The 576,716-nt window shown below is 41.3% G+C and overlaps 1 protein-coding gene across 4 annotated transcripts; it reads right to left on the minus strand.

The window, feature by feature from the left end:
- Nucleotides 1-61,024: 61,024 nt before the first annotated feature.
- Nucleotides 61,025-421,927, minus strand: negr1 (neuronal growth regulator 1). Of its 4 annotated transcripts, none has more exons than XM_064990534.1 (8): nucleotides 421,514-421,927; nucleotides 303,980-304,206; nucleotides 238,846-238,971; nucleotides 221,717-221,848; nucleotides 160,322-160,442; nucleotides 158,594-158,742; nucleotides 141,012-141,053; nucleotides 61,025-68,780 (listed from the first exon to the last, which is right to left on the minus strand). In XM_064990534.1, the coding sequence occupies exons 1-8, from the start codon at nucleotides 421,681-421,683 to the stop codon at nucleotides 68,680-68,682; spliced, it is 1,068 nt and encodes a 355-aa protein (XP_064846606.1). In that variant the 5' UTR covers nucleotides 421,684-421,927; the 3' UTR covers nucleotides 61,025-68,679. The 4 variants fall into 4 exon arrangements, with proteins under 4 accessions (XP_064846606.1, XP_064846605.1, XP_064846608.1 ...); XM_064990533.1 differs by having other exon boundaries at nucleotides 158,594-158,757; XM_064990536.1 differs by lacking the exon at nucleotides 141,012-141,053.
- Between the last annotated feature and the right edge of the window lie 154,789 nt (nucleotides 421,928-576,716).

Consider the following 576,716-nt stretch of genomic DNA (forward strand, 5'->3'; position numbering starts at 1 on the left):
TCACACCCTGACCAACCAAAACATAGAAACATACAAATAAACTATGGTCAGGGTGTGATATAGGCTGGATTTACCGTGTATGAGCTGGACTGTTTGGACTTACCTGTTGGCGTTTGGACCTGGACCTACCAAGAACCCGATTCATGTACCGAACCCTGCTAACCTTTACCTTGCCTGCGACATGGGTGGACCAGGACAGAGAAACAAACACACAGGTACTGTGCTGTTCGAAAGAACTCTCATTCTGGGGTGATTTGGGTGACCGTTTCCCACTTAATTTGTGACAAATGCTCCTAATCTTGAAGAGATTTGCCATAATAAATAACATTCTCTTATTACCTCTCATTCCCATGTGTCCATCACAATAAACCTGGGTGTTGACACTACCATCACTCGTTTTGTCGGAAAGTTAGAGAATGCATTCGGCATCATGGCAGCAAGGATGAGGATTCTTGATGGACACACAGACTCGGTTCTTTGTGTGCACTTTGAACCAGTAGTTTTAATCTTGCTAATAAAATGATAGGATTTTGGATTACATTGAACTACACCACAAGTAGAAAGCCTGTAATCAAGTAACATGGCACTGACAGACATGGCAGCTCTGCTTCTAGTTCCTAACCAACTTTGCAATATTTTGTTTTTTTGGTGTGTAATTTCTTATATTATTAGCCCAGAACATTTTTTGTATTATTACATGAAGATGGAAATAACTTTCGGATATTAGAGTTAACTTACCAGGAATACGACTTTTCCGAATTGGATCCTTTGTGGTTTGAACTTAATTGAACTTATCCCAGAGGCTGCTCCAAGATCCCACCGGCAGAGAAGAGGTATTCGGAGTGGACTTCTAGTTGGACTCAGGAGGCAGGCACAACATCCACTGCTTCCGAGTATATTACTCGCTAATGTTCAGTCTCTGGACTATGAAGTAGAAGAGCTCAGGGCGAGGATCTCCTTCCAGAGAGACATCAGGGACTTTAAAATACTCTGTTTCAAGGAATCATGGCTATCTCCGGATATACTGTCCCTGCCAAAAAAACACCCAGTTGGGTTCTCAGTACATCACACAGACAGGAATAAATGACTCTCCGGGATTTAGAAGGGCATTGATGTATGTTCCATGATTAACCTGGCCAAGATAAAGCATAGCAGTGTGAACGGACAACAACACATTGTTACACATGGAGTAAACAATAAATAAGTCAATAACATAGTAGAAAAAAAATTCTATATACATTGTGTGCAAAAGGCATGAGGAGGTAGGCAATAAATAGGCCATAGGAGTGAATAATTACAATTTCGCAGATTAACACTGGAGTGATGAATGATCAGAGGATCATGTGCAGGTAGAGATACTGGTGTGCAAAAGAGCAGAAAAGTAAATAAAATAAAAACAGTATGGTGATGAGGTAGGTAAATTGGGTGGGCTATATACCGATGGGCTATGTACAGCTGCAGCGATCGGTTAGCTGCTCAGATTGCAGATGTTTAAAGTTGGTGAGGGAGATAAGTCTCCAACTTCAGAGATTTTTGCAATTTGTTCCAGTCGCAGGCAGCAGAGAACTGGAAGGAAAGGCGGCCAAATGATGTTTTGGCTTCAGGGATGATCAGTGAGATACACCTGCTGGAGCGCATGCTACGGGTGGGTGTTGCCATCGTGACCAGTGAACTGAGATAAGGGGGAGCTTTACCTAGCATAAACTTGTAGATGACCTGGAGCCAGTGGGTCTGGCGATGAACATGTAGCGAGGGCCAGCCGACTAGAGCATACAGGTCACAGTGGTGGGTGGTATAAGGTGCTTTAGTAACAAAACGGATGGCACTGTGATAAACTGCATCCAGTTTGCTGAGTAGAGTATTGGAAGCTATTGTGTAGATGACATCGCCGAAGTCGAGGATCGGTAAGATATTCAGTTTTACTAGGGTAAGTTTTGCGGCGTGAATACACTGGACTTTATGCAAACTGGAAACCACATATTCTGAGGCTGCATTTATTGTTGCTGGGGATTTTAACAAATCTGAGGAAATTTGAGGAAAATCCTACCGAAGTTGTATCAACACATTGACTGTAGTACTCTCACTGGGAAAACACTCAAACACTGCTATTCTCTATTCTGGGATGCCTACAATGCCCTCCCTCGCCCTCCCTTCGGCAAATCAGATCGTGTCTCTATTTTTCTCCTCCCTTTCTATAGGCAGAAACTCAAACAGGAAGTACCCGTGCTAAGGTCTATTCAACAATCCATGATTCATGATTGTTTTATCACGCGGACTGGAATATGTTCCGGGTAGCCTTGGAGGATAACATTGATGAATACACGGACACAGTGACTGAGTTCATCAGGAAGTGTATAGGGGATGTTGTTCCCACTGTGACTGTTAAGACCTACCCAAACCAGAAACCATTGATAGATGGCAGCTTTCACGCTAAACTGAAAGCAAGAACCACCGCAATTAACCATTGCAAGGTGACTGGGAATATGGTCGAATACAAACAGTGTAGTTTTTCCCTCTATAAGGCAATCAAACAGGCAAAATGTCAGTACAGAGAGAAAGTGGAGTCGCAACTCAACGGTTCACACACAAGGCTTATGTGGCAGGGTCTACAGCCAATCACGGATTACAAAGGGAAAACCAGCATCGTCGTGGACACCGACATCTTGCTCCCGTACAAGCTAAACACCTTCTTCGCCCGCTTTGAGAATTACACAGTGCCATCGACACGGCCCGCTCCCAAGGATTGTGGGCTCTCGATCTCCGTGGCCGACGTGAGTAAGACATTTAAGTGTGTTTACCTCGCAAGGCTGCCGGCCCAGACGGAATCCCTAGCTGCATCCTCAGAGCATGCGCATACCAGCTGGCTGGAGTGTTTACAGACATAGTCAATCTCTGCCTATCCCAGTCTGCTATCCCCACCTGTTTCAAGATGTCCACCATTGTTCCTGTACCCAAGAAAGCAAAGGTAACTAAACTAAATCACTTCTCTCATCATGAAGTGCTTTGAGAGGATAATTAACGATCATATCACGAGTACTTTACCTGACACCCTAGTACCAGGTAAATGTGCTTGCCGTCCCAATAGATACACAGACGATGCAATCACCATCGCACTGCACACTGCCCTATCCAATCTGGACAAGAGGAATACATATGTAAGAATTCTGTTCATTGACTAAAGCTCAGCCTTCAACACCATAGTACCCTCCAAGCTCATCATTAAGCTTGTGGCCCTGGGTCTGAACCCCGCCCTGTGCAACTGGGTCCTGGACTTCCTGACGGGCCACCTCCAGGTGGAGAAGGCCCCAGAAGGGTGCATGCTCAGCCCCCTCCTGTACTCCCTGTTCACCCATGACTGCGTGGCCACGTACACCTCCAACTCAATCATCAATTTTGCAGACGACACAACTATACCCAATTACCAACATTGACGAGACAGCCTACAGGGAAAAGGTGAGGGCCCTTGTGGAGTCGTACCAGGAAAATAACCTCTCCCACAACGTCAACAAAACAATGGAGCTGATTGTGGACTTCAGGAAAAAGCAAAGGGAGCACACCCCTATCCACATTGACGGGACCACATTGGAGAAGGTGGATAGCTTCAAATTCCTCGGCGCACACATCACTGACGATCTGAAATGGTCACCCACACAGACAGTGTGGTGAAGGTGTGATAGCGCCTCAGGGGGCTGAAGAAATGTGGCTTGGCCCCTGAAGACCCTCACAAACTTTTACAGATGCACATTTGAGAGCATCCTGTTGGGCTGTATCACGGCAACTGTACAGCCTGCAACCCCAGGGCTCTCCAGAGGGTTGTGCAGTCTGCCCAACGCATCACCGGGGGCACACTGTCTGCCCTCCAGGACACCTACAGCACCCGATGTCACAGGAAGGCCAAAAAGTTAATCAAGCACTTCAACCACCCGAGCCATGGCCTGTTCACCCCACTACCATCTAGAAGGCGAGGTCAGTACAGGTGCATCAAAGCAGGGACTGAGAGACTGAAAAACAGCTTAAAGGCCATCAGACTGTTAAATGGCAATCACTAGCTGGATACCACCTGGTTTCTCAACCCTGCACCTTACAGGCTGCTGCCCTATATACATAGACATGGAATCACTGTTACTTTAATAATGGGACACTAGTCACTTTAATAATGTTTACATACCGCCTTGCTCATTTCATATGTATATACTGTATTATATTCTACTGTATTCTTGTCAATGCCACTGCTCGTCTTATATTTCTTAATTTTATTATTTTACTTTTAGATTTGTGTGTGTTGTGATTCGTTAGATATTACTGCACTGTTGAAGCTAGGAACACACGCCTTTTGCTACACCTTTTGCTACACCAATAAAATGTGATTTCATTTCATAACGTCTGTGGAACACAGCTCTTCCGTACATTGTCAGCACTATATGTTCAAATGGAATCTATTGAAACACCTTGTATTGAGATGGAGAACTGCCAACAGAGCTTTTTCAGTATAAAAAAAAACATGTATTCTTGCTTCTGAAAGTCAACCACAAAATACGTCTGCTGAGAATATCCATGTAAACAAGTTTGTTCATATTTCTGAAAATAAATATTTCAAAAATTGTACAACAGCTATGAACAGACAGTCAAATATGGTGTCAAGATTGTAGATACAATAGGAAAACGGTGTAAAACTCATTCAGCTGGTGATTGAAATCCTTCCAGAGTTTTGGTGAGAGTTCATCCATGTGTCACGTTTGTCGTCAAGGAAATGACCGGACCAAGGTGCAGCGTACTAAGCGTACATTATTTTATTTTAAATGTCGACAACAAAACAATAAACAACAAAACGAACTTGAAGCTCTGTAAGGCTTTACATGCCACTAACAAAGACAACAACCCAGAAATGAGAAAAGGAAAAAAGGCTGCCAAAGTATGATTCCCATCAGAGACCACGATAGACAGCTGCCCTGATTGAGAATCAACCTGGTCAAAAACAAAGAACCAGAAAGCATAGACTTTCCCACCCGAGTCACACCCTGACCAAACAAACAGAGAATTAAAGGATCTCTACGGTCAGGGTGTGACACCATGAAATCATCTATAGGTGCCAGGACTGTGGAGACAACAGAAGAGAGGAAAGGGGATCAGAGTAAAGTCTGAAATTAATTGTATTTATTTACCTCTGGGACAAGCTGGTGGCTCGGTGCTTGACGTTCTCCAGATCTTGAGATACAGTACAGTACGTCTTCAATCATTTGCAATGCCTTTGCGAGTGATGCGTCAAGGACTCAGTCTGCAGTTCTTTTCTCCCTTCTTCTCACACCCCTGCTGCTAGGCCAGCAGCATACCACCCTGCATCCTGATGCTGGCTTTCCTCTGAAGCTAAGCAGGGTTGGTCATGGATGGGAGACCAGATGCTGCTGGAAGTGGTGTTGGGGGTCCAGTAGCAGGCACTCTTTCCTCTGGTCTAAAAAAAAATATCCCAATGTCCCAGGGCAGTGATTGGGAACATTTCCCTGTGTAGCCGTTCAGATGGCATCTTAAACAGGTGTTCTGACTCTCGGTGGTCACTATAGATCCCACAGCACTTATCATAAGAGTAGGGATATTAATATTAACCCCAGTGACTACAGTTGAAAATACAACAACATATCCCATCCTTTGGTTAACCTCTAGCGACGAGCAATCCCATATCCGGGAGCGTAATCATAGCCTCAAGCGCATTACCATAAACGCAACTTTTTCTATTCATGAAAATCGCAAATGAAATGAAATAAATATATTGAAACACAAGCTTAGTCTTTTGTTAACTTCATGCGACGAGCAATCCCGGATCCGGGATCCTATTTATAGCCTCAAGCTCATTAGCATAACGCAACGTTAACTATTCATGAAAATCGCAAATGAAATGAAATAAATATATTTGCTCTCAAGCTTAGACTTTTGTTAACAACACTGTCATCTCAGATTTTCAAAATATGCTTTTCAACCATAGCTAAACAAGCATTTGTGTAAAAGTATTGATTGCTAGCATAGCTATAAGCCTAGAATTCAGCCAGCAATATTTTCACAAAAACAATAAAAGCATTCAAATAAAATAATTTACCTTTGAAGAAATTCAGATGTTTTCAATGAGGAGACTCTCAGTTAGATTGCAAATGTTCAGTTTTTCAAAAAATATTATTTGTGTAGGACAAATCGCTCCGTTTTGTTCACGTTTGGCTACGAAAAAAACCTGTATCCAGTTATAGCCTCAAGCTCATTAGCATAACGTAACTTTAACTATTTATGAAAATCGCAAATGAAATGAAATAAATATGCTAGCTCTCAAGCTTAGCCTTTTCTTAACAACACTGTCATCTCAGATTTTCAAAATATGCTTTTCAACCATAGCAAAACAAGCATTTGTGTAAGAGTATTGATAGCTAGCGTAGCATTTAGCGTAGCATTTAGCGGGCAACATTTTCTCAAAAACCAGAAAAGCATTCAAATAAAATCATTTACCTTTGAAGAACTTCGGATGTTTTCAATGAGGAGACTCTCAGTTAGATAGCAAATGTTCAGTTTTTCCTGAAAGATTCTTTGTGTAGGAGAAATCGCTCCGTTTTGTACATCACTTTTGGCTACCAAAAAAAATGAAAATTCAGTCTCCAAAACGCCGAACTTCTTTCCAAATTAACACCATAATATCGACTGAAACATGGAAAACGTTGTTTAGAATAAAATCCTCAAGGTGTTTTTCACATATCTCTTCATTGATATATCGTTAGTGGAAGTCTGGTTTCTTCTCTGAATTACATGGAAAAATACTTGCAGCTGAGGTTTACGCACCAATTTCGACGCAGGACACCGGGCGGACACCTGGTAAATGTGGTCTCTTATGGTCAATCTTCCAATGATATGCCTACAAATACGTCACAATGCTGCAGACACCTTGGGGAAACGGCAGAAATTGTGGGCTCATTCCTGGAGCATTCACAGCCATATAAGGAGACATTGGAAAACAGCGCTTCAAAAATTTTGCTAATTTCCTGTTTGAAGTTTCATCTTGGTTTCGCCTGTAGCATCAGTTCTGTGGCACTCACAGACAATATCTTTGCAGTTTTGGAAACGTCAGAGTGTTTTCTTTCCAAAGCTGTCAATTATATGCATAGTCGAGCATCTTTTCGTGACAAAATATCTTGTTTAAAACGGGAACGTTTTTCATCCAAAAATTAAAATAGCGCCCCCTATATCCAAGAAGTTAAGACTGCATGTTGCTTTCGGTCTTCACATGCTGAACAAGCCAGCAGCAACATTTCTGGAGTAGCTTTTTCACTATAATCTCCATTGCGGCCCTTGATTATTTTATTTTATTTGCCTTGACAGACTTGTCGCGAACCCTACCCCACCTTTTCTATCAATTGGTTGGGACGGTTCCCAGCATCTCCAAAAACTCCCTCCATGAATTTGCATTTACACGCTCGTCCTTATATAATGCATGGCTAAGATAGTAATGGTGAAGGTACTTTTTTACCTCCTCTGTCAATCACCACTCTAAGTTGTTGTTCGCCATGTTGAATCCATGCTGAGTTTTGGGCTGAATCGACATGAAGCAGAAAATCGCGTCAACCCTACAGTTGACCAATCATGGACGAAGGGGCTTAGCTTTGGCTTCCGAACTACAGCTGGACCTTGTGAAAAATGTGTGTGCCTGAATAGCCAAAAAAACCCTAACTGAAATCCAAAATGAAACGAAAACATCAACATATGCACAAACTGTACCGAACTGTTTCGGTTGGGAAGCATGTGACTGCCTTAACTTCTTATGAGCAGGTGGGATGGTAGCATCCCATCTGGCCAACATCTGGTGAAATTGCATTTAACCTCTCTAGGGTACGCTTGCGTCCCACATGGCCAATAGCCAGGGAAAATGCAGAGCGCCAAATTCAAATACAGTTCTATAAAAATCTAATGTTCATTAAATTACATAAGCAAGATAGCAAATTAAAGCTACACTCGTTGTGAATCCAGCCAACATGTCAGTTTCCAAAAAGGCTTTTTGGTGAAAGCATAAGATGCTATTATCTGATAATAATAACACAACAGTAAAAAATGAGAGAGTAGCATATTTCTACTCTGCAGGCTTGACACAAAACACAGAAATATAATATAAATCATGCCTTTGACGAGCATCTTTTGTTGGCACTCCTATATGTCCCATAAACATCACAAATGGTCCTTTTTGTTCGATTAATTCCGTCGATATATATCCAAAAAGTATTTATTATTTATTTGGAGCATTTGATCCAGAAAAACACCACTTCTAACTTACGCAACGTCACCACAAAATATCTCAAAATTTACCTGTAAACTTTGCCAAAACATTTCAAACTACTTTTTGTAATACAACTTTAGGTATTTCTAAATGTATATAATCAATCAAATTGAAGACGGGATGATCTGTGTTCAATACAAGAGCAAAACAAACTGATGCTACTTTTCTGGTTACTCGCCTCTATCAAAAGGTATACATGAAGTGACTGTCGTTCTGAGCTATGGTACTTCTTCAAGGAAAAACATCAACCAATTTCAACAAACTGGTGACATCCACTGGAAGCGGTAGGAACTACAGGAAAGACAATTAGAATTCTGGATTCCCCATGAAAGATCTGATCTGAATGGTTTTTCCTCTGGGTTTCGCCTGGTAAATAAGTACTGTTATACTCACAGACATGATTCAAACAGTTTTCGAAACTACAGATTGTTTTCTATCCAATACTAATAATAATATGCATATATTAGATTCTGGGACAGAGTAAGAGGCAGTTCAGTTTGGGCACGCTATTTATCCAAAAGTGAAAATTCTGCCCCCTACCCCAAACACGTTAACTTTCATAAAGTCACAAGTGTAATACATCAAAATAAAGCTGAACGTCTTCTTAATCCAGCCGCTGTGTCAGATTTCAAAAAGGCTTTATGGCAAAAGCAAACCATGCGATTATCTGAGGACAGCGCCCCGCAAACAAAAGCATGAAAAACATTTCAACCAGGCAGGTGGGACACGAAAGTCAGAAATAGCAGTAAAAAAATGCTTTACCTTTGATGATCTTCTTCTGTTGGCACTCCAAAAGGTCCCAGTTACATCACAAATGGTCCTTTTGTTCGATAATGTCCTTTATATGCATAAAAACTCAGTTTAGCTGGCGCGCTTCAGTCAATAATCCACCCAGTTTCCCTCCATCAAAATGCGTACAAAACTATTCTCAAACGTTACTAGTAAACTTTTCCAAACAAGTCAAACAACATATATAATCAAACCTTAGGTACCCTAATACTTAAATGAATGATACAATTAAAGACGAAGAATCGTTATTGTCTTTACTGGAGAAAAATACCAAAGAAAGTGGTCTCATTCACGAGCTCGGAAGCCCTACAGCCAAATCCGGAGCCTTGAAAAACTACAATTTCTGGCTCATTTTTCTAAAAACCAGCCTGAAACTCTTCATAAAGAATGTTGACATCTAGTGGAAGCACTGGGAACTGCAATCGGGGAGGAGTTTGCCTTATAATAAAAGTGACATTTTTTGGGGGGGGGTTGGTTTGTCCTCTAGGTTTCGCCTGCCATATCAGTTCTGTTATACTCGCAGACATAATTGTAACAGTTTTAGAACCTTCAGAGTGTTTTCTATCTAAATCTACTAATAATATGCATATCTTAGCTTCTGGGCCTGAGTAACAGGCAGTTTACTGTGGGCACGTTTTTCATCCGGACGTGAAAATACTGCCCCTTACCCAAGACAGGTTAAACCTACATGAAACACAGCCCTTATTTCAAATGTTCCTAAAATTTCCTATGGGAAAAATTAACAATTGGAAACATTTCTCTGTTTGACCACTAGGTTCTATAGGTATTATGACACGTCCATTGTGAGGCTCTATAGGACAGACACTTCAGAACAAAGTTCCTTTGTATTTATTTTTGGGACAATCTGTTGTTCCATGTAGTGAATCTGTTATTCAATGTGTTTGCGTGGGTTAATAGCAGTAAGGCCAAATAAAAATGTTCATCAAACTTTTTGATACATCAATGGGTCTTAAACTTCAAAATAAAATAGCAAAATGATCCTTGGTATGACCTTCTTAAAACAATTCCATATAGCTTAGTAGAACCCCCTCTCCCCTGGCTTAGACAGGGCTGAGACTTATTGAATCTGAATCTCTGAACCATGATGATGAACACAGATTCAGGCAGATTCAGGCAGCCAATCGTACCAATCAGTGTGACTATATTGATGTGACGTCATACTCAAATCAGTATTCTGATTTCATTCAATCATTTGACAGCACTTTCCATGCTAACTGAGCATTATTGACAGTTCCAATGTAGTATTTGATCACCACAGCAGAGCCGCAACTACCGTGACTCTGGGATTTAACATTATGCGTATTTTAAGCAAACATTTGCCAAAACAGGAAATTTATGAAGTAATAAAATAATGATAATGGTAAATACATTAACTCTCCTGATCAACATTGTGTGATTTTGTGTGATTGATTTCTACGTAATCTCAATTAAGCAAAGTTAAATTACATTTACATTTAAGTCATTTAGCAGACGCTCTTATCCAGAGCGACTTACAAATAGTGCTTTTTACTTTTTTCTCAAAGGTTCAATGCAGATATTTTTATCTCAATATCAAATCATTTCTGGGTAACAATTAAGTACCTTACTGTGATTGTTTTCAATTTAAAATAGTCAAAAATAATACAAAATAGCTTCTAAGCAAAGAGCAATATCTCAAGCAAGAATGTCTCGGAGGGATTTGAAAGTCATAGTCGATTGATCAATAATACAATATTACTCAGAGAAAAATATTTTATCTTTAATTTACAATCTGTACAAACCATGATTTTCTCTTTTGTGAAACATCACAGCACAGTTGAAAAGTATATGTGTCACAAACGTGTGCATATTCGAGAGCATAGCAGGATTTCTTATAAGTGTCTGGTTTAGAGTCCAGCTCCTTGAATGTGTCAGTTCTCCCCTTTAGCTCAATTCGGATGTTGCCTGTAATCCATGGCTTATGGTTGGTGTACGTCATCAATGCACTTATTGATGAAACCAGTGACCTGAGGTGGTGTACACCTCAATGCCATCGGAAGAACCCCAGAACATACTCCAGTCTGTGCTAGAAAAACAGATCTGTAGCTTAGCATCTGCGTCATCTGACAACTTCCGTATTGAGCGAGTCACTGGTACTTCCTGCTTTAGTGTTTGCTTGCAAGAAGGAATCAGGAGGATATAGTTATGGTCAGATTTGTCAAATGAGGGTGAGGAAGTGTTTAATACGTGTCTCTGTGTGGGGAGTAAAGGTGGTTTAGGGTTTTTTTCTGCTGGTTACACATGCTGGTAGAAATTAGGCAAAACTGTTCTATATTTGCCTGCATTTATGTCCCCGGCCACAAGGAGTGCCGCCTCTGGATGAGCATTTTATTGTTTGCTTATGACCTTATTCAGCTCATTGATTGCAGTCTTAGTGGCGGCATCGGTTTGTGGTTGTAAATAGACAACTACAAAAATTATACACTGCTCAAAAAAATAAAGGGAACACTAAAATAACACATCCTAGATCTGAATGAATTAAATATTCTTATTAAAAACTTTTTTCTTTACATAGTTGAATGTGCTGACAACAAAATCACACAAAAATTATCAAAGGACATCAAATTTATCAAACCATGGAGGTCTGGATTTGGAGTTACACTCAAAATTAAAGTGGAAAACCACACTAAAGGCTGATCCAACTTTGATGTAATGTCCTTAAAACAAGTCCAAATGAGGCTCAGTAGTGTGTGTGGCCTCCACGTGCCTGTATGACTACCCTACAATGCCTGGGCATGCTCCTGATGAGGTGGCGGATGGTCTCCTCGCTCTGGATAAGAGCGTCTGCTAAATGACTTAAATGTAAATGTAATGTAAATGGATCTCCTCCCAGACCTGGACTAAAGCATCCGCCAACTCCTGAACAGTCTGTGGTGCAACGTTGGTGGATGTAGCAAGACATGATGTCCCAGATGTGCTCAATTGGATTCAGGTCTGGGGAACGGGCGGGCCAGTCCATAGCATCAATGCCTTCCTCTTGAAGGAACTGCTGACACACTCCAGCCACATAAGGTCTAGCATTGTCTTGCATTAGGAGGAACCCAGGGCCAACCGCACCAGCATATGGTCTCACAAGGGGTCTCAGGATCTCATCTCGGTACCTAATGGCAGTCAGGCTACCTCTGGCGAGCACATGGAGGGCTGTGCGGCCCCCAAAAGAAATGCCACCCCACACCATCACTGACCCACCGCCAAACCGGTCATGCTGGAGGATGTTGCAGGCAGCAGAACGTTCTCCACAGTGTCTCCAGACTGTCACGTCTGTCACGTGCTCAGTGTGAACCGGCTTTCATCTGTCAAGAGCACAGGGCGCCAGTGGCGAATTTGCCAATCTTGATGTTCTTTGGCAAGTGCCAAACATCCTGCACGGTGTTGGGCTGTAAGCACAACCCCCACCTGTGGACGTCGGGCCCTCATACCACCCTCATGGAGTCTGTTTCTGACAGTTTGAGCAGACACATGCACATTTGTGGCCTGCTGGAGGTCATTTTGCAGGGCTTTGGCAGTGCTCCTCCGGCTTCTCCTTGCACTAAGGCAGAGGTAGCGGTCCTGCTGCTGGGTTGTTGCCCTCCTACGGCCTCCTCCAAGTCTCCTGATGTGCTGGCCTGTCTCCTGGTAGCGCCTCCATGCTCTGGACACTAAGCTGACAGACACAGCAAATCTTCTTGCCACAGCTCGCATTGATGTGCCATCCTGGATGAGCTGCACTACCTGAGCCACTTGTGTGGGTTGTAGACTCCGTCTCAAGCTACCACTAGAGTGAAAGCACCGCCAGCATTCAAAAGTGACCAAAACTTCAGCCAGGAAGCATAGGAACTGAGAAGTGGTCACCTGCAGAACCACTCCTTTATTGGGGGGGTCTTGCTAATTGCCTATAATTTCCACCTGTTGTCTCTCCCATTTTAACAACAGCATGTTAAATTTATTGTCAAATCAGTGTTGCTTCCTAAGTGGACAGTTTGATTTCACAGAAGTGTGATTGACTTGGAGTCACATTGTGTTGTTTAAGTGTTCCCTTTATTTTTTGGGGCAGTGTATATGAAAACTCTCTTTGTGTGGTCTACAGCTTATCATGAGATACTCTACCTCAGGCGAGCAAAACCTTGCGACTTCCTTAATATTAGATTTTGTGCACTAGCTGTTATTGACAAATAGACCTGGACCGCCACTCCTTGTCATACCAGAGGCAGTTCTATCTTGCCGATGCACGGAAAACCCCGCCAGCTGTATGTTATCCATGTCATTGTTCAGCCACGACTTGGTGAACCATAAGATATTACAGTTTCTAATGTCCCATTGGTAGGATAATCTTTATTGGAGCTCAACCATTTTGTTATCCAGTGATTGCATGTTAGCTAATTAGACTGATGGTAGAGGCGGATTACCCACGTGCCTTACAAGGCACCCCGACCAACATCTCCGATATCTCCATATCTTCTTCATACGAATGACAGGGATTTGGGCGTTGTCCGGTGTCTGAAGTAAATACTTTGCGTCTTTGTCCAGTACGAGGTGAGTAATCGCTGTCCTCATATCCAGAAGCTCTTTTCGGTCATAACAGATGGTGGCAGCAACATTATGTACAAAATCAGTTTCAAAATAATGTGAAAAAATAAACACAATAGCACAATTGGTGAAGAGACAGTTGATGTTGATATGTGTCTGTTACTAGAACTCGGAAGAATTTATTTGGGCTGCAATTTGTGAGGCTGTTAACTCTAATGATCTTATCCTCTGCATTAGAGGCATTTGTGGTTATTACATGATTCCATATGGGTTATTTCATAGTTCTGATGTCTTCACTAGTATTATACAATGTAGAAAATGATAAAAATAAAGAAAAAAAACCTTGTATGAGTAGGTGTGTCCAAACTTTTTACTGGTACTGTATATTTTCCCATGAAAATATGGGGGATTGGAAATTATGTAGATAATTACATTGATGGAAGACCGGTTTGGAACTGTGCATTATTAAAGCGGATATACCCCCTAAAAAAAATATTTAAAAAGAAAGAATGTCAGGGAGTGGTCTGAGTGGGCAAGGGAAAACTAGCTGTTAATTGCAGAGAGGTTAGGAACTCTATTTTGTATTGGTCTATTAACTATTTTACTGCCTGTTGATGTCAACCAGTCAGGCCAAAACTCCATCCCACCAAGATAAGTTCCGTTCAAATCAAATTCAATTTCATTGGTCACATACACATACATACACACGCTTCTAGTTCCGACATTGCATTAATATCTAACAAGTAATATAAAAATTCCCCAACAACTACCGAATACACACAAATCTAAATGGCTGAATGAGAATATCTACATACAGAGCCTTGCGAAAGTATTCGGCCCCCTTAAACTTTGCAACCTTTTGCCACATTACAACATTACACATTACAACATTTATTTGATATTTCAAACTTTTTTTAACAAATCAAAAACTGTAAAATTGGGAGTGCAAAATGATTCAACCCCCTTAAGTTATTACTTTGTAGCGCCACCTTTTGCTGCGATTACAGCTGTAAGTCGCTTGGGGTATGTCTCTATCAGTTTTGAATATTGAGAGACTGAAATTTTTTCCCATTCCTCCTTGCAAAACAGCTCGAGCTCAGTGAGGTTGGATGGAGAGCATTTGAGAACAGCAGTTTTCAGTTCTTTCCACAGGTTTTCAATTGGATTCAGGTCTGGACTTTGACTTGGCCATTCTAACACCTGGATATGTTTATTTTTGAACCATTCCATTGTAGATTTTGCTTTATGTTTTGGATCATTGTCTTTTTGGAAGACAAATCTCCGTCCCAGTCTCAGGTCTTTTGCAGACTCCATCAGGTTTTCTTCCAGAATGGTCCTGTATTTGGCTCCATATATCTTCCCATCAATTTTAACCATCTTCCCTGTCCCTGCTGAAGAAAAGCAGGCCCAAACCATGATGCTGCCACCACCATGTTTGACAGTGGGACAGTGGGGATGGTGTGTTCAGGGTGATGAGCTGTGTTGCTTTTACGCCAAACATAACGTTTTGCATTGTTGCCAAAAAGTAAAATTTTGGATTCATCTGACCAGAGCACCTTCTTCAACATGTTTGGCGTGTCTCCCAGGTGGCTTGTGGCAAACTTTAAACGACACTTTTTATGGATATCTTTAAGAAATGGCTTTCTTCTTGCCACTCTTCCATAAAGGCCAGATTTGTAAAATATACGACTGATTGTTGTCCTATGGACAGAGTCTCCTATCTCAGCTGTAGATCTCTGCAGTTCATCCAGAGTGATCATGGGCCTCTTGGCTGCATCTCTGATCAGTCTCCTCCTTGTATGACCTGAAAGTTTAGAGGGACGGCCAGGTCTTGGTAGATTTGCAGTGGTCTGATACTCCTTCCATTTCAATATTATCGCTTGCACAGTGCTCCTTGGGGTGTTTAAAGCTCGGGAAATCTTTTTGTATCCAAATCCGGCTTTAAACTTCTTCACAACAGTATCTCGGACCTGCCTGGTGTTTTCCTTGTTCTTCATGATGCTCTCTGCGCTTTTAACGGACCTCTGAGACTATCACAGTGCAGGTGCATTTATACGGAGACTTGATTACAAACAGGTGGATTGTATTTATCATCATTAGTCATTTAGGTCAAATTTGGATCATTCAGAGATCCTCACTGAACTTCTGGAGAGAGTTTGCTGCACTGAAAGTAAAGGGGCTGAATAATTTTGCACGCCCAATTTTTCAGTTTTTGATTTGTAAAAAAATTTGAAATATCCAATAAATGTCGTTCCACTTCATGATTGTGTCCCACTTGTTGTTGATTCTTAACAAAAAAAATACAGTTTTATATCTTTATGTTTGAAGCCTGAAATGTGACAAAAGGTTGCAAAGTTCAAGGGGGCCGAATACTTTCGCAAGGCACTGTATACATATATGGATGAGTGATGGACGAGCGGTATAGGAAAGGTGCAATAGATGGTATGAAATACAGTTAAATTCTGAAGTTTACATACACTTATGTTGGAGTCTTTAATTAATACTATTTTTTTCAACCACTCCACAAATTTCTTGTTAACAAACTATAGTTTTGGCAAGTCGGTTAGGACATCTACTTTGTGCATGACACAAGTTTTTTTCCAACAATTGTTTACAGATTATTTCACTGTATCACAATTCCAGTGGGTTTACATACACTAAGTTGATTGTGCCTTTAAACAGCTTGGAAAATTCCAGAAAATTATGTCAAGGCTTTAGAAGTTTCTGATAGGCTAATTGACATAATTTGAGTCAATTGCAGGTGTTCCTGTGCATGTATTTCAAGACTTACTTTCAAACTCAGTGCCTCTTTGCTTGACATCATGGGAAAATCCAAATAAATCAGCCAACACCTCAAAAAAACATTGTAGACCTCCACAACTCTTGTTCATCCTTGGGAGAAGTTTCAACGGTACCTCTTTCATAAGTATAAACACCATGGGATCACGCAGCCGTCATACTGCTCAGGAAAGAGACGTGTTCTGTCTCCAAGAGCTGAATGTACTTTGGTGTGCGAAAAGTACAAATCAGTCCCAGAACAACAGCAAAGGAACTTGTGAAGATGCTGGAGGACACAGGTACAAAAGTATCTATTTCCACAGTAAAACGAGTACTATATTGACATACCCTGAAAGGCTGCTCAGCAAAGAAAAAGCTACTGGTCCAATACCACCATAAAAAAGGCAAGACTACGGTTTGCAACTGCACATGGGGACAAAGATCGTCATTTTTCGAGAAATGTCTTCTGGTCTGATTAAACAAAAATAGAACTGTTTGACCATAATGACCATCTTTATGTTTGGAGGAAAAGGGGGAATGGAGGGTGGCAGCATCATGTTGTGGGGGTGCTTTGCTGCAGGAGGGACTGGTGCACTTCACAAAATAGATGGCTTCATGAGGGACAAAAATTATGTGGATATATTGAAACAACATCTCAAGACATCAGTCTGGAAGTTAAAGCTTGGTTGCAAATGGGTCTTCCAAATGGACAATGACCCTTAGCATACTTCATAAAGTTGTGGCAAAATGCCTTAAGGACAACAAAGTCAAGGGACTGGAGTGGCCATCATAAAGCCCTGACCTCAATACTATAGAAAATGTGTGGGAAGAACTGAAAAAGTGTGTGCGAGCAAGGAGGCCTACAAACCTGACACAGTTACACCAGCTCTGTCAGGAGGAATGGGCCAAAATTCACCCATTTTATTGTGGGAAGCTTGTGGAAGGCTACCCTAAACATTTGACCTAATTAAACAATTTGAAGGCAATGCTATCTAATACTAATTGAGTGTATGTAAACTTCTGACCCACTGGGAATGTGATGAAAGAGTAAGTAAATCATTCTCTCTACTATTATTCTGACATTTCACATTCTTAAAACAAAGTGGTGAACCTAAATGACCTAAGACAGGACATTTTCACAAGGATTAAATGTTGGGATTTGTGATTAAATGTATTTGGCTAAGGTGTATGTAAACTTCTGACATCAACTGTTCATATGATATGAGTAATGTATATTATGTAAACATTATTAAAGCGCCATTATATAAAGTGGCATTGTTTAAAGTGACTAGTGATCCATTTATTAAAAAGTGGCCAGTGATTGGGTCTCTGAGTTGGAGATTGCTGTTTAGCAGTCTCATGGCCATTTCAGTTTGTCTGTGATGTGTACGCTGAAGAACTTAAAACATTCTACCTTCTCCACTGGTGTCCCTTCAATGTGGATAGGGGGGTGCTCCCTCTGCTGTTTCCTGAAGTCCACGATCATCTCCTTTGTTTTGTTGAGATTGAGTGAGGGGTTGTTTTCCTGACACCACACTCTGAGTGCCTTCACCTCCTCCCTGAAGGCTGTCTCATCATCGTTGTTGGTAATCCACGACTGTTGTGTCGTCTGCAAACTTGATGATTGAGTTGGAGGTCTGCATGGCCACGCAGTCGTGGGTTAACAAGGAGTACAGGAGGGGGCTGAGAACACACCCTTGTGGGGCCCCAGTGTTGAGGATCAGCGAAGTGGAGATGTTGTTACCTACCTTCACCACCTGGGAGCGGCCCGTCAGAAAGTAAAAGACCCAATTGCACAGGTTGGGGTTGAGACCCAGGGCCTCCAGCTTGATGATGAGCTTGGAGGGTACTGTGGTGTTGCATGCTGAGCTGTAGTCAATGAACAGCATTCTTACATAGGTATATGTCTTGTCCAGATGGGATATGGCAGTGTGCAGTGTGATGGCAATTGCATCGTCTGTGTACCTGTTGGGGCGCTATGCATACTGAAGTGGGTCTAGGTTGGCCAGTAAGGTGGAGGTGATATGATCCTTGACTAGTCTCTCAAAGCACTTCATGATGCCAGAAGTGAGTGCTACGGGGCGATAGTCATTTAGTTCAGTTATCTTTGCCTTCTTGGGTACAGGAACAATAGTGGCCATCTTGAAGCATGTCGGGACAGCAGACTTGGATAGAGAGTGATTGAATATGTCCTTAAACACACCAGCCAGCTGGTCTGCGCATGTGTGGCTAGGGGTGTCATCTGGGCCAGCAGCTTTGCGAGGTTTAACATGTGTACATTTTTTACTCACGTCAGCCACGGAGAAGGAAAGGGGAGGCTCAGTCCTTGTTAGCGGGTTGTGGCGGTGGCACTGTATTATCCTCAAAGCGGGTAAAGAAGGTGTTTAGTTTGTCTGGAATCGTGATGTCGGTGTCCGTGACGTGGCTGGTTTTCTTTTTGTAGTCCATGATTTCTTATAGACCCTGCCACATACGTCTCATATCTGAGCCGTTGAATAGCGAGTCCATTTGTCCCGATACTGCCATTTCGCTTGTTTCATTGCCTTGGGGAGGGAATAACTACACTGTTTATATTCAGCCATATTCCCAGACCTCTTTCCATGGTTAAATGCGATGGTTTGCGAATGCCGCCATCCATCCGTTTATGGATAGGGTAGGTTTTAATAGTCACAATAGGTACAACATCTCCAATGCACTTCCTAATTAACTCACTCATGAGTCAGCATTTAGATCGATGTTGTTCTCTGAACTGACCGGAACAGATCCCAGTCCGCGTGATCAAAACAACCTTGAAGTATGGATTCCGATTGGCCAAACCAGCATTGAATGTTTCTATTCACTGGTACATCCTGTTTGAGTTTCTGCCAATAAGATGGTAGGAGCAAGATCGTGGTCGGATTTGCCGAAGGGAGGGCGGGAGAGGGCTTTGTATGCATTGTAGAAGTTAGAGTAGCAGTGATCGAGTGTACTACCCCCGTGAGTACTACAATCAATATGCTGATAGAATTTAGTTAGCCTTGTTTTCAAATTTGCTTTGTTAAAATTCCCATCTGCAATAAATGCAGCCTCAGGATATATGGTTTCCAGTTTACATAGAGTCCAGTGAAGTTCCTTGAGGGCCGTCGTGGTGTCTGCTTGAGGGGGAATGTACACAGCTGTGACGATAATTGACGAGAATTCTCTTGGGAGGTAACATGCCAGGCATTTGATTGTAACGAATTCTAGGTCGGGTGAGCAGAAGACTTGAGTTACTGTATGTTGTTATGATTACACATGAGTCATTAATCATGAAGCATACACCCCCGGCCTTCCTCTTCCCAGAGAGGTGTTCATCTCTGTCGGCGCGATGCATGGAGAAGCCAAGTGGCTCCAACCGATTTCGACAACATATCCCTAGAGAGGCGTGTTCCATGAAACAGATGATGGTACATTCTCTGATGTCTCTCTGAAAGGCAACCGTTCTACCTTGTGCGGTGGGCAATGTGCACGTCTACGGAGCCACTCCGTCTGCCTCTTCTGTGGCTCGAAGCGAGGTGACCATCTCTGTCGGCGCCATGTTAGATTCAATCAGCTCTTGTATGTAAATTTGTGAAGTATTATTTTGGTCTGTAATGTATTGGACCCTAGTAAGACTAGTAAGACTAGCTGTCACCATTGGCATCGGCTAAAAGGCATTATTTTCACAATTTCACAGTATTATTCTAACCTCATAGTGTGGAAATATAAAACATAGGCAATAACATTGACTATACTGGGCCTTTAAGTTTGAGTTATTTTCAACTTCTCTTGGGTTATGTCCTTTCATCCAATGTGTTAGTCATTTCATTTGGCTTTTTTTGTTGTTGGAATTTACAAAATGCAGAAATGCTAGATGCACATTCCATCTACGTAGGTAAGAACAAAATAATATGGTCATGACCTTGTTTGAGAAATTTGAATGTAGGATAAACCCTGCATTTCACTCCCTATTCTAGACCAAATTGACCCTCAATTACCATGAAAATGGGTTGAGCTAACATACTCATTTTATAGCAAAGATAACACCATGAATAGACTGCCATGACATCATATTTGTCTCACTGTCAAATCAGGTTAATACATTACTAAACAGGCCATTCTCCGAACAAATCATTGGGAAGTACCCACATGAATATTTCTGTATGCAAATGAATGTTTCTGTAGTACATTGTAAATATGATTTATATTATTGAAGTTGACACTAGTTTTATGACTACACTACAGTTTTAAATTGTTTGTTAACCATGGCGGGCCTGAATAAAATTAGACCTTTGTTGCCAGCAGGGCCTGTGCACTATTCAGTAGGTATGTTAGGCCTCTTGTATAAAGAATGTTCTTTGTTCGAGAATGGAAATTTGTCTATTTACCTTTTTCAGGTGTTGGTAGCACTGAGCAGTTGGTGGCAAGAGAAGGATTAGAATGCCAGAAACCAGAGATTTCCTGTTGGATCTGGGATACAAACTTCTTACCTGCCACCCATATGTACGAAGGTCTCACATTAGTTCAGTGTTGTTACTTTTTATTTCATGAAGCTGCTGTAAATCCAGCAAGTTATGCATCATCAGGGGGACACTTGTGTGGTACAGCAGAAAATAATGTATATTATTTAGGTGCCAAGTGGATAGTTATTTTTTCTTGGTTCAAAGAGACACGGGGAGGAAATGACACTTGTCAATGAGGTGCAAACAGCACAATCTGCAGAAGAGCGACTCATAACATGGATGTCAGGCAGAGAAGAAGGTAACGAGACTTGTGAGTCATAATGGGATGCAAAGATGTTGTGGAGTGAGATTGCACACTCCACCCCCTGCAGCCACAGTCGGCACCATCGTAAATTAGCACCTGTCCTATCGCCGACATTTCAGATATGATGGAGATATGGATTTGAGCAATTTTCTGGAGTTTTGCTGCCAGCCCATGCCAGAAGCCCAGATTGGAGCCCCAACTATCAGTTTTATCAGTCTCCTCCATCTTAAAAGGATAGATCAAACGTAAAACACTTGCAGCATAGAAACTGAGATCAGAGTTCAGATTGACTAATCTGGAATACAGCATGTCTAATCTCCATCAGTGGAGATGACTGTTTCAAAAAAGTCAACAGCCTCAAGTCTCTGCAGACACAAGGTGAGTGTGACGCTGTGCTCCCAAATAGATTAAAGGAAAACATGTACAACAAAAAATAAAATAAAAATGTGTTTCCTCACAGCCACAAAAGTTTATATGATTTATTTAACCTTTATTTTGACACTGAGTCACGCTGAGACCAAGGTCTCTTTTACAGATGAGCCCTGTATCAAACATACACATCACTACAAATCAATATACACATCAATCTCCACCTGGCACAGCCAGAAGAGGACTAGCCACTCAGAGCCTGGTTCCTCTCTAGGTTTATTCCTAGGTTCTTGCCTTTCTAGGGATTTACATCTGCTGATGTCAGTAGGGCTTTATAAATAAATGTGATCATTTAATTGAAATACAGATCAATTTACACATCAGTACACGAAAAGTAAAACACAATCAAATAAAGCAAAATGTATTCAAACCCCTTCACTTGTTAGGTTATAGCCTTATTCTCATCAATCTACACACAATGCCCCATAATGACAAAGAGAAAACAGGTTTCTAGAATTTGATATATATTTTTTAAATATGTAAAATTCAGACCCTTTGCTATGGACTCAAAAATGAGCTCAGGTGCATCCTGTTTCCATTGATCATCCTTGAGATGTTTTTACAACTTGTTTGGAGTCCACCTGTGGTAAATTCAATAGGTTGGACATGATATGAAAAGGCATGTCACAGCAAAAACCAAGCCATGAGGTTGAAGGAACTGTCTCTTGAGCGCCGTGTCATTATTGTGTTGAGGCACAGATCTGGGGAAGGGTACCAAAATATTTCTGCAGTCATTGACGGTCCATTGACAGGCCTCCATTATTCTTAAATGGAAGAAGTTTGGAACCACCAAGACTCTTCCTAGAGCTGGCCGCCTGGCCAAATTGAGCAATCGGGGAAGAAGGGCCTTGGTCAGGGAGGTGAACAAGAACCGGATGGTCACTCTGACAGAGCTCCAGAGTTCCTCTGTGGAGATGGGAGAACGTTCCAGAAGGACAACCATCTCTTCAGCACTCCACCAATCAGTAGAGTGGCCAGACAGAAGCCATTGCTCAGGAAAAGGCACATGACAGCCTGCTTGGAGTTTGCCAAAACGCACCTAAAGGACACTCAGACCATGAGAAACAAGATGCTCTGGTCTGATGAAACCAACACTCAACACTTCAGCATGAATGCCAGCATCATGTCTGGAGGAGACCTGGCACCATCCCTACGGTGAAGCATGGCGGTGGCAGCATCATGCTATTGGGATGTTTTTCAGCAGCAGGGACTGAGAGACTAATCAGGATCGAGGTAAAGATGAACGGAGCAAAGTACAGAGAGTTCCTTGATGAAAACCTGTTCCCGAGCTCTCAGTACCACAGACTGGGGCGAAGGTTCACCTTCCATAAGGACAAAGACCCTAAGCACATAGCCAAGACAACGCAGGAGTGGCTTCGGGTGAACGTCCTGAGGGGCCCCTCCAGAGCCCGGACTTGAACCCGATCAAAGACCTGAAAATAGTTGTGCAGCGACGACCCCCATTCAACCTGACAGAGCTTGACAGGATCTGCAGAGAAGAATGGTAGAAACTCCCCAAATACAGGTGTGCCAAGCTTGTAGCATCATATCCAAATAGACTTGAGGCTGTTATCGCTGCCAAAGGTGCTTGAACAACGTACTGAGTGAAGTCTCTGAATGCTTATGTAAATGTGATATTTCAGTTCTTGTTTTTTGTATTTATTTTGCAAAACATTCTAAACAACTGCTTTTGATTTGTCATTATGGAGTATTTTGTGTAGATTGATGAGGGAGGAAAACAATTGAATCAATTTTAGAATAATGCTCTAGTGCAACAAAATATGGAAAAAGTATACATACATACATACATATATATACATACATATACTGAACAGAAATATAAACATAACATATAAAGTGTTGATCTCAGAAATGTTCCATATGCACTCTCAAATGTTGTGCACAAATTTGTTTGCATCCCTGGCAGTTAACATTTCTCCTTTGCCAAGAGAGTCCATCTACCTGACAGATGTGGAATATCAAGAAGCTGATTAAACAGCACGGTCGATACACAGGCACACCTTGTCCTGGGGATAATAAATGGCCACTCCAAAATGTGCAGTTTTGTCACACAACAAAATGGCACAGATGTCTCAAGTTTTGAGAGTGTGTAATTGGCATGCTGACTGCAGTAATGTCCACCAGAGCTGTTGCCGGAGAATGGAATGTTAATTTCTCTACCATAAGCAATGTCGTTTTGTGAAAAAAGAAAATGTGGCATTACATCCAACCGGCCACATAAACAGCGCCAGTCCACATCTGCTTTTTCACCTGCAGGATCGTATGAGACCAGCCACACAGACAGGTAATGACACTGTGGGATTCTCAGGGAAGCTCATCAGTCCTCACCAGTGTCTTGACCTGACTGCAGTTCGGCATCGTAACCTACTTCAGTGGGAAAGGCTCACCTTCAATGTGGGCGAGCTGTTTTCTGATGTCAATGTTGTGAACAGAGTGCACCATAGTGGAGGTGGGGTTATGGTATGGCCAGGCATAAGTTACGGACAACGAACACAATTGCATTTTATCTATTGCAATTTGAATGCACAAAGATACTGTGATGAGATCCTGAGGCCCACTGTCATGCCATTCACCCGTTTCCATCACCACATGTTTCATCATGACAATGCACAGCCCCATGTCGCAGGGATCTGTACACAATTCCTAGAAGCTTCCATGTTCTGCATACTTACCATGTCACCCATTGAGCATATTTGGGATGCTCTGGATCGACATGTACGACAATGTGTTCCAATCTCTGCCAATATCCAGCAACTTTGCACAGCCATTAAAGAGGAGTGGGACATCATTCCACTGGCCACAATCAACAGTCTGATCAAGTCTATGCGAAGGAGATGTGTCAAGCTGTATGAGACAAATGGTGGTCACACCAGATGCTGACTGGTTTGCTGATCCACGCTCCTACCTTTTTTTAAGGTATCTGTGACCAACAGAAGCAATCTGTTTTCCCAGTCATGTGAAATCCATAGATTAAGGCCTAATTAATTTATTTCAATTGACTGATTTCCTTATATGATCTGTAACTCAGTAAAATCTTTGAATTGTTGCATGCTGCGTTTATATTTTTGTTCAGCGTATATATATAAATAATTAGGCTGTATGTATTTTTAGATATCGGCCTATTATAAATCTGTATTATTGTAGTGTCACCATCTTTATTGCAGAAATAAATACCTTTTAAGCTACATATTCGTTGTCAGAGGTATTGAACTGCCCATTGATCAGCAGAGAAATGGGTCAATAACAGGGGATATCTTTATCTATATATTTCATTATATCTGACATTTTATAAGATATAAGCACATGTTCCATATACACATGTCCTTAATTTCATATATGGAGCTAGGATATTCTCTGTAATGGGACAGTTTCTACATGCATCCAATCCGGAATTCAGAAATCTCACTTCTATCATATGAGTCCAGGGAGATATATGGGATGGGATCCCTTCAAGACACTCCTGATGCGCGTGCACCCGCTTACATATTTGTGGAATATTTTAACTCCGGAAAGGTTGTGTCAACATGCTGACATATCTAAGCCTTTATACTTAGACATGGACAAATCCACATACTTTCATTTATGGATCTGTATTTCTCAAAACATTCAATAGAAATCCTTACATGACATGTAATATTCTTCCTCATACACTACCTTTCAAAAGTTTGGGGTCACTTAGAAATGTCCTTGTTTTAAAATAAAAGCACATTTTTTTGTGTGCTTTTCTTTCAAAAGCAAGGACATTTCCAAGTGACCCCAAACTTTTGAACGGTAGTGTATATTGCTCTTTCCTCCATCACTTGATTGGCTCTAGAACTATTCTCGTCTGTTTCCATTTCTCTGGCAGACAAACATGCTCCTTTTAAATGCCTTAAGAGGTAAAAATAGAATAAATCCTTGATTCTCTATAGAACCTTTCGGTCTTATTATGGTGAGAATTCAGGCCTGGGAACTCGGTAGCTGATTGTCAGCATTTCAGTCATAATGAAAAGTACTTTTTCTCTCATGGCTAAATACCAGGAAGTTTGAAAAGACAGCCTGAGTGGGCGGGGAGCTTATATTCATGAGCTCGCCTCGACTGACAGCTCTTTGAAATGCCAATGTCAAGAAATTAGATGCAGTGAACGGTGTTGCAGTAATATCATCTAAAGCTAATTTGGTGACACACTGTCACTGAAACAACATTGAAATGGCATCAATGATATACATTTTGGCACCAGGAGAGTAGCTATATAAACCACGCCCTTCTGCTAACCGGCTTCTCCGATGTTGGTTACAAGGCAGTTCTTATTTAAATTAGGTAAGAGAATATAATATTACCATTGGTGTATTAAAATGAGAGTTAAGGTGATGCCACCTTGTCTTAATAATGAATCCAAGTGTTTGACATGGGGACCAGTAATTTTTTATTTCACCTTTATTTAATGAGGTAGGCCAGTTGAGTTGTACAAGTTGTACAACTGCAACCTAGCCAAGATAAAGCAGTGCGACCCAAACAACAACACAGAGTTACACATGGAATAAAGAAACGTACAGCCAATAACGCAATAAGAAAACAAAATCTATATACAGTGTGTGCAAATGAGGTAAGATTAGAGCGGTAAGGCAATAAATAGGCCGTAGTGCTGAAGTAATTACAATTTAGCAATTAAACACTGGTGTGATAGATGTGCAAGTAGAAATACTGGGGTGCAAAGGATTTTTTTTAAATTACAATATGGGGATGAGATAGTTGAATGGGCTATTTACAGATGGGCTATATACTTTTTATATATTTTTTTCTTAACCTCAATTTCAACGTAATCTACTCCAATACACCTCACCCAATGTGGTATGGATCTGCAATTTTCTTTACTTTTCAACCGGAGCTTCCCAGCTAACTAGCTACAAGTCAGCTAGCCACTGCTAGCATCATCAGCTACCTTTAGCCTGGACAACTCTCACCAGTCTGCACAGCACGACTCAAACCAGAGCAAATCTGACTTATTTTTCTTCAAATCTCCGGATTCCTACCGCAAGCTCTGAACCTTTTCACCTGGATCATCGCAGCTAGCTTGCTGCTATTCGAGTGGCCACTCCTGGCTAACATCTGTCCTGAAGCAAAAACCAATTAGCCTGGAGCTAGCCTTTGCTAGGCCTATGTCCCGCATAGCCGAAGAGGTCCATCAGCCACTCCTTGGGCTACAATAGCATGGGGCTTTGGTGACAAAACGGATGGCACTGTGATAGACTGCATCCAATTTGCTGAGTAGTATTGAAGGCTATTTTGTAAATGATGTCACCGAAGTCAAGGATCGGTACGATAGTCAATTTTATGAGTGAAGGATGCTTTGTTGCGAAATAGGAAGCAGATTCTAGATGTCATTTTGGATTGGAGATGCTTAATGTGAGTCTGGAAGGAGAGTTTACAGTCTAGCCAGACACCTAGTTATTTGTAATTGTCCATATTTTCTAAGTCAGAACTGTCCAGAGTAGTGATGCTGGATGGGAAGGCAGGTGCAGGCAGCGAACGGTTGAAGAGCATGCATTTAGTTTTACTTGCATTTAAGAGCAGTTGGAGGACACGGAAGGAGAGTTGTACGGCATTGAAGCTTTGTTAAGGTTTGTTAACACAGTGTCCATAGAAGGGCCAGAAGTATACAGAATGGTGTCATCTGGCGTAAAGGTGGATCAGAGAATAACCAGCAGCAAGAGCAACATCATTGATGTATACAGAGAAAAAAGTTGACCCGAGAATTGAACCAGAGGTCAGAGGCAGAGGTCCGGATAACAGGCCGTCCGATTTGACAAATTGAACTCTGTCTGAGAAGTAGTTGGTGAACCAGGCGAGGCAGTCATTTGAGAAACCAAGGCTGTTGACTCTGAGGGTAAGAATACGGTGATTGACAGAGTCGAAAGTCTTGACCAGGTCGATGATGATGGCTGCACAGTACTGTCTTTTATTGATAGCGGTTAGATAGCTGTAGAAAAATGCTTATTGAAATTCTCAATTATTGTGGATTTATCGGTGGTGACAGTTTTTCCGAGCCTCAGTGCAGTGGGCAGCTGGGAGGAGACGCTCTTATTCTCCATGGACTTTAGTGTCCCAGAACTTTTTGGAGTTTGTGCTACAGGATGCAAATTTCTGTTTGAAAAAGCTAGCCTTTGCTTTCCAAACTGCCTGTGTATATTGGTTCCTATCTTACCTGAAAACATATCGAGGGGCTATTCGATGCCAATGCAGTACGCCACAGGATGTTTTTGTGCTAGTCAAAGACAGTCAAGTCTGGAGTGAACCAAGGGCTATATCTGTTCCTGGGTCTACATTTTGTGAATGGGGTATGCTTATTTAAGATGGTGAGGAAAGCACTTTTGAAGAGCAACCAGTCATCCTCTACTGAAGGAATGAGGTCAATGCCCGGGCCAGGTGAATTAGAAAGGCCTACTCACTGATGTTTTAAGGAGCATTTGACAGTGATGAGGGGTGATCGTTTGACCTTAGACGCATTGCAGACGCAGGCAATGAGGCAGTGGTCGCTGAGATCCTGGTTGAAGACAGCAGATTTGTAATTAAAGGGCTTGGTCAGGATGATATCTATGAGGGTGCCCGTGTTTACGGTTTTGGGGTTGTACCTGGTAGGTTCCTTGATAATTTGTGTGAGATTGAGGGCATCTAGCTTAGATTGTAGGACGGCCGGGGTTTTAAGCATGTCCTAGTTTAGGTCACCTAACAGTACGAGCTCTGAAGATCAATGGGGGGCAATCAATTCACATATGGTGTCCAAGGCACAGCTGGGGCTGAAGGTGGTTTATAACAAGCGGCAAAGGTGAGACTTGTTTCTGGAAAGGTGGATTTTTAGAAGTAGAAGCAAAAATATTTGGTCACAGACCAGGATTGTATAACAGAACTCTACATGCTAACTCTGCCCCCTTTGGTAGTTGTATCTTGTCAGAAAATGTTATAGATAGGGATGGAAATTTCAGGATTTTTGGTGACCTTCCTAAGCCAGGATTCAGACATGGCTAGGACATCCAGGTTGGCAGAGGGTGCCAAAGCAGTGAATAAATAAACTTAGTGAGGCTTCTAGTGTTAACATGCATGAAACCAAGGCTTTTACGGTTACAGAAGTCAACAAATTAGAGTGCCTGGGGAATGAGAGTGGAGCTAGACGCTGCAGGGCCTGGATTAACCTCTACATTACCAGAGGAACAGAGGAGGAGTAGGATAAGGGTACGGCTAAAGACTATAAGAACTGGTAGTTTTATGCGTTGGGAACAGAGGGTAAAAGGAGCAGGTTTCTGGACGCGGAAGTATAGATTCAAGGCATAATCTACAGACAAAGGTATGGTAGGATGTGAGTACAGTGGAGGTAAACCTAGGCATTGAGTGTTGATGAGAGAGGTATCACCGCATGTGTGGGAGGTGGGGCAAGAAGGTTAGCTAAGGCATATTGAGCAGGTCTGGATGCTCTACAGTGAAATAAGACAATGATCACTAACCAAAACAGCAATGGACAAGGCATATTGACATTAGGGAGAGGCATGCGTAACCAAGTGATCATAGGGACCGGTGAGTAGCTAGGCGAGCTGGAGACACGGCGATTCAGAGAGCTAGCAGGCCGGGGCAAGCAGAAGGGCATTAGGGGATTAGGGGGACGTCGTGACGGAAAAGTCTGTTGTAGCCCACTCGGACGGTTACATCCGCAGACCAGTCGTGATGGATCGGCAGGGCTCTGTGTAGGTAGTAAAATGGTCCAGGCCAATTGTCAAAATATTGTAGACCAAGGAGTGGCTGATGTACCTCTTCAACTAGCCGGGAGATGGGCCTAGCATGAGGCTAGATTCCAGGATAACTGGTGCTTGCTTCGGGACAGAGACGTTAGCCAGGGGTAGCCACTCAGATAGCAGCTAGCGAGCTGCAATGATCCAGGTGAAAATGTTCAGAGCTTGTGGTAGGAATCCGGAGATGTGGGGATAAAGCAGTCTGTAATGCTCTGGGTTGAGTTGCGCTGTGCAGAATGGCAGAAGTTGACCGGGCTAAGGTTATCTGATGACCGCTAGCAGTGGCTAACTGACTACTAGCTAGTTAGCTGGCTAACTTCTCTTGGGGGTCCTGGTTCTAAAGTATAGAAAATAGCAGATCCATACCACATTGGATGAGGCGTGTTGCAGGAGAGTATGTTGAAATTGAGGTTAAAAATATATACGAAGGGAAAAAAAGATACGGGACAAGGCAAAGACGTCTGAACCTCTTCGCCATCTTGGATTTCCATTCAGTGAAATATATATATATATATTTTTAAATCTGACAATTATCTAGGTGCTTTCCCCAGGGTCTGGAAGGTGGCCTATGTGCTTTTTCTCCATTGTTACGCACGTACCCCTGGAGGAGGGTGCACAACACCCTGCTACTCTCAACTCCCCCAGAGTGAAAGAGGTATGTGATTGTAGGTGCGGGTGAGAATGACAGGAAATTTATACCGTCACATGGTGATTTGGGGAAAAGTGGCTGGACGGAACCAAAGCAAAGAAAGTAAAAGAGCCCCCTCTCCTACCTACCCATTACTTACATACCTTAAGGGAACATTTTGACATTTGCCGTATGGTGAGTGAGAAAGTCCATATTGCAAATGTACGGTCCCGTACTAGACGTCCAAAAACGTTTCTAAAATTTGCGGATGGCGTCGGGCCGAGCGGCAGGGCCGGACCTACCGGGAAGTCATCAAACAAACTTTCTCAGACATTCGGTTTCCGTTTTATAAAATAGTCAAATTTTGGTCATTTTTCCGCTGTCCCGGTAAATCCCACAAGAGGGCATATGCAATTATATTGCAAATGTACAAAACATCATGAATCATCACATGGCCTTATCTCCAAAACGGAAAATATTTTGAAGCCGAAACTTGGTGAGCATAGGTTTGGCCCCAAACAAGATGGCATCTAGGCCTCAACGGTTTTTGAGTTATGGCCATTTTTTCTGGGATTAAAGTTCCAAAATGAAAATAGAGAAAAAAAAATCCACTTCACGTCAAAGTCAAGGAGCCTACGGTGTCAATAAAAAAAGAACCAGCCATTTATCTATTGTCATTTAAGAGAAATCGTACAATGTCAAATTGGTGATGTTCAAAAATAGTTTTTTTTAAAAACAGTTACAGATCCGGTTGCAGGGTGTTCATATGAATCTTTTTAAAATGTGCTGCGGAGCTCTGTGAGATTTCTGTGATTTTCTATGATTTTCTGAAATAACACACACTCACTAAACCCTCCGTAAATAACTCAGTTCTTAACGTAAAGACTTAAAACTCAGGATTCTGTAAAGGCATACCCCAATCAGGATATGAGTTTATTTATAGCTTCCTGTGCCAACAGGAAGTGCCTTAAATGGTGTCATAGTGGCTGTTTCCAAGGGTTAAAAAGGTCAGATCTTTTCAAAACTTCATGTGTGTGATTAGGCAACCCCCATGAACTGTATGTCAGTCAATACTCCCAACAGATGTCAAAGAAAAGCTCTCTCTCACACACACACAGACACACACACACAGCAAGGATGGAGTGACAAAGTGCGATGCTTAAAGACACACAGAGCCTGCAATGGCATTTCCATATTCTCTAGGCCGTGCCAAGTTCAACGAGATGCCCCTCTTGACCGTAGCTCGCTCTGATGGACACTGACTTGCTAGTTGATTTTGTACATTTGCAATATGTTTAAACGGAGAGGGACCATCACCAAAATGGCATTCTGAAATCAACACAAAAAATGGCATCACCATAGTCTCCAGACAAAGAGACGCCCGCTTGACCGTAGCTCGCTCTGAGTGCAGCGACCTTGAAAAAAAGAAGGCTCAAAATGAAGCCTGGCCCTCAATGTCATTTGCTTTTGGGTGACAGTGAGAGAACGGTTAGGGTGAGAAGCACAATTCGACCTCAGGTACGTTCCTAAGGTCCTCCCGATTCGTGCCAGCCTAACCTTGACCATGTGGCATTAACCCTTAACAGTTAAAATAAGGTGTTTACTTCAAACAGCTTGCATTGACTTCTCTCCCCATAGGAATACATTGCCTGCACCCCTAATTTCAACCTGAGGCCTATGTGGGTTATGAATGCCTTATGAACCTGTCTTCTATGAGATATCCCGCTTGACCGTAGCTCGCTCGGTCTAAGCGCAGCGACCATTAGAAAAGTAGGCCCAAAATTAAGCCTGCCCCACAACGTCATTTGCTTATGGGTGACATAACCGTTAGGGTGAGAAGCACAATTCGACCTCAGGTACGTTCCTAAGGTCCTCCCGATCCGTGCAAGCCTAACCTTGACCGTGTGTCATTAACCCTTAACAGGAAAACAGTGTTTTTTGATCTCACAGATTACAATGACTTCTCTCCCCATAGGAATACATTGCCTGCACCCCTAATTTCAACCTGAGGCGGGTGGGTTATGTGGGTTATGAATGCCTTATGAACCTGCCTTCAATGACAGTCCATCAGGCCACTATGAGGTCTACCTGTGTCGATTCTAAGCTTCCTGGACCAACCGGAAGTGGTAAAATTCACCCTAAAATTGTATATCCATACCCTGCCTGCAGTTTGATAGACATAGTGCATTCAACCCTGTGTAAATCAGTCAGTTCTTAACGTAAAGACTTACAACTCAGGATTCTGTAAAAGCATACCCCAATGAGGATGTGTGTTGACTTATAGCTTCCTGTGCCATAATTGGTGTCTCAGGGGCTGTTTAGAAGGGTTAAAACCTCTTAGAGAGTAGCCCTACTTTTTCAACATTCTGTTAAAAATCGCGCAACATTTCAATGTCCTGCTACTCATGCCAGGAATATAGTATATGCATATGATTAGTATGTGTGGATAGAAAACACACTGAAGCTTCTAAAACTGGTTAAATGATGTCTGTGACTATAACAGAACGTGTTTCGGACTCAAAATCCCAAGGAAACCTGATCACAAAATCGACGAAGAAAAAAATCAATCCGCCAGTCTCTGTATTGTCTATTGCAAGGTATAATAGATAGCGACCGGCTTACAGTTCCTACAGCTTCCACACGATGTCGCCAGTGTTGTGAATTCTATTCAGGTAAATCCTTGGTCAGATGAGTAATAGGCACATCCTGTTATGGAGTCTCCCAGAGGAAGTTATGAAAGGGGGAAACTTGAAGACGATTTCCAAACTTGCTCCTATTGACTACAGATCGCTCCGTGATCAATTTGATCGTTCATTAACGTTTACTAATACCTAAAGTTGGATTACAGAAGTAGTTTGAAGTGTTTTGTCAAAGTTTATAGGCAACTTTTTCAATTTTAAAAAATAACGTTGCGTTTAGAAACAGTGTTTTTCCTGGATCACACAGTCTTCATAAATGGACATTTTGGGTATACAAGGACCGATTTAATCGGGAAAAAAGACCCAATTGTTATGTTTATGGGACATATAGGAGTGCCAACAAAGAAGCTCGTCAAAGGTAATCAATGTTTTATATTTTATTTCTGCGTTTTGTGTAGCGCCGGCTACGCTAATTCTTTTGTTTACGTCCCCTTCAGGTATTTCGGGGTGTTGCATGCTATCAGATAATAGCTTCTCATGCTTTCGCCGAAAAGCATTTTAAAAATCTGACTTGTTGGCTAGATTCACAACGAGTGTAGCTTCAATTGAGTACCATGCATGTGTGTTTTAATGAACGTTTGAGTTTTAACGAGTGCTATTAGCATTTGGCGTAGCGCATTTGCATTTATTGTTGGCAAGGTGGGGCGATTGCGTCTCGGGTGGGCCAGAGAGGTTAACGGTACACGTTCCCCAAGGGCACCCCCCAAGCACCCTCTTTCCTGATTCGGTCATCCGTAATAAATGGAGGCAAATTTGTGACAACCACTCTTGTCGAAGGCGTAGAGAGAGGTGAAATAGACACCAACCATCCCTTACAAATATTGGAGGGGGGGGAAGAAGAGAGAGAGAGAGGGGAAGGAGAGAGAGAGAAGGGGGAGATGTGAGAGAGAAGGGGGGGAGAAGTGAGAGAGAGAGAGAGAGAGAGAGAGAGAGAGAGAGAGAGAGAGAGAGAGAGAGAGAGAGAGAGAGAGAGAGAGAGAGGAAGAAGCGAGAGAGAGAGAGCAAAGGATCACTGGCTTTTATACAGCTGGAGAAGGAGTCTGTAATTGCAAACAGCTGTATCCCCTGATGAGAGGGCGGGATCAGCTCCAATATGCAATGGGGCCGACCAATCAGCTTCTTGGGGGAATCCAGGAAGCCATTTCCTGAAATACATACATACAAACCCACAACAACACAGAAATGTGATGACTCCTCCTACCGAAATAATTATCACCCTGTTTAGCCGCAGTTTTTTAACAGATAGACAATATTATTTATTTAAATGGTGAAGAGAATAGGGCCCAAAATCATCTCATGCAGCACACCTTTCATAATATTGAGCAAACTAGATTTGATACTGTCAGTAAGCACACATTGTGTGAAGTCTGTGAGATAGTTCTTGAAACAATTGCAAGATGCCTGATCTAGTCCTATTTCAGATTATTTCAACAAAACAGTAACAAATGCCTTCGAAAGGTCAACAAATAAGGCAGCAAAATTATAATATCATAATATAGCACATCATCTAAGACAAGTGTAGCCACTAAAATATGTGCTCATTGGTGCTCATTAAGAATATAATGAGAAACAGAGAGTAGGCCAGGGACTCTAAAACTTTGAAATAACAAGATAGCTTGGAAATTGGACAGTAGTTATCCAAGTCAGAAGGGTCTCTCCCTTTGTGTAGGGGGAGGACTAGTGCCATTTTTCAGATCTTAAGGGTAACCCCAGGAAAAATTGTGAAGTAAAACATATAGGTAAATGATTCTGCAATAAGTGGGGCAGAAAGCTACAGCAAAAAGGGTGTAACGGTTTTCATGCGGTGAAAGAGAGTCAGACCAAAATGCGGGGTGTAGATTGCGATCCATGTTTAATGAACAAAACGTAACACGAATCTAAATACAAACACTACAAAACAAAGAACGTAACGAAAACCGAAACAGCCTATACTAGTGTAAACTAACACAGATACAGGAACATGGACACTAAGGGGCGGCAGGGTAGCCTAGTGGTTAGAGCGTTGGACTAGTGACCGAAGGTTGCAAGTTCAAACCCCCGAGCTGACAAGGTACAAATCTGTCATTCTGCCCCTGAACAGACAGTTAACCCACTGTTCCTAGGCCGTCATTGAAAATAAGAATTTGTTCTTAACTGACTTGCCTGGTTAAATAAAGGTAAAAAAAAAAAAAAAAAAAAAAAAGACAATCACCCACGAAACGCCTAAATATGGTTCCCAATCAGAGACAACGATAAACACCTGCCTCTGATTGAGAACCACTTCAGACAGCCATAGTCTTAACTAGAACACCCCACTAAGCTACAAACCCAATACCAACACACCACATACAAAAACCCAAGCCACACCCTGGCCTGACCATATAAATGAAGATAAACACAAAATACATCGACCAGGGCGTGACAAAGGGATTAAGTGAGTCAGACCCAGTGGATTTTTTTTTTACATCCATCTTCAATAAGGTTGAAATGAAAATGTGGAATATGTATCTGGGAATGTATTGTTCTCTGCAACCTGACTCGAGGTGAGTAAAGGAGTCCCTCTGCTGGGATCAGAGTTTTCAGAAGCTATTCTTTCAAATGTTATTGCCTGCTGAGGCAAAGTGGTTATTAAAAGCACCACAAGTGTCCATCTTATCTGTTATGGTACCAGAGGCTGTCATAACCTGCTGGGGTAATGTGGGGATGGAGTTTTGTTTCAGAGATTTGACTACCTTCCGGAAGACAGCTGAATTTCCGCCATTCTCCAATACACAGTCCAAGAAGTATGTAGATTGTGCTTTTCTAACCAGGGAGCATCTGAAGGACTGCCAGTCAGACGTAGAATCAGTCAGCCTAAAGTTGGTTCAGTTATCAGATGTGTTAAATTTAGTTCAATGCAGATATATTTCGGCATGTCAGAAGCTGGCATCAACCAATCCAGATTCAGATCACCCAAAATTAAGAATTCAGATTTAGTATAGTTAGGAAGTCAGACAATTGGCTAAGAGCACATGTTGAGGCACAGGGAGGACAAAATTGCTTAGAGACAGAGGTAGCGAGATATACAGAACACCAGAGAAGCCCCACATACCACAGGCCGCTTCCCTCCATTTTTTATTTTATTTTATTTCACCTTTATTTAACTAGGTATGCGAGTTGAGAACAAGTTCTCATTTACAACTGCGACCTGGCCAAGAGAGAGCAAAGCAGTGCGCCAAAAACAACACGGAGTTACACATGGGATAAACAAACGTAGAGTCAATAACACAATAGAAAATCTGTATACAGTGTGTGCAAATAAAGTAAGGAGGTAATAAAATAAATAGGCCAATAGTGGCAAAGTATTTACAATTTAGCAATTTACACTGGAGTGAAATAGGTTTGAAGTTGGAAGTTTACATACACTTAGGTTGGAGTCATTAAAACTCGTTTTTCAACCACCCCATACATTTCTTGTTAACAAACTGTAGTTTTGGCAAGTCGGTTAGGACATCTACTTTGTGCATGACACAAGTCATTTCTCCAACATTTCTCCAAAAATTGTTTATTTCACTTATAATTCACTGTACCACATTTCCAGTGGGTCAGAAGTTTACATACACTAAGTTGACTGTGCCTTTAAACAGCTTGGAAAATTCCAGAAAATGATGTCATGGCTTTAAAAGCATCTGATAGGTAAATTGACATCATTTGAGTCAATTAGAGGTATACATGTGGATGTATTTCAAGGCCTACCTTCAAACTCAGTGACTCTTTGCTTGACATCACGGAAAATCAAAAGAAATCAGCCAAGACTTCAGATTTGTTTTTTAGAACTCCACAAGTCTGGTTCATCCTTGGGAGCAATTTCCAAATGCCTGAAGGTACCACATTCATCTGTACAAACAATAGTACTAGAGATGAATGCACTTAGGTGTGAAAAGTGCAAATAAATCCCAGAACAACAGCAAAGGACCTTGTGAAGATGCTGGAGGAAACAGGTACAAAAGTATCTATATCCACAGTAAAAATGAGTCCTATATCGACATAACCTGAAAGGCCTCTCAGCAAGGAAGACGCCACTGCTCCAAAACCGGCATAAAAAATTCCAGACTACGGTTTGCAATTGCACATGGGGAGAGAGATCTTACTGTTTGGAGAAATGTCCTCTGGTCTGATGAAACAAATAAAACTGTTTGGACATAATGACCATCGTTATGTTAGGAGGAAAAAGGGAGAGGATTGCAAGCCGAAGAACACCATCCCAACCGTGAAGCACGGGGATGGCAGTATCATGTTGTGGCGGTGCTTTGCTACAGGAGGGACTGGTGCACTTCACAAAATAGATGGCTTCATGAGGACGGAAAATTTCCTATCTCAAGACATCAGTCAGGAAGTTAAAGCTTAGTAGCAAATGGGTCTTCCAAAAGGACAATGACCCCAAGCATACTGCATAAAGTTGTGAGAAAATGGCTTAAGGACAACAAAGTCAAGGTATTGGAGCGGCCATCACAAAGCCCTGACCTCAATCCTAAAGAACATTTGTGGGCAGAACTGAAAAAGTGTGTGCGAGCAAGTAGGCCTTGAAACCTGACTCAGTTACACCAGCTCTGTCAGGAGGAAGGGTCCAAAATTCACCCAACTTATTGTGGGAAGCTTGTGGAAAGCTACCCTAATCATTTTACCCAAGTTAAACACTGTAAAGGCAATGCTACCAAATACTAATTGAGTGTATTTAAATTTCTGACCCTCTGGGAATGTGATGAAAGAAATAAAAGCTGAAATAAATCATGATCTCTACTACAATTCTGACATTTCACATTTTTACAATAAAGTGGTCATCCTAACTGACCTAAAACAGGGACTTTTTGCTAGGATTAAATGTCAGGAATTGTGAAAAACTGAGTTTAAATGTATTTGGCTAAGGTGTATGTAAACTTCCAACTTCAACTGTACCTGAAAATGTAGCTAAACACTTATGCAGCTCCACTACACAATTTTTTTTAAGCGTGTTTGACAGGATTACCAACACAGACTGACCAGCTCAAATAGACAGAAGCCTCTCTCGTCTCTCTGCATGTCCAGCCCACTTATTATATCAGCCAATCATGGCCTGTGGGAAGGTTGCTGATTTTTTTCTGTGGCTTAACCAACAAGGCTCGTAATTTAACAATTGTATTTGTAGTTACAGCTGGCATACAAGTGTGTTATTAAGTCACATGAAAGTTCACATGTTCCAGAAGGCATTTCTGCCAAAAAACGCATTTCGATAAAAAAATGTACAATAATGTTTAAATGTCTCTCCTGTGAAATCATAACTTGTGACATACGCCTAGTTTCCTGAAACGGTAACATATAGCTAATATCATCAGAATCCACCAGTGTTAAAACTGAAGCTGGCAAGTAATGTGTTTGTTTGGGTAGCTAGCTAACATTTTGATTTGAATGCAACAACTGATCTATTTTGTTATCAAAGCTCGAGATCACTGTGTCCGGATCTTGAGGATGGAGAGAATCCGAAAAAGCAAGACGGCAGAGGTGTGTAGTGATGAGGATTGTAAGGAAGGACAAAGTTACAAGGCTGCTAATAAAACTTGAGCTTGGGTAACAAAATCGACCAGTTGTTGTATCACTTGCAAGACACAGCTGAGCATAAATTGAGATCATTTGCAAATAATTAGCTTTTCATTTTACTGGACTGATGGTACCTGCATCTGGTGGTTAGTTTCAGCAGAGGGAGGGAAAGAGCAGGAAAAGGTCCACCTCTCACGGTCGCTGCTCTCTCCTTTCCTCCAGTTAAACTGACAAGAGAGAGGGGACACCGTCTTCCACCTGATGGCAAGTCGCATCCTATTATTCCTGCCTCATGCACAAACTCATGTTGTTCCTATGACCAGAGAAAGTGAAATATTCCACAATATTAAAATAGACATGACGAGCTGCTGAGAATAAAAACACAGGCCTATCGATACATTTGGCTAATCATTCATTGCAGCTGCAGTACAAGTGGAAGTATGAGGAAGCGTGTTTTATGTTTCCTAAAAGTGTTGAATTAAAAACAGTGTTGACAGTGCTGAATAAAAACTTAAACATGAACCTAGGAAAACCAAAGTTCCAAATGTTGGGTCTAATATAGTGTTTATAGAGGTCATACAAGTTTTGTAGTGATTCTTATGTTGATGATGTAAAGAATATCTGCTGGTCTGTGGTGTGTAATGAGGAGCAACCAGATGCTTATTCTTGTTACTAATAATTATGCACCCATTAAGAAAATGACTGTAAAAACTGTTAAATCCCCTTGGATTGATGACGAATTGAAAAATGGTATGGTTCAGAGGGATGAGGCAAGAGGTATGGCAAATACAGTGCACTCGGAAAGTATTCAGACCATTTGACCTTTTCCCAAAAAAACTACATTACAGCCTTATTCTAAAAAATGTTTTATTTTTATATCCTCGTCAATCTACACACAATACCCAATAATAGAAAGGCAAAAACATTAATATTACATTTACATAAGTATTCAGACCCTTTACTCAGTACTTTGTTGAAGCACCTTTGGCAGTGATTACAGCTTTTAGTCTTCTATGACACTACAAGCTTGGCACACCTGTATTTGGGGAGTTTCACCAATTCTTCTCTCAAGCTCTGTCAGATTTGATGGGGAGCGTCACTGCTATTTTCAGGTCTCTCCAGAAATATTAGATCGGGATCACATCAAATCAAATCGAATAAAAGGTTATTTGTCACAGGCTCTGGCTGGGCCACTCAAAGACATTCAGAGACTTGTCCCAAAGCCACTCCTGCATTGTCTTTGCTGTATGCTTAGGGTCATTGTTCTGTTGGAAGGTGAACAGTTGCCCCAGCCTGAGGTCCTGAGCGCTCTGGAGCAGGTGTTAGTGTGCACTTGTTATTACGGGTCTTGTCCCGTGTATTATTTAAAGGTTTACACCTCGTTCTTTTGTTTGGGTTACATCCCTATGTTATATACAGTATATATGTGTTTGCTTTGGGCTTCGTCCCCGTCGTTTTTATGACATACTTTATTTTGCGTGGAAAAATAAAAAACCCTATTACGTATTCCTGCGCCTGTCTCCTATCATTATACAGTGAGACAGTAGCCTATTTCTCTCCATCAAAATCCCCGGGATAAATCTAAGATAACTCAAAACATCTGTAATTCATTTTGACGTTTTTGCCGTGGATGTTTTAGTTGCACAATTTTACCCCTAACGAAGGTGATTGGTGGAGTATTTCTCAAGTAAAAATATGTGCGACATGTCTTATGTAAAGAACATCAGAGCTGCTGGCCAAGTCTGTCTTACTGTCTATGCTACTGGATAGACAGCAATCACCACAGCTGTTCACCCATGTCAGTGGGCAAATGGACATCATCAAATCAGAACCCAACCTTAATTTAACCATTGTGACGCACGAATGTCCCAAACTCCATGATAGACGAGTGAGTTTATGACCAACATTTTCCTATTTGCACTTTGTAGTCAATTTTGACACTAGAATAACTGTTTCTGACTGATATCGATGCCACATAGGCCATTTTCAAAGGGATTGACTGCATCTTATTGCAGTCGCATTTTAACACTTTGCCTACCCGGCACAAAGGTCTTCTGAATCAAGAGCACTTACCACCAACAGTTTAAGATGAATAAAACAAATAGGAGCGCAAAGCTTTATTGTTGTCTTTTCTACAGAAATGTTTAGTGATTTCCATGTACTGTTGGGTATTATAATGTGCATTTTAATGTATTGTTGTGCTAAACAGGGCTCATCTGAAATAGAGACCTTGGTCTCAGCATTGATTCCCTCTCAAACTGAAGGTTCAATTAAACAAATCTAACAATCAACAACATATTATCAGCTTGTCAACATAGCCTCCCTAAAATAAATAGCATTAGCATCTTTCTGTTATTTGTTATCGGTTGCATTATGGAATCCTCTCCTGTCAATGGTTACATTTCCATTAGCCATGCTTGCCAGTTGTCGTGGCAGAGAGCGAGCTGGGATATTGACATGGTGACATGATTTTAGGACACGCACTGTGTGACGGTGTATCTCTTTCGAGTGCATTTGTAGATCCTCTCCAAAAATATACACCACTTGAAATGAACCATTTGAACATTTTGAAGATAAATAATCTTCAGAGCATGTTGGCCCTGAATTGTTCAAATCCCATAATAATAGAAATGAGTAATCTATGTTTAAACATGTTGGTAATTCTTCATCGTGGTATTAGTCTCAGAGCCTCTCTCTGGTCCTCTTAATGACTGGCTGAATTAATTAGCGTGGGGATGATGGGAGGCCGAGTGGTCTGCTCACTCATTAGTCTCAGTGAGTAGTTGTTCTGGACACCTCGGCTATACCTGGCACAGGGAAGACTGAGAAGAGAGACTGCTCCCACGGTATCCATCTTAGGAGCTGTGGCCACACAGGACCAGGGCTCACAAAAGTGACCAAGAGTGACAGTAGAAGATAGAGTATGTGATGGGAGTTCGATTGTGTGGAGTGCTCCAATTGTTTTTCATCATGATCAAATGGTTGCATCTCGTTAAACGTGGTTCAGATGATGATGCCTTCATGTTCTTGTACGGCTCCCTGACACAATGCATTTGAATTTCACTGCATCTTAATAAAGTAAGATGAGAATATTTTCATAAGAGTAGCGAGCATAGCCAACCTATCTGGACCCTGTATGGGTGTAACCTTTGAAAGCCGTGTTGGTGATGTGATACTGGTTTCGACACCATTCACTTTGCAACAGTATATTAACCAGTGTGGTTGCAGCCTAAGGGCTCTATTGTATCACGTAAGTTCAGCGTTACAGTGTGATTGAAATTTAAAAGCAATGTTCCCGCATTTGCAGAACGCGTTAGCATTCATGGTAAATGCTGCGTATGTCAGAGCAATCAGAAATTGCCTTTATAACCCGTGAGAATCAATCAAAGGATAAAATCTTTGTGCTATACATTGGCATGTTCCCAAGAAGGTCTATTCATCTGCAAGAACTCTTAAGAGTAGTTGTTGAGTGACAATATTTCAAAACGTAAAAGACAGGAAAAGCTAGATAGCTGGCATCCAGCTTGTCATAGACATCCTAATTGATGGTAAAAGCATGAATCACCCTGGAATAGAGGTCTCATTATACTGACTTTAATTTCACAAATACTTTTCTTAAGTGTCTCTTTCAGACTTTAGCTGCTGTCATTTATTGTTCTAGCTCAGAACAGAGCTGTTCTGGATCATAAACTCCATCTCTGCCAATTTGCATATTCTAGGCAAGGTGAAGGTATTATGGTACCACTTTACATTCCAGCTCGGTAATAACCGGGTAATAAGATGCAGTGTTTTCCATAAGCACATGGAATAGCTAGATTATATTTTCAAACAGCAACTATCAGGAAATAACACAGATTTTAAAAAAAACAAAAAAAACACACACATTAAGCTTCCTTTTAAGAGGCATTTTCCCAGCTATCTGCAATACAGGTACTGTATGATTGAAGACTGAAGCAGATGTTAAACATGGGATTTGGTACGCAGAAAGCAGCAGTTGACTACTGCATTGTCAACACTTTGATTAAATCAGTAGACCTAGATCAATATGTTTGAAAATAGCTTAAAAAAATTAAATATGCTTTGTTTTTATCATATTTTGAAACCAGATTGAGGCTCTCTCCACTAGCCTACCAATTGTTCCTGCATTGAGGAGGATTTAGCATCTTTATTGAATGTTTTCATTATTTATCTGCAGATAATCACCAAAAAGCCTACCAGTGTGCAAATTAGGGAGCCAAATGAACAGCTCTCTTACTAATACAATTCGGTAAGCTACTGACTGGTCACTCACTTTAACGTCACTGCCTGGCAAGTCCTAATGGATTTCATATAAAAAAAACGAGATCTTTAGTTTACGTGTCCCGATGCGATATCATGGACATATAACTACGTTGTATATGATGTAGGATATATGAGATCAACTTTCAGTCAGTTCGACACCCTTTCTAAACTAGTCAAGCTTGCTGTTCATCAATCGAAGCACAGGAAATCGACTATGTACCACCACATCACAAATTTTCAGGAAAGTGAGGAACCAATACACTCAGTCAGATATTATTAAACTAAGTGCATGCTCTTCAACCGATTGCTGCCTGCACCCTTCCGCCCGACTACTCTGGACGGTTCTTACCTAAAATATGTGGGCAGCTAAAAATACCTAGGTGTCTGGTTAGACTGTAAACTCACCTTCCAAACTCACATCAAGTATCTCCAATCCAAAGTTAAATCTAGAACTGGCTTCCTATTTCACAACAAAGCCTCCTTAACTCATGCTGCCAACATACCCTCGTAAAACTGACCATCCTACCCATCCTTGACTTTGGCGATGTCATTTATGTCATGTAGTCTGTCACAGTGCCATCCGTTTTGTCACCAAAGCGCCATATACTACCCACCACTGCGAACAGTATGCTCTCATTGGCTGGCCCTCACTACATATTCATCGCCAAACCCACTTTCTCCAGGTCATCTATAAGTATCTGCTAGGTAAATCCCCGCCTTATTACATTTACATTTAAGTCATTTAGCAGACGCTCTTATCCAGAGCGACTTACAAATTGGTGAATTCACCTTCTGACATCCAGTGGAACAGCCACTTTACAATAGTGCATCTAAATCATTAAGGGGGGGTGGTGAGAAGGATTACTTATCCTATCCTAGGTATTCCTTGAAGAGGTGGGGTTTCAGGTGTCTCCGGAAGGTGGTGATTGACTCCGCTGTCCTGGCGTCGTGAGGGAGTTTGTTCCACCATTGGGGGCCAGAGCAGCGAACAGTTTTGACTGGGCTGAGCGGGAACTGTACTTCCTCAATGGTAGGGAGGCGAGCAGGCCAGAGGTGGATGAACGCAGTGCCCTTGCTTGGGTGTAGGGCCTGATCAGAGCCTGGAGGTACTGCGGTGCCGTTCCCCTCACAGCTCCGTAGGCAAGCACCATGGTCTTGTAGCGGATGCGAGCTTCAACTGGAAGCCAGTGGAGATAGCGGAGGAGCGGGGTGACGTGAGAGAACTTGGGAAGGTTGAACACCAGACGGGCTGCGGCGTTCTGGATGAGTTGTAGGGGTTTAATGGCACAGGCAGGGAGCCCAGCCAACAGCCTTATCTCAGCTCACTTATCACCATAGCAACACCCACCCATAGCACACGCTCCAGCAGGTATATTTCGCTGGTCACCCACAAAGCCTATTCTACCTTTGGGCGCCTTTCCTTCCAGTTCTCTGCTGCCAATGACTGGAACAAATTGCAAAAATCACTGAAGCTGGAGGCTTATATCTCCCTCACTAACTTTAAGCATCAGCTGTCAGAGCAGCTTACCAATCACTGTACCTGTACATAGCCAATCTGTAAATAGCACACCCAACTACCTTATCCCCATATTATTACTTACCCTCTTGCTCTTTTCCACCCCTTTATCTCTACTTGCACATCATCATCTGCACTCCAGTGTTAATGCTAAATTGTAATTATTTTACCTCCATGGCCTATATATTGCCTACCTACAGACCCTTCTACATTTGCACACACTGTTCATAGATTTTTCTATTGTGTTATTGACCGTACATTTGTTTATGTGTAACTCTGTGTGGTTGTTTTTGTCGCACTGCTTTGCTTTATCTTGGCCAGGTTGCAGTTGTAAATGAGAATTTGTTCTCAACTGGCCTACCTGGCTAAAAAAAATTCTTAGGGATAGGGGGCAGTATTTTCACAGCCGGATGAAAAGCTTGCCCAAAGTAAACTGCCTGCTTCTCAGGCACAGAACCTAGGATATGAATATTATTAGTAGATTTGGATAGAAAACACTCTAGTATCTAAAACTGTTTGAATAATATCTGTGAGTATAACATAACTGATTTGGCAGGCAGAAACCCAAGCACAATCCATCCAGGGCAAAAAATCTGAGGTCAATCTTGATCGATTATTTATGTTTTAAGATACCTAAGTTTGGATTAGGAACGTTGTTTGAAATGTTTGGACAAAGTTTACAGGTAACTTATTCGATACTTTGTAGTCATGTTGGGCGAGTTGGAACCGGTGTATTTTCTGACTCAAACGCGCCAAATAAATGGACATTTTGGGGATATAAAGAAGGAATTTATCGAACAAAAGGACCATTTGTGATGTTTCTGGGATATTTTGGAGCGCCAACAGAAGAAGATCTTCAAAGGTAAGGCATTAATTATATCGTTATTTCTGAGTTTTGTGTCGCACCTGGATGGTTGAAATCTGATTTTCATGTGTTTGTATACAGGGTGCTGTCCTCAGATGATCGCATGGTCTGTTTTCGCCGTAAAGCCTTTTTGAAATCTGACACTGCGGCTTGGTTAACAAGAAGCAGACAATGCGATTATCTGAGGACAGCACCCCACATACAAAAACATGAAAATCAGATTTCAACCAGCCAGGTGCGACACCAAACTCAGAAATAACGATATAATTCATGCCTTACCTTTGAAGATCTTCTTCTGACCATAAGCTTTATTTTGATGTATTATACATGTATGTTTTGTGAATTTCTATTATGAGTATTTCTGTTTTTGAATTTGGCGCGCTGCAATTTCACTGGATGTTGTCAAATCAATCCCGTTAGCGAGATCTGAGCGGAAAGGGATCACTAAGAAGTTAAATAAATGTGAAATAAATAAATTAAATAAACAGTTGTTTATTATGATATGTATTAAAAAGCTGTTTAATATAATTTAGTAATGCAAGTCATTACTCTATTATTTAGAATTGCATTGTATTAATTTCATTCATTAATGTTTCTAATGTATTTCATTTGAGAAGATTTGAAAATAAGACGCTGCCCCAGCCGTTCCAACAGAGATATTGAGATGGCTACAAGACAAATGCTAGGTGTCTGTTTGTAGCTTTCTTTTTGTAGAATATGAACAGCCAGAATTTTTCTGGTATGTTCACTATTGAAGGATTACTTTTGTAAATCACTTTCCTTAAAACAAATAATCTCCGAAAGTAGATTGACGGGCGCTTATTTTTGTTCTGTACAGCTTGCGTGTGCTGTGTGAACGTATTAATTAATTTACTGCGCGAAATGTTGTGACTCACGGGAGGGTGGTGGTGCTTGCATGATTGGCCAATCATGTTGCTCAAATACAAAATAACATTACATTTACGCATGTAATCTTCAATGGTTTTTAATTGTAGACTACGACAGAGCAGGTAAATGTTGAACTGGAATGCAAAAATGTGCTGAAAAGTTACTGGACCAAATTATGTATATAAACCCTGGATAGCTGACGGGGGTGTTTTGAAGCCTCCTCGCAGCCATCTTGGTACTCCTCTTCCGTTATAATTTTTTGGGGGGAGCTATAAAAATCCATTTATTAATATCTACATTAATTTAAGACGTTTTATTATATTACAAACACCCTAATGCATTCTTTTCAATTAGATTATATGAGCTATACAACATTTTCCTTAAAATACTTTCTTTGTTTGTACTAATATTACTGTCCCCACCACAATAACAAAAATACTTAAATACATGTAATTTGTTGGTAATAACTGGGTAATATATGCAGTGTTTTCCATTAGCATATTGAATAGCCAGGCAATGTAAAAAGTGGTCAGGCCAGGCTACTGGATCAGAGCATGACATTTTCTCTTTCACACTGAGTGGTTATCAAAATGGAGAGAGCTGGAAAGATTTTTCAAATACATTGAGGAGCTATTGTAATTCTCAGTGCATGTAAAATCAGATTTTGTTTGCTTGCTGTTTGAAGTAAAGGATACACTACTTTGAGAAAATCCACAGGTCATTAGTGGTGGAGCATTAACCTCTTGAACCTCTGGGGGCAGTATTTCATTTTTGGATGAAAAACGTTCCCGTTTTAAACAAGTTATTTTGTCACGAAAAGATGCTCGACTATGCATATAATTGACAGCTTTGGAAAGAAAACACTCTGACGTTTCCAAAACTGCAAAGATATTGTCTGTGAGTGCCCCAGAACTAATGCTACAGGCGAAACCAAGATGAAATTTCATACAGGAAGTGAGCCAGATTTTGGAGGCGCTGTGTTCCAATGTCTCCTTATATGGCTGTGAATGCGCAAGGAATGAGCCTACACTTTCTGTCGTTTCCCCAGGGTGTTTGCAGCATTGTGACATATTTGTAGGCATATCATTGGAAAATTGACCATAAGAGACTACATTTACCAGGTGTCCGCTCGGTGTCCTCCGTCGAAACTATTGCGTAATCTCCAGGTGCTTGCACGTTTCCATTTGATTCAGAAGAGAAAGTCAACTGCCCCGAATGATTTATCATCGAAAGATATGTGAAAAACACCTTGACGATTGAATCTAAACAGCGTTTGCCATGTTTCTGTCGAGATTATGGAGTTAATTTGGGAAAAATTTGCGTTGTAATGTCTGAATTTTCGGGGTTTTTTCTTAGCCAAACGTGATGAACAAAACGGAGCGATTTCTCCTACACAAATAATCTTTTTGGAAAAACTGAACATTTGCTATCTAACTGAGAGTCTCCTCATTGAAAACATCTGAAGTTATTCAAAGGTAAATGATTTTATTTGAATGCTTTTCTTGTTTTTGTAAAAATGTTGCCTGCTGAATACTAGGCTTAATGCTATGCTAGCTATCAATACTCTTACACAAATGCATGTGTAGCTATGGTTGAAAAGCATTTTTTGAAAATCTGAGATGACAGTGTTGTTAACAAAAGGCTAAGCTTGTGAGCCAATATATTTATTTAATTTCATTTGCGATTTTCATGAATAGTTAACGTTGCGTTATGGTAATGAGCTTGGGGCTATGATTACGCTCCCGGATACGGGATTGCTCGTCGCAACCGGTTAAATTAAGCCAATCAGGAATACTATCAGATCCCCAAAGGCACATTTATATGCCTACATTTGCGAGCAGGCCAGGTAGCATATCATGCTACTTCTATGCATGAGTGTCCTTACTCAACATTGACTGGAGCGCTCCAAACAAAAGACAATGACTAAATTGACAGAACTTGTAAATGGAATTAAATAAACCAAAACTTGTTTCTCACAAGTGTAGCATAGTTTGTGTACTCTGCAAACAATGTATCCACTCCGACAACGAGAACAGGAAGACTGGAATAATATTATTGAATACATTAAAATAAATTACCGTAACCAAAGTAAGAAACACCAAAGAAACATTGCAAATTCATGGTAAATGTACTACTGGTAATATATGTAATGGAGAATTGATAAACACTAACAATCAAATGCAAACAATTCACACAATGAAGTTACGAAACAATGAATGTGCAAACATTGGTGGGAGAGAGGACATTCTGGAGAGAGAAGTGCATTGAGTATCTAGGCACATGGTCAATCTGAAGTCTGCATTGGCCATGTAGCATTTATGGTGATATGGCCTCGGCAGAAGTCAGGGCAAGAATGGCCACAGCAAAAGTCTGGGCATTCATACTTCTTGCAATTCACAGAGCAGTGCAGAGCTGTTGTCAAGGAAGTGAGTTTAGGTTTATACAGGATGTAAAGCCCCCACCTACTGTCAACCAATCATGTCAATGTAGAGCTATACAAAGCCCTCCGCATTGTTACACAATTTGGGACGGGCATGGCAATGCGGTACAGAGCTCCATATGGCCTTTGCATGCCTCTCTGCATGCCTCTGCAGAGAATGCCAAGAGTGTGCAAAGCTGTCATCAAGGCAAAGGATGGCTACTTTGAAGTATCTCAAATGTAAAATATATTTTGATTTGTTTAACACTTTTTTGGTTACTACATGATTCCATATGTTATTCATAGTTTTGATGTCTTCGCTTTAATTCTACAATGTAGAACATAGTAAAAATAAAGAAAAACCCCTGAATGAGTAGGTGTGGACAAACTTTTGAGCGGTACTGTGTATATATATATACTGAAAATATGTCTGTGTGTTACGGCTCAACTAAAACATTCTCGGTCGACCAACAGCCTAACGATCAAACAATCGACCAGTCGATTGGGGTCAGCCCTAAACCGCTGCACCGTGTCACCACAATGGAGAGCACATTGCGATGTGTGTAGGGGGGCTATGGAAAGCCAATGGGGTAGTTAGGTATGACTCCAGGTTTTTTTTCGACGGTGGATCAGGTTTAATATTGCAAACAGATTGTGACTTCTATCAATGTTATTGTCTGCATCATTTCCAATCACCTATATATATTATTTTAAGTATATACACTGTATATATATATTATATTTGCTATTCCCTTAACCCTACCTCCTCTCCTCTAATTGGAGTAAACTAATAGACAACAACATTTAGGTTTCTACTTCCAACTTATACATACTAATTACATTTTATGGACACAGTACATTTTACACAAGGTATTCTTTGTTTGTTTTTATTCCTAACCTTCAGCTCCCTTCAACCTCTTCAATCTATCTCTGAAGACCGATTTGTTTTGATTTCTATTCACCATATAATTTCAACTGTGTGGTGATGTTTCACCAAAGTTCTGAACCTTGGAATTCTAATAGTTACTACAGATTGTCAATTAAAGATCAACATTGTTGATAAGAGTATTATAATGTTATTGATCGATTGACTATGACTTTTCAGATCAACAAGCAATGCTATTTGCACATTTAACTCCAGGTAAATGTTGTAATTCTTCAGCCATTCCTGACACCGAAAACAAGCTACATATGGACAGTACCAGAACAAAGAAATCTAATGATTCTGTCTCTACGCAGAAAAATCTGCAGAGCTTGGGAGGTTCTGTCCCCCATATATATAACATTATATGGGTTGCAATAATAATTGTTTTTTAGTTGAAAAACTAACATTTTTTACATTTTTTAATCCAGCGTCAATTTGTGTATTAGTTCATAAACCATGTGCGATGGAATTGGTAAATCGAAAATCTCTTCCCGGTTCCTCGTCCGGCTTCCTCTTCGGCCGCCCGTCAGGCTTGCCCAGGTGGGATGCCGGTGGCGCCCCTAGAGGGGTGGTAGGGTGGGAAGGGTACTGTCACGTCTGCTCCCGCTCCCCCTCTCTGGTGGTTGCCAGGCTGCTTATCATTTCGCACACTTGTCACCATCATTAAGAGCATCAGCTCTTCATCGGACTCACCTGGACTCCAAGATATTAATTACCTCCCCTATATCTGTCACTTTGTCAGGTTCTTTCCCAAGTCAGCAATAATGTTGTTATGTTTCCCTTGTCCAGATGCTGTTCGTGTTTTGTTTCCGGTCTGTTTATTCATTAAATATTCACTCCCTGTGTCACACCCTGATCTTTTCATCTGTCTTTGTGAATGTCTCCACCCCCTCCAGGTGTTGCTGATCTTCTCCATTATCTCCTGTGTATTTAAACCTGTGTTCTCTGCTTATCTGTTGCCAGTTTGTCTTGTTTGGTCGAGTCAATCAGTGTTTTGTGTCTCAGCTCCTGCTTTTTCCAATCTCTCTTTTCTCGCCCTCCTGGTTTTGACCCTTGCCTGTCCTGACTCCGAGCCTGCCTGCCTGACCACTCTGCCTGCCCCTGACCTTGAGTCTGCCTGCCGACCTGTACCTTTTCTCCCCTCTGGATTACCAACCTCTGCCTTACCCTGACCCTGAGCCTGCCTGCCGCCCAGTACCGTTAACACACCTCTGATTTGCTGACCCCTGCCTGCCTTGACCTGTCTATTGCCTGCCCCTGTTGGATTATTAAACCATTGTTAATTCGACGTTGTCTGCATCTGGGTCTTACCTTCATACCTGATAGTACGAACTGACCATGACTGACCCAGCAGACCCGGGCCAGCTGCGCAACGCCATCTCCTCTCAAGGAGCCTCAATGGTAGGCACAAGGAATTGCTTCGTGGGCTGATGGAGGTGGTCCCAACGTTGGTTGAGCGCCATGACCGGGTGTTGGACATGCTTCTGAAGCAATTCCGCGGGTCGTCTGGGGGCAGCCTGCCTCGGCGGTAACCCCACCGCCCCTCAGCAACTCAGCAGTTAGCAGCGCTGCACCTTCCCGGGAGCCCTGGTTACCTCCTCCGGAAAGCTTTAATGGAGAGCCGAGCACCTGTCGGGCATTTTTAGCTCAGTGTGCCCTCATTTTCGAGCTTCAGCCCTCCTCATTCCCCTCAGATCGCTCCAAAACAGCCTACCTCATAACACTGATGTTTGGAAGGGCTTTCCTGGTCTACCGCCATATGGGAACAGCAGCAGGCCATATGTGCGAGCTTGGAGAGGTTCGTGGGAGAGGTGAGGAAGGTTTTTGTTCTCTGGGAGAGAAGCTGCCCAGACGCTAATCCAGCTTCGGCAGGACGCATGCACTGTGGCCGACTATGCGGTGGAATTCCGTATGTTGGCAGCGGAGAGTGCGTGGAACCGAGAAGCAGGTTAAAGACGAACTTGCGGCTCGGGAGTTACCCACAGATTTTGACTCCCTCATCGCTTTGACCATCCGCAGTGATGGTCAATTGTGGGAACGACGGATGGATTTGATTTCATTCGCACATCCAGGGATTCCACCTCACCTCCGAGTCATCCCGGAAGTCCCCGACGATCCCGTGGCCGAGACCACCCACGATTTCCCGACCTTCCTCGAGAGTCACAGAGGATGAGCCCATGCGACTTGGCAGGGTTGGGCTGTCGCCAGCGGAATGGCATCACCGGAACAGCCCCTCTCCATTCCAGTGGATGTTAGAGCATTGGACGGGCTCTCTACAGGTTGGGTCACCCATAACACCACTCCAATCAACCTACGTGTCAGGGAATCACAGCGAGACCATTCAGTTCCTGCTCATTAAGAACCCCCAGATTCCTGTGGTTTTGGGATTCTCCTGGTTCCAGCAACACAACCCACTCATCAACTGTTCTACTGGTGCCACCATGGGCTGGAGTCTGTTCTGCCACACCCATTGTTTGAAGTCAGCGCAACCTGCCCCGGGATGTCTTCCTGGGTCCTCGGAGGTGATTCGGTTCTCTCCGCCATTCCGGCAGAGTACCAGGATCTCCGGGAGGCGTTCAGCAAGTCCCGGTCCACTTCCCTTCTGCAGCACTGCCCTTATGACTGCAGGATTGACCCTCTCCCTAGCACTACACCGCCCCGGGGGCATCTGTACTGGTTGTCGGGTCCTGAAACAAAGGCTATTGAGGACTACATTGGGTACACACTAGCTACTGGATTTATCCGTTCCTCTTCCTCTCCCACTGGCGCAGGGTTCTTCTTCATGGAGAAGAAGGACAAGACCCTGCACCCATGCATTGACTACCAGGGACTCAATGATATAACGGTAAAGAACCGTTATCCGCTACAACTCATTTCCTCTGACTTCGAGCTGCTCCAGGGGGCCACTGTGTTCTCCAAGCTGGATCTACGAAATGCCTACCACGTGGTGCGGATACGAGAGGGGGACGAGTGGAAGACGAGTGGAAGACCGCCTTCAACATGATTATACAACAATTATCTGGTCATGCCCTTTGGCCTCTCTAAACTGGAATATGACTAAGGAGTTAATCAGGGTGATTTTTCGACCTATTAGACAGGTCTTTTCCTTTGCATGGTAGCAAGAACTTATGTGTGTTTTGCTAACTTTCTGTTAAAATATATTGTAGTGAGATCATTTCTTTCTTTCTGGATATGAATACCGAGTATGTCCACTTCACCATCTGACAATTTTATTGGTAAACTATAAGGTAATGTAAAAGTTGTATTTGTTTGTGATCCAATACATAATATAGTAAGTACACTTATAATAATTTGGTTGCAATCCAGAGGTTAGAAAAAATATCTAGATCCTATATGAGGCTATGGAGGGATCCAAATTGTGGATTTAAAAGAAAACAGTATCACCTTTGTTTTTAAGCCCTGGTTTTCTAGCCCCTTAATATTATTGTTAATTTTACATTTTTTGTATTACAGTTTTTGTTGCTATCTATCTGTACTGTTAGTCCCTCTATTTCCTTTGTTAATATGAACTCTTCTGACTTAAATTGCTTTTGTTTTAAAGATGAGCATTGAATTGCATGGCCTCTAAAGGCACATTTAAAAATATAAAAAGGGGATATAATGTACACTATCATACAAAAGTTTCTAAGTCACTTGGAAATGTCCTTGTTTTCGAAAGAAAAGCAAAAAAAATTGTCCATTAAAATAATATCAAATTGATCAGAAATACAGTGTAGACATTGCTAATGTTGCAAATGACTATTGTAGCTGGAAATGGCAGTTTTTTTTATAGAATATATACATAGGGCCCATTATCAGCAACCATCACTCCTGTGTTCCAGTGGCACGTTGTGTTAGCTAATCCAAGTTTATAATTTTAAAAGGCTAATTTATCATTAGAAAACCCTTTTGCAATTATGTTAGCACAGCTGAAAACTATTGTTCTGATTAAAGAAGCAATAAAACTGGCCTACTTTAGACGATTTGATTATCTGGAACATCAGCATTTGTGGGTTCGATTACAGGGCCAAAATGGACAGAAACAAAGACCTTTCTTCTGAAACTCGTCAGTCTATTCTTGTCCTGAGAAATGAAGGCTATTCCATGTGAGAAATTGCCAAGAAACTGAAGATCTAATACAATGCTGTGTCCTACTCCTTTCACAAAACAGAGCAACGAGAATAGAAAGAGGAGTGGGAGGCCCCGGTGCACAACTGAGCAAGAGGACAAGTATATTAGAGTGTCTAGTTTGAGAAACAGACACCTCAAAAGACCTCAACTGGCAGCTTCATTAAATAGTCCCCACAAAACACCAGTCTCAACGTCAACAGTGAAGAGGAGACTCCACGATATTGGCCTTCTAACTACAATAGTCATTTACAACATTAACACAGTCTACACTGTTTTTCTGATCAATTTGATGTTATTTTAATGGAAAAAATTATGTTGGTAGTGTACATACAGTACCAGCCAACAGTTTGGACATACTTAGTCATTTAACTTTATTTTTTACATTTTTGTACATTGTAGAATAATACTGAAGACATCACAACTATGAAATAACAAATATGGAATCATGTAGTAACCAAACACGTATTTTGTATTTGAGATTCTTCAAATAGCCACCTTTTGCCTTGATGACAGCTTTGCACACCCTTGGCATTCTCTCAACCAGCTTCACCTGGAATGCTTTTCCATCAGTCTTGAAAGAGTTCCCAAATATGCTCAGCATGGCATTGTCTCAACCAGCTTCATGAGGTAGTTTCCTGGAATGCATTTCTATTCACAGGTGTGCCTTGTTAAAGGTTCAATAGTGGAATTTCTTTCCTTCTAATTGCGATCAGTTGTTGTGACAAGGTAGGGGTGGTATAAAGAAGATAGCTCTATTTGGTAAAAGACCAAGTTCATATTATGGCAGGAACAGCTCAAATAAGCAAAGAGAAATGACCGTCCATCATGACTTTAAGACTTGAAGATCAATCAATGTGTAACATTTCAAGAACTTTGAAAGTTTCTTCAAGTGCAATCGCAAAAATCATCAAGCGTTATGATGAAACTGGCTCTCATGAGGACCGCCACAGGAACGGAAAACCCAGAGTTACCTTTGCTGCTGAGGATAAGTTCATTAGAGTTACCAGCCTCAGCCCAAATAAATGTTTCAAAGAGTTCAAGTAACAGACCCATCTCAACATCAACTGTTCAGAGGAGATTGCGTGAATCAGGCCTTCATGATCAAATTGCTGCAAAGAAACCACTACTAAAGGACACCAATAATAAGAAGAGACTTACTTGGGCCAAGAAACATGAGCAATGGACATTAGACCAGTGTTAATCTGTCCTTTGGTCCGATGAGTCCAAATTTGAGACTGTTGGTTCCAACCGCCGTGTCTTTGTGAGACGCAGAAGAGGTGAACAGAAGAGCTCCTCGTGTGGTTCCCACCGTGACGCGTGGAGGAGGAGGTGTGATGGTGTGGGGGTGATTTGCTGGTGACCCTGTAGGTGTTTTATTTAGAATTCAAGGCACACTTAACAGGCATGGTTACCACAGCCTTCTGCAAAGATACGACATCCCATCTGCTTTGCACTTAGTGGGACTATCATTTGTTTTTCAACAGGACAGTGAAACAAACACCTCCAGGCTGTGTAAGGGCTATTTGACCAAGAAGCAGAGTTGCTTCAGCTGACCTAGCCTCCACAATCACCCAACCTCAACCCAATTGAGATGGTTTGGGATAAGGTGAATGCAGAGTGTAGGAAAAGCTGACATGAGTAAGACCTTTAAACCGGTCAACATGCACAAGGCCAGACGGATTACCAGGACGTGTACTCTGAGCATGCACTGACCAACTGGCAAGTGTCTTCACCGACATTTTCAACCTCTCCCATCAAGTTTGCCGATGACACAACAGTGGTAGGCCTGATCACCAACAACAACGAGACAGCCTGTAGGGAGGAGGTCAGAGACCTGGGCTTCAAGCTTCAGGTTCCTTGGTATCCACATCACCAACAAACTAATGTGGTCTAAGCATACCAAGACAGTCTTGAAGAAGACACAACAAAACCTATTCCTCTCAGGAGACGGAAAATATTTGGCATGGGTCCTCATAAAGGTTCTACAGCTGCACCATCGAGAGCAACCTGACTGGTTGCATCACTGCCTGGTATGGCAACTGCTCAGCCTCCGATGGCAAGGCACTACAGAGGTTAATGCGTACGGCCCAGTACATCACTGGGGCCAAGCTTCCTGCCACCCAGGAACTCTGTACCAGGCAGTGTCAGAGGAACTCCTTAAAAATTGTCAAAGACTCCAGCCACCCTAGTCATAGACTGTTCTCTCTGCTACCACACGGCAAGCGGTACCGGAACGCCAAATCAAGTTCTAAGAGGCTTCTAATTAGCTTCTACCTCCAAGCCATAAGAATCCAGAAACAGCTAATCAAAGGGCTATCCAGACCTCTCTTTTATGCTGCTGCTACTCTCTTTTATAATCTATGCACAGTCATTTTAATAACTCAACCTACATGTACATGTTACCTAAATTATCGCACATAGCCTCGCTATTGTTATTTTAATGCTGCTCTTGAATTATTTGTTACTTTTATTTCTTCTTTTTTCCTTAATTGCATTGTTGGCGCAAGCGTTCCGCTTGCGACCCACCTCGATAACATCCGGTGAAATTGCAGAACGCCAAATTCAAAATACTGAAATAGTCATAATAAACATTCCTAAAAAATACAAGTGTTATTCATCGGCTTAAAGATTAACTTCTTGTTAATCCAGCTGTTTTGTCAGATTTCAAAATGGCTTTATGGAGAAAGCATACCATGTGATTATTTGAGGACAGCGACTTACAGAAAACAGTTGACCTCTGTCATTGCCAACAAAGGGTATTTAACAAAGTATTGAGATAAACTTTTGTTATTGACCAAATACTTATTTTCCACCATAATTTGCAAATAAATTCATAAAAAAATCCTATAATGTGTTTTTCTGGATTTTTTTTCCTCATTTTGTTTGTCATATTTAAAGTGTACCTATGATGAAAATTACAGGCCACTCTCATCTTTTTAAGTGGGAGAACTTGCACAATTGGTGGCTGACTAAATACTTTTTTGCCCCACTGTAGGCATATCATTATTTAGTTTTTTTGTCATTCAGAGGCTGACTTTGTAAGGGATGCAATCTAATTATGTCACCATCAATTGATTAAGCTATTCACTTTCTGTACTTGGGTTAAGTCATGGAAGAAGAAAAGCCAGCAGTAACAGCTTAAATGATTCTGCTTCTGTAGGCCCAAATAGACTGGGCTGGAAAGGTAGGCCTATCTTTTGAAAGTACCATGTTCAGATTCCTAACAGTGTCGTTGACACACTGATTTGGAATTGGAGTTGATGATATGATGAACACATAGGCATATTCCATCTGTCCATTCTTAGCCTGCAATTTGTGTGGAATTAAGAACAGATTCCACTTGTATTGAACATTACATAGAATTGTATTTACAGTAGATGGCGAAAGTATTCACCCCCCTGGTATTTTCCCTATTTTGTTGTCTTACAACCTAGAATTAAAATAGATTTTTTGGGGGGGTTGTATCATTTGATGTACACCACATGCCTACCACTTTGAAGATGCAAACAATTTTTTTTGTGAAGCAAACAAGAAATAACAAAAATAATTAAAACTTGGGTGTGCATAACTATTCACCCCCCAAAGTCAATACTTTGTAGAGCCACCTTTTTAAGAAATTACAATTGCAAGTCTGTTGAGGTATGTCACTAACAGCTTGGCACATCTAGGCACTGGGATTTTTCCCATTCTTCAAGGCAAAACTGCTCCAGCTCCTTCAAGTCGGATTGGTGCCACTGGTGAAAAGCAATCTTTAAGTCCTATCACAGATTCTCAATTGGATTGAGGTCTGGGCTTTTGACTAGGCCATTCCAAGACATTTAAATGTTTCTCCTTAAACCACTCAAGTGTTGCTTTCGCAGTAGGCTTAGGGTCATGGTCCTGCTGGAAGGTGAACCTCCGTCCCAGTCTCATATCTCTGGAAGACTGAAACAGGTTTCCCTCAAGAATTTCCCTATGTTTAGCACCATCCATCATTCCTTCAAATCTGACCAGTTTCCCAGTCCCTGCTGATGAAAACCATCCCCACAGCATGATGCTGCCACCAATATGCTTAACTGTGGGGATGGTTTTCTTGGGGTGATGAGAGGTGTTGGGTTTGTGCCAGACATAGCATTTTCCTTGATGGCCAACAATCTCAATTTTAGTCTCATCTGACCAGAGTACCTTCTTCATATGTTTGGGGGGTCTCCCACATGCCTTTTGGTGAACACCAAACATGTTTGCTTATTTTTTTCTTTAAGCAATGGCTTTCTTTCTTCCGCCACTCTTCCATAAAGCCAAGCTCTGTAGAGGACACGGCTTAAAGTGGTCCTATGCACAGATACTCAAATCTCAGCTTTGCAGCTCCTTCAGGGTAATCTTTGGTCTCTTTGTTGCCTCTGATTAATGCCCTCCTTGCCTGGTCCATGAGTTTTGGTGGGCGGCCCTTTCTTGGCAGGACTGTTGTGGTTACATATTATATCATTTTTTAAATAATGCATTTAATGGTGCTCTGTGGGATCTTGAACGTTTCAGGTAGTTTTTTATAACGCAACACTAATCTGTACTTCTCCACAACCTGTTTGGAGAGCTCCTTGGTCTTCATGGTGCCACTTGCTTGGTGGTGCACCTTGCTTAGTGGTGTTGCAGACTCGGGAACTTTCGGAACAGGAGTATATATTCTGAGATCATGTGACACTTAGATTGCACTCAGGTGGACTTTATTTAACTAACTATGTGATTTCTGAAGGTAATTGGCTGCACCAGATCTTATTTAGGGTCTTCATAGCAAAGGGGCTGAATACATATGTATGCACCACTTCTACATTCTTTTAATTTTTTGAAACAAGTATATATTTTTTTATTATTATTTATTTTTAAAAAAAAATTTTTTTCACTTCGCCAATTTGGATTATTTTGTGTACAGTCATGGCCAAAAGTTGTGAGAATGACACAAATATTACATTTTACAAAGTCTGCTGCCTCAGTTTGTATGATGGCAATTTGCATATACTCCAGAATGTTATGAAGAGTGATCAGATGAATTGCAATTAATTGCAATGTCCCTCTTTGCCATGCAAATAAACAGAATCCCCAAAAACATTTCCACTGCATTTCAGCCCTGCCACAAAAGGACCAGCTAACATTATGTCAGTGATTCTCTTGTTATCACAGGTGTGAGTGTCGACGAGGACAAGGCGGGAGATCACTCTGTCATGCAGATTGAGTTCGAATAACAGACTGGAAGCTTCAAAAGGAGTGTTGTGCTTGGAATCATTGTTCTTCTTCTGTCAATCATGGTTGTCTGCAAGGAAACATGTGCCGTCATCGTTGCTTTGCACAAGAAGGGCTTCACAGGCAAGGATATTGCTGCGAGTAAGATTGCACCTAAATACATCATTTATCAGATCATCAAGAACTTCAAGGAGAGCGGTTCAATTGTTGTGAAGAAGGCTTCAGGGCGCCCAAGAAAGTCCAGCAAGCGCCAGGACCGTCTCCTAAAGTTGATTCAGATGCGGGATTGGGGCATCACCAGTACAGAGCTTGCTCATGAATGGCAGCAGGCAGGTGTGAGTGCATCTCCATGCACAGTGAGGCGAAGACTTTTGGAGGATGGCCCGGTGTCAAGAAGGGCAGAAAACTTCACTCCAGGATAAACATCAGGAACAGACTGATATTCTGCAAAAGCTACAGGTATTGGACTGCTGAGGACTGGGGTATATTCCATATTCTCTGATGAATCCCTTTTCCGATTGTTTGGGGCATCCGGAATGAAGCTTGTCCGGAGAAGACAAGGTGAGCGCTACCCTCAGTCCTGTGTCATGTCAACAGTAAAGCATCCTGAGACCATTCGTGTGTGGGTTTGCTTCTCAGCCAAGGGAGTGGGCTCACTCACAATTTTGCCTAAGAACACAGCCATGAATAAAGAATGGTACCAACACATCCTCCGAATGGCAACTTCTCCCAACCATCCAGGAACAGTTTGGTGACTGAACATTGCCTTTTCCAGTATGATGGAGCACCTTGCCATAAGGCAAAAGTGATAACTAAGTGGCTCGGGGAACAAAACATCAACATTTTGGGTCCATGGCCAGGAAACTCCCCAGACCTTAATCCCATTGAGAACTTGTGGTCAATCCTCAAGAGGCTGGTGGACAAACAAAACCCCACAAATTCTGACAATTTCCAAGCATTGATTATGCAAGTATGGGCTGCCATCAGTCAGGATGTGGCCCAGAAGTTAATTGACAGCATGCCAGTGCAGATTGCAGAGGTCTTGACAAAGAAGGGTCAACACTGCAAATATTGATTCTTTGTATCAACTTCATGTAATTGTCAATAAAAGCCTTTGACACTTAAGAAATGCTTGTAATTATCCTTCAGTATTCCATAGAAACATCTGACAAAAATATCTAAAGACACTGGAGGTGCAACTTTGTGGAAATTAATATTTGTGTCATTCTCAAAACTTTTTGCCACGACTGTATGTCCATTACATGTAATCCGAAGAAAAATCTATTTAAATTACAGATTGTAATGCAACAAAATAGGAAAAATGCCAAGGGGATGAATACTTTTGCAAGGCACTGTAATCTTTATAAAAGTACATTTTTTCTTATATCTGCAAATACGATGACAGATTCACGCAACGCATTTACTATATAGGTGATCTTTCCACCCCTACTCTGGTTCATGGTGGTATGCAAACCCACAACCTTCTGGCCCGCAGTCCTGAGCATGAACAATATTCCGGCGTTGCCATGTAATGCTTATGGGACGAAGAAGAGTTTCTAAAAGTAAATATCTAACGCTCTAGTCCGTCCAACAAGTGAGTGTAAATGCTGACAATGTTTCTGCTATCCACTTGTTTGAATTATTATTTTGGGTATAGGGGAGAGTCATTTGTGTTTTCTGTTCAAGCGTTCGGTGACGGTTTAGGTCAAATACATTTTGCTGAAGGGCCATCCACTTTAATTTCAGAGAGGTCTGATTTTCTCCATTTAACCCTTAATTTAAATAACATTCACTCCCCAACACAACAAAATGTGGAAGAGGTGAAGGGGTGTGAAAACCTTTTGAAGACACTGTATATATTTCTGCCGAGACGCACTTTTAAAAGGTATAGTGCGAGATTGTGGCAATAGTGCGATATTTCTATTTACCCAGATGACTCTGGTTGTGTTACAACATAAACCAAATAATAAAGTACATTTCCTTGACAAACAGTGCATATGCAAAGAATGATGATTTGTGCTTTATGTGGGCTGGTTGGGATATATGGAAAGGGGGGAAACAACATGGTAACTACTAATGGTAATTACTAGCTAATTACCTGGTAAATACGTAGTTATTACCATCTTATTACCCAGTTATTACCGACGTGGTACCATGATTATATACTCCTCTCCCTCAGAAGCCACTTGTGAATTTGATAGCTTTAACACAATTCCACTTCTATATAGATGTTGGCTAAAGCGGATCTGATTGAATAGAGTCAATGGTTTGGAATAATTATTGCTCTATGCACCTACAGAATAGCTGTGAAACCATGGCAGTTTTTTAATCGTGGGGGATCTACAGAGTGTGATGTAGACTTCATCAGTATGAAATTCAGCCTTGTTGGAGGTACTCTTCATACCTGAGCACCTAAAATCTAGGTAGACAAATGTTGCATACATTTCTCTGTGAAATAACAACGTGCACAGTGTCAGTGTCTCTGGTGACAGTGGCCCAAAAGTCACTTCACTGCTCAAATCAGACAATACAGAGCATCCTACAGTTCCATCATAAACTGCCATTTATTAGTATCAAACCACTGCTACAAAAATTACATCAAACATGATGAAAATTAACTTGCATACGTGCTATACACAATGTAAGCTTTAAAGTAATTAAAGTACATAATTTTTTTTGTTGTTGACAAATATCAATATATATCAATGCCACTTAAAGCCATATATGTCATTCCAGTGATCTAGAGCCTATAAATATACAACTATATCCCTGGTGGCTAAAGGACCTTCATACACATTTGAGTAAAGATAACCATTTCAAAATTCTCATCACAAAATTTTATAAATGATGATTTGAGGATGAAATAAATTGCCACATTTTTTAATCTACACAAATATTTTTTGTTATGGTGTAACCATCTACTCCACATAATCATCAACATTGTTGTAAAAAAAGGATATCATGAAATAAACATATGTACAGAGAGAAAGATATATAAGACAAGGAAATGCTGCACCTCATATTTCGAAGACCCCAGTATCAGAGATTATTGGGAAATAGACTTGCTAATTGGAAATTCGTGACAGGCACACAAAAAATTCTATATTTTAGAGTACAGTGCACGATTTTCAATCACAGATAAATATGGTAGGTTACTTAAGACAGATAAAATAGGAAGGAGGTTGGTCAGTGTATAACGCGAATGTCTAGCAACCCAAAGGTTGCGTGTTTGAATTTCATCCCGACAACTTTTGAATTTCAGCTACTTTTCAACTACTTAGCAAGTTAGCTAACCCTTCCCCTAACCTTTAACCTAATTCCCCATATTAACCCTAAACTTAACCCTTAACTAATTAGCTAGCATGTTACCTAACCTCTAACCCTAGCCCCTAACTCTAACCTTAACTCCTAAGCCTAATCTTAACCCCTAGTCTAGCTAACATTAGCCACCTAGCTAGTCAAGCTAACGTTAGCCACAACAAATTGGAATTCGTATAATGTACACAAATGCGTTATGAAGAAGATTGTGTAATACACATTAAATGTGTGGTGATGAAAATCTTGTAATACAAACAAAAAAGTGTATTCTTCGTGTGCATGTCACGAATTCTGAATAAATAATGATAGTGTGTTGATTTTGAAAGGTTGCCTGGGTGAAAAAGCAAATCGTTGTCTACTCTGTGCTTCATTCCATAGAATCTAATGGTTCAGTGAAATGTCATAAATGGTTCCCTCTTACACTCAACATCATGTGGTTGTTGGTTATGATTAAATCAATGATTTAAAGATCATCATGGCAAGAACTCAGGAATTGCCAAGTCATTCAGTATGAAACAATAAAATGTGCCATCAGAGGCACAATAACAAAAAACTAATTAGATTTTACTGTATTTAGTTTCATAGTGATATTTTTTTATACAACACCCTGCTTGGTCCTTTTTGAAACTGACAATTGCTCTCAAAGTTTACATAAAAACATTTCTCACTGTGCGATTCAGTCATCAACTGCACATGGAGACTATCTATGATTAGATAGCTTGCTTTAAAATGTAGCATTATCGGAGTCTCTGCATCAGTGCCTTGCTAACTTATTTTCCAGCTCAGTGAAAGTATTGAGGGAGAGATTGACAAATACTTCATAGTATGCCTTTTAAAGCCACACGTTCCACTTTTTAGCAGCTATTGTACTGTCGAAAAGGATACTATCAACAGTGAGATACATTCATGCCACTCACAAATAAAAATGGACAATTTGAAAAGTTCAAGACAGATGCTGCAAACCAGATATATATATTTTTTACATTACTATTTTCCACCACACAATGCTGTATGAAGACTCGCCTGAAGATCAGTTATCAAAAATGTAGAAGGGGTCTGTGGCTTGGGTTGACAGGGGCGAGGAGAGCTCTTGCCTGCTGTGCTACAAGCGTATTCACTGAGTTGAATGTGAGTACTTTAAAAACAGAGGTTTTTACTCAGTATGCTGCTCAGGGAGTGGACACAGAGGGCCCGGGCAGGCAGCACCTCCAGCGTTTGACAAAATCGGCCAGTAAAAATTGACAAAGGCACAGGAAGGATTTTATTAACCGCAGGGTCAGAGGAATCGCCTCTCTCAGAACGGCTCTGGCCGTCTCCATTCACTCAGCCAACAGATTCCTTTGTGAAGAGCCAGGCAAAAGCAAGAGAGAAAGAGGCCGGACAGCATCCTAATCATCTCGATAAACAACAGTATATCCTCTCATACTGCTAATCAAGCAATAGCAAGTTGTTCGAGGACAAGAAATAAACTGTTTTCAATACTCAAAGCCTGAGTAACAGTCACCAATGTAAATTCTCAAATTTTGACATAGCATAAACAGGTTTAAAATAACTCTTCCAGGTCATTTAGTCTAAGTATGATTGTATAACCGGCGCCAGTGTGCTAGGTTAGCGTAAAAGCTTTGCCTCCCTGAACTTGCCTCTGACTGGGCTTGAACCAGCGTCCTCTATCTCGCAACACACGTGACCGCCCGCATGACAAAATATAAACTGTTCTACCTATACAGAAGATGCGCCATCGGGGATATTTCAAGCTAGCTGTGGAGTGAGGTTATGGTATGTTCTTAACTTCGTTACACGTGTTTTACAAGACAATAGAAGACTTACAAACGATGCTGTTATAATTACTGTTTAATTACTGTTAATTAGTGAGTGTTGATGAAATAACAATCGGGAGTGGCCACGCACTTCGGTTTTGGCACTGTGATTCAATGGACATTATTCTACTTTTGGGGTCTGAAAACTTCACTAATTGTAGAGAGAGTCTGATAAATGACTAACACGTCAAATACTTTTCTATCCATTGGCAGCTGGTATGACGAGTTTTGTCTGCTTGAAAGGCAATAGCTCAGATGCACAATAAAATGACCCCAGGAATTGAAAGAACATCGCTCAGAGATGCACAACAACGATATAACATAAAAAATCATATCTTTCCTGAGGTCTGAGTATTGTGGAGTAATTTTTTAATTAGACAAGTCAGTTAAGAGCAAATTCTTATTTTACAATGGCCTACACCGGCCATACCCACCCCTTACCCGGACGATGCTGGGCCAATTGTGCACCGCCCTATGGGACTCCTGATCACGGTCAGGATCGAACAAGGGTCTGTAGTGACACCACTAGCACTGGGATGCAGTGCCTTAGACCACTGCGCCACTCAGGAGCCATGCAGGGATAATCAGTAATCAATAAAAACACACTTAAATAAGGTTTGCCCATGCTCTCATTGACTTCCTATAACGATGTGGATTGATTTCTGCTGAGGATGCTTTAGACTAACTGACTGTTGTTTTACTGAATTTTGCTTGGAATGTAACTATTACACTATCTACAAGAAATAAACTGTTTTCACAGCATACTGCAATGAAACACTGTATGAAGCCTGATTATTTATTTTTATTTTTTTACATTTTACCACATAAACCCAATACAAGCAAATAGTTGCAGACAAAATGGGGGAAATTATCCACATCTGATCAAATGAGCTTAACCTGCATGTAGCACATTGCTTGGATTATTGAAAAGCTTAATATGACTGGTGATATTGAAGCGATAACATACAGCAAATTCAAGATATGGAATGATTAAGCAATCATGAACCTTTTGATATTGTTGAAATACTTATGCCCTGTAAATTACCCTTCTCCAAGGGCCTTATCTAGAGGTGCAATAATTGTTTTATAAATGAGGATATGGTATTTAATGTATTATTTAAATACTTTAAAGGCACATTCAGTACATTACTTGTTCCCCTTGTGGACTCATTTGACAGCTGTTGTTTCATTATTCAAAACAATGCCTTCTATTCTGTATTCAAAGCGTTGAACATTTAAATTGAGGGATTATCACAATATCAGGTGAGTTGAAGAGCACTCTTTGAAGTCGTCCCCAATACTGCAGTGGTAAAACTCAAGGGAAAAGTCAGAGCTTGGCCTGGTCGTAATTGCATGAATACTTAAATATCCTCTTATCTGAAATGTGAAAGCTGAATGATTTTCTGTTAACAGCTAGCACAGAGACAGGTCACCTTATTCACAGGGGGATAACCTCTGCAGATGTGTGCCAGGGCCTCATTTTTGACAAAGTGAGGAATGAACATGGTTCATTCCTCTTGAAGCCTAATAAACACAACCTTGGTTTTCAAATGTACTCTGATTTGGATTATCCTCTGTTGAAATTACAACTGTTGTTGTGATCCACCTCTTAAAGTTAGAGTGGAAAAGTCATGTTAATTTATCTCTTTGTCAAAAAAGAAACCCAGTTCCTTCCTGTCCAATAAGAAACACTCAATTAAGTTATCCATTGCAAAACATTTTAAAGAGGTTTTTTTTCTGTTGTGTGCCCTAATGAACATGACCCAGATATGTTAGTCTAATTTAAACAGCACAAGCTTTTTACCCAAATGCATACTGGATTGGTATAGTGGACTGTGGCACAGTGGTGTCCGCATCAAACACTGTCTATGAAACATCTCAATAGATGGAGGGGGGAGGCTCATTATTATTTTTTTGTTTACCTGTGCTACAGACAGCTATATCGGTCCGCTAATACGGCACAACTTTTGTGAAGAAAAAAAAATGTGTGTGTTCACACGTGGCAAGTGTTTGCACATTCACTCAAAATATGCACCCAGGGGGGTCCCAGGACCGAGTTTGGAAAACCCTGTTCTAGATAACTTGAAACAGTCTAACCAGGTCTTGTAACTTCAAATTGCCTAGGCTAGCTATTGCTTGCCAACTTCATTCACCAATTAGCTTCAGCTGGCTGGTGTGGGACTCTGGCAGAGTTGGTTTGACTTTGGATAGCCTATCTTTGGGGCTAGTTAGGATCTGTCTAAAAATTACACAATGTAAATGGGGCAATGTTTTTATGTTGGACACCTTTAAGTCTCATTAAATGCTTTCAATATTTGTATATTCATTTCTACAATGTATTGTTGGTCAAGAGGTTAAGTTTTTGAAATTCGGAGCTATTGAAATGCCCTATAGGGATATCGAAGTCGAACCAAATTGACCATGGGCATTAAGATCGGTCCGTGTGCAGCTGCACTCTGAATTGATGATTACTTGAGTGCTGCCAGCTGTGGGCAGGATTGAAATGAATCCAACCCAAGGAAAACCTTTACGGTACCCTTCATTCCGTTACATACATTTTTTTCCTAACATCTCGCAAATCTAGGATTTGGACAAGACTGACTTTATGACCAAAATTATCCTATTTACTCAAATCGATACCGCATAGGCTGTTTTTAAAAGGAGAAGTTTGTTTTTAGGGGCAGTTGCTCTTTAACTCAAATGTGTAATTTTAAGTCTGTTAACATCAGGAAACATCAGGAAATTGCAAATAATAGTGACTATATAAATGGTCTTGGTTAATGCCAAATTGTATAATCAAAAATAATGAACACAGTACATTTTACATGAAGAAATAATTCCATGTTCTGAGCTGCTTAGACAGGCAACCAACACACTCCATGCTGTCACCAATGTGCCACTCTTACTAAGACTTGAAAATAGCAACACAGTATTGTCACATAAATACTCAAGTTAGATTCAAACAAAACACAAATGGATGTAGCCTGGTGAGTTTTAGTATGCAATGCTCTTTTTTTGTCATAGAGCTGAAACATTCTTAAAACTGGTTTTACCCATAAAAGTATTGATTATTTGTAAACTGGCCACCTTAAAACACAGGTTAATTTTGACATGCAGCACAATCATACTCTCTGCACATCATCAAACAAGTGTGTGAAAACTAAACTACACACCGGCTCTACCAATAAGATCAAAAGGAATCCTATTTTCTCCAAATATACACACAATTTACTCATTTCTATAATACTGTTATATTGGTTCACACCACCTCAGTTTCAAAAATTAGATAATTAGATTGCAAACAACTCTTTTTTAATCTATTGTTTTGACAAGAATCAACAACAGTGATGGCATCTAAATTAATTGACAACATTAAAAACTATGCCATACTGTGCTTCATTGAAATAATTTCACATATCCAGATTCACGTTTTAAATCGTTTTTTTGTTGTTGTTTTTTTTACAGTGTTTTCACAAAGGAAGATAATAAATATATTTCTGACCCATTTTGCATCATACTTACATTTAAACAAGATTATATGGTGCAGTATTTTCATATACCACAAAACAGGCTGAAATCAATTCCAGTAAAAACAAAATAATAAAAACAGAAAATTAATCAAACAAAAATGTCTTCACTATATATTTTAAAAACAAAACACTACACAATCAAAAATAACAGCAAGTACAGTATTTGTGCTTTCAGATTTATATCTCGATGGCTATGTTGTCTCCGGTTTTATAGTACACGTTTTGTTCATTAGACCAATCTGTGTTTTAAGAAGTTGGCAGACATAATTCCCTTGTCCTGTGGAAGATATGATTCATAAAACTCAAACTGAAACACATCATAATGCATAAATCCTCTTTATCCTCCATTTACCAATCCCATTTTGGTTATTTAAATGTTTGATCTTAAATTAGAAGGCTAATGTTATTTGTCAATTTCGGGATGGAATGTATTTCCATTTGTCTAGATACATAATTAGTCAGTGTCAAATGTTGTCTTAAACATTACTATATTGGAAGATCTTTACTAATACCTAAGTATCCCTTCATCAGAGGTCTTCCTCTTCATGTTCAGGACCTCTGTAAACTTGTAAACGCATCTCTCTCAAACCATAGAAATACAAATGAAAAACTGTAAACTTATACTGTATTGTCCTCAGAGAGGAACACTGTCTTCCCTTCAGTATTGAAAATGAGTGAGCTGTTTTCTGATGAAATGGTAATTATGTAAATTATATTACCCCCCCAGACTACAGTATGTTACCAGTACTAACGTAAACGCTTGCTACTCTGGTCACTACCTGGTCAAATATGAGTGTCAAGTTATATCATACATTTAGGACCCCTGCGTGAAAATAAAGAGTACTATTCCAATAGTCAAAAGAGGAAAAATAATTTGGGACAGAGAACATGTTATGGGGGTGTGTTGAAAGGCTCTGCATTCAAATAGAATATGGCCAAGATCAAATATGTCTGAAATGTTCCCTTTCCAATGTCTATTGTGCAGCATTTCAGCTATTGTATTATTATAATAGCACATCTCACAATATGTCATCATTCTACCATGCTCTAACCTTAAATTGTAATGAATGGTATCTAAAATGATGCTTTCCTTTTTAACCCTGTATACTTTCAATACTGGCCACAACATTGGTATGGAAATGATGCATTGATGTATTGAGGGACACACAATGGCATCTTTTGAGCCATTTACAAAAACTGAGATGAAAATGTCAATTTCCGCATCACTACCTCCTGGTGAGAGAATAATAAAATAACTCATTTCGGAGCTTTCATGGTCTTTGAAAGGGGACAATGAGCACTGATTCACAAAGTGGACAATCAAAATAAAAAAAACTAACAATTTTTAAGTATTTACATGATGAGAAATTCAACAGAAATAAAACGATCATCCCCACATAAGTAATGCTGATTATATCCCACACTGCTTTCAACAAACTGTACTAGATTTGATCCAGACATGAGCATTGTCAAAGGATTCATAAATGCTTGAAGGGCTCTTTACAGTCATTGTGTATGGCTGCCCTTCCACTAGTACACACTGATGAAGGAGGAGAGAGCCAGGATCAGGTACCGACAGGCCAGCAGGACTTCCGCTCTTCCTGTACTCCCATACGGCGCAGTGTTTGGCGCTGCAGGCAGGAAACAAGAGACACACTGATTAGTATGATTGCACTTTCACCACACCACACCTCTTTTTTGTTCAGTCATTTGTTTCAGTCGCTAGCAAACCACCAATAACTGCTACCGTTTACCTAAGCTCTTATGAAGAGTGTGAGTTAGATGACAAACAAATCCATTCTGTTCCAAGAAACAATGTTCTTGCTGTGTTAAGTCACTCTTAAAACCCTGCATTTTGACATCTCAATTCATGTTTAAACCATATTCCATTCCCTCTATTGAGTCCTTTTATACATGTGGAAACATACATGTGACTCTCATATTGACACAGTAGGTAAAAGAGGTAACAGGGAACGAGGAGAGGAGGAAAAGAAGCAACTAATTCTACTTGAATGTGGCGTTTGAATGTGCTAGTCAGAAACAGCTGTGCTCTCTGCTTTCTAAGGAAATTATGATCCTGACCAGTGGAAAGAACCCAAAATAGCCAGACTACAGTATGTTACCAGTACAAACGTAAACACTTGCTACTCTGTTCACTGCCTGATCAAATACGAGTGTCAAGTATATATCACACATTTAGGACCCCTGCCTGAAAAGAAAGATGACTAATCCAATAGTCAAAAGAGGAAAAATACTTTGGGACAGACACATTTTATGAGGGTGTGATGAAGGGCTCTGCATTTAAATAGAATATGGCCAAGATCAAATACACTCTTAAAAGGCTGCATTTTGACATCTCAATGAATGTTTCAACCATATTCCTTCCCTCTATTGAGTTCTTTCATGTATGCGGAAACACACGTGTGACTGATATTGACACCGTAGGTAAAATAGGCAACAAGGGAAGAAGGAGAGGAGGGAAGGAAGCAACAAATGCTACATGAATGTGGTATTTGAATGTGTTAATCAGACACAGCTGTGCCATCTGCTGTTTCCAAGGCAATTCTGATCCTGACCAGTGGACACTGGTACAGTGGTGCTTCATGAGCAAACACATCTCTCTGGTCTCTGGAGAGATGCTTCAGAGCAGGAGGGAATGGAAAGGCTTTCATTTGGAGGGAGGGGGAGGATCACACACAGACACACACACACACGTGCTACCCGGCAGGCTCAGCTCTACCTGGGGAAATCATGTGGCCACAGCCCATCACAGTAGGGTGCCTCTATTTACACACCTATGTAATTAGTTCAGAATGTAATTCCTCCGATGTGGACTTTGGTTTGCATATACATACTGCACTGGTGTATACGCAAGTAGTTACTTACTCTCTTACACACACACACAAGCAAACACACATTGCAACAACTTCCACAAATGTCTTCAGATTTGTCCACACACATCTGTATTTTATATGTTGAGGATCAATATCATGTTGAGCTGTTGTCAATTTATTTTGTGTTTGAATTCAATAAGATCCTGTAATGGATTATATATCTTAGTGTCATGTGGTGAGTTGCTTAATGACAGGAAAGTGTAGTACATATTTCAATTGGTTGGTGTTCACATAACTTGGTGGTTATTTTTGTGAATTTCAGAAATTTGACAGCAAATGTGAAAAGCTACACATCCCATTTCAGCCTGCTATCTTTCCTGAATTTTGCTCTGGTATTATGCTTGTTGTTTACCTATTACTGTGAAAACTGTACTCTCCAACAAATGGAAAGCAAAAAAAGAAAGGTTTGAATAGAGGAGAGAAAATTGTGCAAATTGTGATGGGGTTTGTAAGATGCATGAGCAGGCTGTGGACTGCAGCCTCTCTCTTTCTCGCTTTGCTCCCATCCATAGCGGAGGATAATGACACAGTTTTCCTGGGCTGCTAGAGCCGAGTTGGTTACCATGGCAACAGCTCATGTCCTGCATGGCCCTATTGCCGGAGCTTGAGTGTGCATTGTGCAGCCATGCTAACAAAATAATTCGGGGGCCATATAAGCAGATCCTCTTCCCCTCCTCGGCTATAGGATTCCTTATCCGAGCTGTGGACATGGCATGGCTGCTGGGTCAAAAGCACAATCAGCGTAATCTCATGTACAATTTTTTTTTAAGCACATGTGCATAATAATAACATCTATCCTGAGTGTTTCTTCTGGTCTACAGTCAAGTGTGCCAACAAACACCATACCTTTCTCTAGCAGAAGTAATTAAAGAGAGTCTATATTACCTGCTTCTAAGCAGTGCTTTATTTTGTGCTTGTTTAATATCCCCCTGCGCCTTTTCTAAACCGGGCATCCATTGTTTTGACTGTGTGGGTTGCAACTTGCCATTTTAATTAACTCCCCAACCAGGATCTGCCTCGAACACGATTCCTCTCAGCTTTTAACATGAAGGGAATGAGAGGGAGGGATGGAGAGGGGAGGGGGAAAGGGAGAGAGAGAGAGAGATAATTGTGCATGTACATCAGCAAAGCTACAATGAAGCACTAGAATCCAAGACAATATATCACACAGAAAACAAGGCGATGAATCAAGCCTGTTCAGAGAAAAGCGCGTTCTGAAAGGAAATAGGCTAGTGGCACGGCATCCACATTTTTTAGATACCCACACCTGAGGTAGAACAAAACACAACCATGATTTTTTTTCAATCTATAATGTCTCCCATTAATGAAAAGGATGGTTGTGGGAAAAAAATTTACTGCAAAAGTGGTTACATTTATAGCTATTGTGACCTATAAACTCAAAACATCCAGAATGATGCCAGGCTGGAGGGTGGTGGGCCACATAAGCTCATGTTACCCAATATTGCAAGCTCTGATTTTGTCAAAAATTAGGAATACAAATAGTCAATTGTCTGTCCTACATACTCAAACCGAACAACATTAGGATATCTTAATGCCTCCTAGAAATATAGACCTGTAAGCACAGAGATAGAATATGCGGACATATCAAAGTTTTGGCAGCGAGACATCTTTCTAAGTCAAAGTTGCTCTCTTTTAGTGCTGTATGGTCCTGCCTGACAAGAATACATATAGTTACACGTCTTTTGATGATGTGCTATTGTTATCAACTCTAAAAATGAAATCAAATTAAATTATATTTGTCACATGCGGCGAATACATAAAAAAATAGAGGAGAGCCGCACACTCTAGGAGCTCAGATGCAAAAATATGTATGTCCAAAGTTTCGAGAGACAAGCTGTTTTCATCAGGGCATAATGACAAACACTGCGGGATGACTCATTTATATAGTGTCAAAAGACACACAGGTGTCTATAATCATGGCCGGGTGTGGGCTGATATCATTGGTTAATTCTCATATATTAAAATAGTATAAAAAAACATAAATGGATAGTTTCCAATCATAGATACAATTTGGATACATAAGCCTACAAACATTTACAATAGCAAAATCACAAGAAGCACAAGATTATTCGGCTTCAGATCAAAGTCTACGTTGAGACCGAAGGGAGCAAGGGTCTTTAAATTAAAGATCCAGTCAGCCTCTCATTTCAACAATAAATTGTTGAGGTCACCCCATCTTCTAGGGAGGGTGACATGTTCGAAATTACTTGTGTAATGCACAAAGTAGATGTCCTAACAGACTTGCCAAAACAATAGATAGTTAACCAGAAATTTGTAAACTTCTGACGCCATCTGTATATACAGTTGAAGTCGGAAGTTTACATACACTTAGGTTGGAGTCATTAACTTGTTTTTCAACCACCTCACAAATTTCTTGTTAACAAACCATAGTTTTGGCAAGTCGGTTAGGATATCTACTTTGTGCATGACACAAGTAATTTTTCCAACAATTATTTACAGACAGATTATTTCACTTATAATTCACTGAATCACAATTCCAGTGGGTCAGAAGTTTACATACACTAAATTGACTGTGCCTTTAAATAGTTTGGAAAATTCCAGAAAATTATGTAATGGCTTTAGAACCTTCTGATAGGCTAATTGACATAATTTGAGTCAATTGGAGGTGTTTACCTGCAGATGTATTTCAATGCCTACCTTCAAACTCAGTGCCTATTTTCTTGACTTTATGGGAAAATCAAAAGAAATAAGCCAGGACCTCGTAAAAAAAAACTCCACGAGTCTGGTTCATTCTTGGTAGCAATTTCCAAATGCCTGTAGTTACCACGTTCATATGTATAAAACATAGTATGCAAGTATAAACACCATGGGACCACACAGCCGTCATACCGCTCAGGAAGGAGACGCATTCTGTCTCCTAGAGATGAATGTACTTTGGTATGAAGAGTGCAAATCAATCCCAGAACAACAGCAAAGGACCTTCTGAAGATGCTGGAGGAAACCGGTACAAAAGTATCAATATCCACAGGAAAACGAGTCCTATATCGACATAACCTGAAAGGCCGCTCAGCAAGGAAGAAGCCACTGCTCCAAACTGCCATAAAACAGCCAGACGGTTTACAACAGCCGTACTTTTTGGAGAAGTGTCCTCTGGTATGATGAAACAAAAATAGAACTGTTTGGCCATAATGACCATCGTTATATTTGGAGGAAAAAGGCTTGCAAGCCGAAGAACACCATCCCAACCGTGAAGCATGGGAGTGGCAGCTTCATGTTGTGGGGGTGCTTTGCTGCAGGAGGGACTGGTGCACTTCACAAAATAGATGGCATCATGAGGACGGAAAATGATGTGGATATATTGAAGCAACATCTCAAGACATCAGTCAGGTTAAAGTTAAAACCTCGACAGTATCGGTGTTCCCCCCGCAGGACGGTTGAGCTAACATAGGCTAAGTAACAAGAACATTTTCCAGGACAAAAACATATCTGATATTGACAGAAAGCTTAAATTCTTGTTAATCTAACTGCACTGTCCAATTTACAGTAGCTATTACAGTGAAATAATACCATGCTATTGTTTGAGGAGAGTGCACAGTTATGAACTTGAAAATGTATAATAAACCAATTAGGCACATTTGGGCAGTCTTGATACACAATTTTGAACAGAAATGCAATGGCTCATTGGATTAGTCTAAAACTTTGCACATACACTGCTGCCATCACCTCATTATTTAGAAATAACCTTTGATTCATTGCTAGTCCAAAATGGCTGCCTGAATTCAACATAACCTTCCACTGGCTCACTGCATTTCTGATGGGCATAGGGATGTTCCGGTGCACTCTTTTGCTGTTTGGGTTGAGCTGGCACATTAAAAAAAAGTAATATTTTTTTTCTCTTAAAATAAAAAAAACGTCCACTATCCTATCTTGGCTGTCTGCTCTGGAGTTGCCATATGGTGACTGTCAGGAGGAGTGGGCTGTGCCCAACTACACAAGCGGCAATGAGTAAACACAACAAATTAGTTCATGTTTCAGATGCTTTTACTTTGGCTCTTAGTGTCTCTGGCATTCTAGTCCACAACCATTCAGGCAAGAGGGTGGTTAAAGATGTCGGCCACCTGTAGACTCTTGCGGCGGTGTGGCCTCACTGGCAGAGTCCGTAACTCTCCTTCTGATGAGTCTGTGGAAGGCGAGCGCAAAAAAACAGTGTAAGTGGGAGAGTAGGCACTCTGTGGCTGTCTTCCTAACTGCCTCACTTGAGTGAGGTCCAGGCTGCACTTTTGTGCCGGTCGGTTTATTCGGGAATGCTTGCATTTGTGCTGATTAGTAATTCTGCACAGGTGTGTTGGGTGAGCAGACCTGTGGGGCCGACTTCGGCTGGCCCGGTGCTGAAGATAATGCAGCCTTCCACAGTGTTGAACTGAGTGCCGCTGTCCACTGTACTGCAGCCAGTGCCACTGTCTGCTCATCGTACCCTGGTTGAACATAATGAGGTGGGTGGCTCTGTCAATAGTGCTGCACTGGGAGTCCATCAGTCACACCTATACCTTCTCCAAGTCGTCTTCCCAGGTCCTGATGTGGCCGCAGGACAATGTCCATCAGCCTTTGATACAGTGGCTTGGAAATAATTAATTTTCCCTATTTTGTTGCCTTACAACCTGGAATTAAAATTGATTTTGGGGGGGTTTGTATCATTTGATTTACACAACATGCCTACCACTTTGAAGATGCAAAATATTTTTTATTGTGAAACAAACATGAAATAAGACAAAAAAAATGAAAATATGAGCGTGCGTAACTATTCACCTCCCCAAAGTCAATACTTTGTAGAGCAACCTTCTGCTGCAATTACAACTGCAAGTCTCTTGGGTTATGTATTGGCACATCTAGCCACTGTGATGTTTGAATTTTGCCTATTCTTGAAGGCAAAACTGCTCCAGCTCCTTCAAGCTGGATGGGTTCCGCTGGTGTACAGCCATATTTAAGTCATACCACAGATTCTCAATTGGACTGAGGTCTGGGCTTTGACTAGGCCATTCCAAGAAATTTAAATGTTTCCTCTTAAACCACTTGAGTGTGGCTTTAACAGTATGCTTAGGGTCCTTGCCCTGCTGGAAGGTGAACCTCCGTCCCAGTCTCAAATCTCTGGAAGACTGAAGCAGGTTACCCTCAGCAATTTCCCTGTATTTAGCGCCAGACATCATTCCTTCAATTCTGACCAGTTTCCTAGTCCCTGCCAATGATAAACAACATGGTTTTCTCGGGGTGATGAGAGGTGTTGGGTTTGCGCCAGACATAGCGTTTCCCTTGATGGCCAAAAAGCTACATTTTCGACTCATCTGACCAGAGCACTTTCTGACAAGGTAAAAATCTGTCATTCTGCCGCTGAACAAGGCAGTTAACCAACTGTTTCTAGGCCGTCATTGAAAATAAGAATTTGTTCTTAGCTGACTTGCCTAGTTAAATAAGGGTAAAATAAAATACAAAAAATCCATATGTTTGGGAGTCTCCCACATGCCTTTTGGCGAAAACCAAACGTGATTGCTTATTTTTTTCTTTAACCTCTCTGGGATATTCGGGACGGTAGCGTCCCACTCCGCCAACAGCCAGTGAAAGAGCAGGGCGCCAAATTCAAAACAACAAAAATCTCATAATTAAAATTCCTCAAGCATACAAGTATTTCAAATAATTTTAAAGATAGAATTCTCGTTAATCCAGCCACAGTGTCTAATTTTAAAAAGGCTTTACAGTGAAAGCACCACAAACGATTATGTTAGGTCACCACCAAGTCACAGAAAAACACAGCCATTTTTCCAGCCAAAGAGAGGAGTCACAAAAAGCAGAAATATAGATGAAATGAATCACTAACCTTTGATGATCTTCATCAGATGACACTCATAGGACTTCATGTTACACAATACATGTATGCTTTGTTCGATAAAGTGCATATTTATATCCAAAAATCTAATTTCACACTGGTGTGTTATGTTCAGTAGTTCCAAAACACGCAGTGATATTGCAGAGCCACATCAATTTACAGAAATACTCATAATAAACATTGATAAAAGATACAACTATCATACATGGAACTTTAGATAAACTTCTCCTTAATGCAACCGCTGTGTCAGATTTAAAAAAAAACGCAAAAAGCATACCATGCAATAATCTGAGTACGGCGCTCAGAAACCAAAACAGCCAAAGAGATATCCGCCATGTTGTGGAGTCAACATCAGTCAGAAATAGCATTATAAATATTCCTTTACCTTTGATTCTCCCCATCAGAATGCACTCCCAGGAATCCCAGTTCCACAATAAATGTTTGATTTGTTTGATAACATGTATGTCCAAATACCTCCTTCTGTTAGTGCGTTTGGTAAACAAATCCAAATGAGCCGAAAGGTCGGACAAAAAGTCCTAAACGTTATATTACAGGTAGTAGAAACATGTCAAACGAAGTATAGAATCAATCTTTAGGATGTTTTTATCATAAATCTTCAATAATGTTCCAACCGGAGAATTCCTTTGTCTGTAGAAAAGCAATGGAACGAAAGCTAACTTTCACATGACCGCGCGTAACGAGTTCGTGGAAATCTGCCAGACACCTGGCTCAATCCCTTCTCCTTCGGCCACCCTTCACAGTAGAAGCATCAAACAAGGTTCTAAATTATGTTGACATCTAGTGGAAGCCTTAGGAAGTGCAAAATTACCCCACAGACACTGTATATTGGAATGGCAATGAGTTGAAAAACTACAAACCTCAGATTTCCCACTTCCTGGTTGGATTTTTCTCAGGTTTTCACCTGCCGTATGAGTTCTGTTATACTCACAGACACCATTCAAACTGTTTTAGAAACTTCAGAGTGTTTTCTATCCAAATACACCAATTATATGCATATTCTAGCTTTCATGGCTGAGTAGCAGGCAGTTTACTCTGGGTACCTTTTTCATCCAAGCTACTCAATACTGCCCCCCACTCACCAAGAAGTTAAGCAATGGCTTTTTCTGGCCACTCTTCCGTAAAGCCAAGCTATGTGGAGTGTACGGCTTAAAGTGGTCCTATGGACAGATACTCCAATCTCTGCTGTGGAGCTTTGCAGCTCCTTCAGGGTTATCCTTTCTCTCTTTGTTGCCTCTCTGATTAATGCCCTCCTAGGCCTCGTCCATGAGTGTATGTGGGCGGCCCTCTCTTGGCAGGTTTGTGGTGGTTCCATATTCTTTCCATTTTTTTATAATGATTTCTTGGTGCTCCGTGGGATGTTCAAAGTTTCTGACATTTTTTAAATATTTTTTCTCCACAACTTTGTCCCTGACCTGTTTGGAGAGATCCTTGGTCTTCATGGTGCAGCTTGCTTGGTGGTGCCCCTTGCTTAGTGATGTTGCAGATTCTGGGGCCTTTCAGAACAGGTGTACAGTTGACGTCAGAAGTTTACATACATACATTTTTGCCAGGCCTTATTTTATGTAAAAAAACAAAACATCTATCAACCTATACAGTACATGCCCTGCGTAGTATCCTTGACCCCCTGTATGTGGCGTGAGCAGAGAACTGGAACTATGCTGTTTCATTTGGAATGAAAATGGTCAAGAAAACACTAAATCAATTGGAGCTATGAAGATCTTGAAATACTATATTTTGTCTGATGGACCCCTCCAATGCTAAGGCTTCTCTGAGCTGCTGATGATTCATGCTTGGAGTTGTTTGTGTCTCCAGGCTGTCATGGTGGCTCCATGAGCAGTAGCATCCCTATCCCCCTGTGGATGGGCTCCTCGAGCTCTTGAGTGAGGAGTTCAATGTCAGTGGTTTTTGGTTCCCCTGCCACCCCAAGAGAAAGCCCCATGAGACCCATCTGAGCCAGGACTGAACCTAAATCCACACATCCACTGCAAACCTGGCTAAAAATCCTCACACACTCACCATCTACCACATTGTCTCACTCAGAGTACACCAAACCCTTACAGTAAATTGTGCTTTCTAGTATTACATTCACTCTCACAGTATACTCTTACATAGTAGTGCATACTCCCACAGCATAGCAATGCATATTCACCGTCAGTCTTAGTGTCTCAAAAGCAGTGGTATATAACGTAGGCTACCACAACATTCACAGCCCAACAAGAGTAATTTACAGACTGCGGGAATGGTTCAAATGCCATTTGTTTTCATTTTTTATGCTCTTGCCCTTCTGATTTGGTTTGGCTTGTGACCTTACACACTACAGCAATACAGTATACTATTGTTTGAATAGCAACTTTAATAGCATATTTAATAATAATTTAAGTGTTTCTTAAATTCACAAATGTCAAAGTAGTGTCCAAATTCCAAAACCATACATATTGTTTGTTGAAAGTACATAAAGTAGCTTACTTTACATTGACTTGCTTCCAAATTATTTACTTTAGATGTGGTAACTCCACAAAACACAAAATTCAAATCTCTACTAAACTTTGTATCTCAACATTTTAAATTGAAAATCAAGTTGCACATCTTGCTTATTCAAAACACAGCCTGCATTGGGAATAAACGTAGTGAGTCTGTTCAATCTGGATTGATCATTGTGAAAGCAAAGGTTTTCAGTAGTGGCATAATTATCATATTACTTGAGTGCTTTGGCAAAATCCGTTAGATGTTAGGAGCCTAATGAAATGCATTGGGACACAAATTAAATGCGTCAGCACTGAAGTTAATGTTGTAGATGTAATGAGTACAGCCTCATTTTGGGCCTCGCTCTTCTAAACTCTATCTTTCTCCCTCTCCTCTTTCTCTCTGTCTCTCTCTCACTCTCGTTTAATGTTTGTTATGCATTTTTTTTCTCTGAGGGAGCCTGGTCCAAGCCCTCAGATGTGCTGAGTCAGATATCACTTAACTCACGGCCCCTTATGATGACAGCTCCAACTGGCTGTGAAGGATTCCTTATGGGACATCAACACCACTATGCATCCTCAAGAAATGAGCTATCAACAGTCTGGATCGGATCTGAACTCAAGCCAAGAGGTATCCCTTTCCCTCCCTCCTTCCTCTCACCCGTCCTGTCCCTTTACCTGCATGGATCAAATGTACCTCAAGTCTACTTTTTAAGCCATGCATCTGTATTATGATAAAGGTGACTTGTTATTATCTATTTGTACTATTTGATGGTAGGGTTAATATCAGAATGGGGGATTAGAGTGCTGATGGACTTACAAGATAACTTTATCATCCGAGGTTGGGCATATTTTATTGTAGTTATGGTAATTTGAGCCTGGCTAGAATAATATTTATTTCTGGACAACTTTGCACAAGGGTATTAATCACAGTCTGGATTTGCTTGGATGGACATTTGCAGAACACATCAATATATAGTATAGGCAGGTGTGTTCCTTTCCAAATCATGTCTAATAAATTGAATTTACCACAGGTGGACTCCAATCAAGATGTAGAAACATCTCAAGGATGATCAATGGAAACAGGATGCACCTGAGCTCAATTTTGAGTCTCATTGCAAAGGGTCTGAATACTTGTTTCAAAAATTTGCTAAAACGTCTAAAAACCTGTTTCCGCTGTGTTTGGGGTATTGTGTGTATAGATTGATGAGGAAAACATTTTATTTAATCCATTTTAGAATAAGGATGTAATGTAACAAAATGTGGAAAAAGTCAAGGGGTCTGAATACTTCCTGAATGTACTGTAAATGATTGTACCCAACTGAAAAAAGGGTTTAATCAGATGCCTGGTGATTAGCTTATGATGTGGTCTAATTCTAGGTATTTTGAGTATAGTTAGTTTTTGCAATAGTTGTTTACATGTTGCTGTGCGTTTTGTTGCCAACCTTACTTTGCTACCTGACAACAATGTTTTTTACTTTTTAATTACCGTTTATACTTTTGTTTTTTCCCCTCAACTTTTTTTTCATTCAACTTTTTCTCTTGTCCTTGTGCTCCTAGACCTTAGTGCTGCTTTTGATACCATCGATCACCACATTCTTTTGGAGAGATTGGAAACCCAAATTGGTCTACACGGACAAGTTCTGGCCTGGTTTAGATCTTATCTGTCGGAAAGATATCAGTTTGTCTCTGTGGATGGATTGACCTCTGACAAATCAACTGTAAATTTCAGTGTTCCTCAAGGTTCTGTTTTAGGACCACTATTGTTTTCACTATATATTTTACCTCTTGGGAATGTCATTCGAAAACATACTGTTAACTTTCACTGCTATGCGGATGACACAGCTGTACATTTCAATGAAACATGGTGAAGCCCCAAAATTGCCCTCGCTAGAAGCCTGTGTTTCAGACATAAGGAAGTGGATGGCTGCAAACTTTCTACTTTTAAACTCGGACAAAACAGAGATGCTTGTTCTAGGTCCCAAGAAACAAAGAGATCTTCTGTTGAATCTGACAATTAATCTTAATGGTTGTACAGTCATCTCAAATCAAACTGTGAAGGACCTCGGCGTTACTCTGGACCCTGATCTCTCTTTTGACGAACATATCAAGACTGTTTCAAGGACAGCTTTTTTTTCATCTACGTAACATTGCAAAAATCAGAAACTTTCTGTCCAAAAATGATGCAGAAAAATGTATCAATGCTTTCGTTACTTCTAGGTTAGACTACTGCAATCCTCTACTTTCCGGCTACCCGGATAAAGTACTAAATAAACTTCAGTTAGTGCTAAATACGGCTGCTAGAATCCTGACAAGAACCAAAAAATGTGATCATATTACTCCAGTGCTAGCCTCCCTACACTGGCTTCCTGTCAAGGCAAGGGCTGATTTCAAGGTTTTACTGCTAACCTACAAAGCATTACATGGGCTTGCTCCAACCTATCTCTCTGATTTGGTCCTGCCGTACATACCTACATGTACGCTACGGTCACAAGACGCAGGCCTCCTAATTGTCCCTAGAATTTCTAAGCAAACATCTGGAGGCAGGGCTTTCTCCTATAGGGCTCCATTTTTATGGAATTGTCTGCCTACCAATATGAGAGACGTAAACTCGGTCTGAACCTTTAAGTCTTTACTGAAGACTCATCTCTTCAGTGGGTCATATGATTGAGTGTAGTCTGGCCCAGGAGTGTGAAGGTGAACGGAAATGCTCTGGAGCAACGAACCGCCCTTGCTGTCTCTGACTAGCCGGTTCCCCTCTTTCCACTGGGATTCTCTGCCTCTAACCCTATTACAGGGCTGAGTCACTGGCTTACTGGTGCTCTTTCATGCCGTCCCTAGGAGGGGTGCGTCACTTGAGTGGGTTGAGTCACTGATGTGATCTTCCTGTCTGGGTTGGCGTCCCCCTTGGGTAGTGCCATGGCGGACATATTTGTGGGCTATACTCGGCCTTGTCTCAGGATGGTAAGTTGGTGGTTGAAGATATCCCTCTAGTGGTGTGGGGCTGTGCTTTGTTAAAGTGGGTGGGATTATATCCATCCTGTTTGGCCCTGTATCATCGGATGGGGCCACAGTGTCTCCTGACCCCTCCTGTCTCAGCCTCCAGTATTTATGCTGCAGTAGTTTATGTGTCGGGGGGCTAGGGTCAGTTTGTTATATCTGGAGTACTTCTCCTGTCCTATCCGGTGTCCTGTGTGAATTTAAGTATGCTCTCTAATTCACTCTTTCTCTTTCTTTCTCTCTCTCAGAGGACCTGAGCCCTAGGAACATGCCTCAGGACGAGCTGGCATGATGACTCCTTGCTGTCCCCAGTCCACCTGGCCGTGCTGCTGCTCCACTTTCAACTGTTCTGCCTGTGATTATTATTATTTAACCATGTTGGTCATTTATGAACATTTGAACATCTTGGCCATGTTCTGTTATAATCTCTACCCGGCACAGCCAGAAGAGGACTGGCCACCCCACATAGCCTGCTTCCTCTCGAGGTTTCTTCCCAGGTTTTGGCCTTTCTAGGGAGTTATTCCTAGCCACCATGCTTCCACACCTGCATTGCTTGCTGTTTGTGGTTTTAGGCTGGGTTTCTGTACAGCATTTTGAGAAATCAGTTGATGTACGAAGGGCTATATAAATACATTTGATTTGATTTGATCTGAGCCTGTGCTATATGGTTGTTACCCCCATAGGGTACCAGTGTGTCACACATGAAATATCTCTTTATTACGGCAAAAGAAAACTTGGGGCCCTAAACACACTCAGTTTTACACTGAGTGAGCCGCTCCAGGTATGTACAGATAAAAGAGGTGGTGTCTTGGAGAAAGCTCCATTCATACAAGACCTTCGTTATTTCATGCAGCACTTCAAGGGGGTTCTCTCATAAAATACAAAAAATATATTTGGCCTGTGTTTGTGAATGCCTTGTCATTCTCCCATTGCCTGCTGAGGGATCATTTCACATACAATACCTAACAGCGCAAGGCCATAAAATGGAAATGGACATTTACACCCCATTCATCACAGACCACACTGTGCGATACTCCTGTGCCAAAAACACACTTTGTATCAAAAGGAACCTCTTGATGAACATGCCTGTGAGACCAGAGCCACACATAAGAATGAGCCACCATTTTGCACATGAGAATACTAATTGCTAAGTTGTAATTAATAGTTAAATATTCAGGGAGTCTGTAGTCAGGGAGACAGTTGCTTAGGCTACACTAATTAGAGGAAAAGTAAGTATCCAATGCAATATTGAGATCTTTAAGGGAGTAGTCAAACATATGTCACAATAGAGTAGTAAGATCTAGAAGAGCTTGGTCAGATCTCAACAGAGAAGTTAGAGTCACAGCAGAGTACAGAAGTCTACTGTACAGCGGAGTAGACAGTAGATAAGTAGACACGTTTGATGGGGAGAAGTCCAATTCAATACTAGAAGAGTGAGGGATAATAAGAGACCTTCTGTATAGTGGAACAGTAATATGAACATACAGATATTTAATTCACCCCAGAAATGGCAGGACGTGAACCTAGCAAAGGCAGACAATGTCACCTACTTTAACAGAAAAGTATAAAAACATACACACAAAAAAATCCTTCAACTGTTTTCAACTCCAAATCCACTAAATCCTTTCTTCTGCAAGCTTATCCTCTCCGGCACACTGACATTATCTGTGTGTGACTTACACTGCTGTATAAATACCACATCCAGCACCAGTGACACATGCACTTTCCCTTGATATGGGCACTGTTAGTCGTCTGCAGCTGGCAGCTTGAGGCCACAAAGAGCTCTCCACCTTTGTGTTTTGGCTTTTCAACCAGGGGTCAAATATTGTTGAGCAGCATTACTGAAGAAGAATGAGTGTGTTTATGGACAAATGATACCCAGATGATTGACCCCAGTTCAACCTTAGCCAGGAGCTCAGCAGCAGCTCATATCAATACATTTGCGAGAAAGCAGGTCAAACCGATTCCAATAAACATATTCATCAGGCACATGCACAGATATGGGTCGACCTGTGCTGGAGCACCTGCCCCTTTGCCCCTTCCCACTCAGCAAGTGCCCTTTTGAATTTGTTTGATGTATTTATAGGGGACAATGCACATTTAATCAACATCAATATTACAATAATGCAACATCCATGTAAATGTGCTAATTTGCACTCGTAGTCCCAGGGCAGCTATGGACAATTACAAAGCCACAATACACATACTCACTAAAACAATACAAAATACAAATACATTACATCCAACAATATATAATATATAATTCTAAAGACAACAACAACACTATCATCAACTATCATCTTACATATGAGGAACGACAGATAACTTGTGTACATGTTTGGATAGATTTTAGCCATGTTTTCAATTCAAATTTAAAAGTACAATAATCAGTGCAGCTTCTCAAGTCCATGGGAATTGCATTCCAGTATTTTATTATTATTAAACCTTTATTTAACCAGGAAGGGCTCATTGAGATTTAAAATATCTTTTTCAAGAGCGTCCTGGGCCAAGATACGCAGCACCAAGTCATTACAAAAATTACAGACAAACAACATGAAAAACTACAAGTAATCTAATAAAAACCATAGAATTCACAAGAGTATAACAAAATCAAAAACAGCAAATTAAAAACATTGACAGGTGAGGGAATCAGTCTCAAGCTCATTCATCAGTGATTTAAAAATACCAATCGGGGCAAGTTCTTCCACATTAAAAGTATTTTGTAAGGCGTTCCAAGATGATGGCGCAGAGTACATAACAGCCCTTTTACCAAATTCAGTTCGGACAGTATATTGTAGCTCTTAAAGAGAAGGCTGATTGGCCGATTTTACTGTGTTGAAAAGGGACAAAGTAATTCCCTCTAGTTACTGCCCTTGTTATCCTGGAGGTGCTTTCCTTGAGCATATGATATGCCGGCATAGGGGTGTAGGGGCAAGACCATGCAGGATCTTAAAGACAAGGTTTTCATCTACATAATGCTAGAAGCTATCCAGACTAAAATAAATTATGTTTGTAAATTATATAGATTCCAAGATAGCGTATCAGTAGGACGTGTGTGTTTGTCTATCCTGTGTCTTATTCCGTGTAAATAGCCGTTTTTTTTCTTACTTTCTATCTACGAACTTTTTTTCTCACTTTCTATCTACGAACTAAATATACTTTCCTGCAATCCAACTCACCCAATGTGGTGCGGATCTGCTATTTTTATTCATAGCTGGAACTTCCATCAGGAGCTAGCCAGCTAACTAGCTACTAGTCTTTGTTAGCCATGGCTAGCGGTCGTCACCTTTTTCCCGGTCATCAGCTAGCCTTAGCTCGGACAACACCTGCCAGTCTGCACAGTGCGATATCATCCCAGAGCATATCGGACTGCTTCTCTCTACCACATCCCCGGATTCCTGCCGCTCTGGATCATTACACTGGATCATTGCAGTTAGCTAGCTGCAAACGAGTGGCTACTGTCAGCTAACGCCTCTGTCCCGAAGCAAGCACCACAGCTAGCCTTGAGCTAGCCTCAAGCTAGGCTCATATACCAGCTAATTCTAGGGCTACAATCCCTCCTTTGCCAATTGGCCGAGACCCGTTATTGTCAACATGGAGCCTCGCCGATCCATCACAACTGGACTGCCGACGTGATTGCCCGATGTGCTCTCAACAGGCTATTCTGTTATGATGTCTCAGAAGAACCATCTACTAGCCCCGGCCCGCTAGCCCCGGCCCGCTAGCTGAACGCTGTGCCCCCTGCACACCTAGCGTAGTAGTGACTACCGAATGGCACCCTGGCACCCTGACTTATCCTGCCTGTTCACACCGCTATCCAGAAGGCGAGGTCAGTACAGGTGCATCAAAGCTGGGACCGAGAGACTGACAAACAGCTTCTATCTCAAGGCCATCAGACTGTTAAACAGCCATCACTAACAGTGAGTGGCTGTTGCCAACATACTGTCTCATCTCTAGCCACTTTAATAATTAACAATTGGATGTAATAAATGTATCACTAGCCACTTTAAACAATGCCACTTTACATAATGTTTACATACACTACATTACTCATCTCATATGTATATACTGTACTCTATGCCATCTACTGCATCTTGCATATGCCGTTCGGCCATCGCTCATCCATATATTTTTATGTACATATTCTTACTCATTCCGTTACACTTGTGGTATAAGGTAGGTGTTGTGAAATTGTTAGTTTACTTATTAGATATTACTGCATGGTCGAATAACAAACATTTCGCTACACTTGCATTAACATCTGCTAACCATGTGTATTTGTCAAATGACAATTGATTTGAATTGATTTGACTCACCTATTGCTGCTCTTTTGACCCTATGATCACTCGGGTTGCACAGCTGATGCCCCCTGGACTGTTTCAATAGCACGGTACCTCATTTTGTTTAACTGTCGGGCTCAGCCTCGAACTCAGGTCCTGTATGTACCTAACTGACCCGCTCTGCCCATTCATTGTTATTTACCCGTTGTTGTCTTAGCTCTCCTGATCAACACCTGTGATGGTTTTATGCCTCTCCCTAATGTCAATTTGCCTTGTCTACTGCTGTCTTGGCTTGTTCTTATTGTTTTATTTCACTGTAGAGTACTCAGTCCCACTCAAAATGCCTGAGATAGCTCTTTTGTCCACCCCACACACATGCGGAGACCTCACTTGGCTTAACTGGTGCCTCCAGAGACGAAGCCTCTCTCATCATCACTCAACGCCTAGGTTTTCCTCCACTGTACTCACATCCTACTATACCATTGTCTGTACATTATGCCCTGAATCTATTCCACCGTGACCAGAAATCTGCTCCTCTTATTCTCTATCCCCAAAGCACTAGACGACCAGTTCTTATAGCCTTTAACCGTACACTTATCCTACTCATCCTCTGTGGCTCTGGTGATTTAGAGGTTAACTCAGGCCCTGTAGCCACCAGTTCCACTCCTATTCCCCAGGTGCTATCATTCTGTAACCGTAAAAGCCTTGGTTCCATGCATGTTAATATCAGAAGCCTCCTCCCTAAGTTGGTTTTATTCACTGCTATAGCACACTCCGCAAACCCTGATGTCCTAGCCGTGTCTGAATCCTGGCTTAGGAAGGCCACCATAATATTCTGACATAGAACTGCCAAAGGGGTTGGAGTTGCAATCTACTGCTGAGATAGCCTGCAGAGTTCTGTCATGCTATCCAGTTCTGTGCCCAAACAGTTTGAGCTTCTACTTTTGAAAACCCACCTTTCCAGAAATAAGTCTTTCACTGTTGTCACTTGTTATAGACCCCCCTCAGCCCCCAACTGTGCCCTGGACAATATGTATGAATTAATTGCCCCCCAATTGTTTTCAGAGTTTGTACTGTTAGGTGACCTAAACTGGGATATGCTTAACAACCTGGCCATCCTACAATCTAAGCTGGATGCCCTCAATCTCACACAAATGATCAAGTAACCTACCAGGTACAACCCCAAACCCAAGTTTGCTGCACTGAAAGTAAAGGGGCTGAATAATGTTAAAAAAAAGTTTGAAATATCCAATAAATGTCGTTCCACTTCATGATTGTGTCCCACTTGTTGTTGATTCTTCACAAAAAAATACAGTTTTATATCTTTATGTTTGAAGCCTGAAAAGTGGCAAAAGGTCGCAAAGTTCAAGGGGGCCAAATACTTTCGCAAGGCACTGTACATATACACTTTTTCACAATTCCTGACATTTAATCCTAGCAACAATTCCCTGTCTTAGGTCAGTTCGGATCAATACTTTATTTAAAACATGGGAAATGTCAGAATAATAGTGGAGTGATTTATTTCAGCTTCCCATCTCATTCCCAGTGGGTCAGAAGTTTACATACACTCAATTAGTATTTGGTAGCATTGCCTTTAAATTGTTTAACTTGGGTCAAACGTTTCGGGTAGCCTTCCACAAGCTTCCCACAAAAAGTTGGGTGAATTTTGGCCCGTTCCTCCTGATAGAGCTGGTGTAACTGAGTCAGGTTTGTAGGCCTCATTGTTGTTCTGGGATTGATTTGCACTTTTCGCACCGAAGTACGTTCATCTGTAGGAGACAGAATGCATATCCTTCCTGAGCAGTATGACGACTGCGTGGTCCTATGGTGTTTATACCTGCGTACATTTGTTTGTACAGATGAACAATGTACTTTCAGGCGTTTGGTCATTGCTTCCAAGGATGAACTAGACTTGATGAGGCCTACAATTTTTGGTCTTGGCTGATTTCTTTTGATTTTTGCATGATGTCAAACAAAGAGGCAGGTAGGCCTTGAAATACATCTGCAGGTAGACCTCCAATTGACTCAAATTATGTCAATTAGCCTATCAGAAGCTTCTAAAGCCATGACAACATTTTCTGGAATTTTCCAAGCTGTTGAAAGGTACAATCAACTAAGTGTATGTAAACTTCTGAACCACTGGAATTGTGATACAGTGAATTAAAGTGAAATAATCTGTCTGTAAACAAGTGTTGGAAAAATTACTTGTGTAATGCACACAGTAGATGTCCTAACCGACTTGCCAAAACTATAGTTTGTTAACAAGACATTTGTGGAGTGGTTGAAAAACGAGTTTTAATGACTCCACCTAAATGTATGTAAACTTCCGACTTCAACTGTATTTAATCCATTTTAGAATAAGGCTGTATCGAAACAAAATGTCAAGGGGTCTGAATACATCCGAAGGCACTGTATTTTTGTATACAGTTTTTGTCGTTGTTGTTCTGAACCCAATGCTCTTGTGACTTCGTCAAGTTCGCCAGCCCCACCCCTACCCGTCCGATGGTTTAAACTGTTCCGAGCTCACATGAGCCCAGTAGTGCCTTTTCCCAGTCTGCCCTGTATGGAGATTGCACCTGGTATCCTAACATGCAGGGTCACCAGTGTGTGTAGCAAACTACCTAGTTTAAATACTGCCACAGCAGCATAACATTTGATTAACTCTTGATAACACTTGATTTACATCATCATCAATATTCAGTCTGGTTGTCTAATAGCCTACCCACAGCAGCACTTCATAAATTCTTTCCTTATAGAATCTTACCTGCGGGAAGGGTGCTGGAGGTGCTGCAGCACCCCTGGTAAATTGAAATAAATTTGCCTAAATTATAGAATTACTACTGTCTGTTCAGAAATAAATGAAATAATTCAGAATGGCCTACTACTTCGTAGGAGCACATCGGTCGTGTGAGTAAGCTGCTCATCATTGGGTGAGTCAGTGAAACTGGAAAGCTTTTTTAGGACTATAATTTACTCCTCATATTGTACAATATGTGTGTCTTAACACACCTAGGCCTAGGCTATTGATGGATTCAAGACAAGTTCTTTTTATTAATCTCAGTTTGTCTATCATTTTGATCATTTGTATTAACAAATATTCTGCCAAAGTCTCCAGCAATATAAAATTACATAGAATTGCATGACATGCCTTCATAAAAGGCCCCTCAAAAATTGTCCACCTGTGTGCAACCTCTGTAAGTGCCTCTACTCTATTGTTTTACGCCACTATGGAAATGCGATGATATGCATGCAATGCTTTATTATATCTCATGCGTTCTGGTACTTCAGAGCTCCCTAGTTCACCCTCCCCTCACTATTCTGCTCCAGCATCTCTGACTTACAAATTAAGCACTGAACACAAGAAATCTAGACTCTTGCTAAACACCATATATTAAAATATCCACACAAGCCATCAGCCAGCCAGCCATATATCACCAGTTAGTTAAGAGCGTTGACGATAAATCCCAATCAGTAAAAAAAAAGATCAGCTAATTAGCAGATTTACATCATTCATCAACATCAATGATCAGCTGATAGCCTACCTTCTTTTCCCAATGTCAATCATGCCTTTAGGATGCACTGTAACTAGCTTGCTTACATTTTGAGCACCCCTGAAAGATCTGTGCACGATCCTGATATTCATCAGCACCACCACCACCACTCACTTAGTTGATTCGTGTTTCCTCTTTAATTCTCTTTTGGCAACAAAAAATGTAAGCATTGTAAATTCCATTTCAATTACCTAATTTTCAGTGGAGCAATTACTGGAGAAGCTAAAATACTAAACAAGCTACAATGCCAATTATATGACCACCTACCCAGAAACTAATGATCAAAAGTTTCACAAGTAATTTAAAATATTCCAGTTTGATTGTTAATCATAACTGGAATCCAATTATTGAGTTATGCTATCTGAGTTTAGCTAATTTTACCTTTTAATTAAATTATTTATTGTGTTCAAAACCAAATTCCGAAGTTTTCAAACCAGTGCCATCTTTCCATCAGATAATGACAACAGGGTGATAATTCGGTGTCCCATTATGGTCATAATAAGAGCCTAAATTAAAACTAAGCTCACAAAAACTGAAACTTTATAACCCCCCCCACACTAAGCAATGCAATAAAGTATAGTAAAGTACACGATAACAGTATGTCTAGTAATTATGCTTCGAAAAACATTACGTGACAAATTCCCATTTACGGAACAGATGCAACATACCTTTATATATATGTGTATGTGGACGCCCCTTCAAATGAATGGATTCGGCTATTTCAGCCACACCGGTTGCTGACAGTTGTATAAAATCGAACACACAGTCATGCAATCTCCATAGACAAACATTGGCAGTAGAATGACCTTACTGAAGAGCTCAGTGACGTTTCAACGTGGCGCCGTCATAGAATGCCATCTTTCCAACAAGTCAGTTTCTCAAATGTCTGCCCTGCTCGAGCCCCCGTTCAACTGTAAGTGTTGTTATAGTGTTGTTATAGTGAAGTGGAAACGTAAGTGATCAACAATGGCTCAGCCGCGAAGTGGTAGGCCACACGAGCTCACAGAACGGGACCGCTGAGTGCTGAAGCACGTAGCGTGTAAAAATCATCTGTTCTCGGTTGCAACACTCACTACCAAGTTCCAAACTGCCCCTGGAAGCAACGTCAGAGCAAGAACTATTTGTCGGAAGATTCATGAAATGGGTTTCCCCGGCCAAGCAGCCGCACACAAGACTAAGATCACCAATGTGCAATGCCAAGTGTTGGCAGGAGTGGTGTAAATCTCGCCGCCATTGAACTCTGGCGCAGTAGAAGCGGGTTCTCTGGAGTGATGAGTCACGCTTCAACATCTTGCAGTCCGAAGGATGAATCTGGATTTGGTGGATGCCAGAAGAACGCTATATGCCCCAATGCATAGTGCAAACTGTAAAGTTTGGTGGAGGAGGGATAATGGTCTGGGGCTGTTTATCATGGTTCGGGCTAGGTCCCTTAGTTCCAGTGAAGATAAATCTTAACGCTACAGCATACACTGACATTGTAGACAATTCTGTGCTTCCAAATTTGTAGCAACAGTTTGGGGAAGTCCTTTTCCTGTTTCAGCATATCCCCGTGCACAAAGTGAGGTACATATTGAAATAGTTTGTCGAGATCAGTGTGGAAGAACTGGCCTGCACAGAGTCCTGACCTCAAGGTCATCAAACAACTCTGGGATGAATTGGAACGCCGACTGCGAGCCAGGTCTAATAGTTCGACATCAGTCCCCGACCTCACTAATATTCTTATTTTTAGCCAAAATTCATTCTAAATGCAACAATACTTGTATCAGTTGTTACGTTTTTATAACAGGTATTAATTGTTTATTTCCACACGCAAGGGCAAAAAGAACAATAACTATTTAATAACTGTTTTCTTTTCGTATTGGCAGCTGGTGGAAATCAAGGTTTCATCTGAGCTGGGTAGGTGTGAGTGCTGCTATTCATCTCCCAACCCACATCAATCACCCAAATGTCAACAAACAAAGTAAAGGACAGACTATCAAAATCTAATCTCATCGCAGAAATGTACAAGTGCTCCAAATAAACAACCCTGGAAGTAAACATCCTTGGATATTTCCCCTGCCAGGACGCACTGCTTGCAACACACACAATGGCCTATTCCAGTATTAATTAATACCAAAAACTGTTTTAAGTGAAATATTAGCTTTTGTCTGAAGCTGAAAAAGACAGGAAATTCAAAAGCTAATTTACATATGCACAAACAAGGCTTTGCAGGATACATAGCTTAACATCTGCTAGAGTACTGTAGCTTTATTTATCTACTGTACTTCAACAATATCTGGCCCTCTGCCCTCCCTAAACCGTGGCATTGAACGGTTCAGCCCTCCATAACTGGCTACGAGACAATTGCAGCTCCGTGGGTGTAACGTTTTATTGGCAATTTTGAAACCTCCTGGATCAGAGATTGTATTATAAGGAGGATGAGATCCACCCAAATCATTTGGCTTCCTTGATCCTTTCACAGCATTATAAGGCTGCGTTGAGAAAATGACTCATCAATGACCCAAGTCCAGCTCATTTAATCCCTACCATTGTGTTGCTGAGTTGTCATAATGCTTCAGCAAATGTACATTTTCCTAGGGGCGTTGGAAGACACAATGTAAATAACCTAATTTATGTCCCTCTTACTGTCTGGAATGCCTCTGTTGATCATACAGCTATTTTATACTGTAATCATATGCCTATTAACCAGAGTAAGACTGTTGGCACTGAGGTGGTGTGCCCTAATATGAGGTCCACTGTGTGCAGCTCACTAATAAAATAACCAGAGTCTACCTCTTCTAAGCTACCCAGTAAAGCAATAACTATAATAAAGCATCCCAGAAAAGTGTTAAAAATAGCCCACATTAATAACTCTTGAAACTCTAGGGGCGCTATATCATTTTTGGATAAAAAGACGTGCCCGTTTTAAGCGCAATATTTTGTCATAAAAAGATGCTCGACTATGCATATAATTGGTAGCTTTGGAAAGAAAACACTCTGACGTTTCCAGAACTGCAAAGATATTTTCTGTGCGTGCCCTAGAACGTGAGCTTCAGGCAAAACCAAGATGAGACGGCATCCAGGAAATGAGCAGGATTTTTGAGGCTCTGTTTTCCATTGTCTCCTTATATGGCTGTGAATGCGAGAGGAGTAAGTCTGCCCTTTCTGTCATTTCCCCAAGGTGTCTGCAGCATTGTGATGTATTTGTAGGCATATCATTGGAAGATTGACCATAAGAGACCACATTTACCAGGTGTCCGCCCGGTGTCTTGCGCCGAAATGGTGCGCAAAAGTCAGCTGCAAGTATTTTTCCACAGAATTCAGAGAAGAATGCAGGCTTCCACGAACGATATATCAATGAAGAGATATGTGAAAAAACACCTTGAGGATTGATTCCAAACAACGTTTGCCATGTTTCGGTCGATATTATGGAGTTAATTCGGAAAAAGTTTGACGTTGTAGGTGACTGAATTTTCGGTTCGTTTCGGTAGCCAAATGTGATGTACAAAACGGAGCGTTGTCTCCTACACACAGATGCTTTCAGGAAAAACTGCGCATTTGGTATGTAACTGAGAGTCTCCTCATTGAAAACATCCGAAGCTCTTCAAAGGTAAATTATTTTATTTATTTGGTTATCTGGTTTTTGTGAAAATGTTGCATGCTAAATGCTACTCAAAATGCTAAGCTAGCTTTGCATACTCTTACACAAATTAGTGAATTGCTATGGTTCAAAAGCATATTTTGAAAATCTGAGATGACAGTGTTGTTAAGAAAAGGCTAAGCTTGAGAGCAGGCGCATTATTTTCATTTTATTTGCGATTTTCAGAAATCGTTAACGTTGCGTTATGCTAATGAGCCTGAGGCTTTAGTCACGATCCCGGGTCCGGGATGGGGAGTTTCAAGAGTTAGCACATGCCAGAATCAAGGTTCATGAAATCAATCATTTGCTCGTAACAGATGACGTTCATATTCTGACAATATCTGAAGGTCACTTAGATAATACATTCGATGATACAGTGGTAGCAATACAAGGTTATAACATTTACAGAAAATACAGAAATACCAATGGGGGCGGTGATGCAGTCTATATTCAGAACCACATTCCTGTAAAGCTTAGATTGGATCTCATGTTAAATACTTTTCAAGTAATATGACTACAGGTTCACCTGCCTCACCTAAAGCCCATTCTGGTGGGAAGCTGCTATAGACGACTAAGTGCTAACAGTCAATATCTGGATAATATGTGTGAAATGCTTGATAATGTATTAAGATACCTACAGGGAGGTATACTTTCTGGGTGACATAAATATTGACTGTCTTTCATCAGGCTGCTCACTCAAGAGAAAGCTTCAAATAGTAACTAACGCCTACAACCTGGTTCAGGTTATCAATCAACCTACCAGGGTAGTTACAAACAGTACAGAAATTAAATCAACATGTATTGATCATGACTTTACTAATGCTGCAGAAATTTGTTTGAAAGCAGTATCCAAATCCATTGGATGTAGTGATCACAATGTAGAAGCTATCTAGGATGCCCAAAGTTCCAAAGGCTGGGCCTAATATTGTGTAAAAGAGGTCATAAAATAAGTTTTGTAGTGATTCCTATGTGAAGAATATTTGTTGGTCCATGGTGTGCAATGGCAAGCAACCAGACGCTGCACTTGACACATTTATGAAATTGCTTATCCCAGTTACTTATAAGCATGTAAAAACTGTTAAATCCCCATGGATTGATGAGGAATTGAAAAATTGTATGGTTGAGAAGGATGAGGCAAAAGAGATAGCAAATCGGTCTGGCTGTACAACCGATTGGCAAACGTACTGCAAATTGAGAAATCATGTGACTAATTTAATAAAAATAATAAGAATCTACATAAAGAATTATAGTAAAAAGCTTTGGAGTACCTTAAATTAAATTGAGCAAAAAGACAAACTCCACCCATCATTCATCAAATCAGATGGCTCATTCATCTCAAAACCCACTGATATTGCTAACTACTTTAATGATTTTTTCATTGGAAAGATTAGCAAACTTAGGCATGACATGCCAGCAACAAACGCTGACACTACACATCCAAGTATATCTGACCAAAGTATGAAAGATAAACATTGTCATTTTGAATTCCATAAAGTAAGTGTGGAAGAGGTGAAAAAAGTATTATTTTCTATCAACAATGACAAGTCACCGGGGTCTGACAACTTGGATGGAATATTTACTAAGGATAATAGCGAACGATATTGCCACAAATGTTTGCCGTTCTTCAATTTAAGCCTACTACAAAGTGTGTGCCCTCAGGCATGGAGGGAAGATAAAGTTAATCCCTTACCCACGAATAGCAAAGCCCCCTTAGCTGAGTAACCAGCCCATTACAACCATTGGTAAACTTTTGAAAAAATTGGGTTTGACCAGCTAAAACACTATTTTACAGACTTTCAGCACGCTTATAGGGAAAGACACACAGAGCTTACACAAACGACTGATGATTGGCTGAGAGAAATTGATGCTAAAAAAAATTGTGGGGGCTGCCCACAGTGAGGCTTTTGACATTATCGATCATAGTCTGTTGCTGGAAAAACATATGTGTTATGGATTTACACCACATGCTATATTGTGGATAAAGAGTTACCTATCTAACAGAACATAGAGGTTGCTCTTTAATGGAAGTCTGACCAACAAAATCCAGTTTGAATCAGGAATTCCCCAGGGTAGCTGTCTAGGACCTTTACTTTTTTCAATCTTTACTAATGTCACGGTCGTCATATTGAGGAGACCAAAGCGCAGTACACTAAACAAACTAACCAGATGACCGTGACCACTATAGAAACTGAGTGCTAACATGCAACATCACATAGACAATAACCCACGAACCACATTACAAAACAGGCTACCTAAATATGGTTCCCAATCAGTGACAATAACAAACACCTGCCACTGATTGAGAACCATATCAGGCCACAACACATAGAAACAGACTAACGAGACATGCAACATAGAATGCCCACTCATATCACACCCTGACCAAACAAAACATAGAAACAAACAGCGCAAATAATGGTCAGAGTGTGACAACTAATGACATGCTACTGCAGTAAATCATTCACTAAATCCTAAATATTGTAATGAATAATGTGGAAATGGAGCATGTTGAGGAGAATAAACTTAATTGGATTAATGGATTAACCCTGGATTGTAAACTGTCATGATCAAAATAGATTGCTACAACAGTAGCTAAGATGGAGAGAAGTCTGTCTATAATAAAGCTCTTCTTAACAGCACTATCAACAAGGCAGGTCCTACAGGCCCTAGCTTTGTCTCACCTGGACTACTGTTCAGTCGTGTGTTCAGGTGCAACAAAGAGGGACTTAGGAAAATTGCAATTGGCTCAGAACAGGGCTGGCCCTTGGATGTACACAGAGAGCTAACATTAATAATATGCATGTCAATCTCTCCTGGCTCAAAGTGGAGGAGAGATTGACTTCATCACTACTTGTATTTGTGAGAGGTATGTTGAATGCACCAAGCTGTCAGTTTGAACAACTGGCACACAGCTGCAACACCCATGCATACCCTACAAGACATGCCACCAGAGGTCTCTTCACAGTATCCAAGTCCAGAACAGGCTATGAGAGGCGCACAGTACTCTTCCACATCAAGTAACTCATGCCAGCAGTAACATTTGATTACATTTTTTTATTCATTTAAAAAAAATGTATTTACAAATACACCTTATGGAACAGCGGGGACTGTGAAGCAACACAAACATAGACACATGCATACAAACACATGATAACATACAGACTATACACACATGCACACATAGATTTTGTGTTATAGATATGTGGTAGTAGAGTAGAGGCTTGAGGGTACACTCTTGATATATTGTGAAATATTTTATGAATGTACTGTAATGTTTTTAGTAATGTTTTTAAAATGCATAACTGCCTTCATTTTGCTGGACCCCAGGAAGAGTAGGCAGCTAATGGGGATCCATAATAATACAAATACTACATACAAGGATTCAAACTCCCCCAAACAGCCTAATACATACTTTTAGAGTAGGTTTACCCAGTGAATGTATTTGGTAATGTCAACATGCAAAACATAATCCCATTCCACTCATTTAAACATTATGGGGAGTTTTTCAAGAGACGCATATTAAGCCTAGTCCTGGACTAAAAAGCATGATCAATGGAAAATCTCTACACAAAATTATTTATGCTCCTGGGCTAAGATTAATCTGTGTCCACAAAACCGCTCCTCAACCCTACATGCGGGCTAGCCTAATACATAGGCCTATTCAGATGGGAAATGGGCAAGGTAGTTTACAGCTTTTGAACATATTTTGAAGCTACACATGGTTTATGTTCCTGTTATAAACAATGGAGTAATGCAACTTTATATATTGGGTTACGATAGGGTAAAACAGTTGCACTATGCTCTTGAAACGTTTATAAATGATATAATTTAAAGGGTCAATGCAATTTCTAAATACATTTTCTTACTTTTAAAGTAACTGTCTAGTGAGCATTCACTTTTAAAAGTTCATTTTCATACTCATACGCAAGTAATGTTGTTGACTCATCCTATACTTGTATATGTGGCAAGAGCATAAATTGAGCACCTCAAACGTGTATCTCAAACAGAGCATTTGAATAATGCTTGCCATTTCCTCATAGAGTATGATGTCATACTCCTGAGGAGGATGAGCTGGCCTATCAGAGGCTAGAGAAGGAATATTTTTCATGACCGGCATATGCCTAAACCATTCTGTTTTTGGGGTATGCCCAACCAATACAACACAGAAAAGCTGCTTTTTATGATACAATATGATATACTCTATTGTCCATTTCCATGGAATATATTTTTAGGACATCAGCATACAAATACACAAACACAACAGAATATATGACATGCAGTACGGAAAAGTACACAAGATACATTTTCACATATTCAAAGTCTACTATTTGACCGTTTATTGGCCTACTCCCTGACTGTGTATTGCAGTGGAAGCAATACACCAGTGGGGGCTGGTGGGAGGAGCTATAGGATGGGCTCAATGTAAAGGCTGGGATTGTATAAATGGAACTGTGTTAAACACAAACATATGGAAACCACGTTTGACTCCGTTCCATTGATTCCATTCCAGCCATTAAAATGAGCCCATCCTCCTATAGCTCCTCCCACCAGCCTCCACTGGTGTATTGGGCCTGCATCTGTCCTATGTTCCACTGTTCAGCAACCCAATGGCTGATGGAATGAAACTCCCCTTGCTCCTATTCTTACTGTACAGTGGGACCCTTAATCTATTTTTGGAAGGAAAAAAAATGACAGGACATATTTCATAGAAATCTGGAAACACTGGACAGTTACTTTAAATTATTTACACACACCCATTGATTCTTGAAGAATATAACTTATATAATAAATGCCTCATGAACATAGTCCAATTGTCATACCCCATCAAAACCCCAAATATATGCTTATTCGGCTAAATTGTTTGTAAACAATGTAGTTGTAAACAAACACTGTTTAGCCTCTGAATTTGGTTAAAATGGTCATTTTTGTATCCATACTGTAGCTCTATCGATGAATTTGACAGTGGTAACGCTTCTCTAACCTCAACTTCTTACCAAAACAATGGCAGGGTGATGGTGTTGTTGTTGTTTGAAATGCAGATTGCCCTTGAACCAATGGGTATACAGTATATCAAGATTAGGGCCATTGAACAGATTCCCAGATGGCAGATTGCATGGATACAGTACATGTACCAAGTACATTAATGGGGTAAACCTACTCTAAGAGTATGTATTCGGCTGTTTGAAAGCTAATCAACCAATCCAATGTGAGTACATCTGTTCTTGAAGGACAGTAGATAAATAAAGCTACAGTACTGTAGCACAGTGGTTCCCAACTCGGGTCCTCGAGAACCCCTAACAGAAAACCTTTTTTATTGTAATCCCAGACAAACACACCTAATTCAACTTGTCAACTAATCATCAGGTCCTCAAGTAGTTGAATCAGGTATGTTTGTCTGAAGCTACAACAAAAATGTGTGCTGTTGAGGGTACTCGAGAACCGGAGTTAGGGACCACTGCTGTAGCAGATGTCAAACTGTGTATGCTGAAAAGCCTTGCTAATGTCTTTTTTGGCGTCAGAATAAATGACTAATATTCCACTTAAGGTCTAAGGGCCCGGGTTTCTACTAAGCTAACATATAGAACTGTTTTAAGAAGGTCATAACCAAGGATCATATAGATTTTTGATTTTCAATTTTAGGACAACTGTTAGTATAAAAAAAGGTAGCCTTATTGCTTTTTGCCCATAGAAAGGCAATGAATAACATATTCATACATGGCAAAACAGTAACAAAAAATGTATCAAAAGGAAGTACAGTGCCTTGCAAAAGTATTCATCTCCCTTGGCGTTTTTCCTATTTTGTTGCATTATAAACTGTAATTTAAATAGATTTTTATTCAGATGTCATGTAATGGACATGCACACAATAGTCCAAATTGGTGAAGTGAAATTTAAAACATTACTTGAAAAAAATATATAAAAAATTGAAAATTGAAAATTGGTGCATGCATATGTATCTACACACCTTTGCTATGAAGCACCTAAATAAGATCTGGTGCAACCAATTACCTGCAGAAGTCACATCATTAGTTAAATAATGTCCACCTGTGTGTAATCTAAGTATCACATGATCTCAGTATATACAGTGCCTTGCGAAAGTATTCGGCCCCCTTGAACTTTGCGACCTTTTGCCACATTTCAGGCTTCAAATTTAAGGAAAACGTCTGGTGCAAACCCAACACCTCTCATCACCTCGAACACCATCCACACAGTGAAGCATGGTGGTGGCAGCATCATGCTGTGGGGATGTTTTTCATCGCCAGGGACTGGGAAACTGTTCAGAATTGAAGGAATGATGGATGGTGCTAAATACAGGGAAATTATTGAGGGGAACCTGTTTCAGTCTTCCAGAGATTTGAGACTTGGATGGAGGTTTACCATCCAGCAGGACAATGACCCTAAGCATACTGCTAAAGCAACACTCGAGTGGTTTAAGGGGAAACATTTAAATGTCTTGGAATGGGCTTGGTTTTTTCTATGACCCAAGCCCAGACCACATTTCAATTGAGAATATGTGGTATGACTTAAGTATCGCTGTACACCAGCAGAACCCATCCAACTTGAAGGAGCTGGAGCAGTTTTTCCTTGAAGAATGTGCAAAATTCACAGTGGCTAGATGTGCCGAGCTCATAGAGACATACTCCAAGAGACTTGCAGCTGTACTCCAATGGTCTATCACTTGCTGGAGTGTAGCTCAAACAAGTTGACCACTAAGTGAGTGAGTGGTCTCTGTCAGCGACCTACACAACAATATACATAAACATGTTTTGGTTATTGGGTTCAGCATGGGGTGATCTATATAGAAAATGGGACGTCCTGCTGGTGGCTGATCTTAACCAGCTCAAACCTGGCAGTGCTAACCAGAGCAACGTGCCACCGCCGGTTGATAGTTGGTCTCAACCAGGTCCGCATAGCAGTTGCCTTGCTCGCTCCTCCCACTCCATGTACACCAGGGTTCCCCAACTAGAGTCGTGCATGGGTCCATTTTTTTGGAGCTGCACCCACCCCGCACCGGCAATATCAATTCCAGTTCCACCCAATATCCGACATCAGGACAGATTTTTCTCCACAACCCGACCCACCCACATAGCATTGTTTCAAGAGAATATCCGTGACTCGCAAATAACAACAATTTATTTAATCGTTTTTATGACTCCAGAGTAGTACACTATTAGGTTATTCCCATTCCCTGCATTAATGAATTTGTCTGCATGTCTTCAATATTTGGATACAAGGAAACCATGCCATGAATTAATAACGATATGCCTATCTTCTTATTTTCATAATGGGATGTGTCACATTCACAACTCAAATCACTTAGAAAAAAAGCCTTCTAACCAAATGAAAGTCTATAGCCAACATAACAAAACATTACCTTTACATTCAATATGAATGTACGAAAGCCTGAACGAAAGCCTGAATCATTGTAATAATTAACTAATAATTAACTGAATTATCGGAAACAAATACTTGCTTGCACTTTTTCAGGCTTTGTATCTTTGCTTTATCTTGGCCAGGTCGCAGTTGTAAATGAGTACTTGTTCTTAATTAACTAGCTAACCTGGTTAAATAAAGGTTAAATAAATTTAAAAATTGTGTATTTCACCATCATAACCTTTCTTTTTAATTTGTCCTGTTCCGTTAGCCATTTCCCGTGAACTAGGAGTCAGTGAAAATAAACCTGGTCCTGTATTGCCCGTGGCGGAAGGGAATATAAACTCTGCACGAGGTGGACAAATGAAAGGAAGACATAGCTTAAGCCACTAATAAAGGACACCAATAAGGAGAAGAGAATTGCTTGAGCCAAGAAACACGAGCACTAGACATTAGACTGGTGGAAATCTGTCCTTTCGTCTGTTGAGTCCAAATTTGAGATTTTTGGTTCCAACCGCTATGTCTTTGTGAGACGCAGAGTAGGTGAACGGATGATCACCGTATGTGTGGTTCCCACCGTGAAGCATGGAGGAGGTGGTGAGATGGTGTGGCTTGCTTTGCTGATGATACTCAGTGATTTATTTTGAAATTAAAGGACACTTAACCAGCATAGCTATCCAGCATTCTGCAGCGATTCGCTATCCCATCTGGTTTGAGCTTAGTGGGACTATCATTTGTTTTCCAACAGGACAATGACCCAACACACCTCCAGGCTGTGTAAGGGCTATTTGACCAAGAAGGAGAGTGATGGAGTGCTGCATCAGATGACCTGGCCTCCACAATCACCTGACCTCAACCCAATTGAGATGTTTTATTTACATTTTAATGTAACCTTTTTTTAACTTGGGAAGTTAGTTAACAACAAATTCTTATTTTACAATGATGGCCGAGGCTGGGCCAATTATGCGCAGCCCTATGGGACTCCCGATCACGGCCGGTTGTGATACAGCCCGGGATCGAACCAGGGTCTGTAGTGATTTCTCTAGCACTGAGATGCATTGCCTTAGACTGCTGCGCCACTCGGGAGCCCTGTGATGAGTTGGACCGCAGAGTGAAGCAGCCATCAAGTGCTCATCAAATTTGGAAACTCCTTCAAGACTGTTGGAAAAGCATTCCAAGTGAAGCTGGTTGAGAGAATGCCAAGAGTGTGCAAAGCTGTCATCAAGGCAAAGCGTGGCTACTTTGAAGAATCTGGATTTGTTTAACAATTTTGGTTACCACATGATTCCATATGTGTTATTTCATAGTTTTGATGTCTTCACTATTATTCTACAATGTAGAAAATAGTTAAAATAAAGAAAAACCCTTTGAATGAGTAGGTGTGTTCAGAATTTTGACTGGTATTGTATATTTTTTACTTGATGGGGCAATTAAAGGGCCTATTGTGGAATCGGGCACAACATCCTCCCATGGTCCCAATAGGAACCACCTGCTGTCTCAGGCCGATGCTTTGATGCTTTGTCCCTGGAGAGCTACCATCCTGTAGGTTCCCAAGCTAGTGCATCTGATTATAATAATCAGCTGGTTGATAAGCTGGATCAAATGGAGTAAGCGCAAATACCTACAGGAGCACTTTCTGCTGGTATGCAATTTTTTTATTTGTTTTATTTAACTACGCAAATCAGTTAAGAACAAAATCTTATTTACAATTACGGCCTACCAGGGAACAGTGGGTTAACAGCCTTGTTAAGAGGCAGAACAACAGATTTTTACCTGGTCAGCTCAGGGATTAGATTTCAGCAACCTTTCGGTTCCTGGCCCAATGCGCAAACCACTAGGCCACCTGCCGCCCAGAATATGAAGGATTGACAGAGAAAGGAGGAGAGGAAAAAGTAAACCCACAGGATCACATTAAATTCACTAGTGAATAGGGAAGGAAAACATGTAATTCTGTGTTGTGTCAGTTGCTGTTTATCTAACATGACGCACAGCTGTATGAGGGCTGTGCTGAAGTACGTGTACACAGGACGCTTCTGGTCCCGCACTGACCTGTTTTTGCCAGCCGTCTTTGCCTCCCATACCTGGTTGAACTTACAGGTATCTACTTGTTTTTGGGCACACCCCCATACATGCCTCTAATGTTTCTGTTACTTTACACGATTCTTTTGCGAGCTGGATTTGGGAATGTTTATAGTGTCGGACTGTGCGGCTTATAATTGGCGACGGAGGAACTGGCTGCCATTTTAAGGGCTCTCAACCAATTGTACTATTGCGTGTGTTTTTCCGTGTTATTTGTAACTTATTGTCACGACTTCTGCCAAAGTTGGTCCCTCTCCTTGTTCGGGCGACGTTCAAAGGTTGACGTCACTGGTCATCTAGCCATCGCCTGCTCCACCTTTAATTTTCCATTTGTTTTGTCTTGTTTTCCTGCACACCTGGTTATGTCTCCTCATAATTACTATGTGTATTTAGCCCTCTGTCCCCTCCATGCCTGTGTGGGGTATTGTTTATTTGCCGAGGTTGGAATGCTTCCGGCTGGTTAGCGCCAGGTTTTATGAATACCTGTGTTTTCTGGCAGCCTGTACTTTGTACTTTGTTTCTGCTACTTTGTGCTGCCTTACATGTTTTGGGCATTTGGTTTTGGTGATGCTGTTGCGTTCTGGTCTTACTATTTGCCTCAGTAAAGTGCTTTGTGTTCACTCATCTCTGCTCTCATGCGCCTGATTTCCATGCACCAGCTACACCCACCGTTGGCACTTATTTTGGACATAATGTTTCTGCCACTGTCTCTTATGACCGAAAAGAGCTTCTGGATATCAGGACAGCGATTACTCACTTCGTACAGGACAACAAAGATTTTTTATTTAATGAGTCAGACGTGAAGGATTTACTTCAGACACCCAACAAGGCACACATCTCAGTCATTCGCAGGAGACAGAGACAGAGATATCACGGACGTAGGTCGAGGGGCCTTTAAAGGACCCGGCGGCAAGTGGGCAATATACCTCTACCATCAGTCCTCTTAGCCAACATACAATCATTGGATAACAAAATAGACAAGCTACGTTCACAAATATCCTACCAACGGGACAGTAAAAACTGTAATATCTCATGTTTCACCAAGTCATGGCTGAACGACGACATGGATAAAATACAGCTGGAAAGTTTACCGCTGCATCGGCAAGATAGAACTGCTGCTACCATTAAGACAAGAGGTGGTGGTTTGTGTATATTTGTAAACAACAGCTGGTGCATGAACTCTAATATCAAGTACATCTCAAGGTTTTGCTCACCTGAGGTAGAGGATCTCATGATAAGCTGTAGACCACACTATTTACCAAGAGAGTTTTCATCTATATTTTTCGTAGCTGTCTATTTACCACCACAAACCAACGCTGGCACAGTAAAATTTATGAAATGTGCCATTATGTAAAATTTGTATTGTACAGCCTTTTAAATTGCAGGGATGGAAACTCTCAAATGTCTTAATTAGGCTACTAAGGCTATTAAATAATAACCACTATCAGTATCAATCATCAGTAGCCCTAATAACCACATAACTGCCAATTTACTGTTAGTTCCCTTAAATTGGTATAGCCTATCATCCATTCCATTATCATCATTCCATATAATTACATTGTTTCGCATACCTTCATTTTCTTCCTCTGTAAACACCGTCAAGACTGTGGTTGATGCTGAGGTTCATTAGTAACAGTTGATAATACAAAAAAAAGACATGTAGGCTAATTAAATCATTATGGAGCGGTGCGCAGACCAAGCAGTTTGAACCCAACGCAATGCACAAAACCTGGCCGTGTCATCATGATTTGATTAATTAAAATGTATGTCACATGCGGCGAATACAATAGTTGTAGACCCTACAGTGAAATGCTTACTTACGCATAGATAATAAAAACAGGGAGTAGCAACAGTGTAAAATCAAGAGGGGGTTCAATGTAAATAGTCCAGGTGGCCATTTGATAAGTTTAGTTGTTCAGCAGTCTTATGACTTGGGGGTAGAAGCTGTTAACCTCTTACACTTATGGTGGCGCTATTTCATTTTTGGAAGAAAAACGTTCCCGTTTTAAACAAGATATTTTGTCACAAAAAGATGCTCGACTATGCATATAATTGCTACTGTTCGAAAGAAAACACTCTGACGTGTCCAGAAATACAAATATCTTCTCTGTGCGTGCCCTTTAACGTGAGCTTCAGGCAAAACCAAGATGACTTGGCATCCAGGAAATGACAAGGATTTTTGAGGCTCTGTCTTTCATGATCTCCTTATATGGCTGTGAACGCAAGAGGAATGAGTCTGCCCTTTCTGTCGTTTCCCCAAGGTGTCTGCAGCATTGTGACGTATTTGTAGGCAGATCGTTGGAAGATTGACCATAAGAGACCACATTTACCACGTGTCCGCCCGGTGTCCTGCGCCGAAATTGGTGCGCAAAAGTCACCTGCCAGTATTTTTCCATGGGGCACAGACAGAGAAGCAAGCTTCCAAGAACTGCATGTCAATGAAGAGATATGTGAAAAAACACCTTGAGGATTGATTCCAAACAACGTTTGCCATGTTTCGGTCGATATTATGTAGTTAATCCGGAAAAAGTTTCACGTTGTAGGTGACTGCATTTTCGGTTCGTTTCGGTAGCCAGGCGCAATGTAGAAAACGGAACGATTTCTCCTACACACAGACGCTTTCAGGAAACACTGCGCATTTGGTATGTGGCTGGGAGTCTCCTCATTGAAAACATCAGAAGCTCTTCAAAGGTAAATGATTTTATTTATTTGGTTATCTGGCTTTTGTGAAAATGTTGCGTGCTACATGCTACACAAAATGCTATGCTAGCTTTGCATACTCTTACACAAATTAGTCAATTTCTATGGTTCAAAAGCATATTTTGAAAATCTGAGATGACAGTGTTGTTAAGAAAAGGCTAAGCTTGAGAGCAAACGCATTATTTTAATTTTATTTGCGATTTTCAGAAATCGTTAACGTTGCGTTATGCTAATGAGCCTGAGGCTTAGTCACAATCCCGGATCCGGGATGGGGAGTTTCAAGATTAAGGAGCCTTTTTGTCCTAGACATGGCTCTCTGGTACCGCTTGCCGTGTGGTAGCAGAGAGAACAGTCTATAACTTGGGTGACTGGAGTCTTTGACAATTTTTTGGGGGCTTCCTCTGACACCGCCTAGTATATAGGTCCTGGATGTCAGGAAGCTTGGCCCCAGTGGCCCCAGTGATGTACTGTCCCATTTGAGAGAATTGCAATGGACCTAGTGGGGCCCCTGGTAAAGTACGACAAAAGGTACCAATATATCCTGGTGATTCTAGACTATGCCACCCGCTACCCAGAGGCAATGGCCTCGAAATGTATTGCCAAGGATCTAGTGATGTCCTTCAGCCAAGTGGAAATAGCCAAGGAGATCCTCACTGATCAGGGGACCCCCTTCATGTCTCGGATCTTGCATGACTTATGCAAGCTCCTGAAGGTAAAAACAAATCCACACTTCCGTGTACCACCCTGAGACAGATGGGCTTGTTGAAAGGATTTATGAAAAACTTAAAGAGCATGCTCCATAAGGATGTAGACCAGAATGGAAGGAACTGGGACCAGTTGTTTCCATATTTGCCCTTTTCGATTCTCCTCGTTCAAGCTCCTATATGGATGACAACCTCAGGGCCTCCTGGACATTGCAAAGGAGACCTGGGAGACTGAGCCAAGCCTGCATCACAGTATCATTGACCATGTGGCTGAAATTAGTGATCGGATACAGAAGTTGTGGCCAAAGGTAAGGGAGCACATGGCTGAAGCCTAAGAAGCACAGAGGAGGGTCTACAATCAGGGAGCTCAAACCAGAGAATTCCAGAATAAGGAGAGAGTTCTGGTACTGGTGCCCACAAAAGAAAATATGTTTCTGTCCACCTGGAAGATGCCATATGAGATCCTGGGGAAGGTGAATTCAGTGAACTACAAAGATCGGTATTATGTACATGTAGGTAAAGTTAAAGTGACTATGCATAGTTAATAAACAGAGAATAGCAGCAGCATAAAATGCAAGGGTGCAAATAGTCTGGGTAGCCATTTGATTAGCTATTTAGGAGTCTTATGGCTTGGTGATCTTTTCAATCTCCTGAGGGTGAAAAGGTGTTGTCGTACTCTCTTCATGACCATGATGGTTCGTTGGTGATGTGGACACCAAGGAACTTGAAATGCTCGACCCCCTCCACTACAGCCCCGACAATATTAATGGGGACTTGTTCGGCCCGCATTTTCCTGTAGTTCAAGATCAGCTCATTTGTCTTTCTCACATTGAGGGATAAGTTGTTGTCCTGACACCACATTGCCAGGTCTCTGACGTCCTCCCAATAACCTGTCTCATCGTTGTTGGTAATCAGGCCAACCACTGTTGTGTCGTCAGCAAACTTAATTATAGTGTTGGAATCATGCTTGGCCCTGCAGTTGTGAGTGAACAGGTAGCATAGGAAGGGACTAAGCACACACCCCTAAAGGACACCCAGTGTTGAGGATCAGCGTGGTATACGTGTTGTTGCCTACCCTTACCACCTGGGGACGGCCCCTCAGGAAGTCCAGGATCAAGTTGCAGAGGGAGGTGTTTAGTACAAGAGTCCTTAGAAAAAGCCATATCTCAGACTTGCCAATACAAATGTGTAAGTCGCTCTGGATAAGAGCGTCTGCTAAATGACTTAAATGTAATGTAAATGTAAGATTAAGATGGGCAACAGAACACAGACACTGGACAGAGATCTGTCTTTTTCTTTGCAACTCTACCTAGAAGGCTAGCATCCTGGAGTCGCCTGCTCATTGTTGACGTTGAGACGGGTGTTTTGTGGGTACTATTTAATGAAGCTGTCAGTTGAGGACTTGTGAGGCATCTGTTTCTCACACGAGACACTGTAATGTACTTGTTCTCTTGCTCAGTTTTGCATCGGGGCCTCCCACTCCTCTTTTTATTCTGGTTAGAGCCCGTTTGCGCTGTTCTGTGAAGGGAGTAGGACACAGATTTGTATGAGATCTTCAGTTTCTTGGCAATTTCTCACATGGAATAGCCTTCATTTCTCAGAACAAGAATAGACTGACGAGTTTCAGAAGAAAGTTCTTTGATTCTGGCCATTTTGAGCCTGCATTCGAACCCACAAATGCTGATGCTCCAGATACTCAATTGGTCTAAAGGCCAGTTTTTTTGCTTCTTTAATCAGATCTACAGTTTTACGCTGTGCTAACATAATTTCCAAAGGGTTTTCTAATGATAAATTAGCCTTTTAAAATGATACACTTGGATTAGCTAACACAACGTGCCATTGGAACACAGGAGTGATGGTTGCCGATAATGGGTCTCTGTACGCCTATGTAGATATTTCCAGCTACAATAGTCATTTACAACATTAACAATGTCTACACTGTATTTCTGATCAATTTGATGTTATTTTAATGGACAAAAAAAATGCTTTTCTTTCAAAAACAAGGACATATCTAAGTGAGCCCAAACTTTTGAATGGTAGTGTACTTGTCGACATAGTCTCGTCAGTGAGCCTGCTCGTTTGCCTCTCTCGCGTCATCTCTTCCTCTTTCGAGTCCCGGGGTTTAGGGCCTGGTCCGGGATGAGGAGTACATCCACAGCTGCCGACTCGTTTAAGTAGAAATCTTCATCCAAATTGAGGTTAGTAATCGCTGTTTTGAAGTCCAGAAGCTGTTTTCGGTCATAGGAAATGATGGCGAAAATATTATGTACAAAAAAGTTAAGATCAGTGGAAAAAAATACACAAAATAGCAGAATTGGACAGGAGCCCGTTAGAAGGCAGCTCTCCATCTCTGCAGCACCATCTCAGAGATTCAATGTTGTCAAGATATAACATTAGCTAGCTAGCTAAAAATGTGTGCAGGTGGCTAGCTACTGTAGCTAAGAGATGAGAGTGGCTAGGTTTATGTTCGCTTCACTCCCCCGAACACAGATCAAATAGATATCCAGTCAAGACATGCTGCATTCTCACTTTGAATTAGACTGTCATACTAATTCTGTTCATCTGTTTCTGTTAACCTATTGAAACTCTGGGGGCAGTATTTCATTTTTGGATGAAAAACGTGATTACGCTCCCGGATACGGGTTTGCTTGTCGCAAGAGGTTAAACTAAGATGAATTCGTGTGTTTTCACCATTTATTAGCTATCATTCATTTGCTATTATGAATAGGGAAATCAAAATGAGAAGATTGGTTGTAATTACATCAACAATGCCTTTCTTGAATATTCAAACAAAAGGTGAAGGTCAAAATTGATCTTTCTATGTGATTCGAGTGCCATTGTTGACAACTTTGTGGAATTTCTTGTTGGTCATTTAAAATCTGATTCTGGCAAATTTAGCTATTTATTTGTCCCCCTTTACTAGAGAAAACTAGCAAATGGATCGCGGCGCCATCTGTTGACCATTTTTAACCTCTTGAGTGTAAGGGGCAGTGTTTTGATGTTTGGATGAAAAATGTACCCAAAATAAACTGCCTATTTCTCAGGCTCAGAATCTAGAAAAAGCATATAATTGTCAGATTAGGATAGAAAACACTCTAAAGATTCCAAAACTATCAAAATATTGTCTGTGAGTATAACAGGACTGATATTGCAGGTGAAAACCTGAGGAAAATCAAACCAGGAAGTGGCTTCTATTTTGAAAGCTCCATGTTCCATAGCCTGCTTTCACTCCATTTAAAGGGATATCAACCAGATTCATTTTCCTATGGCTTCCCCATGGTGTGAAGAGTCTTTAGACATAGTTTCAGGCTTTTATTTTGAGAAATGAGCGAGAAACATCATATATCGCGTCATTGTATGGATGGCTGTCAGCAGCATTTTGTTTGCGCAACAGCATGGTGCAGCCAATTTCTCTCTCTCTACTATTGAAAAAGCTACACTCCCGGTTGATATATTATCGATTATATATTATAAAAACAACCTGAGGATTGATTATGAAAAACGTTTGAAATGTTTCTACAAACATTACGGATACTATTTGGAACTTTTATATGCGATGTCATGACCGCTCAAGCCTGTGGATTTCTGAACATAACGCGCCAACCAAATGGAGGTATTTTTGATATAAAAATAATCTTTATGGAACAAAATGGAACATTTATTGTGTAACTGGGAGTCTCGTGATTGCAAACATCCGAAGATCATCAAAGGTAAGCGATTTAATGTATTGCTTTTCTGACTTTCATGACCAATCTACTTGGCTGCTAGCTGTTTGTAATATTTTGTCTACTGAGAGAGATGTGCTTACATAAACGCTTGGTATGCGTTCGCCGAAAAACTTTATTGAAATCCGACACGCCAGGTGTATTAACAACAAGCTAAGCTGTGTTTTGCTATATTGCACTTGTGATTTCATGAAAATTAAATATTTTTAGTAATTTAATTTGAATTTGGCGCTCTGCAATTCAGCGGTGGTTGACGAAAATGATCCCACTAACGGGATGGGTGCATCAGGAATGAATATCTCAGTTGATTTGCGGATTTTCAATAGAGAATATGGAGGATTGATGAGGAAAAGAGGACAGGGAAAAGTCCATTTAACATGCATTAATCAATCAAAATGTAATATGCTATCATCACGTCTATAATATTCTTTCATTTCGCTTTGGAAAGCGGCATGACTGAGGCCTCTCGGGAGCCCACCCCTCTTCTTCGCATAGAACTCAGCCAAAGACTGCATTAGGGCAAAACTGTAGAGCAAAATGGACTTATCCTCTCTCTACCCCTGCAAATCCACTCTGACAAAAGTGCCTGGGATTCTTTTGGCATGCTGATTATCAATGTCAATGCTGACAGGACAGAGGATGAGGCTTTTCGAGCTCAACTCATTGATTGTTTTACTATGTTAATGCAAGGGGGAACTGTAAAATGTGCGCACATGACATGAGCCCTGGATGGCCTTGGGAGTACGTGCCTTCAGATCTCTTGAAGATTGCACCGTGACCCTCTTAATCACGACGAGGGGCCCAGTGAAAGCCCAATGACGGGCCACTGGATGTCTTGCCACTGGTGATGAGCTTGCTAAAGGGTTAATGGTCTCTGTGTGTGGTCCTCAGTGTCTGTTCCTTCAAAGCAGTTTCATTGGAGTTCAATAATTACATGAGTACAACCAAGTGAGGCAACATTGAGCGCTGTAAGGTATCTCAGTGGGAAAAGGTGTCATGGATGTGATGCACACAATAATTAGTGCATGTGTGTGTTTGAGGACCAGGGTGTGTATTTAGTGCAGCCTATGCATGTTTGTGTCAGTGTAGTCCTCACATACCTCCTGAGGGCTGTATAATTCACTATGAAATTCTCAAGCTGAGTACCTAATGGAGAGCGACAAGCTTGAGCAAGGGAGAGCGAGGCAGTGTTTATGTGGGCATTTTGGAGGCCACAAAATAGATAGAAAATGAGCCAATATGACTGCTAACCTTGTTTAACAGGCCATCATCCAGACTGCTCCCCAAAGAGAATGGCATTTCTGAATGTCATGACCTTTCCTAACCACATTAAAAACCTCGTGGTTTTGTTAATCAATAAAAATTCCAAACCATCATGAAAGTAAGAGGAAAAACCATCTGAAGAATATGTATTCATGTGCTTTAGGGGGATATCTCTTTTTACCTGTCATCTGTAGAAGCTAATTGAGAAGATTTTTCTCAGCGGGGTGACAGTGAATGAGGTGTGTGTATGTGTGTGTGATGGGTACTGTGGACGGATGGAGGGGGAAAATGGTCTTGGAAAGAGCAGTCCTGTTCGTCCAGGGCTCTCAGAGGTAATTGGGTACCAGAATAAGACACTTTCACCACTGCTCCACAAATACATAGTACATCCTGATGGGCGGCGAAAAAACTGAAAACATCAAACTCGACTGAAAAACGAGAGAGAGGGGGTTAGAATATAGAGGTTTCCAGGATAAGACCACCCCCCCCCCCCGCAAAAAAAATATAATTTATATGCTAATTCACAAGGGTCAGTGTTTAGCAGTGTTGTTTCTGGAAGCTGTGGGCACTGTATCGTGACTCTCCAGCCTCCCCTCTCCCTCCAATGTCAAATCGGGGGTGACCTGTAATGTTGGAAAGACTAATTACTGTGTAATTTCAACTCTTATTGTAGGGAGACATATAGGCATCGGACCCCTTCTCCATGCAAATACTGGTGGAGATTAAATGGTCGCTGGTGAACAAAGTCCTGAAGGTAAAGAGTCTATGGAATTTAGCTGCACGTGCTATAACACCTGCAAATCTGTGTACGCGACAAATAAACTTTGATTTGAATGGGAATCTGCTGAGAGCCAGTTGTCATATTAAATATTCCAAGCCAAGACACATCAAGTCACAAATGGACAGGAACATACCGGATGTTACTTGGCCATAAACCTGACCACAGTAAGGCCAAGCCTGTTGGATTTCTGTCTTCTTTTGTTGGATATGCCGGTTACAGCTTAGCTGTCCGGTAGCAGAGAGGGACCGGAAGACCTGTGTAGAAAGGCTCAAAGACATACTAGGTTTTGGTTTGGTTTCATTGTTACCCATTGCTGTGGCGTATTCTGTTGTTTCTTTCCCTGAATAAAAGTCCTGGAGAAAGGTCAATTCTGCTCTATGCTTGAGTTACTTCACACTCTCGTCAGATGTTGACCAGCCCCCCCCCCCCCCCCGACCGCTTCACTGGTGGAGAATGCAGGCATTATCCCTTCGAGCTTCAAGGGCAAGTAACATGAGACTGTGAAGTAATACCAGATCATGGAAAGCCTCATCAAGCAACTGGCTCAAGACAGCCAAGCCCAGCTCGACATGCACAGGGAGTTAATTTCAGAGCAAAGGAATCAAAATGCTAGGTTGTTGGCCCACCTACAAACCCTCACTGTTTGTGCTCCACAGGCAACTCCAGCCAGTGGACCCAACCCGGGAAGGTTCCTGTTGAAAATGACACAGGAGGAGGACTTGAAAGGCCTACCTCTTAACCAGCAACACGGGAAGGTTGGTCCAAGAACACCAGGGCTGGGTTGCTTGGACCCTTCCTGGTGTGAGAAGCACAACGGGCCTACTATGACCTATTAGATGACCAGGCTGAAAACTTCAAGGTGGTTAAGGTAGCGGTTCTTGCCCGGTATGGGTATAAGTTAATGACCCGGGCCTTGAAGTTCCAGGAATGGACCATTGTTCCCGCCCAGTAAGTCTGGTTGCAGAGTGACCCCACAGGGCCCAGCGTGGAGGAGAGTGGTAATGGACCACTTCCTATGTGCCCCTTCCCTATAATGCCAATAAGGTGGCCAGCCAGGGCAATCCACAGTCCGTGGACCAACAATGGATCTGCTGAAGTCTGGTTGGGGGGAGGCCCTGTCACCTAATGAAATCCTGTTGGGCCCATAAGGAATCAGCCCCCACAATCCCAACCAAAGTAGATGGAAGAGATGCAGAAGCTCTGTTGGACTCAAGCAGTACGGGGTCATTGATACAGCCAAAGCTAGTAGGTGAGCACAATCGTACCCCAGAGAATCATGAGGCAGTGTCCTGCCTTCACGAGGACACCAAGGAATATCCAACGACAGTGGTGAAGCTTACAACTCCTCAAGGGAACTGTCAACTTCAAGTAGGCTTAATCCCCAACCTCCCCGTACCCCACCTGGGGCTTGGAGGAAAACCAAACATGCCATGGCCCAAGAACCCCTCCAAAAGTCAACAAAAAACCCTATTTGCACTGCCCAGGGGAACCCGGATGGACCCTCCACTGAGCCGGGATAAGAGGAAGAATCAGCAGGACCCTTCGATCCATTCCCAGTCTGGAAGCTGTCAGAGGAAGATCTTGGGGAGGGGCCCATCAGTCTCAACCTCAAAGGTCAGTTCGGAACAGCCCATCTGGGTGTCCAAAAGACAAAGAATAGGGTCCTGGCTGGGAGTGGTAAGAGCCGTGGAAGATTATTGCCGGTCGTGTCCTGAATGCCAACTCACTGGACACCTAAACCTCACTTCACAAATCCTCTAATCCCTCTTCCTAGCACAGATCAAATCGAATTAAATTGTATTCGTCACATGCGCCGAAACAACAGGTAGACCTTACCGTGAAATCCTTACTTTCAAGCACTAACCAACAATGCAGTTCAAGTAATAGAGTTTAAAAAAATATTTACTAAATAAAGTTTTAAAAATCTAATCAATCACAAGGTAAAACAATAAATGTACATAACCATAACGAGAATATATACAATGGGTACAGGTACCGAGTCAATGTGAGGGAGGTAATGTGTAAAATTACTATGCATAGATAATAAACAGAGAGTAGCAACAGTGTAAAAATGAAAGGGGGGTTCAATGTAAATAGTCCGGGAGGCCATTTGATAAATTTAATTGTTCAGCAGTATTATGGCTTGGGGGTAGAAGCTGTTAAGGAGTCTTTTGGTCCTATTCTCCGGTACCACTTGCCGTGAGGTAGCAGAGAGATCAGTATGACTTGGGTGACTGGAGTCTTTGACAGTTTTTGGGGGCCTTCCTCTGACACCGTTTAGTATATAGGTTTTGAAGATCAGGAAGCTTGGCACCAGTGGCCCCAATGATATAATGTCCCCTTTGATAGAATTGCAATGGACCTGATGGGGCTCTTGGGAAAGTATGCCAAAGGGCACCAATATATTCTGGGGATTCTAGACTATGCAACCTGCTACCCAGAGGCTATTCCCCTAAGAACTATGACCTCAAAAGGTATTGCCAAGGAACTGGTGATGTTCTTCAGCCGAGTGGAAATAGCCAAGGAGATCATCACCGACCAGGGGACCCCCTTCATGTCTCGGATCATGCAGGACTTGTGCAAGATCCTGAAGGTAAAATAAATCTACACTTCTGTGTACCACCCTCAGACAGATGGGCTTGTTGAAAGGTTTAATAAAAGAGCATGCTCCGTAAGGTAGTAGACCAGAATGGAAGGAACTCGGACCAATTGTTGCCATATTTGCTCTTTTCCATCTTTTCGATTCTCCCCGTTTGACCTCCTATATGGATGACAACTCCAGGGCCTCCTGGACATTGCAAAGGAGACCTGAATGACTGAGCCAAGTCCGCATCACAGTATCAATGACCATGTAGCTGAAATTGGTGATCGAATGCAGAAGTTGTGGCCAATGGTAAAAGAGCATATGGTCAAAGCCCAAGAAGCACAGAGGAGGGTCTACAACTGGGGAGCTCAACCCAGATAATTCCAGAATGGGGAGAGAGTTCTGGTACTGGTGCCCACAACAGAAAATACATTTCTGTCCACCTGGAAGAGGCCATATGAGATCCTGGAGAAGGTGAGTCCAGTGAACTACAAAGTTTGGCAGGCAGTGCACCGGAAGCCAGTGCAAATATACCACATTAACCTTCTCAAAAAGTGGCATGCCTGAGAGGCAATTCTTGGAGCAGCTTTGTCCCCTTGTCGTAGCTGAATCATAATTAGTTAGGTAACATTGATAAATAAGATGTTTATTTATATTCAAAACAAAATATGTGGGAAAAAAATATGTGGGCTCCACAATGTCTTTACTCCATTCACTCCCTCCTTTTCCCATTGGGGGGAGGAGTATGGCAGTGTCTGGAACCATTGTATGTCCCCTCTGATGTTGAAACTTATCTTTCATAGTATATGACCTAGAGGCTCACTCCTCTCAGGGAGCTTGTCCAGGGGTGGGTTGTATTTGAGATGGGAGTATCTAGAATTGACAATTGATATACACTGGGGCAAAAAAGTATTTAGTCAGCCACCAATTGTGCAAGTTCTCCCACTTAAAAAGATGAGAGGCCTGTAATTTTCATCATAGGTATACTTCAACTATGACAAGCAAAATGAGAAAACAAATCACATTGTAGGATTTTTAATGAATTTATTTGCAAATTATGGTGGAAAATAAGTATATGGTCACCTACAAACAAGCAAGATTTCTGGCTCTCACAGACCTGTAACTTCTTCTTTAAGAGGCTCCTCTGTGCTCCACTCGTTATCTGTATTAATGGCACCTGTTTGAACTTGTTAACAGTATAAAAGACACCTGTCCACAACCTCAAACAGTCACACTCCAAACTCCACTATGGCCAAGACCAAAGAGCTGTCAAAGGAACCAGAAACAAAATTGTAGACCTGCACCAAGCTGGGAAGACTGAATCTGCAATAGGTAAGCAGCTTGGTTTGAAGTAATCAACTGTGGGAGCAATTATTAGGAAATGGAAGACATACAAGACCCTGATAATCTCCCTCGATCTGGGGCTCCATGCAAGATCTCACCCCATGGGGTCAAAATGATCACAAGAACGGTGAGCAAAAATCCCAGAACACACCTAGTAAATTACCTGCAAAGAGCTGGGACCAAAGTAACAAAGCCTACCATCAGTAACACACTACGCCGCCAGGGACTCAAATCCTGCAGTGCCAGACGTGTCCCCCTACTTAAGCCAGTGCATGTCCAGCCCTGTCTGAAGTTTGCTAGATAGCATTTGGATGATCCAGAAGAAGATTGGGAGAATGCCATATGGTCAGATGAAACCAAAATAGAACTTTTTGGTAAAAACTCAACTCGTCATGTTTGGAGGACAAAGAATGCTGAGTTGCATCCAAAGAACACCATACCTACTGTGAAGCATGGGGGTGGAAACATCATGCTTTGGGGCTGTTTTTCTGCAAAGGGACCTGGACGACTGATCCGTGTAAAGGAAAGAATGAATGGGGCCATGTATTGTGAGATTTTGAGTGAAAACCTCCTTCCATCAGCAAGGTCTTTGAAGATGACACGTGCCTGGATCTTTCAGCATGACAATGATCCCAAACACACCGCACGGGCAATGAAGGAGTGGCTTTTTAAGAAGCATTTCAAGGTCCTGGAGTGGCCTAGCCAGTCTCCAGATCTCAACCCCATAGAAAATCTTTGGAGGGAGTGGAAAGTCCGTGTTGCCCAGCAACAGCCCCAAAACATCACTGCTCTAGAGGAGATCTGCATGGAGGAATGGGCCAAAATACCAGCAACAGTGTGCGAAAAACTTGTGAAGACTTACAGAAAACGTTTGACCTCTGTCATTGCCAACAGAGGGTATATAACAAAGTATTGAGATAAACTTTTGTTATTGACCAAATCATTTTGACCAACCATCATTTGCAAATAAATTCATTTAAAAATCCTACAATGTGATTTTCTGGATTTTTTTTCCTCATTTGTCTGTCATAGTTGAAGTATACCTTTGATGAAAATTACAGGCCTCTCATCTTTTTAAGTGGGAGAACTTGCACAATTGGTGGTTGACTAAATACTTTTTTGTCCCACTGTATGCCATTGGATGAGGTAATGTTTTGGTAATAGGAAGTACCAAGAATGAGAAGTTGAACCTCATCTTAGAGAGCAAACTGAACGATAATTTATAGCTAATGCTATCTGGCGATGGGATACTCCTCTTTCAAGTAAAAGGCTCTTTGTGAAGTTTCTAAGATCTGTGGTTCGTCATTGCAGCAGGCAGCAGGGTAGCCTAGTGGTTAGAGCATTGGACTAGTAACTGAATGGTTGCAAGTTCGAATCCCCAAGCTGACAAGGTACAAATCTGTTGTTCTGCCCTTGAACAGGCAGTTAACCCACTGTTCCTAGGACGTCATTGAAAATAAGAATTTGTTCTTAACTGACTTGCCTAGTAAAATAAAAAAATATATATATTTAAATTGTGAGTTGAGAGGGGTGTATCTTTGCTATAAAAGATCTCAGTTGCCATTATGTTGACATTCTCAGAATTCATTTATAGACACTGAATTGATTTGAGAGTCAAAGGGCTATGGTGAAGCTCATATTATTAAAATATGAAGTTTAAAGTATAACTCTGACTTGTGTGTGGTTTGTAAACTCTCCTTTCACTTAGTAATACAGGAAATTACCACGACACCCTGTCCCCACAGAAGCGGCTCGAGAGGCAGGGCTGTCTTCTCTCCCCTCCCAGGGCAAACAACCTTGATGCACCACCATTTCCACACAAAACCTGGAAAGAAGGTAGCAGTAGCATCATGAGTAAGCAATTCACTGTAAGTATTCGGCGCTTGTGACTAATACAATTTAATTATGGCCTTATAGGATCCCAGAGGGCAGATGGGTGGCTTTGAAAAAGGAGGAGGACCAGATGCTAAATATGGGGATTATCAAGCCACCCCAGTGTGAATGGTGCAGCCTGATCATCTTAGGGCCGAAGCCGGATCGGTCGTTAAGGTTTTGCAATGACTTACAAAAACTAAATGAGATATCAACATTTGACGCTTATCCTATGCCCTGTGTAGATGAGCTGATTGACCGCCTGGGTAACACCCAGTATATCAACACTCTGGATCTTAAAATGGGTTACTGGCTCCAGAGGCGACGGAGAAGATGACCTTTGCCATGCCTACAGGGCTGTACCATTACACGGTTTTACCCTTCAGCCTGCATGGAGCTCCACCTACTTTTCAGAGGCTAATGGATAGGGTCCTGAGACCCCACAGTGAGTACTCAACAGCATCTTTGGATGACGTGATTGTGTACAGCCCTAACTGGAAAACTCAGCTGAAGCAGCTCAACGCTGTCTTGGAGGTTCTTCACAGAGCAGATCTAACCACCAATGCAGCCTGGGACAGAGTACCTGTGATTCTCCATTGGGAGGGGCAATTGTCAAACCGCAACACAAGAAAGTTCAAGCCACCCGACAGCGGCCACAGCCCCAAACCAAGTCTCAGGTAAAAACCTTTAAGAGGCTAACCATCTATTACCGTAGGTTCATTCCTGACTATGCAACTGTAGCTTGTCTTCTCACAGACCTGACCAAAAAGACCCAGCCCAGCGGTGCCTAGCGGTGCAGTGGGCTTTGAAGAAGTTAAAGCACTACCTCCTGAGACGACTCTGGTCACGGACCATGCTCCTCTAGTCTGGATGTCAAAGAACAAGGAGACCAACAAAAGAGTAACCAGGTGGTTTCAATCACTCCAACTATTGTTTCTCTGTAGTCCACAGGTCCGGGTTAAAACATGGAAATGCAGACTCATCCCACCGGAACACTCTGTGGACAATGGCTTCCCTGCCCACTGGGTCGGAGATGAGGAGAAGGGCGTGTGATGAGTGAGAGGCGGTGAGAGGCTGGGTGGGATAAGGCCGGTATATTCCTGCTTGTTGGTTACATCTGCTGGCCAGGAGAGAGATTGGGGGGTGGCTGTTTTAACCTGGCTTTGGCCAAATCTGTTTTTGGTCTGGAGCAGCAAGAGCTGACATGCAGGGCCCTCCAACACTGGGAGGGATATTGAACCTAACTGGACTGTAACCTACCGGATGTTACTTGGCCGCAGACCTCACCCCAGTAAGGACAAGCCTGTTGAATTTCTGTTTTCTTTTGTTGGGTACGCAGATAAAAAGCTTAGCTGTCAGGTAGCAGAGAGGGACCGGAAGAAAGGAGGGACCGTGTAGAAAGGCTCAAAGATGACCTCGGTTTTGGTTTGGTTTCATTATTACCCAGCGCTGTTGCGCATTCTGTTGTTTTCCCCTGAATACAAGTCCCCCCCCCGACCACTACACTGTCTTAACATGCCTTTCCTATACAAAACCCAAGAGGGATGAGTCTGAATAGCAAAATAGCATGTATAAATGTGCCTCAACTCCAAAACCTGGTGTCAAAGTTCCCATTTGTTTCGGACAATGGCAGCACAACCAACAGTGGTTCTTCATTTAACAGTTCCGAGCTTATGCCGCGACCGTTAGTGGTAGATTGTGGCATTCTGTCATTGCACCACACTATCACAAGGGGGTGTTAGAACACTGATCTATCGGTAGTCTAAACTGCGGCAATTAATGGAGGTGTTTTCAGTCTGAGAGTCTATCTTCTATAGCACTAGAGTCCTACATCAGGCAACAACAAACTGTCGGTGGTCCTGGAGTTAAGAGAGAACTTGGGTAAATACAATGGGGGAATTTCACTTGACATGTGGACAGACTATTTTAGAAAAATAGGCACAGTGGGCTTTTGGTTTCTCTCCCTCTAAAAATAAAGGGAAAAAGTAAGAAACCTGTCTATAGGCCCTGCATTAAAGACCAACATTTGTTAAAGAAAATTGTGATAATAAAAATATACCGATTCCATGGCACATGGTTTGTGAATTGACACGCAATTTCCATTTATTATAACCTACTGCAGGCCTAAAACCTATGGATTTAACCTTCTGAATTAATGATAATATTGAAGATAAAACCCGCCTCTTAATGACTTCCTAGAGCCGATCTGTTATCCAACGATTATTATTATTACTGAATGACAGAGCTTCCGGCTGATGTATAGGATGGGATGCTCCTCGGCTCTGATTTTTATTTGGATAATAATGCAGTGACTTCGTAGGATAGGCCTGTAGTACTTTCGACCGGTCCCGTTGTACAGCACCATATTTTCCTAACTGACATTGGCGGAGAGTCAAGTGGAGAATGACGAGTTGAAGAGGGAGAGGAATGAGATGGAGTCACAATCCATACCAGGCACACCTGTGAGCTCTGCAACTCCACCTCGTGTTTGTGGAATCTGCAAACAACATGTCCTTGATGAAAATACCTGTCTAAATGCATTCTCTCCATCGCCCACATGCACTGCTCTGAGACAAACATGGGGACTGGTCTTGATGAATCAATGAGATTTTCATTTTCACTGAATCTCCATTTGGGTATTGGTTAGCCTACAATTAGGGTGTGGAAATGTAAGGATGTTTTTGCTCTTCACTTGCAGTCACTTAGTAGCCTACTCCCGACCGGTCACACTTTACAACGCCCTGAGGGTTTCGTATAACTTGGGATAGAAACAGCATAATATTAACCTCTTGCGGCGAACAAACCCGTATCCTGGAGCGTAATCATAGCCTCAAGGGCATTAGCATAACGCAGCGGACATAAATACGCAAAAAATCGCAAATGAAATAAATATATTCAAACACAAGCTTAGCATTTTGTTAACAACACTGTCATCTCAGATTTTCAAAATATGCGTTACAGCCAACGCTAGACAAGCATTTGTGTAAGTTTATCATGGCATAATGCTATGCTAGGCTCTGCTGGCAGCAGGCAACATTTTCACGAAAATAAGAAAAGCAACCAAATTAAATCATTTACCTTTGAAGAACTTCAGATGCTTTCACTCAGGAGACTCCCAGTTAGATAGCAAATGTTCCTTTTTTCCAAAAATATAATTTTTGTAGGCAAAATAGCTTCCGTTTCCTCATCATGCTTGGCTGAGAAATCGACCGGAAAATGTCTCAACTATAACGGCAAACTTTTTTCAAAATTGGCTCCATAATATCGACAGAAACACGGCAAACGTTGTTTAGGATCCATCCTCAAGGTGTTTTTAGCATATACATTCGATAATATCCAATTTGTAAGTCGCTCTGGATAAGAGCGTCTGCTAAATGACTTAAATGTAAAATGTAAATGTAATATATCCGTTGAGGCAATTGGTTTCTCATAAGCAGCGATTGGAAAAATGGCTGAGTATTTTACGGGAGATTTTCTGCGGGAGACACCATGTGACCACATGCTATATATGGTCCCTTACAGCCATTCTTCAATGGAAATGCGTAAAAAGACGTCACAATGCCGTAGACACCTTGGGGAATACGTGGAAAACGTAAGCTCATTTTTAGCTCATTCACAGCCATATAAGGAGTCATTGGCATGAGGCGGTTTCAAAATATGCGGCACTTCCTGGTTGGATTTTATCTGGGTTTCGCCTGTAACATCAGTTCTGTGGCACTCACAGACAATATCTTTGCAGTTTTGGAAACGTCAGAGTGTCTTCTTTCCAAAGCTGTCAGCTATATGCATAGTCGAGCATCTTTTCGTGACAAAATATATTTTTAAAACGGGAACTTTTTTCTTTCAAAAATTAAAATAGCGCCCCCTAAATCCAGGAGGTTAAAACGGGAACGTTTTTCATCCAAAAATTAAAATAGCGCCCCCTAAATCCAAGTGGTTAATCAAATTAATTAAGTACATTTTCTTAAAATCAATCCCATATACTATGTTCTTACAAAAAAGGTTTTAAATTCTCTAGTACAGCCAGTATTAAAAACAGTCAAATGCTTCTCAAAGATGCCCTCTGGTGGTCAAACTAGCACTAACTAGCATTAATGGCAACAATGGCTGACACTTCACTAATGAGCCATAGAATTTCTCGCAAGCTGTGCTGCAGTACGACACAACCTTTAAAAGAAGAACCACTATGCTTTCTTTACTAATTCAAAAAGCTTTTAAACATTACTTTGAAATTACACCCATTTAGCTCTGCCAAGGAGTAGTCTCGCCAGAGAAGAAAGGTACATATGGTGTGCTATCCTCTTAAGTGTAATGTTTAAATTGGCAAGAAAACCTTCTTTTCTGATTTACTGCGGCCTCTATTGTAAGTGTATGGCTTTCTTCAATCATACCCCTTAATGTACTGACCATTAGAGTCTGAGAAAGGGAATATACCCTTGTGTCTCAATTATTGAGAAAGACTACATCTCCACAGCAATCTTGGTTGTCTATAAAATAATATGACTATCCATTTTCTGCTTCAGGTCTCACACAGCTTCTGAGCTTGTCTATGGGGCAGAATCACAAAAACATGTCATATGAATCCCATTTTTTAGCTTTCCAATTAAATCAAGATGAATCATTTGAGCAAGAAAAGAAAACCGTAACCAAGTGGTTTGGAATTTTCCAACTTTCTTTGCAAACTTTTTGTTCACAGGTACATGTAAGTATGTGTGAGACATTGAAAAACACTTGTAACTGTTTTAATCTGACACCAAAAAGGCGACAGATGCTGAGACCTGAAATCAGTACATTGCATGAAGTACTTCAGGGGGGCACGGTGGGGGAGTCAGAAAAGTTTGTGTAGTAATTGTTTTCCCGGCTTCCTGGGTATTTACCATGGTTTAGTGTGCGGCAGCACGTGAGACTGACAGCACGCTGAAGCCTGCATTTAATGGCCACCGCTCCAGTGGATATCCGGAGTGGGAGAGAAAATCAGAGGGAAAGAGTGCATGTGGGAGAGAGGCATGGATAATAGAGAGTGGGAGAGAGAATAGGAGCGGTCAGTATGATGATCTGGGGGCACAGCCATTTGTAGCTGTATCTCTCTCTGAATGCTGAGAAAACCAAGGCTGAAAATTAATATTCACAGGGGTCGAGAGAGGAGAAGGGAGAGAGGAGGACATAAGCCCATGAAAATGTGTGTATATGTTTATGTATTTTACATGGGGGGGGGGGGGATAGGCAAAACGGTAACTGGCCAATTCTGGAGTTTAAAATGTGCTCAGAATCATCCCAGACATAAGAATCTAAGATTTGGGGACACCAAATTAATACCATGCCCATTTGCATTCACAACAATCAGAATATGACTTTGAACAATCAGAATTTCCATTTTGAGTTACCATTAAAGACAGGATTTCTTATGTTACCATTGGGTGTGGGAAAGGAAGCTTAGGGGCTAGATTCAATCAGAACCACCTTAACCCACGATAACTGACAACTGCATAGCATATGATTGTTTTTGTTAAGTTGATGTCGAGCAATAAGGTGTCGGTTATCGCCGATGTAACTCGAGATGTAACTGCATTGGAGTTGTTAAATCAGCCAGCAGCTCCTGGCTTTTAACTTATCACAAATATTGCCATTGGATGCATTGAGTCACATAACCAGAAATACCATGCAGCCGTATTACGAAGTTCGAACACTGAAATGTGTGTTGTAATCTACACCTTGATTGGGCTGACAACAATCCTTATTATTTTGTTTAATCATTTTTCATTTGAGGATCATTATATATAGCCTTCGCTTTTTTGTTCTGAACTTCTAACGCTGGTAGAAAGGGTGACAATGACTACAAGAGCTGCTGCTCACTGATTTGACAGCTCCAACACAGTTACACCTCAGACATTGCCTAAACATAAACAATTAAATGCTATGCATTTTGTCGGTTATCACGGGTTAACGTTGAACTGATTGAATCTAGGCCTTATTCTCTCAAATGTGCTTGCAGAATATGCCACGGTGTATGGTGTGTACCTCACTTGGGACAATGGACATTGCCAACACCATAAATTGACAATACCAGCTAGAATACCAACCAGGCTAGAATACCAATCTAATAACAAAATAAAATGAATGTCTCTTCATTTACATTCATGAACAAAATGATTTACAGAGACAACATTCATTATTCTGTTTCATCAAACCAAGCTACTCCAGCTGGTTATGGCTACCTGTTTCACCCCTGCTCCACAGGCCGTGGTGGCGGCCTCGCTGTACTGTACAATTCCAAAATCAAAATAACTGAACACTCTCTTCCTACTGCCTCCTTTGAATACATTACATCCAAATAATCTTGCTCCATGATCAAAAGCTAATAAATCATTCTTGTCTAAATTAACTTAACTACTCACAATTGCTGTCCAACTCTCTGCTTAGTGTTGCTTGGCAATATGAATATTCACGTGGACTCATCAAACTCAAAACATGTCTCTGATTTCATTGCTGTTCTGTACTGTTTCAATATTATCAAATGTCAATTTTCCTACTTGCATCAAAGGAAACATACTTGACCTCATCTGCTCTCTCTCATATTTCACCCTTCCCTCTTCCCACTGTCTGACCACAAGATATGTAATTTCTCTCTTACCTCATACTCGCCCTACAACACTGACAAACGCCTCATCTCCTTCCACAACATCAAAGCTTTTGACCCCCTCCAACTCTCATGCCATCTGCTCTGCCCTGCCCTTTGACCATGCCCCCAACTCACCTGATGAACTTGCTGCCCAAATCAATACTGCTCTATCTCTCCCTCAACTCTCTGGCCCTCATCCAAACTAAACCGACTCCTTCTCCTCCCTCCAGTTTACCCTTGAGGTAGGCGCTCTGAAGCAAGCTGGCCGCTGCCTGGAGTGCTGGAAAAGGAAGTCTGAGCTCACTGTCTACGCTGAGACCTTCAAACTCCACCTCTCATATCTTAAAGCTCATCATGTCATCCAAAGCTACAAGTTGCTCCCTGGATCCTCTCCCCACTGTTCTCATCAAAGCCTGCCTGCCTGCTCTCTGTCCATATATGACACACATTGTCAACCTCTCCCTTGCCCACATAACTGTCCCGTCTAACTACAAAACAGCTGCAGTCATCCCCATCGTAAAAAAGCCAGGACTGGACCTCACTATCCTCAATAATTTCGGTCCCATTTCCAACCTCCCCTTCCTTTCCAGGACTCTGGGACGTACTGTTGCCTCCCAATTACAAACCCACCTGCTAATCAACAACCTGTTCAAACTGCTTGGGGATATAAGCTGTTTTAGAAGCCTCTTGGATCTAGACTTGGCGCTCCGGTTCCGCTTGCCATGCGGTAGCAGAGAGAACAATCTATGACTAGGGTGTCTGGAGTCTTTGACAATTTTTAGGGCACCGCCTGGTATAGAGGTTCTGGATGGCAAGAAGCTTGGCCCCAGTGATGTACTGGGCCATACGCACTCTGTAGTGCTTTGCGGTCAGAGGCCGCACCAGGCAGTGATGCAACCTGTCGGGATGCTCTGCATGGTGCATCTGTAGAACCTTTCGAGGATCTGAGGGCACATGACAAATCAACATGTTTCAAGCAGACCACCATCGTCCCTGTGCCCAAAAATACAAAGGCTACCTGCCTAAATGACTACAAACCCGTAGCACTCACATCCGTAGTCATGAAGTGCTTTGAAAGGCTGGTAATGGCTCACATCAACACCATTATCCCAGAAACCCTAGACCAATTCGCAAACCGCCCAAACAGATCCACAGATGATGTAATCTCTATTGCACTCCACACTGCCCTTTCCCACCTGGACAAAAGGAACACTTATGTGAGAATGCTATTATTGACTACAGCTCAGCGTTCAACACCATAGTGCTCTCAAAGCTCATCACTAAGCTAAGGACTAAACACCTCCCTCTGCAACTGGATCCTGGACTTCCTGACAGGCCGCCCCCAGGTGGTGAGGGTAGGTAGCAACACATCTGCCACACTAATCCTCAACACTGGAGCCCCTCAGGGGTGCATGCTCAGTCCCCTCCTCTACTCCCTGTTCACCCACGACTGCATGGCCAGGCACGACCACAACAGTGGTAGGCCTAATCACTGACAACGACAAGACAGGCTATAGGTAGGAGGTCAAAGACCTGGCTGGGTGGTGCCAGAATAAAAACCTATCCCTCAATGTAACCAAGACTAAGGAGATAATGTGGACTACAGGAATAGAAGAACCGAGCACGCCCCCATTCTCATTGACGGGGCTGTAGTGGAGCAGGTTGGGAGCTTCAAGTTCCTTGGTGTCCACATCACCAACAAACTAGAATGGTCCAAACATACCAAGACAGTCGTGAAGAGGGCACAACAAAGCCTATTGTCCCTCAGTAAACCAAAAAGATTTGGCATGAGACTTGAGGTCCTCAAAAGGTTCTACAGCTGCAACATCGAGAGCATCCTGACTGGTTGCATCACTGCCTGGAATGGCAATTGCTCAGCCTCTGACCGCAAGGCACTACAGAGGGTAGTGCGTACGGCCCGGTACATCACTGGGGCTAAGCTGCCTGCCATCCAGGACCTCTACACCAGGCGGTGTCAGAGGAAGGCCCTACAAACGGTCAAAGACCCCAGCCACAGACTGCTCTCTCTATTACCGCATGGCAAGCGGTACTGGAGTACCGCTTGCCATAGTAGCTGCTACTCTCTGTTTATCATATATGCATAGTCACTTTAACTATCTATACATGCATGTACAATAGTACATACCACCTCAATTGGCCCGACCAACCAGTGCTCCTGCACATTTGCTAACCGGGCTAACTGTATTGTGTCCCGCCACCCACCACCCGCCAACCCCTCTTTACGTTACTGCTACTCTCTGTTCATCATATATGCATAGTCACTTTAACCATATCTAGATGTACATACTGCCTCAATCTGCCTGACTAACCGGTGTCTGTATATAGCCTCTCTACTGTTTTTCGCTGTCTTTTAACTGTTGTTTTTATTTCTTTACTTACCTATTGTTCACCTAATACCTTTTTTACACTATTGGTTAGAACATGTAAGTAAGCATTTCACTGTAAGGTCTACACCTGTTGTATTTGGCGCAAGTGACAAATAAACTTTGATTTGATTTGACACAATGTCCCAAGAAAGTCCTAAAAATGTCCTCGGGACATCTATGGGACCAACCGGGAAGTAGACAAACCCTCCAGAGGTCTATGACATAACATCCTGACAACGTTAGGCGACCATTTTGTGATGTCCCGGGGGATGCCCTTATGACTCATCATTATTGTTCTATTGAAGAGCCCCTATGAAAGATGAGATATTCTATGGAGCCTGAATATCATTTGCTGTTTTCATTTCATTGTTGTTTTTTGTAAGGGCTCACTGGGAAGTTTTGATTCCGAAACGATTCTTCAAATGTACGGAATAAAATGTTTTATTGACACTGTGTACGCAGCTCTTGTGCTCGCATTATCATAAACCCATTCATTGTCGGGGAACACTTTAGACCAGCCGTACAACAGGCCCCAAATTCAGTGGGGATGGGATGAATAACCCCTGGTCTATTTCTGCCTGCAAAGGATCTAGGTGTGAAGTATGATATATGTCATGCCATCTGCTTATCAGCCCCTTCCAGAGAGGAATCTGGTTTTAGCATGGCGCAAAATGAAGGTCAGGTAGTACCTCTTAACAAATCATAGAGGGGATTTTGGATCTCGCCAAACCTGATATGCCATATACAATATCTGATAAGCGAAGCTGAAATGTATCACCAAAACGGATTACCCTCAGATAGCCCACTGTGCACTACTATCCAGTGCATGCTGGGTAAATAGGTGTGGATGTTTATAGCTAAGGCTGTTATTAAAATCAATTAGCAGGGATTATAGGCAGACACTTGTCCCTTTCTTTGCATTGAAGTAAATGAGTCCACCAGGAATGAACATTCCCTGTAGGAAAACCTTAATAAGGTAAAATGGGGTGTACTCCAATATTATATACCTAACAAATAAGGACTTGATTCTATCTGCCAGATAGATGCATCTCGTAGCAAAAGCATATCGAGTAACACTATCATATCAAAATAAGCTTACAAACAGCTAAAATATAATTGTTGCATACTGTAAGTGCTGAACGAGGTAAGTACACTGGAAAATGTACATTGTACCATGCAGCGAAACACAAATTCATTACCAGTATTCAGGTTCTTCCTACTGCTTCACTTCAAATCTAAGAATCCAACCTCATTTTCAATGTGTACCCACAACTCACCAGTGGTGTAAAAATATTTTAAAGTACTACTTAAGTAGCTATTGGGGGTATCTTTACTATACTATTTATATTTTTTACAACTTTTACTTTTATTTCACTACATTCTTAAAGAAAATAATTAAAAAGTACTTGTTACATTTTAAATGCTTAGCAGGACAGGAAAATGGTCCAATTCACTCACTTATCAAGATATCTATCCAGTGGACCCACTAAACACAAATGCTTCGTTTGTAAATTATGTCTGAGTGTTGGAGTGTGCCCCTGGCTATCCATAAATTATAAAACAAAAAAACAGTGCCGTGTGGTTTGCCTAAAATAAGTTATTTGAAATTATCTATACTTTTGCTTTAGATACTAAAGTACATTTTAGCAATTACATTTACTTTTGATACTGAAGCATATTTAAAACCAAATACGTTTAGACTTTTACTCAAGTAGGGTGATTTACTACTTTTACTTGAGTCATTTTCTATTAAGGTATCTTTACTTTTACTTAAGTATGAGAATTGGGTACTTTTTCCACCACTGCAACTTACTGAAAAAATCCCCCACCCTTATAGAAACACTTCTTCTCTGGGTGTGCTCAAGAGCTCTGCCATGGGTGATTTAAAGCCTCCAGCCACTGCAGGGAGAGGGAGAGGGGAAATCTCTGCTGCTGCGCAAAGATACAAGGGATGAAAAAAAGCATCCTTTCATAATCTGGCACATAATTCGAATGGACTTTCCAGAGTTTCAGATTACAATTCTGCTGAGTTGAAAGTGCCTGAAAAGGACTAACGATGAGGAGATGTGTGAACAAATGTAAGCTCAAGAGGGCTGCAATGTGTTATGCAACTACAATGCACAGTGATTTATGATTATTCATCTGACTGACTACATCTAAAAGTGAATTTAAGGACATTGGTATCTGGCTCATAAAATGACACCTCAGAAATGCAATATTACTCTGTTAGTTTCCATTTTATGCTGCATAAAATCAGATGAAATTGTGGTGAAAATTAAGTACCCACAGAGTCACAATACATACATCAATGACGAAGCCAAACCTACTTTAATAGATTATCTCCTTTTCGTTCAAACAAGACTGAGAGCCTGTGAGTGTCTTCTGATGGTTTAAAGCCTGTTTAGGTCAGAATGACCCAGTATTTGTGCTTTGGTCAGAATGTATTTGCAATGGTCAGTATTCAAGTGATGTGGACGTTTAGCATAGGTTGAACCATATGTTTGCAGTACAGTGCAAGGTGTTAGAATGCACTGCTGCAAGGCCCAGGAGTTTAAAAAACACATCCTGAATAGCAAAAGAGTGAACATTTCATGAAAAACTGCTTTTGCCTCACTCATTTAAAAAAAATGGACAGTTCCAAGACCAACAAGCTGAGCTTCAAGACATAAATTGAGACATTTCTGAGCAACTGCTATTTTTGGTGCCACAAATGTGGGACCAAATGGGATGTGATAATTTGATGTTCTGCTGGTGGGAAAAAACTGCCAAAAATGAAGATGTTATACCATTGCTGAATGTGATACCAAATGTATAATGATCTAGTGGACCAAATGTTAAGAAATTGTATAATGCTAATATCTATCTCTGTATTTCTATAAATTAACCTTTAGAGATTAATCAAGAGATTGATAATTTTGTTGACTAAACTTTTGAGAAAATAATAGGTACATGTTATTCTCCTCATTTGTAGCATATTCTGATAACACATGTATCATTTATGTAAAAACCTTTGTTGTGTAAGATATATTGTACTTGAATCCAATCAGCAAAATACATATTATGAGTTTAGGATTAAGTTATCAAATGCTTCAGTGATGGAAAGTAAACAACTGGATAAGACATTCTCTCATTTGAAATAGATGCAATCATTAAAAAAGCAAATTAAGTGGGTTTCAAAACAGGGGTAAAAGTGCTGATAAGCCTTCCCCATCACACCTATTTGTTATTAATTACAAAGTGCTGGCCAAGAGAGAATATTGGAGTGAGAAAATGAGAGAAATGGCAAGTTGTTTGTTCATTAGAGATGTTGTCATGTGCAGTGGTATATCAACCTCATGCAATGCACCCTCTGGGCCTAGTATGCAACATGATCAGATTATGAGTTGGGTGCTTGGGAGGAACACCTACTGTAACCTCACTTCCAAAGAAGACATTACTCCAATTCCAGACCTACATTACCCACATATCATTTGATTAGAGAAGCTTTACATACTTACTGAAATAATTTGATTAGAACAGCTTTCTGTGCCCATAGGGAGCAGAGTAAGTGACTTTGGAATTTTGGATAAGCCAATGACGAATATTGAAGAGGATGGACTTTACCACTTTGATGGACCACACCACAATTAAGTGTAAATCCCCATCTCCCTACCACTTGGAAAGTTGAAATAAGGATATTTAGCTTGATGTTCCACGCAGGGTAATTCATTGTATTGTAGGGCGCAGACCAACCCTGAGTGTTCTCTGTTTATTTCCATGCCCCACCAAAATTGCATGTATCATTCAAGTAGCGACAGATTGAGTTAAAAATCATAAATCGCTGTCTTTTCAATAGTTGCTACATCATGGCTCCCCTCGTCAGAAAATAGATACATGGTTTTGACTCCGAGACATTACCAAGACACATAAACCTTCATGGAGTCGTTAATCATGTTTGTCCTGTAGATCCATAGCCTATCTGGGGGAGGGTCAAAGGAATGTTAGTTATTTACCTTTATTTCAACAGGGAAGTCATATTGAGACTAAAGTATTTTTTTACAAATGAGCCCTGCACAATACAAAAACAAGTATAGATAAACATACAGGCAAGTATAGATAAACATACATATTAAAATACACATTAAGATCCATAACACAGTCAATTAAAACAAACACATTATTCATTATAAAAATCCTGTATCAGTTGTCTGCATTGCCCTAGGGACTTCAAAGCATCTAATCAAAGCATATTTTGGAGATTATTCCAAACATTTGGTGCAAGAAAATTAAAGGCAAATTTACTGAACTCTGTAGACACCAGCAGAGTCTCCAAAGTTAACCAACCCTGTGACCGGGTTTGATAACTTGTCATTTTAAATCTTAACAGTGATGTGATGTAAGTGGGAAGGCTATGGAGCAGGGCTTTGTAAACAAAAATAGTGTAATGATGTGATGTACGTGATATTAAGCCATGGATCCAAGATTCATGATACTATTATGATACCCTTGCATAAAGTAATAGTCTGATCATGTCAGAAATGGTCAGAATAATGTACAGTTCATTCGGAAAGCATTTAGACCCCTTGACGTTTTCCACATTTTGTTAGGTTACAACCTCATTCTAAAATTGAATAAAAATAACATTTCTTATTGATCTACACACATTACCCCCTAATGACAAAGCAAAAACAGAGTTTTAGAAATGTTTGCTAATTTATAAAAAATAAAAAAAATAACTGAAAATTCACATTTACAAAAGTATTCAGACCCTTTATTCAGTACTTTGTTGAAGCTCCTTTGCCACCTTTGGTATCTTCTCTTCAGATCCTCTCGAGCTCTGTCAGGTTGGATGGGGAGCGTTGCTGTACAGCTATTTTCAGGTCTCTCCAGAGATGTTCGATCGGGTTTAAGTCCGGGCTCTGGCAGGGCCACTCAAGGACATTCAAAGATGTTTCCCGAAGCCACTCCTGCGTTGTCTTGGCTGTGTGCTGGGTTGTTGTCCTGTTGCAAGGTGAACTTTCGCCTGAGTGTGATGTCCTGAGCATTCTGGAGCAGGTTTACATCAAAGATCTCTCTGTACTTTGCTCCGTTCATCTCTCCCTCAATCCCGACTAGTCTGCCAGTCCCTGCCTCTGAACAACATCTCCACAGCATGATGCTGCCACCACCGTGCTTCACCGTAGGGATGGTACCAGGTTTCCTCCAGACACGATGCGTGGCATTCAGGCCAAAGAGTTCAATCTTGGTTTCATCAGAACAGAGAATCTTGTTTCTCATGGTCTGAGAGTCTTTTGGCAAACTCCAAGCGGGCTGTCATGTGCCTTTTACTGGCTTCTGTCAGGCCACTCTACCATAAAGGCCTGACCGGTGGAGTGTTGCAGAGATGGTTGTCCTTCTGGAAGGTTCTCTCATCTCCACAGAGGAACTCTAGGGCTCTCTCAGAGTGACCATCGAGTTCTTGGTCACTTTCCTGATCAATTCTCCCCCAATTGCTCAGTTTAGCTGGGCGGACAGCTCTAGGAAGAGTCTTGGTGGTTCCAAACTTCTTCCATTTAAGAATTATGGAGGCCAATGTTTTCTTGGAGACCATCAATGCTGCAGAAATGTTTTGGTACCCTTCCAGAGATCTGTGCCTCAACACAATCCTGCCTCTGAGCTTTATGGACAATTCCTTCGACATCATTGCTTGGTTTTTTGCTCTGACGTGCACTGTCAACAGTGGGACCTTAGACAGGTGTGTGCCTTTCCACATAATGTCCAATCAATTGAATTTACCGCAGGTGGACTCCAATGAAGTTGTAGAAACATCAAAGATGATCAATGGAAACAGGATGCACATGAGTTCAATTTCGAGTCTCATAGCAAAGTCTCAATACTTATTTTTAAAACATTTGCAAACATTTCTAATAACCTGTCTTCACTTTGCCATTATGGGGAATTGTGTGTAGATCGTTGAGGATTTGTATGTATTTAATATATTTTAGAATAAGGCTATAACGTAACAAAATGTGGAAAAAGTCAAGAGCACTGTATGAAATAGTAAAGATTATTCAGAGCAAAAAAGGGATCAAAAACTGGTAAATGGAAGAAAGAAACAATGTGAGAATGTTCTCCGTTTGGCATCTGTTCATCTTGGGACTGTATTTGGAGTGCTAATGAACAAAACACCTGGGAGTCTTGATCGTATTCATAGAATATATAAAAATATACACTATATACAAAAGTATGTGGACACGCCTTCAAGTTAGTGAATTCGGCTATATCAGCCACACCCATTGCTGACCGGTGTATAAAATCGAGCACGTAATCTCCATAGACAAACATTGGCAGTAGAATGGCCCATACTAAAGAGCTCAGTGGCTTTCAACATGGCATTGTCATAGGATGCCACCTTTCCAACAAGTCAGTTCGTCAAATGTCTGCCCTGCTAGAGCTGCCCCGGTCATCTGTAAGTGCTGTTATTGTGAAGTGGAAACATCTAGGAGCCGCAACGCGTTAGCCGCGAAGTCGTAGGACACAAAAAACTCACAGAACGGGACCGCCAAGTGCTGAAGCGCGTAAAAATCGTCTGTCCTCGGTTGCAACACGTACTACTGGTGTTCACATTCCTATTGGTCATGTAATATATATATATATATATATCCTCTATAATATGTGTGTGTGCAATATAGATAACAGATTCTACAATTCTGAAAAAACAAGACACAGAACCCTGCAAACAATAATGAGTCACGAAATGGTTGCCTAAAGTTGTCAGGAAGTTTTGTCATGGTCCCCTGGAGGTTTTGTCCAGTTCCAGGATAGTCCCCGGGGACGTTCCCATGACACAACATCCCAAGAAAGTCCTAAAAAGGTCCTGGCATTGTCCTGACATCGTCCTCAGTGAAGTCCTGGGAACGTACAGGGAACTAAATAAAGGTCCCCCTGAGAACGTTTCCTTGTGACCATCACACAATGTTCTTAGAATGTTCTAAGAACGTTAGTTGGAAAACGTTGCACCAAAACCCTAAAGGGTCCTAATCGGAATGTTGCCAAATCTCCTCAGGGTTTCCCCTGTTTGCTGGGTACATTGTATGTCTCAAAATATTTGGAATGATACTTGTTAAGTGGTCTATGATTTATGAAAAAAGTCAAAGGAGAAGCGTATGGGAGCGTATTCTATCATCTTAGCTTCTATATCGGGGCGGCAGGGTAGCCTAGTGGTTAGAGCGATGGACTAGCAACCGGAAACCCCGAGCTGACAAGGTACAAATCTGTCGTTCTGCCCCTGAACAGGCAGTTAACCCACTGTTCCTAGGCCGTCATTGAAAATAAGAATTTGATCTTAACTGACTTGCCTAGTAAAATAAATAAAAACATTAAAAAATACATTTGTTCAAACGGCACTACGGATCAACACTGAGTATACCAAACATTATGAAAACATGCCTAATATTGTGTTGAAAAAAAAAACCTGCAGTGTTGCAGTTCTTGACACAAACCGGTGCGCACTTGCTTACAATAACTCATGCCCTGGTGGAATTCTGCCTTTCCTGTAATGAACTGGGATTCATGATCAAGGGATAGGTTAGCTAGCTAGCATTAGCTAGCTAGCATTTAGGGGCTTCATCTGCTAGTAGTGCTGAAACACCATGACTGTTCTCATAAAAGTCTAATTGTGCATTTTCTAGGGTGGAAAAAAATGAAGGATTGTACTTGTCCATCCTTAGTGCAAGTTTTTTGCTAACATGCTACAAATAGGTGTCAGCATTACACAGCTGGTTGCATATTAGCGTCACTAGCCTGAATCTATTCTGTACTTACAGTCACTCTATTAATATAATTACTTCTGTATGTTTATTGAGTGACCATATTTGATTTAATTCACAGGCTACTTACAAAACCTGGTGCATTTGTCATTCAGCAGTGTTGTGGGAACCGCCGCCCCTACCACATCAGGAGCAGAAGGCTGAGGCAGTACGTGGCAGTATGTGTGTGTGGCCAGGCACAAGTCCCACTTCAGGTTGGTCACATTTGACATGGTCATAGGTCAAAATACTATCACTGTCCTGGAATTCACCTAACAACCATTGATAATGTTCTTAGCAGAGGTGTGGACTCGAGTCACAGGACTTGGACTCGAGTTAGACTCGAGTCACAAATATGATGACTTGCAACTCGACTTTGACTTCAACACCAATGACTCGTGACTTAACTTGGACTTGAGCCTTTTGACTCGAACTGACTAGTGTAACAGGTAGGCATTAAATGTAACATTAAATCAATGAGCCTCCACACTGTCAGTCATTGCACCCAAGATTGAGCTACAACTGGCTAGTGCTAAGACTTGAGACTTACTTGTGACTTGTAAAACAATTACTTGGTCCCACCTCTGGTCCTCAGTGCTGTGCGTATCAACTCTACCTTGTAGAGACGGTTTGGAGAGATGATGCACATCTCTCCTGGTTTGGAGTGTCAAACACACCACCCCTCCTGCCATCTGACTGCACCTGTTCATAATCTGTAATACATTACATACATCGAAGGGACTTCATCACCCACTGGAGACTTGAAGACATAACCTCACCCAGAGAGCTGTGCATGTCAGTCTACAGTGTAGACATTGTTAATGTTGTAAATTACTATTGTAGCCAGAAACGGCTGATTTTTTTATGGAATATCTACATCGGCGTACAGAGGCCCATTATCAGCAACCATCACTCCTGTGTTCCAATGGCATGTTGTTAGCTAATCCAAGTTTATCATTTTAAAAGGCTAGTTGATCATTAGAAAAACCTTTAGCAATTGTTAGCACAACTGAAAACTGTTGATCTGATTAAATAAGCAACAAAACTGGCCTTCTTTAGACTAGTTGAGTATCTGGCCAGAATCAAATAACTTTCTTCTGAAACTCGTCAGTCTACTCTTGTTCTGAGAATTGAAGGCTATTCCATGCGAGAAATTGCCAAGAAACTGAAGATCTCGTACAACTCTGTGTACTACTCCCTTCACAGAACAGCGCAAACTGTCTCTAACCAGAATCGAAAGAGGAGTGAGAGGCGCCGGTGCAGAACTGAGCAAGAGGACAAGTACATTAGACAGCTTCATTAAATAGTAACCACAAAATACCAGTCTCAACATCAACAGTGAAGAGGCGACTTCAGGATGCTAGCCTCCTGGCAGAGTTGCAAAGAAAAAGCCATATCTCAGACTGGCCAATAAATAGAAAATATATAAGATGGGCAAATATATAAGATGGGCAAAATAACACATACCCTGGACGATTGGAAAAAAGTTTTATGGACAGACAAATCTCAGTTTTAGGTGTTCGGATCACAAAGAAGAACATTTTGTCCAAGATGGCGTAGCAGTGAAGACGTGTTTTGTTTGTGTCTTGTGTACTTTTGTATTTTTCATATTTTTTGTATATATTTTTGTATGTATATTTCAATTTTATTTTCAATCTCTTTTCGATTTTTGATTTTATTATACCTTCCGGTAACCTGCCTCACCCAATGTGATACGGTATCGCTATTATTTGTAATTTTTAGAACACATTCAAGAACCTCCCGAAGCGAACCAGCTGAATTAGCTATACAGTCATTGTTAGCCACTGCTAACGGCTTTTACCCTCTGCACAGATACCAGCCCCGTTCTTAGCCTGGATAATACTCGCCAGACTAACAGTATTGGACTGTCTCTCCACAGCAACGCCGAATTCCTGCCGTAATCCCTGGACCACTACTCCTGATCTTCACAGCTAGCTTGCAGCTTGCTAGCTCACAGCTTGCAGCTAGCTAGCTCACCGTGGCACCCAGTACCAAAGCAATCCCTGAGGCCCACCTCCCGACCTACTCAGCTGTTTTCTGCTAGCGTAGTGGCGTGTTCCCTGTTCCATCTACTGTTGCCCCCTGGACACTATGATCACTTGGCTACATAGCTGATGCCTGCTGGACTGTCCATTAATCACGGTACTCCATTCTGTTTATTTATTTTTTATCTGTCGGCCCCAGCCGCGAACTCAGGCTCTGTGTGTAGTTAATCCGACCCTCTCTGCCAAGTCATCGCCATTTTACCTGCTGTTGTTGTGTTAGCTGATTAGCTGTTGTTGTCTCACCTGTTGTTTTAGCTACCTCTCCCAATCAAAACCTGCCATTACTTTATGCCTCGCTGTATGTCTCTCTCAAATGTCAATATGCCTTGTATACTGTTGTTCAGGTTAGTTATCATTGTTTTAGTTTACAATGGAGCCCCTAGTTCCACTCTTCATACCTCTGATACCTCCTTTGTTCCACCTAACATGCGGTGAATTCACCCATTACAAACAGCATGTCCAGAGATACAACCTTACTTATCATCACCCAGTGCCTGGGCTTACCTCTGCTGTACCTGCCCCCCACCATATCCCTGTCTGCGCATTATGCCCTGAATATATTCTACCATGCCCAGAAATCTGCTCCTTTTATTCTTTGTCCGCAACACTCTAGGCAACCAGTTTTGATAGCCTTTAGCAGCACCCTCATACTAATCCTCCTCTGTTCCGCGGGTGATGTGGAGGTAAACGCAGGCCCTGCATGTCCCCAGGCACCCTCATTTGTTGACTTCTGTGATCAAAAAAGCCTTGGTGGAGAACAAGAGCACCTCCTACCAGCTGCCCACTGCACTGAGACTAGGTAACACGGACACCACCGATAAATCAAGATAATCGAAAACTTCAACAAGCATTTCTCAACGGCTGGACATGCCTTCCTCCTGGCTACTCCGTCCTCGGCCAACAGCTCCGCCCCCCCCCCCCCCCCGCAGCTACTCGCCCAAGCCTCCCCAGCCTCTCCTTTACCCAAATCCAGATAGCAGATGTTCTGAAAGAGCTGCAAAACCTGGACCTGTACAAATCAGCTGGGCTTGACAATCTGGACCCTCTATTTCTGAAACTAGGTAAAGCTCCAGGTCATCTACAAGTCCATGCTAGGTAAAGCTCCGCCTTATGTCACTGGCCACGATGGCAACACCCACTGATCATCCCTAAAGCCAACACCTCATTTGGTCGCCTTTCCTTCCAGTTCTCTGCTACCTGTGACTGGAACGAATTGCAAAAATCGCTGAAGTTGGAGACTTATCTCCCTCACCAACTTTAAACATCTGCTATCTGAGCAGCTAACCGATCGCTGCAGCTATACATAGTCCATCGGTAAATAGCCCACCCAATTTACCTACCTCATCCCCATACTGTTTTTATTTATTTACTTTTCTGCTCTTTTGCGCACCAGTATCTCTACCTGCATGACCATCTGATCATTTATCACTCCAGTGTTAATCTGCAAAATTGTAATTATTCGCCTACCTCCTCATGCCTTTTGCACACAGTGTATATAGACTATTTTTTTCTACTGTGTTATTGACTTGTTAATTGTTTACTCCATGTGTAACTCTGTGTTGTTGTCTGTTCACACTGCTATGCTTTATCTTGGCCAGGTCACAGTTGTAAATGAGAACTTGTTCTCAAGTAGCCTACCTGGTTAAATTAAGGTGAAATAAAAATGTAAAAAATTGTGACGCAGAAAATATGAAAACATGCTGGAGGAGTGCTTAACACCATCTGTCAAGCATGGCAGAGGCAATGTGATGGTCTGGGGGTGCGTTGGTAATGGTAAAGTGGGAGATTTGTACAGGGTAAAAGGGATCTTGAAGAAGGAAGGCTACCACTCCATTTTGCAACGCCGTGCCATACCCTGTGGATGGCGCTTAATTCAAGCCAATTTCCTCCCTCTACAGGACAATGACCCAAAACATAGTTTCCAAACTATGAAATAACTATTTAGGGAAGAAGCAGTCCGCTGGTATTCTGTTTATAATTGGATGGCCAGCACAGTCACCAGATCTCAACCCTATTGAGTTGTTGTGGGAGCAACTTGACCGTATGGTACGTAAGAAGTGCCCATCAAGCCAATCCAATTTATGGGAAGTGCTTCAGGAAGCACTGGATGAAATCTCTTCAGATTACCTCAACAAGGCTTGCAAGGCTGTAATTTCTGCAAATGGAGGATTATTTGACGAAAGACAAGGACATTTCTAAGTCACCCCAAACTGTTGAACGGTAGTGTATATGTTTAATCCATTTTGAATTTGAACATTTACACATTTTCTACTACTTATCAACTAATTTTAACATCCCGGTACAGTCAAAATCATGTGTTTTATATATTTTTTCAACAGTATGAGTTTGGAATAATACTGTGAAATTGTGAAAAGGATGATAATGCCCTTTTTAGTGTAAGAATTGTTGGAAAAGGCCACCTGAAATGTTGACCTGTTTTGGTGAGATGGAGACAAATCAAGTGACAAATCAAATTTGTCACATGCGGCGAATACAACAGGTGTAAACCTTACAATGAAATACATACTTACAAGCCCTTAATCAACAATGCAGTTTAAGAAATAGAGTTGATACAATATTTACTAAATAAACTAAAGAAAAATGAATATAATTGATGAAAAAGTAACAAGATATGTACATTACAGTAACAAGGCTATATACAGGGGGTCAAGGTAATTTCTAAAGTGACTATGCATAGATAATAAACAGCGAGTAGCAGCAGTGTAAAAACAAAGGGGGGAGGGGGTTTAGTGGGGTTCAATGTAGTCTGGGAAGCTGGTTGATTAGCTGTTCAGCAGTCTTATGGCTTGGGGGTAGAAGCTGTTAAGAAGCCTTTTGGTCCTAGACTTGGCGCTCCGGTACCGCTTCCCGTGCGGTAGCAGAGAGAACAGTCTATGGCTTGGGTGACTGGAGTCTTTGACAATTTGGTAAATTAATTAATAGATTAAGAAAGAGAGTTCCAAATAACAGTTAGCTTTCAGTTTTCTCTTCCCCACTCAGACCACACTCAGGCAGTCCTAGAAAAATTCCTGCTTGAGGAATTGCTCTTTACTAATAAGCTATTTTTGTTTATTTTTTAACATTTTAATTGAAAACAATAACAGAAATTGCTACCCATAAATTATTTGACATTGAGATAAAAATGGCTACATTAACATTTCAGTGCATACTGTAGCGGTGCTCAAACAAGACAGAGTGATATTCAAGTACTGGACCGACCATTTAATATCATTGTCACAGCCATGCGGTGTCATACTGTACTGTCACTAACCTATAGGAAGAGGTCAACTGTAGAGCACATTTCACAAATCTCATGTAGAAAACATTAGCCAATGTGTTGTTTGCAAAAAATGTACTTAACCCTTTTATTTACATTTCAGTGTTGTTTAAGAAGGCAATGTTTTGTGGGCTGGTGCTGCCACACACATGCAATTTACTTTGTATATTAGATAGTCTTGTTGACCATTTTTACTTTAACTTTCATAATAGTTTGAGCATGTCAAATGAGACCAAGCAAGAATTCAGTCCTAAATGAGCATAAATGGTATTTGAAGGGAATCATTACATTGTTTAATCTACATGTTTGATGAGGTTTAGCATCAATTGATTCCTGTTTGACGTCTCTAAATGACAACACGTCGTTCCCTACATGGACCTTTCCCCCACTCCTCCTTTGTGGAGCTGGCAGAAGATAATTATATATCTTCAACCTAATTAACAGACATGGTTTAATGAGTTGGAGGCTACCTGTTGCCAGGAATCTAAAACAATTGCCTATGCCAAGCTGCTCAGCGAGCGCACTGCACAAAAATTACTACAAATAAAATGTGGACTTGGAACAAAACAAGAACAATGGGACGTCGAGTTAATTTATCTCTACAATTGATAGCACTGGTGTTGCGTTGGACCATGAAATTGTCATTTGCTCTGCAAGCATTACATAAAATGAGAGTTCAGGGCTATGTGTTGTCAGAGAGCAGGATTTGACTTGCAATTTAACAAAATCCCCGTGGAGATCCATTTCCAAGTAAAAATGTAAGGGATGCAGGAGAGTACATGCTCATACGGAGCCACGTCTCCAGAATGGAACATGAAACGATGGGCAAATCCATGATGCAGGATGAAAAACTCTGGATAGCGCTGAGTAGATTTATCATGCAATGTCACTCGCCATGTGTGTCTGTGCATGTGTGTGTGTGTATGCGAGCGGGGTGTGAGTATGTGTGCAAACAGTATTAAGCAAAATAATGTAACCAACGTGAGAGATTACATTCTGCGACTTGCTTAAAACCATAAGAGGGGGAGAAAAGACGGCCTGGCAAAAGGGATTATTCCGAGCTGTAATTTGAAAGCAACAGAAGTAGAGTGGAAAAACACCTGCCACATCGACAGCAACAGGTTAGAGAGGCGGCAGCAGCAGAGCCCGGCTGCTTCTGGAAGGAGAGAAACGGAGACAGAGCCACTGCACATAGCAAACAACAAAGTAACAGGGTCCTTTCACTGACATCCTGCCCTTCATGCAGACTGTACTTAGCTAGCATAGGGGGCGGGATGAAGAAGCCAGAGTAAAGCCATCAGCAAAAGGAAACGCATCGGTCCCAGAGCCATACGTAACAGTCACTTTTATGATGCCACTACGCTCCAAAGGAGAGAGAGTAAAGGAGGTGGGGGTGTGCAATGAGACGGACGAGCTGTTTACATTGACAGGAAGAAAATAAAACAGAAACAAAACAGAACCAATCCTGAGAAACCAAAATGAACTGCAAGTGAAAGCACATACAGTGAAGCTGTACCCCAGCAGGCATCCCAGCCAATCAAGAGAGAGGAATTGGAGATGGAGGAGAGGTTTTTAGGTTAGTGTGGAGTGGATCCCTTTGCTGGTTTACGTACAGCACGGTGACATATACTGACCTGAGCGGGAGACAGCACTAGTTGCGGTGGGTTCAATAATTGCTACAGGGAAAAAAGGGGGAAAGAAGGAAAAAAGAGGACATTCATGTATTATTAACAGAATGGAGACGCAAAAGAAAATAATAATCCACATTCAAGGACAAAGGACAGGGAATGAAGACAAAACTACCCATGCCTGAGGTCTGTCGTTTCTGTAGCAAGCTATAAACTAAACATGCTTATCAACAACATATCCCTTCCCTTAGGTCTGAATGGTAACTGCCACTGCTGAGCTTCGCAAAATGTTCTTAGACTGAGTCCATATGGAGCTCATCAAACTTCCTTGTCCTGAAATTATAAACTACTGACCGCCTCTCGCTTTGATGCGTGGAATCAAACTTGGCTCAATTAACAATCATAATTACATCTGCACCTTGTTGGCAGCCGTTTAATCATATTGATGTAATTTGATTTTCACTTTAATTTCATGCAACTCTCCCCATTTCTTGTTCTCCTTTTTTTGGAGTCTGCCTGAAGAATGAGGAGAGAGAGAGAGAAAAAAAATCCTCTTTGATCCCTCTGAGGGGAAAGTGAATCCCAATCTGATTACCTTATGAACTCATTTCAAACTGAGCGGGTGGTGGCATTTGGGGAATCGAAAAATGTGACATCCTGAAATGTCCACATCCACCATCTTGGAAAAACAGTCATACCCGATGTGTCTATTAAAGGTCTTCCTTTTTATAAATTTCAAACGTTCATATTTACATAACTATATGACAAATACATGTATTTAGTTTAGTCGGCATTAAAGGTCCAATGCAGCCATTTTTATCTCAATATCAAACCATTTCTGGGTAACAATTAAGTAACTTACTGTGATTGCTCTACTACACTAGCTTCCAACATACCTAACTTTGCTGTTAAAATATAAAAACATGAGATACCAAACCCATTCACAAGCTTGGTTAACTCTTGAGGTTCTTTGGGTCCCCACCGAACTAGGCAAATACACTTTTAGTTTTAAAGCACCTCATTGCTGGAACTACAAAATACATTACAGCTGGATGTTCTGGTGCCGCTAAAGCAATTCAAAATATTGATTGGGGACTATCCCAGACAAACATGGCTTCTTTTTTTGATAGGACTGTCTGGGAGAGGTTTGAGTGGGGAGGGGAAAACTGAAAATATGCTGTTACTGGCAGAGAGGTTTGGAACTCCCTCACTTATTGGTCTATTAACTCATTTACTGCATGGTGATGTCACCATGGAAAGCCAAAACTCCCTCCCATCTAAACAGGCATTCATTTCAGTCTTTTCAAACAGCTCTTACACTAAATTTCACAGTATTATTCTGCAGGTTCTCCCCAGGTTCTCTTATCATTATTCCCACACCACACACTAGACTACTACAAAAACTGTTCCCCTGCCAAAACCCCTTACATTGGTGCCACAAAAGAGAGAGGATGATGATGTGCAGGTTCGCGGAAAAAAATTGTGCTGTTTTTGGATATTGATTAGCGATGGTCAAGGATACACAGACATTTTTTTTGTTCAGATTATTGGTTTGCAATATGTGATCTATATGCTATAAGGGTTTCATAATCTGTTTACTCGAATGTGGGGTTTGAATGGTGTGAAAAGACAACAACATGTTTGATGGGAATCACTACATACAGTGCCTTGCGAAAGTATTCGGCCCACTTGAACTTTGAGACCTTTTGCCACATTTCAGGCTTCAAACATAAAGATATATAACTGTATTTTTTTGTGAAGAATCAACAACAAGTGGGACACAATCATGAAGTGGAACGGCATTTATTGGATATTTCAAACATTTTTAACAAATCAAAAACTGAAAAATTGGGCATGCAAAATTATTCAGCCCCCTTAAGTTAATACTTTGTAGTGCCACCTTTTGCTGCGATTACAGCTGTAAGTCGCTTGGGGTATGTCGGTTGGTTATGTAGGCTTCTTCTAATCCATCGCTTCCTACTACATATAATACAATTAAATTATATCTTAACATTAAAAACCAAAGTCTACCAGAATTCCATTCATTCCAATAAATATTATCATTTGTTTTTCAACAGGACAATGACCCAACATACCTCCAGGCTGTGTAAGGGCTATTTGACCAAGAAGGAGAGTGATGGAGTGCTGCATCAGATGACCTGGACTCCACAATCACCCGACCTCAACCCAATTGAGATGGTTTGGGATGACTTGGCCCGCAGACTGAGAGAAAAGCAGCCAACAAGTGCTCAGCATATGTGGGAACTCTTTCAAGACTGTTGCAAAAGCATTCCAGGTGAAGCTGGTTGAGAGAATGCAAAGAGTGTGCAAAGATGTCATCAAGGCAAAAGGTGGCTACTTTGAAGAATCTCCTTCCTGAGCGGTATGATGGTGTTTATACTTGCGTACTATTGTTTGTACAGATGAACGTGGTACCTTCAGGCATTTGGAAATTGCTCCCAAGTATGAACCAGACTTGTGGAGATCTGAGGTCTTGGCTGATTTATTTTGATTTTCTCATGATGTCAAGTAAAAGAGGCACTGAGTTTGAAGGTAGGCCTTGAAATCCATCCACAGGTACCCTTCTAAAGCCATTACATCATTTTCTTGAATCTTCCAAGCTGTTTAAAGACACAGTCAAATTAGTGTATGTAAACTTCTGACCCACTGGAATTCTGATACTGTGAATTCTAAGTGAAATAACCTGTCAGGATTTATATAATTTCTAGATCCAAAAATTGATGTAGATTGCCCCTTCAAGTTTGAGCATGTTTCCATTAGGCCTATGGATTTGTTATTTTTTTATTAGCATGAATTAGATTGAACAATAAAATCCCCACTTTTATTCCATAGGTTGGGATCCGCACTGTGCAGTTGTTGCAAGAGCATATGTTTAACTGGCTGTCCACTGGTTTCAAAAACAATGATTGATAGGCAGCTTAAACTTCTTGAACTCAACCATTATTGGATTCAAATACACATTTAGACTTGTGAACAGCCATTCACAACAACAATCATCCGTGAGTTGCGAATAGTTAAATGAGAGAGCAGCAGGGTGATTCACGCTATGTAGATATCAATAGTAAGTGATATCGTATCGCCGTTGATTAAACCACTGCTGTCATCCTTACCTCCAAGTGTTTATTCAAGTTGGATAGTCTTTGGATGCCGACAGCAGTCGCACCATTAGAAGACATAGCTTGGACTGTAGCCTTCAAAAGTCTATTCCTGATCTTTTTCTGCAATCCATCAAACACATTTGGTGTGTCATCATAGTGGTCTCTGACTTGTGGTCAGACACTCAGGTGGAACGAACTTAACCTTGTTCCTTTTTTCAATGATTTGCATGTCATTGAGATTACAGAGAAGTGTCAAATATTTTTTTCCGCAAACATCCTTTCTGAACTTAAAAGCAATCCTCAAAGTAAATCATCTAGTTTTCCAAATGTATCTGTAATCTGATTACAATATTATAGCTGATTACAGTTTCCGTTACTCCACAACCCTGCCTATGGGGACAACCGAATAAACCTTTTAGGTCCTAGATATCTGCTTTTTTTCTAAGAATGTAGGGTACAAAATCAATTATAGGGCTTGTAGAATACATTGGGTGTACAATTTTCAATGACAGAATGATTTAATATGCAGTTATTCTTCTGCTATGTATTCTGTTACCAATCATATTTATATATTAATAGTATCTTCTGATTACAATTATTGTGTGAATGCAAGAGTATTGTGTGAATACAAAGATATCTGAGTTATTGAGCTTTTTTATACCCCAGAGTTTAAAGAGGGCTGAGATCGATTATTTTAACCCAATAAGGCTGTTTTCACATATAGTCCTCTTTAAAATAACACATCTCAGTCCTCATTAAAGGAAACTCTGGGGTAAAAAAAGGCTAAATAACTCAGTTTTCTTTGTATTCACACAATAATTGTGTATTCACACATCATTTGCCACTAGAAATGTGTTCATCTGAAGTAGCTAGCAAGTGTACTAGATAGTGAAAGCAGTTACGTTGATAACCAAACAAACATACTTGCTAGTTTAGTTAACCAAACCATCAGTCCTAGCTTGCTATTATGAAAATTGAATTCAACAATTCCAATAATGTTTTCAATTGGAATTTTGCATTCAAAAGCAGATCAAACATAGAACATGTAAGAATGAACTATAGCATAGTCACTTTAACCATATCTACATGTACATACTAACTCAATCAGCCTGGCGAACCGGTGTCTGTATGTAGCCTCGCTACTTTTATAGCCTCGCTACTGTATATAGCCTGTCTTTTTACTGTTGTTTTATTTTTTTACTTACCTATTGTTCACCTAACACATTTTTTGCACTATTGGTTAGTGCCTGTAAGTAAGTGTTTCACTGTGTTGTATTCGGCAACTTTCAGTTGATTAGCCACTCAATTATATCATGTGTTACATGAAAATAATGCACACTAGAAAGCCCTTCAAGCCAAACAGAAACGAGTATTCAACAATTCCATGGTATCATTAAGCATTAAGACCCGAGGGGGTGTGGTATATTGCGAATATACCACAGCTAAGGGCTGTTCTAAGACACAACGCAACGCGGAGTATATTGGCAATATGCCAGAAACACCCGAGGTGCCTTAGTGCTATTATAAACTGGTTACCAACATAATTAGGACAGTAAAAATACATGTTTTTGTCATACCCATGGTATATAGTCTGATATCCCACAGATTTCAATCAACCAGCATACAAGGCTTGAACCACCCAATTTATAATGCCGATTAAATAATGCTGTAATTGAAAATTGTACACCCAATGTAGGCTACTGCCCCATAGGGCGGCGCATAATTGGCCCAGCATTGTCCGGGTTTGGCTGGGGTAGACTGTCATTGTAAATAAGAATTTGTTCTTAACTGACTTGCCAAGTTAAATAAAGGTTAAATAAAAAAATAATTAAAAGACGTAACATAGATGTTTTGATTAGTGCTTTCGTGGATTCTTGGGATGTCCCTCACCTTAATCCCTACACGTACCTTATCCATAACCCTAACCTAACCTTAACCCTTACCATTTTAAATGTCAACTTCAATGGGGTAACTTCAGAGTTGGTACGTCCCAAGGATCCCAGATAGCAAGGACCTTACTTTTGTAACCTATGTTGTGATTCTCACCAAAATATGTTGTCTTCTCACACTATTCAAGCCCCACAAAAAACAGCTTAGGAAGCTCTCAGCCTATAGATCACATAATGCAAACAAATAATCTGAACATTGTGTCAGTACAAAACTCAATTTTTGGGAATTTCTATGCATCGTTAATCAATATCCAGAAACTGCACGTTTTTTCCACAATCTCGCACATCATCATCTTCTCTTTTTTGTGGCACCAATGTGAGGGGTCATGGCATGGGAAACAGTGTTGCAGTAGTCTAGTGTGTGGTGCGGGAATAATGACAAGCGAACCTGGGGAGTTTTTTTGTTCAACTTGCCCTTAAAAAGGGAAGCAAACCGAACTCATACCACCTCTCAGTTCCGTTAGCTTTGGGGGCTATTTTGAGGAGTCTGAGTTCCTTTGGAGTTCAAACTGCTCAAAAAAAATAAGTGAACAACAACCCCTGCTATGGTCGGCAAGCGTGAGCCCAACTACTGGAGACCACCTAGAACATAACTAACAGAACACAACCAAAACAGAACCACAAATAGAGCAAGCAGGTATAATTTTCTCTTTTGTTTTGAGCCCACAACAAGAAGGCACCAGAGCCTGCCATGCTAATGGATTCCCACTAGATAACACCGCCACAAAGTCTGTGAAGAACGCTGCATGTCCACACGTGCCCCATCTGCTCCTTGTTTACATCACACTTTCTCGTGATTGGTGGATTGTAACTCACCAACGCCAACACTTGGTGTGGAATGTAATTAAATGCTAGCATGGCTAGTGGCTACTGTTAGCCAGCTTGAGCGAGCTACAGAGTTAGCATATGAACGTGGTAGGACAGAGTATATCCTCCATATGACGTTGAGAAACAGTGCATTGGGAGTAGTTAAGAAGAGATAATTTGATAAATATGTAATAACCCAAAAACATAACTTTTTGTAATTATAGGTAACAAGATCGTGACGACAACTTAGTTACTAAGTCTTTGACGATACTGTGTTGTTACATTGGTAAGTAAAAACTTATTCTTCACACCCTTTAAAAGCTATCTATAAAAGCTGCAAATCACAAACACACACATGTATCAGCTGAATATTAATTTCCCACTGAGCAGTTTTTTGGACGAGTTTCAGAACAAAGTTCTTTGTTTCTGGCCATTTTGAGCCTGTAATCGAACCCACAAATGCTGATGCTCCAGATTTTTGAACTGTAGCGTAAATTCATCTTTTATCAGGTTTTTGTTTTGGCTGACCTTTTGTTTGTTGTTGAGATTTCTCAATATGCAACTGTTTATATCAGATTTGTATTCTACTTGTATCCCTGGTTGTGCTTAATTTTTTGGGGGAAAAATACTTAATTGTGAGGCTATATAAAGGTATGGATAGCCAGATAAATGAAAGTCAGATAAATGAAAAGCCGATGTTTGCTGGAGTCTCAGGACTGATAGGGTTAAAGAGGACTCTATGTGAAAACACCTTTTTACATATGGATCATTAAGTTTGATGGTTGCTTTGTCAAATAGAATTTGGTGGGAGGTGACAAACAAGATTACTGTATGTTGTGCTGAAAGAAACTCAAATGTAGACCTCACCATAATCCCAAAATGCAGACATGAACACCCCCAGAAAGTTCCACAGGGGAGAGGAAACTCAGGCTGCCATTATTGTGGTTACGCTGCCTTCGTACCAGTCAAAAGCTTGGACACACCTACTCATTCAAGGGTTTTTCTTTATTTTTACTATATTCTACATAGTTTTGATGTCTTCACTCTTATTCTATGAATTAACACATATGGAAACTAGTAGTAACCAAAAAAGTGTTAAACAAATCCAAATATATTTTATATTTGAGATTCTTCAAAGTAGCCCCCCTTTGCCTTGATGACAGCTTTGCACCCTCTTGGCATTCTCTCAAGAGAATATTGTGATTTGATTAACATTTTTTTGGTTACTACATGATTCCATATGTATTGTTTCATAGTTTTGATGACTTCACTATTATTCTGCAATGTAAAAATAGTCAAAATAAAGAAAACTCGAATGAGTAGGTGTGTCCAAACGTTTGACTGGTATTGTACGTAAAAAAGTCTGCCACTTTATTTTCTTTCTACTTGCAAAGCGGGCAATGATATCTAGGACATGCAAGAGTAGTGCGGAGCCTACTTACACTTTCCATTTTAATCCAGTTACATGGGCACTCAATATATACATTTCGATTTCAGGGCAAATGGAGAGACACCAATTGCTCATTCAACTTTTTCAGGCCTTAGCGTCCTTGCTAGTTTTCCAAGTATCTGAACTAGAAGGGCTCCTAAAGAAGAAATCATTAGGATTTGTAACAAAAATTAAAAGTCCGACATGCTTTACATTTGAATATGTGTAAAGAGACATATATTACATTTACAATGATACTCTTCTTCTGACTATATTGGTGTGAACCAGTAATTTTAACATTTATTTGGGGGTAACTAGTGCAGTAGTGGATATCTGAGGACAGGCTTTTTTCAAGCAGCAGCATTATCTGATTAATACTTGAGCACGAATCCACTACTGAATCATCTCCCATTCTCAGCTCTCTCAGACATTCTTCCATTACTGCAAAGTATGATATCCTTTGACATGCAATCTCCCTCCTATATTCTCAATGAGGTTGGGAGTTAGCTACATTCTCACATTCACACAATGTATCCCATCAAAAAGCATTCTTGTGTATGCTGAGTGACCTCTATACAGGACTCACTTGCGAGACAAAACACATTATGCAGCGGGGTATTTCATCTTACACTGTAATAAAACATCCTCTTGTCTTCACAGAACAATGACGGCAGAAAATGAGTAACATTCACACAATTCAGAGCTGCCCAGATTAATTTAGTGGGGAGTTGTATGCGATTTGCTTTGTGCTCTTAGAGTGGTTCTTAGAATAACAAATGAATATCTTTAAATAGACTTGTTCAGCTTTGGCTGAAGGTTGATTATCGAATCAAAACTAAGGTCATGATAATGATGAAAAAAATCACCAATTTACTAAATTGCAATTCCGACTGAGCCCAACCCGGGCTGCCACGACATGATTACATCATCCGTCTTTCATGCACAGCCACATTCATTGCGTGAATATTTCTTGAGGCTATCTTAACTGTTTTTCCTCTTTAATGATATGGCAGCAGGTGTTACTATTTTATTTATTTATGAACCACATAATTTGTTATTCTTCTCCTTGTTAATGCTGCTTAGCATGCATATCATCTTATGTGGGGGTTCCACGGGGTCAGTCATCCAAAGACAGCTATTTGAATTTCCAGCCTCTTCCTCAGTCTCCAGTCCCATGTGCTACTCCACAGGGAATCTGGACCACGAACACAACCAGAGTGTTGTAAATTAATCTGGGGGTTAAAATGGCCAAAACATTTATACAAGAAGTGAGATATTAGCCAATTAAAGAAAACAATTCCCTCCCTCTACTGAAATGGTTTAACATTTGGAAGTGGAGCAAACCAAAGAAGTAAACCTAATTCTCAATCAGTTTAATTTCCTTTAGTAGCATTGGGGGGGGGATTGACTCAGGGATGTGAAAGCTTACACTATATATAGAAAAGTATGTGGACACCCATTCAAATTAGTGGATTTGGCTACTTCAGCCACACCGGTTGCTGACAGGTTTATAGAATCGTGCACACAACAATGCAATCTCCATAGACAAACATTGGCAGTAGAGTGGCCTTACTGAAGAGCTCAACGTGGCACTGTCATAGGATGCCAGCTTTCCAATAAGTCTGTCCTCGGTTGGAACACTGACTACTGAGTTCCAAACTGCCTCTGGAAGCAACGTCAGTACAATAAATGTTTGTCATGAGCTTCACGAAATGGGTTTCCATGGCAGAGCAGCCGCACACAAGCCAAAGATCACCATGCACAATGCCAAGCGTTGGATGGAGTGGTGTAAAGCTCACTAGCATTGGATCATTCCATCTCTGGAATGATGACTCACGCTTCCCAGTCTGGCAGTCCGGCGGACGAATCTGGGTTTGGCGGAAGCCAGGAGAACCCTACCTCCCCAATGCATTGCGCCAACTGTAAAGTTTGGTGGAGGAGGAATAATGGTCTGGGGCTGTTTTTCATAGTTTGAGTTAGGCCCCTTAGTTCCAGTGAAGAGAAATCTTAACCCTACAGCATACAATGACATTCTAGACGATTCTGTCCTTCCAACTTTGTGTCCTTCCAACTTTCCAACTCAGTTTAGTCCTTTCATGTTTCAACATGATAATACCCCGTGCACAAAGCCAGGTCCATGCAGAAATGTTGAGATTGGTGTGGTAGAATGTTTTACATATTTTTCTTTTTTTTTTAAATGTAGTTGTATGTTTAATTGAATATCCGAAACATACAATATACTTGCAGTGAAGCCGCTCAACAACTACATCATATCAGGCATCCAACAGACTCCCAATCAGAGCGACACACAGAAGCATCCAGGGTCAATGCACTGCTCAAGGGCATGCTTGGCAGATCTCCCACCAGGCCAAGAAAATGTGAACCCGAACCCTCCAAGATCCCCCACAGTTCCCCAATAGCTGTCCCTCAACCATTTGAGACTCCTCCCACAGTCCCCCCCAAGAAGAAAAAGAAAAATAATAATTCCATTCCATTCCACAACCCAAAGAACACCCCAATGCACCAACAGCCAAAATAATTAACTAAAGAGAAAAAAGAAAAAGACAGAAGAAAACAGTAAACAATGTATATATATATACACACACACACAGTTGAAGTCGGAAGTTTACATGCACTTAGCTAAATACATTTAACCTCAGTTTTTCACAATTCCTGACATTTAATCATAGTGAAAATTCCCTGTATTAGGTCAGTAAGGATCACCACTTCATTTTAAGCACGTGAAATGTGCTTAATTGAGTCAACTTAATTGAAGAAAAAAAGAACAATCCTAAATTTATTTTTGATACTGTCGCAAAGCTAACTGAAAAGCAGCATTCCCCAAGAGCGGATGGCTTTCACTTCAGCAGTAATAAATTCATCAACTTCCGGAGTCCTCTTTAAATCTGTGTATTCCTTCAAAGCTCAGTTGTCCTGAGTCTCCACAACTCTGCCAGGACCAAGGATCAAGAGAGACACTCAAGTGTTTTAGTACAATATCTCTTGATACAATGATGAAAATAATCTTGGCCTCTCAACTTTCAAGCTGCATACTGGATACTATTCCAACTAAACTACTGAAAGAGCTGCTTCCTGTGCTTGGCACTCCTATGTGTACCAAATCCTAATGTGTACCAAACTCACTAAAAGTGGCAGTAATAAAGCCTCTCTTGAAAAAGCCAAACCTTGACCCAGAAAATATTTTAAAAACTATCGGCCAATATCGAATCTTCCATTCCTCTCCAAATTTTTAGAAAAGGCTGTTGCGCAGCAACTCACTGCCTTCCTGAAGACAAACGTGGTATACGAAATGCTTCAGTCTGGTTTTAGACCCCATCATAGCACTGAGCCTGCACTTGTGAAGGTGGTAAATGACCTTTTAATGGCATCAGACCAAGGCTTTGCATCGGTCCTCGTGCTCCTAGAACTTAGTGCTGCTAGAACTTAGTGCTGCTTTTGATACCATCGATCACCACATTCAGTTAGTGCTAAATACGGCTGCTAGAATCCTGACTAGAACCAAACAATTTGATCATATTACTCCAGTGCTAGCCTCCCTAAACAGGCTTCCTGTCAAGGCAAGGGCTGAGGTTTCAAGGTTTTACTGCTAACCTACAAAGCATTACATGGGCTTTCTCCTACCTATCTCTCTGATTTGGTCCTGACGTACATACCTACACGTAAGCTACGGTCACAAGACGCAGGCCTCCTAATTGTCCCTAGAATTTCTAAGCAAACAGCTGGAGGCAGGGCTTTCTCCTATAGAGCTCCATTTTTATGGAATGGTCTGCCTACCCATGTGAGAGACGCAAATTCGGTCTGAACCTTTAAGTCTTTACTGAAGACTCATCTCTTCAGTGGGTCATATGATTGAGTGTAGTCTGGCCCAGGAGTGTGAAGGTGAACTGAAAGGCACTGGAGCAACGAACCACCCTTGCTGTTCTGCCTGGCCGGTTCCCTGCTTTCTCCTGGGATACTCTGCCTCTAACCCTATTACAGAGGCTGAGTCACTGGCTTACTGGTGCTCTTTCATGCCGTCCCTAGGAGGGGTGCGTCACTTGAGTGGGTTGAGTCACTGATGTGATCTTCCTGTCTGGGTTGGCGCCCCCCCCCCTTGGGTTGTGCCGTGGCGGAGATCTTTGTGGGCTATACTCGGCCTTGTCTCAGGATGGTAAGTTGGTGGTTGAAGATATCCCTCTAGTGGTGTGGGGCTGTGCTTTGGCAAAGTGGGTGGGGTTATATCCTTCCTGTTTGGCCCTATCCGGGGGTATCATCGGATGGGGCCACAGTGTCTCCTGATCCCTCCTGTCTCATCCACCAGTAGTTATGCTGCAGTAGTTTGTGTCGGGGGGCTAGGGTCAGTTTGTTATATCTGGAGTACTTCTCCTGTCATATCCCGTGTCCTGTGTGAATTTAAGTATGCTCTCTCTTTATTTCTCTCTCTCGGAGGACCTGAGCCCTAGGACCATACCACAGGACTACCTGGCAGGATGACTCCTTGCTGTCCCCAGTCCACCTGGCTGTACTGCTGCTCCAGTTTCAACTGTTCTGCCTGTGATTATTATTATTTGACCATGCTGGTCATTTATGAACATTTGAACATATTGGCTATGTTCTGTTATAATCTCCACCTGGCACAGCCAGAAGGGGACTGGCCACCCCTCATAGCCTGGTTCCTCTCTAGGTTTCTTCCTAGGTTTTGGCCTTACTAGGGAGTTTTTCCTAGCCACCGTGCTTCTACACCTGTATTGCTTGCTGTTTGGGGGTTTTAGGCTGGGTTTCTGTACAGCACTTTGAGATAACAGCTGATGAACGAAGGGCTATATAAATATATTTTATTTTATTTTATTTGAAATGTAAGAAAAATAGTAGAGAGAATGAATTATTTCAGCTTTTATTTATTTCATCACATTCCCACATTCCCTGTTTTAGGTCAGTTAGGATCACCACTTTATTTTAATAATGTGAAATGTCAGAATAATAGTAGAGAGAATGATTCATTTCAGCTTTTATTTATTTCATCACATTCCCAGTGGGTCAGAAGTTTACATACACTCACTTTAGTATTTGGTAGCATTGCCTTTAAATTGTTTAACTTTGGTCAAATGTTTAGGGTAGCCTTCCACAAGCGTCCCACAATAAGTTAATAAGTCAATAAGGTGAATTTTGGCCCATTCCTCCTTACAGAGCTGTTGTACTGTAACTGAGTCAGGTTTGTAGGGCTCCTTACTCGCACACACTTTTTCAGTTCTGCCCAAACATTTTCTATGGGATTGAGGTCAGGGCTTTATGATGGCCACTACAATACCTTGACTTTGTTGTCCTTAAGCCATTTTTCCACAACTTTGGAAGTATGCTTGGGGTCATTCTCTATTTGGAAGACCCATTTGCGACCAAGCTTTAACTTCCTGAGTGATGTCTTGAGATGTTGCTTCAATATATCCACATAATGCCAACTGTATAAGTTTGTGTGCATGTCTGGCACTATTACATTTATGCGTGCATTCTTGTATGCATTTATTTGAATGAGAGTGTGTGTATGTGCATGTGTACAAACACCTGCACGGCATCAGCCTCAGGCAAACCGGCATTAGTTGTAAAAACACTGCCCCTCAGTGTCATTCAAACTTACTTTTTATTATGTTTCATTTTTACTTTAAAAATATATATATATATCTTTGACTATCATTCTATCTCCCGCACAGCAACTCCACTCCCACTTGTCTCCAATTCCACATCCCAACCCTCAGCTTCTCTCAGCCCATCCTATCTATCTCTGCTGGTCACTCACTTCAGGTTTCTACGCAACACATATCTTTCAACTATGCTGGGATGTTTAACATACAATTTCAATCTATCTAATCGAATAGAATCCACAGATTGCGAGTTGAAGATAAATACTTTTACTAAGATTATTAGTGCATTAGTAATTGACTGACCCGGTCTCTCCAGATCTCCTAACAGTACAGTTTCTAGGGTAAATTTTAGATCAATGTTATGCATTTTCAGCCATTTCTGAACCTGAGACCAGAAACAGGCTACCTGAGGGCAATACCAAAATAAATGGTCTATTGATTCTGTATCCTCACAACAAAATCTGCAGAGCTTCGATGATTTTATCCCCCAAATATTCAACATTTGGTTGGTGGGAAGTATATATAATAATTTTAGCTGAAAAACACAAAGTCTTAAATATGTGTTGTTTTACATGTATACTCATAAACTCTGTACCATGGAATCGTACATCAAAAATCTCTACCCAACTATTTTGCAATCTGTATGGCACAGGTGTCAACATCCTGGTTCTCGAATGAAACTGGTATACTTTCCTATTTATGCTATCTTTAATCCTCTGCCAGTTTTGATCCTTTATATTGGGCAGACAGACCAGTTCCCTACCTCCTCCAGTATTGATCCTTTATATTGGGCAGACAGACCAGTTCCCCACCTCCTCCCGCTGCCACCTGCCTCCTCCAGTATTGATCCTTTATATTGAGCAGACAGACCAGTTCCCTACCTCCTCCACTATTGATCCTTTATATTGAGCAGACAGACCAGTTCCCCACCTCCTCCAGTATTGATCCTTTATATTGGGCAGACAGACCAGTTCCCTACCTCCTCCAGTATTGATCCTTTATATTGGGCAGACAGACCAGTTCCCTACCTCCTCCAGTTTTGATCCTTTATATTGAGCAGACAGACCAGTTCCCTACCTCCTCCAGTATTGATCCTTTATATTGGGCAGACAGACCAGTTCCCTACCTCCACCCGCTGCCACCAGCCTCCTCCATTTTTGGGGTAATGCTGTAATCAGTTGGTTGTACTCTTGGATTGAGTAGACCTTCCCGTACAATTCTGAACTCCATGAAGGCCATAACTCTACCATTCCAATTTACAATATAATTTCAGAACAAAATACCGTTTTCAAACATCTTTCCCATAAATACAGGTATTTTATCAACCAGCACATTTGAGTTCAGACATAATATTTGTTGTGTGGAAGAACTTGACGGGCCTGCACAGAGCACTGACCCCAACTCTTTGGGATGAATTGGAATGCCGACTGCGAGCCAGGCCTTATCTCCCAACATCAGTGCCTGACCTCACTAATGCTCTTGTGGCTGAATGGAAGCAAGTCCCAGCAGCAATGTTCCAACATCTAGTGGAAAGCCTTCCCAGAAGAGTGGAGGATGTTATAGCAGCAAAAGGGGGACCAACTCCATATTAATGCCCATGATTTGGAATGAGATGTTCAACTAGCAGGTGTCCACATACTTTTGGCCATGTAGTGTATGTAAATTATACTGAACAATAATATAAACGCAACATGTAAATTGTTGGCCCCATGTTTCATGAGCTGAAATAAAAGATCCCAGATATTTTCCATATGCACAAAAAGCTTTTTTCTCAAATTTTGTTCACAAATTTATTTACATCACTTTTAATGAGGATTTCTCCCTTGCCAAGATAATCCATCCACCTGACAGGTGTAGCATATCAAGAAGCTGATTAAACATCATGATCATTACACATGTTCACCTTGTGCTGGGGACAATAAAAGGCCACTCTAAAATGTGCCGTTTTATCACACAATGCCACAAATATCTCAATTTTTTAGGGAGTGTGGAATTGGCATGCTGACCGCAGAAATGTCCACCAGAGCTGTTGCAAAATAATTTAATGTTAATTTCTCTACCATAAGCCGCCTCCAATGTCGTTGGTAGTACGTCCAATCGGCCTTAACCGCAGACCGAGTGTAACCACGCCAGCCCAGGACCTCCACATCCAGCTTCTTCACCTGCGGGATCGTCTGAGACCAGCGACCTGGTCAGCTGATGAAACTGAGAAGCTTTTATGTCTATAATAAATCCCTTTTGTGGGGAAAATTCTGATTGGCTGGGACTGCCTCCCCAGTGGGTGGCCTGGCTCCCAAGTGGGGTGGCCTATGCCCTCCCAGGCCCAGCCATAGCTGTGCCCCTGCCCAGCCATGTGAAATCCATAGATTAGGGCCTACTGAATTCCTTTCAATTGACTGATTTTCTTATATGAAATGTATCTCAGTAAAATCAGTATACATATTTCTGCATTTAATTTTCAATAAATTAGCAGAAATGTCCCACAAAAAATTCACTTTGTCATTATGAGGCATTGTGTGGAAAAGGATTTAATCCATTATAAATTCAGGCTGTAACAGAACACAATTTGGAACAAGCCAAGGGGTATGAGTAGTTTATGAAGGCACTTTGTATGACATTATTTGTAGGCATAAACTCCTATCATATCCACCACAATTTGGTACAAGTTTTTGGCCCTTTATGCTCAATGACTGAGGTGTGGTCACAGTATGGTGACTGCAAACAACAACACTAATAACAATGACAACAACAACAATAACAGACAATAGCCAAAAGGAGGAAGGTTGGGGTTAGACTGCAAAGGTCCTCCAGAGCTACGCCGAGGTGGACAGGGGATAATCGCTTGACCAATTAAGCTAGAGGAGTCCTCTGCATTGTTGGGGGAAAGGGGGACTAAATCTGTGCCAAATTTTGTAAAGGTTCACTTCTGTGACATGAAACACACACTCTTTATTTATGGAGACTATATACACAAGAGCGTGATGCAGCAGTGCAAGGTGTATAATATAAGACAGGCATTCTGAAAGACTGTCTTGTGTTTAAAAAAAAAGTTGAATAGAGTGGATATTGGATATGATGTATCAGCATGGTGAGTACCCTGTCGAAAGCTTGAGTGTCTAAAATGCCAGGGAGGCTCACAACTCTTTGCAGCAGAGACCCTGACTAAACGAAAACTCCAGGGAAACAAAGAACCCACACATTCTGACAAAGACTTGGACAAACGAACTCAACCACTTTAACAGCACAGTTGGGACACAACAATCCCACAACTCCCACTGACTATATAGAAATCAGTGAAACAAGTTGTGTGCAAGACACAAAACGACATACAACCCCAAAGCTCAGATGTTGATACTCACACCTCTTTCCCAACACAACCAAACCATCTGTCATTGGAAATACACTAAGGAAGACTGGTGCAGGTTGACACCTTTTTCATGTTCTCTTTGCACTTAAAAGTACTATGCATCCTGCCTTAATTCACCAAGGTGTATATAGCTGCAGTTTTTGAGGTTAAGGTCTGTACTTGAGCAACGTACATTATTATATAATTTAAGTTTCAAATTAATAGGTTTATAAGTTGATGTGTAAAGTTTCAAACCTTGGGTGTGATTAAAAGAACCAAACAAAACAGAGAATGTACCCTAAGAAAGAAACAGGAACGATGGATGAGCAAAAGGTGGCCCAATGCAACAGCCCACAATTTCAAAAGTTTTCCCCCAAACACATGAACCCATATTGTCACTGTTGCCTCAATAAATTTACCCCAATGGGCACTTCTTGATTAAATATTAATTTCTCCCCTCCTCCACCTCATCAATACCTATTGACTGTTACTAGGATAGCAATTTAAAGTCACCCATGGCAAATTCACTCCTTGGTTTGTTGTGTGTGTTTATGTGCGGGTTTTGTGTCGTGCTGCAGGGATTGCTTGGCCTCTCTTCCAATAGTGTTTATCAGAGAGAGAGGGTGAAAGCGCGCGTGTGCGCGCGAGAGAGAGAGAGGGAGAGAGAGAGAGAGAGAGAGAGAGAGAGAGAGAGAAGCACAGTTCTGAGGGAACACAGGAAGCTGCCTGGCTGTCTATTTTGGGGCCCTGTTGCCACTCAGTCTGCCTTTGAGGCCTCTGCAGCGTCGTCACATTAAGATCCCTCCATTTGAGGATCTCACACAGCCTTTGATGTGGCTCTTTCTGCATGCACAAACAGGAGACTCAAGCACTCCCTTGGCATTCACCACCTATAAGGGTATATTTCTGTAGAGCAGGGTTTGGTCTGTTAAGGACACTGTTATTAGAGGGAGCTGCACAAACTATTGAATAATTGAAATGTACCGGCTAATATTTCATTGCTGAACATATCAAATGGAATTTTCTACATCATCTACTTGATCAAAAATGTTTTTACAGTAAATATTCTCTTTCCTTGTTGCTTTCTTGCTGCTTGCTTGATGTGTGTGGACACACACACACACACAAGCATATACACACGTATATCCTTTAACATATACAAATACACAAAAATGAATGACAAAATGAATAAATCTGCACCGGAAGAAAGGAAGTGGTCAAGCAATGTTTCATACTGTTTCAAAATGCAAGAGCAGAAAAGGCCCATGTCAGCAATGACAGAGACACATCCAGGCTACTTACGAATGAGAGGCACACTGGCGTTGGCCCTTCCCAGGATGTTGGCAGCGACACACGTGTAGTTACCATAGCGATCCTCTGTCATGTTGGTCACTGTGAGGACTGATCTGGAGCTGAGGTTCTTGATGTCAATCCCTTGTCCCTTGTTAATCCTGAAATAGAACGGACTACAAATAAAGCTTTCCTTTTCTGAAGATGTCAAGTAGGAAGAGGTGAGTCAAGGAGGGAGAAAATATTTATCAACCTCAAATAGGGTCTCTACAGTACTTCATCATCCTCTTCAACACATCCATTTATCCTTTCGCTGGGATTATGTCTTTGAGTGTTGTTTTGAAGGACTGCCACAGCGTGATAGAGAGATAACCCTAAGAGTAAGTGAACTGGAAGCATGTCATTTATTATTGGCATTCAATATATAATTGCATGACGTGTTCACCATTATTCCTTTCTAATCAGTTTCTTTCGTTTTTTTCCCTTCTGGTGCATACTATTAACAATCTGAGGAGGTAGGATGAGATACCTAAGATATGATCTACAATTTAGCCATTGTTTAAATTAAATGACCTAAAATATTGAAAATGTCCAGGGAAAAGACAGGGACGACTCCTATTTTGGAAGCGCAATGGCCTCCTGTATGTGCACTTGCGTAGTTTGACTGGCTCACAGTGGCACTACGCTACGTGTGACCTTATGTCCAGCAAATCTCTGAGCATCTGTTGTTCTCTCTCCCACTGCGATTTCCTCAAATGTTAGTTGAACATTCACTGATAATCTCGGCGGGAGTCTGGGAGCACGCTTGCTTCTCCTCCAGAACGCCACAAAACAAGCATCACTGTCTCTGTCAGAGCAAACGCGTTTCTCTTTCAACACCATGAACAGTGAAGCCTCAAAAGAAAGATTTTACTGTCAAAACTGTCTCATTATTTCCGATGCAGACAAACCAGTGGCATGACTGCATTCATACTATAGTGACATCCACACACAGCCAAATGTACTGTGGTGGCACTTAACATCTGGGAACACTGAGTGCTGCCTAGCATATAGAAACATCCATGCTCTACCATAATGGAGAGCACACATCCATAATGTCTTTAAGACCTCTTTATAACTACCAATGTGTCAAGAAAAATGACTTTTCGTGTTAAAAGGCTCAAACGTAGAGCTAGGTTTAGGATTAAGTAAACACTACAATCATGGCAATGTGCCTCCTTAGCAATTTAAATAAATTGAATCCACCCTATAATTACAATTAGCACAGTGTGAACTGATGATTGAAATTGTGCTCACTAGGAGTGGGTAAATGATGGGTAATGGGAGTAATTTGGTTTCTAAATTCAAGAACAGCCACTTGAATCTACACTGATTGATGTATGTGCTGAGAATGTTTCTAGCTCATTGATGAGCGAGGCAAACATTTCATTAGAATGCAAGGTGAGGACGAAGTCAACATGACTTTTCTTATTGGATTATTTATTATTTTTACTTTCCAGGGCAAGACTAGAGACAGTGCCAGACTAAAACATTGTTAACACATTTACTATATGGTGATGTTTGTCATGTGTAAAGAAGTCAAAGATGCTTCAGAACACGCTATACCCTCATTGCATAATGGATCGAACCAATGGAACTACTTGAGTTCTAATGGTTGGCAACAAGAATGCATCCAACTCTATAAACCCAAATAACATTTATATCCATGGCGAATGATGCAGATCAATTTGTTTCTCTAACCTTTTCTCTCCCTTGTACCACTCAAATGATGGTGTGGGTACAGCTGCAGCCTCACACCTCAGCAGAGCTGTGCGTCCCAGGCCGACTCCATGGCTTTTCATCTCGTGGATGGCTGGGGCGACTGAAATGAACAATAAATAAAAATGTTAACAGGAGGAAACACTATGATAATGAAATACATTCAATAAAAGCCACTTTCCTCAGCTTGAATGTAGTACTGGAAAAGGGTTTTGGTCCAGTTAGGTGTAAGAGGTGAGAAAGGCTTGAAACTTTAAAGACAAAACTAGGGTTGCAAAGGGAGGGTATATTACTGGAAACTTAAAGAAATGTCAGCATTAACTGACCTTCATGTCCTAAAGTAATGATGTACTGTCACTTCTCTTTGTTTATTTGAGTTGTTCTTGCTATAATATGGACTTGGTCTTTACCAAATAGGGCTATCTTATGTATACCACCCCTAACTTGTCACAACACAACCGATTGGCTCACGCATTAAGAAGGAAAGAAATCAACAAATTCACTTTTAACATGGCACACCTGAAATGCATTCCAGGTGACTACCTCATGAAGCTGGTTGAGAGAATGCCAAGAGTGTGCAAATATATCAGCAAGGCAAAGTTAGCTACTTTGAAGAATATACTTTGATTTGTTCTGTACATGATCTGAGTACAAGTCATTGTAATTGGTCTTGTGAATGTTGACATGTTTAAAGGTCTTGCTCATATTGGATACGGAGAGCGTGATCACACAGTCGTCCGGAACAGCTGGTGCTCTATTGTATGCTTCAGTGTTGCTTGCCTCGAAGCGAGCATAAAAGGCACTTAGCTTGTCTGGTAGGCTCGCATCACTGGGCAGCTCACGGCTGGGTCTACCTTTGTAGTCAATAATATTTTGCAAGCCCTGCCACATCGGACAAGCATCAGAGACGGTGTAGCAGGATTCAATCTTAGTCCTGTATTGACACTTTCCCTGTTTGATGGTTCGTTTCAGGGCATAGCAGGATTTCTTTTAAGCGTCCAGACAAGTGGCAGCTCTAGCTTTTAGCTCGGTGCGGATGTTGCCTGTAATCCATGGCTTCTGGTTGGGATATGTATGTACGGTCACTGTGGGGACAACGTTGTCGATGCACTAATTGATGAAGCTGGTGACTGAGGTGGTATACTCCTCAATGCCATTGGATGAATCCCGGGAAAATATTCCAGCCTGTGCTAGCAAAACAGTCATGTGGTGTAGCATCCAAGTCATCTGACCACTTCAGTATTGAGCAACTCACTGGTACTTCCTGATTTAGTTTTTGCTTGTAAGCAGGAGTCAGGAGGATAGAATTATGGTCACATTTGCCAAATGGAGGGCGAGGGAGAGCTTTTGCATGCTTCTCTGTGGTGGCATAAAGGAATGCTGAAAACCAAATACATTTAAACTCAGTTTAAGGTCATATGTGAACTTCCAACTTCAACTGTACGTTTCCCTGTATTAAAGTCCCTGGCCAATAGGAGAGCTGCTTCTGGATGAGCATTTCCTTGTTTGCTTATGGCCTTATACAGCTCATTGAGTGCGGTCTTAGTGCCGCACTCAATGAGCTACGAAAACTATAGATTAAATCTCTCTTCATAGACAGTGTGGTCTACATCTTATCACTCTACCTCAGGCAAGCAAACTCAAGGCTTCCTTAATATTCGTTCACCAGCTGTTTTTGACAAATAGACACACACCCCCACCCCTCGTCTTACAAGACGTTGCTGTTCTGTCCTGCCGATGCACGGAAAACCCAGCCAACTGTATATTGTCCATGTCGTCGTTCAGCCACAACTCGGTGAAACATAAGATATTATCGTTTTTAATGTCCCGTTGGTAGGATAGTCTTGAATGTAGATCATCCAGTTTATTCTCCAGTGATTGTCAATAGAAACGGATGGTCGAGGAGGGTTACCCACTCGCCAACGAATTCTCACAAAGCATCCGAACTCCGCCCCCTGCATTTCCGTCTTTACTTTACTAATGATGGGGATGGTGGCCTGGTCTCGGAGAAGCAGTATATCCTTCACTGGCCCTCTGTGTGGCCTTATCGCGTGTAAATTATATAATATAATAGGTCATTATCAATAAAGAGATTGTGAAATAAATGTTAAAACTATTTGGTTTTAAATCATCACCTTTTGAAGATCATAGTCAGAACTACCCAGTTCCTATTATTCCACATTTAGCTCCATCATGATCCTTTTCATGATCAGTAAACATCAATTGATCATATATTATCAGATACGTGAGGGTAGCCTATAAGTGAGGGTAGCCTATCCACAAAACGCGCCATTTAGCTTGCTTCATCAGAGATTAGGCTTGTGGAAAGAGCTTGACATTGTCAAGTCCCCGTCCTGGTAAAGTTGTCAGCCGGATTACAGTCATCACCACTACAGATGGCAAGCAAATTTAGCCATCTTGTTTATACCCTGAAAATTACTTTATTAACTTATTATCAAATAAATTGACAATAAGAAGATTGTGGGAGCTGCCGTTGCAGCCTTTGATATTTGATATTATTGACCATAACCTTTAAACCATAACCCGACTTTTCAACCTCTGCCATATTGTGGATTTAGATATATCCATCTAATAGAACTAAAAGGGTTTTCAATAATGGAAGCTTCTCTAATGTGAAACATGTAAAGTGTGGTGTACCGCAGGGCAGCTCTATAGGCACTCTACTCTTTTGTATTTTTACCAATGACCTGCCACTGGCATTAAACAAAGCATGTGTGTCCATGTTTGCTGATGATTCAATCATATACAGATCAGCCATCACAGCTAATGAAGTCACTGAAACCCTTAACAAAGAGTTGCAGTCTGTTTTGGAATGGGTGTCCAGTAATAAACTGGTCCTGAACATCTCTAAAACTAAGAGCATTGTATTTGGTATAAATCATTCCTTAAGTGCTAAACCTCAGCTGAATATGGTAATGAATGGTGTGGCTGTTGAACATGTTGAGGAGACTAAATTACTTGGCGTTGCCTTAGATTGTAAACTGTCACGGTCAAAACATATAGATTCAATGGTTGTAAAGATGGGGAGAGGTCTGTCCGTAATAAAGAGATGCTCTGCTTTTTTGACACCACACTCCAAAAAGCAAGACCTGCAGGCTCTAGTTTTGTCTAATCTTGATTATTGTCCAGTCGTGTGGTACAGTGCTGCAAGGAAAGACCTAGTTAACCTGTTATGGCTGCAATCCACCTATCGGGATAAGTGTCATCAACAACCGCTGAATAGCATCGCGCAATATACAATAAATATTACTATAAATATTTATATCATGAAATCACAAGTGCAATATAGGAAAACACAGCTTAGCCTTTTGTTAATCCACCTGTCATGTCAGATTTTGAAATGATACTTTACAGCAAAAGCAATCCAAGCGTTTTTGTAAGTTTATCGATCACACGATAAACATTAAGTACACTTAGCATCAGGTAGCTCGGTCACGAAAATCAGAAAAGCAATCAAATGAATTGTTTACCTTTGATGGTCTTTGGATGTTTTCACTCACGAGACTCCCAGTTACACAACAAATGTTCCGTTTGTTCCATAAAGATGATTTTTATATCCAAAATACCTCCGTTTGTTTGTCGCGTTATGTTCAGAAATCCACAGGAAAGAGTGGTCACGACAACGCAGACGAAAATTCCAAATAGTTTCCATTATGTCCACAGAAACATGTCAAACGTTTTTTATAATCAATCCTCAGGTTTAAAAAAAATATATATAATCGATTATATATCAACCGCAAATGTCTTTCACAGTAGGAGAGGGGAAAACAATGGCTGTCCAAATTATGTCGCGCAAGCAAAACTCATGTGACCACTTAAAGCGATGTTATCGTTCTGGCTCATTTTTCAAAATAAAAGCCTGAAACTATGTCTGAAGACTATTGACACCTTGAGGAAGCGATAGGAAAAGGAATCTGGTTCATATCCCTTTAAATGGAGCAAAGGGAGGCTATGGAACATGGGGTTTTCAAAATAGAAGCCACTTCCTGCTTTGATTTTCCTCAGGGTTTCGCCTGCAATATCAGTTCTGTTATACTCACAGACAATATTTTGACAGTTTTGGAAACTTTAGAGTGTTTTCTATCCAATACTAATAATACTATGCATATATTAGCAACTGAGACTGAGGAGCTGGCCGTTTACAATGGGCACCTTTTCATCCAAGCTACTCAATACTGAAGTTAAGCTGCAGCAGGCCCAGAATAGAGTGGCACATTTTGCTCTTCTTTTTTTAATTTATATAATATGTTTATTATTTTCCAATAAAAAAATCTAGTAAAAAGGACAGCAATACTAACAATGACATTCATTGTACTGTTGGAATGGATGGCCAATTTAGAGGACAAAAAAAATTAACTCACACATATACAAAATAAAACAAAATCCTATTAGGTGGTACATGTATAAGAAGACAGCATATAGTCTTTACAAGCAGTGTAGTTAAGCCCCCAAAAATATTGAGTGGAGTACAGCACAGAGTAGCAGTAGATCGTCAACCCAGTTATGAAGCGGGACTTGACCATTTATCCAGTATCGGCTGCCATATTTTGTAAAACATTGGACTTCTATTGGAGGTATTGTATCAAATCTTTTCCATATGTATTACATTCCCTAAATCCCGTAACCACATTTCAAAAGCAGGTACAGTCTCCAATTTCCAAAATTGCAATATGAGCCTTTTGGCTAATAGAGTACAAAGAGAGACAGCCTTCCCCTCCTGGTTATTCCTATCAACTGTACCAAACAGAGCGATCAATGGGTCAGGGGCTAGAACTCTATCAAAGGCTCTAGATAATTTAGCACAATTGTTTTGCATGGAATAATCAGACATTTGTAGTTCTGACTTTGCTTTTCAAGAAGTGATGGTAAAACAACCAAACACTTAATATTTATTGAACAATCCCTTGAAAACAGCATGCAGTTGTCAATCTAAAACAATAGAATGACAAAGCTATAAAACATTATCCTGAATATAGACCTTCAACTTAGTGGCTACCATTCGTGTTTAATATGAGGGATTCCTTTATATATATTTTTACACACTTTCATTTATTTTACTATGTAAGTATGTATTTGTTATCAATGTATTAGCATTAAATTGGTGGCTGTTGCGAAAAAAGTGAATAGTTGCAGAGTTAACTGAAAATAATGCCATTGTTGATGAGATGCTTTTTTCATTAATTAGGCAGATTTCTCTTAGACCATATAGTCTATCTTCTAGAAACTCATGAACAATATGGACACAGATATAAAGAATTAATATACATTGGGGCAAAAAAGTATTTAGTCAGGCACCAATTGTGCAAGTTCTCCCACTTAAAAAGATGAGAGAGGCCTCATTTTGTCTGTCATAGTTGAAGTGTACCTATGATGAAAATTACAGGCCTCTCATCTTTTTAAGTGGGAGAACTTGCACAATTGGTGGCTGACTAAATAGTTTACTTGCCCCACTGTACGTGAATACATCTATTTAAAGTTATTCAAGTATAAATTACCAAGTTTATGATAGATTGCCATAGATTTTCTCTTAATTACCAAAATTACTGCAGATTCCGGTAACTTTAGTAAACTACCGGTGGCTTTGCAACCCAACAAAACTATGGTCAGTGCGCTGTGGTCAGTCACTGTGGTCAGTGCGCATACGTATTTAATGTAAATGCTACGGAAGCAGTGGGAAGGAAAAAAGGATAATTCCCAAGGGTTAGGAAAATGAAATGAATTGCATGGTGATAAATTGCTTAATGGAAGTTCAAAGACTGAATGACAGAGGCAGGTTCTGTGAATACAAAATGAGTCTCCTTTCATGTGCCAAGAAGCGGTGTAAATCTCTTTTCCAGTGTCAGGGAGGCAGCTTTAACTATGGACGCTTTCTCAAGCAGCCAGGGCTTTCTGTTTTTAAAATATTTACAGAGCTTAAAGTAACACAGTCTTGAAAGGAAAATGTAATTGCTGAATTGAAATTATATAGAATTCACACAAAGCATTTGGTTGAATCTAGTATGTGACGACAGTGGTTGGCCACTGAAATAATAACAATCACCACATAAAATAGGCTACAACGAGAGTGCCTTTTCTTTTCACTTTTGCATGTGCATTTATCACCAACTATTAACATAATGTTCAAATCTTATCACTATTTTCAGGTTCGTGGGGTAAAAGCACATTGTGCACAATATGTAAAGAATAGCAGTGCACATACACTGGAAATGTTCCTAATGCAGACAATATTTCCTTCTCACAGGGGTCTTCTGTGGGTCAGTGAAAACAGGTAACATAAATCCTATTCTCTTCATACAAACCATTCCTCATATGTTGAGAAGTGAGAAGTGTTTGTCACTGAACTGCTGGTTCAAAAGGCATAGTGAAAGGGACTGACGTCAATGCCACACTACTGTTGTGATGTTAGTGGTTAATATGAATCAGAGTAGCACTCAAGCTACACAATGACCAAGTGAGTAGCATTGGTTTGAGGTTATACAATTGTTTATGGCACTTTGGTCTAGTGGCCAGTGAGAATGCAAAGTCAACAAGCAAAACAAGGTTGAGGTCAGAACATACTGTAATACCGAAAGTAAACAGAAGCACATAGGGTGACTGAAACAAAAACCCAAAAGACTGCCTATTCCGGGAAGTCTATCCACTTAGGATTTGCAGGCCAGCATGCAATCACATGCCATGTCTGAATCTGAGTTATGGTATATTCTCCACTATTGAGTCTTTGAGAATCACCTGCCAGTCAGTCACAGCCAGTCTGTGTTCTGTTCAGCGGGAAGTTTGGCAAATTGCACTCAAACCTTAATTTCCAATTTCATTTGTGAAGTGAAACAAGGAAATGGTGCCAATAATTTTTCCACCATTCATTTTCCCATAGGGGATTTCAGAAACACTTCAAATAAGGGCTGTTTCGTGTAACTGTTTCGCTTAACCTGGCGTGACGGGTAACCGTCTAAATCTCTCTTAGACAAGGTGAAAGTTATCAATATATTCACCTGTGTTTACCCCCAATAATAAAATGCTATTTAACTGCTAATCATAAAGAACTACAAATGCCATGATGATCTGGACGAGACTGCCCGAATCGAGGCAAAGGTAAAAATATTTTGGATCTTTGGATAAGCTATCTAATTTTTGGTATATTTTGTAATGAATAAATTGGCTACATTTCTTTAAAATGACAATTATGTGAACTGTCTTGTGCAAGCTTTAAATTGACACAATACCTGTTAGCAAAGGTGTCAGCTAGAGATGAAGTGCAGGAGCTTGTAGGGATTTGTACTTTGATGCTAATTAGCATTTTAGAATCTGAGAGTAAATAAAGCTGAATAGATTGATAAAAGTCCAAGAGAGATTTCGATGGTTATCAAAACTTCACTCCAGGGTAAGCCTATATGAAACACAGCTTTTAATATTATTATTATTGTTACGAATCCCTTTTGGCCCGACAGTCTAGGGGGGATGGTAATGAGACCCGTAACATAACTCATGCAAATTATTATTGTGACAAAGTAAAAGTGTGAACGAAATAACCACGACAACAGAAATCTACCGTCAAACTCCAGGTTTATTTATAAACACACGGTAATGGGGGGAGCAGGAAAAGGGGCTGAGCTGGACCCAAGGAAAGAAACAATAAGTATTCAAAAACACCCCTAAGCTAGACTAGCCTACTTTAACAACAGCTAACTAACTAACCAAAAATACAGTGGGTGGTCCGCCCAGTTCTAACTAGTGTATTTAACAAAGTTCACCTACGGGTAGTGTATGCAAATGGGCGACTTGTCTTGGTTTCCCCCTTTTCCCACCAGCAACAAACAAACACCATAACCAAAAACAATACTCACAGGTGATGACAAAGTGCTATGAGGTGCTTAAACAAAAGAGAGGTTAAGACACAAAGCGAGCGTGAAACACAGAGACCTACAGACATGGCATTTACAGAGAGATTGAGCTCTAGAACAAACAAATGATGGGGTTTTTAAACCATGGAGAAGGAACTGTGATAGGTTACGAAATAGGAGGAGGTGTGTCTTCTGATTGATGATTGATTGGGGAGTGATGATTTTCACCTGAGAGGGGAGAAGGAGAGAAAAGAAACACACACACAGGATACACACACACACAGGATAACTATATCCGTAACAATTCTTTTTTTAAATTTTACACCCTTTTTTCTCCCCAATTTCGGAGTATCCAATTGTTAGTAGCTACTATCTTGTCTCATCGCTACAACTCCCGTACGGGCTCGGGAGAGACGAAGGTTGAAAGTCATGCGTCCTCCGATACACAACCCAACCAAGCCGCACTGCTTCTTAACACAGCGCACATCCAACCCGGAAGCCAGCCGCTGTGTCGGAGGAAACACTGTGCACCTGGCAACCTTGGTTAGTGTGCACTGCGCCCGGCCCGCCACAGGAATGGCTGGTGTGCGATGAGACAAGGATATCCCTACCGGCCAATCCCTCCCTAACCCGGACGACGCTATGCCAATTGTGCGTCGCCCCACGGACCTCCCGGTCACGGACGGTTACGACAGAGCCTAGGCGCGAACCCAGAGTCTCTGGTGGCCCTTAACCACTGTGCCACCCGGGAGTCACAGCTTTTATTTTGAAGTGTTTTTAAAATTCCCTATAGAAAAAATAAATGGTAGAAAAATGATTGGAAACATTCCCCTGTTTGACCGCTAGACTTACAGTTTTTTTCGATTGCTAAACGACAGTGGGCACAACTGGAGTCACATGTGCAAAACTCTAACTAACTACAGTCTGCACAACCAACAGTCACCTGAGCTAAACAGTTCACATCACCTGCAAAACTCTTTCCAAGCAACACAACTCTTAACACATGCTCAAAACATGCTCAGTGCAGCCAAACACTATGCACAACCCTCACTGAGATAACACACACTGTCACTCAGAACACACTGAGAGTAAAAACACTAGCATCAAACACCAATACAGAAAATACAAACTTTTCATCTTTACAGTTTGAACAATTTCAGTGACTTCATACAAAGTAATATTTTCTTCAAAGAAAAGAGTGACATTCTTTCACATGATTTATTAAAATTTTTAGAACATAACGATTATTTAAGGTAAATGAAAATTTGCAGTTTGCTTAAATAGTCTGTAGTAATTTACGGAATTACAGTAATGAGAAAAAAAAGGTAGAAACTAAAAGTACATACTGTAATTCAAACAAATAATTGAGGGGCTAATCCTGCCTCTCTCTAGCATCAGGCCACAGGTTTTCTTCAACATCACATCTAATGTTTTCTCTTGCCATGCACCTGGGGAAGAACCTTCTGGAGTGCCTTATCCATCCCTGGCAGTCCTCTGGACTCGTGTCCTCACATCCGGCACGCATGGCTTCCAAAAGAGACATTTGGTCATGTGGGTGGTGACCAAACACGTTCCACCTCCAGGCAGAGAAAAACTCCTCTATTGGGTTGAGGAAGGGTGAATATGCAGGCAGGTACAAAACCATAAATCTGTGATGTGCTGCAAACCAATCTGTGACAGCTGCAGAGTTGTGAAAAGCAACGTTATTGCAAACTATGACAAAAACTTGGGGGTTTCTTACTGGCTCCCCCTGTTCTGCTGGCACTAGCTGAGCATAGAGCTGTTCTAGGAAAGCTATAAGCCTTTCTGTGTTGTATTGGCCAATGAGTGGTGTGTTGAGAAGCAAACCATCATTGGCCATTGCAGCACACATGGTGATATTTCCCCCCCTTTGGCCTGGAACCTCCACAATGGCCCTTTGACCTATAACATTCCTTTCTCTGCGCCGTGTTTTGGCAAGGTTAAATCCAGCTCCATTGATAAATACAAATGAATGTGGTCTTTCCAGTGCTTCCACCTCCATTACTCTCTGAAAAACAGTAAGTGCACAGTTTTACTGTAGAAATGCTAGTGTTTTTTTTACTGTAAATATTTTGTATAGCTGTGTACGTAACCTCAGACGTCTTACCTGGACATATTGGTATCTTTGCTCTTTTACCCGTTCACTGTTTCTCTCGAACGGTACAGTGTATAACTGTTTCATTGTAACTTGGTGTTTCTTTAGGACTCGAGCAATAGTTGTTGTGCTGACAGAATTAACATTTTCAAATATATCATTATCAACCAGCACTTTATCTTGAATCCCCCGCAGTTTTATTGCATTGTTGACAACAACCATGTCAACAATAGCATTTTCCTGCGCATCTGAAAATATTTTTCCTCTTCCCCCTGTTGGGGGCAGCCTTTGGGTCCTGTTGTAAAAATATATTTTACAGTCAAACTTACTGTAATATATATCTGTGTAAATATTCTATAATTGCAATACAAAATAGATTCCTGTAATGTTTTCATTTACTGTATGGATGTAACTCTCACCTGTTTGTATGATGGAAAATTCGCATTACAGATGCCACTGTGGATCTTTGCAGATTGGGTTGCACCCTCAACCCTGCCTCTCTCAATGAGAGACCATGGTTCACGACATGGTCTATAAGTGTAGCTCTTATTTCATCTGAAATAACAGCTCTTTGTCTTCTTTGTCTTCCTCCACGCATCCGCCCTCTCCCTGCCACCCTTCTCCCTCCACGAACCCATCTTCCTTGTTCCATTTCCAAAATGATTCTTTCTGAGCTCTACCTATATATACTGTAATATGTGTGTGTGTTCACTAACAAGTCTAAAACAAGCAATTTCAGCCTTTCAGCTGAAATTGCAATCAGCAGTGTTTGAAAGGCACAAAGCTGAAATCTATTCCGTTTTGAATGTGTGGTTCACAGTTTTGACAGCAGTGTGTTAGCATTTGAACAAAGTGCTGTAAATCCACAGTGTTGTGCAGGTTGTGGTTAAAGTCATGGGATAAGTGTGTAGAGTTTTGAAAACTGTGTTCAAGCAATGAAAAACGAACTAGATGAACTGCTGCTGTGCAGACTGTAGTTAGAGTTTTGCACATGTGACTCCAGTTGTGTCCACTGTCGTTTAGCAATCGAAAAAAACTGTAATGGGTATTATGACACCTCCACTGTGGGACACCTATTGAGACACAAATCACCAGTACAGAACATCTTATTCAATGACTCATGTTCTTCTGAAAGAGCAGGGCACTCCGTATACAGGTGTGTGCTGGTGTTCTTTTAGCAAGTTCGTACTGTGCATACCCTATAATGAATATGCTACCTTTCATTGCACTACGTATCATTGCTGACATCAACAGTCCACTTAGACAGATGAGGCGCGAAAAGAAAGATGCATTGCAACGCTGAAGGGTGTGTGCGAGTGTGTGCATGTCGAATGTCGAATGTCTTTGTGTGGCAGTACAGTACAAGCTACCAAAGACACAAGTCTACCATCTTTCACATGGAGTCCTTATAAACATAATACTGATCATTTGTGTATGTTGATTTCCTGTACTTGCGTGTCTCCCAATTACATCTGCATCCCTACGCCTCTGTACTCTGGAGAAGGGAGACCTAAGATTGCAAATCTAGTGGGCAAGTGAGACAGGGATTTTTCCTGGTAATCTATCACAGGGATTGGTGCTGTGTTGAGGGGTATTGGCAAGTGCTTGGCAGGCTGCCTGTGTGTGTGTGTGTGTGTGTGTGTGTGTGTACACGGGTGCCTGCATTTGTGTCTGTCAGTGTGTGTGTGTGCACGTGCATGTGTGGAGAGAAGGTAGAGAGCTGGAGCTGTGATGGATCTGCAAGGCCCTAAAACCCTGCCTCAATCTCACAGCTGGATCTGGACCTCTGGAAGGCCCGCTTCTTCAATTACAAACAACATTAGCAATAACCGCACCATAAACAAAGGCAACAAAGCAATTATAGCCTCTACTATCTCAGTAGAACAGCAGAAACTAAACTACAGAGAGAAACTGGACTCTCTAGATGCTGTAACAGAGTCAAAACACCTCGTTGTTTCAACGGTTTAGAAAACACCCACACACTCCTGAGCCCCAAATACACTGGAATAGGAAACATGGGTTTACCTTTAGTGTATTTGGGTATTCCAAGTTTATCAGACCACTGGTTCAGAGGTGAGTTTAACCATGATCTTACCTGGATTTGCCTAAGTGTATAAGTGGAAACCTGGATTCTCATCAGTATCCCTACAGATCCTGAACCGGACCATACCTTCTATGTAGTAAAACCAGAGCAACAGATGTGCATATACTGTACTTTGCAGATATACAGTTGAAGTCAGACGTTTACATACACTTAGGTTGGAGTCACTCAAACTCGTTTTTCAACCACTCCACAAATTTCTTCTTAACAAACTATAGTTTTGGCAAGTCGGTTAGGACATCTACTTTGTGCATGACACAAGTCATTTTTCCAACAATTGTTTACAGAAGGATTATTTCACTTATAATTCACTGAATCACAATTCCAGGGGATCAGAAGTTCACATACACTAAGTTGACTGTGCCTTTAAACAGCTTGGAAAATTCCAGAAAATTATGTAATGGCTTTAGAAGCTTCTGATAGGCTAATTGACATAATTTGAGTCAATTTGAAGTGTACCTGTGGATGTAGTACTTGTGGATGTATTTCAAGGCGTACCTTCAAACTCAGTGCCTCTTTGCTTGACATCATGAGAAAATTTAAAGAAATCAGCCAAGACCTCAGAAGAAAAATGGTAGACCTCCAAAAGTCTGCTTCGTCCTTGGGAGCAATTTCCAAACCCCTGAAGGTACCACATTCATCTGTACAAACAATAGTATGTATAAACACCATTGGACCACGCAGCCGTCATACCGCTCAGAAGGAGACGCGAAAAGTGCAAATCAATCCCAGAACAACAGAAAAGGACCTTGTGAAGATGCTGGAGGAAACAGGTACAAAGGTATCTATATCCACAGTAAAACGAGTCCTATATCGACATAACCGGAAAGGCCGCTCAGCAAGGAAGAAGCCACTGCTCTAAAAAATGCCATAAAAAAGCCAGACTACGGTTTGCAACTGCACATTGGAACAAAGATCGTACGTTTCGGGGAATGTCCACTGGTCTGATGAAACAAAAATATAACTTTTCAGCCAAAATGACGATTGTTATGTTTGGAGGAAAAAGGGGGAGGATTGCAACCCAAAGAACACCATCCCAACCGTGAAGCACGGGGGTGGCAGCATCATGTTGTGGGGGTGTATTGCTGCACGAGGGACTGGTGCATTTCACAAAATAGATGGCATCATGAGGCAGTGAAATTATGTGGATATATTGAAGCAACATCTCAAGACATCAGTCAGGAAGTTAAAACTTGGTCGCAAATGTGTCTTCCAAATGGACAATGACCCAGAGCATACTCCCAAAGTTGTGGCAAGCTCTGACCTCAATCCTATAAAACATTTGTGGGCAGAACCTGACTCAGTTACACCAGCTCTGTCAGGAGGAATGAGCCAACATTCCCCCAACTTATTGTGGGAAGCTTGTGGAAGGCTGTCTGAAACATTTGACCCAAGTTAAACAATGTAAAGGCAATGCTACCAAATACTAATTGAATGTATGCAAACTTCTGACCCACTGGGAATGTGATGAAAGAAATAAAAGCTGAAATGAATCATTCTCTCTACTATTATTCTGACATTTCACATTCTTAAAATAAAGTGGTGATCCTAACTGACCTAAAACAGGGAATTGTTACTCGATTAAATGTCAGGAATTGTGAAAAACTGAGTTGAAATATATTTGGCTAAGGTTAACTTCTGACTTCAACTGTACCTGGGTTCCTAGTCCCTTCTGTTTATGGCAATGATTTCAGATAATATGGGTCTCTATACGGTTGTGTGGAGTTTGGATGAACAAGGGGCCATAGATTCAAATCAGTCCTAAGCCAACGTGAACAATGTCACTCAATACTCAGGAGAGATAAAGGCAGAAGACTGCCACGAGGTCGACATCATTTGCAGAAATGGAAGCCAATAACAAAAGTAACAAAATCAATCGCAGAATGCAAATGCCAAGAGCCTTGCCAAGTCCTCATAATCCTCCACTGGTGTCATTGTGTGGGCCATTGATTAACATGCATCTGAAAGGTCTCTGTGACCTGGCTGCCAGTACAAAACCACATCCCCTCCCATCGTGGGCTACATTAGAGACAGTGGTGGACACAATAGTGGAGGCAGCACCGACACTAAGAACGAACAGACCACGCAGTGCAATAAAGCCTCCCACTTGTGTACCTGCCAGTGTTTGTGCCTTACAACTAGCATCAATTTGAGTAAAATATCTTTCAACTTTTTAAGATTTAAGATTTTAATGAGTTGTGTTTATTTTTGCTTCACAGTTAACAATGTTACAGCACTGATTTGTGAAGTATCACATTTGCTTCGCTTTGAAGGATTTGTGATCAAAAGTTACTGAATAATCAAGACTCTAAGCAGACATTTAGCAAAACACAGGCAAATTAACAAGTGACCTAAAATAGGTCTACATCTTCAATTTGTTTAGGGGAGATGCACAGATAGTTATTTAAACATATGGAAGGATACAATCATATTAAGTATGTGCTGAAATGAGCATGACTGTAGATAAAGCCATACCAGGCAGATTATTCAGCCAGATACATGCCTGTAGTTTACATTTTGACACACAATGGTAGTTTGGGCCTAGTATAATAGTATACAGTAGGGGTAAAAATACATTCAAAAACCTAAGTGCCCAGATTCAGTATGATTATCTGGGCAATGACTCCCCAGAATATAAACTAAAAACATAAAATCCAGTCCCATTTGAATAGTTTCAATTTGAGCCAGCTGACAAGTTCTTCATCGTCATATATTTTGTCTAAATACAGGTTCAGATTTTTTGGAGACTAATACAAAGTAGTGCACAAAAAAACATGATGGCCAAATAATCCAGGTAATTTAGTGGCTGGAGAGCACTGCAGCGTAGCTGTTAATCATGGCTGAGTTCCAGGAATAGCACAGCCTCCATGAAGAATAGGTCCTGTTTGACAAATTGCAAGTTGCAGGTGGATCATAAAGCAACATCGAATTATGTTTACATTATGCATGCTGTTTCACCCAAACAAAGATGATGTGTACAATGGAACAGCAGCTATACAATACGGTGAAAACACACATACATTACATTGTTTAATCTCTCTCTGTTTAATAATAATGGATGCTGTTGAACTGCAACAATTTTTCCGCTCAGTAGCATTAAGGGGTCCTCCGTTGTAGTCGTTTTAAAAGTGTTCCTCCAGTTGATATTGTAGCCCGGAAATATATTGAACAAAAATACAAATGCAACATGCAACAATTTCAAAGATTTTACTGAGTGTATATAAGGAAATAAGTCAATTGAAATAAATTCTTCAGGTGCTAATCTATGGATTTCACATGACTGGGAATACAGCTATGTATCTGTTGGTCACAGATACCTTTAAAAAAAGGTGGGGGGTGAATCAGAAAACCAGTCAGTATCTGGTGTGACCACTGTTTAGCTTCATACATGGCGGAAAATGGAATACGCTGTCGTAAACGTCGATCCAGACCATCCCAAAAATGCTCAATGGGTGACATGTCTGGTGAGTATGCAGGCCATGTAAGAACTGGGACATTTTCAGCTTCCAGGAATTATGTACAGATCCTTGCGACATGGGGCCATGTATTATCTCGCTGAAACATGAGGTGATGGCGGCAGATGAATGGCAGGAAAATGGGCCTAAGGATCTCGTCAAGGTATCTAGGTATCTTCTGTGCATTCAAATTGCCATCGATAAAATGCAAATGTGTTCATTGTCCATAGCTTATGGCTGGCCATACCATGACCCCACCGCCACCATGGGGCACTTTGCTCACAACGTTGTCATCAGCAAACCACTCACCTACACAATGTCATACACATGATCTGTAGTTGTGAGGCCAGTTGGATATACTGCCAAATTCTCTAAAACGACGTTGGAGGTGGCTTATGGAAGAACAATGAAAATGTAATTATCTGGCAGCAGCTCTGGTGGACATTCCTGTAGTCAGCATGTAAATTGCATACTCCCTTATAACTTGAGACATCTGTGGCATTGTGTTGTGTGACAAAACTGCACATTTTAAAGAGGCCCTATATTGTCCCCAGAACAAGGTACACCTGTGGAATGATCATGCTGTTTAAGCAGCTTCTCAGAGTGCCAAGTGTAGTTCCAAAAGGCGTATTAACAGCTTCTACCAAAAAGCCATAAGACTTCTGAACAGCAAATGGCTACCCGGACTATTTGCATTGACCACTCGAGTGTTGCTTTAGCAGTATGCTTTGGGTCATTGTCCTGCTGGAAGGTGAATCTCCGTCCCAGTCTCAAATCTCTGGAAGACTGAAACAGGTTTCACTCAAGAATATCACTGTATTTAGCACCATCCATCATTCATTCAATTCTGACCAGTTTCCCAGTCCCTGCCGATGAAAAACATTGGATAGGATTCTCGGGGTGATGAGAGGTGTTGGATTTGTGCCAGACAGCTTTTTCCTTGATGGCTAAAAAGCTACATTTTAGTTTCATCTGACCAGAGTACCGTCTTGAATATGTTTGGGGAGTCTCCCACATGCCTTTTTGGTGAACACCAAACATGTTTGCTTATTTTTTTCTTTCTTTCAATGGCTTTTTTTGTGGGCACTCTTTCATAAAGCCCAGCACTATGGAGTGTACAGCTTAAAGTGGTCATATGGACAGATACTCCAATATCTGCTGTGGAGCTTTGCAGCTCCTTCAGGGTTATCTTTGGTCTCTTTGTTGCCTCTCTGATTAATGCCCTCCTTGCCTGGTCTGTGAGTTTTGGTGGGCGGCCCACTCTTGGCAGGTTTGTTGTGTTGCCATATTCTTTCAATTTTTTAATAAAGGATTTAATGGTGCTCCGTGGGATGTTCAAAGTTTCTGATATATTTTCTCTGATTTTTTATAACCCAACCCAACCCAACCCTGATCTGTACTTTTCCACAACTTTGTTTAGAGAGCTCCTTGGTCTTCATGGTGCCGCTTGCTTGGTGGTGCCCCTTGCTTAGTGGTATGCAGAATCTGGGGCCTTTCAGAACAGGTGTATATATACTGAGATCATGTGACAGATCATGTGACACTTAGATTGCACACAGGTGGACTTAATTTAATTAAATATGTGACTTCTGAAGGTAATTGTTTGCACCAGATCGTATTTAGGGGCTTCATAGCAAAGGGGGTGAATACATATGCACGCACCACTTTAATGATTGAATTTGAATTTTTCAAAACAAGTAAGTTTCACTTCACCAATTTGGACTATTTTGTGTATGTTCATCACATGAAATCCAAATAAAAATGCATTTAAATTACAGGTTGTAATGCCACCAAATAGGAAACATGCCAAGGGGGTGAATACTTTTGCAAGGCACTGTAATTGGTAGGAAGGATGCTTGACATACTTTTTATGTTTGTATCACAAACAAAAACATGTTTTAATCATGATAAAATTTTAGGCCCTTTTTCAGTGGTGTAAAGTACTTAAGTAAAAATATAAGTATAAGTACTTAAGTAAAAATAATACATAAGTAATTTTTGGGGGTATCGGTACTTTTGCTATTTATATTTTTGACTACTTTTACTTCTACTTCACTACATTCCTTTTACTCCATACATTTTCCTTGACACCCATTACATTTTGAATGTTTATCAGGACAGGAAAATGGTCCTATTCACGCACTTATCAACAAAACATCCCTGGTCATCCCTACTGCCTCTGATCCGGCGGACTCACTAAACACACATGCTTCGTTTGTAAATTATGTCTGAATATCGTGGTGTGCTATTGGTAAATTGAAAAACAAGAAAATGTTGCTCTCTCGTTTGCTTAATATAAGGAATTTGAAATTATTTATACTTTTACTTTTGATACCTAAGTATATTTTAGTCATTACATTTACTTTTAATACTAATACTAAGATTATTTTAAAGCAAATATTTTTAGACTTTAACCCTATTAGAATTGTACTGGGTGACTTTTACTTTGAGTCATTTTCTATTAAGGGATCTTTACTTTTACTCAAGTATGACATTTCCAGTGGGCTCTCTAATTCTGAAGGTATTATATATTTTATGAGCACCACCAAAAAAGTGAATGGGAAAATTGATTCAAATAAATCGCCCTCTGATGGTGACTTGCAGAATGTGCAATCCTAAAGGAGGGCTGTGATTGGTTAATGACAGAAAATGTAAATTTCTATGTATAAAATGGGTCATATCATTAAAAGCTCCAGAGAGTCCACTCTGGAAATGTGATGTGTTTTAACAGTATACTGTTACAAACAATATGTCTAAAAATAAGCTAATTCAAAAAGGGTCATTTTGAGAAAGTAATATTCATATTTTTAACGTTGAACAAATGAATGTTAACATTTGTATTTCAGAATCTAGACATACTCCATATTTGAGAGAACACTATACGTATAATGACACCAAAATGTTGTCGGTATCATGTACGGTTCACAGATAGATCATAGGGTCTTACAGGAGGCATGTATATGTCTAAAAAAGGCCTAAATACCACTTTCATTGTGATTTTTGAACAAATGGTTTGTGATACAAATGTAAAGAGCATCGTGAGAATTGCCAGAACATTCTGAGATACTCCCCAAAAGCTCGGACTACGCTGCTGAGGAATCGACCATGATTAATTGGTGTGTTTCTCAACGGAATATGATTTATTTAGCCGTGAACTATTGCTCTCTAAAAAAGAAATCGGGCAAGCTTTTTAATTAAAAGATCAATTAATAACCTACCTCTTCAGCCATTTGAAAATGAGTTTTCCTTGCAATTAAGAGACGGACTCAACAGTCCATGACTTATCAGCTTACACATAGAGCAGGCTTCCCAATACGGTCTGGGTATCATTGTCCTGTACTGTCAACCAGCAGTGGTTTTGTAGCCAAGATTTATTCATTCATTAAGAATCCTATTCAAAAGATCCAGAGTAACATTGTGCTCTTTACCTCATGCACACAGCGCGTATAAATAACAGTCATGGTACGTGAGAATTCGTGGGTTGTCTGCTCCGAAGATAACATGGCCAATGTTTAACACTGAATGAAGCCAAAGCTACACTCCCACAAATCTTTGTTAATATATGAATGAGCTCATTGGATAGTTCACAATGTAAATGTTCTGTGTTTACACTGAAGCCATTCAACAATGTATAGACAAGGAGTTTTGACTGCGTAACCCTTGCTTGTTCCAGGGTAGTCGTGTCTGGCCACTGTTTATCATTAGCAGCGAGGAATTTATATGAGTGCCAATCACAGCCATAACTACATATGAGGACACCGAGTTCCGGACCTCTGTAATTCTTTCTAATGTGGTCTTGCTATAGATTTTCAAGTAGGAACATTCACTGTCTTCTTGGTAAGTAACTCCAGTGTATATGTGGCATTCTGTTTTAGGTTATTGTCCTCTTGAAAGGTGAATTCATCTCCCGGTGTCAGGGGGAAAGCAGACTGAACCAGGTTTTCCTCTACGATTTTGCCTGTGCTTAGCTCCATTCCATTTATTTTTTATCCTGAAACACTCTCCAGTCCTTAACGATCACAAACATACCCATGACATGATGCAGCCACCACTATGCTTGAGAGTGGTATGCAGTAATGTGTTGTGTTGGATTTTCCCTAAACATAACACTTTGTATTCGGGACAAAAAGTGATTTGCTTTGGCACATTTTTGCAGTATTACTTTAGTGCCTTATTATTTTGAATATTTATATTCTGTATAGACTTCCTTCTTTTTCCTCTGCCAATTAGGTTAGTATTGTGGAGTAACTACAATGCTGTTGATCCATCCCCAGTTTCTCCTTTCACAGCCACTAAACTCTGTAACTGTTTTAAAGTCACCATTTCATGACGAAATCTCTGAGCGGTTTCCTTCCTGTCCGGCAAATGAGTTAGGAAGGACGCCTGTATCTTTGTAGTGACTGGGTATATTGATACACCATCCAAAGTTTAATTAATAAATTCACCATGCTCAAAGGTATATTCAATGTCTGCTTTTTTTTCTTCAAAATCTACCAATAGGTGCCCTTCTTTGCTTGGCATTGGAAAACCTCCCTGGTCTTTGTGGTTGAATCATTGCTTGAAATTCACTGCTCAATGTCTCATGGGATGACGCTGGAGAGACAAAGCAAGTATGGGGAGTCAAACATTTAATAAAGAGCAGACATGGAACGAGCCAGGAACAGCGTCAGCAAACGAGTAACACAAACAAAAAAAAACAATTAATGCAGCAGCGGCGAACAGAGCAGTGGAACTGACAAATATAGGGGGGCTAGTAAACAGGTGATGAGTGAGCCCAGGTGAGTCCAATTTCGCTGATGCGCATGCCGAGGGTTAGCAGGTGTGCGTAATTGATGATAGCAGGAGGGCGTGACGCAAGGCAGCCTGGCGCACTTGAGCGCTAGGGGGGAAGAAGAGGAGCAGACGTGACACTCAACTGAGGGACCTTACAGGTAATTGTATGTGTGGGGTACAGTGATGAGGTAGTCATTCAAAAATCATGTTAATTAACCACTATTATTGCACCCAGAATGAGTCCATGCAAATTGTTATTTGACTTATTAGACAAATTTGTCCACCTGAACTTATTTAGGCTTGCCCTAAATTGACTCAAGACTTCTCAGCTTTTCATTTTTAATTAATTTGTAAAAAATGTTTAAAAAATAATGCCATAATTATACAAAATAAATGAATAAATAAATACACACATAAAGGGATAAATACATTAATAAATATATAAATACACACAATTTAATCCATGAGCAAGTACATACAAAAAATACTGACTAAAATGTATAAATTTTCTTTACATACTGTATCTATATGTATTATCTAATTATTCAAACTTCATTTTATTAATTTATATATTTATGAATTCATTTATTTCTGTTTTTCTTCCTCCAACATAATGAGCGGTGTCAATCAAACGTCTGTGGGTGGTATCTAACACACCATTGGTTGATCAATGTCACAGCGAGTTGCTTAATAGGTTGTGCAAACGCTATGTAAAGCTAGCAACAATAAGGATTAGGTTCAAAATAAAAGTTACACATTGAAACTGAGGCAATCATACACATAGTGGAATCATGCCATATTTGGACTAGACAATGTTTAACAAGTTTGGAATGTTGTTATATAAATTCCACAAATGACAATAATATGTTAATTTGTCAACCCAAAAAATCTTTTGAAATCGCACTGTGGATGTATTAGACTTCAGAATTGAATTGGGGGCCTGCTTTATGCATTATACAGCTTTGACTATGGAACTTGAGTCCATGAAATGTTCAAAACTGTGAAGAGTTAATACAAATATGTGCATTGTAACTCATATTTCAGGAATTTGACTGGGAAATCCCCTCAGCTGTTAGTCTTTTGTGCATATTGGACATTCATATTGCAATGTACAGCCTTACATATGGATCTTGGGTCCATGAAATGGGGTGTCAGCAAACTCAGCCTACTCAGTGAAACCCACATAACACAACTGTGAAGAGTTCAGACAAATATTAAGGTCGTAGCTCTTATTGCAGGACTTTGACACAACTGTGAAATGAGCAACTGGCTCACCAGTCAAACTGAATAGTGAAGTGATTTCCCACAGTCAAAGTCCTGCAGTAAGAGCTAAGAAGCTAATATTTGTTTACACTCTCCACAGTTGTGTTCTGTGGGTGTCACTGAGTAGGCTGACACCAGGGATGTAGTGCTGTCATGGCGCGGTAGAGAGGCGCTCCCTCACTTTTTTTCCATTAGAGAATACTTGGAGCTGGTAAAAAAATAATATTTTGATAAACTCTAGAAAAATTATATTTAATTACCACAGAAAATCCATGAAAACGATAGAATGACTAAATAAATGTGTAGGCTATAGCAGCCTATAAGTAGGTAAATGGTGGTTTCTTCCGTCTTCTCTCTCTCTCTGGCGGTTGTGCGAATGATGAAACCCCATAGGGGTGTGTGCAGAGGCCCGTCAGTCAGAGGCTTGACCACTTTGAGCGGGCCAAATCCAACGTACTGTAACAAGAACAGCCTCAGACAGAAGACTCAGGGGTTGCTAAAAAGGCTGCCCTCAAAACAATTTGTTATGGCCTACGACACACTTGAACTCCCCCTAGTGTCTGAGTGCTTAGCTTACAGAAACGTACCACCTCTATTGCGTATGCCGACAAACTGATCCACCGCATGAACCTTATCATCACACCAACGACATCTAGGATCCAAATTCACCACGTGTCTGCCTTGATGTTCACCCCTCTTGCACAGTGGGTACCCAGAACGCTATGTGACCACTTGGTTACAGTTCTGTCCTTTCACCACCATGATTCGAAGGGCGCTCAAACCACTTAAAATAACCCTAATCAAGATCAGTTGCCTATGCCTAATAGTCCTGCTCATCAATTGTTATTACAAATAGAAGATTATCGCTTCTTACAATGGTGCTCATTTAGAAAGTTAGTAGATCAAAGCTGCATCAATCTGTATTTTACATAACAGAACAGAATATAAAAGTATAAAGTCTACTGTACTGAAACATAGTAGGCCTATAATATGTTACACCAAAAACAACTCATCAGTCATTTCTTATCTACAGTTGAATAGTCACATGTATTTCCTCATGCGGACAAAATGTAACAGTGCATGCAAACAGGCAGGATAAATCATCTTTGAAACAAAATAGGCCTACAAGAAAGGCTAATAGTTTGTTAAAACCATCTGCTTTAAATCAACTAACTCAGTAATTCAAGAAGATCTAAACTCATATTCCCATGAAATTGATAGAGATCAAATGATTGGCATGCAGTTTGGACATTTCAAAGGTAAAAAGTGAAGAATTATCCTTCACGATTGACAGTGATGGCCTATTTTTAAAATGTGTTATGCCTAACTAGGTGTTTGAGGGTATTAAAAATAGAACTACACCACTACACCCAAGATCCCTAGGTAAAACTGTACATTGCGATATGAATGTTCAATACATATAGGTTAAATAGTAGGTTGACATGTGAGCTAATGTGGCTCATTTCACTTTGGTGTCGAAGTCCTGCTATAAGAGCCAGGACTCTAATATTTGTTGTATTCCGTGGGTGTCACTGACTGGCTGTGGGTGTCACTGACCAACAATCCACAGGTAAGGCTGTACAGTGAAATATATTAGTATGCCCCCAATGCATGAAGGCTTGAGATTAACCGATTTGTCATTTTCTGTCAAATTAACTAAGTACTGTCTTTTGTTTAACATTTCAAACTTATTAAACATTATCTAGTACAAATACGCAGGGTTGGGGAGTAACGTATTACATCTAATCCGTTACATGTAAGGGATTACAAAAAACGTTAACTGTAATACATTACCAGTTAAAATATTGTTACCAGATTACTTTTGAAAAACTAGATGATTACTTTGACGATAAATTCAGAAAAGATGTTTGCAAAAGCAAAAAAATCGTTGACAATTCTGTTTTCTCAATGACATACAAATCTGCCTGAGCGAGTCTGACCACAAGTCAGAGACCACTATGATGACACACCAAATGTGTTTGATGGATTGCAGAAAAAGATCAGGAAACGACTTTTGAAGGCTACAGTCCAAGCTATGTCTTCTAATGGTGCGACTGCTGTCGGCATCCAAAGACTATCCAACTTGAATAAACACTTGGAGGTAAGGATGACAGCAGTGGTTTGGTCTCCGGTGATACGGATATCACATATTATTGATATCTACATACCACATTGATGTGAATCACACTGCTGCTCTCTCATTTAGCTATTTGTGCCTTATGGATTGTGGTTGTTGTGTATGGCTGTTCACAAATCTAAATGTGTACTTGAACCCAATAATGGTTGAATTTAAGAAGTTTAACCTGACTATCAAACAATGTTTTTGAAACCAGTGGACAGCGTGAAAAATGAGCTCTTGCAACAGCTGCACATTGCAGATCCAAGCCTATGGAATACAAGTGGGGCTTTTTCTTCTTCAGTAGTGCTCAAAGCATGCCATTCCATGAGCGCAGAATGTATTTTCAACTCGAATCAATGAGCCCAGTCAGTCCTCCATGACAACAAATTCATATACAACAGAGTAGGCCTGGCTAATAAGTCCTTAGTTTTGGGGTCATGCTCAGGTAAAACAAACTGGCTAATCTATACTTCCATATGTCCTAAGCGATGGGTTTGAAGAAGCCATAACCAACCCATAAAATGAAATTGAACATCCATATATGGCTAGCTATGTAAACTTTAACATTTATTTATCCTGCAATAGATGCCGTTCAATTGGTAACATACATTTTTGTCTTCTGTTGCCCAATAACTTGCACATCAGTCGTTTCCACACAGGACCCTAGAGCAGGGTAGGCAACCCTGTTCCTGGAGTGCCGCAGGTACTGCAGGATTTTGTTCAAATTAGGCCCAAAAACAAGGATGTGTTCAGTTCGTGTGAACGTTTACTACGTTGTGGAACGGTTTGCACTGAACGACAGTTTCCCCTGAACAGACTGAGATACATTTGCTCCACTCAGTGGGATGCGGCTTGAAGCAATGACTGACGTATTTAAAGGGCAGTGGTGTATTTAACCCACAACCCAATCATTCCCTGTTTAAAAAAAATATACATGTATTGAATGCAGCCTTGACCAACTGAGCTAATTGATCAGGACATCGGGTGCCTACCCATGCCCTAGAGGTCAATGTGAATTTCCATATCAACAACAAAAGGGTCGATTTGTTCCAACATGTGCAGTAAAACTTAACATGACTTTGGTGATGAAAGGTACATAATCAATGTCATCAGGCCAATGCATACTGTGACATGGGCCTGGACGGTGACACATCTTCAAGCTGCCTGACTGAATACTGTGGCCTTCAGCTGTACCAGGAGAAATGTCCTTACTTGGGAGTACAGCAACACTCTTGGTCTCACAGCCCTTCTGTCAATATGTATTGTATGTAACCACTCAAATTCATACAAACAGATACGGACACAATCGTTGACTTAGTCACTTTGTCTACTTATCCCATTCAATCTTGTCTGGGATATATATTTTAGTTGGACACCTGTGTGATATCTGTTCATATATGAATACAAATGTATTCACCCTGGACATAATACTTCCATTTATTTTAGACCTTTAGAATCTTTGTATTTAAGTTACCACAGAAATTAGTCAAAGTTTAGTGTGAAGACCAATGTGAAAAGGTTTTCCTTTTGTAATCTAACAAAATAATTACATTTTATATACTGTTATTTTACCAGGTAAGTTGACTGAGAACACATTCTCATTTACAGCAACGACCTGGGGAATAGTTACAGGGGAGAGGAGGGGGGTGAATGAGCCAATTGTAAGCTGGGGATGATTAGGTGACCATGATGGTATGAGGGACAGCTTGGGAATATAGCCACGACACCGGGGTTAACACCCCTACTCTAACAATAAGTGCCATGGGATCTTTAATGACCTTAATGACACCCTTTTAATGTCCCAGCTGAAAGACGGCACCCTACACATGAGTTGTTTATACAAAACTTTATTGCATTTGGTTATCCCCAAAATGTGGCTTTTGAAAGCCTAGATCGTTGCATTCTTCCTCAGGGAACAGTCTGCAGATAGATGGCAACAGAGTGGCATGTTTTCTGATGTGCTGCTCTAAAGTTCCATAGCACAGCAGACACACCTGGGGATAGAGAAATGGACACATTTTAGTTTTGATAAAAGTCTGGGAGAATTTTACAGGGAGAGAGCATGCGTTTGAGTGAGTACATTATATCAAATCCAACCAGTGGCACTTAATAATATGCTAAATTATCACAGGCAGACTGTCATAGTGAAGTATACTATTGTGTGTAGCTTACTTCTCTGCTCTAGAGATCGCAGGTCGTTGGTCAGGAGGAACATTCTGTCTCTGTATCACCTGATAAGAGTCGGATAGAGGTAGTGAGTGTCTTAGAAAGAGAGACCTGGCCCAGGTCCTCCTACCTTGTATCATACAATGTAAAGGAAAACAATAAATATCATGACTTACTGTTGGTATGCTCCTGCCGGTAGCAAGCCTCAAGCTGGATGCAGAGAAATGTCCTGCCTTGTAGTATAGTTGCATATTGATCGCCATCAAGTTCCAAGAGATCAGATGACAAAACTGCAGAGATTAACAAAATAAAACTGTATTTAGGATGAATTTTTCCTACTTCACATTCATGTCTGTAAATGACAACAATAGAGCTGATTAAAAGTATGCATGCCTTTTGTGCTACGACAAATTACACGACATACATATGAATTTATAGCTAGCTAAGCTATTATTTATATTATGGCACCACGTCTCATCTTACTAACAATTGCTAAAGTGGAAAGAAAATTCCACATTTGTGGCTAATCCGTATTGTGGCTAGCTTCACATAGGTGACTTATTCCATCATGACATCCCTCTCCTTATTTGACTGTAGTTAGCGAGCTGCTAGCTTAGATGCATGTGATTGTTGAGACCTAATTTTGCAACCCAACTGCTTCAAAGATGGATGATGTTAAGAATTATCCTAGGTAGCTAGCTAGCTAAATGACAACCCTATTAATTAAGTATGCACTCTATTACTAAGGGATCTAGCTAACATGCATTGCTTCTGACACATGCCAGTCTTGCTTCCTTTACATCCAACAGATATTTAGCTACCCTAACTAGATATATAATAATGGGTTATGACAATTGCAGTTTGTTTCATTATCTAGCTAGCTAGCCAACTCGACTTGTTCAGTTGTAGCCAAACTAGATAGCTTGACACTCACTCAATAACGTCAGCTTACCATGATTTTCTGGTCAAGCCCGGTCGACTCCTTCTTGCCCACCTACTCCCGCCTCTTGGTCTTCGAAATTCAAAATTATATGTCGGTTGTCCGCTGCCTTATTGTCGAATGCGAGCCACTCATAACACAGCCACCTGGTGCAATCAATGGCTCACTGTTCCAAAACTAAGCAATGACCATGTTTCCTGTGTGTGCGTTTATGGGGCGTGTGCAGCACAGCAGCATATCATCAATTTGATCTCAAATTTGATTCATTATTTATCTATTTATGTGTGCATTTATTTATTTACTCATTTTTCAAATTACGGCAGATTTGTTCCTCCATACTGAGACAGGCAGTGATGTGGCGCTCAGTAGCGAGGCTGAGGCAGGATCAATGCATGCAGGAGAAAGCAGAGAGGAGGTTAGTGGTTACAAAACTTGGGATCTGGGCCCCCTGAGTAAATCTGTACTAAGTTAGGAACCTAAAAAAATAAGATATGTCCAACTAAAATGCAATAGAAATGCCAACAATGCAGTTCTAAAAATGTAATAGGTTTTAGTTTCGTCACTGATGCTATGTCAATGTGAAACATTTCTCATATTTTCTGCCTAACATTACAATTATATAGCTAATAGGCTATGTGTTTGTAGATCGACTGAGGTAAATGAACCTACAGCAGCCAAGGTGATAATGGCTGTGGGCATTTTTTCTTCTCTTTGCAGTTTTCCAAATAGCATTTAAACATTTTTGAATTGTATAGATAGAAGGGTTTCAGTTTTGTTGAGCCATTTCGGATCTCAACAGAACTCAAACCCTGGTTATGGACCTGGTGCCTATAACATTACATTCAAAGTCACTTTAACTATACATTCATGTACATACTACCTCAATTGGCCCGATCAACCAGTGTTCCCGCACATTGGCTAACTGCATTGTGTCCCACCACCCGCCAACCCCTCTTTTTAGCTTCTGCTACTCTCTGTTCATCATATATGCATAATGTAAACTCACCCCATTCAGTACAAATGTGCGCAACCGCAACATTCAAACGAGGCTACAAAGAAAAGTAATGGGACTGTAGCGACTGTGTTGACTTCAAAATTGGGGGTGTGAACTAGGTTTCTATTCAGGCGTTGATCGACATGGTAATGGCTCTATAGTATTGGAGAAAAGTTGAAAAAACTGACCCTCTGTTACATCTTGACGTGTCATGTCGTAACGTACAGCACACATAAAGCAACTATGTCTGTCTTACACTCTCTCTCCACTAGGTGTAGCACTTCTCTCATCCTTTCGAAACAAGAAATGGACAGTGACGGGGGTAAGGGGGGTATACCTAGTCATTTTTTGCGTCATCATTGCATGCGATCATCATTCTCAAAGCCGCAGTTTACTTCTAAGATCACTAAAGCACCGCCCTAAAAACCTGATTCAAATACGTCAGAAACCTTCAAATAGGTATGTAATGACACATTATATAAATTCTTTATAGTGTTTTATTTACATTTTAGAGGCAATAAGGTGATAAGTTGGACAGATCGAGTGAAAAAAAGCAATTTTCCCACACGACATCTCTCCTTCTCACTATCACGCATTAGTTTGGCTTCCCCACCCGCCATTTTTAAAAAGACACGACAAGGCTCATTGCCTGCTTGAATTATGCAGAAACGAGCAGTGTTTAGGTCATCTAATTGATTCTGTTGGAAAGGGGCGAAATTGTGCTTTACAATGGTATTGACATTACAGTTGATCTGGAAGTATTACGTTTTGGGGGCGCTAAAATAAGGGCAATTGTATGGACCAAGGCGATGTACGAGTGTACGTGAGTTTACTATCGTCACTTTAACGATACCTACATGTACATACTACCTCAATAAAGCCTGACTAACAGGTGTCTGTATATAGCCTTGCTACTCTTTTTTCAAATGTCTTTTTACTGTTGTTTTATTTCTTTACTTACCTACACACACACACATACCTTTTTTTCTTTTGCACCATTGGTTAGAGCCTGTAAGTAAGCATTTCACTGTAAGGTTTACACCTATTGTATTGGCGCACGTCACAAATAAACTTTGATAAACCCTGATTTGATTAGATTTTTGAGGTCCCCAAAAAGTGCTTCTGTAAACGGGGTCATAGAGAATTCAGCCTTACTGGAATGGGGAAGGGCATCTATTCCAATGAAGCTTAACTCCATAACACTATGAATAAAGAATCAAGTGAATATTCTAAATAATAATCAGGGAGAGAGCTTGAGAAACATACATTATACTGTATATACAAACGTATGTGGACACCCCCTTCAAATGAGTGGATTTGGCTATTTCAGCCACACCCGTTGCTGACAGGTGTATAAAATCGAGAACACAGCCATGCAATCTCCACAGACAAACATTGTCAGTAGAATGGCCTTGTTGAAGAGCTCAGTGACTTTCAATATGGCACCATCATATGATGCCACCTTTCCAATAAGTCAGTTCGTCAAATGTCTTCCCTTCTAGAGCTATCTTGGTCAACTGTAAGTGCTGTTCTTGTGAAGTGAAAAAGTCTAGGAGCAACAGTGGCTCAGCCTCAAAGTGGTAGGCCACACAAGCTCACAGAACGGGACCGTCGAGTGCTGAAGCGCATAGCGTGTTAAAATCGTCTGTCCATGGTTGCAACAGTCACCACCGAGTTCCAAACTGCATCTGAAAGCAACGTCAGCACAATAACTGTTTGTTGGGAGCTTCATGAAATGGGTATCCATGGCCGAGGAGCCGCACACAAGCCTAAGATCACCATGCGCAATATGCCAAGTGTCGGCTTGAGTGGTGTAAAGCTCGCCGCCATTGGACTGGAGTAGTTGAAACGCATTCTTTGGAGTGATGAATCGCGCTTCACCATCTGGGAGTCCTGACGGAGGAATCTGGGTTTGGCGGATGCCAGGAGAATGCTACCTGCCCTAATGCATAGTGCCAACTGTAAGGTTTGGTGGATGAGGAAAAATGGTCTGGGGCTGTTTTTCATGGTTTGGGCTAGGCCCCTTAGTTTCAGTGAAGGGAAATATTATAGCTATAGCAAACAAAAACATTATAGATGATTCTGTACCTCCAACTTTGTGGCAACACTTTGGGGAAGGCCCTTTCCTGTTTCAGCATGAAAATGCCCTCGTGCACAAAGTGAGGTCCATACAGAAATGGTTTGTCGAAATCGTTGTGGCCTGCACAAAGCCCTGACATGAAACCAACTAAATACATTTGGGATGAATTGAAACGCAGACTGCGAGTCCCGACCTCATTAATGCTCTTGTGGCTGAATGTCCCCGCAGCAATGTTCCAACATCTTCCCAGAAGAGTGGAGGCTGTAATAGCAGCAAAGGACCAAATCCATATTAATGCCCATGATTTTAGAATAAGATGTTCAATGAGCAGGTGACCACATACTTTTGGTAATGTAGTGTATTTAAAGAGAGATTTACATCCAAATAGCTTGAGTGTATTGTTTGACTTTATTTGGGTTGGAATTAGCATCTCCTCCCTGGAAGATATCTCTTAAATATTCTCTGTATGTTAACCATGATTCTACAGTTGTTATAGTATATCACTGTGACTGCAGCATGGGGCTAATTTATTATATGGGAATGTATCAGCGATACTTCAAACTATAACCCTGATGTAATTCACATTCATAATGGTTCCCTTTGGTAGAACACTCTTGCGACTTCGTTTGAAGGATCCACAATCACACCTGACAAGGCCAATGAAATCCGTGCCTCGCTGGATGCCCCGCATTCCACAGATGATAAGAGTGAGGCTCGAATTCATCCCTTCAATTATTCTGTTCTTCACCTCGGTGTGAACATATATGATTCGAGCTACTAAAACAAACAATTGAAACACGGGACTGTCTTACGTTGCACCAACTAACGTGCTCACCCCCTGGACATTGTGTGCTGAAGTTTGTACGTTTCCCTATCAATAACAATTAGTTATTCCTCAAATTGCTTGGCTTGGCTATAGCAATAAATAAGATGGCTAAAGGCTAACAAGCTGTTTTCAGGTTCGCAACCATGCCCCAATGAATTAAAAGTTATGTTTATTGCCTTGTATGTCTCGGGTCGCTGCATGCTCAGGCTGCAATTGCTCCAATCAGTTCATGTGCGAGACTAGGGGATGGCTAGCACTGTTCCCCTACTAGTCCGCGGCGCAGGTTGTCTTTACAATTGTGTAGCATTCTTAAGGGGGCTTGAGTTGCGGGACACGGAGATGGATTGGGTCATTGTTTAGTATATGTAGCTGGCATTAAGTCGCTTTGTTATTCTAAACGGACCTTGCTGAGGTCAAAGAAGCTTGCTAGGCTACCTTAGACTAGAAGCCTCATCATGGCTAATGTCAGCCATTGCCCGAGCCCCCTGTGTCCATAATGGGCCGGGCTTCATCCAGGCTATACAGTCTCTTGGAAGTGTAACTGATGTGAAATGGCTATCTAGTTAGCGGTGGTGTGCGCTAATAGCACTTCAATCAGTGACTCGCTCTGAGAACCTTGTTCCCCTTGCTCTGCTTTTGTGGCGCGATGGGTAACGATGCTTCGAGCGTAGCTGTTGTTGATGTGTGCGGAGGGTCCCTGGTTCGAGCCCAGGTAGTGGTGAGGAGAGGGACAGAAGCTATATTGATGCTGTTGACCCGGAACACTGGTTAATGCAGAAAAGGAGCAGGTCAAAAGGGGGGTGAGTGTAACCGATGTGAAATGGCTAGCTAGTCAGCGGTGGTGTGCGCTAATAGCAATTCAATTGGTGATGTCACTCGCTCTGAGACCTTGAAGTAGTTGTTCCCTTTGCTCTGCAAGGGCTGCGGCTTTTGCGACGTGATGGGTAACGAAGCTTCGAGGGTGGCTGTTGTCGATGTGTGCAGAGGGTCCCTGGTTCAAGCCCAGGTAGGGGTGAGGAGAGGGATGGAAGCTATACTGTTACAGAAGCACAACTTTGTTTGGATACTTGTCCTGTTCGTCCAGGGGCGGGCATTCTTCACTTTAAACATGTACATGGCCGCTATCTCAGCGTGTCACGTGAGAACTGACAGAGCCAGAATGGGGGCCCACCCCATGGTTGTGCGGTTCCTGAAAGGTGTACGTCATCTCAGACCAATCTCTAAACCTATTGCACCCCCATAGGACTCGGCACTGGTTTTGGAAGCACTGTGTGAGGTCCCCTATGAGCCTCTGGTGTTGGTGGATCTGAAGATCCTCTCCTACAAAACCTCCCTGCTCATGGCTTTGGCCTCAGATAAACATATTGACCTCCACTCGCTATCTCCGCGCATTATCTGTACATCCTTCCTATACTCAATTCGTTCCGGGGGATGCTAAGGTGACGTTATGTCCAAATGCGACCTTTCGCCCCTAGAGTCATGGCTACAGTATGTCCTGCAGGCCCTTAGTCTTGAGCTATTTCCTTTTTGCTTCCTCCTTTTGCTTCTGAAGAGCAACAGAGGTTACATGCCTTGTGTCTGGTGTGAGCTTTACACATGTACATTGAAGGGACCCAGGGGAAATCCGGTTATGTGACAACATTTTTGTCTCTTTTTCTAATCCAGCTCATGACAGGGCGGTCTCTAAACAGCGTCTCTCCCAATGGATTGTGGAGGCTATCTCCCTAGAATATAGCAGCAAGGGGCAAAGGCTACCAAGCGTTGTACTCGCCCACTCCACCAGGTGTGTGGCAGCGTCTTGGGCATTGTTTAAAGGGTTGATTGTAGGAGATACAGTATATGTGATGCAGCGAGTTGGGCTTCACCACACATAGCTATATAAGGTTTTATCACTTGGATGTCAGTGCTCACAGTGTGCTTACGGCTGGGACAGAGCACATTCACTAGGCAGCGCAATACCCAGACTGGCGCACCACCGTTTCTGGGCTCAGTGAAGAGCGGTATTAAATAGAAGGAATTAATCCGAGCCTCACGCTTATCACCTGTGGAAGGCGGGGCTTCCAGCGAGGTGCGGATTTCATTGGCATTGTCAAAAGGGATTGTAGATCCTTCAACCAAAGTTGCAAGAGCGCGACTCCCCATAGTATGCTGTACCTTTTTTCCCTTCTTCAGGGAACAGTGGTCATAGTCACAACGCCGCAATTTGATTGACCTGCGATGCACACCTTTCCTTCCGCTCCAGCCAGTGCGAGTGGAGGTATGACATCTGGAGCTGACACACGCACATGCAAACTCCCCTCCCAACCTCTCCTCCCCTACTGGGCCTGATCTGACTGGGGACTTAATTTCCATGTCATTAGTTGATGTTATAATATCAGGTAATTAGGATGCAATGTGTGTGCTCCTGACCACAAATAAAGAATATCACTGTTCACAATGTTGAAAGATGATGTTCTGTGTATTTTGTGTGTCTTTGTGGTGAGAGACTACAAGGGACAGAGAGGATGGAAAGCATTTTAAATATCCGCATTAAAGCCTCACATTTTAATTATGGCTTAGAAGTCTATCAATACTGTGGGTAAATTGCTCATAGCAGTTCTAATGGACAGTGTCTTGCAAAAGTATTCACCCCCCTTGGCATTTTCCCATTTTGTTGCCTTACAACCTGGAATTAAAATAGATTTTTTGGTCATTTGATTTACACAACCTGCCTACCACTTTGAAGGTGCAAGATTTGTTTTTATTGTGAAACAAACAAGAAATAAGACAAACAAACAGAAAACTTGAGCATGCATAACTATTCACCCACTCAAAATGAATACTTTGTAGAGCCACCTTTTCAGCAATTACAAGTCTCTTGGGATATGTCTCTATAAGCTTGGCACATCTAGCCACTGGTATTTTTGCCCACTCTTCTCGGCAAAACTGCTCCAGCTCCTTCAAATTGAATGGGTTCCTGCTGGTGTACAGCAATCTTAAATCATACCACATATTCTCAATTGGATTGAGGTCTGGGCTTTGACTAGGCCATTCCAAGACATTTAAATGTTTCGCTTTAAACTACTCAAGTGTTTCTTTAGCAGTATGCTTAGGGTCATTGTCCTGCTGGAAGGTGAATCACCGTCCTAGTCTCAAATCTCTGGAAGACTGAAACAGGTTTCCCTCAATAATTTCCCTGTATTTAGCACCATCAATCATTCCTTAAATTCTAACCAGTTTCCCAGTCCCTGCAGATTAAAAACATTACCACAGCATGATGCTGCCACCACCATGCTTCACTGTGGGGATGTTGTTCTCAGGGTGATGAAGGTGTTGGGTTTGTGCCAGACAAAGCATTTTTCTTGATGGCCAAAAAGCTCAATTTTAGTCTCATCTGACCAGAGTACCTTCTTCCATATGTTTGGGGAGTCTCCCACATGCCTTTTTTGCAAACATCAAACATGTTTTCTTATCTTTTTTCTTTAAGCAATGGCTTTTTTTCTGGCCACTCTTACTTAAGGCCCAGCTTTGTGGAGTGTGCGGCTTAAAGTGGTCCTATGGACAGATTCTCCAATCTCCGCTGAGGAGCTTTGCAGCTCATTCAGGGTTCTCTTTGGTCTCTTTATTGCCTCTCTGATTAATACCCTCCTTGCCTGGTCTGTGAGTTTTGGTGGGCGGCCTTCTCTTGGCAGGTTTGTTGTGGTGCCATATTCTTTCCATTTTGTTATAATGAATTTAATGGTGCTCCGTGGGATGTTCAAAGTCTCTGATATTTTTTATAACCCATCCCTGACCTGTTTGGAGAGCTCCTTGGTCTTCATGGTGCCACTTGCTTGGTGGTGTCCCTTGCTTGGTTGTGTTGCAGACTCTGGGGCCTTTCAGAACAGGTGTTTATATACTTAGATCATGGGCCAGATCATGTGACACTTGGATTGCACAGAGGTGGACTTTATTTAATTAACTATGTGACTTCTGAAGGTAATTGGTTGCACCAGATCTTATGTGGGTGCTTCATAGCAAAGGGGGTGAATAGATATGCACACACCACTTTTCCGTTTTAAATTTTGTAGATCTTTTTTGAAGAAGTAATTTTTTAAATGTCCACTTCACCAATTTGGACTATTTTGTGTAGGTCCATTACATGAAATCCAAATAAAAATCAATTTAAATTACTGGTTGTTATGCAACAAAATAGAAAAAATGGCAAGGGGGATGCAATACAAGGCACTTTAAATGCTCATAATAAATTAAAAAGTATTACAGTTGCCAGTCAATTACCGTAAAATGGGAATAAATTGGAGTTCCTGTCTTTTCCTTGGCCATGTTTGAATATGAACAGAATCAGCAGTCGTGAGATACCAGAGAGGATGTTAACAAATGTACTGGCAATCTATAAAGCATACAGTGCACAGCTTCTCTCAGCAAAGAAACAGCAGTGGAGTCTCCACATGAAGGAAAACATGTGCGAGAGGAGGTACAATGAGCTCACTCAAGCTCATAAACTTTCACTCTGAGTCAGGCATACATGGCAGGAGTAGCTGGCATACTGTATGTAGTACATGGGTGGAAGACTACATTCACCTTTAGGTAACTCTCACACCCTGACATTCTTGAATGCACCAGATCAAGACAATCACTCAACGTTTTGGTCATGAGACCTACATCGGATCATTGAATGGATCACAGCATAGTACTGACCAAAAAACATGAATCCAGTTTCTCATTGAAATACTTGTTTTGATGTATCACACTGGAATCCACGATAGGCGCATCACTACTTTATTTAACCTTTATTTTAGCAGGGAAATCCCATTGAGAACCAGGCCTGTTTTCAAGGGAGCCCTGCATGTACACAAATCATACATTTACAACATTTACAAAAATGCAATACAAACACACAATATTTACAAGTGACTAAGAAAAGCAATCAAATTCCTCAACAACTTGAACATGACCTGCTACTGTCAATAAACAAAGCATGTGTGTCCATGTATGCTGATGATTCAACCATATACGCATCAGCAACCACAGCTAATGAAGTCACTGAAACCCTTAACAAAGAGTTGCAGTCTGTTTTGGAATGGGTGGACAGTAATAACGTGGTCTTGAATATCTCTAAAACTAAGAGCATTGTATTTAGTACAAATCATTCCCTAAGTTCTAGACCTCAGCTGAATATGGTAACGAATGGTGTGGCTGTTGAACAAGTTGAGGAGGCTAAATTACTTGGTGTTACATTAGATTGTAAACTGTCATGGTCAAAACATATAGATTCAATGGTTGTAAAGATGGGGAGAGGTCTGTCCGTAATAAAGAGATGCTCTGCTTTTTTGACAGCACACTCCAAAAAGAAAGTCCTGCAGGCTCTAGTTTTATCTTATCCTGATTATTGTCCAGTCATGGGGTCGAGTGCTGCAAGGAAATACCTAGTTAAGCTGCAGCTGGCCCAGAACAGAGTGGCACGTCTTGCTCTTCATTGTAATCAGAGGGTTAATATACATACTATGCTGCCAGTCTCTCTTGGCTAAGAGTTGAGGAGAGACTGACTGCATCACTTATTATTTTTATAAGAAACATTAATGTGTTGAAAGTCGAAAATTGTTTGCATAGACAACTTACACAAAGCTCTGACACACACACCTATCCCGCCAGACATGCCACCAGGGGTCTTTTCACAGTCCCCAAATCCAGAACAAATTCAAGAAAGCAGTATAATATAGTCATTATTGCATGGAACTCCATTCATTCTCATATTGCTCAAGTGAACAGCAAACCTGGTTTATAAAAACAGATAAAGCAACATCTCACTGCACGACGCCTCTCCTCTACTTGACCTTGTGTGTATGTGTTGATATGTTGGCTACATGTGTCTTTTGTATATTTTTTAATGTATGTATTTCTGTCCTTGAGCTGTTCTTGTCTATTAATGCTCTGTATTATGTCATGTTTCATGTTTTGTGTGGACACCAGGAAGAGTAGCTGCTGCTTTTGCAACAGCTAATGGGGATCCTAATAAAATACCAAATACCGAACTGCCCTAGAGGTAACAGAGCATTAAGGTGCAGAGAGCTCTGCTGATCATTCCATACACGGACCAACAGGAAGAACCAATCACACAACGTATGTCGGAGACAGGTCGAGTGGCGAAAGAAGTGAACCCCTCCCAATCGCTCACTCACTGGTTATTCGCGCTCTCTTCCTTGCGAAGATCACTATGCTCCTGAAGCTCTCCTCAGCACGACTTGATCCCTGTTTTCCTGCTTAACTGTTCTCAGGTGAACCGCAATGTTAACGCTGATGGACGTAGGACCTTATCACTTGTCTCTTTGTGTTGAAGTGTATGTAAAGTTCTGCCCCACTGGGAATGTGATGAAAGAAATAAAATATGAAATAAATCATTCTCTACTATCATTCTGACATTTCACATTTTTTAAATAAAGTGGTGATCCTAACTGACCTAAGACAGATCATTTTTACTCAGAATAAATGTCAGGAATTGTGAAAAACTGAGTTTAAATGTATTTGGCCGAGGTGTATGTAAACTTTAGAATTAAACTGTATATACTGTATTCTATTCTACTGTATTTTAGTCAATGCGACTCTGACATTGCTCGTCCTAAAATTAATATATTTCTTATTTCCACTCTTTTACTTTTAGATGTGTTTATTGTTGGGAATGGTTAGATACTACTGCACTGTTGGAGCTAGGAACTCAAACATTTTGCTGCAAAAGCAATAACATCTGCTAAATGTGTGTATGTGACCAATAAAATGTGATTTTATTTGATTTCTGTATCTGAGTTTCTATGCTTTTTGCAGGTCCTGTTGGATAGAGGTAAGGCTTTCTCCGCTGTAAAGGTCTATTTAGCTGATATCTCGCCTGTCATATAAGCTTGGACAACAACACAGTAGGGAAGCTTCCTCTTATGTTGTTTAAGTTCAGTCTCCAAGCCTTTCGTCCCATCTTGGGACTTGTCAATTGTGCGAGAGGCTGTTTCACAGCAGCCGTTTGAGCCGCTGCAAAGGGTGGAGATGAAATATCTCTACTTCAAAACCACTTTACTGATTGCCCTTACTTTTCCAAAGTGAAAAAGTCAGTCCACCATTCAAATCGCGTGTGCCGAATACAACAGGTGTCGACCTTACAGTGAAATGCTTACTTACAGGCTCTAACCAATAGTGCAAAAAAGGTATTAGGTGAACAATAGGTAAGTAAAGAAATAAAACAACAGTAAAAGACAGTGAAAAATAACAGTAGCGAGGCTATAAACAGACACCGGTTAGTCAGGCTGATTGAGGTAGTGTGTATATGTAGATAAAAGAGGGTTTGGCGTAAAAGAAGGGGTGGTGGGGGGCAGGACACAACGCAGATAGCCTGGTTAGCCAATGTGCGGGAGCACTGGTTGGTCGGCCCAATTGAGGTAGTACGTACATGAATGTATAGTTAAAGTGACTACGCATATATGATGAACAGAGAGTAGCAGCAGCATAAAAGAGGGGTTGGGGGAGCACACAATGCAAATAGTCCAGGTAGCCATTTGATTACCTGTTCAGGAGTCTTATGGCTTGGGGGTAAAAACTGTTGAGAAGCCTTTTTGTCCTAGACTTGGCACTCCGGTACCGCTTGCCATGCCATAGTAGAGAGAACAGTCTATGACTGGGGTGGCTGGGGTCTTTTACAATTTTTAGGGCCTTCCTCTGACACCGCCTGGTGTAGAGGTCCTGGATGACAGGCAGCTTTGCCCCAGCGATGTACTGGGCCATACCACTACCCTCTGTAGTGCCATACGGTCGGAGGCCGAGCAATTGCCGTACCAGGCAGTGATGCAACCAGTCAGGATGCTCTCGATGTTGTAGCTGTAGAACCTTTTGAGGATCTCAGGACCCATGCCATATCTTTTCAGTCTCCTGAGGGGGAATAGGCGTTGTCGTGCCCTCTTCACGACTGTCTTGGTGTGTTTGGACCAATCTAGTTTGTTGTTGATGTGAACACCAAGGAACTGGAAGCTCTCAACCTGCTCCCTGTCGATGAGAATGGGGACATGCTCAGTGTTCCTTTTCCTGTAGTCCACAATCATCTCCTTAGTCTTGGTTATGTTGAGGGATAGGTTGTTATTCTGGCACCACCCGGCCAGGTCTCTGACATTCGTGCCTACAGTTTGCCCCGGGTTATCCAAGGTAACTTTGTTACCTAACCTGCCAATATGCATAAGTTCAGTGTAGTTGTCTCACCTTACGAGCTTGTAGCTTTCCAATCACGCCTTTCACTTCTACGGAAGAAGTTTGGGTCCAGTACACGCTTTGCGCATTTACTTGGATAGAACGAGAGCATTACGCAAGAGTGACCAACTCTTCGTCTCTCGGGCGCCCCCCTTGCAAGGACTATCCCATTGGGTAGTGGAGGCTATTACCTTATAATAGCAAGGGTTTACAGTCCCCGGAGGGGCTGAGGGCTCATTCCACTAGGCTACCTCTTTGGCACTGTTTAAAGAACTCTGTTTACCTGAGATTTGTGATGCGGCATGTTGGGCTGCCCCTCATACATTTCAGGTTTTACCGATGTCACTTCACTTTTGTTGGCGCCTACTGTCCTCAGTGTAGGAGCCTCTGAGGGATGATACTGTTGGGACGACCCTGGCTTCAGAGAGCATGTCTGCGATACGTGAGTTGGCCATAATCCATTTTTTATACATTGAGTATTTGAAAGAGAACTCGAGGTTACTATGAGTGAGATGTATCACTGCATTTGTGACACATTTTCATCATATTATCAGAGAACCAGGTTTATCAAAGTAACCTTGAGTTATGTTGGCTAACAGTGCTTTCAAAACTCCAAATTTCTATTTTTTCTAATATGAAGTTGCCCCCTACCTTTTGGGCAACATGTCTTTCTTGATGACATGTGCATCTCACAGTGATTACTATACAAATATATTTTTCATGTGGGTTAAGCTGTATGGTTGACCTTTTAATGACAGATTGTGAATGTGGATTTGAAAGGCAAGACAATCACAGTTCCAAGAGGTTGTTGAGGGTGATTGGTTTGCCATAATTTGCTTGGCCATTTGGCTATTACATAATCCGCACATTGATTTCATAATGTGGGGCAACTAGAAGTTTAAAAGAGAATTAACAAAATTGTAATAATTAAAACAACAAAAACACATTGGTTCTGCACCAACATTATAAGCATCTGCACTGGCAACATGACATCATATAATCTGTCTTCTTTCATATATTTATTTCCCATGATTTGTCTAGTGGCAGCATTTGAATATTGTATGGATGGAAGGTAAAAACGAAACATCTGGCGCGTTTGGAAACTGCCAGTGGTTGAGTTCACGAAACACAAACAGCGCTCCGAGACATGTCACTCAGTCTGTGTGTGTGTGTGTGTGTGTGTACTTTTGAAATGTGGTACAAAGTTTTAAGCAACTGTCAAATCAAAACAAGTAGGTGGTATTAGTTTATTGGTGTTTGCACACCTTTTGGGAATCAATATGATTCATTATGAATCAATATGATTCAAGGAGCAGCAATGCACTGACAGCTCGAAGAAGTGTCTCAATTTGCAGTTTTACAGAGGGTTATTCAAGTAAATCTCATCACAATACTTGAAACAGTAAAACTTGAGCAAAGTGGGTATTGTACCTGTTTATAGAATTCAGTTTCAACTTCAGATAAAAGCTCTTAATTCATGCTGCAACAATGAGGGCAATTCCTTAATTAATGACTCAATTGCTTTTTATCTCGAGCAGAAGCATTTCCATGGCTCTTTCCTGCCTATTTATCTCTCTGTGCGTCGAAGTTAGACGTGATCTTTATGGCTTTGAATCAATCTGTGCTCAGAGATTTCAGCCAATCATACCCACACCGGCAGCGAATATGAATATGTAAATTTGAAAAGTGGGTCAGAGATCACTTTTCATCACGTCCAATCATTGCAGAAATATAATTTAGCCAAGTGGGGCTTTTCAGGCAATCTGATATAATGATGACCTTCTCAATGGCTGTCAGAATTGAGGTCTGCTTGGTAAATTATTGGAGGGCATGTACTTGCATTAACTCATGCAGAGTTAGCAATTCATAAGATAATTAATACAGCCTTTATTGAGATACTGTTCTTGATTTGCTGACTATTAAAAAAAAACGGTGATTAACGTTATACTTTTGGTACAATCATTTAATTTCATTCAAAATCTCCCCTCAACACAGGTCTAGAAAACATCTTCTGCATTCAAGTTTTTCTTCAGAGTTGGTTATTCCGGATTCAAAATTGTTTATTGTGGATTAGGCCATTTTTAGCCAAACACCTATAAAATCTGAAGTGCCAGCCTTTTACACATTAGATAATGTTACGCCAAATGGCACACAAAACATTAAAACTCCAAACATGCCGGAGCTTAATTTTGTTTTCATTACTTTGGTTTGCTTATTTTAATTAGCGGCCCTAATCTGCAATTAGCCCGGAGGTCAACTGTGCTCTTACCTAAAAGCTGTAATTATTTTTTAAAGGGGAATGAGATTATTTGGGCATGTATTTAATTATACTGCTTACCCTTGAAATGTCAGTGTCATTCACTTCATCTGTATTATAGTTAACAAATAAAAGCAAAACAGTGGGATTATACAAAACTGAAATTCAATAGTAATTGTATTTGTGATGTACACTTCTAGAAAACTTCTAGAAAAGGAAACGTATCCTTCCTGTAGGTAATTATGATTACCGTGACATTTTACTTGACATTTTACTTGACAACCAGTGTCATAACATGTTATGCCACTGTCATAACCATGTCATTATGTCATAACAGCGGCCATAACTTGTCATAACCTGTCTTAATATGGTCATAACACTGTCATGACACATATTTACACCTGTTGTGTTATATACTGCAATATTTTATGGCTGGTTATGACACCAGCCTCCTGTGTCACTTTACTTGGGCTAAGAAAATATACTTTATGACACGTTTAAGAAGCATTATGTCCATCATAATCATATAAGCCAGACAGGCCTTTCATGCACATGCTCTTATGTAAGTCATCAGTAAAAAAAGAGGGTGTCTTGTCCTGCTCCTGAAATCTGCTCCTGCATTCATCCCAGTCATCAGCAACAGAGCATTGGGGTAGGTTGCATGTCTGACATCAATGTGTGCGCAATTACAATGATCATTTAATATGGTACATTTACGAAAATGTTACGATGTAATGGCATGTTTTGCCTTGTGTGGTAGATTTTGTTTTGACACTTATGTAGGTGTCATAATCAGCCATAAAATAATGCAACAGGTCTAAATATATGTGACAGGACAGTGTTATGACCATATTATTTAAATCAAATCAAATTTTATTTGTCACATACACATGGTTTTGATTTTGATTTAAAATTCATATTATGACAGGTTATGTCAGCTGTTATGACATTATGACATGGGTATGGCTGTGGTCAAGTGGCTGTCAAAATAGTGTGAACACTACTGAAAGTACATTACTGAAAGTCTTGAAAATGCCCCAATCTGTGGCTGTGACACAGTCAAAATAATACCTTGCAGAACTCCCTTAGGGACTCTTATGAGGTTGAGTCACTCCTTCAGCCACAATTGTGCCCATTGGCAAATGAGAATAACCTTTATTTAACAAGCAAATGCATGTCAGCAGATTAGATTGCTCTCGCAGTCTTTCTTTCTTGTCATCATTTCATCATCCTTTCTTCCCAGAGATGTTGACAGGGGGAATACCTTTATTCCAATTCCAAATGTGGCATGTCTGTCCTCTCCTGAATTCCCCAGTGACAGTCTGCTCTATGATTATACGGGGATGTGTGAGTGTGGCCTGAAGGATGGATTGGACCCAAACTCATCTCTTGTCCCACAGAGGCTGAGTTAAGCCAGAGTCGTTGAAAGGCAGCGTGCCCACCAGTTAGCCCTCCCCTCAGCCTACTGTGGTATCTGCGGATCCAATGAAACTTCAATCCATTCATTGAGGCCTTATCTTTTGCAAATGAGCCTATTTGTCACAATCTACCCAGTATGGGGATTCACACACACAAATATATAATTCAACTAAATTCCTATGCTTTCCATTCCCAGCCCAGTCATTTACAGTTGAAAAATTGTATGGGAGGGTCAGTTCATGTGTCTTTGAACACATTGTTGGTGAGTGGAAATGAGGCCAAGGGTCATAACAGGAATTGGGAGGGGAGGTTGGAAGGTGAAGGTGGCAGAAGGCACAACACACATGATGTACAGTATGTAATCTGCGGCAGCTGTTAGAATCCAGATGTTTTCTTTTGGCATGTTTTTGATTTCTAACCTTACCTTAGCCACACCCTATCATGCCTAAACTTAACCTTACCCTTACCATAACCACCTGCTAGTAATCAAGTATTTTCACATGCTTACAAGCCCTTAACCAACAATGCAGTTAAGAAAAATGTCTAAAGGTCTTACTCACATTGGCTACGGAGAGCGTGATCAAACAGTCATCTGGAACAGCTGGTGCTCTAATTCATGCTTCAGTGTTGCTTGTCTCAAAGCGCACATAGAAATATTTTAGCTTGTCTGGTTGGCTCGTGTCACTGGGAAAGCAAAATTGTTTAGGAGCCCATAAAACGGCAGCTATCCCCTATGGCGCCATTCTCATTCCGGAGGGGATGGAAGTGGATTGTCAGGCAGTGGATAAACAGAATAAATTACACGCAGCTTAAACTGCAGCTCTTTGAGACCTGCCACCTAGCCCATTATACTGTAGGTCACTTGTAAAAACAATTCTCATACAGTAATTATTCACTCATTATTAGAAGAGAGTCAAAACAGAAGACCCATCCATGGCTCCAGAACATTAAGTCACATTTTGTGACCCTTTGACTTGGCTGTGCAAGTTACATTTTGAATTGGTTGTATCAGTGCGTGCTGGTCATTCTATATGGTCAAGTCACTCAAAACTTCCTATTTTATTAGGAGGCTAAAAAGATGATATGGTCAAACAGTGAAGTACATTATACTCATGATAATAAAAGTGTCAGCCTGTGTTGAGTGAGACACTCTCTCTCTCTTTTCCCGGAGAACAAAAATGCTCCGGGAGAAAAGTGTTCTGATTGTACAACATTTCAAAATCCAATTGTGGAGAAGACACAACTTTCCTGTTGTCACAAGAGAGGAGGTCCTCCGCTTTCTGTAGGTATAATAGTTTTTTTCTCAACTCTCAATTGCAACTAATATTTTACAACCTAAATACTTGATATGGCTTTGAGATACGGAACGTGCAAATTGCAATTGCATAGGCCTCATTGGGTGGTAGGCTACAACTGGAATGTTTTTTTTGGACAATACATTTACTGTTCGATTCATATTAGTATTTAATATTTTGGGATTTGATTAGGATCCCCGTTAAATCTTGATTGGCTTACACATGCATCAGATCAGTTTAAGAATATCTGCTTGAGTTCAACTTGATTCCGCTGATAATGAAACCCATTCGGATGAATGTAAAAAACCTAGCAAACTCCTCATTGATTGACCTTATCCTAATTAACCATCCCCATAAGTATTTGGCTAGAGGTGTTTTTGCAAATAATATCAGCGACCACTGCCCTATTGCTTGCGTTAGAAATACCAAATTGAAAAACTCTGACCCTCATATAATTGTGAAGAGAAATAAAAACAAATTCTCACCCTAGGTGTTCCTTGATGTATATTATTCTGAGTTTTTTCTACTAGCTGCATATAAGACCCTGTTTTGGCACTTTCATTTTTCTCATCCATTTTTACCTGGCTGATAAACATGCCCCTTTCAAGCAAATCAGAGTCAATAATCAAACTAATCCATGGTACTCTCATGGTACTCTCCGCTTCGCTTTGCGTTCCTAGGAAACTATGCAGTATTTTTTTAACGTGTTATTTCTTACATTGGTACCCCAGGTAATCTTAGGTTTTATTACATAGTCGGGAGGAACTACTTGATATAAGAGTAACGTCAACTCACCATCATTACGACCAGGAATACGACTTTCCCGAAGCGGATCCTCTGTTTTGCCCACCACCCAGGATAATGGAGCGGATCCCAGCCGGCGAACCAAAACAACGACGCCGTAAAAGAGGCAGACGAAGCGGTCTTCTGGTCAGGCTCCGGAGACGGGCACATCGCGCACCGCTCCCGAGCATACTACTCGCCAATGTCCAGTCTCTTGACAACAAGATTGATGAATTCCGAGCAAGGGTAGCATTCCAGAGAGACATAAGAGACTGTAAAGTTCTTTGCTTCACGGAAACATGGCTCAATCGAGACACGCTATCGGAGTCGGTACAGCCAGCTGGTTTCTTCATGCATCGCGCCGACAGAAACAAGCATCTTTCTGGTAAGAAGAGGTGCAGAGGGTGTATGCCTTATGATTAACGAGATGTGGTGTGATCATAACAACATACAGAAACTCAAGTCCTTCTGTTCACCTGATTTAGAATTCCTCACAATCAAATGTCGACCATATTATCTACCAAGAGAATTCTCTTTCGATTATAATCACAGCCGCATATATTCCCCCTCAAGCAGACACATCAATGGCCCTGAACAAACTTTATTTGACTCTATGTAAACTGGAAACCACATATCCTTAGGCTGCATTCATTATGGCTGGGGACTTTAAGAAGGCTAATCTGAAAACAAGACTCCCTAAATTCTATCAGCATATCGATTGTGCTACCAGCGCTGGTAAAACCCTGGATCATTGTTATTCTAACTTACGCGATGCAAGAGGCATGTGGCAGGGTCTATAGTCAATCACGGACTACAAAAAGAAATCCAGCCCCGTCGCGGACCAGGATTTCTTGCTCCCAGACAGACTAAACAACTTCTTTGCTCGCTTTGAGGACAATACAGTGCCACTGACATGGCCCGCTACTAAAACCTGCGGACTCTCCTTCACTGCAGCTGACATGAATAAAACATTTAAACGTGTTAACCCTCGCAAGGCTGCAGGCCCAGACAGCATCCCCAGCCGCGTCCTCAGAGTATGCGCAGACCAGCTGGCTGGTGTGTTTACAGACATATTCAATCAATCCTTATCCCAGTCTGATGTTCCCACATGCTTCAAGAGGGCCACCATTGTTCCTGTTCCCAAGAAAGCTAAGGTAACTGAGCTAAATGACGACTGCCCCGTAGCACTCACTTCCGTCATCATGAAGTTCTTTGAGAGACTAGCCAAGGACCATATCACCTCCACCCTACCCGACACCCTAGACCCACTCCAATTTGATTACCAACCCAATAGGTCCACAGACGATGCAATCACGACCACACTGCACACTGCCCTAACCCATCTGAACAAGAGGAATACCTATGTGAGAATGCTGTTCTTCGACTACAGCTCAGCATTTAACACCCTAATACCCTCCAAACTCGTCATCAAGCTCGAAACCCTGGGTCTCAAACTGGGTACTGGACTTCCTGACGGGCCACCCCCAGGTGGTGAGGGTAGGTAACAACATCTCCACCTCGCTGATTCTCAACACTGGGGCCCCACAAGGGTGCGTTCTGAGCCCTGTCCTGTACTCCCACGACTGCGTGGCCATGCACGTCTCCAACTCAATCATTGAGTTTGCAGACGACACTACAGTGGTAGGCTTGATTACCAACAACAACGAGACGGCCTACAGGGAGGAGGTGAGGGCCCTCGGAGTGTGGTGTCAGGAAAATAACCTCACACCCAACGTCAACAAAACAAAGGAGATGCTCGTGGACTTCAAATCAAATCAAAATCAAATCAAATTTTATTTGTCACATACACATGGTTAGCAGATGTTAATGCGAGTGTAGCGAAATGCTTGTGCTTCTAGTTCCGACAATGCAGTAATAACCAACAAGTGATCTAACTAACAATTCCTAAACTACTGTCTTATACACAGTGTAAGGGGATAAAGAATATGTACATAAGGATATATGAATGAGTGATTGTACAGAGCAGCATAGGCAAGATACAGTAGATGGTATCGAGTACAGTATATACATATGAGATGAGTATGTAAACAAAGTGGCATAGTTAAAGTGGCTAGTGATACATGTATTACATAAGGATGCAGTCGATGATATAGAGTACAGTATATACGTATGCATATGAGATGAATAATGTAGGGTAAGTAACATTGTATAAGGTAGCATTGTTTAAAGTGGCTAGTGATATATTTACATCATTTCCCATTCAATTCCCATTATTAAAGTGGCTGGAGTTGAGTCAGTGTCAGTGTGTTGGCAGCAGCCACTCAATGTTAGTGGTGGCTGTTTAACAGTCTGATGGCCTTGAGATAGAAGCTGTTTTTCAGTCTCTCGGTCCCAGCTTTGATGCGGGGTGAACAGGCAGTGGCTCGGGTGGTTGATGTCCTTGATGATCTTTATGGCCTTCCTGTAACATCGGGTGGTGTAGGTGTCCTGGAGGGCAGGTAGTTTGCCCCCGGTGATGCGTTGTGCAGACCTCACTACCCTCTGGAGAGCCTTACAGTTGAGGGCGGAGCAGTTGCCGTACCAGGCGGTGATACAGCCCGCCAGGATGCTCTCGATTGTGCATCTGTAGAAGTTTGTGAGTGCTTTTGGTGACAATCCGAATTTCTTCAGCCTCCTGAGGTTGAAGAGGCGCTGCTGCGCCTTCTTCACGATGCTGTCTGTGTGAGTGGACCAATTCAGTTTGTCTGTGATGTGTATGCCGAGGAACTTAAAACTTGCTACTCTCTCCACTACTGTTCCATCGATGTGGATAGGGGGGTGTTCCCTCTGCTGTTTCCTGAAGTCCACAATCATCTCCTTAGTTTTGTTGACGTTGAGTGTGAGGTTATTTTCCTGACACCACACTCCGAGGGCCCTCACCTCCTCCCTGTAGGCCGTCTCGTCGTTGTTGGTAATCAAGCCTACCACTGTTGTGTCGTCCGCAAACTTGATGATTGAGTTGGAGGCGTGCGTGGCCACGCAGTCGTGGGTGAACAGGGAGTACAGGAGAGGGCTCAGAACGCACCCTTGTGGGGCCCCAGTGTTGAGGATTAGCGGGGAGGAGATGTTGTTACCTACCCTCACCACCTGGGGGCGGCCCGTCAGGAAGTCCAGTACCCAGTGCACAGGGCGGGGTCGAGACCCAGGGTCTCGAGCTTGATGACGAGCTTGGAGGGTACTATGGTGTTGAATGCCGAGCTGTAGTCGATGAACAGCATTCTCACATAGGTATTCCTCTTGTCCAGATGGGCTAGGGCAGTGTGCAGTGTGGTTGAGATTGCATCGTCTGTGGACCTATTTGAGCGGTAAGCAAATTGGAGTGGGTCTAGGGTGTCAGGTAGGGTGGAGGTGATATGGTCCTTGACTAGTCTCTCAAAGCACTTCATGATGACGGAAGTGAGTGCTACGGGGCGGTAGTCGTTTAGCTCAGTTACCTTAGCTTTCTTGGGAACAGGAACAATGGTGGCCCTCTTGAAGCATGTGGGAACAGCAGACTGATATAGGGATTGATTGAATATGTCCGTAAACAAACCAGCCAGCTGGTCTGCGCATGCTCTGAGGGCGCGGCTGGGGATGCCGTCTGGGCCTAGCACCACTACAGCTACATTATCTCAATGACAGAACTCAGGCCATCAAGGTAGAAGGGGTCAAATCAAATTTCCCTAAATTACATAAAGGGGTGCCCCAAGGTTCAATATTCGGCCTACTGTTTACAATCTATTCAAATAATATTGTTAATGCTGTTAAAAAAGACATTCAATTATATGCAGATGATGCAGTGTTGTATTCCATTGCTCCATCGGTTGGCCAAGCCTTTTCACATTTGATGTCTCATTTTGAATTACTTCAAAGGTCACTATTTGATCTAAAGTTAGTACTAAATGCAAACAAAATGCATGCTTTTTTCTAGGTCCCATAACCCATATTGAAATGCATTTTTAATGACAAGTTCATTCCTACAAATATCTTGGTATCTGGCTTGATGAAAAAACATCACTGAGCTGGTGAAGAAGTTCAAGGTTGGTTTCTTTTACAGAAACAAACATGTATGACTTTTGTTTATTTTAGACTATGGAGATATTAACTAGTATATGCATGCAGCAGTATCTACACATAAACCACAAGATGCTGTTTTCCATTGTGCCCTTAGGTTTATTACTGGTGATGGTTAAACTCACCATTGTGTTTTGTAATGCTGTATCAAAAAGTGGGTTGGGCGTCTTTGTATGTAAGGAGAGAGCAGCATTTTCCTGTGTTCATCTACAAAGCACTCATGGAGACAATTCCTATATTCTGCATTCTGCATCCGTAGATACCAGCCATTAGTCTGTGTGATTAATGGGGGCTGACCCAGAGCAGTGTTTGTAAGTCAAGGGCAGATCCTGGGTCATTTATACAAAACGTTTTTAGAGTCCGAATGGTTTGAGCTACAAACTATTAAAAGCTATCTATGAAAAGCTGATGCTCTCACGAATACGCACATGTTTTGCTCTATGATGCTTACAAGCTACACAAGAGTCGTTAGAAGGAAAGGGGTTCTTCTACATAGAATATCATGGGAAATCCCTGGAAATAGTGTCTATAATATGTAATAAGCTCCCATAGTTGCTGTCACAACCTCCAAACTCCACACACAGATGTCACTGACGAGTTGTTTATTCATTTTCCAGTGAACAATCCATTTCAAACAATTATAGCATTCATATTCATTCATTTGTAGCAGTTTTTTTTGCTTTGGTGGACCTCATTTGTCAATAAAACTCATGAATACTGTTTATGTCAAATTGTTTTGCATTGTAGTTGTAAAACACGTCATTGTGAGGCTAAATATAAGGGCTGGACCTGCAGATAAAAGAAAGTAAGACATATTAAAAGCTGAATATTGCTGGAATCTCGGTACTGGGAGGGTTAATAGTACAGCAGAAGGAAAGAACTTCATATATTTAAAATTTGAATACACACTTTTATACGTTTATGCCTTAGCATTCGATGCGTCATATACTCATTATGGGGCGGCAGGGTAGCCTAGTGGTTAGAGCGTTGGACTAGTAACCGAAAGGTTGAAAGTTCATATCCCCGAGCTGACAAGGTACAAACCTGTTGTTCTGCCCCTGAACAGGCAGTTAACCCACTGTTCCTAGGCCGTCATTGAAAATAAGAATTTGTTCTTAACTGACTTGCCTAGTTAAAAAAAGGAAAATTAAATTATAACGGCAATACTGCAGTCATTAATTTTCCCATATATTTCGATACTCTCACGACTTCCGCCGAAGTCAGTCCCTCTCCTTGTTTGGGCGGTGTTTGGCGGTCGACGTCACCGGCTGTCCAGCCATCACTACTCCATTTTTCATTTTCCATTGGTTTTGTGTTGTCTTCCTTCACACCTGGTTCCAATCCCATCAATTACATGTTGTGTGTCTTTAACCTCTCTAGGGTAGGAGGCAGCATTTGGAATTTTGGTTGAAAAGCATGCCCAAATTAAACGGCTTGCTACTCGAGTCCAGAAGATATGATATGCATATAACTGATAGATTTGGTTAGAAAACACTCTAAAGTTTCCAAAACTGTTAAAATAGTGTCTGTGAGTATAACAGAACTGATTTCGCAGGCGGAAACCTGAGAAAAATCCATTCAGGAAGTATTGGTTTTGTAGTTTTCTATCAATGCCATTACAGTATCCATTGACTTAGGACTACATTTGTAGTTCCTATGCCTTCCACTAGATGTCAACAGTCTTTAGACATCGTTTCAGGCTTTTATTCTTATAATTGAGGGAGTAAGACCAGTCTGACTGAGTGGACCCTAAAGTGACGCAGAGTTTTTTCAGGCGCATGTGCATTTATTGTTTACCTTTTATATTGATGACGATATTGTCCGGTTGAAATATTATAGATCATTTAGGCTTAAAAACAACCTGAGGTTTGAATAAAAACATCGGTTGACATGTTTCTATGAACTTTACGGATACAATTCCGATTTTTTGCCCAATAGTTTTGACTGAGTTTGAGCTTGTGGATTACTGAAGAAAACGCGCTAACAAAGCGGAGGTTTTTGGATATAAAGAGACTTCATCGAACAAAATGAACATTTATTGAGTAAATTAATGTCTTCTGATTGCCACCATATGAAGATCATCAAAGGTAAGGGATTCATTATATCTCTATTTCTGAGTTTTGTAACACTTCTGCTTGGCTGGTTACTGTTTGTAATAAATTGTCAACTGGACTATGTTCTGAGCTCGGTATGTTCTGGGCTAGGTATGCTTTCGGCGAAAAGCATTTTATAAATATGACACTGTGGTTGGTTTAACAAGAAGTTAATCTTTAAACCTATGTAAAATATGTTTGGTTTTCATATTTTTTATAATGAGCATACAAGGACTGTAACGGAACTTTTCGAGTTTTTGTCTGGACGAAGTGTCTGTGCCTCATGAAGATGGATTACTGAGCTGAACACGCTAACAACAAGTGGCTATTTGGACATAAATGATGGACTTTATGGAGCAAATCAGTCATTTATTGTCGAACTGGGATTCCTGGGAGTGCCTTCTGATGAAGATCATCAAAGGTAAGTTAATATTTATGGTGTTATTTCTAACTTCTGTTGACTCCAAAATGGCGGATATTTCTCTGGCTGGATTGGGCTCTGAGCGCCGTTCTCAGATTATGCTTTTTCCGTAAAGTTTTTTTGAAATCTGACACAGCGGTGGCATGGAGAAGTCTATCTTTAATTCTGTGTATCTTTTATCAATGTTTATTATGAGTATTTCTGCAAAATCACCGGATGATTTGGAATCAAAACATTACTGCATGTAACGCGCCAATGTAAACTGAGATGTTTGGATATAAATATGCACATTATCGAACAAAACATACATGTATTGTGTAACATGATGTCCTATGGAGTGTCATCTGATGAAGATCATCAAAGGTTAGTGTTTCATTGTATCTATATTTCTGCTTTTTGTGACTCCAATCTTTGGCTGGAAAAATGCCTGTGTTTTTTTGACCTGGCTATGAGCTAACATAATCATATGTTGTGCTTTCGCTGTAAAGCACTTTTGAAATCAGACATGGGTAGATTTAATAAGATTTTTATCTTTCATTTGCTGTATTGGACTTGTTAATGTGTGAAAGTTACATATTTCCCAAAAATATATTTTTGAATTTCAGCGGATGTTGTCGAGGGGTTCCGCTAGCAGAATGCCTGGCCTAGAAAGGTTAACCAGGATGTGGGTAGGTTTCTGAGGTCTTACTGCCAGGACCGGCCGGGGGGAGTGGGTGGCTTTCGTGCCCTGGGAAGAGATGGCCCAGAACTCGCTCCGCCAATCCTCCACTAACCTTTCTCCCTTCCAGTGTGTATTGGGGTATCAGCCAGTTCTGGCTTCTTGGCATCAGAGTCAGACCGAGGCTCCTGCGGTGGACGACTGGTTTCGGTGTGCGGAAGAAACATGGGACTCCACCTTCAGCACGCCGTACTGGGCCAGAAAGTTGCCAGAGACCGTCACCGCAGTGAGGCCCCGGTGTTCGCACCAGGAGACAGGGTCTGGCTCTCGACCCGAAACCTGCCCCTCTGCCTGCCCTGTCGGAAGCTGGGTCTTTGGTTTGTGGAGCCATTTAAAGACCTGAGGAGAGTGAACGAGGTATGTTACAGGTTACCGCTTCCCCCCGATTACCGCATTAACCCCCCATGTGTCTCGTCTCTCCTCAGGCCGGTGGTGGCTGGCCCACTCCAGGAGTCTGAGGTGCGGGAGGTTCCTCCACCCCCTCTGGACATCGAGGGGGCCCCGGCGTACTCCGTTCGTTCCATACTGGATTCGAGACGTCGGGCGAGGGGCCTTCAGTACCTCGTGGACTGGGAGGGTTATAGTCCGGAAGAGAGATTTTGGGTTCCGTTGGATCCTTCCATGCTGCGAGATTTCCACAGTCTCCATCTGGATCGCCGTGCGCCTCGCCCTTCGGGTCATCCCCGAGGTCGGTGCCGACAAGCCCTCTCCTTGTTCGGGTGGTGTTCGGCGGTCGACGTCACTGGCCTTCTAGCCATCACTGATCCAATTTTAATTTTCCATTGGTTTTGTCCTGTCTTCCTTCACACCTTGTTCCAATCCCATGAATTATATGTTGTGTATTTAACCCTCTGTTTCCCCTCATGTCCTTGTCGGAGTTTGTTTGATTGTATGTGATGTGCATGTATTATTTTGGTGTGCGACGGGTTTTGTACCCACTTTTGATATTTTGTCCATTTTGGTTTTTGGAGTTTTATCAGCATTTATTAAACTATTCCATTTTTACCAAGTTCGTTCTCCTGCACCTGACTTCCCACCAACACGCATCTATTACAGATACTTTTCTCTACTGTTAAAATTACTATGACTAAGTAGGTCCTGCTATTATCCTTATCTCACAGCATCCTTGAATCCTGATATCCTAATTTCATAGTACCAGTTGTTCTGAAAACACCAGAGAAAATCTCACAACATCAGGAACCATCTTTGTCCTTGCTTCTTCCGTTTGACGTCAATACTATGCATAATCATGTAATTAATAGATGCTACTGAATGCAAGTGCAACACATGGAAGTGCAATAATCATGAGGAATTTCACAGAAGTTGACTTGATACTACCCATTCCGCATGCGGGGGCGTAATCATCGCCTCAAACTAATTAGCATAACGCTACGGACATGAATATCCCTAAAAGAAATCCTAGTCATGAAAATCACAAATGAAATATATTGAGACACAGCTTAGCCTTTTGCAATGAGCAAACCCGTATCCGGGAGCGTAATCATAGCCTCAAACGCATTAGCATAACGCAGCAGACATAAATACGCAAAAAAATCGCAAATGAAAGGAAATAAATATATTCAAACAATAATAAGCTTAGCCTTTTGTTAACAACCCTGTCATCTCAGATTTTCAAAATATGCGTTACAGCCAACGCTAGACAAGCATTTGTGTAAGTTTATCATGGCAGCAGGCAACATTTTCATGAAAATAAGAAAAGCAACCAAATTAAATAATTTACCTTTGAAGAACTTCGGGTGTTTTCACTCACGATACTCCCAGTTAGATAGCAAATGTTCCTTTTTTCCAAAAATATTATTTTTATTTGTGACCACATGCTTGGTCCCTTACAGCCATTCTTCAATGGACATGCCTAAAAAGACGTCACAATGCTGTAGACACCATGGGGAAAACGTGGAAAACATAAGCTCATTCGTAGCTCATTCACAGCCATATAAGGAGTCATTGGCATGAGGCAGGTTTCAAAAAATGCGGAACTTCCTGGTTGGATTTTTATCTGGGTTTCGGCTGTAACATCAGTTCTGTGGCACTCACAGACAATATCTTTGCAGTTTTGGAAACGTCAGAGTGTCTTATTTCCAAAGCTGTCAATTATATGCATAGTCGAGCATCTTTTCGTGACAAAATATCTTGTTTAAAACGGGAACGTTTTTCATCCCAAAAATTAAATAACGCCCCCTAATGCATAACTGGTGAATCACACTGTCATCTCAGATTTTCAAAATATGCTTTACAGCCAACGCTAGACAATTTGAGTAAGTTTATCATAGCCGAGCATAGCATTATGCCCTGCTGGCAGCAGGCAACATTTTCACGAAAATAAAAGAAGCAATCAAATTAAATCAATTACCTTTGAAGAACTTTGAGTGTTTTCACTCACGAGACTCCCAGTTAGATAGCAAATGTTCCTTTTTCCAAAAATATTAATTTTGTAGGCGAAATAGCTCCGTTTGTTCTTCACGTTTGGCTGAGAAATCGACCGGAAAATGCGGTCACTACAACGCCAAACTTTTTTCCAAATTAGCTCCATAATATCGACAGAAACATGTCAAACATTGTTTAGAATCAATCCTCAAGGTGTTTTTCAAATATCTATTCGATAAAATATCCACCGGGACAATTGGTTTCTCATAAGAAGCCATTGGAAAAATGGCTACCTCTGTACTTTACGCAAGATTTTCTGCGGGAGCCATCATGTGACCACTTGCTCAATGTGGTCCCTTACAGCTATTCTTCAACATAAATGCCTAAAAAGACATCACTATGCTGTAGACACCTTGGGGAACACGTAGAAAGCGTAAGCTCATTCGTAGCCCATTCACAGCCATATAAGGAGTCATTGGCATGCAGCTCTTTCAAAATATGGGGCACTTCCTGATTGGATTTTTATCTGGGTTTCGCCTGTAACATCAGTTCTGTTGCACTCACAGACAATATCTTTGCAGTTTTGGAAACGTCAGAGTGTTTTCTATCCAAAGCTGTCAATTATATGCATAGTCAAGCATCTTGTTGTGACAAAATATCCCGTTTCAAACGGGAATGTTTTTTTTATCCGAAAATAAACATACTGCCCCCTAGTTACAAAAGGTTGAACTCCTGCTCCCAAGTGTGAACAGAGCCACATATTATATTGTATGGAGTGGCACCAAAGTTTCACTCCTGCTATGCTCCCCTGATGTGAACGCAGCAACCTTGAATGGTACAGTGGTTCCTCCTCGTGTCATACAGCGGCACACCTTGCGTGCTGCCGCAGAATTCTGTGGCACGTCATTACATTTTCAGCCATTTTTTCTGTTACTGCAAGTTATTACTAGTTTGACCACCTGAGTGCATCTTTGAGAAGCATTTGATAGTATTTTGTATTGGCATTACCAGAGAATCTAAAACATTTTTTGTAATAACATAGTATTTGGGATTGATTTTAAGAAATTTGGCTTAATTAATATGATTATTTTGTGTTTCTATCATTCTATAATGATATGCTATTTGGTTCATAAGGACAGCATAGCTAACAAATTGTCAGCCAACATAACTTGTAAAGTAACTTATTTGAAAAGTAATTACTTTATTACATTGAGTAGCAAGCTTCCCCTTGGTCGTTAGGGCAAATCTGGTCTGTGAAAGGAGGGGGGTTTTCACACCTAGCTTGGCTATTAGACTATTATTTAGTAAAGGTCGAATAGTCTATTGTTCAGTTATTAGCGTCCCTCCCCAACTTGCAACAAATTGTTGTTGTTCCAATCTCGTCCCTTTCCCTCTTCTACAAGTCATCATTCTGCACCTGAGTGGCTCGCTTGTGGGCGTGCTGGCAGAATATGGCAGCATCTTTGGTTGTGCGTCAAGAATTCTGCATTGAGTAGCATGTTTGTATGAACGTGTGGTTATTCACAGGCAAATTGTTATATGCTATGGAGGTACATTTGTGTTGTTTTGTCGAGAGCAAAACTTATTTTATTTTCAGTCAAAAAAATTGTTCTACAAGCAACTTTTTTCCGACACAAAGGATGTCATAGCGGACACCTACGAAGAAGGACTGTGTGATGATGGCATCTCAGTTAAGCAGTACTGGGCGCTCTTCCGTCCAACTTTTACATAGCTAGTAGTTAGCTCCTACGATTCAGTGTCGGCTCATAACATTCTAATATATTACACACATACATACATAGTGTAGAACAATAAATAATGCAATTTTTATTCTTAAGCTAACCAAAAGCATTTAGCTACGAACGCCTGTTCTCGCAATTTTCAGTTGAATTAATCTAACTGTCTTTCATGGCAACTCATAAGCAGGCCATGTCATATTTGTTTCATAGTTGATATATAATCATATTTCATGACAGTGTAACGGTTTGCTTTTTTTGACAGAAGGATGAAAGAAAACAATGTCTGTCATGAAGAGTTAGGGAGTCTTTGCAGAGTGTAGATGATGCAGGTATCATTGCAAATTTCCCATCACCTAATGAACAACCACAATACCAGTCTGGTGTTAAGCTTTCTGTGCTATATTGACGTATCCTGATTACATCTGCCGCTTTAGATTGAACGGTCAAATCTCAGTTATTGCTTTCATATCTACAAAAAATAAGCTCTTTTCTTTACTTTCAGAGAGCGAGCTGATCAAGGGGTCAAAATGTAGATATTGCCAGATGGTCACAATCCGAGGAACATGCCGTGGAAGCTTTATTGCTGGCAAAAGTGTCCATAACCAGAGGTAATTAAACTGTTCTGTGTTCTTTTTCTCTTCATCTCGCCTGTCTTGTTGTACATGGAACCTGTCTCATATTCATGAATTAAAAATCCCTTAAGATGTCAGCTGCTAATATTCAGATTTACACCACATAAACACATCCATTTTCACTGGACTATCTGTTGCTATCTGTTGATGCCAAGTCATGATTTCCCTGGGGGTTAGCCTGGCAATAACCAAGTGGTGAGACACATAGCCCTCTATATTTAAATGTTTCTGGTACACTCTGATAGGTGTCTGCGTCACATACAGTATCTTCTATTGACATTATCTTCTATTGTTTGTCCTCGTGTTTTTCAGTATAAAGTACTCTGTAGCCACTTAGTGTGGACACCAGGTGAGACCACACACACACAAACACACAATAACAGTCTCTCTCCTTCACTTCATCCCTCTCCTCCTTCTCCATAAATTCTCTAGGTTATATCAGCTGTTTTGGTGAAACCCTCCCGCATCTGAACTGGCTGACACAGAGAGCACAGCATGATCATAGGTGAGAGGTCACTTGTTTGGGTCAACAGGAAGTATTATTAAAGAGATGCCTTACATTGAAATACAGACAGAGATGCATTAGTCGTAATGATCCAAAGTCAGTTTCGCATTTCACCTCCTGATGATTATGATGACTGACCGTGTTAGCATGATTAAGCCTTGTTTTTTAAAATTCTCTCTCTCTATCCACCTGTCTCTCGTCTGCAAGTATGTTTTGATGTGAGAGAGGAAGCCAGTCACGTCATCGCCACCTCACCCGCTCTTAAGATAACCTTCGGGCCAACTGGGGGCCAAGGCTGGTTAGGAGAAACCGCAATTGTGATGAACTGAGAAAATATTAGGGTAGCATTGTAATTCATTAATCATATGCTGTCTGCCGGTGTTCTTTACCTCTTTCCCTTTCTGTCTTCTACACCTCTTTCCCCGACTCATCTTTCTTCCTCGTTTTATAATGCACACCATATGTGCATTGAAGTACAGATTGAACTTGTATTTATAATATACAATTATCATAATGATAATGCTTGTATTATGTATTTATAACATCTGGATAATGAACTTCTTTCAATAAAGCGTTTCACATTCTCCACTGGTTGAAATTAAGTATCTCATTGAAATACTACCCTGTGTCCTCAGATTAATGCAGATGAAGGGAGTTAGATATGCATATTTTTTTCTGTTTGAATTACAAATCAGCCTTTAATTAAATAATGTTTCTAGTCTATTGCATAGTTACAATGTGTAATCATTGATGACCCAGGAGCAGGAGTGGTAAACACTGTTGAAGTGTATAATTGTAATACTGTCACGCCTTGGTCATTGTATTTTGTGTTTTCGTTATATATTTGGTCAGGCCAGGGTGTGACATGGGTTTATGTATTGTATTTTCGTATTGGGGTTTGTAGTATTTGGGATTGCGGCTGAGTAGGGGTGTTGTATAGGCTTGGCTGCCTGAGGCGGTTCTCAATCAGAGTCAGGTGATTCTCGTTGTCTCTGATTGGGAACCGTATTTAGGTAGCCTGGTTTTCACTTTGTATTTCGTGGGTGATTGTTCCTGTCTCTGTGTTAGTGTTCACCAGACAGGCTGTATTGGTTTTTCACGTTCCGTTTGTTGTTTTTGTTATTTCATGTATCGTCATTTGTTCTATTAAAAACATGAGTAACCAACACGCTGCATTTCGGTCCGACTCTCTTTCGACAAACGAAGAACGCCGTTACAAATACATACATGCAGACACAGCATCATTCAAAGTTGGACATTATTTTTCAGTCATATCAGAGACATTCATACCTGAACCGTGCGGCACATGTATTTGCCAAGGAAGAGTACATGATCAGTAAATAAAATTCAATGTACAGGCTACAATGTGGGAATCTCATGCGTGGTAATAACGACAGTACATGTTTATAGGACTTGCATCCTTGGCATAATAAAGATATTATATTCTACTCTATCCATGGGCTTCATTCAGACTTGAAGATGATACAACAACGATAGCTGAAGTTCATAGATTGGTATCAATATTAGTTTAGATCCTAACGTGTTAGATCGGCTACATACTGTAGCTAGCTACACATCCAGAGGCATAACGTTATTTTTATCCTCCACTACACAATAAGCAAGTAAATAGTTAGCTAGCTTTGTTACTTCAGCTGCATTTCAAGGCAAGCTTACATTCAATTTGCAAATTGATTCTTTACATCCACTGTTTCACAAGACGACAGTCTGGTTTGCTGGTTCTCAGTAGTCCCTAAAACATCAAACAACACAAATTATAAATGAATTCTCCTGTCATAACACTAGCTAGCAAGCTGGCTAATGTTAGCTAGTCAGCGAACTTGCAAAATATCGATATTCGTAAATTAACTTAATGACAAAAACATATGCACAAATGTTTGTCTCTACATTAACTAACCTAATCCTCTCAATTGTACATGTTTTTCTTGACTCGTTATGATGTTATAACTACTTACATTTGGTTCGCCAGCCATCTTCACCCAGGGATGGGTGGCTCACATCAAATTCATCATTGGAACCACTCGATATGATTGGTCATATAAAAACCTTGGGACCCAAATGCATAATGAGTGCTCTAACTGCCCCTTGTGGTGTTCTGGAGCAATGAAGCCATGATGCTGGGTACCTCTAAGTCCCGCGGCGCAAACTCACAACTTTTAAAGCAGGAACTACTGTGTGGAATTGCACCTAAGTTTCACTGCTGCAATATTCCACTGACAACAACCTTGAATCGTATTGAGTTGCACAGTTCAATTCCCCTGATGTGAATAAAGCTACCGTGTTTTACTAAATTCCCCCCTGATGTGAATAAAGCTACCTTGTTTCACTAAATTACCCTCATGTGAATAAAGCTACCCTGTCATCTACAGTTACCGCCCTCAATGGGTATCATGGGGTAAAATCTAGACTTTTTTACAGTTACCACCCGGAGTTGCACCAACGTTTTACTTATGCTATGTTCCCCTAACATGAACGCAGCAACCTTGAATTGTGTGGAGTTTCCTCCCACGAATGTTTTTCACCTCAGCAACTTGTCTTACGTTCCCATTTTCATTCCCCTACATCACATTCACACCCAGCAGCTTTCACCAGTCACACACATGTACATATACTTAGGTCTACAAGTATATGTGGCTACATGGCTACTACGTAGCATTGGTTATTATATTTAAATTTGGCAATCTAGCTAATGTGTTTTGATACACAGTATTAGCCTTTGATAATAGTGCACATAAAGATGCAGGCAAAGTAATCTCTATTGAAAAAAAATACAGAAAATTCTGGAGCCGTATTTTAACACATTAAATATAACAACAATAATTGTCAACCCAAAATGCATGACAATCACTGAATTAGGTTGCACATTCAAATATTTAGAACATGAAAAGATGAACAACTTATTTATTGAATAGCACCTCAGTAGTCTATTACACTTTATAATAAAGCACTTTGAATTACAGTATTCAGGCAACCAAATCATGGGCTGGTGCCACCAACTGAAAAACTTAGTGGGACCAGTGCCACCAGGGGAAAACATTCAAATGAAATATCTAATTTACATAAGTATTCACATCCTTGAGTTAATACTTTGTAGAAACACTTTTGGCATCGAATACAGTCTTACTGGGTGAGTCTCTAAGAGCTTTCCACACCTAAATTGTGCACCATTTGCCCATTATTCTTTTCAGAATTCTTCAAGCTCTATCAAATTGGTTGTTAATCATTGCTTGACAACCATTTCCAGGTCTTGCCATATATTTTCAAGTAGATTTAATTCAAAACTGTAACTTAACTAGATTTAATTCAAAACTGTTATTGTCCTGCTGAAAGGTGAAGTCATCTCTCAGTGTCTGGTGGACAGCACACTGAACCAGGTTTTCTTCTAGGATGTCGCCTGTGCTTAGCTCCATTCAGTTACCTTTTAATCCTTTAAACTCCCCAGTACTTAACAATTACAAGCATACCCATAACATGATACTGCCATCACTATGCTTGAAAATATGGAGTAGTGTGTTGTATTGTATTTGCCCCAAACATATCACTTTGTATTCAGGACCATTCAAATCACCATCCCAGTGTACTTTTCTGAATATATTATCATTACAGTAACTTAATCAAAATCTGAGAAATCCTTAATCAACCCGATTAGCATCAAACAACCTTTTCACCTTTTCCCTCACACACTTGTGACTGGTTATAGCAGTGGGATGATTCAGCACAGGGTATCAACAGAGAGGAAGACTTAAACGCGAGAGAGAAGAGGATGGGAAGAGTAATAATTGTCAAGCACCCTTCCACCTCATACTTTGGAGTGCTGATTTCCATGTGACCATGATGACTAAAGCCAGTATCATTCATTAATGCTCTGGGTCCTCATTACTGTCTCTTCACACATTTTGAAAGACTCATTACCTGCATAATGGAATAGCCCTTAAAAACAGCCAGACCTTTCCTTAACGTGAATTAATCACCTCAGCAACGAGACAAAAAGGGAATTATCTTGTTAAATATTGAGAAACTTCAAACCAAGACTTTCATTCAAACTTCAGCCGATCTGACTAGATGGCCCATAAAGAGATCTGGGTCATTGTCAATGAACAGTACACATTGATATAGATGAGAATCTGCTTTGGCAGCCAAATTGTAGCAAGGACAGAGATGTACTTACATTTGACTATGACTTTCACCGTCTTGGTGTCAGGAGAGGCAATGTCATTCATTGCACTGCATTCATAGTCCCCTGCTTGGTCCCTCGTGATACCGGTGATGTTTAGATATTCTCCACTGTCATACTTCCTGGCTAAAAACAAGAGGAAAAAAACATATTCCTATTCAGGAAGATACAGTATACAAGGTGCTTCAACATCAATTCCCGAAATGCAAGAAAATAATTAGTACAATGATATACAGCTCCTTGAGAAAGTATTCACACCCCTTAACTTTGTATACATTTTGTTGTGTTACAGCCTGAATTTAAAATAGACTAAATTGAGATATTGTGTCACTGATCTACACACAATACCCGACAATGTTAAAGGGAATCATGTTTTTATACATTTTTACAAATCAATAAAACAATAAATAAGCCCTTTGTTATTGAAAGCCTAAATAAGAGTAAAAATGTGCTTAACAAGTCACATATTAAGTTGCATGGACTCACTCGGTGGGCAATAATGATTTTTGAATGACTATCTGTAACCCACACATACAATTATCTATAGGGTCCCTCAGTCAAGCAGTAAATATAAAATGCTTATTCAACCACAAAGACCACAAAGGAGGTTTTCCAGTGGCTATCAAAGAATGGCAGCATTAGTAGTGTAAAAAAAGCAGACATTGAATATCCCTTTGAGCATGGTGAAGTTATTCATTACACTTTGGATGGTGTATCAATACACCCAGTCACAACAAATATACATGCGTCCTTACTAACTCAGTTGCCGGAGAGGAAGGAAACCACCCAGGGAATGCACCATGAGGCCAAGGTTAAAACAGTTACAGAGTTTAACGGCTGTGAAAGGAGAAAACTGAGGATGGATCAACAACATTGTAGTTACTCCACAATACTAACCTAAATGACAGAGTGAATAAAAGGAAGCCTGTACAGAATAAACATATTCCAAAATATGCATCCTGTTTGCAATAAGGTACAAAAGTAGTACTGCAAAAAAATGTGTAAATAAATGTACTTTTTGTATGGAATACAAAGTGTTATGTTTGGGGCAAATCCAACACAACACATCACTGACTATCAACCTTTTTATTTAGGGGGTAGATCATATTGCAGATAGACTTCCAATCCAATGTGTGTGTGTGTGAGTGTGTGTATATATATATATCTTTAAAAAATATATTTTCCTTTATTATTTATTTTCCCCAACCCTACCACCCCTCCCCTAATTGGAGTAAACTAATGGACAACAACACTTAGGCTTCTACTTGTACATACTATATACATTTTACGGACACAGTATATTTTTACAATAGTTATATTTTGTTTGCACTTAGTCCCATCCTTCAGCTACCCTCAATATATATATATATATATATATATATATCTATATATATATATATACACCCCTCCTAAAACCCCACCTGTTTAATTTAGTTGTTATCAGTGACTCTGCTACTTTCCCTTTCTGTTTGAGTGACAATTTTTGTTTTTCTTTTTGGGGAACATAACAAATTCTTCAGATCACGTTGATAGGAGCACGTCCAGTTTATTCACCAGTGATTGACCATTCTCCAACGAAATTGAGGGCAGTGGTGGTTTATCCACTTGCTGACGTGGACTCGTCAGGTATCCCGCACGCCAGCCTCTATAATGGCGCCTCTTCCTCCTTCGAGTGTCGGGGATTTGGGCCTGGTCTGTGATGTGCACTATGTCATTCGCTCATTGAAGTAGAAAACCTCATCCAAATTGAGGTTAGTGATCTGATGTTCAGAATGTCTTTTCGGTCATAGGAAATGATGGCGGAAACATTATGAACAAAAACACAAAATAACACAATTGGTCAGGAGCCTGTAAAACAGCTGCTATTCCCTCCAGTGCCATTTATCTTATCTTGATGGTTATGTTTTGTACAACACTCCTCGTGCCACTCGTCACCAAAAACAACTTCAATGATTATTCTCAGACTCTGCATTTACGGCAGTTTTTACTTTCACCATTAAAGGGCCAATTTCTAGTGTTCTGTAATCCCGAAGTTGTTGACTGTTTTTGTGCTTGCCAGTTAGCTAGCAGTTTCTTACTGGCGATAAAAACGGATGATTACTATCATTTTTCAAGTCATTACTGAATGATTTAATGTAACAAGTCAAACATCAAACTTTGTAACCTAGTAAACAATTAATTTTGACCCGGTGATTATTTGAAACAGACGTTTATTTGCTGGAATGTGTGCCGTTGCCTGGCTATTAAAAGGGACAGGCGGCTATTTGAGATTCAGAGTTTAATTGTAGTTTTGTGTTAATGTCAATATACTTCAAAGCGAGTTTGAAAGAAGGGCACTTCTCAACAGTAGAAATTGGGCACTTCACCCTACAAATTGTCTATGCTTCTGAATTCTGTGTGTCTCCTCTTACCCAGACTGCACAATGAAACCCTGGTTATTTTATTGATTAGAAAGGGGAAGGGGAAATTACTAAGGTCAGCAGGCCTGTAATAAGAAATGTATCCTTGGAGTATCCATTACTGTATTAAGTGTTTCAACCCTGACCACCTCTACTCAACCACCACAAGCAGTAGCATTGTGACAAATGGTATACAATCTGACGAAGAAGTGAAGGAAAATCTGAGCCACTGGCTTTAAAAAAAAAGATATCACACACAGGTCCATTAGCACTCAACAATTGCCTGGTTGAACAAAACCATGCAAAGGTCCTCCACTGAGAACTTCATTGAGAGAAGACACTGAGGGTGTGTGTTGAGAGGTATTCGGAAGCTTCAGAGGAGCCCCTCACACCTGAGGGAGATGTCACTCCAAACAAATTAAAGAAATCATAGAGAGGTTAATTTTTGTATTCAGTGCAGTCACAGTAAGCAATTTCCCACATTGTGTAGGGAGCACGGAGTACATTTCCTCTAGGGCTGCAACACACAGATAGCACGAGCACCACAGAGAAATCCATTATAGCACAGGCTGCATTTTTACATCCATTTATCCTTTAAACTCTTGAAAATAGAGTACTACCCACACAGTGGCTTTCTCAGCGGCTCCCCTCTAGGCCTGCTCAAGGTACGGGCCAGAACCCTTTTCCTTTCACACCGTGTCTCTTCAAAAACAGTTTCTCTGCCTTGACACATCAACCTCCAGAGTTTATTGTCAATCTGGAACATTAACATCTAGCCGGGACTCGATTAATACAGTGGATCTAAAACCCACTGAGTCATAACTGACTGAGGACCCCACCTTTGTCACCTGTAGTATTATTTCAGTAACATTTTGTACTCAAATGTTTAGCCACATGTGGCTAGGAAAAATATGTGTCCATACATACTGTAGATAGGATTAAAAGCATTTCACATACGGTGTCCATATTAGTACACTCTGTCTCAGTAAGAATTGCATCGTTGCCAGGAGTTAAGTCATTCCCACTAGGAGTTGAGTCACTGTCAGTAGGAGTTGAGTCAGTCTCAGGTGCTGAGTCAGTAGAACTTGAGTCAGTGTCAGTATGAATTAAGTCGATCTCAGTAAGAGTTGAGTCATTGACAGTAGGAGTTGACTCTCTCAGTAAGAGTTGAGTCATTGACAGTAGGAGTTGACTCTCTCAGTAAGAGTTGAGTCATTGACAGTAGGAGTTGACTCTCTCAGTAAGAATTGAGTCATTGAAGCAAGTTTCTATTGACCCAAGTTTATTCGACAAAAACAATGTCGCAATTTTTTTTATTGCGATGTGTAATGGAAACAGCAGACAGACATTTTCTAAAGATCAACAAAAAATGTATCTGTTCGACGGGTGAATTTATATTTTGTCTAACTTTCTTTATTGCAACAAATGATGATGGAAACTGTGTTTTTTTAATACATTATGATTGCTGAATAATTTTAAAGGTACGTGATGTCATAAGTTGCACTCTACATTTAATTACTGCTTGCAAAATAAAACATTTTCAACTTCACAGGACAAGGATTGTCCTGACTTTCAAGAATGCTTAAATTGCTTCGCTTTGCTTTTTCTGGTTGGCTTGCAAGTTTCATCATTCAATTATTTCAGATCTACAGGAGTGTAAGATTCACAATGGCACGGACTAGCGTAGACAGCCGATCCGCGGTGACACACTGGCACATGATAATTATCAGAATATGGCAAATATTAATCAATTATTGCATTCTATCCATGCTGGCTTTTACATGCTATCTGAGACATGAAACAGATAGGTGGGAGGGGGTATACAGGTTGTCAACAATTTATTAATTCACAATTTTCCTTAGTGGGTAATGGAAACACTTCAATCACTAGATTTTTATTCGACGCTGTAGATTTTTGTCTAAAAAGTTGTTATTTCAGGTGTGACGCCATTACATGAAGCTATTTTTATTGAGGGAAGATAGTTAAGTGGAAATGCACCCTAGTAGGCAATTGTCACATCTATTTTCTTTCTAAATGTTGACAACTTTCTAAATGTTGACAAAAAAATCTAGTCAAATCGATCTCAGTAGGAGTCGGAGTAGGAGTCGATCACAGTAGGAGTTGAGTCAGCAGGTATTGGATCAGCCTCAGTAGGAATTTATTCAGACTCTCCTAGATCCCTTTAATTCTTTCCTCCAATCCTACATCCCTTGACTCCTATCCTAACTTTGTTTCCTTCCCTCCTTCTGTTCTCTTTTTTAAAATCCTTTTCCTTATCCTTTCATTTCCTAGCTTTTCCGTTTCTCTTTTCCCTTCCTAGCTCTTTTCCTCTTATCCCTTCTAAGCTTCCTTTCCTAGTTCCCTTTCCTCCTTTCCTATAGTTATTTCCTCCTTTCCTTCTTTCCTAGCTTGTGAACCCTTTGGAATGACCTGGACTTCTCCATAAATTGGTCATAACATTTGATCTGATCTTCATCTTAGTCACAACAATAGACAAACACAGTCTGCTTAAACAAATAACAAACAATTATACACGTATGTCTTTATTGAACACATCGTGTAAACATTCACCGTGCAGGATGGGAAAAGTATGTGAACCCTTGGATTTAATAACTGGTTAATCCTCCTTTAGCAGCAATAAACTCAACCAAACATTTTCTGTCGTTGCAGATCAGAACTGCACAACGGTCAGGGAATTTTGGACAATTCACCTTTACAAAACTGTTTCAGTTCAACAATATTCTTGGGACGTTTGGTATGAACCTCTCTCGTGAGGTCATGCCACAGCATCTCAAATCGGGTTGTCAAGAATGGGCCACTCCAGAAGGTGTATTTTCTGCTGTTGAAGCCATTTTTGTAGATGATTTCCTTCTGTGTTTTGGGTCGTTGTCTGTTGCATCACCTAACTTCTGTTGAGCTTCAATTGGCGGACAGAAAGCCTTACATTCTCCTGCAAAATGTCTTGATAAACTTGGGAATTCATTTTTCCATCGATAATAGCAAGCTGGCACTGAGGCAGCAAAGCAGCTCCAATCTATGATGCTCTCTTCACCATACTTTACAGTTGGGAAGAGGTTTTGATGTTGGTGTGTTGTGGCTTTTTTTAGTTCACACATAGTGTTGTGTGTTCCTTCCAAACAACTCAACTTTAGGTTCATCTGTCCACAGAATATTTTAACAGTAGCGCTGTGGAACATCCAGATGCTCTTTGCGAACTTCAGACGTACAGCAATGGGTTTTTTTGGACAGCAGTGGCTTCTTCCGTGGTGTCCTCCCATGAACACCATTCTTGTTTAGTGTTTTAGGTATAGTGGACTCGTCAACAGAGATGTTAGCATGTTCCAGAGATTTCTGTAAGTCTTTAGCTGACACTAGGATTCTTCTGAACCTCATTGAGCATTCTGAGCTGTGCTCTTGCAGTCATCTTTGCAGGAGGGCCACTCCTAGAGAATGTAGAAACAGTGCTGAACTTTCTACATTTGTAGACAATTTGTCTTACCGCGGACTGATGAAGATCAAGGCTTTTAGAGATACTTGTGTAAACCTTTCCAGCTTTATGAAAGTCAACAATTCTTAATATTAGGTCTTCTGAGATCTCTTCTATTCGAGGCATAGTTCACATCAGACAATGCTTCTTGTGAATAGCAAACTAAAATGTTGTGAGTTGTATTTATAGGGCAGGGCAGCTCTAACCCATCATTGTACTCCAGGTTAGCTGACTCCTGACTCCAATTAGCTTTTGGAGAAGTCATTAGCCTAGGGGTTCATATACTTTTTCCAAACTACACTGTGAATGTTAAATTATGTATTCAATATAGACAAGAAAAATACAATAATTTGTGTGTAATTAGTTTAAGCTGACTGTTTGTCTGTTGTGACTTAGATGAAGATCAGATCTAATTTTCTGACCAATTTATGCAGAAATCCAGATAATTCCAAAGGGTTCACATACTTTTTCTTGCCACTGTATGTGGTAGGTATTCACCAGCACCAGTAGATGTTAATAGTAGTGGGCTTTAAAGCTGCAATCAGCAGTTGAAACAATAAACAAGTGTTTCACTGCCTCTGTTTCAGTAAAATAACTGAAGTATGGGGCTAGAGAAATGTAACCACTTTCAAATTCATAGACAGGACTATGAATGAAAGGGCTGACCATCCATGATATCAACATTATAGTTTTAACCATGTTTTGAGGCTATATAGTCTTTACGTTTTCTCTTTTTTACAAGTATTGGAGTATTACAAGCTTATATTTTGGGTTCTGGTGAAGTATGACAGTTGAACTAAGCTCTGGAGGCATTTATAAGTTATATTCTTCAAGAATCAATGGGTAAGTATTGTAGCAATCCTGTCTGTATGAGCCTCTACTCACCACATGTAATACACTGCAGTGCTAGCAAGCTGTAGATTATGCTTTCAGTACTAGATTAATTATCTGATACTTTGATTGGGTGGAGAACATGTCAGTTCATGCTGCAAGAACTCTGATAGGCAGGAGCTTGTCCTCTGGGAGTTGCCATACTTACTGTGTAAATCTATGGAACGGGGTGAGAACCATAAGCCTCCTAAGGTTTTGTATTGAAGTCAATGTACTCTGAGGTGGATGGAAACTAACTGTCCTCCGGCTACACCACGGTGCTACCCTACAGAGAGCTGTTGAGGCTACTGTAGACATTCTTTGCAAAACAGTGTGTTTTAATCAATTATTTGGTGACGTGATTATATTTTGTATAGTTTTATCTAAAATTGATCACTGTTAATGTTTTACATTTTAAATTCACTGAAGATGGTCCTCCCCTTCCTCCTCTGAGGAACCTCCACTGGTGTATAAAACCACTGGAATTTTGCTTTATCTCCTTTAATCAGCTGCTCTTCCACAAACATTGTTTTGTTATTCTTGTTACTGTACAGGAAGCAAATGTACTTTACAGGAAGCATATTAAAGCCAAATTATATTTTCAAAATACCATACCATAGCTACACTTCAGTAAATGTAGTTAATGATTAGTCTGCATTTTTTGGGTTGGCAAGAGAAAGGGGTGGAAAAAAATAAGCAAACAAGAAAACATTTGGAGAAGGAACAGGAACTTGACAGTCAGTCAGGGCAATTTATCATTCTGTCAAACTCCACTGACTACTGCAGCACAGCTATCTACAGTACACACAATCTCACCAAAATGGCTGGAGAAAGCAAAGAAAAAGATGCCATGTTTATGATTTCACTTACTTGGTTTCTTGTCAATCATACCGCATCTTACCAAACACAAACTCTCTGGGTTTTAAAATCAATGTTATAAAAATGCAGAGGGGGTGAATACTTTCACAAGGCACTGTAATTAACAGAGAGTAGCAGCACTGTAAAAAAAAGGGGGGGGGGGTTAAATTAAAATAGACCGGGAAGCCATCAGATCACGCTTCACCATTTGGGGGTCCGAAGGATGCATCAGGGATTGGCGGATGCCAGGAGAACGCTACCTGCACCAATGCATAGTGCCAACTTTACAGTTTGGTGAAGGAGGAATAATGGTCTGGGGCTGTTTTTCATGGTTCAGGCTAGGTCCCTTAGTTCCAGTGAAGGGAAATCTTAACTCTTCAGCATACAATGACATTATACACAATTCTGTGCTTCCAACTCTCTGGCAACAGTTTGGGCAAGGCCCTTACCTGTTTCAGCATGACAATGCCCCCGTGCACAAAGCGAGGTCCATACAGAAATGGTTTGTGGAGATCAGTGTGGAAGAACTAGACTGGCCTGCACAGAGCCCTGACCTCAACCCCTTCAAAAACCTTTGAAATGAATTGGAACGCCGACTGCGAGTCAGGCCTAATCGCCAAACATCAGTGCCCGACCTCACTAATACCCGTGGCTGAATGAAAGCAAGTCCCCGCATCAATGTTCCAACATCTAGTGGAAAACCTTCCCAGAAGAGTGGAGGCTGTTATAGCAGCAAAGTGGGGACCAACTCCATATTAATGCCCATGATTTTAGAATTAGATTTTCAATGAGCATGTGTCTACATACTTCTGATCATGTAGTGTATTTCTGTGCACATCCAACACACTGAAAAGCATGCAGATGTAGACATTTGATTATACCATTACAACCCAGTCCATTGGAACAATTGCCATTACATAATAGCTGGTCCATATCTTCTATGCCAAATGGCCCCTTTTGAAGTCCTAGACTTCCCCTGTGATTACATTTAGTTCTTGGTTCTTTCATTTGACCAGAAAATAATTCCCCCCCAAGCAACATCAAAGTATGGATACTTCAAAGTAGAATAAGGGACTGCCACTTTGACTCCTCAGATGGGTCTTTTGATCAGCTTCTGAAAACCCCAATACAATAAGAGAAAATGCACCAGATAAGAGGATTTGCCTGCCATATGATTAATGTAGTCATCCTTACAGTTATCAGATAAGCACAGCATGGACTCATCCATTAATATGAAAATGAGGAGGGATTCAAAGTCAGTGTAATGGCAGGGGAACTGTTGCAGCACCACAGCTCTGTCAATTCATTTTTGAATGGGGCCTAAAAGTTTCAGCAGCTTAATGGTGTATGAAGGCATACACATACAAGCCAGGGGGATCAGCAGTAGTCCAAGTGATTACTTTTGGAGCTCTTGAAATCAACATCCAAGACAACAAATTGCATTAATGTGCTGAGACTCTGAATATTCATGCAGTGGTTATTAACCATTCATAATCTTCATCAAAACCAACCCTGTTTTTTATTATCCAAGCAATATTTGTGACATCATAAAAAGAAGAATACAACCATAAAGAGTGATCATACTTACTGTCAAATAAGGAAAATCAATCGAACCCAAATCATGTTCTTGTTTAGGTATTACCATTAAATTAAAGGTGAGGCACCACAGGCTAAAATGACAGTTTTGAAATTCAGGAGTATTTTGGTCATTTTAATATTAGTACTTCCAAAGGGTACAATAAAACATGTCAGCCTGATGTATCAAGCACCAGTCAAAAGTTTGGACACACCAACTCATTCCAGGATTTTTCTTTATTTTGACTATTTTCTACATTGTAGAATATTAGTGAAGACATCAAAACTATGAAGAAAAATATATGGAATCATGTCGTAAGCAAAAAAGTGTTAAACAAATCAAAATATATTTTATAATTTGAGATTCTTCAAAGTAGCCACCCTTTGCCTTGATGACAGCTTTGCACACTCTTGGTATTCTCTCAACCAGTGTCATGAGGTAGTCAACTGGAATGCATTTCAATTAACAAGTGTGCTTTGTTAAAATATAATTTGTGTAATTTCTTTCGTTAATGCGTTTGAGCCAATCAGTTGTGTTGTGACAAGGTAGGAGATTATACAGACGATAGTCCTATTTGGCAAGAACAGCTCAATGAGAAATAACGGTCCATCATTACTTTAAGATGTGAAAAAAGGTCAGTCAACCCGGAACATTTCAAGAACTTTGAAAGTTTCTTCAAGTGCAGTCGCAAAAGCCACCAAGCGCTATGATGAAACTGCCGCTCATGAGGACCACCACAGGGAAGGAAGACCCAGAGTTACCTCTGCTGCAGAGGATACATTCATTACACCATCCCATCTGGTTTTGCGCTTAGTGGTACTTTCATTTGTATTCAACAGGACAATGACCCAACACACCTCCAGGCTGTGCAAGGGCTATTTGACCAAGAAGGAGAGTGATGTAGTGCTGCATCAGAAGACCTGGCCTCCACAATCATCCTGACCTCAACCCAATTGAGATGGTTTGGGATAAGTTGGACCGCAGAGTGAAAGACGAGCAACCAACAAGTGCTCAGCATATGTGGGAACTCCTTCAACACTGTTGGAAAAGCATCCCAGGTGAAGCTGGTTGAGCGAATGCCTTGATGACAGCTTTGCACACTCTTGGCAAAGGGGGCTACTTTTGAAGAATCTAAAATCTAAAATCTATTTTGATTTGTTTAACACTTTTTTTCATTTGTGTTATTTCATAGTGTTGTTGTCTTCACGATTATTCTACAATGTAGAAATTAGTAGATATAAAGAAAACACATTAAATGAGCAGGTGTGTCCAAACTTGTGACTGGTCCTGTATATTATTTGTATTTATTTAAACTTTATTTTGAAAGAGAAGTCACCATAGGGACTAGAGTCTCTTTTACAGATGAGCCCTGCATACAGTGGGGCAAATAGTATTTAGTCAGCCACCAATTGTGCAAGTTGTCCCACTTAAAAAGATGAGAGAGGCCTGTAATTTTCACCATAGGTACACTTCAACCATGACAGACAAAATGAGAAAAAAAAAATCCAGAAAATCACATTGTAAGATTTTTAATGACTTTATTTGCAAATTATGGTGGAAAATAAGTATTTGGTCAATAACAAAAGTTTATCTCAATACTTTGTTATATACCCTTTGTTGGCAATGACAGAGGTCAAATGTTTTCTGTAAGTCTTCACAAGGTTTTCACACACTGTTGCTGGTATTTTGGCCCATTCCTCCATGCAGATCTCCTCTAGAGCAGTGATGTTTTGGGGCTGTTGCTGGGCAACACGGACTTTCAACTCCCTCCAAAGATTTTCTATGGGGTTGAGATCTGGAGACTGGCTAGGCCACTCCAGGACCTTGAAATGCTTCTTACGAAGCCACTCCTTCGTTGCCCGGGCGGTGTGTTTGGGATCATTGTCATGCTAAAAGACCCAGCCACGTTTCATCTTCAATCTTCAATTTTGGTTTCATCTGACCATATGACATTCTCCCAATCTTATTCTGGATCATCCAAATGCTCTCTAGCAAACTTCAGACGGGCCTGGACATGTACTGGCTTAAGCATGGGGACACGTCTGGCACTGCAGGATTTGAGTCCCTGGCGGCGTAGTGTGTTACTGATGGTAGGCTTTGTTACTTTGGTCCCAGCTCTCTGCAGGTCATTCACTAGGTCCCCCCATGTGGTTCTGTGATTTTTGCTCACTGTTCTTGTGATCATTTTGACTCCACGGGGTGAGATCTTGCGTGGAGCCCCAGATCGAGGGAGATAATCAGTGGTCTTGTCTTCCATGTCCTAATAATTGCTCCCACAGTTGATTTCTTCAAACCAAGCTGCTTACCAATTGCAGATTCAGTCTTCCCAGCCTGGTGCAGGTCTACAATTTTGTTTCTGGTGTCCTTTGACAGCTCTTTGGTCTTGACCATAGTGGAGTTTGGAGTGTGACTGTTTGAGGTTGTGGACAGGTGTCTTTTATACTGATAACAAGTTCAAACAGGTGCCATTAATACAGATAATGAGTGGAGGACAGAGGAGCCTCTTAAAGAATAAGTTACAGGTCTGTGAGAGCCAGAAATCTAGCTTGTTTGTAGGTGACGAAATACTTATTTTCCATCATAATTTGCAAATACATTTATTAAAAATCCTACAATGTGATTTTCTAGATTTTTTTTCTCATTTTGTCTGTCATAGTTGAAGTGTAACTATGATGAGAATTACAGGCCTCTCTCATCTTTTTAAGTGGGAGAACTTGCACAATTGGGGGCTGACTAAATACGTTTTTGCCCCACTGTATATACAATATACACAATTACAAAACATTAAGAAAAAAGACACATTTATCAACAGAGGTCTCTGATCATTATTCTGAACTGACCAAGGGGGACCAGAACATCTAATCTCAGAGAGCTCTTGAAATTGTTCCATATGTAGAGGGTGGTCATCAAAACGTCATGAATTGTAACCATATTCAAATGAACAGGAATCCATCATTTCAAATCTGACTACATGTAATCATACAGTGCCTTCAGAAAGTATTCACACCCTTTGACTTTGTCCACATTTTGCTGTTACAGCCTGAATTTAATTATACTTTGGATGGTGTATAAATACACAGTCACTGTAAAGATACAGGTGTCGTTCCTAACTCAGTTGATGGAGAGGAAGGAAACTGCTTAGGGAAATCACTATGGGGCCAATGGTGACTTTAAAATATTTCCAGAGTTTAATGGCTATGACTGCAATAAATGTGGCAAAGAAATGTATTTTATGTCCTGAATACAAAGTGTTATGTTTGGGGCAAATCCAACACATCACTGAGTACCATTCCACATATTTTCAAGCATAATGGTGTCTCCAACATGTTATGGATATGCTTGTAATTGTTAAGCTCTGGGAAGTTTTTTAGGATAAAAGAGAAACGGAATGGAGCCAAGCACAGCCAAAATCCTAGTGGAATTGTTGATATGTTGGGGTTAGGGTTAGGGTTAGGCTTAGGGGTTGGGGTTAGGGGTTGGGGTTAGGGTTAGGGTTAGGCTTAGGGGTTGGGGTTAGGGGTTAGGGTTTAGGGTTGGGGTTGGGGTTAGGGTTAGGGTTAGCCCTAACCCTGAAACCAAAATAGTTAGGCTGACATCATCCAGTTTCCAGAAAAATAGATTTGGGGTATATGCAAATATGTGCATATTTAATGAGTGTTGCCTCATTTGCATATTTTAACACAATATTTCAGAGAAGTTGTAGCTAGACCAGGTCTTTCTAATCGACCTGGCCGGGGTATCCAGGAAGGATATTGATCTCATCCCGTCAGTAGAGGATGCCTAGAATTGTTTTTTAAATGCCTTCCTAACCATCTTAAATAAACATGCCCCAATCAAGAAATTTAGAACCAGGAACAGATATAGCCCTTGGTTCTCCCCAGACCTGACTGCACTTAACCAACACAAAAACATCCTATGGCGTTCTGCATTAGCATCGAACAGCCCCCGTGATATGCAGCTGTTCAGGGAAGCTAGAAACCATTATACACAGGCAGTTAGAAAAGCCAAGGCTAGCTTTTTCAAGCAGAAATTTGCTTCCTGCAACACTAACTCGAAAAAGTTCTGGGACACTGTAAAGTCCATGGAGAATAAGAACACCTCCTCCCAGCTGCCCACTGCACTGAAGATAGGAAACACTGTCACCACTGATAAATCCACCATAATTGAGAATTTCAATAAGCATTTTTCTACGGCAGGCCATGCTTTCCACCTGGCTACTCCTACCCCGGTCAACAGCACTGCACCCCTCACAGCAACTCGCCCAAGCCTTCCCCATTTCTTCTTCTCCCAAATCCGTTCAGATGATGTTCTGAATGAGCTGCAAAATCTGGACCCCTACAAATCAGCCGGGTTAGACAATCTGGACCCTTTCTTTCTAAAATGATCTGCCAAAATTGTTGCCGTCCCTATTACTAGCCTGTTCAACCTCTCTTTCGTGTTGTCTGAGATTCCCAAAGATTGGAAAGCAGCTGCGATCATCCCCCTCTTCAAAGGGGAGGACACTCTTGACCCAAACTGCTACAGACCTATATCTATCCTACCATGCCTTTCTAAGGTCTTCGAAAGCCAAGTCAACAAACAGATTACCGACCATTTCGAATCTCACCGTACCTTCTCTGCTATGCAATCTGGTTTCAGAGCTGGTCATGGATGCACCTCAGCCACACTCAAGGTCCTAAAGATATCTTAACCGCCATCGATAAGAAACATTACTGTACAGCCGTATTCATTGATCTGGTCAAGGCTTTCGACTCTGTCAATCACCACATCCTCATTGGCAGACTCAACAGCCTTGGTTTCTCAAATGATTGCCTCGCCTGGTTCACCAACTACTTCTATGATAGAGTTCAGTGTGTCAAATCGGAGGGTCTGCTGTCCGGACCTCTGGCAGTCTCTATGGGGGTGCCACAGGGTTCAATTCTTGGACCGACTCTCTTCTCTGTATACATCAATGAGGTCTTGCTGCTGGTGAGTCTCTGATCCACCTCTACGCAGACGACACCATTCTGTATACTTCTGGCCCTTCTTTGAACACTGTGTTAACAACCCTCCAGGCAAGCTTCAATGCCATACAACTCTCCTTCCGTGGCCTCCAATTGCTCTTAAATACAAGTAAAACAAAATTTATGCTCTTCAACCGATCGCTACCTGCACCTACCCGCCTTTCCAACATCACTACTCTGGAAGGCTCTGACTTAGAATATGTGGACAACTACAAATACTTAGGTGTCTGGTTAGACTGTAAACTCTCCTTCCAGACCCATATCAAACATCTCCAATCCAAAGTTAAATCTAGAATTGGCTTCCTATTTCGCAAAAAAGCATCCTTCAGTCATGCTGCCAAACATACCCTTGTAAAACTGACCATCCTACCAATCCTCGACTTTGGCGATGTCATTTACAAAATATCCTCCAATACCCTACTCAACAAATTGGATGCAGTCTATCACAGTGCAATCCGTTTTGTCACCAAAGCCCCATATACTACCCACCATTGCGACCTGTACGCTCTCGTTGGCTGGCCCTCGCTTCATACTCGTCGCCAAACCCACTGGCTCCATGTCATCTACAAGACCCTGCTAGGTAAAGTCCCCCCTTATCTCAGCTCGCTGGTTACCATAGCATCTACCGCCTGTAGCACACGCTCCAGCAGGTATATCTCTCTAGTCACCCCCAAAACCAATTATTTCTTTGGCCGCCTCTCCTTCCAGTTCTCTGCTGCCAATGACTGGAACGAACTACAAAAATCTCTGAAACTGGAAACACTTATCTCCCTCACTAGCTTTAAGCACCAACTGTCAGAGCAGCACACATATTACTGGGAACAGCAGACTGGTATAGGGATTGATTGAATATGTCCGTAAACACACCAGCCAGCTGGTCTGCGCATGCTCTGAGGGCGCGGCTGAGGATGCCGTCTGGGCCTGCAGCCTTGCGAGGGTTAACACGTTTAAATGTTTTACTCACCTCGGCAGCAGTGAAGGAGAGACCGCATGTTTCCGTTGCAGGCCGTGTCAGTGGCACTGTATTGTCCTCAAAGCGGGCAAAAAAGTTATTAGTCTGCCTGGGAGCAAGACATCCTGGTCCGTGACTGGGCTGGATTTCTTCCTGTAGTCCGTGATTGACTGTAGACCCTGCCACATGCCTGTGTCTGAGCCGTTGAATTGAGATTCTACTTTGTCTCTGTACTGACGCTTAGCTTGTTTGATAGCCTTGCAGAGGGAATAGCTGCACTGTTTGTACTCGGTCATGTTACCAGACACCTTGCCCTGATTAAAAGCAGTGGTTCGCTCTTTCAGTTTCACGCGAATGCTGCCATCAATCCACGGTTTCTGGTTAGGAAATGTTTTAATCGTTGCTATGGGAACGACATCTTCAACGCACGTTCTAATGAACTCGCACACCGAATCAGCGTATTCGGTAATGTTGTTATCTGACGTAATACGAAACATGTCCCAGTCCACAAGATGGAAGCAGTCTTGGAGTGTGGAGTCAGCTTGGTCGGACCAGCGTTGGACAGACCTCAGCGTGGGAGCTTCTTATTTAGTTGTCTGTAGGCAGGTATCAGCAAAATGGAGTCGTGGTCAGCTTTTCCGAAAGGGGGGCGGGGCAGGGCCTTATATGCGTCGCGGAAGTTAGAGTAACAGTGATCCAAGGTTTTTCCACCCCTGGTTGCGCAATCGATATGCTGATAAAATTTAGGGAGTCTTGTTTTCAGATTAGTCTTGTTAAAATCCCCAGCAACAATGAATGCAGCCTCCGGATAAATGGTTTCCAGTTTGCAAAGAGTTAAATAAAGTTCGTTCAGAGCCATCGATGTGTCTGCTTGGGGGGGGATATATACGGCTGTGATTATAATCTAAGAGAATTCTCTTGAATTCTCTTACTGCACCTGTACATAGCCCACATATAATTTAGCCCAACCAACTACCTCTTTCCCTACTGTATTTAATTAATTTATTTATTTTGCTCCTTTGCACCACATTATTTGTATTTCTACTTTGCACATTCTTCCATTGCAAATCTACCATTCCAGTGTTTTACTTGCTATATTTTATTTACTTTGCCACCATGGCCTTTTTTTGCCTTTACCTCCCTTATCTAACCTCATTTGCTCACATCGTATATAGACTTGTTTATACCTTATTATTGACTGTATGCTTGTTTTACTCCATGTGTAACTCTGTGTCGTAGTATGTGTCAAACTGCTTTGCTTTATCTTGGCCAGGTCGCAATTGTAAATGAGAACGTGTTCTCAACTTGCCTACCTGGTTAAATAAAGGTGAAATAAAAATAAAAATAAATAATACAAAAACGTATTATATTGCTGTCTATATTCAACTAGTAAAGTTAATTGTGATATGATTAAGGGGGGGGGGGGAATTTGTCTATTAGATTTGTCTATTAGTGTCACGCCCTGACCTGAGTTTTCTTTGTTTTCTTTATATATTTTGGTTAGGTCAGGGTGTGAAGAGGGTGGTATGCGTGTTTTTTTTTTTTTGGGGGTGTTTGAGCTGTCCAGGGGTTTTGTAGATTTATGGGGTTGTTTCCATCTAGGTGTTTATGTAGGTCTATGGTTGCCTAGATTGGTTCTCAATTAGAGGCAGGTGTTTATCATTGTCTCTGATTGGGAACCATATTTAGGCAGTCATCTTCTTTGGGTATTTCGTGGGTTATTGTCTATCTTCTGTTGCATGTTATCAAATTGTTTACATAGCAGTCACGGTCGTCGTAATCGTTTTGGTGTTCTTCATTCAATAAAGAAGAATGGATTCACACCACGCTGCGCTTTGGTCCCCTCCATACGACGATCGTGACAATTAGGGTGTGGTGCCTTAAATTACCTTCAACAAACCATAAACAACAGTGCACAAAGCCATTCCTGTCCATTAGTGTCAGGTATGTGAGAGTGTTTCCTGTAAAGTGAACTCACCTAATGGGGTTATGTGTCTCCAGGAGATGGTGGGATCTGGTTTCCCACTGGCTGTGCAGATGAGTGAAACGTTGCTGCCCTCGTTTACCGTGATGTCAGAGGAAATGTCATAGATCTTGGGGGGAACTGCAAAGCAAAAGAAACATAAAAGAAACGAGATTACCATTTTGAATCTTTGACCCACAGTGCACCCTCCCACTCACTTCTTTGCGATGGAACAGTCATCACAAAAGTGTAAAAAATAACATTGAAACTGATATACACAGGGTTGGAGGAGTAACGGATTACGTGGAATCCGTTACGTTGCCAGCAAAAATATTGTAATCAGATTACAGATACTTTTGAAAAACTAGATGACAATTTAGAGGATTACTTTTAAAATCAGAAAATGTTTGCGAAAAAAAATCATTGACGCTTCTCTTTTCTCAATGACATTCAAATCAGCATTTAAAAAAGGTTCAAGGTTAAGTTGTGTTTGAAGGATCACGGGAAAGAGCAGGAATAGGCTTTTGTAGGCTACAGTCCAAGCTATGTCTTCTAATGGTGTGACTGCTGTCAGCATCCAAACATTATCCAATTTGAATAAACGCTTGGAGGTAAGGTTGACAGCAGTGGTGTAGCCTACGGCGGTACGAATATCACTTATCATTGATATCTACATAGCAGATATCATTTAGCTATTTGCGCCTCATGGATTGTGGTTGTTGTGTATGGCTGTTCACAAATCTAAATGTGTATTTGAACCCAATAATAGTTCAATTTAAGAAGTTTAAGCTGTGTATCAATCAAGTTTTTGAAACCAGTGAGAAGCTAGTGGACAACAACTCATTCCAGGGTTTGAAATAACACTGTATAGCCTCAACCTGGTTAAAACAATATGTTGATATCATGGATGGTCAGTCCTTGCATCCATAGCTCTGTCTATTCATCTGAGAGTGGTTACATTTCTCCAGGCCCCTCCCTCAGCTTTTTACCAAACCAGAGGCGAGGCACCATTTTGTTATTGTTTCATCTGTGAATTTGCCCATTAAACAGCTGCATATTATCAAGATCACCAACAAAAATGTAAACAATAGGCCTATAGCAAATGCAACACATGGCATTTATTTTTCACATGTATATAGCAATTTTCAGTAGTGCTCAAAGCATGCCATTCCATGAGCGCAGCATTTATTTTTAAATTTGAATCAATGATCCCAATTAGTCCTCCATGACAACAAAATCATAATCAAAATAGTAGGGCTGACTAATACGTCCTTAGTTTTGGGGTTATGCTCAGGTGAAATAATTTGGCTCATCTATACTTCCATATTTACTCTAGAAGATCAAGGGGTATAACATTTACTGTAATGACTGGAATTCTGATAGACTTTTTGTAATGTAAAGATATAATTTAATCGTAATTGTATTATATGTAGTAGAAAGCGATGGGTTAGAAGAAGCCTACATAACCAACCCATAAAGTAAAATGTAATATCCATATATGGCCAGCTATATAAACCTCAACATTGATTTATCCTGCAATAGATGTCATTCAATTGGTAACATACATGTGTCTTCTTCTAATGACTCTTAAGGAGAAAGTAATCTATAAGAAACTGAATGTAATCAGATGACATTACTGATTTTGGGTAATCCCAAAAGTTACATTACTGATTACAATTTTGGACAGATAACTATTAACTGTAACAGATTACATTCAGAAAGTAATCTACCCAACCCTGGATATACAGTAATACTTTGATGAACTGTATTCAGGTGTCTATTGCACTATACTGTAATGTATGTGGCAATGTGATATAATTGTAGACGAATCACAGTTATTGAGTTCACTTTGCTCAGATTCATAGAATCAATTTGAAAAAGTTACCGGGAAATGTCTGAAGTTGTCCTCTGGTGATAATAGGTCATCAACAGAAGTGACATCACCTCCCATCATTATGGATAAGTTTATGGGCATTGGAATTCTTTGAGAGCTTTTTCAAATACACTTCAATATTTAATTTAACCTGTGAGATATGTATCGCTTAGAAAGCTTTTCCACACTCCCAGTGTTTGATGTCAGTCATCTAAGGATTCCCAAAATTGTTTGAACGCATGATCTGTCTATTCTACTTAATGTTGGTTGAAAAAAAAATCCCCTTCCTCGTAAGACCCAACTCCAACCCTGAGTCAAATCAGCAGTGCCAGCTGGACATCACTAGTGACAGAACACAGGCCATCGTGATAGATGGGGTTCAGTCTGAATTTCTTAAAGGTGTACCACATGGGTCGATATTGGGACCTGTTCTCTACACTATTTATATAAACATTGGTCAATCTGTTAAAAACTATAAACTTAATCTACACTAAATGACCAAAAAAATGTGGACACCTGCTTGTCGAACAACTCATTCCAAAATCATGGGCATTAATTAATATGGAGTTGGTCAACCTTTGCTGCTATAATAGCTTCCACTCTTCTGGGAAGGCTTCCACCAGATGTTGGAACATTTCTGCGGGGACTTGCTTCCATTCAGACATGAGCATTAGGGAGGTCGGCACTGATGTTGGGTGGTTAGACTTGACTCGCAGTTGGCATTTCATTTTATCCCAAAGTTGTTTGATGGGATTAAGGTGAGGGCTCTGTGCAGGCCAGTGAAATTCTTCCACACCGATCTCGACAAACCATTTCTGTGTGGACCTCACTTTGTGCACGGGGGCATTGTCATGCTGAAACAGGAGAGGGCCTTCCACAAAGTCGGAAGCACGGAATTGTCTAGAATGTCATTGTATGGTGTAGTGTTAAGATTTCCCTTCAATGGAACTAAGCGGCCTAGCCCGAACCATAACTTTACAGTTGGCACTATGCATTCAGGCAGGAACCTCCTCCTGGCATCCGCCAAACCCAGATTAGTCTATCGGATGGTGAAGCATGGTGATCTTAGGCTTGTGTGTGGCTGCTCGGCCATGAAAATCCATTTCATTAAGTTTCTGACTAACAGTTATTGTGCTGACGTTACTTCCGGTGGCAGTTTGGAACTGGGTAGTGAGGACAGATGATTTTTACACACTATGCGCTTCAGGACTCCACAGTCCCGTTCTGTGATCTTGTGTGGCCGTAGTTGCTCCTAGACCATTCTACTTCACAAAAACAACCCTTAAAATTGACCGGGGAAGCTCTAGCAGGGCGAACTGACTTGTTGGAAAGATGGCATCCTATGACAGTGCCACTATCAAAGTCACTGAGATCTTCAGCAAGGCCATTATACTGCCAATGTTTGTCTATGAATATTGAATGGCTGTGTGCTCGATTTTATACACCTGTCAGCAAAGTGTGTGGCTGAAATAGCCAAATCCACTCATTTGAAGGGGTGTCCACATACTTTTGTATATATAGTGTATATGGTGATGATACCATTACGTATGCCTTAACTGTTGATCTGGCTGTGTCAAAACTACAGTCAGATTTTATAGCTATTTAGCAGTCTTATGGCATGGGGGTAGGTGTCTGAGAGCCTGTTGGTCCAAGAGCTGATGCTCCGGTATCATTTGCCTTGGTCTTACTGATGTTGAGGGAGAGGTTGTTGTCCTGGCACCATACTGCTAATTCTCTGACCTCATCCCTGTAGGCCGACTCGTCGCCTACGACCATTGTGTCGTCAGCAAACTTGATGATGTTGGAGTCGTGCTCAGAGTACAGGAGGGGACAAGGAGTACAGGAGGGAACTAAGCACAAACCCCTTTAAACAAGGTCGCAGGGTCAGATTACAAGGACACATACTCAGAGCACGCACTGCCCAGCTGGCAAGTGTCTTCACTAACATTTTCAACCTCTCCCTGACCCCGTCTGCAATACCTACATGTTTCAAACAGACCACCATAGTCCCTATACTCAAGAACGCCAAGGTAACATGTATAAATAATCACTCCGATCTGTAACCATGAAATGCTTTGGCTCACATCATCCCATACACTATGGATCCACCATAATTTGCTTACTGCCCCAACAGGACCACAGATAACGCATCTCTATTGCATTAAACACACTGCCCTTTCCCACTTGGACAAAAGCAACACCTACACTACGTAAGAATGATGTTCATTGACTACAGATCAGCCTTCGACACCATAGTCCCCTCCAAGCTCATCACGAAGGTCAGGGCCCTGGGAGTGAGCACCTCACTCTTTTCAGTCTGCTGAGTGGGAAAAGGTGTTGTTGTGCCCTCTTCACAACTTTATTGGTGTGCTTGGACCATGATAGTTTCTTGGTGATGTGGACACCAATGAACTTGAAACTCTCTACCAGCTCCAATTCAGTCTCATCAATGTTAATGGAGGCCTGTTCGGCCTTCCTTTTCTTACAGTCCATGATCAGCTCCTTTGTCTTGCTCACAATGAGAGAGAGGTTGTTTTCCTGGCACCACACCGCCAGTTCTCTGACCTCCTCCCTATAGGCTGCCTCATCGTTGTTGGTGATCAGGTGAACACTGTTGTGTTGTCAGCAAACGTAATGATAGTATTGGAGTCGTGCTTAGCCTCACAGTTGTGGATGAACAAGGAGTACATGAGAGGACTAAGCACGCACCCGAGAGGCCCCAGTGTTGAAGATCAGCATGGAAGATGCGTTGTTGCCTACCCTTACCACCTGGGGGCGGCATGTCAGGAAGTCCAGGATCCAGTTGGAGAGGGACGTGTTTAGTCCCAGGGTCCTTAGCTTAGTGATGAGCTTGTGGGCATTATGGTGTTGAAAGTTGAGCTGTTGTCAATTAACAGCATTCTCACATAGGTGTTCCTTTTGTCCAGGTGGGAAAGGGCAGTGTGGAGTGCGATTGAGATTGTGGCATCTGTGGATCTGTTGGGGCGGTATGCGAATTGGAGTGGGTTTAGTGTTTCTGGCATGATGGTGTTGATGTGAGCCATGGCGAGCCTTTCAACGCAATTCATGGCTACCGACATGATTGCTACGGTAATGATTTAGGCAGGTTACCTTCTCTATCTTGGGCACAAAGACTATGGTGGTATGTTTGAAATATGTAGGCATTATAGACTTGGCCAGGGAGAGGTAGAACATGTCAGTGAAGACACTTGCCATTTGGTTCGCACATGCTTTGAGTACACATTCTGGTAATCCGTCAGGCCCTGCGGCTTTGTGAATTTTGACCTGTTTGAAGGTCTTGCTCACATCGGCTACGGAGAGCGTGATTACACAGTACTCTGGAAAGGCTGTTGCTCTCATGCATGCTTCAGTTTTTCTTGCCTCAAAGTGAGTATTAGAGTCATTTAGCTTGTCTGGTAGGCTCACGTCACTGGACAGCTCACTGCCGGGATTCCCTTTGTAGTCCATAATAGTTTTCAAGCCCTGCTACATTCAAAGAGTGTCAGACCCGGCATAGTAGGATTCAATCTTAGTCCTGTATGGCCATAATGACCATTGTTATGCTTGCAGGAAAAAGGGGGAGGATTGCAAGCCAAAGAACACCATACTAACCGTGAAGCACAGGTGATGGCAGCATCATGTTGTGGGGGTGCTTTGCTGCAGGAGGGACTGGTGCACTTCACAAAATAGATGACATCATGAGGAATGGAAAATTATGTGGATATATTGAAGCAAAATTTCAAGATATCACTCAGGAAGTTAAAGCTTGGTCGAAAATGGGCCTTCCAAATGGACAATGACCCCAAGCATACTTCCAAAGTTGTGGCAAAATGGCTTAAGGACTACAAAGTCAAGCTATTGGAGTGGCCATCACAAAGCCCTGACCTCCATGCAATAAAACAATTGTGGGCAGAACTGAAAAAGCCTGGTTCAGTTACACCAGCTCTGTCAGGAGGAATGGGCCAAAATTCATCCAACTTATTGTGGGAAGCTTGTGGAAGGCTACCCTAAACATTTGACACAAGTTAAACAATTTCATGACAATGCTACCAAATACAAATTGAGCATTTGTAAATTTCTGACCCACTGGGAATGTGATGAAAGAAATAAAAACTGAAAGTCATTGTCTATTATTATTCTGACATTTCACATTCTTGAAATAAAGTGGTGATCCTAACTGACCTAAGACAGGGAATTTTTACGAGAAAAACTTGGTTTAAATGTACCCCTCTGTTTAAATCCCCCGTGATGTTACAAAAAAAAATGGTACATCTAGAGTAACTGTTTAAAAATACAATTCAGGTCACTGTTGGAATCAGCTAAACTTTGATCATTGAGGTAGTAAATGAATGATAAGAAATGACAGAGACTGGGTGTTTTGTTAGAAGTGAATGGTTCTCTGAAGAAGACAGAATGCTTTGGAATGTGTTTGATGGAGGAGAGAAGAGTGATGTGTTGATATAGGGAAGACAGATGGACATCTGTGGATTAGGTGAGGAGTGAGGTCAGTTCCCCTTAAGGGAGTAATCAGGGTTGGTATTTGGTTACCTTCTTTCCTGTGGAGCCATAAACTGTAAGGAGGAGTGTCTTAAAGCTTCTCTAGTGTCCATGAGTTATTTACTCTGAGAAATAAGAACCTAACAATACTGATTAAGTGCCACATAAAAAAACAATATCATATACAGTGCCTTGCAAATGTATTCGGCCCCCTTGAACTTTGCGACCTTTTGCCACATTTCAGGCTTCAAACATAAAGATATAAAACTGTATTTTTTGTGAAGAATCAACAACAAGTGGGACACAATCATGAAGTGGAACGAAAATTATTCAGCCCCTTTACTTTCAGTGCAGCAAACTCTCTCCAGAAGTTCAGTGAGGATCTCTGAATGATCCAATGTTGACCTAAATGACTAATGATGATAAATACAATCCACCTGTGTGTAATCAAGTCTCCGTATAAATGCACCTGCACTGTGATAGTCTCAGAGGTCCGTTAAAAGCGCAGAGAGCATCATGAAGAACAAGGAACACGCCAGGCATGTCCGAGATACTGTTGTGAAGAAGTTTAAAGCCGGATTTGGATACAAAAATATTTCCCAAGCTTTAAACATCCCAAGGAGCACTGTGCAAGCGATAATATTGAAATGGAAGGAGTATCAGACCACTGCAAATCTACCAAGACCTGGCCGTCCATCTAAACTTTCAGCTCATACAAGGAGAAGACTGATCAGAGATGCAGCCAAGAGGCCCATGATCTCTCTGGATGAACTGCAGAGATCTACAGCTGAGGTGGGAGACTCTGTCCATAGGACAACAATCAGTCGTATATTGCACAAATCTGGCCTTTATGGAAGAGTGGCAAGAAGAAAGCCATTTCTTAAAGATATCCATAAAAAGTGTTGTTTAAAGTTTGCCACAAGCCACCTGGGAGACACATCAAACATGTGGAAGAAGGTGCTCTGGTCAGATGAAACCAAAATTGAACTTTTTGGCAACAATGCAAAACGTTATGTTTGGCGTAAAAGCAACACAGCTCATCACCCAGACCACACCATCCCCACTGTCAAACATGGTGGTGGCAGCATCATGGTTTGGGCCTGCTTTTCTTCAGCAGGGACAGGGAAGATGGTTAAAATTGATGGGAAGATGGATGGAGCCAAATACAGGACCATTCTGGAAGAAAACCTGATGGAGTCTGCAAAAGACCTGAGACTGGGACGGAGATTTGTCTTCCAACAAGACAATGATCCAAAACATAAAGCAAAATATACAATGGAATGGTTCAAAAATAAACATATCCAGGTGTTAGAATGGCCAAGTCAAAGTCCAGACCTGAATCCAATCGAGAATCTGTGGAAAGAACTGAAAACTGCTGTTCACAAATGCTCTCCATCCAACCTCACTGAGCTCGAGCTGTTTTGCAAGGAGGAATGGGAAAAAATGTCAGTCTCTCGATGTGCAAAACTGATAGAGACATACCCCAAGCGACTTACAGCTGTAATCGCAGCAAAAGGTGGCGCTACAAAGTATTAACTTAAGGGGGCTGAATAATTTTGCACGCCCAATTTTTCAGTTTTTGATTTGTTAAAAAAGTTTGAAATATCCAATAAATGTCGTTCCACTTCATGATTGTGTCCCACTTGTTGTTGATTCTTCACAAAAAAATACAGTTTTATATCTTTATGTTTGAAGCCTGAAATGTGGCAAAAGGTTTGAAAGTTCATGGGGGCCGAATACTTTCGCAAGGCACTGTATATCATATATCTAATATCATATATAGCTCTGCTAAGTTTTTTTTTAACCTTTATTCAAATAATGTGTAATTCGAGCCCTGAATGCTGATTGTCTGAAAGCCGTGGTATATCAGGTTACCACGGGTATGAAACTTTTTACTGTTCCAATTACATTGGTAACCAGGTTATAATAAAAATAAATCACCTTGGGGTCTGTGGTATATGGCCAGTAAACCACGGCAAAGGGCTGTATCCAGCCACTCCGTGTTGCGTCGTTGGAACTCTAAAATGTTTTATCTTTCCTTCCTCACAACCTTGGAATAATCACTGATCTGGCATTACTGTATTGACAAAAACGGTGTACTGAAACCTATACCAACTGTGTTAGATTAGTGACTACTACAAGGAATGGAGGAAGGCAGTTTACATGCCACTCCGTGTGTTGTTCAGTGGAATTTGTGTTTTGGAAATGGCTTTCTGATCAACAGATTTGGATCCAAATGGGAATAAAGTAGCACACCTTTTGTTTTACGACAGTCTTTCTGAGGCTCTGCTGAATCAATTATTGCTTGTCTGACTCATGTTTACTTGATGTTGCTCCCACTGTTGACACATCTCCTTAGCGTCGGATAGCACAAATGGAAAATGTTGAGTTTGTCTCCTGATCCTATCTCAACCTTGGAAGGAACCAAGACCCTCTCACAGATGTGGCAAAGGGGTCCCAACTGTTTCAACAGAGATGTCGGGAGACAGTTTGTTGTGGAATCAATGTCACAGGTGTAACTATTTTGCATGTTTAACAATAAAACATTCCTATTGAATGATTAACGTAACTTGCGATTTTCAAATTGTGTATTTACACCCCCTTCTATTTGTGTCCCACGCGGCCGACCACAGGAAGTGCTACAGTCCAGAGGCATGGTTGATCATTGTTGCAACAGAGCTTATGACTAAAATGTTTGACGAGAGCACATTGCAAATGGATTTTATGATGTAAGTCTGAGGAAAGATGGACAACTGCCTACTGGCCTGCATCGCTGTGTTTTATTGTTTTTTGGTTTGGTTTATATGATTGTCAGATTTTAATTAGCATTGTCTTTAAGTTAAAAGTAAAGAGAAAATGGAATATGGAAATTAAGCATTCTAACTGAATTGTGAAAAGAAAATGAGAATGAGTTGAAACTTGATTACGGAAACGGTGACGATTGAAAACAATGCCTTATAAAAAATGTATGTTGAAAACTGTCCGTATTGTTGTCTGCCTCTGCTTCACTCTGCCTGCTCAACCCGGACCTAACCTGTTACTTTTCCACCTTGTGACACCAATCAAAACAATGACATCGCAGACATGATTTGATCTGAACCTTGGATGGTGACCAAATTGATCATGTCCCTACTTACAAATATCTGGGCATTTGGATATATGAAAAGCTGTATTTCAAAAAACATATGAGTTAACCAAAAAGCGGAGGATAAAAATTGCCTTCTATAAAAAATAGGTCATGCCTCTAACTAAATAGTAGAAAGCAGATCATTCAGTCGACATTCCTTCCAGTCTTGGACGATGTCGACATCATCTACATGATGATGCCACTTCATTAAAGACATGCTCCGGTACTTGGCAACTAAGAGAGTATTTTTTAAACTTCTCACTTTGGCCTGAATGTGTCAATGTGCAGAATTAGTCTAGCCTCAATTGGCTCCGAAATCCCTAGTCTCAAAGCGTCTGTTTTCTTGAAGCTGTGCTGCGCCATTTTCCCAACATGGGGCAGCCCCCTAGAAATTAGCGTTCTAGTCAATGAGCTTCAGCCCTCTGCATTTGAGTGACAGCTAGCAAGACGCCTGCCCAGCATTCTCCAATGAAGTTGCAAGGTATGCCCAACGGCTGAGTGAGTGAGTGAGTGCGAGCGGCGAGAGAGCGTACGTTTGGCTCATGAGTGCTACTTTCAGAACTACTGGCTAAAAAGTATACAAAAGTACCGGAGAATTCAACAAAAGTCGTTAGATGCAGTTTCCCATAGTGTACTTAATTTTTTATCACAGGTGAAAGTTTTTGCAATCATCACTGCTTTCTCTATTAGAAAGTAGTATGGCCCCTTGCTCCTCTCCTCCCCTACGGGTGCTGGATCACGCCTCTGCTTGCTCAGCATTTTGTGGCCACGGCCTGCCGTTCCTCCCTCTTCCCGTCCCTCACTTCCTGCTGAATGCAGAACGAGGAAGAGCTCAGTTTTGTTTGTTTGGAAAGTTTGTTGTTTGAAAGTGTACTGGAAAGTTCTCGGTAGCTAGCTTCTTAGTTTGAATCTCACGACACAGTTGGCATCAGTTGCTGGGACTGCTTGTCTTTTCCCAGTCATCCTGCCGACCAATGACAGGCCTAGCTGTATATCAAGCTAGCGGGGTTTTCTTGAACGCAGCCTGCGACATGGTTAGCCATTGTGGCTTGGACTGCAAATTGACCTGGGTTTGTGGCTGTCTAGATGCCTGCAGTTTATTGTTTTCAATCTTCCCCCTGACCTGCCCTGTCTGGAACTGTGAGGACTAACAGCGTAACCTACGTTGTTAACTACCATGACAAAGACCAAAGCCGGCAGGAGTACCGTTGAGGACAGTGGTGTCTCTCTATCACACATGAAGGATATTTTAAACAAACAAAAATAGACCTACAAGCAGCTGTTACAACAACAACAAAATAGCTTCAAGTCTTTTGTCCAAATACTTGTGGATTCTACTAACAAAAGAATGGATGACCTGGCTGAGTTGAAACTGGAGAAAGGCAAGATGACAAAAACCTGTAAATCATTGAGAGAGGACATCAGTTCTGTGTGAATCCATGAAAACAATGCAGGATAAATCTCGAGGGACAATCAAGGTGGAACAACGTGGTTGTGGATGGAATGCGGAACAACATAGTTGTGGACGGAATTGCAGAATCTCCACACGATACCTTGACGGAGTCTGAGGATAAAGTGAGGGAAATGAGCTCTGAGAAATTGAAGACATACGACAGGAGGATTGGGGTGGAGTGCAACCAAGGGACTGAAAAACCCACCACCGGCCCAGGTGACAGACCCAGGCCAATAGTGGTCAAGATCCTGAGGTTCAAGTAAAAAGTAGCTGTTCTGAAAACAGACTTGAACTTTGAGAGGAACTTATATCTTTCTCAATTTAGGACTATCCTGAAGCTGTGCGCCAGAAGAGGAAAGAACTGATCCCAGCCATGAAAGCTGCCAGAGCGCGTAGGGTCATTGCTTACATCCGCTATGACAGGCTCAGTGTCCACACTCCCTCCCAAAAGCCTGGAAGAGATGAGAGAGCCAAGCTTATGGGTTCGTAGTTTCAACCCCATAGCACACACCCACACACACCAACTTATTAATGGACTGCTGAATCTATATATTTTTTCTCTTGCTTTGTTTGCTTTTTTCAGTATTATCTCTGATAAGCTACCCAGGAAAGGGCTGAAAATAGCCGATATTAATATATGTAGCCTTAGAAATAAGGTTCATGAACTCAACAACAAGCTAACATCAGATAACATTCATATATTAGCCATTTCTGAGACTCACTTAGATAATTAATTTGATGACACAGCAGTAGCAATACAAGGATATAACATCTATAGAAGAGACATAAATGCTTTTGGGGGAGGTGTTGTTGTATATATTCAGAGCCATATCCCTTTATTTTATTTTATTTATTTGTTATTTTACCAGGTAAGTTGACTGAGAACACATTCTTATTTCCAGCAATGACCAGGGGAATAGTTACAGGGGAGTGGAGGGGGATGAAAGAGCCAATTGTAAACAGGGGATTATTAGCTGACTGATGGTTCAAGGGCCAGATTGGGAATTTAGCCAGGACACCAGGGTTAACACCCCTACTCTTACGATAATTGCCATGGACACCCGTTTAACGTCCCATCCGAAAGACGGCCCCCTACACAGGGCAGGGATATATATTTTTTAGACCAGAGGAAAGAGTGCCTCCTACTGGCCCTCCAACACCACCAGCAGCATCTGGTCTCCCATCCAGGGACTGACCAGGACCACCCCTGCTTAGCTTCAGAAGCAAACCAGCAGTGGTATGCAGGGTGGTATGCTGCTATAGGCCACCAAGTGCTAACAGTCAGTATCTAAATAATATGTGTGGAATGCTTGATAGTGTATGTTATGTAAAAAGAGAGGTCTACTTTCTTGGGGACCTGAATATTGACTGGTTTTCATCAAGCTGTCTGCTCAAGAGGAAGCTTCTTACTGTAACCAGTGCCTGTAATCTGGTTCAGGTTATTAATCAACCTACCAGGGTGTTTACAAACACAACATGTATCGATCACATTTTTACTAATACTGTAGAACATTGTTTTAAAGCTGTATCCATACCCATTGGATGCAGTGATCACAGTATAGTGGCTATATCCATGTAAGCAAAAGTTCCAACAGCTGGGCCTAAAATTGTTTATAAGAGAGCATACAAAAGACATTGTGACTCTTATGTGGATGATGTTAAACATATTTGTTGGTCTGATGTGATTAATGAGGAGCATTCAGACACTGCACTTGATGTATTTATGAAATTGCTTCTTTCAATTATTGATAAACATGCACCTATTAAGTAACGGACTGGTAGAACTGTTAAGGCACCATGGATTGATGAGGAATTGAAAAAACTGTATGGTTGAAAGAGATGGGGCAAAAGGAGTGGCTAATAAGTCTGGCTGCACATCTGACTGGCTGACTTACTGCAAATTGAAAAATGATGTGACTAAACTCAACAAAAAGAAGAAGAAACTGTATTATGAAACCAAGATAAATGATATAAAGAATGATGGAAAAAGCTTTGGAGTATTTTAAATGAAATTATTGGCAGAAAGACAAATTCAACTCCATCTTTCATTAAATCAGATGGCTTATTCATCATGAGACCATTTGATGTTGCCAATTATTTTAATGATTATTTCATTGGCAACGTGGGCAAACTTAGGCAGGAAATGCCAACAACAAACAGTGAGCAATTGTATTCATGCATTAAAAAAAATATATTAAAGAAAAGCATTGCAAGTTTGAATTGTGTAAAGTTAGTGTGGGAGAGGTGGAAACATTGTTATCGATCAACAATGAAAAACCTCCTGGCATTGACAACTTAGATGGAAACCTACTGAGCATGGTAGCTGACTCTATGGCCACTCCTATCTGTCATATTTTTAATCTGAGCCTAGAGGAAAATCTTTGTCCTCAAGCCTGGAGGGAAGCCAAAGAAATGTCCCGCTACCCAAGAGTGGTAAAGCGACCTAACAGCAGACCTATAAGCTTGCTGCCAACTCTTAGCAAACTCTTGGAAAAAAATTGTTTGACCAAATACAATGCTATTTCTCTGTAAATAAATTAACAACAGACGTTCAGCATGTTTATAGAGGACGGCACTCAACATGTACTGCACTGACACAAATGACTGATGACTGGTTGAAAGAAATTGATAATGAGAAGATTGTGGGAGCTGTTCTGTTAGATTTCAGTACAACCTTTGATTTATTGACCATAACCTATTGTTGAAAAATTGTATGTGTTATGGCTTTCAACCTCAGCCATATCGTGGATTCAGAACCATTTTTCTAATCTTTAATGGAAGCTTCTCTAATGTCAAACATATAAAGTGTGATATACTGCAGGGCAGCTCTCTAGGCCCTGTACTCTTTTCTATTTTTACCAATAACCTGCCACTGGCATTAAACAAAGCTTGTGTGTCCATGTATGCTGATGATTCAACCATGTACGCATCAGCAACCACAGCTAATGAAGTCACTGAAACCCTTAACAAAGATTTGCAGTCTGTTTTGGAATGGGTGACCATTAATAAACAAACTGGTCCTGAACATATCCAAAACTAAGATCATTATAATTGGTACAAATCATTCCTTAAGTTCTAGACCTCAGCTAAATCTGGTAATGAATGGTGTGGCTGTTGAACAAGTTGAGGAGACTTCAGATTGTAAACTGTCATGGTCAAAACATATAGATTCAATGGTTGTAAAGATGGGGAGAGGTCTGTCCGTAATAAAGAGATGCTCTGCTTTTTTGACACCACACTCCAAAAAGAAAGTTCTGCGGTCTAGTTTTGTCTAATCTTGATTATTGTCCAGTCGTGTGGTCTCGTGCTACAAGGAAATACCTAGTTAAGCTGAAGCTGACCCAGAACGGAGTGGCACGTTTAGCTCTTAATTGTAATCAGAGGGCTGATAGAAACACTATGCATGCCAGTCTCTCTTTGCTAAGAGTTGAGTAGAGACTGACTGCATCAGTTCTTTAAAAAAAAAAAGAAACATTAATGTGTTGAAAATCCCAAATTGATTGCATAGTCAACTTACACACAGCTCTGACACACACACTTATCCCACCAGACATGCCACCGGGGGTCTTTTCATAGTCCCCAAATCCAGAACAAATTCAAGAAAGCATACAGTATTATATAGAGCACTTATTGCATGGAACTTCCCTCCAACTCATATTGCTCAAATAAACAGCAAACCTGGTTTTAAAAAACAGATAAAACAACCCCTCACGGCACAACACCTCTCCCCTATTTGACCTAGATAGTTTGTGTGTATGCATTGATATGTAGGCTACATGTGCCTTAAAAAAATGTATGTAGTTCTGAGTTGTTCTAGTTCATTGATGTTCTGTATTATGTCATTCGGTATTATGTTTCATGTTTTGTGTGGACCCCAGGAAGAGTAGCTGCTGCTTTTGCAACAGCTAATGGGGATCCTAATAAAATACAAAATACCTCTTTGACGTCTCAAAGATTGGTCCAAACACTGCATTATGTTCCTTTATAAAGCCCTTATGCAAAAAATATTGCATTACCTAACATTGTTACTAACCTATAGAAGTAAAAAAATACTGTACCATAGCCAGTCACAGGGATGGCACTTTTTTCTTTAGCCTCTATATTGACAAATGCCATGGTAGCATGAGTGCATCTTCAGCTAGTAATGCTGGTTTCTCACAAATGGTTAATGTGTCAAATATGGTCAATTTAAGAACACCACAAAAAAAAGCTTGAAATATGTTGCATGTACCACTAGAGGACGATGGGAACCTGCAGACAATGCATGAACTCAAACTATGTTAATACAGTGCAGTGGGTTTGAGTGGGAGTGCGAATAGCTTGGAGGGCCTCCATAGCTTTTCACTCAACATACTGTGTAGTCATAAACAGCAAGAAAGGTTAACACCAGTACAGAGCACACTCCTTTACGTTCTATTGAGCATATAATGATTGAAAAACATGATTTAATCTCCAACCCGGGGGGATTCTCTCTTATTTCATCTGTTTTTTTGCAGCTCTGTTGTTTTGATTATCCTCTAAACTCCCTGGACACCATTTACTTCAAAGGCTACAGAGAGCGGTGGCTTTAAGATGCGAGTTTCTCCAAAACAACGGAGGAGGCCTTGACAATGCCACCCCACCATCCTTGCAACAAAACAACATTCTAACCCCTTCCCAGTCCCCTCCGAGTCGACTTGTTGTTTTCTTTACGTGGTAATTCATTAACGACTGTGTGATTGTCGTGTTTGCCCATTCCACTCTAATTTCGATTCTACAGCCCTGCGGGAGGTGGTGAGAAGAAGCTGCCACAGCTGATCGGGACGGCATCATCTCCTTTCCCCAGCCCGGAGTGAATAAATAAGCCTCTAATGACGCCACCTTGAATTACTGAAACGCTTACAGCTGCACTATTAAAATGCAGGGCTTTCTCCACAGCAAAGTGGAATACACATCTTTACATACATTCTGACAGGTTCTGACTACTGCCACCAAATTGCAGGACCCCATTACTATACACCTACTGCCAACTCACATTCCAATTACTGCACAGGGGAAGCCATGCCTCCTGTCATAATGCTCACTACCATGGGCAAAGGGAGGAGAGGAGCAAAGGAAAAATAAATCCCCTTTTCACCTAATTTATTCATATATTATTTTGTTTTTCATTTTCTGCATGGATAAATGAAACCAACACTGCACAATCACAATAATGTCTAAATACACGAATGTAATACCATTACAGTGCACAGATGCTTACATGATTGAGGGAGGAAGTCCATTGATCAAGAAAAGTCTAATTTGGGTACTTTTGAAAAATATTTTTGGGGCTGTACTCAAGAACTGACATAAAGAAAAACTTTGGGTTCATACCCTTGAAATCCTCATATTATATTTATCCAAATATGTTCCAAATTAACAGTTGTTAAAGATGACATTGATATAGGCCTAAATGATAAACCTACAAAGGTACAGTTTCCCTGGCTTAGCCAGTTAATATACACCTCAGTTAGAAGACAGTTTCTACATATTCCTACATGTATTCAATTCCCTCTCCGTGCTGCTGGCTGTAAAAAAAATCCCTTAATTAGGTGTCAGACACGGAAACTAAACATACAGACTGACAGATTATATTACCCAAAGGGATTACCTCCATTTGCAATGTCAAAGTATTCACAGATAATACACTGTACTTAACTTTAGAAGAAATTTGTCGAAGTTGAAAAAAATGCTTTCATTGGTAGCCAATTTATTTAAATAAAATTATAAAACTTGGTTGAATTATGTGTCTAAAATCCCCTAGTTTGTTTGCTTGTGTCTAACTTTCTTCTAAATATAGCCCTCCAGGTGTAGTCCATCTTCCCCATTATCCCCTGAGTATTTATACTTGTGTTCTCTGTTTGTCTATGGCCAGTTTGTCTTGTCAGGTCTTACCAGCGAGCTTACCCATTTTCCTGTTTCTCAAGTGTTTGTTTCCTAGTTTTCCCAGTTATGAACCTCTGCCTGCCCTGACCCTGTCCTGCCATCCTGTACCTGCCTGACTCTGACCTAAAAACGAACCTTTGCCTGTCCTCAACCTGGCCTTTACCACGTGGTATAATACATGATTGAGAACTGTACTGTCTGCATGTGGGTCATATCCTGAGTCCATGAAATAATGTGGTGAAGATCAGTTATGTAGAAAAAGATGTTTAGGGGTGTGCATAAACAGTGTTTTGGTGCATTTAAACTGCACCACATCCCTGATATTTGTTAAACACTGTCAACCCTCTTCTATGTTACTTTATCTCTCCATTGATATCTATACTTTTCAGCTGAAAAACACAAACTAATAATAAAAAGCAATACATGATCAGAGACATATAGATGTTTTCATTTATTTGAGCCTAGAAGCAATGGTAGAAGTGGAATGAATGTGAGAGAGGGGGCAAAATATAAAACCTCATCAACGATGATTTGCTGATCAGATATCTGTCTTAGACCGTCAGTATTGCTCTCCAGTTTTGTGATGAAACGAAGGTGTGGTTGAATTTATTCTGCCACAGTGTCTTCTTATTGTCTCGGCCTTAGGCCTAAATATCACGGTGGCAAGGCATATGAACTAACAGGTTATAAAGCAAAGAATGCAATTATCATTAAAAAAAGGTTGTAATATGCTTTTTTGTCTGGCTTGGCTTCCCAGTGATTTTAACCATGCACCGCTATTGGAGTGGAATGAGAGGGGAGGGGAAAACTGAAAACTAGTTGTTATTGGCAGAGAGGTTTGTAGCTTTCTTTCTTACTGATGTCACCAGGTAGGCCAAAACTCCATCCCACCAAACTTACATTTTAGGCGGTGTTTTCTAACAGCTCTAACACTAAAAGGACATTATCATAATTTTCACAATTTCACAGTATTATTTCAACGTACTGGTGTCGAAACATAAATAAAAAACAAGTAAATCATGTTTTTGACTGCACTGGGCTTTTAAGTCCATACTACAAGTTAAAAACACCAAAACAATAGAAAGGATACATTTACTGTTTCGTCTTTTGTCACAAGTAATACCTACGGACTATAAAAAGCCAACTGACATTTACTTCTGAGGTGCTGACCTGCTGCACCCTCGACAACCACTGTGATTATTATTATCTGACCCTGCTGGTCATCTATGAACATTTGAACATCTTGGCCGTGTTCTGTTATAATCTCCACCCGGCACAGCCAGAAGAGGACTGGCCACCCCTCATAGGCTGGTTCCTCCACCGTGCTTCTACACCTGCATTACTTGCTGTTTGGGGTTTTAGGCTGGGTTTCTGTACAGCACTTGTGACATCATCTGATGTAAGAAGGGCTTTATAAATACAGTGCCTTGCGAAAGTATTCGGTCCCCTTGAACTTTGCGACCTTTTGCCACATTTCAGGCTTCAAACATAAAGATATAAAACTGAATTTTTTTGTGAAGAATCAACAACAAGTGGGACACAATCATGAAGTGGAACGACATTTATTGGATATTTCAAACTTTTTTAACAAATCAAAAACTGAAAAATTGGGCGTGCAAAATTATTCAGCCCCTTTACTTTCAGTGCAGAAAACTCTCTCCAGAAGTTCAGTGAGGATCTCTGAATGATCCAATGTTGACCTAAATGACTAATGATGATAAATAAAATCCACCTGTGTGTAATCAAGTCTCCGTATAAATGCACCTGCACTGTGATAGTCTCAGAGGTCCGTTAAAAGCGCAGAGAGCATCATGAAGAACAAGGAACACACCAGGCAGGTCCGAGAAACTGTTGTGAAGAAGTTTAAAGCCGGATTTGGATACAAAAAGATTTCCCAAGCTTTAAACATCCCAAGGAGCACTGTGCAAGCGATAATATTGAAATGGAAGGAGTATCAGACCACTGCAAATCTACCAAGACCTGGCCGTCCCTCTAAACTTTCAGCTCATACAAGGAGAAGACTGATCAGAGATGCAGCCAAGAGGCCCATGATCACTCTGGATGAACTGCAGAGATCTACAGCTGAGGTGGGAGACTCTGTCCATAGGACAACAATCAGTCGTATATTGCACAAATCTGGCCTTTATGGAAGAGTGGCAAGAAGAAATCCATTTCTTAAAGATATCCATAAAAAGTGTCGTTTAAAGTTTGCCACAAGCCACCTGGGAGACACACCAAACATGTGGAAGAAGGTGCTCTGGTCAGATGAAACCAAAATTGAAATTTTTGGCAACAATGCAAAACGTTATGTTTGGTGTAAAAGCAACACAGCTCATCACCCTGAACACACCATACCCACTGTCAAACATGGTGGTGGCAGCATCATGGTTTGGGCCTGCTTTTCTTCAGCAGGGACAGGGAAGATGGTTAAAATTGATGGGAAAATGGATGGAGCCAAATACAGGACCATTCTGGAAGAAAACCTGATGGAGTCTGCAAAAGACCTGAGACTGGGACGGAGATTTGTCTTCCAACAAGACAATGATCCAAAACATAAAGCAAAATATACAATGGAATGGTTCAAAAATAAACATATCCAGGTGTTAGAATGGCCAAGTCAAAGTCCAGACCTGAATCCAATCGAGAATCTGTGGAAAGAACTGAAAACTGCTGTTCACAAATGCTCTCCATCCAACCTCACTGAGCTCAAGCTGTTTTGCAAGGAGGAATGGGAAAAAAATGTCAGTCTCTCGATGTGCAAAACTGATAGAGACATACCCCAAGCGACTTACAGCTGTAATCGCAGCAAAAGGTGGCGCTACAAAGTATTAACTTAAGGGGGCTGAATGCACGCCCAATTTTTCAGTTTTTGATTTGTTAAAAAAGTTTGAAATATCCAATAAATGTCGTTCCACTTCATGATTGTGTCCCACTTGTTGTTGATTCTTCAAAAAAATACAGTTTTATATCTTTGTTTGATGCCTGAAATGTGGCAAAAGGTCGCAAAGTTCAAGGGGGCCAAATACTTTCGCAAGGCACTGTAAATGTGATTGATTTGATTGATACAGACCACAAGTACAGGTTTAGATGTCATTATTTATCACGTGCAGTAGGAACCTCAAAAGTAATGCTTTACTTCTCCTTACATTACCTTGAATCAAAATACTGCCTGTGACCTTCACTTGAGACCTACATGCACGCATAAGGTCCATCTTAGTAGCAGTCTTTCTCCCACTTCATGTATTTACCATGTATTGCCTCCAATATTAACACATAGCCCAAAGTATTGTTATTATTATTATTGGTCTGAATTAGCCAAACTTGGGAAAAACTCCCACATAACAGATGGGGAAAGGTGTTAAATTGGAGGACTCATTCCCAGAAGTGCCCACTTTTGCATTTTCAAAGAGAAGAAAAGAGGACTTCTGCATTGCATAGATGGTAAGAGATGGTTTAGGAGCAAATACAAATAGGTAAAATTCTAGTGCATGTTTCCATATACACATTATCCAAAGAACATACTGCTATAATAGTATCATTATGCCTGATGGATCCTTCGATTCATTCAGAGTATTAATGTATCCAAGTGTTGGAAGTTTCTGCCTGGAGGGTCAACTCAAGAGTGCAGATTGAGGAGCCCATTAAAAATATAATGTCAAAGCTATGCCTGCTAACAGTAACACTGTCTGCTGAGTAATAGTAAGATCCCAGCAGTTTTAACACAACATTTGTTGTTTATTAATTCATTTGATATAGGGACTCACCCTGAACTGAATAACTCTAATCTTTCTAAATGTGTCCAGTTGTCCTCAACACTGGATTTGTAGTTCCTATCTTGTTTTGTAAATGCCCTTGTTTTATTTTAACAACTGTATCACAGTAATGTCACGCCCTGACCTTAGAGAGCTTTTTATGTATATATTTTGGTTTGGTCAGGGTGTGATTTGGGGAGGGGATTCTATGTTATTTTTCTATGTTTTGTATTTCTTTGTTTTGGCCGGGTATGGTTCTCAATCAGGGACAGCTGACTATCGTTGTCTCTGATTGGGAACCATGTTTAGGTAGCTTTTTCCCTCCTATGTTTTGTGGGTAGTTGTTTTCTGTTTAGTGTTCTTCAACTGACAGGACTGTTTCGGTTTCGTGTATTCACTTTGTTATTTTTGTTTCGTGTTCAGTTCAATAAAAGTCATGAACACGTATGACGCTGTGCTTTGGTCCGCTTCATCAACAGCCATTACAGAACTACCCACCACCAACGGACCAAGCAGCGTGGTATGGAGGAGCAGAGGGTTCAGGACTCCTGGCCATGGGAGGAGATATTGGCCGAAAAGGGACCCTGGAGACAGGCTGGGGAATATCGCCGCCCGAAAAAGGAACTGCAGGCAGCGAAAGCTGAGAGGCGGCGATTTGAGGCAAGTGAGCGAAGCAGGCACGAGTGGCAGCCCCCAAATGTTTGGGGGGGGAGGGGCACACGGGGAGATTGGCGGAGTCAGGCTATAGACCTGAGCAAACTCCCCGTGCTTACCGGAAGCAGCATGGTACTGGTCAGGCACCGTGTTATGCGGTAAAGTGCATGGTGTCTCTAGTGCGTGCTCATAGCCCGGAGCGCTATATGCCAGAGTGGGCATCCAGCCAGGGCGGATTGTGGCAGCTTAGCGCGCTTGGTCTCCGGTGAGCCGTTTCGGCCCAGGGTATCATGCGTTCTTTTTCTATGTTTTGTATTTCTTTGTTTTGGCCGGGTATGGTTCTCAATCGGGGACAGCTGACTATCGTCGTCTCTGATTGGGAACCATACTTAGGTAGCTTTTTCCCTCCTATGTTTTGTGGGTAGTTGTTTTCTGTTTAGTGTTCTTCAACTGACAGGACTATTTCGGTTTCTGTATTCACTTTGTTATTTTTGTTTGGTGTTCAGTTCAATAAAAGTCAGGAACACTCACCACGCTGTGCTTTGGTCCGATTCCTTCTCATCTGAAGATGACACCCGTTACAAGTAAGCACCTTTCTCAGGAGATTCACAACAGATGCACTTGGTAAGCAAACACTGAAGCTAAATAAGTAGCCACAAATTCAGTTACCTAACCCTGGCGTTATATTGCTTTCACAACCCATTAAATGGCCTACTTCTGAGCTTTAAACAACATAATTTAGTTTGTATTGCTGTACATTCTGTCACCTGGCCTACCGCTGGCTGTGGCCTGATACTTGTAATTAAGAGAAGCTGCAAGGAGAGAGGAAGGAAACAGTGAGGATTACATGTCACTTATATAAAAATGTATACAACAAATGGCTGTCATTTTTTTATCAAGTGCATTGATCTCCTCAATAGGCATACACAACTTTGATTGGGTATTCGGGTAAGTCATTACAATGATTGATCATAGGATTAATTATAAAGGTTATTGAATAAGAAAGTCTGACAAGCATCGACATCAAGAATGTAGAGTTTGACGGAAGATATAAGTGAGAACAGCAACTGTGCAAAAGAAGTGCAACTGAGCAAGTTCAGTGACTATTTCGTCATGAGTTTATGATAATGTTCCTGTCATGACTTAATGATGCACACATAACATGCTTCCACAAATGTCACAACTTATACATGTGTTGAGTAATTACAGATGAAGGGTAACGATGCAGAAAGTGTGATTCTGAACGAGCCCGATGGAAATGTCATGCACTTCTGAGTATTTCTCAAATTTAATAAAAATCAATTGATGAAAATGAACTTTTGGAAACATCTTGCAAGAGAGGCAATTACTCTAGAACGTAGATTCCACACTGGCATGTCATTTTAAGATAAGGTATCATCCACTTATGGAAATTGTGCCTAATTTATTCATGGTAATCAGTGTCTCTCCCCAGCATCTCTCTGACGATAAACACAATTATTTTACGAGGGGGCCACTCTCTTTTCATCTTCAAAGCTGATAACCATGGCTTTTCAATTACATGTATAAGCCAATACGTATTTTGAGTTAAGTGAAGTGATTTTGAGATGCTTTGAAAATACAAAAAGAAGACACAAAGCAAATGGCAGACGGGTGAGAGCATACTCTCTATCTTTACGATACTCTTTCCCTTTCGAAATATCTGCATGTGACCACACTATACCGTTGCTGGGTGATATACAGTAGCATCACGGCACATTGTGTTTGCTGGAACATTTGATGTGGAGAATATTGGCTTTGCTCAAGACAGAAGCTGGGGTCATGATTAATTGTGGACGCAAGGTTGGCAGCAGACACATACAGTGCCTTCAGAAAATATTCATATCCTTAGATTTTTTTCATTTTTTTTGTGTTACAGCCAGGTTTTAAAATGGATTATATAGAGATTTTTTTGTCACTGGCCTACACACAATACCCCATAATGTCAAGGTGGAATTAGATTTTAGGCATTCACAGCTTACATTAAAGAGCGTGTGAATTTTTTCAGCTTTTTGTTAAAAATCATGCAAAATTTCAACGTCCTGCTACTCATGCCAGGAATATAGTATATGCATATGATTAGTATGTGTGGATAGAAAACACTCTGAAGTTTCTAAAACTGATTAAATCATGTCTGTGACTATAACAGAACGTCTGTAGCAGGCAAAACCCAAAGAACACAAAAAAATATCACTCCGCCAGTCTCTGTATTGTCTATGGCAAGAGAAAATAGATAGGGCCCAGTTTACAGTTCCTACAGCTTCCACATGATGTCGCCAGTGTTGGGAATTGGGTTGAAGTTAATCCTTGGTGAAATGAGAAATAGGCACTTCCTGTCATCGAGTACACCGGAGGAAGTTATGGAAGAGAAAATGTGGACCACGATTTCAAGACTTGCTGCTATTGAATACAGATCACTCCGTGATCAATTTGATCGATTATTAACGTTGACTAATACCAGAAGTTGGATTACAAAAGTAGTTTGAATTGTTTTGTCAAAGTTTATAGGCAACTTTTTTAATTTAAAGAAATGACGTTGCGTTTGAAACAGTGTTTTTTCCTGGATCAGACGGTCTTCATAAATGGACATTTTGGGTATACATGGACCGATTTAATCGAAAGAAAGACCCAATTGTGATGTTTATGGGACATATAGGAGTGCCAACAAAGAAGCTCGTCAAAGGTAATGAATGTTTTATATTTTATTTCTGCGTTTTGTGTAGCGCCGGCTACGCAAATTATTTTGTTTACGTCCCCTTTCGGGGGTTGCATTTCGGGGGTTGCATGCTATCAGATAATAGCTTCTCATGCTTTCGCCGAAAAGCATTTAAAAAATCTGACGTTTGCTAGATTCACAACGAGTGTAGCTTTAATTGAGTACCCTGCAAGTGTGTTTTAATGAAAGTTTGAGTTTTATCGAGTACTATTACTTGTTACTCTGAAATTTCCCCTGATGTTGATCCCTGTACAGGGACAGCAGCCATAAAGTTTTAACCTTGCACTGTTATACATAGATGCCATTTTTCTACATTTGACAGGTGGACTTAATTAAAGGCTACTGTAGCACAAAAAGCACACCCTTGTCACACCCTGACCTTAGTATTCTTTGTTTCCTTTATTATTTTGGTTAGGTCAGGGTGAGACGAGGGTGATATGTGTTTTTGTCCTATCTAGGGTTTTGTATGTTCATGGGGTTGTTTCCAGTCTAGATGTTTTTATGTCTATGGTTGCCAAGATTGGTTCTCAATCAGAGGCAGCTGTTTATTGTTGTCTCTGATTGGGGACCATATTTAGGTCGCCATATTCCTTGGGTATTTGGTGGGTTATTGTCTATGTGTAGTTGCCTGTGTCAGCACTTAGTTTATATCGCTTCACTTTTGTTTTGTTGTTTTGTATAGTTTGTTAAGCCCAGTACAAACGTTTCACAAACAGTAACTGCTCCCAGGTAAAATGCTATACTGTGGAGTCTGGGGAGTTTCAAATAACCAATGTGGGTTGGTATCTATGAATGCATGAGTTCATCCTGACATAAAAACATCAAGACCAAAGGAAGGTCAGAAGTACAGATGCGGAATGCAGAAACCATTCCCATCCAACCAGTGTGCATATGTATCACTGATATTTTGTTTATAGCCTACCAGAGAGCAAAATGATTATAGATCACAGAATTTGAATCTCATGTCTAGTCGAGTTGTCTTGACTGAGGCATATGCATACAACGGGCATACAATATGCTAATGGTTTGAATACATGTCTTTGTGCTGTTCTCCAAAACACCAAGTTGTATTATTGTCACAAATTAACCACAATAAATGTTGAACAACTAACCACTAAGAACCACTAGTTTCACACCTGCTGAATGTGGGATTCAGACACAAACTCCAAGAGCTTTCAGTATCCAGACATGGAGACCACAGGTCAGTTGAAACATCTTAATGAAGTACACTGAAACACTGCTGTTTTCTCTCTAACTAGCCTCTATCTCTCCAGAGAAAAGGGACACATGCAAACAGAGTTTCTAACCTTTGTCACCTACTATTTTAATTAGCCCGAGCTAATGGCAGCCATTTCTGTGAGGATATCATGACAATATCATTTTGGAGAGCAGACATAAACACGTACGCACATGCATGCAGGCACACACTCGCATGCAAGCACGTACAAAAACACACATGCAGTACACATATGCACATGCATATAGACACACACTTGCATGCATTCAAATACACACATGCAGACGCACACAATGTAAAAGGCCTATAAGTCAGTGGATCTCAAACTTCTCCTCAGTGACCCCAAGATGTTTCACAATTTTGTTGTAGCATTGAACTAGCTCACCTGATTCAACTAGTTAAGATATTGATGATTTGTTGACAAGTTGAATCAGGCGACTGTGGGTCCCCGAGGAGAGTTTAGAGAACCACTGCTAAAAGTAAGTAAGAACTGTAAATGTCAAGGGCTATGATGGCAAATGTGTTCCTTCTGGGGAGACACAAACACATGCAGACAGACAGAGACACACACACACACACACAATGTGGCACTACAGTACAAGCCAGGTTGTCTTGTGGTAGGTTAGTAATGTCATGAAATAGTAACACTCTTAGTGATTGTGATTCTTGCAACAAGTGTTGCTATAACCTCTAATTTACTTTGTTTGTTTTCGTCATGATACAGTAATTAAATTTTTATGTATTGTATTTATTTAAATGTATTTTAACAGGGAAAACCCATTGAAACGAAGGCCTCTTTAAAAGGGAGCCCTGCACACATTCATACAAATTCACAATATTTAAAATTTCAACACAATAAAAACATATTTACAAGCAATTTAAATGGGACGTTCACCCAAAACACTTCTGGGCCCTTTAAAACACTTGCCTAGCTGTTTGTCAGTACCCCAGACGTTTTTAGGTCCATTGGGATTCAATTAATCTGGCCAGTGTGCCCAGGTAGGTGTGTTTTGCACCGGGTGAAGTTTTAGAACAGGGAGACGTCCCAGTAATGAGAAAGATTCTGTGGGAAGATCTCATTGCATACTCCTCGTCTCCTTCTTAAAACACATTGGATGAGAAAGCGTCCTCTGGTTTCTCATCCAATGTGTTTTGAGAAGGAAAGAGGATGCAAAGAGAATGCAATTGGTATCTTCCCTGTGTTTTACATAACCCCACGGTTGTCAAACCTTGTACATAGAGAGCTATCGTCATATAGGTTTTCAATCCAACCCAACAACCCAATATTGTTTAATAACAACATTCAATTCTTGAGAAACCTTTTTTTAACAACAATGTAATTTCTTGAAAATGTTATTTGTATAAGATGCTATGAGCCTCCTCAACTTCCTGGAATCCAATGTAGCTGCTGATGGGGTCAGGGTAGTTGGATGTAACTTCTGCCACCACAGAGGCTGGGAGTACCCATTTTTTTGGCCTCGACCTAGATGTTCTCCCCTCAGCATCCACTCCAGGGTTATCCGATAAGAGACCAGTCTGTATTGTCTAGAGAGACAGAAAATAAATACATGACAATGTTATATACAACAATCAAGAAAATATATAGCCCTATGTCTATACAACATAAAATATAACAGGCTCAGGGATCATTAAGCATATTCATTTATAAGCCGTATGGATGATGGCACAATACATTTAGATAATTTAGCAGACGATCTTATCCAGAGTGACAAACAGGAGCAGTTAGGACTAAGTGCATTGCTCATGGGCACAAAGACAGATGTTTCACCTTGTCGGCTCGGGGATTAGAACCAGCAACCTTTTGGTTTCTGGCCCAAAACCTTAATCGAAAGGCTACCTGCCTGATGGCTTTCATGGTGTTTATACTTGAAGACTGTATAGCCAACTCCTTGTTCAAAGGGTGATAGTGGTTTGTCTTCCTCTTGTGTGTGGGTATACAGGCTAGTTAGGAGATTATTGGTAGAAAAGCTAGACTGGCAGTTACAAACAACATGTTCTTCTCTACTACTACTATTGATTGTATACTTCTTATACTGTTTGGTAATATAAATAGTTTATGTAGGCCCATATGATGTTTCTATGGCGAGCATCCACTCGTTCCAGACACTGTTTACCAGAATGTCATCATTGTCAGACAAACTTGAAGGGGAATACAGTAGCCAGTTACATTATGGGGTTTAGGCAGGATACTAAAAAATACAATTGGAAGGGTGTAATTAGGTAGGTTATTTATTTTTCATGTTAGAGAGTAATATAAATATCGTGTGAGTAATATTAGCCAAAACACTTACACTTCAGAGAGCTTCCCATTTGGACTGTGAGGTGTGGCACGTAGTTTGAAGTTGATCCCGGGCATTCTGAAGATAGTCTCCAACAAACCAGGATTGATATGAGATAAGAAATCTAAGTGTTTAATTACACACAGGCCATCTTCTTCTGCATCGTCAGTCTGATGTTCTTCCTCCTCCATTATTGGAATAAGCTGGTCCCATTCTTGACAGCCTGTCTGTTGCTAGAGGTTGGCATCTCCCGCAACTGCACCACCAGTCACTGTGCGTTCTGGGAAGAGCCTGTGTTTCCTCGACATCTGCTCGCTCCTGTCTCTCTCTAGCTCATTTCTCTAAGTCAGCCCACAAATGGAACAACACAGCCTCAGTATCATCCGTCTCAAACCAATAAAATCATTCTAAAAATGAGGCCAGCCTCCAATTTCCTCTTCGTCCTCGTGATCTGACATTCTTTACTCTAATTTGACGAGGACAGCAAATACTGTGAGGGATTGAGAACAGAAAATTATTGTTTACATCCTTCAACCATGCCCACCTCGGATGTCCCGACCAAGGTACTGACTTGCGGCGTGCATTAATCTACTTCCTAGATTTCAATACAAAATACATTGGGTAAAACTATGCCTACTAAAATAAGTTAGCTGAAAAATTGCGCGGAGAACCTCATTACAAAGACTATTGTGGTAATGGGAGTTCAGCGCAGTGTGTTTGGGGTTTCTGTGGGGAAGGTGGGCGTAGAATCAGCTTATTACATACATCTAAATACTCAAGCAATGGACCTAAAAACTGTCTGCGGTACTGACAAATGACCAGGTAAGTTTTATAAAGGGCCCAGAAGTGTTTTGGGGTGAACTTCCCCCTTAAGGAAAGTATTTTATAAAACACAATCATGAGAAACAAATGCATTCCTCAGTAAAATAGTCATCAACCAGCCGTCTGAACTGCCCTAGAGGTACGAAAACATTCAACTTTAGAGCATTCTGGAGCTAAAAAATAAATGCATTAATTCCCACCTAACTCAGTGGCGACCAAAGGGATCTCCAGAGTCAGAAGTCCCTTTGATCGGGTCTGGTGACCCGTATGTCTGTAATTTAACAAGGTATGGTATGGCGGAAGTTTGCACAAGAGGACTTTATAAACAAGAAGAGAGCAGTGCATTGATCAACCTGATTTGAGAGGGCCAGTCTACTTTCTGATAGAGTAATGCAGTGATGTGTACAGTACCTGTTGCCCATAATAAAGCGAGGAAGAACTGCATCCAATGGATTCAATACAGTGGCAACTGCATTCATATAGACAATAGTCTAAAGCCGGAATGAATATCGACTGAATGATTTGCCCTGGTCTAACTGCAAGACTTAGTCTATGTAATCAGAATTATAATGATACCTCTGAGCTACAATCATTGTGAGTATTGATGTAATTTCTGAGGCCGCTGTAGTTTGGTGAACTAGTATTAACAAGGGGGAAAAAAACAACACATTACAAATAACAATCGAGAGATTCTTAACAGCTTACAAGTCAAGGAGGTTCAAGACTATCAACTTTAAGCCGGGTAAGAGTATTGATATTATATGAAACATAACCAATGTATTCACACAATGCAATTTATCCTTAATTAAGTTCCGAGCAATGGAGAGCTAAGATGCAATTACGCTCAAACCATATAATATTGATGGAGCCCAGCCTCAGGAGACATTTCCAACAGTAAATGAAAGAGAAATGTCATTGAAAAGGTGTTCATTCTACCAAATTAATTTAGAGAATGGCGCAAAAGTGCTTTTGACTGGAATTTATTTTCTGTCTTGAGTCTGGGAAAATGAAATCTATTTATACTCAAGCAATTAATGAGAGTGACAGAATCATACCGTATCAAGTATAGATTTGGATCTGCTGGGGCTTTTTATGCTGCACTCTATAATTATACTCAGCCGAAGCCTGACATCAAAGCTGTAGTGAGACCCAGAGGTTTTAACCCTCCCTGGTCTCCTTTTCTGAGTGAAACTGAGACCCCGGGTGTGTCCAAATGGTGCCCTGGTCAAAAGTAGTGGTACATATTGGGGATAGGGGGCCATTTTGGATGCAGACCCCTCTCTCCAAGAGAGAGAGACACTTGATGTTGTTGGTTGTATTCACAGTGGATCTGCCAGTAGTCCATCTGATTCAAATGCCAGCTGATGTGGAATATAGTTTCATGTAGCCATGGCTCTACGTAGTACTGTGCGCCTCGCATAGCCTGAACTTGGCATGGGTATTGTGAAAAGACCTCTGGTGGCATGTCTTGAGGGAATGCAGGGTGTCCGAGCTCTGAGCTAGTATTTTAAAACAGACACCTCGGTGCATTCAGCATGTCAACACTTCTTAAAAAAGTAGTGATGAAGTCCATCTCTCCTCCCCTTTGAGGCATGAGAGATCTACAGTTGAAGGCGGAAGTTTACATACACCTTAGCCAAGTATATTTAAACTCAGTTTTTCACAATTCCTGACATTTAATCCCAGTAAAAATTCCTAGTAAAAATTCCCTGCCTTAGGTCATTTAGGATCAGCACTAATTTTAAGAATGTTAAATGTCAGAATAAAAGTAGAGAATTATTTATTTCAGCTTGTATTTATTTCATCACAATCCCAGTGGGTCAGAAGTTTACAGACACTCAATTAGTATTTGGTAGCATTGCCTTTAAATTGTTTAACTTGGGTCAAACGTTTTGGCTAGCCTTCCACAAGCTTCCCACAATAAGTTAGATGAATTTTGAGCCATTCCTCCTGACAGAGCTGGTGTAACGGAGCCAGGTTTGTTAGCCTCCATGCTAGCACACACTTTTCAGTTCTGACCACAAATTTTCTTTAGGATTGAGGTCAGGGCTTTGTGTTGGTCACTCCAATACCTTGACTTTGTTGTCCTTAAGCCATTTTGCCACAACTTTGGAAGTATGCTTGGGGTCATTGTCCATTTGGAAGACCCATTTGCAACCAAGTTTTAACTTCCTGACAGATGTCTTGAGATGTTGCTTCAATATATCCACATAATTTTCCATCCTCATGATGCCATCTATTTTGTGAAGTGCACTAGTCCCTCCTGCAGCAAAGCACCCCCACAATATGATGCTGCCACCCCCATGCTTCACGTTTGGGGTGGTCTTCTTCGGCTTGCAAGCCTCCCCCTTTTTCCTCCAAACACAACGATGGTCATTATGGCCAAATAGTTATATTTTTGTTTCATTAGACCAGAGGACATTTCTCCAAAAAGTATGATTGTTGTCCCCATGTGCAGTTGCAGACCGTAGTCTGGCTTTTTATGGCGGTTTTGGAGCAGTGGCTTCTTCCTTGCTGAGCAGCCTTTCAGGTTATGTCGATATAGGACTCGTTTTACTGTGGATATGAATACATTGGTACCTGTTTCCTCCAGCATCTTCACAAGGTCCTTTGCTGTTGTTCTGGGATTGATTTGCACTTTTCGCACCAACATACGTTCATTTCTAGGAGACAGAACACGTCTCCTTCCTGAGCGGTATGACAACTGCGTGGAGTAATGGTGTTTATACTTGTGTACTATTGCTTGTACAGATAAACGTGGTACCTTCAGGCTCTTGGAAATTGCTCCCAAGGATGAACTAGACTTGTGGAGGTCTACATTTCTTTTTCTGGGGTCTTGGCTGAATTATTTTAATTTTCCCATGATGTCAAGCAAAGAGGCACTGAGTTTGAAGGTAGGCCTTCATGCATCCACAGGTACACCTCCAATTGACTTAAATTATGGACATTAGCCTATCATAATCTTCTAAAGCCACAACATCACTTTCTGGAAATGTCCAATCTGTTTAGAGGCACAGTCAACATAGTGTATGTAAACATCTGACCCACTGGAATTGTGATAAAGTGAATTATAAGTTAAATAATCTGTCTGTAAACAAAAGTCTTACCGTCTTGCCAAAACTATAGTTTGTTAACAAGAAATTTGTGGAGTGGTTGAAAAACAAGTTTTAATGACTCCAACCTAAGTGTATGTAAACTTCTGACTTCAACTGTACTTGCATAATATTAATGTAACCTCTTTGTGTACATTTAAGGGACAACCGTGCTGCCCTGATCTGAGCCAATTGTAATTTTCCGAGATCCATCTTTGTGGCACCTGACGACACGTCTGAACAGTAGTCTAGTTGAGACAAAACTAGGGCCTGTAGGACCTGCCATGTTGTATCAACATGTTTTGACCATGACAGTTTATAATCCAGGGTTACTCCTAGCAGTTTAGTCACCTCAACTTGTTCAATATCAACATTTTTTATTACAATATGTAGTTGAGGTTTAGGGTTTAGTGAATGAATTGACCAAAATACAATGCTTTTTGTTTTGGAAATATTTAGAACTAACTTATTCCTTGCCACCCATTCTGAAACTAGCTGCAGCTCTTTGTTAAGTGTTGCAGTGATTTCACTCGCTGATGTGTATGGTGTTGAGTCATCCACATACAGACACACTGGCTTTACTCAAAGTGGCATACCATTAGTAAATATTGAAAAAACTAAAGGGCCTAGACAATTGCCCTGGGTAATTCCTCATTCTACCTGGATTATGTTTATAGGCTTCCATTAAAGAACACCCTCTGTGTTCTGTTAGAAAGGAAACTCTTTATCCACAATATAGCAGGGTTGTAAAGTCATAACACATGAGTTTTTCCAGCAGCAGACTATGATCAATAATGTCAAAAGCTGCACTGTAGTCTAACAAAACAGCTCTCACAAAATGTGTATCATCAATTTCTCTCAGCCAAACATCAGTCATTTGTGTAATTGCAGTGTTTGCTGAATGTTGTTCCCTATAATCGTGCTGAAAGTCTGTTGTCAATTTGTTTACAGTATTTTGTCAAACACAATTTTTTCCAAAAGTTTCTAAGGGTTGGTAACAGGCTGATGGTCAGATATTTGAGATAGTAAAGGGGGCTTTGCTATTCTTGGGTAGCAGAATTACATTGGCTTCTCTCCAGGCTTGAGGGCACACACTTTCTAGTTAGTTTGAAGACAGGAGTGGCAATATCGTCTGCTATTATCCTCAGTAATTTTCCATCCAAGTTGTCAGACTCCAGTGGCTTGTCATTGTTGATAGACAACAATCGTTTTTTTTCACATCTTCCACATTCACTTTACGGAATTCAAAATTGCAATGCATGTCTTTCATAATTTGATCAGTTATACTTGTGTATAACTGATGTGTATTGTCAGTGTTTGTTGCTGGCATGTGATGCCTAAGTTTGCTTATCGTGCCAATGATAAAATCTTAAGTTTCCCTTTTTGCCCAAAATGTCCTGTAAGGTGCTCCAAAGTGTTTTAATATTATTTTTTAAATCATTTTTCATTGTTGCATAGTATAGTTTCTTCTTGTCGTTAAATCATGATTTTTCAATTTGCAGTATGTTTACCAATTGGTTGTGTAGCTAAACTTATTTGCAAAACCTTTTACCTCAACCCTCCCAACAATAAACATTTTAATTACTCAATCCAAGGGGATTTAACCGTTTTTACAGTAATTTCCTAATGGGTGAATGCTTATTAGTAAATAGAATAAGCAATTTCAGAAACGTGTCAAGTGCAGCGCCACAGACCAAAACATATTATTTACATAAACAGCATAATAATAACTTTCAAAATGTATTATATGACCTCTTATACACTATACAGTGGGGCAGTATTCAGTCAGCCCCCAATTGTGCAAGTTCTCCCACTTAAAAAGATGAGAGGCCTGTAATTTTCATCATAGGTACACTTCAACTATGACAGACAAAATGAGAAAAAAAAATCACATTGTAAGATTTTGAATTCATTTATTTGCAAATGATGGTGGAAAATAAGTATTTGGTCACCTACAAACAAGCAAGATTTCTGGCTCTCACAGACCTGTAACTTCTTCTTTAAGAGGCTCCTCTGTCCTCCACTCGTTACCTGTATAAATGGCACATGTTTGAACTTGTTATCAGTATAAAAGAAACCTGTCCACAACCTCAAACAGTCACACTCCAAACTCCACTATGGCCAAGACCAAAGAGCTGTCAAAGGACACCAGAAACAAAATTGTAGACCTGCACCAGGCTGGGAAGACTGAATCTGCAATAGGTAAGCAGCTTGGTTTGAAGAAATCAACTGTGGGAGCAATTATTAGGAAATGGAAGACATACAAGACCACTGATAATCTCCCTCGATCTGGGGCTCCACGCAAGATCTCACCCCGTGGGGTTAAAATGATCACAAGAATGGTGAGCAAAAATCCCAGAACCACACGGGGGGACCTAGTGAATGACCTGCAGAGAGCTGGGACCAAAGTAACAAAGCCTACCATCAGTAACACACCACGCCGCCAGGGATTCAAATCCTGCAGTGCCAGACGTGTCCCCCTGCTTAAGCCAGTACATGTCCAGGCCTGTCTGAAGTTTGCTAGAGAGCATTTGGATGATCCAAAAGAAGATTTGGAGAATGTCATATGGTCAGATGAAACCAAAATATAACTTTTTGGTAAAAACTCAACTCATCATGTTTGGAGGACAAAGAATGCTGAGTTGCATCCAAAGAACACCATACCTACTGTGAAGCATGGGGGTGGAAACATCATGCTTTGGGGCTGTTTTTCTGCAAAGGGACCAGGACGACTGATCCGTGTAAAGGAAAAAATGAATGGGGCCATGTATCGTGAGATTGTGAGTGAAAACCTCCTTCCATCAGCAAGGGCATTGAAGATTAAATGTGGCTGGGTCTTTCAGCATGACAATGATCCCAAACACACTGCGGAGATCTGAGGAGATCTGCATGGAGGAATGGGCCAAAATACCAGCAACAGTGTGTGAAAACCTTGTGAAGACTTACAGAAAACGTTTGACCTCTGTCATTGCCAACAAAGGGTATATAACAAAGTATTGAGATAAACTTTTGTTATTGACCAAATACTTATTTTCCACCATAATTTGCAAATAAATTCATAAAAAATCCTACAATGTGATTTTCTGGATTTGTTTTCCCTCATTTTGTACCTATGATGAAAATTACAGGCCTCTCTCGTCTTTTTAAGTGGGAGAACTTGCACAATTGGTGGCTGACTAAATACTTTTTTTGCCCCACTGATGTGACCCGTTTCAGGAAAGTAGGCATATGTTGTGGGTCACTACGTTGGAACTTAAACGTAAAAAAAATAATCAAAATGCGTTTTTTTTGGGCAGAAATGCCTTCTGGAACATGTGACCTTTCATGTGCCGTAATTACAAACGTGTATGCCATCTGTAAATTTGAAAAAAATAGTTAAATTCTGAGCCTAGTTGGTTAAGCCACAGAAAAGCGGGCAACCTTCCCGCTAGCCATGGTTGGCAGAGATAATGAGTGGGCTGGACATGCCGAGAGATGAATTTGTATTGGTCTATTTTAGATGGTCAGTATGTGTAGGTAATCATGTCTAACGCTGTTTTTTTTATGAAATGGATTGTGAAGTAAAATTGAACAAAAGACTCACCTATGCAACTATCCATTTTAATAGAACGTCACTGCAACAACTGTTTCAGATCACTCTCGTCTGACTGTGCCAGAGAGCAGAATAACTGATGAATTTACGAACGCTCAACACCCATTGAATATGGCCTGTGTCAGTAAGCATTGTCAAAAATGCGTAATTAAATTGTTGCCAGGACCACAGTTACAGTCACCAACACTCTGGATAAAAACAGCCTAACCAGCTCTGCTAGGGCAAGTAACATGGTCAGAGTTTGGGAAGGGGCTAAAGCTTAAGATGAGTCTCATGGCATTGCACACAGTCAGTGGGATCCAGAGTGACTTAACATAACGGGCCAAGCAAGCAGTACAAACCGGAAACGACACAGGACGTCTTATTTAATGAAAGGAGTTGCAGTCTGCCGTGAAGCGTTCATCCATGTATATGGGTAAGAGTCTAGCTACAATTTCAGATATAATACGTTTCTAATTTAGTCAGAAAGTTGTTTTCATTACAAGTTAACGCTTACTGTTAGCTAGCTGAAGTTAGATGGCTGGCTCGCTACCTAACATTACGTTTATGATCTATGTGTAGTAATGTAATCTCAGAATTCCATTTCACATTGCTAGTTATAGCCTAATGTTAACGAGCTAACTAGCTAACATTGAACCTATTTGGTTAACTTTAGCTAGCTATAGCTAGCAATGACAAATTTGCAATATGTTAGGAAATCGGTTGTGCAGCTACTTTTACTTGCCATTCCTTTGCCTCATCCCTCTCAACCATACCATTTTTCAATTCCTCGTCATTCCATGTGGGATTTAACCGTTTTTACAGAAATTTCTCAATGGTTGCATGCTACTTAGTAACTGGAATAAACAATTTTATAAATGTGTCAAGTGCAGAGCATGTTTGCTCCTCATTACACACCACGTACCAACAAATATTATTTAGATAAACAACATAAGAATCACTGCAAAATGTCTTGTATGACCTCTTATACACTATATTAGGCCCAGCCTTTGGAACTTTGGTTTTCCTAGATATGGCTACTATACTGTGATCACTACAGCCGATGAATATGGATGATACTTTAAAGCACATTTCTGCAGCATTAGTAAAGATGTGATCAATACATGTTGATGATTTAATTCCTGTGCTGTTTGTAAATACCCTGGTAGGTTGACTGGTAACCTGAACCGGGTTGCAGGCACTGGTTACAGTTTGAAGCCTTTTTTGAATGGGCAGCTTAAAGCAACTGACTTTTTTTCTTTTTTTTTTCTTCTTCAATTTCACCTTTATTTAACCAGGTAGGCTAGTTGAGAACAAGTTCTCATTTGCAACTGCGACCTGGCCAAGATAAAGCATAGCAGTGTGAACAGACAACAACACAGAGTTACACATGGAGTAAACAATGAACAAGTCAATAACACAGTAGAAAAAAGAAAAAAAAGATAGTCTATATACATTGTGTGCAAAAGGCATGAGGAGGTAGGCTATTAATTACAATTTTGCAGATTAACACTGGAGTGATAAATGATCAGATGGTCATGTACAGGTAGAGATATTGGTGTGCAAAAGAGCAGAAAAGTAAATAAATATAAACAGTATGGGGAAGAGGTAGGTAAAATTGGGTGGGCTATTTACCGATAGACTATGTACAGCTGCAGCGATCGGTTACCTGCCCAGATAGCAGATGTTTGAAGTTGGTGAGGGAGATAAAGGTCTCCAACTTCAACGATTTTTGCAATTCGTTCCAGTCACAGGCAGCAGAGAACTGGAACGAAAGGCGGCCAAATGAGGTGTTTGCTTTAGGGATGATCAGTGAGATACACCTGCTGGAGCGCGTGCTACGGGTGGGTGTTGCCATCGTGACCAGTGAACTGAGCTGGTCATGGGTGCTGCCATATTCATCGACCTGGCCAAGGCTTTCGACTCTGTCAATCACCACATTCTTATCGGCAGAATCACCAGCCTTGGTTTCTCAAATGATTGCCTCGCCTGGTATACCAACTACTTCTCTGATAGAGTTCAGTGTGTCAAATCAGGGGGCCTGTTGTCCGGACCTCTAGCAGTCTCTGTGGGGGTGCCACAGGGTTCAATTCCCGGGCAGACAATCTTCTCTGTATACATCAATGATGTCGATCTTGCTGCTGGTGAGTCTCTGATCCACCTCTACGCAGACGACACCATTCTGTATACATCTGGCCCTTCTTTGGACACTGTGTTAACTAACCTCCAGACAAGCTTCAATGCCATACAACTCTCCTTCTGGGCCTCCAACTGCTCTTAAATGAAAGTAAAACTAAATGCATGCTCTTTCAACCAATCGCTGCCCGCACCTGCCCACCTGTCCAACATCACTACTCTGGACGGCTCTGACTTAGAATACGTGGACAACTACAAATACCTAGATGTCTGGTTAGACTGTAAACTCTCCTTCCAGACTCACATTAAGCATCTCCAATCCAAAATTAAATCTAGAATTGGCTTCCTATTTCGTAACAAAGCATCATTCACTCATGCTGCCAAACATACCCTCGTAAAACTGACTATCCTCACGATCCTCGACTTTGACGATGCAATTTACAAAATAGCCTCCAACACTCTACTCAACAAATTGGATGCAGTCTATCACAGTGCCATCCGTTTTGTCACCAAAGCCCCATATACTACCCACCACTGCGACCTGTACACTCTCGTTGGCTGGCCCTCGCTTCATACTCGTCGCCAAACCCACTGACTCCAGGTCATCGATAAGTCTTTGCTAGGTAAAGCCCCGCCTTATCTCAGCTCGCTGGTCACGATAGCAGCACCCACCAGTAGCACGCACTCTAGCTGGTATATTTCACTGATCACCCCCAAAGCCAATTCTTCCTTTGGCCACCTTTTCTTCCAGTTCTCTGTTGCCAATGACTGGAACAAACTGCAGAAATCACTGAAGCTGGAGACTCATATCTCCCTCACTAGCTTTAAGCACCAGCTGTCAGAGCATCTCACAGTTCACTGCACCTGTACATAGCCCATCTGTACATAGCCCATCCAACCACCTCATCCCCATACTGTATTTATCTTTCACCTTTGCACTCCAGTATCTCTACTTGCACACATCTACCATTCCAGTGTTTAATTGCTATATTGTAATTACTTCGCCACCATGGCCTATTTATTCCCTTACCTCCCTTATCCAGCTTCATTTCCACACATTGTATATAGACTTTTCTACTGTATTATTGACTGTATGTTTGTTTATTCCATGTGTAACTCTGTGTTGTTGTATGTGTCGAACTGCTTTGCTTTGTCTTGGCCAGGTTGCAGTTGTAATTGAGAACTTGTTCTCAACTAGCCTACCTGGTTAAATAAAGTTGAAAATAAAAAACGTGTTTTGTTTCCGAAAAGTATCAAAATTGTCAACAAAAGTTACACCCATTGAGCTGCAATAATCACATAGCCAGTTGTGAAGATAAAGAATCCTGCTAAAGCAGCATCGGGAGCCTTAACCCAGCGTTCAGTTCAGCCTGCAGAGCCAGTTCTGCCTACCAAAAGTGGCTCACTAGGCACTCCAAGACAACGTGCCGGGCTTCTTACACATTTAAAGTTTGAGAATATGTTGAGATCGTTTCAGCCCCAAGACCTCTATTAATTCGCTTTACCAGATATAACTGCAAGACTTCGAGCGCCTGCTATCCTGAGGGAAACTGTCACGACTTCCCCCGAAGTTTATTAAAAATGTATTCCCTATTACTAGGCTACTAAAATACAAATGCACTATTGCAGGCTAACTCTGTAAGCCACACTGCACTATCAATGAATCAACAGCATCACCAAGGCCTATACATTCTCTCCCAGACTAATGAATAGAAACTTGAGTTTAGAATAAGTCAATCCAGCATGCATAATAATACAACCCACACTCAAACATGACTATTAGAATTTGTTTAATTTTGGAATACAGGCCAGACCAATTAAAGACATCTTAAATATTTTTTCAAAATGTTTTTCTGCAGTGCATAATATGCGGTAGGGTATGCATTGTATAAGGAATGGCACAATCATTATTTTAATTCCATTTGGGCTGATACATATTGTCACACCCTGACCATAGTTTACTTTGTATGTTTCTATGTTTTGGTTGGTCAGGGTGTGATCTGAGTGGGCATTCTGTTGGATGTCTTGTTTGTCTATTTCTATGTCTCGCCTGATATGGTTCTCAATCAGAGGCAGGTGTTAGTCATTGTCTCTGATTGGTAACCATATTTAGGTAGCCTGGGTTTCACTGTGTGTTTGTGGGTGATTGTTCCTTTCTCTGTGTTTTGCACCAGATAGGACTGTTTTAGGTTTTCGCACGTTTGTTGTTTTGTTAGTTTATTCGTGTACAGTTTCCTTATTAAAGTAAAATGAATAACAACCACTCTGCATTTTGGTCCGCTCCTCCTTCTACAGACGAAAGCCGTGACACATATGCCTATGCATACAGTGGGGAGAACAAGTATTTGATACACTGCCGATTTTGCAGGTGTTCCTACTTACAAAGCATGTAGAGGTCTGTAATATTTATCATAGGTACACTTCAACTGTGAGAGACTGAATCTAAAACAAAAGTCCAGAAAATCACATTGTATGATTAAGTAATTCATTTGCATTTTATTGCATGACATACAGTGGGGCAAAAAAGTATTTAGTCAGTAATACTTATTTTCCACCATAATTTGAAAATAAATTAATTAAAAATCCTACAAGGTGATTTTCTGGATTTTTTTTCTCATTTTGTCTGTCATAGTTGAAGTGTACCTATGATGAAAATTACAGGCCTCTATCATATTTTTAAGTGGGAGAACTTGCACAATTGGTGGCTGACTAAATACTCTTTTGCCCCACTAAGTTTTTGATCACCTACCAACCAGTAAGAATTCCGGCTCTCACAGACCTGTTGTTCTTTAAGAAGCCCTCCTGTTCTCCACTCATTACCTGTATTAACTGCACCTGTTTGAACCCGTTATCTGTATAAAAAACACCTGTCCACACACTCAATCAAACAGACTCCAACCTCTCCACAGTGGCCAAGACCAGAGAGCTGTGTAAGGACATCAGGAGTAAAATTGTAGACCTGCACAAGGCTGGGATGGGCTACAGGACAATAGGCAAGCACCTTGGTGAGAAGGCAACGACTGTTGGTGCAAATATTAGAAAATGGAAGAAGTTCAAGATGACGGTCAATCCCCCTCGGTCTGGGGCTCCATGCAAGATCTCACCTCGTGGGGCATGAATGATCATGAGGAAGGTGAGGGATCAGCCCAGAACTACACCTGGTCAATGACCTGAAGAGAGCAGGGACCACAGTCTCAAAGAAAATCATTAGTAACACACTACGCCGTCATGGATTAAAATCCTGCAGCGCACGCAAGGTCCCCCTGCTCAAGCCAGCGCATGTCCAGGCCAATCTGAAGTTTGCCAATGACCATCTGGATGATCCAGAGGAGGAATGGGAGAAGGTCATGTGGTCTGATGAGACAAAAAGAGAGCTTTTTGGTCTAAACTTCACTCGCCATGTTTGGAGGAAGAAGAAGGATGAGTACAACCCCAAGATAACATCCCAACCGTGAAACATGGAGGTGGAAACATCATTATTTGGGGATGCTGTTCTGCAAAGGGGACAGGATGACTGCACTGTATTGAGGGGAGGATGGATGGGGCCATGTATCGCGAGATCTTGGCCAACAACCTCCTTCCCTCCGTAAGAGCATTGAAGATGGATCGTGGCTGGGTCTTCCAGCATGACAACGACCCGAAACACACAGCCAGGGCAACTAATGAGTGGCTCCATAAGAAGCATCTCAAGGTCCTGGAGTGGCCTAGCCAGTCTCCAGACCTGAAGCCAATAGAAAATCTCTGGAGGGAGCTGAAAGTCTGTATTGTCCAGCGACAGCCACGAAACCTGAAGGATCTGGAGAAGGTCTGTATGGAGGAGTGGGCCAAAATCCCTGCTGCAGTGTGTGCAAACCTGGTCAAGAACTACGGGAAACGTATGATGTCTGTAATTGCAAACAGAGGTTTCTGTACCAAATATTAACTCTGCTTTTCTGATGTATCAAATACTTATGTCATGCAATAAAATGCCAAATAAGTACTTAAAAATCATACAATGTGATGTTATGGATTTTGTTTTAGATTCCGTCTCTCACAGTTGAAGTGGACCTATGATAAAAATGACAGACCTCTACATGCTTTGTTAGTAGGAAAACCTGCAAAATCGGCAATGTATCAAATACTTGTTCTCCCCACTGTATGTATAAGACTCTAGCATGTGTATTCGTGTTTTTAATTAATTATCACCTTAGAAATTGTTGTCCACTTCGTTGTTAAGGTTTGAAACAACATCCACAATGACCATGTTTTCCACTCAGTTTCAACCTGTTGTTGAACTTCTATATTCAAATTGATAATTCACAGTGAGGTGAGTTTTAAAATACAATACTGTTTTGATGATAAGTGGTTGATGTGATTTTAGATTGCATTGATGTCAGAGTGGTTAGAAGCACAACAGAGCCCTGAGTACCTTGCCATTAGTGAGTTGTATACTAACAAACGCATGTCCTAAGTGCATAAGAGGAGAGATTACTGATGTCATGACTCATGACTGCCGGTGTGACAGTAATATGGTCACTAGTCGATCTTTAAAAGCCTTAGTCGGTCTTTAAAAAAATTAGTCAGTTGGCATTTCCTACACCAGTAAAGTATACAGTGCCTTGCGAAAGTATTCGGCACCCTTGAACTTTGCAACCTTTTGCCACATTTCAGGCTTCAAACATAAAGATATAAAACTGTATTTTTATGTGAAGAATCAACAACAAGTGGGCCACAATCATGAAGTGGAACGACATTTATTGGATATTTTAAACTTTTTTAACAAATCAAAAACTGAAAAATTGGGCATGCAAAATTATTCAGCCCCCTTAAGTTAATACTTTGTAGCGCCACCTTTTGCTGCGGTTACAGCTGTAAGTCGCTTGGGGTATGCCTCTATCAGTTTTGCACATCGAGAGACTGAAATTGTTTCCCATTCCTCCTTGCAAAACAGCTCGAGCTCAGTGAGGTTGGATGGAGAGCATTTGTGAACAGCAGTTTTCAGTTCTTTCCACAGATTCTCGATTGGATTCAGGTCTGGACTTTGACTTGGCCATTCTAACACCTGGATATGTTTATTTTTGAACCATTCCCATTGTAGATTTTGCTTTATGTTTTGGATCATTGTCTTGTTGGAAGACAAATCTCCGTCCCAGTCTCAGGTCTTTTGCAGACTCCATCTGGTTTTCTTCCAGAATGGTCCTGTATTTGGCTCCATCCATCTTCCCATCAATTTTAACCATCTTCCCTGTCCCTGCTGAAGAAAAGCAGGCCCAAACCATGATGCTGCCACCACCATGTTTGACAGTGGGGATGGTGTGGTCAGGGTGATGAGCTGTGTTGCTTTTACGCCAAACATAACGTTTTGCATTGTTGCCAAAAAGTTCAATTTTGGTTTCATCTGACCAGAGCACCTTCTTCCACATGTTTGGTGTGTCTCCCAGGTGGCTTGTGGCAAACTTTAAACAAAATTTTTTATGGATATCTTTAAGAAATGGCTTTCTTCTTGCCACTCTTCCATAAAGGCCTGATTTGTGCAATATACAACTGATTGTTGTCCTATGGACAGAGTCTCCCACCTCAGCTGTAGATCTCTGCAGTTCATCCAGAGTGATCATGGGCCTCTTGGCTGCATCTCTGATCAGTCTTCTCCTTGTATGAGCTGAAAGTTTAGAGGGACGGCTAGGTCTTGGTAGATTTGCAGTGGTCTGATACTCCTTCCATTTCAATATTATCGCTTGCACAGTGCTCCTTGGGATGTTTAAAGCTTGGGAAATCTTTTTGTATCCAAATCCGGCTTTAAACTTCTTCACAACAGTATCTCGGACGTGCCTGGTGTGTTCCTTGTTCTTCATGATGCTCTCTGCGCTTTTAACGGACCTCTGAGACTATCACAGTGCAAATGCATTTATACGGAGACTTGATTACACACAGGTGGATTGTATTTATCATTAGTCATTTAGGTCAACATTGGATCATTCAGAGATCCTCACTGAACTTCTGGAGAGAGTTTGTTGCACTGAAAGTAAAGGAGCTGAATAATTTTGCACGCCCAATTTTTCAGTTTTTGATTTGTTAAAAAAGTTTGAAATATCCAATAAATGTCGTTCCACTTCATGATTGTGTCCCACTTGTTGTTGATTCTTCACAAAAAAATACAGTTTTATATCTTTATGTTTGAAGCCTGAAATGTGGCAAAAGGTCGCAAAGTTCAAGGGGGCCGAATACTTTCGCAAGGCACTGTAGCTCAATTCAATCAAACCTGCACTGAGTTATTAGTAAAAGTAAAAATACTTTAAAGCACTACTTAAGTAGTGTTTTTTTTTGTATTTGTACTTTACTATTTATATTTTTGACAACTTTTACTTTTACTTCACTACATTCCTAAAAACAAGTATGTACTTTTCCGTGACACTCAAAAGTACTCCTGACATTTTGAATGCTTAGCAGGACAGGACAAGGGTCCAAATCACAGACTCATCAAGAGAACATCCCTGGTCATCCCTACTGCCTCTGATCTTGCAGACTCACTGAACACAAACGCTTGTGTTGGAGTGTGCCCCTGGCTATCCGTAAAAAAAGAAAAAAGAAAATGGTGTCATCTGTTTTGTTTATATAAGTAATTTTTAAATATTTTTACTTTTACTTTTGATACTTAAGAATATTTTAGCAAGTACATTTACTTTTGATACCTAAGCATATTTAATACTCAATACTTGTAGACTTACTCAAGTAGTATTTTACTGGGTGACTCCTTTTTTATTAACCTCTTGAAACTCCCCATCCCGGATCCGGGATTGTGACTAAGCCTCAGGCTCATTAGCATAACGCAACGTTAACGATTTCTGAAAATCGCAAATAAAATTAAAATAATGCGTTTGCTCTCAAGCTTAGCCTTTTCTTAACAACACTGTCATCTCAGATTTTCAAAATATGCTTTTGAACCATAGAAATTGACTAATTTGTGTAAGAGTATGCAAAGCTAGCATAGCATTTTGTGTAGCATGTAGCACGCAACATTTTCACAAAAGCCAGATAACCAAATAAATAAAATCATTTACCTTTGAAGAGCTTCTGATGTTATCAATGAGGAGACTCCCAGCCACATACCAAATGTGCAGTGTTTCCTGAAAGCGTCTGTGTGTAGGAGAAATCGTTCCGTTTTCTACATTGCGCCAGTCACCTACAACGTGAAACTTTTTCCGGATTAACTACATAATATCGACCGAAACATGGCAAACGTTGTTTGGAATCAATCCTCAAGGTGTTTTTTCACATATCTCTTCATTGACATGCAGTTCTTGGAAGCTTGCTTCTCTCTCTCTGCCCCATGGAAAAATACTGGCAGGTGACTTTTGCGCACCAATTTCGGCGCAGGACACCGGGCGGACACGTGGTAAATGTGGTCTCTTATGGTCAATCTTCCAACGATCTGCCTACAAATACGTCACAATGCTGCAGACACCTTGGGGAAACGACAGAAAGGGCAGACTCATTCCTCTTGCGTTCACAGCCATATAAGGAGATCATGAAAGACAGAGCCTCAAAAATCCTTGTCATTTCCTGGATGCCAAGTCATCTTGGTTTTGCCTGAAGCTCACGTTAAAGGGCACGCACAGAGAAGATATTTGTATTTCTGGACACGTCAGAGTGTTTTCTTTCGAACAGTAGCAATTATATGCATAGTCGAGCATCTTTTTGTGACAAAATATCTTGTTTAAAACGGGAACGTTTTTCTTCCAAAAATGAAATAGCGCCACCATAAGTGTAAGAGGTTAAGGTGTCTTTACTTTTACTCAAGAATGACAATTGGGTACCTTTTCCACCGCTGAGTATTGCAATGATCAATACCATAGTACCATAGTACAATTTCACATGCAGTTACCTGTCATGAGTACACCAGAGCACTTGGACAGAAGTTCTCAACAAAGTCAAGATTGTAATGGCCATTGCATAAATTGGCCCTCAATGACCAGTCAATATACAGTAGCAATGACATCACATATAGGCCCAAGCTATCTCACTATGTGGTCTTTAACATAGACAATGTATGGAATACAAAAGTAACCTAATGGCTCTAGGTGGTGAATGTTCAGTTATTGAGTCATGGTCTGTTAGCCTCTATTTTCTTCTACAAAACAAGACAATACTGTTACATTTGGATTACATCAATTTACTATTGTTATCCTAATGTCACACATTGGCCAGCTAATCTATTGAAGCATACCTTCACATTATCTGTATACCTTGACATTATATTTTTTATTTTTTTCTACACTATAAAGTCCTGGAGGAAAATGACCTGATACATCCAGACCAGAATAATCTGGATTATTTGCATGCACAAGACAATGGTGAAAATATTCTCTCACACAAGAGTCATTGGGGAAACTAAGGTATTCAGATGTGCACTTTATATCCAAGGCAACCCTCTGTGCTGCTTGTGATACCTAAGCAATAAAGTGTTTTGAATTCAATGATTTTTAAACAGCCTCCTGGGTACTGTTTAATGGCAGTAAAGCTCAGGGAGAGAAGCACAGATGCAAAACTCTAATTTGTTGAGGTGACATGGGGTCCCCGATGAGGATAATGTCACACAGAGATTAAATGATTCAGAGAGGTGAGGGAGCAGTTATATCCATATATACCCCCCTGCTTTCACTTGCATGTTCAACAGTCTTTAAAACAGGGATATCTTTGTCGTGTGAAACTTCCCACTCCTGACTTTGCACATTGCCATAAAGGGTCAGGGTCATGTTCAGTAGGCACCAAACAAAATAAACAGAGTCAAACGGGGAGGGACTACATGGAATTGTCCAATAGGAAATGCAAATTTTTGTTTTCCATTGCAACACATTTTGCTACTGTGTGCCCTAATGAAGACAACCTGAGAGCTTGATACAATGAGGCTTGTAGGTCTATGTCATGAATGCTGACAGTAAAATTATGCAGATTGTCTGTAGTTTGCAAATTGTTCTATGACGCCAATATGATGGGTTTTAGGTGGGTTTAATGCACAATGAATGTGCTTATCTGCAGCAGTTACTGTAACATAATGAGACATAATACGACAACGGATCTCATCTGAGCATGAATCCCTCTGTACCAGAGACAAACTCTACATTCACAATGGAAGGCATCACAACGTGACAGGCAATAATTCAAAACGTAGTTTGACAAAGCAAATAAACAAAAAGTACATACAACGCATTAAGTTATGGAGGTGTCAAAGTGTGCTGTGCAGACCCTATAGTACATAAATAGATATATGACCGAGCTGCTGCCAATTAATTAACCATATTCTTAACTACTGTGAGCAGCTTGTCTGGGACCTGACCGTGATCAGCTGGAGTGAATCGTCCTTTGAAGCATTGGGCTCCTCTGGCATACGTTCAAATATGCCCTTGTCTCCCAGGCTTGTGTCTGGTGGCTCAGTTGTGGCAGATGTGTCTCCTCACTCATATACTTGATATGCTGTGGCTGCAAGCAGTAGGTACTGTAGGTAACCTGACCAGTATGATAACAACATTTACAGTGTTCGGAAAGGGTGGACAATAGGATTGGAGTGGTATCCAGTTCCCTTTCAGTCGGTACTCTTGGTAGAACACAACTATGGGGAGTCGCAGTCTCAAGACTTCGACTTTAGAACTAAAATCACCCCCTGACAAGGCCAATGAACAAAAAGCCTTGCTGGAAGCCCCGCCTTCCCCAGGTGATAACCCTGAGGCTCGGATTGATTTCTTAAATTATTCCGCTCTTCACCTTGAGCTGAGCAGGAATGATTCACGCTATAATTTTGTAACACGAGACTATCTGACTTTGCGCCAACTTAACTGTCCCTTTGTGACCGAGTGTGCTCCCCCTCTGGACGTTAGACCACTAACCACAAACCAATTAGTTATTGGTAGGATTGCTTGGCCTGGCTATAGCAATGGGTAAGATGGCTAATGTGACCGAAACAACGAAAGCTTAACAAGCTGAGGTCGCGACCATGCCCTAAAGAAACTCACGTTTGTTGTCTTGTTTGTTTCTGTTCGGTGCATGCGCTGGCAGCTCTTGCTTGAATCAGCTCATATGCAAGACTAGTGGACGATGCCAGAAACAGTGGCTGGTCCGCGACTGGTGTTTCCAATAGTGACTTCACCTCCCGGATGCTCGTACCTCGGCTGAGTTGCGGGATGCGGAGATGGATTGGGTCTTTGGTCGGATCAAATATATTTTCTGCCTGGGCATAGTGTTTGAGGTAACTGCCTGCGCTCAACCTAACTCCCATGCGCTCTGTTGCAGGTTATGGGAATCTACCCGCCATCTGTGTATGCTTCAGTCAAGCAATATGTGCCTCTCTTCCCAGACTTGTCGATGAAGGGTCCGGTCCCACATAGACTTTCGAGACCAGACTAGCTAAACAAGCACTGCATAGTGTGCAAGCCAGGTTAGCTAAAATCGCCAAGGTGGACAAGCTACTGCTACTAGCTATTCATGCCTCCCCACAGTGGAATTACTTGTGTAGCGCTCTTGTTTAGTGTCTTTAGCATTAAGTCGCTTGGTTGTTCTAAATGGATCGTGCTGCGGTCAAAGAGTGTTTCAAGACTGAAGGAAGATGCCACACTGCTATCTTCTGCCATTGAGAGGCTTTAGTGTATATATCAGTCATCTAGTGTATGTATAAATCATTGTGCTCCCCTCCACAAAAACATTACTGTGACCACTGGGCCCCCATTTTGGTTAAGGCTGAATGGGGTACTACGTCAGCCATTGCTGGAGCCCCCTGTGCCCATAAAGGGGCCAGGCTTTACGCAGGCTATACAGTTTCACAGAAGCACGACGTATAATGGAAAATGATCGGTGCTTGATGCCCCTTCTGTTACCCCGAGTTCCATGGTGCTCAAAGGGTTCAAGGGGTCCACAGGGTGAGAGTAAAAAGACGAGCAACTCGCTCTCTGTCCACAAGGGGGCACTCCTCACCCATTGGTGGCTCATTACTGGGGTCGATTGCTGATTTCTGCCTGTCGCTCAATAATCCCTATGAGGTGTCTAGTGATGCCAGGCGATTGGTGGTTGGTAGCAGAGTCGAGGAAACAAGCAGGGTTGGACACAACCATGCTAATATCCAACACACAGTCTCTTTGGTTCATATGAACCCTGAAATTTGCTGTCTGTCTCCAACATGACAATTTTAAATGCGGGCGGTCCAGCGCTGCATGCCAGCCGGTTACCGGGACTCATCTTACTCGTTGTGGCACTGCCAATTGAGGTACATCACTGATTACTGGAGCCCTTGTACCCAGATGATGCAAAACGCAGCATCATATGACTGTGAAGTAACACAAACATAGGCACAGACACATGCATATACACACATTATAAACACACGTACACATGGATTTTGTGTTGTAGATATGTGGTAGTGGAGTATGGGCCTGAGGGCATACACTTAGCGTGTTGTGACTTCTGTAATGAATCTATTGTAATGTTTGTATACAATTGTATAACTGCCTTAATTCTTGGCAGCAGCTAATGGGGATCCATAATAAATACAAATACAAATGTGATGCAAAATGCATTATATGGGGATGATTTCTGTATTTTGAAAGTTACATAGAGTATCTTGAAAACTTTTGGGACTATTATAAACAATGGACCAATGAAAGAAATACTAAAATATTGTTTTTGGGTGTTGTTTTCCTTTAACTATGGAACATTTGAAAATGGTTAGATAGATCCATGAGGTACATTTGCTCTTTAGTAATTGCAGGAAGATGGGTTCCAGATTTTGTGAACCAGGGTCAAACCGGTCAAACCCTTAGGGAATAATGTAGGGTACTCTATACAAAAATGGTTCACAGAAAGCTATAAATAACACACATCCTCATTGGTAGGATCACCCATAAGCTTATTCCCACCTCACACTCATCTCTGTAACATAGGCTTCAACATGAAAATCATATTCTGAGTCAGGTCGACTGTAATTTCTTTAGCATCACCCCATTAAAGAGCTAGAGCATGGCATTTGGAAAATGGATTTTCAATAAGGTCACTCTCGTGATCTGCAGCACTCAACGGTTGGAGCATTCGTACATTAACATACAAACTCAGCCACACTCACAGCCTATATTACACCACCAACAAACTATTATTTTGCTGTCTGTGTTGTCAATTAGCTCTGCGCAAGCATGTCAGAATCAAAAAAAGATTGCAGCAGAAAAGATGTATTGACCGTAAATATGAATGAAGATGCAATCCAATTTGTTCTGCCTTCAAAAGGGCTCGCTGGCAGTTATACAGTATATAAGGCTGAAACATCTAGGATGATGTCCCTCCTATTATGAATACTTGTAAAGAAACACAAATCAATAGTGAAAGGTCATAGCTCTCTCTGAAATGTGCCCATATTCTCAATTAGACAAAAAATGTCACCATTGTTTAATCTTTACCTTCAATCTTTAAATTCCATGATAAAAAAGAGAGACTTGGGTAAAAACACACATAGCCTATCTAGCATATACAGATCATAAAACCATTTAACTCAGTTTACCATAGCCTACAGGCCTAAAGGAAAGCCTTAATTCCAAAGTATTAGTAGACCAACAAATATCACCCACATGTTTATATAGCGAGTTGAAAAATGAATCACAAACACATCCCCAGCACAGATGGTGCTGGATACACCTGTGATCATTAGCTATCTGATATATTGGACGATGGGAGGATATTGTCATGTCCAGTATGAGGAATTGTGAGGAATACATGATCCACGTAATAGCTTTCAAACAACATCATGGAATCTTAACAATAACTGTCAGCACTTAAGGGCTACATTGTCTGCTTTGGTAATATAAAGCATTCCCCACGGTCTTACTTTTAAGAAAACACATAATTGGGCTGATTGTGAGCATCTCACCAATGAACATACAGCGGGGTTCGGGATTTATTGGAACCCTAGATAAAAGTGAGTGAAAAAAGACTGTATAAAATAAAAACAAATATTAAGCTATATTGTATAAAAAGAAAACATGAAAATGTGTATTATTTTATACTAATACAATTGCTCAGAAAACTATATTATTTATCTTGTGTGGAATTGTGAGCCTGACTATCTCTGCATTATACACAGGGTAACTGTCAACTTGAGAGTCTAAAAATGGACACTGTAGGTTAAGGTATACATTTTATGTTCATGAACATTAACACGTAATTATTCATTTTGTGTGGATTGTCATCTTTGACACTCCGCATTATCCATAGGGTACCTGTCAACTTAATCTGAAAATTGACAAGGTGAACGAATCTATATTGTAAGTATCAATTTGATGTTTAAAGACCTTACTTTCAAATTATTAATATTATTAAACCTTTATTTGGACAGGGAAGTCATACTAAGACTAGGGTCTCTTTTTTAGATGAATGTTTTAAAATTTCACTTCAATTATACGAAGGTCAGAGTTTTTCAATATGGTATCTCTAATGCAAGCAATAGGGCAGTGGTTGCTGATATCATTTGCAAAAACACCACCAGCCAAATACTTATGGGGATTTTTAGTCAGGATAAGGTCAATCAATGAGGAGTTTGTTAGGTTTTTACATTAATCCGAGTGGGTTTCGTTATCAACTGTGTCAAGTTGAAATCAAGACAGATATTCTTAAACTGATCGGCGCCATGTGTAAGCCAATCAAGATTTAGATCTGACACAACGAGTTCAGATACCAGAAAGGGTTATAATTCATCAGAAATAATACCAACAGCCGACACTGAAGCGGCTGGAGGGATGTATGCATATTTGTGACCAACTGCCTTGATTCAGTCTTATCAGAGGTGGGCCGTCAGGGACAGCAAGGCCTTCTCTGCTGGCCTAAACATCATCAGAATATACTTATATATTTTTTTAAATATATTTTCCCACAAATATGTATTAAATTATTCCCCAGAGTAAGAGTTACACTCTTCATTTCATAGCGTTCCTCTTGGTTGCACTGCTTCCAGCCCCAGGTTGAGATTTGGAGGGCTGGTCTTTATGTTATATATTTTATCCAATCATATTCAGCCATCATGTGTTGCCAGGGGTCTAAAATCTGCCCTCAGGCCTGCAGAATCAACAGTGCGGGCGCTTGTAGCTTAAAGTGAATGGAAATTAAAATTTAGTGTCAACCAATCAGCTTTAGAGTTGGCTATTGTACGCCTGCTGGCTGGCTCCAGTGTTACACAGGAGCCCGCTAGCAGGCGTAGTGCCTGCACGTCTTTTGATTGGATTACCAACTAGGAAACTGAAATTGATCAACGAATTAATTTGCGTTCTACTAAACTGTTTTTTCAACCCACAATGGCAGAAGGAGATTTGGTCGAGGATATAATTATAACGCCATTCTCAAGACAAACTTTTTAAGAAGAGTTGGACATTGTCAGGAGAGGTAGACGCCGACGCTACAAAGCCGACGCTACAAAGACAGGCTCCGAGAAGCACTGCAAACTGTACTGCTGGGAATGCCTATTTTTTGCAAGTGATCGATTTGGTGTTTGGAGCCACACTGGCTTTGCAAACCTGAGTTGTCTAACCAAGGCAGCAACGAGACACCAAAGTACGGCTGGGCACTTACAAACAATGGTGCTTTTGAAAACTTTTGGGGACACCCGAGTGGATCTACAGTTCAACGAACAAGCGCGTAGGGCAACGAAGCTGCACAATGAAAAGGTATTGTACTCTTCCCCTGCAATTCTCTGAATAAAATGTCAATTTCAAGGTGACGCAACGCCTGGTTAAACTGCGTTTCTGTTTAAATGTATAGTGTCTAGAGCCATGGCATCATAATGATGGTAATAAGAGGTGGATTAATTCGGGTGGGACTGTGTAGGACTTCACTGACGGCCCAGGCCCCAGAACCACGGCACGCTACTGAGTCTTATGTAGTAAAATTTGGATTAGCATGTCAATGAATATAATTATAGACTGTGTGTAATAATCCATTTGTCTTTCCCGCTCTTTCTCAGTCCACACCCCCTTTCCTTTGTCTACCAAGCCGTCATATCGGCTTGGCCCACTAGGGACTCTTTCCTATCATTGTTAGTAACCAATATCTATTGTTTGTTTGTTGTGTATTTCTGTAATTATTTAGTTAGTAAATAAATAATTAAGCCAATTTGTGTGTGGATGACTCATAGTAGAGGCTGGGTTCGTGCAGATAACCAATAATTTTACTATGTTCAGATGAGACTGACAGAAGGTAACAACAATAAGTAATTTATAAAATACTAATTGATCAGATAATAAAATATATGAAGAGTTATATTCGGAAAATGATGACTCTGTAAACTAACATTTTCCATAGCGCCCCTAGTTCCAAGTTAATTAAATTTACATGATTAGTATAATCACGTAATAATAATTACAAAAAATGTATTTGATAAAATAAGTCTAGACATTTAATGATAAGCCAGAGACACGACATTAATGACACCCCGTGCGAGGGATCTAAGATAGAATGAGACTTTACTGTGAATTACATATATATCAATTGTACAAACAGACTGCGTTGTATTTGAATGCTGGAGTGTGTGTTTCCATTTGAAGTGCCTTTGGTGTGTGTATCTGATAGCGTCAGTGCAATGAGTTGTAAATTACAGATTTAGTCCATTAGGCCAAACAATACTCAGTCAGTCAACATTAATTTATAGAGCAAGGGCATAGATCCAGTAATGTTAGAAATTAGAGGATAGATCTGTTCGGTAACCAAGCCGAAGTGTTATCTTTCCACCTATAGTGTGGGTAGGCCACAGGCATATCTGTTTTATGTACCGTGCACTCCGGTAATATAATGCTAGCAAAGAGTATGCTGAATGTGAGACGTCACTAGTTAACCCCCCTTTCCATGTGTATGGAATTATTTATGCTGTGGAACTGTATAAGAATAGCTAGCTGGCACGAGATGCTACAGCTAACTGGGGAACAGCAGCAATTTTGTTTTCTTGTGTCACATTGAATTTACTCCTCCTTGCGCGACGGAAGTCCCGCCCTTTGTACTTCTGTTTCATTTCAGTGTGTGCTTTCAGTGAACTCTGGTGGTGAAGAATAGCCAGTACATTTCTTAAAATGGAATTAGGTAACACCCAAACGTGGATCACGTTTACAAGTGGTTACTTCTGATATCCAGCCAATCGCAATTGATTGGATATCGATGTCTCATTCAATTTAACTAATAAAGTAAAATTGCCAGATTTACCTTTTAAGGTGGATCTTTTACATAATATCGAGCTTGATTGGTTTTATACAATGAGACAATTTAAACTTTTTCCATATTAACCTAGATGAAGCTATGCTCTCAGGTTAATTCAAGATTAATTCCCAAATAGTCTATACAGGTTTAATTTATCAATGAATTTAATCAATCAGTAAAATATTCAGTAAACTCCAGCACTGACGGATGTCCCGCCTCCAGGGGGAATCACATGTGGCTTTGGCCATAGGGGTATGTGAACCGAGTGGTGAATGTACCCTAACATTTGAACTACTGTTTACACTTATGATAATCCAGACACTCAATTGATTGGATATCATCGTCTCAGTCAATTTAATAAGTTATATTGTCGAACACATCTTAAGGTTCTTCCAATTAAATGAGACATTTTAAACATTTCAATAGTGACTTGATGAACCAACTTCCCAGGTTAATTAAAGTTTAATTCCCAGATAGCCTATCCAGGTATGATTAATCATTAAATCAATTAATCAATTAAATTTGCTTTTTCAAATTCATTCACGTCTAAACTCCCACATTACTGGTACAGTAATGATGGTTCATTAACGTCTATAAAAATTGTCTTTGCAGCTTCCAACGTATTCCAAAATGAAACTTTGGACAATTAGGAATTACATTTTTTTCCTTTCAAATATTCTAATAATGTGCAAGATATCAGAGTAGGTAATCCCCACTCACCTACTATTTAGTGAACCTCCCATAAATGGATTGATCTCTGAGCTCCGCAGTGATACCAACCCTAATTATGCCATTAGCGGAAAAACAGCAGAAATTGCGAACAACGCTCTCCAAAATCAACCATCGTGCGCAGGCCTTGTAAAGGTCATCTCCAGTCTAGCCCTGATGTCTTGCCATCCGAGATTGGCATCGGTCCAATACAGCAGTGCACAGTTGAAACACGAGCAAGTAACAGTAGACATAAAGGGACAGGTGGAAAGAACTGGGAAACTGATGACAAATGCAGAAAAGGGAAAAATTATGCTAGCTATGGAACTGCGTTTGAAAACTGAAAAATTAAATGTAATTGCAAAAACTTATGACGAACGACCACAAACTTTTCAACAAAATCATCTTCAACAGGAACAAAATCGTATTCTACAGGATCAACTCGATTTAGCCAAAGCTAAATATGATGATGTCTATGCCAAACTAGATACCATCATCATTAAGTTTGCAGACGACACAACAGCGGTAGGCCTGATCACCGATAACGACGAGACAGGCTATTGGGAGTAGGTCAGAGACCTGGCCGGGTGGTGCCAGAATAACAACCTATCCCTCAACGAAACCAAGGCTAAGGAGATGATTGTGGACAACAGGAAAAGGAGGACCGAGCACGTCCCCATTCTCATCAACAGGGATGTAGTGGAGCAGGTTGAGAGCTTCAAGTTCCTTGGTGTCCACATTACCAAAAAACTAGATTGGTCCAAACACTCCAAGACAGACGTGAAGATAGCACAACAAAGCCTATTCCCCCTCAGGGAACTGAAAAGATTTGGCATGGGTCCTGAGATCCTCAAAAGGTTCTACAGCTGCAACTTTGAGAGCATCCTTACTGGTTGCATCACTGCCTGGTACGGCAATTGCTCGGCTTCCGACCGCAAGGCACTACAGAGGGTAGTGCGTACGGCCCGGTACATCACTGGGGCTAAGCTGCCTGCCATCCAGGACCTCTACACCAGGCGGTGTTAGAGGAAGGTCCTAAAAATTGTAAAACACCCCAGCCACACCAGTCATAGACTGTTCTCTCTACTACCCCATGGCAAGCGGTACTGGAGTGCCAAGTCTAGGACAAAAAGGCTTCTCAACAGTTTTTACCTCCAAGCCATAAGACTCCTGAACAGGTCATCAAATGGCTACCCGGACTATTTGTATTGTGTGCCCTCCCCAAACCCTATTTTATGCTGCTGCTACTCTCTATTTATCATATACGCATAGTCACTACTACCTCAATCAGCCCTAACTAACCAGTGTCTCTATGTAGCTTCGCTACTGTTTATAGCCTCTCTACTGTTTTCCACTGTCTTTTAAATGTTGATCAGGAAACAGGATGTACTTGAGCTCAATTTCAAGAGTCATAACGTAAGTACTCAGACCCTTTGCTAATAAAGGTATATTTTTTTATGTGTACATTTGCAAAAAATTCTAAACCTGTTTTCGCTTTGTCATTATAGGTTATTGTGTGTAGATTGCTGATTCATTGATTTTATGTAATACATTTTAGAATAAGGCTAACGTAACAAAATGTGGAAAAAGTCAAGGGGTCTGAATACTTTCAGAAGGCACTATATATGTAACAGTCCAAGCCCTCTGTGAGATTTGAAAACCGCAGGAGTATCCATGGTGCCACAAGAGTCAATGGAACTGGATGAGCTAGACACAATTGGCTTTCTGATTGGATTCAACATTTAACCTTTATTTAACTAGGCAAGTCAGTTAAGAACATATTCTTATTTATAATGACGCCTACATGTAAAGCCCCTCCGGTCAAACCCTCCCCTGACCAGGACGACGCTGGGCCAATTGTGCGCCGCCCTGTGGAACTCCCGATCACAGCCGTTTGTGATACAGCCTGGGATCAAACCTGGGTCTGTAGTGACGCCTCTAGCACTGAGATGCAGTGCCTTCAAACACTGTGCCACTCGGGGGTCAAACTAATAGTAGAATAAATGATTAGTAGATTCAGGTAAATGTGCACAAGTTTACTGTTGACAATACCTGTATGCTTATAAGCACATGTAGCAATATGATAGCTTGATATACGACTATTTATAGCATATTTGGAGCTAACAACAGTGGGTTGCTTATGGGAGCTAACAGAGCGATCAATGGAAGTTAAATTAACAGCCACAGAATTACTATTTATAACACCCCTATCAACATGGGAAGCTGTGGCAGAATGATATATTTAATGGGAGTAAATACCTTTGAGGAGCTTGATTTGATCAGTCAACGCTTCAATGTAGAGACAGAACAGGGGACAAAGGCATAGGCAGGTACCTCTGGATCTAATCTCGGAACAAAACCATGCAGGGATGAAGGCGCTAGAACCTCTGGATCCTGGGTGGCGAAGCTGTTTGAAGTCTGTATCCGGTCCGGGCTTTCCACCACCAAGGAGGCCACTTTTTCCAAAGGCCGCCGCTGTTGACTTCCACGACAAAAGATGTGCCTCCATGGCTGGTTGGTAAGGTCAAGAAAAGGAACATCCACTAAGTCATCCAGAAGCATCCTACTACTAACTCCATTCTCCAGGGAAGGGAGAGACCCCTTCACGGTGGGATCCCTGCAGAGCACCGGTAAGTCGGCTGTGGAGAGACGACATGGTGGCAACACTTTCACCAGGTCAGAGCATTGTCCAGCTTCTGGAGTAGAAGAGAAAGTAGGAGGACGTGGATTCCCCAGTAGCTTGTGTACGTTTGCTACTAGTTTTCTAAGAGTAGCCACTTCGCCCCTGTAGTCCTCTGCAAGCAAACAGTTGCTGCATTGAAATTCCAGACTGAACACATTGTCCCAGAATAGAGCAAAATAAACACAGCTCCTGCAGCATTGAAAACATTCGTTAGCGACCTCCATGTGAAACTAAGGTGGTTTGTTCTTTAAAAGGTGCAGTGTACTGCAGCATAGCGTGCGTGCGTGGTGCCGCAGAATTCTATGGCATGTTATTTAAGTGCCAACCACTGGTACCATTAATGCTAGTTTGACCAGCAGAGGGCATCTTTGAGAAGTTTTTGATAGCCTTTAATAGTGGCTGTACTAGATATGTCATGTCTTATTATGTCTTGTTCCTGTTCTTTCTCTTCACTCTGTCTCTCTCTGCTGGTCTTATTAGGTTACCTTCTCTTTCTCTCCTCCTCCAGCTGTTCCTCATCTCCTCTAACTACCTCATTCACCCTTTTCCCACCTGTTCCCTTTTTCCCTCTGATTAGGTCTCTATTTATCTCTCTGTTCCTGCTTCTTTCCGTGTCAGATTCTCGTTTGAGTTTCTCATGCCAGAAACAAACTATCGTCTCGTTTGCTTCATCCTTGTCCTATCCTGTCGGAATCTGCCTGGCAGGTGCATCCTGTACTCAGCTAACTGTCTTTCGTTTGCAATGTGTCCAGTTCATCTGATGCTACGTGAGATCAGGTACCACTGTTCCTCTACGACCCGCGCCTACCCAGAGCGACCTGCAGCCTGTCGCCGCTAACCCAGCTATTCTCCTCTGCTGCTAAGAAGGGGACTCTCTTGTAATTATCAGAGGGACTTTATGTTTCATTTGTCGCCCTCTCTGCGGGTTGTCTATTTTTTCCATTTTCTACATCTGAAGAGGATCTATGTCTTCCCTGTGTTCACATTAAAGAACTCTGTTTTTGTTAAACCGCTTTTGGGTCCTCACTCAAGTGCATAACAGAAGAATCTGACCAAGATGGACCCAGCGACTCCGGATCCTTTCCACTCAGCCGTCGAGATCCAGGGAGCGATGCTAGGCAGACACGAGGAGGAATTGTCTGCTGCTCGACATGCCGTTGAGACCCTGGCCGCCCAAGTCTCCGACCTCACAAGACAGATTCACCATCTCCGCCTCGATCCACTGGCCACTTCCAGGGCTTCCGAGTCTCCGGAGCCCAGAATCAATAACCCGCCGTGTTACTCTGGGGAGCCCACTGAATGCCGCTCATTCCTCACTCAGTGTGATGTTGTGTTTTCTCTCCAGCCCAACACTTACTCCAGGAGCACAGCTCGCATCGCCTACGTCATTTCTCTCCTTACCGGACGGGCTCGTGAGTGGGGCACGGCAATCTGGGAGGCGAGGGCTGAGTGTATTAACCAGTATCAGGACTTTAAGGAGGAGATGATACGGGTTTTTGACCATTCTGTTTTTGGGGAGGAAGCTTCCAGGGCCCTGTCTTCCCTATGTCAAGGTAATCGATCCATCACAGATTACTCTATTGAGTTTCGCACTCTTGCTGCCTCAAGTGACTGGAACGAGCCGGCTTTGCTCGCTCGTTTTCTGGAGGGTCTCCTCGCCGAGGTTAAGGATGAGATTCTCTCCCGGGAGGTTCCTTCCAGCATGGACTCCTTGATAGAACTCGCTATTCGCATAGAGCGACGGTTTGATCTTCGTCGCCGAGCTCGTGGAAAGGAGCTCGCGTTCTCCGTTGCTCCCCTTTCCGCATCACTGCCCTCTTCTTCCGCCGGCTCGGGTTCTGAGCCTATGCAGCTGGGGGGTATCCGCATCTCGGCTAAGGAGAAGGAACGGAGAATCACCAACCACCTCTGTCTCTATTGCGGCTCCGCTGGTCATTTTGTCACTTCATGCCCAGTAAAAGCCAGAGCTCATCAGTAAGAGGAGGGCTACTGGTGAGTGCTACAACTCAGGTCTCTCTTTCAAGATCCTGCACTACCTTTTCGGTCCATCTCCGCTGGACCGGTTCATCAGCTTCCTGCAGTGCCTTGATAGACTCTGGGGCGGAGGGCTGTTTTATGGACGAGACCTGGGCTCGGGAGCATGACATTCCTCTCAGACAGTTAAGGGATCCCACGGCCTTGTTCGCTTTGGATGGTAGTTCTCTCCCCAGGATTCAGCGTGAAACGCTACCTTTAACCCTCACTGTCTCTGGTAATCATAGCGAAACCATTTCTTTTTTAATTTTTCGTTCACCTTTTACTCCTGTTGTTTTGGGCCATCCCTGGCTAGTTCGTCATAATCCTTCTATTAATTGGTCTAGTAATTCTATCCTCTCCTGGAACGTCTCTTGTCATGTGACATGTTTAATGTCTGCTATCCCTCCTGTTTCCTCTGTCTCTTCTTCACAGGAGGAGCCTGGTGATTTGACGAGGGGTGCCGGAGGAGTATCATGATCTGCGCACGGTGTTCAGTCGGTCCAGGGCCACCTCTCTTCCTCCGCACCGGTCGTATGATTGTAGTATTGATCTCCTTCCGGGAACCACTCCCCCCCGGGGTAGACTATACTCTCTGTCGGCTCCCGAACGTAAGGCTCTCGAAGATTATTTGTCTGTAGCTCTCGACGCCGGTACCATAGTCTCCTCCTCCTCTCCCGCCGGAGCGGGGTTTTTTTTTGTTCAGAAGAAGGACGGGTCCCTGCGCCCCTGCATAGATTATCGAGGGCTGAATGACATAACAGTTAAGAATCGTTATCCGCTCCCTCTTATGTCTTCAGCCTTCGAGATCCTGCAGGGAGCCAGGTTTTTCACCAAGTTGGACTTTCGTAAAGCTTACCATCTCGTGCGCATCAGGGAGGGGGACGAGTGTAAGACGGCGTTTAACACTCCGTTAGGGCACTTTGAATACCGGGTTCTTCCTTTCGGCCTCGTAAACGCTCCAGCTGTCTTTCAGGCATTAGTTAACGACGTCCTGAGAGACATGCTGAACATCTTTGTTTTCGTTTACATTGACGAAATCCTGATTTTTTTCACCGTCACCCCCGATTCATGTTCAACACGTTTGACGCGTCCTCCAGCGCCTTTTAGAGAATTGTCTTTATGTGAAGGCTGAGAAGTGCACTTTTCATGCCTCCTCTGTCCCTTTTCTCGGTTCTGTTATTTCCGCTGAGGGCATTAAGATGGATCCCGCTAAGGTCCAGGCTGTCATTGATTGGCCCGTTCCTAAATCACGCGTCGAGCTGCAGCGCTTTCTCGGCTTCGCGAATTTCTATCGTCGTTTCATCCGTAATTTCGGTCAGGTGGCAGCTCCCCTCACAGCCCTTACTTCTGTCAAGACGTGCTTTAAGTGGTCCGTTTCCGCCCAGGGAGCTTTTGATCTTCTCAAGAATCGTTTTACATCCGCACCTATTCTTGTTACACCTGACATCTCTAGACAGTTCGTTGTTGAGGTTGACGCGTCAGAGGTGGGCGTGGGAGCCATTCTTTCTCAGCGCTCCCTCTCTGACGGCAAGGTCCACCCTTGCGCGTATTTTTCTCATCGCCTGTCGCCGTAGGAACGTAACTATGATGTGGGAAACCGCGAACTGCTCGCCATCCGCTTAGCCCTAGGCGAATGGCGACAGTGGTTGGAGGGGGCGACCGTTCCTTTTGTCGTTTGGACTGACCATAGGAACCTTGAGTACATTCGTTCTGCCAAACGACTTAATGCGCGTCAGGCTCGTTGGGCTCTGTTTTTCGCTCGTTTCGAGTTCGTTATTTCTTATCGTCCGGGCTCAAAGAACACCAAGCCTGATGCTTTATCTCGTCTCTTCAGTTCTTCAGTAGTCTCCACCGACCCCGACGGGATTCTCCCTGAGGGGCGTGTTGTCGGGTTGACTGTCTGGGAAATTGAGAGGCAGGTAAAGCAAGCACTCACTCACACTCCGTCGCCGCGCGCTTGCCCTAGGAACCTTCTTTTCGTTCCCGTTCCTACTCGTCTGGCCGTTCTTCAGTGGGCCCACTCTGCCAAGTTAGCCGGCCACCCCGGCGTTCGGGGTACGCTTGCTTCCATTCGCCAGCGTTTTTGGTGGCCCACTCGGGAACGTGAAACGCGTCGTTTTGTCGCTGCTTGTTCGGTCTGCGCGCAGACTAAGTCCGGGAACTCCCCTCCTGCCGGCTGTCTCAGACCGCTTCCCATTCCCTCTCGACCTTGGTCTCACATCGCCTTAGATTTTATCACCGGACTGCCTTCGTCAGCGGGGAAGACAGTTATTCTTACGGTTGTCGATAGGTTCTCTAAGGCGGCTCATTTTATTCCCCTCGCTAAGCTCCCTTCTGCTAAAGAAACGGCACAAGTCATCATTGAGAATGTTTTCAGAATTCATGGCCTTCCGTCAGACATCGTCTCGGACAGGGGCCCGCAGTTCACGTCTCAATTTTGGAGGGAGTTTTGCCGTTTGATTGGGGCTTCCGTCAGTCTCTCATCCGGCTTCCACCCCCAGTCTAACGGTCAAGCCGAACGGGCCAATCAGACTGTTGGTCGCATCTTACGCAGTCTTTCTTTTCGTAACCCTGCGTCTTGGTCAGAACAGCTCCCCTGGGCAGAATATGCCCACAACTCGCTTCCTTCGTCTGCGACCGGTCTATCTCCTTTTCAGAGTAGCCTCGGGTACCAACCTCCGCTGTTCTCGTCTCAGCTCGCCGAGTCCTGCGTCCCCTCCGCTCAGGCTTTTGTCCAACGTTGTGAGCGCACCTGGAAGGGGGTCAGGTCTGCACTTTGCCGTTATAGGGCGCAGACTGTGAGAGCCGCTAATAAGCGTAGAACTAAGAGCCCTAGATATTGTCGCGGTCAGAGAGTATGGCTCTCCACTCAAAACCTTCCCCTTAAGACAGCTTCTCGCAAGTTGACCCCGCGGTTCATTGGTCCGTTCCGTATTTCTCAGATCATTAATCCTGTCGCAGTGCGACTTCTTCTCCCGCGATATCTTCGTCGCGTCCACCCGGTCTTCCATGTCTCCTGTGTTAAGCCCGTTCTTCGCACCCCCGCTCGCCCCCCCCCATCCTTGTCGAGGGCGCACCTATCTACAGGGTCCGTAAGATTTTGGACATGCGCCCTCGGGACCGTGGTCATTAGTACCTAGTGGATTGGGAGGGGTACGGTCCTGAGGAAAGTAGTTGGGTTCCCTCTCGGGACGTGCTGGACCGTTCGCTGATCGATGATTTCCTCCGTTGCTGCCAGGTTTCCTCCTCGAGTGCGCCAGGGGGCGCTCGGTGAGTGGGGGGTACTGTCATCTCTTATTATGTCTTGTTCCTGTTCTTTCTCTTCACTCTGTCTCTCTCTGCTGGTCTTATTAGGTTACCTTCTCTTTCTCTCCTCCTCCAGCTGTTCCTCATCTCCTCTAACTACCTCGTTCACCCTTTTCCCACCTGTTCCCTTTTTCCCTCTGATTAGGTCTCTATTTGTCTCTCTGTTCCTGCTTCTTTCGGTGTCAGATTCTCGTTTGAGTTTCTCATGCCAGAAACAAACTATCGTCTCGTTTGCTTCATCCTTGTCCTATCCTGTCGGAATCTGCCTGGCAGGTGCATCCTGTACTCAGCTAACTGTCTTTCGTTTGCACTGTGTCCAGTTCATCTGATGCTACGTGAGATCAGGTACCACTGTTCCTCTACGACCCGCGCCTACCCAGAGCGACCTGCAGCCTGTCGCCGCTAACCCAGCTATTCTCCTCTGCTGCTAAGAAGGGGACTCTCTTGTAATTATCAGAGGGACTTTATGTTTCATTTGTCGCCCTCTCTGCGGGTTGTCTATTTTTTCCATTATCTACATCTGAAGAGGATCTATGTCTTCCCTGTGTTCACATTAAAGAACTCTGTTTTTGTTAAACCGCTTTTGGGTCCTCACTCAAGTGCATAACAAGATAATTTAAAACCTTTTTTTGTAAGAGCATAGTACATGGGATTGATAAAAAAAAGCTTAATTAACTTGATTAATATTATGGTGTTTCTATTCCAAGAAATAGATTTTTGTGACGGTCAGGAGTAGGCTACAGTTCTGGGCTATTTAGCTAAATAATTCCCGTGTTTTGTGGGCATGTGGGAGATCGGGGTTCAATTGCCCGACAGGGAGGAATGAGTAGGCTGTCCTTGTAAATAATAATTTGTTCTTAACTGATTACCATATGTGTTATTTCATAGTTGTGATATATTCACCATTATTCTACCATGTAGAAAATAGTAAAAATAAAGAAAACCCTGGAATAAGTAAGTCTGTCCAAACATTTGAGGCCATCAAGATGTTTTGGCTCAAGAAATGCAACAAATACATTGATCTTCTCAGCAAGGTTTTACCCATGATTGTGGACCTGGGTGGAAGTGCAACTAAAATGTAGTTTTAATAACCATCTGCATTTTGAATGTATTTTTTCTAGTTATTTTATTAACAAAAGCATAAAGATGTTGATGAAGAAATACTGTACAGCTGTTTTGAGTTAGAAATGTAACACTTCAGACTACTTAAGCATCGAATACATTGCAGATAGGGGGATGTTCACACCTACAGGAGCCAGGCTATAAAGAGTCTATTGTCCTGCTAATCGGGCTACACGTGCTTGAAAACCTGTTTTCAAAATGCCACCAGCAGTCCATCACGACTGTAAATAAAAACAAAGCATCTTGTTAACATCTTGTTTACATTCTTTATTGTTATCACAATGTCACAAATAAATTGTATCTACCTTTCCAATTACTTTTAGAGTTTGGGATTAATTTGATTAATATTAGGGTGTTTATGTTCCAAGAAAATGTAAAAACCCTCTGGGTGTCCGTTAGGATGGACTGGAAATTATGGCACTGTACAACGTGACGGTCGGGCATAGGCAACACAGTACTGGGCTTTTAGCTAAGAATATGTCTCCTGTGCGTGGCTCTGTGGCCCATCCCATGCCTCCTACCCTCCTACCCTCGTTCCTTGAACCTCACGTGCTTTCAGTGCATACAGCTGGAGAACTGCAAGGCAATCCCATTGTGCGCCAGTCAGGAGCCAAGACCAATATGGTGAAAATATATTGTGCTGATAAAAACAGGTTTAATAATATATTTGTGAGAATATCCAAGGGGCTTTCATATAATTCTAAATTCATAATAATAATAATCACTTTGCTTAAAAAAACAACAGTATTTTGAATATTTCGTTTTCAAAGAACGTAAAAAGAACGAGAAAAAGGTCATTCTTGAACATGGGGTGAGACATTGTTACTAATTTGCAGATTAAGCCAGTTTGTTATTGAGAATTAATTTCTGTTTTTAGAGGAAGAGAAACCAAAAACCAGCAGTCATCTCATGGGTCTTCCAGTCAAGGCCAGCACAGGTATTGAACCAGCATCTGAAGCAACACAGCTTGCACTGCTACGCAGTGTCTTAAACCATTGCCCCATTCAGGCCCTGTACAAGTTGAGCGGTCGAGAGTGGCCTCCAGTACTACAGTAAGAGCAAAATAATCCTAACAAAATAAAAAAATAAAAACTTTAGTGTAACAACAGTTTTAGTAAGTAATCCTGAAGTCGTGCACAATTATCAGTTTCTATTTAGGTTTATGTCGCCTATTCATTGTCAGTTAGAGACACAGTAGGACCAAAAAGCATAATCAGTGATCTAACTCCCCCTTGTGCTGGTCTGGAGCAATGAAGTGGTGACACAGGGTACTGCAGTGAACCACAAATTACCTCTAAATCCCGCAGCATAATCGCAAAGCTTTTAGTGGACCAACCAATGTACAAACCAGCTGGGTTTCTGTGAAAAAAATAAACAAATCATATAAAAACATCCAAAATCGAATATGTAAATAATAAAAATAATACATGGGACTTATATACCACTTTTCAAAGACCCAAAGTCACTTTACAATTGTAGGGATGAAAAGAAAAACAAAAAAGCAGGAGTGAAATCAAAAGATCAGACTAAACAAAAACATGAATAAAGAGCAGAAAAGTTGACAAAAACAGACAAAGCACTATCAAATCAAAGTTAATGAATATACACTCAACACTGTTACTAAACAGGTGGCAGGAAGAAGCGACAGCCATGCACGAAGCCAGCAGATACTCTTGCCTGGAAATGACATCACTATGAATGTATTTATGAAATATATGTGACATATTGTACATGGACATTATTTAAGTAATACATGTATTTAGATCTATTTATTTAAAATACGAGTACATACTTAATGCATTTGAAATATATGTCAATATATTAGGCTTCGGTATGGGTTGTAGTATTATTTTATTTTATACAGTCTTTTTTTCTCATCTTTATGAAGGGATGCAATAATTCCAGACCCCACTCAATTATTTGTTTAAACGCAGTGTGATGCAGTGCACACCACCCGTGATATGTTAAAAAGTCAGATACCTTTAACGACTAGATGAAGGTGCTTTGGCTTTGGATTGCGCTCACTCTGAACAGAGCAGGTATACAAGCCGTCGTCAGTCACGTCCACTTTCTGTATCTGCAGGCTGTACTCCCCCCCACTCGATACGATGGACACACGGGGGTCCACCGACCACTTGTCATTCCCTGCGAAGATGATGCTGGAACGGTTCAACCAAGCTCCTTTAGAGATTCCATCCGAAGTGCACCTAGGAGTAGAAAAAAAAGAGCCCAGTCAGATTTAAAGGAGTCTCTAAGGCTGGAAGTCACTGATGAATTGGCTAATCAATGACTGACCCACAAGAGCCTATTACACATAACAGTAGACTGGCCTTTTTGTGCTGTATATCAAACTCCTATGCTCGTCGTCATGCCAATGCACAAACAGATCTGGGACCAGGTTAAACATTCAGTAGTGTACACAAAGTAAGAGCCTGTGCAAGACCCTGTACATACAGTAGGACACTATGGTAGAGACCAATGGTCAATAGTTGACAAAGTCATATAATCTTATTTTAAACCTGCTAACTCTAATGCCTATTCCTAACCTTAAATTAAACCAAAAAGCAAATGTTTGTTTTCATACATTTTTACGATAAAGCCAATTTTGACTTTGCTGCTGGACTATCTAGCGGAAATCGCTCAGTTCTGACTCCAGGAAAATATTCATGACAATAAACGTCAACCTTCCACAGGGGCCGCTGTTTTGAAACCAATGCGCTTGACAGTTTTGTACTACTTCACATTGTTTCAAATTATTTTTCGAGGAGACAGTACCAGTCAAAAGTTTGGACACAGATACTCATTCCTGGGTTTTTATTTATTTTTACTATTTTCTACATTGTAGAATAATAGTGAAGACATCAACAATATGAAATAACACATAAGGAATAACGTAGTAACCAAAAACATGTTAAAAATATGTTAGATGGGAGATTCTTCAAAGTAGCCACCCTTTGCCTTGATAACAGCTTTTCACACTTTTGGTATTCTCTCAACTAGCTTCATGAGGTATTCACCTGGAATGCATTTCAATTAACACATGTGGGCAGGTAGGGGTGGTATACAGAAGATAGCCCTACTTGGTAAAAGACCAAATTAATATCATGGCAAGAACAGCTCAAATAAGCACAGAGAAATTACAACCCATCATTACTTGAAGACATGGAGGTCAATCAATCTGGAAAATCGCAACTAGTTTTAATGTTTCTTCAAATGTAGTTGCAAAAACTATCAAGCAGTATGATGAAACTGACTCTCATGATGACTGCCACAGGAAAGGAAGACCCAGAGATACCACTGTTGCAGAGGTAAAGTTCATTAGAGTTAATTAACTACACCTCAGATTGCAGACCAAATACATGCTTCACAGAGTTCAAGTAATGTACACATCTCAACATCAACTGTTCAGAGGAGACTGCATGAGTCAGGCCTTCATGGTCAAATTGCTGCAAAGAAACCACTACTAAATGACACCAATAAGAAGCAGAGACTTGCTTGGGCAAAGAAACATGAGCAATGGACATTAGACTTGTGGAAATCTGTCCTTTATATTTTATATTGGTCCCAATGTTTCATGAGCTTAAATAAAAGATCCCAAAAAATGTGCATATGCAGAAATAGCTTATTTCTCTAAAATGTTGTGCACAAATTTGTTTTCATCCCTGTTAGTGAGCATTTCTCATTTGCCAAGATAATCCATCCACCTGACAGATGGGGCATATAAAGAAGCTGATTAAACAGCACAATCATTACACAGGTGCACCTTGTGCTGGGGACAATAAAAGGCCACTAAAATGTGCAGTTTTGTGACACAACACAATGCCACAGATGTCTCAAGTTGAGGGAGCATGCAATTGGCATGTTGACTGCAGGAATATCCACCAAAGCTGTTGCCAGATAATTGAATGTTAATTTCTCTATCATAAGCCACCTCCAACATTGTTTTAGAGAATTTGGCAGTACCACCAAACGGCCTCACAACCGTAGACTACGTGTATGGCATCGTGTGGGCAAGCTGTTTTTATTTTAATTGATCATTTTTTGTTAGTTTTTTTAACGTATTTTTATTTGGCATTTTTTATGATTATAGAGATAAGACAGAACAGTTAGAGGGCCGAACACACATGGCTCCCATACCAAATCAACCCCCCCAACCCCCCCATGATCTAACATAGCCCCACCCCAAAACCAGACTTAAACCAGGCATGATATACAATAAGTAATATAATCAAATAGTAAAAAAAAGACAAACATATTATAAAACAAAAAGTTAAAAAAGGGGGAAAAATAATGACACAAATTCTAATTCGGGTTGGTTTATGGAGTTGTGAAATTTACTGGGTCCATGTCTTCTACAAAGGTTAGGAAAGGTTGCCAGATATTTAAAAATGTAAATGCATCCCCTCACAGTGTAGCATATATTCTCTAGCTTAAGATGTTGCATATCTTCCTTTATCCAATAGTTAAAAGTAGGAGGAAACCGATCCTTCCACTTAAATAGTATAAGACGTCTAGCTAGAAGAGTAGTAAATGCCAGCATGTTTCCCATAGAACGGTTTAGAGGGGCCTCCTTTGGTGCTACTCCGAATAATGTAATAAAGGCAGAAGGTTCTATTGGTCTCTCCAGTATCTTAGAAAACATCCAGAAATCTGTCAATTTTGGGCATGTCCAAAACATGTAAATAAAGTAGCAAGAGCCTGCTTATATCGGTCACAAGTGGGATCTATTTCTGGTCTAATCTTGGATAATGTTGCCTTTGACCAATGCAGCCGATGAATTATTTTAAATTGAATTACAGCATGTCTTAGACATAGATGAAGAAGGTATTATCTGAAGCATACTCTGCCAAGTTTCATCTGAAAGTTGTTCACCTAAATCCTCTTCCTATTGGTTCTCCTCATAGTTCAAGCATATGCCCCCATTCAAATAAGGGTTCCCTTTAAAAATATAATCTAGAAGGGAGGTAGGTGGGTGTGATGGGAAGTGACTAGAGTATAAAGATACAAAACTACGCAATTGCAGGTATCTAAAGGTATCTAAAGGAAATGGGATCTAGGAATATTTAACTTTTGTTCTAACTGCTAAAAAGATGTAAAATCCATATCAATGTACAAGTCGTTCAGTGAGGAGATCCCTTTTCCAGACCAGATATGAAAGACCCGGTCTGATAATGATGGAGAGAATGTATGGTCCTTTAATAAGTTGAAAATTCACTGAGACCAAATGATCGCCTAAACTGTGCAGATTTTTAGAGAATGTTTCACAATAGTGTTTCTAGTGTATTTGGAAACAGGCTCAGCTAATGCAATTTTTGCACAGACTAAGGCAGCTAAAGAGGTGGGGCAACAAAATGAGATCTCCGAGGTCAACCATTTCGGGCCTGTAACATCAGGGATTTCTGTCATCCAATATAGGATAATTCTTAATACTGAAGTGCTAGACTACCTTGAGGATGAGATCTCTGCAATACGCTCTTACGTATCCAAGGGTTTTTATTCTTTCAGATAAAAGCAGATATCAGTTTATCTATGGAGATAAAAAAAATATTTAGTAAGAAAGATAGGAATACATTGAAATAAAATAAAAAACGTAGGTTTTCATTCATTTTAACAGTGTTCAATCTTTGGCCCAAAGAAAGAGAAAGTAAATCCCAGCGTTCAAGATCATGTTTCAGAATGAGTATCAAGAGAGGGAAATTTTATAGAGATCTTTGAAATCGTGTGTGACCCAAATTCCCAAATATTTCAATATCTGTGTAGTCACTGAAGGGTGCATGACTAAAATAAGTTTGCATGGCTGAAGGATCAATAGGTATCAATTACCTTTATTGTAGATTAACCTTATACCCGGATATTTTACCAAATGTCTTTAGTAGAACCTGGATCCCAGTTAAAGGGTCATACATATATAAAAGCAAGTCTAAGCCCCTTCTTCGAAAACCTTTGATAGTGGTGTTATTACGTATTGCAATGTCTCAATTGCGATGGCAAACAGCTGAGGGGATAGAAGACAACCTTGTCTTGTCCCATGCTGAAGTTGGAAGTAAGATGAAAGGTTATTGTTTGTGCACACTGCAGCCATAGGGGAGGAGTAAATAACTTTGATCCGGGACATACAATTGGGACTGAATCCAAATAGTTGGAGAACAAAAAATAGATAATCCCACATCTCCCGATCAAATGCCTTCTCAGCTTCAAGTGCTAACAATATCTCTGGAGTGTCAGATGAAGAGGGATTATAAAGCATATTATAAGGACATCTGATGTTGAAAAAATAATGACGATTTTTTTTATGAAACCAGTTTGTAGAGATAATGAGGGAGAAGCAGGCAATACTCTTAGAAAGTATCTTTACATCGCAATTCAGTAAGGAAATGGGCATATATGAACAGCACAAGTTTTTTTTTCCTTTTTCAGAATGAGTTAAATAAACTCAGCAAAAAAAGAAACGTCATCTCACTGTCAACTGTGTTTATTTTCAATGAACATTACACAATTCAACAACTGAGACATAAACTGAACAAGTTCCACAGACATGTGGCTAACATAAATTTAATAATGTGTCACTGAACAAAACTGAGCTAAATGACTGAGCTAAACGACTACCGCCCCGTAGCACTCACTTCCGTCATCATGAAGTGCTTTGAGAGACTAGTCAAGGACCATATCACCTCCACCCTACCTGACACCCTAGACCCACCCCAATTTGCTTACCGCCCAAATAGTTCCACAGACGATGCAATGCCCTAACCCATCTGGACAAGAGGAATACCTATGTGAGAATGCTGTTCAGACTACAGCTCGGCATTTAACACCATAGTACCCTCCAAGCTCGTCATCAAGCTTGAGACCCTGGATCTCGACCCGGCCCTGTGCAACTGGGTACTGGACTTCCTGACGGGCCGCCCCCAGGTGGTGAGGGTAGGCAACAACATCTCCACCCCACTGATCCTCAACACTGGGGCCCCACAAGGGTGCGTTCTGAGCCCTCTCATGTACTCCCTGTTCACCCATGCCTGCGTGGCCACACACGCCTCCAACTCAATCATCAAGTTTGCGGACGACACAACAGTGGTAGGCTTGACGAGACGGCCTACAGGGAGGAGGTGAGAGCCCTCGGAGTGTGGTGTCAGGAAAATAACCTCACACTCAACGTCAACAAAAATAAGGAGATGATTGTGGACTTCAGGAAACAGCAGAGGGAACACCCCCCTATCCACATCGATGGAACAGTAGTGGAGAGGGTAGTAAGTTTTAAGTTCCTCGGCATACACATCACAGACAAAATGAATTGGTCCACCCACACAGACAGCATCGTGAAGAAGGCGCAGCAGCTCCTCTTCAACCTCAGGAGGCTGAAGAAATTTGGCTTGTCACCAAAAGCACTCACAAACTTCTACAGATGCACAATCGAGAGCATCCTGGCGGGCTGTATCACCGCCTCGTACGGCAACTGCTCCGCCCACAACCGTAAGGCTCTCCAGATGGTAGTGAGGTCTGCACAACGCATCACAGAGGGCAAACTACCTGACCTCCAGGACACCTACACCACCCGATGTTACAGGAAGGCCATAAAGATCATCAAGGACAACAACCACCCGAGCCACTGCCTGTTCACCCCGCTATCATCCAGAAGGCGAGGTCAGTACAGGTGCATCAAAGCTGGGACCGAGAGACTGAAAAACAGCTTCTATCTCAAGGCCATCAGACTGTTAAACAGCAACCACTAACATTGAGTGGCTGCTGCCAACACACTGACTCAACTCCAGCAGCTTTAATAATGGGAAATGATGTAAAATATATCACTAGCCACTTTAAACAATGCTACCTAATATAATGTTTACATACCCTACATTATTCATCTCATATGTATACTCTATATCATCTACTGCATCTTTATGTAATACATGTATCACTAGCCACTTTAACTATGCCACTTTGTTTACATACTCATCTCATATGTATATACTGTACACGATACCATCTACTGTATCTTGCCTATGCTGCTCTGTACCATCACTCATTCATATATCTTTATGTACATATTCTTTATCCCCTTACACTTGTGTGTATAAGACAGTAGTTTTGGAATTGTTAGTTAGATTACTTGTCGGTTATTACTGCATTGTTGGAACTAGAAGCACAAGCATTTCGCTACACTCGCATTAACATCTGCTAACATCTGCTAACCATGTGTATATGACAAATAAAATTTGATTTGATTTGACATTGCAATTTATTGCCCTGGCCACATCTGCAGTCCTCATGCCTCCTTGCAGTATGCCTAAGGCACATTCAGGCAGATGAGCAGGGACCCTGGGCACCTTTATTTTGGTGTTTTCAGAATCAGTAGAAAGGCCTCTATAGTGTTGTAAGTTTTAAACTGTGACCTTAATTGCCTACTGTCTGTAAGCTGTTAAGTGTCTTAATGACCGTTCCAAAAGGTGCATGTTCATTCATTGATTATGGTTCATTGAACAAGCATGGGAAACGGTGTTTAAACCATTTAAATGAAGATCTGTCTAGTTATTTGGATTTTACGAATTATCTTTGAAAGACAGGGTCCTTTTTTAGCTGAGTTCACATGTTTGTCTAACTGTTAAAGGTAAAGAGTATGAGGAGAATGATTTCTCAAATAGGGAAAGCGGAGAGACGAGAGAGTTGATCTGAGAATGTTTTAAAGAATGTCAGTTCCAGGGGATTTACCACACTGAATAGATTTGGCTTGTCACCAAAAGCACTCAAACTTCTACAGATGCACAATCGAGAGCATCCTGGTATGGCAACTGTTCCGCCCACAACCCTAAGGCTCTCCAAAGGGTAGTGAGGTCTGCACAGCGCATCACCGGGGGCAAACTACCTGCCCTCCAGGACCCCTACACCACCCGATGTCACAGGAAGGCCATAAAGATCATCAAGGACAACAACCACCTGAGCCACTGCCTGTTCACCCCGCTATCATCCAGAAGGCGAGGCCAGTACAGGTGCATCAAAGCAGGGACCGAGAGACTGAAAAACAGCTTCTATCTCAAGACCATCAGGCCGTTAAACAGCCACCACTAACATTGAGTGGCTGCTGCCAACATACTGACTCCAGCCACTTTAATAATGGAAATTGATGTAAAACAATGTATCACTAGCCACTTTAAACAATGCCACTTAATAATGTTTACATATCCTACATTAGTCATCTCATATGTATATGTATATACTGTACTCTATATCATCTACTGCATCTTGCCATCTTTATGTAATACATGTATCACCAGCCACTTTTAACTATGCCAGTTTTATGTTTACATACCCTACATTACTCATCTCATATGTATATACTGTACACGATACCATCTACTGTATCTTGCCTATGCCGTTCTGTACCATCACTCATTAATATATCTTTATGTACATATTCTTTATCCCCTTATACACACAAGTGTAAGGTAGTAGTTTTGGAATTGTTAGGTTAGATTACTCGTTGGTTATTACTGGATTGTCGGAACTAGAAGCACAAGCATTTCGCTACACTCGCATTAACCATGTGTATGTGACAAATACATTTGATTTGATAGGAGGTGACATTGTACCATATTTGATGAAAGCACAAGCACACTAGAAGCACAAGCATTTTGCTACATTAACATTAACATCCCTCCTTTCTCAGCCTCCAGTATTTATGCTGCAGTAGTTTATGTGTCGGGGGGCTAGGGTCAGTTTGTTATATCTGGAGTACTTCTCCTGTCCTATCCTGTGTCCTGTGTGAATTTAAGTATGCCCTCTAATTCTCTCTTTCGGAGGACCTGAGCCCTAAGACCATGCCTCAGGACTACCTGACATGATGACTCCTTGCTGTCCCCAGTCCACCTGGCCGTGCTGCTGCTCCAGTTTCAACTGTTCTTCCTGTGATTATTATTATTTGACCTTGCTGGTAATTTATGAACATTTGGACATCTTGGCCATGTTCTGTTATAATCTCCACCCGGCACAGCAGAAGAGGACTGGCCACCCCACATAGCCTGGTTCCTCTATAGGTTTCTTCCTAGGTTTTGGCCTTTCTCGGGAGTTTTTCCGAGCCACCGTGCTTCTACACCTGCATTGCTTGCTGTTTGGGGGTTTTAGGCTGGGTTTCTGTACAGCACTTTGAGATATCAGCTGATGTACGAAGGGCTATATAAACAAATTTGATTTGATCAGCTAATCATGTGTATGTGACAAATAAAATTTGATTTGATGTTCATAATTTTTGTATCACGATTTACTAATTAGATTTTCAGCTTGTCACATTGAAAGATCAAACTCTGTCTGAGGTGTCAAATGTTGGTTTTGTAAATCTGCGGATGAAGAGTGCGAATGTGCCATTTCCAAATCCAAGATTTAATTTGTAAATTCCCCTAGGTGTTGAATATTGCACTTCCTTAATATTGCGCTGTACGAAATAATTTGGCGCCTTAGATTAGACTTCATTGATTCCCATTCTGTTGTAGGAGACATTCAATGAGTTTGATTAAGCTAGATAAATATCTAAATTTGAGATGATACAAAAGCAACAAAGGTTTCTTCTGATGCAGTGACGGATTGGTATGGGAGACAAGGGCGGCATCTTGCCAGGGGCGGCACGGGACACCAGCACTATTTTGGGGGGAACGGTGACATTTGCACGATCGGTTTTCTATCCCTTATTTGCATGTCATGTCAATGATATCATGTCATCGTGTGGGACTGTGGGTCAATTAAACTTGTCAGACTGGGCACCCTAATTCTAGTTTGTGAGCTAGGCAGGCTTCTGCCTGCGAAGGTCTCCCACTCAGATGTACAAGATGGGGAGGGGGGCAGGGGTAGGTTGACCTCAGGTCTCCCCACTGGAACCCGAGGTAGGGGGAGTGGGGAAATCTATCAAATAACGCACCTCAAACTTTGTACAGTACTAATGCAATTAGTAAAACCAGTCACACTATGAAATGCTACCAAATAAACCACAATTTGTTCAAAATACTGTGAATATATAGTTTCACAGACATATTGTTGCATTTTTATCTGGATCGAATAATATAAAACCAGTCTGCACACCACCAAGGTGAATTGGTTTAGTCTTGACTCATGGTTCACAGTGTTGGGGGATGGGTCATGTATTGATGCTCGAGTGCAAGTCATCACACATGGATAAGAAAAAGTCTAAGCCATCAGGTGCCCAGTTTAGGAAAAGAAGAAGAAAGAAGAAGGAAAGAAGAAGAGGAGAAACACACCAAAGATAAAGGTATGTAGCTATGTCATCTCTTTATGAGTATAATAGTATGCATGTAATGAAATAGGCTAGTATAACACTTGTTTTTGTTAGCCTATGTTGCTTGCATTGCTATTGCACATATGGCGACAATATTCCCTTTTCTGTCCAACTAGCTTACATAACATTGGATATAATTTCACAAAGTTTCATCATGATAATGTGTGTAGCCTGCAGAAAAACGATTACAACCTAACTAGCCCATTATTGATTTGGTTAACTTTCATTGAGGTGACATCATAAAGGTTTTGTGTGATTGATTTTACTAGGTCCGGAGCTCAGTAAGGGGAATTTCAAGTGCTGTAGGCTAACGTAAAGGCCATCTACATTAGGCTGATATTTTGTATCTTTTGTGATATATTGAGTCTTTTGGGTGTCTTATGCCTAGAATTAGCTAAGGAGGTTGTATGGTTAATTTGGTTAACATGACATGTATAGTTAATTGTGCAACAAATGTATTTAGGGTGTCAGACTCATATACTGTATTTCAATGCAAATTCAGAGGCACTTCTGAAATATTTTGGAGCACCCTCTGGCACTGGCCAGGATGAGGAGCCATCCATACACGCACATGTTTATATGAGCAACAACAATGATAACAATGATAAATGTATTATTACTGGGTATGTACAGTTGAAGTCGATAGTTTACATACACTTAGGTTGAAGTCATTAAAACTCGTTTTTCAACCACTCCACAAATTTCTTGTTAAAAAACTATAGTTTTGGCAAGTCGGTTAGGACATCTACTTTGTGCATGACACAAGTAATTTTTCCAACAATTGTTTACAGACAGAATATTTCACTTATAATTCACTGTACCACATTTCCAGTGGTTCAGAAGTTTACATACACTAAGTTGACTGTGCCTTAAAACAGCTTGGAAAATTCCAGAACATTATGTCTTGGCTTTTTTTTCTCCCTTTATTTAACTAGGCAAGTCAATTAAGAACAATTAACTAGGCTAATTGATATCATTTGAGTCAATTGGAGGTGTACCTGTGGATGTATTTCAAGGTTTACCTTCAAACTCAGTGCCTCTTCACTTGACATCATGGGAAAAGAAAATAAATCCGCCAAGACCTCAGAAAACAATTGTAGAGACTTCCACAATTCTGGTTCATCCTTGGGAGAAATGTACAAACACTTGAAGGTACCACTTTCATCTGTACAAAAAATAGTATGCAAGTATAAACACCATGGGACCACGCAGCCATCATACTGCTCAGGAAGGAGACGCGTTCTGTCTCCTAGACATGAACGTCTCCAAGAACAACAGCAAAGGATCTTGTGAAGATGCTGGAGGAAACATGTACAAAAGTATCTCTATCCACAGTAAAATGAGTCCTATATCGACATAACCTGAAAGGCCGCTCAGCAAGGAAGAACCCACTGCTCCAAAACCACCATAAAAAAGTCAGACTACGGTTTGCAACTGCACATGGTGGAGAAAGATTGTACTTTTTGGAGAAATGTCCTCTGGTCTGATGAAACAAAAATAGAACTGTTTCGCCATTATGACCAACTTTATGTTTGGGGGAAAAAGGGGGAGGCTTGCAAGCCGAATATCACCATCCCAACCGTGAAGCACGGGGGTGGCAGCATCATGTTGTGGGAGTGCTTTGCTGCAGGAGGGACTGGTGCACTTCACAAAATAGATGGCATCATGAGGCAGGGAAATTATGTGGATATGTTGAAGCAACATCTCAAGACATTAGTCAGGAAGTTAATGCTTGGTTGCAAATTAATCTTCCAAATGGACAATGAACCCAAGCATACTTCCAAAGTTGTGGCAAAATGGCTTAAGGACCACAAAGTCAAGGTATTGGAGTGGCCATCAAAGCCCTGACCTCAATCCTATAGAACATTTGTGGGCAGAACTGAAAAAGCATTTACACCAGCTCTGTCAGGATTGAATGGGTCAAAATTCACCCAACTTATTGTAGGAAGTTTGTGGAAGGCTACCCAAAATGTTTGACCCAAGTTAAACAATTTAAAGGCAATGCTACCAAATACTAATTGAGTGTATGTAAACTCCTGACCCACTGGGAATGTGATCAAAAAAATAAAAGCTGAAATAAATCATTCTCTACTATTATTCTGACATTTCACGTTCTTAAAATAAAGTAGTGATCCTAACTGATCTAAAACAGGGAATTTCTACTAGGATTTAACGTCAGGAATTGTGAAAAACTGAGTTTAAATGTATTTGGCTAAGGTGTTTGTAGACGTCCGACTTCAACTGTAAGTGTGTTATTGTCACGTTCGTTAAATGGAGGAGACCAAGGCGCAGCGTGATACGAATACATCTTCTATTTATTAATGAAGACAAACACTAAACAAACTATACAAAATAACAAAACGAATGTGAAGCTATCATACAAAAGTGCAGACACATGTAACTAGACATAGATAATATCCTACGGAATACCCAAAGAAGATGGCTGCCTAAATATGGTTCCCAATCAGAGACAACGATAAACAGCTGTCTCTAATTGAGATCCAATCTAGGCAACCATAGACATACATAAACACTTCGATGGTAAACAACCCCATAAACCTACAAAACCCCTAGACAGTAGAAAACCACATACATCACCCATGTCACACCCTGACGTAACCAAAACAATAAAGAAAACAAAGAATACTAAGGTCAGGGCGTGACAGTTATCCTATTTGTGTATTTGTGTGACATAGGATTTGTGCACTTTAGTTTTATTTGTGTGTTTTTTGTTCGCAATAGGGTAAAAATTCAATTCTGTTTTTTATTGTATTTATATACTACAATATGTTCCTATTTTGGTTTTGTTACTTATTTTTTACATTTATGAATCTTAATTTTGTATATATTTTTATTTATATAGTTTTAAATGTTATGATAATTGACTGTGTATTTGGTATAAGTAGTTTAATAGTGTTGGGTTGTAATTTGAAATACTTGCTACACCAGAAGTTAATGGTTATATGGAGTAGCTATGTGATGTATATGATGGGGTTAATGGAGGGTGGATAAGAAGTAGGGGCCTGGAAAGTTACTAAGTAAGGGAAAAGGCAATCACATGGTTGCGGTCACTGATAAGGGTGAATAGCTGTGGATTAGTGAGGCATGTGGGTCGAGGTCAGGTCAGGTCACATGAAGGGAGAAGGCACAGTTTATTAACCACAATACTCAACTTTCTGTCTAGCAACAAAGATGTAGTGTTTAGAGAAAAGGAGGAAACGCTGCATAAAGTGGGTATAAACACTTGTGCTGGTGGAAACATGTTTTTGTCTTTGCAGCTGTTTGACCCAGTGGGTGAATAAACTAGGTATGAGCTTTGACTAGTTGTCTGTTAGGTTCTGACAAACAGAGTGAAAAACCAACAATAGTAAAAGGAGAATGATCCGAAAAGACAATAGCTTGGTAATCAGTGTCAGAAATCCATTGTCTAGGAAAAGTTGTCTATACATGAGAAGGTCTTATGAACTGGTTAGAAAAAGAATACTCCCTAGCTGTGGGATTGTGGAAATGCTACACATCAGATATGCTATATGTCTTAAGAAATTAGCTGAATTGTGGATACTGTCTTTGATGAAGATGATACCTTAGGGGAGCTATGATCCAGATTGGGCGACAGTACGCAATTCAAATCACCAACTAGTATTAGGTGGTGTGTGTCCATATTTGGTAATTGAGAAACACTTGTGAAGAATGTTATCCAAATTTGGTGCATAAATGTAACAGGTATATTATATAGTCTTCCTACTACAATAATGAAACGGCATGCTGAGTCTGTGAGACATAGTGAACTGTATGTTTTTAATAATTAAAATGGCTGCTCCTATAGTTTTAGAATGAAAATTGGAATGATATGATTTACCGATCCATCCTCCTTTTAAACGAGAGTGGTCGAAAGTGCGGAGATGTGTCTCATGAAGAACGGCAATATCTACTTTAGGGTGATTTAAATGAGATAGAACCCTTTCACATTTCACTGGGTGATTTAAAGATGTAACATTTCAGCTAGCAAAAGTGACAGAGCAACCAGCTGTCCCTCTCATGATATTAGGCCTAGCCATATAAAGTCAGGGTGGAAAAGAATAGATGCCAGATTACAATAACTGATCCATAAAAAAAAACAAATCCAAAAATAGCAACTAAAAAAAACAAAAGTTTAAATAAAAAAGATAAACAAACAATACTCTGCAGTCTGGTATGAAAAATAAATCCCACCCAGGTCACCTAATAGAACAAGGTAACCGTTAATCACCACACAAAGATGTGCTTGTAGTGGGGAAAACTAAACCCTTCGAGTAAAGAGCCCTACTGAAATAGTGAAGAATTTAAAACAAGTTGAGCATAATAAATAAATAAGAAATACTTATTTGCAACCCAAAACTAGGTTGTTTTAAAAGAAAGAATAAAGCATTTTATAAATCACATCTTGCAGCAACGTCTTTAACTAAGCTTTATCTACCCTGGATACGGTACCATCGATAAACATGAGCAGCTTCATGGCAATAAAATAAAACGTTAAAACAAAAGGAGAATTGCCTCACCAGAACTAACATGCTGACCACACCGCTGGCATTGCAAAAATAAATGTACACATATGTTTGATTCAATCATTGCACCAACAAGGCATGCATGCGCCAACGAACGTCTGAGTTGCCAAGCGCTAAAATAGAAGTCAGTTCAAATGGTGATGCTGAATGCGGTGCAAGTCCTGCCTCTCCCGTCTCCTCATTGGTTTATAGAAGCATATACCCATGTGCCATCTCGTCAATGGTTATACCCACATGGGTGATTGAAAGATGAACTGAGGTCGGTCGGTCAGTTGTGGTAATAGACCTTATTATGAAAGTTAGATGCCAATCGCCATGTAAAGTCCAAAGAAGAAAAGGCCTGGAAGGAGGAGAGATGACTAGAAACGATTCGGTTGACCGTTTTATGTGTGGATTAATTGTCGGAGTAGAGGACCTTGCGCATTTCAGGTAAAATAACAGCTCAACGTTTATATCCCAAGACAAATTAGCTAGCAACAACAAGCTAGCTAAATAGGATAAATTAGCTAGCAATTGCAAGCTAGCAAGCTAAATTGCCATAAATAATTAATGCTTTCCGACCTGTCCCTAAATTAACATAATTGGTTCAGAGTTTGTCTTGATATTTCAACCTGTGTGTCGTGATTGGTGTGGCAGGACAAAATACATCTGCATACGATGGCACACACGGACACATGAGCGCGCCTGGTGTTAGGCACTAATGTTACCTAATAATGACAATATCAACTGATGCCACTGGCAACGCTTTACAGTATCTCCAAAAGAAAGACTGAGTCTGCAGTGGTAGACACATTCGTCCATTACCCTAATCGCCAAATAGGTGAACATTCATCCACAGAACATTTGCCTTATGGGGTTCTTGGAACTCTTTCTCGTGCCGTTATATGGAGCTGGGCAGGAAAAGCCACACCATACCGAACGTCGGTACATTCACAGAGCCGATTCTTGACATTGTTAAAAGCAGCATGGTTATGAGTACTGCTGGGGGCATAGTCTTGGAAGATAGAGATGGGTGGTTTGTTGCATTGAAGTGGGCCAAATTCTCTGTCACGCCGAAGAACATCAAAACAATCCTGATAGTAGTGTAGTTTAGCCACAAGGACGCAAGTTTTTCCACCAGCCTTTCTTGATTGAGAGCCTCGATGTGAGCAGTCTACTAGAAGGATGTCTTGAACCAATTTGAGGGCTTCCTTTAATAACTTTGAGACCAATGAAGTAGAACTTAAGCACGGGTCCTCAGCTACCCCCATGATTTTAATATTGGATCTTCGCATATAAACTTGTAAATGTATGCATTGTTCCTTAAGGCTAGCCACATCAGTTTTAAGCTTCTTAACCATGGTTTGTAGCATAGTTGTGTCATCTGAGCATGTTGACAAGCCTTGTTCCATGTCGGAGACAGTTTGCTTGTTTTCTCGCTGCACCCACTTATAAAGTAACTCGAAATCATGGGCCGAGTGTTCTCTCTCATGTCAGTGACTCCGCTTTTGCAGGTTTTGCACCATTTCCGCCATTTCACCAAAAATAAAAGTTGAACAAAGTAAAGCACGTCATTCAAAGGCTGTGTTTCTTAGTTATTTTTGGGTCAAAGCTCATACAAACTATTCAATAAATGCAATTTAAGCAGGAGCTCGGAAAAACGTAACCAACTCCATGGCTTACTCACTAGTGCCCCCCTGGGCGAGCTGTTTTCTGATGTCAACGTTGTGAACAGAGTTCCCTATGGTGGGGGTGGGGGTGGGGGTGGGGTTAGGGTATGAGCAGGCATAAGCTACAGACAATGAACACAATTGCAGGTTATCGATGGCAAATTGGATGCATAGAGATGCTGTGATGAGATCCTGAGGCCCATTGCCATGCCATTCATCCCCCGCCATTACCTCTTGTTTCAGCATGATGATGCATGGCGCCATGTCCCAAGGATCTGTACACAATTCCTGGAAGCTGAAAATGTCCCTTGTTCATGGCCTGCATACTCACCAGACATTTCACCCATTGAGCTGTTTGGGATGCTCTGGATCAACTTGTACGACAGTGTGTTACAGTTAGGGCCAATATCCAGCAACTTCGCACAGCCATTGAAGAGGATTGGGACAACATTCCACAGGTCACAATCATCAGTCAGATCAAATCTATGCAAAGGTGATGTGTTGCGCTGCATGAGGGAAATGGTGGTCACACCGGATACTGACTGGTGTTCTGATCCACGTCTGTCATTTAAAAAAAGGTTTTCTGTGACCAACAGATGCATATCTGTATTCTCAGTCATGTGAAATCCATAGATTAGATTAGACTGATTTCTTTAAATGAACTGTAACTCAGTAAAATCGTTAAAATTGTTGCATGTTGTGTTTATATTTATATTATATTCCAATATGTATTTAAAATTTAGTTGTAGGAAATCTACAGTGTACAAAACATGAAGAACATCTGCTCTTTCCATGACAAAGACTGGCCAGGAGAAAGCTAAGATCCTTTTTGATGTTTTATTCAACTCGGCAAGTCAGTTACGAACAAACTCTTATTTACAATGACGGCCTACCCCAGCAAACCCTCCTCGAACCCGGAAGACGCTGGGCCAATTGTGCACTGCCCTATGGGACTCCCAATCACGGCCGGTTGTGATACAGCCTGGGATCGAACATGGGTCTGTATTGATGCCTCTAGCACTGAGATGCAGTGCCTTAGACCTCTGCGCCCCTCAGGAGGCCACACTAGATGTCACTTGTTAAATCTAATTAAATCAGGGGGCAGAAGACAGGTTAAATAAGGATTTTTAAGCACGGACACAATTAAGACATGGATTGTGTGCCATTCAGAGGGTGAATGGTCAAGACAAAATATTTAATTACCTTTGAATAGGGTATGGTAGTAGGTGCCAGGCGTACCAGTTTGTGTCAAGAACTGCAAAGCTGCTGGGTTTTTAAACGCTCAACAGTTTGAGCGCTAAAAACAACAGTTAACGCTCAACAGTGTCCCGAAGCTAGCATCAGTAAGCCTCAAGCCATGCGCATCTCCCGGCTAGCGTGGTAACGACTACCTAACGGCTTCCCTGTTTCATCTACTGCTGTTCACTGGACCCTATGATCACTTGGCTACATAGCTGATGCCTGCTGGACTGATCATTAACGATACTCCATTTTGTTTATGTTATTTATCTGTCGGCCCCAGCCTTGAACTCAGGCCCTGTGTGTAGTTAACTGACCCTCTCTGCCATTTTACCTGTGGTGTCTTAGCTAATTAGATGTTGTTGTCTTACCAGTTGTTGGCTTAGCAAGCTCACCCAAAAATTCTGAAATGTCCCACCCCAACTACAACATTTTCCATCAAGATAGAACTACCAAAGGTGGAGGAGTAGCAATCAACTGCAGAGATAGCCTGCAAAGTTCTGTCATACTTTCCTGGTCTATACCCAGAATCGGCTTCCTATTTTGCAACAAAGCCTCCTTCACTCACGCTGCCAAACATCGTAAAACTGACTATCCTACAGATCCTCCACTTCGGCGATGTCATTTACAAAATAGCCTCCAACACTCTACTCAGCAAACTGGATGCATTCTATCACAGTGCCATCTGTTTTGTCACCAAAGCCCCATACACCACCCACCACTGCGACCTGTATGCTCTCGTCGGCTGGCCCTCGCTACACATTTGTCGCCAAACACACTGGCTCCAAGTCATCTAAGTCTTTGCTATGTAAAGCGCTATGTAAAGCTTTCTGAGCAGCTTATCAACCACTGCAGCTGTACACAGCCCATCTGTAAATAGCCCATCCAACTACCTACCTCATCCCCATATTGTTTTTATTTACTTGTTTTGCTTTTTTGCACACCAGTATATCAACTTGCACATCATCATCTGCACATCAATCACTCCAGTGTTAATTTGCTAAATTGTATTTACTTCGCTACTATGGCCTATTTATTGCCTTACCTCCTTACTCCTTTCGCACAAACTGCATATATATTTTTGTTTGTCCCACGTGTAACTGTCTTGTATCCCACATGCTTTGCTTTATCTTGGCCAGGTCGCAGTATTAAATGAGAACTTGTTCTCAACTGGCCTACCTGGTTTAATAAAGGTGAAATTAAAAATAAAATAAAAACATCCAGCCAATTTGACACAACATTGGGAAGCATTGGAGTCAACATGGGCCAGCATTCATGTGGAACGCTTTCGACACCTTGTAAAGTTCATCCCCCAACAAATTGAGGCTGTTCTGAGGGTAAAAGACGGTACAACGCAATATTAGGAAGGTGTAAAATGTACAACATGCACTTATGTTAAAGGTGCTGGATGTTCATCCAACGTCCGCATTGTACAGCATTTACTGCGATGGGGCCTACACAGAGCTCAGAGCAAACATACTTCGTGGAGCAGTGCAGAGCTGTTGTCAAGGAAGTGAGTTTGTGTTTATACAGGACCTCCTGCCCCACCTACCGTCAACCAATCATGTCAATGTGGAGATATATACGGAGCATGCATTGTAAAAAACATTCTGAGGCGCACAGTGATGCAGAGCTCAATTTGGCTTCTGCATGCCTCGGAAGGCTCCGCAATTGTGTCACACCCTGCATACGGAGACACAACCACATTTTCAGATCAATAATACATAGGCTCATATTCTCATTAAGACTGTAGAACTAGCAGGGTAAATGCTTAGGTTTTAATCACAGAACACAACAAAACACATTAACTGGCATGACAATCCGGCTCATGGGAGGCCAAGAAGGACTTTGAGAAAGCCACACCGCCAACAAGCCACACTTCCAAGTCTTTTAATAGGCTGCCGCTGCTACAATATATTTTGTCAAAAGGCATTTTTATTTTACTTCACACCAAAAGCAATATGAACCAAAAAACTTGCTAAAGTGTCAAAATGCAGCATTTTGATATGTCCCACCATGCACCCTCTGTGAGCTGAAAGATTTTCAACCACTAACCCCCAAAAGTTTTCACCATTATTGTAAAGCCCTGGTTATTTTGTTGCATTGACAAAGTTATTTCTGAAGATTAGTGATTCATTCACATCTCTCCTTCATTTTAAGGTCAACCCTGTTACGTGAACTGAATTCTTGTTTTAATATGGTGAAACTATTCCTTTTAAAATATTTATTTTCATAAGAAACATTGAATATAAGTTATTATATCATTATGTAAAGCTGAATGACGACCGACCAGTAGCACTCACTTCCGTAAACATGAAGGTCTTTGAGAGGCTAGTCAAAGACCATATCACCTCCTCCCTCCATGACACACTCTACCCTCTCCAATTCGCCTACCACTCGGACAGATCCACGTACAACGCAATCGCAGTCGCCATTGCACTGCACACAGCCCTTACCCACCTTGACAAAACAAATGCATGTTTGAGGATGGTGTTCATCAACTACAGCTCGGCATACACATCTCACATGGACACCGTGGTGAAGAAGGCACGACAGTGACTCTTCAACCTCAGGATGCTGAAGAAATGTGGCCTGTCTCAGAGGGCCTTCCCAGTGTTCTACAGGAGCACCATTGAGAACATACTGCCAGGCTGCATCACAGCCTGGTACGGCAACTCCACCGCCACGGACCGCAAGGAACTTCAGAGGGTGATGCGTGCAGCCGAGTGCACCATTGGGTGCACACTGGCTGCCCTACAGGACACCTTACAATACCAGGAGTCGCAGAAAGGCCAAGAAGATCATCAGGGACCCCAGACACCCAAGCAATGCCCTGTTCTCCCCGGTTCAATAACTCAGACTTCCAACCTCAGTCACTTACAATGCATTCAAAAGTATTCAGACCCCTGGACATTTTACACATTTTGTTACTTTTCCGCCTTAATATAACATTTATTAAATTGTTTTTTCCCTCATCAATCTACACACAATACCCCATAATGACAAAGCATAAACAGGGTTTTAGAATATTTAGCAAATTTATAAAAAATAAACAAAAACTTAAGTATTACATTAACATAAGAATTCAGACCCTTTACTCAGTACTTTGTTGAAGCACCTTTGGCAGCGATTACTGCCTTGAGTCTTCTTGGGTATGGCACTACAAGCTTGGCACACCTGTATTTGGAGAGTTTATCCCATTCTTCTCTGCAGATCCTCTCAAGCTGTGTCAGGTTGGATGAGGAGCGTCGTGGCACAGCTATTTTCAGGTCATTCCAGAGATGTTCGATCGGATTCCAGTCTGTGCTCTGGCTGGGTCACTCAAGGACATACAGAGACTTGTTCTGAAGCCACTCCAGCATTGTATTGTCTGTGGGCTTAGGGTTATTGTCCTGTTGGAAGGTGAACCTTCACCCCAGTCTGAGGTCCTGAGCGCTCAAGAGCAGGTTTTCATCAAGGATCTCTCTGTACTTTGCGCCATACATATTTCCCTCGATCCTGAATAATCTCCCAGTCCCTGCCACTGAAAAACATCCCCCCACCATGCTTCATCATAGGGATGGTGCCAGGTTTCCTACAGACGTGACACTTGGCATTCAGGCCAAAGAGTTCAATCTTGGTTTCATCAGACCAGATAATCTTGTTTAGGTGCCTTTTGGTCAAAACCAAGCGGCTTCATCCATTTAAGAATGAAGGAGGCTACTGTGTTCTCAAATCAAATCAAAGTTTATTTGTCACGTGCGCTAAATACAACAGGTGTCGACCTTACAGTGAAATGCTTACTTACAGGCTCTAACCAATAGTGTAAAAAAGGTATTAGGTGAACAATAGGTAAGTAAAGAAATAAAAACAACAATGAAAAGACAGTGAAAAACCGAAGAGAGGCTATATACAGACACCGGTTCGTCAAGCTGATTGAGGTAGTATGTACATATAGATATGGTATTAGTGACTATGCATATATGATGAACAGAGAGTATCAGTAGCGTAAAAGATGGGTTGGTGGGTGGCGGGACACAATGCAGATAGTCCGGTTAGCCAATGTGTGGGAGCACTCGTTGGTCGGGCCAATTTAGGTAGAATGTACATATGTACATGAATGTATAGTTAAAGTGACTATGCATATATGATAAACAGAGAGTAGCAGCAGAGTACAAGAGGGGTTGGGGGAGGCACACAATGCAAATAGCCCGGGTAGCCATTTGATTACCTATTCAGGTACAAAAATGTGGAAAAGGTCAAGGGGTCTGAACACTTTCCAAATGCACTGTACCTTACTTGCTGCTCCCCTATGGACAGACTTTTACTCTGCCCCCACCTCAATTACATTCATCACTGTTGCTGTTGTTCATATGTATATTATATACACTGCTCCAAAAAATAAAGGGAACACTTAAACAACACAATGTAACTCCAAGTCAATAACACTTCTGTGAAATCAAACTGTCCACTTAGGAAGCAACACTGACTGACAAATTTCACATGCTGTTGTGCAAATGGAATAGACAACAGGTTGAAATTATAGGCAATTATCAAGACACCCCCGATAAAGGAGTGGTTCTGCAGGTGGTGACCACAGACCACTTCTCAGTTCCTATGCTTCCTGGCTGATGTTTTGGTCACTTTTGAATTCTGGCGGTGCTTTCACTCTAGTGGTAGCATGAGACGGAGTCCACAACCCACACAAGTGGCTCAGGTATTGCAGCTCATCCAGGATGGCACATCAATGCGAGCTGTGGCAAGAAGGTTTGCTGTGTCTGTCAGCGTAGTGTCCAGAGCATGGAGGCGCTACCAGGAGACAGGCCAGTACATCAGGAGACGTGGAGGAGGCCGTAGGAGGGCAACAACCCAGCAGCAGGACCGCTACCTCCGCCTTTGTGCAAGGAGGAGCAGGAGGAGCACTGCCAGATCCCTGCAAAATGACCTCCAGCAGGCCACAAATGTGCATGTGTCTGCTCAAATGGTTAGAAACAGACGCAATGAGGGTGGTATGAGGGCCCGACATCCACAGGTGGGGGTTGTGCTTACAGCCCAACACCGTGCAGGACGTGTGGCATTTGTCAGAGAACACCAAGATTGGCAAATTCGCAACTGGCGCTCTGTGCTCTTCACAGATGAAAGCAGGTTCAAACTGAGCACGTGACAGATGTGACAGAGTCTGGAGACGCCGTGGAGAATGTTCTGCTGCCTGCAACATCCTCCAGCATGACCGGTTTGGCGGTGGGTCAGTCATGGTGTGGGGTGGCATTTCTCTGGGGGGCCGCACAGCCCTCCATGTGCTCGCCAGAGGTAGCCTGACTGCTATTAGGTACCAAGATGAGATCCTCAGACCCCTTGTGAGACCATATGCTGGTGCGTTTGGCCCTGGGTTCCTCCTAATGCAAGACAATGCTAGACCTCATGTGGTTGGAGTGTGTCAGCAGTTCCTGCAAGAGGAAGGCATTGATGCTATGGACTGGCCCGCCCGTTCCCCAGACCTGAATCCAATTGAGCACATCTAGGACATCATGTCTCGCTCCATCCACCAACGCCACGTTGCATCACAGACTGTCCAGGAGTTGGCGGATGCTTTAGTCCAGGTCTGGGAGGAGATCCCTCAGGAGACCATCCGCCACCTCATCAGGAGCATGCCCAGGCGTTGTAGAGAGGTCATACAGGCACGTGGAGGCCACACACACTACTGAGCCTCATTTTGACTTGTTTTAAGGACATTACATCAAAGTTGGATCAGCCTGTAGTGTGGTTTTCCACTTTAATTTTGAGTGTGACTCCAAATCCAGACCTCCATGGGTAAATACATTTGATTTCCATTGATAATTTTTGTGTGATTTTGTTGTCATTCAACTATGTAAAGAAAAAAATATTTAATAAGAATATTTCATTAATTCAGATCTAGGATGTGTTATTTTAGTGTTCCCTTAATTTTTTTGAGCAGTGTATATTTTTTATAATAATTAGTATTGTTTTTATTTCACTTGTTTCCAACAAATGCTGTTCCCCCTATGGTCATCCCCCCACCCTCTCAACAGTCTTTACTCTGCCTCCACTCCAAAGGACATTTATTTACTCATCACTGCTTCATTTGTTATGATGTATATTGTGCTATTGTGCTATTTCTACTTATATGGTCGTGTGTTGCTCAGTTGGTAGAGCATGGCGCTTGCAACACCAGGGATGTGGTTTTGAGTCCCCACGTTTTGAGTCCCACGGGGGACCAGTATGAAAATGTATGCACTCACTACTAACTGTAAGTCGTTCTGGATAAGAGCATCAACTTAAATTTGTTTAATTATCATTTTCAGAATTTAATTTCACTTAGTTCTACATGTTGGAGCTCGAGGTCTAAAATGTTAGTCTGTTCCCTCAGACCATCATGCTGCTAAATAGCCACCACCAGTCAGCTAAAAGTAGCAGGTGAGCTGGTTCTATTCTTTCCGGCCATTTTCAGTTTTTTTTGGAGTGAAATACGATGCAGGTCGAGCATAACAGGTCATCCTGTTACTTACCCATAGATAGCCAGGCTAGAAATATTTTAACAATTTAATGTTTTTTTTGTATTCAATTGCCCTTCCCTGTTGCACACAACAAGCTTCCATCCCCCCTGTCACAAGGGCTGATTTAACTACTAATTACCAGTTGGAGGGCCGGTCAAGTGGATTTTTCCCAGATGTGGTAAATTCCCACTTCCCACTTGGTTACGAACACACCATAACACCGCGAACCATACACTTTATAATACCACACTCATTGGAAGCACAAGACCAAGACATAGTTTTGACATATTGTGGAGTGTTGTAAGATGTATAGTTTTTCGTTTAAAATCAATAAAAAAATCAAATAAAGAAAATGACAAAAAGCCTACATTTTTTACATTATTGAATTAAGCTGGAGAGGGCCTTACTATAGCTATTTTATTTTGTATTTATTTTTAGATGGGGAAACAATTTTTTTTACTGACAATCACAATTTCAAGTTTTGGCTTTGTGACCCAAAAAATAATCTGCATTGATCAATACGTAAAGAGTAAGAAACCAAATTAGGAACCAATTTGGCCACTCTGCAGACTAGTCATAGCATTTCAGGAATATTGTCAGGCATTACATTTACATCTTTGCTCAAATGTATGTATGTACATGCATCTCTGGAATGCATTACAAGTTGTTGCATACATTTTTAGCAAAGATGCAAATGTATCTACATCTATTTGAAATACATTTCACGTGACGTTAAATATATGGAAATGTCTGTTTTTTTTCTCGTATGGGATCAAGGCATTGTTAAAAGATTGTCACTGTGCCATTGAGCGTGCCAGCTCAAGTAATAAAGCCACCAAGGAAATCAGTTTGGCACACCACGCAAAGTCCTCACTGCCTCCCTCGCCAAGAAAATGTCTGTCTGACAATGAATAGAGGACAATGGCCTAGTCTTCACTAGCATTACCCTGGGGAGGTCCTGCCCTAGAGGTATTTGGCAAAACAATGGTCAACAATGGAAACACCGGCACATAACCCTCAATATCTTACAAAACCAGGTTTTGAAATTGTCTTTCCAAAGTTAGCATTTTACTTTAAGATAAAAAGGGTGAGACTAACTCGAAGTGACACATTTACCAAAAAATACCACTTTGTAGAATTTGGAATGATAAATTGAATGTTCCTAAGGGGCTTGCGTTGATAATGACAAACTGTGAAGCCATCGCAATCAAGTCATGTTTTTGCAGCTGATGATTCTTTATTCCAGTAAATTTCATCATCTATATTCATCCCCTCAAAGAGTTCCCCTCTGAAGCACAGCAACACAAAACCCATCACACCCAAGGTGGGCTTTTCTTTTATCAAGTCCTTCCTTTAGAAAGCAGGCGGATGCTGGGCTTCCCATGGTTTCACAGGAAGTTAAGTCAATTATTTCATTGACCCTGGCACATGCAGTGGGGAGAACAAGTATATGATATCAAATGTGTAGCAACTACTTGTTCTCCCCACTGTGCATGTTGATGAAGCTTTTACATCTGAAATATTCATTAAATTGTGCTTTATTTATGTAATCTCCCGAAGAGTGATTTGTGAAAAGGAAGCCCATTATAAGCATTTTGTATATTTCCGGCTCACAATGAGCATCTGTTTTTTTTTGTTCACACCGTTAATTAAGTGGGATACAAAAAAGGAAGCGTGAGCATGTCAAGCACCTTCTATGAATAGAGGATGATGAAAACCCACTGTTAATTAAAGTATGGCAGTTATTAAGTTAAGCAGCCCGTCATCCTTTTAGCCAAACTCACTTTGATAGTGTACCATAATTATTGTGGTCCTCGGGAGCTGGTGTTGGCTATGCCAGGACCAACTATACGTAAAATGTATGCATTGAATGAAAGAGTCTGCTAAATGGCATATTTTATATTATTATTGCTGGGACATAGGTTACACCCAGATTCTTATTTGCTTTTGAAAATGTCTTCTCAGTCGAACCGTTTGCAAAAATGCAAATATGCTTCCTGGCACGGGCATTACAAATCTTATCGGTGGTACACACAGTCTAGTAGTTCACATTAAGCAGATCTTTGTGTTTGGCAGATGAGCACACTTCTTGAATGGCTCCTCTGAAGGCTGAGATGGTTTAGTTATGTAATATTTACAGTTGAAGTCGGAAGATTAGATACACTTGGGTTGGAGTCATTAAAACTTGTTTTTCAACCACTCCACAAATGTATTTTCAACAAACTATAGTTTTGGCAAGTCAGTTAGGACATCTACTTTGTGCATGACACAAGTATTTTTTCTGTTTACAGACAGATTATTTCACTTATAATTCACTGTATCACAATTCCAGTGGGTCAGAAGTTGACATACACTGAGATGACTGTGCCTTTAAACAACTAGGAAAATTCCAGAAAATTATTTGATGGCTTTAGAAAATTCTGATAGGCTAATTTACATAATTTGAGTCAATTGGAGGTGCACCTGTGGATGTATTTCAAGGCCTACCTTCAAACTCAGTGCCTCTTTGCTTGACTTCATGGGAAAATCAAACGTAATCAGCCAAGACCTCAGAAAAGAAATTGTAGACCTCCACAAGTCTGGTTCATCCTTGGGAGCAATTTCCAAAAGCCTGAAGGTACCACGTTCATCTGTACATAAAATAGTATGCAAGTATAAACACCATGGGACCACGCAGCCATCATACCGCTCAGGAAGGAGACTGTTTCCTAGAGATGAACGTACTTTGGTGCGAAAAGTGCAAATCAATCCAAGAACAACAAAGGACCCTGTGAAGATGCTGGAGGAAACAAGTACAAAAGTATCTATATCCACAGTAAAACGAGTCCTATATCGACATAATCTGAAAGGCCGCGCAGCAAGGAAGAAGCCACTGTTCCAAAACCACCATAAAAAAGCCAGACTACGGGTTGCAACTGCACATGTGGACAAAGATTGTACTTTTTGGAGAAAAGTCCTCTGGTCTAATGAAACAAAAATAGAACTGTTTGGCCATAAAGACCATCATTATGTTTGGAGGAAAAGGGGGATGCTTGCAAGCCGAAGAACACCATCCCAACCGTAAAGCAGGGGGAGGTAGCATCATGTTGTTGGGGTGCTTTGCTGTAGGAGGGACTGCGCACTTCACAAAATGGGTGTAATCATCAGGGAGGACAATTATGTGAATATATTGAAGCAACATCTCAAGACATCAGTCAAGAAGTTAAAGCTTGGTCGCAAATGGGTCTAGCAAATGGACAATGACTCCAAGCATACTTCCAAAGTTGTGGCAAAATGGCTTAAGGACAACAAAGCCCTGACCTCAATCCAACAGAAGCAGAACCGTAAGCAGAACCGAAAAAGTGTGTGCGAGCAAGGAGGCCTACAAACCTGACTCAGTTACACCAGCTCTGACAGGAGGAATGGTCCAAAATTCACCCAACTTATTGTGGAAAACTTGTGGAAGGCTACCCGAAACGTTTGACCCAAGTTAAACAATTTAAAGGCAATGCTACCAAATACTAATTGAGTGAATGTAAACTTCTGACCCACTGGGAACGTGATGAAAGAAATGAAAGCTGAAATTAATCATTCTCTATTATTCTTACATTTCACATTCTTAAAATAAAGTAGTGATCATCCTAACTGACCAATTGTTACTAGGATTAAATGTCAGGAATTGTGAAAAACTGAGTTTAAATGTATTTGGCTAAGGTGTATGTAACTGTATGTAACTCTATTAATTTCATGTTGAACTGTGGCCCTATCTGTACAGTGCCCTGCATGCTCATACTTGATATTGCAGCATGCAATTTGGATGAATTCTAACAAATAGAGCTGTCTATGCTCATTGTTTTAATGTAGACACCGGGTAAACATGTATCACTGGTGATGGGTTCTGACTTCTTAACTTGAAAATATGAAATATCCTTATGTCACTGAGGGAGATAGGGAAATGTAAAACATTTACATTATGTCCAAATATGTTATTGTTAGACATCCGGTTATCCTATGGGAAGATTAGGGCCAAGGTCAGGTCAGATGAAGTGAGGGAGAACAGATATCACTAAAGTTCTGTCTAGCAACAGAGGTGTGTTGGCTGATCAGATGTGTAAGGAGGAGACTCAGCATCGGAGAAAGGGTTAAATACCAGTACTTGTGTAAATATGTTTTGGTCTGTTCAGCTGTGGGTGAGTAAACTTGGTTTGAGCTTTAATAATCGTCCCCATGAGTTTTTAACTCTGTTTCAGTAGAACCAGGACGGCAGGGTAGCCTAGTGGTTAGAGCATTGGACTAGTAACCGAAAGGTTGCAAGTTCAAACCCCCGAGCTGACAAGGTACAAGTCTGTCGTTCTGCCCCTGAACAGGCAGTTAACCCACTGTTCCTAGGCTGTCATTGAAAATAAGAATTTGTTCTTAACTGACTTGCCTACTAAAATAAAGGTTAAAATAAACTACCACTGGATGCTGTTCACAGAAAATGGCTGTGTGTGTGTTGCTTTTAATAGCAAACACTTAGCCTACTTGAATAAAATATGTGTTTTGAAGAGTGTAATGAGATGTCATTCAGTTGGTCTTGGAGAGGGAAGCCTTTTGATTGTGAAATGTGAGACAGACGTTGTGTTCCATTGTCTGTGCCTCACCGTTGAGGACAGGAGCACCTGATTAGCTTTCTCATTATCATTTCTTCCACAGTCCTCAATAAAATGACTCAGGGGTGAATCCTCACTTGAGATACTACTTCTGAAACACATGCTGAGTTGATGTCAACCCAATATCATGGTGAAAATGTGTTAATGTTATATTCAAAGGTCACTGAAAAAACCATAGAGGTCAACAATTTAGACCTCAAGACCTCTAGATTCAGCACACTGTAGATTCAAGAAGATATGAAAAAGATCTAATAAATATAATATGAAAGATGAAAACATTCCACCATTCACAATAAGTAGGCATGCTCTAAAAATCATTATGAATGCTAAGTATGGCTTAGGTGTGAGGGTATTAGGGCTTGGATGTGTTAGGTATTAGGGCTTGGGTATGAGGGTATATTGAGGCAGTTTATCTTACAGTACACTGTGGTCATCTTGATTGAATATGGGAAATGGTACTTTTATTAGGCCAATCTGTTGGTGCACTTCTTCAAACCATGGTGTGTGTGTTTGCGTGCGTGTACCAACATGCACCTATAAAGTGTATTTTTGTCTATTTTGCTCTTCACACTAGTGCTGTGTGTGTGTGTGTGTGTGTTTGCGTGCGTGTACCAACATGCACCTATAAAGTGTATTTTTGTCTATTTTGCTCTTCACACTAGTGCTGTGTGTGTGTGTGTGTTTGTGCAAATGTTTGGTGTGAGTGTAGGTGTGAGGCTTGTGTTTACTCGGCATGAGAGGGCGGCCCAGAACGGGAAAAAATGAGGACATGCTGCTGTGCAGTGAAGGTACAGAGCACTGAGGCATTAATTCCTGCAGTAATCCTGTGTACTGTGGCCTGTGGGACACATCTGAAGCCCTCCAGCCATAATCCACGCAATCCAAAGGCTCAATCCGATATCAAAGGCTCAATCCGATATCAAACACCAAAGACGGTGAAGAGAACAATGAACCCGTTTAACATCGCTAGAATTCTGGGTTCTTGCGTGCCGTTCATGACAATTCCGAATTGTTTCAAAGTTGCCTCTGCAGTCATTTCGTTTTTGGATTGATGTTTGTGATTGAAAATTCAAATGATCAGAAATAACTTCTTGCATTGTTGCCTACAGTACAGTACAGCCCATGTGATCCTTAAAGGGGCAGTGCAGTCAAAAACTTGATTGTCCTGTGCTTTGTGTACAAAACATTAGGAATACCTTCCTAATATTGCGTTGCATCCCCTTTTGCCCTCAGAACAGCCTCAATTCGTCAAGGCATGGACTCTACAAGGTGTCGAAAGCATTCTACAGGGATCCTGGCCCATGTTGACTACAACGCTTCCCACAGTTGTGTCAAGTTGGGTAGATGTCCTTTGGTGGTGGACCATTCTTGATACACAAGGGAAACTATTGAGCGTGGAAAAACCCAGCAGCGTTGCAGTTGTTAACACACTCAAACCGGTGCACCTGGCACTTACTACCATACCCCGTTCAAAGCCATTTCAATATTTTGTCTTGCCCATTCACCCTCTGAATGGCACACATACACAATGTCTCAATTGTCTCCAGGCTTAAAAATATGTTTTTTTTACCTGTCTCGTCCCCTTCATGTGCACTGATTGAAGAGTATTTAACAAGTGACATCAATAAGGAATCATAGCTTTCATCTGGATTCACCTGGTCAGTCTATGTCAGGGATAGGAAACTTTGATGGGGTGGAGGCCACAAAAAATGATGGGTCGCCAGTGGCTAGTGAGTCCTCGTACCTACATCCATAACCCGACCATGTGTAATACACATTTAGATAGCTGGCCACAAGACTAACTTACCAATCTAAAAATGTTTAGCTGACATGGGTTAATGACATGGGTTACATGGGTTAATTCAAGTGAATGACTGCTGGCTGGTGATGCACAACCAAATTTTGAAATGGCACCTTGTGTATTTCATTATTCTAACTCTCAACAGTAAGTTGAGACCCCGACTGAGTCCCCCCCCCCCCCTAATTTAAATTGGTCCTGAGTTCCCTGGTCTATATCATGGAAAGAGCAGGTGTTCCTAATGTTTTGTACACTCAGTGTATATTTCTACACTATGAGGTTGGAATAATACCGAGAAACTGTGAAAATTATAATAATGCACTTTTAGTGTAAGAGCTGTGTAAGAGCCGTTTGAAAATTGTTTGGCTGTGTGGGGTTTTTGGAGGGTATAAATTAATAGACCATTTAACAAAGAGAGTTCGGCCTCCTCTCTGCCAATAAAAGCTAGTTTTCAGGTTACCCATCACTCCAATTAGGCCCCTCTCTCTTTGACCACTCCAAGACAGTCCTAGCAAAATGCTTGAGAAATTGCATTTTGCAAAGAAGCTACTTTTGTTTTAAATTAAAATGGTCAAAAAGAAACAATCATTGTTCTTAAGAAAGGATTTGATATTAAGATAAAACTGCTGCATTGGACCTTAAAAAAGAATCAATTCAAAAACCTCTATGGAGTTTGACATATTGCGTAGAACCTATTTTTCATGTTCTGAATTAAAACGTTTACATGTTAAGGGTTTTCATAGATCGTTTACTTTAATTAGAACATATGTCAATGTACATGTCTTTACACTAAAACTAAATCATGTATAGAAAATCATTCAAAGCTCTACCCTAGTAAGCTCTGGATTCATTCTCATAATTGATTTATTTGGAACACTTTGGAATTTGACTTCAAGTGAATGAAAAGGCCCGGGCTTCACAAGTTGTGAGATGGGATTTGAAAGGACAAAACCAGTCTTTGTTGGAAGTAATGTGGCTGGCATTTGTTCCCTCATGGACACAGTTATACCCATTATGAACGTGTGAATATGTTTTATGCTTTTGACGTGTGTGGTGCCAACAGGCCTAGTAACCACCAGGCCCCCATACAGTTACTCATCAGAGCCTTCCGCACGCACGAACAGTAACTGTGTACATGTCACATTCTAAAGTGTCTTGAAATTGCGTGATAAAGCATAAGAATGGCCCAGAGTGCCATTATCTGAAAAACAAATAGCACATTGTCTGTAAGAGATCGAATTATATCCTAAGGCAACCGACCACAGAATCTCGGTCTCTATCCTACATTCTAGCGAGGCTACTGTAACAAAGACAATCTAATAACTCAGTCCCACTGAATTATGTCCACACCTGGAGATACAGCATACACAAAGTAATGAGTTTTGTACAATGGTAATTACATTCCTACCTACTTATATGGTTTTGAGGGAAAAACACCTCCATATCAACCTAGGTGGGTGCTACACATAGTGGGTAAGGTGAGGTAATGATTTGAGCACCGTATAAGTGCTATACAAATACAATCCATTGTTATCATTATCCATTAACTTGATTTGCTTGCTTTTGATATCCGCCCTGAAAGGCTCAGGGTTGACTTGAATACATAAAAGAGCAGCAAGAGCAAATCTATAATGTAAACAGTCCTTATTTGAACTCCCAGTACTTCAAGGATATCTGGAACAGAGGATGATTTAGCAATTCTCTGTTACAGCACTAATCTCATTTTGGGGGCCCTAAATACTCCTTCGAAATGTCCAATGTCAAATAAGGGACCGTTTGAAAAAGCCCTGTAATTTGAATATTTCATTACATTTGGGTCTACTCTCAACACTTTGTTTTAATATGATTAGGCTACTTCAAAAGTCACCTGTAGGCTACCTGTGCAAGTTCTAGAGGTCGACCGATTATGATTTTTCAATGCCGATACCGATAATTGGAGGACCAAAAAAAGGTCGATACCGATTGATCGGAGATTTGTTATTTATTTGTAATAATGACAATTACAACAATACTGAATGAACACTTATTTTAACTTAATATAATACATCAATAAAAATCTATTTAGGCTCAAATAAATAATGAAGCATTTTCGATTTGGTTTAAATAATGCAAAAACTAAGTGTTGAAGAAGTAAAAGTGCAAAATGTGCCATGTAAAAAAACTAACGTTTGAATTCCTTGCTCAGAACAAGAGAACATATGAAAGTTGGTGGTTCTTTTCAATATTCCAAGGTAAGAGGTTTTAGGTTGTAGTTAATATAGTATTTATAATACTATTTCTCTCTATACCATTTGTATTTCATATACCTTTGACTATTGGATGTTCTTATAGGCACTTTATTATTGCCAGTGTAACATGATAGCTTCCGTCCCTCTCCTCGCACCTGCCTGGGCTCGAACCAGGAACACGTCGACAACAGCCACCCTCGAAGCAGCATTACCCAAGGGGAATAACTACTCCGAGTCTCAGAGCGAGTGACATTTGAAACGCTATTAGCGCCCACCCCGCTAACTAGCTAGCCATTTCACATCGGTTACACCAGCCATTAGGCTGATAGGCTTGAAGTCATAAACAGCGCTGTGCTTGCAAAGAGATGCTGGCAAAACGTTTATTATTTCTGTGAAATACAGAACAGTTCGGTATTTTATCTAATGGGTGGCATCCATAAGTCTAAATAGTATTGTTACATTGCACAACCTTCAATGTTATCTCATAATTTTGGCAAATTAGTTTGCAATGAGCCAGGCTGCCCAAACTGTTGAGTATACCGCTACTCTGCGTGCAATGAACGCAAGAGAAGTGACACAATTTCACCTGGTTAATATTGTCTGCAAACCTGAATTTCTTTTAGCTAAATATGCAGGTTTAAAAATCTATACTTCTGTGTATTGATTTTAAGAAAGGCATTGGTGTTCATGGGTAGGTACAGTCGTCCAACGATTGTGCTTTTTTTCGCAAATGAGCTTTTGTTAAATCATCCCCCAGCGTTGCATCGATTATATGCAACGCAGGACACGCTAGATAAACTAGTAATATCATCAACCATGTGTAGTTATAACTAGTGTTTATGATTGATTGATTGTTTTTTATAAGATAAGTTTAATTCTAGCTAGTAATTTACCTTGGCTTACTGCATTCGCATAACAGGCAGGCTCCTCGTGGAGTGCAATGAGAGGCAGGTGGTTAGCCGTTGGACTAGTTAACTGTACGGATGCAAGACTGGATCCCCCGACCTGACAAGGTGAAAATCTGTCGTTCAGCCCCTGAAGAAGGCAGTTAACCCACCGTTCCTAGACCGTCATTGAAAATAAAAATGTGTTGAATCTTGAAGCTAGGGGGCACTATTTTTATTTTTGGAAAAATAAAGTAAACTGCCTATTTCTCAGGATCAGATGCTAGAATATGCATATAATTGACAGCTTCGGATAGAAAACACTCTAAAGTTTCAAAAACTGTAAAAATATTGTCTGTGAGTATAACAGAACTGATATTGCAGGCGAAATCATGAGAAAAATCCAATCAGGAAGTGACTCATTTTGAAACCCCTGTCTTTCTATGCATCCCTATTGCCCATTGAAAGGGGTATCAACCAGCCTTTAGACGTAGTTTCAGGCCTTTATTTTGAAGAATGAGTGTAAACGTCCACATTGCGTAAGTGGTCAGGTGTTGGCTCTCAGTGTGATTTTTGCGCTAAACAGAGAGGTAGCCATTAGTGAAAAGCCAACTGTCCCGGTTGATATATTATCGAATAGATATTTGAAAAACACCTTGAGGATTGATTATAAAAAATGTTTGCCATGTTTCTGTCAATATTATGGATATAATTTGGAATTTGTAGTGTCCGCTATTTCTGGTGGATTTCTCAACATAACGTGACCAACAAACGGATGTATTTTGGGTATAAAAATAATCTTTATGGAACAAAAGGAACATTTGCTGTCTAACTGGGAGTCTCGTGAGTGGAAACATCCGAAGCTCAAAGGTAAACGATTAATTTGATTACTTTTCTGATTTTCTTGACCAAGTTACCTGCCGCTAGGTGTACATAATGTTTTGTTGGGAAATCGATAAACTTACACAATCGCTTGTATTGTTCTCGCTGTAAAGCATAATTTCAAAATCTGAGACAACAGGGTGATTAACAAAAGGCTAAGTTGTGTTTCACTATATTTCACTTGTGATTTCATGAATATTAATATTTTCTAGTAAGAGTATTTGACCTTTGCGCTATGCTATTTAGCGTAGTTGATGACAATTATCCCGGATCCGGGATGGGTGGTTCCAATAGCATCTCCAATCCAAAATTAAATCTAGAATCAGATTCCTATTTCGCAACAAAGCATCCTTCACTCATGCTGCCATACATACCCTTGTAAAACTGACCATCCTATCAATCCTCAACTTCGGCGAAATCATTTACAAAATAGCCTCCAACACTCAAATCAACAAATTGGATGCAGTCTATCACAGTGTCACCCGTTTTGTCACCAAAGCCCCATAAACTACCCACAACTGCGACCTGTACGCTCTTGTTGGCTGACCCTCGCTTCATATTCGTCGCCAAACACTGGCCCCAGGTCATCTGCAAGTCTTTGCTAGGTACAGTCCCGCCTTATCTCAGCTCACTGGTCACCATAGCAGCACCCACCCGTAACACGCGCTCCAGCAGGTATATCTCACTGGTCACCCCCAAAGCCAATTCCTCCTTTGGCCACCTTTCCCTCCAGTTCTCTGCTGCCAATGACTGGAACGAGCTGAAAAAAATCACTGAAGCTGGAGACACATATCTCCCTCACTAGCTTTAAGCACCAGCTGTCAGAACAGCTCACAGATCACTGCACCTGTACATAGCCAAGCTGTATATAGCCCATCCAATTACCTCATCCCCATACTGTAGTTATTTATTTATTTATCTTGCTCCTTTGCACATTCATCTTCTGCACATCTACCATTCCAGTGTTTCATTGCTATTTTGTAATTACTTCGCCACCATGGCCTATTTATTGCCTTATCTCCCTTATCCTACCTCATTTCCACACACTGTATATAGACTTTTTCTACTGTATTAATGACTGTGTTTGTTTACTCCAAGTGTAACTCTGTGTTGTATTATGTGTTGAACTGCTTTGCTTCATCTTGGCCAAGTCGCAGTTGTAAATGAGAACTTGTTCTCAACTAGCTTACCTGGTTAAATACATGTGAAATAAAAAAATATATATATTTAATGACAACTCAATTAGGACTCAATTAGGACCAGACCACCCCCACCCGCTTCCAGTAAACTTGTCCCAAAGTAACACACATCAACACCTTGTTATGAATGTTTATTTAGACTCTCATCTTTTCTAACCGAGTGCAGCCTCGCTTTTCTCTGCCCAGTATGTTGGGCTGTATAGGTACTGCTTTTATGAAACAATAATATGTAAAAGGAAGGCCATTTGAATGTTGCCTTCATCATCTTCTTAGTCGCTCCTCAATTGGTCATAATTACTTCTGGATTCAGAGACCACCAATGGTTCTCCCAAACTGATTTACAATGCCCTTCAAAATCAGGTTTGAGATTGTACACAGTACTTTTGTGTTGCTTTTGTAAAACAAGCATATAGCCTAGAGCAAAATCAGACACAGATCACTTGCATGCAAAATTATAAGAATAGCCTCTAAAAGTAGATGATTGGGTTGATCTTGAAATTCAAATGCCATCCATGAGGAGGGGGATGGAGCATTCCCAGATGAAAGGGGACCAGGATTTGGAGATTAATGGACCAATTGTGTGCATGTAATGGCAGAATCTGGGATGACATTCTGTGTGAATACATGCCTCTATAATTCCCCCCTACTGAGAGAGAGAGAGCAGGAGAGATTGAGGGAGAAAAGCACGCAAGAGAGAGAGAAAGAAGAATATAAATACAGAGTATAATTGCATTTGTGCTCTATCTTGGAGACCCAGGGATAGGACTGGGAAGCAGTGGGTGGTGGACTCACCACAGACAGCGCAGGAGCTCAAAGCACTAATGGCTCCTTGGTTCCTTGGAAGCCTATTAATTATGCCTAAATTCATTTAAAATGTGTTCTAATGTGCTCACAGAAGAACAATATGGCAGATACCTTATCATTGGCCCTTCTCCCTTCTGTGACTGGAAGCATTCATCAGCCAACAAGCCTATACCCCCGTTCACAGACTGCCCGATGAGCCCGCACATCCATAAGCGCAAATACACGTAACAGAACACACAGGCAAACACAGGCAAACACACACACGGCATGGTTTTAGCAGCTGCTTTTCTAAATCTACCCAGCTCTAAGGTATTCATTCGTTGTTACTGTTACCCTTTCAGAGTTGGCAGGGCTAACCTGAATGGTGCATCAGGGACATCTGTCTCCCTGAGCAATCTGTGCTCAGGTCCATATCATAACATAAGGTAGTTAGAGTTATTACAGCCTTCAGTTCCATGCGGACGGAAGAGGAGGTTCACATCTGATTTGAATTCATATCTCGACGTCATGCTACTGTATATACTTAAGTCTCTGTAGCTTTACTTACATGACAGGATGTATTGCAACTTTGCATTGGGTCAGAAATGCCTGAATCAAGCGAAATGAGCCAAATTCAAAACCCGATGACCTTCACACTGCCATAAACAGCCACAAGGGCTCACATATATGGCCATCATTTAAATACAGTTTGTATTTCTGAATAATAACCCTCCTTGCCCCCCCCCCTTTTAACCTAAAGTAAAACTGAAAATAACTATTCACATCCTCATATAAAGTTGCTGCTTTGTATTCAACCCACTCCTCTAACACAGGCTTGTTTGCATTGCTGAGGTGTATGGGGGCCTTTTCCTGTCTTTTAAGTCCACATGCAACTGCTGCGCTTGGTTGAGTAATCTTTGTGGCACTATTTACCAATGCTGCCCACCATCCAGGTGACAGGTCAGGCTTGGCAGAGCGCCAGGGAGATGGGGTGAAGTGGAATCGCAGGGAGGGGGTCAGGCTGCTACGTGAGTCACTAAAGATGTCTCTCTGTTAAGCATTGCCCACCCAGGTAAGAGACAATACCCACTGGGCACACACTGGTTGAACCAACGTTATTTCCACATCATTTCAATAAAATTACATTGAACCAGCGTGGATTAGGCGTTGAATTTGTACCCAGTGGGTAAAGTGCTTGAAGTAATAGAAGTTGGCCCCAAGTGCAGGATCTAGGGCTTTACCAACCCTTATCCTGTTGATCAACTGTGATGATGGTGCTGTTGTTTAGTCCCTCTCCATCTTTCTGAAGTGGGCCTTGCAGGCCAAAACATCAATGTTTAAGGGTGCAATCTAGGATTTTAATTCATTATACATACCCATTGACTCGTGAAGAATATCAACGCCCCGTGAGCTTAGTAGAACTGTTCTTGCCAATCATAACCCAACACACAGTATAAATATACCTACAGTGCATTCAGAAAGTATTCAGACCCCTTCCCTTTTTCCACATTTAGTTACGTTTCAGCTTTATTCTAAAATGGATCAAATACATTTTCTCCTCATCAGTCTACACACAATACCCCATAATGACAAAGCGAAAACAAGTTTTTAGAAATGTTTGCAAATGTATTCAAAATAAAAAAACAGAGATTTACATAATTAACATAAGTATTCAGACACTTTGCTATGAGACTCGAAATTGAGCTCAGGTGCACCCTGTTTCGATTGATCATTCTTGAGATTTTTCTACAACTTGATTGGAGTCCACCTGTGGTAAATTCAATTGATTGGACATGATTTAGAAAGGAACACACTTGTCTATATAAGGTCCCACAGTTGACAGTGCACGCCAGAGCAAAAAAATCAAGCCGAAGGAATTGTCCGTAGAGTTCAGAGACAGGATTGTGTCGAGGCACAGATCTGGGGAAGGGTACTCAAAAATGTCTGCAGCATTGAAGGTCCCCAAGAACATAGTAGCCACCATCAGTCTTAAATAGAAGAAGTTTGGAACTACCAAGACTCTTCCTAGAGCTTGCCGCCTGACCAAACTGAACAATTGGGGGAGAAGGGCCTTGGTCAGGGAGGTGACCAAGAAGCCGATTGTCACTCTAACAGAGCTCCAGAGTTCCTCTGTGGAAATGGGAGAACCTTCCAGAAGGACAACCATTTCTGCAGCACTCCACCAATCAGACCTTTATGGTACAGTGGCCAGACGAAAGCCACTCCTCAGGAAAAGGCACATCACAGATCACTTGGAGTTTGCCAAAAGGCACCTAAAGGACTCACAGACCATGAGAAACACGATTCTCTAGTCTGATGAAGCCAAGATTGAACTCTGGCCTGAATGCCAAGTGTCACGTCTGGAGGAAACCTGCACCATACCTATGGTGAAGCATGGTGGTGGCAGCATCATGCTGTGGGGATGTTTTTCAGCTGCAGGAACTGGGAGACTACTCAGGATCGAGGGAAATATGAAAGGTGCAAAATGCAGAGAGATCATTGATGAAAATCTGCTCCATAGCGTTCAGGACCTCAGACTGGGGCGAAGGTTCACCTTCCAACAGGACACCGACCCTAAGCACACAGCCAAGAAAACACAAGAGTGACTTTGGGACAAGTCTCTGTATGTCCTTGAGAGGCCCAGCCAGAGCCCGGACTTGAACCTGATCATCTCTGGAGAGACCTGGAAATAGCTGTGCGGCAACGCTCCCCATCCAACCTGACAGATCTTGAGAGAATCTGCAGAGAAGAATGGGATAACTCCCCAAATACAGGTGTGCCAAACTTGTAGCGTCACACCCAAAAAGACTTGAGGCTGTAATCTCAGCCAAAGGTGCTTCAACAAAGTACTGAGTAAAAGGTCTGAATACTTATGTAAATGTAATATTACATTTTTTCATTTTTAATACATTTGCAAACATATAAAAAAAATCTGTTTTTCTTTGTCATTATGGGGTAGTGTGTGTAGATTTGAGAGGAAAAAACTAATTAAATCCATTTTAGAAAAAGGCTGTAACGTAACAAGATGTGGAAAAATTCAAGGGGTCAAAATACTTTTGAATGCACTGTATATGGTTGTTTTACTCCATGTCTTTGTTGACTAAACAAATACAGCTTTTAAAGGTTCAAACTAATTTCTCATTGACTGCCCGTCTTTCCATCAATATGTCCAGCTATGCAGTTGAGAGTGGTTACAGTTCTACAGCCCCATTCCCTTAACAATATAGCAAACCAAGTGATGAGGCTGCTGTTTGTTTTTGGAATTAAAAATGGCAGCTTAAAATCAAAGGCATGAATACAAATTATGTGCGAGCAGTACACTTATTTTCTCAGACAATCCTGACCTAATCCATCCAACACTGATCCTCGATCTCAGAGCAAACTCTATCAGTCATCCAACAACAAACACAGTTCCTCTCAACTGCACATTAACAGATGATAGAGATTTGCATTGCTTTTACGGAGACAGCTACATAGTTCAACAGACAGTAAAGTAGTGTTTGCTGTTGCTTTTCTGTAGGGTTTATCCCACTGTTTTGATGTGCTGCGTCCAAAGCACAAATGGACCATTCTTCACTGTCAAATGACTTATAGAACCGAGTGCAGGCAGATAGTTGCTCTGGTATTTATCACCCTGACAAATAGAAATAAGCAATTGCCAGACCTCAACTGTTTTCAGTCATCTGCAAATATTGGAATAAATATGTCTAGAAGAGGAGGGCCCCTTAGGGCCTAGTCATATTTTACATGCCCTATTTGTGCTTACTGTGCCTTCCTTTGGGGACATCTTTATTTCCTCTCTCTCCTGCAAGATACTTACACACCATCAATTTCCATCCCTACTATATAGTATGGGTGAAAAAACTAGGCTGTACGGCACAGCTGCCCAGCTTCCTGGTTGTTCTTCCCTCATGCAGAAAGAAACACATCATGCGAGTCCCACTAACAAGGGGACCGCCCATGGAATGCAGTGGGAAATGGCTCCAGTTTGTGGTACTGTAGTAGCCTACAATAAACACCATTTTAATATGATTTGTATTTATTTAACTAGGAAAGTCAGTTAAGAACAATATTTTATTTACAATGACAGCCTTCAGGGGAACAGTGCCAGACCTCAACTGTTCAGGGGCAGAGTGACAGATTTTTGCCATGTCAGCTTAGAGATTCGATCCAGCAATCTTTCGGTTACTAGCCCAACGTTCTCACCACTAGGCTAACTGCGCCCCGCCATTCATCCTCTGAAGACCACATTTCTGCGAACAATGCAATATTTGATTCAATAATAACATCGGCTGGCTGTTAAGGATGTCAAAGCATGTCTTCCATTCCTGGGTGTATCGGGACCTTTGTCAGCAGTTTGTGTGAGCGTGTGTGTGTATGCTTGTGTATGATGAAGAGAAGGAGAGGGGCAATTCCGTGCCAACGTAGCCTGACATTTTTCGGGGTAGCTCAGATTGTTCAAGCAATTCTCACATAGAAACTTAATTCGGAGGAAGGATGTTTGACATGATTTTTACATTTCTATTACAAACCATTGTTTAGAAAAATCACACTAAGTGGCCATTTTAGGCCTTTTTTATGCCTCCTGTGAACCATACAGACAACATCTTGGTGTCAATATACTCCTTATAGTGTGCTCTAAAATATGGAGTATGTCTTGATTCTGAAACACACATTTTCACATTAATTTATTCAACATAATATAAATATTGTTTAACGATGCACTATGCAGAAATCACTCACACATTTCCTGGTTTCTAAAATTTGAATAGTTCACCTAATTTCAGTTTACGTAACAAAACAAGCAAGTATAGTTTAGAGAATCATTGTACAATCTAAATTGTATTTTCAGCTTTTTGAAGCTAGTGTACAGAACCAAAAGTAAAAGAATCAAAAACTAAACTTAAGCACGGGAAGCATGGAAATAGTGCACATTGAACAGATCTATGGCTTCTTAGACTTGCTTTCAATGAGAATGACATATCTATAACACATCTATAACACACATTTCTATGAGCATTTGGTCAGGGCAACCCAAAAAGTTAAATATAGCAGCTTTAATATCTCAAAACTACCCTTTTGATTGTGTTCATTTTAAGACATTGTATGGAGCAATATACTCTACAAGCACATAGCATTACCAGAGTGGGCTATCTGCTAATTCTGAAGGTATGATACACTCTGGCACTGCATCTTAGTGCAAGAGGTGTCACTACAGTCCCAGGTTTGAATCCAGGCTGTATCTCATTCAGCCGTGGTTTGGAGTCCCATAGGGCGGCGCACAATTGGCACAGCATCGTCCGGGTTTGGCCGGGGTAGGCCATCATTGTAAATAATTTGTTCTTAACAGACTTGCCTAATTAAATAAATGTTAAATACAAATAAATAAATATAAATAACACACAGTGAATGGGAAAATGGAACGAAAGGGAACTCCCTCTGCTGGTGACTTGCTGAATGTGCAATTCTAAAGAAGGACTGTGATTGGTTAATGACCTATAAATGTAAATTTCTATGTACTGTATAAAATGGGTCATATCATTTCAAGTACCAGAGAGCCCGTTCTGGACATTGGATGTGTTTGAAAATACATTGTTACAAACAATGTCTAAAAATAAGCCAAATCAAAAAGTATAGTTTTGAAATAGTGATATTTTTTATGTTGAATAAATGAGTGTGATCACTCGTATTTCAGAATCTAGACATGCTCCATATATGATAGAACACTATAAGGAATATAATAACAATGGTTAATGGTTTGGTAAAAAGCATGTTAACCATCCTTCCTCCCAATGAAGTTACTATATTAGAATTGCCAGAACAATCTGAGATACAAAAAAAGTTGGACTGCGCTGGCGTGGAATCACACAGAGCGATTAATATGCCCTGCGACGAACCATCAAACAGGCAAAGAGTCAATACAGGACTAAGATCGAATCATACTACACCGGCTCCGACGCTCGTCGGATGTGGCAGGGCTTGAAAACTATTACAGACTACAAAGGGAAGCACAGCCGAGAGCTGCCCAGTGAAACAGGCCTACCAGATGAGCTACTAAATTACTTCTATCCTCGCTTGAGGCTAGTAACACTGAAAAATCCATGAGAGCACCAGCTGTCCCGGATGACTGTGTGATCAAGCTCTCCGCAGCCGATGTAAGACCTTTAAACAGGTCAACATTCACAACTTGTAACGGACTGCATGGAATATCTACTAATCTACTAATGCGACAATGCATCCAATGGAAATGTCTGTGATAAGTAACGCTAGGATTTGATAGCTCTAACGTAGTTACACCCCCGACGGCTACCGCTGATAGGATGAAATCCTAACATCAAAATGGCTAAATACCGACGCTATACCAAAGACAAACAATGCGAGCAAAATACACAGTATGGAGAGATTAAGCTCATAATTGGAAAAACATACTGGTTTACATTATGTGATATAGCTAGAATAACTTTAAGGTCAAAGGTCACCATTAACGACATGTCCTGTAATTAGTATGAACAAGTAGATAAAACATTGTGAAATTACTAACAAATTGGATGCTTACACCACATAATAGCATTATAGGGCAAGACCTTCAGGTCAAAAACTATGCTCATGATGTGAAATGCAAACATTGAAATGGAACGGAACAACAGTAAGAGGTAATTCAACCATGGCCAATCTTTAGATTCAACAAGCGAAAAGCTGCCAGACAAATAAACCAAATCCAAATGCATGATAATCGCTCTTTGTGACCTTAACATTAACCCAGAACAAAGGTAATAAAAATCACATTTATTTGTGTGGCCTTAGAGATCTCTCCTTAAGTTCTCAACATCCTGTTTTAACACACACAAATGAAACCGCTGCATCATGGATCTTTTAAAGCTATCAAAATAAACAGCACAATCCTAAAGTGTCAATGATCACTTAACAACTGCAATCGGGGAGAGTTGGGCCACTTTCGGAATGTTTAGACTGAAAGTGTAATAACCAAACTAAATATATCTCTCTGCGTTGCACAATACATCTACTAAGGGCAGCTAAGTACATGTTACTTTTGTCTGGTGTAAAAATAAATCATCTGCAGAATGAAGATTAATGATGAACAGAGATTCTTCCATCTCTCCTTGACAACCCAGATAATCAACATTTGTTGTTCTCCATCGCCAGAGGTAAAAAATGCAATAGCTTCATAATACAGATCACTCAAAATCTAATGTCATTTAAACATGCACAGCAGTGATGGCATTGCTCCAAAATCATGGTACCAGATTGGCTCAGTTACATATTAGCCATCATCATGTTGTTATCTAAAGCCTATTATATGATGGATTTGGCCTGGCTTTCTCCCACTCATAAACTGATACAGGGAATAGCGGAAAGCATCGGAGTGAACAGGTTCATTAAGCCCATGTAAATTGCTGAAGCATCTGGGACTTGAGATCTTGGCAACCAGGACAATAATGCTAAAACAGAAATCCACAGGAGAATCCATGTCACTCATTCATTCCTTTTACATTTAATGTGTTCAGAATCTCAGGCAGCTCATCACAGAAGTCACAGATTCAAATGAGACCGAATGCACCACCATGTAGCTTGGACTATTGGTTCAAGGACACTGCACCAGATGGCAAGCTCTCATTTCTATATATTTTAAAACCAAAAGCAGAAGTATTTCTATCATTCTGGCATTCATGGGAATGTATACAAAACCATACTCACCACAATTTTATTTTACTGTTACAGTAAGTAATTTTCAGATGCACCAGAAGTGAAGGAAACATGGCAAGAGTCAAAACATGAAAACGCTGTACAAGGGGGTTTGTTTGGGACTGGTGGGGGGGGGGGGGGCAAATCTCACCTGTCACACTTCTACAGTGGCTAGTTTGTTGTGTTACAAAGTGAGATTGATATTGATTTAATTAGTTGTTGTTGTTTTTTCGTCACAAAACACTCCACAGTGTGAAAGTGAAGAGACATACAAAATAAATAACAATAATAATAACAACTGAAATACCTTGCTTGTTTGAATATTCACCCCTTCTGTTATGGCAAGCATATATGAATCGCCTAAACAAATGACATAATAAGTTACATGGACTCACTCTGTGTGAAATAGTAGGGGTTAACATCCTCTGTACCCCAAACATACAACATCTGTAAAGTCCATCAGTTTAGTATTGAATTTTAAGCACAGATTCAGCTACAAAGACCAAGGCTCTCCTTTATTACCGTAAATTTAACACTAAATATCTGCATGCGCCATTTCTGAAAAGACCGCGCCCGCACAAAAATATTAAGGTTCTGTAAACTTGGCACATACAATACATAAGCATGTTTCCCGTTATAAGTCAAACCTGTCGTAAAAAAAGTGCGTGTGTGAAGGAGCATTATAATTCTGCCTCAAAAACGCCCATAATTGACCTTTTGTGGAGAAGATATTGTCCTTACTTGCTGTATACTTTGGAAGTATTGGAATTAGCCCAAGACAGTATCTAAAGGAAATAGCAATGGCAAACTTGGAGGTGTTGGTAGAATGTTATCTTTTGCAATGACATTTGCTGTATCTGACCGTTTCTGAAAGACAAAAACAACTGCAAATTGTTGTGGGCCTGTAAACAAATCGTTTGAATGCAATAATGCTTACATTCACTTTTCCAAAACCTAAATATGATGTACTGCTCGCGGATTCTGAAACATTGTCTCCTGATATTTATTTTTTTACAACAGTAGTCTTACTTACAGTGGTAGCCTACACACATGCAAAATATTGTCTTTTAACCTGTTAAATTCTACTGTATGTTAGAAACCGCACTCCCTGTCGGAGGCATAGAACATAAATATAACAGCTAATAGGCCCAATTAAACAAGAGATGCAGACGGTAATTTGTTGTGTGGCTACTTCGGGAATACAAAATCAACTGCCTCAACCTGCCCAGAAAATGTGAGGAATATATTCTTCAATGGTTAGGATATATGTATTGTGTTTTTAAATGTAATATTGTCTACTCAAGAAATTTGACATTACAGTATTCAGCCGTAGCCTATAAACGTCAATGGAAAAAGTGAACCATCTGTTAAACCATTAAACTGTGTTTCAGATTGGATCGCATGGAACAACATATTTGAAATAGCTTATCTATTTACTACTGGGACATGTGACAATTAAATGAGAGATGGGACGAATGGTAGCCTATACTAACATGTTTTAGGCCTATAGGCTATTTCGCGGCACAGTCAGAAAAGGTGAGGAAATTATTCTGCAATGATCATGGAAATGAAAAACATATGCCCATTTCTAATTATTTTAGAATGAGTTGATCAAAAGAAGAAATAAACACTTCTCACTAACAGCAAATGTTTGCATCTTGTTATTATATTTAGCTCGGCCTCCAGCTTTTTTATATGAATAACAGTCTCATATATTCCCCATTTGCACACTACTTTTGCCTTCTTGCAAACCAATACTTCCAACCACTAGAAACTGTAAGCATGATCTAAAGTTTTGCGAGAGGATACGCACACTCTCAAGTCAAGTTTAGTTTTTATAAATGCCAGCTTTTGTGTGAAAATAAACATTTTTTGAAGCATAATTTGTGCGTACGCAATGTTTATAAATGAGGCCCCAGAGCTTTTCCAATGCCTCCTAAAGAAGGGCAGTGATTGGTAGATGGATAAAAATAACAAATCAGACACTGAATTACGCATGGTCGAATTAATATAATTAATTTGATATATTGCCCAGCCCTAGTTATTGTCCTGCTAAAATGTCAATTAACCTCCCAGTGTATGGTGGAAAACAGGCTGAACCAGATTTTCTCTATGATTTTGCCTCTCAGTTTTCTATTACAACCATTAAACTCTAACTGTTTTAAAGTCACCGTTGGCCTGAAGTCCCTGAGTGGGTTCTTTGCTCTCCGGCAACTGAGTAAGGAAGAACTCCTGTATTTTTGTAATGACTGGGTGTATTGATACACCATCCAAAGTGTAATTTATAACTTCACCATGCTCAAAGGGATATTCAATGTCTAATTTAAAAATATATACTGTATATATATAAATCTACCAATAGGTACCCTTCTTTGCGAGGCATTGAAAAACCTCTCTGGTCCTTGTGGTTGAATATGTGTTTGAAATTCATTGCTTGACTGAGGAACCTTACAGATAATTGTATGTGTGGGGTACAAAGATCAGGCAGTCATTCAAAAATCATGTTAAACACTGTTATTGCACAAAGTGAGTCCATGACACTTTTACTCCTGAACTTGTTTAGGCTTGCCAAAACAAAGGGGTTGAAAACTTAATGACTCAAGACATTTTTTATTAATTTGTAAACATCTCGAAAACATCATTCCACTTTGATATTATGGGGTATTATGTATATATAGGCCAGCGGCAAAACAAATCTCAATTTAATCCATTTTACATTCAGGCGGTATGTGAAAAAAGTAAAGGGATGTGAATACTTTCTGAAGGCACTGTAAATCTGCTTGAAAATCTATGGCAAGACTTGAAAGTGGCTGTTTAGCAATGATCCCCAACAACTTGACAGAGCTTGAAGAATTTTGCCATAAATAATCAGCAACTATTGCACAATCCAGATGTACAAAGCTCTTAGAGACTCAAAGCTGTAATAGATGGCAAAGGTGTTTATAACGTACTTACTCAGGGGGGTGAATACCTATCTAATCAAGATATATTTGTGTTATATTAAACCCAAGGGGGTGAATATTTATTATTGGCACTGTATATAAATATTGGCCATTTTGAGAAAGTGTACACTTCTCAGGCTGTGGCAATTCGGACAACAACATTTTGCCCGAATTGCAACAGGTCATAGTAAAACTAGTGAATACAAATATCAGCTCTTAAATGTGACAGTGGTGCCCTCTTGTAAGATGTATGGTGTGCAGCCTACAAAGTGTGTGACTTGTTCTCATCAGTTTAGAAAACATGCATTATTTTAAGATGGGTAGGTTTACTGAATAACCCTATTAAAGTGATCACAGTGTTAAATAAGAAAGTGCCAGCAGGCCAGTGTAATGGATTTTTACATGGACATGCTTTTCATTGGATGGGAAGACAGAAACATTTTCCTCCACGGTTTAATGCAGGTTTGTTAACATACCTTCAGATTGATGGGACACATCTAGTCAAATATAATTTATAAACATCATTCTCCCAAAATAAAAAAGGCAATTTAACGCTAGTATTTTTTTCCACCACATCTGGTTGGCAACCAGCATGATTTTTAAACCCTAATTTACAACCCTGAAGTCAATCATGCTTTCTTTACATTATGGTTGAAGAGACCATGAACATACAAAATGTGACATACACATATTGTGCATAAACTAATAATATTTAGAACTCAAAATGAAATACACAATTGCATGGGCCTTCCCAGGAAGCAATATGTCTTAATGACATTTTATCTGATTCGAAACTGTTTTTCTGTTTGATAAGACATCATTCAGTATAACCAAATTAAAAACAGTTAACTTCTCTAGGGTAGGGAGCAGCATTCGGAATTTTGGATGAAAAGCACGCCCAAATTAAACGGCCTGCTACTCGGCACAGAAGATATGATATGTATAGAACTGGTAGATTTGGATAGAAAACACTAAAGTTTCCAGAACTGTTAAAATAGTGTCTGTGAGTATAACATAACTGATTTGGCTGGCGAAAACCTGGGAAAAATCCATTCAGGAAGTCGTTTTTGTTTTGTAGTTTTCTATTCAATGCCATTACAGTATCCATTGACTTCGGACTCAATTTGCAGTTCCTATGCCTTCCACTAGATGTCAACAGTCTTTAGAAATTGTTTCAGGCTTGTATTCTGATAAATGAGGGAGTAAGACCAGTCTGAATGAGTGGACCCTACCGTGTCACATAGCTTTTCATGCGCAATCCCGAGAGAGAGAGCGCCTTTCTTGTTTACCTTTTATATTGACGATATTATTGTCCGATTGAAATATTATAGATCATTTAGGCTGAAAACAACCTGAGGATTTGAATATAAACATCGTTTGATGTGTCTATGCACTTTACGGATACAGGGTAGCCTAGTGGTTAGAGCGTTGGACTCGTAACCGGAAGGTTGCAAGTTCAAACCCCTGAGCTGACAAGGTACAAATCTGTCGTTCTGCCCCTGAACAGGCAGTTAACCCACTGTTCCTAGGCTGTCATTGAAAATAAGAATTTGTTCTTAACTGACTTGCCTAGTAGAATAAAAAAATATAATTTGGATTTTTTTGTCTGCCTGTTTTGACTGTGTTTGAGCCTGTGGATTACTGAAGAAAACGTGCAAACAAAACTGAGGTTTTTGGATATAAAGAGACTTTATCGAACAAAAGGAATATTTACTGAGTAAATGAATGTCTTCTGAGTGCCACCATATGAAGATCATCAAAGGTAAGGGATTAATTTTATCTCAATTTCTGACTTGTGTGACTCTTCTACTTGGCTGGTCACTGTTTGTAATGATTTTTCTGCTGGGCTTTGTTCTCAAATAATCGTAAGGTATGCTTTCACCGTAAAGCAAGAAGGTAATCTTTAAACCTATGTAAAATATGTTTTGTTTTCTGAATTTTTATAATGAGTATTTCTGTATTTGAATATGGCGCTCTGCAATCTCACTGGATGTTGGCCAGGTGGGACGCTAGCATCCCAAATACCCTAGAGAGGTTAAAGAGGTCACTGGAAAGACATTTTGATTATCTCGTCAGACAACCAACCATAACCAACCTGCCATTACAACCAGATAAATACACATTACATACAAAACAGCCTTATACAAACAGTATACAACCTGACCATGACACCATAAAACACTTCATGATGACAAGTTTTGTTCCGCTGCAGCTGGGTATAGTGTGCAGCGTTTACTCTGAAGTTCTTGACAAATACACTTCTCTATCCTGTGGATGTGTTTTCAGTAGCATTGGCTATTGACATTGTTGACAGAGCACAAATCATACACGATAAGAACTCTGTCATGACTCGCTTTCAGTGAGAGGAATCCTCCGCACCGCCTGCTAAATTCCTCCGTGCGCATCCGACAAACCATGTGACAGAAAATATTCCCTATACTGATCACTTGCCTTTTGAACGGATCATTGCATGGGGGCAGTGCTTTGGCAAAGTGGGTGGGGTTATATCCTGCCTGTTTTCCCCTGTCCGGGGGTACCATCGGATGGGGCCACAGTGTCTCCTGACCCCTCCTGTCTCAGCCTCCAGTATTGATGCTGCAGTGGTTTGTGTCGGGCAAGGGTCAGTCTGTTATATCTGGAGTATTTCTCTTGTCTTATTCAGTGTCCTGTGTGAATTTAAGTATGCACTCTCTTATTCTCTCTTTCTTTCTCTCTTTCTTTCTTTCTCTCTCTCGGAGGACTTGAGCCCTAGGACCATGCCTCTGGACTACCTGGCATGATGACTCCTTGCTGTCCCCAGTCCACCTGGCCGTGCTGCTGCTCCAGTTTCAACTATTCTGCCTGCGGCTATGGAACCCTGACCTGTTCACCGGACGTGATACCTGTCCCAGACCTGCTGTTTTCAACTCTCTAGAGACAGCAGGAGTGGTAGAGATACTCTCAATAATCGGCTATGAAAAGCCAACTGACATTTACTCCTGAGGTGCTGACTTGTTGCACCCCCGACATCTACTGCGATTATTATTATTTGACCATGCTGGTCATCTATGAACATTTGAACATCTTGGCCATGTTCTGTTATAATCTCCACCCGGCACAGCCAGAAGAGGACTGGCCACCCCTCATAGCTTGGTTCCTCTCTAGGTTTCTTCCTATGTTTTGCCCTTTCTAGGGAGTTTTTCCAAGCCACCGTGCTTCTACACCTGCATTGCTTGCTGTTTAGGGTTTTAGGCTGGGTTTCTGTACAGCACTTTGAGATATCAGCTGATGTACGAAGGGCTATATAAAATACATTTGATTTGATTTGATTGATTTATTGGAACTATTGTCACTGAATAGGTTTCTTTGGCAAGACTGACATTTCCTTTCAGCAGTGGCAAAATAGTTGATCGAATTAGAAACTAGCTTCTCCGTGTATACGATTGAAACACTGTCACTGCTAGAATGGTCACAGACAAAAATGGGCAGATTTTGAGACAATATGACAAATTCGGCATGCAGTTGACAGGGTCAAGAAAATAAACTGCATTGAACCCAAGCTTACCAGGCTTAGGCTCTTCTACTGTATTTTCCCCACAGCCAACAACCCCCATCTTGAAGAAGAGAGCTGCTGGTAAACCAGTTCATCAATCATTTTCTCAACGAACCAAACACATTGGAAAACCCCTTACATTCGCGGATGTTCCTTCCTTGGCATACAGAAAAGGAAAAGCTAGGGAAAAAGGTATTTGCCCTGTACCTATAACAGTTAAATGCTAATTTTGTCAACGATTAATGATGACTTGGGCTGAATAGTGTTGTGGGAGAGTGGGCCCCTTGGTCCCTATCCATGCCAAGAAATACTGTTTAGCCTCCTCTCACTGAGTGCTCTTTTCCTCTGACTTGGTGAAATTGTCTAAGGCTTCGGCATATCACCTCTAGAAAGAGAGGACCTTGATTCCCCAACAGCACATACTAACAAGAGGGGGTCAGCTGTGCCTTTCCTTGGCTGCTGGCTGAAACCACAGAAGAGGTTATTACCACTAGGTTCCAGCTCCCTCTTCCATGGCAGTGTTTTGTCTAAAGCACTGCTCCCACCTGAATATGGAAGCAGATGAAGAGCACACACATTGGCATGTAGTTACAATGTCTGAACATGATCCCCTGACCCTTGTCATGAAGATACAGCCAGCCCCCTATATTCCATCTTTTTCAATCAATCTGGGACAATAAAGCGGTACAATAAACATTTATTCTCATCACCAATAAACTGCACAGCCATCAAGGATGCCATATGGACATTATCATCAAGATAATGTTGTTGAACATCATTTGTGAGCAATATTGTACCAATGGAGGCCCAAAATCTCTCAAAAGCTTAATTACACCACTTAGTAAATGCTGCTGATTGTTTTATGGAAAGTAGGCGAATGTCAGAAAGTTGGGTAGGATAACAGGGACAATAAAATGACTGCTCATCTAATTCAATGTATTTTTCCAAATCCGATATGATCATTGTTATCATGGCGACAATTGGGAAGGTTGAATAGTCATAACTGCAAAATGCTTTATAATTAAAATATATTCTAACTGTGATATCCTTTTGTCCCATTTTCAGTATGTCTGGGTAGTTTCTGATGTATTCTATATTACAGCTCCCGGAATGGAAATAGCTGATGAGAAGAGTCTGTGCATAAAATGAAGAGAAAAAAAAGGTGCAGGCCAGAAACTGTATCTGGAATCTAATTTGAGTAATGGAGCATCTAGCTGGTGGAGCGCATACTTGAAGAATACCTTCCATCAATGTTGATATTACAGGAATAGTATAAGGACCTTTATTTAGCCAGGGAGTCATGCTGAGACCACGGTCTCTTTTGCAGATAAACCTGCATGAACACATACATAAACAACAATTACACTATACATATCTATATACACATCAATTACATGAAAAGCAAAACACAATCATACACTCCTAGAAAAAAGGGTTTCCGAAAGGCTTCTTTGGCTTTTCCCATTGGATAACCTTGGAGAGTTCTTCAAAGGGTTCTCCCTATGGGGACAGACAAATAACCCTTAAATAACCCTTAAAAAGGTTAGAGATAGCACCTTTTTTTCTAAGTGTGTACGAAACAAACACATTCTTCAGTAAAAAAGCCCTCTAACATCTGACTGAATTGCTCTAGTGGCAGCCAACTTTAAGGAGTTTTGGAGATCATTCCACATGAGGCACAAAAATACTAAAAGCAGATTTACCTAACTCGGTGGAGATTAAAGGGATCTCCAGGGTTAGCCATCCCTAATTTATGCATCTGAAGGTTATAAAATGAGGCGGAAGTTTATGCAAGAGGAGTTTATAGTCAAAAAGAGTGCATGCATTGATCTACCAGAGTTCAAAGAGGGCCAGCCTACTTTCTGATACAAAATGCAATGATGTGTACTGAACCTATTGCCCGTAATTGGGTGCAATGCGCTATGACAAACTACATCCAATGGCTTCAATAGTGGAAGTTGCATTCATATACAGTGGGGCAAAAAAGTATTTAGTCAGGCACCAATTGTGTAAGTTCTCCCACTAAAAAGATGAGAGAGGCCTGTAATTTTCATCATAGGTACACTTCAACTATGACAGACAAAATGAGAAAAATCCAGAAAATAACATTGTAGGATTTTTAAATGAATTTATTTGCAAATTATGGTGGAAAATAAGTATTTGGTCAACTACAAACAAGCAAGATATCTGGCTCTCACAGACCTGTAACTTCTTCTTTAAGAGGCTCCTCTGTCCTCCACTCGTTACCTGTATTAATGGCACCTGTTTGAACTTGTTATCAGTATAAAAGACACCTGTCCACAACCTGTTCTGGGATTGATTTGCACTTTTCGCACCAAAGTACACTCATCTCTAGGAGACAGAACGTGTCCCCTTCCTCAGCGGTATGACGGCTGCGTGGTCCCATGGTGTTTATACTTGCGTACTATTGTTTGTACAGATGAATGTGGTACCTTCAGGCATTTGGAAATTGCTCCTAGGAATGAACCAGTTCTTGGCTGATTTCTTTTGATTTTCCCATGCTGTCAAGCAGAGGCACTGGGTATGAAGGTAGGCCTTGAAATACATCAGAAGCTTCTAAAGCCATGACAACATCTTCTTGAATTTTCCAATCTGTTTAAAGGCACAGTCAACTTAGTGTATGTAAACTTCTGACCCACTGGAATTGTGATACAGTGAGTTATAAGTTAAATTATCGGCCTGTAAACAATTGGTGGAAAAATTACTTGTGTCATGCACAAAGTAGATGTCCTAACCGACTTGCCAAAACTATAGTTTGTTAACATGATGACTCCAACCCAAGTGTATGTAAACTTCCGACTTCAACTGTATATAATGCGTATATGAAGATGGATATTAACTGACTACATTTAGATTAAGTGCCTCCCCCAAGGACACATAACAGTATCTGTGGGCTTGTATTTGAACTGACAACCTTTGGATCATTAATCCATTTACGACTCTGAGGTTTAAAGTAAACACAGCCCAGTGTCGTTTAGGGCTTCGTAGAAATAGTACTCCCATTCAGTTCTTCAATTTTCCCGAAATGTTCTCAACTGCAGGACCACGGACCTTGCAAGTCATACGACCGGAGACATTTTACTCATAACAATGCCCATGTTCCACGATTTCCATTGAAGGTCAAAGAGTGCGAATTCTGGGTGGGAATTTGTTACAGTGAACTAAAGCGCCTTCTGAACTCTGCAATTGGTCCACAACACAAAGAGTATTATGTAAAAATGTTTGCATTGAATAAATATGGATAATGTGGCTCTAAATCTGGTTACAACATAGAAACAAGTAGAAAGAGACCATTAGCAGAGTTTCCCTGCACCCCACATCAAATCCCTGTCTCTCTCTCTCTAAACCCTTCAAAATCTTAGATTTGTAATCCCTTCTTTCCTGACTGCATTTGCAATTCCTTTCATTTTCTACCTGGCCCTCTCTCTTATTTTATTCCTCCCCTTTCATCTGCTGCTTTTATCCTTAAGTAATTCTTAATGTTGAAGTGCCTCGGGGCACCCAGACTGTATAATTAGGTGCTGTCACTGTCTCCTCAGTGACAGAGGAAATGGTGAGAGGGTGCTTCGGCATGTCACGTGTCCAGGAGATAACCATCATTTGGAATATTGATCGTGGAAGGAGCGTCTACCTACAGATGCCCTTTGAAATAATTTCTGTCTCTCATCTTGGGTTTAAGCTCCAAACTTCAGAGGAGCAGGTAGCTACTGTGGGAGTAGCTACCCAGACAGGTTTGTGAGTTGATTAGCGGTTTTTCTAAAACCATTTATGTAAGCTTACAGTAGTGTTGCACAGTATACCAAAACTTCAGTAGTATTTCGATACTAGAACATAAAAAAAATGGTTCGATACTATCAAATGTGTCTGGCGTCGTCGACTGATGGAGAGAGGATCAAATCTGTCTACCAGCGCAGCAGATGTCCCTTTATAGCACGCATGCACCGTGCCTGCTCCACTTAGCATGTCCTGAGGAAAAACTGCACTCACTGGGAGTCTGGGCTGCATCATGTTAACTTCTGTGCAGCATGAGTGGGGAGCTAACACAATGAATAATACAACACGATATGTAGAAGTGTTGCAACTGTTTACTGTTTGCAAATGTAACAGTATAACTTTAGACCGTCCCCTCGCCCATACCCGGGCGCGAACCAGTGACCCTCTGCACACATCAACAACAGTCACCCACGAAGCATCGTTACCCATCGCTCCACAAAAGCCGCAGCCCTTGCAGAGCAAGGGGAACTACTACTTCAAGGTCTCAGAGCAAGTGACGTCACCAATTGAAACGCTATTTAGCGCGCACCGCTAACTAAGCTAGCCGTTTCACATCCGTTACACTCACCCCCCTTTTGACCTTCCTCCTTTTCCGCAGCAACCAGGGATCCGGGTCAACAGCATCAATGTAACAGTATAACTTTAGACCGTCCCCTCGCCCATACCCGGGCGCGAACCAGAGACCCTCTGCACACATCAACAACAGTCACCCACGAAACATTGTTACCCATCGCTCCACAAAAGCCGCAGCCCTCGCAGAGCAAGGGGAACTACTACTTCAAGGTCTCAGAGCAAGTGACGTCACCGATTGAAAAGCTATTTAGCGCGCACCGCTAACTAAGCTAGCCGTTTCACATTTCACATCCGTTACACAAAACAATGTCCACTATAGACTAGAACTCTTTACAATGCAGAAAGATACTGCTAGCTTCCAGCTTTGTAGGCTAACTTTCCTTGCTAGCACACAGCTGAAGCTAGCATCAATTCACTACCGTAGGACCAAAACAGAAAATATGCTGATTGTCGCTAAAAACCCTAGTCATTGCCAAAAACGTTATTCATTCACTTTGTCTCCCTCACCTCAGTCACAGCTCTCCTTTCTCTCTCATTGTGCGTGTGAATGACGTCATTAGGTGTGTTAAAGAGACAGCGCACACTTTTAAAAAAGAGATTGCTTCTATGCAAATGTTATTGATCAGTGCAATAACTACCAAATAAATAGAGAATTACTATTCAAATCAATGATTAACATTATGTTGTTATGAAGTTAGATAGGTAAAAACAAAGTCAAATTGATGGTATGATTGTACATTATTGCATACAGGGCTGTCTCTGAAAAATGAACAACACCACTTTTAAATGTAATAATATTAAACAAAAAATAACTGCCATATACCCTCTTTTTTTGCTGTGGTATCGTTTTGGTATAGAGTATTGTGATACTTAACCTGACACACTAACATACAGTGTAAATTATTCTTACTCCGTTTATCTATACAAAGGAATGCCTCTTTATAATGTATGAAGCTACATGGTAGCTTCCCATTGTTATTGATTAATGTAGTGCATTGTTGAGGGAGCTAGCACATAAGCATTTTGCTGCATCTTTTATACCTGCTGTACACTGTGTATGTGATGAATAAAATGTGATTCGATTTGATTTTGATTCACACCCTTATTATTAAGTGTGCTGAACATTTTTTAAATATTTCAGAAATAATTTACACAGCTCAAGTAACAAAATAGCGCCGAGTTGTGCAGCGGCTGATCACACAAAATGGAAATAATTTCAGAAAAATGGACAAGTCCAGTTGGTGGTGCTTAAATCATTTGTTCATATTGAACAATTGATGTACTGTGAATTGCGACCTAGAAAAAGTATTTTCAGGTTGTTGGTACCTGCACTCTATATGTTAGTCATACGTCAATCAATAAAATAAATTATAATAAATCAGTGTGCTTTATACTTTCCCTTTGTGGAATCCATTAGTATTTTGTTGCGACCTAGATTTGGACCTCTTGACATAATGGCTAAAGTGTACTGACAGTTGAACAGACTTGGGTTTGAGTCCCCCCAAACTCGTGACATTTTTTTCAGAAATGGGATGGTGCTGCTGAGAGGCCCATCAAAAGCACGTTCCATTGGTACAAGCTTGTGAGTTGCAAGGTTACAGAATGGTTTAGTAAAACATCTAGTGATCTCATAAAGAGGTTCTGACCTCCTGGTGTATTGATTAAGGTGCTGGACTGGCAGTCGGTACCCAGTCTCAAGTCCCAGTGGAATTCACTACAATATCTGCTTTGGAAACCACTATTAAATAAATCAAAACAAGAAGTAAATGGGTGGCAATGTATACTAATTGCTCACTCAAAGTGATTTTCACATAGTCATATGACAGCTGGACAACATTGTTTTTTTAGTGTGAATTATTGAGGGTTTAACTGGCAATTACACTTTATATGTGATGCCAGGCCAAAGAGAACTTTACATTAACATGCCTACTTAGTATATTTAGACTAAAATCGCTCACCTACTCAAACTGTTCACCTCACCCCACAATGGATATGACATCAACTAGAGAAAGCTTTGTAAAACAGGAGGAAATTCCTACCTCATGTATTGCAACTATGGATATAATTGTGATGGCCTGTCCCAATGCGCGCTTATCTCCAAAAAATCCCAAATGCTTTTTTTAGCATAAAAAAACCCACTTCTGACTCAGTGCTCCAAAAAGGTAGGCCTTAAATCATACACTTTTACTGGAGGACGCATGGAAAAGTTATGCTGCATTCAGCATCGTTCACACATACTGAAGCCATAGAACCAATCATCTCTTTAAGAATTCACATGTAAATTCAGACCAATCGCCAGCATGATCAACTCCTCCATTATCTCAGCCAATCATGGCTAGCCAGGAAGGATCCTGTCCTTCTCCCTATATAGCTCCTTGGCTAAACTAGGCTCATAATTTTACATTTTTATTTACATTTACGGATCCCATATACATTTATAATTAAGGCAAATGAAAGTTAAAATGTTCAAGGAACTAGCAATGTTTTGGGAACTAGCATCTCACAATTCAAATGGAACCTGCCTTAGGAATATCTAGCTAAAAATAGTATTTGTTTACAAATTGTTTAATGAGTCCGAGACATACTTATTCAACCTAGCAGTAGCAGTAGTAGTAGTAGTAGTAGTATTTGTATTTATTAATTTATTATGGGACCCCAATAGGGTGAGCTACTCTTCCTGGGGTCCAGAAAAATTAAGGCAATTTTAAAAACATTACAAAACATTAAAAGATTTCACAACACACTGTGTGCCCTCATGCCCCTATTACACCACTAACACACATCAACAATACGAAATCCATGTGTACGTGTGTGTATGTTATAGTGTGTGTATGCATGTGTCTGTGCCTATGTTTGCATTGCTTCACAGTCCCCGCTATTCCATAAGGTTTATTTTTAACTGATTTTGAATCAAATGTTATTGCTTGCATCAGTTACTTGATGTGGAATAGGATTCAATGAAGTCATTGCTCTGTGTAGTACTGCCATAGTCTCCCATAGTCTGTTCTGGACTTGAGGACTGTGAAGAGACCTTTGGTGGCATGTCTTGTGGGGTATGCATGGGTGTCTGAGCTGTGTGCCAGTAGTTCAAAAAGACAACATTCAACATGCCAATACCTCTCACAAATACAAGTAGTGATGACGTCAATCTCTCCTCCACTTTGAGCCAGGAGAGATTGATTAACTTTAATGTTAGCTCTCTGTATACATCCACGGGCAAGTCGTACTGCCCTGTTCTGGAAAATTGTAATTTTTTCCTAAGTCACTTTTTGTGGCACCTGACCACGCGACTGAACAGTCTAGGTGAGATGAAACTAGGGCCTGTAGGACCTGCCCTTGTTGAAAGTGCTGTTAAGAAGGCAGAGTAGCGCTTTATTTTGGACAGACTTCTCCACATCTTAATGCATCAAAATGTATTCCTTGCTATCCACTCTGAAACAAGCTGCAGCTCTTTAAGTGTTGCCGTCATTTCTGTCATTGATGTATATTGTGTTATTTAACCAGGTAGGCCAGTTAAGAACAAGTTCTCGTTTACAACTGCGACCTCATTTACAACTCATTTTCAACTTCGACCTGGCCAAGATAAAGCCGGAACAGTGAGAAAAAAACAACAGAGTTACACACAAATATACAGCCAATAACACAATAGAAAAATCTATATATAGTGTGTGCAAATGTAGTAAGATTAGGAAGGTAAGGCAATAAATAGGCCAAAGTGTCAAAATAATTACAATTGAGCAAATTAACACTGGAATGATAGATGTGCAGATGATGATGTGCAAGTAGAGATACAGGGGTGCAAAAGAACAAAAATAAATAACAATATTGGGATGAAGTAGTCAGGTGTGCTATTAACAGATGGGCTGTGTACAGGTGCAGTGATCGGTAAGCTGCTCTGACATCTCATGCTTAAAGTTAGTGAGGGAGACAAGTCTCCAGCTTCAGTGATTTTTGCAATTTGTTCCAGTCATTGGCAGCAGAGAACTGGAAGGAAAGGCGCCCAAAGGTAGAATAGGCTTTGGGGGTGACCAGCGAAATATACCTGCTGGAGCATGTGCTCTGGGTGGGTGTTGCTATGGTGATAAGTGAGCTGAGATAAGGTGGGGATTTACAGAGCAAAGACTTATAGATGACCTTGAGTCAGTGGGTTTGGCGACGAGTATGAAGCGAGGGCCAGCCAACGAGAGCATACAGGTCGCAGTGGTGGGTAGTATATGGGGCTTTGGTGACAAAACGGATGGCACGGTGATAGACTGCATCCAATTTGCTGAGTAGAGTGTTGGAGGCTATTTTGTAAATGACATCGCTGATGTCAAGGATGGGTATGGATAGTCTGTTTTACAAGGGTATGTTTAGCAGAATGAGTGAAGGAGGCTTTGTTGCAAGATAGAAAGCCGATACTAGATTTAATTTTGGATTGGAGATGCTTAATGTGAGTCTGGAGGGAGAGTTTACAGTCTATCCAGACACCTAGGTATTTGTAGTTGTCCACATATTCTATGTCAGAACCGTCCAGAGTAGTGATGCTAGTCGGGCGGTTGCGGGTAACGATTCATTGGAGTGCATGCATTTAGTTTTACTAGCATTTAAGAGCAGTTGAAGGCCACGGAAAGAGTGTTATACGGCATTGAAGCTCATCTGGAAGGGCCAGAAGTATACAGAATGGTGTCGTCTGCGTAGAGGTGGATCAGAGAATCACCAGCAGCAGGAGCGACATGATTAATATATACAGAGAAAATAGTCGGCCTGAGAATTGAACCCTGTGGCACCCCCATAGAGACTGCCAGAGGTCCGGACAACAGGTCCTCCGATTTGACACACTGAACTCTGTCTGAGGAGTAGTTGAAGAACCAGGCGAGGCAGTCATTTGAGAAACAAAGGCTGTTGAGTCATCTGCATACATAGACACTCAAAGCCAATGGCATGACGTTAGTTAAGGTTGAAAAAAGTAACAGGACTATGTTGGAGAGGCTTTCATTAAACAACACCCTCTAAGTTCTGTTAGACAGGTAACTCTTTATCCACAATATAGCAGGTGGTGTAAAGCCATGACACATTTTTTCCAGCAGCAGACTATGATCGCGAATGTCAAAAGCCAAACTGAAGATTTAAAAAAACAGCTCCCAAGTGCAGTGTTTGTTTGCTCCTCATTACACACCACGTAACAACAAATATTCTTTACATCAACAACGTAGGAATCACCACAAAACATATTGTATGACCTCTTATACACTATATTTGGCCCAGCCTTTGGAACTTTGGTTTTCCTAGTTACGACTACTCGTAATCCATTTCTAGGGGTGAATAAATGATATGAGGCATATACAGTGCCTTGCGAAAGTATTCAGCACCCTCAGCCCCCCTTTGTGACCTTTTGCCACATTTCAGGCTTCAAACATAAAGATATAAAACTGTATTTTTTTGTGAAGAATCAACAACAAGTGGGACACAATCATGAAGTGGAACGACATTTATTGGATATTTCAAACTTTTTTAACAAAACAAAAACTGAAAAATTGGGCGAGCAAAATTATTCTACTTCTTGTTGATTCTTCACAAAAAAAATACAGTTTTATATCTTTATGTTTGAAGCCTGAAATGTGGCAAAAGGTCGCAAAGTTCAAGGTGGCCGAATACTTTCGCAAGGCACTGTATATTGTGATCACTACGTACGATGGATCTGGATACTGCTTTCAAGCTAATTTCTGCAGCATTAGTAAAGATGTGATCAATACATGTTGATGATTTCATTCCTGTGCTGTTTGTAACTACTCTGATTGGTTGACCGATAACCTGAATCAGGTTGCAGGCACTGGTTACAGTTTGAAGCTTTTTCTTGAGTGGACACCTTGATGAAAGCCAGTCGATATTTAAATCACCCAGATAATATACCTCTCTGTTGATATCACATACATTATCAAGCATTTCACACGTTATCCAGATACTGACTGTTAGCACTTGGTGGTCTATAGGAGCTTTCCACAAGAATGGACTTTAGAGGAGACAAATGAACCTGTAGCCATGTTACTTCAACAGTATTTAACATGAGATTTACAGGAATGTGGTTCTGAATATAAACACCTCCACAATTGGCATTTCTGTATTTTCTGTACATTTATATGAATTTTTACTGCTACTACTGTATCATCAAAAGTGAGTTTCAGAGATAGTTAGAATATGAATGTCATCTGTTACTAGTAGGTTATTGTTTTCATGAACTTGTTCATTGAGCTACACATGTCAACGTGGGCTATTTTGAGCACTTTTCTTCTGGGATGCTTCATTCCTTTACTGGAAAGCTTAGGAAAAGTAGATATGCTCATGTTATTTATGTTAGTGCAGGGTGAGCTGCACACAGTGGACTTCCTGCTAGGGCACACCGCCTCAGTGCTAACAGTATAAATCTGGTTCATAGGCACATGATTACTGCATGATTAATCCATACTCGAGCTCCGGGATTTGATATTGTTTTTTCACCAGGAACGGTCACATTTCTTACAATTCCAAAATCACAGCTGGCAAGAAGGACGAGGAAATCCGCCCACCCCCAAGCTTCACAGGATTTGGAGATCCCTTTATGGAAGCCCCGATAGGCAGAATAACTTTAACCCGTTGCTCCCGGCGCCTGGCCTCTAAACAGATGAAGAAGCCCTGCTCGATCCAGAGCAGGGAAAGAAGGTTGCCAACGTCAAAATCAAAGGAGTAGGGACTGCGGCCGCAGACACGGGTACCCCCAGCAAATAATGTGCAGGAAGACGAAACTATTTGTTGTTTGTTTACGCTCCGGGCCTCTCGTTGGGCATGTAGACTGCTTTACGGGAGACCACTGTCTTTGGCTTCCACGGCTCATGACCATCGATGATTGCCATGCTCCTCTTGTTGTGTAGGTTCAACTCCACTATCAGATGGGGTATCTCCAGGCAACACCAGGCAGTTGGATAACGACAAGGCGGAGATGCATCCAACAAGCGCGAACGCCGTCCATCCACCGGAGTAGAAAAGGTAAACATTCCACTCTTGAGTTTTCCCCAGTTTCTTACAAAGGCTGGTGACCTGCGTGATCAAGGAAGCCACCTCAAGCCTATAATCCTCGTCAAGAAAACAATTTCTGCATTGGATCTGGTTTGTCCCGAAAAAAGCGTAGTACATACAGGTCCTACAGCGCTGGAACCGTTTATTTATTTCTCCAGACAAATAGGGCTCCATTGCAAAACTCAAATCTGTGTCTAACTTCGTTAGCTTGATGGCTAGCAGCATAACAGCTCTGTTAAGCAGACTTCAATCTGTCTGTTAAGCAGGATTCCGAGATAAGAAATAGCGGTCCCAGCTGTTAAAACTAAATGTGCCGCAGAATCCACACAAAAACAAGTTCGGTATTTATATTTAAAGAATATGGGCATGTTTTAGTCAAAAATAACAATGATGGCATAGTCACCTGACATGGATGCAGCTCTGTACTGGTAATTAAACAGTCCAGAAGTACAAATAAGCTACTACGTTTTTACAGTACAAAAAAAAAGCTCTACAGTTGCACTTTACTATAAAGGGGTATATACTGCATAAGGCATTCATGACATATTTATGAAACCAGTCATGGATCCTTTACGCATGCTGCCGTATCTTTCATAACACATTTATTCAACATCATTATAAGACATTATTTAAATGGTAATGAGGAAATTTAAGATCACTAAAGTTCATATTCATTTTAGAGAGTAATTAACACAATGTTTAGCATATTTGGAAATGTTCCCTTTCTGTAAACACATGATTTCCAGCATTCTATTTGTGACACTGGTGCGGGTTGATGGTCACTAGACTTGACACTGAATGCTATGGCTTATTCTCATATCTGTTGACAGTGATTGATGCCAGACTGGAGGTACAAGGACCGAGGACACACTGATTATGCACTATTGTATTGTATTGATTACATTCTGTGAACACTGTGTGATTCTATAGCAGCTGACAAAGTCACTGGCAGTGTCCGAATATCCATACTGTCCTAAATAGGACGTTTGAGTATGCAAATGTCTTTTGTTTTATAGTATGTGATTTTTTTTTTTTAATTGAGTGTACATTAAATGCCAGGATGTCATACTCATTTCGGATTTTCATCTAGTAGAATTGGCTGCAAACTATTAAGGAAGATAATTGTTTCTCACACACACACACACACACACACACAAACAGCTCATAATCATACAAAAATGAACATATGGCGGGGAACAAGTACAATTGTGGCAGGTAGCCTGGTTGGTAAGAGTGTTAAGACAGTAACCAAAAGATTGCTGGATTGAATCTCTGAGCTGACAACTAATAGGGGGCAGAATTTTGATATCCAGATGAAAAGCCTGCCCAAAGTACACTGCCTGTTGCTCAGGCCCAGAAGCTAGGATATGCATATTGGTAGATTTGGAAAGAAAACACTCTAAAGTTTCTAAAACTGTTAAAATTATGTCTGTGAGAAAACATAACTGTTTTGGCAGGCAAAACCCTGAGGACAAACCATCCCAATTTTGTTTTTAATTCAGCCTAAAACTGAAAAAGCTGTCACTTTTATAAGGCGAAATCCTCCCAGATTGCAGTTCCTAGGGCTTCCACTAGATGTCAACAGTTTAGAAAGAGTTTCATGCTGGTTTTTGGAAAAATGAGCCAGAAATGGTAGTTTTTCTAGGTGGCTCCAATTTTGGCTGTAGTGTTTCCAAGCGGGTAGAAAAAAGCGCGTGCTTTGGTATTTTCCTCCGGTAAGACAATAACGATTCTCTGTCTTAAATTTGATAGTTTATTTACGTATTAGGGTACATAAGGTTTGATTATAAACGTTGTTTGACTTGTTTGGAAAAGTTAATTAGTAATGTTTGGGATTCATTTTGTATGCATTTTGGAGGGAAATTGGGTGGATTATATCGGGAGGCCTATATTTAAGTTTTACATAGTATGTATTAAGTGTAGCCAGTTCAGAAGGGAAACCTGACTATCGTGGCGTCAGCTTATTACAACAGCTGATATTGCACCAATCGGATGCACACGTGGTCTATTTAGTTGACCAGTTTTACACATGCTTCCTCAATGCCAGATGTCACACGCTCGCATGCGCTGGTGTCTCTTGCTGCCGTGCTGCTGTAAACCTCTATGCTTGCTGTTTCTGATATGAACTTTACCTATTGAACTTGATGGGCTATCAGCAACAATAAAACAAGCTAAATACAATACTTATGTCCACCAGCATTTGCAAATAAATTCATAAAAAATCCTACAATGTGATTTTATGGATTTCTTTTCTTCTCATTTTGTCTGTCATAGTTGAAGTGTACCTATGATGAAAATTACAGGCCTCTCATCTTTTTAAGTGGAGGAATTTGCACAATTGGTGGCTGACTAAATACTTTTTTGCCCCACTGTATATGCAGGCTTATTCTAGTCATCTACGGGGTCTTTATTTTATTATTTATTATATTATTTTTGTTCAGGTCATCTATCTTCTCTCTTGGTTTACCGGCATATTCTGTTAGACATAAACTTCAGCTCAGGAAGACAATATTGAAGGTCTAGGTTTTAGATTATCATGTCACTTTCACCGTGACATGCATGCTGCAGATAGTCAGCCACTGCCGAGCAGTATCTGTAGTGACGTTGTAGTGACGTTGGGCTTTGGATAGCACAGGTGGTTCTATGTAGCTACCATGTTAGTTGCGGTTTTGAGGGGTTGGTAGTATACTCTACGTTGTATATGCTATGTGATGGTATGTCATGGCTGAGCTGGGTGCTCTGCAGCATTCATTGTCTGCTCTTCTATCTGTACGATGTCTTCTGTTTTATAATCATGTATGCATTTTCTATTCCCAATTTGAGGTAGGCAAAGGCAGCCTTTTTTATCATGGTCCGGTAGCTGATTTTTCAGTTAATCTCAGGACCCTTCGGCGTGCAGTTCGCTCAGGAGTCCATCTGTCGCCTACTCTGCATGGTCTAAGGAAAGCAACCAATATGCATATCAGGAGTAGCTCTCCTCTCTCAGTAGCACAAGTTTGAGTTCACTTAAGGCGATGGTGGTGAGTTTCCATTAACCTTTGCTAGAGGCGGTCTGTTTGTCTTTTATGGGTTCTTTAGTCTTAACTGCACTAAATCTTCCATCCCTTTATTCGTGTATGATATATACATTCCTATGAGGAATTAGGCGTCATAGGAACCTTGTACTATCTTTCATGTTACGCTACTTGCATGCTGAGCACCTGGCTAACCCCTGTTCAACACCGATGTTGGCAACCAATGACAAGATCCTGGAACTCCTCACAGATCTGGTTCCTTCGGCTGCGCTGTGGGCCAGCTCTGAGCTATGGGCCGCCTACTCTTGTATCTGCACTGTTTATCATTGGTCACGGCTTGACCCACAAGATTATGGGCCATAATCCTCTTCTGCCTACGATGTCACACTCTAAAAGAGTGTGGAGCCTACATGTATTCCGGCAGTAATTCCTAATATGATCTTGAATGTGTCAGCCTTTTGGTCCAGTAACTATGTTGCTTCTGTTTTGCATCGCATCTGATACAGTACATAACACTGTTAGCTCAGGTGGTTGGCTGGCACCCGGCGGTGTATCTATTTTGCAGGTGGTTGGCTGGGCTCATAGTTAGAATATTCTCATGTACCAAGATCACAGCTCATCTTGCCTCAGCAAGGGCACCCAGCATCGTGTCACTAGAGCAGGTTCATACTACTTACGGTTGCCTTGATAGGTCGTTTTTTCCCCATGTACCAAGATGACCGCCTCATCGAGTGTAACCGGCGGTACGTCATATGTGAAATACGACTGCATTAAGTCATACTATACACATAGTATGACTAAAAATAGGCCTAGTAGTCATGAATGTATGGTAGAATTACCTTCGCTGGTCTATTGAGAGCTCTTAAACAGCACTTTCTGCCGTACACATAGTTAACCGACTGGCTGTGGTCCTGGTGATTTGGGGAATTTGATATAGCATATCGTGCTCACTGCCTGTAGATATATATATATATATATATATATATATTTATATATATATATATATATATATATATATATATATATATTTACAGTGTATTCGGAAAGTATTTAGACCTTTACTTTTTTTTGTCTCCAGTCAAGTTGAAGAATCAAGGATGATCAATGGAAACAGAATGTGCCTGAGCTCCAATTTCAAGAACCAGAGCAAAAGGGTCTGAATACTTATGTAAATACGACATTTCTGGTGTTTATTTTTAATACATTTGCAAAAATGTATTTAATCCATTTTAGAATAAGGCTGTAATGTAACAACATGTGGAAAAATTGAAGGGCTCTGAATACTTTCCAAATGCACTTAATATGATCATCTTCATCTGACGCTTTGCTCTGGCAGTGAGCTTCCCTGAAGGAGCAAAGCCATAATGCCAAAACATAAATTGCTATCTTTTCTAATAAATGGTTAATCTTACACGTGGTGTTTTCTTTCTGAAGTACAATTAGTACACGGTACGCAGTTTAAGTAAGTAGCAGGAAAGACTTCGGACACGGCCACTGCCTTTTTGTTAGACTCCTTACAAGCCTCTTGGGCTGGTGTTTACAGAATATTTGGTGCTGTCTAATAAGGATATAAAGGGCCTGTCCTGGAGGTGTCTCCATGTTGCAACTTGCAATAAAACAGATTTTGGATTGATTTTACATAAAACTGCTCTTCTTTTTGTTCACCTAGAAATTCCTATTACAATAATAAAAGTCCGGTTCACATGACCCTTTTAATTATATCTGGTGAGAGGGAGTCGGGTGAATTCTGGTGATACTAACTGGTTGAGTTCCAACCGGGTCTCCTGTGCACCATAAGACTTTGTTAGCCTGCTGAGCTAAAACCTGGGCATTAGGTTCTGGAGCTAATGGAAGTCTGCAGGTCTCAAACAAGGTTACTTGAAAGGAAATTTAAAACAAATTCAACTTTATTCATAATCTCCATCACCACCCCAACATGTGTAAATGGTAGTTTCTGTTTGTAATTAAAAACTAAATTGGAAACAATTGTGACATCATCTAGTGTATATCATGCGATTTTAACCAGCTATGAGCAGGCAAAGGTTAGTACAGTTTAAATCAAGATGCAAACCAGATGCCGCCATCCAGACCTCATGCAAATGTATTTTAAATCTTGTAATAAACTTCTCAGGTATTCTTGTACTGTGTTCGTAAAATGACGCAGGTTGCACAAAAAAGAAAATCCCCCCCAAAAAGAAGTCCAAGCCACTGGCCGTATTCGAATACTCGTACTTGCATTCTAAATAGCAGGAATTTTGGGTATGCGACAACATTAAGTTTCATAGAATGTGAAATTTCTCAAATTTAGTATGCTTTAAAATGCCAGGATGTCATACTCATTTTTACTTTTCATCTGGTAGAATTTGCTGCACACGATTACGAAAGAGAATCGTATTTCGAACCCACATGTGTACTGTATGTTAATTTCTTCACCATAAGCTGCTGAGGGGAAGCGCAGTACCAAAATGAATGAACGGTGGAAATCAACCTAATTGAGCATGATGACGCATTTGCAGTAGTATGAACCTAGAATTCTGATACTATATTACATTCTAAATAGTGTGTAGTATGATTATCAATTAGCAAATAGTGTGTAGTACGATTAGCAAGTCAGATTTCGGACACGGACACTGTCTTTTTGGGGTGAATAGATTTGTCAAATACTTTGAGACTTTGCATTTTTAGGACGATTCCAAACTCAAATTAGCACGGTTCATGTGGGGTCTAAAATGGCTGACACCCTTGTTAAAGATAAGTAAAAATGACAGTATAAAATAAATAATTAAAATACAGAGCTTTATTGTATAATTAAGAAAATTGGGAAATTATATTATTTAATACTAATACAATTGCTCAGAGAAAGAGATTTTGTTTAACAAGAACACTGGCATGAAATATAAATGCAACATGTAACAATTAAAGATTTTACTGTGTGCAAGCCCACAGTTTCCGGGTGGCTCATCTCAGATGATCACGCAGGTGAAGAAGCCGGGTGTGGAGGTCCTGGCCTGTCCTGGTTACATGATGTCTGCTGTTGTGAGGCCGGTTGGACGTACTCCCAATTTCTTGTAAAACAACTCTGGCTTATGGTAAAGAAATTAACATTAAATTCTCTGGCAACAGCTCTGGTGGACATTCTGACATGCAGCATGCCAACTGCACGCTCCATCAAAACTTGAGACATCTGTGGCATTGTGTTCACACAACTGCATATTTTATTGACCCCAGCACAAGGTGCACCTGTTTAATGATCATGCTGTTTAATCAGCTTCTTGATATGCCACACCTGTCAGTTGGATGGTTTATATTGTCAAAAGAGAAGTGTTCAATAACAGGGGTTTAAACAAATTGGTGCACAACATTTTTGAGAAATAAACTATTTGGTCATATGGAACATTTCTGGCATCTTTTATTTCAGCTCATAAAACATGGGCCAAACCCTACATTTTGGCTTTATATTTTTGTTCAGTGTAATTTTTTTGTTCTTAAAAAGGTAAATGATTTAAAATGTTTGACACCCCTATTTTCAATACATCACCTTGGAAAATGAGACTGAGCCTTTTTCTAAAATGTTGTATGAGTTGGAGAACACATTGGGAGGGATCCTAAACCATTCACCCATACAGAATCCTTCCAGGTCCTTGATATCCTTGGACTGCCCTCTTCAATTCAAACCACAGGTTTTCAATAGGTTTCAAGACCAGAGACAGATGGCCTGTGTAAAATGTTGATATTGTGGCCAATTAAGCATGTTTTTGTATATTTTGATGTGTGCTATGGGTTATTGTTCTCGCTGGAATATCCACTTGCGGCCAAGTTTCAGTCTCCTGGCAGAGGCAACCAGATTGTTTGATAAAATGCGTCACACCAGCTGGATTCGGTCTTATGTAGCAAAATTTGAAATTGTGTTTCTTATATTTTACAAAAGTAGAGACTCAGAGCTACAAAATGGTATATCATACAATGCATTGTTGAGGAACAGTGGGAAAGTAAGTCTGCAAGTTGATAAACTTGCAAACTCACTTTTAAGAAAATGGCCTTTCAATGTTTTGGTATCTAGTGAAGAGCTCTTCTATGTTACTCTTATATTACGGACACCGGCCATATTCAATGGGTGTTGTACACTTTAGCTTAAGACATGTAGCTAGCTCGCTAGGTAAACAATGAACCTAGCTAGTGTCATGACTGCCCTGATAAGGTCAAGTTACAGGAGACCACAGCCCTACAGATTATCTCTCACTCCAATAGAGGAGGAGAGATCTAGGGGTCTGAAGATGTGGGGGTTTTATGACCCCTCATGCCCCTGGTAAATCTTAGGCCACAGACAAATTCCTTTGTCCTGCCACTATGGAGAACCAGCCTTAGAACATTAAACATGAAATAAAGGTACTTTGGAACAATGGTTTCCGTCAGCCACAATGGTGGTCATGACGATAGATAGAATTTGAAAATGTATGTCATTTTGTTTTGTTATTAAAGGTTAATAGATGACGTTATTACGAAAACATTGTAACGTTTAAGAGTTTTCCTAGTATATGTTTGATGTTTATACATTGTACGTTGTATGGAAAATGTCCAAATCAAAGATAATGTTTTCGTAAAGATGAAATGTGAAGTTAGTTGTCTAAAATTGGATTTGAGTAAAATCTAGACCTTGCCTCTTAACTTGGTACGCCCAGAGAATTGCCCTAAAGGCGGCTACGCCCACTTCTGACCCGAGGGTATAAAACCTGTGAGTGAAGAATTTACAGATAAGACTAAGTGACCCAAGTTGCAGCCAAGGTCTAAAAAGTAAACGAACCCAAAACGCAACACAAGTTTGAAGACAAATAAATATTTTTCTACCCAAGCTACGGATGAGTAGCTGTGTCTAAGCGGGTGAATTCAAGTCGAACCACCTAGCCTCCACTCCCCATCGAATCGTGGTATCTACACCGTTTCATTCCTACGCTGTGAGCTCTGAGCTACAGAGCTGTCTGTCCTCAGAAGAGCCCTTCCAGAGCAAGGGCGAGGGAACAGACTCCTAAGCCAAAAGGACACTGACATCGTGAGGACGACCAGAGAGTTGCGCCGGAGTAGTGCGTCATTGAGCACCCTGAACGGTCCATGCGGAGAATCCACGGAGACCTTCCCCACGTAAATACATCAAATATTCTGACCCATAAGAGCTGCATTTTTGGGCAAGGCTAGGGTTAGAATAAGCATAGCTGACAAATTCACCCAAATGTATATTTATCTCGTGTACTTTCTCTTTTTTCCCCTCTTTTAAATCCCCATTTTGGGTAACACGTACCATGATGTGTTGGCCCGTTATATTAAATTCTAATCAATAGCCTATAATTAGCCTTTTATCATAGCCTTTTATCATCATTTTAGCTTTCTAGTAAATAAATACTCAACTAAGATTGGTGTGGTACGAACTCATTGGTGAGACCTGGGTCCATGCAGTTTCCTGAAGTTTGCTAAACAGCATTGATACTTGGATTGGAACCGATGCTTTGGTCTGAAGACATGTGGTTTGGCGTCTAAATGAGAATGCATGCTCAGAAAATAACTACTAGAAAGTCATTTTTGCTCATCTTTATCAAGGGTAATGTTCTGAGGCAGGCCATGTGCTTGTCCCAGCCTGTTGCCTGAACAGTGTGTAAGGGGGTTTGGTAAAATACATTTTAAAAAGTCTGTAGAATGGATAAATATAGATCTAGTCGAAGTCATTTTCATTTCATTTGAAAACTCCTTATAAAGGATGCTGAATAAATGTGTTATGGAGGTTATGAATTATACTGTAACACACATTAAGGTTTTATGAATGTCTTACGTAAACAGCTCAAAAGCAATGTTACCGAAACTACAATGTACAATCTGCAATGTGGATTGAACTGAAATATAACTCAGTATTTTACTTGAAGCACGCTCTCTGTATCGACAAGTTAAACTGCAATTGATGTAGTGGTTATTATACAGTAATAGAGTATGCCATCTTCTTAAAATGGCCAACTTGATCCCCTTGCCTTTTCCTGCCAGATTCTGTATCAGTGTTGTTAAGTTTGTTTATCTGCAGTTCTGATGAGTGTAAATTGGAATATAAACCAAAGCTTGTTCTGAAAGCATGCATTCGTTAGCCATTGCCTGTCATTTTACTTTCCTCGCTGTGCATTGTGGTGCACTAACATCACCATTAGTGCAACATAATGAAGTACCTACTGAAAATTTCTCCATAAAGTGAGCCAGCACATAATACATAAATCGTAGTACATGGCACCTGTTTTCACATAGATCTATACTATACACTAGTGGTGGGCTTATGGGAATGGATGCATCTTTAAGACAGTGTCATATTTCACTGTGGGTTTGGGCTTCATATAATGTAGTTTGAAACTTCATTACAGTGAAAAGGCCATCAAAAACAAAAGACACATTAATCCCATCTATGGATGGGATTAACCCTGCAATGCTAATGGCAAATGAGTTTGAATATTCAAAATGCCATTCACACTGCACAGGGAGGAAGGTAGTGGGAGACACAGGCCGTGTCCCAATCCAGCTGCCTACCTGCCTCCAAAGGCACCTACCTTAGTAGGTAGCACTTGTCCAGTATTTTACTGCCATTTGGGATGGGATTCGAAAGCAGCATCAGTGACAACACATTTACATTCCACTGAGCGCAAGATGATTGTTTACATTGTAGCCACTGTAGCAGCGTGAGTAATTAGTGCTAGCAATTCAGTGAACGACTATCCCAAAATGGACATCTCTGACATGAATAACAAGTAAACAAGAACCAGAATCGATCTCCTCAGTACCTGTTCATGAATTAAGTTGACACCAACCAGAATAATTATCCTACGGTATAGCGTCCTCCTCTCGCATATTGCTTGGTCTGCTGCTCCCTCGTTGTGGACAGACACGCTTGCATGCATAATAAAGGATATGATTTTTTGAGATTGCTAAATAAGCTATTTTACTGTTTAAGAATGATTAATAGCCGGGATATTACTGTTTCACTGTGAATCTAATATTGCATTACTTCTGCTAATGTTTCTTCTATTGAGTAGGCTTAAATTGAGATTAATACATACAAATCAAAATGTTAGTAGTCCCATGCGCCAAATACAAAAGGTTTCACCTTACAGTGGAATGCTTACTTACGAGCCCCTAACCAACAATGCAGTTTTAAAAAATATGGATAAGAATAAGAAATAAAAGTAACAAGTAATTAAAGAGCAGCAGTATAGTAACAATAGCGGGACTATATACAGGGGGGTACCGGTAGAGTCAATGTGGGGGGGCACACATAGTTGAGGTAATATGTACATGTAGGTAAAGTTATTAAAGTGACTACGCATAGATGATAACAACAGAGAGTAGCAGCTGTGTAAATAGTCTGGGTAGCTATTTGATTGGGTGTTCAGGAGTCTTATGACTTCGGGGTAGAAGCAGTTTAGAATCATCTTAGACAAAGACTTGGCGCTCCGGTACCGCTTGCTTTGCGGCAGCAGAGAGAACAGTCTTTGACTAGGGTGGCTGGAGTTTTTGACAATTTTTAGGGCCTTCCTCTGACACCGCCTGGTATAGAGGTCCTGGATGGCAGGAACCTTGGCCCCAGTGATGTACTGGGCCATACGCACTACTCTCTGTAGTGCCTTGCGGTCGGAGGCCGAGCAGTTGCCATACCAGGCAGTGATGCAACCAGTCAGGATGCTCTTTATGGTGCAGCTGTAAAACCTTTTTGAGGATGTGAGAACCCATGCCAAATCTTTTCAAACTCCTGAGGGGGAATAGATTTTGTTGTGCACTCTTAACGACTGTCTTGGTGTGCTTGGACCATGTTAGTATGTTGGTGATGTGGACACCAAGGAACTTGACGCTCTCAACCTGCTCCACTACAGACCCGTCGATGAGAATGGGGGTGTGCTTGGTCCTCTTCTTCCTGTAGTCCACAATCATCTCTTTTGTCTTGATCACGTTGAGGGAGAGATTGTTGACCTGGCACCACACGGCTAGGTCTTGAACCTCCTCCCTATAGGCTGTCTTGTTGTTGTCGGTGATCAGGCCTACCACTCTTGTGTCATTGGCAAACGTAATGATGGTGTTGGAGTTGTGCCTGGCCATGCAGTCATGATTGAAAAGGTAGTACAGGAGGGGACTGAGCACACACCCCTGAGGGGCCCCTGTGTTGAGGATCAGCGTGGCAGATGTGTTGTTACCTATATTTACCACCGGAGGAGGCCCATCAGGAAGTCCAGGATCGAGTTGCAGAGGGCGGTGTTTAGTCCCAGGGTCCTTAGCTTAGTGATGAGCTTTGAGGGCGCTATGGTGTTGAACACTGAGCTGTAGTCAATGAATAGCATTCTCACATAGGTGTTCCTTTTGTCCAGGTGGGAAAGGGCAGTGTGGAGTGCAATAGGGATTGCATCATCTGTTGGGGCGTTATGCAAATTGGAGTGGGTCTAGAGCTTCTGGGATGATGGTGTTGATGTGAGCCATGACCAGCCTTTCAAAGCACTTTATGGCTACAGATGTGAGTGCTACAGGTCAGTAGTCATTTAGGCAGGTTACCTGCTAGAAACATGTTGGTATTACAGACTCGGACAGGGAGAGATTGAAACTGTTGGTGAAGACACTTGCCAGTTGGTCAGCGCATGCTCGGAGAACACGTCCTGGTAACCCATCTGTTTACAGGTCTTACTCACATTGGCTGTGAAGAGCATGATCACACCGTCTTCCAGAACAGCTGGTGCTCTCAAGCATGTTTCAGTGTCATTTGCCTCGAAGCGAACATAGAAGTAGTTTAGCTTGTTTGGTAGGCCCGTGTCACGACAACTATCACACCCGTGCATATTATTAAATGACACTGATGTTCAGGATAACATGGTTTTATATTCATTGATAACTAATATTGAAAGGTGACATGATGCAATCTAGCTAGATAAGAAGGCCTAGGCTAATTCATCCTATTGTAAGCTAAATGCATTTGTTACAAAACAAATACTGGCATGTGATAAAGGATAGCATGCCGAATATAATTATATAAATGCATATCAAACAGGAATATATATTCGATGAAATGAATACAACATTGTAATATTATTGATGCCGTTCTCGTTCCTTGCAGGGGATTGAACATATGAATTGCAGTCACCATATGCCCAAGCCTCAAAACCAGAAACACATGGAGACACTTGTCATTTTGAATAAATATTACACTTTTTATTGGTTCCCCTGTATCTGTGCATGAGCACTTAAAACATAGTCCATTGTACAAAATAAGTAATTCCCAAGTGAAGGACATCAAGGAGATTAACCTCCAACATTCATAAGCTTGTTCAGTATACAAGGGCAAATTTTGTCATGACCACCACAGGTTTCTTTATACACAGGACAGGAGTTGTTCCAGACCTTTTTTTAAACTAATTGTGGTCTAAATTAAAGACGTGTACACCTCTAAACAGCCGATAAGCAGGACAAGCCTACTAACATTAACTAGTTATCGCGTACAACGGGGTAGCTAGCTATGGGCTGACAAACAACATTTACTCACCATTTGAATTCAAAATTCATTCTGAAAGTAATTTGTTAAACATTAATATCATTTGGTAAATAAATAAACATTATACTTACCATTTTTTTAAAGTTATTGCTTATTCTTCTGGAAAATGTTATCCCAAGCGGGGACTTCTGTCCGCCATTAATTCGTGAATTTGGGGAATTCTTGCTGAGCCGCAAGGTGTTATTGGATAGCCTCCCCGGGGAAGTATACATCGGATGCTGCCTTCAGAATCACCCGAATGAAAACATCTTAGAAGGCAGCATTTTAAAGTACCTTGGGATTGGGTCATGCCAATCCCAACTGGGACACAGCCACAGTGTTGGCATCAAAAATGATGCCTGGTTTGAGAATGGAGGCAGGGTGCACAGCACAGTGAGGTCAATTGGCTGGATAGAGAATGCGGAGCATACTGCAGAAAAATGTATCAAAGATGAGGGGACAGCAATTCTCACTGCTTGCCTCCAGTAGTTTTGTCTTCTCCCATGACAAGAAACCTGAGTTAAAGTGTGTCACACAATGTAGTCGACGTGAAGATATCTATCGTCAAATGTTAATGCGTAAGTTTTGCTGCAACAGAGTGACGTTAAGACAATGCTCATAGCTAGTTATCTACAAATCAATTTCTTCGGGAGCTCCTTGCGCGGAATATGAATTAGCTTGCCACTTTTCTTTTTCTTCTCTGGAAATCACTAGAAATAAGGCAAAGGTCAGTAAAGTAACCTCACTGAGGATATTCACATGATTATGTTTCAAACAATTGTGCCAAGAAAGAGGTAAAGGCAATGCGATGCATTCTCTATGCTGAAAAAAAGGGGTCTTCGAAAAAAAGCTTTCAAAATGCTTTTTTAGTTTTCCCCATAGGATAACCATTTCTGGTTCCAGATAGAGAACCCTTCTTGGTTCCAGTTAGAACCCTTTTGGGTGTCATGTTGAACCCCTTGCGGAAAGGGTTCTACCGGAGACCAAAATGTGTCGATCTTCATCTTCATTCAGCTTGTTATAGAAGACACACACCGAATGGTAACCATGAGGCTTTCTCTCTTTTTTTTGCAAGTTAGGCACTATTTTTGTTTCTCATTGACTGCTTCACTTATTTAGTCATCATTTAAAAAATCTAAGAGTGGAGCACTTTACTTTTGTTGCCAAATATGTTCTAGACGGCAGTAGTCTATTCCTAATGAAATCCATTATGCACAACGACTCCTTGGCAGATTAGCCCACATTGTTCCTCCTAGGATTTCAGCAGTGATGGCGGTTGGGGTAATCCTGTTGCATACATCTATCTATCTATCTATACATAATTTTTTTACACAAATAATGCTGCAATTAGAGGGTTGCAATTAGAGGACTACAATTAAAGGAGAAGGATCCATTGTGAATCGTTTATGTCATCTCAGATAATACGTATATAATAGCTTGAACAGTAAATGTATCCATATCAATTGTATAGGCTATTTGGATGATTTACACTGAAGTGTTTTTAGTTGCTTGTTGAAATTTTTGGGATAAGAGAAATATTAAAATTCATGCTGTAATACTTTTTTCCATTTGAAACAGAAAACATAATGCTCACAGTAGCCGTACATCATGACTTCACAAGTAACAAAAGTAAGTAACAAAGGATATGGAATTACTGTAATAACACAGTCATGTATTTGCCAAGGCAGGAGCAACTCTTCAAAACTTGTGTCACTTAAAATATCCTTCTTTTTTTTACCAAACATTTTTTGCCCATTAAAATAACATAAAATCAATCAGAAATACAGTGTAGACATTGTAAATATGGTAAATGACTATTGTAGCTGAAAACGGCAGATTTGTAATGGAATATGAACATAGGCGTAAGGAGGCCCATTATCAGCAACCATCACTCCTGTGTTCCAATGGCACGTTGTGTTAGCTAATCCAAGTTTATCATTTTAAAAGGCTAATTTATCATTAGATCATGTTTATGGCCATTTTGAGCCTGTAATCGAACCCACAAATGATGATGCTTCAGATACTCAACTAGTCTAAAGAAGGCCAGGTTTATCGCTTCCTTAATCAGGACAGTTGTTTTCAGCTCTGCTAACATAATGGCAAAAGGGATTTCTAATGATCAATTAGCCTTTTAAAATTATAAACTTGGATTAGCTAACACAACGTGTCATTGGAACACAGGAGTGATAGTTGTTGATAATGGGCCTCTGTAAGCCTACGTAGATATTCATTAAAAATCTGCCGTTTCCAGCTACAATAGTCATTTACAACATTAACAATGCCTACACTGTATTTCGGGATCAATTTGATGTCAAAACAAGGTCATTTCTAAGTGACCACAAACTTTTGAACAGTAGTGTGTAATATATATATATAATGATAATATATATATGTGCGTGCCTGTATTTGTGTTGCTTCACAGTCACCGCTGTTCCAAAAGGTGTATTTTAATTATTTTTTTCAAATCAGATTCTACTGTTTGCATCAGGTAGATCTGTTCTGCCCCTGAACAAGGTAGTTAACCCACTGTTCCTAGGCCGTCATTGTAAATAAAAATGTGTTCTTGACTGACTTGCCTAGTTAAATAAAGGTTAAATAAAAATAATACCTAATGTGGAATAGAGTTCCATGTAGTCAAGGCTCTATGTAGTACTGTAGCACGTGTGTCCTCAATTTGACTGTCTGTATTTCATGACTTGGGGACCTCAGTAGAAACACTCAGAATCCTAGCTTGGGTTATTGATGGTTCGATCAGGACTGATACAGGCCAGAGCCTCTGTTAATTCAGTTGTTCAAACAAGCACTTGTTGATTGTGATCCCCTTGATCAAGCACAATGAGTCGACTATTGAATCACACTGTGCAGAACGTAGCGGAGCTAACATGGTGCCAGAGGAGATAGAAGAGCATTATGAGTAGACAAAAGTCTCAGGTTCTCGACACAGCCACTGGGCATGTGAAAATGATCTTTCTGCCAAGTGCCACCAACAAAGTGACTCCCAAGTAAACATACTATAAGAAACCAAAGGCCATTAAATAAAAAATTATATATGTCTGAGGGTTAAGGGATGAGGGGGAAGGGGTGAGCAAGAGGGAAAAAAAGAGGGAGAGGTGGTGTGGGATGTGTGGGAGAGAGATTGCAGTCCAATTATGAATAGCAAAAAGGCCCCTGAGCCTAAAATTAGAATTCTAATGACGGCCTGTCTCACAAATCACTTGATGAATTCACTGTTGTACATTAACACTGATTGACTAAATTTCTCTGCCATGGGATGGTAGGAACAATACTTGGAAACCTAATAATGTCAGGGAAATTGTATACCAATATGTCAAGACCAATACCTTTAGTGACCTTTCAGAGTTTGTGTTATATTGCATTATTCAACATGGTTGTTCCTGAAACATGGCCTTGAGAAACTGTTCAGGAATAGATCAGGTAAGAGTTCGACCAAAACAATGGAAATGCCATGGAAACGCCACGGTGACTGTTGTGGTTAGCCAAAAAAGAGTGGTTTTGAAAGTTTGCTCGCTTTATCCTACAACGCATTAAAGTGTACGTATACGAATATTTTGAACATTCAAAGCAACTGGGAAACTTCCATCGCTGGCATTGTTGTCACCTTAGCTTGCTTAACAACCATTTCTGAGTGAGGAAGCACAAGCACCACCAATCAGCCTACACCCTTCGTTACTATGACAACAAACTAACCATGTCAGCAAATGACTACTGTCTGAACAGACACACACACACACATCCGATTTGGTCACTTGGTGATTGTTCCGGCGCCGCCAGAGATGGCCGCCTCGCTTCGCCTTCCTAGGAGATGCACAATCGAGAGCATCCTGTCAGACTGTATCACCACCTGGTACGGATAACTGCTCCGCCCACAACCACAAGGTTCTCCAGAGGGTAGTGAGGTCTGCACAACGCATCACCCGGGGGAAAACTACCTGCCCTCCAGGACACCAACACCGCCCGATGTCACAGGAAGGCCAAAAAGATCATCAAGGACAACAACCACCCGAGCAACTGCCTGTTCCCCCCGCTATCATCCAGAAAGTGAGGTCAGTACAGGTGCATCAAAGCGGGGACCGAGAGCAGCTTCAATCTCAAGGCCATCTGACTGTTAAACAGCCATCACTAACATTGAGGGTCTGCTACCAACATCCTGTCTCAACTCCAGCCACTTTAATAATCGAAAAATGGATGTAATAAATGTATCACGAGCCACTTTAAACAATGCCACTTTATATAATGTTTTCATACCCTACATTACTCATCTCATATGTATATACTGTACTCTATACCATCTATTGCATCGTGCCTATGCCGTTCTGTACCATCACTCATTCATATATCTTTATGTACATATTCTTATTCATTCCTTTACACTTGTGTGTATAAGGTAGTTGTTGTGAAATTGCTAGGCTAGATTGCTTGTTAGATATTACTGCATGGTCGGAACTAGAAGCACAAGCATTTCGCTACTCTCGCATTATTAACATCTGCTAACCATGTGTATGTGACAAGTAAAATTTGATTTGTAACTTGCCGTTTGCACAGTCAGTATTCCAAAACAAAACTGATCCTGTTAAGGCTCGGGACAATACTGCCCCCTTTGGATGAATTGCAGGCCCATAGTAAACTGAAAAAATAAAAAAAATATTTAAAAAAATTTGTCAAAAATTGCTAATATATGCATATAATAATAATTATTGAATAGAAAACACTCTAAAGCTTCTAAAACCGTTTGAATTATGTCTGTAAGTATAGCAGAACTCACAGGGCAGCCAATCTCCCAAACTAGTTTTGGCATCCAGAAAGTTGGGGCAACTTTGAAGTCATCGCCCCCACCCTTCCCAACTAGCTATGGATCTGGGAACACTTTCTATGTCTTCCGCGAGATGTTCTATCAGTAGAGCCTTTAATTGTGCAAATCCCGCGAGCTTTGACCCTTTGGCAGGCAAAATAGTGAGTGTCGCGAGAAAATACATGGGCACAGAGCTTTCTTTGTTCCAGCTTGCATGAGAAGAAGTATGATTGTCCAGTTGAATTGAAAATTGTTTTGTACGTTAATAACATCCTAAAGCTTGATTCTGAACTTAGTTTGACCAGTTTAGTCGACATATAATATGTAATTTTGAAGTTTTGATGCACAACTGTTCGGGACCAGAAGTCATTTTGGATGCATTTCAGCTGAAACTTGTTACATTCTGATCGAAGACCAAAGGTAAGGGAATATTTGTTGTAATTTTGTGTTTCTGTTGACTCCAATATAGCGGAGAAATATTGCTTATGTCTGAGCGCCGTCTCAGATTATTGAATAGTGAACGAATTCTGTAACGTTAAAAATAAATATGACAAAGCGCTTGCATTAAGAAGCAGTGCATCTTTCTAACTATATGTAGAACATGTATATTTAGTCAGTTTATGATGTGTATTGCTGTTATCTGGCATTATCTGGCGGAGCTATCTATAATTTCTCCGGACATTTTTGAGCATTTTCTGAACATGGCGTCAATGTAAACAGAGATTTATGGATATAAATTGCATATTATTGAAAAAACATAAATGTACTGTGTAACATGTCCTATTACTGTCATCTGATGAAGATTTTCAAAAGGTTAGTGAATTATTTTTCTTTTAATCCTGCGTTTGTGATTGCATCTTTTGTTCGACAAAATGGCTACATATCGTCTGTGTCTTTGTGGTGGTTTGACATACATATGTGCTATGTTTTCGCCGTAAAACATTTTAGAAATCTGACTCACTGGGTAGATGAACAAGGTGTTTATCTTTCATTTGAGCTATTGGACTTGTTAATGTGTAGAGGTTAAATATTTCTAAGAATATTTTTGCATTCTGTGCGCCACTTTTTGAGTTGAGGGGGTGGGGGGGGTGGTGCCCTTGGGGAACGTGTAGCGTGAACACGTTAAACCTGCAGTGTGAACAAAGCTTTAGAACATATAAATCATGCTGGAGTTCACACTTTGTTAGACCAGTCCTTGTGCTATCCCCCACAGTCTGCGTTCCAGTGCATCAATACTCGTAATCCATTTTTAGTGGTGAATAAATTATATGAGGCACATATAAGGGATGGAATATTTACCTGTAGTGAAGTAATTGATATAGAAGTCTTGGAGTTACACTACTACCAGGGGTATTTTCATCATGGTTTAAATGATGTTTAATACATTTTATCACCCAGTACATAATGAAATTATAATTTCACAAATGTAATTTCACTTCTATCAGACCAGTATGTCTCAGAGTAAGGCAAGGACATATTTGATCAGTATTATTATTCAATGCATGATGTACATACATTTGGGGTCACTTGTGAATAAATCACCCTCACAAATTAAGCTTTTGCTAATCTCTGTGCAGCATGACACCTCGGTTACCTTAACTTCCTCTCCCAGTAAAAGGTGGAAAAGAAAAAGGGTTCTGTGCTCAACGATATTGTTTTGCTTCACTGCCTCTTTCTCCATTTACTAATAATTACCAATGCGGTCCTTCCAATTACTCAGCTCGAACAAACATTTTCTGCAATCCACATACTCATTATGCAGATGACAGGAAAAAACTTCAGACCTGCTGCTTACTCCAATTAAAATCCTTTGGCCAGGGCAATGCAGAGCCAAATAAATTAGCATGACAACACTTATTTTATAGCTTCACTTGAAACTGAACTGAACTAATACCAAACAGAAGTGGTTTGAATAGAGAGGTCGAAGTCAAAAAAATAATCATCATCTTTGTCAAAAAGAAATGGCTTTGTGTTAGTTATATTAACCACCATTCTCTCATTGACCGTATATGGACTGTTTTGTCTTTGAACACCCACTTTTATTTAGGAGCTAATGCTGTTGTTTTACAATATTATTCAAATCCAATAGGTAAACTATGTAAAACAAACCATGATTTCAATGTCATTGTACAGTATTGACGTAATTTATAGATCGGCAGGTAAAGGTGCTCTCAAGAGGCTAGATTTTCTTTACCATTTGGCCTTCAGATTTTCCACCAATGATCCTTATAGGACACATCCCTGAACTCCTCAGTAAACTGATAACCCGTCGCAAGACCCACTGGTTGATGTTTATTCATAAAACCCTCTGGCCTCACTCCCCCCTATCTGAGATACCTACTGCAGCCCTCATCCTCCACACACACACACACACACACATTCTGTTAAAGGTCCCCAAAGCACACAAATCCCTGGGTCGCTCCTCTTTTCAGTTCGCTGCAGCTAGCGACTGGAACGAGCTGCAAAAAAAACTCAACCTGGACAGTTATGTCCATCTCTTCATTCAAAGAATCAATCATGGACACTTACTGACAGTTGTGTCTGCTTCGTGTGATGTATTGTTGTCTCTACCTTCTTGCCCTTTGTGCTGTTGTCTGTGCCCAATAATGTTTGTACCATATTTTTTGCTGCTCCATGTTGTGTTTCTACTGTATTGTTGTCATGTGTTGCTGCCATGCTGTGTTGTCATATTAGGTGCTGTGATGTCTCTTGTTGTAATGAGTGTTTTGTCCTATATTTGAATTTTTAATCCCAGCCCCCGTCCCCACAGGAGGCCTTTGGGTAGGCAGTCATTGTAAATAAGAATTTGTTCTTAACCAACTTGCCTAGTTAAATACATTTTAAATAAAACTATACTTTCCACCGCATTTGTTGATAACAACATTTGAAAATACTCTGGACACATTCAGTAACACAAGAATATTCCTGTAAAATGTTAGACAAAAATATGACTAGGACTATCTGGTGTCTCCAAGTGGCCACAAACATCTCCAAAGTGTACACAGTTCCTAAGTAAATTTCAACGCAGTCAACTATAAAGTGTTGTTATTTTTTTACTTTTCTAGCTGTGCCTTTGAGGAACTAGCAAGCACACTTGTTTTGGCATTTCTGCCAAAAAGCAAGTTTTGATTAAAAATTACAAATAAATTAAATAAAACATTTTTTTTTTTTTACTTTCAAATGCTTCTCCTGTGAAGTAGTGACATGTGACATATGCCTATCTTCTTGAAACGGGTCACATTTTAAGTGGGTCATTCAGTGACTGAAGAGTATCAGCCGGTCTGTTCATAAAGGGGGTTTCCAACAGCACCATTCTTCCACTAGTTTAAAACATGGCTGTAGTTTGGCTGAAAAATTAATCACTGGTGCTAACTGACGGTATTAACCAGAATGTGTATGTTACATTTTATTTATCTTCCCCAAGGAGGATCCACCCAACAAGGGCCCGCATCAACTACGCCTTGGGGATTGTGACTTTATGATCCAGTTTTTATGATCCAGCATTGATACGTAAGTATGAACATAGGTAATGAGTAACAATGGATGCTCGTCTGTGTCTTTACTCTAGACATCCAATTGACTGAATTCTCTCTCAGGGAATACCAGGCTTAGAGTACCAGGACATGAAATAGTGTTGATCATTTTGTATTGTTTTCTTTTTGATTGTCAGGAAAAATATTATGATGCAGCTTCTGGGTCTGGGCTGGAGAATAAAGACAGTGGCATGCACCATATCAGGTGATACCCAAAAGCCAACCAAGTCCACCGATCAAAATAGTCCAAAGGCTCAACGAAGTTCCCATTCAGCTGTTAAGCAGCTGTCAGGTGATGAATGCAGAGAGGCACCATCTTTGCTGAAGCATACAACTGATGAGGCACTGTTCAAAGAGAAGATGAAGGCGACGTTCCAATGGAGACAGGAGATGGATCATGATCCATCCAAAGATTCCTTGACATTTCAGGCTTGGTAAGATTGTATGAGTAGAGTTAATCATGTTGAAGTTAATTGTGAAAAAAAAAAATGTGTTTCAGATTGGCCAAGTGGCCTTTTTTTTAACCCAAAACCAGGGTTATCGCAGACTGCAAAACCCTTCCCTCCGGTGAACTTCTGGAAGACTTCCTCTCATCTGTGTGGCAGGAACATAATTATTATTGTATGCGTGCCGAACTGACATCTTCTGTGGAATTACCAATATATTTTCTAACTTGAATATACAATGTTTTAGTCGTATTAACATGACGTGAGCTTTTATCAATCTTTTATTGTATAAAAAAAAAATGTAGGATTGGAGAGTGACTTGGCAGCCATGTTGTTATTCCTGCATCTCCTACCCCCAACCTCAAAAGGCCTGAGAACTACAAAGACTCATACCTCTCAAGCTGCTGACCATCTGGTTAGATTTCTGAAGGTATGTTGTCATCTTTGTGCCCATCTCCTTTCCCTAGAAGAGTACGTGTTAACGATATACACAGCTCCTGTCTGCCCCTCCCCTGATAAATTCTTTCTGTCAGTGTCACATATGGTATTAGAAGCGTAGCCAAATTCAAATACAGGCTTATTCCCATGTAAATAGGACAAGAATCCAAGTTATATGAAAACAAACGGGCATGGTCACTCAAACTCTGAGCGCATATTTGAGTGCAGTGTGAGAGAAAATACTGAACAAAAATATGAATGCAACATGCACCAAATTCAACTATTTTAATGAGTTACAATTCATATAAGGAAATCAGGCAATTGAAATCATTTCATAAGGCCATAATCTATGGGTTTCATATGACTGGCCAGGGGCGCAGCCATGGGTGGGCCTGAGAGGGCATAGGCCCACCCACTGGGGAGCCAGGCCCAGCCAATCAGAATGAGTATTTCCCCACAATTTCATCAGCTGTCCAGGTGGCCGATCTCAGACGATCTCGCAGGTCGTTACACGTGGTCTGGGGTTGCGATGCCGGTTGGAAGTACAGCCAAATTCTCTAACGACATTGGAGACGGCTTATGGTAGAGAAAGATCTAAAAGCAAAAATTTAACCAGAGAGCGAACTCAGATCATGGGCAAAGGCTGCATTTGACCGTTGTACTTGAATGATTCCCATGGTGAATGGCAAGGCCCACTACGTTGTGAAACCACACATTATTGCAGAGACTTTGCTATTATCGGCCGCAATTGATATGGTGAAAACAATGTGTGGGGAGGCAGAGACACAGAAGCTCACATCAATACCTTTGTCAGATAACACTGTTAAACTAATAATTCATTCTATTGCTAGCAATCAAGAGGAAACTCTGACTGAATGACTCAAACTCCCCAGCTTGTGCTCTCCACATGGACTTTAGCTTTGAGGGCCGAGATGCCCAAGCATCAACTCTATACATGTCGGGGGATGCTATTCACGAGGACATATTGTTCTGTCTCTCGATGCGTGAGCATGAAACGGCACAGGGGATGTTCTGTGTGCTGCGTGGCTATATTGACAAAAAAACAGATTCCATATGGGATCGAATGGTGGGCTTTTGCACAGATGGGGCTCCATCTATGGTGAGACGGCACTCTAGTTATGAATTTGTCTCCCTCAGCCATATGGACAAATTGTATGAAACATTGAGAGCAACTTGAGGCAAAAGAGCTGAGCACAGAACTCAGAGATATACTGCAGCAGGTAACTTCAATTGTAACCTACATCAAACGTCATCCACTGTGCGCACTACTGTTCGCAAACTGTCTGGAGATATGGGATCAGAGCATGACAATATTCTATTTCACACTGAGGCTTGGTGGCTATCAAGGGCGAGTTTTGGTAAGATTTTTGGCATGGATATAGGACATGATGTCATTCACAACGGATGTAAAAAATATACAAAAATAGACTTCGTTGACTTTGTGTGTAATGAACATATTTGATAAACTGAACAAACCGAACACAAGCATGCAGGGGAAATACAAAAACATTCTACAGATGAGTGACCAAATCAGCGGATTCAGAGGAAAAAAAATGTATTGAAGAGAAAGTATTTCAAAAGCAAACCATGCCCCTTGCCTCAGCTGTGCATGTTTCTAAAAGAAAACAGCATCAGTAAGTGTACCACACGAGTGATGACTGCTCAACTCCAATGCTTGGAAGAGCACTTTGAGACCTACTTCCCAATCTGATTGACTGCGATCCTGGCCCAGTTGACATGCCGGTAACTGAAATCGAACAGCTGATCGAGCTGCAGTGTGACCGAATGCTGCAGACAACGCATTCACGGGTCACTACGGAGGAGTTTTGGTTCCTGCCATCTCCCTGTGAGCATTAACGCAGCATTCTAATCAACTGGGGAAATTTCAGACTTCCTACTTCAGTGCGTTCATCCAACTCAGAAACTCTTTCTGACCTGAAGATCATTTACATCATGATTTGACTTCGTATTTTTCCTAGTTGTCCTGAAAGCACCATAAAACTTATAGTACCCTTCGCCAGCTCATATCTGTGTGAAGCTGGATTTAGTGCTCTCGTCTGCATTAAAACAAATTATCAAACCAGGTTGGATGTGACAGCAGAGATGAGGTCCGCACTGTCGACCACACCCCCTGACTTTGAGAAACTTTGACGCGAAATGCATCAAGCAGACCCATCTCACTAGTGGTGGTGAGATTTTGGTATTTCATTAGGATCCCCATTGCTGTTGCAACAGCTCCTCTTCCTGGGGTCCACACAAAACATGAAACATAATATAGAATGACATAATACAGAAAATCAATAGACCCGAACAGTTCAAGGAAAAAATAATTTAAAGTTACACGTAGCTAACATATCAATGCATACACACAAACTATCCAGGTCAAATAGGGGAGAGGCGTTGTGCCTTGAGTTGTTGCTTTATCTGTTTTTTTAACCAGGTTTGCTGTTCATTTGAGAAATATGAGCTGGAATGAAGTTCCATGCAATAAGGGCTCTATATAATCCTGTACGCTTTCTTGAATTTGTTCTGGATTTGGGGGCTGTGAAAAGACTCCTGGTGGCATGTCTGGTGGGATAAGTATGTGTGTCAGAGCTGTGTGTAAGTTGACTATGTAAACAATTTCAGATTTTCAACACATTCATGTTTATTATAAAATGAAGAACTGATGCAGTCAGTCTCTCCTCAACTCTTAGCCAAGAGAGACTGGCAGCATAGTATTTATATCAGCCCACTGATTACAATGAGGAGCAGAATGTGCCGCTCTGTTCTGGGCCAGCTGCAGCTTAACTAGGTCTTTCCTTGCAGCACTGTACCACACGATTGGACAATAATCAAGATTAGACACAACTAGAGCCTGCAGAACTTACTTTTTGGAGTGTGGTGTCAAAAAAGCAGAGCATATTTTTATTACGGCCAGACCTCTCACCATCTTTACAACCATTGAATCTATATGTTTTGACCATTACAGTTTACAATCTAAGAGATAAGAGACATTATGTCAGACTAATTTGCAATTGACTGTCATAGCCCCACATTAAATGTATGTGATGGTGAGTTGAGAAGACAAAATCAGAAATACTGTTAGAATTATTTTCAATTGACTGCCACAGCCCTCCCAAAAAAGGAAACATTGGCTGCTAATTTCATAATTTTTACATAGTTGGGGTCACGATAATTTTCAGATATCAAAATGGGTTCGTACTCTAGAGTGAAATAATTAAATGTTCATTCCAGTGTGTAGTGAAATTCAAATCAAATGGTATGTTATTAGTCACATGTGCCAAAAACACCAGAGGTATATCTCTTACAATGAATTGATAGTTCACCCCACAGAAGATTGAGTATATTGTACTGTAATATATTCTACTTTTCTTTACTGTACTGTAACCTACTAAAGGTGGCAGGTAGCCCAGCAGTTAGAGAGTTGGGCCAGTAACCGAAATAACACATTTCCTTGAACCTATCAGGTGTATGTCACAATAAAACTACAGGACCAAATCTGAACCAATCATGGATGTCTATGTTTGGGCCAAATGAAAGCCGGTCCACAATGTCTGTGGACTTTGAAATCAAGGCCAGGACAGAGTGACCAAATTTCAACGTCCATGGACGTCCTGTGTCGGTGCTCAGTGGGTGAGGATGTTGGTTACAGTAAATGGAAAGAGAGTGGCCTCATGGCTAGGTGTCAGTAAGAGCTGGGAGAGGTGACATTCATTGGAGAGAGAGAGAGAGAGAGAGGAGGAGGGGTTGTCCAGACTTTTCACACTCTTGTTTGGCCACCAGACGACAGAAAGAGAAAGATAACAGCCAAACCTAACAGTACACCAGTGGAAGGGTGGACAGTAGCAGGACCAACTGTGGTTTGTGACTATGATTTCCCGTTGTAGCCAATTCAATTGAAAAAATACAGTTACCGATTTTTCGATAATCACTTAATAATTTATAAAACAAAAACGATATAATTAAAAACACTATAACTAATTGATAATTCAGGTCTACCTTTGTTTGTTACTTCTGTGAACTTTCATTATCCTACCTGTGAAAATGTCTTGGTAACAGAATTTCAAGACATAAGGCAATGTTTCTTAAACTTACAGAAGGCAGTAAAATGGATCCAAAACTAAATATGTGTTGATAATAGTTGGCAGGGGTTTTTACTTTGTTTTGATGTATTTCTAATACTTTTTAAGGTAGATGTTTTCTAAGACCCATTTTCCATCTGTTTGACAAGAAATCAAAGCCTTTGCTTATTATACATTTTTGGGATGGAAAATAGTTGAAAAATGTATATTGTATATATGGCTCAAAAATATATTGGAGTATTACCCTTCCTTTGATACCCAATTTGACATGCTCCTATGAACTTTGCACGTTAGTGCTGATGGGTCAATTTACATGGAAATTAACAAACGCGTAGCTCTCATGGCTCTCTCTCGTCCCTCTGCAGCAGATTATAGTGAGCAATATGTTTGGAATCGTAATGAAGAGACTTCCAAACATCTCTGTCCACACATTTCAAGGCTGCGTTGAGACAATGACTTATCAATGACCCAAGACCAGCTCAGTTAATCCCTACCATTGTGTCACTGAGTTGTCATAATGCTGCAGCGAATGTACATTATCCCAGGGGTATTGGCAGACACAATGTAAGTAATTTAATTTCCAATATGTCCCCCTAACTGCCCTGAATGCCTCTGTTGATCCTACAGCTATTGTATGCAGTAATCATGTGCCTATGAACCAGAGTTATACTGTTTACACTGAGGCGGTGTGCCCCACTACGAAGTCCACTGTGTGCAGCTCACCCTGCACTTCTTTTATTGCTTCCCAAAAAGCAAAAAAACAATCAAGCATCCCAGAAAAGTGCTGTAAATAACCCACATTAACATGTAGCCTAATAAACAAGGTTCATGAAATCAATAATTTGCTAGTAACAGATGACATTCATATTCTGACTATCTCTGAAATTCACTTAGATAATCCCTTTGATGATACAGTGGTAGCAATACATGGTTATAATGTCTATATATTAAGAACCAAATTCATGTAAAGCTTAGAGGACCTCATGTTATATATTGTTGAAGTAATATGACTACAGGTAACGAGGAGCAACCCTACACTGCACTTGACACATTTATGACATTCCTTATTCAAGTCACTAATAAGCACACACCCATTAAGAAAATAACTGTAGAAACTGATCATCTCCTTGGATTGATGAGGAATTGAACATTTGTATGGTTGAGAGGGATGCGGCAAAAGGAATGGCAAATAAGTCTGGCGGCACGACCGATTGGCAAACTTACTGCAAATTGAGAAATCATGAATAACTGAATAAAAAAAATTAACTATACCATGAAACAAAGACAAATGACATAAAGAATGATAGTAAAAAGCTTTGGAGCATCTTATATTAAATTTAGGGAAAAAAGGCAAACTCAACTCCATCATTCATTGAATCAGATGACTCATTCATCACAAAACCCACTGATTGCCAACTACTTCAATGATTTTTTCATTGGCAAGATGAGCAAACTAGGCATCACATGCCAGCAACATACGTCGACACTACACATCCAAGTATAACTGATCACATTATGAAAGACAGGCATTGTAATTTGAATACCGTAAAGTGTGAAGTGGTAATGGCGCCGGAGGGTATAGCTGCAGTTTTATGGGCTCTTAACCAACCGTGCTATTTACTTATCTTTTTCGCATTGTTTGTAACTTAATTTGTACATAATGTTGCTGCTACATTCTTTTATGATCTAAAAGAGCTTCTGGACATCAGAAAAGCGATTACTCACCTTGAATAGGACAAATAACTTTGTTTAATGAGATGGACGAAAGGGATTTACTCCAGACACCCGAACAGGCCCTCATCCCCGTCATTCGAGCAGGCCTTTCTAATCGACCTGGCCGGGGTATCCTGGAAGGATATTGATCTCATCCCGTCAGTAGAGGATGCCTGGATATTTTTTTAAATGCCTTCCTAACCATCTTAAATACAGTGCCTTGCGAAAGTATTCGGCCCCCTTGAATTTTGCGACCTTTTTCCACATTTCAGGCTTCAAACATAAAGATATAAAACTGTATTTTTCTGTGAAGAATCAACAACAAGTGGGACACAATCATGAAGTGGAACGACATTTATTGGAAATTTCAAAAAAATTTAACAAATCAAAAACAGAAAAATTGGGCGTGCAAAATTATTCAGCCCTTTTACTTTCAGTGCAGCAAACTCTCTCCAGAAGTTCAGTGAGGATCTCTGAATGATCCAATGTTGACCTAAATGACTAATGATGATAAATACAATCCACCTGTGTGTAATCAAGTCTCCGTATAAATGCACCTGCACTGTGATAGTCTCAGAGGTCCGTTAAAAGCGCAGAGTGCATCATGAAGAACAAGGAACACACCAGGCAGGTCCGAGATACTGTTGTGAAGAAGTTTAAAGCCGGATTTGGATACAAAAAGATTTCCCAAGCTTTAAACATCCCAAGGAGCACTGTGCAAGTGATAATATTGAAATGGAAGGAGTATCAGACCACTGCAAATCTACCAAGACCTGGCCGTCCCTCTAAACGTTCAGCTCATACAAGGAAAAGACGGATCAGAGATGCAGCCAAGAGGCCCATGATCACTCTGGATGAACTGCAGAGATCTACAGCTGAGGTGGGAGACTCTGTCCATAGGACAACAATCAGTCGTATATTGCACAAATCTGGCCTTTATGGAAGAGTGGCAAGAAGAAAGCCATTTCTTAAAGATATCCATAAAAAGTGTCGTTTAAAGTTTGCCACAAGCCACCTGGGAGACACACCAAACATGTGGAAGAAGGTGCTCTGGTCAGATGAAACCAAAATTGAAACTTTTTGGCAACAATGCCATACGTTATGTTTGGCATAAAAGCAACACAGCTTAACACCCTGAACACACCATCCCCACTGTCAAACATGGTGGTGGCAGCATCATGGTTTGGGCCTGCTTTTCTTCAGCAGGGACAGGGAAGATGGTTAAAATTGATGGGAAGATGGATGGAGCCAAATACAGGACCATTCTGGAAGAAAACCAGATGGAGTCTGCAAAAGACCTGAGACTGGGACGGAGATTTGTCTTCCAACAAGACAATGATCCAAAACATAAAGCAAAATCTACAATGGAATGGTTCAAAAATAAACATATCCAGGTGTTATAATGGCCAAGTCAAAGTCCAGACCTGAATCCAATCGAGAATCTGTAGAAAGAACTGAAAACTGCTGTTCACAAATGCTCTCCATCCAACCTCACTGAGCTGGAGCTGTTTTCCAAGGAGGAATGGGAAAAAATTTCAGTCTCTCAATGTGCAAAACTGATAGAGACATATCCCAAGCGACTTACAGCTGTAATCGCAGCAAAAGGTGGCACTACAAAGTATTAACTTAAGGGGGCTGAATAATTTTGCACGCCCAATTTTTCAGTTTTTGATTTGTTAAATAAGTTTGAAATATCCAATAAATGTCGTTCCACTTCATGATTGTGTCCCACTTGTTGTTGATTCTTCACAAACAAATACAGTTTTATATCTTTATGTTTGAAGCCTGAAATGTGGCAAAAGGTCGCAAAGTTCAAGGGGGCCGAATACTTTCGCAAGGCACTGTAAGCATGCCCCATTCAAGAAATGTAGAACCAGGAACAGATATAGCCCTTGGTTCTCCCCAGACCTGACTGCCCTTAACCAACACAAAAACATCCTATGGCGTTCGGCATTAGCATCGAACAGTCCCCGTGATATGCAGCTGTTCAGGAAAGCTAGAAACCATTATACACAGGCAGTTTGAAAAAGCTAGCCTTGGCTTTTCTAACAGAAATTTGCTTCCTGCAACACTAACTCAAAAAAGTTCTGGGACACTGTAAAGTCCATGGAGAATAACAACACCTCCTCCCAGCTGCCCACTGCACTGAAGATAGGAAACACTGTCACCACTGATAAATCCACCATAATTGAGAATTTCAATAAGCATTTTTCTACGGCTGGCCATGCTTTCCACCTGGCTACTCCTACCCCGGTCAACAGTACTGCACCCCCCACAGCAACTCGCCCAAGCCTTCCCCATTTCTCCTTCTCCCAAATCCGTTCAGTTGATGTTCTGAAAGAGCTGCAACATCTGGACCCCTACAAATCAGCTGGGCTACACAATCTGGACCGTCTCTTTCTAAAATTATCTGCCGAAATTGTTTCCACCCCTATTACTAGCCTGTTCAACCTCTCTTTCGTGTCGTCTGAGATTCCCAAAGATTGGAAAGAAGCTGTGGTCATCCCCCTCTTCAAAGGGGGGACACTCTTGACCCAAACTGCTACAGACCTATATCTATCCTACCATGCCTTTCTAAGGTCTTCGAAAGCCAAGTCAACAAACAGATTACCGACCATTTCGAATCTCACCATATCTTCTCTGCTATGCAATCTGGTTTCAGAGCTGGTCATGGGTGCACCTCACGCTCAAGGTCCTAAACGATATCATGCAAGTGCAACCAGTGGGGGAAAAAAAATTCTAGGCCACCTTTACTTCACACACAGAAACGTGTACAAAGTAATTCATTGCACACCATTTGGCAAATCTGACCATAATTCTATCCTCCTGATTCCTGCTTACAAACAGGAAGCACCAGTGACTCTGTCAATAAAAAAAGGGGTCAGATGAAGCAGATGCTAAGCTACAGGACTGATTTACTAGCACAGACTGGACGATGTTCCGGGATTCTTCCGATGGCATTGAGGAGTACACATCAGTCACTGGCTTCATCAATAAGTGCACCGATGATGTCCTCCCCACAGTGACTGTAGGTACATACCCCAACCAGAAGCCATGGATTACAGGCAACATCCGCACTGAGCTAAAGGGTAGAGCTACCGCCGTCAAGGAGCGGGACTCTAACCCGGAAGATTTTAAGAAATCCCGCTATGCCCTCCGATGAACCATCAAATAGGCAAAGCATCAATTCAGGGTTAAGACCGAATCATACTATACCGGCTCCAACGCTTGTGAGATGTGGCGGGGCTTACAAACTATCACAGACTACAGCGGCAGGGTAGCCTAGTGGTTAGAGCATTGGACTAGTAACCAAAAGGTTGCAAGTTCAAACCCCGAGCTGACAAGGTACAAAATCTGTCATTCTGCCCTTGAACAGGCAGTTAACCCACTGTTCCTTGGCCATCATTGAAAATAAGAATTTGTTCTTAACTGACTTGCCTTGTAAAATAAAGGAGAAATAAAAATGAAAACTTAACTACACGGACTACAATGGGAAGCACAGCCGAGAGCTGCGCAGTGACATGAAACATGCATGAGAGCATAAGCTGGTCCGGATGACTGTGTGATCACGCTCTCCACAGCCAATGTGAGTAAGACTTTTAACATCTTGGTGTTAGGGGGCAGTATTTTCATTTGTGAAAAAAAACATTCCCGTTTTGAACGGGATATTTTGTCAGGAAAAGATGCTAGAATATGCCTATAATTGACAGCTTTGGATAGAAAACACTAACGTTTCCAAAACGATAAAGATATTGTCTGTGAGTATAACAGAACTGATGTTGCAGGCGAAAGCCTGAGACAAATCCAATCCGGAAGTGCCCCAGGTTTTGAAAGCGCTGCGTTCCAATGACTCCCTATATGGCTGTGAATGTACCATCAACGAGCTTACACTTTCTACGTATTCCCCAAGGTGTCTACAGCATTGTGACAAAGTCTTACGCATTTCTAGCGTTTCTAGCGTTGGCTGCAAAGCATATTTTGAAAATCTGTGATGACAGGGTGATTAACAAAAGGCTAAACTGTGTTCCAATATATTTCACTTGTGATTTTCATGAATAGGAATATTTTCTAGGAAGATTTATGTTCGTTGCGTTATGCTAATTAGTGTCAGATTAGGATAACGGTCCCGTTCACGGGATGGGCGTCACTACAGGTTAAACAGGTCAACATTCAGAAGGCCACAGGGCCAGACGGATTACCAGGACGTGTGCTCTGAGCATTCGCTGACCAACTGGCAAGTGTCTTCACCAACAGTTTCAAACTCTCCCTGTCCGAGTCTGTAATATCAACATGTTTCTAGCAGACCACCATAGTCCCTGTGCCCAAGAACACTAAGGTAACCTGCCTAAATGACTACTGACCCGTCTGCAGCCATGAAGTGCTTTGAAAGGCTGGTCACGGGTCACAACACCATTATCCCAGAAACCCTAGACCCACTCCAATTTGCATACCACCCCAAGAGATCCACAGATGATGCAATCTCTATTGCACTCCACACTGCCCTTTCACACCTGGACAAAAGGAACACCTATGTGAGAATGCTATTAATTGACTACAGCTCAGTGTTCAACACCATAGCTCCCTCAAAGCTCATCACTAAGCTAAGGACCCTGGGACTAAAAATCTCCCTCTGCAACTAGATCATGGACATCCTGACGGGCCTCCTTCCTTGGTGTCCACATCACCAACATACTAACATGGTCCAAGCACACCAAGACAGTTGTGAAGAGTGCACGACAAAATTATTCAAAACTATTCCCCCAAAAGAGACTGAAAAGATTTAGCATGGGTCCTCAGATCCTCAAAATGGTTCTACAGCTGCACCATCAAGAGCATCCTGACGGGTTGCATCACTGCTTGGTACAGCAGCTGCTCGGCTTCTGACCGCAAGTCACTGCCTGTAATCCATGTTTTCTGGTTGGGGTATGTACCTACAGTCACTGTGGCCTCATCACTGGGGCCAAGCTTCCTGCCATCCAGGAGCTCTATACGAGCCAGTGTCAGAGGAAGGCCCTAAACATTGTCAAAATCTCCGGTACCGGAGCGCCAAGTATAGGTCCAAGAGACTTCGAAACAGCTTCTACCCCCAAGCATAAGACCCATGAACATCTAATCAAATGGCTACCCAGACTATTTGAATTGCCCCCCCCCCTTTACGCTGCTGCTACTCTGTTATCATCTATGCATAGTCACTTTAATAACTCTACCTCCATGTACATATTACCTCAATTACCTTGACTAACTGGTGCCCCTGCACATTGATTCTGTACCCTGTATATAGCCTCGGTATTGTTATTTTACTGCTGCTCTTTCATTATGTTACTTTTATTAATTTCAATTTTTTTTCTTAAAACTGCATTGTTGGTTAAGGGCTTGTAAGTAAGCATTTCACTGTAAGATCTACACCTGTTGTATTCATGACAAATAACATTTGATTTGATTGGAAGAGGTAAAAAAAAAAAAAAAAAGTCTATCAACAATGACAAGCCACCGGGGTCTGACAACTTGGATGGAAAATTACTGAGGACAACCGTGGACAATATTGCCACTCCTATTTGCCATATCTTCAATCTAAGCCTAATAGAAAGTATTTGTTCTCAGGTCTGGAGCGAAGCAAAAGTAAATTCACTACCCAAGAATAGTAAAGCCCCCTTTATTGTCTCAAATCGCCGATCAATCATCCTGTTACCAACCCTGAGTAAACTTCAGGACAAAATGTTGTTTGACCAGATACAATGCTATTTTACAGTAAACAAATTGACAAGACTTTCAGCACGCTTATAGGGAAGGACATTCAACAAGCACAGCACTTACACAAATGACTGATGATTGGCTGAGAGAAATAAAAGGATTGTGGGGACTGTTTTGTTAGACTTCTGTGAAGCGTTTGACATTATCGATCAAAGTCTGCTGCTGGGAAAATGAATGTGTTATGGCTTTACACCACCTGCTATATAGTGGATAAAGAGTTACCTGTCTAACAGAACACAGAGGGTGTACTTGGAAGCCTAGCCAACATAATCCAGTTAGAATCAGGAATTCCCCAGTGCAGCTGTCTAGGCCCCTTACTTTTTTCAATCTTTACTAATGACAGGCTTTGTATGCGGATTACTCAACACTATACACGTCAGCTACTACAGTGACTGAAACACTTAAAGAGCTGCAGTTAATTTCAGAATGTGTGTCGGGGAATAAGTTAGTCCTAAATAATTTTAAAACTAAAAGCACTGTATTTGGGGCAAATTATTCACTAAACCTCAACTAAATATTGTAATGAATAATGTGGAAATAGAGCAAGTTGAACTGTCATGGTCAAAACATGTTGATGCAACAGTAGCTAAGATGGGGAGAAGTCTGTCCATAATAAAGTTCAACAACACTATCAACAAGGCAGGTCCTATAGGCCCTAGTTTTGTCACACCTGGACTACTGTTCAATCGTGTGGTCAGGTGCCACAAAGAGGGATTCAGGAAAATTACAATAGGTTCAGAACAGGGCAACACTGCTAGCATTTAAATGTACATGGAGAGCTAATATGAATAATATGAATGTCAATCTCTCATGGCTCAAAGTGGAGGAGAGATTGACTTCTTGTTTTTGTAAGAAGTGTTGACAAGCTGAATGCACCGAGCTGTCTGCTGAAACTACTAGCACACAGCTCGGACACCCATGCAGACCCCACAAGACGTGCCAACAGAGGTCTCTTCACAATCCAAGTCCAGAACAGACTATAGGAGGTGCACAGTATTACAAAGAGCTATACCACATCAGGTAACTGATGCAAACAGTAGAATCAAAAATACACTTTATGGAACAGCAAATATTGTAAAGAGAGGAACACAGGTACACTATTGTAATTATAAATTGTAATCTTTTGTGTGATGTCATTTTATTTACAGATAAATTGACTGCAACAACCTGGGGAGGTAGTTACAGGGATGCATGAGCCAATTGTAAACTGGGGATGATTCAGTGACCATGAATTTAGCCAGGAAACAAGGGTTAACACCCCTACTCTTACAATAAGTGCCATGGGATCTTTTAGTGACCAAAGAGAGTGACCCGTTTAACTTCTCATCCAAAAGATGGCACCTTACACAGGTCAATGTCCCCAATCTTTGCCCTGGGGGATTGTGAACAATTTTAGACCAGAGGAAAGGGTGCCTCCTATTGGCCCTCCAACATCACTTTCAGCAGCATCTGGTTTCCCATCCAGGGACTGACCAGGACCTTCCCTGCTTAGCTTCAGAAGCAAGCCAGCAGTGGTATGCAGGGCGGTATGCTGCTGGCAAAGTGCCTTAATGCGTTTGGACCACAGGAAGAGTAACAGCTGCCTTAGCCACAGCTAATGGGGATACCTAATAAATACATTAAAATCTCTGCCAATAACAGCTAGTTTTCAGGTCACATATAGACAACGCTCAGACAGTCCCAGCAAAATGGGACTGTCTGGGACTGTCCCATTTTCAGACCGTCTTTTGTGGGACTTTCTTTTCAACCATTTTAATGGAAAACTATTACATTAACTAGGTTTCCATCCAATTGGCGACAGATTTTCATGAAAATATTCTAAAATACGGATAAAATCAATTACCCACCAAAGATGATTCCATCAAATTTACTTGCTATAAATAAAAGGCTGTGCGTGATGTAGTGCACATGAAAATACATTTTGCGGTTAAATTCTCATGCACAATATAAAAATACAAGTTAACTGGATTTCTATCGCATTTTCAACTCTACTGGTGGTTTTCTCATGAAAAAAAATGTGTTATATAGCGAGTATGCCCAATCTGGTATTGGCACATGCGCTCTTGCCAACAGCGCTATCTGCTCACTATTTGCTAGAGCGCATTTATAGCCACATCAAAAAATATAGCCTACCTAATCAGACTATTAAGGACAAAAGAGCAAGATTTTTTTTTTTTTTCCCCCAAACGGCAGCCAATTATCATGTCACCAGAATAAGACCCTTGATATTTATTGTAAAGGAGCATCAAGCTCATCATCTTACACTTTCTCCACCCTGTGAAGTTCATCGTAACTTATTTCATCTGTAGCCTAATAAACTGCATGCTTTCCCGACGAGTCGTAGTGGGAAGACCACACAACATGTCATCGCGTGACTCCAAGTTTACTTCGATATGATGGTCATTATATTAATATTTGCGCATGACACCAACATCTAGCATAATTCATTTTACCGACACAACAAGATCACACCTTGTCTAGCGTATTGTGATTCGTCGACATTTGAAAGGTTTCCATCAGGCCTGATATTACATTTTTGGTCCGACATGTACTTTACTCGCATAAAACGGTTGGATGGAAACCTGATTATTAAGTAACTTTAATTGTTACCCAAAATATTTTGATTTTGAGAAACGGTTGCACTGGGTATTTAAGGGGCATATTGTATGCTTACCAGGACCCGCTTGTTACTGAATCAATCTATGCAGTTCTTTTATACCAACACTAGTGTTGGGGAGAAAAACTTTCAATCGATACAGTAGAGTATTGTGACATTAGTTTAGACTATTATATATAGTCAATCACCACCTTCCGGAGTCAATCACCACCTTCCGGAGACACCTGAAACCCCACCTCTTCAAGGAATACCTAGGATAGGATAAGTAATCCTTCTCACCCCCCCCCCCCCCTTAATGATTTAGATGCACTATTGTAAAGTGGCTGTTCCACTGGATGTCAGAAGGTGAATTCACCAATTTGTAAGTCGCTCTGGATAAGAGCGTCTGCTAAATGACTTAAATGTAAATGTAATATAGATGCTCTGACTCAAAGTATTCATTTGAAGAAAGAAAACACGGTAGTTAACGTTCGCTAGTGCTAGTCAGCAGTACCTGCGCCATATCTCAACATATAGCTTGTTCTCCATCTTCTCTTAAAAAGGTTTTTTTTATTTCCATGACTGATTAAAATATTGTCTCTTGTCCCTGTGCAGCCACAACATGTTTGGAACATCGAATCGCAATACATATCATATCGGCGCGTACGTACCGTGACTATATCGTATCATGAGGTCCTTGCCATTTCTCACTCCAAACTGACACATAAAAGTATTTGCCTTGATTATCCTTAACTACAGACAACTGTCCCTGTATGACACAAATGGATGGCTGGATTTTATTAAAAAGACAAGAAAATGTGTCCCAGAAGAAACAGAAATCCCTCTGGATCATATTTAACAGAATATAAAGGGCATTGCTGAGGCGACCATGTGTCAACACTTGCTGGTAATAGGTTGTCTCATTGCTCCTGAGGTAAAGTGAAGCACCGGTCTGATATATTAATCCCAAAGGATCAAATCAATGTTTACCTGAAGTCCCTTAGGCCGAGACTATGTTAACACATTGAAGATGATCATACAACTCAGAATCTGCAAGGAAGTTAACAGCAGTACCAGTAGGCTTACTATGCCATGAGAGATTTCGACATGATGACTCATTAATTCTCTCTATTCATTATTGTACTCTAAACATAATCTCAAAGATAATCAAAACATTCCCTTGAAATAGTATTTGACCCACTAGGTTGCAGGACAACTGATGCAATTCACTGAACAGCACTTCATTCAATATTGTAAGGCTACTTAACCAATATCTGCATTGAAAAATGCATTGATGCACTTATGTGAAAGAAACTGATTTATGCCGAATTGATATAGCTGTGGTAGCCTAGATAAATAAAAACACGTATTTGTATTTTATAAGGGCTCATATTTCAGTTTACTAAGGGCCTGAACCTCAACGCTGAGGTGGAGTCAAACATTAATAACACAGGTTTTGTCTGTAACCCAAGGTTCAGCATAGAAAGAGCCTCAACTGAGAAGCCACATATGAAATTATGCAATGGTGGCATGACTAAATATAAAAAAGTATGTGGACACCCCTTCAAATGAATGAATTTGGCTATTTCAGCAACACCTGTTGCTGACAGGTGTATAAAATCGAGCACAAAGCAAAGCGATCTCCATAGACAAATATTGGCAGTAGAATGGCCTTACTGAAGAGCTCAGTGACTTTCAACGTGGCACCTTTTCAACAAGTCAGTTTGTCACATTTCTTGCACAGCAGTCTAAAGCATCGCAGACTCAAGGTTCGATCCCAGGCTGTGTCGCAGCCGGCGGCAACCCGGGAGACCCATGAGATGGCGCACAATTGGCCCAGCGTCATCCGGGTTAGCGGAGGGTTTTGCCGTCCGGGATCTCCTTGTCCCATCATGCTCTAGCGCCTCTTTGTGGCGAGCTGGGCACATGCAAGCTACCTACAGTCGCCAGTTGTATGGTGTTTCCTCCAACACAAAGGTGTGCCTGGAGCAACAACATCTCAGCCACTAAGTGGTGGACCAAACAAGCTCACAAAATGGGACCGCCGAGTGCTGAAGCACGTAGCGCAAAAATTGTCTGTCCTTGCTTACAACACTCACTACCAAGTTCCAATGTCAGCACTGTTCGTTGGAAGCTTCATGAAATGGGTTTCCATGGCTGAGCAGACACACACAAGCCTAAGATCACTAGGCACAATGCCTAGCATCGGCTGGGGTGTTGTAAAGCTCGCCACCATTGGACTCTGGAGCAGTGGAAATAACTTATTTTGAGTGATGAATCACACTTCACCATCTGGCAGTCTGATGGACGAATCTGGGTTTGGTGGATGAAAACTACCTGCCCCAATGCATATTGCCAACTGTAAAGTTTGGTGGAGGAGGAATAATGGTCTGGGGCTGTTTATGGTTTGGGCTAGACCCCTTAGTTCCAGTGAAGGGTAAACGAAACACTGCAGCACACAATAACATTCTAGACAATTCTGTGCTTCCAAATGTGTTTGGGGAAGGACCTTTCTTGTTTCAGCATGACTATGCCCCCGCGCACAAAGCAAGGTCCATACAGAAATGGTTTGTCGAGATCTGTGTGGAAGATCTTGACTGACCTGAAGAGAGCCCTGACCTCAACCTCATCAAACAACTTTGGGATGAATTTGAACGCTGAACGAGGCTAATCGCCTAAGTGCCCGACTTCATTAATGTTCATGTGGTGGAATGGAAGCAAGTCTACGCATGTTCTGTCACTAAGAAAATCATGAAACCACGATCAGGAATCTGACCCCAGGCCAATAGAGGACCACTTGTTCAATAAAATAGCATGATCAACATTATCAAATGGTTTTGACAGGTCCACAAACAGGCAGCAAAATGTATTTTAGCCTCTAAAGCAATGACACTATCATTAACAACTGATGTGGTTGCTGTGATAGTGCCCTAACCTAAACCTAGATTGATTTATATTCAGAATGCCATACTCTGATCTTTTTTATCGGAGTTGCTTATTTACCAAAGATTTGCGAATCTTAGCTAAACATGGAAGCCCAGAGATGGGATGAAAATGATCAAGATCACTACTATCCCCACCCTTATGGAGTGGCAGAACATAAGCTGTTTTCCATACTTTTGGAATATTTCCTGATAACAATGTAGGATATGAGTTGATGAGCCAGCAATGAAGGGGGCAGCACACTTGAGCAGACTCAGTTCCAATTAGTCAGCCCCTGTGGATTTCTTGGTATCTACAGCAAGTAACGCATCAAGGATTTATTTTTCTGTGAATTGCCGAAATGCAAAAACACTTCCATTTTCTGAGTCAATCTGCAAAATTCCAAAATCAGCATTTAGCCCACTCTTAGAGATAGTAGGGTTAGACACCTTCAAAAAGATCGCACGTAGATATAAAATGGCAGGAAAATGAATCAGTGATGGCATTTTTGTCCGTAATCGGGCCAGAGTCTGAATTAATTTGTTGGGGCAGAGAGTAGGAAGTGCAACCCTTCAGAGATTTGACAGACTCCCCTTGCAATCAGAAAGAGTGGGTAAATACAGTGGTTGCTCCACTAAAAGTTTTGTGCTTATGCTGCGGGACTTAGAGGTAATTTGTGGTTTATTACAGTACTCTGCGCCACTACTTCATTGCACCAGACCAGTGCAAGGGAAAGTTAGAGCACTGATTATGCTTTTGGGTCCTACTGTGTCTTTAACTAACTAACTGACTAACACTGTTGTTACACTAAGGATTTTATTATATGGGACAGTCATATAGCCCGGCACCTACATAAAGCTGAGTGACACACTCATTCATGGCTTTGGATCAAAATAAATAAGTACCAACATTCTTTCTGATAGTCTTTAATAAATAAATGTTTTGGTTATCCTGACCTGGAAACCATGTACAATATTATAATTATTTTGCTCTTACTGTAGTACTGTAGCCCACTCCCGAACGGTCATGTTGTACAGTGCCTGAGTGGCACAAAGGTCTAAGACACTGCAAAGCAGTTGCCAAAGATGTTGGTTAAATGCCGGTCTCGACTGGGAGACATGAGATGACTGTATGTTTTTGGTTTCTCTCAGTCTAAAAACAGAAAGTAACAATTGGAAATAACAAACTGGCTTTATTTACAACATAGTAACAATGGCTTACCCCATGTTCAAGAATGGCCTATTTCCTCACTCATTTTACGTTATTTGAAAACAAAATCATCTCAAAAATACTTTTTTTTTTTAAAACAAAGCGATGATTATTATTAATTTAGAATTATATAAAAGCCCATTGGATATTCTCATAGATGTATCATTAACCCTGTTATTAGCAGGACAATATATATATATATATATATTTATGTTTACCTTTATTTATCTAGGCAAGCCAGTTAAGAACAAATTCTTAATTTCAACGACAGCCTAGGAACAGTGGGTTAAGTAGTGGTGCAGAGTACTGTAATACACCACAAATTACCTCTAAGTCCCTTGATCAGGGGCAGAACAACAGATTTGTACCTTGTCAGTTTGGGGATTTGATCTTGCAACCTTTGGGTTACTAGTCCAACGCTCTAACCACTAGGCTACCTGCCACCCTAATATATTGGTCATATTGGTCATGGCTCCCAAGTTGCACACAATGGGATTGCCTTGCAGTCTCCAGCTGTATCCACTGAAGGCGCGCGAGATTCAAGGCACGAGGGCAGGGGGCACAGGGAAGGGAGGAGGAGAGGAAAGGGGGGTGGGGTGGTGGACCCCCACCACACCACACTGGGTAGCACAGAGCAACACTTTAAGGGGAATTGGACTAATAATGGCGCTGACAAGGGAAATGTTCCCGCTGTTCTTGGTGCCAGTCTGCATGTTCAAACTAAAACAATGTAACTAATCATGGCATCTTTATGCTCTCATCAATAAAATAAGAGAATACTCTTTCAAAGTGCTGTTTATTTAGTTATGGATCCATAATGAATTACTATGGGGGAAAAAAACACTGAATTACAGAAATATTGGAACAAAGTTGTCTAATGAATGTAAACAAATTGTTGTTTACTGAAAAATACTCTTTCAAGCACACACAGTCACGTTTTACAGCGCCATTATGGCTTTTAGCAGGTAGCAGGACAACAGACTTCCCTAGAAGGAGGGTCGAGGAAGAATTCTATCGTCAAATGTATTTCTTATTTAGGTTGGCAGTATCACAACCGGCTGTGATTGGTTGAAATATCAGTGTAATCCACCAGAAAGGACTAAACAAATAATACAACAAAAAGTATTACTTTGTATCATATCCGACCGTGATTGGGAGTCCCATAGGGCGGCACACAATTGGCCCAGTGTTTCTCTCCCTCGAAAAACAGAAATAAAATGTTTTGGCCTTTACAGATACTATTTTGGCCATTATTCAGATTTTTTTTTTACGAAAGTGAGTGATTTGTAAACAAAATAATATATAAACCATATTTTATATATTTATATAATAATATATACACTCATTCATGGCTTTGGATCAAAATAAATAAGTACCAACATTCTTTCTGATTGTCTTTAATAAATACATGTTTCACTTATCCTGACCTGGAAACCATGTACAGTATTATAATAGCCCATTATGTGTTATTATCAGGACAATTTACCTTTACCATCACCTCTCTATATTTTGATACTTTGAGGATGGGGGCTCCCTCAGTGCAAAATGTGTTGCTACAGATGCAGCTTCGATACCCGTGCCGGCTGCCACCGGGAGACCCATGAGGCGGCTTTTGGTTTTAATTTAGAATCTAGCACTAACTAGCATTAACTGTACCACGCAAGTTGTGTTTTAAGTATTCACTATTATTCTACAATGTAGAAAATAGTCAAATAAAGAAAAACCCTTGAATGAGTCTGTGTGTACAAACTTTTGACTGGTGCTGTATATCAATAATTTAGCCTAGACCAATTTATTTGAAGCCAAAGTTCATGCAATTATCTAATGTAACTGTTCAAATAAAATCTGCACTCCAACTTTTAGACATTAAAGTAACTGTCCAGTGAAAATCTCACTTTTAAAAGTTATTATATTCCGTTAACTGAAATAATGTTGTTGGCTCATTCTATACTCGTATTTGTGGCCAAAGCATACATTGGAGATAAAACCCCACTTCAAACATGTCAAACAGACCATTTAAAGCTGCAAAATGTCACTTTTTGGATGATCTTCCAAAATGCACATAGAAATGTGAGGCTTAGATCTGTCTCATCATTCTCATTGAAAGCAAGTCTGATAAACAGTAGGTCTGTTCTTTGTGCTCTATTTCTAAGTTTCATTTTGCAGCTTTTACTTTTCAATAATAGCTTCAAACAGCTGAAAATACAATATTTTTGGTTATGGAAAATATATTTCACAGCAGTTAAGATGGTACAATGATTCTCTACACTATACTCACTTGTTTTGTCACATACACTGAAATTAGGTGAACTATTCGAATGTTAGTAACCAGGAAATGGCAGAGCAATTTCTGCATAGTGCATCTTTTAAAAATTACCTAATAGGAGTATGATGTCATACTCCTGAGGAGGATGAGCTGGCCAATCAGCAGTCTCCTTGCATAAATATTTTTATGACTGGTATACGCCCACACCACTGTTTTTGGGGTACACCCACAACATTCTACATTCAAACCCAGAAAAGCTGTTTAACATACTTGGATTACCATTTCTTGGAAGGAAAAACTATTTTCCTCATATTGTAAGTAAATAGAGGTCAAATTTCGTAGAGGTCTAGAAACACGACAACTGATTTCAGGATATTTATTTTTATTTTGCATGATCAAGTTGACTTTACCACAGAATCGTCCTTAAAGTATTGTAAGGTTTAGCATGTTTGCTTTCTACTTCACTCATGTCAACATATCCTATCTACGACCACAAGCCGCCTGACTAGATAGGCAAAAAAATGCAGTCAAATGGTTCTAAACAGTTCCAAGACCTGCAATTGCTTTAACCTTAAAACCTGATATTGCAGCTGTAATTATTTTGTGAAGTCTTTATTTTAGTCATTTAGCAGACGATCTTATCCAGAGCGACTTACAATAGCAAATAGGGTAAAGTTACATAGTCAGCTCAGGGATTCGAAACCAGCAACCTTTCGGTAACTGGCCCAACGCTGTTAACTGCTAGGCTACCTTTCACCACAGACTTTTCACTAAAATACGCAAACACTCCTTTGAGATTTTCTCTTATAGAAACATTGCAATTAAGGGGGTGCTGCCACAGAACTCAGCTGGGTGCCAGTAAAATCTTCATTTTTAGCTATTTTGAAATTATTTACTTGCATTTTCAATGGCTATTAGGCCTACTTAATGGTTACATATAACTTGGGTATAAAAGCCACAGCTGAACACCCCTTTCAACCTGGTTCCACGAGGGACCACATGAAAAGGTAATGATTCTTCAAACCCAAGTACTACTTGATTCAAAGTCCTCCCTGTAGTATAAATGAATAACCCATGAAATACGTACACTCAAACAACAATAGGCATTTGACAGAGTGATAAATGGTTATAAATGACACAGAGTTAAATAAAGGTTAAATAAAATAATAAGCCTTTGATTTATCTACCGGTGAGTCTTCCGGATCCTGCAATGAGGTGGGGAAATGTACGTGCGTGTGAGGTGACAAAGCAAGCATCAAGTATGTTTAGCCACTCAGGACATACTGCACTGCCTTGTTAACTGAAGTTCATCAATAGTTAAGATTATCATACGCAAATGGTTGCCAGTGTAATGAATTGAAATGAATAAATTTACTGTAGCCAGCCTTCCTTGGGTAACAATAGATAACACTAGCAAGCTGAGGCTTGCTGATTTGGAGCATTCACAGAACAGCTGTAGGCTTGTTACAGTAAAGTATATTTCAGCTTAGCTGGAAAATCCTCTTAAGCAGATGCCATTTTTCTTCACATTTTACAGGCCTATACTATATTTCATCTTGTTCATCATTTGTAAATGGTTGATATAAATTAACTGTTCATTGTGAACACTAAAGTCAACAGTGAATTATGACACAGTGCTATACGCTGGCACCTCAGGAGATATAGGCCAAGACAAATCATTTGATGTACCATAGTGTGGTCCTTTGTAGCTCAGTTGGTAGAGCATGGCGCTTGTAATGAATATTACATTGGTCATTGCAAGCTTTCAACTGTAAAGATGGAGGGAGTGATGAACCATAATACTTGCATGAAATCATCTCTAAAAAAAACTAGGTCAAAATAAGCATGCTTATTGCAAGGTATGTCCCAGTTTTGGTAAGCATTTGGGACATGAAGATTATGAAATGGAGAGCAATATTGTTTTGACAGCAACATTGATCCCATTAAACCCGTAGTAGAAATGGCAGGTTGGAGGACATGGCCGTTTAATCAGCAGCGACAGTTTCAGATGTGTCCCCTGATGTGTCATGCGAGGCTAAAGCAGGTCACCTCCCACAGGGGCATCATGCACCCATTATTATAGAGGGGGCACAAAGTATGTGAGGTTCAATCCAGAGAATTTTGCATTTTTCATACACCTGAAACAGTTCTTCCTTCAATCTTGAGCCAAAATCATCATGCCTAATTTTATGTACAAACAAATAGTATATATATATATATATATTTCTGGATAGGTTACATAAGCACACATCTTTACCCTGGTTGGGTTTCCCAAAAGCATCATAGCACTAAGATCATCTTAATTCCATTGAAACTAAAAATGGACGAAAGATGATCTTAGTGCTACGATGCAAATGTCATTTTAATGAATGATGCAGATTGATTTTACTGCCACACTGGTATAGTAGCATAACCCAAGATTTAAAGCAATTTTAGTATTTTCTAAAGTCTAGCAACCTAAGATAGTTAGACAAGCTACTCTAGCTTGATTGATAGCCTAAAAAGGCTTGGTAGCTTGGGGCGGCAGGATAGCCTAGTGGTTAGAGCGTTGGTAACCGAAAGGTTGCAAGTTCAAATCCCCGAGCTGACAAGGTACAAATTTGTCATTCTGCCCCTAAACAGACAGTTAACCCACTGTTCCTAGGCTGTCATTGAAAATAAGAATTTGTTCTTAACTGACTTGCCTAGTAAAATAAAGGTAAAATTAAAAAATGAGGGTGGGAGATTGTGAACCTATCTAGCTGGTCTCCTTAATAAAATTGCTATGTGGCTAATATTATAGAGAAACAAGAAAGCATTTCATTTGTATTTATTCATCAAAGAGGAATCAATAGGCTACATAATTTGATCAACTTAAGTTAAACATACCTCCTGCGAGTCCAGCCTATCTTTGGCAGCTAAAATCACTCTCCCCCTCCACTGTCTGCACGCACTAAAGTATCTAGCATATCTTTGCTCCGTGGTGCACCTTGGAAGGAATCACTTACTACTGAGGAAAGAGCAATATTTGTATGAATAATTATAAAACATGGGTTCAAAAAGGACATTTAGTAATTATTTTAACATCTGAAAAAAATAATATATGTGATCGTCTGCCTCGATTCAGTCTTATGTATCAAAATTCATAACAACATACAGGAACTCCTTTTGTTCACCTGATATAGAATTCCTCACAATCAAATGCCGACCGCATTATGTACCAAGAGAATTCTCTTCGATCATAGTCACAGTCGTGTATATCCCCCCCCCAAGCAGACACATCGATGGCCCTGAAAGAACTTCATTGGACTCTATGTAAACTGGAAACCACATATCCTGAGGCTGCATTTATTGTAGCCATGGAATTTAACAAGGCTAATCTGAAAACAAGGCTCCCCAAATTCTATCAGCATCTCGATTGTGCAACCAGGGCTGGCAAAACCCCAGACCACTGTTATTCTAACTTCCGTGACGCATATAAGGCCCTCCTCCCCTGCCCTCCCTTCGGAAAAGCTGACCACCACTCCATTTTGTTGCTCCCAGCCTATAGACAGAAACTAAAACAGGAAGCACCCGCGCTCAGGTCTGTTCAACGCTGGTTCCGACGAACCGGATTCCACGCTTCAAGACTGCTTAGATCACGTGGACTGGGATATGTTCCGCATTGCAGTGAACAACAACATTGACGAATACGCTGATTCGGTGTGCGAGTTTATTAACAAGTGCATCGGTGATGTTGTACCCACAGCGTCTAAAACATTCCCCAACCAGAAACCGTAGATTGATGGCAGCATTCGCGCAAAACTGAACGTGCGAACCACTGCTTTTAATCAGGGCAGGTGACCGGAAAAATGTCAGAATACAAACAGTTTAGATATTCCCTCCACAAGGCAATAAAATAAGCTAAGCATCAGTACAGAGACAAAGTGGAGTCGCAATTTAACGGCTCAGACACGATGTGGCAGGGTATACAGTCAATCACGGACTACAAAAGAAAAACTAGCCCCGTCGCGGATCACGATGCCTTGCTCCTAGACAGACTAAACAACTTTTTTGCTCGCTTTGAGGACAATACAGTGCCACTGACACAGCCCGCTACCAAAACCTATGGGCTCTCCTTCACTGTAGCCAACGTGAGTAAAACATTTTAACCCTCGCAAGACTGGAGGCCCAGACGGCAGCCCCGGCCGCGTCCTCAGAGCACGCGCAGACCAGCTGGCTGGTGTGTTTACAGACATATTCAATCAATCCTTGTCCCAGTCTGATGTTTCCACATGCTTCAAGAGGGCAACCATTGTTCCTGTTCCCAAGAAAGTTAAGGTAACTGAGCTAAATGACTACCACCCTGTAGCACTCACTTCAGTCATCATGAACTGCTTTGAGAGACTAGTCAAGGACCATATCACCCACACCCTAGACCCACTCCAATTTGCTTACCGCCCCAATAGTTCCACAGACGACGCAATCGCCATCACACTGCACACTGCCCTAACCCATCCGGACAAGAGGAATACCTATGTAAGAATGCTGTTCATCGATTACAGCTCAGCATTTAACACCAGAGTACCCTCCAAACTCAGAGACCCTGGGTCTTCGACCCCGTCCTGTGCAAATGGGTCCTGGACTTCCTGACCGGCTGCCCCCAGGTGGTGAGGGTAGGTAACAACATCTCCACCCCGCTGATCCGCAACACTGGGTCCCCACAAGAGTGCAATCTCAGCCCTCTCCTGTACTCCCTGTTCACTCACGACTGTGTGGCCATGCACGCCTCCAATTCAATCATCAGGTTTGCAGACGACACTTCAGTGGTATGCTTGATTACCAACATCAACGAGACGGCCTACAGGGAGGAGGTGAGGGCCCTCGGAGTGTGGTGTCAGGAAAATAACCTCACACTCAATGTCAACAAAACAAAGGAGATGATCGTGGACTTCAGGAAACAGCAGAGGGAGCACCCCCCTATCCACATCGACGGGACAGTAGTGGAGAGGGTGGAAAGGTTAATGTTATCACGGACAAACTGAAATGGTCCACCCACACAGACAGCATGGTGAAGAAGGCGCAGCAGCGCCTCTTCAACTTCAAGAGGCTGAAGAAATTCGGCTTGTCACCAAAAACTCTCAAACTTTTACAGATGCACAATCGAGAGCATCCTGTCGGGCTGTATCACCGCCTGGTACGGCAGCTGCTCCGCCCATAAACGGAAGGTTCTCCAGAGGGTAGTGAGGTCTGCACAACGCATCACCGGGGGGAAACTACCTGCCCTCCAGGACACCAACACCACCCGATGTCACAGGAAGGCCAAAAAGATCATCAAGGACAACAACCACTCGAGCCACTGCCTGTATATACCATCTACTGCATCTTGCCTATGCCGTTCGGCCATCACTCATTTATATATTTTTATGTACATATTCGTATTCATTCCTTTACACTTGTAGTTGTGAAATTGTTAGGTTAGATTACTCGTTGGTTATTACTGCATTGTTGGAACTAGAAGCACAAGCATTTCTCTACACTTGCATTAACACCTGCTAACCATGTGTATGTGACAAATACATTTGATTTAAGGGAAAAAAAGTGTTTTCTATTCAACTGCCACTATATCCCCCTTTTGAATCGTGGTGGAAGAACCCCCTCAATTGAACCTCTGATTTATTATATGACTGCACTGAATAGCCTACTTACGGTACGCCCCTCTTTTGACTATATTAGACTGAATAGGCTAATATTTTACAGGCTTTATCATCTATAATGTGCCATGTCAATATCATATTCAAAATGTCAATTCTTACAAATGTATATTCAAGATATAGGCTAAGCATACCTATGCAGAAGGCTACAGTTTACATTTGTTTAGGCCTATATCGTTTTATCTTGGAGGAATGGATTTCCTTTAATACCTTACCAGTTTTTCCTTCAAGAGAATTGTCCCTGCTGTCCCGTGCTATAGTTGACTTAGCCATGCAGAACATTTAATGTGAAGTGTTAAGGCTTATCCGTCAATCTCAATGGCATCACACCAGTAAATAATAGAGAAGATGATGATCCCATTGATGGTGCGCTCTCAGCCGAGTGGCTGCCATGGAGACAACAGAAAAAACATGATTTGGGGGATTTTCATGAACTGTAATCCATAGAATAGTCATTTGGAGGAAGGAGTTGACCTATATTTGGCATAACTATGAAAAAGCATAACTGAGAAATAATTGATCCACGTTGGCATATGTATGACATTTTGGCCTTACCCAGGCCTCCTTTAAGACTCCATAGTGTCTCATCTGTACGTAATACAAAGCAAACATTGGTGTCTTATGAAGCTTTACTGCTTGCTTTGTAATATGAGTAGTATGTTGATTTCAATATAAACATTTGTTTACATTAATTTATGAATATAGAGAAATATAAAACATGAATATTGAAAGAATTATTTTTCTGATTTGGAATTTTTGTTATTTTGTTATTGTGGAACAAAATATACTCTACGTGTATATCAAAGTCTCAGAGTGGGATCTCTGCTACGTTGAGTCATTATCCAGTTTGTAAGCATTACCATCAGAGTGAATGTAACAATTTATTCAAAATGATCACCTCTTATGGTGATTTGTAGGATGTGCCAGTACAACTAAAAGGAGGGCTGTGGTTATATGGCCTATTTTATAAATAGAAAATGGCAAAGTAGGCAATAACTTAAAATAGGACCCACTGTGGAACTTTGATGTGCCCTTAGAGTACATTATGTTGAACAATATATTGATCAATTTGCCAAATCCAAAATGTTATATATTCAATATCCAAGTTTATATTTTTCAATATTAATAAATTCATGTAAAACTATGTTTTATTGAAATCAAAATACTACTCATATTACAGAGCAAGTGGTAAAGCTTCAAATGATAAATGTTTTCCTTGTAGCATGTACAGATTAAACATTATGGAGTCTTAAAGGAAACCTGCGTAAGGCCAACATTTTATAAATACACCAACTTTGATTAGTTATTTCTCAATTATGCATTTAGATAAGTCAAATGTTGGAAGTTTACATACACCTTAACAAAATAAACTCGGTTTTTCACAATTCCTGAAATTTAATCCTAGTAAAATTCCGTTTTTGGTCACTTTATTTTAAGAATGGGAAATGTCAGAATAATAGAGTAATTTATTTCAGCATTTATTTATTTTATCACATTCCCAGTGGATCAGAAGTTTACATAAACTCAATTAGTAGTGGGTAGCATTGCCTTTAAATTGTCTAACTTGGGTCAAACGTTTTGGTTAGCCTTCCACAATAAGTTGGGTGAATTTTGGCCCATTCCTCCTGACAGAGTTGGTGTAACTAAGTCAGATCGCAGGCCTCCTTGCTCGCACAATTTCTTTCAGTTCTGCCCACAAATGTTCTATAGGATTGAGGTCATGGCTTTGTGATGGCCTCTCCAATACCTTGACTTTGTTGTCCTTAAGCCATTTTGCCACAACTTTGGAAGTATGCTTGGGGTCATTGTCCATTTGGAAGACCCATTTGCGACCAAGCGTTAACTTCCTTACCGATGTCTTGAGATGTTGCTTCAATATATCCACATAATTTTCCATCCTCATGATGCTGCCACCCCCGTGCTTCATGGTTGGGATGGTGTTTGTCAGCTTACAAGCCTCCCCCTTTTTCCTCCAAACATAACGATGGTCATTATGGCCAAACTGGTCTGATGAAACAAAAGGTACACCTCCAATTGACTCAAATGATGTCAACTAGCCTATCAGAAGCTTCTAAAGCCATGGCATCATTTTCTGGAACTTTCAACTTAGTGTATCTAAAACTTCTGACCCACTGGAATTGTGATACAGTGAAATAATCTGGCTGTAAACAATTTTTGGAAAAATTACTTGTCATGCACAACTTAGATGTCCTAACTGACTTGCCAAAACAATAGTTTGTTAACAAGAAATTTGTGGAGTGGTGGAAAAGAATTAGTTTTAATGACTCCAAACTAAGTGTATGTAAACTTCCGACTTCAACTGAAGCTAGCTGTTTACAACGTTGGTGACCCACTTGAATCAAAATGCAACACTTCAAAACTGTATATCTCAGCAATTGTTCCTCCAAAGGACTATTCTATTCTATTCTAATAAACTCCCCAAAATGGTATTTTTTTTTGTCTGAGTTGTGTGAGGAATCACTGGGTTTCGTGAGGAATCACTGGTTCAGAAACCCCTTTGAATGTAAAATGCACCAGATACATGAAACTATGCAGTCATGCATGGCATAAAACCAACAATAACTGATTCAGAATACAAGGCCCCTTGTTAATGACAGAAAAGGACCCCATTAGGAAAATGGCAAAGTTTTTAGGTCATTAAAAAAAGATTAAAGGTCCAATGCAGTCGATTTTAATCGCAATATCAAATTATCTGGGTAACAATTAAGTACCCTGTTATCAATTAAAATGGTAAAAAATAAACAAAAATAGCTTATTAGCTATTAGACATTAGACATTTCTCAAGCAATAATTTTGCTTGGACCGTCTAGGAACGGGAAAACTATCTGTTATAGGCAGAAAGGTTTGGTACTCTTTCTTATTGGTCTATTAACTAAATTTACCAAAACCTCCATCCCACCACAACAGACTGAAATTCCAGGCGGTCTTTTCAAACAGCTTACACTTAAAGGGCATTATCATAATTTTCACAATATTATTCCAACCTCATAGTGTAGAAAAATATATAACACCTAGGAAAGTCAAGTTTTGACTGCACTGGGCCTTTAAAAGGAAGATGATGCACATGTAGACAATTCCTTTTGTTCTAAGAGCCCTAGCCATTTAATTGATATGGACCCATTGTCCAACATAAATCAGGGAGGCAGGGGGAACACAGAAGGCCACAGTAATGCAGCATTAAGAATTGAAGAAGAGGGAGAAATAATGAACACATGACAGAGTGAACATTCCTCTTGGGAGCTCTTCTATAATACAGAGGCAATGACTAATTGTATGCTTCTGGGTTTGTCACCATTTGAGAATGCTCACCATTTTCTTCCTGTAATCAGCTTCAGGAGAATGGAAGAAATTGCCTTATAATAGTCTATGGTCTGGAAAAGAGGGTCAGCGACCTCGGACAGTTTCATGGTTGCAGTCTCCAGCTACATGGTTGTTTGAAACCTTCCTGAAAACAAAGGCCCCAGTGTACTGGAAAAGTCCAATCCGAGCTTCATTCGGATTTTAAAAAACAGTCAGTTTTCTGAATACCCCTTATCGCAGTGCAAATATCAACACATCCAGTCATCCTGGTGATAACGATAAGCTGCAATTAGATGCAAGGCAGAGAGGCAAGTAGAGCAGCTTAAGAGCTTTCCAGTATCCATTAGTTTAACAGAGTTGAACAGAGTGAAATGATAACGCCACACTGACTGCATACACACAGAAAATGCATTGAGTTTCAAATCAGAAATATAGGTTATTTTGCCTATAATTGGCATCGTGAAATGACCTCTTAATACATTTCAAAAAACCCGCCAAGGACCTTCAAAATGGTCCCCATATCCATTTCCAGTCTGTCAGAGCTGCACAGAGTCAATGACCCGGTGGTTGTGGAGTGGTAAACTTGTTTGTTGAGCTGATTCATACCACAGGGATAATCTCTAGCCCAATGAATCATTGGGATTCAGGCACAGCTTCTGCCACTGATCACAAGCAACCCAGATTGACACCAGGGAATTAGACTCTTCTCTAGAGAGATCGTCTGAGGTGTAAGTCGGTTTGACATGACAGCCGTCGGGCAAGCAGAGAATAGGGCAAAAATAGTGCACTCCATCATCGCTGTTGCTAAGGTAATTTTGTGATGAGCGCCATCAACTATTAATCACAAAATAACTAACAATATCTCATCACTGCTGTTCACAGGCCAAGCCAGACAACCAGATGGAATTCAGCTTTTTTAATTCAATACATAAAACCTATGCATTTTGTTGTAGGTTTTATCACTTAAATTAAATAGTCCTTCGTATTCAGGTCCGCACCTTCTCTTTAAAGGCCCAGTACTGTTAAAAATATGTTTTTCTTTTGTGGAATTGTGAAAATAATGATAAAACACTTTCAGTATAAGAGCTGTTCGAAAAGACCGCCTGAAATTTCAGCATCTTTTGGTGGGACGGAGTTTTGGCCTGCCTGGTGAATTATACTGAAAAATATATATAAAACGCAACATGTAAAGCTTTGGTCCCACGTTTCATCAACCAAAATAAAATATCCCCGAAATGTTCCATACGAACAAAAGGCTTATTTCTCTCAAATTGGAAGAAAATTAGTTGACATCCTTGTTCATGAGCATTTCTCCTTTGCCAAGAAGATTCATCCACCGAACAGGTGTGGCATATCAAGAAGCTGATTAAACAGCACAGATGCACCTTGTGCTGGGGCAACAAACGGCCACTCTAAAATGTGCAGTTTTGTCACAAAACATAATGCCCCAAATATGCCACCTCCAACGTAATTTTAGAAAATTTGGCAGTACGTCCAACCAGCCTCACAACCGCAAACCACATGTAACCACGCCAGCCAGGACATCCGCATCTAAAAAAAGAAACATCCACTGTCAACTGCATTCATTTTCAGCAAACTTTACACGTGCAAATATTTGTATAAACATAACAAGATTCAACAACAGACATAAACTGAACAAATTCCACAGATGTGACTAACAGAAATTGAATCGTGTCCCTGAACAAAGGGGGGGGTTAAAAAAATCAAAAGTAACAGTCAGTATCTGGTGTGGCCACCAGCTGCATTAAGTGCTGCAGTGCATCTCCACCTCATGAACTGCACCAAATTTGCCAGTTCTTGCTGTGAGATGTTACCCCACTCTTCCACCAAGGCACCTGCAAGTTCCTGGACATTTCTGGGGGGGGGGGGATGGCCCTAACCCTCACCCTCCGATCCAACAGGTCCCAGACATGCTCAATGGGATTGAGAACCGGGCTCGTCGCTGGCCATGGCAGAAGACTAACATTCCTGTCTTGCAGGAAATCATGCATAGAACGAGCAGCATGGCTGGTGGCATTGGGTAAAATTTAAATTGTTGTGCTGGAGGGGATGAGCATGCAGGAAGGGTACCACATGAGGGAGGATAATATATTCCCTGTAACATACAGCATTGAGATTCCCTGCAATGACAACAAGCTCAGCCGATGATGCTGTGACACACCGCCCCAAACCATGACGGTCCCTCCACCTCCAAATCGATCCCGCTCCAGAGTACAGGCCTTGGTGTAACGTTCATTCCTTTGACAATAAACGCGAATCCGACCATCACCCCTGGTGAGACAAGACCGCGACTCATCAGTGAAGAGCACTTTTTGCCAGTCCTGTCTGGTCCAGCGATGGTGGGTTTGTGCCCATAGGCGACGTTGTTGCCGGTGATGTCTGGTGAGGACCTGCTTTACAACAGGCCTACAAGCCCTCAGTCCAGTCTCTCTCAGCCTATTGCGGAAAGTCTGAGCATTGATGGAGGGATTGTGCGTTCCTGGTGTAACTCGGGCAGTTGTTGCCATCCTGTACCTGTCCCACAGGTGTGATGTTCGGATGCACCGATTCTGTGCAGGTGTTATTACACCTGGGCTGCCACTGCAAGGATGATCAGCTGTCCTTCCTGTAGCACTGTCTTAGGCGGACATGGCAATTTATTGCCCTGGCCACATCTACAGTCCTCATGCTTCCTTGCCGTATGGCTAAGGCATGTTCACCAGAGATGAGCAGGGACCCTGGGCATCTTTTTGTTTGTGTTTTTCAGTAGAAAGGCCTCTTAGTGTCCTACGTTTTCATAACTGTGACCTTAATTGCCTACTGTCTGTGAGCAGTTAGTGTCTTAACGACCGTTCCACAGGTGCATGTTCATTAACTGTTTATGGTTCACTGAACGAGCATGGGAAACAGTGTTTAAACCTTTTACAATGAAGATCTGTGAAGTTACTTGGATTTTCACGAATAATTTTTGAAAGACAAGTTCGTGAAAAGGGACATTTCTTTTTTTGCTGAGTTTAGTTTCTTGACCTGTGGGATCGTCTGAGACCAGCTATCCGGGCAGCTGATGAAACTGAGGAGTATTTCTGTCTGTAATAATGCCCTTTTGTGGGAAAAAAAACTCATTCTGAATGGCTGGGACTGGCTCCCCAGCGGGTGGGCCTGGCTCCCAAGTGGATGGGCCACCCATCCATGACTGCACCCCCATTTCCATTCATGAGAAATCCATAGATTAGAGACAAATGAATTTATTTCAATTGACTGATTGTTGTGTTTATATTTTTGTTCAGTATAGAATGTGGAGAAAGGACAGTACAGGTGCGTCAAAGCTTGGACTGAGAATGAAAAACAGCTTCTATGTCCAGCCCATCAGACGGTTAAATAGTCACTACTCGCCGGTCTCCGCCCAGTACCCTGCCCTGAGGTTAGTCACTGATACTAGCTGACTACCACCCGGTACTCTACCCTGCAGCCCTATTTACATAGTCATTCATCACTGGTCACTTTTTAATGTTTACATACTGTTTTACCCATTTCATATGAATATACTGTATTCTAGTCAAGGCTAATCCTAGATAACTACTGCTGTACACTGTTTGGCCACGCTGTCTGTATACACAGACACACACAGTACCAATCAAATTTTGGACACACTTACTCGTTCAAGGGTTTTTCTTTATTTTTACTATTTTCTACATTTAAGAATAAGTTAGATGTCTTCACTATATGAAATCAAGGTAGCCACCCTTTGCCTTGATGACAGCTTTGCACACTCTCGCCCATCTATCTACCTACCTATCTATCTGTGATGTCACTTGCTCTTAGACCTTGAAGTAGTTGTTTTGAGGGTGACTGTTGTCGATGTGTGCAGAGGGTTCCTGGTTCAAGTCCAGGTTGGGGCGAGGAGAGGGACGGAAGCAATACAGTTACATTGGTGCCGTGACCCTGATCACTGATTATTGCGGAGAAGGAGTTCAAAGGGGAGGGGGAGGGTCGGATAAGGAGTTCAACGGGGGGTGAGTGTAACCGGTCTGAAATGGCTAGTTAGCGGTGCGCGCTAGTAGTGTATCAATTGGTGTCGTCATTTGCTCCGAGACCTTGAAGTAGTTGTTTCCCTTGCTCTGCAAAGACTGCAACTTTTGTGGAGCGATAGGTAACAATGCTTCAAGGGTGACTGTTGTCTGTTTTTTTGTGTGCAGAAGATCCTTGGTTCAAGCTCAGGTTGGGCGAGGGACAGAAGCAATACTGATATATATATATATTTCGGACTCTGACATTGTTTGTTCTGATACTTCTAAATTTCTTTTCATTTTGGGGGATTTGTGTGTACTTTCACTGCACCTGCGATAACATCTGCAAAATATGTGTATGTGACCAATGAAATATTATTTCATCAACAGCCTACCCTATTTTTCTGAAGTCAATCATGTCTTAAGCAGGCACTGTAACTAGCTTGCTTACAACTTGTGATGAGTGTGTTGCAGATAAAATAGGCCTATACTAAAACATTTACAAATGTTTGCTACAGAGGCAGTTAGTATGTTATGAATTTCAAGATATGAATTATGAAAGCCAATTTTTTTTCAAGGGGGAGTGCCCTTTTTTCATTTTGAGCACCTGCCCCCAGAAAGGTCTGTGCATGGCACTACATACAGTGCAGATAAATTCTTCAAATTCATTATTTTACACAATATCTCATAACAGCACTGGAAAACAATGGTTGGCCAACCCCTGACCAAAATGGCTGATCCCATCATAGTTAGGTTCCCTCCATTCTACGATTCTAATTCTATGAAAAAAAAACACACGGGCTAAGAATGGATTGTTTTTTGTAACGCGAGTGACCCAGTTTAGAATTGCTAACATTGAATGCAAAACTGAAATGTATCAAATTATAGGCTGCTTATTGTTTGGTGTCACAGCACTATTTGGTTAGATATTGAAACTGTCGTCCGTGAATGCAGAGACAGAGGGAAATTGAAGCTGCTTTGCTTGTTTTCCTACCTCAGGAGAGCCGTATCGCCTTGTCGGGTGACCACACTTTCAATCGATGCATAGTCCACAGTTTGTCCAGCGGGTAAGCACGAAGGCAAAAAGCAGCACAGACTGAGAATTATAGCGGTAAGCCATTGACTGGAGACACACACATCCTGCACCGCAATCATTATGTCCATCACAGCTGGATTGTATATTATCCAAGTCGCATGAAAACCTTAAAGCAAAGCTTTTATTACCACACTTTCCTCCTCAAAAGCCGAAAGAAATGGCGCGTCGTATAATGTAGTTTTCCAGGTTTGTTTTGTTGGAGCCGTAGCCTACTGTGCGCGAGCAAGTGCAGCCTACTCTCCAGTGGCTTGCACACCATCTAGTGAAGAAATGCGATAAAATGGGAGCAGACCGAGCGGCAGACAACTCCCAGGCTCTGATCCTGTTGCCATGCGGCCGTTTCCCAGGCAACCTGTTCCCAGTGGTTCGTGATAGAGCAGTTAAAGGGTTGTCACTAGTTACCACAGCCAGACAGTCAAAATATCATCACAAAGAATGATCAAAAATGTGTTTTTTTGGTCTTCATTTAATCTTAGGGCGAGGCATAATGTTCGTAGTGTGGTTAAATATGGGGTTAAGGTTAGAGTTTCGTTTAAAATAAGAGTTTAATAAGAGAGATTGTAGCTATTTATAGGCGGGGTTTAGCCATAATGATGATTTTGTGGCTGAGGTAACTAGAGATGACCCAGTAAAGGTGCCACAGTACTGTCTACATCACTACCTAATAGCAATTAAAGATCGATTGGAGAATCATCCTCGGGGACAGATCGAAATGTACTGGGGGGAAGGCTGTAAAAATAGGGGAGGGCTGTAAAAATTATTATTTTTGGCTTTGGGAGGGGGGCACATGGGAGGGTAGTGCATTTTTCACCTGGTCTGCTCATATTTGGCCAATGAACAATGGCCTGACTTACTTTTGATATTACCCTAATAAAGTTTGTGAAGTTATGGTATGACTGATATTAGTTATATTTTTCTATATCTGTATAGTAGACCCAGTAGCTGACAAAGAAATGCTTGTCGGTGGCATATCTCTCTTGGGTCAGACATAAGCTTCTCTTCCTTTACAGTATCTCTACACATGTATACACACAGTGGGGCAAAAAGGTATTTAGTCAGCCACCAATTGTGCAAGTTCTCCCACTTAAAAAGATGAATAATAATTTTCATCATAGGTACACTTCAACTATGACAGACAAAATTAGGGAAAAAAATCCAGTAAATCACATTGTAGGATTTTTAATGAATTTATTTTCAAATTATGCTGGAAAATCTGTCTAGGGGTTTTGTAGGTTTATGGGGTTGTTTACCATCTAGGTGTTTATATAGGTCTATGTTTGCCTAGATTGGTTCTCAATTAGAGGCAGGTGTTTATCGTTGTCTCTGATTGGGAACCATATTTAGAAAGCCATCTTCTTTGGGTATTTTGTGGGTTATTGTCTATGTTATGTTGCACGTTAGCACAGTATTTTGTTAGCAGTCATGTTCGTCTTATCGTTTTGTTGTTTCGTTTAAGTGTTCTTCCTTCAATAAAGAAGAATGTATTTACACCACGCTGCACTTTGGTCCCCTCCATACAACGATTGTGACAGAAGCATTTATTTGGGCTGCAATTTCTTAGGCTGGTAACGTATCCAGGTAACTCTAATGAATGTATCCTCTGCAGCAGAGGTAACTCGGGGTCTTCCTTTCCTGTGGCAGTCCTCATGAGAGTCAGTGTTATCATAGCACTAGATGGTTTTTGCGACTGCACTTGAAAAAACTTCAAAGTTCTTGAAATGTTCTGTATTGACTGACCTTCATGTCTTAAAGCAATGATGGACTGTCATTTCTCTTTGCTTATTTGAGCTGTTCTTGCCATAATATGGACTTGGTCTTTTACCAAATAGGGCTATCTTCTGTATACCACCCATACCTTGTCACAACATCACTGATTGACTCAATGTATATGTTTCTTGTGTATGGACAGTGTGGACAGTATATGAATAGGGAAGGTGTGTACAGCAGTAGTTGTATAGGATGAGCCTTGACTAGAATAAGGTTTTTACAGTGCATTTGGAAAGTATTCAGACCACTTGACTTTTTCCACATTGTGTTACGTTACAGCCTTTTCTAAAAATGGATTAAATAAAACATTTCTCATCAATCTACATAAAATACCCCATAATCACAAAGCGAAAACGGGTTTTTAGAAATGTTTGCAAATGTATTAAAATTGAAAAACCAATGCCTTGTTTACGTAAGTATTCAGACCCTTTGCTATGAGACTCGAAATTGAGCTCAGGTGCATCCTGTTTCCATTGATCATACCTGAGATGTTTCTACAACTTGATTGGAGTCCACCTGTGGTACATTAAATTGATTGGACATGATTTGACAGTGCATGTCAGGGAAAAAGCAAAGCCATGAGGTCGAAGGAATTGTTTGTAGAGCGCCACAACAGGATTGTGTTGAGGCAGCATTAAAAGTCCCCAAGAACACAGTGGCCTCCATCATTCTTAAATGGAAGAAGTTTGGAACACCAAGACTCTTCCTAGAGCTGGCCGCCTGCCCTAACTGAGCAATCGGGTGAGAAGGGCCTTGGTCAGGGAGGTGACCAAGTACCTGATGGTCACTCTGACAGAGCTCCAGACTTCTTCTGTGGAGATGGGAGAACCTTCCAGAAGGACAACCAAGTCAAATCAAATGTATTTATAAAGCCCTTCTCACATCAGCTGATATCAAAGTGCTGTACAGAAACCCAGCCTAAAACCATCTCCCAGTACTCCACCAATCAGGCCTTAATGGTAGAGTGGCCAGAGAGAAGCCACTCCTCAGTAAAATGCACATGTGCAGCCCGCTTGGGGTTTACCAAGAAGGCACCTAAACACTCCCAGACCATGAGAAACAAGAGTCTCTGGTCTGATGAAACCAAGATTGAACTCTTTGGCCTGAATGCCCAGCGTCAAATCTGGCGGAAACCTGGCCCCCTACCTACGGTGAAGCATGGTGGTGGCAGCATCATGCTGTGTGGATGTTTTTCAGCAGCAGGGACTGGGATACTTGTCAGGATCGATCGAATAAAGTACAGAGTACAGACTGGGGCGTACAGACTGTACAGACTGGGGCGACAATTCACCGTCCAACAGGACATCAAACCTAAGCACATAGTCAAGACAACACAGGAGTGGCTTCCGGACATGTCTCTGAATGTCCTTGAGTGGCCCAGCCAGAGCCCAGACTTGAGCCTGATCGAATATCTCTGTAGAGACCTGAAAATTGCTTAGCCGTGCAGCGACGCTCCCCATTCAACCTGGCAGAGCTTGAGAGGATCTGCAGAGAGGAATGGGAAAAGTCCCAAAATACAGGTGTGCCAAGCTTTTATCCAAGCAGACTCGAAGTTGTAATCACTGCCAAAGGTGCTTCAACAAAGTACAGACTAAAGGGTCTGAATATTTATGTAAAAGAGATATTTCAGTGTTTTATTTGTAATACATTTGTAAGGGTTTTCCTGTGGTGAAGTAGAGGAGGACCAAAACGCAGTGTGGTTATATTGATTCATGCTTAATTAAAACAGATAAACATGAACACTACAAAACAATAAACGTGGAAAACCAAAAACAGCCCTATCTGGTGCAAAACACAGAGACAGGAACAATCACCCACAAACACACAGTGAAACCCAGGCTACCTAAATATGGTTCCCAATCAGAGACAATGACTAACACCTGCCTCTGATTGAGAACCATATCAGGCCTAACATAGAAATGGACAAACCAGACACACAACATAGAATGCCCACCCAGCTCACGTCCTGACCAACACTAAAACAAGGAAAACACACACGAACGATGGTCAGAACGTGACAACATTTTAAAGAAAAAAAACTTTTCACTTTGTCATTATGGGGTATTGTGTGTAGCTTGATGAGGGAAAAAACGATTTAATCAATTTCAGAATAAGGCTGTAATGTAACAACATTTTGAAAAAGTCAAGGTCTGTATACTTTCCGAATGGACTGTACATATGAAGTGGGTAAATAGTATGTAAACATTAAAGTGACCAGTGATCAATTACTATGTACATAGGGCCACAGTCTTTAAGGTGCAGGGTACATGTCTTGACTATCATTAATGTTCTTGACTGTTATTTTATAAAATAATTGCATACCACGTCCAATTATTACACTATTAAATTAATCATATAAGAATTAATTAAGTAGTAATCTGGGGCAACATTGGAAAAGTTATTTAACAAGTTACTATCTCCCGACTAAACTCTAAAGTTATAAATATCAGTCACGGTCAATTAATTAATTCTTATTTACCTTCAGTCTCATTCTGAATGTCGCAAAACTCTTGGAAATGTGCACGAACCCTAGCATAAATGATGAATCAGCGATATTCAAATTGGCTTAATTATTTGTTTACTAACGAAATAATCACACAGAATTACTTAAACATAAACACAGGATAGATTATGCAATGAAAAGTCCTTAGTGGACTAAACCGATATGACAGCTTGTTACACAAAATGGTGGATTCAAAAGAAAGGGAAAGGGACTGACAAAGGAATTCCACTAAAATCAAATCAACTCCAACAAGGCAGTTTTAAGAAAATACAAAAAAAAGGTAAGAGATAAGAATAGCAAATAATTAAAGAGCAGCAGTAAATAACAAATGCGGGGTTATCTACAGGTGGTACCGGTACAAAGTCGATGTGCGGGGGCACCAGTGTGGAGGTAATTGATGTAAATATGTACACGTAGGTAGAGGTATTAAAGTGGACATGCATAGATAACAGAGAGTACCATCAGCGTAGCGGGGGGCATTGCAAATAGTCTGGGTAGCAATTTGATTAGCTGTTCAGAAGTCTTATGCCTTGGGGGTAGAAGCTGTTTAGAAGCCTCTTGGACCTATACTTGGTGCTCCGCTGCTGCTTGCCATGCAGTAGCAGAGAGAACAGTCTATGACTAGGGTGGCTGGAGTCTTTGACAATTTTTAGGGCCTTCCTCTGACACTGCCTGGTATAGAGGTCCTGGATGGCAGGAAGCTTGGCCCCAGTGATGTACTGGGCCGTACGCACTAACCTCTGTAGTGCCTTGCAGTCGGAGGCCGAGCAGTTGCCATACCAGGCAGTGATGCAATCCATCAGGATGCTCTCGATGGTGCCGCTGTTAAACCTTTTGAGGATCTGAGGACCCATGCCAAATCATTTCAGTCTCCTGAGGGGGAATAGTTTTTATTGTGGCCTCTTCATGACTGTCTTGGTGGACCATGTTAGTTTGTTGGTGATGTGGACACTAAGGAACTTGAAGCTCTCAACCTGCTCCACTACAGCCCCGTCAATGAGAATGGGCGAGTGCTCGGTCCTCCTTTTCCTGTAGTCTACCATCATCTCTTTTGTCTTGATCACGTTGAGGGAGAGGTTGTTGTCCTTGCACCACACGTTCAGGTCTCTGACTTCCTCCCTATAGGCTGTCTCGTCATTGTCGGTGATCAGGCCGACCACTGTTGTGTCATTGGCAAACTTAATGATGGTGTTGGAGTCGTGCCTGGCCGTGCAGTCATGAGCGAACAGGGAGAACAGGAGGGGACTGAGCACACACCCCTGAGGGGGCCCAGGGGTTGATGATCAGTGTGGTGGATGTGTTGTTACCTACCCTTATCACCTGGGGGCGGCCCATCAGGATGTCCAGGATCCAGTTGCAGAGGGGGGTGTTTAGTCCCAGGGTCCTTAGCTCAGTGATGAGCTTTGAAGGCACTATGTTATTGAACGCTGAGCTGTTGTCAATGAATAGCATTCTCACATAGGTGTTCCTTTGGTCCAGGTGGGAAAGGGCAGTGTGGATTGCAATAGAGATTGCATCATCTATTGGTGCGGTATGCAAATTGGAGTGGGTCTAATGTTTCTGGGATAATGGTGTTGGTGAGCCATGACCAGTCTTTCAAAGCATTTCATGGCTACAGACATGAGTGCTATGGGTCGGTAGTTATTTAGGCAAGTTACCTTAGTGTTCTTGGGCACAGGGTCTATGGTGGTCTTCTTGAAACATGTTGGTATTACAGACTCAGACAGGAGAGGTTGAAAATGTCAGTGAAGACACTTGCCAGCTGGTCAGCGCATGCTCGGAGTACACGTCCTGGTAATCCGTCTGGATCAGGGGCCTTGTGAATGTTGACCTGTTTAAAGGTCTTACCCACATCGGCTGCGGACAGCGTGATCACACAGTCATCTGGAACAACTGATGCTTTCATGCATGTTTCAGTGTTACTTGCCTCGAAGCAAGCATATCCGTTATTTAGCTTGTCTGGTAGGCTGTAATAGTTTGCAAACACATCCAACGAGTGTTGAATCGTACTACACCGGCTCCAATCTTAGTCCTGTATTGACTCTTTGCCGGTTTGATGGTTCCCAGAACATATTCCAATCTGTGCTAGCAAAACAGTCCTGTAGTTTAGCATTTGCTTCATCTGACCAGTTTTTTGTAGCCCAAGTCACTGGTGCTTCCTGCATGTAAACAGGAATCAGGGAGATAGAGTTATGGTCAGATTTGCCAAATGGAGGGCGAGGGAGAGCTTTGTGTGTGGAGTAAAGGTGCTCTAGAATTTTTTTTACCCCTGGTTGCACATTTAACATCCTGACGCAAATTTGGTAAAACTGATAAGTTTCCGTGCATGAAAGTCCCCGGGCCACTAAGAGAGCCGCCTCTGGATGTTTGCTTATGGCGGAATTCAGCTCATTTAGTGTGGTTTTAGTGCGAGCGGTGGTATGTAAACAGCTACGAAAAATACAGAGGAAAACTCTAGGTAGATAGAGTATCTCGTGATAAGCTGTCGACCACACTATCTCAGGCGAGCAAAACCTTGAGACTTCCTTAGATGTTGTGCACCAGCTATTGTTTTCAAATATGCATAGGCCCCCGCCAGTGTCTTACCAGAGGCTGCTGTTCTATCCTGCAGATAGAGTGTATAACCCGCCAGCTGTATGTTCTTAATGTCATTGTTTAGCCACGACTCTGTGAAACACAAGATTTGAATGTCCTGTTGGAGGGATATACGTGCTTTCAGTTCATGGCATTTATTTTCCAGTGATTGAGCGTTAGCTAGCAGAACGGAGGTAGAAGTGTAGATTAGCACCTCGTCGCCTGATCCTTACAAGGCGTACTGATCTCTTTCTGCGAAACCTGCGTTTTCTTTTCCAATGAATCACAGGGATGTTGCCCTGTTCGGGTGTCTGTAGTATATCCCTCACATCTGACTCATTGAAGAGGAACTCATCATCCAATTTGAGGTGAGTAATCCCAGTTCTGATGTTCAGAAGATCGTTTTGGTCATAAGAGACGGAAGCAGCAAAAATTATGTACAAAATAAGTTTCGAAATACAAAAAAAAAACTATCAAAATAGCATGGCTGGTTAAGAGACGATAAGACGGCAGCCCTCCCCTCCGGCACCATCCAGATTGAATGTTCCTAACGTACATACACCTGATAATTATGCTCATGGAAATGCGATTACTTTGCATGTGAACGGCCACTCATTCGAAAGAATTGGTCTCATCGAGTCTAACCATTTGTGATGTCCAGTTCAACACCGTCCGCCTGCTTGGTCTCTAGTCTTGTAGTTTTCTTAACCATTTGTAACGTATTCAGCTGGTGCTGCACATTACTGTTCTATAGAGTTCTTCAGCGGGTCCTTTTAACCACTTGGGGAAAAAAGGTGTTCCATTACGTTTGGCATAATGTCGGTGCTCACGATTACTCACTGGATAAACTTTACATGAAAAAATATTTTCTCATTTAGAAGGCTAACATCACATTTCATCTTCTCACAAATAGTTTCATATTTAATCCTGTAAATTCCACAACATTTGGATGTAAACCTGACAGCTGGGAAATATCCACATTCAGAGATACAGTTATGTTGTTATACAGTCCTTAATGAGATCCCAAAACATAAATTGATCTGACATAATTGTTATTTAAGTACCCACGGACCATTCCAACTGTTTGGATTCCAGAAATATTGTTTCATTATTCCACCGTTTTATGTTACCGTACTGCAACGTCTTTCTCTATGGTATCAAAGGGATTTTTAACTTCCATTTCTGCAGAGTGAGAGAGAGAGTTTTCAATATTTACAACTGTCATAAAACTGTGGTGAGAGAGACAGAGAGGGAGGGGATCACCCAAAAGGGCAAGTCATGGCAGTAGAGTACTGGGTGGTAGCAGGCTAGTAACAGTGACAAAATTTAGGGCAGGGTATTGGGCAGATGCCAGCTGGTGTTGACTATTTAACAGTCTGATGGCCTGGAGATAGAAGCTGTGTTTTAGTCTCTTGGTCCCAGCTTTGATGCACCTCTACTGTCCTGTCTCTGCCTTCTATACTGAACAAAAATATAAACGCAACATGCAACAATTTCAACGATTTTACTGAGTTACAGTTCATATAAGGAAATCAGTCTGTCACGTAGAGTAGGCCAGAAGGCTATACTGGAAAACCTAACCTCTATCAAAAAAAAAGATGGCGGAGCCGCAAATGTTCTTCTGTGCAAGGGTGTTTATTTACAAAGTGATTCCGGAACAAAAACAACAGTACTGCCATCAAACATATACCTTAAGGGACAGCTAAAAACAATGCTGCCCCATTCACAGCTCAATCCCCCCCCCCCCAAAAAGAAAATCCCTCTCCCTGAACTGAAAGAGTGGCTACTTTTGTAGGGCTAGCCCCTCCCCTCAGAACAATTAACACCAATTAATTAGGCAATTACCTCGCCAAACCTACATTTTCCATTAACTAAACATACTAAAGTATATACATTGCAACATGTTTATGAAACAATATCACAACATAACATTTACAAAATTTCATCACTACTGACAGTGTCTTTCAATATGCACATTTACATGAATGGGCCATTTGGGACAGGCACTACAAAGTCAGCCCAATTCCCTTTGCTCGGGTCCTTATCCAGCATACCCGGACGCTACAGAGATAGAGAGAGAGAGAGGGGAACAGAACAAACAAACAAACAAACAAACAACGCGCTCATCCACAACATAGATAAGTATAATACATATTGCTTATATTAAATATGAACATTGACATAAGTGTGAAATATTTGTACTAAGACAGAGAGGTTAACTTGTGTGTCGACCAACATTGTTACCTTATCTAATAATGGAGCAGGGAGGAGTGATGAATGTATGCGTGCGTTAAAGAACCAAATGCTGCCCGCGGCCAGTGACGGACTTCTACGTCACACAGTCAATTGAAATGAATTAATTAGGTCATAATCGATGGATTTCCCAGGACTGGAAAGGGTTGCAGCCATGGGTGGGCCTGGGAGGGCATAGGCCCACCCACTGGGGAGCTAGGCCCTGCCAATCAGAATGTTTTCAAAGGTTTTCCCCACAAAAAGGCTTTACTACAGACAGAAATACTCCAATGTTTCATCAGCTGTCCGGGTGGCTGGTCTCAGACAATCCCGCAGGTGAAGAAGCTGAATGCGGGGGGCTTGGGCTGGCGTGGTTACACATGGTGTGGGGTTGTGAGGCCGGTTGGACGTACTACCAATTTCTCTAAAATGACGGCTTATGGTAGAGAAATTACCAGTCAATTATCTGGCAAAAGCTCTGGTGGACATTCCTGCAGTCAGCATGCCAATTGCACGCTCCCTCAAAACTTGAGATGTCTGTGGCACTGTGTTGTGTGACAAAAATGGCAATATTAATATCATACAGTGGACACCTAGGCCTATAGGTCTTTGCATTCAATGCCCTGTTTAGTGCTCAAATCTCTGTCAGCTGAACTGTGAGGTGGACAATTATTTTTAGGAAAGAAGCCCAACAAAATAAATAAATAGGCTATAAAGTTTTGCATATGCTACACATCGAAACACAAGGAATAGTGTATTTATAATTTGTTATAGCCTGTTTTTAAAGACACATTATGCCGGCACATCATGGTTCACCAGCAGCCTCAAACATCTCAAGAGTAAGCTACCAGCCAAACAAGCTTGTAAGAAGCAGTGTGGCTTGGCAGGGTGGTGGTTTGGAGGACGCATGGATCTCGACCTTCGCCGCTCTAGAGTCCGTGCGGGAGTTGCATTGATGGGACAAGACTGTAACTACCAATTGGATATCACGAAAAAGGGGTTAAAAGAAAATACTTTTTTTACCATTTGTTTTTTTGATTTGTTCATAAACTCCCCCTCATACTCATCTGGAGGTTGAACATTTTTTCTAATCTATCTCTGTAATGTGTCTGTATCTATGTCATTGTCATGACTGGCCTTTTCGGGTCAGGTTACCGTGGGTCACAGTCCTACAGAGACAGCTCACTGCCGCAGAGGGTGGGTTTATGACACCTCGCGCTCATTGTAAATCTTAAGGCAGCAGACGAATCCTTTGTCCTCTCAGTATTGAGGATTGGAATGTGTGAGGGGGCCCGATGGAGAACCTACCTCAGAACAGTAACATGCAATAATAATAAATATATTTCATCGGCCAAAATTGTGGTAACATTGATAGATGGAATATGAAAATGAATGTTGTTTTTGTTATGTTATTAAATGTTAACCTCACTGGTTAATTGATTCTTTGGGATAGGGGGCAGTATTTTCACGTACGGATGGAAAGCATGCCCAGAGTAAACTGCCTGCTACTCAGGCCCAGTGGCTAGGATATGCATATTATTTGATTTGGATAGAAACACTCTGAAGTTTCTAAAACTGTTTGAATGATGTCTGTGAGTATACAGAACTCATATGGCAGGCGAAATCCTGAGAAAAATCCAACTAGGAAGTGGGAAATCTGAGGTTTGTAGTTTTTCAAGTGATTGCCTATCCAAAATACTGTCTCTATGGGGTCAGATTGGGGTCTATGGGGTCAGACTTCCAAAGGCATCCACTAGATGTCAACAGTCTTTAGAACGTTGTTTCAGGCTTCTACTGTGAGGGGGGAGAGAATAAGAGCTGCTTAGTCATGCGCATGGCCATGAGAGCGAGCTCCATTTCTTTTAGTTTCTAAAGACAAAGGAATTGTCCAGTTGGAATATTATTGAAGATTTATGATAAAAACATCCTAAATATTGATTATATACATCGTTTGACATGTTTCTACGAACTGTAATGGAAAGTTTTTTTAGTTTTTGTCTGGACTTAATGCCTTGTGCATTTTGGAATACTGGACTAAACGCGCGAATAAAAAGGAGGTATTTGGACATAAATATGAACTTTATCGAACAAAACTAACATTTATTGTCTAACATGGAGACCTGGGAGTGCCATCAGATGAAGATCATCAAAGTTAAGTGATTCATTTTAATGCTATTTCTGACTTTTGTGACACCTCTCCTTCTTTGGAAAAGGGCTGTATGGTTTTCTGTGGCTTGGCGCTGACCTAACATAATTGCAAGCTGTGCTTTCGCCATAAAGGCTTTTTGAAATCAGACACTGTGGCTGGATTAACAAGACGTTTATCTTTAAAATGGTGTATAATACTTGTATGTTTGAGAAATTTTAATCATGAGATTTCTGTTTTGAATTTGGCGCCCTGCAATGTCACTGGCTGTTGGCGAGGTGGGACGCTAGCGTCCAGATCAAATTGAATGTTTTTGTAAAGATGAAATGTGAAGTTAGTTGTCTTAACTGGATCTGAGTAAAATCCACGTGCTGCAGCCAAGGTCTACGAGTAGTCGCAACCCATAAACGCAACACAAGGTTGAAGAAGACAAACCAACCTCTTAACAATCAATGCTATGGTTGAGTAGCCGGATCTGTATCTAAGGTGAATTCAAGCAGGACCACCCGGTTATTCTCTCCAAGTAATTGTCTGTCTACACTTCTTTCATTCCCACGCTGGAACCATCTACATGGCTGACCGGCCTCAGAAGACCCCTCTTGCAGAACGAGGGCGAGGAAACAAACCACTAAGAGAAAGGAGACTGACATTGTGTGGACAATCAGAGACTAACACTCGGTAACAAAAGAGGCGCCGCCATCAGAAGGGAAGGTGGAACTCGGTCCACAAAGAGATACCCCAAAGAAGACCTTCGACAAGTAATTACTTCATTATATTCGGACCCATAAGATCGGCAGTTCGGGGCAAGGTGTTAGGGCTAACCTAAGCATAGTTTACAAATGTATCCAAGTGTGCTTTTCTCTCGTGCAACCTCTCTCTCTCTTTTTCTAAATCCCCATTTTGTGTAACGTGTCATATTGTGTTGGCCCGCGAGAGACCTGTTTCATTGTACTAAGTTCGAATCAATAGCTTAGACTGTGTGTTTGTGTATTATCCTTTAGCTTGTTAGTAAATAAATAATCAACTCAATTTCTTTGCTACAGAATGATTTAGTAAGACTCGGGTTTGTTTATATTTACGAATTATGTGACCTTCAGAATGAGACTGGAGAGGCAATCCTAGTCACTATATACACTTCAGGACCCTGTCTTTCAAAGATAATTAGTAAAACTCCAAGTAACTTCACAGATCTTCATTGTAAAGGTTTTAAATACTGTTTCCCATGCTTGTTCAATGAACCATAAACAATGAATGAACATTGACCTGTGGAACGGTCTTTAAGACACTAACAGTTTACAGACGGTAGTCAATTAATGTCATAGTTATGAAAACTTAGGACACTAAAGAGGCCTTTCTACTGACTCTGAAAAACACCAAATGGAAGATGCCCAGGGTCCCCGATCATCTGTGTGAACGTGCCTTAGGCATGCTGCAAGGAGGCAAGAGGACTGTATATGTGGCCAGGGCAATAAAATGCAATGTCCGTACTGTGAGACGCCTAAGACAGCGCTACGGGGAGACAGGACGGACAGCTAATTGTCCTCGCAGTAGCAGACCACATGTAACAACACCTGCACAGGATCAGTACATCCGAACATCACACCTGCGTGACAGGTACAGGATGGCAAGAACAACTGCCCAAGTTACACCAGGAACACACAATCCCTCCATCAGTGCTCAGACTGTCTGCAAAAGGCTGAGAGAGACTGGACTGAGGGCTTGTAGGCCTGCTGTAAGGCTGTAAGGCAGGTCCTCACCAGACGTCACCGGCAACAACGTTGCCTATGGGCACAAATCTACCGTTGCTGGACCTAATAGGACTGGCAAAAAGTGCTCTTCACTGATCAAAACTGTTTGCTGCTCTGGCCCCCCAATGGTGGAACAAACTCCCTCACGACGCCAGGACAGCGGAGTCAATCACCACCTTCCGGAGACACCTGAAACCCCACCTCTTCAAGGAATACCTAGGATAGGATAAAGCAATCCTTCTCACCCCCCCCTTAAATGATTTAGATGCACTATTGTAAAGTGGCTGTTCCACTGATGTCAGAAGGTGAATTCACCAATTTGTAAGTCGCTCTGGATAAGAGCGTCTGCTAAATGACTTAAATGTAAATGTAAATGAGTTGCGGTTTTGTCTCACTTGGGTGATGGTCGGATTCGCGTTTATCATCGTATTTTAATACGCACTTGTACATGTGTGAAGTAGGACACAAAGAGCCTTCAGAAAATATTAATACTCATTGATTTATGTTTTTTTTTTCTCCAATTGTTACAGCCTGAATTCAAAATACATTAAATATACAAGCAATATGTCACGATCGTGTGGAGAGACGGACCAAGGCACAGCGTGATTGTAGTTCCACATCTTTATTTTGAGTGAAACTTAAAACAAGCCAAGAAACAAAACAATGACCGTGCAGCACTGAGGTGCAACATGCACTCACTCAAAAACAATCTCCCGCAAAGCAGGTGGGAACAGGAAACACTTAAGTATGATCCCCAATTAGAGACAACGAACATCAGCTGCCTTTAATTGGGAACCATATCAAGAGCACCAACATAGAAATATATAACCTAGAACACCCCCTAGTCACTCCCTGACCTACTACCGCATAGAGAACCAAGGGCTCTCTATGGTCAGGGCGTGACAGTACCTGAAACTGCAAAACCTGAAACCAACTGGGGAGGGTAGGCGGGGTGTGTCGTTGGCGGCTTCGGTGCAGGTCGTAGCCCCCGCCCAGACCCCAGATCCGGCCATGGCTCCGGGCTGAACCCCGTGCCTGGACTGGGTATCGGCGCAAAGGAAGGCTCCGGCCTTGGAGCGGGACTGGACGCCGTGCCTGGACTGGGCACCGGCGCCTAAGAGAGCTCCGGCCAGGGAGCAGGACTGGACACCGTCCCTGGACAGGACATCGGTGCATAGGAAGGCTCCCGCTATGGAACGGGACTGGACGCCATGCCTGGGATGGACACCGGCGCAGAGGAAGGCTCCTGCCATGGATCTGGACTGTGAACCGTTGCCGGAAGCTCTGGACTGTGAACCGTCGCCGGAAGCTCTGGACTGTGAACCGTCGCCGGAAGCTCTGGACTGTGAATGCGCACTGGAGGCCAAGTGAGTGGAGCCGGTACAGGCAGCACTGGACTGGTGACACGCACTTCAGGGTGAGTGCGGGGAGCAGGCACAGGACGTACAGGATTGGGGAGGCGCACTGGAAGCCTGATGCGTGGGGCCGGTGCAGCTGGACTGGTGACACATTCTTCAGGGCGAGTGCGGGGCGCAGGCATCTGACGTACCGGACTGGGCACACGCACTTCAGGGCGAGTGCGAGGAGGTGGCACAGGACATACCGGACTGGGGAGATGCACTGGAGACCTGGTGCGTGAATCCGGTGCAGCTGGCGCCAGACTGGTGTCACACTCTTGAGCACGGCTGTGCTGCAGCATTCTCATCGCTACCACCTCTCTCCAGGAATCTTTCATCAATTTCCTCCTCCGACTCCCAAACAGGCTCTGGCACTCTCCACTGCTCGACCGCCAGGTCCATGTGCCCCCCCCAAAAAATCTTGGGGTTTCTCTGGCCGTGGACCCCGGCGTTGTCACTGTCCTTCCATGCTCCTTGGCGACTCCCGCCAAGGAAGGGTTTCATGTCCTCCCATGATCTCCTCCCAGGTTCAAAACTCCTTTACCTCCGTCACACACTGCTTGGTCCAGTGTTGGTGGGATGTTCTGTCATTATCGTGTGGAGTGACGGACCAAGGCGCAGCGTGATTGGAGTTCCACATCTTTATTTTTATTGAAACTTAAAAGAAACCAAGAAACGACCGTGCAGCACTGAGGTGCAACATGCACTAACTCAAAAACAATATCCCACAAAGCAGGTGGGAACAGGGAACACTTAAGTATGATCCCCAATTAGAGACAACGAACATCAGCTGCCTCTAATTGGGAACCATACCAAGAGCACCAACATAGAAATATATAACCTAGAAAACCCCCGTGACACAATATCCCATAATGACAAACTTAAAACAGGTTTAAAGTTTTTTTTTCAAATGTTTTGAAAATGAAATACAGGGATCTCTCATTTACATAAGTATTCACACCCCTGAGTCAATACATGTTAGAATCACCTTTCACCTTTTTGGGTAAGTGTCTAACAGCTTTGCACACCTGGACTGTACAATATTTGCACATTATTCTTTAAAAAATATTCAAGCTCAGTCAAGTTGACTTGGTAGCCATTTTCAAGTCTTGCCATAGATTTCATGCCGATTTAAGTCAAAACTGTAACTGGTCCACTAAGGAACATTCAATGTCGTCTTGGTAAGCAACTCCAGTATAGATTTGGCCTTGTGTTTTAGGCTGTTGTCCTGCTGAAAGGGGTATTCATCTTCCAGTGTCTGGTGGAAAGCAGACTGAACCAGGTTTCCCTGTAGGATGTTGCCTGTGCTTAGCTCCATTTAATTTATTTTTAAGCTGGAAAAACTCCCCAGTCCTTAATGATTACAAGCATACACATAACATGATGCAGCCACCACTATGCTTGAAAATATGAAGAATGGTAATTAGTAATGTGTTGCATTGGATTTGCCTTTGTATTCAAATGCAAATCCACTTTGTATTCAGGACAAAAAGTTAATTGCTTTGACACAGTTTTTTCAGTATTACTTTAGCACCTTGTTGCAAACAGGATACATGTTTTTGAATATTTTTATTATGTCCAAGCTTCATTCTTTTCACTCTGTCAATTAGGTTAGTATTGTGGAGTAACTATAAGGTTGTTGATCCATCCTAAGTTTTCTCCAATCACAGCCATCAAACCCTGTAACTGTTTTAAAGTCACCATTTTCCTCATGGTATTTGTATTTCAATTTATTATGGATCCCCATTATCTGCTGGCAAGGCAGCAGCTACTCTTCCTGGAGTTCGGCAGAATTAAGGCATTTATACAATAAAAAACAACAACATTTGAATACATTCATTACAGAATTCACAACACACTAAGTGTGTGCCCTCAGGCCCTACTCCACTACCATATATCTTCAACACAAAATCCATGTGTTTGTGTGTATAGTGCATATGTTATCATGGGTGTGTATGCATGCGCCTGTGCCTATGTTTGTGTTACTTCACAGTCCCCACTGTTCCATAAGGTGTATTTTTATCTGTTTTTTTAAATCTGATTCTAAGGCTTACATCAGTTTCCTGATGTGGAATAGATTTCCATGTCGTCATGGCTCTATGTATTACTGTGCGCCTCCCATAGTCTGTTCTGGACTTGATGACTGTGAAGAGACCTCTCGTGGCATGTCCTGTGGGGTATGCATGTGGTGTCCGAGCTTTGTGCTAGTATTTTAAACAGGCAGCTCCGTACCTTAAGCTTGTCAACAACTCTTACGAAAACAATTAATGATGATGTCAATCTCTCCTCCAGCAATGAGAAATTGACTTGCATGCCATTAATGTTAGCTCTTCCTATACTTTTAAGGGCCAGCCGTGCTGCTCTGTTCTGAGCCAACTGCAATTTTCCCAAGTCCCTCTTTGTGTCATCTGACCACACTACTGAACAGCAGTCCAGGTGCGACAAAACCAGGGCCTGTAGGACCTACCTTGTTGATAGTGTTGTTAAGAATGCACATCAGTGCTTTTATTATGGACAGACTTCTCTCCATCTTAGCTACTGTTGTTTCAATATGTTTTGACCATGACAGTTTACAATCCAGGGTTACTCCAAGCAGTTTAGTCACCTCAACTTGCTCAATATCCACATTTTATTATGAGATGTAGTTTAGGTTTAGGGTTTAATTAATGATTTGTCCCAAATACATTGCTTTTAGTTCTGGAAATATTTAGGACTAACTTATTCCTTGCTACCCATTCCAAAACTAACTGCAGCTCTTTGTTAAATGTTGCAGTCATTTCAGTCGCTGTAATAGCTGACGTGTATAGTATTGAGTCAAACATAGACACATTTTCCTTACTCAAAGCCAGTAGCATGTCGTTAGTAAAGATTGAAAAAAGTAAGGGGCCTAAACAGCTACCCTGGGGAATTCCTGCTTCTCCCTGGATTATGTTTGAGAGTCTTCCATTAAAGAAAACCCTCTGTGTTCTGTTAGACAAGTAACTCTTTATCCACATTATAGCAGGGGGTGTAAAGCCATAACACATCAGTTTTTCTAGCAGCAGACTATGATCAATAATGTCAAAAGCTGCACTGAAGTCTAACAAGACAGCCCCCACATTAATTTTTATCATCAATTTCTCTCAGTCAATCATCAGTCATTTGTATAAGTGCTGTGCTTGTTGAGTGTCCTTCTCTATATGCGTGCTAAAAGTCTGTTGTCAATTTGTTTAATGTGAAATTGTGTTTGACCAGATACAACTCTATTTCTTCCAGAAAATTACTAAGGGTTGGTAACAGGCTGATTGGTAGGCTATTTGAGCCAGTAAAGGGGGCTTTACTATTCTTGGGTAGCGGAATGACTTTAGCTTCCCTCCAGGCCTGAGGGCACACACTTTCTATTAGGCTTAAATTGAAGATGTGGCAAATAGGAGTGGCAAAATCGGACAATATTATTCTCAGAAATTTCCATCCAGATTGTCAGACCCCGGTGGCTTGTCATTGTTGATAGACTATTTTTTACTACTTACTTTACGGAATTCAAAAGTACAACTCTTGTCTTTCATAATTTGGTCAGATATACTTGGATGTGTAGTGTCAGCAGTTGTTGCTTCCATGTCATACTTACCAAGTCTGCTTATCTTGGAAAAAGTCATTAAAGAAGTTGGAAATATCAGAGGTTTTTGTGGTGAATGAGCCATCTGATTCATTGAATGATAGAGCCGAATTAGCCTTTTTCCCAAAATTTTAATTTAAGGTGTGCCAAAGCTTTTTACTATCATTCTTTATAAAATGTATCTTTGTTTCATAGTATAGTTTATTATTCTATTAATTTAGCTTAGTCACATGATTTCTTAATTTGCAGTACGTTTGCCAGTCGGTTGGGCTGCCAGACTTATTTGCCATACCTTTTGCCTCATCCCTCTCGCCTCATCCCTCTCAACCATAAAAATGTTAAATTCTTCATCAATCCAAGGGGATTTAACAGTTTTTACAGTAATTTTCTTAATGAATGCGTGCTTATTAGTGACTGGAATATGCAATTTCATAAATGTGTGAAGTGCAGTGTCTGGTTGCTCCTCATTACACACCAAAGACCAGCAAATATTCTTTACATCATCAACAAATGAATCATTACAAAACGTATTGTATGACCTCTTATACATTATATTAGGCCCAGCCTTTGGAACTTTGGTTTTCCTAGATTTGGCTATTATATTGTGATCGCTATGTCGGGGAGGCAGTGTAGCCTAGTGGTTAGAGCATTGGACTAGTAACCGAAAGGTTGCAACTTCAAATCCCCGAGCTGACAAGGTACAAAATCTGTCGTTCTGCCCCTGAACAGGCAGTTAACCCACTGTTCCTAGGCCGTCATTGAAAATAAGAATTTGTTCTTAACTGACTTGCCTAGTAAAATAAATAAAGGTAAAAAACGTCCTATAGATTTGGATACTGCTTTAAAGCACATTTCTGCAGCACTACTAAAAATGTGATCAATACATGTTGATGATTTCATTCCATTGCTGTTTGTAAATACTCACGACTCCATTTTGTTGATCCCTGCCTACAGACAGAAACTAAAACAAGAAGCTCCCACGCTGAGGTCTGTCCAACGCTGTTCCGACCAAGCTGATTCCATACTCCAAGACTGTTTCCATCACGTGGACTGGGATATGTTTTGTATTGCGTCAGACAACAACATTGACGAATACGCTGATTCGGTGTGCAAGTTCATTAAAATGTGCGTTGAAGATGTCGTTCCCATAGCAACGATTAAAACATTCCCAAACCAGAAACTGTGGATTGATGGCAGCATTCGCGTGAAACTGAAAGCGCAAACTACTGCTTTTAATCAGGGCAAGGTGACTGGTAACATGACCGAATACAAACAGTGCAGCTATTCCCTCCGCAAGGCTATCAAACAAGCTAAGCGTCAGTATAGAGACAAAGTAGAATCTCAATTCAACGGCTCAGACACAAGAGGTATGTGGCAGGTTCTACAGTCAATCACGGATTACAAAAAGAAAACCAGCCCAGTCACGGACCAGGATGTCTTGCTCCCAGGCAGACTAAATAACTTTTTTGCCCGCTTTGAGGACAATACAGTGCCACTGACACGGCCTGCAACGGAAACATGCGGACTCTCCTTCACTGCAGCCGAGGTGAGTAAAACATTTAATCGTGTTAACCCTCGCAAGGCTGCAGGCCCAGACGGCATCCCCAGCTGCGCCCGTGTTTACGGACATATTCAATCAATCCCTATACCAGTCTGCTGTTCCCACATGCTTCAAGAGGGCCACCATTGTTCCTGTTCCCAAGAAAGCTAAGGTAACTGAGCTAAACGTCTACCGCCCCGTAGCACTCACTTCCGTCATCACAAAGTGCTTTGAGAGACTAGTCAAGGACCATATCATCTCCACCCTACCTGACACCCTAGACCCACTCCAATTTGCTTACCGCCCTGGGTCTCGACCCCACCCTGTGCAACTGGGTACTGGACTTCCTGACGGGCCGCCCCAGGTGGTGAGGATAGGCAACAACATCTCCACCCTGCTGATCCTCAACACTGGGGCTCCACAAGGGTGCGTTCTGAGCCCTCTCCTGTACTCCCTGTTCACCCACGACTGCGTGGCCACGCACGCCTCCAACTCAATCATCAAGTTTGCGGACGACACAACAGTGGTAGGCTTGATTACCAACAACGACGAGACGGCCTACAGGGAGGAGGTGAGGGCCCTCGGAGTGTGGTGTCAGCAAAATAACCTCACACTCAACGTCAACAAAACTAAGGAGATGATTGTGGACTTCAGGAAACAGCAGAGGGAACACCCCCCTATCCACATCGATGGAACAGTAGTGGAGAGGGTAGTAAGTTTTAAGTTCCTCGGCATACACATCACAGACAAACTGAATTGGTCCACTCACACAGACAGCATCGTGAAGAAGGCGCAGCAGCGCCTCTTCAACCTCAGGAGGCTGAAGAAATTCGGCTTGTCACCAAAAGCACTCACAAACTTCTACAGATGCACAATCGAGAGCATCCTGGCGGGCTGTATCACCGCCTGGTACGGCAACTGCTCCGCCCACAACCGTAAGGCTATCCAGAGTGTAGTGAGGTCTGCTTACAGGAAGGCCATAAAGATCATCAAGGACAACAACCACCCGAGCCACTGCCTGTTCACCCCCGCTATCATCCAGAAGGCGAGGTCAGTACAGGTGCATCAAAGCTGGGACCGAGAGACTGAAAACAGCTTCTATCTCAAGGCCATCAGACTGTTAACCTCTTGATGCTCTGGGGGCTTATTTAATTTTTGATGAAAAAACGTTCCTGTTTTAAACAAGATATTTTGTCACAAAAAGATGCTCGACTAGGCATATAATTGATAGCTTTCTAAAGAAAACACTCTGACGTGTCCAGAACTACCAAGATATTTTCTGTGCGTGCCCTAGAACGTGAGCTTCAGGCAAAACCAAGATGAGACGGCATCCAGGAAATGAGCAGGATTTTTGAGGCTCTGTTTTCCATTGTCTCCTTATATGGCTGTGAATGCGAGAGAGTAAGTCTGCCCTTTCTGTCGTTTCCCCAAGGTGTCTGCAGCATTGTGACGTATTTGTAGGCAGATCATTGGAAGATTGACCATAAGAGACCACATTTACCAGGTGTCCGCCCGGTGTCCTGCGCCGAAATTGGTGCGCAAAAGTCAGCTGCAAGTATTTTTCCATGGAATTTAGAGAATAATGCAAGCTTCCACGAACGATATATCAATGAAGAGATATGTGAAAAAACACCTTGAGGATTGATTCCAAACAACGTTTGCCATGTTTCAATCGATATTATGTAGTTAATTCGGAAAAAGTTTGACGTTGTAGGTGACTGAATTTTCGGTTCGTTTCGGTAGCCGGATGCGATGTACTAAACGGAACGATTTCTCCTACACACAGACGCTTTCAGGAAAAACTGCGCATTTGGTATGTAACTGAGAGTCTCCTCATTGAAAACATCCAAAGCTCTTCAAAGGTAAATGATTTTATTTATTTGGTTATCTGGTTTTTGTGAAAATGTTGCGTGCTAAATGCTACTCAAAATGCTAAGCTAGCTTAGCATACTCTTACACAAATTAGTCAATTGCTATGGTTCAAAATCATATTTTGAAAATCTGAGATGACAGTGTTGTTAAGAAAAGACTAAGCTTGAGAGCAGGCGCATTATTTTCATTTTATTTGCGATTTTCAGAAATTAACGTTGCATTATGCTAATGAGCCTGAGGCTTTAGTCACGATCCGGATCCGGATGGGGAGTTTCAAGAGCAACCACTAACATTGAGTGACTGCTGCCAACACACTGACTCAACTCCAGCCACTTTAATATTGGGAATTGATGGGAAATGATGTAAAATATATCACTAGCCACTTTAAACAATGCTACCTAATATAATGTTTACATACCCTACATTATTAATCTCATATGTATACGTATATACTGTACTCTATATCATCTACTGCATCCTTATGTAATAGATGTATCACTAGCCACTTTAACTATGCCACTTTGTTTACATACTCATCTCATATGTATATACTGTACTCGATACCATCTACTGTACCTTGCCTATGCTGCTCTGTACCATCACTCATTCATATATCTTTATGTACATATTCTTTATCCCCGTACACTTGTGTATAAGACAGTAGTTTTGGAATTGTTAGTTAGATTACTTGTTGGTTATTACTGCATTGTCGGGACTAGAAGCACAAGCATTTCGCTACACTCGCATTAACATCTGCTAACTATGTATATGTGACAAATAAAATTTGATTTGATTTGACATTCTTTATCCACTTACACTTGTGTGTATAAGGTAGTAGTTTTGGAATTGTTAGTTAGATTACTCGTTGGTTATTACTGCATTGTCGGAACTAGAAGCACAAGCATTTCGCGAAACTCGCATTAACATCTGCTAACAATGTGTATGTGACAAATACATTTGATTTGATTTTTGCTAGTTTGATTGACAATCTCAACCAGGTTGCAGACACTGGTTACAGTTTGATGTTTTTTCTTGAATGGGCAGTTGATAAGAGCCAGTCAATATTTAAGCATTTCACACATATTCTCCAGATACTGACATGTGAAATCCCTGTATGGTTTCCTTCCTTTCCGCCAATTGAGTTTTTTCCTGTATCTTTGCAGTGACTGGGTGTATTGATACACCATCCAAAGTGTAATTAATAACTTCACCATGCTCAAAGTAGTATTCAATCCCTGCTTTTGTTTTTTTACCCATCGACCAATAGGTGCCCTTCTTTGCGAGGCATTGTAAAACCTCCCTGGTCTTTGTGGTCGAATCATGTTAAACACAATTATTCCACACAGTGAGTCCATGCACCTTATTATGTTACTTGTTAACTCCGAAACGTACTTAGGCTTTCCATAACAAAGGGTTGAATACTTATTGACTCATGACATGTCAGCATTCATTTTTAGTTAATTTGTAAAAATATGCCCCAAAAATATTATATTTTGATATTATGTGTGCAGGCCAGTGACACAACAAATACATTTTAACCATTTAAAATTCAGGCTGTAACACTTTAAAATGTGGAAAAAGTCAAGGGGTGTGTATACTTTCTGAAGGCACTGTAAGCACCCACCAAATTATTATTATACATGATGAACTAGAATATACAAACAGTGGATTGCTCTGACAAGTCATCAAATAACTTCTCTCGGGGTAAGACAATTATTAAGTTTGGGGTACAAATCCATGAAACTATTTATGTGCTTTACTCAAAGTTTAAAGTGCAACACTAACCAGGTTTAGTAACTAACACCAAGCATTTAATGCGGATGAATTTCCTGACACATACAAAAACTCACGACCAGAACAGGAAATGTCAGTACAAGATCAGAAACGTCGACAGACAATTTGTACGTTCAACATGGTGCATTCTTTTTGTGTCAGTAAAATTAATTATGCGAGAAATGGCGGTGGAAATTTGGAGTCACGCGATGATATGTTGATTGGTCCTCCCACTACGACTTGGAAAAACATGCAGTTTAACGTAAACTCACGTAAACTCGTACATCGCCTTGGGTCCGTACAATTACCCTTATTTTAGCGCCCCAAAACACAATACTTCCAGATCAACTGTAATGTCAATACCATTGTAAAGCACAATTTCTCCCCTTTCCAACAGAATCAATTACATGTCCTAAACGCTGCCCGTTTCTGCATAATTCAAGCAGGCAATGAGCCCTGTATGGCCTTTTAAAAATGGCAGGTGGGGAAGCGAAACTAATGCGTAATAGTGAGAAGGAGAGGTGGTGTGTGGGAAATTGCTTTTTTTCAATCGATCTGTCCAACTTATCACTTTATCATCTTTAAAATGTAAATAAAACACTATAACGAGTTTATATAATGTGTCATTACATAACTATTTGAAGGTTTGGGACAAATCATTAATTAAACCCTAAACCTAAAACTACATCTCATAATAAAATGTGGATATTGAGCAAGTTGAGGTGACTAAACTGCTTGGAGTAACCCTGGATTGTAAACTGTCATGGTCAAAACATATTGAAACAACAGTAGCTAAGATGGAGAGAAGTCTGTCCATAATAAAAGCACTGATGTGCATTCTTAACAACACTATCAACAAGGTAGGTCCTACAGGCCCTGGTTTTGTCGCACCTGGACTGCTGTTCAGTAGTGTGGTCAGATGACACAAAGAGGGACTTGGGAAAATTGCAGTTGGCTCAGAACAGAGCAGTACGGCTGGCCCTTAAAAGTATAGGAAGAGCTAACATTAATGGCATGCAAGTCAATTTCTCATTGCTGGAGGAGAGATTGACATCATCATTAATTGTTTTCGTAAGAGTTGTTGACAAGCTTAAGGTACGGAGCTGCCTGTTTAAAATACTAGCACAAAGCTCGGACACCACATGCATACCCTACAGGACATGCCACGAGAGGTCTCTTCACAGTCCTCAAGTCCAGAACAGACTATGGGAGGCGCACAGTAATACATAGAGCCATGACGACATGGAAATCTATTCCACATCAGGAAACTGATGTAAGCCTTAGAATCAGATTTAAAAAAAACAGATAAAAATACACCTTATGGAACAGTGGGGACTGTGAAGTAACACAAACATAGGCACAGACGCATGCATACACACCCATGATAACATACGCACTATACACACATACACATGGATTTTTGTGTTGTAGATATATGGTAGTGGAGTAGGGCCTGAGGGCACACACTTAGTGTGTTGTGAATTCTGAAATGAATGTATTCAAATGTTTTTGTTTTTTATTGTATAACTGCCTTAATTCTGCCGAACTCCAGGAAGAGTAGCTGCTGCCATGCCAGCAGATAATGGGGATCCATAATAAATTGAAATACAAATACCATGAGGAAAATGGTGACTTTAAAACAGTTACAGGGTTTGATGGCTGTGATTGGGGAAAACTTAGGATGGATCAACAACATTATAGTTACTCCACAATACTAACCTAATTGACAGAGTGAAAAGAATGAAGCCTGGACATAATACAAATATTCAAAAACATGTATCCTGTTTGCAACAAGGTGCTAAAGTAATACTGAAAAAACTGTGTCAAAGCAATTAACTTTTTGTCCTGAATACAAAGTGGATTTGCATTTGAATACAAAGGCAAATCCAATGCAACACATTACTAATTACCATTCTCCATATTTTCAAGCATAGTGGTGGCTGCATCATGTTATGTGTATGCTTGTAATCATTAAGGACTGGGGGAGTTTTTCCAGCTTAAAAATAAATTAAATGGAGCTAAGCACAGGCAACATCCTACAGGGAAACCTGGTTCAGTCTGCTTTCCACCAGACACTGGAAGATGAATACCCCTTTCAGCAGGACAACAGCCTAAAACACAAGGCCAAATCTATACTGGAGTTGCTTACCAAGACGACATTGAATGTTCCTTAGTGGACCAGTTACAGTTTTGACTTAAATCGGCATGAAATCTATGGCAAGACTTGAAAATGGCTACCAAGTCAACTTGACTGAGCTTGAATATTTTTTAAAGAATAATGTGCAAATATTGTACAGTCCAGGTGTGCAAAGCTGTTAGACACTTACCCAAAAAGGTGAAAGGTGATTCTAACATGTATTGACTCAGGGGTGTGAATACTTATGTAAATGAGAGATCCCTGTATTTCATTTTCAAAACATTTGGGTTCTGGGCCTGCAGCCTTGCAAGGGTTAACACGATTAAATGTTTTACTCACCTCGGCTGCAGTGAAGGAGAGTCCGCATGTTTCCGTTGCAGGCGTGTCAGTGGCACTGTATTGTCCTCAAAGCGGGCAAAAAAGTTATTTAGTCTGCCTGGGAGAAAGACATCCTGGTCCGTGACTAGGCTGGTTTTCTTTTTGTAATCCGTGATTGACTGTAGAACCTGCCACATACCTCTTGTGTCTGAGCCGTTGAATTGAGATTCTACTTTGTCTCTATACTGACGCTTAGCTTGTTTGATAGCCTTGCGGAGGGAATAGCTGCACTGTTTGTATGGATTTGCTCCATGTTGTAGTGTATGCATCAGTGACTTCATATGCTCCTGACGAAAGGCTACTGCTGGAGTAAACTGACCTTTGATCAAGAGTAAGAACCATACATTTGTGTTGAAATATTCCTTGAGTGGACATTGGTTAAACTTCAATTATAAAACAGGTTGTTTGGAACCTGGATTGGAAGAGCAGCAATCAAGCTGTGCTGTATTCACAAATGTTGGCACACCTATGCTTGCTAACAGTTCCATCTGAATGATCACTGCATAATTATCATGTTTGCTGTCCGAAACATCTCTTGAATTTCTCAACTCACATTATTTCCCAGCCTAGCATTTGGTTTCCAACAGTGGGGATGAAAGAGAGCGACCCAGATTTACGTATTTTACTGGTTTGTGACACACTGACATCGCCTTGGTTAGAGGGGAATTAAGCAACCCAAGAATTCACAAACACTGCATTAGTGTACTGCATTAGCATCGAATAGCATCGATATGCAACTTTTCAGGGAAGTAAGGAACCAATATACACAGGCAGCTAGGAAAGCAAAGGCTAGCTTTTTCAAACACAGAAATTTGCATCCTGTAGCACAAACTCCAAAAAGTTTTGGGACACTGTAAAGTCCATGGAGAATAAGAGCACCTCCTCCCAGCTGCCCACTGCACTGAGACTAGGAAACACTGTCACCACCGAAAAATCCACGATAATTGAGAAGTGCTTTCCACCTGGCATTCCCTACCCCAGTCAAAAGCCCTGCACCCCCTCACAGCAACTTGCCCAAGCCTCCCCCATTTCTCCTTCACCCAAATCCAGATAGCTGATGTTCTGAAAGAGTTGCAAAATCTGGACCCCTGCAAATCAGCTGGACTAGACAATCTAGACACTCTCTTCTAAAATGATCCACCTCAATTGTTGCCACCCCTATTACAAGCCTGTTCAACCTCTCTTTCATATCCTCTGAGATCCCCAAAGATTGAAAAGCTGCTGCGGTCATTCCCTTCTTCAAAGGGTAGACCCAACTATTTCAGACCTATATCTATCTTACCCTGACTTTCTAAGATCTTCAAAAGCCAAGTTAACAAACAGATCAGACTATTTCGAATCCCACCGTGCCTTTTCCGGTATGCAATCTGGTTTCCGAGCTGGTCATGGGTGCACCTCAGCCACGCTCAAGGTCCAAAATGATAGCATAATTGCTATCGATAAAAGACAGTACTGTGCAACCGTCTTCATCTACCTGGCCAAGGCTTTTGACTCTGTCAATCACCACATTCTTGTCAGCAGACTCAACAGCCTTGGTTTCTCAAATGACTGCCTCGCCTGGTTCACCAACTCCTTTTCAGACAGAGTTCAGTGTGTCAAATCGGAGGGCCTGTTGTCCAGCACTGGCTCCAGGTCATCTACAAGTCTCTGCTAGGTAAATCCCTGCATTCTCAGCTCACTGGTCACCATAGCAGCAGCCACCCATAGCACACTCTCCAGCTGATATATCTCACTGGTCATCCCCAAAGCCAATTCCTACTTTGGCCGCCCTTCCTTCCAGTTCTCTGCTGCCAATGACTGGAACGAATTGCAAAAATCACTGAAGCTGGAGACTCATATCTCCCTCACTAACTTTAAGCATCAGTTGTCAGAGCAGCTCATAGATCATTGCACCTGTACATAGCCTATCTGTAAATAACCCATCCAACTACCTCATCCCCATATTGTTATTTATTATTTTTCTCCTTTGCACCCCAGTATCTCTCCTTGCACATTCATCTTCTGCACATCTATCACTCCACTCTTCAAATGATACATTGTAATTACTTCGACACTACGTTCTATTTATTGCCTTACCTCCCTAATCTTACCTCATTTGCACACGCTGAATATAGATTTTTTTTTTCTATTGTGTTATTGACTGTACGTTTATTTTCTCAAAGTGTAACTCTGTGTCTCACTGCTTTGCTTTATCTCGGCCAGGTCGCAGTTGTAAATGAGAACAATAAAGGTGAAATAAATACAAATAAACACAGGAACTTTTTTCTCTTGTTTCCGCTACCTCTCCCACTTTTCATGCCTATGTGAATCCCTATGTTCATCTTCCTCAGTGTGTTTAAATTGAGGTAATGAATCCACTGTACACAATACTATAACGGATAGCACAAGTATAGCAACAAGGCTATTATAAAGGAGTGTGTGAAAATGTATATGCTACCTGCACATATGACAATACAGCTATACACAAAGGCAGCATTCAACAATAGTAGCAACTGACTATTATGAACAATATTTACACGTCACACAACTCACTTTGGACACTGGAAGTATGGGGTGACCTGCAGAGTCAAGAGGATGGGCAGATGTCTGGCCCCCGAGTAACCTCCCTAGCAACGTATCAGGACACAGGTCACACAGGTCAGAGAGTTTGAGAGGCAGGTTTATGGTACCACGTAGACTCTCAGTCTCCAGCTGTTGGTGATGCGGAGTTTAGTGTGCAGCTCAGGGTTGTGAGCTGCTAATAACAGTCACCCGCTGGGATTTTGTAATACAGGGTTTGTAAGAACTAATGATGGGAAGTTTGACTCTTTTGACTGATTCTAATATTTTCAACTCATTCAGTCAAAACAACAAATCTTTTGACTCATGCCCAGAGCACGCAGGACCCCCTACCAGCTACAATGAACTAAAAACTAGAAATAATTATGATTCTACAAGCCTCTCGTTCACCATAGGGGGCATATTGGAGCTGTCATTTGCAACTTATGTGTGTTTGCTATGCCTACAAATAAGATTATTTCTTGATACCATTGAAACAAGGTTTAGTTGCGGCCACAACTGGACTAGATTGTGATCGACTCTTGGCGGAAAGAAATTGCTTGCCACGAAGCACAATATCATTCGCAAACAACCATGTCTAGATGATGAAAGGTTTCACTGATCACTCGTTCTTGGCTGCCAAATGTGTAGGTGTCCCCATAGGCCTCATTTTTAAATTGAGGAAACGTAATCATAATCATTATTTTAGCGATCCATAGTATATGTCCCTCCTAATGAAAAGGATGATGGCGGGGTGAACAGGGCGGTTGTTGTCGGGCGGTGCAGTTGCCGTACCAGATGGTGATACATCACGACAGGATGCTCTCAATTGTATATCTGTAAAAGGTTGTGATGTTAGGTGTCAAGACTTCTTCACCACACTGTTTGTGTGGGTAGACCATTTCAGTTCATCAGTGATATGTTACGCCGAGGAACTTGAAGCTTTCCACCTTCTCCACTGCAGTCCCATCGATGTGGATAGGGGGTGCTCCCTCAGCTGTTTCCTGAAGTCCACGATCAACTCTTTTGTTTTGTTGACATTGGGCGAGAGGTTATTTTCCTGTCATCACACTCCCAGGGCTCTCACCTCCTCCCTGTACTCTGTCTCGTCATTGTTGGTAATCAGAACTACAACTGTTGTGTCGTCTTGATGATTGAGTTGGAGGCATGGGATGAATAGATATGCACACACCAGTTTTCCCCAAAAATATTTTTCACATTTTTTGAAGCAAGTTATTTTTATCATTTCACTTCACCAATTTGGACTATTTTTGTATGTCCATAACATGAAATCCAAATAAACATCTATTTACGTTACAGGTTGTAATGCAACAAAATAGTAAAAACGGCAAGGGGGATAAATTATTTTGCAAGGCACTCTACGTGTTTATTTGGTCTTTTTCCCCGTGCCCTTACATGGCGTAATTTGGGCTAAATTTAAAAAACTATTACGCATTCCTGCGTCTGTCTCCCGATCCATGATGCCGAAAAGTGAACGAGGGACGCGAGGCAACGCATCATGGGTGAACAGGGAGTACAGGAGGGGCTGAGCATGCATCCTTGTGGGGCCCCAGTGTTGAGTATCAGCGAAGTGGAGGTGTTTTTCCTACCTTCACCACCTGGGGGTGGCCCATCAGAAAGTCCAGGACCCAGTTGCACAGGGCAGGGTTGAGACCCAGGGCCTCAAGTTTAATGATGAGCTTGGAGGGTACTATGGTGTAGAATGCTGAGCTATAGTCAATGAACAGTATTCTTAAATAGGTATTCCACTTGTCCAGATGGGATAGGGCAGTGTGCAGTGCGATGGCGATTGCATCATCTGTGGATCTATTGGGGCGGTAAGCAAATTAAAGTGTGTCTAGCGTGTCAGGTAAGGTATGGGTGATATGATATGATCCTTGACTAGTCTCTCAAAGCACTACATAATGACAGAAGTGAGTGCTATGGGCGATACTCATTTAGTTCAGTTTCCTTTGCTTTCCTGGGTACAGGAAACAAGGCTAGGGATATCCCTCTAGTGGTGTGGAGGCTGTGCTTTGGCAAAGTGGGTGGGGTTATATCCTTCCTGTTTGGCCCTGTCTGGGGTGTCCTCGGGTGGGGCCACAGTGTCTCCTGACCCCTCCTGTCTCAGCCTCCAGTATTTATGCTGCAGTAGATTATGTGTCGGGGGGCTGGGGTCAGTTTGTTATATCTGGAGTACTTCTCCTGTCCAATTCGGTGTCCTGTGTGAATCTAAGTGTGCGATCTCTAATGCTCTCCTTCTCTCTCTCGGAGGACCTGAGCCCTAGGACCATGCCCCAGGACTACCTGACATGATGACTCCTTGATGTCCCCAGTCCACCTGGCCGTGCTGCTGCTCCAGTTTCAACTGTTCTGCCTTATTATTATTCGACCATGCTGGTCATTTATGAACATTTGAACATCTTGGCCATGTTCTGTTATAATCTCTACCCGGCCCAGCCAGAAGAGGACTGGCCACCCCACATAGCCTGGTTCCTCAAGGTTTCTTCCTAGGTTTTGGCCTTTCTAGGGAGTTTTTCCTAACCACCGTGCTTCTACACCTGCATTGCTTGCTGTTTGGGGTTTTAGGATGGGTTTCTGAACAGCACTTTGAGGTATGAGCTGATGTACGAAGGGCAATATAAATAAATTTGATTTGATTGATTTGATACCGTCTGGTTCGGCAGCCTTGTTAGGGTGAACACATTTAAATGTCTTACTCACATCGGCCATGAAGAAGGAGAGCCCACAGTCCTTGGTAGCGGGCCGCGTTGGTGTCACTGTGTTATCCTCAAAGAGGGCGAAGGTGTTTAGCTTGTCTGGAAGCAAGATGTCAGTATCTGCAACATGGCTGGTTTTCCCTTTGTAGTCCATGATTGTCTGTAGACCTTGCCACATACAGTGCCTTGCGAAAGTATTCGGCCCCCTTGAACTTTGCGACCTTTTGCCTCATTTCAGGCTTCAAACATAAAGATATAAAACTGTATTTTTTTGTGAAGAATCAACAAGTGGGACACAATCATGAAGTGGAACGACATTTATTGAATATTTCAAACTTTTTTAACAAATCAAAAACTGAAAAATTGGGCTTGCAAAATTATTCAGCCCCCTTAAATTAATACTTTGTAGCGCCACCTTTTGCTGCGATTACAGCTGTAAGTCGCTTGGGGTGTGTCTCTATCAGTTTTGCACATCGAGAGACTGAAATTTTTTCCCATTCCTCCTTGCAAAACAGCTCAAGCTCAGTGAGGTTGGATGGAGAGCATTTGTGGACAGCAGTTTTCAGTTCTTTCCACAGATTCTCGATTGGATTCAGGTCTGGAATTTGACTTGGCCATTCTAACACCTGGATGTGTTTATTTTTGAACCATTCCATTGTAGATTTTACTTTATGTTTTGGATCATTGTCTTGTTGGAAGACAAATCTCCGTCCCAGTCTCAGGTCTTTTGCAGACTCCATCAGGTTCTCTTCCAGAATGGTCCTGTATTTGGCTCCATCCATCTTCCCATCAATTTTAACCATCTTCCCTGTCCCTGCTGAAGAAAGCAGGCCCAAACCATGATGCTGCCACCACCATGTTTGACAGTGGGGATGGTTGTTCAGGGTGATGAGCTGGTTGCTTTTACGCCAAACATAACGTTTTGCATTGTTGCCAAAATGTTCAATTTTGGTTTCATCTGACCAGAGCACCTTCTTCCACATGTTTGGTGTGTCTCCCAGGTGGCTTGTGGCAAACTTTAAACAACACTTTTTATGGATATCTTTAAGAAATGGCTTTCTTCTTGCCACTCTTTCATAAAGGCCAGATTTGTGCAATATACGACTGATTGTTGTCCTATGGACAGAGTCTCCCACCTCAGCTGTAGATCTCTGCAGTTCATCCAGAGTGATCATGGGCCTCTTGGCTGCATCTCTGATCAGTCTTCTCCTTGTATGAGCTGAAAGTTTAGAGGGATGGCCAGGTTTTGGTAGATTTGCAGTGGTCTGATACTCCATCCATTTCAATATTATCACTTGCACAGTGCTCCTTGGGATGTTTAAAGCTTGGGAAATCTTTTTGTATCCAAATCCGGCTTTAAACTTCTTCACAACAGTATCTCGGACCTGCCTGGTGTGTTCCTTGTTCTTCATGATGCTCTCTGCGCTTTTAACGGACCTCTGAGACTATCACAGTGCAGGTGCATTTATACGGAGACTTGATTACACACAGGTGGATTGTATTTATCATCATTAGTCATTTAGGTCAACATTGGATCATTCAGAGATCCTCACTGAACTTCTGGAGAGAGTTTGCTGCACTGAAAGTAAAGGGGCTGAATAATTTTGCACGCCCAATTTTTCAGTTTTTGATTTGTTAAAAAGTTTGAAATATCCAATAAATGTCGTTCCACTTCATGATTGTGTCCCACTTGTTGTTGATTCTTCACAAAAAATACAGTTTTATATCTTTATGTTTGAAGCCTGAAATGTGGCAAAAGGTCGCAAAGTTCAAGGGGGCCGAATACTTTCGCAAGGCACTGTATGTAGGCAAGTTGACAACAAGTTCTCATTTACAACTGCGACCTGGCCAAGATAAAGCATAGCAGTGTGAACAGACAACAACATGGAGTAAACAATAAACAAGTCAATAACACAGAAGAAGAATAAAAAATAGTCTATATACATTGTGTGCAAAAGGCATGAGGAGGTTGTTGAATAATTACAATTTTGCAGATGAACACTGGAGTGATAAATGGTCAGATGGTCATGTGCAGGTAGAGACACTGGTGTGCAAAAGAGCAGAAAAGTTAATAAATAAAAACAGTATGGGGATGTGGGAGGTAAATTGGGTGGGCTATTTACCGTTGACTATGTACAGCTGCAGCGATCAGTTAGCTGCTCAGATAGCAGATGTTTAAAGTTGGTGAGGAGATAAGTCTCCAACTTCAGCAATTTTTGCAATTCGTTCCAGTCACAGGCAGCAGAGAACAGGAAGGAAAGGCGGCCAAATGAGGTGTTGGCTTTAGAGATGATCAGTGGGGTACACCTGCTGGAGTGCGTGCTACGGGTGGGTGTTGCCATCGTGACCAGTGAACTGAGATGAGGCGGAGCTTTACCTAGCATGGACTTGTAGATGACCTGGAGCCAGTGGGTCTGACGACGAATATGTAGTGAGGGCCAGCCGACTAGAGCACACAGGTCGCAGTGGTGGGTGGTATAAGGTGCTTTAGTAACAAAACGGATGGCACAGTGATAAACTGCATCCAGTTTGCTGAGTAGAGTATTGGAAGCTATTTTGTAGATGGCATCGGCGAAGTCGAGGATCGGTAGGATAGTCAGTTTTACTAGGGTAAGTTTGGCGGCGTGAGTGAAGGAGGCTTTGTTGCGGAATAGAAAGCAGACTAGATTTGATTTTAGATTGGAGATGTTTGCTATGAGTCTGGAAGGAGAGTTTACAGTCTAGCCAGACACCTAGGTACTTATAGATGTCCACATATTCAGAGGTTAGAACCATCCAAGGTGGTGATGCTAGTCTGGCGTGCGGGTGCATGCAGCGAACTGTTGAAATGCATGCATTTGATTTTACTAGCGTTTAAGAGCAGTTGGAGGCCACGGAAGGAGTGTTGTATTGCATTGAAGGTTGTTTGGAGGTTAGATAGCACAGTGTCAAGGAAGGGCCAGAAATATACAGAATGGTGTCGTCTGCGTAGAGGTGATCAGTGAATCGCCCGCAGCAAGAGCATCATCATTGATATATACAGAGGAAACAGTCGGCCCAAGAATTGAACCCTGTGGCACCCCCATAGAGACTGCCAGAGGACCGGACAGCATGCCCTCCGATTTGACACACTGAACTCTGTCTGCAAAGTAGTTGGTGAACCAGGCAAGGCAGTCATCCGAAAAACCGAGGCTACTGAGTCTGCCGATAAGAATATGGTGATTGACAGGGTCGAAAGCCTTGGCCAGGTCGATGAAGACGGCTGCACAGTACTGTCTTTTATTGATGGCGGTTATGATATCGTTTAGTACCTTGAGCGCGGCTGCGGTGCACCCGTGACCGGCTCGGAAACCAGATTGCACAGCGGATAAGGTACGGTGGGATTTGAGATGTCCTGACACTTCTCTTATTTTGTACTCTCCATGTTTGTTTGTTATTAAACTCACCATCTGCACCTGCTTCCTGACTCCCTGCATCTACGTTGCACGTATTTTCAAATGCTAATTCAAATGCAGTATGAATATACAAATTAGATGTCGCAGGGAATTCAAAAATATTCTTTCGAAATATTTAACTTTCACACATTAACAAGTCCAATACAGCAAATGAAAGATAAAACATCTTGTTCATCTACCCATCATGTCCAATTTTTAAAATGTTTTACAGCGAAAACACAACATATATTTATGTTAGACCACCACCAAATAGAAAAAAACACAGCCATTTTTCTCAGCCAAAAATAGAGTCACAAAAGCAGGATTAGAGCTAAAATGAATCACTAACCTTTTGAAAATCTTCATCAGATGACACTCATATGACATGTTACACATTTATGTTTTGTTCGATAATATGCTCCACAAATCTCGGTTTACATTGACACCATGTTCAGAAATACCTCAAAATATCCGGAGGAATTATAGAAAGCTACGCCAGATAACAGAAATACTCATCATAAACTTTGACTAAAGATACATGTTCTACATATAATTAAAGATACACTTGTTCTTAATGCAACCGCTGTCTCAGATTTATTTTAAACGTTACGAAAAAGCCTACCATGCAATAATCTGAGACAGTGCTCAGACGTAAATATATTTCTCCGCCATGTTGGAGTCAACAGAAATATGAAATTACATCATAAATATTTCCTTACCTTTGATAATCTTTCATGAGAATGCAGTGCAAGGAGTCCTAATTCCACAATAAATCCTTGTTTTGTTCCATAATGTCCAATACTAGGGTCCAATTAGCTGCATTTGCCTCCACTTTCAGCTCACGTGCCAAAAAGCTGACGCTGGTCCAGGAGAACTCGGATGAAAACTTCAAAAATATATATTCCAGGTCGAATAAACTGGTCAAACTAAGTAGAGTATCAATCTTCAGGATGATATTGTCATATATATCCAATAACGTTCCAACCAGATCATACGTTTTCATCTGCAGCCAAATGGAACGATGGTGACACCCACAGACAAATGCGCCACAGGGAAATGGCATTCGGCTAAGACAGTGACTATTTCACCTCCCATTCGGTCAAAGTTCACACCAGAGGCTCCATTCCATGTTCTACTGAATGAGGACATCTAATGGAAGGCGTAGGAAGTGCTACCAGATCTATATCTTGTTTGGAAGGGAAGGGTCAATGATGTCAAAATTGACCCGCATTCAGAATTTCACTTCTTGTTTGGTAGATTGCCTGCCCTATGAGTTCTGTTCTAATTACAGACATCATTCAAACCGTTTTAGAAACTTCAGTGTTTTCTATCCAATAGTAATAATAATATGCATATATTAGCAATCTAGGACAGAGTAGGATGCAGTTCACTATGGGCATGCAATTCATCCAAAGTGAAAATACTGCTCCCTATCCCCAACAAGTTTAAACAACATTACAATGCATCTACATAAACCAGGGGTGGAAAGAGTACTGTAAAATCCTACTCAAGTTATAAGCAAAGGTTAACTTAGTGTCCAGCACATATAATGCAACAAAAAACAATTAACTTCTTGCGTCGAGCAATCCCGGATCCGGGATCCTATTTATAGCCTCAAGCTCATTAGCATAACGCAACGTTAACTATTCATGAAAATCGCAAATGAAATGAAATAAATATATTTGCTCTCAAGCTTAGACTTTTTAACAACACTGTCATCTCAGATTTTCAAATATGCTTTTCAACCATAGCTAAACAAGCATTTGTGTAAGAGTGTTGATAGCTAGCATAGCTATAAGCCTAGAATTCAGCCAGCATAATTTTCACAAAAACAAGAAAATCATTCAAATAAAACCATTTACCTTTGAAGAACTTCAGATGTTTTCAATGAGGAGACTCTCAGTTACATAGCAAATGTTCAGTTTTTCCTGAAAGATTCTTTGTGTAGGAGAAATCACTCGGTTTGTGTACCAAAAAAAACCCAGAAAATTCAGTCATCAAAACAGCGAACTGTTTTCCAAATTAACTCTATAATATCGACTGAAACACGGCAAACGCTGTTTAGAATCAATCCTCAATGTGTTTTTCACATATCTCTTCATTGATATATCATTCGTGGTAGTCTACTTTCTCTGATGCATCGTTTGGAAAAAGACGTGCAGTTGAAGATGACTCACCAATTTCGACGGAGGACACCTGGCGGACACCTGGCAAATGTCGTCTCTTATGGTCAATCTTCCAATGATATGCCTACAAATACGTCACAATGCTGCAGACACCTTGGGAAACGATAGATCGGGCAGGCTCATTCCTTGCACATTCACAGCCATATAAGGAGACAATGAAAAACAGAGCCTCAAAAATCCTGCTCATTTCCTGGTTGAAGTTTCATCTTGGTTTCACCTGTATTTATGCATCAGTTCTGGGCCAGTTGAGAACAAGTTCTTTGCATTTTGGAAACATCAGAGTGACCTCTTTCCAAAGTGTTAGATATACATGCATAGGATAATCTTTTTGTACAGTCAATAACACAATAGAAAAGTCTATATACAGTGTTTTTATGCAATAATGTAATAAGATTAGGATGTAAGGCAATGGATAGTTATATTATATTTTTAAATATTTTTTAAGTTCAAGTTAAAATTTTTACAATTTATCAATTTCAAACTGGAGTGATAGATGTGCAGGAGATGAATTTAGCCAAGGAGCTGGTCAAAGTGTTAGATATACAATAGGATTAAGCCCAACTATTTCCTATCAGATCAAGGCACCACCTGTATGTCACGTTGTCGTCATGAAATACGGAGGACTATACAGTGTACCACCTAAACAAGGTATGAGCTGTGTTGGGGAGCCTGGAGCGCCGGGCTGAATAAAACCATCAAGGCATGTTAAGACCTGTAGTGGATAAATGAGGCCGAATACTTGGGACATGCTGTTGGCCCAGTGGCCTCATCAAAGCCCAGAAGGGTTCTCCCAGTTGGTGTACGGGCCTTCCTGGGACTGGAGAACCAACAATGTCCCTAATGCTTGTTCTGATCACTAGTCCTGATGCGGGATAGGCCACTGGCCGCTATAAAATCAGAACCACTGTGGTTGGTATTGACCAACAGGCTGCCATGCACAGTCTTACAACTGTGTTAGCCCAATCCTGTTTTGAAGATGCCAGACTTTAACAACCTGTTGAATGTATTCACGAGAGGGAGGCGCATCAGACACAGGGATAGGGGCCGTGTTGTTGCGGCATTGGTGGAAGTCCCCATGGTTGTCTCAAGGGAACGCGAAACTATGCTACTGGGACCTAACACTGCGTTGGTCACTAGGATATCTGCTCATTCCACCTCCTGGGCAGAAACTTCCACACTGGTCAGGACAGACCCCCAAAGTATGTGGATGAATCCTGATGCTAGGACAGAGGGACATGCAATGGGAGAAATGGTGGTTCCTGGAGCAGTCCAGCCATTTAAAATCATGCTGGTGCCCAAACTTGATGGGTCAACACGGTGTTGTAACGCTTTCTCACCTAAATGCTGGTCTCCCGATTCGCATGCCTACCCCTGCCACGTGTCAATGAGCTCATATTGCGGTTAGGGAAAGCCAAGTACATTTCCACCTTAGACCTAACCAAGGGCTATTGGCAAGTCCAGTTAAGGACCTAAGGGGCAGATCGCCAGAGTAATTATGCGATGCTGGAGACTATTGAATTCAATTTCCGTCTTTTTGTTGAAGTCACATCTCCGGCGTCTCATTTCAATGCTGTCCCTGCTTAGATTTCATCAGTGAATAAGTACGCCTTTCACACTAGATTATGTGTATTAGGTTTTGTTACATACGGAATTTGTTATAACCTAAACAAGGTAGATTTTGTTGGGGAGCCTGTTAGATACTACCTGTTAGATACTGCTGTACTGTTGGATCTTGAAGCATAAGCATTTCGGTACACAATTGGCATCATCTGCAAACCATGAATGGACCAATATAAATCTGTTGGTTTGCCTCCTGAACAAGACAGTTAACCCACTGCTTCCTGGGCTGAACTACTCCAAATAAGAAGCGCCAAACTGACTTCCGACCTGACACGAAAATCAGAACCACTGTGGTTGGTATTGACCAACAGGGCCAAAAAATATTTAGTGAACTTAATACTGTGTTATCTCCCTGTGGAAGATGCCAGATTCACAACATCCTCACTGTATTCACAGACGCATGTAGACACAAACTTTGTTAACTTCTTTGGGACTGGAGTGCACACCCCATTGAGTATATCTTGGATGAATAAGGTGCCCAAGAGTCAAACCTGCTACTGTGGAAAGAGGCGCTGACATATAATTTGGCACTAGGATTTGGATAGGTACTCTGAAGTTTCTAAAACTGTTTGAATGATGTCTGTGAGTATACAGAACTCATATGGCGGGACAAAAACAACTGAGAATAAAATCCAACCAGGAAGTGGTTCCTCTGAGGTTTGTCGTTTTTAGAGGTGGTTCCAATCCCAATAATACACGTGTCTAACGCAAATTGCAGATGTCTTTTAGAACCTTGTTTCACTTCTACTATGACCTGGTAGGTCCAGCTGGCATGAACCCCTGGGTCTGGCTTGAGGGGTTCTCTTTCATTTCTAAAGACAAAGGTCCGTCTGGCCCTCCTGGATTGGAACATTATTGAAGTCACTACTGATAAAAACATCTGAGTCGAATTGGTGACTGATTATTGTTTGTGCTTTTTAAGGACCTAAGGGGCATAGGGGAGAGTTTATGAGCTGGAGACTATAGTGAATTCCAGGACAGTTGTATTACTGTAATAGGTTCGGATCAAACTGTTGGATTGGCTTTGGACATAACTGTATGAACTCCCAACAAAATTTCCATCATTTTTGTTGAAGTCACATTCCGCGTCTCATTTCATGCTGTCCCGAAGATTTCATCAAATAAGTACGGCCTTTCACACTAGATTATGTGTATTTCAGGTTTTGTGAATTTGTTGGATAATTAGATTTTGTTGTGGAATTGTTAGATACTACCTGTTAGATACTGCTGTACTGTTGGATCTTGAAGCATAAGCATTTTGCTACACTTGCAACATCTTTAAATGTTTGTTTACCAATATAAATCTGTTGATTTGCATTTGAACAAGGCAGTTAACCCACTGTTTGGGCTGTCATTGAAAATAAGAATTTGTTCTTAACTGACTTGCCTAGTTAAACAAAAACTCTGGCGTAAAATATTTGGTGGACAGACCTCCAGATGGACAGAGGCAAAACAAGATGAGATGGCATCAGGAAATGAGAACAAACTTTGTTATTTTTTGGGACTGTTTTTCATTATTCCTTATATGGCTTGGATGAATAAGGTGCCCAGAGTCAACTGCCCTTTCTACTCAGGCCCAGAATATGCATATAATTTGTAGATTTGGATAGAAGACACTTGGAAGTTTCTAAAACTGTTTGAATGATGTCTGTGAGTATACAGAACTCATATGGCAGGCAAAAACCTGAGAAAAAATCCAACCAGGAAGTGGGAAATCTGAGGTTTGTCATTTTCAAGTCTTTGCCTATCCAATAATACAGTGTCTATGGGCTCAAATTGCACTTCCACTAGATGTCAACAGTGTTTAGAACCTTGTTTCAGGCTTCTACTATGAAGGGAGATTCCAAATAAGTTTGCTGTTTGACTATATTCTGGCAGAATCCATGGAAAATTTCACGTTGAGGTGACTGCATTTCGGTTCATTTCTAAAGACAAAGGAATGGTCCGGTTGGAACATTATTGAAGATTTACATAAAAACATCTGCGCATTTTGATTCTATACATCCTTTGACATGTTTCTTCAAACTGTAAATGATTTTTTTAACTTTGTTGATCTAAGTTTTTGTGAAAATGTTGCTTTTGCATTACTGTACTAAAATGCTATGAACAACAAGGAGGTACTTTGGACATAAATTATCACTTTATCGTTCAAAACAAACATTTATTTCAGAAATCTGAGATGACATCTGTTGGTTGGAAAATGGCTGTATGTTTTTCTGTGGCAAATGCATTATTTAACATTTTCGCATGGTGTGCTTTTAGCCTGAAACTTTTTTGAAATCTGACACAGCGGATGCATTAAGGAGAAGTTTATCTTTAAATGTTTGTTTAACACTTGTATCTTTTATCAATGTTCATGATGAATATTTCTGTAATTTGATGTGGCTCTCTGCACTTTCACCAGATGTTTGTTTGAGACAATGCATTTCTGAACATAACACACCAATTTCAAATTAGGTTTTTGAATATGAAACGTGGCTGGGTCTTTCAGCATGACAATGATCCCAAACACACCGCCCGGGCAACGAAGGAGTGGCTTCGTAAGACGCATTTCAAGTTCCTGGAGTGGCCTAGCCACTCTCCAGATCTCAACCCCATAGAAAATCTTTGGAGGGAGTTGAAAGTCTGTGTTGCCCAGCAACAGCCCCAAAACATCACTGCTCTAGAGGATATCTGCATGGAGGAATGAGCCAAAATAACAGCAACAGTGTGTGAAAACCTTGTGAAGACATACAGAAAATGTTTGACCTCTGTTATATACCCTTTGTTGGCAATGACAAAGTATTGAGATAAACTTCTGTTATTGACCAAATACTTATTTTCCACCATAATTTGCAAATAAATTCATAAAAAAAATCCTACATTGTGATTTTCTGGATTTTTTTTCCATTTTGTCTGTCATAGTTGAAGTGTACCTATGATGAAAACTACAGGCCTCTCATCTTTTTAAGTGGGAGAACTTGCACAATTGGTGGCTGACTAAATACTTTTTTGCCCCACTGTATGAGACCGATGAGAGTACCACGTGCTGTTATTTCCATGTCGCAAATGACTGGTCTGGCAATAATGGGAGTCTATATTGTCCTATTGTTAGAAAATGACCCATGCGTTGCAGTGTGTATATTCCCAGGTGAAAGTAGCACAAGAAAAGCAGGCACAAGGGGATAATGGAGAGCATGGGTTGAATCCTGGAGATCGAGTGTACATCAAGATGCACCAGCTGGGGATGTTGGGACAGAGTTGGTCTGGACAACACACAGTACTCCTTACAGCACCTGCAGCAGTAAAGACCACAGCCTCTCATCGGTGGGTTCACAATTCTCACGTGAAACGAGATCCAGCTGCATAATTGGTGAGGTGGAAGCCGCCATGATAGAGGAAGCGGAACTAAAGAGAGAGAGGAAGAGTAGATTCCACTGTAGACAAGCAGTTGGGTTGGGTCTCGGAGCTACTTTAGCCGCCATAGTTTGTGTCAATTGCTTTATTAGTTATTGCACCATGTAAAAATGATAGATTGACAATTAGCATAGAATGGGTTACCAAATATGAAGACACGAGAATGCATTGGGGTAGAGTCAGTACTAACACTATGGATACCAAACAGATCACTAATTACAAAGGTATTGTTATCTGGGTGGAGACCCTTGATAACAGGACTAGTACATTGGACATAGGCTGTTCAGAAAAAGGTGTAATTTTGTTACAGACAGGTGTGTGGAAGGAACACAATAACACAGAGTCTAAAGAACAAAACTAGATGTTCTCTTCTGCCACAGATGGACATAATGTACCAGTGTTCACAATCAGCTGAAGCTCAGTCGATGACTTTCAGATTAATGCTATCAGAACTTGAAACATTTCAGGAGGTTGATAACGTGGACACAGCCAGGATAGTGCGGGGTAGGTGCTATTGCGTTAAAGGAGGTTTTATTCACCAATGATGCCCTTTAGTACAGCAACTAAGGGAGTGAAATGGTCAGGGAAAGTTTTAGACACCAGTTGACCATGAACCTGAGGAAAGAGAGCTTGTTGGGGTTATTATACTCTGGACAACATCCCAAGGGGTGAATATGGGAACCAAACCATTCTTATGGTCAAGCAGATGAAAGCATACTTACAGACTAATTTAGGGCCTGAACTAGTGACTGAGACAGAAATCCATCCATGTAAATGGTATGAGAGAGTGTCAAGGGTCAATCCTACAGAGTGTTAGTTGCAGATTCTGGCAGGACCGATAACAGTGCATTCTATGGACTCCAAAAAAACAAGGCGTGACAGGGAATTGGGAAAGCTGAATTTAAAATGACGGGCAGAGATTTGTGTGGCTAATAAATTAAGCAAGTGGGTAATTGAGTCTCTAGGTTATGGTACCACTCTATATATATATATTGTTACAGGGGATAACTCGTGGGAGAGAAATGACAGCTAACTGTGTACAATATGTAGACTACTTTGAAGTTGAACGTCACACATACCCAGAACATACTGAGAGTAGCAGAGACAGTATTGTCATTTCAGACACTATTGTCAACTTTCAGTGAGGGATTTGTGAATGAAGGTACAATGCTTGAAAGAATCAAATCAAATTTATTTATATAGCCCTTCATACATCAGCTGATATCTCAAAGTGCTGTACAGAAACCCAGCCTAAAACCCCCAAACAGCAAGCAATGCAGGTGTTGAAGCACGTCGGCTAGGAAAAACTCCCTAGAAATGCCAAAACCTAGGAAGAAACCCAGAGTGGAACCAGGTTATGAGGGGTGGCCAGTCCTCTTCTGGCTGTGCCGGGTGGAAATTATAACAGGACATGGCCAAGATGTTCAAATGTTCATAAATGACCAGCATGGTCAAATAATATGTCTGGGACAGCTAGCACGTCTGGTGAACAGGTCAGGATTCCATAGCCGCAGGCAGAACAGTTGAAACTGGAGCAGCAGTACGGCCAGGTGGACTGGGGACAGCAAGGAGTCATCATGCCAGGTAGTCCTGAGGCATGGTCCTAGGGCTCAGATCCTCCGAGAGAGAGAAAGAAAGAGAGATAGAAAGAGAGAATAAGAGAGAGCAAACTTAAATTCACACAGGACACCGGATAAGACAGGAGAAGTACTCCAGATATAACAAACTGACTCTAGCCCCCCGACACAAACTACTGCAGCATAAATACTGGCGGCTGAGACAGGAGGGGTCAGGAGATATTGTGGCCCCATCCGATGATACCCCCAGACAGGGCCAAACAGGAAGGATATAAACCCACCCACTTTGCCAAAGCACAGCCCCCACACCACTAGAGGAATATCTTCAACCACCAACCTACCATCCTGAGACAAGGCCGAGTGTAGCCCACAAAGTTCTCCACCACTGCACAACACAAGGGGGGGCGTCAACCCAGACAGGAAGATCACATTAGTGACTCAACCCACTCAAGTGACGCACCCATCCTAGAGACGGCATGAAAGAGCACCAGTAAGCCAGCGAGCCCCTGTAATAGGGTTAGAGGCAGAGAATCCCAGTGGAAAGAGGGGAACCGGCCAGGCAGAGACAGCAAGGGCGGTTCGTTGCTCCAGAGCCTTTCCTTTCACCTTCACACTCCTGGGCCAGACTACACTCATTCATATGACCCACTGAAGAGCCACAGATCCCTGTGTACAGGAGGCCACCTCACCAGAAGGGAAGTTTGCTGTAGTGGTTGCTTCACATCTCCTGCAGAGTGTGATTAAGAAACTTGTGACTGAGTTTTGTTAGGTTGGATACTCTTCCAACACCACTCAGCCAGCCAACACTTAACATATCTCCCAGTAGGGTCCGAGAGACGGTAAATGGAAAGTGTCAGACGGTGGCTGCTTATCAACAGTTGGGACACAAAGTTTTTATTTTCATTTTGATTTTATTTCACCTTTATTTAACCAGGTAGGCTAGTTGAGAACAAGTTCTCATTTGCAACTGCGACCTGGCCAAGTTTACACTGTAACGAGGGTGTTCACAAAGGGGTGGGGTGTAGATCGGCCTTGGGATGAGTGATGTTTACCTAACCTGAATAAAGGAAAGTAATATCCACAGCTGCCGACTGTAGTAGAACTCAGGAGATCATTGGAGAGGTTGGTGGCGAGGGAACCGGGTATGAGTTGGGAGATAGGTAGGGAGTATCTGAAAGGGTCAGACCTATATCTGTCAGTGAACCACAAAGACAATAGGAGAAGAAGCTATTCTCATGGCAGTCCCTGTAGGGGCGGTAACTGAAGGAGCAGTAGTAATGGCCTAGGATGCTATAGTTAAAGCATAGAACTGGACTATGGCGCAAATGAGGGTATGCATCATGGGCAGTGTAGTAGTAGTAGTAGCAGGGGTTACCTTGGTAGCATTGTTGGGATATCATTTTCTGAGGGCATTGATATTGAAACATATATACAGTGCTGAATTTACTCAAGAGGAGGAAAAGTTGATTAAGGCCACCGCACATATATATCAGGTGGCCATGGAGGAAGAAGGAGATTGGGAGCAAAGTGAAAATGACATGGCTTAGGAACACATCTTGGAACCTGTGGTGACGGGGAAAGACTGGCTGAAAGCATGAGGAGGTTTTTCTAGGGCTTTTACTTTTCTGCTGTGTTCCATAAAAAATATCTCGAAGGCATAGAGTGAGGTGAAGTGTTCATGTTATCGAACTTTTGTTTTTTCTTTGCCTATATAATTATGCGTAGCTTAACACATTATTAATACTTGTTATGTTTTGTTTTTCTTTTTGCTTTTCAAGTCTTGTGCTATCACTCTCTAATGAACCGAAGGAGGAAATGGAGAAAGTCTAAAGCTCCAGCTGAAATGCCATTATCAGTTGTGCGACGAGATACGGAAATAAGAGTGTGCATAGTGTGATTATAGAACAGAGGCCACAAGTCTTGGAGTTGTAAACGTAATCATGATCATTAACTGTGAATGTTAATCATGTTTTATTTTTTTGTTTATTTATAAGTCATTTCAAAGTTTGTGATGTTGAACCGTATGGAATTGGAGGGACTGTCGGGTTATAATTTTAAATACTTACTACACCAGAAGTTAATGTTTATATAGGAGGAATGTATATGGTGGGGTCAATTAATCTCTAGTGTTGAGCAATCCCGTATCCGGGAGCGTAATCATAGCCTCAAGTGCATTACCATAACGCAACGTTTCCTATTCATGAATCGCAAATGAAATGAAATAATCGGGGAGGCAGAGTAGCCTAGTGGTTAGAGCGTTGGACTAGTAACCGAAAGGTTGCAAGTTCAAATCCCCGAGCTGACAAGGTACAAATCTGTCGTTCTGCCACTGAACAGGCAGTTAACCCACTGTTCCTAGGCCATCTTTGAAAATAAGAATTTGTTCTTAACTGACTTGCCTAGTAAAATAAAGGTAAAATTACAAATTAAATTAGCTTAGCCTTTAGTTAACAACACTGTCATCTCAGATTTGCAAAGTATGCGTTATAGCCAATGCTAGACAAGCATTTGTGTAAGTTTAGCATGGCATAATGCTATGCTAGGCTGTGCTGGCAGCAGGCAACATTTTCACAAAAATAAGAAAAGCAACCAAATTAAATAATTTACCTTTGAAGAACTTCAGATGCTTTCACACAGGAGACTCCCAGTTAGATAGCAAATGTTCCTTTTTTTCAAAAATAATATTTCTGTAGGTGAACCACAAAGACAATAGGAGAAGAAGAGACAGATTACATGCAATAGCTATTCTCATGGCAGTCCCTGTAGGGACGGTAACTGAAGGAGCAGTAGTAATGGCCTAGGATGCTATAGTAACGTCCGTTCACCCTGCTTGGCTGAGAAATTGCCCGAAAATACTTAAACTATAACGCCAAACTTTTTTCAAAATTTGCTCCATAATATCGACAGAAACACGGCAAATGTTGTTTAGGATCCATCCTCAAGGTGTTTTTAACATATGTATTCGATAATATATCAGTGGAGGCAGTTGGTTTCTCATAAGAAACGATTGCAAAAATGGCTACCTCAGTATTTTACGCAAGGTTTTCTCCGAGAGACACCATGCGTCCACTTGCCCTATATGGTCTCTTACAGCCATTCTCCAATGGAAATGCCTAAAAAGACGTCACAATGCTGCAGACACCTTGAGGAAAACATGGAAAACGTAAGCTGACTCCTAGCTCCTTCACAGCCATATAAGGAGTCATTGGCATGTGGCGGTTTCAAAAAATGTGGCACTTCCTGATTGGATTTTTATCTGGGTATTGCCTGTAACATCAGTTCTGTGGCACTCACAGACAATATCTTTGCAGTTTTGGAAACGCCAGAGTGTTTTCTTTCCAAAGCTGTCAATTATATGCATAGTCGAGCATCATTTCGTGACAAAATATCTTGTTTAAAACTGGAACGTTTTTCATCCAAAAATTAAAATAGCGCCCCCTATATCCAAGAAGTTAAGGGTGGACATGAGCCATTGGAAAGTTACTAAATAAGGCAAAAGGCAATCACATGGTTGTGGTTACTGATAAGGGTGGATAGCTGTGTATTAGTGAGGAATGGGGGCTGAGGTCAGGTGTGGTCACATGAAGGGAGAAGTGACAGTTTATTACCCACATCACTTAACTTCCTGCCTAACAACAAAGATGTCATGTTTAGAGAAAAGGAGGAGACTTCACCTAAAGGGGGGTATAAATACTTGTGTTGGTGGGAACATGTTTTTGTCTTTTCAGCTGTTTGACCCATTGGCTGAAAAAACTTAATCAATAGATATTCACATTCACCGACACACGTCGGCTAACTTAGGTGACAACACACACATACACACACACATACACACCATGCTGTTTTGCCATACAATAATGGTCTACATTTGGGTCCAGTTAAAACATTGTTACACAGAACAAGTGTACAATATTACATTTGTAGGTCACTCTACTAAGGACATGGACTAATGATTCATTACTTAATAACTGTATTTCATTCATAAAGCACTTTTCACAATCCTGAAAATGTAACATTTGTTTTTAAAATATATTGGTGTGAAAGAATGAATGTACCAGAAAGCACCTGGTGCAGGTACTCAACCATGTTGGTCCCAAGCTGTTAGAGAAATCTTTTTATTTGAGAATTTGATGACTTGTGCAAAGCATGGAGGCACACTGACAATGCCATCAAACACAATTTATTTTGTTTATTTTATAGCTATTTACATCAATCAACACCAAATGCCTGTTTGATGTCTACATCTTCCATCCATTTGGGGCTGGGGCTCATAGGTTCCTTTACACATCACTAACCACATTTCCATCCAACCCTTTCATGCGGATGAATTACCTGATGCATGAAAAAAGTAATGACTGGTAATGAATTTTATAAAAAAGTAATGAATTTTATAAATGCCTACAGACAATTTGTTTGTTCAAAATGGTGTGATCTTCTTGTGCCGTTGAAATGTATTATGCGAGAAATGGCAGTGGAACTCCTTTATGTGCAAATATTGATATAACAAGCATCATATGGATGTAAACGTGGAGTCAAGCGATGATATGTTGTGTGGTCCTCTCACTACAACTTGGGAAAGCATGTAGTTTCTAACATGCTGACCACACCACTCACGTTACGTGCATGAGCACTGCAAAATAAATGTACACATACAGTACGTTATTCAATAATTTCAATCAAACTGCTCGCGCAAGCATCAACAAGCATTTGCGTAGCCAGGTGCTAAAATAGAACTTGGTTCTAATGTAGCAAGCTAGATATCTAGCCAACTTTACAGACTGTATAGATAGCTAGCTAAGTGAATTAAATATCACCATCTACCTAACGTCATATTAGCTAGATGTCTTGATGTATTTATCACTGTAAAAAACAAACTCCAAATGCATTTGTAGGTAGCTAGCTAACAGCCATGGAGGGTGAAAGGATAGCAACTCCAACTGTCAGTGAGAGAGGAGGCTATTCTGTATAGGGCAGGTACTTTTGTGTTGTTCCTGTTCCTAGAAGTGAGGACGGAGATAATAGTAACATAATATTCAGTGTGGTGTAATTTGACTATAATGAAGTCTGTTTTCTGTCCTAAAATAAAGAGCTCTATGAAAGCCAGTCTCAGAGCCATAGAGGGTGAAAGGAGAGCAGCCCAAACTGTCAAAGTGAGAGAGTAGGCTATTCTGGATAGGGTAGGTACTTTTGTGTAGTTCCAGTCCCTAGAAGTGAGGACGGAGATAATAGTAGCATTATATTTAGTGAGGTCTAATTTGAGTATAACGAAGTCTATTTCTTGTGATGTTTTCTGTCCTCAGATACAGAGAGCTGTGAAACCCTGTCTGTAGATGAAGAGGTCCCAATGAAGAGCAGTGGTTCTCAGTCCTGGTCCTGGGAACTCAAAGGGGTGCACATTTTTGTTTTTGCCTTACACAGCTGATTCAAATGATCAACTCATCATAAAGCTTTGCAGTTATTTGTGTATTCATATGTGGTGCTAGCCTTGACATGAACCTGCTATTGTCACATGCTACACATGCACATGTGTGTGCACATGGTTATATCCATCCGATGTTAGCATGATTTGTTATAAGGGATATTCTACTTTAGTAATCCACAATGACCTGGTGATGTAAAAGTCTAATGATAACATTATCTTCCATATTTCTACAGACACCTTGTAACTGGAGATTCCTTCAGAACGATTGTCTACAGTTACCGTGTAGGGCACTGCAAGGTTGGGTGACCAGGGCCATCTGGGACTGCCTCCCTGGGGATATTCAGGTGTGTTAAGGCTACCTCTATCCTGCATAACTTTTCGAGGATGGACACGAGGACTAGGAGGGGATCTGCACCTCGCCGCTGTGTGCCAGAGGAGAAGTCTGCTTCTGGTGCTCTGGCAGGATGTTTCAAGGATGGGGTCGAACAACACAGAAAGAGAGGCAATCCGTGTGCGGGAGATCTTCACCTCTTACTTCTTCGAAGAGGGTGCTGTTCCCTGGCAACACCATAGACTACACTATGCACAACTAAAGGCTCTTTAAGAGCCATCCACAGTGCAATAAGAGTATTCTTCCATTTACTTATCCATGCCAACTACAGTTATTAAATTCCCAGTTTCTATCCCTTTTTATTTCTACTTCTCAGGTGAGGGTGCTGTTCAAGTAAGGGTGTGATGTCTGTACAAAAACAAAACAGGCTATTTTAAGTCACCCATATTGAAAACATTTTGATATAACCCACACATACACACTCATGTATCAATCTGATTGATGGATTGTGTTGTGCAGTAAGCAGGCTTAGGTGTATAAATGTGGCTCCTTCCACCTTCAAAGAATAAGCATGAGGGCCAACCATGTTGAATAGTAAGACGCCTCATTATTTCTACAGTGCCTTGCAAAAGTATTCATCCCCCTTGGCGTTTTTCCTATTTTGTTGAATTACAATTTGTAATTTAAATGGATTTTTATTCGGATTTCATGTAATGGACAAACACAAAACAGTCCAAATTGCTGAAGTGACTTGAATTTTTTTTTAATTAAAGTTTAATTAAAAAAAAAAGAAAATGAAAAGTTGTGTGTGCATATGTATTCACCCCCTTTGCTTTGAAGCCCCTAAATAAGATCTGGTGCAACTAATTACCTTCAGAAGTCACATAATTAGTTAAATAAAGTTGGCCTGTGTGCAATCTAAGTGTCACATGATCTCAGTATATATACACCTGTTCTGAAAGGCCCCAGAGTCTGCAACACCACTAAGGAAGGGGCACCACCAATCAAGCGGCACCATGAAGACCAAGGAGCAGGTCAGGGACAGAGTTGTGAAGAAGTACAGATCAGGAATGGGTTACAAAAAATCTCTGAAACTTTGAACATCCCACATAGCACCATTAAATCCGTTATTAAAAAATTAAAAGAGAGGGCTGCCCACCAAAGTCACGGACCAGGCAAGGAGGGCATTAATCAAAGAGGCAACAAAGAGACCAAAGATAACCTCGAAAGAGCTTCAAAGCTCCACAGCAGAGATTGGAGTACCTGTCCATAGGACCACTTTAAGCCGTACACTCCGCAGAGCTGGGCTTTACAGAAGAGTGTCCAGAAAAAATCCATTGCTCAAAGAAAAAAACAAGCAAACACGCTTTGTGATTGCCAAAACGCATGTGAGAGACTCCCCAAACATATGGAAGAAGGTAGTCAGATGTCAGATGAGACTAAAATTGAGCTGTTTGGCCATCAAGGAAAACACTTTTTGTTTTTCCATCGGCAGGGACTGGGAAACTGGTCAGAATTGAAGGAATGATGGATGGCGCTAAATACAGGGAAATTCTTGAGGGAAGCCTGTTTCAGTCTTCTAGAGATTTGAGACTGGGACGGAGGTTCACCTTCCAGCAGGACAATGACCCTATGCATACTGCTAAAACAACACTTGAGCTGTAATTACTGCAAAAGATGGCTCTACAAAGTACTGACTTTGGGTGGGTGAATAGATATGCACGCTCAAGTTTTTTTTGTCTAATTTATTGTTTGTTTAACAATTCATTATTTTTTTGCATCTTCAAAGTGGCAGGCATGTTGTGTAAATCAAATGATACAAACCCCCCCAAAATATATTTTCATTCCAGGTTGTAAGGCAGCAAAAGGAAAAATGCCAAGGGGGTGAACACTTTTGCAAGCCACTGTTTATCTACTCTACATTGTTTGTCCTTGTGTGTTTGTGCATGTTTAATTGTGTAATGTTATTTGTGACCCGATCAAGAAACTAGGCATATATGTCACAAGTCATGACTTTACAGGAGAGTGTTTTTAAAGTAAAATAATATTTTTAACCAAAATGCTTTTTTTTTTATTCTGGATTGTATATGCATATAACTACCCCGTCTATCGTTATTGTTCTTGTAGATGCTCTATATTTTATTGATAATGACACTATTTATTTCTGATATTGCTACTATGCAAGTAACCATTTGGCTGTACCGTTTACACTTTCTGTAGAGACCGTCCACTTAGCAAAATATTGATGAATATGTATATTGATGTGTCTGGTCGTAACATGATTTTGTGACATACCACAACAATATCATGTGACTGTATCAAGTGTCCACTACTTAAATATATGGCATGTGCACCTCCCTCAGGTTTCAACTCAGGTTACATGGCCTTAACTCATGTATGGGCTACTATGTGATAAGTGCATGTGATAAGTGCATGTGTAACAGTATGTAAAGTATGCTAATGTACTGGTGTGAAGGCATTTGGGCAGTGATGTAAAGTACTATATAAGTAAAAATAGTCTAAAGAACTATTTAAGTAGTTTTTGTGGTATCTGTACACTACTTTACTATTTATATGTTTGGCAACTTTTACTTCACTACATTCATAAGGAAAATAATGTACTTTTTACTCCATACATTTTCCTTGACACCCAAAAGTACTTGACAGGAAAATTGTCCAATTCAAACACTTATCAAGAGAACATCCCTGGTCATTCATACATACTACCTCTGATCTGGCTCTCTGATCTCACTAAACACAAATGCTTTTACCTTTACACCTTTCTGCTCCTAGACCTTAGTGCTGCTTTTGATACCATCGATCACCACATTCTTTTGGAGAGATTGGAAACCCAAATTGGTCTACACGGACAAGTTCTGGCCTGGTTTAGATCTTATCTGTCGGAAAGATATCAGTTTGTCTCTGTGGATGGTTTGTCCTCTGACAAATCAACTGTAAATTTCGGTGTTCCTCAAGGTTCCGTTTTAGGACCGCTGTTGTTTTCACTATATATTTTACCTCTTGGGGATGTTATCGAAAACATAATGTTAACTTTCACTGCTATGCGGATGATACACAGCTGTACATTTCAATGAAACATGGTGAAGCCCCAAAATTGCCCTCGCTAGAAGCATGTGTTTCAGACATAAGGAAGTGGATGGCAGCAAACTTTCTACTTTTAAACTCGGATAAAACAGAGATGCTTGTTCTAGGTCCCAAGAAACAAAGAGATCTTCTGTTGAATCTGACAATTAATCTTAATGGTTGTACAGTCATCTCAAATAAAACTGTGAAGGACCTCGGTGTTACTCTGGACCCTGATCTCTCTTTTTGAAGAACATATCAAGACCATTTCAAGGACAGCTTTTTTTCCATCTACGTAACATTGCAAAAATCAGAAACTTTCTGTCCAAAAATGATGCAGAAAAATTAATCCATGCTTTTGTCACTTCTAGGTTAGACTACTGCAATGCTCTACTTTCCGGCTACCCGGGATAAAGCACTAAATAAACTTCAGTTAGTGCTAAATACGGCTGCTAGAATCCTGACTAGAACCAAAAAATTTGATCATATTACTCCAGTGCTAGCCTCCCTACACTGGCTTCCTGTCAAAGCAAGGGCTGATTTCCTGCTAACCTACAAAGCATTGCATGGGCTTGCTCCTACCTATCTCTCTGATTTGGTCCTGCCGTACATACCTACACGTACGCTCACAAGACGAGGCCTCCTAATTGTCCCTAGAATTTCTAAGCAAACAGCTGGAGGCAGGGCTTTCTCCTATAGAGCTCCATTTTTATGGAACGGTCTGCCTACCCATGTCAGAGACGCAAACTCGGTCTCAACCTTTAAGTCTTTACTGAAGACTCATCTCTTCAGTGGGTCATATGATTGAGTGTAGTCTGGCCCAGGAGTGGGAAGGTGAACGGAAAGGCTCTGGAGCATTGTCTCTGCCTGGCCGGTTCCCCTCTTTCCACTGGGATTCTCTGCCTCTAACCCTATTACAGGGGCTGAGTCACTGGCTTGCTGGGGCTCTCTCATGCCGTCCCTGGAGGGGGTGCGTCACCTGAGTGGGTTGATTCACTGATGTGGTCATCCTGTCTGGGTTGGCGCCCCTTGGGTTGTGCAGATCTTTGCGGGCTATACTCAGCTTTGTCTCAGGATGGTAAGTTGGTGGTTGAAGATATCCCTCCAGTGGTGTGGGGGCTGTGCTTTGGCAAAGTGGGTGGGGTTATATCCTTCCTGTTTGGCCCTGTCCGGGGTGTCCTCGGGTGGGGCCACAGTGTCTCCTGACCCCTCCTGTCTCAGCCTCCAGTATTTATGCTGCAGTAGTTTATGTGTCGGGGGGCTGGGGTCAGTTTGTTATATCTCGAGTACTTCTCCTGTCCAATTCGGTGTCCTGTGTGAATCTAAGTGTGCGTTCTCTAATTCTCTCCTTCTCTCTCTCGGAGGACCTGAGCCCTAGGACCATGCCCCAGGACTACCTGACATGATGACTCCTTGCTGTCCCCAGTCCACCTGGCCATGCTGCTGCTCCAGTTTCAACTGACCTGAGCCCTAGGACCATGCCCCAGGACTACTTGACATGATGACTCCTTGCTGTCCCCAGTCCACCTGGCCGTGCTGCTGCTCCAGTTTCAACTGTTCTGCCTTATTATTATTCGACCATGCTGGTCATTTATGAACATTTGAACATCTTGGCCATGTTCTGTTATAATCTCTACCCGGCACAGCCAGAAGAGGACTGGCCACCCCACATAGCCTGGTTCCTCTCTAGGTTTCTTCCTAGGTTTTGGCTTTTCTAGGGAGTTTTCCTAGCCACCGTGCTTCTACACCTGCATTGCTTGCTGTTTGGGGTTTTAGGCTGGGTTTCTGTACAGCACTTTGAGATATCAGCTGATGTACGAAGGGCTATATAAATAAATTTGATTTGATTTGATTTGACCTTTCTAACAATACAGTTACAGAATTGGTGCCTGAACAGGGACCTGAAGAGAAGCCCCATGACACCATCCACACAAAGTTGAATCATGTCTTTTGTTGGAACCCCATACTGTGTCAATGTGGACACACCTGATGGTAATCATGTTTGGGATTCTTTCATTGTGGAAGGACTCGATGGACTAATGGAGTTGGATAGCACTAACCCTAATCTCCAGGCTTCTGGTTCTCCTATAACATCTCCACCATTATCCTCCCTTCAACCTCTTCCTGTTACCTCATCCAAAGAGACTGGGAGAGGTGTCTATGTGATCATTGGACAAATCAATGGACACACACCAACCATAGTTTGACAGTGAAAGTGTGGAGGCTCATCAGAAAGATGTGCAGTTGAGGTTGGCTCACCTCCCCCGTCAAATGGAGGAAAACCAACAACAAACGGTTCAGAGACAAATATTTACAAGATTCTCTAAAGCAGGGTATTCAAGAAAAAAAATGCAACGTTTCAAAACACTAATGGAAACTAACCATCATCTAGTCATAACCTATCTTGAGGAAGAACAAAAACAGAGAGCAGAGGAGTCTGCCTCTGTTGTGAAGGGAGTGTCTTATCTGAAAGAAGTTATGGAGGTCATGAAGAACTCTCTCACAGGGGAACTATGATTTTTGATTGAACAGACTCAAAAAGAGACCTCTAATGAGATGGAAAAAGCACAGAAGGCCACAGACCTTCAATTGGAGGAGCTGCACCAGGAGGTAATGCAGTGCTTTCCCTTCTGGACAAATACAAATCCTCTTCACCTCCCTCAGGATATACCTCTGCCACTGGCTCTGCCATTAAGGGAATAGGAACAGGTAGCACTACAAAACCCCTTTGAAGATACTGTTAAACAGAACTCCCATTTCCCCAATAACCCTTTCCACTGTCATGCCTCCTCTGGAGAGCTCTTTCCCTATCAAACTACTTTTCCCATTCTCATTTCATTGTGTACATGTATGCAAGTCAAACGGGACTTCGAGCAGTCTTTGCTCAACAAACAAGATATGGAACAGAAGAAGTTCTTGCCTATGCAAATCACACCCTTAATTCAGCCGAGAAGAATTATTCAACAACTGAAAGGGAGTCCCTCGCTGTGGTCTGGGCTTTGGAGAAATGGAGCAACTACTTTGAGGCAGAGGTCTTCACCATTGTCACAGACCACGCTGCTCTGCAGTGTATTCTGGCATCAGGCAAGACCAACAGCAATCTTATTCGCTGGTCTTTCAGACTGCAGAAGTTTGACTTCATCATTGTGTATCAGAAAGGAAAATTGAATGATGACCCAGATGCTCTTTCTCGGATTACAGAGACTGCCAATGTTTGTCCTCCATTGTGCAGCACTTACACCACTGCTAAGTGACGAGAGTGTGTGGATAGCACAGCAGAAGGATGCCGTCCTCATAGCGATCCACAAGAGTCTGTCTGAAGACTTGAAGAGTCGCTTCAATAAGAAGCATAATTCAGTTTAAAGTGTATCAAAAAACTCCAAGAGGAGATGGAACACACAGCACCCATTATTGCATCTTCATCCCCTCTACATTGAGTGACCAGATGATCCAAGCTTATCATGCCAACCTCATGAGTGGCAATCTTGGAGTTTTTAAGACTTACCGAAGATTACAAGAGGTGGCTTACTGGCCTGGCATGTGGGTTGAAAGTAGTGTGAAGTCTGCCAGAAATACAAACCAGACATTGGCAGACCTGCCCGGGAAACTGCAGCAGACTGTGGTGAACCATCCCAATGAAATGCTGGGAATTGACCTCAAGGGACTTTTTCCTCCCAGCCAGGAAACCCGGAATGAAATTTTATTGGTGGTAGTGGACTACAATATACACTGGGTGGAGTTGTTTCCACTCCGCAAAGCCACTGCATCCGACATTGCTCTAATTCTGCGAAGGGAGGTCTTCACCAGATTCGGGATTCCAGACTAAATTTTATCTGACTGAGGTCCGCAGTTCATATCAGGAATCTACAAAGAGCTCTGTACCTACTGGGGTGTAGTTGCAAAGCTGACCGCGGCCTGCCATCCTCAGAGCAACCTGACCGAGAGGGTAAACCGAACCCTGAAAGGGTTTCGCTTTGCGCTGAACTTTGCAGTCCAGGAGACTTCTGGGGTCACTCTTGCCAAACTCCATCTGGGAAGACCTCTAAAAGGTCCAATGGACAGAGTCTTGCAAAGTTTCAACGTTTCACCTGACTACCCAGCGTTTGATGCAGTTCAACACCACCACACCTTGCTAGCCAGAGTGGAGGCCAGCAGAATCAAAACCAAACAACGACAGCTCAGAAACTATGACAAACATATAGATGAAATGTTTGTTTCCCACCCCAGTCTCGTGTCTAGACCGTTCTCATCATCTATCAAAGGCGTCTAAGAAGTTCACTGCCAAGCTAGCTTCGAGAAGGAGAAGTCCATGTGGTACAGCAGTTGAGGCAGGTGAACTACTTGGTCTGTTTGGAGGACACTGGAGAACATGTCAGGACGGTACATGTTGTCTCTCCTGGGCTATGGCTGTTTGGGAGCAACAATCCACCTTTTGCTATAATCTGGAAGATTTCACAGCGGATGTGAGGAAGGTGTTCAATTCTCCGGTGCCTGGGAGAAAACTACTGAAATTACATCAGAACTTCCATAACGCGGTACATTTTTGCACATTGGCCGCTGAGAGTGCCTGGAATCCGGAAGCCCTGTTCAATACCTTCCTTCACAGACTTTCAGATGAGATAAAACTAGCAGCTCGGGAGTTACCTTCGAACCTCGATTCACTCATCCCCCTTACCATTATGATTGATAGGCATCTACGGGAATGCAGGAGTGTGAGGAGGTCGGGTCTCGGTCACACTCGTTCATCTGCTACTGCTTGTTCACCTCCGAAGGAATCCGGTAGTCCCCGAAGTCTGCATTTCTGAGAAGATCCGAAGCCACCCAAGTTCCCTCGAGAATCATCGGTGACAGGGTGAATCAGAGACACTGGCACCTATGCAACCCACAGAGCTAGAATATCGCTTAGGGAACGTCCACGTCGGCTGAGCTCCAACTGTTTGTATTTTGGTGCTGTTGGGCATTGCATAGCCAAATGTCCAGTAAAGCGACCTGACTCGTTATGAGGTACGAGTACACTACTGACCCAGACTGGGAATTCCCATTAACCGCACTACTTCTTTTTGTGATCCTGCTGTGGGGAGACCAATCTAAGCCTCTCCGGGTGCTCATTGACTCTTGGGCAGATGACAGTTTTATGGACGCTACCCTGGTATCGGAACTAGGTAACCCCACTCAACTCCTCTCTGTTCCCATGGACGCTAGGGAACTGGACGGCAGCTCCATTGGAAGAGCGACACACAGCACAGTTCCCATTCATCTGCAGGTGTCTGGCAACCACAGTGAGTCTATACAGCTTCTCCTCATTGAATCCCCTCACGTACCTGTTGTGTTGGCATTTTCTTGGCTCCAAAGGCACAATCCCGTTATTGACTGGACCACAGGTTCAATCCTGGGTTGGAGCCCATTCTGTCACTCCCACTGCCTTAAAGCTGCACAGCCACCCCGAGACGTCCTCCTCTGAGTTTAAGTAAAGCCTTGGATTTCTCTACTGTTCCCACAAAGTACCATGATCTCCTGGATGTATTCAACAAGGCTGTTGCTACCTCTCTTCCTCCGCATTGTCCCTAAGATTGTGCCATTGACCTCCTCCTGAGCACCACACCGCCTCGAGGTCAGCTATATTCCCCATCCGGCCCAGAGACAAAGGCCATGGAGGAGTACATTGAGAACTTTCCGGGTGCTGGGAGCATTCTGCATCCCCTGCCAGCGTAGGGGGGTTTTCTTTGTGGAAAAGAAAGACAAGACCCTGCATCCATGCATCGACTACCGGGACCTCAATGACATCACAATTAAGAATCGTTACCCTCTGCCACTCTACTTCTCTGCTTTCGAACCATACCAGGGGGCTACCATCTTTTCCAAGTTGGACCTTCAGAATGCCTACCATCTTGTTCAGATAGGGGGATGATTGGAAGATGGCTTTCAAAATGGCCAGTGGGTTGGTGAGCCCATTTGGGTTGGTGAGAACCAGTTGTTTGTGAAAGCTGAGAAGTGCGAGTTTCAGCGCTCTATATGTTATCGCTGAAAGAAATGTCCAGATGGATCCTGAAAAAGTGAGAGTTGTGGTGGATTGGTCCCAACCCACGTCCAGAGTGCAATTGCAATGTTTCCTGGGGTTTGCTTATTTCTACTGCCGCTTCAGCCGTGTCTAAAGCACCGTGGTGGCTCGTCTTTCTGCACTCACTTGTCCCAAGATACTGTTCACATGGTTGACAGGGCTTTTGTGGATCTTAAGCATTGGTTCACTACTGCTCCCAACCTCATCCATAAAGACCCTTAACGTCAGTTTGTGGTTGAGGTCAATGCTTCTGACGTTAAGAGTGACGGCCATCCTGTCCCATCGTCTCAACTCCGCTGAGAGAAACTAAGATGGAGGTAACCGGAACTTCTGGCAGTGAAGAGGGCGCTGAAGGAGTGGAAGCACTGGCTGGAAGGAGCGGAACATACATTTTTGGTTTGGACCGACCATAAGAATTTCTCAGCACAGCCAGCGCCTACCAATGTGTCAATTACACATGTATAAGAACTGTATCAACATACATTAAGGGAACATTTCGACAATCACCGTATAGTTAGTGAGAAAGTCCCTATTGGAACTGTACGGTCCCTTACTAGACGTCCGAAAACATTTTAGAAATTCGGGGACGGCGTCGGGCGAGCGGTAGGGCCAGACCTACCGGGAAGTCATCAAATGAACTTTGTCGGACATTCGGTTTTCGTTTAATAAAATAAACAAATTTTAGCCCATTTTTGCGCAATGCCGGAATATCCCACAAGAGGGCATAAGCAATCATATTGCTATTGGACAAAACATCCCGAATCACGACGTGCCATATCTCGGAAACTGAAAATATTTCGAAGCCGAAACTTGGTGAGCGTAGGTTTGGCATTATGGGAAGATGGCCCCGAACAAGATGGCGTCTAGGCCTCAACGGTTTTTGAGTTATGGCCATATTTCTGGGATTAAAGGTCCAAAATGAAAATAGAGAAAAGATTTTTTCACTTCACGTCAAAGTCAAGGAGCCTCCGGTGTCAATAAAAAAATCGGCCATTTATCTATCGTCATTTACGAGAAATCGTACGTTGACCAGATCGTGATGTTCAGATATAGGTGTTTTTTTTTTTTCAACGGTTACAGATCCAGTTGCAGGGTGTTCATACGAGTATTTTTAAAATGTGCTGCGGAGCTCTGCGACATTTCTGTGATTTTCTATGATTTTCTGAAATAACACACACTCACTAAACCCTCCGTAAATAACTCAGTTCTTAACGTAAAGACTTAAAACTCAGGATTCTGTAAAGGCATACCCCAATGAGGATATGAGTTTATTTATAGCTTCCTGTGCCAACCGGAAGTGCCATAATTGGCGTCTCAGGGGCTGTTTGGAAGGGTTAAAAAATCAGATCTGTCCAAAACTTCATATGTGTGATTAGACAACACCCATGAACTGTAAATCAGTCATTTTTCCCAACAGATGTCAAAGAAAAGCTCTCACACACACACACACAGCAAGGATGGAGTGACAAAGCGTGGTGTTTAAAGACACAGAGAGCAGGCAATGGCATAAACATAATCCCAAGGCAGGGCCGAGTCCAACGAGGTGCCCCGCTTGACCGTAGCTCACTCGGTCTGAGCGCAGCGACCATGAGAAAAATAGGCCCACAATGAAGCCTGCACCACAATGTCATTTGATTTTGGGTGACAGCGGCGGAACCGTTAGGTTTAGAAGGACAATTCAAACACAGGACTGTTCCTAAGGTCCTCCCGATCTGTGCAAGCCTAACCTTGACTGTGTGGCATTAACCTTTCACAGTTAAAAGAAGGTGTTTACAAAAAAACAGTGTGCATTGACTTCTCTCCCCATAGGAATACATTGCCTGCTCCCCTAAATACAACCTGGGGTCTTTATGGGTTATGAATGCTGTATGAACCTGTCTTCTATGACATTCCATCAGACCACTATGAGGTCTACCTGTGTCGATTCTAAGCTTCCTGGAGCAACCGGAAGTGGTTAAATTGACCCAAAAGGTATTTGGATGTACATCACCTCGAAAGGTGCCAAGGCCTCTGCATTATTCAACCCTGTGTAGATCAGTCAATTCTCAACTTAAAGACTTAAAACTCAGGATTCCCTAGGTTTCTATGTCAGTCAAGACATGTGTGTATTTATAGCTTCCTGTGCCAACCGGAAGTGCCATAATTGGTGACTCAGGGGCTGTTTGGAAGGGTTAAAAAAATCAGATCTGTCCAAAACTTCATATGTGTGATTAGACAACCCCCATGAACTGTAAATCAGTCATTTTTCCCATAAAAATTCAAAGGAAAAATAAATCACACAGATACACAACTTGGATGGAGGGACGTATTGGGGTGTGTAGAGACTGACAGTGCCTCCAATAGTTAGCTTTGTTCGAGCTAAAAAAGAACCGTCAGACCTAGAGTTCCGAAACTTTAGAATCCTGTTCTAGACCTCAGGTAGATAGTGCGTGGTGAGTTACGGCGCTCTAGGAGGTTCTCGGACCGAGAAACAGCGTCGAACATTTGCAATGACTTCAATTCATTTTGACCATTACGAAAATGGCGACATTTAGAAATGTCCCAGAGACACAAGACTAGGTGCATTGTGACCGTCTCGGCCCATAGAGACAGAACCCAACATCTCGGTCCGATAGCTCATTCAAGGACCCCGTAGCAAGGCATTGAAAAAAGTGGATTTTCAGCACCAATTAGGCTTTTACTCGGACACCAAATGACCTATCGGGCCGAAACTCGGGATTCGGGTCGCCTCACATAGGACTACACATAATGTCCGAACTGGCCCCGCAGCTAGAAAGTAACTATGTGTTTTATGGTTTTTTAATGTTTTGTACCGAAGGCCTTGTGAATTTTGGGCCAGCTCTGAAGTATGTTATACTTGGCTCCTAAATGAGTTGGGAAAAGTGGGTTTGGTGTCAGTTTGTATCAGTTTGGTGTCAGAATGATATCAAATTGACTGATGGACGGTGACTTGCAGGTGACTCTTGTCCATTAGCAATATGTTTAAGCGGTGAGGTACCATCACCAAAAGCGACATTCTGAAATCAACCCAAACGAGCGATGGAGAGGTACCAGTATCACTGCCCAGACATCCCTATGTCATCGGGCCAGTCAATTTGGCATTCCTGCATGATTTTTATGGCATGACAAATTGGTGATGGTGAATGCCCAGTTAACCATATGGCAAATGCACAGTGACTTTGAAAGAGTGAGAAAAATCACCAAATGGACATTCTGGAATCAACCCTAACGAGTGATGGAGAGGTACCAGAATCACTGCCAAGCCATCCCGAGTTCATCGGGCCAGTCAATTTGGCATTCCTGCAAAAATTTTCAGTGACTTTGCAAAAGTAAGGAACATTTGCAATATGTTTTAACAGTGAGGTACCATCACCAAAAGCGACATTCTGAAATCAACCCAAACGAGCGATGGAGAGGTACCAGTATCACTGCCCAGCCATCCTGAGGTCATCGGGCCAGTCAATTTGGCATTCCTGCATGATTTTTATAGCATGACAAATTGGTGATGGTGACTGCCCAGTTAACCATATGGCAAATGCACAGTGACTTTGAAAGAGTGAGAAAAATCACCAAATGGACATTCTGGAATCAACCCTAACGAGCGATGGAGAGGTACCAGAATCACTGCCAAGCCATCCCGACTTCATCGGGCCAGTCAATTTGGCATTTCTGCACAAATTTTCAGTGACTTTGCAAAAGTAAGGAACATTTGCAATATGTTTTAACAGTGAGGTACCATCACCAAAAGCGACATTCTGAAATCAACCCAAACGAGCGATGGAGAGGTACCAGTATCACTGCCCAGACATCCCTATGTCATCGGGCCAGTCAATTTGGCATTCCTGCATGATTTTTATGGCATGACAAATTGGTGATGGTGAATGCCCAGTTAACCATATGGCAAATGCACAGTGACTTTGAAAGAGTGAGAAAAATCACCAAATGGACATTCTGAAATCAGCCCAAACGAGCGATGGAGAGGTACCAGTATCACTGCCCAGCCATCCCGAGGTCATCGGGCCAGTCAATTTGGCATTCCTGCAAGAATTTTTTGTGACTTTGCAAAAGTAAGGAACATTTGCAATATGTTTTAACAGTGAGGTACCATCACCAAAAGCGACATTCTGAAATCAACCCAAACGAGCCATGGAGAGGTACCAGTATCACTGCCCAGACATCCCGAGGTCATCGGGCCAGTCAATTTGGCATTCCTGCATGATTTTTATGGCATGACAAATTGGTGATGGTGACTGCCCAGTTAACCATATGGCAAATGCACAGTGACTTTGCAAAAGTGAGAAAACATGACCAAATGGACATTCTGAAATCAACCCTAACGAGTGATGGAGAGGTACCAGAATCACTGCCAAGCCATCCCGAGTTCATCGGGCCAGTCAATTTGGCATTCCTGCAAAAATTTTCAGTGACTTTGCAAAAGTAAGGAACATTTGCAATATGTTTTAACAGTGAGGTACCATCACCAAAAGCGACATTCTGAAATCAACCCAAACGAGCCATGGAGAGGTACCAGTATCACTGCCCAGCCATCCCGAGGTCATCGGGCCAGTCAATTTGGCATTCCTGCATGATTTTTATGGCATGACAAATTGGTGATGGTGACTGCCCAGTTAACCATATGGCAAATGCACAGTGACTTTGCAAAAGTGAGAAAACATGACCAAATGGACATTCTGAAATCAACACAAACAATGGCATGACCATAGTGTCCAGACTGTGCCGAGTCCAACGAGGTGCCCCGCTTGACCGTAGCTCGCTCGGTCTGAGCGCGGCGACCATGAGAAAAATCGGCCCAATATGAAGCCTTCACCAGTACGTCATTTGATTTTGGGTGACAGCGGCGGAACCGTTAGGTTTAGAAAGACAATTCAACCACAGGACTGTTCCTAAGGTCCTCCTGATCTGTCCAAGCCTATCCTTGACCGTGTGACATTAACCCTTCACAGTCAAAAGAAGGTGTTTACATAAAAACAGTGTTCATTGACTTCTCTCCCCATAGGAATATATTGGCTGCTCCACTAAATACAACCTGGAGTCTATATGGGTTATGAATGTTGTATGAACCTGTCTTTGGTACCAGTCCATCAGACCACTATAAGGTCTACCTGTGTCGATTCTAAGCTTCCTGGACCAACCGGAAGTGGTCCAAATCGCCCTAAAAGTGTGTACCCATACACTGCCTGCAATTTGATGGACATAGTGCATTGAACCCTGTGTAAATCAGTCAGTTTTCATGGTAAAGACTTAAAACTCAGGATTCTCTAATGGAATACCCCAATGAGGATGTATGTTGAGTTACAGCTTCCTGTGCCAACCGGAAGTGCCATAATTGGTGTCTCATGGGCTGTTTGGAGGGGTTAAAAAAATCAGATCTTTCCAAAACTTCATATATATGATTAGGCAACCCCCATGAACTGTAAATCAGTCATTTTTCCCATAAAAATTCAAAGGAAAACTAAATCACACAGATACACAACATGGATGGAGGGACGTATCATTGGGGTGCGTAGAGACTGACAGTGCCTCCAATAGTTAGCTTTGAATGATATCAAATTGACTGATGGACAGTGACTTGCAGGTGACTCTTGTCCATTAGCAATATGTTTAAGCGGTGAGGTACCATCACCAAAAGCGACATTCTGAAATCAACCCAAAAGAGCCATGGAGAGGTACCAGTATCACTGCCCAGCCATCCCGAGGTCATCGGGCCAGTCAATTTGGCATTCCTGCATGATTTTTATGGCATGACAAATTGGTGATGGTGACTGCCCAGTTAACCATATGGCAAATGCACAGTGACTTTGAAAGAGTGAGAAAAATCACCAAATGGACATTCTGAAATCAACCCAAACGAGCCATGGAGAGGTACCAGTATCACTGCCCAGCCATCCCGAGGTCATCGGGCCAGTCAATTTGGCATTCCTGCAAGAATTTTTAGTGACTTTGCAAAAGTAAGGAACATTTGCAATATGTTTTAAGCGGTGAGGTACCATCACCAAAAGCGACATTCTGAAATCAACCCAAACGAGCCATGGAGAGGTACCAGAATAACTGCCCAGCCATCCCTATGTCATCGGGCCAGTCAATTTGGCATTCTTGCAAAAATTTTCAGTGACTTTGCAAAAGTAAGGAACATTTGCAATATGTTTTAACAGTGAGGTACCATCACCAAAAGCGACATTCTGAAATCAACCCAAACGAGCCATGGAGAGGTACCAAAATCACTGCCCAGCCATCCTGAGGTCATCGGGCCAGTCAATTTGGCATTCCTGCATGATTTTTATGGCATGACAAATTGGTGATGGTGACTGCCCAGTTAACCATATGGCAAATGCACAGTGACTTTGCAAAAGTGAGAAAACATGACCAAATGGACATTCTGAAATCAACACAAACAATGGCATGACCATAGTGTCCAGACTGTGCCGAGTCCAACGAGGTGCCCCGCTGACCGTAGCTCGCTCGGTCTGAGCGCGGCGACCATGAGAAAAATAGGCCCAATATGAAGCCTTCACCAGTACGTCATTTGATTTTGGGTGACAGCGGCGGAACCGTTAGGTTTAGAAAGACAATTCAACCACAGGACTGTTCCTAAGGTCCTCCTGATCTGTCCAAGCCTATCCTTGACCGTGTGACATTAACCCTTCACAGTCAAAAGAAGGTGTTTACATAAAAACAGTGTTCATTGACTTCTCTCCCCATAGGAATATATTGGCTGCTCCACTAAATACAACCTGGAGTCTATATGGGTTATGAATGTTGTATGAACCTGTCTTTGGTACCAGTCCATCAGACCACTATAAGGTCTACCTGTGTCGATTCTAAGCTTCCTGGACCAACCGGAAGTGGTTCAAATCGCCCTAAAAGTGTATACCCATACACTGCCTGCAATTTGATGGACATAGTGCATTGAACCCTGTGTAAATCAGTCAGTTTTCATGGTAAAGACTTAAAACTCAGGATTCTCTAATGGAATACCCCAATGAGGATGTATGTTGAGTTACAGCTTCCTGTGCCAACCGGAAGTGCCATAATTGGTCTCTCATGGGCTGTTTGGAGGGGTTAAAAATATCAGATCTTTCCAAAACTTCATATATATGATTAGGCAACCCCCATGAACTGTAAATCAGTCATTTTTCCCATAAAAATTCAAAGGAAAACTAAATCACACAGATACACAACATGGATGGAGGGACGTATCATTGGGGTGCGTAGAGACTGACAGTGCCTCCAATAGTTAGCTTTGAATGATATCAAATTGACTGATGGACAGTGACTTGCAGGTGACTCTTGTCCATTAGCAATATGTTTAAGCGGTGAGGTACCATCACCAAAAGCGACATTCTGAAATCAACCCAAACGAGCGATGGAGAGGTACCAGTATCACTGCCCAGCCATCCCGAGGTCATCGGGCCAGTCAATTTGGCATTCCTGCATGATTTTTATAGCATGACAAATTGGTAATGGTGACTGCCCAGTTAACCATATGGCAAATGCACAGTGACTTTGAAAGAGTGAGAAAAATCACCAAATGGACATTCTGGAATCAACCCTAACGAGTGATGGAGAGGTACCAGAATCACTGCCAAGCCATCCCGAGTTCATCGGGCCAGTCAATTTGGCATTCCTGCACAAATTTTCAGTGACTTTGCAAAAGTAAGGAACATTTGCAATATGTTTTAACAGTGAGGTACCATCACCAAAAGCGACATTCTGAAATCAACCCAAACGAGCCATGGAGAGGTACCAGTATCACTGCCCAGCCATCCCGAGGTCATCGGGCCAGTCAATTTGGCATTCCTGCAAAAATTTTCAGTGACTTTGCAAAAGTAAGGAACATTTGCAATATGTTTTAACAGTGAGGTACCATCACCAAAAGCGACATTCTGAAATCAACCCAAACGAGCCATGGAGAGGTACCAGTATCACTGCCCAGCCATCCCGAGGTCATCGGGCCAGTCAATTTGGCATTCCTGCATGATTTTTATAGCATGACAAATTGGTGATGGTGACTGCCCAGTTAACCATATGGCAACTGCACAGTGACTTTGAAAGAGTGAGAAAAATCACCAAATGGACATTCTGGAATCAACCCTAACGAGCGATGGAGAGGTACCAGAATCACTGCCAAGCCATCCCGACTTCATCGGGCCAGTCAATTTGGCATTCCTGCAAAAATTTTCAGTGACTTTGCAAAAGTAAGGAACATTTGCAATATGTTTTAACAGTGAGGTACCATCACCAAAAGCGACATTCTGAAATCAACCCAAACGAGCGATGGAGAGGTACCAAAATCACTGCCCAGCCATCCCTATGTCATCGGGCCAGTCAATTTGGCATTCCTGCATGATTTTTATGGCATGACAAATTGGTGATGGTGACTGCCCAGTTAACCATATGGCAAATGCACAGTGACTTTGCAAAAGTGAGAAAACATGACCAAATGGACATTCTGAAATCAACACAAACAATGGCATCACCATAGAGTCCAGACTGTGCCGAGTCCAACGAGGCGCCCCGCTGACCGTAGCTCGCTCGGTCTGAGCGCGGCGACCATGAGAAAAATAGGCCCAATATGAAGCCTTCACCAGTACGTCATTTGATTTTGGGTGACAGCGGCGGAACCGTTAGGTTTAGAAAGACAATTCAACCACAGGACTGTTCCTAAGGTCCTCCTGATCTGTCCAAGCCTATCCTTGACCGTGTGACATTAACCCTTCACAGTCAAAAGAAGGTGTTTACATAAAAACAGTGTTCATTGACTTCTCTCCCCATAGGAATATATTGGCTGCTCCACTAAATACAACCTGGAGTCTATATGGGTTATGAATGTTGTATGAACCTGTCTTTGGTACCAGTCCATCAGACCACTATAAGGTCTACCTGTGTCGATTCTAAGCTTCCTGGACCAACCGGAAGTGGTCCAAATCGCCCTAAAAGTGTGTACCCATACACTGCCTGCAATTTGATGGACATAGTGCATTGAACCCTGTGTAAATCAGTCAGTTTTCATGGTAAAGACTTAAAACTCAGGATTCTCTAATGGAATACCCCAATGAGGATGTATGTTGAGTTACAGCTTCCTGTGCCAACCGGAAGTGCCATAATTGGTGTCTCATGGGCTGTTTGGAGGGGTTAAAAAATCAGATCTTTCCAAAACTTCATATATATGATTAGGCAACCCCCATGAACTGTAAATCAGTCATTTTTCCCATAAAAATTCAAAGGAAAACTAAATCACACAGATACACAACATGGATGGAGGGACGTATCATTGGGGTGCGTAGAGACTGACAGTGCCTCCAATAGTTAGCTTTGAATGATATCAAATTGACTGATGGACGGTGACTTGCAGGTGACTCTTGTCCATTAGCAATATGTTTAAGCGGTGAGGTACCATCACCAAAAGCGACATTCTGAAATCAAGCCAAACGAGCGATGGAGAGGTTCCAGAATCACTGCCCAGCCATCCCGAGTTCATCGGGCCAGTCAATTTGGCATTCCTGCATGATTTTTATGGCATGACAAATTGGTGATGGTGAATGCCCAGTTAACCATATGGCAAATGCACAGTGACTTTGCAAAAGTGAGAAAACATAAACAAATGGACATGATGAAATCAACACCACGAGTGATTGAAAGGAACAACAATCACTGCCCGGCCATCCCGAGTTCATCAGGCCAGTCAATTTTGCATTTCTGAAGGATTTTTGAGCATGTCAAATTTCTTATGACATTTGGCCCCCACAAAACATATGCCTTATGCACAAGCAAAAAAAAAAAAACATTATGATAATAAAATATGACTAAAGTATGTTGATACAGTTCTTATACTTGTGTAACTGACACAAAATTCGAAAATTTTTCGAAAAACGGTCCAGAAAGCACTTTTTTAGGGGTGTGTGAAGTTTTTTATGAAATTTAATAATTTTTGACTTTTGACTTCTGACTTCCTATGAAATCATATTGCAGATGGACAAAACACATGCAATATGCGCAAGTAAAAAAAAAAAAAAAATTATGATAATAAAATATGACTAAAGTATGTTGATACAGTTCTTATACGTGTGTAACTGACACAAAATGCGAAAAAATTTCGAAAAACGGTCCAGAAAGCACTTTTTTAGGGGTGTGTGAAGTTTTTTATGAAATTTTATAATTTTTGACTTTTGACTTCTGACTTCCTATGAAATCATATTGCAAATGGACAAAACATATGCAATATGCGCAAGTAAAAAAATTATGATAATAAAATTGGACAAAAGTATTTTCATACAGTTCTTATACATGTGTAATTGTCAAAAAAAGCGAAAGAATTTCGAAAAACGGTCCAGAAAGCACTTTTTTAAGGGGTGATACGTTTTTTCAAAAAATTCGTTTTTTCAAAATTTGGCTTTTGGATGTTGACTTGGAGTCCAATACCAATATGAAAAACCATGGTGGAGTGCAATCGCCACCTGTTGGATTTTTGAAGTGTTACAACTGGCAATACCCATATGGCAATAGAAGTAAACTTTGCATGAATCAACGCCGCTTTGGGTGGTATTGGCCAATGTGTGCATGGTTTGGCCTATGCCAATAACTTGCCATTCATTTTTGTCCACTACGGGGGTGAAATCCCTTACATACTTTAGTCATATTTTATTATCATCATTATTTTTTATTTAATTTTACTTCTGCATAAGGCATATGTTTTCTCCATTTGCAATATGATTTCATAGGAAGTCAAAAGTCAAAAATTGAAAAAAATGTATCCCCACTTAAAACCTCGTGACTAGGGGGCAGTATTTTCATTTTTGGAAAAATAACGTTCCCAAAGTAAAACGGGATATTTTGCCAGGACAAGATGCTAGAATATGCATATAATTGACATCTTAGGATAGAAAACACTCTAAAGTTTCCAAAACTGTAAAAATATTGTCTGTGAGTATAACAGAACGGATATTGCAGGCGAAAGCCTGAGAAAAATCCAATCCGGAAGTGCCTCATGTTTTGGAAGCTCTGCGTTCCAATGTGTCCCTATTGAGCAGTGAATGGGCTATCAACCAGATTACTTTTTCTACGTATTCCTCAAGGTGTCTACAGCATTGTGACGTAGTTTTATGCCTTTATGTTGAAGAATACCCGTAAGCGGCTACATTGTGTAAGTGGTCACCCGATGGCTCTGAGTGATTCTCGCGTAAAATACAGAGGTAGTCATTTTTCCTATCGGTCCTACTGAAAAACCAATTGTCCCGGTGGATATATTATCGAATAGATATTTGAAAAACACCTTGAGGACTGATTATAAACTGTGTTTGTCATGTTTCTGTCGATATTATGGAGCTAATTTGGAATATGTTTTGGCGTTGTCATGACCGCGATTTCCGGTCGATTTCTAAGCCAAACGTGAAGAACAAACCGCGCTATTTTGCCTACAAAAATAATATTTATATATATATCTCGTGAGTGAAAAAACATGAAGCTCAAAGGTAAATGATTTAATTTGATTGCTTTTCTGATTTTCGTGAAAATGTTGCCTGCTGGTAGCAGAGCCTAGCATAGCATTATGCCATGATAAACTTACACAAATGCTTGTCTAGCGTTGGCTGTAAAGCATATTTTGAAAATCTGAGATGACAGTGTGATTAACAAAAGGCTAAGCTCTGTCTCAATATATTTTCATGAATAGGAAGATTTTCTAGGAAGATTTATGTCCGCTGCGTTATGCTAATTAGTTTGAGGCTATGGTTACACTCCCGCATGCGGGTTTGAGAGTCAAGAGAAGTTAAAGAAAATTTCTGCCTCATTAGTAAAGATGTGATCAATACATGTTGATGATTTCATTCCTGTGCTGTTTGTAACTATCCTGGTAGGTTGACTGATAACATGTACCAGGTTTCAGACAATGGTTACAGTTTGAAGATTGTGGGCAGCTTGATGAAAGACAGACGATATTGAAATCACCCAGAAAATATACCTCTCTGTGTATATCACATACATTATCAAGCATGTTATCCAGAACCCGACTGTTAGCACTTTGTGGTCTATATCTGGTTTCCACAAGAATTGGCTTTAGGTGAGGCAGATGAACCTGCAGCCATATTATTCAACATGAGATCCTCTCTAAGTTTTACAGGAATGTGGTTCTTAATATAGTCCGGAACACCGCCCTCATTGGCATTTCTGTCTTTTCTGTAAATGTTATGTTACATTCCCCAGTCCCTGTGTTGTGGTTTTGTTTGTAGGTGTGTGTTTCAGGATGGCTCCCTGAAATTCCCCAAGCAGCTGATTGGTCGGCCCCATTGCTAATTTGAGCTAATTTGCTCATTTGAGCTGACCCCGCCCTCTCAAGATTTAGCTGTATCCATTACAGACTCCTTCTCCAGCTATATAAGCCAGTGTTCTGTTGCTCAGAAGAGAGATGATTATTGTGTCCTGTGTTGGTTGTTGCTGAGAGAATAGAGCTGATTGGTAGTCCTATGTTGGTTGTTGCTGAGAGAGCTTATTAGTATGTCCAGTGTGTCAATAGGACGCAGTGTGTTTTGATTATTGACATTGTTTGTATTATTCTGTTTTGTTCCCGAAGGGGAAGGCACCTGGGGAGTGCTTAGGCAAGAAAATTGTAAATTCTCCCGAGAGGCGTACGTAACATATTGGGGGCTCATCCGGGATATTCCATTAAACCCACCAGACCCTGCTGCTCTGAGCCCTCTGTAGTTAGTGATGGTAGGTTGTGAGTTTGGATGACTTGTTTAGTAGGCTGCAGTGTACAAAATGGCTGATTCAGCCATCTCCAAGTTTATGAAAGCGCCCTCTGTTGATCGTTTGGTGGGGTTGCGGAAAGTAGACCTTTTCGCTATAGCTGACCATTTATGGACTCTTCGTCCATGCGAAAGCCCTGAAGGCTGAGCTTTTGGTGCTAGTCAGGGAGGGTTTAGTGAGATAACGAATTCTCTCGTTGAAAGATGAGGAGAGGGTGAGGCTTCAGGAGAGGAGACTGGTAGACCTTCCGATGCCAAGTCGGAGGACAAGGCGTAGGAAGGGGTTGCTCGTACCCCCTTTACATTGCCCCGATTTGCCCCTTTATCTTCTGCTTTGGGTTGTTCAGACGGGACCGCTAGGCTGAAGGTGAGGCTGGCCTGTTTAGAAATGAAGCAAAAAGATAAGAGACAAATGAAGTTTAATCTTGAAATTAGGAAAATGGAAATCGAGGAGGTTAGGATCCAACAACTGGAGCTAGACGCTGGCTCCAGTGCGACTCCACAACCTGCTCATCATCAAGCCCATTTCGATGTGAGTAAAAATATGGCTTTAGTCCCTCCATTCCGAGAGTGGAAGTTGATTCCTGTTTCTGTGTTTGAGCGTTTGGCCGCTGCGCTGCATTGGCCACTCGAGTTTTGGCCGCTACTGTTGCAATGTAAATTGTTTGGGAAAGCCCTAGAAGTAGTTGCTGCTCTCTCCCTGGAAGACAGTTTACAGTATGATACAGTCAAAACTACTGTGATGCGGGCTTATGAGTTGGTGCCTGAAGCTTATAGGCAGCGCTTCATGAACCACAAAAAACCCTCTCACCGTACGGTTGAATTTGCAAGGGACAAAGAGTCTGTTTAATCGATGGTGTTCAGCCAGCAAAGTTAACACTTTTGCTGATATTTGGGAGTTGATGCTGTTGGAGGATTTTAAAAGCAACCTTCCTGATAGAATTGTAGTTCATTTAAATGAACAAAGTGGTGACATTGGCCCAGGCAGCAGTGTTGGCAGATGAGTGCGCTTTGACACAAGACTGTCTTTGGTAGGCCTTGTTTTGAAGGCCAAACGATTACGTCATCAGTGCCTCGTTCAGGTCACTTTTCCTCTGACAACCCTAAGTCTTTTCATGAAATTCGTGAATGTTTTTACTGTCACCAAAAGGGTCACGTGACTGCGGAATGCCCGGTTTTGAAAAATAAACCGAAACAGTCCCTGTCACGTCCCCAAAAATGACAAGTGTTGGTTTAGTCAAGTCTTTGGCTCGTCTGTTGGACTGAGTTATTGAATCAACATTTGGCAAACCGGATCCTGTCTATGCTCTGTTTATCTCTGCCGGTTTTGTTTCCTTAAGAACAAATTCTAATTTACAAATATGGCCGACCAGGGAACAGTGGGTTTATTTCCTTGTTCAGGGGCAGAACGACAAATTTTGACCTTGTCAGCACAGGGATTCGATCAAGCAACCTTTCAGTTACTGGACCAACGCTCTAACCACTAGGCTCTAAGGAGAGGGTGTGTAGGAGGTTGTGTGAAGCCCGAACACATCCGTTTTTCCAGCAGCAGACTATGATCAATGATGTCAAAAGCCACACTGAAGTATTACAGTGCAGTGAAATCTCCCATGTTCTGCCCTACAGGACAGGTTTGTGGCATTTGATTTATCTTTTTTTGTTTAGTTTTAGAAAGCCTACTCATTTAACGGTTTCTTTGTTTTTACTATTTTCTACATTGTAGAATAATAGTGAAGACATCAAAACTACGAAATAACACATATGGAATCATGTAGTGACAAAAAAGTGTCAAACAAATCAAAATATACAGTATATTATATTGAAGATTCCTCAAATAGCCACCCTTTGCCTTGATGACAGCTTTGCACACTTGACATTCTCTCAACCAGTTTCACCTGGAATGCCTTTCCAAAAGTCTTGAAGGGGTTCCCACATATGCTGAGCACTTGTTGGCTGCTTTACCTTCGCTCTGCCATCTGACTCCTCCGAAACCATCTCAATTTGGTTGAGGTCGGGGAATTGGAGGCCAGGTCTTCTGATGCAGCACTACATCACTCTCCTTCTTGGTCAAATAGCCCTTAGACAGCCTGGAAGTGTGTTGTGCCATTGTCCTGTTGAAAAACAAATGACAGTCCCACCAAACACAAACCAGATGGGATGGCGTATCGCTGCAGAATGCTGTGGTAGCCATGCTGGTTAAGTGTGCCTTGCATTCTCAATAAATCACTGTTACTGTCACAAGCAAAGCACCCCCACACCATCAGACTGCCTCTAACATTCTTCACGGTGAAAACCACACATGCAGAGATCATCTGTTCACCTACTCTGCATCTCACAAAGACAACGTGGTTGGAACCAAAAATCTCACATTTGGACTCATCAGACCAAAGGACAGATTTCCACTGATCTAATGTCCATTCCTTGTGTTTCTTGCCCCAAGCAAGTCCCTTCTTTTTATTGGTGTCCTTTAGTACTGGTTTCTTTGCAGCAATTCAACCATGAAGGCCTGATTTACGCAGTCTCCTCTGAACAGTTGATGTTAAGATGTCTCTGACTTGAGCTCTGTGAAGCATTTATTTGGGCTGCAATTTCTGAGGCTGGTAACTCTAATGAACTTATCCTCAACAGCTGAGGTAACTGTGTCTTCCTTTCCTGTGGCGGTTCTCATGACAGCCAGTTTTATCATGATGGTTTTTGCGACTACACTTGAAAAAACTTTCAAAGTTTTTGAAACGTTTCGAATTGACTGACCTTCATATCTTAAAGTAATGATGGACTGTCGTTTCGCTTTGTTTATTTGAGCTGTTCTTTTATCAAATAGGGCTATCTTCTGTACACCACCCCTACAGTGGTTGCTTAACTAAAAGTTTTGTGATTAAGCTGCGGGACTTAGAGGAAATTTATAGTTTAGTACGGTTCCCTGTGTCACCACTTCATTGCTTCAGACCAGAACAATGGAGAGTTAGAGCACTGATTATGCTTTTGTGTCCCAAGGCGCTACTGTGTCTCTAACTGACAATGAATGGGTGACATAAACCAAATAGAAACTGATAATTGTGCACTTACTTAAACTGTTACTACACTAAGGGTTTTATTCTAAAAGCAACTTAGACTACAATTAGGGTGTAGAAATGTTAGGATTATTTTGCTCTTACTGTGGTACTGTAGCCTACTCCCGACCGGTTACATTGCACAGCGGCAGAGTGGCACAGCAGTCTAAGACACTCCATGCAGTCTAAGACACTGCATTGCAGTCTGAACTGCGTTGCTATAGATACTGGTTCAATACTCGTGCCGTCTGTGACTGGGATACCCCATGAGGTTAAGCTTTTGATTTCTCTCTCTCAAAAAACAGAAATAAATCATTGGATTTATTTACAAATTAGTAAGTATATCTCACTCCATGTTCAAGAATGACCTTTTTCTTGCTCACTTTACATTATTTGAAAATGAAATCTCCAAAATATTGTTATTTTTAAAACAAAGCTATTATTATTAATTCATTTAGAATTATATAAAAGCCCCTTAGACATTCTCACAGATATATTATTAACCCTATTTTTCACAAGCGTAGCAGACTGAATTCGGCAAACAACGTTTCTAGCAGGACAATATATACTGGTCATGGCTCCCTAGTGGCGCACAATGGGATTGCCTTGCAGTTCTCCAGCTTTATCCACTGACAAGGGAAAAGCTGACTAGGGAAACGTTCCCACTGTTCTTAGCGCCTGTCTGTACGTTCAAACTAAAACAATGTAACTAATAATGGCATGAAAAATGTCCTTTTAGATATGAATTCGGAGGGCAGATATTATTAAATATGAAAGCATTAGACCTCTCACTAAAGGTGAACTGGGTTTAACGAAAAATGACATGAAAAGCACACATTTGTAAATCACAAACTCTAATAATAATTGGAAACATGGATACAAATGATTTGTGACATTGTGGTAAAAATAAAGAATGCTGTGCTTTTATTTACAGTAGTGATGGACAGCTGGTGGCATTTTGAAAACAGGTTTTCAAACACTTGTTTTTCACAAGTGTACTGTATCAAATCAAATTTTATTTGTCACATACACTCGCATTTATAGCTGCTAACCATGTGTAACGAAATGCTTGTGCTTCTAGATCCGACAATGCAGTAATATCCAATGAGTAATCTAACCTAACAGTGTCACAACAATTACCTTATACACACAAGTGTAAAGGAATGACTAAGAATATGTACATAAAAAAATATATGAATGACTGATGGTATAGAACGGCATAGGTAAGATGCAGTAGATGGTATAGAGTACAGTATATACAGTGGGGAGAACAAATATTTGATACACTGCTGATTATGCAGGTTTTCCTACTTACAAAGCATGTAGAGGTCTGTAATTTATATCATAGGTACACTTCAACTGTGAGAGACAGAATCTAAAACAAAAATCCAGAAAATCACAGTATAATTTTTAGGTAATTAATTAGCATTTTATTGCATGACATAAGTATTTGATCACCTACCAACCAGTAAGAATTCCGGCTCTCACAGACCTGTTAGTTTTTCTTTAAGAAGGCCTCCTGCTCTCCACTCATTACCTGTATTAACTGCACCTGTTTGAACTCGTTACCTGTATAAAAGACACCTGTCCACACACTCAATCAGACAGACTCCAACCTCTCCACAATGGCCAAGACCAGACAGCTGTGTCAGGACATCAGGGATAAAATTGTAGAGCTGCACAAGGCTGGGATGGGCTACAGGACAATAGGCAAGCAGCTTGGTGAGAAGGCAACAACTGCTGGCACAATTATTTGAAAATGGAAGAAGTTCAAGATGACGGTCAATCATCCTCGGTCTGGGGCTCCATGCAAGATCTCACCTCCTGGGGCATCAATGATCATGAGGAAAGTGAGGGATCAGCCCAAAACTACACGGCTCGACCTGGTCAATGACCTGAAGAAAGCTGAGACCACAGTCTCAAAGAAAACCATTAGTAACACACTACGCCGTCATGGATTAAAATCCTGCAGCACACGCAAGGTCCCCCTGCTCAAACCAGTGCATGTCCAGGCCCGTCTGAAATTTGCCCATGACCATCTGGATGATCCAGAGGAGGCATGGGAGAAGGTCATGTGGTCTGATGAGACAAAAATAGAGCTTTTTGGTCTAAACTCCACTCGCCGTGTTTGGAGGAAGATGAAGGATGTATACAACCCCAAGAACACCATCCCAACCAGGAAGCATGGAGGTGGAATCATTATTTGGGGATGCTGTTCTGCAAAGGGGACAGGATGACTTCACCGTATTGAGTGGATGATGGATGGGGCCATGTATCGTGAGATCTTGGCCAGCAACCTCCTTCCCTCAGTAAAAGAATTGAAGATGGGTCGTGGCTGGGTCTTTCAGCATGACAACGACCCAAAACACACAGCCAGGGCAACTAAGGAGTGGCTCCATAAGAAGCATCTCAAGGTCCTGGAGTGGCCTAGCCAGTCTCCAGACCTGAACCCAATAGAAAATCTTTGGAGGGAGCTGAAAGTCTTTATTGTCCAGCGACAGCCACGAAACCTGAAGGATCTGGAGAAGGTCTGTATGGAGGAGTGGGCCAAAATCCCTGCTGTAGTGTGTGTAAACCTGGTCAAGAACGACAGGAAACGTATGATCTCTGTAATTGCAAACAAAGGTTTCTGTACCAAATATTAAGTTCTGCTTTTCTTATGTATCAAATACTTATGTCATGTAATAAAATGCTAATTAATTACTTAAATCATACAATGTGATTTTCTGGATTTTTGTTTTTGATTCCGTCTCTCACAGTTGAGGTGTACCTATGATAAAAATGACATACCTGTACATGGTTTGTAAGTAGGAAAACCTGCAAAATCAGCAGTGTATCAAATACTTGTTCTCCCCACTGGACATATGAGATGAGTAATGTACGGTATGTCAACATATAAAAGTGGCATTGTTGACGCTACCCATCCCTGTCGCGGGATCATTTTCGCCAGCAACCGCTGAATACCATAGCTCCACAGTCAAATAATCTTACCAAAAAATATTCATATTCATTAAATCACAAGTACAATATTGCAAAACACAGCTTAGCCTTTTGTTAATCCACCTGTCGTCTCAGATTTTGAAATGATGCTTTACAGCAAAAGCAACCCAAGCGTTTGTGTAAGTTTATTGATAGCATCAGGATGCTTGGTAACGAAAATCAGAAAAGCCATTTACCTTTTGATCTTCTGACGTTTTCACTCATGAGACTCCCAGTTACACAACAAATGTTCCTTTTGTTCCATAAGGATACGTATTTTTATACCCAAAATACCTCCGTTTGTTTGCCGCGTTATGTTCAGAAATCCACAGGAAAGAGCGGTCACGACAACGCAGACGGAAATTCCAAATAGTCTCCATAATGTCCACAGAAACATGCCAAACGTTTTTTTAGAATCATTCCTCAGGTTGTTTTTAAAATATATATTCGATAATATATCAACCGAGTGTGTAGGTTTTTCAATAACACCGGGTGGAACAATGGCCGCTTTACTGTGTAGCGCAAAAACTCACTCTGAGAGCCCCCACCTATCCACTTACGCAATGTCTTTCACGCTAATTTTTAAAAATAAAAGCCTGAACCTATGTCTAAAGAGTGACACCCTAGGGAAGCCATAGAAAAATTAATCTGGTTGATATCCCTTTAAATGGAGGATAGGCATGCATAGGAACGAAAGGGTTTCTAAATAAGAGGCACTTCCTGATTGGATTTTCCTCAGGTTTTTGCCTGCAATATCAGTTCTGTTATACTCAGACAATATTTTTACAGTTTTGGAAACTTTAGTGTTTTCTGTCATAATCTGACAATTATATGCATATTCTAGTTTCCGGGGCTGAGAAAAAGGCAGTTTCAAAACGGTATTTTTTTTTAGCCAAAAACGAAAATACTGCCCCAGTTTCCATCCCCATGCTTCACAGTAGGTATGGTGTTCTTTGGATGCAAATCAGCTTTCTTTGTCCTCCAAACACGACGAGTTGAGTTTTTACCAAAACATTTTATTTTGGTTTCATCTGACCATATGACATTCTCCCAATCTTCTTCTGGATCATCCAAATGCTCTCTAGCAAACTTCAGACGGTTCTAGACATGTACTGGCTTAAGCAGGGGGATACGTCTGGCACTGCTGCATTTGAGTCCCTGGCGGCATAGTGTGTTACTGATGGTAGGCTTTGTTACTTTGGTCCCAGCTTTCTGCAGGTCATTCACTAGGTCCCCCCGTGTGGTTCTGTGATTCTTGCTCACCGTTCTTGTGATCAATTTGACCCCACGGGGTGAGATCTTGCGTGGAGCCCCAGATCGATGGAGATTATCAGTGGTCTTGTATGTCTTCCATTTCCTAATAATTGCTCCCACAGTTGATTTCTTCAAACCAAGCTGCTTACCTATTGCAGATTCAGTCTTCCCAGCCTGGTGCAGGTCTACAATTTTGTTTCTGGTGTCCTTTGACAGCTCTTTGGTCTTGGCCATAGTGGAGTTTGGAGAGTGACTGTTTGAGGTTGTGGACAGGTGTCTTTTATGCTGATAACAAGTTCAAACAGGTGCCATTAATACAGGTAACGAGTGGAGGACAGAGGAGCCTCTGAAAGAAGTTGTTACAGGTCTGTGAGAGCCAGAATCTTGCTTATTTTCCACCATAATTTGCAAATAAATTCATTAAAAATCCTACAATGTGATTTTCTGGTTTGTTTTCCCTCATTTTGTCTGTCATAGTTGAAGTATACCCATGATGAAAATTACAGGCCTCATCTTTTTAAGTGGGAGAACTTGCACAATTGGTGGCTGACTAAATACTTTTTTGCCCCACTGTATGTGGGTAAGATCATTGAGATAGCTATATTGTAAGTTTTTAATTTTGAAAGAAAGTAATTTTCATTTCAAGTTAGTGTACTTTTAGCTAGATAGTTAATGTTAGCTGACTGACTTGTAGGATCTTACTATTCGTGTCTCTCAGCCATATCTCTGAGCCATTTTCTAGTTATAGCCTAATGTTAGCTAGCTAACATTGAACCTGGTTGGTTAGCTACCTGCAGATTCATGCAGGGTAGTAACGTCATGAGTTGGGATATGGTTCAATGTTTAGCTAGCTAGTTAACTAGCTACATGTCTTAACAAAAGACTTCACTGTGTAAGTATCCATTTCAATAGAATATCACTGCGACAACTGATAGATGTAGTTGGTAAATTCGCTCTGGCCATCTACTCCAATTTCAGAGCACTCTCGCCTGAGTGTGCCAGAGCGCACAATAACTGACGAATTTACGAAGGATCAACACCCGTTGAATATGGCCGGTGTCAGTAAAGTTGCACAGTTGCAGTCACTAATGCTCTGGATAACATAAAAACAGCCTAACCAGCTCTGCTAGTGTGAGAAAATGGTCAGTGAGCTGTTCTGTCATTTGTGTCTGGAAGAAGCTTGCAAGCTAGCCAACATTAGCCAGTCTGCTTGGGTGCTTGACTGCTGTTAGGGCAGAACGTTCGGATCAACCCTTAAAGTGATGGGTGGGGCTAAAGCTTAAGAGGTTGTGAATGAGGCTGAATGGGTTTCGACGAAGAAGAGCTCTCCAGTAGGTCCCAAATATTCAAAGGCCATTTTCTTAAAAGTGAGGTTACAAGTTTAAACTTTCAAAGCATAATTACTTTCCCATTCTTCCTCAAATGCAGTGTATGACATAGTATTATGTAGCTCTGTGTCTCTGCTTTATTCCAATGTAAAAAACACCATTTCAAATTTTGCTACATAAGACTGAATCAAGACTGTTTATCATATACCCTATGCATTTAGGGAAAGATTGGGTTACGAATTTACCCGTGGCGCTGATGTCAATGAGGGCATCAATGAACACCACCACAGGACTCACACCACATGAAGTGTTAACGGGGAGACCGATGAGAGTACCAGGAGCTGTTATTCACGTCACAGAGTAGGGATCTGGCGGTATTGGAAGAATCTGTTTTCCTATTGTCAGAAAATGACCCATGTGTTGCATTGTGTGTGTATTCCCAGGTGAAAGCCGCCCATGAGGAGCAGGCGTCAGGAGATAACCGAGAGCACAGGCTGAATCACAGAGACCAAGTGTACATTAAGATCCACTCGTCGGGGACAGCGTTGGTCGAGACCACAAACAGTACTTCTTACATCATCTGGAGCTGTGAAGACCACAGCCTCTCCTCGGTGGGTACACACTTCTCATGTGAAACGAGATCCAGCTGCACAATGGGTGAGCTGGAAGAAGCTATGATAGAGGAAGTGGAGCGAAATAGAAAGAGGAAGACTAGATTCCACTGTAAACAAGCAGTCGGGTTTGGGAGCCAACTTTAACCGCTATGGTCTTTGTGTCAGTTGCTATAATGGTCAACACTCCATGTAAAAGGATAGATTGACAATCCACATAAAATGGGTGGCCAAATATGAAGACACCAGAGTACATTGGGGTAGAATCCGGACTAACATCCCTAAAAACAGACAGGTCACAAATCAAAGTTACAGTGATCTGGGAGGAGCCACCTGATAACAGGACTAATATATTTTACATAGAGTGGTTGCACAACTAAAAATGTTGAGATTATGCTGCGGGATTTAGAGGTCATTTGTGGTTTAGTATGTAGTTGAGAGGACGTTCCCTTCCCTGGCAGTTCAATGGTGAAAAATGTCTCAGTCCCTGGAGCAAAAACATTGTGGTATCCAGGAGCATATGTACAGGACATCAATAAGCTGCTCCCAAACGTTTTAAACCTGTATCAGAACATCAAGAAACTGCTCCCAAACATTATAAACCTGCATCAGGAAATTGAGTCTATCATACTTAATGTGGGATTCAATTACATTAAGGGCAGCTCAGAACAGCTGATCACTGCTTGACACCAACAAACTACCCAATATATCTGGCCCTAGAATGTTTCAGCAGACTTTTAGCCCTCCAGAAATAGCTACGAGGCTATTACACCTCTGTGAGTGTAACATTAAGAAGTTTGAAACCTTCTGGAAACAAAGCTCATATGAGGATGGGATCAACCCAAATCATTTGGTTTCCTGGATCCTTTCACAGCATTACAAGACTGTGTTGAGACAATGACTCAACTGAAGCCCAGCTAATCCCTACAATTGTTTCGCTGAGTTGTAAATTTGCTATAGCATTATGACATTATCCCAGGGGCGTTGTACACCGTGTAAGTAACTAATTTATGTCCCTGTAACTGCCCTGAATGCCTCTGCTGATCCCACAGCTAATGTATGCAGTAATCATGTGCCTATGAACCAGAGTTATACTGTTTACACTGAGGCTGTGTGCCCTAGTAGGAAGCCCACTGTGCAGCTCACCCTGCACTGACATAAATAGTATGAGCATAACTACTTTTACTAAGCTTCCTAGTAAAGCAATGAAAACAATCAAGCATTCCAGAAAAGCACAAAATATGTTGACATATATAATAACTTGCTATAAACAGATGACATTCATATATCTGAAACTCATACAGTGGTAGCAATACATGGTTATAACATGTTGCGTACGCCTCTAGGAAGAGGCAATGCAACACCCTGCTACAACTCAACTCCCCGTGGAGTGAAAGAGGTATGGGACTGTAGGTGTGAGTAAGGATGACAAAAGGCAGAGAATTTTCCATTTACGAGGAATTTATTGCTTCCTTCAGACGGTAAATTTGGGGAAAAGGGACTGAATGGAACCAAAGCAAAGAAAGTAAATATCAAAGTTCCTCTCCTACCTTACCTGCCTACCCACTACTTACCTAACTTAGCACCACCTGGTGCGCTAACCAAAATACAGGGGATGGTCCGCCCAAGTCTTACCTCGTGTGCACAGACAGTAAATACTACAGGTTATGTATGTCCGCAGGCCTCTTGTCTAAGCACTCCCTCGGTGCCTTCCTCCCCCCCCCCCGGGAACAAAAACAGAATAATACAAACAACGAAAAAACACTGCGTCCTATTGACAAACTGAACATACTAATAAGCTCTCTCAGCAACAACCAACATAGGACTACCAATCAGCTCTATTCTGAGCAACGGAACACTGGCTTATATAGCTGGAGAAGGAGTCTGTAATGGGATACAGCTGTATCCTGACGAGAGGGCGGGGTCAGCTCCAATTAGCAATGGGGCCGACCAATCAGCTGCTTGGGGAAATTTCAGGAAGCCATCTGGAAACACGCATACAAAACTACAACACAGGAACTGGGGAACGTAACACGCCCACCACAAAACATGCAGTTTACAATAACAAAAACCAACGCATCCCCAGTTACTAAACGCTTGATAGAGCGTCGGCAACCACATTCGCCTTCACATAGGCTATTTGTACATTGTCTCCTTGTATAATCAGAGCACACTGTTTAAGGCGGCTGTTCTGATTTGTACATTTGCTTCAAAAACAGGATTATGGTCCGTGAAGACCAGTATAGGCAAGGCACTAGAGTCCACATATACTTCAAAGAACTGTAAGGCTAGCAATAAAGCCAGCGTCTCTTGTTCAATGGTGGAGTACCTTGAGTCTGTGTCTCACATGGGTAGGCAGACCATTCCATAAAAATTTAGCTCTATAGGAGAAAGCCCTGCCTCCAGTTGTTTGCTTAGAAATTCTAGGGACAATGAGGAGGCCTGCTTCTTGTGACTGTAGCGTACGTGTAGGTATGTCCAAAAAGATTATTTGTTTATCACGTTTGGCTAAGAAAAAAAAATGAGAATGCAGTCACATGGCAAACGTTGTTTAGAATCAATCCTCAAGGTGTTTTATTCACAATTCTATTCGATGAAAAATCATTTGTGGCAGTCGGTTTCTCATCAGAGGCAAACGGAAAAATACTGCAGCTGGAGATTACGCAATAATTGTCAATTGTATGCATAGTCGAGCATCTTTTCGTGACAAAATATCTTGTTTAAAACGGGAATGTTTTTCATCCAAAAATTGTGTTTGAATATATTTATTTCATTTCATTTGCGATTTTCATGAATAGGAAGTTAAGTTAATAGGAAGTTTCTAGGGGTATTTATGTCCTCTGCGTTATGATTACGCTCCCGGATACGGGATTGCTTGTCGCAAGAGGTCAACCTCTTGGAACTACCCTTCCCGGATCCGGGAGAATTGTCATCAACTACACTAATTAGCATAGTGCAATTGACAAATAATCTTACTAGAACATATTAATATTCATGAAATCACAAGTGAAATATAGCGAAACACAGTTTAGCCTTTTGTTAACCCCCTGTCGTCTCAGATTTTGAAATTATGCTTTACAGCTGAAGGGTTTCAAAATAAGAGTCACTTCCTGATTGGATTTTCCTCGGCTTTTCGCCTGCAATATCAGTTCTGTTCTACTCACAGACAATATTTTTACAGTTTTGGAAACTTTAGTGTTTTCTATCATAAGCTGTCAATTATATGCATATTCTAGCATTTGGTCCTGAGAAATGGCTTTGGGAACGTTTGGGAACGTTAGTTTTCCAAAAATGAAAATAGTGCCCCCTAGTTTCAACTAAATTTTTCTCCTGAGGTTCTGACTTGTTGCACCCTCGACATCTACTGTGATTATTGTTATTTGACTATGCTGGTCATTTATGAACATTTGAACATCTTGGCCATGTTCTGTTATAATCTCCAACCGGCACAGCCAGAAGAAGACTGGCCATGCCTCATAGCCTGGTTCCTCTCTAGGTTTCTTCCTAGGTTTTGGACTTTCTAGGGAGTTTTTCCTAATCGCCGTGTTTCTACACCTGCATTGCTTGCTGTTTAAGGCTGGGTTTCTGTACAGCACTTTGAGATACCAGCTGATGTAAGAAGGGCTATATAAATAAATAAGTTCCTCCAACTTAAAAGGTTTGTCAAAGTTGGCGGCGGCAAGCACCGGGGCACTACAAAGTAGCACTTTGGCGGCCAAAAAAAGTATAGTTACCGTCCTGGGACCACTTAAATGGTACCATGGGACTAAGCAGCGATGTAAGGGGAGCTACTACCATCGAGAAATTCTTACAGAATGTACGATAGTATCCGAATCAGCGCAACTGGCGGCGAGTCGTGGGAGCTGGAAAAGCAACAATTGCGTCCACTTTCCCAGTTAGTGGGCACACTTGACCTCGTCCCACTTGCTTCCCTAAGTAAGTCACTGTAGCCTTCCCAAACTCACACTTGGCCAAGTTGAGGGTTAAAGAAGCATTCTCCAACCGCTGAAACACTAAGGTGGCGAGATGAGCAAACCAAGTAGACGAATGAATCACCACATCGTCAAGGTAAGCAGTATAATTTGGCACACCCGCAAACACAATGTTAACTAGGTGCTGAAAAGTAGCAGGTGCATTACACATTCCGAAGGGCATCACAGTGTATTGTACAAAGTTATCTGGCGTAACGAAAGCCGACATGTCAGAAGCACCTGCCAACAACCTTTTAGCAAATCTAACAATTCTATCAATGCAGTCATTAACCTCTAGTGACATCCCGTGAACCGGACCGTTGTCATCCTCTGACACTAATTAGCATAACGCAACGGACATAAATATTACTAGAAAATATTCCTATTCATGAAAATCACAAGTGAAATATATTGAGACACAGCTTAGCCTTTTGTTAATCACCCTGTCATCTCAGATTTTCAAAATATGCTTTACAGCCCGAGCTAGACAAGCATTTGTGTAAGTTTATCGATAGCCTAGCATAGCATTTTGTCCAGCTAGCAGCAGGTAACTTGGTCACGGAAATCAGAAAAGCAATCAAATTAAATAGTTTACCTTTGATGAGCTTCGGATGTTTTCACTTACAAGACTCAGATAGCAAATGTTCATTTTCTCCAAAAATATTAGTTTTGTAGGCGAAATAGCTCCGTTTGTTCTTCACGTTTGGCTGAGAAATCGCCCAGGAAATTGCAGTCACTAAAACGGCGAAAAATATTCCAAATTAGCTCCATAATATCGACAGAAACATGGCAAACGTGGTTTATAATAAATCCTCAAGGTGTTTTTCAAATATCTATTCGATAATATACAATTTGTTTTTCAGTAAGACCGATTGGAGTAATGGCTACCTCTGTATTTTACGCGAGAATCACTCTGGGAGCATCAGGTGACCACTTGCGCAATGTAGCCGCCTACGGCTATTCTTCAACATAAATGCGTAAAACTACGTCACAATGCTGTAGAAACCTTGGGGAATATGGAGAAAGAGTAATCTGGTTGATAGCCCATTCACTGCTCAATAGGGACACATTGGAATGCAGCGCTTTCAAAACATGAGGCACTTCCAGATTGGATTTTTCTTAGGCTTTCGCCTGCAACATCAGTTCTGTTTTACTCACAGACACTGTTTTTACAGTTTTGGAAACTTTTGAGTGTTTTCTATAATAAGATGTCAAGTATATGCATGCTCTAGCATCTTGTCCTGACAAAATATCTCGTTTACTACGGGAACGTTGTTTTTTCCCAAAAATGAAAATAACCCTAGTCACAAAAGGTTAAATTTATTTGGCTAAGATCTATGTAAACTTCCAACTTCAGCTGTAAGTATCTTAATGTATTTGGACCCTATAACAAGTAGCTGCTGGTTTGGCAACAGCTAATGGGATTCCATAATAAATACAAATACGAATACTGTGATCCAGAATATTATCATCACAACAGAGGGGGCTGTAGGAGGACGGGCTCATTGTTATGACTGGAACAGAATCAATGGAATGGCATCAAACACATGGAAACAACTTGTTTGACTCCATTTATTTAATTCCTGTCAAGGGGTGCGTAACTGGTGGCATGGAAGTAAAATGCACAAGATCAGAACTTGGTAAATAGCTGGAGCCATTTTATTTAGATAACTACCGGCTTACAAATATAACAAAACAGATGGGCACAAAACCCGTATTGCACCAGTCACATACAGCACATGTACTTACAATAAACAATTCCCGACAAGGACATGGGGAAAACAGAGGGAACATATACAACATGTAGTTAGGGAATTGAAACCAGGTGAGTGCGACAACCAGACAAAACATGAAATAGATCGATGATGGCTAGATGGCCGGTGACGTCGACCGCCGAACACCTCCCGAACAAGGAGAGGAACCGACTTTGGCAGAAGTCGTGACAATTCCAGCCATTACATGGAGCCTATCCTCCTATAGCTTCTCCCACCAACTTCATCAGAATCACAAGGCTTTCTTATGCAAAGACCGCAAATCAGAGTTTGACCCTTTGGAGTAACCAGCCCAATATCGCAAGCTAAATTCAACCATTTGATCACAAATAACAAAATTCACACATTCCCGAAATACAAACAAATTATTGGCAGCACAAAATGTAATTAAATTACAAATTTCAATGTCATCAAATTCTAAATAGAGATATCAAATAAGCACAAGTCCTTGTCAAAATCAAAAAATTAAAATAATGAAAGACAACAATGTACCATAGCCTGGCAATAGAGACAGGACACCATAGAAAAACATCGAAGGTCAGAGAAGAAAGACTACGTATGTGCGTCGGGTTAGGTAGAGAATGAGCAGCACTTCCTACTCCACTGCTCCAAATATAGGTATTTATCTCCTGACATTTTAGAAAGAACTGCCTGTTGAGGAGAAATCAGAGTTTTGGAGGGGCACTTAGAAACTTGTTGCAGATTATGTCCTGGCCTATCATAATATCAGAACGACAATAGCTACCGCCATGTCATACAGATGAGCACTTGTAGTGTCACGGTTTTCTTCCGTCGAAGGAGAGTAGGACAAATGCAACGTGGTTAGAGTTCATGGTTTTTAATATGAGAAACTCAACATGAACACAATTACAAAAACAACAAACGTGGCAAAACCCAAAACAGACGTATCTGGTGCAGAGAACACAAAGACAGGAAACAATCACCCACAAAGTACCCACAGAATATGGATGCCTAAATATGGTTCCCAATCAGAGACAACGATAGACAGCTGCCTCTAATTGAGAACCAATCTAGTCAACCATAGACATGCAACATACCTAGAAAGGAAACAGCCCCATAAACATACAAAACCCCTAGACAGGACAAAAACACATACATCACCCATGTCACACCCTGACCTAAACAAAATAACAAGGAAAACAAAGAATACTAAGGTCAGGGTGTGACAGTACTCCCCCCCCAAAGCTGCGGACTCCCGGCCGCACACTTAAACTTATAGGGGAGGGTTTGGGAGGGCGTCTGTCCATGGTGGCGGCTCTAGTGCTGAACGTGGACCCCACCACACCATAGTATTTGTCCTCTTTAGTCTCCTCCTAGGAACGGTGACCCTCGCCGTCAACCTAGGATTGGCAACCCTACAAAATAGCCCCACTGGACTGAGGGGCAGCTCGGGACTGAGGGGCAGCTCGGGACTGGCTGACGACTCTGGAGGATCCTGGCTAACTGGCGGCTCTGGCTGCTCCTGGCAGACTGGCGGTTCCTGGCGGATCCTGGCGGCTCCTGGAAGACTGGCGGTTCTGGCGGATCCTGGCGGATCCTGGCGGTTCTGGCGGATCCTGGCGGCTCCTGGCAGACTGGCGGTTCTGGCGGATCCTGGCGGCTCCTGGCAGACTGGAGGTTCTGGCGGATCCTGGCGGCTCCTGGTAGACTGGCGGTTCTGGCGGATCCTGGCGGCTCCTGGCAGACTGGCGGCTCCTGGCAGACTGGCGGATCCTGGAAGACTGGTGGATCTGGCAGATCCTGGAAGACTGGCGGCCCCTTGCAGACTGGCGGCGCGGGAGACTCTAGCAGCTCTGGACGGGCGGGAGACTCTAGCAGCTCTGGACGGGCGGGAGACTAGCAGCTCTGGACAGGCGAGGCGCACTGTAGGCCTGCTGCGTGGTACCGGCGCTGGTGGTACTAGGCCGAGGACACGCACCTCAGGGCGAGTGTGGGGAGGAAGAACAGGGAGTACTGGGCTCTGGACACGCACAGGAAACCTGGTGCGGGGGGCTGCCACCGGAGGGCTGGTGCGTGTAGGTGGCACTGGCTAGACCGGACCGTGCAGGCGCACTGGAGCTCTTGAGCACCGAGTCTGCCCAACCTTACCTGGTTGAATGCTCCCGGTTGCCCTGCCAGTGTGGAATAGCCCGCACTGGGCTGTGCTGGCGAACCAAGGACACTCTGCGTAAGGCTGGTGCCATGTATGCCGGCCCAAGGAGACGCACTGGAGACCAGATGCGTAGAGCCAGCTTCATGGCACCTGGCTCGATGCCCACTCTAGCCCGGCCGATACGAGGAGCTGGTATGTTTCGCACCGGGCTATGCACCTGCACTGGGGACACCGTGCTCTCCACAGCATAACACGGTGCCTGCCCGGTCCCTCTTGCTCTTCGGTAAGCACAGGAAGTTGGCGCAGGTCTACTACCTGGCTTCGCCATACTTCCTGTGTCCCCCCTCCAATACATTTTTGGGGCTGACTCTTGGGCTTCCAGCCCTGCTTCCGTGCAGCATCTTCAAACCGCCGCCTCTCCACTTTGGCTGCCTTCAGCTCTGCCTTGGGGCGGCGATATTCCCCCGGCTGTGTCCAGGGTCCATCTCCATCCAGTATCTCCTCCCAAGTCCAATAGTCCTGATTGCGCTGCTCCTCCTGCCTGTCACCAAGCTGCTTGGTCCTGTACTGGTGGGTGATTCCAGTACTGTCACACCCTGACCTTAGTATTCTTTGTTTTCCTTGTTATTTTGGTTAGGTCAGAGTGTGACACGGGTGATGTATGTGTTTATTGTCAGTGTAGTGTTTATTTGTATAGGTGAGCAAAGGGTCTTATATTATACCCATATTTGTTTATATTATTTTTTCTTATTAGTGTTATGGAGCATGTTACTTGGACATTTATTAAAATACTCCATTTTACACTCAGTTTGACCCTCCTGCGCCTGACTTCCCTGTCACATATACACACACGTCTCTGACATGTAGATTTTGTTTCTCAATTGCTGCTGTTTGTTTTCTTCTTGAGTATTATTTTCCATGTGTAATTGTTTATATATTATTGTTGCTCAAAAATATTGTTAATCTATTTTATACTTCATATACATTGCTATGGCAACAGTGGCAACCCCCCATTCATGCCAATGAAGCAGTTATTGAACGGAATAGAAGAGAGAGAGAGGGAGAGAGGGTGAATGAAGGGGGAGGGAAAGTGAAGACAAAGAAGGGGGATACTTAGGAGGTAGACAGAGAGAGACAAAGAGAGGGAGAGAGAAGGAGGGATGAGAGAGAAGAGAGACATATGGAGAGGGGGATTAGAGAATAGAGAGAAAGAGAGAGACATGTCTGTCTGCTTGCCTGCCTTTCTATCTAAGTTCTTCACCAATTGACCAATTGCAGAAGATAATCTCCCTCTATTGAATGCAGTATATTCACATAAGCATAATGTTCCTTGATTCCTATCTTTTTGCAAAATCCTAACAGATGTTTATATGCTAATACCAGCCTGTACCGTCTTATTGTGTCGCCTACCTTAACAACAACGGATTAGTGTTGCCCCGTAACAAGGTTGTACATACACTGTATGCAGTTATGGAAAACTTTATATATTTTTCTGTAAACTGTTGTATGAGTCGTATTCTATGTATGATAATATTTTTCAGCCTCTGCAGCGAGAGGGAGACCTATTGCTCACATGACATAAGAAGGTCTCTTGAAAAAGAGATTCACATCTCAAGGGACCTTCTGATTACATTTTTTTTTTAAACTAGAATGTTTGACTTTTTCTGAGATGGTAGGTTTGTTTGATTTAAAAATGCGCAGGAATCTTTTTCAGAAACTCAACATCAAGGATTATCTCAAACTATTGAATATTACCTGAGCATTGCATTACTTTGAAGCAGCTTTGATATTTATTTATTTATTGATATTTATTGAAGGGAAAGATTAATCTGGTTTGGTTTTAAATGTATGATTTCTATCCACAATTAATCTTAACATCCAACAGTGACCTTTTACGATGTTTCAAACAGTAACAAATCGGGTCATTTGAGACCTTCACTTAAACACAGAATGTTGATTCCAAAGGGGATATCTGTGGTTGAAGATGGAAATATTGACCACTCGCAAGTGCTGCATCAGAAGTCTTGACCACGTCTAAGAGCCTAAATTATCCCAAACTGCAGGGTCCTTAACCTGTGTCAGTAATCATGTAATCTGTGATTGAGAGAAAGGATGATAATCAAAATGTCTCTTCAAAATCAATTCCTCACACCAAATCGAAGCAGAATTGTTTTTTGGATTGAACACAGCATAATTCAGCACTCATGGTTACATTGAAATTAAATCTGAAATTAGATTTCCAAATGTACTATTCATTAATAATACTACAGATATTTTAGTCAACAATTCATGTTCAAAATGGCATAAAACCAGGTAGTTATGTGTGTGGAATAATGTAATCTCTGATACTAAATACAATTGGTCCCTCGACCAAATGGTGCAGTAGTGCTTGTTCATACTTTTACGAATAAAAAATAAACAAACTTGTTATACAGTGCACATGGATGGAAGGTGCGTCACAGTCACTTAATGTCAAAACAACTGGAGAGACCTCATCATTCTTGACGACATGTTATTGACATCACTGTGCTACTACAGCTAGCAAACTGTAGGATGGTCGTTCCATGAACTCGGCGCCTTTAGAGAAGTGCAACTTCGTAAAAAAAGAACAACTATTGATTCCACCTAAGTTTAACATTCTGTCAATGTTTTATCAACTCCAGGGGTACATTTTTTGTTGTTGAAATAAGTGCTTATTAAATGCCAAATAAAGAAACAGGGTGGACCGTAAAAGGGTTGATGAGTTCATCTTAAATCAGCCATAAATCAGGCTTACAGTGGTTCTTCCTTTAATAAAAGCTGCATCATACTGCAGCACACCTTGCGGGCTGACGCAGAATTCTATGGCACGTTATTTAATTGTCAGCCATTGTTGCCATTAATGCTAGTTAGTGCTAGTTTGAGGGCATCTATGAGAAGCCTTTGATAGCCTTCAACATCAGCTGTACTAGATAATTTAAAAAAAAAATTTTTTTAAGAGCATAGTACATGGGATTTATTTTAAGAGATTTAGCTGAATCATTTTGATTAATATTATGGTGTTTCTATTCCAAGAAAAACAAAACCCTCAGCGTTTCTGTTAGGATGGAACGGAATATATTGCTTTGTACAACGTGACGGTCGGGTGTTGGCTACAGTAATAAGAGCATAACATTTCCACACCCTAATTGCACTCTAACCATTGCCCAAACGGAGATTCAGTGAAAATAAAAGTCTCATTGATTTATCAAGCCCGGTCCCCATGCTTGTGTCAGAGCAGCGCGAAACAGTGCTGAAATAGTTGACCACAGCAGGTAGGCTATTGCTCAAATCCTATTGCTTCTAACTTCAATATGCTTTTTAAATATAAATAAGACCTACATCACTTTTAACAGCACATTACTCAACACTAGTGAGACCCATGTTGCCTACGGTCTACAGTACATCGGAAAATAAGTTTTTCAATGACGTGACTCTCCTCCAATAATTACATTTAGAAGATTGGAGGAGTCTAGATTAATATCTAAGAGGCATTTTTCGTGAGGGCAAATCTGATCTGTGAGAATATCTAAGGGGATTTTATATTCTAAATGAATAAATAGTCATTTTGTTGAAAAAATAACAATATTTTGGAGTTTATTTCATTTTCAAATAACCTAAAATGGGTGTCTCTGTGTCTCGGTTGTGGTATCGAACCAGCATCTGTAGCAATGCATTTTGCACTGCAATGCAGTGTCTTAGACTGCTGCGCCTCTCAGACGCTGTACAACGTGACTGGTCGGGAGTAGGCTACAGTACTACTGTAAGAGCAAAATAATCCTAACATAATAATCCACATCCTAATTGTAGTCTAAGATCCTCTTAGAATAAAAATCTTAGTGTAACAACAGTTTTAGTAAGTAATACTGACGAGTAGTAACAAAAAAATGAGTATATTTTTCCTGGTGTGCTCGTGCAGGAAAGACAAATAGCAATTCTTACACTATTGTTCTAAATTCAATCACCTTCTTCATCACCATTCAGTTCACTGAGATTCAATTTTGAAGTTGTGCACAATTATCAGTTTCTATTTGGTTTATAGGGGCCCATTTAAGTTACCTCTAAGTCTCGCAGCATAATCTCAAAACATTTAGTTGAGCAACCACTGTAAATCCCCTTGTGACCTGCTTTTAGACAAACAAGTAATAGTTTCACCATTGTTGGGTTCTGAAAAAATATATTCTTATTCATGTCACTGAGGGAGAGAGGGCAATGTATAACGTTTACATTCTGTCCGGAATGTAATTGTTAGCCGTCAGGGATCCTATGGGAGGAGAGGAGACACAGTCTGGTATGAGTCAACATGACAGCTGTGAGTTCAGGAGGAGTGCGCAATTTGGGGCTGAAGTCAGGTCAGAGGAAGTAAGGGAGAACAGATATCAATAAAGTTCTGTCTAGCAACAAAGATGTATTGGCTGTTCATATGTGGAGGAGACTCAGTATAGGAGAAAGGGTTAATTATCAGTGCTTGTATAAATATGTCTTGTTTTATGCAGATGTATGGCTAATTGGTGAATAAACTTGGTTTAAGCTTTACTAATCGTCCGGTAGTTTTATTAGGTTCATTTAGAACCTAACACCATTTTAAAACAAGAGTTCAGTTCACGTAACAGGGTTGACCTTAGAATGGGTTGACATTAGAATGCTGCATTTTGACATTTTAACAAGTCCCTATTCATATAAAAAAATCTGATTTATTGAATTATCCATGTGGTCTATATTAAAGGGAGTTTCAATTAATATAACAGGCTTTTAAAATCCAATAAAGAAGGTGTGTCCTTCACATGATAGACAGGAAGTTAATTTTACATTTCATTGAGAGATGAGTTACCTTTAGAGCAGCTCAGCTTCCCTGCAGACAGCTGTCATGGAAAACTGGAATCACCATAGTAGGGTTTAAACCGTGTGACCTTCTGGCATTGGGAAAATAGATTACCTACCGCTCCTCCATAGCTCTTCCCATAACCACATTCATTGCCTTATGCATGCAGGCAAGGGAGCCTGAATTACTACTTAATACTTACTTTAGTTACTCATTACTTACTCAGCATTCACAAAATGTTACAGTGTTTAAGACCAATATTTCAGATGACAACTGAATTTAAGAAATCCTCAGCTAAACAAATACCAGTACCTTGACTCCCCAAGGTTGTGATAACTTCAATCAAAATGTGCCCGTTGGGTTTTAAACAGCTCATTTAAACAGATTAATGAGGAAAAGGCTTCAAATGTGTATCAGCTTTCAAAACAGATTATGACTTTGAAATATAAAATAAGATAACAGCTGCAAGTAGTACACATACAATGAGTGTTATGTAAGAGTACCTGCACTCTCTATATGTTGGCAGAAAGAATAGTGAAGGAATTTAAAATAAATACAAATTAAAAATGATGTGAGTAAAGTAGTTCATGAAATGACATCTAATATCTGACTTTTCTCTTCCTGGCTAGTGTTACCTGTTAAATAAACCCTGGGCGAGCTATGGAAGCGTCTTATTCTGCTCTGAATTGGCTAGATTTGGAGATTCAGCAGGAAATAATGAGAAGTGATAGGCCAAAGCTTTTTCAGGAGATGAAAGGCCTCAAGGCTTTATGAATGCTGTAAAAAGTGGAGGGCAGTCTCTAGATTGGATGAGCCCTATACTCTTTGGGTTTACCGCGAGCATATAAAATCCAATTTATTCAGCCGCTACCATCCTCATGTGTACTTTATTGCATGACTGACCCTCACTTGGCAAAAGACAAACAAAGCTACAGTATGTCGGTCACCCCTGCATTTGAATACCACAGGGCGAAACAAGCCGTTACAGTTTTATTTAGCAGGTAAAGGATGACTTGGTGTGTTTTTTAACTGTGTTTTACACCTTACTCCGATACCAAGTATTTTTTAGCTTGTAGAACAAAACATCCATTCACAATAGCCCATGTCGCTAGGGCCAATGAGGGGAAAAACACAAACAGCAAAACAGAACTACATTAGTAACTTTCTCAACTGAGAAATCTGGCTATTTTTTTTAAACCCGGCTCTATGGAGGGATTCTCCCATTCCTCATACACGAGTATACCAAACATTAGGAAGACCTTCCTAATATTGATTTGCACGCCTTTTGCCTTCAGAACAGCCTCAATTTGTTGGGGCATGGACTCTACAAGGTGTCAAAAGCATTCAACAGGGATGGTTGCACATGTTAACTCCAATGCTTCCCACAGTTGTGTCAAGTTGGCTGGATGTCCTTTGGGTGGTGGACCATTAATACACACAGGAAACGGTTGATCGTGAAAAACCCAGCAGCGTTGCAGTTCTTGACACAAATCAGTGCGCCTGGCATCTTCTACCATACCCCATTCAAAAGCACTTAAATATTTTGTCTTGCTCATTCACCCTCTGAATGGCACACATACACAATCCATGGCTCAATTGTCTCAAGGCTTAAAAATCCTTATTCTTTAATCCTTCTTTAAATGTCTCCTTACCTTCATCTACACTAATTGAAGTGGATTTAACAAGTGACATCAATGAGGGATCATAGCTTTCACCTGGATTCACCTGGTCATTCTATGCCATGGAAAGAGCAGAGCAGGTTCTTAATGTTTTGTATACTCAGTGTGTAGTGTTCATGTTGTTTTCGCTGTTAAAGCTTGGAGTTCTTTTTCCTTTCTCGGTGGTTGACAATCCCTGCAAACATCCATGGGATCGTGGGGGATAAAGATGAATGTGTCAGAGTGAAATGAAATGCTCTCCACAACTCCTGAGGGGTAACCCACTCTATGTGCCCAGCACTTGACAAGAAATGGAATCGGAGCGAGCAGAACTAGCAATGCCACCTGTGTGATACCATGGGTCGTGCAGCTGCTAAACAGTGATTCATAAATCAGCTGGGTTTAGATTGTAAATGATATGTGAAATCCTGATCATGCAATGTCCCTAATATCAGTTAATATATCCATCTGCCGGTCTGTCTGATTGATTGAACAGTGGATACAAACTCTAATCCTAGATCATTAGATAGTACTGGAGTCTTAAAAGTGTTAATGAGTTATCTTTTATGATGCTTGGCACAGTGCCTGGCTGCTAACATGAATGTCAGGCTCCATATAAGAAACACACTGGGATTTAATGAGGTTGTTAGAGGATTGAGATCATCGCTCATAGTTATCCACCAGTAATATGTTCATCTGAAATTCATTGGTACAAAATATTTTCCCCAGTATAGAATATATATAGGTAGAACGACAGTCACAGAAAGACAGAACATGAACATACGAGACTCCCTATGAGACTCCCAATTGGCCCAGCGTCATCCGGGTTAGGGTTTGGCTGGGGTAGGCTGTCTTTGTAAATAACAATTAGTTCTTAACCGACTTGCCTGGTTAAATAAAGGTGAAACATAATAATAATGTTCTAGCAAAAATGTAATGTGATGATGTTGAATCAACGTAGAAAACTGATTGGATTAGAAAAAGGTTATCAACGTAAGGGATTTTTGTATTTTTTCACCCAACTCTTAACCTAAATGGTTGTTGATTTCACGTTAGACCAAATGTAAATCAAAACTACTGCAGATGTTGAACTGACGTCTGTGCCCAGTTGGTGTTTACTGCAAAGGGGTATTTTTTAAATATAAATATATATATTTTTTAAAATCAGGGTAATATTGACAGGTCGGGCTCTTTTTCAAATGTGTCCTGCACAATACAACACAAATATACATCTTTTACACAACATATACTGTAAATATACAGTATACTGTAGACACATTAAAATACAAAAACACAGCCATAGGAAGCACAAGTAAAACATGACAAATCACCCAGAAAAACATTACAGTCCTCCACAAATACGTCCCCAATCAATACACGAAACTGCCTGAATGGCACCAGAACACCAAGATGGCATGTATTTTGAATGTTCCAGCAATACGGTGCTTTGAAACTGAAAGCAGAGTTACCTAGCTCGGTGGACCCCCTTAGGAACCTCAAGAGTTAACCAATCCTGTGAATGGGTTAGGCAACTCGGGTCTCTATAATTCAACATAAAAGTTAGATAAGATGGAAGTTTATAAAGTAGGGCCTTGTAAACAAAATGAGGCTCAGTAGTGTGTGTGGCCTCCACGTGCCTGTATGACCTCCCTACAACGCCTGGGCATGCTCCTGATGAGGTGGCGGATGGTCTCCTGAGGGATCTCCTCCCAGACCTGGACTAAAGCATCCGCCAACTCCTGGACAGTCTGTGATGCAACGTGGCGTTGGTGGATGGAGCGAGACATGATGTCCCAGATGTGCTCAATTGGATTCAGGTCTGGGGAACGGGCGGGCCAGTCCATAGCATCAATGCCTTCCTCTTGCAGGACCTGCTGACACACTCCAGCCATATGAGGTCTAGCATTGTTTTGCATTAGGAGGAACCCAGGGCCAAACGCACCAGCATATGGTCTGAGGATCTCATCTCGGTACCTAATGGCAGTCAGGCTACCTCTAGCGAGCACATGGAGGCCTGTGCGGCCCCCCAATGAAATGCCACCCCACACCATGACTGACACACTGCCAAACCGGTCATGCTGGAGGATGTTGCAGGCAGCAGAACGTTCTCCACGGCATCTCCAGACTCTGTCACATCTGTCAGACGCACAGGGCGCCAGTGGCAAATTTGCCAATCTTGGTGTTCTCTGGCAAATGCCAAACGTCCTGCACGGTGTTGGGCTGTAAGCACAACCCCCACCTGTGGATGTCGGGCCCTCATATCACCCTCATGGAGTCTGTTTCTGACCATTTGAGCAGAAACATGCACATTTGTGGCCTGCTGGAGGTCATTTTGCAGGGCTCTGGCAGTGCTCCTCCTGCTCCTTCTTGCACAAAGGCGGAGGTAGCGGTCCTGCTGCTGGGTTGTTGCCCCCCTACGGCCTCCTCCACGTCTCCTGATGTACTGGCCTGTCTCCTGGTAGCGCCTCCATGCTCTGGACACTACGCTGACAGACACAGCAAACCTTCTTGCCACAGCTCACATTGATGTCCCATCCTGGATGAGCTGCACTACCTGAGCCACTTGTGTGGGTTGTGGACTCCGTCTCATGCTACCACTAGAGTGAAAGCACCACCAGCATTCAAAAGTGACCAACATATCAGCCAGGACCATAGGAACTGAGAAGTGGTCTGTGGTCACCACCTGCAGAACCACTCCTTCATTGGGGGGTGTCTTGCTAATTGCCTATAATTTCCACCTGTTGTCTATTCCATTTGCACAACAGCATGTGACATTTCTTGTCAATCAGTGTTGCTTCCTAAGTGGACAGTTTGATTTCACAGAATTGTGATTGACTTGGAGTTACATTGTGTTGTTTAAGTGTTCCCTTTATTTTTTTGAGCAGTGTATTTCATTTTACCTGTATTTATTTATTTATTCAACTCTTATTTTACCCTTAAGTTTTAAAATCAGCAGGGGATCCCTGCATAGCTATAAATAAAAAAGTTTTGACACAGCCAGATCAAGACTCGGGGCAATAGCATATATAATAGTATCATCCGCATATAGATTATGTTTAAACATTTTAACAAATTGACCAACGGTGTTTATATAAATAGAGAAGAGAATAGATCCCAAAATTTGACCCCTGTTGTACACTTTTATGCACTTCAAGAAATGTAGACTTAACCCCATCAATTATATAGGCCTGAGTTCTGTCACTAAGATAATCATGAAACCATGAACAGTTGTCAGAGATCAGGCCAATCGAGGACAACTTATTCAACAAAAGTATGATCAACAGTTGACAGCTCTATAAACAAAGTGTCCTAAGCACTGACCAGATCATTAAACAACTAAATAAAGCGGTGCTTTGACCAGGCCTAAACACTTATTAGTTTATTCAAAATACATTTCTCAGATAAAAAATAGCAAAGTTGTACATTTCCCAAGGATCTTAGCTAGACAAGGAAGTCTTGAAATGGGGTGATAATGATTAAGATCACTACTATCCCCACCCTTATGGAGAGGCAGCACAAGAGATGATTTCCATACTTTTGAAATAGTTCCTGATAATAATGTTGAATACAAAATTTGGGTTATTGATCCAACAATGATGAGTGCTGCACACTTAGCAGACTGGGATCCAATTGGTCGGCTCCTGTGGATTTCTTGTCTTTTTCTAGCAAGCATCCAGGAATTATTTTTCTCTAAGTTGCCTAAAATAATAGCTTTGACTATCATTTCTCTGATTATTCAGCAAGTTTCCCCTATCAGCCTCTAGCCCAGCATATTTGTGGATAGGCTTAGAAGTTCTTTCAAAGAGATAGCCTGCTGAAATGAAATGGTGATTAAATGCATCAATGATGCCATTTTTTCTTTAATGAGACCAGTGTCTGAATTAATTTGTTATGGCAGAGAGGAGGAAGCAGAACCTTTAAGGGATTTGACAGTTTTACAGAATTTAGCCAGGTTCCCATTACAAACTGAAAGAGTGGTTACATAAATCTGATTTAGCCTTTCTGATTTGTTTTACACAATGATTTCTCAGTTGCTTAAAAGCTTACCAGTTCGGGCCTAAGCCTGTGCTCCTAGCCTTGAACCAAGTATAATCTCTTATATGAATGACTTCGGATAATTCCGGAGTGTACCAGGCATTCAACCTACCTTTAACCATTCATTTAAAACATCTGTAAAAAAAAGCAGAAAACTTAAATCAGGTACAGGGATAGCCGAAATATAATCAAGGTCACTAAAATAAAGATCATGTAAAAAAGTGTGTTCACTGAAGTTTAACTTCCTCTTTGTATTGAGACGAGGCTTGGATGTATGGGGTCCGCTCACCAACCAAGACTTCACAAAATGGGACAAACACCAAATTGAGACTCTGCACGCAGAATTCTGCAAAAATATCCTCCGTGTACAACGTAGAACACCAAATAATGCATGCAGAGCAGAATTAGGCCGATACCCACTAATTATCAAAATTCAGAAAAGAGCTGTTCAATTCTATAACCACCTAAAAGGAAGCGATTCCCAAACCTTCCACAACAAAGCCAACACCTACAGAGAGATGAACGTGGAGAAGAGTCCCCTAAGCAAGCTGGTCCTGGGGCTCTGTTCACAAACACACCCTACAGAGCCCCAGGACAGCAGCACAATTAGACCCAACCAAATCATGAGAAAACAAAAAGATAATTACTTGACACATTGGAAAGAATTAACAAAAAAACAGGGCAAACTAGAATGCTATTTGGCCCTAAACAGAGAGTACACAGCGGCTGAATACCTGACCACTGTGACTGACCCAAAATTAAGGAAAGCTTTGACTATGTACAGTCTCAGCGAGCAAAGCCTTGCTATTGAGAAAGGCCGCCGTAGGCAGACATGGCTCTCAAGAGAAGACAGGCTATGTGCTCACTGCCCACAAAATGAGGTGGAAACTGAGCTGCACTTCCTAACCTCCTGCCCAATGTATGACCATATTAGAGAGACATATTTCCATCAGATTACACAGATCCACAAAGAATTTGAAAACAAATCCAATTTTGAAAAACTCCCATATCTACTGGGTGAAATTCCATAGTGTGCCATCAGAGCAGCAAGATTTATGACCTGTTGCCACGAGAAAAGGGCAACCAGTGAAGAACACGCACCATTGTAAATACAACCCATATCTATGCTTATTTATTTTATCTTGTGTCCTTTACCATTTGTACATTGTAAAAACACTGTATATATATATATATATATATATATATATATATATATATATATATATATATATATATATAATATGACATTTGTAATGTCTTTATTGTTTTGAAACTTCTGTATACTGTGATGTCTACTGTTAATTTCACTTTATATATTATCTACCTTACTTGCTTTGGCAATGTTAACACATGTTTCCCATGCCAATAAAGCCCTTGAATTGAATTGAATGGTATGTGTTATAACATCTCTAACACAAACAACTGGGCAGTGGTCACTAATATCTTGGGCAAAGACACCAGTAGAAACATATTTCTGTTGCATTTGTTAGAATAAGATCAATCAGAGTTGATTGTGAAGGATCTTTAGGGTTGTGCCATGTTGGCTTAGTCACCAGCTAGGTTAGGTTTAGATCATTACATGTCTTTAAGATTGTGTGAAGCCTGTATTTCCCAATTTAGGATAATAACACCCAGGATAATCATTTCTGATTTAGTAAAAGAAAACTAGTATACACACTTCCCATCAGAACAGTTGGATATGAACCAGTCCATTTTCACCAGGGTTTATATTGCTGACAAATAAAGCATTGAGTCTGAGTGTAATATAATCCAGGTTTGATTATCCTATTTACATGGGCAGTATAATGCCCTTGTTATTTAGAAACACACCATGCACAGCATAGCATGTCTAATTCCTGTTCAGGGACCTTCATTTGTTTGCATCCAGTGTTCAAAGGCATTCTATTGGACAATAATTCAGTAGCAAGAACAAAACAAGAGCCCCAATGGTTTTCTCAGCTGGGTAATTACAACTTTGCACACTGAACAACCCACTGCATTACAAACTGCTGGAACGAGGAAGCACACTTCTCTGAACAGAATGCATCATAGCACAATACTATGACTTTGGGTTTTTACCTGTTCAAGTCAGCCTTTCTGTTTGCCTGGAGCCTTTCTCTCTTTAATTGAACCTGATCAGTATTTAACTGAGCAACTTTTCCTCATCATATAACATGCTTCACAATTTAATTAAGAATTCTGATGTATGGTTTATTCTAACATCAGACACTTGAGTCTCAAGTACTCCATTTTCTTTTACACTGGATTTCAGCTTCTATAGTCTGACCATTGCTGAAAAATCTACAATTAAACTTCCAGTATCATTGTATCAATTTATATGTAGAATGCAAATACATACATTACATTGTGATACATAGAAATAAAAGGAAATGTGTTTCATTCAGTGGTGCAGTAGTTCATTCTTCAGGCAAAAAGCAATTTGAACTAAGCAAGCATCTAATAAATAACTGCAGCACAGCCCCTGCAGAGGCTGTAATCCAACAATGTGAAGGCAATTTGTAGTGGAGGGATTCAGGAGTTAGAGAAGGCAGAGGAAATCAATGATAAGGGAAAGCATAATGATAAAACTCTTAAAACTGTTCACTGCTTAGTGCCCCTAGTCTCTCTGACTGTCCGATACCAGCCACATGGAAAATTCCCATTTGTATTCTATACAGCAACTGCAATGCAATTAAGTTGATGTTTTGTCCTTTCACCTTCCCTAAATCAATGTGGATGGTACCAATTATTGATGTCACCTGTTGTCGTGCCAGGTCTGTTATAGTTTCCTCCCAAAAAGTCTGAAATATCACTGGTAGGGTTTTGAATGTTTTTCATATGGGCTGTGTATTTTGGGCATCTCTGACCGATCATTCCTCACAAAGCAACAAGCAGGTGCAATTTGTCCAACATATGCCTTCAATACAACTGCGGTGTTGTATTTTTATTATCTGTAATCAAAGTTTTGTCAGCAAAAGAATTTGACCAGTTAAGTTAAGCACACTTGCACGCACACAATTGTCACATGATTTAATGATCCAATGTACTTAAATTCTGTACATTGCTTCACTGTTCTCCTATTAGTGAATTGCAGTGGTAAGATCATGTGAGCCAATGAATGTCACCTGATGAGGTGTACGCATATGGACGATATGGTATACTGTAGCAGCCTCTTGGACAGCATGTGTTATGCATGTGCCAGGAACGGCTGATGAGACAGCTAGGCCACAGAGAGAAGATGGAGTGTGGATCCTCCCCTTCTGTCTCAGCGTGACAAGGCTTCTTCTCTGCACCTTCACATTTCTCTAATGAGGTGATAAAATGAATGAATGAGGCATGAAAGAAAGGCAAGCTACTGGGGCCTGGATGTTCCCATCCTCACCCTGCTATTTATGTCTGGAGTGAGGATCAAAGGCAAGCACATATGAGTGTCCATTTATGAGACAGTTATTGCTTTGTATTTAACCTCTTTTAGTGACATTTTCCACTAGACCTCTGTCCTGCACAATGTGTCACATACAGTCACACAGGTAGAAAGATTCACTGTCTTTATCACCTGTTTTTGGGGAGACCAACATTTTCATCACAGTACAAGGCACGTGTCATTGTGGTGAGTTATTACATTTGGTTGGAAGACTATTTGATTTTCTTCAAGGTAAATGCCATTTATTTGCAGCCAAGCAAGTGTAAAATGTATTGAGCGAACAGGCATAACTCTGATGCAAGTTCATACAATGTAGAAAATGATTTCCCTTCTTTTTGTCAGAGCATAATGAAAGGAAACAAAAGGCTCCCTTTCTATTTCATTATCCAGGCATGGGAATGTTCCCATTTCTGACAATTCACTGTAATGTAAAGGAACATAATCAAGCTCTTTATTCTAACTGGCCATCACTTTCAGAGATACCGGCAGTGCTGTGATCAAGCCAAAGAGATGTATTGAGACAGGTTATTTTAGGCAATGTAATGTGCAAAGATTGCTTGTAAAATAATATGAAAAGGACATGACTGATCATATTAGGGAAGCAGAGCCAATATCACGATCAATATCCTAATCCTATTTGTATAATGATTTATGGAAATAATGAAATATTGAGTCAAACTCACAAAGTAAAATGTTTTACAAGAAAGGAGTCAGACATTGTACATTTACATTTAAGTCATTTAGCAGACGCTCTTATCCAGAGCGACTTACAAATTGGTGAATTCACCTTCTGACATCCAGTGGAACAGCCACTTTACAATAGTGCATCTAAATCATTAAGGGGGGGGGGGGTGAGAAGGATTACTTATCTTATCCTAGGTATTAAAGTGAATATATTGTAATTAAAGTGAATACTGTTTGTTGCACCAAGCTAATTCAACTAGAATATAAATCTATGCATATCATGCAGTATTTTGAAGACCAACTGTGAAGTATACTCAAACTGCCAATGAACCATGTATTGTATGTCTGTGTACTTGAAATATTCATTTAATTTCAATCGGAGTCATTAGTTCCACCTAAAGTGAAACTACAGGATTTTAATTTTAAAGCAAGGGCATACAGCTAGAAAACAAATACAGGTATCTACTCGTGGAAAGATTAGTTTGCTCTTCAGAAATAATGACTCTCTGTTAACATTCCAATCTGTCAATCCAAATATTTCCAGAAGTTCTGTGTGTCATATCCCAGTGAACATACAGATTGATGGATTGTGAAGACTTGGGAACTTAAGACGGAAACAGTGGACCGTATCTTTGGAATGTCAGTGGGGACTGGCAATGGGCTTAGACGTATTAACTAGATCCTCAGACTTACACAAACAAAAAGGGAATTTGTCAGAGCCGAGACATTTAAAAAAACGCAGTGCAGTCTATCTACATTGCTGTCCTGGTTACAAACCTTCCGTTTAAAAAAAGGTTGTGTCTACATTCATTGGCATGGCACAGTTTAGCGAGGCCCTCCCGCAAGGTCCACCCCAACAACCCAAATTGATATATTTAACTTCATGCAATTCTACACATTTTGTCATGGGCCAAAGAGAACATTGAGAAGTTGTATAGCTAATCTCATGCTATTCTACACATTTTGCCATGAGGCTAAGAGAACATTTTGTATTTTTAAAGCTAATTTCCTGCTATTCTACACATTTTGCCAGCTGTCCAGGAGAGGAAGAATTAATCATGCTGTGTCAAGCCTGACAATTCTGGAACACCGTTTGGGTTATTGCGTGTTAAAAAGACATGTTAATGTAATTGTTGACCATTCGGGACCTGAATATGACTGCAGGTCAAATAATACAGTAATTGAACATGTTCATTCATTTGGTACTTAGTTATTACACATTGATTACACTATCACTCATATTTCATATGTCACAGCTATTTATGATACAAAACTTTACCAATATCATTACATAAGTATCACGCACCTGCCATACGATGCCGACATACACTTCCCAAGCTCTGGGACAGTGCTGTTCAGAAAAAAAGCTAGCTAGCTAATGGATGCAAAACAATGTTCTCCCCAAAAATTGCAAAACGAAATCATCCATTTCAGCTAGATAACTATCTTGCTAGGTGTCATCACATAAAGTACCCCTAATATATAATACAGTTTTAGTATTTTTTTGATGATGATCGGACCCGGTCTGGTCAAGCCACACTAAACAGATGAAGCTAGCTAGCTGTTTGTACTTTTAGCTTGGGGAAACAGGGCTAAGTAGTTGGCTAGCTTGTTTAATTCATTATATAGCTAGCTAACTGCAAGTTCGATTTTAATTGGAGAACAACAAGCTTCTGCCTATCTAATATTAAGTCACATGTATTCCTATATCATTGACAATAATATTTAAATTACAGTTTCTGGTCATTGTTTTCAGGCTGGTTGCATTGATGCTAGCTCGGTACCAAGTTAAAGCTAGCTACCCCAGAAGTTTCTAATAACATCTGCATCAAAGATATTTGTGAGTGACTTTGTCGTACACATTGTGGCCAGTGTGAATGCTTGTTTGCAGACTTTCTTATTTGCTACTTACCATAGTGGCTGCGCTTCCTGCGCTTTCTCATGCAAATTCACTGCACACAACATTCTATCATGGAATTTGGCTATTTGATGAGCCAAATTAAAAGCTTATTTAATGAGTAAAAAAGTGTTATTTGACATTTATCTTTTTTGACACGCAAAGACCCAAACGGCATTCTATAGACAAGTGGAAGAAGTGGGCTGTAAAAAGTGCCATGTTTATGTAGAGGTGTGGAGCTTGATAATACCACTGGGGTTAAAGCTGTGTTTGAAGATCACAGAGGCTTTGTTAAAGCAGAGAAGGGGGATCTAAGCCTAGTGCGCACCTTCCAAACTGCTCCTGCCACTACTCCCAGACAAGGAATGAGCAAACCCATCAAACTTTGGTCCCGACACTCAGCTCATGAATTTGAAATTGGCTACAGTTCACAATATTTCACAATATGTCAGCAGTCATTGCTCAGTAGGAATTTTATTGAAATGTTGTGAAATTCAAAGTAGGGATAAACAATGGCAAATTCTTATGCATATTGTTTTGCAGATTAAGGAACATCAAGACATTGAGTGTTTTATCTCAATGTAGGCTACTAAGGACTTCAGTAACTAATCTCAGTCTCACTGTCTGTCTAGATATCTTCCAATAGAATCATATGTTAGAGTAATTTTTTTGAAAGATAGAATGTCCCAGATATTTGCCTCAAGTCAGCCATTTTTGTCAATAGTGGATATTTTATCGGAGGAAATCACAATTTGAACCAACCAAGGTTGAATCAAGGAAACGACTGATGCTTTAGGTATTAGAAATGGTCTACTCATGTGGAAAATATAGTGCAGTGTGCCTGGTTCTGATGATGATGCCCATCAGTGTCAGTTTCACTTACAATGCACAGAATACATAGGCAGGGTTAGGGAGTAACGTATTACCTTGATTAACCTGTACCTCCGCACATTGACTCGGTACCGGTACCCCCTGTATATAGCCTCGTTATTGTTATGTAAATGAAGGTGTTAGCTATTGATAGATTTTTTTTGTTTATTTAGTAAATATTTTCTTAATCTATTTCTTGAACTGCATTGTTGATTAAGGGCTTGTAAGTAAGCATTTCCCGGTAAGGTCTACTACACCTTGTAACGGCGTTCTTCTTTTGTCGAAAGAGAGTCGGACCGAAATGCAGCGTGTAGGTTACTCATGTTTATTTAGTGAAACAAACAAAACGAACTATACATGAATAACAAATAAATACAAAACAACAAACGGAACGTGAAACCTATTACAGCCTGACTGATGAAACTAACACAGAGACAGGAACAATCACCCACGAAATGTAAAGCGAAACCCAGGCTACCTAAATACGGTTCCCAATCAGCGACAACGAGAATCACCTGACTCTGATTGAGAACCGCCTCAGGCAGCCAACCTATTTAACACACACACCCCTAATCAGCTACAATCCCAAACACTACAAACCCCAATACGAAAATACAATACAATAAACCCATGTCACACCCTGGTCTAACCAAATATATAACGAAAACACAAAATACAATGACCAAGGCGTGACACACCTGTTGTGTTTGGTGCATGTGACAAATAACATTTTATTTGATTTTAACTTCTTAGTGATCCCTTTGCGCGCCAATCCCGTTAACGGGATTGATTTGACAACACCCAGTGAAATAGCAGCGCGCCAAATTCAAAAACATAATAATAATTCATAAATCATACAAGTGGTATACACTGGTTTAAAGATTAACGTCTTGTTAAAACCTCTTTGGGACAGGGGGCAGTATGAATGGATGAAAAGCGTGTCCAAAGTAAACGGCATGCTACTTAGACCCAGAAGCTAAGATATGCATGTTATTAGTAGATGTGGATAGAAAACACTCTGAAGTTTCTAAAACTGTTTGAATCATGTCTGTGAGTATAACATCACTTATTTGGCAGGCGAAACCCAGAGGACAAACCGTTCAGATTTTTTTTGTTTTTGAGGTCACTATCTTTTCAATGAGCTTTCATTGGGAATCCAGATTTCTAATACACTTTCCTGCAGTTCCTATCGCTTCCACTAGATGTCAACTGTCTTTAGAAATTGGTTGAGGTTTTTCCTTTGAGAAATGAAGAAGTAACACTTTTCAGAATGAAGCTCGAAGGAAGTGTACTCTTTGTTAAAGGCGCGTGACCTGAAAACACGCTGCACTTTATTTTCCTCCGGTATTGAACACAGTATATCCGGTCTTCAATTTTATTGATTATTCACGTTAAAAAATACCTAAAGTTGTATTACAAAAGAAGTTTGAAATGTTTGGACAATGCTTACAGATAACTGTTGAGATATTTTGTAGTCACGTTGCGCATGTTGGAACCAGTGTTTTTCTGGATCAAACGCACCAAATAAATGGACATCTTGGATATATATCGCCGGAATTAATCAAACAAAAAGGACCATTTGTGATGTTTATGGGACATATTGGAGTGCAAACAGAAGAAGCTTGATAAAGGTAAGGCATGAATTATATTTTTATTTCTTTGTTTTGTGTCACGCTAGCAGTGTTGAAATATGCTTTTCTATCTTTGTTTACTGGGGTGCTATCCCCAGATAATAGCATCGTTTGCTTTCGCCGTAAAGCATTTTTTAAATCTGACACGTTGGCTGGATTCACAACAAGTGTAGCTCTAATTTGGTATTTTGTATGTGTGATTTCATCAAAATTAAATTTTTACAGTAATTTATTTGAATTTGGTGCTCTGCATGTTGGCCAGGTGGAATGCTACCGTCCCACATATCCCAGCGAGGTTAATCAAAGTGTCAGATTTCAAAAAGTCTTTATGGCGAAAGCAAACAATGCTATTATCTGAGGACAGCACCACATCAAACATACACATGAAAATCATAATTCAACCCGCCAGGCACAACACAAAAATGTCAGAAATAACATATCATTCATGCCTTACCTTTGAAGATCTTCTGTTGGCACTCCAATACGTCCATTAACCTCTCAGGCCCACCCGACACGCTAGCGTCCCACCTTGCCAACAATAAATGCAAATGCGCTACGCCAAATGCTAATAGCACTCATTAAAACTCAAACGTTCATTAAAACTCACGCAGGGTACTCAATTCAAGCTACACTCGTTGTGAATCTAGCCAACAAGTCAGATTTGTAAAATGCTTTTCGGCGAAAGCATGAGAAGCTATTATCTGATAGCATGCAACACCCCGAAATACCAGAAAGGGACGTAAAACAAAAGAATTAGCGTAGCCAGCGCTACACAAAACGCAGAAATAAAATATAAAACATTCATTACCTTTGACGAGCTTCTTTGTTGGCACTCCTATATGTCCCATAAACATCACAATTGGGTCTTTTTTTTATTAAATCGGTCCTTGTATACCCAAAATGTCAATTTATGAAGACCGTCAGATCCAGGAAAAACACCGTTTTTAAACGCAACGTTATTTTTTTAAATTGAAAAAGTTGCCTATAAACTTTGACAAAACACTTCAAACTACTTCTGTAATCCAACTTTAGGTATTAGTAAACGTTAATAAACGATCAAATTGATCACGGAGCGATCTGTATTCAATAGGCGCAAGTTGGAAAAACGTAGCCAACTTTTCCGGTTCCATTTTTCACAGCTGTGGACCTGAAAACCAGGTGTGGCTATTACTCAGATGACCAAGGATTTAGTTTAATTGAAATCACAACACTGGCGACATCGTGTGGAAGCTGTAGGAACTGTAATCCCATCCTTAAGTATTTTTTCCTTCCAATAGACAATACATAGACTGGCGGATTGATTTTTTCTCCGTCAATTTTGTGATCAGGTTTCCTTGCGATTTTGACCACAGAACTCATTCTGTTATAGTCACAGACACCATTGAACCAGTTCTAGAAACTTCAGAGTGTTTTCTATGCACACATACTAATCATATGCATATACTATATTCCTGGCATGAGTAGAAGGATGTTGAAATGTTGCGCGATTTTTAACAGAATGTTGAAAAAAGTAGCCCGATCTCTAAGAGGTATTAAACATCACAAATGGTCCTTTTGTTCGATTAAATCTGTCGTTATATCCCCAAAATGTCAATTTATTCGCCTCATTTGATTCTGAAAATATATCGGTTCCAACTCACACAACATGACTACAAAGTATCTAATAAGTAAACTTGATCAAGACATTTCAAACAACTTTCCTAATCCAACTTTAGGTATTTTTAAACATGAACAATCGATAACATTAAAAGACAGAATAAACTGTGTTCAATAGCGGATAAAAACAAAGTGGAGCGAGCTTTCAGGTCGCGCGCCTCAAAAAAAACAGTACACTTCACTCGACCCTCTGTCACGCCCTGACCTTAGTTATCTTTGTTTTATTTATTATTTGGTTAGGTCAGGGTGTGGCAAGTGTGGTTTGTGTAGTTTTTGTATTGTCTAGGGTTTTTTGTATGTTTATAGAGGTTGACTAGTCTAGGTGTTTATATGTCTATGGTTGCCTAGATTGAGACCCAATCAGAGGCAGCTGTTTATCGTTGTCTCTGATTGGGGACCATATTTAGGTAGCCATATTCCTTGGATAGTTTGTGGGTTGTTATTCTATGTTTAGTTTCCTGTTCTGCACTAGCCATATTGCTTCACGGGTTCGTTTTGTTGTTCTGTTCAGTGTTCTCTCTTTAATTAAAGAGTTATGTTCGCTTACCACGCTACGCCTTGGTCTCCTCACTATGACAACCGTGACACCCTCATTCTGAACTGTCCTACTTCTTCATTTCTCAAAGGAAAAACATCAACCAATTTCTAAAGACTGTCAAAATCCAGTGGAAGCGATAGGAACTGCAAGCAAGTGCCTTAGAAATCTAGTTCCCCATAGAAACTCATTGAAAATGTTTTTTCCTGGATGGTTTGTCCTCGGGGTTTCGCCTGCCAAATAAGTTCTGTTATACTCACATACATAATTTTAACAGTTTTAGAAACTTTAGAGTGTTTTCTATCCACATCTATCTAATTATATGCACATCCTAGCTTCTGTGCCAGAGTAGCAGGCAGTTTACGTTGGGCACACTTTTCATACGGACATGAAAATAGTGCCCCCTAGTTAAAGGAAAGAGATAAAACACCTATCAGAGGGAATTGTTTAGGAAACAAATCAGAAACATCTTTATATTTTTAGAGAGAGGACCATTTGACCCACCATCTCGATTCTGTATTGTGTAGCAAAATTAGAAAGTGTTTTTTACAATTGGCTAAAGGTAGAAACTCACTAGAAAATCATACACTGCAGTTAAGGAAAAATGGGAAAGTACTTCCGCTTTGAAAATTGATGAACTCATCTCCCCTTTTGAGAAAATGGCCATTGAATGTTTTGGTACACTGACTGGAGAGCTCCTCCTTTGTCTACACCCAATCAGCATTGTTCACACCCTCTTAAGCCTTAGACCCACCAATCTCTTTAAGGATTCACGTGAGGCCATGTGCTAAACAGCGTGAGTAAGGTAGTGTAGTAAACAACCAAAGATTTCAAGACTAAAAGTGATGAAAGTATTGAAAATACACTTTATTGAGATCTTGGCCTACAGCCTAATCTGACTTTGGTGCAGGTCATGTTGTTCACATCAAATCAAATTGTATTTGTCACATGCGCCAAATACAACAGCTGTAGTAGACCTTGGAGTGAAATGCTTACTTACAAGCCAACAATGCAGTTAAAAAAAAATAAGTATAAAAAAAATAATAATAATTACAGAGCAGTAAAATAAGTAGAGAGGCTATATACAGGGGGTACCGGTACAGAGTCAATGTGCCGTTTAATCGAGATAAAATATGTGTAAGCAGGAATGAGGAGGATAGAATTATGGTCAGATTTGCCAAGTGGATGGCGAGTGAAAACTTTGTACTAATCTCTGTATGTGGATTAAAGGTGGTCTAGAGTTTTTTTCTCCTTTGCTTGCACATTTAACATGCTTATAGAAATTAGGTAAAATGGATTTAAGTTTCCCTGCATTAAAGTCCCCGGCCACTAAGAGCGCCGCCTCTGGAAAAGCGTTTTCCTGTTTGCTTATGGCCGTATTCAGCTCATTGAGTGCGGTCTTAGTGCCAGCATTGGTTTGTGGTGGTAAATAGACAGCTACAAAGAATATACAGTTGAAGTCGGAAGTTTACATACACCTTCGCCAAATACATTTAAACACAGTTTCACAATTCCAGACATTAAATCATAGTAAAAATTCCCTGCCTTAGGTCAGTTAGGATCACCACTTTATTTTAGGAATGTGAAATACAATAGTCCAAATAATAATAAAGAGTGATTTATTTCAGCTTTAATTAAGTTTACATACACTCAATTTGTATTTCGTAGCATGGCCTTCAAACATTTCGGGTAGCCTTCCACAAGCTTCCCACAATACGTTGGGTGAATGTTGGCCCATTCATCCTGATATAGCTGGTGTAACTGAGTCAGGTTTGTAGGCCTCCTTACACACACGCCTTTTCAGTTCTGCCCACAAATGTTCTATGGGATTGAGGTCAGGGCTTTGTGATGGCCACTCCAATACCTTCACTTTGTTTTACTTAAGCCATTTTGCCACAACTTTGTAAGTATGCTTGGGGTCCTTGTCCATTTGGAAGACCCATTTGCGACCAAGCTTTAACTTCCTGACCGATGTCTTGAGATCTTGCTTCAATATATCCACACCATTTCCTACCTCATGATGCCATCTATTTTGTGAAGTGCACCAGTCCCTCCTGCAGCAAAGCACCCCCAAAACATGATACTGTGTTCTTCGGCTTGCAACCCTCCCCCATTTCCCTCCAAACATAACGATGGTCATTACTGCCAAACAATTCTATTTGTGTTTAATCAGACTAGAGGACATTTCTCCAAAAAGTATGATCTTTGTCCCCATGTGCAGTTTCAAACCGTGGTCTGGCTCTTCTATGGTGGTTTTGGAGCACTGACTTCTTCCTTGAATGAGCGGCCTTTCAGCTTCTTCACAAGGTCCTTTGCTGTTGGTCTGGGATTGATTTGAAGTTTTTGCACCAAAGTACGTTCATCTCTAGGAGACAGAATGCTTCTCCTTCCTGAGCGGTATGGCGGCTGCATGGTCCCATGGTGTTTATACTTGCATACTATTGTACAGATGAGCGTGGTACCTTCAGCCATTTGGAAATTGCTCCCAAGGATGAACCAGACTTGGAGGTTTACCATTTTTCTTCTGAGGTCTTGGCTGATTTGTTTTGATTTTCCAATGATGTCAAACAAAGAGGCACTGAGTTGGAAGGTAGGCCTTGAAATACATCCACAGGTACACCTCCAAGTGACTCAAATGATGTCAATTAGCCTATCAGAAGCTTCTAAAGCCATGACATTATTTTCAGGAATTTTCCAAGCTGTTTAAAGGCACAGTCAACTTAGTGTATGTAAACTTCTGACCCACTGGAATTGTGATACAGTGAATTATCTGTCTGTAAACAATTGTTGGAAAAATTACTTTTGTCATGCACACAGTAGATGTCCTAACCGACTTGCCAAACCTAAAGTTTGTTAAACCTGTTAGAGATCGGGCTACTTTTTTCAGCATTCTGTTAAAAATCGCGCAACATTTCAACGTCCTGCTACTCATGCCAGGAATATAGTATATGCATATGATTAGTATGTGTGCATAGAAAACTCTGAAATTTCTAGAACTGGTTCAATGGTGTCTGTGACTATAACAGAACGAGTTCCGTGGTCAAACTCGCAAGGAAACCTGATCACAAAATCAACAGAGAAAATCAATCCGCCAGTCTATGTAGTGTCTATTGGAAGGAAAAATACTTAAGGATGGGATTACAGTTCCTACAGCTTCCACACAATGTCGCCAGTGTTGTGATTTCGATGCAACTAAATCCTTGGTCATCTGAGTAATAGGCACATCCGGTCTTCAGGTCCACAGCCGGAAAAAATGCAACCGGAAAAGTGGGCTACGTTTCCAAACTTGTTGCTATTGAATACAGTTCGCTCCGTGATCAATTTGATCGTTTATTAACGTTTACTAATACCTAAAGTTAGATCACAAAGTAATTTGTAGTGTTTAGTCAAAGTTTATAGGCAACCTTTTTAATTTGAAAAAACAACGTTGCGTTTAAAAACTGTGTTTTTCCTGGATCTGACGGTCTTCATATATGGACATTTTGGGTATACAAGGACCGATTTAATCGAAAAAAAAGACCCAATTGTGATGTTTATGGGACATATAGGAGTTCCAACAAAGAAGCTCGTCAAAGGTAATGAATGTTTTATATTTTATTTCTGCGTTTTGTGTAGCGCCGGCTACGCTAATTCTTTTGTTTTACGTCCCCTTCTGGTATTTCGGGGTGTTGCATGCTATCAGATAATAGCTTCTCATGCTTTCGCCGAAAAGCATTTTTACAAATCTTACTTGTTGACTAGATTCACAACGAGTGTAGCTTGAATTGAGTACCCTGCATGTGAGTTTTAATGAACGTTTGAGTTTTAATGAGTGCTATTAGCATTTGGCGTAGTGCATTTGCATTTATTGTTGGCAAGGTGGGAAGCTTGCGTGTCGGGTTGCCCAGAGAGCTTAACAAGAAATTTGTGGAGTGGTTGAAAAATGAGTTTTAATGACTCCAATCTAAGTGCATGTAAACTTCCGACTTCAAATGTAGATGAAATCTCTTGTTAAATAGTGTGGTCTATATCTTATCGTGAGATACTCTACCTCTTGTGAGCCAAACCTTGAGACTTCCTTACAATTACATTTTGTGCACCAGCTGTTTTTTTTACAAATATACATAGACCGCCACCCCTTTTCTTACCAGAGGCGGCTTTTCTATCTTGCAGATGCAGCGTAAACCCTGCCAGCTTTATTTTATCAATGCCATCGTTTAGCCACTACTCTGTGAAACATAAGATATTACAGTTTTTAATGTCCCGTTGGTAGGATATTCGTGATTGTAGTTTGTCTTTTTCCTTATCCAATGATTGTACGTTGGCTAATAGAACTGATGGTAGAGGCAGATGACCATCTCGCCGTTGGATCCTTACAAGGAACCCCGACCTACGTCCCCGATATCTCAGTCTCTTTCTCATGCGAATCACTGGGATTTGGTGCCTTGTCGGGTGTCTGAAGGACATCCTTCATGTCAAAGAAAAAATCTTTGTCCAGTATGAGGTGAGTAATCGCTGTCCTGATGTCTAGAAGCTCTATTCGGTTATAAGGGACAGTGGCAGAAACATTATGCACAAAAGAAGTTAAAATAACACACACAATAGCACAATTGGTTAGGTGAACGTAAAATGGCAGCCATCTCCTCCGGCGCCATTGGAAAAACATTACCGTCCTTGGTAAACACACTTGTCATGACGTTGCCCTGTTGTAAAGATATTTAGGAGGTATACCCTCCTAAATACCTTTCCCTTTTTATCTCTACTCTACAGAATGGACTCTTGGAAAGCACATTGATAACATAGAGAGTATGCTAACATCAAAAGGTTGGGAACGGAACAATATTTTGGTAATCCAACCAGTTGAAAGTATCCGTTAGTACTTAAAGAATACAGTGGCTTGCAAAAATATTCACCCGCCTTGGTATTTTCTCTATTTTGTTGCCTTACAACCTGGTAATAAAATACACTTTTGGGGGGTTTGTATCATTTGATTTACACAACATGCCACCACTTTGAAGATGCAAAATATATTTTTTCTTGTGAAACAAACAAGAAATGACGCATAACTATTCATCCACCCAAAGTCAATACTTTGAAGAGCCGCAATTACAGCTGCAAGTCTCTTGGGGTATGTCTCTATAAGCTTGGCACATCTAGCCACTGGGATTTTTGCCCATTCTTCAAGGCAAAACTGGTCCAGCTCCTTCAAGTCAGATGGGTTCCACTGGTGTACAGCAATATTTAAGTCAAACCTCAGATTCTCAATTGGATTGAGGTCTGGGCTTTGACTAGGCCATTCCAAGACATTTAAATGTTTCCCCTTAAACCACTTGAGTGTTGCTTTAGCAGTATTCTTAGGGTCACCGTCTTGCTGGAAGGTGAACCTCTGTCTTCCAGAGATTTGAGACTGGGACAAACAGGTTTCCCTCAAGAATTTCCCTGTATTTAGCGCCATCCACCATTCTTTCGATTAAGACCAGTTTCCCAGTCCCTGCCTGATGAATGTTGTTCTCGGGGTGATGAGGTGTTGGGTTTGCGCCAGACATAGCGTTTTCTTTGATGGCCAAAAAGCTAAATTTTATTCTCATATGACCAGAGTACCTTCTTCCATATGTTTGGGGAGTCTAAAATAATTTTGCAAGGCACTGTATTCAGAAGATAACCCTATTTGGTAAAAGACCAAGTCCATAATATGGCGAGAACTGCTCAAATACGCAAATAGAAACATAAGTCCATCATTATTTTTAGACATGAAGGTCAGTCAATGTGGAAAATTAAGAACTTTTAAAAGTTTTCTTCAAGTGTAGTTGTAAAAATCATCAAACGTTATGATAAAACTGGCTCTCATGAGGACCGCCACAGGAAAGGAAGACCCAAAGTTACCTCTGCTGCAGAAGATACATTCATTAGATTTACCAGCCTCAGAAATTGCGATCAAGTAACAGACACATCTCAACATCAACTGTTAAGAGGAGACTGCAACAAGATGATTTGCTTGGTCCAAGAAACACGAGCAATGGAAATCTATCATTTGGTCTGAGTCCAAATTTGAGATTTTTGGTTCCAACTGCCGTGTCTTTGTGAGACGCAGAGTAGGTGAACGGATGATCTTTGCATTTGTGGTTCCCACCATGAAGCATGGAGGAGGAGGTGTGATGGTGTGGGGGTGCTTGCTGGTGACACTAAGTGCTTTATTTAAAATTCAAGGCACACCAGCATTACTGCCACAGCATTCTTTAGCAATACACCATCCCATCTGGTTGGACTATCATTTGTTTTTCCAACAAGACAATGACCCAAAACACACCTCCAGGCTGTGAAGGGCCATTTGACCTAGAATGAGAGCAATGGAGTGCTGCATCAGATGACCTGGCCTCCACAATCACCCGATCTCAACCCAATTGAGATGGTTTGGGATGTGTCGGACCGTGGAGTGAAGCAAAAGCAGCCAACAAGTTCTCAGCATATGTGGGAACTCCTTAAAGACTTTTGAAAAACCATTCCAGGTGAAACAGGTTGAGAGAATGCCAAGAGTGTATAAATCTGTCGAAGGATTGCTCCTTTGAAGAATCTCAAATGTAAAATATATTTTGCTTTGTTTAACACTTTTTTCATTACTTCATGATTCCATATGTGTTATTTCATAGTTAATGTCTTCACTATTATTATAAAATGGTAAAAATAATTAGAAACCCTTGAATGAGTAGGTGTGTCCAAACTTAACTGGTACTGTAAATCAGGGATTTCCTCATCAGAGAAAGTCATCATGGCTCCATCGTCCTCCAGAAAGTGGTCCATCAATTTTTTGCCACCCATATTTTTTGATAGCGCCTGTTAAATTCACACAGCAATGTTGAAAGCAGTAGCAACACTTTTTCAGTTATCCATTCATTATATCTTTCAAATATGCCGCGGTAGCAAGGATTATCTACACATAATGAGCAGTTCATGTTATATGCTACATGGCAGACCAATCCAAATTCATCTCTTGGCATGTCCATCGCCTCCATTATCTCAGCCAATCATGGCTAGTGGTGGCTAAACAAAATAGGCTCATAATTGAACAATTTATTCATATTTACAGATGGCATTTCTGCCCCAAAAAAAACACATTTTGATAAATGTTTTGATAATGTTTTACATTAAAATGCATCTCCTGTGAAGCAGTGACGTGCGACATAGTAAATGTGACCCATTTCATGAAGCTATCACTCGAACATTGCCCCTTGAGAGACAGAATGTCAAGTAGCCTATGTGACAGCTCCCTTTGGGATGTCACCGGGAGAGGCAGGCACATATGGCTGGGAATTTGAATATATCCCTTCAGAGGACTTTAATCTCACCTCTATTCCCAACCCTAACCTTAGGTGGTACAGTATGAAAAGAGGCCACACCCACACCCCCTCTGATATGTCGCTCTGTTAATTGAGTTCCATGCCAGCCTATCTATTTTAATAAAGAGCCGTGCCCTGTAGACTAGTGGCGGTGCTGGGCTAGGTGTGAACCATAGGGAAGACACGACAGATGGAGCGAGCAGTGGGAGATGAGGTGGACCCTCAGTCCTGCGGTGAGTCCCCTGGGCCTCAGCGGAAAGTGACCGTTGTAATTAATTCATCTTCACTTTTTATCCTCTAAATATTGAGCCTTCCGCAGGAGTGTTCATTGAAGCGCACGGACTCTACAGTAATCATTTCTTTCTCTCTTTCTCTCTTTCTTTCTTTCTTTCTTTAGAGAGCTACAGGGAGGTAGTGAAAGGGGCAACTTAAATGGAGGTCATAATGGCCTTACAATGAAATAGAGATAAGAGAAATGCAATGATTTCAAACTTGTTGGTAATCTGAGGGTCTGGGTCGATTAAGATTCTTAATTCTTGCCAATAATACTGGAAAATATTCCCACTGGCATGCTGTTGATGATCCCAAAAAACTGCTGATATATATCTTTAGAAAAGTATGTCTATCAAATGTATTGAAATATATCTACAGTATGTGGAAATTAGCACAACCTCGTATTGTAATAACTTATTTAGTAATTTTACGAGGTAATTGATCATCTAAATATTTATCTGTGTTTAGGTAAAAGCTCATCAAGCCTGCAATGTAAAAAAAAAAAAAAAAGTTAACTTTTATAAATCTAGGCAATAAGATGCAATGCAAAAAATATTTCTATTATAGTTCACTCATCTTTGGAGCAGAAAAGGTCTGCTGACATGCATTCCTGAGTTGTCTCAACACATTTGTCAAAGTTGAGTAAACTAGAAATTGTATTGCAGCTGGTTGCCTTGATTTTTACGTTGACTCTTTCAAGGCTCAGGAGAAGACCCAGATGCAGACAGTTTAGAAGTAACAAAAGTTTATTACAAAAACAGGGGGCAGGCAAACAACAGGTCAAGGGCAGGCAGAGGTTAGTAATCCAGAGTCCGAAAGGTACAGAATGGCAGGCAGGCTCAAGGCATGCAGAGGTCAGTAATCCAGGGAGGTGTGACAGAACAGCAGGTAGGCTCAGGGCAGGCAAAATGGTCCAAATCAGGAAAACAGGCATTAGATCAAGACAGGGGCAGGGGAAACTGCTGGTTGGTTTGACAAAACAAACTGTCAGCAGACCATCAGAGAACACAGGTATAAATACACTGGGGATAATGAGGAAGATGGGAGACACCTGGAGGGGGGTGGAGACCAGCTCAAAGACAGGAGAAACAGATCAGGGTGTGACAGACTCAACTGCTCATTTTAAGGCCTCTCTACTGAAAGATGTAAGGATATCATCAGCAGGGTAATAATTTGTTGAGAGATGGCTGTTGTATTTTTTATTTTGATTAAGTACGTTAATGATGTTCTTCGAGTCCCCTTTGCACTGACTAACAGCAGACGAGAAACAGGTAAAACCATATGTTAATATGTAATATGTTTATGAGATACATTTCTTAAGCCAACAGTATTTTTTTTAGGTTGCGGGTCTCTTGTGATCAACTCAACTATGTGTGTTGCAATGGCGAAGGTCAGTCACTCAATTGTGTTTCAAATTGTTCTCAGACTAGGCAAACATCATTGGGTTAGTGAAGTATTCCATGTCAGCTCAACAGTGTCCCAATTCGAAGTCCTGCCAATTTGGTTTTTTAAGCAAAGTAGCTTTTATTTTATTTTTACAGCATGCTGTTCTCAAACCGAAATGTACTTCTGCACTTAGTTCCTCATCACTAACATAGAGTATATAGAGATTTTCTTTTATCAGTTCAGTGTAGTTTGTGTAAGAGCAATACTTGTGTTAAATATTTTGTCCAGTATTAATACAACTGATTGAACTAATCAAGATTGTTTATTTTGTTGATTATTTGGTGGGTTGGAATAAAAGCCTGCATACTCTGTCGTCTGGAGTTGGAGTTTTGGAGACCCTGGTGTAGTCTCTATCATGATTAATTGTTATTGAATTAGTCAACTAATGTGCTTTGTTTTGCATGCCATATAGTTAAAATATTACAGAAATGTATTATACCATATATTCAACCCCCCCAGCCATTTAGGTTTTTAATTTTAAAATCTGTTCAATTCTGTGAAGTTGCACACAGTTTCCCAAGTTGCATCATGATGAACACACTAGATCAAAGGAAATATATATTTTCTCTCTCTCTTTATAGATTATAGCATTGGACACATGAGTATCCTATTATCTTATTAACAATTGGTTGTCCATGAACTTCATGGAATCAATAGTTTTCACTTACAGAATGATTTAATTTGTCTTGGTAGATCAGAGTATTTCAAACTTGTACAAGGAGACCGGGGTCTTTTTCATTTGAATCAATACCATACCCTGAAGTCGAGACACTGTATGGAAACATATTAATTCCTCTTAAGACTTCAGCTCAGAGAAACGGTTGTCATTTGCTTTTCTTCAACATTGTCATTGTAGTGATTTTTTATCACAAATAATAATCTTGAAAACATAGATGTAGCCATCTCTGATTTGTCACTCCTGTCCAAGGAATTGAAACTTGGGAATAATAGGCAGTGAAAACAACTCTCTAACAGTGCTTAATGGACAGATGGCGTATTAGGGTGCTAAATTATCCTTGGCACCTGAAATTGGCACACTTGACTTGAGTGACAAAAAAGCTTGTCAAAGCAATCATGACAGATTGATATCTGGCCTTGTATAGTGTGTGTGCCTACATTCCCATTGGAGGAGTAGCTACAGTTAATAACTTGTCATGCTGTTTGGTGGTCTAGAGTTCCACTACAAAACCCACTTCACCTAATCTTATCAGATCAGTTAGCCCAATTAAACTTGCAACAGTACACGGGAGACCAAGCAACCAACCATGGTCCAGTATGGAGCAATTAAGGAACCTTCTTAGGGCTGCAATCCTGTTAACGGGATGATATGACAACAGCCAGTGAAAGTGCAGGGCGTCAAATTCAAAACAGAATTCTCATAATTAAAATTCCTCAAACGTACATGTATGATAAAAGATAATACATAGAAAAAAACATGCTTTTAAAAAAATGCAGTGAGAAAGGCCAGAATGTAATATTCTAGGTTAGGTGTAATTTAGATTTTAGCAGTATTTGTGCAACGTTTTGGACTGATTCAATGAACCATTATATTTCTGTTCAAAATGTTGTATCAAGACTGCCCAAATGTGCCTAATTGGTTTATTAATTAATACATTTTCAGGTTCACACCTCTGCACTCTCCTCAAACAATAGCATGGTATTATTTCACTGTAATAGTTACTGTAACAGTGGGCTTTGGACAGTGGGCTTTCTGGCCATATCAGATATTTCTATGTCCTGGGAAATGTTCTTGTTACTTACAACCTCATGCTGATCACATTAGCTCAATCGTCCCATTGGACGGACACCGATCCGGTCGAGGTTCAAGAATACTCAACATAATTTAGAAATGTTATTAAAACAATTTGACCTGAAGTTTTCAGAAATTCTATTTTAAAGGGAGTATCCTGTTTATATACATTATCAGTCAAAAATTGGGACACCTACTCATTCAAGGGTTTTTCTTTATTGTTTTATATTTTCTACAAAACTATGAAATAACACATATGGAATCTATGAAATCTAACAACAATGTTTCAAGTTTTTAATGTCACATGCACAATGAGTGAAATGCCTTCCTTAAACTCAAAACCCTACAATATAATAGCCAATAGCAATGTAATACTAGAAAAACACATGCGATATAAGAAGAAATATGAAGAACATAATAAGTAAGCACACTATACACACGGTCCGTTCCAATACCATATTTACAATGTGCAAGGATACTGGAGTGATGGAGGTAGATCTATGCATAGGGGTAGGGTGACTAAGCAACAGGATATAAGATAAACAGAGTAGCAGCTTGTATGTGAGTTGGTGTGTGTAGAGTCAGTATAAATGTACTGTATAGGGGTATTATGTTACATTTGAGTGAGCAGATTTTTACCTTTTATTTTACTAGGCAGGTCAGTTAAGAACAAATTCTTATTTTCAATGACAGCCTAGGAACAGTGGGTTAACTGCCTGTTCAGGGGCAGAATGACAGATTTGTACCTTGTCAGCTCGGGGATTTGAACTTGCAACCTTTCAGTTACTAGTCCATCGCTCTAACCACTAGGCTACCCTGCCGCCCCAGATGGAGTGAATGCGTGTGTGTGAGTGTGTAGGGCCACGTGAGTGTGCATAGAGACAGTGCAAAAATAAAAGGTCAATAAAGATACAAGGTTAACTCAGTCTGTGTAGCTATTTTGTTTGCTATTTATCAGTCTTATTGCTTGGGGATAGAAGATGTTCAAGAGCCTGTTGGTGTCACACTTGATCTACCAGTACCGCTTGCAGTGCGGAAGCAAAGAGAATAATCTATTGCTTGGGTGGTTGGAGTCTTTAACGATTTTCTGGGCCTTCCTTCCACACCGATTGATATAGAGGTCCTGGATGGCAGAGAGCTCTGCCCCAGTGATGTACTGGGCTGTCCGCACCACCCTCTGAAGCGCCAGGCGATCGAGGGTGGTGCTATTGCCATACCACGCAGTGATGCAGCCAGTTAAGTTGCTCTCAACAGCTGTATAACTTTTCAATGATTTGAGGGCCCATGCCAAATTTTATGAAAACTTTGAATTTGGACTGCAGCCAATGAACAGCATTCTCACATAGGTATTCCTCTTATCTAGGTGGGTGAGGGCAGTGTGAAGAGCAATTGAGATTGAGTCATCTATGGATCTGTTGGAGTGCTATGCAAATTCGAGTGGGTCTAGGGTGTCTGGGATGGTGGAGCTAATGTGTGCTATAATCAGCCTCTCAAAGCACTTCATGATTACAGAAGTGAGTGCTACAGGGCAGTAGTCATTGTGGCGTGAGCCTTAGATTTATTGGGGACAGGAATGATGGTGGTCATCCTAAAATGTGGGTATTACAGAATGGGAAAAGGAGAGGTTGAAAATGACCGTGAATATGCCTGCCAGCTGTTCTGAGCATGGGCGTTGGGCCCCGCGGCCCTGCGGGTGTTGACCTGACCTTTCTCACATCGACCTTGGGTTGTTGCCAACCCTCACACCCGGCACGATGTTGTTGTTGTCGAAGCGTGCATAAAATGCATTGAGTTCATCTGGTAGAGAGGCATCGTTGGGCAGATCACGGTTGGGTCTTCAGTAATGGACTGTAGCCACATGCGGTGGGCATCGGAACCTGTGTACTATGATTCCACCTTATTTGTATATTGCCCTTTTGCTCGTTTAATGTCCCTGTGGAGGTCGTAGCAGAACTTCTTGTACTTAATCTTGTCCTTGGCCGTAGCCTCAGGGTTTTCTACGATAGCTCTGCGTGTGCTAGCCCTTTCCTTTAGTTTGGTGCCAACCTCTGTGTTAATTGAGGGCTTTTGATTGGGTAAGCAGCAAACCCTCACCATGGGGGACAACGTCACTGATGCATTTTGCATAATGCAACATTGCCGATGCATAATGAAGCCGGTGACGGAGGTGGTTAGCTCAATGTTATCAGCGGCGTCTCGAAGCACATTTCAATCAGTGCTAGCAAAGCAGTCCAGTAGCATAATCTCTGATTCTGGTGACCATTTCTCAACGGAGCGAGTCACGGATTCTTCCTGTTTAAGTTTCTTGCTTGTAAGCAGGAAGCAGGACTATGGAATCATGATCTGATTTTCTGAATGGCAGACAAGGAAGGGCCTTGTATGCTTGCTTGTGGGTAGAATAACAATGAATTAGGACTTTTGCCCCGAGTGGCATTGGAGACGTTTTGATGGAATTTGGGCATCACGTGTTTCAGTGATGTGGAATTCAAATTTTTGGCAAGCATGAAACATCCTCTGGATGTATGTTTTCTTGCTTGTTTGTAGCCTTGTACAGTTAGATAAGTGCCAGCTTGTTGTTTTTCTTCTCCTGAGGTGGACTGCAACAGTCTCGTTAACAGTCGAAAACTATTTTGGAAGGTAGAAGGGTATTCCAAGACGGGTTGACACGTCCACCGCACTGGAGTTAGCACACCAGTTGGTGTTGATGAAGAGGCAAACCCCCCCACACTCCACTGTCCTGTCCACCTGGTGAATGGAGAATCCATCAAGTTGGATAGCCATTGTCCGAGAGCCATCTTTCAGAAAACCAAATTATATTACCGTTTCAAGAGTCCCATTGGTAGCAAATCTGTGATCGGAGGTCATCAATCTTATTAGCAACTTTACATTGGTAAATAGAATGGAGGGAAGAGGTGGATGGTTTTCCCTTCACCTTAATATCGCCAGGGCTCCCCTCTTCTGACTCTTTTTCTCCATGTCCGGGGCAGATGAGTCGAAGTTGAAGCCAGAATTGGTGTTCAAAAGTTCTTGTCAATTGTAATAAAAAAATAGCGGTTACATTTCGTGAAAATTAAGTGAAATAAATCACAAAATAGCAAAGTTGGATTGGAGCTTGCGTAAGATGCAACAAACTACTCTAAACAGCATTGTTGTTTGAAAAGCATCTAAACAATATGTGTTAATGGGAAATAAAGGTTTTCAGTTGTATTGCTGAATTTAAACCTTTTATTGTAAAAGATAAATGCGAACTTCATCATCCAAGAAGTGCACGGAAGAAATATACAGCCAAACTCATTCCATGAACCAGTCTAAATAACATAAATTAGCTGCCTAACAGCTAGGCTTGTTTACAATCTCTGGTGAGCACAAGGGGGTATATGTAATATTTTTTAGAAAAGAGATCTGTGTCAGCTAAGCTAACAGCAGCAAAGGTTTCGTGGTGACATATGATGCAGGAAATACTTTACTTACTTTACAAGCCCTTAACCAACAACTCAAAAAAAGTATGGAAGAAAATATTTGTCCCAAAAAAAGAATAACAAGGCTAAATACAGGGGTACTCCCTGTTGTGTAACCGAGTCAATGTGCAGGGGTACAGGTTAGTCAAGGTAATATGTACAAGTAGGTAGGGGTAAAGTGACGATGCATAGACAAACAGTGAGTAGCAGCAGCGTAAAAAAGGGAGTCAATGCAAATAGTCTGTGTAGCCATTTGATTAACTGTTCAGCAGTCTTATGGCTTGGGGGTCGAAGCTTTTAACCTCTTAAGGTATAGGGGGCAGCATTTTCACATTTGGATAAATAGTGTGCCCAATTTCAACTTCATGCTACTCATGCCAAGATAGATTTGGATAGAAAACAATCTGAAGTTTCTAAAACTGTTTGAATCATGTCTGTGAGTTTAACAGAACTTATGTAGCAGGCAAAACCCCGAGGACTAACCGTTCAGATTTGTTTTTTTAGGTCTGTCTGTTCAGTGTGTTCTCGTTTGCAAACAATATTTCTTAGGAGCTTGATGTTTTCAGTTCCTAAGGCTTCCACTGGATGTCACCAGTCTTAGGAATTTGGTTGAGGTTATTCATTTGTGCAATGAAGAAGTAGGCCATTTAGGAACTGCGTTTCACTGTTGAGAGTTGCGCAAGACCTGAAAAGTAGCTTGGTTTGTCGTGTTCCTGTATTGAACACAGATAGACCTGTCTTCAATTTGATCGATTATTAACGTTTAAAAATACCTAAAGTTTTATTGCAAAAGTAGTTCGAAATATTTTGGCAAAGTTTACAGGCAACTTTTGAAATATTTTGTAGTGACGTTGCGCATTTTGGAAGCTGTTTTTTTCTGGATCAAACGCGCCAAATTTACATTTTGGATATATGGACGGAATTAATCGAACAAAAAGGACCAATTGTGATGTTTATGGGACATAATGGAGTGCCAACAAAAGAAGCCCATCAAAGGTAAGGCATGTTTTATATTGTATTTCTGCGTTTTGTGTAGCGCCTGCTGGGTTGAAATATGCTACCCTCTTTGTTTACTGTTGTGCTATTATCAGATGTGCTTTCTTATGCTTACGCCGAAAAGCCTTTTAAAAATCTGACATGTTGGCTGGATTCACAACGAGTGTAGCTTTAGTTGAGTATCTTACACGCGTTACTTAATGAAAGTTTGATTTTTATATACTTTTTAAAAATTTGCTGCGCTGCATTTTCCCTGGCTTTTGCCCAAGTGGGACGCAACCGTCCCCTATACCATAAGAAGTTAAGGAGCCTTTTGGACCTAGACTTGGCTCTCTGGTACAGCTTGCCATGCTGTAGCAGTCTATGACTTGGGTGGCTGGAGTCTGACAATTTTTAGTGCCTTCCTCTGACACCACCTGTATATGGAGGTCCTGCATGGCAGGAAGTTTGGCCCCAGTGATGAACTGGGTCGTACACATTACCTTCTGTAGCGCCTTGCGGTCAGATGACAAGCAGTTGCCATACCAAGCGGTGATGCAACCAGCAAGGATGCTCTCAATGGTGCAGCTGAATAACGTTTTGAGGATCTGAGGACCCATGCCAAACCTTTTCAGTGTCCTGTGGGGAAATAGGTATTGTCGTGTCTTCTTCATGACTGTCTTGGTGTGTTTGGACTGTGATTATTAGTTAGAGATGTGGACACCAAGGTACTTGAAGCTCTCGACCCACTCTGCTACAGCCCGTCGATGAGAATGGGGGCATGCTCATCCCTCCTTTTCCTGTAGTCCACAATCAGCTCCTTTTTCTTGCTCACGTTGAGGGAGAGGTTGTTTTCCTGGCACCACACAGCCAGGTCTCTGACCTCCTTATAGGTTGTCTCATTATTGTCGGTGATCAAGCCTACCACCATTGTGTTTTCAGCAAACGTAAAGATTGTGTTGGAGTTGTGCATGGCCACGCAGTCGTGGGGGAACAGGGAGTACTGGAGGGGTCTAAGCATCCAACCCTGAGGGGCCCCCATGTTGAGGATCAGCGTGGCAGATATGTTGTTGCCTACCATTATCAACTGGGGTCGGACCGTCAGGAAGTCCATGATCCTGTTGCAGAGGGAGGTGTTTAGTCCCAGGGTCTTTAGCTTAGTAATGAGCTTTGAGGACACTATATGGTGTTGAACGTTCAGCTGTCGTCAACAAACAGCATTCTCACATAAATGTTCCTTTTGTGCAGGCGGAAAAGTGGAGTACAATAGAGATTGCGCCATCTGTAGATCTGTTGGGCTGGTATTGGAATTTAGGGTTTCTGGGATGATGGTGTTGATTTAACCAGACTTTATGGTATTTTTAAATATTTTTCTCTTCACCTTTATTAAACCAGGTAGGCCAGTTGAGAACAAGTTCTCATTTAGAACTGCGACCTGGCCAAGATAAAGAAAAGCAGTGCGGCAAAAACAACAATACAGTTTCACATGGGATAAACTAAAGTACAGAAGATGGGGATGAGATAGTTGGGTAGGCTATTTACAGATGGGCTGTGTACAGGTGCAGTGATCGGAAAGCTGCTCTGACAGCTCATGCTTATAGTTAGTGAGGGAGATACAAGTCTCCAGCTTCAGTGACTTGCAATTGGCAGCAGATAACTGGAAGGAAAGGTGGCCAAATTATGTGTTTGCTTTGGGAATGACCAGTGAAATATATCTGTTGGAGCACGTGCTACAGGTTGGTGTTGCTATGGTGACCAGTGAGCTGAGTTAAGGCAGGGCTTTACCTAGCAGACTTATCAATGACCTGGAGCCAGTGGGTTTGGCAACGAATATGTAGCAAGGGCCATACAGGCTGTGGTGGTGGGTAGTATATGGGGCTTTGGTGACAAAACGGATAGCACTGTGATAGCAAACTGGATGTAGTCTGAGTAGAGTACTGGAGGCTATTTTGTAAATGACATTGCCGAATTCAAGGATCGGTAGGATTTTTATGGTAGTCAGTTTTATGAGGGTATGTTTGGCAGCATGTGTGAAGTAGACTTTGTTGCGAAATGGGAAGCCAATTCTAGATTTAATTTTGGATTGGAGATGCTTAATGTGAGTCTGGAAGGAGAGTTTACAGTCTAACCAGACACCTAGGTATTTGTAGTTGCCCACATATTCTAAGTCAGAACCATCCAGAGTAGTGATGCTTGTTGAGCGGGCAGGTGTGGGCAGCGATTTGTTGAAGAGCATGCATTTAGTTTTTCTAGAATTTAAGAGCAGTTGGAGGCCACGGAATGAGTGTTGTATGGCATTGAAGCTCGTTTGGAGTTTTGTTAACAGTGTCCAAATAATGGCCAGATGTATGGAGAATGGTATTGTCTTCATAGAGGTGGATCAGAGAATAACCAGCAGCAAGAGCGATAGCATAGACATATACAGAGTTAAGAGTCGGCCTGAGAATTGAACCCTGTGGCACCCCCATAGAGACTGCCAGAGGTACGGACAACAGGCCCTCCGATTTGACACATTTGAACTATCTGAGAAGTATTTGGTGAACCAGGTGAGGCAGTCATCTGAGAAACCAAGACAATTGAGTCTGTCGATAAGAATGCGATGATCGACACAGTCGAAGCCTTGGCCAGGTCATATTTTCTCGACGGCGGTTAAGATATCGTTTAGGACCTTGCAGTGCAGTGGGCAGCAGGGAGGAGGTGCTCTTATTCTCCATGGACTTTACAGTGTCCCAAAACGTTTTGGAATTAGTGCTACAGGATGCAAATTTCTGTCTGAAAACCCCGCTATTCGATGCTAATGCAGAACGCCACATGATTTTTTTGTGCTGGTCAAGGGCAGTCTTGTCTGGGCTGAACCAAGGGCTATACCTGTTCTTAGTTGTACATTTTTTTAATGGGGCATGCTTATTTAAGATAGTGTGGAAAGCCCCTTTAATAAGCAACCAGGCATCCTCTACTGACGGGAGGAGGTCAAAATCCTTCCAGGATACCCGGAACAGGTCGATTAGAAAGGCCTGCTCACTGAAGTGTTTTAGGGAGCCTTTGACAGTGATGAGGGGTGGTCGTTTGACCGTGGATCTATTATGGAAGCAGGCAATGAGGCAGTGATCACTGAAATCCTGGATGAAAACAGCAGAGGTGTATTTAGAGGGCAAGTTGGTCAGGATGAAATCTAAGAGGGTGCACATGGTTGCAGATTTAGGGTTGTACCTGGTAGGTTCATCGATAATTTGTGTGAGATTGAGGGCATCTAGCTTAGATTGTAGGACGGCTGGGGTGTTAAGCATGTCCCAGTTTAGGTCATGATACTGCAACTCTCAGCTCCTGCTCAATGTTTAGCAGGGACCTGTACTTGGTCTTCAGTGCAGCAACAGCAGAGAAGCCAGTCTCACAAATAAAGATGTTGCAAAAGGAAGAAGAATGCCCATGGCCCTCTGCCCCAAGAGTGGATACTGCCTCTCTACACTCAGCCAGAATTCATGTGAACCTCAGTCTCAATGTGGAGTCAGACATCATATCAATGAACTGGTCCTCCTCTGCAGAGCTGGAACCAGTTGGAGCTGGTGCATTGAAAGGAGCTCTCACCCAGTCAACTGTTTTCAGAGAAGTACTTTTTAAAGAATCCCATCAGTGATGAAATATGCTCCTTAAAACCTGTTATGGCTGCGATCCTGATACCAGGATCGATATGACAACTTCCAGTGAAAAGAGGGCGCCAAATTCAAACCACAGAAATCTCATAATTACAATTCCTAAAACATGTCACATGTCTTATATCATTTTAAAGCTATTCTCATTGTTAATCCCACCAAAGTGTCTGATTTCAAATAGGCTTTTCACCGAAAGCACTACAAACGATTATGTTAGGTCTCCACCAAACCACAATAAGCACAGCCATTTTCCAGCAAAATATAGCATTCACAAAAAACAGAAATAAAGAAAATTAAACACTAACCTTGAATTATCTTCATCAGATGACACTCATAGGACTTCATTTTACACAATACATGCATGTTTTGTTTGATAAAGTTCATATTTATATCCAAGAAATCTGAGTTTACATTGGCACATTAGATTGACTAGTTCCAAAAACATCAAGTGATTTTGCATTGCCACATCATTCAGCAGAAATACTCATCATAACTGTAGATGATAATATAGTTATACACATGGAATTATAGATATACCTCTCTGTTACGGATACAGTTATCCTGTGTGTGTGTGTGTATCCTGTGTGTGTGTTTCTTTTCTCTCCTTCTCCCCTCACAGGTGAAAATCATCAGTCAACAATCAATCATCAATCAGAAGACACATCTCCTCCTATCACAGTTCCTTCCCCATGGTTTAAAAACCCCATCATTTGTTTGTTCTGGAGCCCAGCCCAGCCCAGCTCAGCTCAGCTCAGCTCAATCTCTCTGTAAATGCCATGTCTGTAGGTCTCTGTGTTTCACTCTCGCTTTGTGTCGTAACCTCTCTTTTGTTTAAGCACCTCATAGCACTTGCCACATCATTCAACAGAAATACTCATCATAAATGGAGATGATAATACAAGTTATAGACGTGGAATTATATATATACCTCTCCTTAATGCAACCGCTGTGTCAGATTAAAAAAAAAACTTTATGTAAAAAGAAACGCATGCAATAATCTGAGACGGCGCTCAAAAGTAAAAACACCACAGCCGCAAAGATGGCGTCAACATAAACAAGAAATTACATGATTAATATTCCCTTACATTTGATGATCTACCTCAGAAAGCACTCCAGGAATCCCAGGTCCACAATAAATGTTTGCTTTGTTCGAAAATGTTCTTTATTTATGTCCAAATACCTTCTTTTGTTAGCTCGTTTGGTATACATATCCAACGCTAATTCTGGTCGGCGTTATATCGGACAAAAACTTCAAGAAGTGATATTACCGGTCGAAGAAACATTTCAAACTAAGTACAGAATCAATCATTAGGATGTTTTTAACATATAGCTAATATTCAATAAAGTTCCAACCGGAGTATTCCTTCTTGTCTTCGTGAGCAATGGAATGCAAGTGGCTACCATGAGGAAAAAGCGCAATCACAAAATGGCTGCTTGATGGACATCTGATATATTCTGCTCTCATTCACTCCCACAACAACATAGAAGCCTCATTATTATTTATATTGATGCTTGACATCTAGTGGAACCCATAGGCAGTGCAACATCATTCATATCTCAAGGGGATATCATTGGGGACTCTAAATACATATAAGCTCAGATTTCTGACTTCCTGTTTTGATTTCAACTCAGGATTTTGCCTGCCAATATGAGTTATTTTATACTCACAGACATCATTCAAACAATTTTAGAAATGTCAGAGTGTTTTCTATCCAATACTAATACTAATAAGCAAATATTAGCAACTATGACTGAGGAGCAGGCCATTTTATATGGGCACCTTTCATCCAAGCTACTCAATACTGCCCCTGCAGCCATAAAAAGTTAATATATGGAATCACTGAGGTGACATCATAGTCAGTAGTGTCAACAAATTCATGCAGGTTCTCAAATTAATCAGTATTTCCTTCATCAAGTTGCCTGCCCCACATTGCAAGCTTTCGAGTGAAAGAGCTGCTCTTGTCTATGACCTGAGGGAGGTGTTTATCTTTCCCTTGAAGCTGTAGATTTAGTTCATTTAGCTTTCCAAATACACTGCTCAAAAAAATAAAGGGAACACTAAAATAACACATCCTAGATCTGAATGAATGAAATATTCTTATTAAATACTTTTTTCTTTACATAGTTGAATGTGCTGACAACAAAATCACACAAAAAATATCAATTGAAATCAAATTTATCAACCCATGGAGGTCTGGATTTGGAGTCACACTCAAAATTAAAGTGGAAAACCACACTACAGGCTGATCCAACTTTTGATGTAATGTCCTTAAAACAAGTCAAAATGAGGCTCAGTATTGTGTGTGGCCTCCACGTGCCTGTATGACCTCCCTACAACGCCTGGGCATGCTCCTGATGAGGTGGCGGATGGTCTCCTGAGGGATCTCCTCCCAGACCTGGACTAAAGCATCCGCCAACTCCTGGACAGTCTGTGATGCAACGTGACGGAGCGAGACATGATGTCCCAGATGTGCTCAATTGGATTCAGGTCTGGGGAACAGGTGGGCCAGTCCATAGCATCAATGCCTTCCTCTTGCAGGAACTGCTGACACACTCCAGCCACATGAGGTCTAGCATTGTCTTGCATTAGGAGGAACCCAGGGCCAACCGCACCAGCATATGGTCTCACAAGGGGTCTGAGGATCTCATCTCGGTACCTAATGGCAGTCAGGCCACCTCTGGCGAGCACATGGAGGGCTGTGCGGCCCCCCAAAGAAATGCCACCCCACACCATGACTGACCCACCTCCAAACCGGTCATGCTGGAGGATGTTGCAGGCAGCAGAACGTTCTCCACAGCGTCTCCAGACTGTCACGTCTGTCACATGTGCTCAGTGTGAACCTGCGTTCTCCACGGCATCTCCAGACTCTGTCACATCTGTCAGACGCACAGGGCGCCAGTGGCGAATTTGCCAATCTTGGTGTTCACTGGCAAATGCCAAACGTCCTGCACGGTGTTGGGCTGTAAGCACAACCCCCACCTGTGGATGTCGGGCCTTCATACCACCCTCATGGAGTCTGTTTCTGACCGTTTGAGAAGACACATGCACATTTGTGGCCTGCTGGAGGTCATTTTGCAGGGCTCTGGCAGTGCTCCTACTGCTCCTCCTTGCACAAAGGCAGAGGTAGCGGTCATGCTGCTGGGCTGTTGCCCTCCTACGGCCTCCTCCCCTGATGTACTGGCCTGTCTCCTGGTAGCGCCTCCCTGCTCTGGACACTACGCTGACAGACACAGCAAACCTTCTTGCCACAGCTCGCATTGATGTGCCATCCTGGATGAGCTGCACCACCTGAGCCACTTGTGTGGGATGTAGACTCCGTCTCATGCTACCACTAGAGTGAAAGCACCACCAGTATTCAAAAGTGACCAAAACATCAGCCAGGACCATAGGAACTGAGAAGTGTTCTGTGGTCACCAACTGCAGAACAACTCCTTTATTGGGTGTGTCTTGCTAATTGCCTATAATTTCCACCTGTTGTCTACTCCATTTGCACAACAGCATGTGAAATTTCTTGTCAATCAGTGTTGCTTCCTAAGTGGACAGTTTGATTTCACAGAAGTGTGATTGACTTGGAGTTACATTGTGTTGTTTAAGTGTTCCCTTTATTTTTTATGTCACTCAGGTCGGCCAGTTTTGCCAGGAAGTTTTCATCCCTACATTTTTCTGCAAGGTCATACTTGTGCTCCTGCTCCGAAAACATTCTTATCTGCTCTCTGAGCTCAAAAACTCGGGACAAGACTTTTCCTCGTGACAGCCACCTTGCTTCACTGTGGAACAGCACAGCTTGATGTTCAGCTCCCACCTCCTCACAGATAGCAGAGAAGACTCTTGTTTTTAGTGGTCTGGTCTTTATAAAATTGACTACACCTACAATGTCAGTCATAACTTCACTTAATTCAGAGGAAAGGTGCCTTGATGCCAGTGCTTCTGTGTCCACTCAGCATTAGGTGAGACGTGATGAGTGCCAAAGTCCTTTTCTCATCCCTGCCATGGTCTGTGCACATCACTGCAAACGCCAATGTAGTTCTTCCACTTTAGTCCATTCTCAGTCAGGAAGCAGTCCAGCATTTTGAATAGCTCTTCAGCTGTGGCTCTGTCTCTGACATATTTACAAACAGTAGATCTTCTCACAGGGAGTTTGTCATGACAAAACGTACATATTGTAAGCAATAAACAAACAGTCTTTATTGATTTCAGTTGCTTCATCGAACTGTAAGGCAAAACGTTGGTCTTTGAGTTTATCTACCAGCTGTTCCTTAAGATGGTTAGCAATGTCATTTATACATCTGGCGACAGTGTCATTGGACAAAGGGATAGTTTTTATTTTTGCAGCACTTGAGTCATCCAGCATGACAGAGACCATGTCTAATGCTGCAGGCAGTATCAGCTCCTCTGCTATGGAGTGTTTTTTTTGCACTGAGCAATTTGGTAGGCTTATATGATGCTAGCAATGCTCGCTGGTTTACTGAAGTAGCATTTACAAAGCGTAGTTGATTGTTGGCAATATTCGGCACGGTTTCGCTGAAAAAACTCAAGCGGCTTATCAGCGTGATTGGGGTGTATTGTCTTAATTTATTGACGCCTTAATGATGCCTTAATTTATTTGGCTTCATGCTGTCCGCTGCCAACATTTTTAGACACAGTAAACATGCCGGTCTTTCCTCGTCTCCCACCGTAGTCACAGTGAAGCCAAGCGCTACATACACTTTGTCACATTTCCCCGTCTTAGCTTTCGGGAGACTTACGTTTGTCTCATTATCTCCGTCTCTCTCCGCCTTTCTTTTCATCCCTATTAAATATTTTTCCATGGCGTCTCTTAAGGGTTTGTTATCTGCATTTCACATCTCCTGCTCTGTGCTGTGTGCTCTTTTTCGGTGCAAAAAAAGACCTACTCCCTGCGGCAAAAAAAAGAAGCATGTTCCCCGGGGTCACACGCCCCCCCCCCCCCCTGGCATTGCTCCGAGCCCACTATTTGAGAAGGACTGGGCTAAAGGCGAGGATAGATTCAAGGCGTAATGTACAGACAAGGGTATGATAGGATGTGAGCACAGTGGAGATAAACTTAGGCATTGAGTGACAGTGTGAGAGGTTTTGGCACCAGTTAAGCCAGGTGAGATCACCTCATTTGTGGGTGGTGGGACAAAAGGTCTATCTAAGGCATATTGGGCAGGGCTTGGGCTCAACAGTGAAATAAGACAATAATCACTTACCAAAATAACAACAGACAAGGCATATTGACATTAGGGAGAGGCATGTGTAGCCGAGTGATCATAGGGTCCAATGAGTAGCAATAGGTGAGCTCGGGAGTCAATTCAGTAGTTGCTACTACATTAGGCTAGCTAGAGACACGGCTATTCAGACAACTAGCGGGCCGGGGCTAGCAGATGGGCCTTCGGCGACGTCACAATGGAAGAGCCTGTTGAAACCGCCTCGGACGATTACATTGGCAGACTAGTCGTGATGGATCGGAGGGGCTTCGTGTCGACAGCATAGGATCCAGGCCAATTGGCAAAAGAGGTATTATAGTCCCAATAATTACCTGGTGGACCTTTTCGGCTAGCCAGGAGATTGGCCTAGCTCAAGTCTAACTGGTGCTTGCTTTGGGACAGAGACATTAGCCAGGAGTTGCCAATCGGATTGCAGCTAGCTAGCCGCGATGATCCGGTGTAAAGGTTCAGAGCTTGTGGTAGGAATCCGGAGATATGGTCGAGAAAAAGCAGTCTAATATGCTCTGGGATGATATTGCGCTATGCAGACTGGCAGGTATTGACCACTAGTAGTGGCTAACTGACTACTAGCTATTAGCTAGTTAACCGGCTAGCTTCTGATGGGGGTTCCAGTTCTAAAGTATAAAAATAGCAAATCCCTACCACATTGGGTGAGGCGGGTTGCAGGAGAGTGTATTCAGTCCGTAGATGGAAAGTGAGATTAAAATATATACGAAATATATATGAAATTTGTGGTCACCTTTTGGTCAGTAATTGTGTTATTTTTTTCAATAGTTGTGTAGTTTTGGTCAGTAGTTATGGTCAGTAATTGAGGTCAGCAATGGTCAGTCGTTTTGGTTAGTAGTTGTGGTAAGTAGTTCATTGGCTCAGTAGATTTGTGGTTGTGGTCAGCAGATGTCTGTTTGTGGTCAATAGTTATGGTGAGTGGTTGTGTTGCTGTTGTCAGTAGTTGTGTGGTCAGTTGTGTGGTTGTGTTCAGTAGTTGATTGGTTGTGGTCAGTTTTTGTGTGGTTCAGTAGTTGTGTGGTAAACATTTGTGTGGTTTTGGCCAGTAGTTGTGGTCGATGACTGTGTTTAATAGTTTGGCTGTAGTCAATAGTTGTGTAGTTGTGGTCAGTGATTGCTTTTAGTACTTAGGTTGTGGTCAGATGTTGTGGTTGCGTTCAGTAGTTGTGTGGTTGTGGTAACTAGTTGTGGTTAGCAGTTGTGTGGTTGTGGCAAGAAGTGGTTGTGTTCAGTAGTTGTGGTCAGTAATTGTGTTTTCAATAGTTGTGTAGTTGTGGTCAGTAGTTGTGGTCAGTAGTTATGGTCAGCAGTGCTCAGTAGTTTTGGTTAGTAGTTGTTTTAAGTAGTTAATATGCTCAGTAGTTGTGGTCATTAATTGTGTGGTTCAGTGTTGGTGTGGTCTGTAGTTGTGGTAAGTAGTTTTATGATTGTGATCAGTAGTTGTGGTTGATAGTGGTCAGTATTTATAGGCAGTAGTTGTAGTAACTAGTGTGGTTTTGATCATCAATGTTGTGTGGTTAAATGTTTGTCTGTAGTTGTGTGGTTGTGATAAGCAGTTGTGGTAAGTAGTTTTATGGTTATGATCAGGTGTTGTGGTCAATAGTGATCAGTAGTTGTAATCATTAGTGTGGTTTTGATCATCAATGTTGTAGTTGTTTGGTTAGTGTTTGATGTCAGTAGTTGTGTGGTTGTGGCCAGAAGCTTTGGTCAGTATTAGTCAGGAGTGGTCAGTGGTTGTGTTCAACAGGTGTGCTTAGTAGTTTGGTGGTTTTTGGTCAGTAGTTGTGGTAAGTAGTTGATGTCAGTAGTTTTGAGGTTGTGGTCAGTAAATCTGGTCAATAGTTGCGTGATCAGTAGTGTAGGTCAGTAAATGTGTTATTGAGTGGTTGTGTTCCAGGTTCTTTCAGCCCTATAGTTTGGATGTGGGAAGTAGTTGTGGGCAGCAGTTGTGGTCAGTATTTTTGTTTTCAGTAGTTGTGTGGTTGTGGTCAGTAGTTGTGTATTTAATAGTTGCGTTCAACAGTTATGGTCAGTAGTTGTTTTTGTGATTGTGCTGCTGGTTCTTCAGGCCCTACAGTATACACATGGCAAGGTGTTGTGGTCAGTAAATATGGACAGTAGTTGTGGTCAGAAATTGCGTGTTCAGTAATTGTGTAGTTTTAAGTAGATGTGGTCAGTTCTAGTGGTCAGTAGTTTTGATGTTGTGGTCATTAGTTGTGTGGTTCAGATGTTTTCTGGTCAGTAGTTGTGGTCAGTAGTTGTGTCCTTTTGGTCAGTAGGTTTGTGATCAGTCATTATGTGGTTTAGTAGTTGTGGTCAGGAGTTATGTTGTTTTGGTCAGTAATTGTGGTCAATAATAATGTGTATTGTATTTATTATGGATCCCCATTAGCTGCTGCCAATTTTCAAAACATTACAATACATTCATAACAACCTGACTGAGTGGGCGGGGAGCTAGTAGGCCGAGTGGCCGGGGAGCTCACCTTGACTGGCGTGCTTTTGAAAAAGCCTATGTCAAGTGACATGGAGTCGGTGAGAATCTCTAGCAAATTTACTGATACACAAAGCAACTCAATCAGGTGTATCTCACTGATCATCCCTAAAGCCAACACCTCCTTTGGCCGCCTTTCCTTCCAGTTCTCTGCTGCCTGTGACTGGAACGAATTGCAAAAATCTCTGAAGTTGGAGACTTTTAGACTCTTTTTTATTTTTCTACTGTGTTATTGACTTGTTTATTGTTTACTCCATGTGTAACTCTGTGTTGTCTGTTCACACTGCTATGCTTTATCTTGGCCAGGTTGCAGTTGTAAATGATAACTTGTTCTCAACTAGCCTACCTGTTTAAATAAAGGTGAAATATATATATTTTTTAAACATTGAAATTGCAAGCAACATCCAATCCTCTCATACAGCATGGTTACACAAATCATTTTTTCTTAATCCATGTCACGCCCTGACCATAGAGAGCCCTCGGGGTTCTCTATGGTGTTCTAGGTCAGGGCGTGACTAGGGGGGTTTCTAGGTATTATATTTCTATGTTGGTGTATGTGTGTGTGTATGGTTCCCATTTGGAGGCAGCTGATGATCGTTACCTCTAATTGGGGATCATACTTAGTGTGACCTTTTTCCCACCTTTGATGGGGGATGTTGTTTTGTATGAGTGCCTATGTGGTGCCTATATATATGTATATATATATTATTACTATTATTTTTTGGGGGGGGTTCACGAACATTAAAATGTGGAATTCTACTCACTCTGCACCTTGATCTAATTATTCATACGACGGTCATGACAATCCAACTGTTTGCCTCAGCAACTGCTTGTAACAGCATCAATACAGAAAAAAATGTGGCTCTATAATTTAGCTAGTTAGGCCAAATGGAATTTTAAGCACTATTGATCAGGCTACATGGCTACTTCATCTTAGACAATTTAAGTTGAAACTTTACAGGGTGGGTCTGGGTACTTTTCATTAAATATATACTTTCATTGGCATGTTTATTGATAAATTCTTATGGCTGCTGGGGCAGTATTGTGTAGCTTGGATGAAAGGTGCCCAGAGAAAACGGCATGCTCCTCAGTCCCAGTTGCTAATATATGCATATTATTATTAGTATTGGACAGAAAACTCTGAAGTTTCTAAAACTGTTTGAATGATGTCTGTGAGTATAACAGAACTCATAGGGCAGGCAAAATCCTGAGAAGATATCCAAACAGGAAGTGGGAAATCTGAGGTTGGTCGATTTTCAACCCAGCCCCTATTGAATACACAGTGGGATATTGGTTATGTTGCACTTCCTAAGGCTTCCACTAGATGTCAACCGTCTTTAGAAACTTTAATGAGGCTTCAAGTGTGATGTGGGGCCGGATGAGCCCTCTTTCAGTCAGTGGTATGACAGAGAGCCAGGTCCTGGTCACACGCATTTCACATGATAGCGACCTGCGTTCCATGGCATTTCTACAGACAATGGAATTCTCCGGTTGGAACGTTATTGAAGATTTATAATGAAAACATCCTAAAGATTGATTCTATACTTAGTTTGAAATGTTTCTACGACCTTTAATATAACTTTTTGAAGTTTTCGTCCGACGTTCGGCTGGACCTGCACGAGCGTGTGGATTTGTGTACTAAACGCCCTAACAAAAGTAGCTACTTGGACATAAATAATGGACATTCTCGAACAAATCAAACATTTATTGTCGAACTAGGATTCCTGGGAGTTCATTCTGATGAAGATCATCAAAGGTAAGGGAATATTTATAATGTTATTTCTGAATTCTTTTGACTCCAACATGGCGGATACATTTTTTTTCTGAGCTCCGTTCTCAGATTATTGCATGGTTTGCTAATTCCGTAAAGTTTTTTTGAAATCTGACAGAGCGGTTGCATTAAGGAGAGGTATATCGATATTTCCATGTCTAACAATTGTATTTTCATCGACATTTATAATGAGTATTTCTGTAAAATTATGTGGCTCTCTGCAATATCACCGGATGTTTTTGGAACTAGTGAATGTAACACGCCAATGTATACTGAGATTTTTTTAATATAAATATGGACTTTATCAAATAAAACATACATGTATTGTGTAACATGATGTCGTATGAGTGTCATCTGATGAAGATCATCAAAGGTTAGTGATTATCTCTATTTCTGATTTTTGTGACTCCTCTCTTTGGCTGGAAAAATGGCTGTGTTTTTCTGTGAGTTGGTGGTGACCTAACATAATCATTTGTGGTGCTTTTGCTGTAAAGCCTATTTGACATCGGACACTGTGGTGGGATAAACAACAAGATTACCTTTAAAACGGTATAAAATACATGTATGTTTGAGAAATTTTAATTTTGAGATTTCTGTTGTTTTGAATTTGGCGCCCTGCACTTTCACTGGCTGTTGTCATATCGATCCTGTTAACGGGATTGCAGCCCTAAGAAGTTTTAACCACTTCCGGTTGCTCCAGGAAGCTTAGAATCAACACAAGTAGACCTCATAGTGGACTGATGGATTGTCATCGAAGACTGGTTCATGAGGCATTCATAACCCACATAGGCTTCAGGTTTAATTTAGGGGAGCAGGCAATGTTCCTACAGGGAGAGAAGACATTGCAAACTGTTTGATGTACACACCTTCTTTTCACTGTTAAGGGTTAATGCCACACGGTCAAAGTTAGGCTTGCAGGGATCGGGAAGGACCTCAGGAATGTTCCTGACGTCAAATTGTGCTTCCAACCCTAACGATTCTTCCGCTGTCACCCAAAAGCACCTGCAATTTAATGCCAGGCTTCATTATGGGCCTACTTTTTTTCACAGTCGCTGCGCTCAGACCGAGCGAGCTACGGTCAAGCGGGGCATCTCGTTGAACTCGGCACAACCTAGCGATTATGGTAATGCCATTGCAGGCTCTGTGTGTCTTTAAGCTCCGCACTGTGTCACTCCATCCTTGCTGTGTGTGTGTGTGTGTGTGTGTGTGTGTGTGTGTGTGTGTGTGTGAGCTTTTCTTTGACATCTGTTGGGGGAAATTACTGAATTACAGTTTATGAGGGTTGCCTAATCACACATATGAAGTTTTGAAAAGATCTGACATTTTTAACCCTTCAAAACAGCCTCTATGACCCCAATTTAAGGCACTTCCGGTTGACACAGGAAGCTGAAAGTGAGCACATTTCCTCCTTGGGGTAGGCTCTAACAATGTATTTTGAGGTTTAAGTCTTTACGTTAAGAACTGACTGATTTACAGATGGTTTTATGAGTGTTTGTGATTTCAGAAAATCACAGAAATCTCGCAGAGCTCCGAAACCCGCCATAACGGATTCATCTGAACACTCCGCAAAAAAACAACAACACACATTTCTTTGAACATCACCAATTGTACATTGTACGAGTTCTCTTAAATTACGATAGGTAAATGGCTGGTTATTTTTTTCCTGACACCATAGGTCCATGTACTTTGATGTGAAGCGGTCAAATTAGCACTCTATTTTCGTTTTTGACCTTTAATCCCAGAAAAATGGCTTTAACTCATTAAGCGTTGAGGCCTCGACGCCATATTTTTCGAGGCTAACTGCCCATTATGCCAAAACTATGCTCACCAAATTTCGTCTTCGAAGTCTTTTCCATTTCGGAGAAATGGCCTTGTCATGATTGGTGATGTTTTATACATTTGCAATAAGATTTTCATTTGCCATCTGGTGGAATTTACCGGGACAGCAGACAAATGACAAATTTTATCAAACCGAAACCGAATGTCTGAGTATCTTCGTTCGATGACTTCCCGGAAGATCTGGCCGTGGTGCATGGCCCGCCGTCATTGGCGAATTTTACAAACATTCGCGGATGTCGAGTAATAGACCGTATATTTGCAATATGAAGTTTCTCTTCGATCATACAGCAAATGCCAAAATGTGCCCTTCATGTATGATATGACAACTGCATCTGAGTTTTGGGAAACCCTCCCCAGTTTTCATGCTGGCTGAAGAACTAGTTAGCCAGTAACTAGCTAATAACAAACACAGATGAAAGCGGAAACCTTTAAGTATCTCTGCCTTATAATTACAGGTTTCCCGATTTAATCTATTTGTTGACGCACTGCAGTCAAATTTGGGTACCGGGAGACTAGGTACCTAACTATGTAAACAACGCCCCTCTGAACACACCTTCTGCGATTTTGGTTAGAAGGTGGAACTTATTTTAAAAAATGCCACCATTGGTAGAAATATTTATAAATGTACTGTATATGCAAATATGATCCAAAAAAATAAAAAATTGTCAAGAACAGCTGCCCAAAAATGTTACACTCATGAGCACAAACATTCAAAACGAGTAAATCAAGTATTGTTGAATTCACAGTGTTACATTATTGGGGCTTAAATTGACTCTACTGGGAGTTATCTTAAGCCTCGTGAGTTATCCGCTCCCTGGAGTTAGTGTTGATAACTGGAGTTTATTGGGACAGAGTATTTTTAACTCCATCAAGAGTAACCAGAGACAGGTAGTTGCATCTATGGAGTTATCCACAGATATGGGAAGGGCATCATTGTAAAAATTTCCCAGTATGCTCTGTCACAGGTTGATTTGTATAATTGTTTCAATAGTGATATCAGCATGTAAATTGATTATTTTTGATCATATGCTACACAAAGGTAAGAAACATACATTTAAAAAAAATTATCAAATCTGTAAGTAGTTGGATTTATAGCTACTGTTAGTGAGATAGTTCCAGTTTACATGGCGCTGGATTACGTCCTTGCATCGACTACCGGGGACTCAATGCCTTAACCGTCCGTAACCGCTACCCGTAACCGCAGCCTTTGAGCTGCTCCAGGAAGCAGTTGTCTTCACTAAGCTTGACCTGCGGAACGCATACCATCTTGTGCGGATCAGACCCGGTGACGAGGGAAGACCGCTTTCAACACGCCTACTGGTCACTACGAATACTTGGTGATGCCCTTCGGCCTGACCAACGCCCCGGCTGTGTTCCAATCGCTCATAAACGATGTGCTTAGGGATATGCTTAACATATTCGTGTTCGTTTACTTGGATGACATTCTCATCTTTTTGAGCTCCCTTCAAGAACACACAAAGCATGTCAGACAAGTACTCAAACGCCTCCTAGACAGCCTAGACACTACCAACTGCAGATGAACCTTGTGGTGGAGGTAGACACATCAGAGGTTGATGTTGGAGCTGTCCTGTCTCAGAGGGGTGAAGACAAGAAGCTCCACCCTTGCTCTTTCTTCTCACACCGGCTTACCCCGGCCGAGAGGAACTACGATGTGGGGGATCGTGAACTCCTAGCGGATAAGATGGCATTGAAGGAATGGAGACAATGGCTTGAGGGGGCTTCTCACCCGTTTCAAGTGCTTACGGACCACAAAAATCTGGAGTATATCCAGCAGGCGAAGCGGTTGAACTCCAGACAAGCTCGATAGTCTCTTTTCTTCAATCGATTCCAGTTTATCCTCACCTATCGGCCCGAGTCTACGCTCCTGCCATTCGAGACGACACTGACATGCCTGTCCTTCCTGCTGCTAAGATCGTGGCCCCGATCTCGTGGCAAGTTGAGGATACTGTAAGACGAGCTCAAGCTATCGAACCGGGTCCGAAAGGAGGTCCTGCCAATCGGTTGTTTGTCCCCAAGGCAGCAAGGACCCAGGTCCTTCTGTGGGGGCACTCCTCTCGCCTCACCTGTCACCCGGGCGTAGGTCGCACCTTGGAGTTCATCCTGCGAAAGTTCTGGTGGCCCACCATTAAAGAAGACGTCAAGGACTGCCCCGTGTGCTGCCAGGGCAAATCTCCTCACCTCCGCCCTCAAGGACTCCTTCACCCTTTACCTGTTCCCCACAGACCCTGGTCCCATATCTCGTTGGACTTTTTTTCTGGCCTTCCTCTGTCCCATGGTAATACTACTATCCCAGTCATCATTGCCAGGTTTTCTAAGGCGGCCAGGTACGTCTCCCTGACTAAGTTACCTCCTGCCAAGGAAACGGTTGGTAAAGAGTTGGTAATTAAACATTTGTTCCGAGTCTTCGGCATTCCTCAAGATATGGTTTCCGACAGAGGTCCCCAGTTCGCCTCAAGGTTTTGGAAGGCCTTCTGCCAACTCATAGGGGCCTCTGCCAGTCTATCTTCAGGGAACCACCCGGAGTCCAACGGCCAAACAGAGAGGATGAATCAAGAGCTGGAAACCACCCTCAGATGTATGGCCCTTAACAACCCGAGCACAACACCTTGCGCTCCTCCTCCACTGGTATGTCCCCGCACGAGAGTCAGTTTGGCTATGCCCCTCCATTGTTCCCGGACCAGGAGGCAGAAGTCGGAGTGCCTTTAGTCTTGAAGTTCGTCAGACGCTGTCGGCTTACGTGGTGGAAGACCCGTCCTAATCTTCTGCGTTCCTCACAGCGGTACCAACAACAAGCCAACAGACGTCGCCGTCCCGGGCCTACCCTGTGCCCCGGCCAGAGAGTCTGGCTCTTCACAAAAAACTTACCGCTACGGGTGGAGTCTCGTAAGCTGTCCCAGAAATACATCGGCCCCTTTAAGGTTGCCAGGAGAGTGAACCCCATATCGCCTACACTTACCCAGATCCCTTAAGATTAATCCCACGTTTCACATTTTCTTATTAAAACCTGTTGTTTTTTCTCCCCTTGTCCCGGGCAGACAGACCTCCTCCTCTGCCCCGTGTCATCGGAGGCCAGCTGGCTTATACCGTCCATCGGATACTGGATTCCTGCCGGGTGCAGCGGTCCTGGCAGTATCTGGTGGACTGGGAAGGCTACAGTCCCGAGGAGCGCTCCTGGGTTCCTGCCAAAGAAATACTGGACCCTGACCTCATTCGACATTTCAGGGCCCTCCACCCCGAGAAAGCTGGTAGGAACGTCAAGAGCCGTTCCTAGGGGGGCATTCTGTCAGGATTTGGCCAGGGTTGTTCTGGTTTTGGTCACTAGATGCCCCCATTGTGCTTTTTGACCCTTCTGTTTTACCTTGTTCCCAGTTATTATTTGCACCTGTGCCTCGTTTCCCTTGATTGTATTTAAACCCTTAGTTTTCCTCAGTTCTTTGCTCTGTGTTTGAATGTAAGCACCCAGCCCCAATGATGCTGTGAACATTTGTTTTTACCTTTTTGACTTGGAGGATTACCTTTGTTCTCTTGGAATTACTTTAGACGTTGTGGAGTTATATTTTTGCCTGAAGAACTTTCCTTTTTACTTTATTAAAACACCGTCTCAAGTACTGCTGTGTCTGCCTCATCTTCTGGGTTCTGCTGACTATTCATGGCTCAGTTTGCTAAGTGACTGTTTCTCACACCGGAGACCCAGATTCGTAACCGGGTCCTGACAATAACATAACTCAAACGGAAGGAGTTTGCATTTTGGCGCAGTCCAGGCAGTGCTGAGTGGGAGCTAGCCTCGCGCTAGGCCCATCTCCTGGCTAACAAATGAATTACCCCAACTACAATACCTCTCTTCCAATTTGGCCTGGACCCTTTGTCGACACGGAGCCCTTCAATCCATCACGACTGGTCTGCTGGTCTGATGATGTAATTAGGCCGATGTGCTCTCAACCGGCCTCTGCGTCGTTGATGTCGGTGAAGACCCATCTGCTAGCCCCGGACCGCTAGCCTCGGACCCATCTGAACGCCGTGTCTCCCGCTTGCTAGTGTAGTAACGACTACCGAACAGCTCCCTGTTTCATCTATTGCTGATCATTAGACCCTATGATCACTCGGCTACACAGCTGATGCCTACTGGACTGCTGGACTGTAAAATAACATGGTACTCCATTTTGTTTATCTGTTGGCCCCAGCCTCAAACTCAGGCCCTGTGTGTAGCTAACTGACCCTCTCTGCCCATTCATCGCCATTTACCCGTTGTTGTTGTTTTAGCTGTTTACCCCATTGTTGTCTTACCCATTGTTATCTTAGCTCTCACAATCAACACTTGTGATTGCTTTATGACTCTCTTGAATGTCAATATGTCTTGTATACTGTTGTTTAGGGTATCTCTCATTGTATTATTTTACTGTGGAGTACCTAATCCCACTCAACATGCCTCAGATATCTCCTTTGTCCCACCCCCTACACATGCGGAGACCGCACCTAGCTTAACTGGCACCTCTCTCATCGTCACTCAATCCCAAAGTTTACCTCAACTGTACTCGCACTGTACCATACCCTTGTCTGTACATTGTGCCCTGAATCTATCCTACCACGCCTAGAAATCCACTCCTTTTACTCTCTGTTAACAACGCACTAGAGGACCAGTTCTTATATCCTTTAGCCGTACCCTCATCCTACTCCTCCTCTGTTCCATTGGTGATGTAGAGGATAACCCAGGCCCTATGTGTCCCCAGGCGCTCTCATTTGTTAACTTCTGTAACCGTAAAAGCCTTGGGTTCATGCACGTTAACATCAGAAGACTCGTCCCGAATGTTTGCTTTATTCACTGCTTTAGCACTCTCCGCCAACCCTGATGTCCTTGCCGTGTCTGAATCCTGGTTTAGGAAGGCCACCAAAAATGCTGAAATTCCCATCCCCAATTACAACATTTTCTGTCAAGATAGAACTGCTAAAAGTAATCTACTATAGAGATAGCCTGCAGAGTTCTGTCATACTATCCAGGTCTGCCCAAACAGTTCGAGCTTCTTTTAAAAATCCATCTCTCCATAAATAAGTCCCTCACTGTTGCTGCTTGTTATAGACCTCCCTCAGCCCCCAGCTGTGCCCTGAACACCATAAGTGAATTGATTGCCCCGTATTTATCGTCAGAGTTCATACTGTTAGGTGACCTAAAATGGGACATGCTTAACACCCAGGACGTCCTACAATCTAAACTTGATGCCCTCAATCTCACACAAATTATCAATGAACCTACCAGGTACAACCCCAATTCAGTAAATACGGGCACCCTCATAGATATCATCCTGACCAACTTGCCCTCTAAATACACCTCTGCTGTTTTCAACCAGGATCCCAGTGATCACTGCCTCATTTCTTGCATCCATAATGGGTCCACGGTCAAACGACCACCCCTCATCACTGTCAAACGCTCCCTAAATCACTTCTGCGAGCAGGCCTTTCTAAAAGACCTGGCCCGGGTATCCTAGACAGATATTGACCTCATCCGTCAGTAGAGGATGCCTGGTTGTTCTATAAAAGTGCTTTCCTACCATCTTAATCAAGCATAATCATTACAAAAATTGAACTCAGAACAGATATAGCCCTTGATTCACTCCAGACTTGACTGACCTTGACCAGCACAAAAACATTGTGTGGCGTTCTGCACTAGCATAGAATAGTCCCTTTGATATGCAACTTTTCAGGGAAGTCAGGAACCATTATACACAGTCAGTTAGGAAAGCAAAGGCTAGCTTGAAATTTTCATCCTACAGCACTAATTCCAAAAAGTTTTGGGACACTGTAAACACCATGGAGAATAAGAGCACCTGGATCCCTACAAATCAGATGGGCTAGACAATCTGGACCCTCTCTAAAATTATCCACCACCATTGTTGCAACCCTTATTACTAGTCTGTTCATCCTCTTTCGTATCGTCTGAGATTCCTAAAGATTGGAAAGCTGCCACGGTCATCGCCCTCTTCAAAGGGGGAGACTCTAGACCCAAACTGTTACAAACCTACATCCATCTTGCCCTGCCTTTTCTAAAGTCTTCGATAGCCAAGTGAACAAACAGATCACCGACCATTTAAAATCCCACAGTACCTTCTCCGCTATGCAATCCGGTTTCAGAAATGATCACTGGTGCACCTCAGCCACGCTCAAGGTCCTAAACGATATCATAACCTCCATCGATAGAAGACAGTACTGTGAAGCCGTCTTCATCGACTTGGCCAAGGCCTTCGACTCTGTCAATCACCACATTCTTATTGGCAGACTCAACAGCCTTGGTTTCTCTAATGACTGCCTCATACTGGTTCAACAACTACGTTTCGGAGTTCAGTATGTCAAACCGGAGGGCCTGTTGTCCGGACCTCTAGTAGTCTCTATGAGGGTGCCACAGGGTCCAATTCTCGGGTTGACTCTTTTCTCTGTATCTATCTATCAATGATGTTGCTCTTGCTGCGGGTAATTCTTTGATCCAGCAGCTATGTAGACAACACCATTCTGTATACATCTGGCCCTTCTTTGGACACTCTGCTAACAAACCTCCAAATGAGCTTCAATGCCATACGTTACTCCTTCTGTGGCCTCCAACTGCTCTTAACTGCTAGTAAAACGAAATGCATGCTCTTCAACCGATTGCCACCCGCACCAGCCCGCCCAACTAAAATCACTACTCTGGACGGTTCTGACAACTATAAATACCTAGGTGTCTGGTTCAACTGTAAACTCTCCTTCCAGACTCACATTAAGCATCTCCAATCCAAAATTACATCTAGAATTGGCTTCCTATTTCGCAACAAAGCCTCCTTCACTCATGCTGACAAACATACCCTCATAAAATGAACTATCCTACCGATCGTTGACTTTGGCGATGTAATTTACAAAATAGCCTCCAACACTATACTCAGCAAACTGGATGCAGTCTACCACAGTACCACTGTTTTCTCACCAAAGCACCATATACTAACCACCACTGCGACCTGTATGCTATCGTTGGCTGGTCTTCGCTACATATTTGTCGCCAAACCCACTGGCTCCTGTTCATCTATAAGTCTTTGCTAGGTTAAGCTCCGCCTTGTCTCAGCTCACTGGTCACCATAGCAACACCCACCCATAGCACACGCTCTAGCAGGTATATTTCACTGGTCATCCCCAATACTGACACCCCCTTTGGCTGCCTTTCCTTCCAGTTCTCTGCTGCAAATGACTGGAATGAATAGCAACATTTACTGTGGCTGGAGACTTATCTCCCTCACTAACTGCAAGCAGCTTACCGATTGCTGCAGCTGTACACAGCCCATCTGTTAAATAGCCCATTCATCCAACCAACTACCTACCTCATCCCATATTTGTTTTTGTTTTTTTGCTCTTTTGCACACCAGTATTTCTACTTGCACATCCTCATCTGCACATCTATCACTCCTGTGTTAATTGCTAAATTGTAATTACTTTGACACTATGGCCTATTTATTGCCTTACCTCTTTATTTTATTTGCACACACTGTACACAGTTTTTTATATTATGTTATTGACTGTAGGTTTGATTATCCCATGTGTGACTCTGTGTTGTTTTTGTCGCACTGCTTTGCTTTATCTTGGCCAGGTCACTGCTGTAAATGAGAACTTGTTCTCAACTGGCCGACCTGGTAAATAAAGGTAAAAAAAATAAATAAAATAAAGACATTCAACGTGCCAGTGAATGAGTGGGCACATAAGACATGGCTTCAGTTCATGTCAGGAGAAAGTTGACAATGGTAGTGGAGTAGTCATCACCTCTTGATCAGGGAACAGGAGGGGACTTAGCTGTAAATACAAATAGCAGATACATTACCGTCATTTCTGGACTATTAAGCGCACCTGAATATAAACCGCACCCACTGAATTTAAAAAATATATGTATTTTGTACATAAATAAGCCGCACATGTCTATAAGCCGCAGGTGCGTACTGGTACATTGAAAAAAAATTAACTTTACACAGCCTTTAAAAGAAACATGGCTTGTATCGAAAATAAATAGGCTTTTAAACGAAACACGGCTTGTAACAAAAATAAATAGGCTTTAACGAAACACGGCTTGTAAACAAAAATGTAAAAAATAGCAGTAAACAGTAGCCTACCAAGAAAGTCATTGGTCACTATCTTCCTCCTCCTGTGCACTGAAACCACTGAAGTAATCTCCTTCGGTGTTGGAGTTGAATAGCCTCAGAATTGCTTCATCCGATGTTGGATCACTGCCCTCTTCAACACGCAGCAGTCCAGCCTTTCGAAACTCGTTGATGATAGTGGATTTTTTGACAATGCTCCACGCTGTCAGCAGCTCTATTTCCTTTTCCAACAGCCAGATCGATCGCCTTGAAAGCTGCATCATATATGCATTTCTCCGTGTCTTTGCCATGATGAGGGTGACAAAATGACTACCGTAATCAGAATGATGGGAAGTTTGAGCGCGCTCTATTTACGTTACATTATATGATGGTGCTCAGTTTCTTGGCGGCATGAATCTTGTGAAAGCGGGAAAAATCCATAAATTAGCCACGTCATTGTATAAACCACAAGGATCAAAGCGTGGGAAAAAAGTAGCGGCTTTTAGTCCGGAAATTATGGTACATTACAGCTGTGCCATCGTAGGTTTGGACAAGTTTCGCTATGAACTTAAACTCAGACAACTCAAAATTCATAAAGTCAAACACAGTCTGTGCATCTCACCCACCTATCCCAAGAAACGTTCCTGACTAAATCCCTGATCATCCACATACCTGACGATAACTGACAACTGCAAGCAGACAAGTGGCACCATAGGTCCCAGAGCGGTGGGGCAATTTTTAGCAGTTGATCAGACATAAAAATCATCTTTATCCCATACAGCATATCAGATTTCTAATGCTTAGGTGTAGTCTAGGCTGCTGCAACATTTATGTCATGAGTGTATGTCTGGAGTGATTATGTGTTTTCACCTTTGATAAATAAATACTAGAAGAAAGTGAAAAGCCTACTTGAGCACACATGAAAAAATGCACTGCGTCAATCTCTCTCTTTAAAATCAAACTTTTAATGGATGATGCGATGGAAGCTATCAAATCATTCAGAATTGTTTTTGACATCCCTGAAAAGACAGTCGAAAGTTCGATATGTTCAGCAATTAAAGCATCATAACGTGCAATTCTCTCTGCAAGCTCCTTGTAGTTAAATTAAGGTTATTGGTAGAACTTTCCCTTTCGTTGTGTCCTCTAAAAGCAAATTCTTACATGCCCTGTTAGTTCTCTGATCCTAATTCTATGATTGGATGGACAACATGTTAGTTTATCCTGCAAAAGATTTGATTGGTTGGAGGACATCTTCCGGAAGTGGTCATAATTACCATGTATGTCTATGAAAGGGGGTGAGGCCTACAAGCCTCCTAGGTTTTATATTGAAGTCAATGTAGCCAGAGGAGGACATAAGCTAGTTTTCCTCCGGCTACACCATGGTTCTACCCCAGACAGTGCTGTTGAAGTTAGTGTAGACCTTAATTACAAAACAGTGTATTTTAATCATTTATTTGGGGACATGTATATATTTAGTACAGTTTCATCAAAAAGCATACCTTTTTTAATGTTTCAGTTTTTTATTTTTATGAAATTTCACTGAGCAGGATGGTCCTCCCCTTCCTCCTCTGAGGAGCCTCCACTGGTTTACGGTCATTTGTCCTGGAAAGTAAACTTTGGGTTGTTATTTTACCTGAATCTTTGTAGAAGTTTGTCCCATGTCATACAAAATCGTGTTCTCTATTTGTATTTGTTAGGGATCCCCTTGACATCCCCATGCCAAGGCAGCAGCGACTCTTCCTAGGTTCCAAGCGTGTGTGTGTGTGTGTGTATATATATGTATATATATGTATATATATATATATACACACACACACACACACACACGTTTGGACCCCAGGAGGAGTTGCTGCTGCCTTGGCATGGGGATGGCATAAGAATTTGTTCTTTAACTGACTTGCTTAGTTAAATAAAACAATATATACATTTTTTTAAATGCCCTATGGGACTCCCAATCACAGCAGGTTGTGATACAGTCTAGATTTGAACCAGGATGTCTGCAGCCTCACGCACTAAAATGCAGTGCCTTAGACCACTGCGCCACTCAGGAGCCCACTTTTAAAGCACTTACATCACATATAAATCAAAATATTAAACAGTACATCATATAACATTATTACTCTACAAGTCTATATTTAATCCACAGATAAAAAGGGGAAACCTAGTTCATTTTTAGTTTATTTTAATTGATAAACCTCTTCTTCTGTGGATTTTATTTTGTGGTTGGCAATCAACTTTAAGGTGCATTACCGCCTCCAACTGGAAAGGAGTTGTCATGACTCCTACCGAAGGTGGATCCCCTTCCCGTTTGGGTGGCACTCAGCGGTCGTCGTCACCGGCCTACTAGCTGCCACTGACCTACTAGCTGCCACTGATTCTTTCCTCCCCTGCTTGTCTGTTTATTGATTACACCTGTTGTGTATTTGCTGATTAGTTGGGCTTTATTAGCCAGCCGGTCCGCCTGCTCTTTGTGCAGGATTTTTTTGTGGAAATTGTGTGCACGTTTCTGGGTTACATGTTTCCCATTTCGTGGATTTTGCTGGACAGTTTAAGTCCCCGCCCTGTGTTTGTGGGGTTGGCTTATGTTTGCTGTTTTGTGCATTAAATTAGCACTACCCTGAACTCTCTGCTTCCTGCACCTGACTTCTCACCCACTACACTCAGAACGTTACAGGAGTGTGGATGTCGCTCATCTTTAAATCACCCATGTGGGTACATGCTCATGAAAACCAATGAGTAGATGGGAGAAGCAGGACTTGTTCTATTTTAGTGCCTGGCTACGCAAATGCCTGTTAACGCCCTCGAGCAGTTTGGATGAAATGATTGAATAACATGTATGTTTATTTTGCAACGCTTGTGCACAATGTGGGCGGTCTGGTCAGCATGTTACACCCTTTTTACTCAAAGGAAGTAAACTCAAAAATAAATGTACTGTGCTGTAGTTGACCGTTAATTCATAACAATACAGAGAAGTGAAAAATGCCAAGTGAGATGATTAAAAACCACACTGAAAATAATAAAATAGAAATCGGAGTTAAATTTAAGCAACTCTGTGCTGGATATTTACTCCATTTAGTGTCGTTTTAACTTAAAAAATATCAATACCATGACCATAATACTTTCAACAAAAAATGAGGATGCGACCATATAAACCCCAAAATAGTGTTACATTTGACTCCACAGAAGTTGATTTTTACTGGGTAGGACTTTTGTACTAAAAAAATAACTTTTGGCCTCTTTTTTTGGTTGTTTTTTGAAAAATTGTTTTTGGTTGTTTTTTGAAAAATAATCACTGTTTTTGATTTTGGTAAAAAATAAAAAAGTGCATTTTGTGGGTTGAATGCTTTATAACAACATAATTAAACAATCGATAGTAGTGACTGACATAACTATCCCTTATTACACTCTAACCATCATTTAGTCACATTACTTTACTTAAATAAAATATTTTAATTTGTTTTTATTATGATGACTTTATTATGTAAGGAATAAATGTTTATGTTCTATGTTCTTATCTTTGAAATAATGAACGACGCAGTGGGACAAAGTGGAGCCGAGTCCCTTCGCTGAGACATAACATTTATTTGTATTACTCTATTTACGTTGGTAACCAGTTAATAATAGCAATAAGGCACCACTGGGGTTTGTGATATATGGCAAATATGTTGTGTTATGCATAAGAACAGCTTTTTACATTCATAAACCATGTCGCGGGCTGCTTGCTATTAACACTTTGTTCAGTCATGTTACATCATTGGTTAGACAGCTAACTTTTGGAGGCACAGAAAGGAAGGAAAAGAGATGGAGATCAATGATCACAGCATAGCAAGGACAGATCTCTTGCATGCTTTCATCACAAACGTTACATTTTTAAAGCGACAGTGTACCATTTTCAAAGTAATGCAGCTCAATATTTTTTTTACACAATGTAGAAACCTTATATTCCACAAATTACTTTGTAATTTCAATGACAGGTATTCGTATCAACGATTGACCTGTTTCAGGAAACTAGTCGTGGGTCACTACTTCCCAGGAGAGCCATTTAGTCATTTAGTCACCAACGCTCTGGTAAGCATGAAAATAGCCAAACCAGCTCAACTACGGCGAGTAAAATGGTCAGAGATTGGGTGGGGGTTATATCTTAAGATGATTCTTATGGCATTGCACACGGCCAGTGTGACCCAGGGTGACTTGACACAACAACTGGCCAAGCAAGCTGTACATACAAAACGGAAATTACTTTTTTAATGAAATTGGTTGCAGAATGCTGTGAAGCATTCATTCATGTATACGGGTAAGACTCGAGCTACAGTTTCAGGTATTGTAAGGGAAAGGGGGATATCTAGTCAGTTGTACAACTGAATGCCTTCAACTGAAATGTGTCTAGCTAACATTGAACCTATTTGGTTAACTTTAGCTAGCTATAACAATCGGTTTGTATTGCTAGTGCTCTATGGATTGGGATTATGTTGGTTCATTGTTTAGCAAGCTAGCTAGCTACTTGTCTAAACAAAATACCCCAAGTTAAAGCTTACTGTTAGCTAGCTACGTTAAATGGCTGGCTTGCAAGATAACATTACATTTATCATCTGTGTGTAGTAACACTCATATTTCCATATGCATTGCTTGTTATGGCCTAATGTCAGCTAGCTAACTAGCTAACATTGAACCTATTTGGTTGACCTTCAGCTAGCTAAAACATCTTTTTTTATTGCAAGTACTCTATGGATTAGGATTATGGTTCATTGTTTAGCTAGCATGTCTAAACAATCACTTTGTCAGATGATTACATGACACATCAAGTTAGCCAGGTGTGTAAGACGGTGTTAACGGCTATCTATTTTATAATAATACCAAAATATTTGTATCTGGAATTTGTCTTTCAGCATCAGTAGATGCTGTATGTTATCATTTTAACTTCCAGTTTCCAAGATTATGTTTGTGAATGCAGTGCTGCTGCTCTACAAATTTGAAGGTAAGTGAAACTTACTTGTTAATGATGCATTAAAAAATGATATTACGTTTTATGTTGCATTTTCTTTTCATTAACTTTTCTTAATGTTCTTTTGTTGTTTGCAGGTGCACTATCCTTCTGACCCTATGCAGCCAGGTCCCATCTACTTTTTAACTCCTCTCAAGTGTGGCTTGTTTGCTGTGAAGGAATACCACAACAAGTCAACTACAGCTGAAGTTTACATACACTTAGGTTTGAGTCATTAAAACTCATTTTTCAACCGCTCCACAAATTTCTTGTTAAAACTATAGTTTTGGCAAGTCGGTTAGGACATCTACTTTGTGCATTACACAAGTAATTTTTCCAACAATTGTTTACATACAAATTATTTCAGTTATAATTCACCCAATTCCAGTGGGTCAGAAGTAACATACACTAAGTTGACTGTATTATGTCATGACGTTAGAAGCTACCAATAGGCTAATTGACATAATTTGAGTCAATTGGAGGTGTACCAGTGGATGTATTTCAAGGCCTACCTTCAAACTCACTGCCTCTTTTCTTGACATTATGGGAAAATCTAAAGAAATGAGCCAAGACCTCCAAGACCTCAAGTCTGGTTCTTGGGAGAAATTTGCAAACGCCTGAAGGAACCACGTTAATATGTTCAAACAATAGTACCCAAGTATAAACACCATGGGACCACGCAGCCGTCATACCGCTCAGTAAGGAGACGCATTCTGTCTCCTAGAGATGAATGTACTTTGGTGCGAAAAGTGCAAATCAATCCCAGAACAACAGAAAAGGACCTTGTGAAGATGCTGGAGGAAACAAGTACAAAAGTATCTATATCCACAGTAAAACGAGTCCAAAATCGACATAATCTGAAAGGCCGCTCTGCCAGGAAGAAGCCACTGCTCCAAAACTGCCATATAAAAAGCCAGACTACAGTTTGCAACTGCACATAGGTATGAAGATCATACTTTTTGAGAAATGTCCTCTGATGAAACAAAAAATAACTGCTTGGTCATAATGACCATCGTTATGTTTGGAGGAAAAAGGGAGAGGCTTGCAAGCCTAAGAACAGGGGGGACTGGTACACTTCACAAAACAGATGACATCATGAGGATGAAATATTATGTGGACATATTGAAGCAACATCTCAAGGCATCAGTTAAAGCTTGGTCGCAAATTGGTCTTCCAAATTTACAAAGTTGTGGCAAAATGGCTTAAGGACAACAAAGTCAAGGTATTGGAGTGGCTATCCCAAACCCTGACCTCAATTCTATAGAACATTTTGGGCATAACTGAAAAAGCGTGTAAGAGCAAGGAGGCCTACAAACCTGAGTCAGTTACACCAGCACTGTCAGGAGGAATGGGCCAAAATTCAGCCAACTTATTGTGGGAAGCTTGTGGAAGGATGCCTGACACGTTTGACCCAAGTTACAGAATTTAAAGGCAATGCTACCAAATACTAATTGAGTGTATGTCAAAGTCTGACCCACTGGGAATGTGATGAAAGAAATAAAAGCTGAAATAAATCATTCTCTCTGTTATTATTCTGACATTACACATTCTTAAAATGAAAGTGGTGATCCTAAGTGACCTAAAGACAGGGAATTCTTACAAGGATTAAATGTCAAGAATTGTGAAAAACTGAGTTGATTTGGCTAAGTACTTGACTTCAACTGTACATATGAGATGAGTAATGATTGATATGTAAACATTATGAAAGTGGTATTATTAAAATGATTAGTGATCCATTTATTAAAGTGGCCAATGATTTCAAGTTTGTATGTAGGCAGCAGCCTCTCTGTGTTAGTGATAGCTTTAACAGTCTGATGGCCTTGAGATAGAAGCTGTTTTTAAGAAGTGAAGACATAATTTAAACTATTTATTTTGCGCTCCCGCATCTAAAAAATAGCACTAAATTGAAGGAAAGTTGTCGGGTGCATAGTCCACCCCTATTATTTTGGACAAACGTGCAAAAGTAACCTACTATTTGTGATGTGTTTGACAATCAGATGAAAACTTGTCAGGATTTGGCCAGGGTTGTTCCGGTTTTGGTCACTAGATGCCCCCATTGTGCTTTTTGACCCTTTTGTTTTCCCTTGTTCCCAGTTATTATTTGCACCTGTGCCTCGTTTCCCTTGATTGTATTTAAACCCTTAGTTTTCCTCAGTTCTTTGCTCTGTGTTTGAATGTTAGCACCCAGCCCCAGTGATGCTGTGAACATTTGTTGCGCCAGTTGGACTCTCTTGTGGTACTCTGTTTTTGTTTATTTATTTTTTTGATTATCTTTTGAGGCTTTTTTCTGCTATACCTACCACCTTGTGGATTTACCTCTTTGACTTGGAGGATTACCTTTGTTCCCTTGGAATTACTTTTGACGTTGTGGATTTATATTTTTGCCTGAAGAACTTTCCTTTTACTTTATTAAAACACTGTCACAAATACTGCTGTGTCTGCCTCATCTTCTGGGTTCTGCCGAGTATACGTGGCTCAGTTTGCTAAGTGGCTGTTTCTCACACCGGAGACCCGGGTTCGTAACAAACATCAGGACTTAGTGTTCGTGCCACAACAAAATAATACATTCTTTGAGTAAAATGACATCTTTACTATAAAACCAATAGGGTGTCCCATGTAAAAAAAATGCATCTAAAAATGTTTATGTATTGTCAGGTAGAATTGCAGTGGCTTGCGAAAGTATTCACCCCCCCCTGGCATTTTTGCTTTTTTGCTGCCTTACAACCGGAATTTGGGGGTTG

Source organism: Oncorhynchus masou, chromosome 16 (assembly GCF_036934945.1).
Source record: "Oncorhynchus masou masou isolate Uvic2021 chromosome 16, UVic_Omas_1.1, whole genome shotgun sequence".
Classification (NCBI taxonomy): domain Eukaryota; kingdom Metazoa; phylum Chordata; class Actinopteri; order Salmoniformes; family Salmonidae; genus Oncorhynchus; species Oncorhynchus masou.

Bases quoted from the DNA above. Each gene is read 5' to 3' on its own strand.
- negr1 (XM_064990533.1), bottom strand. From the start codon at position 421,683: ATGGACATAATGATTGCGGTGCAGGATGTGTGTGTCTCCAGTCAATGG. The intron at 141,054-158,593 runs GTAAGTAGCCTG...TTTTCCCTGTAG, and splicing joins CGCCAGTGTGCCTCTCATTC to CAATTATTGAACCCACCGCA. The intron at 68,781-141,011 runs GTCAGTATATGT...TCCTGCCTGCAG, and splicing joins TAGTGCTGTCTCCCGCTCAG to CGCCAAACACTGCGCCGTAT.